Source organism: Melospiza melodia, chromosome 2 (genome assembly GCF_035770615.1).
Source record: "Melospiza melodia melodia isolate bMelMel2 chromosome 2, bMelMel2.pri, whole genome shotgun sequence".
NCBI lineage: Eukaryota > Metazoa > Chordata > Aves > Passeriformes > Passerellidae > Melospiza > Melospiza melodia.
Genome location: NC_086195.1, coordinates 89,422,757 through 89,856,489, shown reverse-complemented (window position 1 = coordinate 89,856,489; position 433,733 = coordinate 89,422,757). Strand labels below are relative to the sequence as shown.

General features: G+C 41.6%; 7 protein-coding genes across 20 annotated transcripts; 5 read left to right on the top strand and 2 right to left on the bottom strand.

The window, feature by feature from the left end:
* The first annotated feature begins 42,615 nt into the window (after positions 1-42,615).
* CYSLTR2 (cysteinyl leukotriene receptor 2) lies at positions 42,616-53,406 on the top strand. The gene is made up of 2 exons (XM_063150489.1): positions 42,616-42,991; positions 50,249-53,406. Exons 1-2 carry the CDS (start codon positions 42,966-42,968, stop codon positions 51,204-51,206), a joined length of 984 nt encoding a protein of 327 aa, XP_063006559.1. The 5' UTR covers positions 42,616-42,965; the 3' UTR covers positions 51,207-53,406.
* Positions 53,407-139,094: 85,688 nt separating this feature from the next.
* FNDC3A (fibronectin type III domain containing 3A) lies at positions 139,095-250,593 on the top strand. Of its 5 annotated transcripts, none has more exons than XM_063149293.1 (26): positions 139,095-139,137; positions 156,147-156,275; positions 176,056-176,131; positions 201,162-201,238; positions 205,956-206,193; positions 208,739-209,011; positions 211,090-211,148; positions 216,771-216,928; positions 218,100-218,159; positions 222,112-222,250; positions 222,700-222,753; positions 223,368-223,492; positions 226,711-226,885; positions 227,490-227,576; positions 232,657-232,795; positions 234,415-234,483; positions 235,780-235,898; positions 237,938-238,043; positions 238,135-238,310; positions 239,373-239,486; positions 240,707-240,856; positions 240,941-241,224; positions 243,132-243,341; positions 244,707-244,873; positions 245,441-245,568; positions 248,069-250,593. In XM_063149293.1, the coding sequence occupies exons 2-26, from the start codon at positions 156,174-156,176 to the stop codon at positions 248,381-248,383; spliced, it is 3,600 nt and encodes a 1,199-aa protein (XP_063005363.1). In that variant the 5' UTR covers positions 139,095-139,137; positions 156,147-156,173; the 3' UTR covers positions 248,384-250,593. The 5 variants fall into 5 exon arrangements, with proteins under 5 accessions (XP_063005363.1, XP_063005362.1, XP_063005364.1 ...); XM_063149292.1 differs by lacking the exon at positions 139,095-139,137 and adding an exon at positions 139,216-139,291; XM_063149294.1 differs by lacking the exon at positions 139,095-139,137 and adding an exon at positions 139,582-139,600.
* Positions 250,594-250,786: 193 nt separating this feature from the next.
* Positions 250,787-256,667, top strand: MLNR (motilin receptor). The gene is made up of 2 exons (XM_063150487.1): positions 250,787-251,555; positions 253,382-256,667. Exons 1-2 carry the CDS (start codon positions 250,787-250,789, stop codon positions 253,687-253,689), a joined length of 1,077 nt encoding a protein of 358 aa, XP_063006557.1. The 3' UTR covers positions 253,690-256,667.
* Positions 256,668-265,191: 8,524 nt separating this feature from the next.
* On the top strand, positions 265,192-280,550 carry CDADC1 (cytidine and dCMP deaminase domain containing 1). 2 transcript variants are annotated; one of them, XM_063149290.1, is made up of 9 exons: positions 265,192-265,351; positions 268,774-268,868; positions 270,373-270,550; positions 271,397-271,975; positions 273,902-273,951; positions 274,967-275,136; positions 276,171-276,360; positions 276,979-277,039; positions 278,215-280,550. In XM_063149290.1, exons 1-9 carry the CDS (start codon positions 265,195-265,197, stop codon positions 278,286-278,288), a joined length of 1,554 nt encoding a protein of 517 aa, XP_063005360.1. In that variant the 5' UTR covers positions 265,192-265,194; the 3' UTR covers positions 278,289-280,550. The 2 variants fall into 2 exon arrangements, with proteins under 2 accessions (XP_063005360.1, XP_063005361.1); XM_063149291.1 differs by lacking the exon at positions 276,979-277,039.
* A 7,906-nt stretch (positions 280,551-288,456) lies between these two features.
* CAB39L (calcium binding protein 39 like) lies at positions 288,457-348,183 on the bottom strand. 6 transcript variants are annotated; one of them, XM_063149286.1, is made up of 10 exons: positions 348,071-348,183; positions 331,639-331,845; positions 322,604-322,752; positions 312,241-312,405; positions 307,987-308,105; positions 303,270-303,438; positions 299,702-299,761; positions 298,100-298,165; positions 297,427-297,570; positions 288,457-290,317 (listed from the first exon to the last, which is right to left on the bottom strand). In XM_063149286.1, exons 3-10 carry the CDS (start codon positions 322,703-322,705, stop codon positions 290,138-290,140), a joined length of 1,005 nt encoding a protein of 334 aa, XP_063005356.1. In that variant the 5' UTR covers positions 322,706-322,752; positions 331,639-331,845; positions 348,071-348,183; the 3' UTR covers positions 288,457-290,137. The 6 variants fall into 6 exon arrangements, with proteins under 6 accessions (XP_063005356.1, XP_063005354.1, XP_063005353.1 ...); XM_063149284.1 differs by lacking the exon at positions 348,071-348,183 and adding an exon at positions 332,068-332,224; XM_063149283.1 differs by lacking the exon at positions 348,071-348,183 and having other exon boundaries at positions 331,639-331,996.
* Positions 348,184-349,954: 1,771 nt separating this feature from the next.
* Positions 349,955-401,414, top strand: SETDB2 (SET domain bifurcated histone lysine methyltransferase 2). Its single transcript, XM_063150332.1, has 25 exons — positions 349,955-350,069; positions 351,021-351,080; positions 353,354-353,476; positions 354,900-354,965; positions 355,530-355,632; positions 356,645-357,214; positions 358,696-358,815; positions 359,805-359,974; positions 360,715-360,937; positions 361,827-361,911; positions 362,877-362,970; positions 363,637-363,965; positions 364,645-364,733; positions 366,782-366,896; positions 374,415-374,668; positions 374,721-374,777; positions 383,899-384,034; positions 385,681-385,788; positions 386,533-386,666; positions 389,535-389,581; positions 392,949-393,007; positions 393,402-393,468; positions 395,248-395,370; positions 396,603-396,674; positions 400,487-401,414. The coding sequence occupies exons 1-25, from the start codon at positions 350,054-350,056 to the stop codon at positions 400,624-400,626; spliced, it is 3,360 nt and encodes a 1,119-aa protein (XP_063006402.1). The 5' UTR covers positions 349,955-350,053; the 3' UTR covers positions 400,627-401,414.
* A 762-nt stretch (positions 401,415-402,176) lies between these two features.
* RCBTB1 (RCC1 and BTB domain containing protein 1) lies at positions 402,177-427,551 on the bottom strand. 4 transcript variants are annotated; one of them, XM_063149279.1, is made up of 13 exons: positions 427,156-427,340; positions 425,138-425,269; positions 421,252-421,422; positions 420,283-420,433; positions 419,675-419,841; positions 416,924-417,082; positions 415,756-415,863; positions 414,689-414,831; positions 411,738-411,928; positions 407,415-407,541; positions 406,803-406,954; positions 406,048-406,178; positions 402,177-403,124 (listed from the first exon to the last, which is right to left on the bottom strand). In XM_063149279.1, exons 3-13 carry the CDS (start codon positions 421,393-421,395, stop codon positions 402,984-402,986), a joined length of 1,614 nt encoding a protein of 537 aa, XP_063005349.1. In that variant the 5' UTR covers positions 421,396-421,422; positions 425,138-425,269; positions 427,156-427,340; the 3' UTR covers positions 402,177-402,983. The 4 variants fall into 4 exon arrangements, with proteins under 4 accessions (XP_063005349.1, XP_063005351.1, XP_063005350.1 ...); XM_063149281.1 differs by lacking the exons at positions 425,138-425,269; positions 427,156-427,340 and adding an exon at positions 427,496-427,551; XM_063149280.1 differs by lacking the exon at positions 425,138-425,269 and having other exon boundaries at positions 427,156-427,349.
* Positions 427,552-433,733: the final 6,182 nt, after the last annotated feature.

The following is a 433,733-nucleotide window of genomic DNA, read 5'->3' as shown; positions in this document are numbered from 1 at the left end:
ACCACCGTGACAGCCAGACCGGACACTGAGTGCCACATCCAGGCTCTCCTTAAACACCTCCAGGGACGGGGCTTCCAGCAGGTCCCTGGGCCGCCCGCTCCAGGCTGGTGCCTGGGCAAAAATACGCGTGTCAGCCACACACATGGTCAGAGGGGAATGTCAAATATTGCCGTGCTGTTCCAACCTGCGATCGTTTAATTTTTTTTCCCGAAGGAAGTGAGGAGATATTATGTATTCTGTATCTCCTATGGCTTACGTTAAAAATTAAGCACTCCCAAAGAAGATACGCTTGATAAGTTTTCCTGAAAGTGGCAACCTGGCTGTTATGCCTGGTTGTGTCTCTTACCTTGAGTGTGACCATTGCCTGCTGTTTGGCTGTGAGAAATTCTCAGAGACCCTTGCTGCCATACCCAAAGATATTGTTACATTATTGCTGTGGAAACCTTACTCAGAAGGAGAAAGTTTGCTCTGGAGCTAAGGAACTCCCATCAAAAATTAAATTCCTTTATGCCCTAGGGAAGGTGTCAGGGTTTTTTTATGGGAATGACAGCTTCATAAGGATGTTTTGACATTTTAAAGATTGATGTACTCAGATGCAAGCCTTTGGCTGTCCAAAAATGAGGTTTGTAAATGTACCTAAAGTTGCAAAAACCCCATCCTTAGTGCTACCAAAGGAGGAGAGGTTCCATACATGTATGTTCTCCATACTTGCTCTGTGGCATGGCAGTCTCCGTCCATGGGCTACATGTGCCTTTCATCCCATTCTTCACCTATATCACACATGGAGTGCCTGCAGTGCTGTGCCGACCACCAGTGCTCTTCCCTGATGTGCTGCCTAGTGCACAGAATCAAAGAATCACAGAATGGTTTAGGCTGCAAGCTGAAGCTATTAATATTTAGATTGGCAGTAAAGCAAAGAGTAATTGTCCCCTAAAACATTTGTGTGTATCAGTTCTATAGTGCATATTTTAGAACAATATTGGGTATTTTTCTAGGAGTTATGCTCAATGTGACTCACGGAAGGTCACACTTAGAAGCAGTGGAGCAAGTGGTGTATTTGATCCTCTGAAACAAAATGCAGTTTGATGCAGTGGTGTCCCTAAATCTACAAGCAATAGATGTAGATCTACAAGCAGACAAACTGCATTCTGAAACATTTAGCTAAAGGATTGAGTTTGGTGAATAACAGCTGAATGACAAGGGATATAAAAGTGAAAAAGGCTAATTTTATTCATGAATGTGCCCAGACAGGAATCAACAGTAATTGAAAGGTAATTTGCATCCAGTAATTAGTATTTTAGGTTATTAGGATGCTGCATTTAACGCTACTATACATTTGGATAGGGATGTTGAGAGTGAGATAGGCTGCATGGAGATGATCAATGGCTTGAAAATTAGACATAGCTAAAGGGATTATTTGTTTAGCTTATTGAAAAGAGTTTAAAGGTAATTGCAGTTTTTAGCTTCCTTACAATGAGAAAATATTAGGTACTGAGTGGCATTTTAATTTAATGGAAAAGAAAAAACTATAATAAAAAGCAGTGGAGATATACTAAAGCCTCAGGAGTTCAAACGAGAAATGGTGCAAAAATTTCTGACAGGGAAAGTAGAAAGTGGCCTCCATTATTTATGCCTTCAAGTAAAAACCTGATCCAGTTATTTCTGCCTTTCCTTTCATGCCATTTTTTGAACTCCTGTCTCATTTTCTTCCTTTCATTTGAACTATCCCTGGGTTGTTTTTCTTCTTTCCTAAATATAATGCCAAATTTAGAACTCAGCAGCAATGAAAGGAAGGGAATTGGAATGGAAAGGAATGCTTATTGCAGAGGAGTTAGTCTGGATGACCTTTAAAGGTCCCTTCCAACCCAAAACTATTCTATGATTGTATGATTCTAATATGTGCCTGTCTCATCTTACAAGCAACTTGTAGATCCTTCCAATATTTCAATTAATGACTAGGATGACGCTCATTCCATTTCTGTTTGACACGAAGCCAGGAAGGACTGATGGTGCACTGCAAGGCAGTCCAATTTTAGCTTGTACAGTAGCATCACATCAAAACAGGTAAACCTCATACTGGCATGTCCAAAAACAGTATCTTAAGGCAGAAATGAAACATTGCCAGGTTGTGAGAAAATGCTACTGCAAAGAGCAAGGATAATTTTTGATCACTGCATGAACAGGGAAAATATTGAAGCAAGGGAGATCCAGCTTTGGCAATAGAGGAAACTGCTCTCACAGTGATAATAAGGAAGTTGGGAATTGATTGCCCAGTGAAGTTGTAGTTTCTGTGTTTGAAATTGTAGATCCAAATTAAAGTAACTTTTGTTGATCCTAATTCAGGTAATGAAAACGGATCAGATAACTTGCTTAAGTTCTTTCATCTTTCAGGATTTTATCATTAGTTCCATTGTACAAGAAATTTGCTCCATTGTAGTTTCCATGTACGGGGAAAAAAATGCAATAAGAGGTACAGAATCTGCTGTTAAAATAGGAACAAATAACAGTTTTTAATCAAAGCAAAATGTCTTTTGTGTAAGTGTTGATTAATAAAAACATTTCACAATAACCTAATTTTTCCAAATACTAGAGGAGTTTTATTGGCTGAATTTCCTTGTAAAAGCTGTTAAAGTTCATTGTTGTTTTTTGGGAGGATGGACTATTTTAAGAATGGAATAACAGACTACAAGTTAGATGTCATATGGCTGATAGAACAAGTCTAGGAAGAATTGTCTATCATGCAGTTCTATTTTAAGTAATGTCTTATAGGTTGATCCTGACAAGTATTTGCTTATATTCCAATGCCAGCTCTGTTGTGATTTTGCGATACTACCCATAGTGTTTGCAACAAATCAGAATTTGCCGAGTTTTGAAAAGTCATGATTATGGAAATATAATTCTTCATGATTTTTGAGTAAGCCTTTCCACAGATAATCTTTCACTCCCCTTCCCCCTGAGTATCATCTTTTGCTGCCTTCAATAGTACTGTTTTTCAGCCTAATTAATCCCTTTTGATCTTTTCAGATATTTTAATAGAAATATTGTTTCACTGTCAGTCTCAAGGAGCAAAGACTCAAATTTCCACTACCTCCATGCTTAGATATTACCTATGAAAAGTTTGCTTTAAATTATTTTTAAATCTGTGGAGCATGAACTTTAGTGATGCCCATGTAAGTTAGGAAAACAGTTTTCTTTTGGAGTTACATCATACTGTGTACAAAGAAGAAAACAGGAAAGAAGCTAGATCTGTGACTATTACCATTTTCTATAAGTACTGTCATTTAATTCCTTGCAAAGATTCTATTTCTAGCACCACAGATATTCTTTTTCCCACAAAAAAGGTTACAGACAGGAAATGTTTTGGATAGTGTAAAAACATTTCCTGATAAACATTTTATCACAGCTTGATAACCATTTCCTGTTGGTAGGATTTGTTTTGAATATTGGCATTTTGTTTGCTTTCTTGCTATAATTAACACCCATATGGGATCTGGCTAAGTGTGCTCATCCTGTTAAACAAAGATTTTGACAAGTCACAGATTTAATTATAATGTCATGCAAGAGTTTATATTGTCCATTTCCCTTCATTTCAACTTTGTCTGAAGCGCTAAATGAAGGAGCAATACACGAGCAGCATTCTGGGAATGGGGAATTCCCAGAAGGGTGGAGTTTCCTCAATATTCCAAATAGAGCAATGTCTGCTGTGAGCCCAGTGCTTTCAGTGAGCTTCCAAAATAACTTTAGATGAGAAGGTGGGACTTCACATAGGATCTTGTTGTTCAATACAGACTTGGACTTGAATTGATCTGAAGAATACCAGAAGAAATTTGTCACTTTTACGTGACAAAAATGTCACTTTTACGTGACAAAACTGTCACTTTTAATTTTAACTTTTAAGCAGTTTTGAAGCATTGTCCTTGCTAAGGAGACTTCATTCAAGAATTGTGAAATTAATCAAATTTTTTAGCTATCAAAATATCTTTTCAGACAGCAGACCTGCTTTTGCCATTTTTGTACCTACCTGCTTACTTTGTAAGTGGTGAGAGCATCGCTACCATACAGCTCAGTCTGGTTCTCAGTCACATGAAGATCACAGGCATATTTTAGCTATGCCTCTGCTAAACTGTAGATGGCCAGGACACTGCCTCTCTCCATGCCTGGAGGCATAGCCCAGCTCATGTCCATATTATTTAGGGCTGTATTCCCCTTAAGATCAGATTGGCCAATCAACACTACATCTCAAATGGCCCTAGAGCTCCCCTGTGCTGTTTGTCATCCTGTGGCCTTCAAGCATAACTTTGCTTATGTCTGCAGGGTTTTTTATCCAGTTCATTGTATTTGAAAGTGGCTATTCATTGCCTTTTTTTTTAAAGATTCATTTCCACAGTTTTCTTTCCCCCAGTTTAAAAAACAAAATAAAAAAATAAGTCACTTAAATGAAAGCATGTAGTATTTGAGGGTGCAACACCCACTGAGATAGCTTTGAGGGAGTCTGTAGAGAGCAGATTTGGAGCAGGGTTTTCCACAGAGTCCACTGGAAACGGTGTTTAAGTGCACTACTCTTGAACTGTTCTAGTTGGCACAGGCCGAGTCTGCTGGGGAATCAGCTGAGCAGCAGCCTGGGTGATCAGAGGCCAAGTGGTCAGGCATGGGGACTTCATGGAGTCTAAATAACACATTGCCTTAAGCTTTATGTCTGTTGGAAAGCCCTGAGGAAACAAGAATATGGAGGTCAAGCCTTTGGGAAAAGCCTATATGCATAGGGTAGAATTTGAAAAAAAAAATTAAAATTATTGGTGTGTTGTGGATAACTATGTTTTGCATGCACATCCTGAATGTATTCTTGGGAAAATATCCAAGGAAACAGAATTTGGTGGTGTCTTTTGGGGGTTTGTTTGTTTGCTTTTAATTAGACTGGAAGAGAGTAAATAAAGTATTCTTACAAAGAGTTGGTCCCAGTCATGCAACCCAGTGCTGACTGCACAATCTATTAAGGCATCTAAAAGAAGGTGACATTAATGTAATCATACATGTCCCTCACTAAGGATGAGTGTAAAAATATGAAGTGTTTGTGGAACAGGAAAATGAACTCACAACCTTGATTTATGTCATTCCAAAAGAAAAGAAAATTGGTTGCACTGAATCCAGTAATGGTGAGGCTAAAGTAGATTGATTTTCTATTATTGGACTCTAGCAATAAGTAATAAGTAAGGCAAAGTGAATGCTATTTATGGATAGTACATTGTGTCCATTATCATCATCTGCTTTCTGTGGAGCAGACATCTTAGCAGACATTGCCTTTGACCCTCAGGAATAAAGCAATTTCCTGTACTAAAAATGTAAAATTTATGGCAGCATGTGTTTGATGAGGTGTAACATTTTTCACCAAAGTGCCTTTAGTTGTGTAACTGTGTTATTGAAAGACAAGGTAATTGCTAATTTCAAGCAAATGCTTTAGCATTGTTCTCAGATATCTTTCTGGAAAGGAATATACACAGTAACCTTATAAGAGGTAATGACTTATATCTCAGGTTTTGTGGGATTTCTGTTATTTGGTGCAAAAAATTTAAACACAGTCTGGATTTTTTTCCATTGGAAATAATTTGCAAGTCACTCTCTGGGCTGTTGAAAAGCTAAATAAAATCAAGCAATTGCTTTTTGGATGTGTATTACTAAGAATGTTAAAGATGATAGAAGCATCCCATTTTATCAGAAGCCGAGAGCAATATTACATTATTTATGGTTGCTATAAAATGTGAACTTATAAAATTAATTGTCACAAGAAGGCTTTTTTTCATTTTTTTTTTCAATGTGCAGCATTAATCCTAAGAGTTCAAAAAAAAAAAAGTAGTTTTCCTCCTGCAATTCAATTTTCAGAACTTTTAATTTTAAGATTCGGGAAGTGCTAAAACTTTGCATGAACAAGTCAAGGGAGAGCACTCAACTGAAATTGCTCACCACAAGGGTCTCCTGCTGAGAAACCTCTGAGCTATGAGTGCTCAAAACCTAGGATAATATTTAGAGGAAGTTTTGTATTTACTTACCCTGTTCTTTTCTAACTCACTGCCAGAGAACAGATTTTGTTAGAAGGCTTGACCCATTATGGCACTTTTCCCATTATGTGTCCTTATGCAGAGGATGTTGAAGTATGTGTCTAGCTTTTGACACTGCATAACACTGATATGCACTTTTTATTTCCTGTGAGGAAATGCTCAATGCTTTCTGGGATTGGAGTATTTTTTGGTGTTTTGTTTTTAATGGAAGCATTGTTGCTGTTTGCTGATGTAAGGATTCTTCTCTGTTAAGGTCAGAGGGAGTGAAGATTTTGGACAAGTCAGAAATTCCCTGTAAGAGCAGCTGGGCAGCCAGGCATTCCCCAACCCACACTGAATCTAACATTGAAGGTATCTGATATATTACTATATTAAAGCATGCAGAAATTAATAACTTTGAAAAGATAGCATACTATATGTTCTGTATAAATGTATTTTATTGCCATTAGCAGCATTGTAGTATTCTACCATATGCTCATTATGAAGTCTACTCCATATATAGATCTTGATACACTTAAAATGCTACACTAATCTGTGATATAGCAGTTCTACAGATGATTTACAGAGCACCACACATAAGGGAAATAGATGGTCATGTTTATTAAACAGCTACATCAAAAAATAAACTGAGAATTTGAAATTAATATTAATCAAGCAAGCAACAAATCTGGGTCTACTTGAGGAAGTGATCATGTTTCATTTTTGATGTGTAACCATTAGTTCTTGAAATACATGGGGAAAGGAAAATAAACAAGTTGCTCAGGGGAAAAAGCTGGAGCTATAAACTGGACATGGACAATTTGAGTTTTCAACTTCATTTGAAATATTCCTGAAACCCTTAATCTTTCCCAGTGACAGGAGTCTTTGGGTCACCACAAGGTTTCAATGTTCTTTTTTGTAGCCTAGGAAATCGCTCACACTGCGCTTCACAGCTTTTTCATATGTTTCTCTAAGTGCAAGTCATGGTGTGTGACAATTCATCAGTCATCCTGTCAGTTTCTCTTTCCATGGAAAAATGAAGGTGGTTCTAAAAAACTTGATGGAAATTCTGCCATTCAGGGGAGCTTTTGCTTTTGCAAGAGAAACTGGAAGAATAAAGAAGCCTTGCCAAAATGATAATTTTGTCCAAATTCTAATGTCAAAACCTTTAATCTAAGTAAAATGAATTTATTGGAGTCATAGATACAAATCATGCTTTACAGTTTAGCAATGGAACAGAATAGTTGATCTCAAATTCTTGATTTGCATGGAAAGTGAATTACATATCTTTTTTGTTCCACTTAACTTTTTGTCTTTAAGGGGTATGGTTTTTCTCTTTTATTACTCCAGCTCATGAACACCACATGTTCAACAGTTTTCCTTTGCTTCTCTTTCCTCAACTCCCCTACCTTTCCTTTGAAAGGTCTTCTTGAAAATCTCACAAATGTGATGAAATTGCTTCAATTGAATCTGCCTCTGGCCTGGTCATTAAATGGCCAAAGCAGGGCTCTGACCCTTAAAACAATAGATGCAGGAGTCCAGGAAGTGCTTTTGATATGTAAATCGCATTCTTCAGTAGAGTGCTTGGCCCAGACCTGTAATTAAGCACCAAAACAGAATTATCGTTTCAGATGTCACTCCTCTTTGCTACTTCCTCTGGGTCTGGCCATCATGCATAAGCACTGGTCTATGCTATAAACAAGACTTGGGGTCAAGTTTGGGACACACAAATCTCCTAGGCCAATGTTCAAGGAATACAAGTGATGGTCAATTCCACTTCTTTCAGTCATGGAGGTCACATGGTTTTGCATTTACCCCAGTTTCACTTGTGGTCAGTGGTGTTCTCTCTTGCATTGTTTTGAGATAAAGAAGGGTCCCGACTGGTCCTGGCTATCTAAGGAATGTGTCTGAATTGGCATTCTGAAGAAGAAGTCTAATCACCCTGAGTTAAGTAACTCACCTCCCATCAGTGGATTAGTATTTCTTCTGTCTGAAACATTAAGATCCTACAATGTTAAACATTCTTGCTGTGAACTATTTCCTCTCTCTTCCTTTTCAAATCCAATACAGAGACTAAAGTAGAAAATGCATTGATCAAAATCACAGAGGGTTTCAGGTGCAGCCTGAAATGTATGAAGGCCTCCTGGGGGAAAGTTCAATGCCTTAAGTACAGCCTGTTCAGTCTTTCCTTTTTTTTCTAACTTCAGAGAACAGTTATCAACTTTGTGCACTGCTTTGTTATGTAGATGTTGGTTCTAAATATTTATTTGTAAAAAAACTAGGAGTTGGATAATGGATGGAACCCCCTTAGCACTGAAACCCTTAAGAACTCCTGCATGTATCACTTTCAGAAGTTCACCTTATAGGTATGCATTCCACTGACTCCATTGTCAAAGGGCAGACTTGTCACTGCTCCACACCCACACCTTTCTTATCTGCAAATCAGGCCTAGCATCACTAAAGGTATTCTATTCATGTGAAGGAGGACTTTAATGACAGAACACACTTTTAGCCCACAGCTCATGAAATAATGTAATGGGGGCAGATTAAACAAATAAACTAAATAAATAAATTTTAAAAATATCTGTATAAAAGCTAATATGTAACTGGAAGGTAGGACTCCAGCTGCCAGGTAACTGGGTACACCATAATGGTTTATGTTAGCCCTGAAGTTACTTAACCCCATCAGACAGGAACAGCAGTCTCCAGGCACATCAGGATACAGCTGGATCACATCTTGATTTGCTGTTTTCCAGCAAGTCCCATGGTCTGGGTGGATGAGTTGAAGCAAGATCAAGTGGAAAAGAAGTGTAAAGTTCTCATTTGGAGGAAAGAGGATAAGCAGCAGAGCTGTGTCCCAGTTTAGCTGCTTGCTCGAGCCAGTGCCACCAGGCTTTTCTGGGCACCATCCTTGTAGCAGACGGAAAGGATTTGAGGAGAAAGGCTCCCTTGGACAATGACCACCAGCTAGGAGAGGCTGGCACTTTGTTTATTCAGCTAGAGAAACTCTCTAATGAGACCAGTTTCCTCCCTGAGGAGCCTTCTCTTTCCCCAGGCAAAGAGAAGAATGAATATTTGAATTCCAATAACTTCTGAAAATGCACAAAGGCCTAATTTCTCAAGGACTTGACTGTGTTTCTCAACCTGAGTCCAAATGCCATTTCCAGATCTGTATGCCTGTATATCCAGTGGCTTTCTCTCAACTGACATCTGGGCCAATGCAGATTCCAGACCTGATTGTCACAGACATATTTTATGAAAAATCCTTTTGCTGGGATTTTTTCTCTTGAGAGGCTGAGAGGCCTCAGAAATGAAATGTAAACAATAATTTTCTGCTGCTGTGGAATGCAACAGGTGGATCTGTGATTGGTCTCATGTGGTTGTTTTTAATTAATGGCCAATCACAGTCCAACTGTCTTGGACTCTCTGGTCAGTCGAGATTTTATTTTCATTCCTTTCTATTCCTTGCTAGCCTTCTGATGAAATCCTTTCTTCTATTCTTTAGTGTAGTTTTAATATATAATTTTCTTTTAATATAATATATATCATAAAACAATAAATCACCCTTCTGAAACACAGAATCAAGATTCTCATCTCTTCCCTTGTCCTGGGACCCCTGTGAACACCACCACACCTGACCTGTGTGATTGCACCAGTAAGAAGGAGGTCTGACTGTGAGCACTGCAGGGCAGTACAGGCTGGAGACCTCTTTCCTCATGTCAGGGAGCCAGATTTCATTAATCTTTCATGTCCATTGCTATTTCCCTTTTGGGATAACATGGACCAAGAAAGCCCAAAGAATCCCTGAAATGGCCATATGGAACTTTGCCCAGCACACCAGTCTCTCCTTGTCCCTATGAGTGCTGGTCAGGATGAAAAAACAAATGAGAACCCAGGCCTTTCAACAGGGCCAGTATCCAGCTGTGCTCACTTCCCCAGGACACTCATGAGTCTGAGGCTGGGCAATGGCTTTTTGGCAGGTTTCATAACAATGTGCAATCAGGAACTGACATTCCATCCATGTCCCAGCTTCAGTGCCTAAGTCCTCTGAGGTTCTCCAAGTGAAGTGCTTGTCACTCCTTCCCCTGCATCATTAATGGAAGCACTACAGTTTGATGTTTCTGCCAGGATTCTTTAACCAGCCAAGAGAATAAAGATTACATCAGCATTGCAGGATTTGCTAAGTAAACAAAAAATATTAAGATGCCATCTATTTTGCTAGACAGATTTAAGGGAGTGCATCAGTAACTAGAGAACAGACTTGCTCTTAGCACATTTTCAAAATTTTTTTGTTTGTTTGTTTTGGAACTGCTTATCCATAAAAATTCAACTGCCCCACACACCTTTCTAAAAAAACCCCCCATCTGAATTAGGAAAAAGAAATGTGCTGTTATGGACAAACACAGTAACGTTGCAAGCTGTGATTGGTATTGTTGTTGAAAGAGAAGTTTGCCCTGGAATATCACATATTAAGTATTATTACAACCACATAAAAACTTCAAGTAAAAAGCATCTCTAAATATCTAATCAGATCCCTGAGATGCCGGGTGCCATTTGTTTCCAGATAATAAGTTTTGATCTCCTCAGAGTTGTGGCCCATAACATTTCAGGGGACATAGGTAGAATATTATTTAAGAATAAATTTGTATTAAGAGGCTTAGGCACAATGCATTTCTGGTACTTAATGCTCAAGGTTTGGGGGTGCACACCAAAGCACAGCCTCTCAGTCTTAATCCAAATCCAAAGATTTCTTTATGTTTCTGCTGCAAACCCAAAGCTTAAAGCATTTCTTAAACCTCTCCCTGACCATCTACACTTCTCTCATCCCAATTTAAGGCTGCTTATACTTCCCATCTCCCTGGCTGACAGCAGGGCCAGTGTTCCTCCAGGAAAGAACACGGAGTGGTTTGTCACTCATGTCAGCCATGTGATCCAAAATGGTTTGGAGAGGTCAGGCACAGCTGAGCTGGTCTATAGGGATGAAAAACACTTGGAGAACCCCCTGACAAAGTGGTATGTTTTTCTCTGGACATACAGTTTAGACTGTCTCAGAAGACTTTCACAGTTTTTTTTGTGACTAAGCAGCAAATCTGGTCCCAAAGTAGTTCAAGTTTGCTTTTGCAGACCAATGCTGAATAATGAGGTAGAATGCAACTCCCCTCATTATTTTGGTGGTTCTCACACTGGACTCCAGAGCGTCTTGCTACTTCTCTCCCTGCATCCATCATGTTTAACACAGCTTTGAATCACCCCAGTGCTTATCAGTTTGCAATACAAATGCAATTGCATGAGTGCTACTGGAGTTAGGTGGCTGCAAGCAGCACATCTGAAACGTGAGGGTACTTAGGTCAAATACTGAAGATTGTTTTAATGATTTGCTTCAGACCATGAGCAGGATTGTATAACCTGACTGCCAACACTTTCAAGATAATTTAGTGACCAAGTACTTTAGGGCTTCCATTCTGCGGTTCTAGGATCACCTAATTCGGGCATGACTGTGACATGAAGGGTGGCCATTCTGCAGCTGCTGGTGGTGCTCTCCAGTGTCCCATCCTACACACTGTACATGGACACCACAGAGCAGCCAGACAAGAGGAACAGTGCTGAACGTGGCTCAGTCTTACTTAATGACATTCCTTATCATCCTCACCTGTATGTTATTTCTTCCAGATGGAGACGGTCAAGCTGCTTCAGCCATGAAAAAACAACAATATCAATCAGGAGAATATCAAAAGACAGAAGTTATCATGAGCAAATTGCACTGAATAAACAAAGTAAAAACATCAGCTTTACTTATAATGTGTAACCTGATGTCTGTATTTGTCTTGTCTCTACCACAGCCTACTTTTCAGGTCTTCTAAGTACTTCCACAAAGGCAGTTTCCAAAAAACCCTTTAGGCCACTGGAACCATGTGGAGTTTTCTCTAAAAGCAGGGAAGGGAAGGGAAGGGAAGGGAAGGGAAGGGAAGGGAAGGGAAGGGAAGGGAAGGGAAGGGAAGGGAAGGGAAGGGAAGGGAAGGGAAGGGAAGGGAAGGGAAGGGAAGGGAAGGGAAGGGAAGGGAAGGGAAGGGAAGAAAAGATGAAACCCAGTGGTCTCTTTTACCTTATAATGACAGCAAATCAACCATAAAATATAGTCCATATATCTCAGTCCCTGGTAGTCCTTCCTGGTAACCACCATTTAGCATCTGTTTGAAAGTCTCCCATGTTCCTTCCCTTACAGAAATTGTTCAGGGGAAGGCAAATTTGCCCTCTGGTTCAATGCTTTGGTGTTGCCAGGACACAGGTCCATGCAAACAACCTTTAAGCTCTTTAGGGCTAAGCAGCAATTATCCAGCTTTGCCAGCTGACTGGCTGACTTGCTGCCAGGGGACTGAAGCAAGGCTGGAGACTTCTAAGCATATTGCCTGACCAGTGACAGAACATGCAGGCTACAGATTAGCTTGGTTCAGTGGACAGAAAAAGAAGCAAAATGAGGCTAAATGGGGTTTGGTCAAAATAGATATTTTTTCACTGTGTGCAAGCTTCATATAGAGAACCCTGGGATGGAGATATTCAAAATTTTAAGAGAAGTTTCTCCCAGCTCCAGTTTATCAGAAGTATTCCTTTAGTGCAATTTTGTCCCCCACAGGGGCTTCATGTATAGGGAATTGTTCTTCAGAATCTCTTTCTTTGTCCTTTATTTCCCCTTAGTGGAATTTCTTTCTAGGGGAGACCCATGGTTACAATCCTATCTAAAAAGTTCTCTTCTGTCCTCTACCCAATCTTCTAAAAGCAAACTTTAACTTCTTCTACCTGTTTCTTTGTATCCAAATGGCTAATCAAACCTGAAATTTAACTGGGAAAAATCAGTTACAGGGAAGCAAAAAACCGAACAAATACTGGCTTGCCTTTGTGAGTACTAAATTAGGGATGCAGCTTAACTTCAGGATCACAGCCTAAATTAAGGAAGCTTTAAATTATATTTGAAGCTTCGGTATGTTCGTTGCTCTGCTTGAGCAGCAGGAATCTTGATGGGATAGAGTTCTATGAAGCAAGGTAATTAGGAATTAAAATACAAACCAAAAAGTGCTATTCAAGTGGTACCTTAATCTTCCCAGCACATGCAGGCTTTGCCATCTATTCTACGGGAAAATGTTTCAGAGACAGGCAAAAAATACATAAGCAAATAAATAGGGATAGAAAATAATCTATGTGAAGAATGCCAGGCTAAAAGTGAGTCTTTTTATTATGTGGAATATCAAGAGGAATCTGGCTCAATTCTCCAAAAATAAGAGGCCTCACAGAAGTGTAAATAACTTCCCTTGTTAATGAATCCAAAGTATTCCTTCCTTCATGCTGTGAAATGCCATGATCTCTTAAGCAGGGACAGGAGTTGATGGTGACATGAGCTGAGAGCAGTGTTTGTGTTCCTCAGTGAGGCCAGATCCAGCCCCCACACAAGCAGGCATCACAGGTAGGAGCATCTTTCCTGCCTTTAGATATCCACAGGGCAGGCTATACAATCACCCATGGATCCCTTCTAATCAGTGAAGAACAATCCCAATTTTGAGGGGTGATTTACTTTATTTTAGGTGTCTCCTGTAGGACAAGGTGAATTAAATCCTGGTAGTGGCCCTTTCTCTCTGCTAAAATAGTTGGAATTTGGGATGGTGACTGGCAAGAAGTCCTTGTTTGATGGGGTAAATCCATCACTGGCTACTAGGCTTCATGGGAACATGGCTGTTTACAAGGTAACAGCATGACAACCTGCTGAAATGCACTGAGATTTTGGAAAATCTTCTGATATTTAGAACTTGAAGTTGTCTCTTTGGCAGTGTGTGCAACCCTGTAGTGAACTACAAATGATAGCTAATGCTTTCGGTTGATTTTCAGCAGGACAAATCAGTTTAAGTCACACTTTCTTTACTCTGATGCAAAAAAATAAAAAATATCTGTTCTCTCATTCCATCAGGAAAAGCTGAACATAATCTTTGAACCCACAGGCTTAATTTTAAATTGATAACTTCTCTGGGTATTTAAATTGCAATGAAGATATTAAACAACATAATTTCTAAAAAATCTTGATACCTCTTTAGAACAGTGACATAAAAAATATTGGATATTGGATATTATTAGCTTCACTACATACTGGGTTACTTAAAACTGCTTTCTGAAAATTCCTAAACCTGAAGGTTTAATTATTGATATCTATTCTTGTCCCTGACTAGCTCTCTCTTTTTTGGTCATGCTAATAATAGTCCTAGTACTATTTCTCTCTCTTCCTATTTTATGGTTGTTCCTCACTGTCTAAATTTTCCTGGAGTTTTAAACCAGCTTTACTAAAAAAATAAAAGTCCATATGACCACTTCATTTGCTGACCTCTCCCCATCCCATGCCCTCGACAAATGACTTTTACATTTCCTGTCCTGTTTCAACCAAATGAAACAGAAGAAATTTTCAGAATAATTACATTCCTAGCAGATCTGTGAAGACTGACGGCTCAGGAGAGGAAAGAGCTGGACAAAGGGCTCTGCTGGTGGGCAAACAAGCAGACCTAGGTCATGGCACTGCTTTGGCCCCAGTGTGCAATTATTTTTGTGGTACTTAGAGATTCCAAGGAGACTTGGGGGGAAGTTGGGCTACTGTGGTAGCACTTAAGTGCACATAAAAGGAGGGGACTTAAATCAAGAAATCTGATTTACCTATTACTTGTGTCTTGCATGAATCAGGTTCTTTGAAGGGGCCTTTTTTTTGCCCTCTGGTTTGTTTTTCTTCACTTTATCCTGTTTAAATGAACTGATAAGAGCTTTCTAAACTTGTGCAAATACGCAAATAGACTGGAAACTGAGTCCATTTGACCTTGGTTCACTGCCTCAGAATAAGCTTTTCAGCATGTTTTCAAGAAAAGTAAGTAAAATTCCAGGAGAAGCGATGTGTGATCTCAAAGTTTTAACGTGAACTCCTTGAACTCAGAATCAGGGCTGCTATTTCTGTGCCTGAGAATGACATACACTGTGGATACACTGCAATTAGTGTTATATTTACTCACTACTTGTGGAAGCCTCAAATGGGATCGTGGCCTCTGAACTTGATGTATTACAAGTGCATGTGTGCAAGAAGCAGAATGAGATACAAACAGAAGCAAAAAACATTCAATGAAGCTTTTTCTGTAGGTTAGACATGGCCAAGAACTTTTCACCAAGGCAACTGTCAGTGCAAAATGCCAGTTATCTGAAATGAAAACTCGTTTTTGTACAAATGCATTTGTTTCAGTTTCATCATCTGCATGTGATAGGAAGAACTCCTGGGCTTGGTCTGCCCTGTGCAGAAACCTGTTGCTGTCTGAAGGAAAAAAACCTCTCTGGAAGTTCACACACTGGGTATGAAGCTCAGTCCTGGAACTCTTATCACAACTCCCTCCCTGGATGTCCTGCTTATGGAAGGATCCATGTGGGCCTGGTCATGGGAGCTTCTCCTTGACAAAGCTTGGGCTGAGCTACCCACAGCCCTAAAAGGGGCAGACAGCACATCCGCTGTGGGCTATAACTCCAGCTGGGATCTCATTGTAAGAGGGAATTACCACTTTGTAAGGAGGAGGTCATGGTGCATCTGGCACTCACGTGATTTGGTGATTTTGTACTAACTGGGTAAAACTCTTAACCCTGTAAAGGTTTTAACACTCTACCACAGAACAGATTTTAACCCACCTTGGCTGTGAAAATGAGGTATTTTGAAATTCCTGCTTTGTGACATCTTGAGGCAACTGAAAGAGAAAAATAATATTAATAATTAATATGATTTTTACTCCTTATCGCATATAGGCCCTGAAACCTATGTCTTAAAAGTTCATGATCTGGTATGGGGATTGGGTACTTTGCTGAGTAGCATAGAATCAAAGAATCATAGAATTGTTTAGGTTGGAAAAGACCTCTGAGAACATTGAGTCCAGGCATTAACACAGCACTGCCAAGTCCATCACTAAACCCTGTCCCTATGTGCCACACCTACAGACCTTTTAAACACCTCCAGGGATGGTGGCTGGGGTTGGTGGGATCAACACAACCTTCCAGTAAAGTGCTGCTGGATTTTGAAGCCTAAATACCCTTTTCCTATTGTTCTTTTCTAGGAGGATTTACAGTACTTTAAAAACTTTCCTTTTTCCCCCCAAAAATGGAAATAAGCTATTTTTTTTTCCTGGCAGTTTCGTAGATTATAATTACTTCAGCCATCGCAGAATTATGTTTTGAACCACACATTAAAAGGCAGATCATTGTGTTTGGACTGATGGACACCCAGACTTGCAGTGAACCAAGGCAGACAGTGTGATTAATGAGTTTCTGACCTCAAAATTTACATCTGGATTGGAAAAGAAAGTTTGAGGCAAAATTTGGAGAGAGAGTTAGTGGGGGTTAGCCTGTTTAAACAGAGGGAAGATTATGGAGAAAGCTTCCTAATTGAACTCCTCTTTGTGCTGGCAGTTTTATTTCAAGGAGTGGCAGAATTATATCCCACTCCTGCAATGTACAGCTGACATTGGCTGATTACTGCAAATTAAGACAATTTGCAGACTAATTTTAGATGTGTTGGAAGTGAAGCAAAGAATCAGGAAGTTGTTGCTTTCAATTTTGTTGTGAGCCTGTTCTCTCTTAGGGAAAATCACATGATATGCATGCATTTATTCATAACAAAGTACATCAGACACATGGTATTTCATCATCTCTGGTCTCACAGGCCACATGCCAGTGAAAAATAATTACAAACATTGGCTTTGGTGGCATTTATGCCCAAGGTGCTAGTCACCTTGTTTCTGAGCAAACAGGCAGGGAGGGATGGAAAAGCACAATTCATGGGATCTAAGCAACTGTGGGACATAGGAGAAAAGAGGGAGCCATCATGTCCTTGCAGTCAGGAGCAGTTCTGCTGACAGCAACCCATTCCTGTTCCTTGGGCTCTGCACCCACACTCTACCTGTGCTCTCAGCAGGTTGTATAAGCACAGTCAAGCTCTTATTTTCATGCAGGTGTAAGCTTTTGATATCCTGACTTTTTAAGTTCAAGCTTTTGTGTAGTATCCTTCTGAGCAACCTGGACTGTATTGTGTCAATGCCTGTGTCTGAGCTGGTTGTGAGTCATTAGAGAGGGGCAGTGGTGCTGGGGCCTGATTCCTTTTTAAATGTCTGAACTGAAATAAATGCACTGCCTCAGACATGCCTGCTTACTTCTTTTTACTGTAAAGAAAGCATGGGATACAGGTAAACCTACACAGATTGTAACTTGTGTACAATTTGGCACTAACAGGAATTCTACTTCACCTTACAACCGAATTTTAATTTTTCACATTACTATAATAGTGTCTTCCAGCTTGCTTGGAATTTACCGTAAGACAGTGTGTAGATTGGAATTGCCACTCAGAATTAAAAGGCACATTGAACATTTCCTGTGACCCTAGCCAATGCTGCATGAATTGAATCAGATCATGGGTGTAATAAGAGATTCAGTCTGAAATAACTGAAAACAAGAGAGCAGTGCCAACACTTAGAGCTACTGCAGAGGGAGAAATTACTGAGTTGAAGCAAAATGGTTTCAAAGTTTGACTCCTGGCCACAAATCAGCCAGTAATTAGATCATGGAGAAAAATTCTGACAGACCATAGACAGGTGTAGATTCAGAAAATAAGTAATGGAAGAGGTCACCCTTAGTTTTACTGAGGTCTAAATTGGTTCTAGATTTTATTCTGGATTGCCTGTAATTTGGTAATTCCCATTGTGTTCCTGGAAGAGCACGAGAAGGAGCAGGGCAGGTAGATTGCATAACACCGTGCAGCTGTGTTTGCTTTGTGACACACAGCACTGTTTGCTGTACCAGCCTGTGTGTGCTGCCATGTGTCCATAGCTATAACTTGTCACTCTGTTTGCTTATATCTGATGGGAGAGGTTGGAAATGGAAGTAAAGTCTCCTTTCCTAAAATATCTTTTATTCCTGTGAAACTTCACCAAAGTAGCTTGCTGTAACATGGTTGTTTTCCTATCATGATGGTAGTAACCAAAGGTTTAATTCAAATATTCTTACTCAAGTGTGTAAATCATTGCAGCAGCTAACTCCCTTAGTAGGGAGAAATACAGGAAGAATGATGCTGTCTGCAATTCTACCCAAAGACAGTGATACTTACATAATTATACTCCATAAATAAAGTTTCCATATACAATTGGGTATGTTCCAGATATGCAGTGATGTGGCTTTTCCACCCAGAGCTGCAGGAAAAGGGGAAGATGAGAAGTGGCAGCTCACCAGCAGTTCTGGCCAAAGGCATTTTGCTGGTGGTGCTGCTGCAGGCTGAAATTTTCTGTGGCTCCTGGGAAAGCTCCCTTTAAAGCTGCTCAACACTGCTTCTTAGAAATGAACTCTGTATCCTCTCTGGAAACATCTGTACTTGAATTAGGGCACTTGTTTGTAACCTTTTTCTCAGCCTCACAAAGGGACTATCTCAGCTGCCTTTAACACAGGTACAGAAGAGGGGGCTGTCAAAGCCACATTTCCTCCTCTCACAAAAAAACTGAGGAAAACCAGAATCCAGTCATCACTGAGATATTGTTATTTTCTCTAAAAAAATCCTCTTCATTCAGGCATGTTTTTATTGCCTAATACTACTCCTAAATATACTGTGTATTATAATATACCTCAGCACATTGTGTTTAAAGTAAGAGATTGCGTGATCTAAAACCCAGCTCACATATTCACAGAGCAATCCTGAAGTTTAAATAAATCCTGTATCCAACTGAAAACTGAAAACTAAAAGGTAACAAGAAGAAAAAAGGCCAAGTATTATGACTGGTCTTTGGTTGCCATTTTGGCCAATAAGTTGAGACTGGTGTGTTTAGATCTGGCAACAGAGACAGCCTGAATACATGAGAGCTACCTGCACATCTGGCACACCAAGCTGTGCTAAAAAAACATGAGTGCTTTGGATCCAATTTCTAAAATGTTAGGAAATGCCAGGGAAAAAAATGTACAGCCAGCCTTAATTTCCCCCCTTTGTACAGACATGTTATAATATGGGCTTTAGCTCTTACTTTTCCTCCAAAGAATTTCTGCCTTGATCTGCACAAAGAGGAAGAGTGCTGATTGTTCAAGAGCTTCTCCTCAGTTTGCTTTATCCTGCTTTAGCCTTCAGCCTTTGCCCTAGTTTACTGGCAATGAAATTAGAGGACAGTTGTCCAAAGCTCCCTCTGCAGTCAGTGGGGACACATTAGGGCTTCCTCATAGTTTTTCAGTTCAGCACAGGTTTTGAGTTACTTTCTGGAAGCATTTCTTTCTCACCTTTCTGCAGCAGGGAGCTTAAGATGAATAAGTGCTTGTATCATGCACTTTAAATCAGCATTTGTTTAGGTGAAAAAAAGCTGTTCCTTAAGCCTTGTTAACAGAAAATGTTCTGTTCCTTTTCTCCAAACAATGGCTAATTTCCCTATGTGATTTTCCATGATACATACTGGTTCAGTACCTCAGTGCTTTACAAATTATAACATTTTTTCAAGGTCCTGTAAAATGAGGGGATGGCACAACTGCCATTTATCTGTTGAGAGCTGATATTCTGAATAACAATAAAAAACCCTGATAATTTTGGCTTCCATGTAGTATGCATTATATATAAATTAAGAGGGAGTTCTTGTTGCCTTTGGCTGTAGCTCTGTGTCGATACATGAAGTCCAGATCACCTCACAGGATTCAGGGCAAGCCCAGAAAAATGCACTTTGTGAGCCACTGTGAATGGCCTTAAGTAGACAATCTGCTCAGCATCATTCAGGATCCTGGAAAGAGAGCTTCCTTCTCCACAGCATCTTTCTGTCAGCTGAACTGCATGGCTTTCTCCTCCTTCCCTTACCTCATTCATCAGTTGTTTTACAATTTCTGTTAGTTTAGTTCTTCCTGCTTCCAGGTCTGCCTTCCTCTTGGCCCCCTTCACTTCTCCAGCTACCTCAGTCTGGGTTTTTATTCCCCTGAGCCACATCAGGAAACTTCCTCAGCTACCTCAGTACAGTGGAAGGGTCTCCCAGGAATAGCTCTTTACAAGAAACTTCTTTAAAAAATTTTCTTGGCATTAAGTAACCACCTTGGCTCTGGTTTGAAACTACATCTGAAATACAGAATATCCAGCAGTCCATAGGTCAGCTCCAACACTGAGTTGAGACTCTGGTTCAGATAAATTATCTCCCACTCACAGTAGTTTTTCTTGTCACATTTTGGCTTTGCTTGTAGGTTTCTTATCCAAAGTAAAGCCTGACCTCAGTAAAATATTGGCCCTATGGACTTTGTGCCATGTCATGACTGCTATTACTTTAGGCCAACCCACAGGAGAAAAGAGCTTGCCAGCCTTCAAAGTTCAGAGGCAGAATCAAACATGACTGACAACTTTCCTACATTTCAAGTTTTCCATATTAACATCTTGATCCAAGTCTGAATGTTTTGAAAATTCAGAGACCGGAAAGTCTAGAGTCCACTTTTGGATTTTAATTTAACCTCAGTTTTCTTGGAATTAAACACACAGAATTACATCTGATTACATTGAGTTTGGACATAGTGCCAACAGAACACTTATTTTAGCTAGGAATGATTTGGATAACTCATTCCAAGAGTGTAACACTGAAGTTGGAAGCTTAGTTAAATAGAAATCAGGAGGTAATGTTTATAATTGTTACAATATATTAAAATAAAATCACAAAGAATAACTTTATATTAGCTTAATCACAAAGAATAACTTTATATTAGCTTATTATGCTTTTCATGCTCACAAACTGCTTTTCAGGCCTGAAGAGAAAGAGCAGATGTAAGGGCAATGAGCTTGAGGGGCATTTCCAAAAGCATTCCTCAGCCTTTGCCCAGATCTTGCAATTTTCTGGCTATTTTGTGGCCATTCCCCACAGGTCAAGCATCAGTTAATTTATGTCTATGTCATTGTGGCTATATTAGGATCTTGAATGCTCTCAGTGACCTTACACATGTCTCACGAGAGCTGCTGTTTCAAAGACAGATGGTTGATACTTCCCTTAGAGCACCTCAAGCAGGTCCCAGCCCCCTCGGCCTCTCGAGCAGCCCTGCAGCAGTGACCAGCTGACCTGGTCAGCAATGTACACCTCAAAACCACAGCCCTGTCCAGCCACTTGTGTGGCAGCCACAGAGGCACATGCATCACACCCACATGCTTTCTTTCAGCTGCTCCTCGGCTACTGGTGAAACTGTCCCTGGTGCTTGCAGTGCTGACTCTGTGAACCTCTGTGAGCCAGTAATATGACCCTTGTTAAGGGCTTCTGCCCTGGGTTTTGCTGGGGGAATGAATGCATGAGGCACATAAATCACACAAAAATCTTCTGGTAAATGGGCATTTATAGCTCTCCTTGTTTGGTATCATCTTGTCTAAATGCTCTGTATTGGAACCACAGATTATAATACTTTTATGTTTTCTTTCTCCTTTTTTTTAGCTAATTTATGGATTGAGTACACTCTCTGAGCAACATGGGTGTACAGGCAGGTTTTGAACTCAGAAATTATGGCCTGTCTAGTCTCGTGGAAACATGCTAGGGACTTTGTACCACAGTTATGAAATTTGTTGACTCAAGCACGCAAAAGAAACAGAATCAAACCGAAAGTCATTTGAACCTAGGCGGATGTCAGATGGAATTTAAACCTGAAAGAGGGCATCTGCTAAGGCCCTTGATTTGTCCTTTATAAGTGAAAGGGCAGAACAGTTTCTTCATGGCAAGTGGGACTAAGAAGAGCAGTCAGTTCTTGTCTTTAGTACAACAACACATGAAAAAGAAGACAGGATTGCAAAATTAGAGGTGTGTGTAAAAACACAGCACAGGTAGATGCTTTCAAGATATGGCAGTTGCAGATGGGAATTCCCAGTTAATGGGATAACTTGGATAGCTGATCCTCTGGCTCCTGGTAGTCAGTTTGAGCTGTGCTATGGCTCATTGGGTCTGGTCTTTCTCCTGTATGGATCTACTAGCAGAGAGGACAAGCTGTAACTGCTGTATCTCCTTGTTGCAGAAATGTTGCCCAATATCTCCCTCATAAAAGGAGGGGAGAGACTCCACATATCCATTCTATACCTGAGTGGTGACTCTTGTGTCACAAGGTTCAATAATGTCCAAAATATTTGTGAATACCAGAGTTCAATAAGGACAGGACGAAGAGTTAATTTTCAACACACCAGCAAAACCAATTCTGTTTCCCACCTTTGCTCTCCCATCTGGAAACAGTTCCTCATCTGTTCTAAATTGTTGTGTCAAAGAAAGAAAAAAGCCATCATTCCTTCTCTCACTGCTCCCTCAGCTTCCCCAGCAGCAAGGGACAGTCACACAGACCACCGCAATTCACAGTGCTTCTCTCAGCCTTGCTGTGGCCCTCTCAGTGACAGGAAAAGTGGGGGCAGGAGCTGACCAAAAATTCCCTAAAAATTCATGCTTCATGGGGCAGAAACATCCAGGGTCTAAGTCATATGAAAAATATGCATAAAAACAGGAGTATTGCACTTTAAAGTATTTTCTAGAGTCACTGAGAGTTAGAAAAGCGGAGAACACTTTTCACTGAAATGTGTCCTTGTCATTCATAAAAATACTGTGGGTGGGAAATGCCTTTTATACTCCGTAAACCAGGCTGAGCTTCTTTTTATGCTTTTTATGCTTTTTATGTTTTATTCCTCTTCTAGATGGCGCCAGTGTCTCATTACTGAGATGGCTCCTTGTTCCCCGTGCATCTTATTTTTATGTTTTTAATGACTGCTTATGTAAAGGACTGAAATAGGGGTTTGCCAAGACCCATGTTTGCATCCTGTTCTGCTAACTTTTGCCAGTGGCTGTTATTTTTCACACAGTCTTGACTTTATGGCATGGAACATTTTCTGCAGGTGTTCATGATTTTGGTATTTCTTTTACACCTGTTTTATGCCTTATTAAATGAAACATGCCAGTTAACAAATATGAAAGAAGATTAAAGATATTAGTCCAATTTTTCCATGCTCCTGGGCCCTCAGGAGAGCAGCCCCATAGGAACAGACATTCTCTAAGAGCAGAATGGACCCTGTGTGTGCTGAGACATCACAGTTCATGTGTAAGGAAGAAATCAGGGAGTTTGTGGTATCCTTGCACATGTAACTGATGCAGTTCAGTTTGTATTCTCTATTTCACTGTAGTTTTAAATGCTTTACCACCTAATTGGTGGTAAAGCATTTAAATTGGTTCTTCCTACAGGATGCATGTCTCTGATTACAAAGAAATATGATTTTCCACACTTATTTGTTTCAAAGATGATGCCTTTTACTTTCAGATGAATCATACAAAGACCCAAGAAAAGGAGCTGTTAGGAATAAGGAGCTATTCCTTAAATTAAGGGTTTTTTTTTTTTCACAAGGGTGTTGTTGCTTTCTGAAGTCTGGACCAACTTTTTTTTGTCTACCTACCCTGCCTAACAGATTTTTTTCTATATTGCTCTGATAGTCAAAATCCATACCTGTCACTCACAAGGTTTTCTACAGCATGTATCATCCAAGACCCCAAATGCCCTCAGTGGAACGGGGATTTTCTGGCTTTTTTAGTAGTAATGTTGAAAAAAGAAGGAGGATTTTGTGGCATACCTGAAGGTTAAAACCAGTTTTTATCGTTTTGATTTCCTTCAGGATATTGTTCCCCATTGGAAATCTTGAACTGAAAACATCTGTCTGTGACTCACAGCTTTGATGCTGAGATTTGTTTCAGCAGCCAGCAGCTGCCTGGGTGGCACAGGGAAGAGGGAGCCCTGCTGTAGCAGGTGTCTGTGCCTGGACCTGGTGCTTTTCTGCCCAGCTCCCAGGATGGGTGCCTCTCTGCACCTTCACCACCTCAGTCCCACTGCCTTGGTAGTGCTGAGGGGCTGCTGTTTGCAGCCCTGCATCCTGCGTTTCACTCCCAGCTCTACAGCCTCTCACCACAGCTGTTGTGGTAGCAGGTTTCAGAGCTTCTGAAGTGGTGCCTTTACCTTGTTGGGCTCATCCTCGTGTGGTTTTTCATGTTTTTTTCATGGTTTTGTACCTGCAAACCCAGGCATGGTTATAATGTATTTTCACAGAGGACAATAACCACTGGGATGAGTCTGCCACCTTATTTCCCCTTTTTCCTTATATCTCATTTTGTAGTTTGAATCAGAGAAATCTAAAACATGGTTTTTAGTAAAGTAGATAGCAGTAGTTTACACACTTAATGAATATTGTCCAGTAATTTACATGCTGCCACCTAAGAGGCTACCAAAGGACGATTCTCATCTGGGTCCCCATCACTGCTCTTCCTGCTCTGACTGTTGACTCAGACACTTCTCCCTTTCTCCCTTCTCTTTCCTGTGGTATTTTTTTGTTTCTTCCAAAAACAAACTTTCAGCATTGGAATGGATGTCAGCCATCAGCTGCAGAACCTGCAAACAGAACTGCATGTGCACCTCTTAGAACATTCTCTGTGCATCATAAGCACAAAGATGACAGTCCTCTGCCATCCTGCAGTGACACTGTGCTGTTCCTAAAAATAGCCCTCATGCTTCAACCATAAGAAAGAACAAAACTCCCTGGCCTCACTTTTGATATACATGGGAGAGAAAATGCAAGTGTATATAAAAGCAAGTTCTGAGTTCAGACTGAAAAAGGCTTAATTGAGGAATTTGAATTCCAAAGCCACTTCAGTAAAAAAAAGCACTGTTTTTAATCCAGATGATTGCAAAGTGTCATATGAACCACTCTACACGTAAGAACTTGCTTTCTTCCTTTAACAGGAACTGGCAGGGACTTTTGCTAACTCTGTAGATATAAATGGAGATCAAAGAATGCTCACACCCACAGATCACACATAATTCAGCAGATTACTGGAAAAGTTAAAAACCCCTTAATCAAATAGCAAATGGCAAAATTGTATGACAAATAGGCATCCATTAAGAGACTGCAAGAACCAGCATGCCTGAAATTCTGCTCTCCCTATTCACACCAATTCTCCCTATTCAGACAAATTCACTTAGCAAGCAGATTGACACCTCTTTGAGAAGTAATTCCAAGTCAGGTTTTAGGTATTTTTAGTTCTTCTATAACACAATTGTTCCTTTTTCCAAACACGCAAGTGAGAAGTCTGACCTTTTCAAAGATGAACTGAAGCTCCGCTGTGAACAGCCCTGGCTAATAGAGGCTTTGCCATCCCATGTCTTGAATCACATCAAATCTGTTAGAAGAGGCTAATAAAGTCAGGTACAAGAAGGGGCAAGAGGCTTGTGGCTAACAAATGATCCAATTTTGTGTGAGGTGTTTAAGCCTGTGGGCACTGTGGCTGCATGTTCTGGCATTCTGCCTGCATTTACACTGGTACCACCCTGTCAGCAGCACCGCAGACCAAATCCTGCATCACTCCAGCACTGCTGTCCAAGTGCTGTCACACTCCAGAATAACCGAGCTCCTTTCTTCTGCTGTCAAGGACAGACTTGCCCAGTAGGACACAGCTGGCACATCTGGCCTTGCTCAGACCTTGCACCACCCCTCAATGGCATCTCCTGCCTCAGCGCTGTCCCATGGCCAAGGGACTCAAATTTACCTCACTACAGGTATGTGCCTGAAGAGATTTCATGCTTGAGTAGCTGTGTTTGCAGCCACAGCCTATCCTGGCTTGAACGTGTGTCATCACCCTCCCAACATTTTGACAGACGCAGCACGGATTGACAGGCCTTCAGGGCACAGAGCATTGCAGCACGTGGCCTGATTTAAAAAACAGATGGAGATAGAAAACCCAAACAACAGAGCTGACGCCCTGATTTTGCCTTGATGACTTCCCCTGAAATGTGGGTTGAGGGTACATGTGTCTGACTTCTCCCACAGGTCCACTTGGACACACAGGGAATTGCGCATCTTTCTCTGGGGAGCCTCACTGTGCTGCAGCCTAGGGGTGCAGTGAGAGCTGTGGCCATCAGGGGTTCTCTTGCTGCTGCCTGTCTCCTGCCTGAGAGCCCTGGGCAGGCTCCCCTGGGCCCTCAGTGTGTCAGGCTGCAGCCCCAGGCTTGTGTGGCTTCTGCAGGGCTTCCTCAGGACACTGCCCCTGAGAGCCCTGCAGTGTCTGGGGTGAGGAAGGAAAACAACCCTGTTAAGCCTGGCAGGGGAAGTGGAAATGAAATATATACTGCTTGACTGTGTGTGCCTTGCATCCTGACTTGTTGCATTAAAGCTCCCAAATCCCACACCACTCCTTCATCACACCCAAGTGTAAATCCCTGAGGACAGTTGTCCCCCCTCTCCCATGGCCTAGGCACGTGGTCTGCCATGTCCATGGGTGCTCTCGATGTGTGCTGCATTTGTCTGAGGCTTGTAAGCTTCTTCTGTGGAAGAAGGCCTTCAGGACCTTCCCCCATGCCAGAAGAAGGCCTCAGTGTGCTGGTGGTTTGTCTGTGTGTCTGTGTCATCTCATGGCCACCTGATCTTGTTTTCCCTTGTTCTGTGACAGGAGGAAGCCACCTTGGTGAAAACAATGTTTTCATATGCTGAGGCACAATAGGAGCTGATAGGAATGAAGTAAATCCTTCCTAGCACTTCCACAATAAGTTAGGGCTCAGAATTTTGCACAGAAACTATCTACAATGTTGTTAGTAGATGCTGGCCAAGAGGCACATTTGGCTTCTAGATATAGCATGGACTGATCAGAATAAATTTACTTTCAAACATTAACATTATAAAGTTCTTCAGAAAGTGCATGGTGGTAACAATCCATTCCCAAAACTAAGTGACAAGTGACAAGGTGAGGAAGGTTTGTATCCTTCAAGGCAACATCTTTTCTGAGATATAAACATGACATATAATAGCTTCTAAGAAATAACACACTTATTAACCTGGTCAGAAAAATGAGAGTTCCAAGATTGTCTGAGTAATCTAAAATCATTTTAGTCTTCTTGTTAAATTTTGTCAGAATTAACTACAGGTATAAATTACTTTTTCATTTCTGGTTCCTGTAGAGGGTGTTGAAGTACTTCTTAATGCAGTGTCTGCCTGTACTTGTTTTGGTGGTTCATAAACCTGCAGATACATTAAATATATCTCCTGAGATCACAACTTTGCTTTCAGTTCTTTGCTCTGGCTTGTTTTTCAGATTTTTTTCCTCAATCTATATGGAAATATTATTGAACAGGACATCTAATGCAAGGAGCACTGTGTTGAGAGGCGACCATCCACATTTTGGCCCTTTGAAATGTAACTCCCACTGTCTAGCTTCTTTGGAGCACTCCGGCTCTGCTGGGGTATTCAGTTCAGGGCCTGCATATCCCCTGGGATCCTTGAAGACACTGTCCCTTCTGACAGTCAGGGATTTGTTACCTCTCAGATCATTCTTGACATATCATCTCTCAGCCACAATAAACTCAGCAAAGCCCATCACTCTTCATTAGCACCTGGCAAGGAAAGAGATCAAGCACAAAATGAACTTGGTGCACTTTATGACATTGTCCTCAAGCCTTGGCTTGGGAGCTGACGTGCTGGGCACAGTACAACCATTACATGCAATAGAACAGTAGCAGAGGGACTATTTTAGGTGCCATATAATTTACCCATAGCTAGTAATGGAACACACACAAAGAAAATACTGCATTTGAGAATTAATGTCACCGTACATTAACTAACACTTCCGTATTTTGCAATCTTCATCTTCCTGGACACTTCAGGTAGGCAGTGCAGTTACCAATACACCAGAGTGTGGGAAGGAAGTGCTCTAAATGAAATGTCTTACAGATATTTTCCTAAATAGATACAATTTAGCTGTTCCTTGGTATTTTCTAGACTTATTTTCTCTGTCTTTATGAAGATGGTTGCTTAGAATGAGTTCCTTCCACAGGCAGGCTGGAAAGGCAAGATCTACAAAGTGCCTTGAACATTACTTTCTTCTGGCATACAATGATAATGAGACAACAGCCCAAACTTATTTCAAAATTAATAACCTTTCCTTTTATTCACTGTCATGATTTTCTCACTGATGAAGCCATAATTTTAATGTGTATCAGAAATGAATGCATATTGATTCACTTCAAAGAATCTTTCTTGCTGCACAGGTAAGTAATTTTGCTGTAAAAAAGACTCTTTCCTATTTGTCCATGCATGCACTAGACATTTGTGGTTTTAGACCACTGACTGCTTAGATCAAAGTTCTCAAGCCATTTTCTGAAAGCTTTTTGTTACTTTTGCTAATAAGTTGCCAAGAACAACCAGTCTTAAAACAGAAATATATCCAAGTGAATTTCAGTAAAGAAAGATTTGGTTTAGCATAGGTAGTCCAGCTCGTCAGTCAGATGCGCTCTAGAATAACTCAGGATGCTCCTTCAGCTTATTTTGGGAGTTTTACAATAGTTTATATAAGAAAGCCATCTGCACCAAGTGAACTTTGTGCACATACCCTGCTTAGTGAAATATCACTGCATCAACTGTCAGAGGTGCAGTCACAAAGATGAGACATCAAAGCTTCAGTTCAAGACTTGCTTTGGAGTCAAGGTCACATTAAGAAAATACCTGCTCTTTGGACAGAAGAGACACAGATGGGTGGGTTGTAAGACTTGTCATTTTCCTTTTTGCACATTTTGCTCATACTTCTGCAAGGCTTTGCACACCCCAGCTCCATGGATTACCTTGGCTCAGGCAAATAATTCTTTAACCAGACTTCAAGCAGCACCCTATGCCAATAGACAAGTGTTTGTGCATCAACATAAACAAAGTAAAAACAGGCACCCTTTAAATTAACTGGAATATTGTCTATCCTGACTCTAATACTGTTTTCTCTGCTGCAGTGCAATCAAAAATTTCATAGCCCCAGTGTTCTCTGCAGGTTTGTTGCACTGAGGGAAGGGGGAATAAGGGCTCACTGGCTAATTCATTCATCATCATGGATCTGAGGTACAATTTAGTAATGTCTCCCAAAAAAGCAACTCCTCTGGCAAAGTCTCTCTTCTTCTTGACATCTCCACGTAGGTTTTTCTCTCTTTTGCCTTTAATGGGAAATGTTTCAAGTCCTGTAGCTGCTGAATCAGTATGTATGCCTGCCAAGTGACAGTGGTTTTGTAAAATCTCCTTGTAATCTACTCCACGGACAAGATATTATATTAAAAGTAGGAATGCTCAGTTCATTACAATTAGTGTTGGTGCCTTTGCATGGTAGGCAATTGTTAGTATATTTTTCAATATCTTTTCCCTGCTTTGGGAGCCACTCTAAATTGTTTCTGCAGCCAAGGATCCTCTCCCTCAAATCAGATCTGTCTGTTTTCTTATAAACTCATATTTTATTTACTCAGAAATCTCCTGTTTCCCAACAAGATCATACCTCAACTCTTGTCCTGAATCTCTGAATTAGCAGGGAAGATGACTCTGCTCTGATACATTATAGTCATTCCTATTTTTCATCTCACTTCCCAGACCTATTGCAATTCCCATGACTCTGGCTAAACTAATAAATGTGCTGAACATCCTCTAACACTGAGCTGAATGGCCTACACACACATTACAAAACTGACTGCTTCAGACTTTATGACCCTGTGTTTTCCGAATGACCCATCGCAGTGACCGCGGTAACTTCCAAAACATACAAGGAAATTGGAAGACCCCAGGCTGGCATTCCCAGTACCAGATTTGTTTAACCCTTTAGTAGACTGTCTGGGAACACTTCTGACATCTGAGAACATCTCTGGGCATGTATCATTTCATTCTTCTCATTTTAGCCTGCATGTCTTAAAGTAGCTGTTCCACAGACTCATGGTCTTCCTAGGAATATCCATTTATGAGATTTCCCAGTGAGGGGTTTTCCAGAAATAACATCTAGGGTTAGCATTTTTTTCTACCGCAAATGCTACTAGTGTTCACTGTTCATCTCAAATCTTAGATATGCAGAATTGTTGGTAATTGCTGCCAGAACCTCCTCACCTGTGTTTGAGGAGATCCCAGGGACAGCTTTCAGTGGACAGTGTACCCTGGTGACCCTGGTGACTGTCTTCCTCTGCCTCAGAAGCTGAGGATATTTCTTTTCTCACTCTGTTCTCCTGGTGTACCCAGCCCCATCTATCTGTTGCAGACTTTCTTTGATATCCTTCCTACAACTGGATGAAGTCTGTTAACAAAACTATTATTTCCTTTGTTTCTTGATTTAGAAAGTCGCCCTCAGCAAATTGCATACCTTGGGTCTTGTCCTCCTGGGGGGCTGAATTTTAGCCATGCAGCAATTGGATGCTCAAGCCCAAGACAACCTTCAAAGGACCTGACTTGTGCCCCTAATGAATGTCTGGGCACCAAAGGCCTCATTCTCTCCCAGCACTATTTTGAATGATAGCATTCAAGGTTCCATCAAACCCAGCTTTCCCAACCCCGTTCCTGGGAGAGAAACAGGCATTTGCAATATCAATATTCTTTCACAGCTGTGTTAGCAACAATCCACCTCATTCTATTGCCATCCATATTTTATTAGTACTTTTCCAAGTATAAGCAGGCATCATGGATACGAACAAACCGAATTCCCACAAGACAATTCCTTGTCTCTGTCAGTTCAGGTCTTAGTGTTGATCTGTGTGCTTTGCTCTTCAGCCTGTCTTTATCTATTGATTTGTGATGCCACTGGGAGAGATGGAGACATCTCTGCCCATCTTCCGAGCCCTTCCAGTCACAGTCTGACAAGTACTAAACATGTCTGAGTCTGTCATCTTGTGCTGTTAAAATGGAAAAAAAACCCAAACCCACCATTTTCCCTTGATTCCTTTCAGCTCTTCCTGTGCTTCAAGAACCCCCCTTACAGACTTTCAGTTAAATCTTCAGTCTTAAAACCTTCCCATTTTTTGCCAAGAAGTTTTAATGTCACTTAGGAAGGCATTTCATTTCCAGTATGATCCAAGTGTGGCCTACTAGCTGGCCTACTGGCTTCAATAAAAAGAGATTCTCCTGTATCAGACATATTCTTTTCACGCTAAAATTAATCCCCTGATCTTTAATTTGAGGAATTAAGTCCTCTATTAAGTCCTTAAATAACTGTTTCAGGAGTAACTTAATACTGACATATTTCTACCTTACAGTGGAAACCACAAGTAGATGATTTTTTTCCCAGGGGTGTCCTGATATTGCTGTATTTCCCTTACTAATCAGAATGAAGTAGCTGCCATCACTCCCTTCCCTCCCCCATGCCTTATATATCAGAATTAAACTGCTTGCACAAGGTTAACCCTCTGGAGGCAGAGATGCCCATGGAAGGGAGGAAAAGCTGTAGCAGTGGCTAGTTTGATCATCACCCACATAAATAACTGAGCTCATAGCAGTGCCTTGCTTGCCAAGTGAACTTCAAAGTGGATCTGAACCAGCTTCTAGGAAATACTGGAGAGGTGTTGGTACTTGTGACCTGTGCTCAGCAGGAAGCTGAGTATCAGGATCTCTCTGGCTGTGCTGTCCAAAAGGGTCCTGGCATTTGTGCAAGGCCAAGAAGAGGCAGAGATGTAATTCCAGCTGGGGGGAGAGAGTAGGGGCCAATGGCTGCACAGGGACTGCCTGGGTATTGGTCAATGGGCAATAAATAAATGCATTCTGTATTATTTCATTACTTTCTCATTTTTTGCAATCTCTCTTTTCATTACAATTGCTATTAGTGGTAGCACTATATTTAACTGTATTTAAATTATTGTACTGATCTTAGCCAACAACATCATGGTTAAATCACAACACCATATTACATTATTTTTGGGTATATTATTGTTATTAAATAATATTACTTAATAATATCATAGATATTGCAATAATATCACAGTTGTAGGCACCTCTGGATACTGTCTAGTCCAGTCACTCTGCCTCAGCTGGAGTAGATTACCTGGGACTCCATGAAGGAACAATATTAGCATTTAGCCACTTACTGTGGAAGAGCCCTTTGGTCGTCATGACACTGATGTGCATGAATTCACAGCATCTTCAGGATCAAAAGAAGTAACAATGCTCAAAGAAGCAACAAACACCTTAGAGTTTTAAATTTTGCAAAGGGGAGTATATAAAGGAGAGTGTGTTTATTAAGTGTTTACAGGGGCATTGAATCTCTGCACACAACTTTAGTACCAGGTAAGACTTCTACAGCAGAGGAAGAAAACAAATACTTTCTGTTAATCAAAAAAGATGTTGAGAAAGCACAGAGGGAGGGCAGCATACATGGACACCATTGAAAGGAATGCTGCTACAGACAAGAAGACTTCCTTTGAGCAGCTGAAGTTGTGCCCAGCAAGGTGAGTGGGAAGATCTGTTTGCTGTAATTAAGGTCAAAAGTGTAGCAAGGCAGGCCAAAAAACTTCCTCCTAAATCCCCCTTCCAAATTCAAATAATCCAGGGAGTTATTTACTTAAATCAATTAATAAATCCTAAAATCATGTCAGGAAGCCTGACAGGGGTTTGTTTCAGTAGCTCAATGACTGGAGTGTGAAACATGCGGGCAAGAAAAAGCCACGGACAGAAAAAAAAAGTATTCATAATTTTTGGATCTATCCACTGAAGAAGAGTCTGGATACCCCTTCTTGCAGAGAACATATCAATGGATATCTCAATTTTAACTAAAAGTGTCTTGGAACAAGCAGAGAGTATTAACCTTAATGAGTCCCCATTACTTGATGGTTTTTATCCAAAGTGCACCCAAGAAGCTCCAGGCAGAAAGTGCTGCATTTCTCACTGTAATGTATAACACTGCACTTACAACTGTCTTACTACCAAATGAATGGAAGAGAGTTAATGTGAAAAAATTAGGCCACTAATTTGGAAACCTGGCATGTGTACTGGGCAAATGACTAGTAATGCTCTTAAAGAACCATAGAGAATTAGTGGATACATGCATAAAACAGATAGTGTGAGGAAGAACTTTTTTCTAGTGAGGAAGAAATTTTACAGTGGTAAATTGTATCACTAAAAGCATATTGGGTTCCTCTGAATGAAAAGTTATGAGAATGAAGGAGATCTAGGATTCAACATATCTGATGATGTCTAAACAATATTGAGGAATCTGAATATAAACCATTCAAACAATTGAGCAGCTGGTGCCTGGAAGGGAAGGTCCTTGTATTAATAATGAGGAGAAAGTGTAGAGGAAAATAATTTTTTTAAGGGGAAAAAGGGGTTGCTACCTGTGTGTTCTGGAAGCTTTTACTGGAACTTAGCTGTCCCACATAATAAAACAGTCTAGAAAGGAAAGTAAAAAGTGAGGAGATAAAATTTGAAGATGATATGCAGAATACTTTGCCATTCTGCAAAACAGCGAAGATGAGGATTGACTTTGAAGAGCTGCAAAAGCCCCATGTGAGTATGAATAAGAGAGTAATTAAATGACACATGAAATTTAGCAGAGATGGATGCAAAATGATGTGCATCAGAAGCCTCTGTGTTTGGCAGTTTTACTTCCATCCCTAAGATGGGGCGCTCTGAGCTCACAGCTGCCTCTCAAACACAAAAGTTCATTGTATGAAGAATTAGGAGTTCAGGAGAAGACAAAAAACCCCAGGTACTGCACCACTGGGTAAATCCACAGCTTTTTACATTCTGTGTAACACTGAGGGCCCCTGCTCAGTGGTTATTAACTCCAATAAGTTTTACAGTTTAAAATGAGCAAATTGAGCAACCTGGCTTCCACACATGGATTGAATGTGGAGGCTGGGACCCTCCAGCCTGCCAGAAATGATCTGGAGTTTTGTCAAAGGTCTACAGCCTGGAAGGGGTGATTACAAATTGACTGTACTCACACCAAATTTGGAAATAAAAAAAAATCTTTCACCAATGCAAATGCCAGAAAGATGCATACTTTCTGTCACGTGCACGGTGATTTTCTGTTCTGGCTCAAGGGGCCAAAAATAATTCAGAATGAGCAAACAAAATTGTCCATGCTAAAAATTATTGCAAGGTGGCAGAATGCTAAGGGAAGTAGTATACAAGTTTGCCTTGTTCCTGTACTTCTTTGTCACACACAGAGAAGACTGCGTGCTGCTCTAGGTACATCCTCATTCTGAACCAGACAATGTTTTCTTCATATGTAGGAAGGAACAATTTTTTCCTCTCCTTTTTCAGTGGAAGAAGCAAGGAGTCTCAAAGAAAGGTGACAGTCAGCAGGTACAATAAAGATGAAAGAATGTGATTTTCACACAGGTAGTTCTAATGTATCTGTGTCTAATGTACCTGATCTAATTCTGCAGCATTTTTTCCATGATGTTCACTCATTCCAAGGAATTCTTCTGCGCAAGATGTTGTGTTGCCAAAGGCTGACATTCATTCAAGGAAAACCCATCAAGGGTTATTAAATCTCCAGAATTTTCTCCTGCAGCAAATCTTTAAGCAAGAATTGTAGACAGCTGAAAGACTATTCTAGGAAAACATCACTACATACTTGTTTTTTATTGAACTGCTCCACAGGCATCCTTGATTTGTCCCCTGTTACAATCAGGGTGCCAGGCAAAGTGAGCATCTTGACTGATTTTGTGTGGCATTTCTTGACATTTGACTTGCTCTTGCAGTGATGTGAAGAATGTGTACATCCATAGGTTTGATCTTCCAGAATCTGATCTTCAGGATAAAGTTTGGTTTTTTTAACAGTCAGCTGGCAGCAGTACGTTGGATATATTATCTCGTTTGTTTTAATCATTGACACCAGAAAGAGCTTTTTCCCAGGCACACACAAATGGTGGAGATTCAAGGCTAATTCCTATTGTATAGCTTATAATTCTGAATGGTTTAAAGAAGGTTACAATTGTGCACTATCAAAGGCAGTCTCTCTTTCTAGCTACAGTCTCTCCTGTTGCTGGTGAACACAAGCATGGCCTGATGGTCACCCAGGAGTGAGTTCATACATATACACCAGCTCCTCATCACTAGTTTGATATTTTTCTTTGTTCCATTGAATAGTTGCATTAAAGGGAAGCAAAATATTTATGTTTCTATGGCTATGGACTGCAGTCATTATATATTGTATCTCAAGAAAGAGCCAAACGTAATTTGGAAGGTATCTTTATTGATGAGAATCTTAGCTATGGCTAAGATTTCTTGTGCTGAAGCAAAGGAAGTTTTCATTTTAGACTATTTAAAGTTGTGTTAGGTTTACTACAGTTTGCCATTTCAAATAGCAAAGAGCCTCTATCACCCATTTGCAAACTCTTGACATAGCAAAATTGTGCTTTCGTCTTTTGGACAATTCCAGCACTTTAGTGTTACAATTCCTGTTCTAATATGTGTCAGCAATACAAGTGATGGATCTATGCACTAGAGAGATGAAAAATGAATAGAAAACATTCCTAAAGTGGGAGCATGCAGTTTCCTCAGCCAATTTGCTTACACCAGCAGATGTTTTCAGTATTGCCTGTCAAAGGGAAGCAGAATTTTCCAGTGTTATATCTGGTGGATATTGTACATAATGCTGCTCTGCAGAGATGCAAGCAGAGGATATTAGACCTAGGAATTTTGCTTGACAAAAGGCAATGTTGCTGATATGTAGAAGGTACTCTATTACCTACAGAGGCTATAGTGACCATGCTTAATTATGAAAAAAGAAAGTAAGACATGAGACTGTAGGCAAATTTGAAGGTTTGGTTTATATGCAAAACTTGTCTTTGATTAGTGGCAAAATGAAAGGTTTAAATTATTACTGGCAAAATGAAAGCTTTAAATTATAATGTAATGATGTTAATACAATCTAAATGCTGATACAAATTTGCTAAAAGTAATTTAGCTGGCTCATAGGAATTATACTTACTATCCCACTGAATGCACTTAGGCGATGCTTAGGAAATTAAAATGTAGAATGAAGCAAATAAAGTGCAAAAGACATAATAAAGGTCTTGTTCTGTGGAAGTTTCCACAGTGATGTTTTTAGTCTGCATCATGTAGTTTTATCAAGTCATTATCAGATACAAAAGGTAAGTTGCTGCCTTGATTTTAAAGCATGTTAACTTCATCTTGTTTCTTCTTTACATAAGCCTTTGACTTTCTGTAATAACTTTAGCATCACAAAATAATTCCAGTAAAGTTTGACCATCTCAACCAGATGTGATGGGCCTCAGTCCCATTCTTGTCCTGTGGATGGGTACTTGTGATTGTAGCAAGAAAGAAAAATTACATTGGTCAACACTGAGAAATGCAAAACATCAGTTTGTCGGTCCGACACATAATTTTCACTGATAAGAGCTTTCCTTTTCCCAGCACTGATGTTCTGATCCTAGGAAAATTAGTTGAGCTCAGGAGAGATTCCTGTGGCAGCAGTGGTTGTCTGATGCACATGAGGGTCTCACTGGGACACAGCACAAAATCTGTGTGACAAAAGCCGTGAGATTTCATCTGAACTGGAAATCTACTGACAGCCTGCTGTGTGTTTTGCCTCTTGTCTCTCAGCCAGGCAAGATGTTGTTAAAACCAGTCTAGCATGTGGAAAGCAAGAGCAGTGATAAATGTGCTAGGCAAACAGCCTTCACCTGGGAATCCAGTAATCAGAGTACAGCATGGCACCCTGGAAAGGGGATGGTTACTGAAGATATCACCAGCAGGGCAGACTACACAGACCTTTCCCATGGAACCATTTCATCTGCCCTGGGGGTATGGCTTTTATGGTGTTGCAACACAGATTCAAACCCTGAGGGAGCTGTGGGCAGAAGTTTTGGCCAATGTCCACGCTTCAGAGTGGCTTCTGCTCTGCAGCCATGAAAGTGTGCGAGCTCAGCTTACAAGATGCCTGAGTAGAGAGGAGAAGACTGTGTATAAACTGTACAAACAGTTAGTCCCCTTGTGGCTCCTCCTTGTCCTAGAATTAGCTAGACCAAAGCTTCATGTACCTGGTCCTGTGAAGAGCCAAGAAGAGCTAATTGTGGCACAGGCAGCAAGTCCTGCTGCAGCTAACTAGGGCTAGAAAGAGTACATTTTCATTGTGTCATTCTCTGTAATGAGAAATAGAATATGAGCTAATGCAGGAGATCCTGGGCAAGAGAAAGCTTTATTACATATAAAAACCTCTACTTTCCACCCAGTCTATTATGTGAAAAATGAGTCATATTTTTGAATGTGGCTGATAAGAAAAGTTGTGACTGAGGGACTGTGAGTACAAAAGGAAGCAGATGGACGGGTGTTGGAACATGCTGAACAAACAGCTGACTTCATTTTGTTTATTCTCTTCAAAATGATCAGTCCCTGGGTATCGAGAAAGTTGTGTAAAACTAAAACCATTGAGCTAATTCTTCTCTGGTGGCATGCTCTGTATTTCCAGAGAATTACAGTGCTGTCTTGTAGCAACAGCAACAAAGTGGAAGAAACATGCTGCCAAACAAAATGGAATAAAAGTTGTGCATTTCTCTTTAGTTTCTTCCTCCAGCAAAAGCATAAGCAGTGTCCACTTGTAGCCAGCACAAATTAAGTTTCTTTTTCACAGACTCTTATTGTTACTTTGATCATTAAATCACCAAAACCTGAAGTTTGCTAAACTTACCACGGTAAGCTTCAATAAACTAAGCTTGAGGGAGTCAAAGATTGGGTATCTGGGATCTTAAATTCATGGCCCTTCCAGGATAGGATGAAGTAACCAGAAGATACAGAGGAGATTACAGCCTGGAGAGCTGTCTGAAAAAAAGATTATAAGAGGGATAAAAAAACCCATGTGGACTCATCACCATGAGGAGTGAGAGATCATGTCACAAAAACATGTAACCTGTGACAAAGATGAGATTAAATGAATTCTCATTTTTATCTGGGGGACACTAGTTGCAAACTAATTATGAAAAAAATATAATTCTAGCAATTTTCATGGCTAGAAATTTCATTTATAAATGGACTTCTTTTAAAAATGTATTTATGGCCCATCACAGACACATGGATTTTGTCCTGAAATTCTGAGAGAAAAAAAAAAGGGACAAAGGTCATGTTATGATCTCTTTCAAAATCTCATCTATAGATAACTTACTATGGCATTATAAAATACAGTTTAAAAAATATCAAACAGCACACAATAAACCATTTCCAAAGTCAGTAGAATAGAAAATGTGTCTACTGAGATCTAATCTCATCTGAATTTTATCTGAAGGAACATCATTAAAATCCAGACTGAGGATAAAAATTTAAACTTGTTTTGTGTTGGCAGAAGCCAATGCCCAGAGGAAGAATTTCCCACATGCCCCAGAGAGAGGGACCTCTGCCAGATGGGACCCATCAGCCTCAGACTGGGGGACTTATGTCCCACATTGTGCAGAGAGGGACATTGTGGTCTCTCATGAAGTTTTTGGTGACTGTCATTAATGAGTACATTGATATGAAAGTGGACTTGGTGATAGTGGGCTATGTGGAAGGACTTGCAGGTTGTATCTTACAGTGGTGTTTGGCCATTGGATGGAAGAAGCAGAGCATCTACATCTGGTCATTCTGATTTTAGAATGTTGTGGTTGGATTTTATCCAGGTCTTGGGCCAGGGATATTGTGAGAAAAAGAGAAAAAGAGAAAAGTAGAAAAAAGGCAGCTTGTTTTGCTTTGAGTTTCTATCCCTGTGAGAAAAGAGAGTTCAGCAGAATTCTCAGCATTCACAGAACTTTTAATATGTGGTAAACATAGACCAAAACAAAGCACTGTGTGCATGCATGCAGACACGTACCATCATATACAAATAGCAAGTCTTTGGGAGACACGGGTAGCTAGATTTATTGCCAAAGCCTTCAAATTCCACACTTTCATTATCCTTCCAGTTTGCAATCCTGCATTGTCTCACATGCAAACCAGAAATAAAAACACAAGCAGAAAGTAACTTCAGCACCATGATGATTGAAGGTAAAGAAATGGCTGCAAAGGTTTTGAGAGGTATATTACATGGAGAAGACAGAATACACCTGACATGCTGACAAGCTTGCACGTGTTAGATCTAAAATGCTTTTAGGTAGCTGGAGAAAAAAGAAAACAATAGTTGGTTTTCTTACAGTCACAGTTTCTGAGTCTGTCTTAGGTTTGAAGTCCAAAAGACACTATTCTTTCCAGTGACTTCGATAGGTTTTAGATGAAGGCCTCAGAAGGTGTTTGGTGTTTTGTCCTGCTCCAGTTCAGTCTTTTCAGAATCAAGAATTTTATCGATTATTCTCTGGGAAGAGCATTAATGCTACCAGCTGCCATCAGTTCCACAGCTTTTGGAGACAATCAATTTTTCCCAAGGTCCTTCCTTTGAAGGATCTGGCAAAAACATTACCAGTTTTAGTGCTTCATAGTTCAAAAAGAACAGTTTATTTTACTTAAAGAGAACATTAGATGTCTTTTTCCATTCCAGCTATATATTAATGCTCCTCCACTCTCAACAGTATTTTAATGAGGAACTGCAAACAAATAAGAAAGAACCACAGGCAATTAAAAAAGATGTCATTACTAATGTTGCAAGAGAAACAGCTTGAAAACCGTCTGTGCTTTTCCTTTCTGGAAAATTCCTTTTAAAATTGCCCCTGCTTCTTCCCCTTTCTTCATGCAGCTGTCACTTTTGTCTTCCCATCCATCCAGCCTTATGGCTGACAGCAGATGAGCTACAAACATTGGATGCTGGTTTTTTCTGGATCGCACAGAAAATGAATGTAGGCTTGTAATTTTGGTCTCTGGAAATAGATATGTGTTAGTAGGCTAAGCTGCAGTGTTGAAGTCATGCAGTGTTCAATGGAGGTAATCCCTTCTGGTTTTCTGACAGATCCATTTTTACCAAGAATCTTTTGGCATGAAAAAAAATGAAACTCTGCCACTAGAATTTTGTGCTTCCAGACAGCAAAACATTGACTGAGCAACTGGAAAAATATACAGGCTCCTTCACCTGGGTTGCCTGGGAGACCTGGTATGTCACCCAGCTCTCCTGGTGCTGGGGATTGCCGTGTCTCCCATGCACAGTCCTTGTGTCTGTGGGAGGCTGAGGCACTGGAGCTGCTGCACAGGGCTGTCCATGCTCTGTGAGCTGGTGAGCTTTCAGGGCTCTGCTGGGCTCTGTGCATCCAGCGAGACCCACATGTGTTCCAGGTGCTCTCAGCACCTCAGGTGAGGTGTGAATCTGGGGACCACTGCCCAATGAGACTGCAGTGCTGGAGGGATGCACCAGAAAATGGGGCAGGGATGACCATTCTGAGACAGCCCCTCACCTGACTTCAGGGCGGCTGGAGGGGGAAGCCTGGCCCATGGGGCACATGATGGCCTGATGTGTATTTGGGATGTCCAAGGTGTCCTGTACAGGGAATGTGGTAGAACAGGCTCCTTGTCTGGCACCCCCAGCAGATCATGCTCAGCCCACAAGGACACTTGAATTAGGCTATAGGAAACTTTGAAAAAGTGAAGGAGAATCCAAATTTTTGCTTCTACTTAGCCTGGAGTACTTATTTCAGGGCCAAAATCTGGCTTCTTCACACATTTGTTGCCCTCCCCTGTGGGCAGTACCTCTGTGCAGAGCTTGAGGGCATGTGTTTTTATGACCAAGGGGAAGGAATAGGATGAGTAACCCCTATTACTGTCTTGAAACTGGGCTGTTGTGGAGCCAGAAATGCAAAAGGAAACAGAGGCAGAGGCAGGATGGAGACTGTAGCCCAGAGGGGTGGTTTGCACTCTGCTGTGTCCTCAAACATCTATGCATTTTAGGGACTCAACATTCAGAAATAGTCTAGGCTCCTAACTGTTAAATATGTGATATGCACGCAGTATCTTGTGATGAAAGTCTTTGATTCTTCATGATATTCTGAGATGTCTTCTCCAGAATTACTGAAGTTTTTATTAGTAAGAAATGTAATAAACTCCCCTCGGAAGCTGAGTCATACAGTGAATGTTTCTAAAAAATTCCAAGCAGTCACTCCGGATCTAGCTCATCAGGTGCAGGGTGAGTTGGCAGCCAACCTCATTTATTCAAAGCCAGGCTTAAAGCAAAACATAGAATTACTTTATAAAAGGGAGGAAGCAGTACTCTCCAGAAAGCAGGGCATTTAAGAAGGTGAATGTGGGAAATTACCCAGGCAATGAAGATAGTCATATCACATGGTGAAAAAGATGTTCTTGAAATATCTCAGGAAAATAAAATGTGATCAATGTCTTAACTTTTCTGCCTGTTTCAGTCTCTGATTCTGTATCTGAGAACAGCCTGCTTATCAGTCCCAAAGTGATTATTGCCACATGCCTTGTGATGGGGATGTCATCAGACTGCTGCTGCAATGCCTAAATTAGTCTCTGTCAGTTGCAGAAAAGATGCAGTCTGAGTTACTGGGGCATTGCCCAAGTGAAGACTGAGGCCAGAGCTGCCTTTTGGCAGTGGTCTCACTGGCTGATGTGGCCTCAGTCCCTGATGCATGTCTTGTCTCTCCCTAAGGGACTCTGTCCACAAAGATGCTCACAGGATCGTTTCCATCCCTCTTTAGCCCATGTGACCTAGGTGAGAAGACACATCCTGTTTCAGGTGTCTACAGAACCTGCCTCAGTGACTGGGTGGGGTTAGGGAGCACCCAGGAGCTGCTCTGCAGGCAAACCTTGGCAGACAGGGAAACAGCTGGGACAGCCACCAAAGCAGCCAGCACAACCACAGGGGCAAGAGGACACTTATCCATGGGCATAGGTGCCATAAGAGTTGGCAAACAGTTGTTTCAAGAGGGTCCCAATTCATTGTTGTTCTGCACCTTGAAAATTCACTTGATGTGGATCTCTTTTTTGGGGAGCTTTATAAGTTGACTTTGCTCTGTCAACTCAAATGCAGGCAAGAGTCAAAACCCACTTTTTGTGCCCACCTTGGAGACCAAAAGAGTTAGACTAGCTCTTAGCTAAGCTGGTTTTCTCTGTTATTTTTCATCTCCATACTAAAAAAGAGGACCCACAGAGCTGTTTGTGGGTCCAGGGATTTGTGAGCTCTGGTGACAGGTGACACAAGTCTTTGCAGCCAGTGCACATTGCCACCATGACCCTGCATGAGGAGCACACCCAAAGGGCTATTTTGGCTATTCTCAAGTTGACATGTACAAGTGGTAAATAGAGGAGAGATTACAATCTTTATCCAAAGCACTTTGGGGTATAGATAACTGCAAGTGTGGGTGCCAAGAAGGTTGGGTTGTTTTGGAGACTCTTCATCTGCTGTGCTAAGCAGCCGTGTGTGGACTCCTGACCTGCTGCCAATATGAAATACAGCACAGCAACCAGAAAGCACTTGGATGTGTCTGGTCCACCTGCACATGCTGACAGCACATACAGGGACAGAAATAATCAAGCTTTTCCATCTACAGTGTGTATAGAAACCTCTTTTACAACAGCAGTGGGCTCAGAGCACCCATCTGTGCACTCAGCACTGCTCCACCAAGAAGTGGTGAAGCTTAAGATAGGGTAAGGCATTCACTGCAGCCATTTGCTCATGGCCTAACTGAGCTCTATCTGTTCCTATAAAAATTCAAGGAAAATTAGTCCCTCAGCTTGTCAACTCAGCCTTGAATTATGAGTTGAATGAGATTATGCACCAAATCCCAGGAGGCTGTTAGCAATTTTGTTATTTATGTGTTTTCTGGGAAGTAAACAAACCCAAATATCCTCTCCCTAATTCCAAGAACATCTTTCACAATTCTTGGGAAGATTATTTGGGCATCCCACTAATATTTTGGGCAGCTGTGACTAATGAAAGCACATATATAGAAGTGTGAGCCCAAACACAGAAATTCAAAATGCTTCTCAAACTGCCATGTAGCTGTAAAAACTTTTTCATTGGGTGAAAATAATGAAAGACTGCCCTGTGATTACTAGCACCACTCCTTGAGCTGAGAACATTTCTCTTTTAAGAAGATGTAAGAAATATGAACCAGGATTTACTTCCCTTTACCCTGTTCATGGTTTTTCTTTGGCTTCTGCATTAGTAGCACTCGGGTTTTGCTTCAAGTTTTTGTGGGTTTCCTTTCCATTAAAAATCCTGAAGTCTGTGAGCAACAGCAAGCAGAAGAAGGAGATACTGAATGCACCAGAAGGCCCGTGAGCTGAGGTAAGACAAGATTTGTTTACTTTCTCAGCTGCAGAGAAAATGGTTGCAATGATTAAAATACAACGTACTTTTACTTCTCAGTATTTGCAGTTAGGGTATTACTTGCCAGAGACAGTGATAGTTGACCAAACTTCTCTATGACAAAGCTGGTGTTGAGAAATTTTTTTGGCAGAAAAAAGGGTAGATTTATGTAACTAGGATTGTTTGCCAGATGGAAGATAACAATGAAGTTGTGGATCTGATTAAGAGAGCCTTGTTTTTTAACTAGATGAAAAATATGTATTTGGCTTATGGCAAACTTTAAAAATAAAAGGTGTTAAATGTCAGGCTCTTGGGCTTTTCTCCATTATTGTGCATTTAGAAAGGTGAATAATATGCCATGTTTTGATGAATTTAGTGTTGATTCTAAATATTGCAATTTTTTTTTCATTTCTTCTTGGTAATGCTGCTCCTGAACACAAAGGGAATATTAGCAAGAAAGCCAGTGGGAACTTTAAAAAAACATGAGAACTTCTGTTTTTCTTGGAAGTGCAGTGGCAAATGCAAATGATCTCCTGTATAGCAGCAATATTAGAATTGCCTTCCTATTTGGGAAATAAAAAACAGACTCAGGTGTCTGGGGTTCTCTTTAGACAAAAGGTTACTGTGATAAGTGCAAAGATCATACAAGAAGTTCTAACTACTTCTCACTTTACATAGCTAAGTAGTATATTTTGATGGAACAGCATGATTTCCCTATTTTACTTTGCATTTGGAGAACATCTTATTAAAATGAAGTTGTTTTGTCATTCCTCATTATAGTGAGTGCAGTGAGTTATAGTGAGTGCAGTGCTTTAGAGCAGCAGATCTCAGATCAACAGTTTGGAAATGGAGAGTTTATTTACAACTTTAGAGACAGTGGAGGTTTCATATTTAGCCCTTCAGCAGCAGCACCCCTCCACCACACACCTTCAGAAGGAGTGTGTCCTTCTGTCCAGACATGGCACAGAAATGCACCCCATTTTCTGCTGGGATGCCATATGCCTTGATTGACTGCCCTGTGTAAGAACAGGGGTAGCTCAGGGCTGCTGACTACTTTGCTTGGCTTTCTCTGCACATTCTTGAGCTCCATAATCTCTGTTTTTAGTGTGGAGACAAGAACTCTCCTCTGTGGGAATGTATCAAGATTTTCTACTACATTTGATACCCTACTTGTTGGCGCCCCTCATTTTGCTGACAATTTTGGTTCTTCTGCTGTTGTAGCCAATGAAGAACTGACTTCAGCAAATGGTCAATGATGCCAGTGCCAAGTGCCCTTTCCCAAATGCAACAGCCAGTTTAAAATCCATGTGATGTAATTTAGATTATTTTTCCCCAGCATGCATCACCTTACATTAAAATATACTAATTCTCATCTGCCACCCTTCCAGCATGGCATCTGCCAACATGGAGAGCTGTCATCTCCAGTCTGTTGATAGAGACACTGGATAAATCTAGTCTGAGTGCCAAACCCTGGAGGACTCCATTGCTTATTTATTGAGCCCCCACTTTGCTTCCTACACTTCAGCCAGCTTTCAGCCCACAAAAGAACATGCCTTCCAGCTCTCTGGCAACTTAGGTACTTAAGAAACCTTTGTTGCAGAGCTGTGTTGAAGGCTTTGACAAATGCAACTCTATAAATGAACACATATCATAGAATCATAGAATGGTTTGGGTGGGAAGGGATCTTAGAGGTCATCTCATTCAAAGCCCCCTGCCATGGGCAGACACACCTTCCACTAGACCAGGTTTCCCCATCCAACCTTGCCTTGAACACTGCCAGGGATTCCATTCCACCTTGTCCTATCACATCATGGCCTTGTGAAAAGTCCCTCTCAAGCCTTCTTGTAGGGCCCCTTTAGGTAGTGGAATGTGCTTTAAGGTCTCTCTGGGGTCTTCTCCTCTCCAGGATGAACAGCCCCATCTCTCTCAGCCTGTCTTCACAGAAGATGTGTTTCAGCCCTCTGGCCATCTTCATGGTCCTGCTCTGGGCCATCTCCAGCAGGTCCATGATGTTCTTATGTCAGGGTTTCAGAGATGAATGCAATGCTCAGGTGGAGTCTACAAGAGTGAAGCAGAGGGGAAAATCTCCTCCCTTATCTATATATGTACATCTCTCTCTTTATATATATACACATGTATACAATGACCACTGGGTCCCCTTCATCCATTGTCATCACAGCCCTTCAGTGGGTAAGCCAAACAAGATCTCCCTTTTCAGACAACATGACGACTTTTTCTTAGCAGACTGGCATTTCAATGAGCTCAGTGCCTTCATTCTTCATTACAGATGCCCCCAAAATGTCCCAGAGGAGGAGATCAGTCCTAGTGGTGAGTAGCTCCCAGGACTGATGACGAGCTCCCAGCCTTGAGCAGCCTTATCAAGCCTTTCTGGTAAATGAGAGCTGCACTGATGACACATCAGTGCCCTGGCACAGGGCCTGATTGCAATGGTGGGTTATGTGCCTTGGCCAGCAGTCTCACGTTGAGGTCCTTTGGGATGCTGATATGAGTGCCATCTGGTCTCAATTACTCTTTGGAATCTCACTTATCTAGTTGGTTTAATACTTCCTGCGCACATCTGTTGAGTGGAGCTGGCTCCTCTGTCCTTTTTACTGTACCAGCCCTGAAAATATCCCAGCATCTTTGGTTGGGAAGAGTGAATTCCCTGAGTTTTCCTGCTATGACCTTGTTCCTAAGAGATCTTTTGCCACCAAACTCCCCTGCCAGTTCCCAAGTGGTTTTTAATCTTTCAGTAGGTTTACAAAACTTACTGTCAACCCAGAACATCCTTTATCAGAAGCTCTTCACTATTTTTTTTTCTTTAATGCTCCTGGTTTCCTCTCCACATTTGATCTGTCATGATACAGACCTTCCTGTTCTCCACATTTCGACAAGCTTTCTGCTTTCCAAATGGAGATCTTTTCCTTATAGTAGTCTTGGTAACTATTTTACTGATAGACATTGGGCTCAATATTTCTTAAAGCGCCTATTTCTTTTGGAATGTAGGCTTGTTGAATTTTCTGTTTGTTTTCAAAAACAATTGAATTGTCTGTTTTCAAAAACAGCCCCCAAATTTACATAGGCTTCTTCCTTCTGGGACTGCTTCCCTGTCCCACGATGCTGCTGAACCCAGCTCCACTGTGATTAACAGTACAGAGTTACCTCTACCAAAACCAGTGCAGCACTAAAGATCAGGTGGCGTCTTGTAGAGGTAGAATGCCAGGGTAGAATGGCATGATTTTTTTACAGGACTAATTATTCTAGGAACCAGGAAGTTGTTGCTTATGGACATAACATCTCATCCTGGTGCAGCATTTTGTTATTATAAAGACATCCCAAACCTCCTCCCATTCCTACCTGCTTTCATCTTCCTACCCTCACTTAATGTGCTCTGGCAACTGTCACAACCTGGTAAGGAGCTCAGTAGTGCATTCCTAATAGTATATTTTTATTATTAGAGTCTGCCTACAGGAGCCCTGTTGTGCTTCTCTTTAGCCACAATATTTTTACAGTGTTGTGAGTTATGTAGTCCCTCCTGCACAGTGCCACTCCTCCACTCGAGCATCCTACAGTATCATTTCCATAAAGCTGGTAGCATGGCAACACAGGCTCCTATTGATCATGCTTTCTCCTGCAGGTCTCTGAGGTTTCCTTTGCACCAGGGTTTTGGTCTCATGCCAAGTCTGATGGGTGCTCTGTCTCTTTTTCAGGGTTGAGATCAGTGCAGAATTACATGTAAGATTTTGATCAGACATTCAAGATAGCATGCGCCAGTCTATTGGATTTGCGGGCAGTTGGATTCTGAACTTAAAATATGAAAGGTTTGGGGCATTTTTATTAGTTTAGTATCTCCTTCAATTAAACAAATCTCCTCTTACTTTTGCTCTATCAGCCCCCTACCTGTCTTGCACACCCATCCATTTGTTAAGGATGTAAAATTCACCTTAGGCAAGGAATGTCTTTCTGCTATCATCTTACCTAAAATTGCACTCAAGCCAGGCTAAGATAGAAGGCAAAATATATATTCATAATAAATATGTATAATTTATAATATAGATGTAATTTGTATTGAAAGATAAATATTTCTTAATAAAATCCATGCTAATTAAGATGTAAATATTTTTTAAAGATTTCACAGAAGAAAAGATAAAAAACCCACCCAAACTCTACATCTAATCTATTCATGCAGCAATTATTTCAGAAGAGGCTCCCTTTTTCTTTCTCAGCTGATTTTCTCTTTCTCATGCCAGGGAGATTGTCACAGCCTCAGGACATGTGTCAGCTGCTTCCATTGATAGCTTCCATCAGTGAAACTTGTATATAGAAAAAACCTCCTGTTAGAGAATTTCCATCAGATGAGCCTTGCAGTACCACTGAAGAGAGCATCCCATTTCAGTTTGTCCTTTTCTCTCCTTAATTTTTTTTTTTTGGAGGGCTGTTAGATCTTACTGCAAATCTTCCTTCTTCTAGGAGACACAGAAAATTCCTATAGGTCTAGTCTCTCACTCTTAACTCATCCTATTCATTCCTGACCCAGGAAACCATCTTTTGCTGAAAGTGAAGTTTATGGCCTGTCCTTAGATAACTCATTAGTTCTGTATATCTAGGAGCCATCTCCTAACCTTAGCTGGCTAATAACAGTTCTTGGATTCAAGGAAGGCTAAAATTCTCCCCTTATCCTCTGTGGCTGGTTGAGGTAGTCCCCCATGAAATATATCTTTCACTTCACCTTTCTTTCCGCATTGATCTGTGTGTCAAGACACAGCTAACAGAAGCATCTACACATAAACATTGTATGGGCCATTGTTGGCCCTGTGCTGAGTGCAGGCACCATGGGGCTTCAGGAGGTTTCAGCTGACTGGTCTCCAGCTTCTTTCTTTTGGACATCCATAACAGCTTGAAACTTGTGTTGGAGTAACTTGGAGAGGAGTCTGAGAACTGATTTTCTTGCTAGGGTCAAGGACACTGAATTTTCTCAGTGCACTATTCTGTCCTCAGTCTTGGTCTAGCTGGAAAGAGAATTGAGGAGCATTTGTGCAGTTAGAGGACAAAACAGCTTAAATGGGAGTTGTTGGCTAGGTACCCTCATGTGAGAAGCCTGAGCAAAGTGCCTCAGCCCCTGTGCTTGCAGTGCTTTCCCCAGGGTGCAGAGACCCAAGGGCTTTTCATCAGCTGAATCTTCATTGCCCCAGTCCCATCCTTCATCAGATAGCACTGGACACAAGCCTTCACTCGTAGTGCTGAGCAGAGCTTGGAATTTGCCTGCAGTCCAAGTTCTTCAATCTCATTTGACTCCTCTGCCTCACAGCTGGCATGAAAAAACAAGAGTGCTTCAACAGGCAGCAGATCCCTTCACTAATATTTTCTTGTGTTTTGGGGTTTCTAAAGGCAAGGATGCTTGGACCATAGGAAAACAGAGTCAGAAGGGCTCTTCTCTTTGCCATACCTCAGACTGTAATGCTTCCCTGAAAAATGGGGGGATCATATTCATTCTGGAGAAAAGCTGGTCTTTGATCCCATCCCAATGTGTGTATCAGACTGTATTTCCATAAGGAAAACCAAAACAATTAAAAGCCCCTTGATTACTGAAGATTTGTCTTTAAGAAGAATATCTTTTCCATCTCCTTCATGAAGAAAGAGAATCTCAAACAAGGAGGAGATGAACTTTAAGAGCATGTGTTTAGTCAGTCCAGGGCTTTCCTGAGACCCAATATCCGTGAAGTGCTCCTTGGGAGCCAGCCTGGGGTTGTGCTTCCCACACTTGCTATCCCGGTGGGGCTGGATGAAAAGATGTCCACTGGGGCACATCTGGTTTCTGTATTTAAGGGACTCGGACAGACTCTGAGACACAGCCCTGGAGATACTATGGCCGGCTCTGAGCACAGCTCAGGCTCCCACAGCTCCAGTTTGCAAATTAGCTCCCATTTACAGCACACTGGGTAGCTGGGTGTTCAAAGTACCCAAATGCAAAGCCAAATTTACCCCCAGGGAGGGTCCACCTGTACAAATAAATGAGTTTCAAACTGGGAAGCCAGTGATGTTCAGAATAAGAGACAAGATGCTGTTGTGTACCATGGGCACATTATCACTCACACTGGAGCAATTTAAAAGCTTCTTTTCCATGCATCTGGAAATGCCATGTAGTTGTGGTTTTCAGGTCAAAAATTCCCATGCCCCATATTTAGAATATATTGGCAGATACAAAGAGGGAATAGTTCCCACTGTCAAACAAGAAACAATACTGACACCTTCCTTTGAAAATACTACTAGCTGCAGGACAGCTGAGATAAGAAATCAAGAGCTCAGAAAATAGACACTAATGAGAAAAAAATTTATTATTTAGAGTGTTTTAGTGGTGAGTGGTTTTGATTTGATTGAATTATGGCCTCACAGGAGGAGAAATGCCCCTCTCTGAGCTCAGCCCATTTTCTCAGAGGCCATTTTCATTAGGGCTGCAAATGGGGGCTGCCTGGAAGCTGCAGTGTGTGTGGATGACCGGTGCAGAACAGCTGAGCACAAGAGGTTAAGAGAGTGGTACATGGAGCAAAAGCCCCACAAAAAGAGACATAGAAAACCATCAGGAGCTAACAAGAAAGTAGAAATACAATGCAAGGAGGAGGGAGTTAAAAATTGAACCGTGCATAATTAGCACAGTGTTTGCAGAGTGTTTAAGGTCAAAATGTCCTTAATTTTTACATGTATCAAAATATATCCAGTATTCCTCAGGAAATACTGCCAAAACACACCAGAAAAATTTCCCTGCTTCCAAAAGGCAGATTCAGTTCTTCTGGCTTTCCATTCTAATTTGAAATGCAGGCCTAGCAGTGGGCAGTGATTTCTTTTCTGATCAGGTTTTGATGTTTCCATGGTAGGTGAGTGGGGACTCAAAACTTCCCTGCCACAAAATGGCTGACAGCAAGTTGGCTTGTTTTGCGCAGCAAAGATCAGAGACTTGTCATTAAAACACACACAAGCACCTCTAAAAGACAGCACTTTAACAGGCTGAGAACACAACCAGCTGCTGTAGCGCTGAAACTCATTAGAGTTTACTTGGGGCTCTGTGTCTTGAGATGTGTATTTACTGGGACGTCACAAGTAATTACTCGTTAACAAACCCTTATTCCCACTGTCATCCACACCTTGCAATTTCTGCCCTCTGTGAAACAGTCCCAAATAGCCAAACTCCCTGCCCAGCCTGTAACCCAGCACTCACACCACTTCTTTTCCCTTTGGCAGAAAAATGGAGACGCTGGCTCAGACCATGAATATTTCCAATATTTCCAAGGCGACACTAGATGACAGCTTCACTAACTGCTCCTCCAACTATACGGTTGACGGCTTCAAACAAGTCATTTATCCCATCACATATCTCTTTATCTTCTTCCCGGGTGCTGTTGGAAACAGCCTCTCCATTTATGTTTTCTTCCAGACATCGCAAAGGACCTCAGTAAACATTTACATGCAGAACCTGGCTATTTCAGACCTCATGTTTGTCAGCACTTTGCCCTTTCGAGCCTCATATTACCTCTTGGGATCCCGTTGGATATTTGGTGACATCCTCTGCAGGATCATGACTTACACCTTGTACATGAATATGTACTGCAGCATTTATTTCCTGGCCATCCTCAGCGTGGTTCGTTTCATAGCCATTGTCCACCCGTTCAAACATGGAAAAGTGACCAACACCAAGTGTGCCAGAATTACCTGTGTGGCTGTATGGATCTTTGTGCTGGCAGCTGCCAGCCCTCTGTTAAACAAGGGAATCGCTGGCTACCGCAACCCAGTCAAATGCTTGGACCTGCACCCCTCCAGTACACACAAGCTCCTCATGATGAACAGCTTTGTCCTTGTCGTGGGCTTCATCCTGCCCTTCTGCACAATCGTGTTCTGCTACGTCTTTGCCATCAGAGCGCTGCTCAAATTCCGGGCTCTGCAGAGCGGGAGGGCAATCTGTCACAGGAAGGCGCTGCTGACCATCGTCATCACCCTCATCCTCTCCCTCATCTGCTTCCTGCCCTACCACATCCTGAGAACTGTCCACCTGATGTACAGCAGCTGCAGCCAGGCCAGACTGCACAAGGCGCTGGTGGTCACTCTCTGCCTCGCTGCCATGAACAGCTGCCTCGATCCCTTCCTCTATTACTTTGCGGCTGAAAATTTCAAAGCAAAACTCAGAAGTTTGTGCTGCAGGTAGCTGGTGCAGAATTGCAAACCAATATATATATATATATATATACAGTCCTGATGGGATCTCTAGACTGGGCTCTTACTATTCAATGGCAGAAGCTGCGTGCTGTGCTGCTGGCCAGCCTGCAGCTGTGTTGCTCACTCTCAGGCATCTCTGGAGCAGAAATCTCTGGGACAGAGCTCTTTGTGAGTGTCAAAAACTGGGTCTGGATGATCTGAAGACAAGTGGCTGGGTATGATCCCTGGTTGTCCTCTGTTTAGCAACGTAGAGACACCTCTGTTGTTCACCCTCCCCAGGACAAGGCATTGAAAGGAATCCACCTTGCTACTGGAGTCCCATTATTTCATTTCACAATACTGAGTGACTTGAAAGGGATACTGCTCACCTGACCACTTCAGTGTCTGTGCCTGAACCTCTCAGTGCTCCATTTCCCTGCATGTGCAGGGGTTCAGACACTGTGCTTCCCTACATATTCACAGTACCCTGACAGTTGCTGCAAACACTGTCAAAGGGGTTGTACATTAAAGAAATATAAAGCATCACTTATGCTTTCTACTGAGGCTGACTTAAAAACCAGGAAGAGAGGCAAACAGGACCTGAGCACTGGCTCAGGCAGCTCAGAAGTCACTAACCTGTCTAAATTTTCCACTCTGGGCCAGCCACCAAGGTATTCTGCTTATGGGTTTTCAAGGGAGAGAATGATTTCAAGAAAGTGGCATCGTCCTGGACTGTTGTGAGTAATCTGACTGCTGGCAATGAGGGCAGGATGAAGGTGCCGAGAGCACTGGGCAGCATCCTGCAGCTCTTCATGTGGAGTCAGTTCCTTCAAGGTCATTGCAACACTTGTTTTTATGCCTACTGTTGCCAGTGCTTCTCACAAAGCTGAGGCTAAGCAGTTCCATTCCCATGCAAGGATCCAAAGACAAACTTTAAAAATTATTTTGGTCCAAAAAGGTTGCTAGGGAGTGGTTTCCACTGCACAGGTAAGTCAGTCTGACACTAAACAGCTGCCAAAGGCATTCCCAATTGCTCTTCTTCAGTCTCCTCTGAGGAGGAAACTGGTCCCTTTTTTCATAGGATTAACTTCCTATTGGTTTGAATTTCCTACATCAAACATGGAAGAATCCAACAGGGAAGCACTAACCCAGGTACAGGAAGGAAAATTTCATCAAATGTCTGTCTGTATTTGTAAGTCTCTGAATTTTTCTAAAATATGTTTTCTAAAAATTAGACCTAAGTGAAAACAGGGTCCAAACTCAGTTAGACCATATTTAGATTTTGGGTTTAATTACCTCATCTTTTACTAAAAACAGAGAAGAAGTTCAGTCATATTTTCCAAGAAAGCAGCTGGACTTATATGAAAACTAACAAAAATGCTGAAAGCCTTCTCTTACTGGGAAATTCAACAAAGGAGGGTTTCTCTCTGTGAAGATACTTCTCAATGCTCTGAACTTTTTATGTAAAAAGAACGCCATAAACTGAATGTTATTGCTCCCAAACAAAAATAACAGCAGCAAGCTATTTTTAGCTCTGTCTGAAATATTCAGAAAACAAATCATTGCTGGTCAGGTGGAAAAGTACTTGGCAATTCACTGGAAAAGGCACATTTTTTCTTGGCTATCTAAGGGTTATGTTCAATCTGTTTCAGTCACTCGATGCTGCCTTTGATGTAAGCACAGAGTTTTATCAGAAGCCTTCACTAAAGTTCATGCTCCAAATCCTTATTTCAATAACGCAGCAGCATACCCGAGAGCTGACCTGATGATGCCACGTGAACTCCTTGATCCCATACTGTTGATGAAAAAGGGAATATTAGCAGTGGTTTGCAATGGGAATTTGATTGAGATGGTAACCATGCAGATATAGCAAGCTCATAATTGGAAGGAAAGGGCAAACTCTTTTTCTGTAGTTTTCACCCATCAGGAGGAAACCTGAACAGCAACAAGTGACAAGCTTGAAGCCTCTCATGAAACCCCACTGACTTCAAATACTGCAAGAGAATGCAAAAAAATAGCCACAGTCTAATCTCACCCACATGCTTCTGTCTGTATCTGTCCAGTGCACCTGAATATCAGATAATTTTGCATTTAGAGGCTATATGTATCTCACTTATAAGGTCACTTTTTTGTATTGATCACACTTACTACTTTGTTGGCAATTGAATTAACTGTCAGAATTGTGTTTTAATAAACTAGATTTACCTGTGGCTGAAGAAATGTTTTTTATTGATCGCAGAGCTAACAAGGGATCTCCTCTGATTGCAGGGGAGAAGGAACAAGAAACAGACACTGAATTTCTGTAAGTGGGCCATCATTTCACAAGACTGAAATGTCCTTGGATGTGTGAGAACATCCTGCTGCCTTCTCCACATTGCCAACAAAATAGTGGGGAACATGAGTCAAAATCTGAGATGCAGATAAAGTAATAGAATTTTTAGGTTATGATTTAAGAAATTTTAGACCATCCTTGTTAGGGATTTTCTCATGACGTTTCAACAACACTTGTATAACATGCCACATTCCCATTTACTGACTTTTCTCCATTTACTGCTCTTGCATGTGTCTACTCACAGAGCTGAAGATTCGGTCTCTTCACTGTAGAAGTATCATAGTAAAAAATGTAGTTTAAAAGCATTTTCTATTCTAAAAAATAAAGCTCCTGACAGTTAAATTGCTTGCAATGCCTCTAGGTCCCTCAAGGGACCACATTCCCCTTAAAAAGTACTTTGATATGTTTCCTTAAATTCCTAGGAAGCAAAATCTAAGAATGGCTATGTGCATAGAAAGTTAAAGCAACAATAAACTTGTGAGCTTGAAGGGGACATAAGAATAGGAAATGAAGCCTTTAAGTGACTGGGACCCTGAAGCAGCAGCAAATTATCTACTTTCACATGCACATTTTTCTGTCATTCAGGGAACCCCTGGTACTTCTAGACAAAGTTAATTTTTCAGTTCAAAGCTACGCTAGAGTCATAGAGAGGCAGCAGAAGGAAATGCCACTCTTCACATCAGCTTTTAAGCCCCAGTTTGAGACCACGTGTGGCTGTGATTGCCTGACAGGGCCACAGCAAGCAGGGGAGCATCTCATGATTGTTTGTCTCCCCTACAACTCTGCTCTCATGTGACCCCACCAAGAGAGCTCTGTCCAGCTCTGGGGCCTCCGACCTGTTCAGGTGAGTCCAGAGAAGGGCCATGAAGATGGTCAGAGGGCTGGAGCACCTCTCCCATGAGGACAGGCTGAGAGAGTTGGGGGTTTTTCAGTCTGGAGAAAAAGAGGCTCCAGGGAGATCTTATATCACCTTCCAGTACCTTAAGGTGGCTACAGAAGAGCTGGAAAGGGACTTTTGACAATGTAGTGATAGCACAAGGGGAAAAGGCTTGAAACTTAAAGAAGGCATGTTTAGATTAGAAATTAAGAAGAAATTCTGTACTGTGAGGGTGTTGAGGCACTGCAACAGGTTGCTTAAAGAAGCTCTGTATGCTCCACCCTTGCAAGTGTTCAAGGCCAGGCTGGATGGGGCTTTGAGCACACTGGTCTAATGAAATGTATCCCTGACCACAGCAGGGAGATTGAAACTAGATGATCTCTAACGTCCCAAACCATTCTATCATTCTGTGATTTTATTATTTTTATTTCAATCAATGCATTATCCCATTAATTTTCATGATACAACCTCTGCCTTCCTCAACAGTGTGTTGGGAGAAAGGGGTGCAGATTCCTCTGATCAGCACCTCCTTTCTGAGGTGCCTATTCCTTTATGCAACAGCAGCACACTGCTGACAGCAGAGCAGGCAGGAGACTTTTCCTCCATCTTAGAGGTGTTGACACTTCTCTTGGTCACTTGGGATGGCCAAGGTAGAAACCACCTGCTGCTGATAGGAGTGGAAAGAAGATCTATCCAAAACAACCAAGTGTAATCACAGTCAAGAGGAGTCAGATGCTGTTTCAACAGTGATACCATCTCCAGTCTAGTGTTTTGAATTCTTGCATTGTATCTAAGGCAGTTTAAAATATGGTCTACTTGAAAATCAGTGTAAATGATGTGCAAGAGCAGATTTTCTGAGAGAGTCCAGCCTTGTTTGATGTGCTTCAACTTCCTGGCCAGCACTGAGCATGACCTGCCAGGCACTGTGAGTGTCCCAACATGCTGTGCAGTCCTGTCCCTCTCACATGTTGGGCTGTGTATATACAGGAACCTTCCTGGACATCTGCAAAGACAAGCAGTATATTTAATTGCATTCAGCTGATGTTATGTAGCTAATCTGTTCATCCACCAGTCAACAGCTTAAGGAGGCCAAAGAAGTTAAGTAACTTTGTCCCAATTTCCTTTTCTGCCTTTCAGAAAAACTGGCCAGAATTCCAGTTGCTTCTCCCTTTGATGTTAGAGCTGAAAGGATGAAGCAAACACAGGGACCTGGTCACACAAGTCACATTCCTGTTCACAGGAGCAAAATGTGAGCCTTCTGAAGCGGAGAAATAAAGCTCTGGACCTTAGTCCACCTCTCATATTGCATCAATCAAAGCTTGAATGCTCAGAGTGGTGGCTGGTAGATTTGCTTGTCATGTTTACTGTCTGCATTTCCAGAGCTGAGATGCTGAGCATGTTAGCTGCTGGATGATAGTATGTCTTCTGAGCAGCCATGGGAGATGCAACTGGGGATGATACACTCGGCATGGAGCTGTGTTTCATTACAAAAAATTTGGCAAATGAACCCCTGAAGAGAGGATCTTTGTTCTCTGCAGACTTTTCTTACATTATAACCAGCTTTCAGTTCTGGAGGCAAGGAGCCTGTCTCTGGCAGGGCAGCTCTAGGAACGTTCTGATATCTAGCCCCAAAAGCCCTCCATAACAGATATATACCTTCTTGGGTTTGGTTTCTTCTTGCAAACAGTCTCTCACCAGAGTTTCAGGATGTTTAAGGATGTTTTGCTCATTGGTAAGATACTCCTTACATGCTGTAAATTAGCTTTTTGTTGGCAACTGTGAGGACAAATAATCCAGAAAGAATGAGAAAAATAATCCAGTTCAAGAACCAGCCATCCTACATCTTCTGATCTTTATTACTGCATCTGGAGCAATCTCTTCTGGTGGCTCCTCACAATTAAAAAAGAAAGCATAAATGCAGATAATGAATGAGAATATGCTCTTAACAGGATCCTCCAGAAGTGGAGGTGCCATTTGGCATACCTGGCTCAGAGCTGCTACCCCAGCCTTTCCCAGGCACACAGTCACTGGGGCAGCCTGTGGAGCTGGGCAGAAGGATGCCCCATGGCCAGTCAGGTTTGTGACAGGTGTATCTGGACTCTTCCCATTGCCTGGGAAGAGTCCAGATACACCTGACTCCACACCAGCACAAGCCCAGCCCTTCCCACACCTGTGTGTCGTGGTTGCCATGGAAAGGAAAAGCAGAGACCAGATGGGAAGGACAGGCTCCATCAGGTCACCAGCATGTGTGACACAGCCAAGTGATGTGTCTGGCCATGCCACCTCCGCTGACTTGTTAGTGCTAGCTACAATTCCAGATTGGCTGCTTCCCAGTTCCCTTCCCTTCAAATTCCTAATGGCATCTAGTGACACCTGAGCTAGCTGGGCTATGGTGGTGGAGTTTGCCCTGGGAAATGTAAGTGGATGGGCACATGGCCCAGTTGGGAATGACGTAGGAGAACATGCTGCCCCTCTCTCAGGGGAATGGGATGTTCAAGCCAGTGCCCAAAGACAAAGGAGCTGATGCCCACCTGCAGAACCATCTCTCATTGTGACATTCACTGTCAGGACCATCACAGAGTAAGTAGTAGGCCATGCTCTCACAGGGAGAATCTTCATGCTTGCAAGGTGCAAGATGAGCTCAGGGACTGTGATCGTGGTCTGTGGTGTCTCTTGCTTTTTTCTGATCATCTGATCTAGAGTTTGCATGGTCTGTCTTTCTGGAGGGATCCTGGACACCTGATTCAAAATCAGCAAAGCCCAGAAGCACAGTAGGACATGAAACAGGCAGCCTGGCAATGGGGAGAATATGTTCTTGGGTTGTGCTGTGGGAGAGAAAAAATATGGAAGTCCTGGATGTGCTTCAGACACCAATTCTAGTGATGCACTTTATACTGGCAAGGGTCAAAACATTCTAATTACTGAAAAGTGTTATTGCTGTCTCCCCATGTATTTTCTGGGGATTATCCAAAGCCATGAAAAAAAATCAGGCCATCAAATCAAAGCCACCATCCACCATAGACATATTCCTTGTCTTTCATCCAAGGCACTGCAAATGCCCCTGGGTGGAGATACCCCTGACACATCCTCAATGGAGCTGACACCATGGTCACCAGCATGCTGAGGCAAAGACAGAGTGCATCTGAACAAGCCTTTCCCAACACCACTACCCAAATAAGGCCTTTTCCCCTGAACAAGCCATCAGTAAGAGCTTTTAAAAGCCACAGGATCTCTTACTGAAAATCCTTAGGTAGCTGTGCTCTTTTAAGACATCTTCTAGAGCAAAACTGTACACAGAGCTACCCATTCAAGCAAGCCAGCAAGATCAATTCAGAGAAACCCACTGATAAAAGGAAGCTGCCAAACCAAAACAAGCCCTCTCCAGTGCCTCTTCTGGTCCAGTACTCCTTGCTGTTTCCACCCCTACAGTCTGTACCTCATCTAAGGACAGGGCCCATGTGAGTAGGTAGCTTTGGAGACAGTTCAACACATTGACAGAGGATTTGTACCTGATCAGAAGAGAAGGGAGAGCAACAAAAATCATTCCTGAGCTGCGTGATCACCAAGAATATCCTGACACCTGTCCATCTTCCCTGTCCCCCTCTCCACTCAAACAGATACATGACAACTTTCTTACCTTGAAAGTCCAATGAGCAGAGAACCAGAGGGAAAATACTGAGCTGAGCATGGCTACGACTGACTCAGCTGCATTTTCCACAGGGAACCAGGGTCACTTAGCAAAGAGAAACCAACAGTCAGGGCATGAATGCCAGAGACTTTCTCAGAAAGCTGCAAAAATCAAGGGACTTACGAAACCTCTATGAGGAGTACTATTTATAGTATTTCTATACTATGTATTTCCAGGAACTGGGAGGAGCTGTTGACCACCTTGAAGGTGAAGAAGCCCTGCAGAAATATCTTGAGAAATTAGAGGGCTGGGCAATCACCAGCCATATGAAGTTTAACAAAAACAAGTGCAGGATTCTGCACCTAGAGAGGGGCGCACCTTGATGCACGGACAGACTGGGGAATGAGAGTCTGGAAAGCAGCACCTTGGAAAAGCACCTGGGGCTTCTGATCAGTGGCAATTTGAACACAAGTCAGGAATGCCCTGGCAGCCAGGAGGGCCAACACTGTCCTGGGATGCATCAGGCACAGCATTGCCAGCCAGGAAAGGGAGGGGATTGTCCTGCTCTGCTCTGAGCTGGGGAAGCCTCACCTCAAGTGCTGGGGGCAGTTTTGGGTGTCACAATGTAAGAAAGACATGGAACTCTTACAGAGTGCTCAAAGGAGGGCTACAAATGTGGTGACAGGCCTTGGAAGGAAGCTATGTGAGAAGCAGCTGAGGTCTCCTGGTCTGTCCAGCCTGGAGAAGACTGAGGAGAGCTCATCACAGTCACAGCTTCCTTGTGAGGGCAAGAGGAGGGGCAGGCACTGATTGATCTCTTTGCTTCTGTGACCAGTGACAGGAACTAAGGGGATGACAAGAAGCTGAGTCAGGAGAGGTTTAGGCTGGATGTCAGGAGAAGGTTCTTCACTCAAAGGGTGGTTGGGCACTGGAACAGCTCCCCTGGGAAGTGGTCAGAGCACTAAGCTTGACGGCGTTCAAGAAACATTTAGACAATTCTCTCATGCACATGGTGTGACTCTTGGGATGTCCTGTGCAGGGCCAGGAGTTGAGCTTTGATGATCCTCATGGGTCCCTTTCCACTCAAGGTAATCTGTGGCTCTGTGTTCTGTGAATAGAAAGTCATGGCCAAACCTCCATTTCAGAAGTTCATCTATTTTGAATGGCTGTACCAGGAAGGAGCCTCAGAAGTCAGAAAGAACTGTGCCTCTGTTGCTTAGACTCTGTCTCCCAGCCAAGAACTTTCTTTGTGTTTCACACGCAGTACATTTCAAGATATTCAATTTCTGGCTTATAACAGACATTATCATTGCCATCACACAGTACTATAATATCCCTGCCTTCAGAGTGCTGTCCTGATTCCTTATTTCTTCTAGTAGTCAAGTAACAAAGGGAAGAGCAGCAAAAATTTGGGATTGCTGTTAAATTATGTTAGTGCCCTGGAGAGGCCAGAGGATGGATCCAGGCTCTTCTTGGTGGTGCCAAGCAACAGGACAAGAGGCAGAAATCAATGCACAGAAAGTTCCATGTGAACATGAGGAAGAACTTCTTTACTGTGTGAGTGACCATGCCCTGGAACAGACTGCCTGTACAAGGCTTCTCATTGGAAATAGTAAAAAATGTCTGGATATAATCCTGACTAACATGCTCCAGGTGAGCCTGCTTTAACAGGGATGGTGGATAGGATGGTCTCCAGAGGTGCTTTCCATCCTATCCATTCTGTGATTCTGTGGTTTATTAGTCTTGGATTTTATACTTCACATCCGGTAATCAAAGACAGCAGCAGAAAAATAAAATACTTTAACCATAATAAGTAAGAGAGTTAAGCATATACATATACATATATACATACATATATATATATATATATATATATATATATACATACACTCATATATACAAATGCAGGAACATACACACTCCCATATTTATTTATTTATACATTTTTATGTGTTTATATATTTATGTACATGACCACAGATCCTAATTTGCAATGTCCATGAATACATATTTAGCAATCAGTCTCAAACCTCTCAAAAATAATGTCTTGTATAACCCTATTCCATTAATATCTCATGGGATATTTATAAAATAAAAATGGATTTATAAAAAGAACATATTCAGGACTAATTCTGCTCCATCATGAAATTGTAATGTAGATCTGAAGTATAAGAAAGTGAAGCTTGTTCCCTAAGTGATGTATCAAAATTCATACCTGCTCTGATGAGCATTCTTCAATAGGGGACAATTCAAGCCTAAATACCTCTTGTACTACATCTTGCTAAATTTTGCTTGACATCCCTATTATGAGAAAATTTCTGCTTCCAGTTTCATTGTGACTCTCCCTTTGGCCTGAGGTGACAGGTAAAACCTTTGTCACGCTGTCTTTTTTAAGAAGTTGACAAGCTGTCTAGTTTTCACACTTGGGAAAACCATGTGGAAAAGATTTCAAAAATCTCTACTGACAGCTGTGAAATTAAGAACAGGTTTTTGGCCTGATGCTGGTATAGTAAAATAATGTTTCTTACTCTGTGGTGCGCAGGCTGGTGGGTTCCACAGATTCTTCTCAGACCACAGTGTGTAAGAAAAAACATCAAATCTGTTGTTAGTCAGATCAAATGTGCTATTGGAAGGTTCAGAGGAAAGCAGAAAGCTGCCACAAAGCATCATTCCCAAATGTGGACATGTCCCTTCCCCAAAAGTTAATATCCATGTTCTGTGCAAGCACTACCAGCAAGAATAAACAAGAGTGTAAGAGCAGCAAGGCTGACATTGCATTTTGAGAAATTCTGCACAAGTTCCTTGGGACATCACTGCACACTGGCTGGGGTCCTGAGCATTTCCATTTGGATGAGGAAAAGAAAGAGATCTAGCAAAATTCAAACTCTTCAGCATCCCACTAAAGAAAGTAAAAGGTTCCTATTAAAAACTTAGGATTAAACCCACTCTCCACCATCAAAGTCAATGTTCCCGATTACAACTAATTTATTATTGTGGAGAGCATCAGGAGAATTCCAATCTTTAAGGCAGAATGAAGTGATGAAAATGTAATACCCAAAAATAAAGATGAAATAAAATTATATTGAAGACACATGAGAAATTGAAATTGATTTGAAATCCAATATAATCTTCCAATAGAAGACAGTATTACATCTTCTCCTCATACACAAATGCATAAGAAGCAATCAAATTTTATCATTTCAGAAAAGATGTACCATAAGTGAAGGTGGTAACAAAAGACTCAGATTGTTCTGCTGCTCTGGGGACTTTTGCTCAGGCACTGTGGGATTGACCAGCTGCCTCTAGCAACTGTGGAAAAATATAAAATAAGATACAAATTGCACTGATGCTAGATTTTCAAACTCTAAGAAGAGTATTTAGTAAGTAAGTGTCCAAACCCAAGAAACATAGAAAAAGATGTTTATCATTATCTTAACTTCTATGGGATGAGATATGTAAAAAATTAAGTCTGAGGACGAAGAGAAGTGAGGATGAAGAGCATAACTCTGAAGAAATTCGAATTCATGAGCATGAAGTTGTGTCTTGGTGTGGTCAGATGCCTTCCTGAATGGAATTAAGCAAGATTAATTAGAATTAGTCAGGTTATTTAGACCTCAATATTTCTGTACCCTACTGTGGTGCACAGTAAACCTATATGGAATGGGTGTCAAGACAAAGTCAAACTTTGGACTGTGACGGTGCCCTGAAGAGCAAGGATTTCCTTTTCACAAACCATATTAAGATAGAAATCATAACAGTGAAAGGTTCAGAGAAATGTGAAGAGGAGACATAGGATGTGGACTTCAGGCATCCCAAGTACCTCTGTCCATGGTGAGCTATAAAACTCCAGTGCAGGAGATTCACCTTGGATAATCTTGGCTGGAGATGCATGTCCCAAGCTGAAGGGCTGTGAAGGAAGCCCCAGTATGTTTTAAGAAAACACTCTAGCACATTAAACATAGTGTCATTTCTTAACACAGAATTCACTCCAAGATAAGACACCAGCACTGTGGTGTAGGAAACCAGCTCCTTGACGTTTCCCCAATGCACCCCATTGCAAGAACTGCTTCAGCTTGGCTCTCTCCCTCCAGATGGATTTTACTCTGTCCTTGCAAAGGTTGACTCCTTTTCCCCTGATCTCTGCCCAGGCTGGTTGCCTGCAGCACAGCAGTGCTCGCTCCACCAGCCAAGCATCCCAGCTGGGGACAGACCCTGCTGGGTCAGGGCTGCTGCCAGCCAGGGCGCCCGCCCTGCTTCCTGAGTCATCCTGACAGGGTCATTCCCATTGCCTTTGATGGCAGCTCAGGGTGGTTAGCTCCCTCCTTTTTCTACCTTACAAACAACTGCTCTTGGGCAACACATCCCATCTTAAACCTTCCAGTTCTCACTCGTGAATACTGCAGGCACACAGCACTGGAAGAGGTCTTCTGGGAAATGGTGCTTTTTGCTAGCAACATCACCATGTGTCTGGCTACACAAACGAATCAGAGTTGCCTGAAAAGGGTTACACTACTTAAGAAAAGATTTCTTTGACATTGCTTTTCCAGATGACAGTGCTTTGATGGCAAGAAATAACTTTCCAGTTCCCACTCTCCTGTTTGAGTCTCTCCTATGCTTTGCAAAGCTGTTTTTCCCCATCTAGAGGTTGTCTGCCAGGTATACAATTGAGGGGACACATTTTTGGTTTAGTTTTTGCTAGGTTAAACGTGTCACATACTCTTGGCACAGTTTCTTCATTGACTTTGATCATGCTGATTATCCTCCCCTTGAGGCGGAGTGCATCTTCCTGGACGTGTATGTTTAGAACTGCACATGGTGTTTCAGCTCAAGTGAAAGAAAAATCAGCAATGGCCCATTTTCTTGCCTTCTCAAGAAATTACTCAACTGGTAAATCTCCAAACCACAAGGGATTTCCTCATGGTTACATCAGGTTCTTGGGGCTCGTATTTACTCTGTGGCTACCTACCATACCTCTATACACCCCACCTTTCTATTCTTCATCAGGGAAAAATAATTTGTCTGCTTTTTGTCATTTTTCTTTATGGCAATTACTACACTGCTGGATAAAGATGAGGCCAAAAAGCCTTGACCAGTCACACCTAAATTCTCATGTAGAAGTGCGTTGGATAGAACCAGCTGACATCCTCCAAAATGGAGTTGGGAGTGAAATAACAGGGTGCAGAGAAGCAGATAATCAGCCTCTGGGCTTGGCCTGGTTCTCTTTTATCTAGTGGTGTAGAGACACTCAAAGAGTGTGCAGTTTCATGTTTTGCACTGCTAAAGTTGCTCCTGATTTCCATTTCCCACAAGTTTTTTTAAGAGGATGGAAGAGTTCTTTGCTTTAAATACTCTATTGTATGCCAAAGCTTGGTGCTAGGATTGTCCATAATAAGGTAAAAAAGGGTGAGTTTCGTGTCTGATTCTGGAGGCTCCACAGTCCAAAGGTCCTTCAAGCTTTAATCCCCTTCCCCCTGCTCTGCTTGCAGTGACTTTTCCTAAGTGAAGGATAAACATCTGTGTGTTTTTATTGGACTCATTTACCTCCAACTCTTTTGCTCCTTCTTAAGTAGCAGTACTGACTGCTGGTCATGAAATGCTCCCCTACTTGAGGGAGATACTGAAATATTTTTCTTCCCATGTTCCCCCATCAGAACATGTGAATGTCATCACACCAAGGAGCCTGAAATGGATACAGTCAGTGATAAGTCTATAAAATAGTTTGGCAGGGAGCAGGTTGCTGGCAAGACCACAATGATCAACATGGTCAAGTGAGGGCTTTCCTATCTGCTATACCAACATGCACACAAAAAAAAGCAATGTGAAGAGAGGGAAGCAGGGGACAACAGAAGCAAGGAAAAAATAGTGGTGAGGAGACAGGGAAAGGAGAAAGGGAAATGGGAAAGAAAACAGAAATAGAAACTTAGAGGGATAACTCATCATAGCATGAGTCAGCTTAAGGCACCAGACCTGGACTTTCTCATGGGTTCAGGGACAGTTCTCTTTGGCTTTCCTTATTTCTGTCAGATGGCAGTGTCTGAATGAATGGCTTGTCCCAGGAGAGGAAGTGTGAGGAATCAGCCAGACAGACTCATGTTCCTTGCTGCTACTGTTGGGAGAGGGCCAGGACCTGGCCTCAGTGAAGAGGATCAGGGAAAGATGATGTTGATAAAATTAATACCTTGGGGAGTAAGATCTTTGTACTGGAATGGATGCAGTACAAGAAATTCCTTGGTTCTAGGAGTATGGATATAATTGTGTTTTGGTGCCAGCTTCTGGCACCATGCAAACTTGTCTCTTCTGCAGCCGCAGAAAAATGGAGTGGGGCACAGACCCAAGGAAAGGAAGAGGGAAGCAAAGGGAAGGAAAGCAGACATTGGTGTGGACATGAGGACTAGGAGAAAAAGGAGAAAAGTGGGCAATATGGAAATGTATGAGCAAAAGTAAATGGACAGAAGAGAGACGGGAAAGGAGATAGAAAGAAAATCTTACTGCTGAAGTCCAAAGAAGGAAAGCCATTCAGTGACAGAGAGGAAGATACATGCTGCAATTAGAGTACTGTGGAAAAGCTTAATATACATCAGTCACTCTATGGCTGTGACATAAACCCAATACAACTCAACACTTACAGGATGCATGTTAGAGAGGTAGAGAGGGCAAGAGGGTCTGGGACACCAGTCGAAGAGAGTTTGCTCACATGGGAGCAAAGAGGAAGAGAGTTCCAGCATGTGGCACAAGCTATGTTGCACCACTCAGTCTCAGAGTGAAATAAGAGACCCTGGACTGTTCTCTTTAGTGGTATAGAGGTACAGACAGTGACATCAGGGGAAGGTTAGGTTGAGGTACTGAATAGAGTGGAAATGTCTAAAATAAGGAGAGATGAAACTGCCCTGGTGCACTGGCAGCCCACTTTGTGTTGTTCCCTGTGCTCTCTGCACCAAGTAAACTCTGTTACTTCTCCATCATGTGAGTTTGAGCCACTCAGTTAAATGTGCAGCCTTTTCCTTCTCCCATAAACAAAATGCAACAAGTGCTACAAAAACCTGTATGATTTAAAACAGCAGCTCTGACTCTAATATCCCCATTCTTAAAATGCAACTGAGGACATTTTAAAAAAGGTTTTTGTGAGTGTTTGAAGAATTTCAGCTGAAAGTAGAGCCCTGGGAATATGAATAATTTCACCTTGTTGCACCAATGTATAAATTCTCTGTAGTGCCACAGAGGTCAATGGTGCTTCAGATTCCTACGGGTGAAACTGACTACAAAATGTGAGCAGTCTTGCAGTGAATAAAAATAAATAAAAATAAATAAAAATGAAGCAAATCCTGCCCCAACATGTAGACTTTTAGATCAACTTCATACTAATCATTACTGCATGCAGTCTGGCATTCCTAAACATGATTTTTCAATGCAAGCTTTTCAAATGCAGCCATCACATAAGCAACAGACAGAGCAAGCTCCTACAAGTAAATCCCTAGGTGCAGATGACACCATCAAGCTCTTTAAGTGGTAAATTTTCACCTATCTGAGGCAAACAAAAGAAACCTATTTTCTTGCTAAAAATAACCTGTACCAGCTGTGTTGCATACAAATTGCATACACTCAAACTACACATTAAAATGCAGAGAGAGCTCTCTGGATCTGAGGACAAATATAGTCCTGTGTCAGTGCTGACTGATTTAAGGTGGTTAAAGTGATACTCTTAAACAATTAAAAATATCTGCCAGTCCTGTCAGGATGCTGTGCTGTGTTTTCTGTCTCCTGCTATGCTAGAGCAATTCCACAGTGATGGGCTGGTGGTGATGCACTGGGACATACGAGAGTGTAGGGCTGATCTCTTACATTTCCAGCCTCCAGTACTCCAGATAAAGGACAAAAAGAGAGGTGGTTGCCAGCAATCAGAGTCCTTGGACAGCACAAAGCTGGGAAAGGTGCATACAGAAAGTTAAAAAGAACTGAAATTCACAGCCAAGACTCAAAGCTCACAACACATTTTGAGAATGTAGATGTTTCAGGTTGACTGTTGAGGATGAGCATTGTGTTCTCCTGGGACAGGAGAATCAACATGTGTTGGCTTGGATTTATAAGCTCCCTGTTTCATAAAATTATCCCATATAAATTCTCAGTGAAGAGGGGCAGTATCCAAGCATACCTTGTAAAAATGGTTGTGTGCAGGAGTAGGAAGGTGAGATGGTGTGATATCATCCAGCAAAAATATCTAGAGCTGACCATGGCAGTCTAATCCATGGCCGTTATAGATTTTGGACCCAAAATGGCTGGGTGAAGGTGCTGCAGGTATCCTGAAAATCCCAGATTTCCTCGTTACCTGTTTGCATTTCTAAAGAGATTAACTGTCTGAAGACTGTGAGATCAGAGATCTTGCAGGGCAAGAACTCTTCCCAGCAACCTGGGAGATGTGAGATTTTTATGTTCAGGCCTCATTTCTGAGGATCTCTGTCCAGTTATGTATGGCTTTAGCCTTGCCTTACATGGAAATGGAACAAAATCAGTCCTTCAGTGAAATGGCTGCCAGAGGCATGAATAATGTGAGCCCCTACTCACATGACAACCCCCTAGCCTGACATGGTTTTCTTTTGCTTCATATACCTACATACGTACATGAAGGAATTTATTCTTTGTGGCCTATTCCTAGACTTCCAGGGTTTGCAGCAGAGGCAAGGTCCAGAGGACTCTGTCCACAAAGAGCAGGACAAATCTCTAGAGCTCCCCACTGGGAGCAGAAACAAGAACCTGATGACTTGGAAATCCCCATGATGTTGGGATGTTTTCATGGCTGAGTTCTCTCACCTGCCTTTTTGAGGTTATTCAGTTTTATCTCAAGCTTCTGGAACAACAGCAGCAGAACTGGACTGAATGTGCGGGTCAGGTACAAGGAAAAGGAGCTGCACAGGCAGGTGAGACCCTTTTGTAAAGGTTGCTGCAATTAATAATAACCAGTTGTAAGGTTTATGGCTTTATTACCTGTGACCTTGCCTCTAGGGAAAACTAGGGTTAGCTGCATCAGCCATCACCAGGTGCAGCTAATGTGAGAGCTGCTGATTGTTCTGAAGGGTGAAAACATATTTTTCACTATAATAGTGATGGATTTTTTAATAGCCTATTAGCTGGGAAAGCACCCAGGTGAATAAAGACTCCTCTTCAGAAAATGAAGTGATCAGGGAGGAGAAATGCATTGTTACAGTCACTTCTGGGGTCATTTTGTTCTGGTGCTTTCAGCCATATGCAAAGAAACTCTTCAAGGAAAATACAGAGATTAAATGTATAAGGCAATGAATTATTGACTATCACAGACAAATCCCACTACCCACAGACTACAGCCTGGAGGGAGGAGGAGCAGAAGGAGCATGTTAAGAAATGGAGTTGAAGGAAATATCCTCAGCTGATCATAGGTCATTCCTGCTACCTGCTCACAGCTGAAGACTGTGAAGATACTCATGGGTGCTCCTCAGCTGCAACCTCTTGTAAAAGATGAGCCCATCTAATGGAGGATGTAGGAATGAATGAGGCATCTGAGCACCTGCTACAGCTGGTAACTACATCCCAGAAACTTCCAGAGCTGCTGGAAGCAGAGGACCCAGGAGATGAATGGATGGTGTTTCCTAGCAGCCCCTTTGGGGATAGAATTTTTTCTGCCCAGACAGTGCCACCATTACCTCTGTTTCTCCCCAGGAGCTCAGCCCGGTAAGTGCTTGCTCTCATCTGTATTTTTACCCCACTTCACTATAAAAACAAAGTTAAGTGACCAGGTCATCAGTCTGTCATTTCCTTGCACTAACTTCTGAATGTGCAAGCCAGTTATGACCCCATTTGACAATGGAGAGGTGAAGGTTTTAAGAAATAGGTCTTTATATCAAAGGCATGTATATTTTATAATGATGCAGGGGAGATGAGAGACACCCAGATTACCTGCCCAAAAGAGCAAAAGGCTGCCATGACTTGTCCTCCCAGCTAGAGCATCAACATTCCCTTCCAGTAAGGTACGCAACAGGGTGCAGGATTTGTGCACTGAGAACAGGAATCTATAGTGCCATGGTAGAAAATTAGAGATTCAGTGTTTTGTCTTATTATAAAACATTTTCCCACAGTACTAGGAAAAGTGATTTTCTGGTGAAGAATTAATGGGTGGAAAATCAGGATGCTTTTCTGTTTGTTTGGAGTGTCACTGGATTTGTTAGGTGGAGGGAGCCTGGAAGGGTTTCTCCATGGGGATTGTGCAGTAATGTCTCAAATCCTTCCCTTGCTCACACACATACACATTCATACATGCTCAGAACTAAAGTCTCATGAGTGGCAGTTCAAAACGTTTTTCTCATCTGTGGTGTCTGGTTGGAGTCAGACACATCTCCAAATATCTCACCCATTCAGCATGCCTCTGCTTGTTCCAGCTTACACACACCTGCCCACATACCAAGGACCAGAACTCAAGAACTCAAGAGAACAATTTGTCTGTGATCTAAACAAAGGGATGCATCAATATAGCTGGCTAAGTTACCCACCTGTTATTAACAGGATACTTGATAATTTACTTGATTATTAGCTTGAAAACTTGCTATACGCTGAGGAATTTGCAGCTCCAGATCATACCCCACCTGACAGATGAAGTGGCAGCAGAATTGAAAAGCTGCTGCAAACCTTGCTTTTATATTGAGTCAATTTGTGGTGTTAACCTGGTTCTGGTTTAAAAGGTTTAGGATATTCTTCCTGTCTGGTGTAACAGGGCAGGGACCCACTGTAATCACTGTGTCCTCTCTGCCAGCTCTGAGAAGGTGTCATGGGACCACAGGGCATCTATCAGGTGGAGAAATGCTCCTGGCTGGAGCTGGCAGCATAGACACCCAGGTGGAGGAACCCAAGCTGGACCTGGATCCCACCCCAAATATCTAAATCACAAAGAAATTTGCAACCACAATTCTCCCCCCTGGGTTTCCAGCACAGCTTGATCAATATCAGCAAAGCCTCAAATCAACCCACAAAACTCTCACTCAAGCACTTTTATTTTTCTCCTTCCCAAATTGAAATCCACCAAATCAAGTTGGTAAATTGAGCTATTACCTCCTAAGACAAAGACTGAACAGAAGGTTTTGGCATTTGCCCATCCAGGATCCTTCCCTCATCATTAGACAAGATGTAATAGCAATATAGTAACATTTTATATTTCAGTGCTGTAAGAGATCACTGGTATTACATCTGCACAGGTAATTGCTTCAATACTGATGAGTACAACCCACGCTGCTCTGCCTGCACAAGGCACCTACTGCTCCTGCCCATACTGTGTTCCCGGTAATCAAATAAACAAATCTAAATTAACTTTTGCACTGCTAGTCCTGTGTTCCTCCCCTGCTAACTCTTCCATATCTGTTATTAATAAGCATGATATTGGGTGCACATTAATATCAGGTTTTATGCTCCTAAAAGCTAAGTTTTATGCTCCTAAATTTTGGTTCCAGTACTTCGTGCTACTTACCTTGCTCCAAAGTTACTTCCCAAAAGCTGGGGTTAGTTCAGTGTTTCAGCAGAGTCAAAACCCAATGGGAGATCTTTAGGTGCACCTGGTTTAGGGAACATGTCTTTCCTCCAGTGACTTTCTGAACAGCAAAGTTATGACTCTGACAATCTCACATAGCAAATCCATTCCTGTGTCATTTGGGATGTTCATAAGGACTTAGGAGCTGCCAGAAACATGCACAGGGACAGGCCACAGTGCTTATGCAGAGCTCTCTAACAATATCTTTAGTACGGAATATGACAGAAATGTACATGGGGAAGAAATACTACCATCTGGCCTGTATAAGGACAGACAGTCTTGGTTCTAGCTGTCTCTATGACCATGCCTAAAAGTCCTTCAAGGTCAGTAAGGATAGACCAGATTATTTATTTAGAAATATTTGGGAATTTTAAGCAGTGGGAAGATTAAAGTGAGTGTCCTTTCCCTCTGATAAGCAAAAACCCCCTGAAAATACCTAAAGATGTTGAACTGTAGCTTGTTTTTAGAAGAGACAGGTGGGTGAAAGACTATATTGTGCTACCTGAGTGTGGACCTGTGTTACTCACCAGGAGGTGAAAGTGGGAGTTTGACAGCATCTGTACAGCCATTGCAACTGGGAGGGATAGGATGACAGCCCACAGATGGCTCTTGTTTGTCAAAGGCTGAGCTGCTTTATAAAAACCAACCCATAGAGCCTGAAGGCAGGAGAAATAGTCCTCTGTCTTTTCTGACTGCACAGCACAAAGAATGTGGTTTTCCTTTTTCATGTGGGACTTACCACAGTTGTCTTTTCTGCCACCTTCCAGCTGGAGAATGCTGAACAGATTTGTGTGGCCATTTGAAGGGCACGTGAAAATTTTTGTTAGCACAGGATGGATCTCCAAGGCTGATTAGTAATGTTTAGCAGTTGGTACCTCCATTATTTCCTGCCTGAAAATGGAACTAAATCCTGCTGCAGTTTGGGGTGCAGTCTAACCAGCTCTTTTTAATTCCAGTCCTTTCTTCCTGGTGTCCTCTGTTTCTGACAGCTTCCCTCCATACTAGAGAGACAACTCAAGTGAAGGTATTGCCAGATCATCCAAACATCCAGAAACGAAAAAATAATTTTCCTTATATATATTTAAAATATTTCCCCCCTCCTGATTCCTCTCGTTTCTCTGTTTGCTCGGCTTGTATATTCTCTAATGGCAACTGTAACTTCTCCCAGAGTTTCAGACACTGTTTCTATGGCTGGGCTTCTAACCAAGCTCAACTTCTCTTTTTCAGCTTTGCCTTTAAGTCCTTCTACATTCATGCATGACTATTCACCATTGAAATGTAAGCTCTTTACAATGAAACCCAGACATCTTCCCTTTGGCCTTTTCTGCATTGTCTGTCACTGTGGACAACTCTGTTTTCTTGTCTCTGTCCTCTGATCTGGCCTCTCTTCTCTTCTTCAGCCACACTAGATCTTGTGTCATTAAATCTTGTCATTCCTTTTTTTTATAATCAAGATCAGTCTTTTTTCTCTGCTATCTCCAGTCTTAACACCTCATTCATCTTCTGTCCTTTTGACAATAAATTCCTGTAATACATAGATAACTGGAAAGCTGCTAGAATGTTCAAGTATGGGAATAAATCCTGCTAGTCTACATTTTTTTTGTTCAATATGAATGATTTGTTGTTTTATCATAGCCTGACTTATTTTTCATGGACAGAGAACACTTTAGACGTAGCCCTGTTCTGTGAACTGCTAATTGTATGTCCAGTACCACTTTTCAACATCATTGAACAAAATTTCATGTGGTATTTTGAATTTCCTTTACTGCCCCATTGTAGGGTCATTTGGTCTGTTTTCTGCTCTACAGTAATTACTTCATTCCACTCACTGTAAGGGAACAAAATAATTCAGTTTATAATCTCTGACACTTCCTGTCAAAACACTTTCTCCAATGGGCGGCTTCCAGCTCGTGTTCTTCTCTGAGCCACTGACTGAATATCCTACACTGGATGTCCTGGAGAGAAAGATCTTTTCTCTTTATTTACAAAATGATTCAGTACCAGCCATAGATGGGAAAGGTGACAATTCCTCTACGACACCTCTTTATTTGAGCTCTTTTGTTTGCACAATCTGTCTTTGGTTTGTGCATTGCCAGTTCAAACCTTTACTTAGCTGGAACTGTATTGCTCATACTCGGTGCATTTGCAGTGTGTCCATCAGGAAACTGCAAATTGTGCCAATCACTACAAACACCTCTGCTTTTCAGCCACATTAGTTCCAGGCCAGGCCTTTAGAATCCTGTTATTGCCCTTCAACCCTTAGGAACTGAAAGATCCACAAATCTTGTACATTTACATGTGTATGATTTTGTATTCTAGAGAAAAATGGTAGGGATCCTTCTCCTGAGGAGGTCTAAATCTTCCTCACTGCCAAGAAAATTTCATTTTGTAAGTCCAGGATGGATTTTACTTCTTTGAACTGCTTGGCCACCTGGGAAATTGCAGTGACAGCAAGGATGGAAGGATAGAAGGTGTGTGCAGTTACACATAGGTGTGCATATCTTATATATATATATGTATATACATATATATATACACACACATCCACACACACACATCAGCCTCTGCCAGAGGAATCTCCAGAGCATCTGAGCAGCACAGGACTCAGGACAGAAGCCAAATGTGTCTGATTACTCCCAGCAGAGGTCAGTGGTATCTTAGCTGCCAAAATTGCTCCCCGTGTCCAGTCCAGCCTGCACTCACAACCCTGCACCAGAAAAAGTCACTGTGCAGAGGGATGCCTCAGGCAAAGGTTTGCACCCAATATTGGGAAATTTCATATGGATTTCTTGGTCTGGGGCCAGAAGAACTTCCCATACACAAAACTGCTTAGTTTTCTCCTGAGACATGTACTGGACTTTTCATTTTAGAAAATAACACCTGTGGCTCACAGCAGCTTCTCTTTCACACTGGTTCTTTTTTTGCCCTTCAAATAATGTTGAAAATATTACTTTGTCCATTGTGGTCAATTTAATATAAAGATCTTCAGAATACTTTTTTTTGTTATTGAAAATACATTATCTATTAAGAACCTGTTTCATCTCATGTTTTCTTTTCTCTTTTTCTGGAAATAAGATGTACGTAAAATACACTCCCTCTTTCATTGTTTCCCCCATTTTTGTGCCTCCTCCAAGACTCATGCTGCCAATATAAACTCTATCTCAGACAGAAGAGGCTAGAGACCTCATTTAATAAATGGCATTGCAGAAGATAATTTTATATTGTATATTCCAGTCTCTCTTTTTCCTTCTTTCTGCAAAGCATTGCAAGTTTTATTTCACATCAGCTTTCAGTACAGTCCAACCATTGGGTCTGTGACAGAAAGTACAAGTGAATGGTAACAAACTTTTAATTAGAGCTCAGTTTGCCTCTGTTAATGTACTTGAAACACTTGATATATGGCCAACACTCTTATAAATCACAGTTATTCATCATTTAAACAGCAATAAAAGAGATGCAGAGCATTTAATAGATATTAATGACCCTTAGGGACCTGCTTGACCTAAGGCCAAGGCCCAATAACCTCCATTGATCATAAATTCCCAAACAAGTGCTTTGGCCAGAGTTCATCATTGCTATTGGGATCTGAAAGGCAGGGAATGAAATATGCCTGTTTTCTCCCCACTGTCGTGTATTGTGATGTGCATGCCCTAAATTGACCTGGAAATGCTGGGAGCTAACAGGGAATTGACTTTCCTTGTGCTAGCTCACCACATTCCACTTTTACATCTGAACTACACAATTTCCCTAATTTAGAGATTAGGTTCCAGTACCAATAAGATTGCTTAGTCCACAAGTTTCAACACACCTTTCTAGTGGTAACAAATTACATGGTATTGAAATGTACTACAGTCTTAATGTTAGAACCAAAGATGTCAAAGTCTGATCACCTACAGATTTTTCTGCTTTCCCTCTGACATAGATTTGTCAGTGGCTTTTATAGATGAACTGTCCTCTGGAAAATAATGAGGATGCCCAGGGCAGAGCAGGCCAGGGCAGGGCACAATCCCTGGGGACCAGCAGAAGCAATGCTCACAGCTGAAGCAATATCTAAATTATTGATGGCATCAAAGTCCCAAGGGAATCTAGACACTTCCTTAGGATGGACATATCAATCAATGACTTTGGTGTGTGAAGAATAAAACATGAGGAAATCAAGGAAAACCTCCTGAGTGACTGTTTGGGAAGAGAGCAGCAGAAGCTCAGGATTGTATGCTGGCATGTCCCACGCTGACATTGATGTCCCTGTGAGGTCAGGTCTGCCTAAAAAAGGTGTAAGATCATCTCCATGGAAGCACATCCTTGCAAATGCTTCTGTGTTGGACCTGGCCAAGGCCCTTCCCTGCAGAAGCTTCAGTGGAGCTGATCAAGGGGGAAACTCCCATCAGGAACCTCCCTCACCTGCTTTCCTGTTGGATTCCAAGAGAGAAGCAGGGACCACCCAAAGGGAAAAGAGTACTGCATGACAGAGCAGGAGAAATGCTGTTTTCCAGGGAGGATGGCTGGGCAAAATCCATCAACCCCGAGGAGGAGCTAAAGCAACAAAGACCTGCTGAAGGACAGTGAGCTGGTAAAGCCATTAATTTTTGGTCATGCTTTTGTGGGAGGTGAGGCTAGGAAACTATGAGGCACACAGGAATACAGGGAAAAAGGTGAAGGATGTGAAAAAATTGACAATTTCCTACAAAAATCATTTATTTAGCGCTGCTTAGGTGTTCTTGGTGTGTCCTATATTGTATAGAAACTTGCAACAAGATCTACTGCCTATTGTGCCAAAACCATGTGAAGGAGCAAAAATATTTAAATGTTTCTCCTCAGATATATTCCTTTGTCAGACTTAATTTTGTGTAACCTCTTCCACATCTATTTCTGACTCCTAAAGGATCACTGAAGTTGCACCTGGAAGATTTATCCACCTAAACATTACTGCGCAGAGCTCTTCCCTCCACCGTTGGAGAGTACCATGTTTATCATAATGACACAACAGAATCATTAGATCATGATCCTTAAGATCATCCAGTGCAGCCATCAGCACTAGCACTGTAACCCCTAAACCACATCACCCAGGGCCAGACCCAGACTCTTCCTAAACACCTCCAGGGATGGTGGTGACTCATGGTCACCTCCCTGGGCAACCTTTTCCGAGGCTGACCACTGTCACAGTGAAAGATTTTTTCCAGTATCTGACTGCATCTCCCCTGTCTCAGCTTCAGGCCATTTCCTCTGGTCTTATCATTGCAGGCACAGCAAAAAAAATCAGCCTCACTCCACCTTCCTTTCAGAGAGCTGGTGAGAGCAATTGGGTCCCCCCTGAGCCTCCCCTTCTCGAGGTTAAACAAATTTCATTCTTAAAACATTTGCATTTCTTACCTACGTGCCTGCTGTCAGAAAGCAGAACTCTCTTCCTATTACTTAGTACACCTGCCTGAAAAAACACACCAGAGGAAAGGTTTCAGCAGAATTTCTCTCCAAGTTACCTTTCCTGATAATTTCCTAATATTTCAAAAGGTAAACAGCAGCACTAAAGCAGAGTTTTAAAAGCTGCTCAGCCAACAACTAGTTGTTTTCTTCAACTAGTTCTCCTGTCATAAATATACTGGCAGCAGGGCATAAATCAGAGAGGGATAGGTTGTCAAAAAAATCTAAAATTAAGATTAGCCATTACCTACAGTTTATTACAGCTGCAACTGTATGGTTTTGGGTTGTTTTTCTCCGAATATTTTTATGGGTTTTTCTGCTTGTGTGGATGGATGAGTAGTTGGATGGATGGATAAACAGATGGCTGGAGAGGGAATTTCGTTCAAGCAAATGAAAATTCAGCATGTGAACAAGTATATTCATGCCAGAATTGCTTTCTTCCCTGTCACGGAGAGAGCCATATGACTAAATATAGGTATATATATATGGTTATTGGCAGAAATGTGAGATAAAAATGAAAGGAATGTCTTTCACCCCATAGAATTTCTGCTGTGTCAGGAGAGAAGACAGCTACTTAGAATCTGGGACCAACATATCAGGCAAACAGAGCCAGGGCAGCAAAAAAACCCCAATGAAAGCATTGTGAAATGCTTTGATTCTTCCTAGTCTTATATTTCAGCTCTCTGTATCTGAAGTGGTAGAGTAAATGCAAGCACCAACTCATATCTCTGAGCATCCACCTCCACTCAGTTATTTGAAATGCTCACAGACACAGAATAACTAATGACTGAAAACATATTCTCAGTGAAATAAAAAAAGGGGGAAACCCCTGCATTTTTCTACCAGCTTCCCTCCATAACCTGAACACAGCAACCAGCCCCCCAAAGCAAAGATTTTGTGACCAGAACCCCCTGACAAAGCAGCAAAGCCAAAACCTGAGGGCTCCAGGACAAACTCAGGTTGCAAATGCAATCACAGCTGTGATGTGTTTTAAAGAACAAAATAACTGGCAAGGGCAGAACATCCCCAGCAAATGAGCCAAGTGGGGAGGAGCAGAGGGGCAGCACCTCCTGGGCAGCTCTGTACTCCTGTACCGGGAACACGAGTGCAAAGGGATGCCCTTACACTGGGCAGCGCCAGGATAGCTGCCTGCCTTGGCTGGTACCTGTATCCTAAGGGAGGGATCCTCTGATGCCCAAAGTGATACTGAGATTCAATTTCCTTAACTTTAATAGATTTTCCTCAGGCTCAGGCAGATGCCATCAGAGTGTATGTACTTTTAGGTGGAAAATCTGTTCATTTTTGTTTTCAATCTGTTTCTTTTGGTCACAGGATTTGCACACTGTTGATACAAGGGCAAGCTGAGATCTGAGTAGTGCTCAAATTATTCTTTTTTGTTCAACATCCCATGAAGATCAGCTAGGAAATGCATTCAGGTTATGGGATGCTGTGAAAAACATGCTGCAAGCGAGTGCCATGATGCAAATATTGCCAACAGCGCTGTGGGTTTTGAAGGGGTTTCTGTTGAATTTTGGAGATGATGTCCAACTCTGCAGCTGCAGGTAGTGGGGGTGAGGGGGTTCAAGGTACATTAGAGGATGCCTACTAGTAAAAGAGTTACAATAATAGCAAAAATTAACCCTGGGACATAGCATTCTACATGCTGATTTTTTCTAGAAGACGCTCACGTGTGCTCACTGGTGCGCTGCATTTGTTTTAGAAGCACAGATTTCTGATCTCCCAGGCTCACATACTTCACTTTGTGCTACAAAAAAAAAAAAAGATCTCATCATATTTTACTGGGGAAGGCACATGCAGAGGCCATGTCTTTACCTCATGATGTCATTCAGTAAGTTTAGGACAAAAGCCAGCCTCATATCAGGGACATAGGCCTTTGTCTGCTGGGATAGAGCAGACAAAGTGTGTAAGAGCCTTTATCACTTTACAGAGCCTTTATTCAGAGCCTTTATCACTTTACAGGGACCTGCCCTGTTAAGCCTAGGGGACCAAGCTGTCATGTTTGGTGTAATTTCCTTTAGCACCTTAGTTCCAACTTTCCTTTGGTTGGAAAAGCCAGAGGGAGACTCACAAAGCAAGCTGATGCCCAGAGGGCTGTGGTTTGTAATGTGTTTTGGTGCCATGGTACTGGGATATTTTTTCCATGGTGCAAGTACTCTGCTTCAGGGACACATTTTGAGTCCACAAGCTTCTTGCATGTCTCTTAGTGCTTTCCAAATACAGGAATACAACACCCAGCAGGTCTTTTTACCTCGGTTTTAAAACATGGTGCTTAATGCTTAAAGATGAGCATTTAAGATACCCCAATGGACCGGACCTGCCCCAGCTGCTGCCCCATGGCCTGTGCCACTGTTGCCATTCCAAACAGACATCTCAGGTGTGCTGAAACATTGAGAGCAGAATCAGGTGCCTGTGCAGGTGAGCTAAGAGGGGTGTTCAGGGAAGGGTTGAGGCACCAAGCACTGATGCCCTGAGAAGCAGTGCTCCCCAGCCTGCTGCTCCCAAAGGAACCAGGGCTGTGCTGGGACACCAGCAGAGACAACATCTTCTCCCAGACCAGACCAGGGCAGCAAATCTGTCTCCTCAGGCAGGCTCATTTCATCTGCCTACTTTGGGCTGAAAAACTCAGTTTTGCATAGACTGCTGTGAAGCCTGGAGCCAGTTCTGAAAGACAAGCCCAGATGTACCATGTGAAGGCACATGAGCTCACAGCAATCACCAGCTTTTGCCTTCCATCTGTTCTGATTAAACATGTTTGTGACAAACTGGCTGTGCATTCCTCCAGGAGAATATTCTATTAAAACAAAGATCTTAAATTGAAATCAAAACAAAACTGACAAGGCAAACCTGTTTGAGAACTGGGAGTTCTAAACTGTGTCGTTTTGAGGATGAAGTTCTTTTCAACTTCCCCCTTCTTCCCTCTATTATTTTTATGCAAGGAGGAAATTATCTTGGGAATCAAAATTGTCCAGCTCTGTTTCAAATGGACATAGGGTTCTCTCTTAGTCTTTCAAGGTGTGCACTGTGAGGGGAGGTTGGGCAGATCCTGGCTGCCCCCTTGATGGGTGCAGCAGAGCCCTGGCCCCCAGCTGGCCCAGCAGCCCCTCTGCCCATGCGAGCAGAGACCTCTCTGCCTCCTGCACAGCCCACCCCAATGGCTCCTGGGCTACTCTCTGGCCAGCATCTCAAGGAGGATGCCAGAATGGGCTATGGACTGGGTGGTTAGCCATCCCCTACACCATCTTTTGCCGCTAATTCTGGTTTTGGCAAGAGCTCAGGCTTGAGGGGGTCTGAAGAGAAGCAGAATTGAGGATGAGCCTTGTGTGCCTTAGATAGGGCCATTGAATCTCTGCTGTCTGTTAGATACCAGGTAGGAAATGGACAGGTTCACCAGCTGGGATACAGAAGCTCTGGTGTGCATGGAGGTTTCCACCAGCCCCTGCCTGCCCAGGTGCTGTTAAATGGCACCAGGCTTTGCGATGGGATCCAGACCTTCATCTCCTCCTTCTGCCTCCAGCCCATCAGCCCATCCACTGGTAATTAAAAGCTGCCAGAAAATTACTGGTCAAAGTTCCTGCAGCACAGGAGAGGCTGCTCATGTGTATTTCCTTCGTGGTTTCCAGCAGCCTCTTGTTATGAATGTCAAACCCCTGCATTTCCCTTGAAAAGACCTAACAAAGCCTTCACATGGGCTGTTAGTTATTCTGCTGCTTTTTTCATCCCTTTCTCCTGACCTTTTGAATGGATTAAGAAACTCTCAGATATTTGTACCTGGGGGAAATCTCAGCAGCTCACCTTATATGCAAATTCTGAAAGTTTATAATCCAAACTGTGTTGATTAGGTACAGTAAATAAGTATTGATTCCAACTAGATGGTTTATGTAACTAAGCAGCACAGCAGGAATGAAGCATTACAACTATTACAGCTGCATGTGCAAATTACAGAGCTCTCATTTATTGGAATAGTTGGAATGAACTGCTCCTGCTGTGCTGATTAGTTAAATAAGCCATCAAATCAGGGAACATAACCATGTGCCATAACACCATGCTCAATCTGGAATTATGTATTGCTCTACAGCATTTGTGATTCATACCAACCAGTCATCCCTCTACCAACTCAAGGCAGAGAGCCATTTGTCCTATCCTGAACACGCAATGGGATATTTATCCTCCACAGATATTTAAATGCAGAGTTAGCCCCTGGTGACTAGCTAGGGCTCTGAAGTGTTTATGAGCATGAACTACACAGATATTAAATGTTAGCAGAGAGCAGGTGGGAAAGATTTTGTGAATAGGAGCCACATCTGAATTCCAGGCAGGTCTGGCCATGACCCTCCAAATCCAGGTGCTGTCTAATGGTGCCCTGGCAAAGCAACTCACATCTCTCAGGTGTGGCTGATCCCCCAGCTGGTCCTGCAGGAGAGAATTGCGCTACCAGCCCCATGGTGAATTTTGTGGAGAGTTTACTTTTAGCATTTTTACTGGTTTTTGTTGTAACACCCACACAGCATGTTGAGAAAAAAAGACAGCAATGCGTCTCGCACACAGGGGGTGGGAAGATTTGTGATTGTTCCTACTTTTGTGGTCTTAGATTGTTGTTAGCTGCAGTAGGCTTGCTATCCAGCTGGAAAGCTGTACAATGGGTTTTGCCATGCTGTTTTTGCACTCTTTCCTCTGCATCAACTTCCTTTTCCATCCAGAGACCACCAGAATTCCTGCTTAGATGGACTTCTGGTCTGGCCCACCAAGGCTGTCCTCATTTTCTTACCTCTTGGACTGTCACATCTTCAAAGTCTGCCTTTTGCAAAATGTTCAAATAGAATGAGGTGGAGAAGAGATACAGGGAACTGTAAAGCTCTGTGTAGCTGGGTGACATTGGACTGAGGACTGTGGGTTGAAAGCACAGAAATTAAAGTGAATTGATATTTTAGGCAATGCTGAGCAGAAAAACCAACCCAGTGGGCTTGTGGCAGCCCTAAGGGATGCTCTGGGAAATGCTGACACAACACACAGCCTTTTACTGGTGTTTCAAAGTGGGGAGCTCCTTCTCTGAGCACACCCTCTCTGTCTATTCTTCACTGGACTGTGTGCTTCTCCCATCAGCAAGGGTGGAGGGCAAGGCTGGGGTGCTGCCAGCCAGTGCTGCTCCTGCCAGAGGCTCAGAGCTACAGAAAGCCACTCCAGCAAAGTCAAGCCTAGTAACTCATTTCATCACATGGATGTGTGCTTCTCCCAGACACTTTACTGGGTGGCACACTACATTAAGCTTGGCAGCATGCTTTAGTAAGCCTTTGGGGGGATGCCTGACAGCCCTTGCACAACCCATGTGCATGAGACATGGTGTCTCAGAGGCAGGGAGCAACACACACCGAGCCACAACAACAAAAACATGAGGCACCCATTAACAGACTGGATCTGATTTTGCAAAATCTGCCCAGATCTTTGGCTTAAGCCTTACAGAGATGTGATGAAAGCTGAATATCAAGTAGAGTGGAGTTACATAATGTTTTGCAGTGGCTGGTAAGATTGATGACCTGGAAAATAGGATTTGGCACTGCTGGCAGCAGCTGATGAGTGTGCTGCTGTTGCATGCAGGTAACGGTGGCTCTCTCAGCCAGGCTGCCTCTGCCTCAGACCCTGGCTCAGGTTTGTTCCTTCCCTACACTGAGGGGAAACAAACATACTCAGGTTTGTTCCTTCCCTACACTGAGAGCCCTCCTGACTTCAGACTGACCTCCACCCTCAGGAGATGTTCTCCTGTTTTCTGTAAGCCTCCTCTCAGATGCCTCTCAGTGGCCTGGTGAAGGGGATGGACTGCACCCCACCCACGTTTGTGCAAAGCTGGGGAGGGATGAGCTTCAGTGGCCCTACCTAGCCTGGGTACTGCTCTGGCTCTGTCAGTCAGTAATGCTGCACCCACTGTGCAAAATGAGAGTTTATGTTTTGCAGGGCAAATGAATCCTATCCTAATTGGAAGCCCAGGGGAATAGGCAAAGCTTTACTTCTGATATCCTCTGGGAACTTCTGGAGTTTGCCTCCCAAAACAATCCAAGCACATTGCCAAAACAAATCAACTCAGGCTTAACCATGGGTCTGCAACAGAAAATGAAGCTACAGAAAATGTAAACTTCTGATTTATGTTGCCACAAGCAGGAAGAGGATCACACTTTTGGTCTATCAGGCAGGCTTTGTGCACTACGAGAAGACCTCCAGACATCCTTTCCAGCCTCAACTATTCTGTGATTCCATGATTGAAGGTGAAGGTTCTGAAGCACAAGTCATGTGGGGAGCAGCTCAGGGAATTTGGATTGTTTAGTCTGGAGACAAGGAGACTGAGGGGAAACTTTATGGGTCTCCAGAACTATGTGAAAGGAAGTTCTAGCAAGGAAAGGATCAGTCTCTTCTCCCAAGTAATAAACAATGGGACAAGAGGAAATGGTTTCGGGTTGCACCAAAGGTTTCAAATGGGTATTAGGAACATTTTCCTCATGGAAAGAGTAATCAAGTATTGGAACAGGCTGCTGAGGTACTGGTTGAGTCACCATCTATGGATGAAACCACTTCCCACAGGCACCCTCGTTCCTTCCCCTGGTTGGAAGGAACGCCCCCTTTTTCACTACCTTTTCACTTTCCACTGGCTTTTTCACTTCTGTTTCTCTCCATGGGACCTTGCTCTGGCCCTGCTTGCTGTATGGGATTTCAGCACCTACACACTGACTTGTGGTCAAGCTGCCATCTCTTGTAAGACTGTAAAAGTGTGGTACAAGAGCCTATATTTACAAACAAACAAAAAAAAAATAAAAGAAAAAAGAAGAAAAGAAAAGGAAAAAAGAGCAGAGTTTACAGCCTTCCAGAAGCCTATGAATTCTTCAAGGGGAAGGTGATGATCATTTTAGTTTTACTAGTGTTGCATGCCCTTGCTGGCTCTATTTAGGAAGTGGTAGGGGGTTGCCTTGTCTCTGTGACAATTCATGCTACCTGAGCACTTCCCACAGAGCAGACACGGTTTTGCAATTTCATTTTCCTTTTCATTTTTCCTCCCTGGCCCACTGGGAAATCACTGCAGCAAGCACAGAGCTGTGTACACACACACACACACATGGCAGGGGCCAGTGCCAGCCCTGAACAGGGGATGGGGACAGAGAGCACCCCCAAATCAGGTCCCTGCAGCATCATGCAAGGAGTCTGCATGCAAGTGCATTCCCACCAAGGCTTTGCCTTCCCACTGCAAGAAGAAGATGCAATGGCAAATTAAATTCCAGAGATGGTGGATTTAGCCAAATGCAGGCCTCAGTTCAGATGGTTGATAGAAGATCGTGCAGGAGCTCTCCTCTGCTGGCATTAGCCAAGGCACATGCAGCCCTCTTGAGTTCTGTCCTATGCTTTTTGGTCACTTTTTTGGGACACCTTCCCAACAGAGAAGGAGGAACGAAGGAGGAACAATATGTTTTGTATTTTTAAGTCAGCCACTGTCCTTGGGAAGAGAAGCTTATCCTGGATCATGACACCACTTCCAAGATTGATGGCCTACAGAAGCAATGTGCTGGTTCTGCATGGCCCATGGCTGGTGCCAGCTCTGGCACCCTCTCAGCACCACAGCTGGAAGACAAGAGGTGACCAGGACAATATGATCAAGGAAGGGGAGCAGGGAGCAATGCTCTGAGGGGTAAAGCTGACATCTGTGGAGATCTATGGTGCAGTCACAGCTGTGGCATCCTCTGAACTCTGGTCTGGCTCTGGGAAGCTGCTGAGTAGCAAAGCAGTGCAAGCAGGTCTTCTGCGCCTCTCCCAGCCTGGTCCCACTGAAGGTATTTCTCCACAATATTTTTGGATACCATCACCTCCAAGCACTCTGGCAGGGAAAACAATGCCATGTTTTTTAGCCTGATGCCCCAACACACATCTCAGCACCCATGTGATGCTGTGTGATACCAGACTTACTGTGCAAGCCCAGACTCGAGCGGGTTTCTGCTTTTGAAGCTATTCAAAGCAATGACTTCAAATGCCCTTGTGCAGCTACAGAAGGGCAGTAATGTGGGCTAAAGAGGTGATGTTGAGTCCAGAAGAGCAGGTCAATATCTCCTGCTCTTTTACAAGATTCCTGGTATCTTGGACTAAAATTGGCAGGCTTACCTTCTCCCACATTTTTTTTTTCCTTTAGCATGCACTGGTTCCCTGCCTCTGGCTACCCCAGCAGCCCTCCCAACACCTACCACCTCAGATCTACATGTGCTGACTTTTATTGATTCTTCCACCACATTTTCTTGGTCCCCAGAAATAACAATTGTGGCCTGTCTGTGAGCAAATGAGCACTGTGAGGACTTATTAAGAAAAACATTGAAAACAGAGGTTCAAAAAAAAAAAAAAAAAGGCTCAGAATGTGACTCCTGGCATTTGGAAGGAGGCAGATTTGTGCAGAGAAACATGGAAACTCACAGTGGGAGCTGGCAGAGGCAGCCAAGTTGTATGCGTCACTGGGCTGAGTGGGGTCCCAAGGCAAGCAGCAGACCTGAGGTGACATTCCAGGGAGGAATGTCAGCACAAAGCACAGGCGGCAGGTACCTGGCCTGGAAATCCTGCTGCGTCAGGCAGTGAAGAGGCTGAATGTACTAAGGACAGGCATGGAGGAAAAGGAAGGACATACATACCACGCTCACTGGGGGCTGACCAGGTCCCCTTCGCCAGTGCTGGCTCCTCCTTCCCCGGCTCAGTGCGTGCTGAGGTCAAAGGCAGGGGTCTGATGCAGAGATTTGGGCACCAGTCAAGGGAAAGAAGTGCTGCATGGGCCCAAGACCTTGCAGAAGGGTGGGAGGCAGCATGTGTGGAGACACCAGGAAGAGGGAAGGAAAATGCAGAAGAGAAGCCTGTGTTAGAGCCACAGTTGGCCTGTGGAAGCCAGCTTCCTGTAGTCAAACCAGGGAAAGACAGGGTCTGAAACAGCAGAACCAGGCCAGACTCAGCTGCGTGGCTGGATCCATGGGCCAAAGCCAATTGTGTGAGGTTCAACAAGGAAAAGTAACAGGTCCTGCATTTGGGTCACAACAGCCCCTGCAGCCCTGCAGGCTGGGTGGGGGCAGAGAGGCTGAAAATTGCTCAGCACAAAAGGACCTGGTGGTGCTGGTCAGCAGCAGCTGAACATGAGCCAGCTGTGCCCAGGGGGCCAAGAAGGCCAGTGGCATCCTGGCCTGGATCAGCAACAGTGCGGCCAGCAGGACAGGGCAGGGATTGTCCCCTGTACTCAGCACTGGTGCAGCCACCCCTCAGATCCTGTCCAGTTTTAGGCTGCTCACTGCAAACAAAGCATTGAGGTGCTGGAGTCCAATGTCATCTCTATAAATGCCTTTAGGCACAACATTTATGTTCAAAGACCTAAATCTTTGCTGCTATGATTTCTTTCCTTCATAATTAAATGTAATTATAGGTGGATGTCTTGTTAATTGCTCATGTCACATGAGTGCTTTTTCTCATGGACTTCTTGGCATCTTCTGAAAGTGAGTCACCCCCTCCTTGTTCCTGTTGGCATTGGAGGAAGGGGGAGGTTTTGCCTCGGCTTCTGTTACAACAAAGGCAGCCAGATTTTGCTGACTTCTGGTATTCTTGGTGTATTCTCAAGGCAAGTAATTTTTAGGGCTGTGCTGCCTTTGAGTGAGAAAGTATTATGAAAACTTTTATTCTCCCCTTTTGGTAGGAGCTTATTGCAACACACAGCACCCTGACTTTCAAATAACAAGGTAATTGCATCATCACCTAATCAGTTGCCTTAGTAACAGATTTACTAAATTTCCCTGTTGCATTTGCATGTTCATAAGTCTGAAAATCAGATGTGGGAAAAGGCAAGGAAACAAAAGGAAATCCAAGGCTTCCTTGTAGGATGTGGTCCTCAATTGGAAGGCACCCATGAGGCAGTTTGCTGATGGCCTGTGCTTTGTTTACTCACCTTTTTGGTGGCTGTGGCCCCTCGGTGACACGGCAGCAGCTGGTGTTGGCTAAACTGTGGAGGGAGGGGACAAATCTGGAAAATTACTGGCATCTTCCCTGCAAGGTTTGGAGGCACAGAAAGAATTAGATTATGAGCAAAACTTTGTATTTGTAACTTCCAAAGGGAGAGCTAAGGCAGAGCTGGGAACCCAGCAGATAAGGAATCATGGAATCATTTAGGTTAGAAAAGACCTTTGATATCACAGAGTCCAACAATTCATTTACAATTTTAAGAAAGCTTGGGATAAAAGACCTGGGTTTTGGAGTGCTGCTTAATCATCAATGCTTGATTCAGCAAAGGTTACCACAGCAAATGACATTTCCTTGCTATTTGCAGGAAGTGTTCCAGATTGGCTCCTGTTCAACACAGATTCAGATGGCCCCTCTGACTTTCACACTTGGAGGAGGCTCTGGAGATGCTGCTGCTTGCAATTTCAAGGGCATTTCTCCAGGCAGACCCTCTGCAGCTCAGTAACCAGCAGCCTTTCAAATCTGACACTGAGCCTCCACAAGCATTTTCAGCTTTTCTTGATCTAGCCCCAGATGAGGAACCATGCAGCCTGGGGCTGGAAAGGCTGCTCTCCTCTTTTCTGGCAAACTTCACAGTAGAAATACAAGTTGGGACTGACCTGGAAATAGTAGTGGAGTAGAAGGTGAAGGTGTTGGATGAGCTCAGAACCAGTGTCCAGATCAGTTGTAATGGTCTGAGAGCAGCAATCCTTGGGGAGGGATGGGAACTTGTTCTGTGGGCATGAGCCCTGCTTATCCTGATGGAGTCTGCCTTGCCTGGAGATAGGATAATAAGATTCTCCCTGCCCTGGACACTCACAATTCCAGGCGCCTGAGTCTGTGAAGCCCCTGAACTTCACTTCCTGATTAACCTTGGTGGACACAATGTGTGGAGGCATGGTGGGAAATGGTTTCTTTTAGTACTCCTCACAATTTGTTATGTATCTGTCTCCAAGGAGGGAGCTAAGGGCACCAGTGAGGTGCCCAACTCCCTGCCTTACCCAGCACTGCCAGCACACAACTTTGAGACCTCCCCAATCAAGAATAGGCAGCTGACAACAGCCACAGAGGTATTTTTCATCAGGCAAACACACCCAGGTGATAAGGCTGAGAACAAGCTCCAGTCACACATTCTAAAGTACAGCTGCACCTACCCTGTAACTAGCCAGGGCTGCTCCTGTGTGGGAAGAGAGCAAAGGCTACAGTGAGGTTGGGAAACACAGCAGACACATGGCCATTGTGACATGGCTGTGATATCTGAAGCCCTGTTTTCAATTCCCATGTTTAGTCTCAAACCGAGTAATATTGAGAACTAGAGCATGCCTTCCTAAAAGGTGAATGTTGGATACAATGAATTAAGAAAGCACAGTATACAGAGAAATCTGTAATTATGTCATCAGAGAATATCATGTACACTGTGCAATGCTATGATTCATGATGTTACAAGTAAATAACAGGAGATTAAAAATGTTCTTGGGTTCTCGTCTGTAATGTAGCCCAGTTTAAGGTTATACTTATCAAAATTATCAGTGGAAAAACACAATTTCAGAGCTGAGTCACAGAGTCACACCGAGTCAGAGCCGAAGGTCTTGCTGGGAGAGCTGGGCTTTGTTATCACAAGCAAGGTCCTGAGGTGCCCCCCAGGGACTCCCACATACTGAAAATACTGGGGAAAACATTACCAGATCTTTTAGGAATGGCTATGACAGGCAGGTTTGTCCCTATTTTACAGACAGTTACTTGAAAAGCAGTTCCTCAAGGATAAAGGACAAGGTACTCCCTGAGCCAGGAGAGCAGCCGGGCATATCCCTGCCCCTGCTCAGCCTGGAAAGGCACACTGCCTTTGGTGGGTACCAGCTCCCTTCACTCGGACAAGCAGCCCCTCTCTCATGCCAGCAGTTCTCTTTTCACACCCAGCCAGACAGGAGAGAGTTTTCTCTCCTGTGTTGTTAAGAAAGGCTTCAGAAAATACTCAATGTCAAGTGGCAAGAATCATCATCCCTGGGAGCTGCTTTGGTAACTCAGACATGTACGTGAGAGAGTCACCCTACAGAAGGGCAGGAGGCTGGGAAACAGGGTGCTGAACCTATGCACCAATTTCATCTCCCTGAGCTGGAAATTGTAAGAAATCATTTCTGTAATCCAGGCACAAACTTGCCACAGGAAAAAAGACAGTGCAAATACAAGAAAACTTGATGGTATGGGACAGGATTTCCCTGCATATTAAGCTGAAGAAGAAGGATGCTATACATGGAACACTTGACATCTGAAATAAGGCCAGAAATGGACTTGACTGTAAACAAAGGAAATACTAGAACAGGATGTTTAAAGAACTTAATGTTCATATTAATTTTTACAGCTAATTTGAGAGGTATTAACCCCCAGCTTGACAGCTAGGCAAAATACTGAGCAGGAGAGGCAGAGAGCTGAATGCAAGTGGGCTGATGACCTGTAAGAAGTCTCAGAAGGTGCAGCATTGACAGTGAGGTGAGCATCAATGAGTTCTTTGCAGCAACACCTATGGGAGAGCCAGAGGTCCCTGCCTGAATTGCAGCTCCATCCCAGTGGTCACTGCAGGGTGGCAGGGAGCCCTGCTGGTGCTCTGCTTTCCCCTGTGGCAGGGGAAGCATGCTGAAGGGGAGCCCTGTTTCCTCTCCATGGTTGCCAACATTCAGATGTAGACACATGATTACAAGTCTTTTTGCTGCCGGAGATGCTCACTACTCACCTTTCAGGCCTCTCAGGATTAAGTACCTTCAATAAATCCAAGACTTTGCACAGATTCAAGGTATGTAGTTGTACTGTTGGTCCAGGAAAATTATTTCCCTTAGTGGTAAAGCTTTCTGTGCACTGCTGGGTTCCTGCATGCTTGATCTGAGGTCTACCAGAGTTAATTGAGAAATGCAGAGGCATTTCAGCCAGGCCCCATCGTTACTATTGGCAAGACAAGAGATGGACATTAAACCAGTGAGGGGACAGTCATGGGTGATGTGTTCATCCAAATGGGCCATAGCATTTGTGGATATGCTAAATCCATGAAGAAAATTGCCGGCACAACTGGGCATGTTTAAACTACCAGCTGAATCTCTGTCCTTCCAGCCAGCAAGCCAGCAGCAAGGTCTGGGACAGGCAAGTATGCACTGAGCTAAAGTTCCTTGGCAGCTCCTAGATCTGCAGGGGGAATCGTGCCATTGCTGCTGACTTCAGGAACCCATGGGATCTGGGAATGCTGCTCCAGCCAGTTCAACATGCTGCTAAAGGTACACAGCTGTAGCCAATAAATTGTGTGGTATGCTCCAAGGAAAACCTTCCTGCCTTTCCCTTGCTCCTAAAATGACCAGCATGTGGAATCATGCAGGTATCAGAAATCAGAGCTCAAGAAGAGACCCTAGGGATTGTCCAAGAGAAAGACAAGGATGTATTCCCAAAGGCAGCACCTGGATAGGATTGGATAGCCAAGCAAAGGTGTCACAGGTGCAAAAGTCCTTATGGGCTTTTTTTCATTTTTTTCATTTTTTTCAAAAGCTGTATTTGACTCCTCTTGACCTGAAGACAGCAAAAAGAAGAAAACAGTAATAGATTTCCTCTCACTGTGGTGAAACCTGTAGCAGAGCTTTACTGATGGAAACTGGGCACGTTAATGGTGCTACAGAGAGGTCAACAGTTCTGGCTTTCATTTCACCTCCAAGTTTTGATTCCAGACACAGTTCAGTGTTGCTACAGCTCTTTCTGCTAAGAGAGGACTCAGGGCCAACCAATGATGTCAAGTGAACACCGAAGGACATTGCTATTGAGCTGCTGCTGGCCTAAGGGTTTGTCTCAGTTCTATAACATCTCGCCACAACCCAGTGGTGACTCTGAGGAAAACCTGCTCACCAGAAACCTACCAAATAATGCACTGGAAACCTAAAAGCATTTATCCTTCACACTATTAATTAATAAGGGGGTAAACACTTTTTGTAGGCAAGGTAATTAATAGTTGTTACATTAAACCATAAGACAAAACAAGAGCTGGACGACCAAAGTCATTTATCAAAGCTGGTTATAGTTTCATATACAATGAAAGAGATTACCATAGAACAAATGCCAGTTTGGAAGAAGAACCAGAATGGGATGGTTCCCCCTTGCTTGTCCTTGGGGAATGGCAGTGGTAAATTAGCTGTTTGGAGGTGCCCCAAGCCTTTACCACCACCCAGATGTGGTTGGGAAGAGACACCCCAAACAGCACTGCTGTGATGCAGGGCATAAATGCTACTTAGTGCTACGAATAGTGCATAGATGCTGGTGTGCAGGAAAAATACCTTCCAAGGTATTTTTAAAACCATTCCCAGTGAAGTAAAAGTGACCCTCGGAACAGGCAGAGAGGGCTCAGTATCCATTGTGTCAGCCATGTCCTTTGGAGCCATGTCCTCCTCAGCCTCTCATGCGAGGGAGGCGACATCGGCTACCCACGGATGCCTCCTGTGGTCGCCGTGTGTCCCCAGCAGTGCCAGGGAGGAAACAGCTGGAGGTGGAACTGCTGGAGGTGTCCCCAGGAGCGGGGAATCCTCAGCCGCACTGCCTGCAAGGACGGTACCTTCCACACCTGCCCCTCTGCACAGGGATCCCTGAAGGAGGAGGGAGCAGCAGCATCCCCAGGCAGCCCTGCCTGCCCGTGCCTCAGCACAGCGGGCTCTCTGCCCCTGCAAGCAGCTCCTTCCCGAGGGCCAGCACAGCCCACATTTGGGAACAGAGCCCCAGCGAGGTCAGCCTGCGGTGAAACTGCTTTTCTGCAGCACACCGCACAGATGCGAACTGACACGGGCGCCGCAAAGCATCCTTCCACTTTCCCCTGACTTTTCACTATTTTTCTTCATTTTTATCACCTAAAATAAAACTCTTATGGCAGGAGGGGGAAGTATCACTCCTATGCCTCATAAACCAGGCCTCCAATGCCATTTGGAGCCATTCTGTTCCGTGATTAAAGCTGGGCAGGATATTTTATTCATAACAACCACATTAGGCTTTTTTTCTGATGTTTGTGCTGCTTCCTCCTCAGACCCCCCCCTTTTGAGGGCACTGACGTGTATAATGATTTCCTCTCTGCAGGAGCAGAGTTCATAGTATAGGAATAAACATGCACTTTAGCCAAGGGTGAATTCATGACTTTAATTCATATTTTAAAACAAGGCAAGTCTTTTGCATATAGATAAGGAGATCATGTGGCTGCAGTTGAAACTTCGGCATCAAAACACTAAGTGTGACATTTACAGAGCAGTATCCTAATGGAAGTGGCAAAAAAATGGAGCAGGGCACAAGCTGTATCCCTCTGTCCAGGTCCTGCCTTTGCCATTAGTGACCTTGCCAGGACATAACCCTGCACTGCTTTCCTTGTTAAACATGTGGACTTAATTTTGGTAAGTTTAAAAAGGCATGGAAAGGAGATGAGCTCCCTTTGGCTGAGGAGGTGAGGATCTGCAGAGGCTGTTGAGTCACTCTGAAGCAAAAAAGCATGAAAATGAAACGACAAGATCTTTCATTGTCTGCCAGTCACACAGGTATCCTGGGAGCACCTGAGTGGGTGCTCCTTCATACTTGCAAAAAGCCGAGGCAAACTTGAGAAGGAAGGAAATGCCCTGCAGAAAAAGAAATGTAGCTTTGAAAGAGCGACGAGCAAGAGGGTCTGGTAAAGAGAGGAAATGCAAACAATCTTGAAAGCTTTCAGAGGCATGAGGCTGTCACACAGAACAGTCTCGTTCCTGCATAGACACACATTTAACGTTAGAGGCAGAGCAGCCCCATCAGACAAATCTGAGCACACATTTATGTTTCTGCCACATTACCACATCTGTTTGTGGGCTTAAATGCCACCTTGGCAATGTGAAAGGTGGACTAGTCAGCATCTCTGGAAATCCAGAATTGGGACTGATCACTCAATGCTCCTGCCTGGATGGCAAAGCTCCCCAAAGAGCTTTGCTCACGTTCCTCTCCCACTTGAGTAGGTGCGCAGTGGAAACAAGGCTTGCACAGCTTCAGGAGTCACATCAAATATATGTCTGAAGCAGATCAAACAAAGCAGCAAACAACAAGCAAACACTCAAAATCAGCTGCATCCCAAGAGCTGAATCCTGTACCCGTTAGTTACCCAGGGTTACGACTGCAGAGATTGCTCAGTGAGCTGCAGACACAGGGAATCTTGTTTATCTGGGGAAATGTGTCCTTCATCCCCTTGCCTTTGCATGTCAACAGCCCAGCTGTCCTGTGGCCTTCAGGACATCCTCCCACAGGCAAGAGACAGCCTGATGTGTTTCAGGCTTCAAGTGTTCTGTGCCCCAGTGGCCTGATAAATGAGCAGATGCCCAGCACCCACCCAGATGCTGTGACAGGGCACCAACAGCTGGATTCACTCTGCCCTTATCTCCAGCAGGAGCTGTGTCCTTCCCTGAGGAGCAGCCAATTTTCATGGCACCTGTAGAATAATTCACCCTACCATTGTCCGTCCTACCATCAGACTGGAACAAAACAGGGTCACAGGGGTTTGGGGAGGATGGGAAGGTGGGAGCAATAGACAGCCAGATGGGCAGCCTCATCAGCCTTGTTTATTTAGCAAACCAAGCTAAAAATAATAACAGCAAAGGACAAATATTTGAGAAGCTGAGAATAAGGCACAAATGTCAATGATGCATGTGAATCACAGGGCCTAAAAGGATGCCTGGGCTATCTCAGGCAACTGCATTGTGTTACTCCTTTCACACGCCATCCTAAAGGATGGTTTGCTCTTTCATTCCACCTACTCAATGGAAAGCTTGAGTTACCCTTTATTCATCTGGTCACTGAACACATCCTCCTAACTTCCAGCTGAATTTGTTTTACTTTCTTGGATAACTTCATTGAAACTTAGACTGCACCCAGTGAATTTGAAGCTAAAAGGAAAACTATGAATTCAGGAAAAATAATGCCAGCTATAGAAGATGCGAGACAAGTGTTTGGAAAAGACAAACTGCAAGAAGTCTGTTGGTTTGCATATATCTGAATTATGTTTCTCCATGTTTGTGTAACACCTCTCACACAATGTGTTCAGGAAGCTGGACTACCATCCACATTTCTAAAGCCCAGTCTCACAAACATTGGTTTGAGGTTTTCACCCTTTCATTTTCCCTGGTACTGATGCTATTTCTAGAGTTCACAAACCCTCTGCTCTACAGTGAGATACTGTTCTGAATAGTGCTGGGGCTGGAAAAAGGAAAAAGATCATTTTACTGTTCAAAACCCTTTGATTATTGCAACACATCTTAAATGAAAAGTGAGGCTGAGGGTGAAATAGCATTGAAAAGACAACCAGAAAATATTTTTATATGCTAGGAAGTACTGCCTTGTGCAATGACTTTTCTTATCAGCCTCCACTTGATTTCTTGAGTGGCAGTTTTTCATACAACAGCCACCACTTCACCTGAAATCCACAACAACAGCAGGGCTGGTGTGTTAGTGCTGTGTAGGAGTCCTGACATTGCTACCTGGAGGAGACAGCCCCAGGATGGGACTGCGGGCTGTCAGAAAATAGCTGCTACTGCATGTCAGATGCATGCTGTGTAGTCAATGCACAAGCTTCAGCAACCCGTATTTATGTGGGTGTGGATCAAGTAAGGCACCTTTGGTCCACCTACACAGCTGGACCTTGCTTTGCCTCTTGCGCTTTCCAGCAGTTTGTTTTGTAGCAGCCTGTGGAGGAAAGGGTCAGGTTGAAGGAGCTTCTCCAGCAAGTGATGCAAAAAGTCAAATTTAGTCTGTGCTGTGAAAAGCTCACCGGGCACACGTCAGGCACTGCAGATGGGTGAAATACTATGAAAAGGAAAATGGCAGAGACAGCATATGAGCAGGAGCTGAGGGACTAATTTTTTCTAATTGCAGTACTTGGATAAGGAGAAATAGAAAAGTTCAGAGTAGACTTCACATCCTAAGGCTGAGGGACTTGGGGTGAATTATTTACAAAGAATGAACAGAGGATTCCTGACTCAGAGTTTAGGTATGACAAGTAGGTGCTGTGTTAGTCAAGGACCTTTTCAGGGTGGAGCAGTCACCCGAGGATCCTGTAGAGGATGTGTCATGAAGGAGAAGGCCTGAAGAGTCCTCTTGAGCCCATGACCACACCAGCCACAGTCTGGACCTGCTTCGGTGGATACAGTGGATATATGGCAGTGGATACAAATCCAGATTTGCCCACAGCCTGAGGTCTTGATACAAATTCTCTTCTAGTTAATAAAATGCCTAGGCTAAAGCAGCAGTCCCTCCCCAAACCAGGATGACTGTCTCTGATCAGGAAGTGCACTCCATGTGCTTCCCAGAAACCAGCAGTTCCCATTGGAAACAAAAGACCCAGTCCTTTGTGTCGATGTCCCAGCAGCATAAGCACAGGGAGCAGTGGCAGCATTGGCAGCAGGCTGTGGGGTGGAAGGAGCAGTTGAGCACAGGTCCCGGGAGAAAACCATGACCTTTCACAGGCTGGCTTTTGTTTGCATGACAGGATAGAGAGAAGGGAAGGGCTGCAGTGCCGTGCCAGGTAATTATCACCTAGGTGTGAAGGGCTCTCAGAGAGGTGAACAAGGGCACATCACTGTCTGGGTTTGCCCATGTTTTGACGCCCACTGGCATCATTGCCCCTGCAGCTGTAAATGGCAGGCTGACCAGGCCATATGCAGGGAAAAAGCTGCCCAAACCAGGGCATGTTGTGTGTGCTGGCAGCACAAAAAATGCCAGGCAGGACTGAACACACTCCCTGGGCTCCTTGCTTGCTGACAGGGCATGAGCTGATCACTCACAGCTCTCCTGGGAGACAGGCAGTGCTTTTCCAGTGGAATAGGTCCAAATGCATTTAGAGGGTCACCTTAGGAGGAGAGGAACTGCAGCCTACAATTGCACTTATGCCTGACAAGAAGGGAGTGGATGGACAAATCCTGCTCAGAAAAGATGCAAGGAGAGGTCCTCTGTAAGCACCAGCAGTGTCCACTGCCACCATCCACACCTGCAGCACCATCCCACAGGAGTCCCACAGCTCTGACACATCAGCAGGTGGGCTGGCACAAAGCTGCACATCCATCAGTTTGTCACAGACCCTTACGTCTGAGGAACCCAGAAACCCTACATCTGGGGTCTTCCTCTATCTAAGGCATTGTCCACTTGGAGGATGAGGATGTGACTGACCTACACTCTACAGGCAAGAGGAGAAGACAGTCTCCATATTAATGAGATTCTCTTCTTCCGTGAACGAAAAATGAAAATACACACTGAAGGTTTTTCTTAGATCAAAAGGTTGTGATTCCAAGAAATAATTGGCTACTGCGAATTCCTACATTGTTGAGGTTTTTTGGGGGTTTTTTTTGTTGGTTTTGTTTGTTTGTTTGTTTTTGTTTCTGTTTTTGGGGATTTTAATTTCTTTTTTAAATAAGAAATACAGCCAATCACATAAATGTAAATTGGGTTTAAAGAGAAAGTTTTTTCTTTATTATTCCTGTATATTTTTGTTGTGAGGACATCTTCCGCTTCAGCAGAAGCTATCACAGGATGTGAAGCTGGAGATACAGCAGCTCAGTTCTTTGTCAGTTCTACAGGTCTAGTTAACCTCGAGTGAGAACACTATCACTGAAATAGAATAACAAGTTACTGGGCAACATGATCTCCTGTTTCTCAAGTGATCAACAAATTATTCATCTTTCCAGACTGAACCTAATCTGATATAGACCTTTTCATTTAAAGCAAATGAAAGATCTCAGACCACCTAACATAAATGATTTTTTTTTGTCGGTATTATCCCCCCCTTAATTAAATTAAAGTGAGTTTAGTATTTTAAACATTCCCACACACTGTTGAATGAATGCAGATTTTTTTCTGTGATTATTCATGCATTGCAAGAGCAGGCTGAAAACAACAGTGTTAATTCCCCTGTGGTTCCTCCAGAATGTATAGGGTGCATACAGAGTTACAGTAGCTCCTGGAGACCTGCCACAGAGGCCTTTATTGTGCCAAGTCATGCACAGAATAATAGGAAATGGCAGAGTGCACTCCAGCATTTCCACTCTAAAGCAGAAGCTTAATGTGATGAAGAGGCTGGGAGCAACGAGAGGATGCCCTCCTTTCCCCACTGCACAGCACTGCACAACACGTGCACAATGACATTTGACAAAGCAAAGCCTGGACCATTGCACAGCTCCTTTCCTGGCTATGTCCATCCCTACTTGCCATGGGATAAGGCAGGGCAGAGGCAGAAGGAAAATGGAGGTTCTGGATAAAGAGGTGAGCTGTGCCATGGCTGGGATGTTTGGGGCATGTGAGCTGGTCACTCTTGGGGCACAGCTACCTGTAGGGTAAGGCATGAGCAGGGTGTCCCCAATGCCATTGAGAGGGTCTGCAGAAGCAGTGAGGCTGCAAGGACAGCGCCGGTCCTGGCAGCACTGGTCCTGGTCTCTGCTACTGCTCAGCACTGCCAGAGACTGCGTGGTGACACAGCCCTGGCTACACCAACATTGGGCACCTGAGCAGGATGGGGCACTGAATGCCCTCAGATGCAGATAACCTCTTCCCCAGTGCCATGTAAAGAGATATGAGCTCCCTTTAGAAGCAGTGGGAGACAAGGGCCAGTACAGGAGTGTGGCTGGGCTGTCCCAAAGCACCTGCAAGGCTGTTCCTCTCCAGAGTGCCCTGAGGAGCCTCGACTTCCTGTAATCCTTCCTTCAGTGTGTTCTACCACCAGCAGGACACCCCACACTGCAGCAGTTTGTGAAGAACTGCAGCCCATGGGAAGTTCTTATGATGGAAAAGTTCTTGGAGAACTGTCTCCTGTGGAGGGACCCCCACAGGATGGGGGTCACTTAACTTCACAAGAATGTGAAGTGTCCTCCTGTGAGAAGGAACAACAGAGATAATGTGTTATGATTGATCACAGTCCTCATTCTCCATCCTCCTTCAGCTCTGGGGTGAAGGGAGAAGAGAAAATTGGCAGTGAAGCTGAAGCCAGGGAGAAGGAAGGGGTGAGGGGAAGTAGTTTTAAGATTTTGTTTTGTTTCTCATTACCCTACTCTATTTATGACCTGATTGGCAATAAATTAAATTAATTTCCCCAAGCTGAATTTGTTTTGCCCATGATGATAATTATTGAATGATCTCTCCTTGTCCTTATCTTGACCATGAGCCTTTCATCATATTTTCTCTCCCCTGCCCAGCTGAGGAGGGAAGTGATGGTGCAACTTTGGTGAACACCTGTCATTTGGCCAGTGTAAATCCACTGGAATTAGGGACCTTCTGAGCAGGAAATTTTATCTGCAATATCATTCTTAATAAACACAGTCAGAGGTAATTTGTTCAGTCTGCCATGAATATTTCTGTGGTTTCCACCTTCACAATTTGTACAGCAACCAGTTCCATCATTTTATAGGTACTCTGTGAAAAAAGTACTTTGTTTTGTGATTGGTAATTGCCATTTGTTTTGTACTTTTGGACAAAATTTGATGGCTGGAGTCCCTCTAGTTCTTACAATGTGAGAAATAGTAGGTGACCTTTACTTCTTTCACCCTCCTCTATGGCATCCCAAGTTCAATGGGCCCCAATGGGACATAGAGACCTCTACAGAACCTCAGCTGCCTTTAACCCAAGGTGGAGACTCCTGACCCACTTTGCTTCTTTTAGTCAGGAAAGAACTTTATATTCATATCCTTCTCTCGAATTTTTCTAGCTCTGAGATGAGGGAAAAGCATTGCATGCTGCATTCACAGTTGGACTACTCATTACTTAGTAACATAAATGTTTTTTACCTATTCATGATTCATTTCCTAACAATAACCTCTCAAAATCTTTAAGCCATTTTGCTGCAGCCCTATCTTATCTCTTAGCTAACAGTTTCAAACTGCATTGTCTGATATTGTATCTCAGTCCACAGGAAATGCGACCTGAGTTTTCAGTGCTTCCCACAATTCCCACTGAAGTTGTTCTACTCAAATTTCCCTTGAAGTGCAATCAGGTAAAGATATAAGCATTCCTCTATGGAATTAACCTACATATTTCTAGTGAGCAAAAAACCATCTGTCTCTAGCTGGAACATGCACACTGCAGAACATGCCTGACTAAGCCCTGGTGTTGCCTGTGCCTCCCCTGTGACAGTCCTGAGCACTGGAGATCACCACACGGAGGATGAAGCACTATTTTACCCTACAGAAACCTGTTGGCGTCAAGAAATGTTAGCCAGACTTTAAAAGGAGTCCAACCCATTTGAAATTAGTAATTAAATTCCAAAAATAAATGTAATGTGTATGTAATGTATGTATGTATGTATGTATCTATCTATCTATCTATCTATCTATCTATCAGGAAAAGGAATGGTACCTTCCCTCATGAGTTGGAATTAGGTTTAGTTGGAGTATTAGCCCTGGTGATTGCAATTTGACTTAACCTGGTACACTACAGACCCAGACTGAGCTTGCGGTGTCCACATCCATGCCCATATTTCCCTGTGCCTTCTACTAGGCAATCAGAAGAGAAAAATCCATGCTGTTCTGTGTTTCAGCATCTCAAAACCTCTGGTTCTTCCCCATTCAGCTGCAGGAAAATGCTGTTGAGTAGTGTTGAGTAGAGGAGGGGGGTCATGGGGAGGCACTGGGAAAATGCATGCCAAGTAGAGCACAGCGTAGCACCAATTTTGACCTCTCCACATATTTCTTATCTGGGCCACCCACAGTGCAAGCACCTCAGCCACAGTAGAAAGCTGCCATTATGGTTAAGGGTTAGGGTATGGATTTGGAGAACCACCATGCCTACAAGCTCCACAGCCCAGGGCTGAAAAAGGCATGTCAAGGAGGGAGAGCATGTCACTGTACCAACATTGCTCCATCAACAGCTTACAGATCTTGATGACTCATGGGACCAGGGACATCACTCAATCCCAAGCCTCTATTAGGGTTCAGGTAACAGTTCAGAGAGCTGCAAAAGTGGTTGCTCCAGGGACACCAGGGCTGGAGAAGGCATGCTAAGGAGAGCCCAACATCAGTCTGTCCACCTGTTTCTTATGTGGGCAACCCATGGTACACGCGACCTCAGTCTCAACCACAAGTGAAGGCTGTCAGTGGTCTCTGGTGAAATATTTCAGTCTCTCAGCATTGGAAATCTTGGACCTTCCCAGTCTGATGTCAATGTCATAGCCCTGAGAAGGGCTATCAGGGACTTCAGAGAAAGAAGCACAAAATTTAATCAGACCATTGTGGAAATACTCTAACAGAAATTGTTTTTTGCTCCTGTTCATTCAGAGTACAAACATGCCTTGTACTTAGTATCCTCAGCCTTTCCAGAACTCACAGAGGCTTTACTTATTTTTTAATGTTTGCTAATCAAACTGGGTATTTCTATTGTTCAGAAAAACATCCTGTTTTCTTTTGATCCATACTAAACTCCTGGCCAGCGTGTTATATTAAAGTTCCTAGAATAATTCAGCACAAATTTGGAAATCTGGAATTGAAATTTTTTTACGAGGGACCTACCTCACACAAACATTCACAAAAAAACCTATGCAAAATGATACCTGGTTCTTACACAGCATTTCTCCATAGACCTCAAAACTATTTGCAAAACAGGTCTACTGTTGGGAGTTTAGCTGAAGTACAAGGCCATGGCTAATTCCAAGTCCTGCACCTGCAAGATAGCGTGTCCTTGGGCCTAGCTGGGTACGATAACAAGTAGACAGAGAGACGTGGGAAATAGGGAATGTAGGCCCAAAGGAATGAGGAAGAGTTGATGGTATAGTTTAACCAATAGATCGCTTGGCTTACAGAATATTCATAAGCTTATTACTTGCTGTATAAGTGTCTGATGCTCTCTTCAACAAACGGAACTTGCTGATGACTCATATTGAGTGTCCGAGTTTTCCCTCACCAACAAATGGCTCATCCCCGACAAACAGACCATTCTGCAACAGTCTACATCATTTCACTTTTCTTTAAGACTTAAATGACTCATTTTTATCTAATAAATCAGGAAATTAATTGTGTCAAACTTGTGGTCTCACTCCAGGGATCTACCAAATAGTCTACACAGTCTCTCAGAAAGTAGATGAAATCGTGGACAATGTGGCCATATGCAGATCTCCTGACACGTGTGCATCTCCTGGGCATCTTTGTGTTGTACAGCCACACGATGTGCCTGCCCTGGCCTGCTGAGTGCCTGTCACTGCTAAGTGTTCCTGTGTAGTGTGGGTCCTTAGGGCAAAGACCAAGCAAACACTGGGCTGTGGTAGCAAAGGCATGGCCCACAGGTCAAGGGAAGAGGCCTCTGCCCTTTACTCAGCACTTGTGGGACCACAGCTAGACCAAATGCTGTGTTGGAGTTTGGGCTCTTCCATACTGAAAGGCTTGGGCATAGCACAGCAATGCCGATGGAGAGCCACCAAGCTGGCCAGGTGACTAATCCATGGCAGATGAGAGGAGGCTGAGAGACCTGGGCTTGTTTATTTTGTAAAAGACGCAAATTTTTCCTATGTTTTCATGATTGTGGGTTCTGAAGACCCTAGAAATTGTGCTGGTTTAACAGTGGGTAATAAATCCCTGGATAGGCTCTGTTTACCAGTTACCAAATATTTGAGAAGACTTCGGGGTGAAAAACACAGCATGTAAGTTAAGATAGCTTTCAAGATCTTTGAAGTCAACTCTAATGTGAATTTTGCAATTTTTCCAGCTCTTCCCTGCTAAAGATAATAAGTGGCGTGCTAAACTGAGGAGCATTCAAAATACTTACTAATCTAGGCAAGGTGTCTGATGCCATATTTAGCACATCATTTAAAAGGAAGCTTGAGCCCAATCTGTCTTTTATATAACCCATGATACTAAATCCCAAAAGGTGGAATAAGGATACTAGAATCAGCTGATACTAAGTGAAAATGTGAGTAATACTTGAATGTTTCAGAAATTTTTTTTCTCCATAGTTAGCAATGTATGAGTCACTCAGGCTCCCTAGCTACTGCACTGCATGAATGACTCAAAACTCCATCGAGAACGGAGGCACAAGCAGTTCTCTCTTTGTGCCAGATTTTCTCCTTTCAAATCACCCTTGCTGTATCTCACCCACTTCAAAAAAATAAAGCAGAATCTCTTTCCCTATAACTTCCTTCCACTGTCCCCATGCAAGTCCAGATAAAGCATTGTGTACAAGGATGGTCAGTGCTTGTGTTTGAAAAAGCACAGGCTATGATGTGCTAAAGTGAACTCAGTTGACCTTTTTTAAGAAGTGAAAATGTACATAAACTGGTTGTTTTGCTGAGCTCCTCTGAAGTTCTTGGAAGAGCTAGAACATAGCACTTTTAATCATGTTAGACCTAAATGTCCTCTATGGAATTTTCCTGTATAACAGAGCTCAGTCTGGAGTCTTGGAAATTGTAGTCAATCGTTTCTTTGAGAGAAAGTTTTAAATTCAGTTCACTGTGGAATTTGAAACATCTCAGTTCCCAGAGACCTGTACAGTTTTACAAACTAGTAATCCTCCTTTAGTTTAAATGGGATAAATTGCTGCTGAGAGGACCCATTTTAATTTGTACTAGGTATCTCCATCAGAACAACACACACAACTCCACTTTTAGTGATGGCTGGATACATGCCTGAAACCAAGTTCCCTCTGCAGAGCCTGAGAAGATTTCAGGGTCACAGGCAAATCTGTTCTTGGTGTCATATTCCCATTTTCTCATCATTTGATGCATCACATGAGTCATTTGCCAGGAACTGAAAGGTGGAGAGGGAAAAATCATGCTGGACTGTACATTAGCTGTCACTTGAAAAAAAAAAGCTGCATAATCTGGCTATTGCCTAGCCCCACTACTTCACCCCTAGACTGATCACCAGCTTCTTATTCTCTCATAACATCTATGTTGCAATGACCATGGGGTATTTTGGACAGTGATTATTTCCTCTTCTCAAAATCTGTCCTCCATAAGATCAGTCTGACCTTTTGGTCATATAGTGGGAAGAAGTGTACACAGCCATTTGTCAGAGCAGATCTCAGTAAAACAAGCCACTGGTTTCAGTTCTGCAGTCTGTTTCCTATTTATAAAAAAGTTACCAAGTTCAGAAAGAATGACTGTGAATTGTTTTCCTAAGCCATGTTTCCCATTACACATTAGTAATTCAGCTTTTTCAGAAGCTGTTTGATTTTAATTCTCTTCGATTCTTCAGCCTTCTGGATGCAACATCTTTATACAGACAAAAGCAACAGCTGTCCAAGAGTCACGAGCTCCTAATGCTGTTAACACAAAGTCTTTTTGCTAGGATTTCTGTTTCAGAGTTAACCATTTCACTGGTGGTTGCCTTAACCATCTGAATCCAACAAAATGATCCAAGAGTGGGGTATTCTGCTAAGGCAAAAGACTTCACTGCCAGATAAACTTAGTTTGGATGAGGCCCTTGAGGTCATCCAGAGTTTATTCTGTTGTCACCATGAAATATGGAATTCTTTTGGATCAGTCATGTGTTCTTTTACCTTGGGGCTTCTGAAACAGTTTTTGATCACAGGTCTCAAATTATCGTCACAGATCGCCGGATTTGTCCTCTCCTTTGGCTAACACAGACTCCTGCTGGTGTTTAGACACCTAATACAGGAGTCTCTAGTCATCTGAGAATGCAGATATCCAGAAGAACATGGATATATGAGGAACAGGAGATGGAGTTGGGCTTGTTCAGCCTCAGGAAGAGAGAGGTTGGAGTAATCTCATTGTTGAGCACAAGTACATTATGGTGTGATAGGGAGAAGGCAAACTCTTCTCAAAGGTGTAGAGGAATTGGATGATAGGCAACAGACACAAAACTGAAAAACCAGGAATTTCAATCAGATTTTAGGAAACATCTTTTCACTATGAGGACAGCAAAATATTGATACAGGTATTGGCATCTCCATTTTGGAGATATTCAAAACTCATCCAGACACAGCCCTGAGCAACTTGCTGTAACTGGATGTGCTTTGAGTGAGGGATTAGACAAGAGGACCTCCAGAGGCTCTATCCTGTCCAGATTTTCCCATAGCTCATTACTTCTGTAAGTTTGCAGGACATCTCTGAAAGGGAACAAGAGTGAAAGCCACCTTGTTAAGTTGCCTTTCACACATAGCTTCAGAAATTTTACACTAGAATTTTCACACCACTAATAGCAAATTTTTCCTCTCCTTTGTCTAGTTCACTGAAGTTTAATTTTGTTTCAGGTGGAGACCTAATTTTTTTTTATAAAAGTGCTTTAGCGACAATGCTACCTGAAATATTTTGGATGCAAACTAAAATCACTCATTTCTCTACTTCTTTTTAGCTCTACTTAGAGGATCTCATTTTTCTCCTTGCTCATCGTTTTACCAGTTGAATTATTCCTGTATATAATCTCTTCTATTCATTAACTTCTGCTTGTCTGTTGGCTGCCAAGATATTTGGCATTGAAAACTGACAGAATATCTGTATATGTGGTAGCGTTATAACATGATTAATCAGTGTTTGGAAAGCACTTTGCAATCAGTCAAGGAAAAACTGCAAGGCTGTGAGGGTTAACAGTGAGATCTTTTCCCTCACTTTTTGCTTGATTTGTTTTATAAACAGTGACGCAAGCAAATACATCAGGGCCCAAATTGGAAAGCCACTTCTTACTATGTTGGATTAAAGGAATAGAAGATCAGTGCAATGATTTTCCTTGCTTTCTGCAAGATATGACAGCTCTGCCTTTTTCTATACATTTGCAGTCAGCTTAGTTCTAATCAGCCTGTGTTTTGTCAGTTAAGTACTTATGTGAAACCCTTGCCCAGCAATCTTACCTAATGATGCCTTTCTCACTACTGCTACTTTCAAAGCAAAAACTCACACAACCTTGTTTGGCATGTTATCTCCTATCAGCTCTTATTCAATCGAGAAAAATGTCTTCAAAAACAACGGGAAACCTAAGAAAATGTGATAACAAACAGCAGTGTGTTAGGGTTTAGGAAAGTGTGATTACAAGCACCATGGAGACCATTGTCAGGTCAGATCTGTCTTCTTAATTAACTGAAATAGAAAGAAAATTTAATGTTAATGAGATTAACAAATGAAATTATCAAATTGTAGGTGTTAATATTGCTAAGTATAATTGTGCTAGGCATCATTTCAGATGATAACAACCTAGAAAATAATTTTCTTTCCATTTTTTTAGTATTTGTTTCTCACTTATTTTTTTTCTTTCTCTCCATCTCACAGAGATTGGAAAACATTCTGTGAGAGCCTCCTGAGGACTGGACTGGAATTGGCCTTCTTGTACTTTAGCTCAGAGATCAAACTCTTTTACAGAGAAGAAAAAGACTGCTTTTGGTCTTCTCTTTTTCCTAATGTACCAACTTAAAGGTGTCATCCCTTGGGAAAAATTCTAGGCTGCAGGATGAAGTTTTTCTGTTTCCTTTTGATGTTTTCAGAATCATCTCTTGGAAAAAATATTTTAGAGACAGGATTATTGGGATGTTTCCCCCCCATTTTAAAGCTTCTTAGGGTCTTCCTTTGGAAAGATGGAAAATAAACACCTTAGAGAGAGAGCACAGATACACATTTATGTGCAAAGTAGTGGCAGTTTTATTTTATAATTTATTTACTTGGAATCTGTGTCAGAGATTTGGAGATATCTAAAGTCGCTGCTGGCAAATGTCATGACTAAGCCAATCACTGACTAACAGGTAAGTAATGTGAAAAACAAGTAATGGGGAGGCAAAGCTTGCCACAGAGACCAATCTGGATTGATCAGCACACCTGCACCATTAAAACATAGTTTGTAATACACCATAGTGAAATTAAAGGATAAGTGTGTGTCATTCAGGAGGAAGACAGATATGCCTTTCTTCACATTAAGAAGATCTCCACTCACTATACATTTACTAGGAATATTCACACTTGTATGAAAAAAATAAAACATGTCATTGGTACCACTGTTAAAAACTGCAGTCTTGCAACATTTATTATGAGGCAGCATGTAAACATTGGAAACTGCAGAGAAGGAAAGGACCTCTTTGATGTCTGGCAGCCTTGGCCACTTCCTTAAGCCGTGTTTTGGTGGGACTTTGTAGTCAAGAGTAACAATTCTATTTCAGTCTCATCCACCCTTCCTACCTCTTTATCCTAGATGGAAATGATTGGAAATTCATAATGTCTTAGAGAATTTTGACAGTGTCCACATAGATGTTAGTGACTGCTCCTTCTACACGCGCAGTCCTGTTCCAAATACTCTCCAGCAAAAATTGACTCTCCCTGTGTTTTTTATAGTGCATGTCACAAGAGCTTACACAAAGAAAAAGTAAATAGCTGCTACTATAAGTCATACAATTCCCCTGAACCAGAGGTCTTTTCTTCTAACTGGTTTTATACAACAGAGCTATGAAGCAGGTTATTCTCAATATTAGAGAGCTAAATGCCTTCCTCCATCATGCCACACTCCTGCTTCTCAGTATAAGAGGGACACATGACAAATACAAATATGGTGTGGAGAACCCTACTGAAGTCACTAAGGTTATATGGGGCACATGAGGTCTCTGTGTTTCAATATAATTCAGAGTGCTTGCAAACACTGCAGCAACAGCAATGCCAACCCAATGCCAAAAGATTACAGAAGGGTTCTCACAGCTCAAGGTTCATAAAGGCTGCCTCCTTCAAATAGATTCTGTGGTTGGCAAAAGGCAGTATCAAGCTTTTTCCAACTAAATTTCAGTATAAACAATACAAAACACATTTTCACATCAACTTTTACTGTACAAGTGGGTTTGAAGTAGACATCCCATGCCAGGAAAAAGACCAAGGTACATTCACTTGCTGCCTCCCTGGGGCCTAGGTTAAGGATGTCACTAAGAAAATTCCCAGACAGGCATAGACCTCAGACTATTAGCTGTTACTACTCCTTCACCTGGGTGGCAGAGAAGTCCAAGGGTGATGATAAGAGTCTCCAGGGTGTTAGAACAGTTGGCAAGAGAATCAGGCACACAGGTTATTTTTTCCTCTTTGCTTCCAGTTGTGGGCACCAACATTGAAAGAAACAGACAGGCCCAGTCTGCTAATACATGGCTCTGTGGCTGATGTCCCCACCACAATTTTGGGCTGGCCTACACAGCACCAGGCCCACAGGTGTCAGATGGGATCCATCTCTCTGACAGGGGAAGAGCATCTTTGTTCACAGGCTCGAGGTACTCCTTGGCAAAGCTCTAAACTAGACTTGAAGGGAGAGGGGGATAATGTCAGGCTTGCCTGCAAAGCTGTGGGGATATCCACGACAAGTTCATAGGGACAGAGTGCTAGTGAGGCCCCTAGGCCAGCTCCTAGACTGGAGCACACTTGAAATCTTATGGAGATCTTATGAGCCAGGGCCCCCTTTGGTAATGGGAGCCAGCAGGGAAACACCAATGCAATACCTCAAAAGAATTAAGAGTTATTCCTCTAAGAAGGTAGCACATTCAGCAGCCCAGCTGAAGTGCCTCTTCACCAGTGCACACTGCACAAACAGCAAACAGGAGGACTGAGAGCCACTGTGCTGCTAGAAAATTAGCTCACAGCTGCCATTACCAAACCTTGGTGTGACAAATCCACTGTCTGGAGTGGGGCTGCACTCATCACACACTGGTGGACTTGGCAGTCCTGGGGAATATGGGTCAGGCAAAGAGTAAAGTCAGGTCTCTCCTGAAATTTAGGAAAAAATTCCAGCTGTTCAAGGAGTAGACCAATAGGCCCACCTGGGAAACTGCCCTCAGAAACAAAAGAGCAGAACAGAGATGACACATCTTTGAGAACTCCACAGAGCACAGGAATCATTGATCCTCAGGTGCAAGAAATCAGGAAAGGAAGGCAAGAGATTGGCATGGCTGTGTCTAGACCCACTGATAAAACTTAAGGGCAAGAAGGAGATCCACATCCACTGGAAGCAGGGGCAGGTACCCTGGGAAGGGTATAAGGGCGCTGCCCAGTATGTAGGGATGGCATCAGGAGTATAATACATTGATATGAGAGCAGAATAGCGAGTGTATGGGGGCTTCAGGAGCAGTGCATACAAGTTATGCCAATTAATGTGACTGCAGTGAGCCAGTACACCCTCCTGCCCCCAGGGGCAAGGAGGAGGCACAACACACAAGGTCACCAGGTGACACGAGTTCCTCATCCCAGGAGAAAAGCTGTTTGATGTTATCTCCAGTCCAGATCCTTCACAGATGATAGTCTTTCTCCTCTGTGGCTGCAGGAGGCTCAGCCTGGGAACTCACTGAGTTCAAGGTGAACTCAGAAGGACAATGTGCCCAGCTCCACACCTCAATCCATTGGGTTGGTACACAAGGACTTGTTCTTGGGCACAAGCAAGGATTTGGGTGAGCCAGGTAGGCACTCCCAGTAAATCTTACAAGTTCAAGGTGACAGCATCCCAGGAAATGACAGAGGAGGAGGATATGTCCCAGAGTTCTAGCTACCCAAACAGCAAGTAATTTTTCATGAGTAGATGACTTTAAGACAACAAACAAAATCTACGACTCCAGGTATTTTTCTAGGTGAGCCTTTAGTTTTAAAATTTTAATGTTTAATCTGTCTCCTCACAGACTCAGCCTTTCTACTTTAACTAGATTCATTACGAATTTGCTAGCAGTACATTTTGTCTTGATTTGAATCCTTTGTCTTCATCTTCTCACTTACTGTTGCCCTGGAACTCCATCACTGGCACAGCTCTCCTACAGGGATACAAAGGCACCAGCTCTAGTCATGGCTCTATGGAAAAGGAAAATGACTGTCAGCTGCTTTCTTGGAGGCATTTTTGTTTTATGCAGGGTGGGAAAAATTTCTGAGAGAAGCATTCATTTCTTTAGTAATGAAGTCAGCCCGCAAGTTAAGTGCTTCTGCCAGTAACTGTCTTCTTATTTCAGAAAATAAGATTTTTAACTTTGAGGATGAAATTCTGTGAACAAAGCACTTTTTGGAAGCCTTGTCTAGACACAGTCTTCTCAAAGTATAGGGTTTTTTGTTGTGCTTTTTTTTTGCAAATACATGCTACGAAATTTTTCTCAGTTCCCTAATTGTCCTCTGCCATTAAAATCAACAAGAATTATGCTTGTATACCTGAGGAAACATGTGTCTGGTACTTCTTAGAAATGAGAGATGGATTAATTAAAATTGGATTTCACATTAAAAACAGAGGAATCAGCTGACTGTGTGCTGTAGAAAGGAAAAGAGCTGACTTAGAATGCCTTAGGAATCTGGGTTATCACAGGAATTCTGCCAAGGCATTTATCTGTAGTGGTAGATACTGCTATTTTGACTTGCACACTTCTAAAGAAATATAGACTGCTTTATTCCCTTGTCCCAGATAGATTAGTCAAGTACTTAAACACTTTATCTTTTAATTAATTGTATCAGCTAAGTGTGTATTTAAAAACTGAATTTCTGTGCAAAAATCCTCAAAATATTAATCACTTCTTGTACACCCCTCTTCTCCACAGCCTGCCAAGCACTGAGTCATAATTCCATTCTATTTTATTCTTTCCATTGCTGCACAACAATTACACAGTCTATGAGAAAATGATATTTATTGTTTAATCATCAGGGAGACCAGCCTTTCACAAGAGAAGGAGACAGCAGCCTGTGCAGATAGAGGATGACTTGAGGGAGGGTTGCAGAACATGATCTGGTAAAAAGTCATCTAAACTCAGTAAATGGAAGATTTGGAAGCTGTGGTGGGAGGTCATCTCTTCTGGCAGACTGTTTTGACAGAAAAATTGCAAAAGAAGCATACAACTGCTGTTCTCACATTGACTGTGCCAACCTGCAAACTTTTTATTTTCCAAAACTGTGCGAACCTAGAAGAAACAGAAACTGCATGTGACTGCTGTTGAGGGTTTGGATTGTACCCCAAAATGCAAAATAAGCCTTTCCTAACCACATGTTGTTTTATTTGCCCATTTCAAATGGAGCAACACCAGTGGCTAAACATGGGAATAAGTCCAGTCAAATGACATCTCAACCTCATCCATGCCAGAAGGGGTTTTTAGAAGCTGTGCTTCCCCAGAAGCCTAATCCTGAACCTATCCCTAGTTAGCACTGCAGGGCAATCCCTCCCTCCAGACCAGTCAAACAGAAGCAACAAAAAGGACATAGGAAAATTTGGCCACACAATGCTCATTTAAAAAATGCTAAATATATAAAATCTGGCTTCAAAGGTTCCAAGGTTGGACAAATATATAAAATCTGTTTTCAAAAACTCCAAGGTTGGACAAATGAATGGATATAAAAAAATCTGTTTTCAAAAACTCCAAGGCTGGACACAGTGATCTTCTACTTCACTATGAGTCAGATTGCCTTGACAAAATCAGTGTTTCAGGATGTGTTTTGCAGATATAAACATTAATTCATCGTGAAACTGTTCCTGACTGGACAAATCAGATGCCCTTAGATAACAGCTCAAAGCAACCTGCCCAGGTCAGGGCTGGACAGGCAAGTAGCATGTCTTGAAGGATTGTGCCCAGGCTGTAATTGCTCATTAGAAAGCACGGTGGAAGGACCATTCACCACAAACAAATAAATTCTAGCTGTAAGTTTCAGTGAGTCTTATTCCAGATGTTACTGCTCTCTTCAAGGCAGACCTTGTGGATGGGGCTGAGCTCTGCAGACGTGCCTGGACCTGAGGGCACTGGCTCACCTTTGCTCCCTGCAAGCCAGCCTGGTGCTCACGGGCTGATGGAGAGTGGGCTGTCAGTGTGTGCTGGACAGACACCCTGCCAGGGAAGCCTGCTGCACATCAGCAGCTTCTTCAACTACTGGGAAAGTGCAGATCTACCATGTTAAAGCTCACACTGCTGCAGCTGGTTTCTGGCAGCGTTGAGTTAGGACCAGGGTAAGTCAAACCAAAAACAAGAGGCCTCAGGTGAGAGACTGAAGCTCTGGCAGCCAGGGGCTTGCAGTTACAACTTTAAGCCAAACTTCTGACTCATGATGAATGTGTGAACATGAGCAATGCAGTTGGCTCCTTGCTGCCTAAATCAGCTAGGCTGGATGATTGAGTCATGGCAGGACCTCCCAGAATCCAGATGCAAGGTCTGAAGTGACCTTTCTAGAATAAATAAGAACGAGTTTGTCTGTTGCCTTCAAACTCGGCATATAAGGGTTAGTCTGTGCTAGAGAGCTACAGTGAAGGGGATGAGGGAGAGGATGACATAAGTTCCCCCTTCCTTAGCACAGTGGAGAGCTTCTTGTAGAAATGAATGGGGCCTTTTCTCCCTAACACTGTGGGAATGCTACTTTCCAAGGAGTTTGAACTCAGCTTGCCTAAATATACACTTCTCCATAACACAGCGCACTAGTGCATGTAGGACATTGGTAGGAGAAAAAACCCATAGAATCATGCAAGAATGGAGGTTGGAGTGGCCTCTAGAAATCACTCAAGGTGACCTCTACTCTCTTTACACCCCAAGGACTATTTCCAAAGTTAAGTCAGCTGGCTTACAGCCTTGTTGAGTGAAGTTTTTAATGCCTTTAAAGACTAAGAATTTGTGGGGGTTTTGAGAAACCTGTTTTAGTGTTTGACCATCCTCACTGAAGTAGTTTTCCTTATGTCTAGTCAGGATTTCCTTTGCTGCAGCTTGGTTTTCATCTTTCTCTGTGTACCCAGAGAGCTGTCTGGACACATCTTACAGGTAAGTCCCTTTCAGGTTAAAAAACAGTCTGTAGCTTTTGTCTTCTCAAGCCTAATTTCAACCTTCTGGGTATTTTAGTGGTCTTTAGCTCGACTTGCTCCACCTTTTCAGCATCTTTCTTGCACCAGTGTCCCTAACTGGACTCTGTAATCAGTATGCAATCTCCGTGGTGACAAATAGAGGGGACTAGTCTCTTCCCTTGGTCTGTTGGCTATGCTCTTCTCTTTCTGTCTATTCCAGCATGTATCAGCCTCTGCAAGGGCACACAGGTGATGTATTCAGCTTGGGGTCCACTTCTGGCGAGCTGCTGTCTAGCCACGCAGCCCTCATCATGAACAGTCACACAAGGTTTTCTGTCCCAGGTGCAAAGCCTCAGGAGTGAATCCATGCTAATTAACTCACCTATTGCCTTGGCTGGAGCGGTTCATAGTCAGGGCAAGCTGCATATGGAGGGTATGGGGGCTCATGGAGGCAAGCTGCATATGGAGGCAGGCTGCTGAGCAACTGGAAGGCAGGGCTCTGTCTGGCAAGCAAGCAAGCAGAGACATATCTGAACCATGATCACAAGAGAGGGAGAAAGAGGTCAGCTGGGTCAAAGATTTCGTTTTTTACTGGTCTGGCCAGCTCCTCCCTCTAGATGGGCTCCCTTACTGAATGGGCCAAGGGCTAAAGCTGGTCCTCAAAAATAGGAGGAAACGTCCAAGTATATGCTCTCCTGGAAGCTGAAATCCCTGTTTTACCCATCCTCAAATGAAGCAGGAAATGTGTTAGAAGCAGAAGAACTCTCTGGTTGCTGCTCTTACCTAATACAGAGTTTTGTCTATGAATCCTGTTAGATTACAGCTGTAGAGCTGGTGCAGAGGCAGGCAGGGTTTTGACACCTAGTCTGTGGCCATCCTAAGTGGATACAGATCTCAGGATAAAGGCTCTGCCAAGGGCTATGCAGGGAACAAGGGAGCATTCAAAGTCAAGAGTCTACAACTCCTCAGCCTGGTGACCTTTAAGACAGAAAAGGGGACTTGTAATTGGCTCTTTTGAACCAACATGGGAATTTCTGATGAAAAATCCAGTGAGAACATCCTGCCAGCACCTAGTCAGAGATGACTTGAGGAGAGGACTCAGTGCTGCCCATGGAGCATGAGACAATGTGAAGACTCTGCCTTCCCAAGCTGGGCCCCATGAAAGAGTCTCCTCCATGTCTTTTCCCTGGAGTGTCTCATGTAAGTCAGTGTTATGCTCCTGCCACATCCTGTCAGTGTCACAGCAGTGACACCCAAGTTAGATTACAAGTGCCTGGGGCAAATTCACATGAGTCCTTTTCCTAATGTGAAGTCAATTAAAATCAAGTAACCAAAGAAACACATCTGGTCATAGATATTCAGGACAATAAAGAAACCCCATTATGCTACTTGTGCAATATAATTACTAAACAGCAATTTTTGAGATCACATCGGGAAGTAGCCGGAGCCGCAAAACCGAGATACTTCTTTTAAGGTGGATTTCAAGCCTTTTGAGTCTGTAGATAAATAGACTCCATTTTCTCTTCAGATTATTAAAAAGCTAGATCTTAAACACAGCATTGAGCTGTACAGTTAGTTCTGCACTTTGAACACCTAATCTGCAGTATCTCTACCAGAAACCATTACAAAGAAGTCACCTGTGGTTCTGATTTGGAGGAACAACAAAATTAGGAGAGTGTGGAAGCTTTTAAGCTGGGATCCATTATTTCAGTAACACAGAGCAACACATCAACATCTTAGTGACCTGAAGAAGCTAGCTCAGCCTGATTCCTGTGAATTTAACTTAATTTGCTCACTTTGAGTTTTTTTCTCTTTTATAATGTCTATGAATCATTGCACCATCCAGAATGGATACGGACAGAATGCTTCCCTGGCTCCGAGATAACAGAGCCCCTTGCTTAGTCAGGAGAATGATTTAAGAAAATCAATGGCTTTGCTTTGGTTACAAAATAAATTTAGATAATAACAAAGCAAGAGCTGAACAGTTGGAATGCCAGCAGGGGGATGTTTCATTTGACTTCCCTTATATACCAAAAGTTTGCCTGGCAGCAATTAGATAAACATGTTTCTCAGCAACATCAAATCTTAGGCAAAACCCTATAGCCATTATTCACTAAATTATATCACTAAAATATTATGAACAATTGTATTTAGGACTTGCCTTGCCCAATAAGGGAGCCCCATGCACCCTTGCATTGTTCACTCTAATACAGAGATTAAGCTAGGACCAGCCTAGATCTTCAGGCCACATGATCTTGATAGAATGATAACCTTAACCAACAAAATGCTTGCAATCATCTACAGAGTTGAATGGGGGTGTTGATGATTTTTTAGGCTGAAGCACAATTCAGTCCTGCTCATGGATGTTGACCTTGAGCAGCACATGCAGTAATTCTGCATTTCCCAGCTCAGGACTCCTATTCTTTGTTTTCCTGTCCTTCTTCTCCTCCTGCCTGTGATTTCAACTCCCAATATACCACAAGAAAGTATCTGCAGCACACCTTTCCTTCCTACCCTCTGTAGTAGGACCTGCAAGCCTTTATTTTTGTCTACACTGCTACCAGCAGTGAAGCCTGGTGGATTGCCTCTGACTCCTACCCTCTCTTTGGCATTAAAGGGTGCTAAGAAGATGTTCTACCCCCTCAGTGCATATTGATCACATACATTGCTCATGAGAGATTTTCTCATTTGCTATGAATTTAAACTGTGAAATACTCTAAAAAACCACCCATGACAAAGTAGAGTAAATCATGGAGCATTCAATAACTATCTCAACTGTCCCATAGGTTAAAATCTATTACTTGCAAGTTCATTAATTTCTAAACAAAGACAAACTTCAAACATACACAGCAAAATAAATCTTCCCTGTACTCCTAACTGGCATGCAGTTGGTACAGAAGCTGAGAGAGGTTTGTATTTCTCACAGCTTCATATTTCTGGTGGAAAAGTGCAAACAGCTGGCATGAGCAGCTTCCTCAGGCTTCCAGAGGGCTTCAAGAAGGAGAACACAGGCTCATTCCTGTAGAATCCCTGGCCTCGTGCTTCCCAGCAAAAGTCCTTCCAAAGTGTTCTTTTTTCTCTCATTGTTTCACCTGGATGCAACACACACGGCAGGCACTGGATTCCCACCCTCTCCTGGACTATCTCAGTGATCTGGCATGAATGCTGCCACCACAAGTTCCCTTGGCTTGCCCTGGCTGGCCCCTGTAGCCCATGACTGGAAGTCTTACTCCAGAAGATACATCCACCCCTGCTGTAATTCACTTAATTGAGGCTAACCATGGCATAAACTTTCACCATGAGGTCGCTGGAACTGAGTCACCTACACTCTTTTAAAATAAGTCACTGAGCAACCGTGACTTGGTAGAATGTTCAGTCACAACAGATGTGGGCAGAGTTAGGATTAGTCATGGAGGATGAAAAGGCTTCATCAGCCACTCACCCTTAGAAATGACATTTCCATATAAAAAAAATTCGATTTAAAGAGCAACCAATTTCTTATATGTGAAGGAAAGCCTCCTCCTAACTAAACTTTAGTTCATTGTGAGCATCAGTGAAGCATTCAGTGAAAACTAGCCTGCTTCATGCCCAGGGCAGCAAGCACCTGTCTTTGAAAAGCTTTCTGTTAGCCTGTAGTCATCATCTGCTTCCAGTGGGTCTGCAGGGGAGAGATGAAAGGGAAGGAAATGTTAGGTTCCCTGACAGCAACCCAGAAAGAGCTGCCATCTGAGGAAAGTGACAGCTGAATTAGCAGAGATTGGTCCCAGGGAGTGCTTATATCTCCATGGTTTTACACACACATTTCCTCTAGAGGAAGCCCAGGAAAATCCCTCAGTCTTCCCAAGGAGAGCAGACTTTTTGGAGGAAAGATAAGACTGAAGGGAAACAGATTGTTTCCTGAACACACAAACACGCTTAAAACTTCATGTTCAGGTTGATGTATGACTGAAAGTTAACACCTGCATTACTGTGCTCAAAAATGGAGGAAATAAAATCTAAAAAACCAAGAAGTTCCAACTGAAATCCTGGCCGAAATACTTTTCAGCTGTCTACGCAATACTGGAATTATCACTCCTTGCATGCCTTGGGCACAAATGCCACCCAACAGGGGCTGCAGAGCTGGGGCTGCCCAGTGTCACAAGGCTCTAATCTCCAGCAGGTGTGGCCACCCCAGCCACGTGTCCCTGCCATTTCAAGACCCCATTACTCCTTGACAAATGCAGAAGGGGCTGTTGTTTTCATCTCTGAGCACTTCTACATCACAGAGACACCTGCAGCACGGTGATTCCATCTCATGCCCCCAGGGAAAGCAAACAACGGTATCCACACAGCCCATATTTGTATGGACCATAGAGGAATTTCATCTGGTAAGCACCTTTGCTCCAGAAGTGTCAAAAACTTACCTTTAAATGGGATGCAACTGTCTCTCCTGCCATTGAAAAATGAAAGTATAAAGGGCAGCATGAACTTTGCTGGTGACCACTGCAAGCTGGATCCTGTGAAGAATTCACTGGAGTCAGGTGGACATCTAAAAAGCAAAATCATGGCTGGGATCTCACTCTTTGTGACCCAAATATTCAGCTAAAATACTTCAAATGAAAAAAGTCAGTTGGCTTGGAGTCATCAGTCCACTGTGGATTGAAGAGAATCTCCAGTGGGAGAAAGTTTATTAAACAGATGCTACAGGATACAGCAATATGGGGCAGAAAGGAAAACAATATGATGAAATTACTTCTGTCTCAGATACCCAGTACAGTTTTTATTAAAGTCAACAGGAATTGCACACATGGCTCCAGGAGCAGGCACAGTCCTTCAACAGAGCATTAAAGCACAAGCTATGGGAAAACTTGTAAGGTTTGAGCTCTATGATGGGTAAATCATAGCAACCCTTGATGCTTTTTACAAACAGTAAGATTTGCAAATCTTATGTGTGCAAAACCCTAAGTCTGACATTTCAGAAGAACTGAAATTTTGCACCAGTTCCTCTGTGGAGAGGAGCAGGAGAAAACCCACAGGCAGTGCCAGGCAGAGGAAGAAGTTTGGCACTTCCTCCCCTAACAGAGAAGCAGAAGCATCTGTGTAAATGCAAGCAAGCAACAAATAAAGATTGCTGAGATTTTTTGTGCATCAGACAGGGAAGAATTATATAACATGTAGTGATACTAGATTGCCTTATGCACTCTCTTGGTTTTTTCCCCAGTCAGACCAGGTGAAGTATTTAGGGAACTTTTGAATTTAATCACCCATGGACTGTGCTGAGTAACTGGTCTGTGTGAGGTAGCAATTAAGTGTTGTGACAAACTCCGCAGCATTGGCAAGATTTAGCTGCACAAAGAGATCCTCTCACTCACCACTGACACACAGCCCTCTTGCATTGCAGCTGCTGAAGAGTGCAAACAACATTCCTCCAAAACTACAGAGAAGACATGTAAACCTACCAGTAGACCCACCAGCATCTCCAGCAGAGCTACCAGCACCTCCCCACACCACAAGGCAGCAGGAGAGCTGTGACACCACAGAGTGCTCACGGCCCACCCCCATGGCAAGTAATGCCACCCACACTAGCTCCCACTGGATCCCATCTCGTGGTGGCTGAAGGTGACAACATCATGCATGTAGCCATGTGCACAGGTGATGGCAGCCCAGCTGGTGTGTGGTGAGTGGGGGAGCCATCAAGGGAGCTTAGGTGCAGGGTCCTGGTTAGATACCTGTGTGAAGAACCACCTTTTTGCTCTGTAGGGACACACTGGCACAGTGAAAGGTCAGAGGAAGAGACTGGGAGTCAGGTGCCTTCCTCTCCCCCCTGCAACAGAAACAGCAGCAGCCTAAGCCTTCCATACTGTACAAAGTTACTTCATTCCATGCTCTCTTCCAAGGACTTCCACCTATTTATGCAGTGAAAAGGAAACAGAAGCTCTCAGTGTGGCTTAATGACGTCATTGCACAGCTAATTTGCTACAAATCATTTGCAGCCATGAATTTTGCCATCTAAGTTCATGACAGGTTTGTAATTCACACTGTTTAAGGGCAGCATCGACTCATGCCAGTCAGCTGAGTGTGTGCCAAATGGAGGACTCTAGCCATGTGACAAATCAAAAGCACCATTAACAAGGGAAACTTCTATTGCTATGGAATTTCTCGCCTCTGGCATAAAGAACTTCTTCCTTTGGAGGGTAGTGCACTATTGGAATAAGGATCCAGACACACAGTGGCATCTCCAGCCCAGAAGATTTTCAAGACTTGACTGTGCAAAACTACTTCTCATGTGACCCAGCATCAATGATATTCCTGCTTTTAGTGGGAGGTCAGACTAAAGCCCTTTGCAACCAACATTTCTATGATCCTGGGAGGTCTTCCTGCAATCTCAGTATATTTCCAATGCAAATAATTTTCCACATTAAAAATGAAAAGGAATGAAGATTTGTATGGGACTAAAATATACTAGATCTTCAAATGATCTTGAAATTAAAATGATGGGCATTTGAGGGAGGTGTGTTAATGGACCCATGCAGCTGTTCACAATAATGCAGGCTGTTTAGGGGCAGACCCTGAGATGAGCATGACTGTTCCCACACGCAGTGATGCCAGCTCTCTTACCAAAGAACGGAATGTTGGAGAGGGACAGTTGACCTTTAAGATGCCAGCACAGTTGTGTTAAATTCCCCTTCACAGTGAGAAGGCTGTCAAATGTCAGCATTCATTGTAGAACTGGTCAAAGCACAGGGTAAAGCTGTTACTGCATTTTTCACACTAGAGCTTTGAAACAAGTAATTTTTATTTTTGTCTCTCATTCAGGCCAACAGCTCTAGCATGAAACTTTCCTCTGCAAAGCAAATTGAGTTGCAGAGACTTTTATACATTTTCCCTGACTTCACGCGCTTTAAGATTTCCATAAACCAGAGAATATCTGTATGAAGACTCTGTCCTTGATGGAGATAACTGTCAACACCAAGTCACATGTTATTTCACCTGAGGACAGGCTCATCTTAATCCAGTTTCATATACCACAAATTGATTTCTCTGCAGGAGAGGAAGAGTTGTTAAGTGTTATGTACTCTTTCATGTTAGAGCTGCCCCTTTTACCTTCCCATTGAAAAGTATCCTCAGTTAATCCAGGTTATGAATCAAGCCTCATATTAGTCTCACCACGCTGCTCCGCACCAGTATGACTAATGCTTGCCCTTTAAACATCCTGTGACACTTGTAATAAACTTGTTTGGAACTGACCAAATTCAGCTGGGGAAAGGCAAGACTGAATAGGACCCAGATTACAAAGCTCTGGATTTGTTCTGTTCCCTTCTCATTCAATTCTAGGGTTACACAGGTCTGGCAGAGTGGGGGTTCCTGCAGTGAAGTCAGCAGGGCAGCAGCAGGGAGCCAGAGGCTGCCTGCCCTGGAGCCCTGCAAGGCAGGGCACTGGGACCAGGGCTGCTGGGCTTGTGAGTCCCTCTGTTCTGCACAGACACACACAGACAGCTCCTACCAGGCTGAAATGTTATGGCACTCCATGTGGTGCATGGCTTTCAGGAAACACAACATGACCTCTGCTTCCCGAGGGACACAGAGCAGGACCTGATGTGGATAAATCCTACAGAGATTCTCCAGCCTCTGCCTTTTTATTTCATTTGCATGTAAACTGAGTGTTTTTTCAAAAAAAAACTCTTGCATTATTTTCTTTTCTAAAAAGCAAGGCCTGTCTTTGCAGTGCCTCTGGAATGACCTCAAAGTATGACATGTGGATGCCTGATGCAGAAGCAGAAGGAGCTTGTAAAGCACCAAACTACACTTTTTGAGTTTTAGTTTCAGTGGTTCCCAGTCAGATGCCTGTGATATTGATTTAATTGTCAGTGTTGTTAACAATTTCACAGCTGAGAGAGGGGATAAGAATGGGAACATTGAATTGCTTTGCTAGTCCTCAAAATGTGTGAGCGTGTGCACGCATATGTGCATGTGCATATATACAAATGTGTGCGCAGGGACAGAAAAAAAAGGAAAGCTAAATAAATCCTATAGGCCACCACCATACATATGGTGAGTTCAGGGGCTGATTGGTTTGATTTTCCGTAAGGAATTTCCTGCAAAGGGGCTTAACACTATAAAAGCTGGCTTTTAGGCTTCTTTGCCATTCACAAAATCTGGCATGAAGTAGAGAGACTCAGCAGAGGTCATGACAACTTTAGAGTGGGCGGTAAAATTAGACAAAATCAATCTTTCCATCCCTCAGAGCAGACACAGCACCAGGTGTGGGTGGGGACTAAGGGGCACCACAAGACAACACAAACAGCCCCCAAAAATCCCCTTACAAGGAACAATGATATCATATGTTGTTGCCAACACTGACATAATGTTCATGCCATTTGCAAAATCGTTATGTTTCAAGCAAACCCTCCTGAAGTCTAAAGAAAAGAATAGGCACTGAGAAAAGAGATAAACATTTATTTTAAATTTTCTTCTGCATGGAACTGGCTCAGTTCTAAAGTAAGCATTATGGAAATAGCCAGGGCCCATTGAAAAATTTTTAAAAGGACCTCCAATTATTTTGCCATGTACTGAAAATATCTTGATCTTAAAATACCTTGAGAAAGACCCTGAGAATGAAAAAGTAATGCCTTTGCTCTCTCCATGTGTCAGTGGTGCTTCTCATACCTCACTTTGTGAACTTAAAATTCAAAGAAAAATCTGTAAGAAAAGAAGAATGACGACAAAGACCTCAATACCCTGAAAATAATTTCTCTATTTCTCAAGGAATATCACTGTGAAAATGGCCACACAGCTCAGGAGAGGGTAACAATTGTGTTCTGTGTTTTGGTGCTAGCAGATAGCACAGCGAAGAAATGTAAGTTCATTGATTTCTGCTACAATGATAGTGTGAGATATCTTATCTTTCATATGCATTAGTGAAGGTGGTTAAAAAACAGTGTATCTTCACAGCATCCTTTCTGTAAGGCAAGTTATTATTCAGTTCCACAAGGCCAAGAGCAAATTATACTAACATGACCAGATTACAAAGAGCCTTAAATCTTTCCTGCGATGTAGCAACTTGTCCTTATGTATATGTGTCAGCCACACATCTACTGATCTGCCTGTGGTAAATGTGAACCTTTTGTTGGGTTAAAGATGCTCCTTTGGGTACACTGGACTATGCAAAAACAATTGCATGCCACCCCATACCTATCCTACCCTGTATCTAACTTGCAGTATCTCTATCTGGAGCATTTTATAACTGTGAGCATTTTTTAGTGTTCAGAACATTATTAACTGGACCACAGAAACCATAGAAAGTGTCTATTTCTATAACTTTTTTAAAGACAGCTCATAAACCATAGAATTATGGTTTGGGTTGGAAAGGACTTAATAAAGATCACCTGGTTCCAGATCCCCTGTCATGTGCAGGGACGCCTTTCACTAGATCAGGCAGGTATGTAATTGTAATTATGTATATTAGCTGTAATCATGTGTATGAATTATTATTAAATGTAATAAAGGTTAGTATTAATGTACATATGTTTGTAGGGAGAAACTGAAGATGCTTTTCCTCATTGCATGGTGGGTATGTGTGTGCCTGGGGAAGGGGACACACCCAGTCAGAGAGGGCAGTGTCTGCCCTTACACAACATTATCAGTGCTTTATTCTAACAGATCCACTGGTCTTCCAAAATGCTCTGGATACAGCCTCTTACCTGGGAGTGCAAGAGCCTCATAAGGATTAATGGCTTTTTCTTTGGCCAGCAAGAGCCCTGGATCCTATTTTATAAGTGATGAGCTGTAGTACAGAGAAATTTCCCTAACAGTCAGAAGTCATGGGAGAAATCACAGGGAAGTGGACCAGAACACGGCTAAATGAACCCAGTGTCCAGATCATGAGGCACAGCCCTGAAGAGCTCACCCAGCTGTAACAAAACAAGTGAGGATGACAAGTATTTATGCAATGGGTATTTGGAATGCAAATGGTATGCGTTGAGTAATGCAGAGCAAAAGTTCCCTGTGATAACAGCAGGGTTTGCTCAAGTGTATAGGGATACTAATGTCCTAAAGTAGCACCTACAATGATTTTATTTCATGTGCATTCCCTCATCCCCTCAGGTGCCCACCAGGCACCTCTGACTGTCACTGGAGAGCTAGTAGGTAAAATAAAAGCTCAGTCTCTCCTTGACACTCCATTCAAGGAAATTGTTTGGATTTGGTCGTTGGGTTTGCTTGTTTTCAAAGGGATGACGTGACTGTTATTGGAAAGATGAGTCAGTGAAATGAGTTTTGCCATTCTGGAGGCTAGAGTTATTGGCTGCTTTTTAAAAAAATGTAACCCCAAAGGGCCTCAGGGCAGCCTCTGAATGAAGTTCTGGCTCCACACTCTTAACATTATCCCTGAAAAAGACAAATTTCACAAGTCATTTTTTTTGTCTATATCTGTGTTTAATAGAGTTTTCTCTTGCCTCAAGTAAGAGGGGTTTGTTCGATCAAAAGTGGGTGAACCATAAGTATATGACACTAAACTGTATTATCTCATAGTAGATAAGCAGAAACATGGTTGAGCACAAGGTAATGCTAAATTTGGCTGGTGCTTTTTGCTATTTTCAATCTCTGTAATATCAGACACGTGATATGGCAAAACTTTCTTTCCCTACAAAAACCCCTCTGGAATCAGAGAAGGAAGAAGTTAAATATCAAATTAAAGAAATTACTTCTGATGTGGGCACAGTTTTTAAACTACATGCTTTTAGTCTTATGGAAGATTATTTTTCTTGAATCAGAGTTACAACACTGAATGCAATTATACTAAAATGGAAATGCCTATATTTTGAAAATTTAATAACAGAGCAGCTACAGATATTTTCTAACATTTGCTCTCTCTTTATAACCTTCAGGGTTTTTTTGGCATATGAGCCCCAAAGCCTTTTCCTCTGATGCAAAACCTCACGTGGAATACCGTATGTGATTTCAGGCTCCTCAGTCCAAGACAGACTCTGGAATACTGGAATGCGTCCTGCAGGGCACCACCAAGGTGCCTGGGTAGTTGAATTTTGGAGGGGTGCATCCTCCTTTTGGAGGGGAGGATCCTTTTCATTTGAATTATTTTATTATTCTATTCTTTCCCCTTCTTTTTCCTTCTCTGTGTTCAGTACCATCCTGGTAGCCCTAATTTACTTCATCCTATTTTGGCAAATAAGGATCTATAGCCCAGGAAGTGATTTGACCTCACCAGCTTCTAGGTGTGGTTTGAGACAGTGTTTTTGTACCTCAAAAACTGAAACCTGACCCTGTGCCTGCCTGTTACCAGGCAGAGAGGGCTGGTAGAAATCCCTATGGAAGTTTGCAAAGGTCAGTGAGGCTCACTTGCTGGGGTTGACAATTCAGAATCACCCTTTGCTCTCCCCATTGCAGAGCTTCAGGCAGCATCACTGTCTTTTAGATACAGCCAGACTGGCTCCCTCAAACCCCCTTGGTATTGTCTTTTCAGTATACTAAAGACACTTTTTATCAAAATAAGTCTGAATCAAGCTTCCTAGAGCACAGAGATCCTCTCCTTTGACTTTGTTCTCCTTTACTCATTCACTTTACTTATTAATTCTGCCTTATACAACTTTATTCTTCACTCTTCCTTTTTTCTTTCTAACATTTTACCAAATTTACTTATTGTTTGTTCTCCGAGAACATTTCTTTAAACCTACTTTTCTTACAAAATCTCCTTTCTTCTAACTATTTCTGGCTTAACCTCCTTCTCCACTGCTGCAATTACCTCTCTTGGTCTTGTCTTCTTCCTTTCTGAAAACAAAAAAACAGTTCTTAAGTCCCTTTTCCTAACTTCTCCATCCTCTCATATTTTCTCACCTGTGTTTTCTGTCTTCTTTTGTGCTGTAAACCTTTTTTTATATCAGCTGGCTTCTCACCACTCTATGCTCTCACCACTCTATACTCAAAGTTGTTTCTCTGCTATTGTTTCCCAGTTCATTTTCCATGGCACTCACTCTGTTGCTAAATAAATGGCCTTTTCCCCTGCTGGTATTTGCCATATGACATTATTCTTTTGCCACCAAAATACTCTCAGATTATGAGTGAAGTTGCTAAAACCCCTGAAGTTTTTTCCCCTTCAGGGAAATACACTCTAACTTTATTTCTCCTCTTCTTTGTTTCTTTATTTCTCCTCTTCTACCTAGACTGGTCTTGTCAGAGTCTCTGCATCTGTCTCCTTCATTTAGAAGCTGCTCTTCCATGTTGTAAGGGGCTACCTCTGAAAAATAATTAATCCTAAATAATGCCTTCCCAAAGACTCCTGAGCAAACCACACAGTAAACCCCTCCCAAAAATACAGTAACAGTATCTTCAGGAGCATTTTGCCCAGACAGAAGACACAAACATCCATCTCTCTGTTTTCCTGGCACTTCCACACCTGTTGTTTTGAGGGAGGGACTCATGTCACCCTCTCTGTGCAAATCGCATCTCAAATGTTTTTTATACTTAACTGACTTTTTGAAGGCAGTTAAATATACTTCCAGGAAAGCATCTCAGAAAATGAAATTAAAGAAAAATAATTATTTAAAAACTATGTTTTGCTTTCCATTCAGGGTTAATTTTTGGATTCTGTGAAACTACACACAGGTGACAAGAAACACAGATTATTGAGAGAGTGCAATAATTTTGTGCAAGCCTCTCACACCCACATGCTCTCCCTTTTCTGTCTGGCTGAGTCATACAAGTCAACTTCAGGGAAAAGAATCACTTTAAGAAAGTATCTCCCCTCAGCAACTAATCTCCCCTGGATATGGGGAAGGTTCTTCTTTGATCTCACCTTGCTAGGACAGCCAGAAAAGGACTTAGAAGTACAAATGCAAAATTAGGGAAGGAAAGCCTTGGTCAGTAGCTGATCCCTTTTCCTCAATGGTTTTTGTTTTAAGCTGGCAGTGAGGGTTCAGTGGTGCAGTAGGATTAGAAGGTGAGTTGAGTTAAAGTTCAGGGGAGTTTGCAGACCATCTGCGGTGTACTGTTTCACAACATCTGTCTTATCCTTTCGGGCAAGCTCTGTGAGAAGTGTGAATACTTAAGCTGCTGGATCGCTCCATTAAAATTTAGTTTGCTCACTTCAGGAATAAGACATCACTCCAAACCTGATGAGCCACTTTCTGTTAGCTCCTACCCAGCAGTTTTCCATAAAAATCTGGTGGTAATATATCTGCATAATGGGGCATAGGCACAAAGGACTCTGGAGGCTCACCAAACCAGCCCTGAAAACACCAGATCTGGAGCCAGGAACAGGCACATATCCAGACCTAAGGCAAGGATTCCTAATACCATGCATGACCCAGACACACCCTCAGATGTACACCTTGGCAAGCTCTCTTCCTCTGAGTGGAGAATTCTGGTAAATCCATTTGTGTGATCTCTGATCTCAAGGAAAATATAATGGTATGTCCAGTAATAGATAATAATCAGTTACTCAGACCACCATTCAGACCACCATTTAATTCTATTGTGAGAGATCCAGGGGAAACTCTCTGTAAAAGCAGGCTTAAATAATCACTAAAGTCTCTTCAAAAGCTCTTTTTAACAACCAAAACTAACTTTGTGAGGTAGAAAAGACAGGTTTTCTTTTTCTTTCGCAGAAAAACATGGTTTTCAATTAAGAGAGTATCACTGTCATACAGATTTGGACATGAAAACGACAAATTGCTTTCCACATTCATTTCTCAGTAACATCTCCCATTCACCTCTGTGTTTCCCTGCAATAATGGAGATAATTGAATTCCTTCTGTGCAAGGGGGGTAAACTGGAACTGTGGATCTGAGTAACTTTTCTCTACACATCCCAAAGTGCTCACAGAGAGCACCAATCAGGAAGGCTTGGACAGGATGAATGTGTATCTTGCTGCCTTGCATAGCAATGGGCAAAATACCAAATCCAAGGGATTCAGTACTGCACAATTTGTTGGCACCAAGACATCATCTCCAGTTTCCTGCTCTGAACTTGGTGGGTCCTCATCAACACCACCATCAGCAAGTATTCACTGGCCAGCACATCTCAGAAGACAGTTCATAAGGACAAACCCAATACTATGTCACCATTCATGTCTTACCAATGGTCAGTACAAGACCCAGGAGCCTAGAGCAGAAAACCACCCTTCCTACCTCCCTTTAAGTCAGTGGGAAGGGGAAGGTCACTCCCAAGTACAGCTCAGAGTGGGCACTAATACTCAGGTGTGCTCTCATCCACTGCTTGTGTAGGAAGATGAAGCTCTTTCCCAGACATCCCCACTCAGGTTCTGTACCTTTCTTGGCCCTGCTCCCAGTCTGTTTTCTGAAGTCCCTGCAACACCAATAACCTGACAACCTGTCTGCTCTAAACCACTAAAGCACTTAAAGATTATTTTAAAGGGAAAATAGTATTTTACAGTTCAGATCCAAACTGTTGTCAGTACTGATACTTCCATTAATGTCTTTAGCAGCTCTTGCAGACCAACAAAGCATGAGTCTGAAAAATCCCCAAAGCTTTCTCTGGACAGTAAGAATCACTGGAGAGCCTTGACCATGTCCTATGCTCTCAAATGGTGCAGAAGAGCTTAGCTTGGACTCATGCATTCCTCATAACTTATGTCCCATTTATACCCACAATTGATTGCTTTAATTAAATATTCAAATAGAAAAGGGAACAGACAAATTAGAAAAAACAGAGGTTATATTAAAATAATATATGACTTAGCTAGTGGAAAACTATTTGATTAACCAGTTGTTAAATCTTAACACCATTTCCCTGTTAACTGCTATATTTTAGCCAAACAACTCTATCAAGTAGATTTATCTACTTTATCTACAGACAGTGTCTGGACTGTAAAGCCAATATTGGAGACTATGAGCAGAAGCATTGCTTGAAAAAGCACAGAAGAAGCATCAAAATTTTGCCCTTTTTCTTTTTTTCCCCTGCTGGGAGAAATTTTTCCTCATAAAAGCTGTGAAGAAGGGGAAAAAGTCATGGACACATTTAAAAATTTTTGGGCACCAAATCCACTATTTCACCTATGATCCTATCAGACAAAAACACAAAATCAAGGGAAAAAAAAGGCAAAACAAAACAAAACCAAACAAACAAACAAGAAAAAAAAAGTATAATTACATTTGCCCTAAAGCAACTGGAGAGTAGCTATTTTGTCTGCAAGATCGAAAATAGTTCATTTAGGAGACAGGTTTCTACAAAGGCCGAGCATTATTTTCCTGATGTTTTCCTTAAGGGACAATTGGAGACAACAAAGATTTACATGTGAAGTAAGAACAATAAAATATTGTGGAATACAGGTTGGAATTCAAAGGAAAACAAGCAAAAAAATCAGAATAATTTTACAAACCTCAGGTAATAGAAATCAAAGGAACTCAATGAAAGCTAACATGAGGAAGCACATTTAAAGACTCTGCGTGGATCTTCCAGCAAACATGATGAAGGAAACAAAATTTCAGTTGCAACTTAATTTGTTGACCACAAGAGGAGATAACATTTTCGTGTTAATTACAGGGTCATCAAAAACAACTTTGAATTTCATTAATCTCTAGAAGAAGATACTCTTGCCAAAGTTTCATTAAATAGCAAACACCCTGCAAATCAGTATCCTTATTCTTCATACACTGTGTCTGCTTGCATCTTTTGTAAGAATAACTAAACCCAAGGTAAGAGTTTTTACATATAAAAATCTCAAAAGTCCAAGAAATCACACAATAGCACTGATGTAAGAAAAAAAGAGGCAGCTGGGATGAAAAACACTGAGCTTCTAAGCAGTGTAATGCAGCATATTTTACAAATATTCTGAGTGCAGAATGAGCTCTACAATTGAGAACACTCATGGTGCAAATCTTGGGGTGAAGGAGGAACCCCTGAACCCAGGAAATGCAGCCCCATAAAGTGAATAATACCTATTCCCACCAAGTAGGATGTCTGGGCATTGCACCCCAGTCACTTCTGCAAGCTGCACCACAGTTGCAGGTAGGCACTGCAGCTCTGAGCAGCTTTGTGCTACACCTGGAACCAGGCAGGGATTGTCTTCAGGAGCAGGGAACACGAGAAACTCACAGGCAGAGAGAGCAGCCCAACCACATCCTTAACATGTGTGCCTTCAGTGCAGATGAAATGCAGCCAAGGAGTCCCCATTCCTCTCCATGACTGTCAGGAACCCTAGAGTGCCTGGCAGGAGCAAACATTCCCAGCACTGCCACAGGAACCCCTATCAATGTCCATGGAGACATGACCCTCACAGGCATCAACTGCTCCTATTCATCATTCAAAGGGAATGCACACTGTCAGATGAAGGAGATAAGTTAGCTTTTATAGAGGTTTTTGGGCAGAGACTCTACAAGAAACAGAACTTTTTCAGGAAGAGTGGGAGGATAAGTATACATTTAAAATAGTAACAAATGAGGAAATGAGTCTCTTATGTCATGCTAACTGTGAACTCAGCCATTGAAGAATTCTAAAAATGTCACTTCTTTTCCCAACAATGAAAATAGTCTCTAAACCACTTTGAAATGGCAAATCCAGATATAACAAACCTTAAGAAGTATGGTGTTGGCTTATACTCTCAATTGAACTGATCAGAACTTACCTAGACCTTTTGCACTATAGGAATTAATCCAAGAACTTCAAAAATGAAGCAGAGCTTTTATGTGTCTTCTTTCAGAATTCTAGCACAAAACATAATGATTATACCTTATATTTTTAAAAGGAAAAATATTTTTAAAAAGCATAAGAAAATATAGAAATACTAAGTACAGCTGTATTACGTCATCTCAGAATATTGTCTGAGGGTGACAGAATGCACTCATAAATAATATGTTTCAGAACCTTCCATGGCAAATTACTTGAATAAATTGGCTTCTAAGTGAAGGAGATATTACAGCTGAAAAATGATAGAGGGGAGATGGAAATCATCACCATATAAACAGAAATTAAGCCAAAAGCCAGATTAAATAACTTAGCACATTAATTCTTCTCTATATATATGTATGTATATATAAAAGGAATACCTAATAAATGAAATTTACTAATCTGACGTAGTCCTAAGTAGATATCAGAGGTAAAGAATGAAAATTCCTGCTCCGAGGAGCTGCAAATTAGAATCACCTCTACTCAAAGGTTATTGCTGGAGCATTGAACCCTCCCAACAGGGAATGAAAATTGCTGTTACAGTAGCAACCTTGCTCAACATTTTTTGGAGAAGCTCTAGTTCTCACTGAAGAGACATTGCTTTCAAATGTGTACAACCCCAGTGCATACAAACCAGGTAAGCACACTTCTCTGACTGTGGTAAAAGACAATTTTATTTAGCATAAAGAGTGATGAAGTAGTACCAATGCACCTATGCACACAGAATCATGACATAGCCAGATCCTGGGAAAAAAAATTCACTTAGATTGTAACATGGGCGTGAGAAAATAATAAGAATGCAAAGAAATCCCCGTGGTTCTGCCAGGAGAAGACTGAAATGTTCCATCAAGGCTCCAGAGACCAGGGCTGGGCTCCACAGCACACTGCCAGGAAAGGATCACAGGGCTCTGCTGCACCCAGGCCAGAAGACAGGTCAGACACCGTGAAGGTCTCACACTCCAGTGCTCAAGACCAGAAGGTGTGTGCAATGTCCTCTGCAACCACTATAAGGCCTCTTGGCACAGCCATGTAAACAAGAACCAGATCCTTTGATTTCAAAATTGGTGTTTTTCAAACACAAGAAAGATCCTCTGTGGGAAGGACTATGTCTGTGATAGCTGTGCTATAGTAAACACAAGCTATTTTGAGCTATTGACTCCATAAACCTATAGGAATATATCTGTATTTTTGAAGAAATGCTACTTCTTCAGGTAGCATAATGGTTTGGCAAAGTTCATTTTAGTTTTCTGTGTGCAAAGTAAGTTCTCTTTTGAGAGATCAATTTAAGTAAAAGAGTAAATTATAATAAATACTCCTATGATTTAGCTGCAGGATGATAGCTACAACCCTGTAATTAATCAACCTAATAAAGTAAGAGATATACAGTTTAACCACTCAGAGATACAGCTTTATTGGTGCATGAAAGCTTTTTTCTACACACCCCAACTTTCATGAATCAGGTCTTGGCATACAGCCCAAAATATGTGTGCCATTGCCACATATTGTGATGGAGAGATCACAGAGAGATCACAGAGATCCTCTGATGTGGAGGATCAAGGAAAAGAGGATGCTTACCTTGTGAACAAGGTAATTCTACTTTACAAGTATTTCAGGGAGGGTGCCAAACACAGCATTCATAAAGCAGATCTTAAAGCAGATCAGAAATCAGTGTCTCTGAAACACCACACTTGCTTCATATTTTACCACTTAAAAAACTGGCTGAAACAATTTTCAGTTGATTGAGGTTATTTTGTGGAAAATGACAGCAGATTTTCTCATACTCCAAGGATTAATTGCATTTTTCTGCTTTCTGCACTGATGACTGCTCTATGACCCATTACCTTGCTGTTGTGCATTTTGACAATGTCCCATCCACTTTCTATCTCCTCAAGTGGGACAGACAATAAGATGTATCAGTGATGTCTTTAACAGGTAGCTTGCTCTCTCATGGTAAGTACCAGAGCAAAAAATGTAGGAATATTTAATTGCTCTCACATGTACAAATACCATGGTACTAAACTAGGGACCAATGCTTCAATCTAACTTTTGTTTCTTGGGGTGAATGGAATTTAGCCTACAGTATTTTAGGGAAATAAACTATCAGAAAACTGTCTCTACACACATAATCCTAATTAAACAAGTCAGTGGGCATGTATTCAGATCAGCAGGGAAACTATTTCCTGTTATTTCTTATGCTTGTGTATGAAAAAATTAAAATATGAGTTTCAGGGCACCAAGGTCTAAGACATTTGAGAAGGGTATTTAAATTTAGAAGAGAGCAGACTTGCAGTTGCCAAATGGGGGTTCATCTAGAGAAACACTGTCACAAATAATGACATTTGGATTGAGATAGAAAGCTAAAAAGTTGTGTAATGGACAATTCTTATTACTGTGCTTCCAGAGGAAATGTCTTCCTGACCCTAAATAGGAAGTGTCTAACTTTCATCCTGGAACATTAAGTTTTATAACTTTTTGAATGTAGTTTTCTGTTTAAGGCAGCAGCAGAAATTCTTATTCAACTCCTGCTAAAACACATGCTTGAGTAATGAGTCCTGAAAATCTGTGTGCTTTTTGGAGAGATACATTTCATCAGTTTGAGGGATATTGCCATTTTAACCTCACCAGGAACTTCCTTGAGCTCATTCTTTCGCAGAACCTAAGGAAATTTTTGCTTATACCTACTGTATCATCCCTTGTTTGTTCCTGCACAGCATCTAATAGCCTGACCTTTCTGTCTCTGCCTCACACAGCAGTCTATTTTTGTTCCTTCCTCTGAACCTTTTCCTCCTGTATTCTTATTTCAGAGAGGATCTGACTTCAACACAGTGACTCCAGAAATACCACTTTCCAACAAGGTTTTCTAAAGTGCTATTGGACATAGTCTTGCTTTCCACTAATGTGAGATTCCTTGGCAAGCTGTCTACAGGCAACAAATATTTCCTGGAAAATTCAAAAAGTGGTCCAAGAGATGTGTGCAAGACTGTAAGACAGGTACTCTGCCTAACAGCCCACAAACTGAGTCTTGCAGATATTTGGGGGTTACTCCCATGGTATGCACAAATCTATTCCAAGAATAGATTTGTCATACTAATGACAAATTAGTATGTCATCTTGTACTGCCAGATTCTGCAAAAATGTTGTATCTTAGCATGGTCCACATTAGCCTTTAGTGTTTCCCAAATAGTCCTACATCTTTTTGACATAATTTTGCATCAAATGCCCCGACAGCATGAAATGTTAAAACACCTAATCCTAGAATAGCCATAAATTCTTCAGCTACTGCACATCAAAATTCTTTATTGAGAATATGGAAATTCTTTCGCCACTGAAAGCAAATTACTTTGGTAAGACTCACAGTTCTGAGCACAGGACCTAAAATCTCAAACATCCTATGAATTGCAGGAGGTTGTGAGGCTACAGGAGTCTTACTGCTTCTCATAAAAATCCTTGAAGAAATAAGATGCCATCACTGAAAATATAAATATGCCCTAAAGGATTGGAACAAGACTTTATAGATAGGCAAAATAATCTTATCCTATGTGCACAGACAGATCTGTCTAGACTGATTTCCTTATTTTGCAGCCAAACTGTTCTCTGTGTAGCAGTCAGTCATACCTTTGAGTGGGCTCTCTGTCCAGGCACACAAAAATATCCAGAGGAGGAGCTCTGTAAAAGTCCATGTTCTGTTAGACAAAAACTGTTGGAACTGTGTCACCAGATAAAGAGAATTCTCTTTCAAGCACCTTGTGTTGTAATGGTTAATGAGCATGCCATTGTGTCAGCAGGAGAAATAAATTAAAGACAATAATCTTAAATTGAAGTTAAACTGGTGAAAGGGCCAGAGGAGCTGAGTCCCTACAGATATACAGGGAAGGTAACAACAACAAAAAATCTATGCATTGCATCACTCTATATCTTCCATCACTAATTGCCAGTGGAAAGGAAGACTGTAGGAGACATTTATGTCTACCACCGGACAATTTGAGCAGAGTTGTTCTCTACTCATTTTTCATCTAAAGTCAGAGGGAAGTCAAAAACATGGAAAATAAAAAAAAATTGTGGGCTGCACCACACTGAAAATAAAATAGAAGACTAGTGTCGAAATCAAAGGTATGAAAAATTATACCAAATTGAAAGGATCTGTGACTGATCTAAGAGTATCCTGCATGGTAAAAGAAGAAGGCTTCAAACCAAGGCTTCAATGACAGACTGCACTGTGACTAGAATCTAAAATTGGGAAAAATCATATAATTTGCATGCCTTTTACTAGGAAACCCAAAATTAACATTTCCCCAGACATCTCAAATTTTGCATGAAACAAATTGCTCACTCCAGAATAAATGGTACTGTGTAAGGACCATGTTTGAATGTTCTCAGCAACATGAAAACCCAAAACACTACATGAAAAAAGGTCTGAAGCAAATATTTTTCTTTTGAACTGTGACATTCATGCTTCATTCGCTTCAGTTACTGGTATGAAGAACAGACTTACACCTAAATTGGAAAACTGACGAAAGACAGAGAGCAGGAGAATTAATTAAGAGACGTTATAATAATGATGACGCTCCTATATTTTTGAAATTCCTTTGTCTATATTTTAATAAATGGTCAGAATACTGAAGTACTTACAAAAGAAAGAAAATATTTGTGAAGAAAATATGTACAAGATGGGTGTTGTTTCTCAGGAACTTGATGCCTCTTTCTCAGACAAAAGTTTCAAATTGCACTTTTGCTCACAGAGAAATTCACTATATCCTGGGTTTCATCTTTCAGAGAGAGAATCTGATCTGCAAACATGGACCAGTACTTTTTGCAAAATGGAGGGTGAGACAGTGGTGGAATTTCCCAGCATAACACAGAGCTTAAGAGTTGTCTACTGGGGCAAGAGGGTTTATGCTATGTAGATTGTATCTCTGGACCCTTCTCACTTGCCAGGGCCTTTGGGGTGATGCTCATCTACCCTGGAATAAATGAGGAGTGATTCCTACAAGACCAAAGACAACGAAGAAGGAACATAGTTAGCTCTTTTTTACACCATCAGCGAAATTTCAAGTGGTGCGACCCCTGTTTCCAAAGACAGATACAAGAATTCTAGGGCTGTCATCATTTGGAAAGCAAGCATACAAGAAACCTACTTGAGTTACCATCACTGAACATATCCACTGCTTGGATTCAAAGAACACTGAAGTAAAAAAATATCAAATAGAAGCTCAGACTGTTTGTTTATATTCTTTTTTTGTTTATTATTCTTAATATTTTATTGGGAACCGCTTGTCAATTGCCTATTTGTGAAAACATCCAAAAAAAAAAAAAAAAGAAGCTGCACACTTCTACAGTGGAGACTCAGTGGAGTTTTTAGTTTGCACAGAAGTGTCTGCAGTAGCCTTCCAAATCAGACACAGACAAGTTTTAACTACCTACTGTCTCAGCTTGAAGTGCATGGAAAGATTACAGGCTGCTTGGGAGAAAATTAAAGCAGAGTAAAATAGTTTACAGAGATAAAACAAAATCAGCTGGACCCAAAGAGATGCTTCAAGGTAAACAGAAGGATTTCATTTCATTAAGCAAATTTTCCTGGCAAGAATCTAAGATTACAGCAGGTACTTATGTTTTCTGCTCATGTCTCAGATACACTAACGTTCATCACCAACTACACCAACATACAGAGCTGGGCAAAACCTTGGCTGGGGCCTCTCATTTCAAGGGTTATTTTTCATTACAGTTTAACACAGCGTAATTTGATTTCTTGATAGCCTATTTTTTGTTACAATCATTTTGCACATAAAAAAATATAAAAGCAGATGTAGATGAAAAGGCACAGTAGATCAGACCAAAGAGCAGCTCTTGTTGTAAAAGCCTGGCTGCAGCCCTGCCTCCAGCAATGGCCAACAGCAATGCAATGGGCAGCTGCACAGCAGTACTTACCATTATTTACCCATGCTTTAGAAATTAGTGTCTCAAAGACTCCTAAGCCAGGGTTGGTGTCCCTTTTTAATAGCCCTTCATGGCAAGGTTATTTCCCTTTTTTATCCTGCCATGCTGCAAAATTTTCTGTAGCCAATGCATTTGCATTACCCAAGTGAGCATCTAAATATTTCCATTTGCTGGGAAACTGTGTGCACAGCACCATTCTTCCCAAATGAACAGAGACCACATGAAAGCAAGACATGTTTTTTTCTGGGGGCTAAAACAAATTCACTTGCAACACATGATGGCTAAAAAGGAGGAAACTACAATTCCAAAAACAATACGGACAGTTTCTACTGCTTGTAGCACTGAGATGCCTTGGCTATTTCCTGTCACAGGAACCAATTGCCAGTTGCTTGACATTGCAAAAATCTCTGAGACACCTCATCAACCATGACTTGAGTTTTTCACTGCACAGAACTTCAGAAGACAAGACTGTTCTTTGTACTCATCCTGGTTTGAAGATTTTTCAATGGCTTCATTATTCTGAAGCTGGTGAAGTCTATACTTGATTTCCACTGCCATGGAGTTTTTAGGTGTGAACAGCATTTGTCTAAACACACAGATTATGCTTTCACATCATCTGGATCCTTCATTTGGAAGAAAAATACTTGAAATAAATATGAGAGGAACCTCCAAGCCACCATGAAGCAGTTAAATTCTTCTGGAAAACCACAAATAATGTTGGAGACATGCTAAATATTCAGACTTCTTGGGGAAAAACCAACCAAACATAAAAACCGAACCAGGAAAAATCTGAATGAAGAGACTAATTAGTATTCCCTGAGCACATCGAACTCAGGCTGTTATCTTGCCAGACAAGGACTTGTGCTGCAAGATCTTTTATTGAACAAGCTTGAAATACACTCTTATGTGAAGAGGTTGATGAAAACTTTCTTCAACTTCTTTGTTTTCAAGCACAACATGAGTCTGGTATTTCCAAGGGCTGGAATAAAAAGAGTCACAGCACAACCCCCAAATACAGCATTTCAGGATGAGATAATGGAAATCTTGTGCTTTTTAGAACTCCTCAACATAGGGGCATAGCTGCTCAAATAGGACAGGTAACTTCCTCCCAACTCAACTAGGTCAAAATGTCCTAAGCATAATCAGTCCCTCCTAAACTCTGCCTGATACAGCTCTTCACCAAAAGAAAGAAATTCGCATTTGACTCTCAGTGGTCCATCAGGTGAAAGCTATTATTTATCCCAAGAGCAAATCTCCTGGAAAAATCTAAACTTGCATAAGAAATTTCTGATAATTCAATAAGGAAAAAGATCCTAAATAAATGTAGTTTAGTAACATATCCACTTGAATTCTGCACCTGAGTTTTCTAAGTCTTTGTTTCCATACAATGGAGCTTTTAATGTCTAACTTTTCACCACAGTTTGAAAAGGAAAGCTACAAAATTATCTCCAACCAACAGCAAGCAGAAGCACAAACTCAAAGTATGCTTCTGGTAAACACTTTGATTACAACCCGGGCTGGCTGATTATTCAACTTTATTTATCACAAGGCAACTGTAAAGTAGGAGATCACTAAAGAATCACTCTGAAGAGCAGTTCAGAAATACCTCCATACCTCCATAAAGCCCAAACAAACATCAGTGTTTTCTAAAAGTGATGAGGACAATAAATATTGCTTTGTTGGTGTCCACAACCACTGCTTTAAATATCACTTCAAGGCAAAAAATAATAAGAAAACATAGCTTTAATTCATGATGGGAAAATCACAGTTCAACTAAGTGGCTGATTTCAACAAATAAAGATTTGCAAGGTACAAAATAATCAGTTGCAAGAATGCCAAGGTCTACATTGCTGTGAGGCATTTTTCACTGTTTGAATTTTAGTTTTTTAACTCAAGTTTGAAAAATAATATTACAACAAGTAGGTTAACACCATGTATTTTTTTCCATTTTAATAAAGTAAGATAAATTAATTTGAGTTCTAAACCATGTATTTCATCTTTGTGTGTATGTACTTTGCTTTTCCTGTTGGCAAATGTAAATACCAGAAAAACAAGTGCCACACAATTAGATTCCTCTGTCATATGTGCTCCAGTGAATGTTTTTGAAGTCTAAATCATTGTACTAAGGTTGAAAAATTTTGACTCGTTAATTTTTCTTAAAGAATTTGGTTTGGTTTAGCACTTAAACACCTTAAGTGCACAATTTCCATACCTGTTCTTGTTATTCAAGAGTAATCCCATTGAAATCAAGGGATTTTCTTCCAGAAAATGAAATTAATCAGTAGAAAGGAAACGGCACATTCCAGCTAATCTCTGAAGTTAAGAAACTGCAATTTCCCTCAAATTCCTGGTGCTGTGTTGGAGTTACTTCTGTAATGTGGAGTTGAATGGTTGAATTTTGTAGCCTCTGATGGAATTAGCATTTTTCATCCATTTAATCCTCCCTTTCATTTTGGTATCATCATTCTAAAGTTTCAGCTGGTTCAATCTTGTCATAAAATCATTTAGTTCATTATCCATGTCCTGAAAAGCAGGTAAAGAAGACAATGAGTTGTGGATTTGTGTCCATCAGTGTTTTGAGAAAAGCATGGTAAAATATATCATACAAGACTTACTCCAGAACAAGTGTCAAAAAACAGCTATAGACATGATCAACATTCTATTATATGTCATTCCTCGATGTGTTTTGAGTTCTACTAATTCACCAAATTGTGTAAAAAGCACAGGTGATCAATTAAATCTGAGATTCCGTTTTCCCCACAAACACTTATTTTACCATTGAGGTGAATCATGCTTAGCATTAAACTGCTGTCAAGCAAACCTTTATTTTGACAAAACATTCTGATATTAAAATTGGATTTTTTTACAGTTCAAAACCTTTCATCCAAATCAGAAACCAGTAAAGAGTTTATACTGACTGGCAGCCTCTCTGAAAGCAATCTGGACAAACAAAAGAATGCTGTGCAGCTCAGGTGAAGACACAGTGTGCCCAGTAACACAGAGGAATCAGTAACTCAATTTGTGATAATGAAATTTTCTGCAATTTTTTTGCCAACACATCAAAATTAAACCTCATTCACCTTGCTGTTATCTACAACAAGTTTACTTTGAGGCAGTTTATAGTCATACATTAGTTACTTGTTTTAGAAAATAAGCACCAGTTGTATTTCTTTAACTGTGCATTGCACTGATGCTCCTTGTCTGGTGGAAGGCAGCAGTGCTCTGAACTCATGTTTTCCTAGCCCACAGTCCATCCAAACTGCTCTCCTCTGGCCTGTGAGACCAGGATAAATGTTCCCACTAGTGCCTCCAGGTGAAGTTTAGATGACAAACCTGAATGTAAAGACACTGTGAAGTCTGACTGCAAGTCTGCTGATCTACATTTGGCTACCACTGCCCTTACAGGCTCTGCTGCTGTGACAGCAGCAGAGCTGCCACTACTAAGAGGTCACCATTCTCCCCCCTGGCAGAGGTGCTACAGGTGATAAATAATATATATATATTATATATATATATATATATATATATAATATATATATAAATTCAGCCCAAGAGTGAAAATGGGCTGCTCACTATGGAGGCACATGCTGTCTGTGAGAAACTTGCTGAACTCTCCAACTTAAGCCACATCATCTTAACTTTAGAACTGGTGGTTTTCCCCATTTAATTATTGAATAGAATAGTTTGGTTTTGAAGGGATCTTTAAACATCTAGTCCACTCCCCTGCAATGAGCAGGGACATCTTCAACTAGATCAGGCTTATTAGAGCTCCATGTAACCTAGACTTAAATGTTTCCAGGGATGAGGCTCCTTGCAAGGATGGAGAGAATTGGAGGGTTGGATCAAGTGATGTAGGTCTTAAAACTATCATGGGTTGCTCAGTTCTGGTCCCAGCACCAGATTGCTGCCTGTTTTGCTGGATAAGTACAACTCAGTGTAAACCTGAAATAATGGCTATTGTAGCACCAATTCTTCTCAGTTTTCTGGAGACAGTAACTTGGTTTGACTGAAAAAGTGAGAGCCAGAGAAGGAGGGCATTACGATACACACAACTGTATGTTAAGAGGGTACTCTGCAATACATTTTTGTATTTCCTCACCTCTCCTCTGCTGGATTTAGCTACAATATCAATTTCATAAATGCCCATCATTAGCACTTGGATGTGTATCTGGTACATTACTATAAAGAAATTCTGTCTTGAATGTGTCCTTCTGGGAAGTTCTGGAGTGGATGAAAGCAAGAGCATTTGGTCAATCATCTAAAGTACCTGAGAGCCATATAGGCAACTTAGGTTTGTAAATAATTCCAATCTTGTTTCGTTTTGGTTTAGAAAAGTCCATTTATTCACAAACCCCTATACAGAGACAAAGAGGTCCTTATACTGGTTCCCAATGCCTTCCATCCACTTTTTATATTATTCAGAATGATTTCTAGGTGACTTTAACCAGGTTTCCAGCAGAAAATGGAATTTCATAGACACTTATTTATACACCTGTGAGCTAAAAAGGAAGGAAAAGGTGAAGGACTTTTGTGTAATGCAAACTTACACACCATCAGGACCAGGATTTGGATGGGGAGAAGAACCCTAAACACTCTCATCCATCCCCTGTCCCAGCTCTGTGCCTGCACCCAAAACACAGCACAGATTTCCTGATTTTACCTGCAAGGGAAGTGCAGGGGAAGCAGCCCTGGGAAGCCAGGAGGAGGAATGAAGGAAGGAATGGCTGGGAAGGAAGAGGAATGAAGGGATGAATGGCTGGGAAGCCAGGAGGAGGAATGAAGGGATGAATGGATGGGAAGGAAGAGGAATGAAGGGATGAATGGCTGGGAAGCCAGGAGGAGGAATGAAGGAAGTAATGGCTGGGAAGGAAGAGGAATGAAGGGATGAATGGCTGGGAAGCCAGGAGGAGGAATGAAGGGATGAATGGCTGGGAAGCCAGGAGGAGGAATGAAGGGATGAATGGCTGGGAAGCCAGGAGGAGGAATGAAGGATGCTCCCTCCCAGGGCTCTCAGCAGTGGGGCACGTACAATCGGTGCTGCACCATGAATTCAAACTGGACACTGACACGAAGCCAGGATCTGTGGCTGCCTACAGTGGTGCCCATGGCCACGGTGCCCCTGCTGTTCTTGTCCCCACTGCCACCAGTGAGTGGTGCCTGACAAAAGGAACTGTAGAAACCCTTTGCTGTATTCTGCCACAACTGCTGGCAAGTTCTGGAAAGCCGTACTGAAACTGGAATAAGGCAGGAAAATCGGGGATTTTCCAACAGCTGTAACTGGCAAAAATCTCCAGTTTGTGCCCCTGAATGGTAGGACCCACTAATGCTGTGCAGTGGCATTTGTTCAGCCCTGACTCATAGACAGAAGAATGGTGCTGAATGAATCACCAGCAGCATTTTCCGCAGTATCTAACGAGGTAGCTCATCCAAATATTGATCCGTCCCAAGTCTCTCTAGTTTTTGAGATCTGAGATACCACAGTCTAGTATGCTATTCACCATTAAAATTCTGCATTTGGGAAAGGGAGGAACCAGGCAATGACCAAACATTGGTTGGTGCATCCTTTGTTGATAGGAGCTACCTTCTGCCTGCTGTGAAGCTATCAAAATGATATGCACACTGCTGAAATGCAAGAGAAATAGGAACTTAGCAAGTTAATAACAGAGAGCTTTAAGGCAAATTAACAAAACCACTTTACAAAATATCTTGTTCAGTTTGGCCCACTGCTGCAGAAGGTCATTAAGCCAAACACTGTAGTAAAATAATTTTGATCCGTAACAGCAGAAAGGACAAACATTAAGCAAAGGATAATCACAAATTAGCATTCAGGACACCAGCTGATCATTGCAGGTGTTGAGGGAAGATAGTTCCTCCCTGCACAAGTGCCTGGAAAAGCACATTTCTTCCCCTTTCCTCTCTGATGTTGGACACAACATGCTTGGGCAGCAGGCAGGGGATACCTCAGGTGTCCACAGTCCTGTCCTGCTCAGCGTCTGCCCTTTGACTTTCACTGTGATAATGCCTGTATAGGAAACAGGCAATCCTTCCTACCCTTCGCTCCACCCAGCAAGAGCCCAGCTTGGGCAAGTCCCATGGCTTGAGTTGCACGTTACAGGAATTACTACCACAGAAACCACATAAAACAATGGAGAAGAAGCATTACAAGAAGCAGTGCACGTGCACCAGTGAGGTGGCTTTGGTGGCCAGTATCTCCACAAAACACACTTCTGCCATCCCAAGTGACTGCCATAACTGATGGAACCCAAAGTCATGGACCACATGAACTCAAAGGACATTTTATGGACAATTTGTAAGGGTGGTCCATCGACTAACAGAATGACAGCTGTGCATTGTATCAAACTGTGGGAAGTAGGACGGTGGCTAGTGAAGTTGTATTGAATAGTGTGAGGTCTGGCCATGGTGTAAATAGCACGGTATAAGGGGTGGAATATGCGCTGGGTGTGGCTGGGATGGGGCTGTGCTTTGGGTTTATGCTGAACACAGTGCTGATAATGTAGAGACGTTTCTAAGCAGGGTTTACACAAGCAAGCCCTGAGCCCAGACGCCGGTACAGGCCGAGGTCAAGGCTCCGGAACGACCGACACCGACCCCACAGGCCGCTCGCGCCCCACTCGTGCCCCCGCCGGCCACGCCCTCCAACAGACCACACCCCCTGCATACACAAACCACGCCCACATACCGTGGCCCCGCCCACCCGCACGGGAGGACTCCGCGCAGGCGCACTGCGCGCCAGAGCCAACTGCCCCCTCGCGGCCCCCCCAGCTCTCCCCAAAGATGGCGGCCGCGCGGCGGCGGGCGAGGCGGCGGGCAGCGCTGAGGCGGCGGGGCGGGGGCGGCGGCGGGAGCGGGGGGCAGTGACAGCCGCGGGGAGGGCAGGAAGAGGCGGCGGAGCGGCGGCGGCCGGAGGGCAGGTACCTCGAGTGGGCGGGCAAAGGGGTGGGGGAAGCGCCGCCCCTGCCCGAGCTGCGCCATCGGGAACTCCCCCTGGCGCTCCCCGCCTCGGCGCCGCTGCCCGCTGGCGGCGGAGCGCGGACCGTTAGCCGGGAGAGCCGCGGGGCCATGGCGGTGAGTAGGCGCTGATGGCGAACCGCCGCCTTCCCCTCCGCGGGGCGGCCGGAGGGGTGCGAGGGGACGGGGGCGGCGCCGCTGCCTGCCCCGGTGCCTGAGGAGCGGCGCTCCCCGCCGGGCAGGACCGGGAGCCGGCGCCTCCGACGGAGCCCCGCGAAAGAAACTTTGTGTCTCCCTCCCTGCCTCCCCTCCGCGGCTCGGAGGTGCCTCTGCCGGCCGGGGCGCGGGGATCCGCCCGCTGTCAGCGCCGGGCTGCGGCGCGGCGGCCGCGGGAGGAGGCGGAGGGTGAGCCGGAGAAAGAAGCAGGTGCGGAGCGCGACCAAAACAGCTGAGCCGGCTGTGACAGGCGGGGAGGAGAAGGCAGCGGTGGTGCTCGACACCTCTCTCTCGTTGTTGTCGTTGTTGTTGTTGCCCTCCGCCTAAGCCGTAAAGGTTCCCTCATAACGCCCAGCTAAAGGGATTGAGCGTCTCTGTGTAGATAAAAGTCTTCCCGAAACCACGGTAATAATCATCTTGCCGACTCCTAGCAGAGGCATTATTCTTTCTGCCAGATTTGCTCCCGATTCCCCCCTCCCTGAATGTCGCCCAAGCTAAACAGAAACTTTTCGTTGCTTCCAGGCAACTTAGAAAGTGAAACCAGCTAAAAGCAAAAATGAAACTTTTCAGCTGTTTTTTATTGTGCGAAGTAAAGAAATTAAGCAGTAGAAACAAGAGAAAATGTGTTTGGTAGGAGAAAATGTTATAAACGGCACCTCAAGACGTGTTAGTCATTTGTTTAACCCTGTCAAAGGCATTTTATTAGCCACCTTGCATGTCAAGTGTTATTCTAGAACATTTCGTGTTACGAAGTAATTTCTGTGAAATGTTCTTTGTTTTCAGAATTTCAGTCTGCATTTGATCAAATACATACCTGATTAGAAACGCCTTAAATTTTCAAGGAGACTTAAAATGTCTAAATTTTTTGTTGCTGAGTACTTGGCAGCTTCTGTCTTAGAAGCTGTAGGAGCCAGTCCTGCTAAGCTTTCTTCTTTTAAGAAGCTATTTTGTTGTTATGGCAATGGGAAACTTTCTGTTTTATACAGCATAGAAATTTAACTGATGTGAATCTGCATCCGTAGATCTGTTTATTTTCTGTGTTGTGAAATAGTATGAGTCACAGCAAATCAGTGGTCCTTAAAATTCAGAGAGGTTGATCAGTTACATTTTTTTTCTGCTTTTTTTTTTAAGGAAATGATCTCAAATAATTATGAAATTTAGTCACATGATGAATGGGGAAGTAGCAAGCTGTCAGGTAGGGAGAAAACTGTACACACATGTGAAAGTCAGAAGTAGCTGAGTATCTCTAGCACTCAATGTTGGCAAATTGGATAGAGTTCTTGACAGCCAGTGTTTCTACTAAGCACGAGGGAGCAAGGAAGGTGCTGGTCAAGTTTGAAAACATGGCATCTAATCTAGATTCACTCTGTGTGCACAAGTTATCTTGTCACACATGTATTGAATCTGGGAGTTGTTTGTGCAAACAAATGATTCATTCAAAATCATTCACCAGAATGATTTTTCTGGTGACTTTGGGGGAGGAAGTTGAGGTGCTATATGAGTTCCACAGGGGCACTGGATTTTTAGCAGGTGAAGCCCTGGTTAAGAGAGACAGAGATCCTTGTCCTCAGGAAGGCCAGGACTCGGTGATCTGTTGCTTGGCTCACTTGGTCTGGGGGTGAGCAATCAGCTTGGAGCAGAGTCACAGGCTGACCACTGTAGATGATAATATTACAGCAGGATTAGGTGAGTGTCTCAGGTTTTTCTCAGGGCAAATGGAGCTCTTCTGAGGCTTTTTGCTGTATGACAAGCTCTGGGTGTATGAGTTTCATGAGGGTCAGGTCATTACATGCAGCACCAATTGCCTAATTTTAGTCTGTTAATGGCACTTCTACCTTTTTCAAGTTGAAGTTTCTCCTAGTTTGTGAACTTAAAACTCAAAAGCTTTAGATTTTTATAGGCAGTGATGTAATGGAGCTGCAGAAACTTGGATTATGATTTGGACTAGTAACTCATTTGCTTTGGGCTCTGAATCCTGTGCATCTTATGATGCTTTTCTTTGTTAACCTTTGCCTTGTGGCCATTTAATTTTACTTGAATTTGGACCTCCATCGGCTAACTCAGTGTTATGCTGATGATCATTTTGGCTGAAGATCTCAAAGAGATCCTTAGAATGGTTATTGCAGCTTTAAGTGCTTAATTCAACATGTTTCTGCAGTGTTCTGTCTTAGGACTTGAGAAAAACTCTTAAAGCCTGACTTCACAAGAGGTTCAAATTTTCATCCTTGTCAGTACTTTCTCCTAGATGGCTTTAACATCTGAATGCTTTTAGATGATGCTACAATTTCCCTTGCTGGCAGGTCACTTCTGCAGTGGTGTATGCTGTTGTACTTTTGTTGGTCTCTAGAAATGCAGAATGCTGGGAAGGTGTTGTGTGCTGCTGTTCTGATTGTCTTTTCGTGGCTCTGTCAGTGGCAAATCTTGGAACCCAGCCCCGTCCCCCTTCTTGGGTTGAACTGGCAAGCATGCAGCCTTGCTCATTCCCAGACAGGCAGACACCAGAGAACACAGTTTTTGAGGATGCAGGCCTACTTCCTAGACAGTTTTCTGCACCATAGATGCTCCCTGTCAATGCCTTCTGCAACCTCAGTAATTCTTTTCTTCTTCTTCTTCTTCTTCTTCTTCTTCTAGCAACTTTGTATCTTTTTTTCACCTCCACTGTCTAATTGCTGTGGGATTTCTAGTTCAATCTCTGCTAAAGTGTCTACAGATAATGTCATGTTCCATCAATGCATTTCTGTTATCTAGGATATGCATTGGATTCTCTCTGTTATAGTTGTCAATAACACTTGTATATTTTATCATTGATTTCTTTAAGACTGTTGGCTTGGGGAAATGCCCAGGCAATTTGTAGTAAAATTCAACTTCACTACAATTTAGAGTGCATGAGTTGAATTGAGAGCTGAGGTTTCTCCTGTAGGACCAGATCTCACTAAAAATGGATTTGACTTGGACTGTCAAGTTTTTAGTTTAACTAAAAGATACTGTCTGTATCTCAGGAAAGCAATAATAGTTTGGAATGAGTACACTGCTTTTTCTGTTCAGCAAACATGAACAATGTTTATTTTGCTCATGGGGCCAGTGTTTCCCGAGCTACAGAAATGACTAGTTTTTTGCTTGTTCTCTGCTATATACAGTAAACTTTGAGCTTTCTTAATGCTGGTGTTCACTTATGTCAATAGAAAAACACTATCAGCCTTTTTCTTAATCTTTTCTATTCATGAAGTTTAATGGTTGTGTTTATGTCCAGTAGTATTTTGGACTGTCATCCTCAGGTGTGTATTTTGTAGGACTGATGAGGTAGCAGGATGTCTAGGAAATGTCTGTAACACTTGATACTAATACATGTTTCTTGTAGGTTGTCATCTTTAATTTTTCCAATTAATTTGCTTTTCGTTTCAGATGGAACAAAAATTTTCGAAGTCATTTTGTTTGCCCCCCAGGAATCTGGTCCTATTCCAGCTGCTGACACACTCTTGAGCCTGTAACCACTGAAAATCTGCAGACTTTTTGCTAACCTGTCCTAGATGACTTTAATGAAATGTAAATTAAAATAGCATTTGCTATGCTCTTTTGTCAATAGTGAAATAGAATTTTTAGCTGTTCCTTTCATGGTGGACTCTTCATGTCCACCATGTCACTTGTTAGTTTATGCACTTTTTCTTGGTTATATTGATAATCTGTCTTGGTTACAACACATGCTGCAGAAACTGTTGGTCTTCACTTTGGTGACACAGTTGTGTAGAGCACTGTGTTATTACTCTTCTTGAATGTATTGTTTTAGCTTTTGTTTTCAGAATTGCAGTAGCTCAAGAATGAAATATCCTTTTATTTTCTAAATACTTTATTAAAACTTCAGCACCATGCTCATTTGTGATGTCTTCACAACACATTTCAAACTGAGTTATACTGGACCTGCTTAGCCCTCTTTGTTCCTGGCTCCAAGTAAACTTTCACTGTTTAGGTCTAGGCAAGCACATTTGTTGGCTTCAGTCTCATCAGACCTACCAATATTGAACCAGTGTTCTTAACAGAATTTATATTTTTGTCTCCCTTTAAGTTTTTACTTTTTCAGGATATGTGGACCTTCTGCTCATGCTGTTCTGCAGCCAAAACATCATTTAGGCTAACCTTGGTATCCTCTCTTTTGGTTTAGTACCTAGGGCATCAAACACCACCCCAACACCAGTCCACAGAAGTTAATCAGGAGCACTGAATATGCCTATGGTGTACCTGCTCCCAGTTTTGCTGCCAGAGTTGTTCCAAAGCATTTAGGACACGTGAGCAGATACACTGCAAAATTCTGCATTTATAGACAGTAGAAAACATTGTACCTTACTGTATATTGAATGACTTGGGGCATAGCACGTTGTCAAAAATTAAATCATCTACAAGTTTGCAATCCCAGTTTGACCAGTAGAAATAATTTTTATTAGCCATTAATAGGCTTTAAGAAGAGCACAGCACTTTGTAAGATGTAATAAATGTCTTCAATAAGGTCCAGAAGGATTCATGCTGTGACAGGTATGGATAGGTAGCTGGAAGTGAAAAGGAATATGCAGGGCAGGAATGTTAACTTTACCTTCTGCATAACAGTTCTTTTTGAATCTGCTCTGAGTTTTTATACCTTGGTTGAATTTAAGTCTGTGAAGCTCAGTTCTTATTTGCTTTTGATTTTGAATAACTTGAAGTGAAAATGAACTTAGCAAGCCTTGAGCTTAACTGTTACCAGCAGTAAAAAGTAAAAAAACTCTGCAGTTCACAAGTTTAAATGGTCCCTTGTAAATGGGGTTGAGTTTCCCCAGTGTACAGACCCAGTGTCTGTGGCATACAGGATCCTACAAGCATGGGCATGGGCTGCTGTCCAGCTGTTGTCTCATTTCCCCTCACTAATGTAGCATACTCCATTCCAGGTATGACTCCTTTGATTATAAAAGAAATCCTTCTTCTCTAAGTTCCAGTTTTTAAACGGCAAGGTTTTGGTTTTTTGTAGTTTGTTGTCCTTTTAACTGGAAGAACTTTATCTACTAGATAACTTCACAGAAGGAAGTGGAGACAACAGAATAGCAAGTTGAGTAATTTTGCTCTGTGGCAGAAGAACACATTTTAGGTAAGGACAGCAAATCAAGTAGTAATGGTCTGCAAAAAGTGTGCAGGTATCTGGAAACTAATCTGTAAGCAGAAACTGAATGGATAAGAAGGTTCAGCACAAACTTTGGTGACTTTCAGTGTCCTGGCAATGAGAGAGAGCTGTGACTGCAACTGTAACTGTGCAGTAATATTTCAAAATACATATTGATGGACTGTTAGGGGAATTTCTGCAGTAAGAATAAATGTCATGAAACACAAGAGTTACCATGCTTCTGCAAATCCTGTCGAGTCTATCAGAAATGTAAACTGGGAGGACAACACTGTAAGACAAGTATTCACCCATTTAGTCTGTTATGAAAGTGGATTGAAGATATTGAAATGAAGTACTAAGAAGTTAGGACTAAAAGAAACTGTGGAAGTGAGCAGTGACTGTTGGCAATGATTAATCACAGATGCAGCTGAAATGTATTTTGTTTGAATTTGTTCAGGCTTGCTGATAAGTTGCCTGCCCCCATTTAAGAATATTAGTTTATCTGTACATTCTGCTCAATGGTGGCATTTCAATGGTGAGGACAAGTTACCATAAATAATGTAATAGAACTTAAAAGTGCCCCTGTGCATTTAAGTATGTACATCATGGCAATACAGCTCAAAATAAATCCGTTTCTGACTTTGTGACTGTATTGTTGATAACAAATTGACAGCTATTCAATGTTGCAACTTCATATGTAAAAGAGGAAGCTAAGAGCAGCTTTGTCCTCCTGACTTGATTGGGCAATCAAACTAGTTGGTCTCATGGTGTTTTGATTAATTAAAACTTTTCTAGGAGGATGATGTGGAACTTGGGAGAAGGGGTTGCTAATATTACCTGAGAAACCTGCTATTGTTTTGCTGGTCTTCCCCTGCAGTAGTTACAGATACTCCTCTGTTGGAGAACCCTTGAATGAGTAGCACATTCAGACTTCAAGAGTTGCATTCAGTTGAGGCCCTGATTGACTGTTGTGCCTTTTTTTTTTTTTCCTATGGGGTACAAGCATTTCCTCTCTGTTTACTCTTACATTTCACGTTCACTTGTGTATTTGCACATTTTTGTATAAAGTCAATCAGGAAGCTTCTGTGTTAAAACTGATCAGTCTTTATATGATTAATTTTAAACTGCATCTGTCCTACAGTCTAACTCACTTTGTTGACCAGTTGCTTGCAGTGGCGCAAGTGGGATCTGCTAGAATGATTTAGCAGAACTGACGTAGAGGAGTTTAAATTCTTGATAAGAGAACGCCCTTCAAATGTGATTGTTAGGCTCAAAAGAGCTTTTTTGGTGAATTTTTGCTCTTGGGAAGTAGTTTTTGTATGTCTGTCTTGATTTATCATGTTCTGTTATTGTCCTGTTCCTTATGGAAGCAGAGATCTACAGCATTTCCAAAATAATCAGTGGAGAGAAGTTTTAAAGTCTCTTAGACTTGTAGCCTCATTGATCCTACGTCACCTTACATTTGGATAGCACAGTTTTCATTTTTCAGAATGAGCAGGAAAAAGCTGTTTCATAAGAGCTCTTTAAAAGCTGTTCATTCTGCTTGAGTCATGCACTCTTTGTAGCTCCAACACCAGCAGCTGTCTCTGCAATAAATTTATCTCACTGACCAGTTGCAGGTCTTATTATTTTATTAATAAAAATGTATCCGTGTTTTTAGTTTGCCTTAAAGGTATCATATGAAAAATTATTTTGGAAATTTCTCGTTGCTACTCACAGCCTCTGAGAAAAGGGAGTCAATGACAAATGAGGAAGTAGCTTGATTCTTGGCATTGAATTTTCTTGTTTGCTCAAAAACTAAGCATGTTATTAAACAGAAATGGAGGCAAAAGTAACAGTTAAGTGGGAAAGGCCAAGTTGGTTTTGAAGCCATGTGATTTTCAGAAAACAAACTGAAGGAAATCCAGTCCTGGCAGAAGCTTAGAAGAATCTAATTTTGCTGGTATAAAAGTAAAACTAGGAGGGTTTAAGGAAATTCTTGAGTTACAAGAGTGTAAAACAAAACATAGTTTAGATCAGTGTAGCATAAATAAATTGGAATTGCATTGCCGATTTTTTACAAGTGGTGCAAAAAATATAGTATGCAGTTCATTCTCCTCATTTCTTTTTGGAGATGATTCCCAAGAGTATCCAAATTGAAGATGTTCTCCAAGACGAAGGAGGTCACAGTATTTTACCCTGTGTGTGTCAGTGCATTGGATTTATGTGCCTGCTAAAGACTAGGTATGGGTTTGCACCTGGCTGCTGACAATTTGCTCTTTGATTTTAAAATGTGCACTATCAAAGTAGTTCCAAATAAAATTAACAGATAATTCCAATTTGTATTAGTTTTGCACTTACCCCTTTACTAGAAGCTTAGACTTCTTCGAAGGTATAGGAGGAATGGGCAAATAAGTGGGAAGTACTGAATTCTTCATATGCAACAGTTTCAAGTTACATGTACTTCATCCAAATAAGGATTGTGGACGTTTTTTAAATAACATAATAATAACAACAACATTTAAAACCAGAATGTGCTGTTTTGAAGTAGTTTTGGTTGCCCTGGTCTTGCTGTGTACAGTCAAGTGTTCAGCGCTTGTGCTGGGCAAGCTGAGCTAGTCAGTGTCCATGAACATATTGTGCCTTTATGGATGACTGGTTTATAACTGTCTAGTTTTCCTCTATGTAGTCTTCACCTTCAAAAGTTTAGTTTCCTACATCAGCTACTATTAAAAACTTAGCCTCTTTGGCTCAGATTCAAAAACTGCTGGCTTATGAATACAAATGCATTAAACTTGAACAGCTGGGGTATTTCCAATTATCTACTATGCATTCTTACACAGGTTATAGTACCCATGGCATGAGTGCATGAACTGCATTTGAAGCCGCCCCTGAATCATTGCAGTTTATAGTCTGGGGTATGGAGGTAACCTGACATTCATTTACTCTAGCACACATAAGTGTTCATTACTATAGCAAACGCCTGCAATGCTAAGGTTTGCTGTTGCGGGGCTTGGCCATTCTCGCTCCAAGTAGATCAGGGGCAACTACTGGGCATGAGTCAGAGCTGGGAACCGTTTGGCTGTTAGTGTGCACTTGCATTTGCTCACAGTCAGTGTTTCCTTCACAAGACTACTGCATTAATTTTACACCTTTCAGTGTTCATCTTCTGGTGGTAACATATGAACGTATGTATGAATAGAGTTGTGGATCGTGTTTCTCAGTCTTTGAAAATTATGATGAGTGAGCATCTGTGACAACACTTGAAGTATTTCCATATTGATGGTAGATGTTGTATATTCTTTTTTTTTTTTTATAGGAACTTCCAGTGCTTATTAAAACCTTTGGCATGTCTTCACTCCTAAGTGGCTGTCAGACTTTGACATTGTTGATTCACTTCATGCAACAATACTATTTTTATAATTTTCCTCTATTGCCTAGCTGCGATTTTAGTATTATGACCAGCACCGAAGGGAATAGCCATTTTACTTTCATTGTACTTAAAAGGAGGTTGACAAATTAGTGAAAGAAAAATGTTCCCCACAACACCCTTCTAACAAAAAAAATCCCTCCTCTGCTGCCTTGGAAAGTATTTTATCAAGTGTCCCAGGAAAACATTTTTGAAACAGGAAAAATACTTTATCAGGAACAAAGTGTATATTTTAAATAAATTGCATATTAATTGAACCATTTAGTTCAGAACTTTAAAAGTTGGTGTACTGTAATTGCCACATCTGAAACTCTTTGATTGGAAAATGTGGTAAATGTACAGGGAGGGAGAGAAATTAAAATCCTTCTGCTCAGTTCTGATTCTTAAAAACAAACACAAAACTCTTCAGCATGCTTCATAACTTTAATAGCTCAGCTACAACCTTATGGATCTCTGGGTAATTATATTCTAATATGTTTCTACACCAGCTGCATCACTCTATCTGAGCTTTTTCCAGTAGTGCATTAAGTGATATTACTAACATCTGTTGTATATTCTTTGTTCTTTCCTTTTCACCCTAGGGCTGCATTGGAATATTCTAGAATTTTCCTGATTTTAGCATATTTGTACGTCTTGGGTGCTTCTATTTGTCCACTCTTGTCTCATAAGTTCTGAACTGGATGGCCAGTTTGATAGATTGGAAGGAATTGGCTTTTTTGCTTCAGCCTCTTGAAAGATGTTTGTTTTTCAAATGCATCTGCTGTCTCCATGTTGGAGAAGGCAGAATTAAAGCACTGAATGCATTAGGATTGGGTGATGGTTTTATGGTTTTTTAGGTTCTGTAAATACATTCCTTGGTCTTTGGCAAAACCTAAGTATTGCCTCCTATTCAGAGAAGCATTTATTTCTTACTGGAAGTTATCTGGGCTGGAGGATGGGCCCTGCCTGTGGTTCCTGGGGGAGTGTAGCTGCATGAAGACCCAGGTGACAAAGGAATGCACACCTGCTCTGCTGTGCTGAACCCACTGGGAAAGCACACCTTACAGCAACCTGGAATTGGCAGCTGTAATATGATACTGCTTGAAGCATGTATGAAACTGCAGTTCTGACAAAGAAATTGTGGAAAAGCCCTGAGTTTGTTACTTCTTCTGTGACAGCAACATGCAGTTTGGAAACATTTAGTATTGATTTCATTAAGCCAGTTTCTTACACTGCACTCTTTTGTGTTAGGTGCTTTTGTCTTGTCCCTGCTTAAACTTCTGTCCTTGTGTTGTGTAGAATTCACAGCTCTTCTGAACAGCTCTCTGGAATAATAAAAGTTTGTGTCTGTTGTTCACTAGATTTGACAGAATTCAAATTGAAAGAGTATTAAGTTGCTGTAAGCATTGTGATGATACATAGGTAGGTAGAGAAGCAGTACTCTGTAAATCATAAAAACTGAGGAAAAAAGCAGCAATACAAGTTTCTCCTTCAGTAGGCACCAGTGATACCACTGTGGAGAGTGGCCTTGTAAGTCCTCTAGTTGTGAATAAATTAATTAATTATATTTTGTATCAAACTCAATAACCAGAAGCAGTGAATCTCTAGGAAAGGAATGGTCCATATGTTTTTCTTGTACATAGCACTGTCACTAGATAGAACTACATTTATCATGGTAATGCCTATATCCCAGCTGAACTGGAAAGCTTGTTTGTGTAGGATGTCCATGTGAAAGTGTAACTTTTTAATTTGAAACTTTCCTGTAATGCAGCCTTCCTCTTTTAGGAGAAAGGCCAGATTATAAAGCAGTTCTGTTATGGACCATTATGTGTATGTCTTCCAAAATTTGAGCCTTAGGTGTCCAAGTTTGAGTTTTGATTAGCATCGTCATAGTTGCTTTGAAATTTGAATTGAGAATCTGATAGCTTTTAAGAGCTTGGAGTCAAGCTGTGGTCCTCTCTCTGGGTTCTGACCTACTCTGAACCATTCAACTTTGGCATTAAGTGTTGAATTTGTTTGACTAATATTCTAGAATTCATAGGAGAATTCTACTTGTCAGGGTCTTTGGAGACTGCCTTTTCCAGCCCTTTGTTAGGACCTTACATGGTCAGGTTTTGATTTTCTACAGCACTGGTCTCCAAATTTTTTGGTCATGCACCCTGTAAGTAATGAATATATTAAGCATGCACCTCCGATATATGTAATCTTTTAAATTATATGCATATGCTACTTTATTGATACATTTACACTATAAAGCATATGCAAAAAAAGAGGATAAGATAGAGATGAAAACCAGTGTTTAAAAGGTTTTTTTTTTTAATTTACAAAAAATATTTTCTTCTTATGTGCCAAGAGTTTGTCTTGTGCTGGAGTGTGTTTACCCCTCTTTAGGAGACTACTGATCTGCAGGATTAAGAATTTTGCAGCTTCTCAGAGCAAGGTATGCCAGTGCTACACCACTCTCATTGTCACTATACCTTTTTATAAATCTTTATGGACAGACAGCATTTCCAATGGTGCAGTGCGTGCCCATCACAGAATCATAGAATATGCTAAGTTGGAAGGGACCTGTCATGATCCTAGAGTCCAACTCCTGGCACTGCCCAGGACTCCTCAGGAGTCATACCTTGTGTCTGAGAGCATTGTCCAAACACTTGTGCTTTTGCAGCGCACCTCCAGGAAGAGTTTGATTTGAGGCTCTTAACCACCATCCTTCAGGCAGTGGTGTCCAGCTCGCAGGTGACCCCTAGCTACTCTAGTGCTCTTAGCTTCTCCCAGTCTTTCATGGGCACAAGCCCAGGAACAGTCTTTGTGGCACCTCTCTTATACTGGGAGGAGGTGGAGGTGGCTGAGAAGAGAAAACCGAACGTGGCATTCCAGGTTCCAGCTTGTTAGCACTGAGTAGCAGGGAATAATCACCTCCTTCAGCCCATTGGCTGTACTTGTCTGCTAATACAGCCTCATATGCCTTCATTGCTACAGGACACGTGCTGCTGACTCATGTTGTTTTACCTTGGTGATCCAGCTGATACAATGCTGATGTGTTTTTCAGAGACTATCCTTGAGGTCAGCTGCTAGTCTCTTGGAGAAATGCTGATCCTTTGCATGTGCAGAGGAAATGCACTGAATGCACTGCCCAATGATCTCAGCCTTACAATACTCCTTAACCCTCAGTGAACAACTGACAGTGTAAAAAGTAGTGTTGTATTGTGCTTTACCACTTGAGTGTAGTGCCACAGAAACACTAAAGGACCAAATCTGAAGGCATTTAAGGATTGAGTTAAATTGTCATTACAGTTCAGGAAGGCAAACTTGCTTACTGAACTGTGGAGTGGAACACATTTTGTGAGCTTTAACATCATTTAGCCTTTTGCCTTGTTAGTGTAATTCATTCCTTAAAGGTTCCTCAGGCATAAGTCCTGGAGTCTAAACAAATCACATCCAGTAAGTTTATATACCCTTACTTTGTTTCAGCTTTGATAGGCTTCAGAAAACTCTTTCAAGGTATTTTCAAACAGCAGTTCAGGTGGGGGTCGTGGGCAGTAGCCCACTTAAAATATAAGTCTAGTACAAAGCATTAACCTGCACAATTTGGTTGTAATCTCAAGAGATGCTGTACTTTCCTTGAATTGTAGAACAGACTCAGGGCAGATTCAGTGTAGAGTGAGTTTGCAGTCCTGAATGGCTTTGAATGTCTGCTACTAGTTCAGTATATGCAGTAGCAAGACAAGAAATGAAATAGTTGTTCATGCAGCAGTTGTTGCTGTGCATAAAGCAGTGTAGATGTGTAAATAATCATGCATTTAATGCTCCACCAGTAGCAAATTACTTCTCAGCTGCTTCTGTGCTTAGCAACTGAGAATTATCTCTCTGTTCATCTATGTGTCCTCTTCCTTGTCTGGTCCCTGTTAATGTCCACAAGAATGGTGTAGTGAGTAGGCCTTAAATAAATCCTTTGGTTCATCCCACATGTTATTTTACCCCTTCTGAAGGCTGCTGCATCAAAGTTTTAAATAGTGCAGGAAATCTGATGATAGGCTAGTGAATTGTTTGTAGTGGTTCTGCAGGCTGAACCTTACCTGTTGTCTGAATGCAAGTTGTTTTTCTTGAGCTCTCATTAAGTCCTGAGTATATCTAGAAACTGGATGGAGTTGGAGGGCAGTTACATCATCTGGGGCAGTTTTATGAGGATTAAGGCTGAAATTACAGTATGCATATACTTTGCTTTCAGTATTTTCAGTATGGAACAATATGTTGAAGAAGCTGTTGCTCACACTTGGAACAGTTAGCAGCAATTTCAAGTCAGAAAATTGGAGACAAAGCTTGTAAAGTTATTCCAGTAGAGATGGTAGGTATTTGTAGCCAGAGGCAGGAAAAACATCCTCCCCTCCATGTTGCTAAGGGAGGTAGACCTGTTGATATAATTGATAAAGCCTTTTGGCAAGCTTGTGTTCGACTGTCCACTTTTATTATTCTGTCCTTGTCGGAATCAACCCTTCACAGGATTGTGTTCATTCTTTTTAGTTTTAGAAAGAGCAGTTTTACCTTTATACATTAATACTTTTTGCTATGCCTAACTTTTTAAGCTATTCATGCCATTTTAGTTGACTGAAATGACTCAGTCTCTTATCACTGTCATTGCTTGTCATTTCCAGACTTCCTTTCGACTTCCTTTTTTAAATTTTTTTCTGGGAGGCAAGTTAAAAACATGTTCTGTAATGAGAAGCTGAGAACTGGTACCTTCCCTTGCTATTGGAAACTCGCATGGCTCAACAACTCTGTATTTACTGTTAATGTTTAAGGACTGTCCATTCGGTTTTAATCCATCTGTTCTGTTTTTCTATTGAAGAGAAATGCTCTCTAATGCCAATTAAGATTTTAAGGTTGTTTTTCCAGTCCACTTATTAGTACCTTTTTCAGCAATATCCATCAGCAGAAGGTTTGTATGAAGTTAATTGGACAAGATTTTTTCAATCAATCTTAATTGTATTTTATTTCTTTACAAATAACATCCAGTGTTGGCCTCAAAGTATCGTTTGCTAACAGGACTAGATTGTCCCTTTTACAACACAGTATTTAATGCAAACTTCAAACTTCTACTTTTTTTCCAGACCTCTGAGACTTTCTTAGGACCCGAGTATTTTGCAAGTCTTTTTCAAAGGTCTAGGTAAATGTCTTCAAGAGGTCTTGAATGCAAGCTGCTGGGATCTGCTGGTCTAAAGGCTCTGTCTGCACACACCTGAGGTCCTTGCATTGAATGTGATATGATTTATTTCCAAGATGTGTTAATTGAGCACTTCTGTTTGTCTTGACACCAACCTTTTGTCCATTTTAGCAGATTTCTCCTTCTGCCACACATTCTGTCTTTTCAAATGGGTGTCTTTCTTTGTCCTCACAGCAAAACAAGAAGGCACCTGCAGTGGGTGAACATGCCACTTCTTACTGTGTGACTGTATTATGTGCACTAGCTTGTATGGATTGCTGCCTCCCGACTGCTGATGGGGGAAAGGCTTTGATGAACATGTGGTATAGACCCACATTGGTGTGAAGTTTAAGCCTTTAGTCTTTGAGACTAGTTCAGTGACATTGCAGAGAAATCTAATATTGTATTGTCAAGGAAACATTTTTTTTCCTAGATTGATTACACAGACTGACAGGTAGCACTTCTATTATTGTTGTAGAGGGTGTCAGGAATAACATTCTACATAGTACCTCCTGTCAGGGTTTATCAGTGAGCAGTGTGTTCTGTCTCCAGAATAAATCAAATGCTTGAATTCAGACATGGAATTTAGCTGTGTCCCAGTTAAGGCACTAAAGACTGGGTGCTGAAGGTGGAGTACTGACCTAAGCACTTGGGTAGCTGTGGGAACCTAATTTCATACAAATAAAAACATTTAACAGCTGTGCAGGGAATGGAAAGCTGTGTGGTGGAAGAGAACCCAGGGGTGCTGGTCAACAGCAACTGAGCCAGAGTGTGCCCAGGTGGCCAAGAAGGCCAGTGGCATCCTGGCCTGGATCAGCAATGTGGACAGCAGGACAGGGCAGGGATTGTGCCCCTGTTGGCAGTGCTGAGGGCACACCTCAGCCCTGTGTCCAGTTCTTGGTCCCTCACTACAAGGACTCTGAGGTGCTGGAGCAGAGAAGGGCAAGGAGCTGGGGAAGGGTCTGCTGAGAGAGTTGGGGGTGTTTAGTCTGGAGAAAAGGAGGCTCAGGGGAGACATTATCACCCTCTACAGCTGCCTGAAAGGAGGGTGGAGCCAGGTTGGGGTCAGTCCCTTCTCCCAGGTAACAGGCGATAGCACAAGAGGAAATGTCCTCAGGTTGCACCAGGAGAAGTTAAGGCTGGATAGTAGGAAAAAATTCTGTTCGAGAGGCCTGTAGTGCTTTGTTAATGTGCAAGTCCTCTTGTACTGAGAGCACTGTATTACAGCTTTCAGCCCACAGCAGAGCTACAACATCTACCCTCGAGCGGCAAGCAAGTGAAAGTAGCCCATTGGGTGGGATGAAGTTTTAGGCATGCTTTTGAGTAGTAAGCTGGTTAACCAAATATCTCTAGAGCTTGATACTGAAGTTAGGTCATTAAGCTGGCTTTATTCCATTATCACTCCTTCCATTTTTCCATTACCATCAGGTATTTTTTCATTTGAAGTTAATGCTGTAACTATTAAATGTCTCTGTTTATGAGTAGACAGTATATCTGAACTGGAAGTTTGTAGGGAGTTTCAGTAGCCAGATGATACCAAGACAAAACTTAGAAAAGCCTGGAATACTGCTGGCTGTCAGGCTGCATAACTCTAAAATTGTATTTACTTTTTTTTACCAGGCTACTGTAAGTACTGGCTGAGAGAAGCGACTCTGCTTTAGAAATACTGTACAAGCTTTTTCTCAGCCTAATCCTTATGTCTATATTTGATGTAAAGCACTGTTTCCAGATGCAAAATGGGATTGACTTGTGGGAATTCTGAATGTGCCATTCACCCCTAGTGAATTCTTTCCATCTGTCTTTCTGTTTTATTAAGAAATATCAGTTTCTCAATTCTTGTTGATCTAATTCTTTTTTTATTTCAAGGGCTAAGTGCACTAGGTCTAGCTGGGATTGAGTTAAGACCACTATAGTAAACTAATGTAATTTAGTGATATTTTTTTAAACAAAATTAAATGCAATTTCAAAAGCAGCTTCTTAGACTTGCAGTACTTATTTCCAACATGGAAAAATGGTAATCTTCAGCTTTTTTGGTCTTAATTCTTCCATCCAGTCTTGATATAGCACTAAGATGTAAAATATCAAAAACATGTTCCTTGTGACTTGTTAATATAATTGAAAGGAATGCTCGGCTGAATCCTGCTTTCTGTAACCTTGTTATGTGATATTCCTCAGTTAAAATGTATCACTGCTTTCATGGCCCTCTTGCCTCTGTGGCTTTTTTTCTTGTTATCAGGTTTCTTGTAACTTTTCAATGTGTGCAAGTGAGGGTTTTTTGTAGTATGGTTATGAGGATTACAATTGTGTGTGTGGGCATTATCTCTTCCCTTCCTCCCCAAGTTTTAGCTGCTGATTAAAGGGCCACTGGTTATCAAAGTGACACGGCTTTATTTCTGGATCTAATAAATTTTAAAATGATGATATGTCAGATCGTGCAGAATTAATAATATTTTATTATTATTTATTTATTTGTGCCTCACTAGGACATTTCCTAGTAATAAATTGTCCCTAAAGTATTTATCCATTATAATAGTAGGAAAAGTGGGTTGATTATTAAAAAAGAAAAGAAGTAAGTGTCCCTGTTAATATGTCTTGGATTTTTACCAGTCACATAAACAAGAACACTATACATGTAGGTTCTAAAGCAAATGCGTTTTTTCTTTTTTTTTTTTTTTTTTTCTCCTTTCTTTTTAACTCGGTAGGCATTTTGTCAGCAGTGCCAGTTTGCTGAAGCCTTGGTTTGATACAAAGTTTAAAGATTGTTTTGTTAGCTCCAGGGTAGTGATCTATCTTCTTCTGAGGTTCGGCCGCTAGAGGGGGTGTAAACCACCCTCTCCATGTAACTGAGACTTGTACCAGCTGACAAAAACTCGTCTTGAGGCTTGTGTGGTTGCTGCTTGTTGTGGAAACATACTTTGTTAAGGTATCTAATTTCATAATCTTCTGTTGTTGTTATTGCTATTTCAAAAGTGAGACAAGGTTTAAGGATAATTATTCAGAAATATTGATATAGTTTAACCATCTGAGTAACTTTCCTTTGCAGGTGATCTTGTGAATTAGTGTACCATCAATGATGGCAGAACATCCACCGTTACTGGATACCACTTCAATTATAAGTAGTGAAATCCCTCTTCTGACTTCCCCTATTGTTAGTGGAGATGGAGCACAACAGGTAAGGAAACTTCAGTATATATTTTTTCCTTCCAACACATCAGTGACATGTTGACATTGTAAAAGATAGTAATCCTTCATCTGGAGTACATTTGTGCAGCTTTAGGCATACATGTGTGTTACAGATTGAGGTGAAGGCAGAACTGGTGCAGAGATAAGATTTGTAAGAAGTATGAAGCAGAAAAGCTGTGTTGTGGAAGGACTTCTTCATGGAAGAATGGGACCAAACAGCTGCCAAGTTGTCAAGCCATGATTGTGTTTTAGTTTGGAAGTTATATATTTATATTACTGCATGATCTTATTAAGGCAAATAAACCTTTTCCTATGGCAGAACATAGTAGCTGAGGCACAACATATGCTGATAACTGGTCTCCAGACTGATACTTGCCTGCAATGGGTAGCTTGAATGGTGGGACTTGTTTTTGTATGTTGGTGTCTGCCTGGACACCTGTTGAATTTGTATTTTGTGATGGCCATGCAACTATCTAGTGCATCAACTGCTTCAACCAGATTTGTGTCACTTGCTTATGATGTACTTTGTCCCATCATCCAGATCTTTAAAGAAGATTGTAGTCCTTGTCTGCCCCAGTGTCAGCCACTGCAGTGGATGGCTGCCTGCTCAACTTTGCACTGCTGATTACAGCATTTCAAGACTGGCATTTGGTCCAGTTTTCAGTCTACCTTGGTGCCTATGCTCTGTCCGTGCTTCATCAGTTTCTATGTTATTGAAAAGTGTCGAAAGCCTTGCTAAAGTCATGGTGAGCATTAGCTATGCTCTCCCCTCATCCATCAACCTAGTAATTTCACTCTGGAAGGCCATCCAGGGTTGTCTGGCATTATTTACCCTTGGTGAATCCATAGTGACTACGCCAAATCACCTTTTTGTCTTTAATGCATTTGGAAATGGCTTCTAGAAAGCTTTGTCCACTCATCTTCCCAGAGTTAAAGGTGATATTGACCAGTTTCTAGCTCCCTGGGTCCTCCTCCTTGCCCTTTTTGGAAGATTGCACTGGTGTTTGCTTTTTTCTAATCCTTGGGAACTTCCCCTGTTCACCATGACCTTTCAAACATAGTTGATACTGAGTTACTTGTTCTGCCCTCCATAAAGATAAGACTCTCAGGCTGTTCTGTCAAGCTTATGATGTAATCATGCAAGATTTTGAGTCATATGTGAGTTTAAAGTTCTTTTGGATAACTGTTTTCTTTAAAATGTTGTCTCTTTCTCCTGCCAAGGAAGATTAAAACTGGAAAAAAGCAAAGTATTTCTTCAAATAAATCAATCTGTGGGAGTTTGTGTTAGTCTTCTAATGGAAAAAACAACATGTATGCTGTTGTTGTCCTTTTTCATTTAAAACAAAAGGCAGCTCATTATGACTACTGTCTAAAGTGGGACTGGTAGTAATCGCGTGTATTTTTAAAAAGAGAATTTTCACTGGGCATTGGTCATCAGTAAAGAAAGTAATTTTCTTTCCTAATCCCATTTCATGATAACTGGCAGTTATACACCACAATGTGTGTTTGTTCAGTGGCAGGAAACTTCTGTGGAAACCCTTTTTGCATCTGGTGATTTAAAAGCCATCAGTAGGTAGAAAATACTTTATATATCTGAAATATGGGAAATCCAGAATGGCAGGGGCTGTGTTGTGTGTCAAGGTTGCCCAGTTAAGACTTAAGCCACAGAAAGGTCAGGCAGCTGCTTATTTATTAAAAAGAGTCTTAAAATCATGTATGTTTGTTTTATATGGTACTTATGAAAGGGGTAGATACTGCATTTGAAAGCAAGATGTATTCACGTACAAAACACTGTAGTGTTGAGTCTTTTTTTTTTAATGTTAAACTTGGATATTAGTTCATTGTATTCCTTTGTTTTCCCTTGAACTTTGAAACTATAAGAAGGAAGAGGACTTTTGCCTTTATGATGGAGTTACTAATTTTTCTGTAAGTCCTTTTACTTAGCTACAGTACACACAATTTATAGTGGTTACTTCCTTGGTGTATGAAAAGTACTTCTCCAGTTTATTTTGTAACAGCATTGGTGTTGGATTGCATAAAATATAACTTAACCTGTAGAGCTGACAAAATTTGTATTCCTGCAATCAAAATTCAAAGCTGCATTGTCCATGTAAAGAAATGGATATTGTCTTCTGTGTTCATAGTGTATAAGTTGGTCTGTAGCTGAACTAATTAGTTTTAGTCAGTCCTGACTGAAAAGGTATTGAAAACCAGTAGAAAATTGGTTATTTAAGTATTTTGCTTCTGAAAACCAGTAGGAGATTCCTTATTTAACTACTTTGCTTCTATGATGGTATTTTCTATGTTAGACAAACTAACTGTATACTAAACTTGAAAGTTTTTATTCAGCTGTAAAACATCTGAGGATTTTTTTTAAATCAATTTACCCCTTTTTACATTTTACCAGAATTCACTCTTGTAATTATGGTGACTTAGGTTGTTTTTACTGCATAACTGAGTTACCAGACGGATACAGACCATTCCGTACTTTTCTGGAACAGTTCATATCTTCAAGATAATCTATTTCAAATACTTGAAGTTCTGCTAGCAGTGTAAATGTGAAATAGCAGTACAAATATTTGAACATGTTAAGATGAAAGGTCATATGCTTCAGACAGCGGAAGTGTCTGATCAGGTTAAAGCTGTAACTTTCCACCATGTTTTAAAACAAAACAATCCACAAAGTTAGAGGAATGTGTGAGTGTTCAGTCAGAAAACATGGGAACCTTAAACTGTGTGGATGTTTGTATGTCACTCAGTGCTGTTGTGGGAGATGGCCTGGTTCCCTGTCCCACAGAACAAGGGACTACTGTTAGTTTCATAGGATAAAACCAGTGAAAAGAAAAGGCAGAGACCAAGCCTGCTGGCTCCTCCTCCTTTGTTAAGCACAGTACTGCTGGATTTTACACCTTCCTATCACTGTGTTCAGCATGAGGGGATAATGTACCTCTTATGTCTTGATGCTGAGTAAGGTTGTAGATGGAGAATGGAGAATGGAATAGGATCTATGATAGAAACCAAGTGGAAACTGGGAAGACATGGTATGAGGACGGAAATGCTTGAGGGTTTTTCACGTAAGAGTAGCTAGTACAGTGATGCTTTAGTGATTTTTGCTGAGGCTGGACAGGAAGGATGTGCTTGATTATGTGAGTCCTGATTTGGTGAAAGGAGAGGAAAATAAGAGGCAAGAGTTCAAACTACTTTAACACACTTATGTTAAATTGTTTTGGAAAGTTGCTACAGCACCCAGTGCTATTCCAAAACAAATCAGTAAATTGCTGACACAAGTGTGCAGCAGCCAAGGAGTTCTGGACCCTCACAGTACCTTCCCACTAAAGCTAGCAGTTGCAAAGTGAGACATTCCTGTATGACCTATGTGTCCTTTATTACCAGAAAATATAGATAGCACTCTCAAAGAGCTTATTAACCATTTGCTTTTCTCTGGGGAATGGGACATAGTGTTTGACCTTTAGCTGACTTTATTTTTTGGCAAGGTATAGGGGTAAAGTAACACTTTTAGCTTGGGAGGTTGGATGCTTATTCTCCAAATTTTACTGAGAAATTTAGATGTTTTGGTTAGTTTTCCAAAAATCCCACTCTGTATGTCTATATGTGTTGTGTGTGTGTATATTGTGTGTGGGTTAAAGTAAGTATTTAACATCAAATCTACAAGTTAGTGTTCCTAAAACCAATTTCTTCTTTAAATATTTAAACTTCTGATATTGAAGTTGTTATTATTCATCTGTTGTCATAGGAGGATGCCTTCAGTCAGCAGAGTAATAGATGGCTATAAAACAAATTAAGTAATCCTCTTTTTTTGGCTTTCAAATTGTTTACATATGTGGCATTACAGCAAAATATAATGGTGAAGATGGTGTTGGGAAATATAAATCTAGACTAGATTGCTAAATGAGTTTCCTAGGTTTTTGTTCTGGCACTTCTGCTTCTGAAAACCATATGGTACATTATCAAGTTCCAGCTTGCTTTGGTTTCGTCTTGCTGCTGAAAATCAAGCCTAGAACTGCAATATGTTTCATGATCTTTTTCCTCAACAAGAAAAAAAAATCCGTGTTAAAAGTTGTTTAACAACATATAATTTTATAACTGTTCTCACTTTCCATCACTTTCCATATTGTGCTCTTTTCCTTTCTTTTATCTGTGCTTTGATTTCACAGAACACAGTATGGGCATGGCTGCTTCTGTCCTTTTGCCTTTTGTTGTTTTTTTTTTTTTTTCTTTTGTACTTCTCCTTTGGCTCTCTTGAATTAGCAGATATGTGTAATTTCTCATTTTGGAGGTTCATTGCAGTTTGTTTTAGTTGACAATTATTCTTCCATTGTTCAGTGACTTCATAGCACTGAAGCGCAGCAGAAGTGTGTTCAGTGGAACCATTGGAACTTTCAGGCATGCAATGCTTCAGTGCCAGCTTATGGAACCTCATTACCAAGCTGTATTTTTCCTCAGGATTGATTAGTACTTTTGTCTAGCAACCATCGCTGCAAAATACATTATCAAATGTATATGAGACATTCCTTATACAGAAAAATCTTTTCCATGGAAGTTTTTAACTGCTTGTTGGCTATGATTTTTAAAAAGAAATCACAAAGAAAAGCTAAAAATATGTGAGTTTTGATGACTCAGGATTAGTAGAGACTTTCTCAATCTGACTTAATCATGTTTTTTAGTAAGGAAGGGTGAAGTTTTTCTTAGTTAAGTGTAAATTTTTTTTGTGCCTTAGAGATCAGATTTTTTTGCAATTTATTTAAACTGTATCCTTGATTGCAGGTGCATTGAAAACTTGCTTTAAATTTCCTAGAAGAAGGCAGAATCCTCAGCAGAAAGTGAGGATTCAAAATTCTTTGATGTGTAGTAATGTATGAATACTATGCTGCTTTTGTTGAGAAGAAAGCAGCACCAGATTTATTGCACAATTTATACTACCATTCAGATATGTTTATTTTAATATTTTCTGTTTGAAAATAAATGTAGAAACAAGAGTGAAGGCTGTGTAGTTCATAGCCTTTTCTGTTTCTATTTGGTATGAACATTTGTGGAATGAAGCGCCCTCATAAAGCTTTTCAGTAATTGTCCTTTCTCTCTAAAATGTCTGTTTTCATGTGCATGATATGAATCCTAGATTAATTTTGGTCTCTGATACAGTGGATTCCTCCCAAGATACTTGAGGCATTCAGCCCCTGTTGAATTAAACTGTTCAGAAACTGACATTTGGGAGAATTGGATGACACATGAAAATTGAATTTGAAGTCAGTTAGTCACCGTAGGTTGCTAATACAGTCAATGGGGAGAAATAAGCATGTCCAGAAGATGATGCCATTCATGGTGTACAAAGGTGACTAAAGATCTGTACTTTTTTTGTTCTCTCTCTCTTTTTATGAGGTGAGAAGGTGCAAATTGCCTGGAGCTGTAAGCATTGAAGTAGCTTCATTTTTCTGTACAGTCTGCTGCAAATGGGTCTGGTTGCTGGGTCTGTGTGCTCATCCATCAATAAGGTTTGGAAGGATATAGTTATGCCTGAATAGTGTCCAGGACCCAGGCATGTCTCCATCTCTCCCTTCCCCTGTGACATGGGACTCTTAATGCTGAGTAAGCCATGACCTGAATGGCAAACTCCAAGACCTGCAAAGTCATCCCAAGAGCTTGCCTATGTTCCTTCAAATCCATTCTTAAAATACGTGAGAATTACACTCTTGGCAAATAAGTTATCTGAGGTACACCCTCTGCTAGCTGAAACTTGTTTTTTCCCTAGGAAGCATTTCTTAACTGAGACAGTGGTCAAATACTGGAACAGGCTTTCTAGAGTTGTAGCCAAAGTCCCAAACCTGTCAGTATTTTAAGGGGCATTTGGACAATGCCCTTAACATCAGCTTGGTCAGCCCTCAATCAGTCAGGCAATTGGATTAGATTATCATCACAGGTCCCTTCCCACTTAAGAAGTCTGTCATATTCTATTTCCTAGAGATTGAGACTTTGCCATAAGTGGCTAAAATCTATGAGCCCTCTGTATGTTACAGAATTATTCACTTTATAGAGCAGGCAGAATGACATTCTCTAGAAACAGACTCAGACTGTAGTTTACATTCTGTAGCAAAAAATGGCAGTTGACTTTGTTTTTTCTCCCTCTTTTTGAAGTATAAGGTTAAAATACATGGGAAAGGATTGGGGTTGTAGAGATTTCTTCCACCAAGTCCTTGGTCCATTACTGACTAAGTCATTCCAATCTGATCTAATTGAGATATAACTTTTAATTTCTCTTCCAGCTCAAGTTTGTATTGTCACACTGTTTTGATATACAGTGGTGCCCCATATTTACACAAAACTGGGTATATAGGCTACTTTTTCATGGTAAAAAAGGTTTCTTTAGAAGTGATATTGGATTTTTTTAACATTGGAATCTTTTTTAAGTAAATGCTGGTTTTAATAACTAGAAAACACTGTTCTTCCTTTGGTGCTTCCTTCTATACTGTATTTAGGGTAAAAAAAATAAACACATCCATCAGTCCTAAATGTTATGGATTTTTAACTTGCTATATCAGCAAACAGGATTCTGAGTTGTCAGAAGCAATGCTGAGAAATATAAAATTCTCTTCCAGTCCATAATACATTTGGGCTGTTGCAAATAGGCAGATTGATCAGGGAGGATGCCTTGAGAGGGCACTAGCCCCTGTGAAGTATTAGCTGAAACCTTAGTTAGCCATTGCTACCCATTTACTGTGCAGTGTGAGCTCTGTTTCTCATCCACTTCTGGTTAGCATCATGAAGCTGAATTCCTAGGGGCTCCAACCAGCAAATCATGAAATGAGAATGATCTGATTGAAGTATTACAGTTTTTATTTTTAGAGGTTGATGTGTCTAACCATGGACCGTGACCAGATGCCTCAGAAAGTTCCAGAGTTCAGTGACTGCCCTAACACTGCTTCCTTCTAATTCCCTGTAAACATGGATTAGCTTAAAACTTTGAAGCCTAAATGTTTGTCTATTGCATTATCCAGATTCCTTGAAACACTGCTGTTATCCTTATGTTTATACTTTTGCTGATTTAAAGATATAATAGTGGTATTATTTTAAGCAGCAAATTTTCTGTGTACTATCTGCTAACCACAGACTGTGGAAATGCTAATGAGACAGATTGGGTTTGCTGTAAATGAGGCAAATAAAACTTTGCTTAGGCAAGCTGTGAGAATGTGAAAGAGAAGAGACAAAGAAGAAGCAAGTAGATCAGAATTGTAATTATTTCTTAATACTAAAGAATGAGACAGACACTGTGGAATGTTCACTGATTGGCACTGTAATATGTGGACACTAGCAAGTCTTGAACATTTATCATTGATATTCAGTGCAGAACTTAACATTTATCTTTTACTGGTTCTTCTCAAAAAACTTTGTATTTTTACAAAAAAAGGCTAGAAATCATCTTCATCTCCCCTTCTCAGTGGTCACCTTTTTTCACTGATCATCTTCTATGTGAAAAGAAGGAGGAGAAGAACAAGTACAGTAAGAATTTTAAAAACTTTTCATTAATAAATTTGTTTTATAGGAAAAAAAAATCCCCAATTCTTGGATCTTTCCAACCTGCCTTTCTGCAAAGAGCAATGAAAGTTTATTGACATCTGACAATATCTTGTAGCAATGGTTAAAGATTTAATGTTTACTGATTTTATTATCTGTCAGCTGCCTTTTAGATGCAGAATTACTAGATCTGTCCTCAGAAAATACAGGCCTTAGAACCATGTCACTGGAAAGATGGCTTCTTTCACTCCCTTTTTTCCCAAATATACAGCTACTGTCTGTGTAAGCTGAAATTGTTTGGATTGTATTAGCTTTTTTTCAAAATCCCAAGCACGTAAATTGCTATTGCAACATATTATGTAACAATTCTGTATGGCTTTCCTCCCTTATCCTGAAATCTGAGATTTGTTGATGTCCTTTACTGCCCATATCTTTACTCTGCTTCATGAACAAAGTTTAGAACTCGATATCTAGAGCAGTTAGATCCTTATAGTCAGTAATAGCAGATGCTAGGGTAGAGAATTGTCTAGTCATAGGAAACCTGTAAAATGGAATTTGCTCAAAAAAATACAGTGGAAAATAGATTTACAACTTTGGTGTTTAAGAGTGTTGCTTCACGTTACTTGGACAAAGATCAAAGTCTATAGGGCACTTCTATAAACAATGATGGGAAGCCTATTTTTGTCTGTCATTGATGCTAAAACCAGAAGATCATTTAAATTAAAAAGAAATTCTAATATTTCCTAACAGATAACATGGAGATGTTGTGTGCTAGTCTTCTATGAATTGGTGTGGTACAAAGCTTAATCTAAATTTTTCAAAATTCTGTATTGGTTAGTAGCCACTGTACATGTGGAGAGAGGAAGCTTTTATTAAGTTTAAAAGAAGATGGGAGGCAGAAAGATCTTTTGAAAGATGACTTCAAGAAAGAAGTACTTGGAAGTAACACTTCATGAAATTCATAAGCCTTTGGCAATTTAAAGCAATTTAAGGTACTGTTTTAATTTAGCTTTTATTACTTCTGATGTCAGAAGTTCCTATTTAATAATCGTATACTCTCTGTAAGGCCTGTTACATCTTTTGCATTTTTTCATTTAATATGTTTTTTAAGTGATAGTGGGCTTGATTATGGAAAAGAGTAGTTCATAGCCTCATTAGCCTTGTTATGATATAAGCAGCAGATTTTGAACATACAGTCAATGGAAAAACAACTTGCGCTGTATTTTTAACTGACATCACCTTAGCTCGACCACAGATGTGATTCCATCTGGCAATTTCTGTGCTACTAATGAATAAAACCACTCAAGTCTTGCAGTATTTTTTTACCTAGTAGCATGTAGGAACTTATAAATACTGTTGGACAAGCCCTACAAATGAGAATTGTGGCATAGGTGAGGTGACAAAGGCACAAATACAGTAAGTTGGTGTGGGAGCCACAGCAGTGTTAATACCTTGAGTCTGCATCTAGTTTTCCTTGCTCACTGGACCACACTCTGTGGAGCCAACCTAGATGTAAAGATTTTCATTGTAACAAAAGATGGGTGGAAAAACATCTGCTTTGAAAACTAAAAGTATGTGGTTTTAATAATAAAATGGTACTGGATATGAATGACTGGTACTTTTTGCCTGGAAAGCTTTTACTTGGTAAATAATTTCATGCTGATCAAATGTTAGGAATAGGACTTGAAGTTAAAAGAAAGGAAAGTTACTTTATTTTAAATAGACTATGGCTTTGAGTCTTTTTACATAAAGATGTCTGTGTCTTTGTACACTTACTTATTACAGTTGAAGACATTAGATGTTAGTAATGTTAGAATTTTTTATACCTTAGATGACATTTAATCTGTAATCTCATGTTGTTGCATTCTGAATACCATGACGATTTCAAAGCAGTTTTCGGTATCTTGTCTGCCTATGGGTTAGGACTTAAACCAATGGTTCACAAGTGGTATTTGAAGTAATTTCTCACAAGAAGAGAGAGATGTGTGTTTTTCTCTGTGTAACTGTCATTCTTCAGGTGAGGGTGTGCCAGTGGTCCCCTGCTGTTGTTGGGATTAAAAACCACAGATGTGAGGTTTCCAGAAAACAATACTGGATGTTTTCAGTTTAGCTCTGAAGTGGAGACTAATAGAGGGAAACCATATTTGTCAGCTATCTGAAATGTCTTTAATATTAATATTTAATAAAAGGTATTTCTGTCTATAGTATTATTTAGGGCAGACCTATATAAATTATATAGCAAACTTCAGAAACTTACTTCATTCTTTTCATGTCTCTTAGTAAATGCATGGTATAAAGTAGCACAGTGTTTGGAGGAGTGCATTAGAATCCAGTTGATTATTTCTTTGCTATTTCTTTTTATTCTTTTACAGAGTATTTTTTTCCTCTCTTCTTTCTGGCTTACTTGAGAAATGAAGTCATAAACTGTACCACAGATTATAAAGTCAGAAGTTGGTTCATCCTGAGTTAGTATAGCCTATCTGGGAATCAGGAGGCTAAATTAAAAATGCAGTTATAAAACAGCATATATTTGGAAGCTTTGTTCTCTTAAACCCGAACCTTCTGTTGACTGACGTTAGATGATCCAGAAGCAGATGCTGCAGCAGCTATTTGTTGATTTAGTTGCTATGGTGACATGATACATTCATGTACAGCAGGAAGCTCACTGTACGTTGGCTAATTTGATAGGAAGGAAGGCTTGAGGTAGGTATTGCTGACTATATTGTTAATTGATCCTACCTTTCACATCCTGCCTCCACACGCTTGGCGGATGCACAGCTCTAGAGGAAGGTGAAGGGAGATCCTGCTGCGTGGCGTTCAGGTTTAGGTGCCCTGTTGACAGGAGGGGGGGCAGTGTTCCACACATCCCCGAAGATTACCTCAGTCCTGAGTGAATGGAACAGATTGGAGCAGCTGGAGTGGTGCATGTTGAATCTTCCTTCATCCTTTGTCACTGTGGTAGCACCAGTTGAATGAGAGAAATAAAAGGATGCGAGCAACAGTAAGTCAAAGTGCTAAGGCTTTTGAAATGGGTTATGAGATAAAGCATGTCACTAATTAACATCTTGATTGCAACTATTAGTGGAGAAAAATGTAATTGTTCTGAATACGTGCCCTAATGACAGAGCATAAATGTGGCTCTGCCTGGAAGTTGTGTCTTTTCTAGAAATACACCCTTTTATAATCTTGTTGCAGGCAGATTGTTAAAGATACAGTGTACATCTTAGAAAGAGCTTGGCTGTACCACCCTCTTAACAGGTTCAGTGTTTTAAAATTTTTTGAAGTCAGAATGACGAAGAGTATAGCTACGATGTTTTCCTAAATTTGAAAAATATTCAAGAATTAATCTACCTTTGTCCTTTTGGGTAAAAATCTTCTCATGAGTACTGCTGAGGTAATTTCAGTTGCAGTATTTTTAGACAAACCACTGCTTGCTGTCTTTTTTTTTTCCTGTTGATTTGTTTTAGCAGTGCATTTAGAAATACAATTTTGGTGAAGTCTTTCCATTATTTGTGATTGCTGACAATCTTTTGCTACTGACTCAGTGTCTATAACCATATAATGCTAAATATAGATGTTTTAAGATTAATAATAAACAAAACAAAACAAAAAAAAAGGACCAAACCCAAGCCTGAAACACTCTTTTGTTTCCTAGTAAAACATCTCACAAAATAGTATTGTTTCTGCTAGTATAGAAATGGTTTGTGTTTCTATTATCTTTAAATTATGGTTTTTAATGTCCAAGCAAACATTTTGGAACACTTACCTCCTTGCTTTTTAGGAAGTTTGTTTGTAGAAAAAAACCCCAAAACTCCCCATAACCCCAAAAAACACACACATTCTCCCAAGCCACTCCAGAATGAGGGAAAAACAGAACTCTGCATTTTAGTAATATTGTTTTGCTCCAACTTGTAATCTTCCTTGGTGTACAGGAGCAGTCTCTTGCTATGTAGTTACATTTAAGTGTGCTTTAACCACAGTTTGTAATGTAACATACTCTTACTTCTTCATGTTATATATATAGTATTAATAATGACTAAAATTATTGTACCATGTTCTAGCTTCCCTTCCCCTTCCACTTTTTCCTTCACATCTTACTTCCCACATTTTTTGGTATTTTAACGTGTATGCCAGGCTAGGAATCGGCTTTGTTTCTAAAGGATTGCTTTGTTTGTTTGTTTGTTATGATATATTTAGTTTGTTATGATATATTAGCATTCTAGGTATATATGTTCAGAGGCTTTTTGCTTGGTTGGAAAATTTGTCCCAGTTTTCACTCATTCTGGAAAAATATGTAAATTCACAAAGCATACCTAACTTATTTTAGAGGAAGATACAAAGTAACTCTTTCAGTTCCTTCCCCCTTCAGAGTGAGGTGGTGGGTGGCTGGGGAGAGGGAGGCATTCAAAATGCACTTTTACACTGAAATTCAGTCTGGTTCCTTTAGTTTTCTTGCCTTTGTGGCTGTAGACAGTGCTAACCTATGGAGAGAACAGTTCTCATGTGGGCTTATCCCACAACTTCACACATGACACAAATGTTTAATGTATCTTGGTTTCTTTAGTCTCAGTCAGGATTTTAAAAAGTAACCTTTTTTTTTTCCCCTTCAGGAAGCTGATAGTCCTTGGTACCGGAGGATGGGTTTGAGAGCCAAGATATTCTGGAGACAGAACAAGCTTGATTATTTATTTTCCTTTATTGCAGATACAAAAACCTTTCTCCCATATCCCAGTAACTCTAAATTATAGTTTCAGTTTTTCAGCTAACACTTAGCTGTTTTGCAATAAACCTATAATTATTAGGAAAGCTAATTTTTTTAATGATGTTTTACATTCAGTAGCTAATAGCTTCTTTTACTGATAGAGAATCTTTTAATGCTTTAAAAGCATTTATTTTGACAAGACAGATTGTTACGTGCTAGGAACGATTTGAAAATTTGGCTGTAAATACCAAATTTGCAAACAAAGTTTTATTGTATCTGACTTGATTCTCTTGATATTTGTGCTGGCTTAGAAGAATCAGAAACTGTTTCAGTCAGTCCTGTCCTGTCAGAAATACAGGCATTATTTGAACATAGGCTCTAAAATGTGTAATATTTAAAATCATAATTATTTGGTAAGGGTAAGTTAAACTCTCTTCCATAAACCATACTCAAATCTGATCTGCAGAAAATTCTCCAAATCAGGAAGATCCTCATAACTGTATAGAGCAGTGTGAAGGAGAAGGTTAATACATGTCTTAATTCTGGATTTGTTTTGTTTTGTGTCTCTGTAAAAGAGTACCTAGTATACTTCTAAACACAATCAATTTTTTGGGGATGTTGAGTTATTTTGTTGTGGATTTTTCTGGGTTTTGGTGGTTTTGGGTTTTTTTTTTACTTTGAACTAAATTCAAATTTTTAGAACCTAAACAATAAACTTAGAGTATTATTAATATTTTGAATATGTAGATTTTTTATCAAATAAAATTTCTTTTGCCTTATAGGTCCACTGCATGTATGTAATTGGTAGAAATGACAAAATAATTTTGAGGCACTAGTTTTTGATTGGCTGTATGGCATGTGTTTATTTGGGGAGGAAACTTTGCTCTTTAGCCTTTTAAATTTATTTGAGACCCGCTTTTGCACATATAAGGGTGAGCAAAAGAGAAATGTGTCAAACTTGCTGTGAGATCTTTTGAAATTAGCTTTTAGAGCTCTTTGATTTATTTTATTATTTACTTATCAGATTTTTTTTTCTTCCACTGGGACAGAAATAGTTTGGACTTCTAATTGTATTTACTGTTTCTTCTATGGAAAGATGTTGCCTTAAAACAGTGAAGATGTTAATGCTTAGAGATTAGTCCTAATCTGTTTTTGTTTTTCTGCTCTGCAAGTCTTTCACCTCATCTAGGATGCTTTTCAGAATTAATCCAATTTTGATATTAGTATTTCACAATAATGTCCATAGGTTTGTTTCCATCTTTCTTACTAACCACCTGACAGAGACCAGTTACTAATTGTGCAGGGCTATTTATACTTAGTCACTTTTTTTTCCACTGAAAGTAGCAGGGAAGCTTTTTCCTACATGTTGCAATGTAAATACATATTAGTGACGGTGCCACAAGTCTAATGCTGCCTTTCTTTTCTGTCAGGCTGAAATTATTTTGAAACCTGTCAGTCTCCTGGTACATCACTACTACTGTTAGGAGGGAGGATGGACATTCAAGTAGAGAAGCCTGTAGAAGTGTGTATCTTACAGAATGAAGGGTGGTTTTAATTGTTATTTCAGTGCAGGTAATGGGCTTTTGGGCCTTAATTATTGTGCAAACAAACATATCCAAAACAAGATTAGCTAACTCTGTAGTTTAAATTCCATTCTGCCCTCACTGTGCTCCAGTGAAGAAATAAGTTAACCGTGTATTCATTCAGCACGAGCAAAATCTTAGGGTGCTTATGAAAGTATTCTGTATACCTAGTGACAAAGATTAGTAAGATAGAAATCAGCTGTGTTTTGTATTGTTGCTTTTTTGCTTTTGAAAGACACTGCCATGACCATATTGGCAGAGTGAAATACCTCGAAGGATCTTATTTTGGCTTCTGCAGCCTCTGCTTCTTGCTGATAAAAATTACTTCTAGACCTTTATGGAGGTAAGTGTTAACATTTGGCCTTAAGTTCTTCCTTTCTTTGGAGCAGCCTGCTGAGTCAAGGTGGCTGCAGCTCTGCCTCGCACAGCTTTCTCTTCCACCTTTTGTTACTTGCATTCTTTCAGGGCTTTCTTTATGACTCCAGCCATTTTTATCAAATTCATTTCTTTTGTGTTAGAAACAAGCTGAGGACTTGAAAAAAGACATTAAACTCCTTTCCTGCTTCAGTCTGCAGAAACATCCTGTATTTTCTCTTGCAGACAGTGAAGAGTTTTACTCAATAAAAATAAGTAACATTGATCATTCTTCTCTTTGAACATTTGTACTTCCATTGATTCTTTAGATGCAAGATCTAAATACTTTATATCCTGCTCACACTGATGTAGTAATAAATCCTATATGAGATATTAAGATATAATAATTTAAAAATAATTATATCTGTTAATGGTAGTACGTGCAAGTCAGTGTTACATATCTCTGTAGGATGTGATTATACTACTTGAGTTGCAACAAAATTATATTCAATTTGGAATTCTTTAGGGAGAGAATTATTGTATTCTAAAAATCTATTTGCCACATCTGCCAAGCTCAAATTGTGATTTAAGGTGAAGAATAGATTTTCAAAACCACTCTAGAGTGTGTCCCTTATGTAGTCCTTCAAAAAGGCATAATATTGTAGTGCTTCTTCAGGATACTGACTGTAATTGTTTACATATTAGTACTTTAAATGTGCTCTGAATGTTCATCTAGACTGAGACTGTTGTGAAGCAAGTCAATTTTAGTAAATCTTTTCTTGTAAACTGCCTGGTAAGAGTGATCTCAGGAACAGTTTTCAGATCTTTATGGACCTGTGTTATGCTCAGGACTACTATAGCATGTTCATTATTGCAGGTGACTGTTCCAGCATCTGGGAATGTTCCCAAATACTGCTTACTTTGCTAATGTGAATGTGGCTTTAGGTATTACTGATGTGGTCAAGACAATGTAGCAGTTCTCCCAGGAGAGATCAGGGATATTAAAGCTCCTTGGTTTGCAGACTAGGTACAAGGAGATGGGAAATGCCAAGACTTTAAAAATATTGAAGGAGCTGGATGAAATTTATTCAGAACTGATTTTCAGCAAATCCCATAGCAGAGAAGCTAGGGAATATGTAATTAGTAGGAGATGGTTTTAAAATGTCTAGAAAGTTCCTGAAATTTTCTTACTGCCTTAGGAGGTTGTGGAGGCAATTCAAATTGTAAGATAAGTCAAAGAGTTTAGGCAAACATAAGGACAGTAGGAGAGATGGACTGCAGAAAGTGGCCTGGCTCACACACTCTTCTTGAACAGCTTCTCAGTTGGTATATTAGAGTCAAAGTGCTTGGCTAGATGGGCTGCTGACCCAGACTATCAGGTCATTTCCTATGTTCTTGCTTGGCTTCAGCTTCTGCTTGAGTTCAAACAGCAGTTTCAGGAAATACACACTGAGCTTTCTAATACATGGCACTATTAGTTTTGTTAGAAGGCTTTTTTTTTAGGAGGTCTGTGCCAATCTGGGCAATTAAATTAAACTACTACAAAGCTTACTATGTTGTTCATTTGGCTTGGATTTATTTTCTAAAGTAGTCTATATAGAAAAATATTAAGTACCATTGAAAAGTGTGAAATTTCACTTCTAAAACTAACAGTTTTGACAACTGATGTTTCAGGTATTTCAAACTTCAGCCATTCAGTGGCCACTTTTTTATTTATGCAAGAACTGCTTTTAATGTAAGTGTGTATCTGCACTCTTGTATTGTCAAGTTGTATGCTAATCCCTGGAAAGAGATTTTGTATTGTTTTTCATCAGGAACTGTATTGAGATCATGTGGATCATCATTAAACAACTGTTTAAAGGAAACAATTTATAGGCACAGTGGAAATGACATAGAACTAGTTGACCTAATACTCATATTTCTTAATGGCAATGACTTAACATGATTTGAGACAAAAATACATTGTCAAAATTCTGATCGCATTCAGAAATTGCACTTGTAAATTTTATTAGGTTCCATTATAGTTGGTTGTGCTTTAAAAGTGCCTGTATGATTCTAGAATTTGTATCAAGGGTTCAGTATCCTAAGTTCACATTATTTTGTTAAGATTGTGAAGTTCTCAATTAGTGTTTTGTTGATTTAGTAAGAGAAATAGCCCTTGAAAAGTGCCCATGCTAAAGGTGCCTCCCACTGAGACTGACTCATCACAAATGAGGTTTTTTATCTGAGTATCATAGTTACCTTAGAGGAGCAGGCAAAGGGTAGAATGCATGTCAGCCTTTGGGTAGCAGAACTTTGGGCGCTGTGAGTAAAGCAACAGAATTTGTCACAAAAAGATTGAGGGACAGGAAGAAAGGCTGGACCATCAGATTTTTACGAAGCTTTTCTCTTAGTTCAAGCTAATTTGAATGTTTTGCCCAGAAGAGGAAGGAGGTCAAGATCCAGAATATTCAGTTTTCAGAAGTACTGATGCCAGGGTGCATGAAATAACATGTTGGCAGATGGGGTGTGCAAGCCTGCACAAGGGCACCTCAAACAAGATGAAAGAGCTATAAATAAGCAACTCATAGATTTATTTTTCTCTATCTTTTTTTTTTTTTTTTTTTTACCTAGAACATGATGCTATGTAAAATCCATGTTACATTTGCTTTAGATAAATTTTCTTGCATCCTTGATTATGTGCTGCAGACTTCAATTAGATAAGGGGGAATTCCTGTGAGTGACTGTCAGTCTTTTGTACTATCTCTTCTGACCAGAAAGTTACCAATCTCTCTCCATGCATAACTTTAATTTTTCTTACTTCAAATCATGTCTGCTGAGGTGCAGAGTGTCAGAAATTCCCTTCTCAAAGCTGTGATCACTCCATGGGGTTCAACTGTGATAAGGTTGGTCCAAAAACCCCTTTTGGTCATACACTGCCCCAAAACACAAAGACTGTTCGTGCCTGCAGTTCTTGAAACTTCAACCTTGATTCAGAATCTCTTTTGGCACACCTGACAGGATACAAATCCTGCCTTGTAATAGTTGTAAAATAAAAATGCGAATGCACTACATAAAAGCAAGGCTGAAAGTGGGAGTCGGTGAAATACAATCAGGCATCAAGTAAGCTAATTGTCCATTGACAAAAGACATTCTGTTTCCTGTTTCTGGGAACTGAGATCCAATTAAACTGCATGAAGTTGGTGAGTCTCCCACCCTTTGGGCTGGCAGTTGGATGTCATCAGAGATGTGAAAATCTGATGGCATCCTGAGTGTCAGAATGGTGCTGGATGCCATCAGTTGACCTGTTGCTGCTGCCTGTCTCACTCTTGGACCATGGCTGCCATGCTGAGCCTTTAGCTTCTCAGAGCAGCTGTGAAGTGAGCAACAAAGATTTTTTTTCTCCTCTCACACAGGAGAAGCTGATTTAACACAGGACCAGGAGGCACAGGGCCCACTTGCTGCAGCTGGGCCAGTGTCTGTGTTCCCATGCTCAAATCCTCTCTGCCAGCTGGACCTCAGGTTTGGATGGCCTGCAGCAAGAGGTCTGGGGGAGGAAAGCCAGCAAGTTCCTACAGCAGCATTATTACCCAGATTACCAACCTCCGGCACTCACACAGGGTAAATAGGGACAACTGGGAATACAGTCAACCCACATTCCCTGTTACTTTAAAAGCAGGAACCAAGGGCCAGGCATCACCATAAAGCATTTCTGCTTCTCACAGTTCATGTGATGGCAACCAGGAATATTGAGCTGGGTATGGTACAGATTGACATGTCAGCTGTAGCCAGAATGGCTCCTCCCAGGAGTTTGGGCACCTAAATCAGCCAAAAGAGATGGGCAAATGTAGCTATCCAGCCCACACATAACAGATGGAGAGACACTCTCATGTACCATGAAGCTTTTAGGTACTTTTATTCCAGTCTAAACGTCAAGCTAAAATTTTCAATTGTAGCAGAGGGAAGAGTATATCAATGAAATATGTCTTGAAAAAGTTGTGCCTGCTTGGGGAGTCCAAAAAAGAAAATGTAAGAACTCATCTATTCGTATTTCTCTTCTTCATCACATTCTGAAGGTGATGATAGCCAGTTGTTAAAATGCTACCTTCAAAATAAACTCTGGCAATACAGTATTTTCTGAAGACCTTTAGGTTTCTTTGAAATTCATTACTAAAATCATCTTGTTTAGATTATATTATGAATGCTAACTGAATTTTACATTGAGCCACACTTCAGAAGATCTGGAAGATGTAATAGCTTGATAAAAATGTAAATATTGATACAGTTCATTATTTTTTCTCAAACAGCCAAAGCTTCTAGAAAAAACATGTGAAACAAGATAGTATTTTTAAATTGCTTGCTCAAAGCTGAGCTAATCAGTGTTGACTAACACAGCCCAAGCTTGAAAATGTGAATGTCTGTCATATCTCATCAATATGTTACTGTTAGAACTTGCCATCTTTTCTTTAATTTGTGAAATTGCTCCACCAGAAAGGGAGGAATTAATATGATTTCTGCTATTTTCTTATCCTTTCCTTTTTCTCTGGTATTCCTAAAATGAGTAACACTCAAGTTTCTGGTTCTGGGGAGTTTTGGTTGGTTGGTTGGTTGTGGTTTTGTAAACATGAAAGATTTTATTTTCTTTTAGCAATTTAACAAAGTAAATTTTTGGCCATAATACTCAGGAGTTGTGTTTCTAAAGATTTCTTTCCTACTGATTTGTAGAGGGAGGAGGACATAGGCTCTATTTAGATGTGTGCAAGCAAGACTGAAGAACATTCTGTCCAGAAAGGAAATTATAAAGCGCACCTGCTTTTCTACTTTTTAAAGTTTTTTTTTTCTCCTTTGTTCATAATTTTAGCTAGGTTTTTCATGTTAACAAACTTCTTTTCCTCACAGAAGGGCAGGTTTCAAATAAAAGTACAGAAATCTAAAATGGTGACAGGCTTCTGCTTTGGTACAAACTTTCTTTGTTTATTTTGGCTGCTGTGTGCTTTGGTATCATTTCTGCATTGCTTGGGTTTACAAAATTGGGATAACCAGCTTTCCACAAATAAAATTATACATACTGTTTCATGTTGGGCATCTGGTACACTTACTTTGCCATGACTTCTGATTTTTTTATCATTAATGAATGTACAAATATGCTTGGGTCATATGAAGAGGGACATGACACACTATTTTCCTTGTGTTGAAAACTGTTTGTCAAGTGGTTGGTGTCAAGCTCTGGGAATTCTAGGTTTCCTTCTGAAAGTTTATGTAATGGTTTGATTAATGTTGAAGTTAATACAATTTGTTGAAATAATTTAAGCTGTACAAATAGCTTTTTAATTATACCAAGCAGTTGGGAAAATAAAATTTGTACAGGTACTGTTTTACTTAGTTGTTATTCTCTCCTTCATTCTTTGAAAAATGTTTGTTTAAAAATATCTATGCTTGTTCTTGCTCTTATCTATTTCTCTGTGGGATGAAGACAGCAAGAAGTGTGAAGTGAAAAATAATGTATTTACTAACCAGAAAAAAATATTGCTTTTTATTCCAGTAAAACTTTTTTTTTTTTGCACATACAAAACTTCTGTAACATATTCCTGTGTAATGGTTGTAAACACTCTTTTATTTTTAAGGTTATTCTTGTGCAAGTTAATCCAGGGGAAGCATTTACAATAAGAAGAGAAGATGGACAGTTTCAGTGCATTACAGGTAAAGTTGATAAATTTATTTTCATATTTTCTGAGTCTGAGTCAGGGTTAATAAAAGGCAATTTGTGGTGAAAGTAAAAGAAGGACAGAATTTATTTTAAATACAAGAGCTGTTTAAAGACCTAAAAGATTATGTGCTAAGGATCATTGGGATTTAGCTTTTACTACCATAAACCAAGTACTTTTTCTTATGTTATATTAGATGAAATTAAATTTCATGGGGAAGAAAAGGGAGGAAAATTTTCAGATTGCAAAGCAAGCTCAGAAAGGCTGTTGTAGCAACTTTTGACTAAGCTCCTTTATATCCCAGACTTCAAATTAAAAGCTTAAACTGTTAATATGGCTTGAGTTTAGGTTTTTTTATTCTTTGCTATCATGTGGATGTTGTTTCCCTGTCAGTTATCCCGCCCAGTTTCTCATTATCTCTAGGAGCCAAATTGCATTATTTCTGAGTTCTAGCAAGTGCAGCTTCAAAATACAAATGTTTCATTTAACCATAGCATCCCCTTATGCAGTGGTCAGTTTGGATGTTGTTTTCTATTCTGAATGACCAGAACTACCAGTTAAGTGTATCCAGAAGGTACTGTGAGAAATGAGCAATCAGCTATTGCTGCTGCACAGAACGCCATTTTACTGTCATGTAAGAGAGTATCCACAGATTCAGCTATGGGCTCACATTTTTCCTTGTCATCATCTGGGCCAGTGAATCCTACCTTTTTTTTTTTTTCCCCTGGATGATGGCCCAGCTCCAACAGATACTGTTCTGGGAATTTGAGGCAAACATTTTCCAGCTCCTTTCCCTCTTCTCTCCTGTCTGAAAAGAGCTGAAAGGTCTGCTTTCCAGTGTCATAGGCAGGTACTTTGGCTACAAAACAACTGATTCAAAGAAGGCCTTAGATGGTAATTAAGTTTATACTGGCAGTTCTTAAAGTTTACATGTCTGTTAGCACCATATTTCAAGATTTTGTGCTGGTTGCATGGTATTCTTGCATCCTTTGATCCACCAGTGGATCAGTGTTGCAGCTCTCCATTCTATACAGCCTACTTGAAAACTGGTATGTAATAATTACTTGACAGTACTGACAGAAATAAAATTATTTTTGTATTGCAATTCAAGTCAAAGAACAGATAAGATATTTTGCTTCTATTGCATAAAATACTGGGAGAAGTAGCATGTATTACATGTTTGGTTTTAATTTTTGATTTACCAAATGGTTTTATTGGTGGAGAATGAATTGATACTTTCCTGGCATGATTATCTTCAAAGCAGGAATTGTTTAATGAACTACAAAAATACTAACATCATATCCTTACAGATATGGTTCTAACCTTCCATGGTGCAGCTTTTATCCCTGCCTGGTGCCTCTTGCTTTTGGAGCAGGCAGCTTGCTATTGTGATTTGATTCAGCTGTGGATTTCTTCATCTTTTATATGTGAAAGTGAGCATGGGCAAGTTACTAGATGATTGTTTCTGGGACTCACTAAGTGTAAGCTGAGGTACAGTCTTTACAACTTCCCTGAAAAATGGCACTGCAATCTGGAAAACTACATCCCAAATCAGTACCCCAGCTTCTGCAAACCTCCTGTTACGTTGATATTCTTCGTCTTTCCCCCTTCCTGAAGATGAAATTGTGGATTATAGTTGGTAGTAAAATAGGGGGCATAAAGTTATTTTTCATATCTGTAAATTCAGTAATATTCATACAGAACCTGAGTTGTACTTGATCTTTTGAATACTGCTTTTCTGGTCAATTCTTGCCACTTGTGAGACATATCTGTGGTTTTGAGTGCTGTGCCAGTGGATCTTTCTACCTTTCGGGTTGTTTGGTCCATCTTCCTTAAAGAAGAAATTCCCTTAGTAATTGATGCTGTTTCTTTTTCATTATATGTATTGCAGCTCATGAGGAGTGTCTGCTGTTTGGTTTTCTGTGCAGAGATTTGTATAAAACAAACTATTTTAGATGGTGTAAACTATAAAGAGTAATTTTGTATTGGTCCTTTTTTGTTCTGCCACAACTTCTCAGACATAGTTTGCCCTTGACTTGTCTACAAAATGGATTATCAGTCTGCAAAATGGGTTAAAGCTGCAGGAGTCTAGTGCATTGTTTTGAAAGTAAGAAAGAAAGCAAGCTCACATCAGTTCCTTGATTTTTTCTTCACTGTATGCACTCAGTTGTTAAGTGAAATCATAGTTATAGATGTGGAAATATATAATGAGAATATTTTGGATAAATGTACAAAAATGTTTTTATTTAGAAAGCAAGCATGGAGATGGCTCGGACTTAAAAATCTCCTAAATCCTCTGACTTAGAAGTCTCTGCGAAGAACACATATGCAGTTTTTTCAGTCATGTATGATATAAAAAATTGAAATTATGTAAATATAGTACTAAAATGAAAGAGTGGAAGTTGAGAAGTAGCAAGCTGCTTATGGATACCAGATAACAGTGCAGGTAGTCAGATACATTTGTTTGATTCGGTAAGTCATGCTTCCTTGCATAATTCTAAATCTCTCTTGGGCTTTATTACTGGTCAATTCACCTTGATATTATGCTATCTGCTGAAGTCAATGTGGATTGTTAATATATCTAACCATAATGTTAATTGTGGTTTTTTGCATCAAATATTTGCCTTTTGGAGACATTCAGATGAATTGTCAATCTTCATGCTGCTCTTGTCATCTATTCTATTTTTAAAGAGAACTGTCCTTGCTTTGGTAAAACTGTACATAGGGTAAAATTTCTCAACATAAAAATGATGAGAGTTAGCGTCTCTTCAGGAGAAAAGAAAGGAATAAAGTGGCTGTTTAGAGCTGTCCTTGCGTAAATGAAGTAATGAAAACTTAAAGCACTAATTAATGGAGAAGCGCGCAATGTGTTTTCTGTGAACTACGCTTCAGAAGAAAATGCTGCATTTGCATGTGGGTCTGTGTACTGACTTACCACATGTCTGCTCTCACAGGTTGTCTGTAAAGCTTTGACTGGTTTGGAACCACATTAAGTGAGAAGCAGCTTCTTACTGTAGTCCTCTTCCATGGCAGTGGAATATTGAGTGAATAATATTGAGTGAAAAGACTCTTAAGAATAATTCCTGGTTTGAAATCGCCTAAGTATGGCAGGAGAGCAGTGATGGTTAAGGGACCCTTGATCTTTAGTGAATTCCATTCCTTTATTCTGGTGAACTTTTAATGAATTAAAATAACATGTATTTTATTCTTTATTTCTGTAGAATAAGAAGCATGGTTACTTTGTATTTCTGTAGTTAGGAGTCTTGGATCATAGTTGGGTTTCTGTTGTCTGTATTTTGACTTAAATACAGCTTTGATTGAGCACTTCTGGGTGCCAATGACCATATTTTTCAGATATTATAAAATATTTTCTTTGCCTGCCTAGTGATTTGTCTGATAGTGACAAGTCGTGCTCCCCCTTGATGCAGCTTCAATTTAAACCATTTGTCAGTCTCTAACTTTACAAAAATACCATGCATTCCTTACTAGCTAGATAGGAACATCTGTCTGAGTAACCATGTGTTAGACCAAAATGTTTATTTTCAAAAGAGGTCTTTTAAGTATATGAAAATTTTCTCATATCCTAGAAATCTTTTAAATATGCAAAAATTTTCTCATATACTAGAAATTTCTCATATACTGGACTTCTGTGGAAACTTTCCTTAAGCCAAAATTTTCTTCTGTTAATATGAAGTAATCAGTTATATTACAGTGATTCAGAAAACCAGGTTTGAAATGTATGAATGGACTCTCTTTGTAGAAGTGAATTACTGCAGATCACTCATTCATGAATTCTTCCTATTGCAGAATAAATGAATGAAGATGACTCATCTCGAGGACATTTTGTAACAGTCCCAAGTTACTGCTAAAGGCTATTAAATGTTACTTGACACAATAAGAGAGACCATGTTCTATATGTCTCTGCAAAGGAAAATTGCCATTTTCATAATAGAATAAGAAGACTTATGTAAATTAGAATGAGTCATAAATACTTCATGCTTTGAAATTAAATGAAGTATTGGTGTTAAGGTTAGGCTCTGGAATGAAAGTTAAGCAAGCTTAACCTGATTTTTTCTCTTTGAAATAAGAAATAAGATTCTTCTGAAAAGTGTTTTCAAGGAATTAAAGAGGAAAAGAAGATGCATCAGTTCTGAGACTACAGTAGTGAAACACAAACTTCAGTTCGTTCTAAGATCAGCTTGAGCTTTGCAAACCAAACCTGTCCATTGCCCAGAAAATTTTGAGAATAAAACTCATACAGAATCACAGAATGCTTTGGGTTGGAAGAGACCTTCAGTGGTCATCTATTTCCAACTCCTCTGCCATGGGGAGGGACACCTTCCACTAGGTGTCTTCCACTAGACCAAGTTGCTGAGAGCCCCATCCTGTCTGGCCTGGAACACTTCCAGGGATGGGGCATCCACAATTCTCTGAGCAACCCCTGACCGTGCCTCACCACCCTCATGAAAATTTCTTTCTTACATCCAATCTAAGCCTCCTCTCTTTCAGTTTAAAGTGCTGCCTCTTGACCTGTAACAATACACCCTGATAAAACGTCTTTCTCCATCTACTTTATAAACCCCTTTATATAATCAAAGGCTGCAGTAAGGTATCCCCAGCATTTTCTCTTCTTTAGGCTGAACAAGCCCAACTCTCAGCCTGTCTTCACTGGAGAAATGCTCCAACCTTCTGACCATTTTTTTGGCTCTTCTCTGGACCCCCTTCAAGTCCATGTCTGTCTTGTGCTGAGGAGCCCAGGACTCGAGGTAGGAGGAGAATCCCCTCCCTCATCCTGCTGGACACACTGCCTTTGATGCAGTCCAAGATACAGTTGGCTGTCTGGGCTGTGAGTACACATTGCCAGCTTGTGTCTAGTTTTTCATCCACCAGTATCCCCAAGTTTTCTGCAGGGCAGCTTTTAATCTATTTTCTACTCTTTTCTGCTGTCAGGCTTGGTGTGGTTTTGATTGTTTACAGATACTGTTACAGCAGCCATACTGAGTATCTTAAAAATCTGAAAGTAACTGCTATTTAAGTACATTTGAAGCAAAGCCCCCTACATTTATCTTGTTCAAATATCATCTTGTGCTTTGGTGTTGAGTTTTATTTTAATATTGGAAGTGGTTAAAGACCTGTCATAAATTCTGTATGAGTTGCCACAGACCCCTGAGAATGGGACTTTGTTAGTTGCTAATGGTCATTGGGAGATGCTTCCCTCACAAGACCACCATAGCTTATTATCAAATCCTAAACACTGTGGTAAGCGGAGGAAGTGTGTGCTGTCATTCTGTGGTGATTTTATAATGCAAAAATACCTGGCACTACATTAGTGGTCACATTTATAGACTTAAAGGGTGACATCACCTCTAGAAATGCCATATCTTGTTTGTGAAATTACTCAGTATCCATGTTAGCACTGGGCAAAGTTTAGGAATAAAAGAACGTTTATTTAAATACAGAGCTCTAGTAATGGAACAAACTAGCAAAAGCAGTAGAACACTATTAACAAGAGTTCTCTCCTAGAGCACATCTAGTCTTCTAGGTAGCTTAATAGCCTGAGTAATGGACCCCTTACAAGTAAACTCAGGTGTGTATTACAGAGATCTAGAGCGTTGGTTTTCCTGCTTCCATTAAGAAGAGCTTATTGAAGCCAGCCAGAGAAGCTGCTCTGGGTGCTCTTTTTCTTTCTGTAGCCTGAGCAGAAACTGATTTTTCATCCTTGTTTCCATTTATGTGTTTCTCATTTCTAAATACTGAAATGCTGCATGAAAACATGTGTAAGTTTATTTGCTTTCCTTTTCATCTTTAATGATGATTTGCAGCTTTTCTCCACAGTAGCCTTCTGAAAATAGATGTAAGGTTTTATGTATCATTTAATTAAAAAAAAAAAAAAAAATCTAAAAAACCCCTCAAAACAACCTCACCCTAAATGGTAAATTATTTCAGTTGTCATCTCCATTCCTTCTATGTAGAAGACTAAACATATTATGTAAGCCTGAAACTGGATATGGATACTTAGATTAACTTCCTTTTCTACATATTAATTTTAGGATCTCCACTGGAAGTATTTAGAGGGCCTTTATGAAAGGCATTGAGGGAAGCTAAGACAAATCAACTGACAATATGGGGTCAGAGCAAGCTACAGTGATTTGCAGCTAATTAATTATTGGTTAAGGATGTCTGTGCAGAGGGTCGGAGCTGAGTCTATAGGAGTACTAACTCTAAAGCACCTCTTTTTGGGAATGACCTTCAATATACACAATTTTTTTTTAAATTAAAGTTTTTCTATTTCTAGATATCTGCACTCAAACTAAAAATAATATTAGTATTGGCCAACTATGTGGGAGTATGACTGCAGAGGATACATAATTCCATTTTGTATTGAAACAAGATGATGAGGGAAAGTGGTCACAAAGCGTGGTTGGAGCAGCTTGATTTGGAGCTGTCTCATTCCAAAATAATTTTAAGTAGGAGCTGTCTTTTTATAGCTTAGATTGATAAACAGGGTGCATGAATGCCCTTGCAAATATTGTGGAAGAATTAACCATTCTACCTTTTACTGGTAGCCTAAAAATTGGATTGAAATGTGGCAAATACCCTTCTATGGCAATGTTCTTCACTTGGGGCTCACTAAATGTAGTGGTGTTTGCAGGGGCCCCAGGACAAGGGAAGAGATGAGAATTTTGACTTCATGTTTTAGAAGGCTGATTTATTATTTTATTACTTATATTATATTATATTATATTATATTATATTATATTATATTATATTATATTATATTATATTATATTATATTATATTATATTATATTATATTATATTATATTATACTATATTATATTATATTATACTATATTATACTATATTATACTATATTATATTATACTATATTATATTATACTATATTATATTATACTATATTATATTATACTATATTATATTATACTATATTATATTATACTATATTATATTATACTATATTATATTATATGAAAATTATATATTAAAACTACACTAAAGAATAGAAGAAAGGATTTCATCAGAAGGCTAGCAAGGAAAGGGAATGGAATGATAATAAAATCTTGTGACTGCTCACAGCCTTGACACAGGTGGCTGTCATTGGTCATCAAGTAAAAACAATTTCACACGCTGGGTAAACAGTTCTCCAAATCACATTCTAAAGCAGCAAAACATGGAGAAGCTGAAGCTTCTCAGGAGAAAAGATCCTAATGAAAGGATTTTTCATAAAATATGTTTGTGACACCCTTCTGGTGAGGTAAAGAAATGATGTCTTTAAGCCCTCACTGCAGCACATGTGGAATGCTCATGTGTTGGCTTTGACACGTAGCACAAGTTCAGTTCATAAGTCAAGTACTATTGGCAGGTAAAACTTGCCGGTAAGCCCTGCTGCTGTAGCTCTTCTGGTACAAGTGCTGAATTAAAGCTGGGGTCAGACACATCTCCTTGGTTCTGTAGGCCCTCTTGCAGCAGGGCAGAGGCAGTCTTCTAGAGTCACGACCATCTTTCAAATTTGTTGTGCTAACTCAATGAAAATTTCAAAGTAGTGCAAAACAAGGTCATTCTCTGGACAAGAATAAAACACAGCAATCCAGAATTCTCTCCCTTAGATTGGCCTCTCTCTGCTCTGAGAGTGACCATGAGAATTAACCTCGTAACAGAGCTCCCTCAGCCTTCTCTGGGAACTGCCTGACCTTGTCCTCCATTAATTCTGATGACTGACCAGGTCTTTGTGGTCCCAGTCTCATTGAGCCATTAAAGAAGCAGGCAGGGATGACACAAGAAGCTGTTATTGGAAAAACTTACTTTATCATGCTGCTTTTCTGCCAGAGCAGCTCACATTGCTGTTATGCCTACTTTGTTAGTGTTATAAATACTAGACTTCTAAAACATTCTATTCCCAGAACAAATTGAATTTGGTAAAAGTTTGATTGAAAAGAAAACTAGAGTTGTTTTATCCTCTTCTGCAGTAGCAAATTAAAGAAAAAAAGGGAATGCATTAATTCATATCTCTCAGATGTTGACTGTAGTGCGTCTTAGGAAAAACATAGTTTTCTGCCATTCATTTCTGTTTAAAATGTGTTAAAGAGAGTCAATATCTTTATATGGACAAAACATGCCTAATATTTATTGCCTTGGTTATTTCTCTTTCTTCTAATAGATATTTTTAAACTTTTGTTCTATCTTATTTCATTCATGATATGTAAGTTCATAAAATTCTACATTCATTGTAAAGTGTTCAGTCAGGTTCTCCTTTTCCTGTTTGATTTTTCCGGTATATTCAGATCAGTTAATCTTCCCTTGTATCTTCTTTAATCTTCTCCTTTATTCCTTTTTTTGACTCCACTGCAAACTCAGCCTGACTGTAGGAAGGTTCTGGAGACATTTTGTTTGAAATCTCAGTGCTTCAGCTGCATAGTGAAGTCTTCTAATTTTAGGTGTCTAAATGTGTGTTTCTATATGTGGCCTTGGATCTGAGCTCCCATTGAAACTAGTGAAGATTTAGTCACTAGGTATAGTGCACTCAGTGCTTTTCAGCTGACATCAGTTTGCACTCAATAGCTCTCCAGGCTCCACTGTCTGTACCAAGTAGGTCTGCACTTGCTATAATGGGAGTTTGAAGTCCTAACTTGCACAGAGACATATAATTTTAGATACCTAAATGAGATGTCTCCATTTTGTAACTAAAGCTTGGCTATTATAAGCTGAAATAAATAAGGCTACATCCTGAAAGTGCCTCATTTAGGTGTGTTGATTCACAGTTGTACCCTCAGTGAATGTCTTTGTCCTCAAGCACCTGAACTCTTTGAACTCATCCATTTCCATGAGCATCTCACATCACATTTTACAAGGATGGTACTGGTTCTTGGAGGTGCGTGTTGGGAATGAATTTACAGCCCTACGTTGCAGCTGGAGAATGCCCCTAAAACTTGGTTTCTATTACTGTAGTCAGATATGTCTAGCCCCAAGGCTGTGAAGTATTAACTCAAGCTGCTGAGATACAGGTGCTGTTATTGCCTCAGTGTGGAATCTGTTGGATGAGCCTTGTATGAAGCATGCTAGGCTTGACAGGTTTGTGTCTGGCAATATTAGAATATTCCCAGGGCACTGCAATCAGTTAATTTGATTTCTTCTCTGACTGTGCTGTTGATGGGAAAGAAATAGCCCTATATTACTTGCTTTATGAGGGGGAAACTGGTAGGATCTGTTCTTGTAAGAGTAAGTAGATGTAGTTAGTAGTTTTCTCTGAGTAGAAAGTTTGTCTAATGTAAGCAGTTTGAATTAAATTAAAAAAACTAGAGCTATGGGCATTTTATTTGATATTTTCACTTAATGTACAAACATTTAGCATAACTTAAACTGATAGCTTAAACTTTATCTTAATTGGATGCAATCTGATTAACTAAAATAATAAAGATTCATGAAAATCGCTAATATTAAAGAGTGGAAGAAGTTCCTTAATTTCATTATCTGATTATTAAAAACAAATAGTGCTTTTATTTTGTAGAAACTCAAACTGTGTTTATAAATGGACTTTGTGCTGGGTTTTATGAAAATGGAAAGGCTAGAACTTTGTGCATAAAGGACTTTTGCTGGATCCTCTTTTGTAACTATACAGTACGAATACAGGCTGGTGTGTCATCTGTTGGAATATGCTGTGCATTGTTAGATGAGACCTCAGGAGAGTTCCTTGTAGCTCCACCCTGTGCAATTCAAGTTGTATTGCTGAATTCTTGAAGTATAGTTGTAGCTGTTAAACTATTCAGACTTCTATCACAGAATTACTGTTGGTAAGAAATAGCTTTGAATTGACTTTGGTTTACTCTTGCCCTCTTGTAGCCATGGCTGCCTTATTTTGTGCCACTGCCACTGTCAGGCCCTTGGTAGTTGTGAAGGGTTGCAGACACACTGGGAAGGAAAAGAGTCTTCATAGTTGTGGAGCAGCTCTCATGGCCATTGTTTTTCCAGAATTCCTCAAAACAAAGCCAGTTCCTCATACATACTCAGACTCACACCCATGACAACAAGCTTACAAGCTGGCATTGCTCTGCCTTGGTGCCTTCTCTGATGCCAAAAGTTGTTGGGTACCCAGGAAGTTAGTCTCCCTTTCTTTCATTTTCACCTGTGCAAAGCTAATGTGTTTTTTGTTCTTGCAAGAATGTAATATCTAACTAAATGCTGCAACTTTGAATCCAGGGATTTTTAACTCTGTTCTTGGTTTTGCTTTTTTGATTTGTTTTGTAGTAAGAGATGAATCAGCAGCACATGGCTTGATAGATGTGGCTGTGCATGTGTTATTAATAGTAAATTAATAGCTGTCTTTTTTTGACTGTCTGTGAAATGGCTGAGGTTTTGTCAGCTTGCATGACTTACATGATCATGTCACTCTTCTTCAACTTGATTTAAAATCATGGTAATGTAAGTTCCCCTTCTTCCTTTTGCAGACATGCAGCAATCTGTTTTACATCTAAAGCAGTTTATTATCCAAATGAGGGAAAGGAAGAAGAGACAGAAGATAACCAAGGTCATTACATATAGGCTAGCTGTGCACAAATATAAACAGCTCCTGTGTAATGTGAGTTAAAGACTGGTTACAAGTAAGTTCAGCCACTTAAAGCCATTAAGAAACAGTGTAATCATAAGAGGTTTCAAAGTTGGAACGGCCAAATTCACTGGAAGTGAATACAGCTATCCACACTGCTGTTCTTGTTTCTTTATGCCAGAGAGAAGCTCTTTTTCACACTACAGAGGGCTTTCTAGTTGTCCTAGAAAAATCAGTTGTCTAGGGCAGGTGCTCTAGGACATCATTCAAAGAGCTTGAGATTTTTTCAAGTGACTGTATAGCATCCAGTAATTGGTAGATGGGTCTCAGGTTATTGGTACTGGAGCTTCTAGAGAAGCTTATGACACCTTCCTTCCCTTTTGATTAATCAGCTGTTCAATGACGATATGGTTTATCTCCTTTGCTTGTTCTCCATTTGTTTTTCCAGTAGACCATTCCTCAATAATGGTCTTACCCTTTTGCTTTGATGCTCTATATAGGGGCCATTTTCGTAAATACTATGTATAATGTGTTTCCCTTGGATGATCTTTACAGTTCAGAGGTTGGATGGATGTGCCTTTCAAGGCAGCTGAAGAAAAAGCTACAGTAAGAACCATAAATGCAAAACCAGTAGTAATTATTATTGCTCATTAATTCTTAAAAGGAGTTAAAATACAGAGAGTGGTCAGCCTTTCTTTTCTTCTCTGTTTTGCCAACAAGTTGTCTCTTGAAAGATAGCATTTAAGTGAAATGCTATTGTATTGCATCCTCAGCTGCTTTAGACTTGAAGAGTTTGTACTCTGAAAGGCATCACTCTGTGGACAGAGTTAACTCTTTTGGTTTATGCAGCCAAGAGACGTCTCAGTAAAGCTCTTAAGCAGCAGGCAGATTTGGAAAATTATATGACACATACTTAAGTATGCATTTATCTTTTCGTTATGCTTTCCATGTACTTTGTATTTTGTTTCTTGTTTTGTGATCCGGCAAAGATTTTGAATCAGATTAGATAGACAGAAAAAAAAAAAAGGACTTTGACTCTGACCTAGATTTAAAATTTAGTTAAATCTGAAATCTTATCTGACTTTTTACTCTTATTTTTCAAGTGATAGCACATACAAATAAAGCTTACAGACAGATCCTTGGGGTGCCTAAATAAAGCCCAAGGTGAGTTTGGGAATTTGAGAAGCTAAACTTTGTTTTTTCTGAAGGAGACTTTTTTTTTCTGAATTGGGGTCAAAAGCAGAGTGACTATCTCCCATTAGTTTCACACTGCTGGTGGTGCAGTTTTGGGGAGCATCTGGTGGTTATGCAATGCATTAATGAGTGAAAATATTTAGTAAGTTACAAGGGCAGTCTAAACAACTGGAACCAGTTAAAGTTCTTCCAACATGAATGAGTTTTAAAAATCACCTGCTAAGAGAGCTGAAAAATAAGAGTGAATATCAACAAATATTGATCAGAGGTGTAGAGGACTGGCTAGTGTGAGACCAACTTCCATTCATTTCCCTGATTTGTACTACAAAGGGATACAAGAGCACTGTCAAGCATGAGGGTTTTGAGATTAATTATTGATGGTTTGATCACTTTTTCACTTGTGGCCTATGTGTGTTAGTGCATTTCTACACAGGTTGTAAATCTGACATGATAAGTATGCAGCATTTTCAATAAAATATTTATAAAAGATACTGTTTTATGCTTACTACACCCTTTTAATGCTTCTGAAAATGAAAATTGCTTGAACAGGAGGAAAATGTACCTTGGAAATACCCTATCTTTTCTTTTAATTGCAGCTATATACACTTCAAAGTTTCCTTGCATCACTTTCCAGCAAAGATATGACACATAGTAGATTGTTATTATGCCCACACAGCTTTCTTTGTTCATCCTCTGTCAGGTCTTTCAGATGCCATACAGAGCACTGATTTCTCTACAATAGCTTTCCAATTGTGCATTATGTTCATAGAATTTCAGTGTGTTGTCATGTTTTTTTTCATTACTGAGCCTTGTCCTCTCAACTGAAAAACAGATCCATTATTTTTGATGGGAAAGAATCTAGTCTCATGTTGGTGACAGTAGTTAAACAGAAGGGTATTGGGTTTGGAGTTCTTTTCAGAAGCACATAAATGTACATTGCTGGATCATCTTCTTGTATGGTGCTACTGTGCTGCTGGGTCTGGGCAAGTAGTACAGTAAACATTTCTGTTAAATCTCTCTGTTCCATTTCTGTTCCATCTCTCTGCAGCTTCAGAGATATGGAAAAAAGGTCTGAGGTGCCTGGGAACATTCCACATAGAAAAAGAGGCTTAATGTTGGGTAAGGTTACATCTATTTAGGATGTCGTTTTGGAGGGAAGCAGACAGGAGTAGAAAATGCAGGTGTAATGAATTGCAGGTATGTAATGGAGGCTTGAGGCCAGATACCTGCATGTTGCCTGTTCCCTTGAAAGCATAGCACAGAATGTTTTTGATCACTATTTCCAAAGAACTTCAGCAGACTCAGTATAACCTCTTTTTTTTTGTTAACAGTTCTAAATTGTGCATGAAATAGGAAAGGATTGAATGCTAAATCATGATGCACAGCCAGCCTAGGATGTAAATATATTCCTCCTTAATCACTCAGTCATCAATGCACTCGGGTGTCTTTCAGCTAACAAGACATTCTAGAAATACTTGGTATTTCAGCAAAGCTGATCATCCAGACAGCTCTATGGCACAGGAGATCTGTATTCCAGAAGTGGTAAAAGATTAACAAGAACATGCAGTAGTTGTTCAAAGGAATGTTGTTTGAATGGTACCCTGAACTGGGTGAAATGCAGTTATATACTATGCAAGGTTGTGCATAAGATTAATAAATTATGGATGGGGATCTCACTAGAAACTTGATAAGGAGGAAAAAGAAGCAGGCAAGCTATCTATTTGAGTCACAAGATAAATATTATCTCCAGTATAATGTATCTGTAAAGCTTAGTGTGATCATAAAATGCATCAGGACAGTTGTTGTTAGTATAGCTAGGGATGTTTACAGGATTCTGCTGAGATTTCAACTGTAATTTGATAACTCATGTTTACAAAAGATGAAATGAAGCTGACTCCAGGTGTTGTGAATACAAAGTGTTAGGATATTCAGGAGAAAATATAAAAAGAAAGCAGAAGAGTTTGGTCTGCTTGGCTAAAAAATGACTTTGCTAGAAAACAACAGGGATTTAAAAAAAATAATTAATGCCAGAGCTAGTCTAGAGTCCAGTTGGCTATCAAGTGGCTGTGAAATACTTTTATATAATTACAAGAAACTTGGCTACATAGGAGAGTGGTGCTCCAGAAGAGCAGTCCAGTAGGGAGACATACGGATAAAAGAACTGCTTTGCTATTGGTTTCCATGCTTCTACATAGAATCCATTCATGGTGGATCTTGATGTATGATAATGGGAGAGAGGAATGAAATTGCAATTGCAGGTGAATAGACTTGATTCATGAAGTGTTTTTCAGGCCTTGAGCCCTCATGGTTCAACAACAGAAAATTTTCATCTCCTGCATCCAGACAATAGTGAAGCAATAAAAAGATTTCTGCACAAAGGGCACATTTACTTTGCAGCTATTTAGCAATTTTCTTGTCTCAGCTCCTTCATGGAGGGATATATTGATCCATACATAATGTATAGTAAGGAACTCCACTGTATGCATGTGTTGTTTTTCCTTTCTTCTGGTTTGGAATGACAACTGTTATATGTCTGAGCCAAGTTAGTTGTTTCATCCCTGGCCTCTTGTTTGGCACAGGTAAGTAGATTCCTTACACAGTTCTTTCTGGCTCCAGGTTCATTTTGGATGCCAAAGCAGTGGGTCTGTTACTTTCCAAAATGTATTTGGTTACAAAGCAAATTGAATTTGAAGAGAACACTGCAATGATATAGGCTTGTCTTTGTTTCTGCTTTGTTTCCAGCTTACTGCTTTCCCAGATACTTTCTTTCTGGTAATGCATGTTTATTAACATTGCTGAAAGCTTTTTATCAAGAGAAGCCTTTGCTATAGATGCTCTTAGTATTTGAGCTCACATGCTTCCCATATGTGTAACTCGCTTGAGATTTGTAGAAGATAATACCTCGTTTATGTGTAAAGAGTTCATTTACAGAATCAAGGAGTCTGTCACATGAAATACCAAAAATTTTAAACTTCAAATTCCAAAACAAGTTTAAAACATACAGATTTTAAAGTCTTTGTTAGTTAGATTGCAGACTCTGAAAACTATTTTCATATCGCTTTGAGCAGTAAATTGTGAGGTTTGCAGTGCAAATTGGCTGATAGTGTTAAGGGATTTGTCAATAGTAGAAGCATTTCACTGCAGAAGGGGCTGCAGATGTTTGCAGCAAGCATGGCACATTTCTGTGTTGCCAAGTCTGACTGACAATATCTTATCAGTCAGACTTAGCTTTTTTAAATGTGTATCCTGGTTTGGGGTTAATTAATTTGGGATCAAATTTCTGCAAAGCTTTATGGACATGAAAATTCTTTTATGTGGACCTTAAGTCATTAGCAGAACCACAAATCTTAATCTAAGTGTTTAAGTACTTATCATATCAATTGCAATGATAACGGTGTTCAAGAACAGTAGTTTTTCAGTCAAACTTTTATTTCCACTGTCTTCAGAGCATCCCCTAATGTATCTGCATTTATAGGCTTGTTACTAGTGAAAAGACAGAGAAAAATATGTCTGTGGGAAGAATTGTGATTGCAAGGGATGATGTTTAAGATGCTTGGAGTCCACCTTAGTTGTAACTTAGATTTAGCTGCAGAAGTCTCAGATGAAGCCCAGGTCACCCACTAAATAATGACTGAATCCAAGGAAGCATGCTGAATCCATTGCTTCTCCTGTTTTGACCATGGAATTCCCTACATGCCTCTAATGCTTCAAAACATGAGGCCACAGGGGACAGTAAGGAGACAGACATCAAAGGCAGAGACAGTATAGAAACAGTATATAAATGATGCCTTTCTGTCTCTCCAAAAAGAAAGGCTGCTTGTCTACTTGGGTTGTATTAAGTTTGTTCTGAAATGAAAACAGTATCATCAGCAGGAAATTGTTTAAAGCCCTTGCCCACAACCAAAACCAAATCTGAGCTCTGCAAATACCACAGAATCTAAACCTGTAGCTCCCTGATTCCCGCAGTGTCCCTTAGCCATGAGGCTCTGGGAAATTCTGAGTTGGCCTTTTCTTTTGTTGGCTTTTGGAGGTGGGCATCTTCACTTCAGAAAAAAAGATTCTAGATAGAGCAAAAATATATGGGAAAGCAAGCTGCCTTTTTCTGTTGATGTAATGGGGATTCCTCTATGATTTAAGTGAAGTCCTGGGTTCTTCCTCTTTTAAAGGCTGACTCTGAATTTTCCACTTAGAAGCTCTTGGATTAAATGAGTTAAGTGTGTTCCATTCCAGTTTCTAGTGGTCCATCTCCAGCAGAAGTGACCCAGGTTATTTCTTCATTTGGTGTTCATAGCACTCTCCTAAAAAGGAGCAAGCTGTGATGAATGTGCAGAAGCAGAGACTTGTCCTCTGGAGGCAGTCAGTGAATCAGGCTGCTGAAGCCAAGTGTTTGCTTTAGATGCTGCAAAGTGTAAGGTGTATGACATCAGATGTTTTCAGTTTGGTCTTAAATCTCTCTTTTGCCATATGATTGTGTATCATTTACCTGGGTCTTGTTCCCATGCCACAGTTTGTGGCATGATAGAATGATTTCTCATCACAAATGTCATCTTTTGAATTGTCAGCTTCATGGATTGTTTTCTCCACTCTTGATATGAAATAAAACTGTGTAATGAAGTGTTACTTCAAAATCTATTTCATGCTTAAGAAACCTACATCTGCACATTTGTTTGTGGAACTGCAGAGTTGCCAGAAACTTTGTTGGTGAACTCAAGTGAACACCTCACATGGAGACATAAAAATAATTGTATACAGTGAGTGTGAAGAGAGGTAGGGCTGTAGGACCAAACTCTTTCCACTGCTTAGTATTGTTACAAATAATCTTTTCATCTGATCAGAAGAGCAGACTCACCTAATTAAAGAACCACATCTGAGAGTAAAATTTCAGTGAGACAGCTGTTGGGTGGGAGGTTTTTTAGAAATCAGCAGTTGACATTAACTTTTTACCTTTTACTGAGAAGAAGATTTAAGCCTGGTTTTGTACCCTTGAACTCTAGAGGTGGAGCCAATGCCTTTCTAGATTTACCTATTTTTCCTTCTTCTGCTAAATCATATAGAAGCCAGGATTATGGGATTTCTGGAAAGCTGAAATACCCCACATCTTACTAACTTAGTTTTATATCTTCTAGTTGGAATGATTACTCCCAAACTGGTCTCTTTAAAGAAAGTTGTGTTTTGTATTTATTTTACATATCAGGAGGATTTCAGCTGTTAATAATAATAATAATAATAATAATAATAATAATAATAATAATAATAATAATAATAATAATAATAACTTTTGTTCTGCTGTGGTTTTATTTTAAATGAGCAATATGAATCTGCATTGTATTCATTTGTATAATTAGATTGAAACCTAGACAACCCAAAGGTTTTCAAATGAAAGTACTTGTTATTAGTAGATTCCAGAGGCTCAGAGTAGGATGCTTTAGAGATGTCTGCCTTGGTTAGAAATAAAAATTTGACTTGGGCACTGAATTTCTTCTTGACAGCCTTTTCTGATAGGACTTTTTGCTGTGTTTTCTCATGCTGTATATGACGTATTAATCCCAGTTTGTACAAACTGATGATTTTTTTGTTTGTTTTATATCCATGGACTCTTCTCTCTTGTCCATCATTTTAAAAGACCTCACCTTAGAATCGGTAAAATTGTTCCAGCATTTCTATGAATGCTGTTGATTTTCTTAATCAATATATAAGATTTGTATAAGTAATATTCAGTAAATCATATTCAAGTAATTTTATGTATATTTGTATATATATATACATATATATATATATATATATAGTTTGTGTGTGTGTGTGTGCATAATAATTTGGGAAGGAGCAATGTTAAGAAATTTGCACATAGGAAAGGAGACTTCTTTGGGTGCCAGCTGAGACAGAATGTGCCAGATAATTCTGCATTCTAGTTTCAAGCCAATGTAGCCAGGTAAGTAAATAAAATACCTCATTAGTGTAAAAAGTTGAATACCAGGATGATGAAAAGGCTTTTACAAGTAATTATACTATGTAATACTATTCTTAGCACAATCAGGCAGGCAGGGGTAGGAAGTTGAAGTTAATGCTTGTTCTTTCCAAGATCTGTCTCCTCTGGATCAACACAGTCTTTTGTAGAAGACACTGTCTACACACCAAGAACTGCCAACTTGTTCTTTTCACTCTTAACCACTAGCAGCTGTCAGTAGCAGTGCTTAACTTATTAACTCCCTGGTCTGCAGTGACCATGAGAAGAATGGTTTTCTTAATATGAGAAAAAAAACCCAAACCCACCTGATTAGAAAAATACCAATTCTAGTGGTAACAACTGTTAGATTATTAAATTGTAGATTATTCTGAATGTTATGCATCAAGTGCAACATGATTAAGCAGCATGTACAAATACTAAATTTAAGCCTGAAAAAGTTGCACATCTGTACTGCTCAGCATTAGTGCTAGGAAATTAGGCTCTCCTTGAAGAAAAAGCTAAGCTATATGCAGTGCAGATAGATTAGAATGAGTGCAGATTATTTTTCTGCTAAGAATAATAACATTTTTTATCAAAATATCACATTTGACTCCCTCTGAAATGCAGCAATTTATGGTTCACCCAATATTTAAATTGGAACTCTGTGAGGGAGTGAACAATTTTTTGACCTAACTCTTCCATATAGTTAGTAAATCATTGCCCTAAGCTGGCAAAATAAAGAGAGTAATTTAACAGCCTGGGCTGCACAGTACAAAGTGTGTGTTGTATTTCCACATTAACATCTTTGAATCAATGTTACTTTTTTTTAGTGAAGTAGAATTCTTCACTGTGGCACACAGTTGCTTCAGAAAGTAGGTATAAAAAGTCTTATTATTGTAGTATCTCAAACAACTACAGTCATTCTTCTGCACATTCCCAAGTGTAACATTGTCTTATGAAGTTTGTGCTATTCAAAGCCATGGACTTGCAGTCTTTTTTTAATTACACAATTGCATCATGGTCATTGTTTAGAAACAGGTGAAATAAAAGTACTTTTAACATTTCAACATAGAAACCATTGTCACCTTTTTCCTTTGAAAGTATATCAGGCCATTATAAAAGAAAACTGATAGCTGCATTAGTGATAAAGTGCTATAGGAACCTGTCATCTCTGCACTTCGCCTGAGAAAGGATTTTCTTGTGAATATGTATGTGTGGTTTCATGGGAAAGATCAGGATCTCATTAGGATGTAATCTTTAGAAATACTCGAGGTAGGCTTCATAGCTTTCTGCTCTTTTATCCATTATTCCAAAGTCTCTGTAAAAGAAACTGATGCTCCCCCTGCCCCCCACTTTTGAAAGGAACTATGATAATGTTTTACCTTCCGCTTTTCCTTTTGTTTGCCAGCCTGCTGTCTACTGATAGGTTTCCTTTTTTTTTTTCCTAGTCAGTTAATACATTTCAATTGATGTTGAGGCTTTGTCAGCTGCTGTTCCCCAGCCTTGATGGCAAAAGTAGACAGATGGATGGGGGAAGGGAAGGGATTGTTTTGTCAGGATGAATTTAGAGCATAAGGGATACATTAAATTGAGCGCACTGCCAGCTGAAGTCTTCTGATCACCTGTGTCCTTGCAGTGATCCCAGTTCCTTCTTGTGCTTCTTCTCCAGCTTAGGCCAAACAGTAAGTTCTGCACTTGCTTTCTTGTTTTCTTATTACTTGCTTTTATTGTGTTGCACCTAGTATGTGTATAGATGTTGAGGTTAAGTTAAAGTATTAATTTGGAAGTATTTTCCAGGCACGGCTTACAAGACAAATGTAGACCAATTGGTGGTGGTTGTAACTGCTGGGTTTTTTAATTAGTTGTAGCTGTTGGGAACCCAAAATAAAACTTTGAAGTCTTAGTCCTTATGTAAAAGAGCGGTGCAACTGTTTGTGGCATCTGGGACTATTGATTTACTGCAGCCCATCAGTGTTAGAGGGGTGTGCTGCTACGTCAGCTGGCGCTCTATTGTTTCTGCTGCTGTGGCCTTTGTGTTTGATCCTGTCAGTGCTTGCGTCAGTGATGCATATCATCGCCTGTGTGATGTCAAAGTGTGGGTGTTCGGTTATAGAGCCATAGTTAACCTAATGTGCTGCAGTAAATCCTGAATGCTATTTCCTCCTGGGGATAGCAGTGATTCATCACCGTTCACATTAGACTAATGCTAAGTATAGCAGTGTTCATGAGCCGCAGTATCCACATAGATTACTATCAAAGTCATTGCAGCTCTCCAAACGCTGGGCCGCAAAGTGTTTGTTTGCAACCAGATCTGTTTGTGCACCCCCTTTCTTAAGTGTAAACTGATTAGCAGGTCAGCTCAAGGAAAATCCTCTGGAAGGACTGGGCCTAAGTAATTCTTTAGCACTTAATTATGCTCATTAATGTAAAAGCTTTCAGCTGAATGACTGGGCTCACGGCAGGCAGTGGCAGTCGGCAGATTACAGTACAGAGCGGAGCGGGGACCCCGCGGGCTCGCAGAGGACGCGGCTCTCGGCGGGGCGCTGGCCCTTGAAGCGGCGACGCGGGCGGGGCGGGGCGCAGGGCGCGGAGAGGCCGCGGGGCGGAGCGGAACGGAGCGGGCCCGGCCGCGCACCTGAGGGAGCCGCCCCGCCCCGCCCCGCCCCGCCCCGCCCCGCCCGCAGCCGCGGCGCGCCGGGAGCAGCCGCCGGCCCGGCCCGAAATGAGCGGTAAGGACTCCCGCCTGCCCGGTTCGGCCGCCGTGGTGAAACACGACACCTGCGGGCCGGCGGCCTCCGCGCTTGTGCGGCAGTGGCGCATGGGGGACAGCTGCAATGGTCAGGAAAAAAATATCAATATCTGTGGGCAGGAGTGGGAGCGCTGCCAGGCCCCTGTGTCGGTGCGGCGCTCTCGGAGGGGTGTGCCTGCGGTGCCGGGGGCCGCGGGGGCCCCGAGCCGTGAGGGGAGCAGGACGGGCAGCCCTGGGAGGCCGCAGGAGCCGGTGCTGAAGCGCAGGGCCGGGCGCGGAGTGCCCCGGAAGAGCATTCCCTGCCCGGCGCTGGGAATCCGGTGTGTGCACCTTTGCCTGGGCTTTCGTGAGCCGCTTAAAATGGAGCGATGCTTCATGGTTAAAATAAAAAGAAATGGTGTATGTGCTAGGCGAGCGGTGGCGGTATCCTCAGGTTTTCAGGTGTTGCTATGTTTAGATCAGCTTGTCACGATCCTAGCGATGATGCAGTGCTGGTAATTTTGCTGCATGTTTATGGTGGCTGTAATGAGCATAATGAGGTTTTTATAGTCTGCTCAAATGGACACGTTGGAGAAGTTCATCAGCTATTGCTAGGGGAAGGAGGTATTCCTCGGTGGGATTTTAGGACAATAATAAATCGAGACTGTGGTGAAGCATCTGTGTCTTTGGGTTCAGTTCCATTAAATCAACCCTTAGTGAGTTTGATGAGACATTTTTCAGTAATAAACCAGTTATGTGCTTGTTTCCACTCCCACGTTGTTTCTTTTCCACTTACTATGTAAGAGAACTTGTACGCTTGAAAATGTATCAAAGATTTGAGACCTCCCCTTACCAACAACAAAGTCATCAACATTCATTATACAGTGATTTGGATTAAATCAGTTCTCTTTATGTGCAATGGAAATATAGATGTTTCCTTAACATGAACTCCTGATGCTGTTGTTTGCTGGTACTTTATAATAACTCTCACCTCATGGTAAAACACACTGGTTTTGTCATGCAGCACTCCAGCCAATACCTAAAAACATGAAAATTCCTCTTATAGTGTATTACACCACAAGAGAGCTGAGATCTTCACATTAGTGAAGAAAAAATACACGTTTTTATAGCATATTATAATTTTATCTTCAGATAAGCTTTTGCAGGTTGTAACATGCTTCCTATCAAGAAATCAGTAATCTTGCTGTAAAACACAATGTTCATTCAAAACACCTGTGAAGTCTGCCGACTTTTTGTCCCATGCTTATCATTTTCTTGGATGTCCGCCTAGAAATTTCATTTCACAGCCACTTGGAAATCTAATCAGAAGTAAATTAGAGTTCTTGAATATTCAAATATGTTTTTGCTAATTTTGGTACTTTAAAGTGCAAAAGATGGGATGCAAATTTTGAAGCGACTGATTTGACTCTATTCGAACACTGCAATACTTTTTCAGGTTCATGCACTCAGTTTATGCCTTTACTTTTGTGACTGCTAGATTATGGTATACTGAAAATGGCTTTGTGAATCAACCTTTGTACTGTATGGGAGATAACTGCTCTGTGTTTGTTAGAGAGATTAAAGTGCTAAATAAGTAAACCTTGAAAAGGTTGTTAAACAATATCCTCTAGATGTTTAAAGCAAAACAAAACAAAAAAGCCAAATACCGATAATCACCGGTTCTCAAAAAAACCGCTTGCCTGTGTGAGTTTCGTCATCCCCCAAGGACATGCTGTTCTGTAAGAAGTTCAAGTAAATGTGGTCTTAATTTTCCATTTACTTGGAAATTACATAGTTTTAAATTGTGAATTTAATGGAAGTGTCAGTGTTTTGTACTCATTATAGAAAAACTAAGCAATGCAAGATACAAGTTGTATAAAATCCACCTTCTTATGTAGGAATTTAAACCATTATTTATTTCAATGGCAACTTAAAATAAGTGTGCTTCCATTATTTTTGACCTCTTTGAATTTATTGTAGTAAGGTAATGCACTATTTTAAGTTCTCTTGCTGATTTTTACTTCGCTTTCATTTTTTTTAGCACTTCATATTCAGGAGAAACTTTTGCTGAAACATTTTTGAGTTTCAGATGAGCAAAAACACTGGAAGAATGTTCAGTTCTCAATTTATAGCTCACTGTAGTCTTTATATTCTTTGCTGTTGCCGAGTTCAGTGAATAATTCATTGAAGACCTTGTTTCTGAAGTCTCTTCACCCCCTCCCCCTGTTGTGGGTTGGTATTTTAATGAATAAAGCTGTGATTCTTTTTAGATAGCATATTTGCAAACTTCTGTGTCTTGTTCTAAAGAAGTTCCTATAATATATGCAATCAAGTTGGATTACATGCTTCTTTTCTAAGGAGCACTTTTCATTGCTTTTCCCTGCTCTTTGCTTTCAGACAGAGGTATCTTTATTTTTCTGTCAAGTCCATATGTATCAGTGAGGTGTTCTAATCTTATTTACTGTAACTTGCATTTAATCAGTACTTTCCATTTGCAGATCCTAACAGAGTTTTAAAAAACATTAAGGAGGAGCTATGAATGCCCTTTCAAAAGTATTACTGAAACTGCGTAAATTGGATTGGTACTTTTGCTAGCTTCAGTTTACTGAATTGGAAATTTGCAGAGTGCAGCCTACAGTCTGAATTCCAACATTTTTATCTTGTCACAAAACTTGTTCAAATTATACTGTGTTTCAGTATTTCTTTCATTATTAAAATTCAGTGTTTGTTCCCCTGTGTGTTTAAAGCACAGTAATGTAAGGATGTCCCTCTTGAGCCTGTACCAATGTGCTCACTCTGGTAGAGGCCAGTATCAAATACTAAAGAGGACAGCACAGGGATAGGGCAGGCACACAGAAGAAACTTCATTGTTCATTAAACAAAAGTATGTTTATATTTATATTTTTACAGCTCTTAATGGATTACTTCTCCCAAACTGAACCTAATCTTTAGTTTCTACACTGTTCTTAAAGCAAGGAGTTACACAATTTAGCTGTGCATTTTATGAAAAGTTCCCTTTTATGTTTTAAAATTTACCCGGTGAATTAGTTTACTATCTCTGCTTCTTGCAAATGAGAAACTATAAATTATCTATCTTTCCATTTTTAGGGTTTTTTAAAAATAGGTCTTTTACTGTTTCTTTGCTGCCAGCCCTTAAACCATCTTCTGGTGGAAGAATCCTGAATTCCTGGTCTCTTGAATCTTTCCTGATAAACTGGCAGAAAGCCACTGTAAACATTTTTTTGTCCTTTTCTAGTCCTGTGTGTTCTTTTTGAAAGGTGGAGTCAAAAACATTGCTCAAGGATTGGAGGTACAACATGAATTTATACCACAGCATAATGATGTTTTCTGCTTGTTCCCTGTTCTGTTAGTAATGATTTTTTAATGTTCTCTTTCTTTCTGCGAATACCACTAAACAACCCTTGGCTGGGATTTCTTTAGAAATCCATGTAGCAGCTGCATGGTGTGTTTGTTTACATCTGATTTATGGCTTATCGCTGTAAAGAAACACTTCTGGTGTTATCCAGATGCATCACTTTGCACTTAATAACATTATTCCTTCTGGGTTTTTGTCATCTGATCAGTGAGTGCTGTGAGGTCCTTGCTGCTCTCTGAGAACATAGCAACAATTTATCGCCTTGCTGTTCATTTTCTTTTCTGGAAGCTTTGTCTGATATGCAGAACAGGTTCTTTGGGTGCCTGTGGGACTCTTTTCTTGGTCACTCAAAGAACTTTGAAAGATGATCATGTACTTCTCTTAGTTTCCTGTTCTCCAATCAGTTGTTAATGGAAGGACATTCTCCCTTTTTAACCAAAGGCAGCATTACTTCTTTGACAGTCTTTGAGAGACATTGTCAAAAGCTTTTTGAAAATCCCAAGTATTTGACAGCATCCCTGTGCTCTTTGAAGGTATCTGATTTTCTAGACACTACTTTATCTACAAATGCCACCTTACCACATTCCCATTGTGTCATATTTATCTAAGAGTGTGTAAACTTCTTCTTTTATGGTTTGCATGGTACAAGGATCACCATGGTGTCCTGACTTCTCCCATTAGTTGGAGCAGACTTACTAGTTGGTAAATACACTAACTTTTCCCTGGGACCTTAAGTTCATGTCTCACCACTTATTGTGGTACTGACACCACTTTAGTTGGTAAGACCATAGTAAAAAAGAGCCATTTTGTAAGTAATTTTCTTTGTAACTCTTAACTAAATATTATCTGGTTTCAGCAGCTTGTTTCAAATATTTTTGTTGGTTTCTGTTTTATAGTCTCTTCTATTGTCTTTTGTCTTGGAGTATTTCTTTTGTCATCTGTTGAGTTTTTAGTTTTTACATGAACTCCTCTGTGAGCTTATTGATAGAGATGGAAGAAATATCTGCTGGGGATTTTTTTTTAGCTTGTTACTGGTTTTGTTCAACTGTTTTTTAGATTTCAACGAGGGCCCTTTGCTATAATTTTATCTGTACAGTTCGTTGCCTTTGTTTATCCATGTTATCTTGTATATTTTTCACTGAGACTTAGCTGAAAGAACATACTGAGTTGCATTCTCAAATTATTAAATGGTGCTGTACTGAATATTTCTGTAACCCACTTAGGTCCTGCTCAGGTTCCAATGATGTCCCCAAATGGTTCAGTGCCTACTATTTATGTGCCTCCTGGATATGCCCCACAGGTATGTCACTTCACTTTCTTCTTAATTTATTTATTTTCATGCAAATTTTGGAACTGGAACCATAATTGCTAATTCAATAAAATAATTTGTTAGATTTCAGTCAGTATGATCAAGCAAGGAGATAAGAGATGTCTCTCAGTATTTCTGAGATGGGAGACTTCTCATGCTGTGTCTGTGCCTGTTCAGTTATATATTAACTATGTACATGACAGTAGCAAGCACGGTTCCTTGCTGAGTTCACAATCCTAATGTACTAGATGCCTTCTGAATAGAAAATGCAATCATGACCCAGATATCTGCTTGTGCAGGACCTGTACTGATTCTTGTGTTAGTGGATATTTTCTCTTGGCAGCAATATATATATATATAATGTATAATTTATACATGTACATAGTTCATGTCTGGGAAGTTCCCTGTAGATAAGGAGAAAAATAGGTCAGTTGAAAAAGTACAGCAAACAACATGGAAAAAATGTCAGCTGTCCATTGGGACTAGGTTATCATATAATAGTGTTTCCACCACTTATCTTAAAGTGGGACTCTCATTTTTCACTGCTGTTTGATTCCTAATTTAGATGGCTGGAAATTAAATGTGAGCTAGATAACCTGGACATCCTTTAAAGTAGATTAGAAGGATGATTTCTCCTGGCTATTTCTGACATGTGAGTTGTGATGAGATGTGTGGCCTTTTAGATGGTGCCTTTTTCTTTCCCTTGCCTGTAGAACAAGTCTAGGGCTTAGTAGGTCAGATCTGGAAGTTAGAGCAGTTGAATGCCACTCCCCATGATGGAAGTCTCTCTCAAGAGTTTGTGTTGCTGTGAACAGTCTACCTCTGACTTGGTGTGCATCCAGTGGTGTACACTGGGAAGGGACTACAATGCATAAAGTACAGCAAAAAAGCCCATGGTGTCAGCAGATGTTGGACAAATTATTTAAACAACATTTTAAAAATTGTCCTCTAGTGAAAGAAAAGGCTGTTAGGGCAGGCAGACTACTACTCTGATTTTATTTTTCATCTCTTGGAAGTTGACTGATAAGTTGATTCTGTGTTTCCTTTGTAGTTGAGTTCCCTTACAAGAAGAAAAATTATATTTATATATTTATATTATTTATATTGTTATATTTATATTTCTAATGTTAATATTTATTTATAAATAATCACTAAAAGTCCATATATCTTCAAGTCGTAGTAAAAAGTCCTGATTCCTATTAGAATTTATTTTTAAAGAACTGAAAGAAGTTTAGAGCTAAGCAAAAATTGGAATTTTACTGTATTTCTTATTGTTTTCATACAATGAAGTACATATTTTAAAAGTTGTGAGACATGTGCCAATCTGAAAATTATTTTTTTTATAAATTTATGCTTCCTTTGAGGACAGTTTGAGTCAAAGATGCTGAAGGGCTGGGCCTTGCTGAGGCCCATTCATAAGGGGTTTTCACTTTCACTGGAGTTTGTTAGTCCAAGCAGGTGTTGTTTTAGCACAGCACTGACCTTTGAGCTGAAGGAGCCTCTCATCTGTGCAGCTCAGAGTGCAGGTGGAATGAGCTCATCTGCTATTTTCATGGGTAGAAGTGCCATAGTCCAGGACAACCTGTAGTTTATAAGCCTTCTGAAGTGCTTATTACTGACAAAACATACCAGACTTTGAGGTTTATGATGGGAGTTTCTCTTACAAGCCAGAAGATTTGATAGCAGTCTTGCAAAACAGGCAAGTCTAACATTATAGAGCTAAGAGTTTTCCCAGACTTAGTGCAGTCCTAGCAAACTTCTATGGTTTGTTCAGGTATAGTATATTTTTAAAGGTCAGCAGCTGCAGCTATATTTTGTGTTGAATAGGAAACCAGCTAAATGTCCTAAGCTGTCAGCCGGGAAGAACTTCAACATAACCATCTTTTGTCTCTCCATTTTCATTTAGTTTTATTATGCCTCTGCTTGCTTCAGTTCCTGTTTGGCAGTGACACAGTGTACTGTCCTCTGTTAGAAGTTGAGGATAACCACTAAATAAAAGATTTACTTTTCTTATATCACATAACTAAAAAGCAATTCATCAGCTGATTTCCTTTCCCCTTCCTCTTCTTTTGGAACTGTAGTTGTAAAACTGAAAGAAAGCCCATCTTTATTCATCCTCTCTTAAGCCATCTATATTCACTGTCTGCAGTGAGTTTTCCTGTGATGTTTGGTTCGTTCACGCAACCAAACAGGCCTGTGCCAGAACCACATTTTGCTCGCAGAGAGCTTGTTTGCTTTTTAAACTTAAAATTACAGATTTACCATGATGCTCTGGCTTTTTTTTTTGGAGCATTTTTATCTATGTAGTTGTCTGCTAGAGGCCTACCATTGAGCAGATGTTAGATCTGGAAGCACAGTTACAGGCTTGTTAAACATAAGGTCCCTGCTGTTATGGATTGGGTGACTATTTCTAAGTTACTTAGGCTATTAGCAGGCCCGAGGAAACAAGTTGTAAACTAAGCAGCTCATTTGCTTTTTAATGGGAGCTGCTTCCTACATAATCTGAGTCTACTCATAAAATCATAATAAGTTGCAGTATTTTGGGGGTTTTGTAACCAAAAGGGACTTAAATAATTAAAACTACATTTCAGTGTTTAGAGAATTTCATAGGACAGGAGAAGTTCTAGTTGTATTTACTGCTATTATATTCTGCCTTTAGACTACCACACAGCTATGGTTACACAGATTTGAATTGTATTGTCTTTAATTACTCTTTCCCAAGAAGGAACAATTTCTGTGTACTGAAAATAAGCCATTTCTTATAGTCATATTATATGCATGTTTTTTAAAGCTGTGTTCACTTAGGTAACATTATTTTCCAACTGTCTATTAAGTAAAGTGGGGTCAGCTCTATTGTGTACACACTTCTGTGTCTTCTGGATGTCGTTGCATATGCATATCCTACAGTACCAGAAGCGTGCAACTCTATCCGCAGCACTGTTTCTCTCAGCACAGTGGTGAAGTTTTGAAACAATTTCCTGTACCAATCTCACTTACCTTGCATTGGTTCAGCTAGCAGGATAATTTGGGGCTGTACAAATTAGATTGCTGGCAGAGAAAACAAAATCAGAAGCTCTGTTCCAGATGTACCGGATGCACATCAACCCCTAATGGGGACATGGTAAAACCAATGATCCTCCAAGCAGCTTTCTGTCATGGACTTGATGGAAGCATTCACTCTAGGGTACAGGGCTAAATCTAGCTAAGCATGATTCCATTAACCTTAAACAGTGGAGCTGAAAGCAGCTTGGCACTAAGTGTTTTGATCTATTGATCTGTTCCTGTTGCACCAGGATGTTTATTGGTGTGTGTACATGTCCCCATCTCATTTCAAATGTCAGTGATAACTTATGGCATAGAGTTGCCTTTTCCCTGCTATTGAATGTAGTCATGATGCTCCATTCTTCTCCCCTTTTTCTGGATAAATGTTCCATCTAAAACCTTCCATTGCAGTTTCTGCTATGACTTTATTCTACAGCATTTTACGAGGAAATGAAGAACAGCTTATTTGTTGGCATCCCATACACTAAAGTTACTGACACCACGATACACTCAAATCAAAATATGCCAAGATCATCTCTAGGTGTCACCAAGAGTCATATATTTATGTGAATTTACAAACATTTAGAGAGGGCAATGATGTGAGGTGCTTCAGGGGCAGACCCTTGTTCCTGGTCTAGCTGATGACCCACCCTCATTTACTGAACATTTTCTACTTCAGTACTTGGTACAGTTTGTGCCCTTGTGCCTGCTCTCTAGCAGAGCCCCACGTGCTGCACAGCCCAGATGTGCTACAGGTACCATGCACAGCACACCTCAGCTCCCTGTGTCTTTCAGATTCTCACCATGGGATTGCACATGCTACTGCCATTGCTTGGAATTTCTGCCAGCGTTGCAAAGAGCCACACTTCACACAAAGGCTGCTGTCACATCTCCCATTTGCTAATTTTTCACAATCCTTTGCCCTACAGTCTGCCAATGGCTGCCACAAAGGCCCCTGTTTTCTGAGTAGCATGGGACTTGTTCAGGATTCAAGACCTCTTTACAGGTAGAAGGATATGGGGAGGAGAAAGACAAAAAATTTTAGAACTACTTGGTTTGTGAAGGAGTTTTGAGAGGGCTGACTACCATCCTGGTAGTTTGATGCTAACAGCTTGATGCAGATGGTGGTTACTGCAGGGCTGCTATGGCTGGTGTCTCCTGGGTTAGTGTTGGTGGGCTGAGTTGGGGACAGGGCAAAAACCAGACACTTCTTAGCTTTTCTCTCACTAATGATGCAGAGTGAGGTCTGTCAGTTCACCAGTTCATTTCTAGGAAGCAATCTAGTTGTTAAACTGTAGAACAAATCCTACAGCAGTGTAGCATACAGGCAGTGTATGAGGAATGAGGCAGAATGAGGATGGAAATGGGACCCATAGGAGAAGCTTGACTTGTGCTGTAAATATAGCAGGTTGTTTGTTAGATACTCTTACAGTCAGGTTTTTTTTTTTTTTTTCTTCCCCACCATGTTGAAAATTAATGGCATTGCTGCAGTTAATACACTTAACATAGATAGTTCTTTACTGTCCTTTTTTTCCCCCCTTGATATTTCCTGTTTTATTTTCATCAGATGTGAAGAGTTTACTATTCCTGATTTTGTTTAAGAATCTATAGAAGCATATTTATCAGACTGTCATTTCTGTTTTGTGTGGTATATCTCCCTGTACAGGTTATTGAGGATAATGGTGTTCGAAGGGTTGTGGTGGTTCCCCAGGCTCCAGAGTTTCACCCTGGTGGTCACACAGTGATACACAGGCCTCCACATCCCCCACTGCCCGGCTTCCTTCCTCTTCCAGCCATGATACCCCCTCCTCCCCGTCACATATACTCACCTGTGACTGGAGCCGGTGACATGGCAACGCAGTACATTCCACAGTACCACACTTCACAAGTCTATGGGGATGTGGGTAAGTAGCTCATCAAATAGTGCAAGTTTTGGCAAAGGCAATAATGTTCTGCTCGTTTCCAGCATCTGCTATGTTGTTGTGTGGGCTTTGTTAAGCAAGGCTTACAGCTTCAGTGGGAGTCATACGTAAAAAAATGTATGTGAATACCAGCCTTGATTTGGCTGAAGCTTATTGTTCCAGAAGTTCTTTTAATTTATTTGGTTGTCTGTTCAGTGATCCACTAAACTTAGAGATTACTTCTTGCATGTAAAAGCTACAGATTTTCCCAGCAAAGTGATGCAGAAAGTGTTTATAGTGTATTAAATGTTTCAGCATTTAAATCCATGCCTGAGCACTGTTCTGAGATTTCATGTCTTGCAAACATCGTGTTTGAAACATGAAATAGGAATTCTTAGTATTAAGGAAAAAAGTGGTCCATTTTTCATAAAACTATATGCATTTAATTGAATGTCCCTTTGAAGTCCAGTTGAAGTAATAAGGTGCCACTAACCTAAATTTAATAAAGTGGTTAAAGCCATCTTTGGTAGTGCTGTTGACATCTGCCTTTACTGTGGTTTGGAGGCAAAGTGTATTTGTGTTCTAACTAGGGGCTGGTTCGTTAGATTAATATTTACATTTCTGGTAGACTTGCTTTTCTTTAGATAAGGCAGGTGCCAACCTTGAAAGACTGTCAGAAAGCAGTTCTAGAGAAAGGTAGAAGCTATGAGGAGGGAGGTTAAACACAATTTTCAACATTCTGTGATACTACAAAAATAGCCTAAAAACGGCCTTCATCAATTTGCTGAGCTTAAATAGTTAGCATGAGCAAAGTGGTAAGATAAGAATATACCAATGTTTGATCTTCCTGGAATTCTTAGGATTTCTGTACTTTATTTCTTTTTGCACTTCAATAATGGTACATTACTAGATGCTCTTCAGGTGCTTATTTGTAGTTTTGTTTCCTGATTTCTTGTAGATGGCAGTTGTTTACTTTTAGTTTGCTAAATTAAGAAATTGGGGTATGATAATTAAACACATAAAATCACAGAATCACAGAATTTTAAGTAAAACCTTTCAGAAATAAATTGCTCATGGAGGAGGCTACAGCTAGAAAGCAAATAAAATGATGCTTCTTAATGGAATAATATTTTTTTAGATTTTTGCTGCCAGGTTATATCACTTTAAATATGAATTCAGTGATAATTTGCTAAACTGCTAATGTAAAATAATGATAAAGTGAGATTCTTTGCTTTATTTTCAGTGTCTATGAAAAATGCCTTTGGCTTTAGGAAAGTTAAGTATTAATACTGTAATTTTTTATGTATTTGCTACAGATTTCATATTTAATTCTGGATCTCTTACTTTGGCTGTAGCTTTCAAAAGTCAAAACCCACACTTAGGCTCCTATTTCAGGAATCTAAGTTTAAGGCCAAACAAACAAACAAAAAAAACCCCACAGAAAACAACCAGATGTTCATAGAGCACAGTAGTTCCCTGACACAAGGACTGAACTCTCAAAAGGTAGTAAAAAATCACATTTCTAAATAGACACTAGCTTATCTAGAAGTCCTCTGTCAAACTTTCTGTGAATTAAGCTGACTTAAAAAAAAAAAAAAAAAAAAAAACAGAAATGGAGAAATTCTCTAATTTTTTTTTCTTTTTATCCTTGAAAGGAAGTTCTTATTTGACATTATTTTTGGTACTTCTTATCTCTTAAGGAATAACAAATAATATATTCCTCAGACTGACTTAGGCAACTTACCTAAAAATGAGGAAATTCTATGGTGATTTTGAAGGATGTATTTTTTTAAAGCTTTCAGCATTTATCATAGGCAGGGTTACACTGAGGAAAGACTTGGAATATAAAGTCTTGAGTCTGTAAAGTGTTTTGAAATATAAAGATGAAATTAATACAAATGTTAAAACTGGACAGAGGAGTTCACCAGTTTGCAGTTTAATGCTGTCAGTAGTCTGGTACTGACTTTTTTCCAGAGGCAATTCTGACTTACAGATGAGACTTTGGTGCTACTGCAGCAGTGCCTGGGGTTACTATTACAAGGCCTGGCCAAGCTGTCCTCAGTGTTGTAGTGTCTTTGCACTGCCCCACAGAACACAGGTTCTATGTTTCTACGCTTTTATGGTTGTTTTCCCTGTTGATTCCTGCTGAAGCATCATTAAAGTATTCGAGCTCTAGCTGCATTCCAAAACTTAATGGATTTTTTTATTCAACATTAGATCAAACCTCCTCCAGTGTTGTAAAGGAGCACATTTTTTCTGTATAGACTTCATCCTGTACCTCACAGCTCAAGGAAGATCATAGAAACATTTCAAGAATTAAATTTTAAGTGGAGAAAATAAGGGAAGGGAAAGATTACACTCTCTTCCCTAACATATTGTTAAAGTCCATTTAATGTGTATCAGTTTACCTGCTGGACACTTCAGTTTTCAAATAGGAGTAGAGATATCATTTTACTCATTGGTGCACATTTATCTTACATAGCATTTTTAGGTAGATTTTAAAATTAGATTTGGTTCTTAATGGTTTGTTTTTCCTTCCTTCATTTAGATACTCTGCCTGCTCATGGAAGATCCAACTTTAGAGATGAAAGGTCTAGTAAAACGTATGAAAGATTACAAAAAAAGTTAAAAGATCGACATGGAACTCAGAAGGATAAGTTAAACAGTCCTCCATCATCTCCTCAGAAATGTCCTTCTCCTACAAGTGAACCTAATGGACTTACAAAAGGACAGGATGCAGCTGGAATAAGCACAGGTTCTACCAAATGCAAGTCTTTGGGTAAAGGAAAAAGCAATTCTCAGACAGATACAGAAGTAGAAGGTAGGTGTTATCAAAAACACTGCATATACACGCATAATAATAAATGATGCAAGTCCAGTGTCTGGACTGGACAAATAATCAGATATTATTATTATAGTGGCTGAACATAACATTTGTAAATAAAACACCACACTTTGACAGTCTTGAAGTTGAGTAGCAGCCTCTAACTGCCCTGACTTAGGTAGAGTGTAGATAAGGGTGATCAACCTGCTCATCACATGGGAATGTGAGCCTAAGAAAAGAAAAAGTACTGGTACAGAAGTCTCCATGTAAATTTGAGGAAATATTATGAGTCGCACTTCATGACACTGTTTAAAGAAAAATCTCAAAAAGCTTTGTTTGGAGTGCTTGCATTTTAAGGAATCACTGAATATTGATGGCCTGCTTAATACTGTAGAAAACATGGAAAGAATCAAGTGTCTGAAACAGGAAATATACAAACTTGATAAAATATCCAACTTGATAAAGAATATTTTGTAGAAGAGATACTGCTGTTACATAAAATTGATCTATCCCTACCCACTCACTGTTGAAAGACCCTTGTAGAAAAAGGCTGTTCATGTTTTCTAAGACACCACCATAGGGAGTGTGCTTATTATTAATATCTTTATTTCACTGGAAGGCTTGTGATCTCGTAGATGGACTGACTTCACTCAGTCATACAGTCATTGTCAAATCTAGTGATGTGTCACTATGCAGCTTTGGGGTCTCTGCCATAGTCCTTCAGATTGTGAACATAACGTCAAAGACTTGTCATCAGCCAGGAGCAGTGTTTCAGAATAAGGAACTGTAATTGGTGATGTTAAGGGAAATAAACCATGATTATTCTCAATTCTCTAAAGTTTGCTTTGAGGTAATAATTTTGTGTCAGTGTATGTTAGATTGCTGTAAACAAAATGAATTGTGAAGAAAGTACATCTCATCAGAACCAGGAAATCTCAGCCTGTGAGAGCTGTTTAAAAACATGTGTAGATGATATCCTGGGCAAGCGTAGTACCAAAGGTCACATTTGAGATACAACCAAAAATCAGAAGCTGGGAACTGTTGCTCCAAACCTGAATATTTGTCACTATAGTTCCAGAATAGCAGTTTACTTTCTCTTCAGCTTCAGTTTACTTTCTGTTTGTTGGTGTTTATCTGTGAGCTAACTTTAACAAGGCACGAGTGATGAAATGTACTGTTGTTTACACATTACAAAAATTATGGTTGTGTTTTCTTAGAAGTATTTTATATGAATAATGGGAACGTCCACTCCTCAAAATTATTTTAGGAGACATTGGGGAAAATTATGTACTGAGACTTGGGCTTGTGCAACAGAAGGCAGTGACTTAGAGTTGTCATACAAGTCAGAAAAGCATTTTATTTGTGTCAACAGCATAAATCATCTTAGAAACAGAGAGTTCAAAACAGATTTGATCTATGTTTTTTGAAGAATGTCAGGCTTTGTTTTTCTTTTGTGTTTAGTTTAAGGCCAGTTAAATGAATTTAAAATGCCTGGCTGCACCTTCAAAACTGAGTGGCCTGTTGACTTACACTGTTGGGGTAATAAAATTTAAATATTATGTGAGAAAAGCAAATAAAATGCTTTCTGTAAACTATAAATCCTTTATAAAGCTCAGCTATACCTTCAGCTGGCAGAAAACACCTTAGATTGTTTCCCTTGCAGTTGAGAAAGGCCAGCAGTGTTGCCAGTAGGCTTCCAGCTGATGAGTAATAACATATTTAAACTACTGTAACCTGACTGCATCTACATCCAAAGAGAAATCTGTGGGAAATATCCATGATCTTAAATTCTCCAGAGCAGCAGTTGGTTTAAAGTTATACATTAATAAATGATAACCAGGCTGTCTGTATTCCATAAAGCACAGAAGGGCTTCAGAAATAGTTTTATATTAACAACTTCTTTAGAAGCTTTTTTGGTTTCATGTTGTCCTAGATGAATGCAAGCTAGCAAGATGTTCTACTTTATAAATGCTTTCTCCTGTATGCAGTTGTTGAATTTGAAGAGCTATTTCACTGTAAAGTTACTGCACAATATTCATGGGTACTTCTCTTTTGCTTTGATTTTGTTTTTTAAGAAAAGGATGAAGAAACAAAAGCACTGGAAGCACTTCTTTCTAATATAGCCAAGCCAGTGGTAAGTAACAAAAGCTTTCCATAAAATCAGAATATATCTGTTGCTATTTTACACAGTTGCACCTCCATTTCTTTCTCTTAAGTTTAAGGGGTCTTTAATTTTCCATACTAAAGCAAATTCACTTAACTTCCAGTCACTAAACAACCAAAGCAATTTTTAGTGTATTAACATTTATGAAACTAAAATTATCTTGATACTTACACTGCAGAATTCTTCCTGGCTAGTCTGTGAATCTCAGTTTTAACAGAATTTTTTTTAAGCATAGAGATTGTAACATTGCCAGTAGCATAATGATGCTGCTTAATGGAATATGATGCTTAACATAATATTATACTGCAGAATCTGTTCTCAATTTCCTGCAACTTTGTTTAGTCTTAACTGTTCAGGAAGCAATTTTACACACCACATATCTCTAGGCATGAGAGATACCTGGCAAGGTTTTGCAAGCATCACCAAAAATGAGGTTTTGTAAAACCTTATTTGCAAAGTAGAGAAAAAATATTACTTATTTCTCTTTTAAGAGTTTTTGGCAGCTTCAGGGAAGAGAGAAATAAAATTCACCACAGAAGGTGACTGTCAGCAGTGGACTTCTGACCTACCTACTTGAAAATTTACCAACATATTTTCAGTTTATAAAACTGATGCATATTTTTGTGTAGATACTCCTTAAAACATTGTTGCCAAGTTCAGTAGTTTCTTGAATTTTAGAGCAGGCCAGTGGTTTTTTCTTTCGTTGTCTGGACCTTCCCTGGTCCCAGCCTCGCTATGAAGATTTGCACATCTTTTCCAAAAATCTTCACCACAGTCATGAGTCCACCATCTTGCCTGAGTGAAAACAGTCTGTGTTCCACATTGTAGTGTATTCAGTCCATCCAACTGAAACTCCAGGAAGAGCTTGCCATGGGTTTGTCCAGTCAGTCAGCTACTTCCTCCAGTCATCTGCTACCTACCTTCTTCCCTTCACTTTCCAGGCAACTTCGCCCCAGTTTAGTGCCCTAGTCTTGATTCTTCTTTCATATGTTTCTTTACAGCCTGATGAGGAGAGGCCAAGAGAGCTGGGGCTGTTTAGCCTGGAGAAGTGAAGGCTCAGAGGGGATCTTATCAATGTATATAGATATCTGCAAGGCAAGTGCACAGAGGATGGAGCCAGGCTCTTTTCAGTGTGCCCAGCGTCAGAACCAGAGGCAGTGGGCCTAAACTGAAACACAGGAGGTTCCCTCTGAACATCAGGAAACACTTTCATACTGTGAGGATGTCAGCTCTGGCACAACTTGGCCAGAGAGTTTGTGGAGACTCTGAAAAGCTGTCTGGACATAGCTCTGGGCAGCAGGCTTTACGTGGCCCTGCTTAAACAAGGGAGTTGGAGCAGATGACCTCCAGGGCTCCCTTCCAACTTCAACCATTCTGTGATTCTGTGGTTGCCCAAGCACTGAGCAGGGATTGTATAGAGAAACACCTGGTGTCCTGAACACCTGGTGTCCTGCTGTGTCCAAGTATCAGGATGGGTTGACATGTCTTTAGTGCTCCTGTGTCATTGGTGGCTAAGCAGCAGGGAGGTGGGAGCTGTCTGAAATTGGGATGTTAGCAAGGACTGCATTGCCAAGGAGAGCTCTGAACTCTCTCTGAATGAGACTGTGAGAACAGATCAACAGGTGTGTTCTTGTGCTGTGTTGCTGATGACATAGGAAGAAGCAGAGCAGTGCCAGTACTTACCATGTTTTCTTTCACTTCCTTCTGCCCTCAGCCACCCGTGCCTTTTAGACAAGCGCCCTGGTTCCTCTCCCCACCGTGTTCTTGCTTGAACATCTTGCACATAGCTGTGTGCCAGAGTGATCTCTGCAGGCCTCAGAAGGCATCACAGGCAGAGGTACTCTGCTACAGATTCAGAGTGCACACAAGGCCAGGCTTTAAGCACTTGGGGAGGCTTATGCTTTAGGAAGGCAAGGCACTGTCAGGGCTGTGAGAGGATGGAAGTCTAGCTGATCTTGCAGCTTGGGGGAGTGTGGTCTGATGTGATAGGAGTCTGTGTTACCTACTTGGGCCTTGCAGGATTTCAAGCCACCCTCCTGCAGTTTCATCAAGGAAATGTTTTCCTCACTTTCCCTCAAATGAACCAGGACATTGGTTTTTTCACACCTTCTCCTTGTAGTTCTCATTAGAAATATTCCTGCAGGTTTTTTATTAATGTTGTGGTTGGAGCACTTACTATGAGGATTGTGGTTGCTGATGGATCATCAGTACTCTGTTCCCAGGGTGAACCGTGCTGGCACGGGCAGTATTGGCTGTGGTGGTGGCCATACAATCAGATGATCATACAGGGTGCTGTCCAGTACAGTGTCCATTGCACCATGTCCTACTCCAGACAGCCAGGAGCAGTGCTGAAGGCTGTGACCTGTCCTGAACTGTCCCATGTCTCAATGCCCAGGTCCAGGGATGCACATCTAAATCAGGTGGTGTTCTCTGTCATGATCTTTCATTCACAAATACCTTTCAGTTCTATGCAGTATGGGATGCATCAATTTTGCTACCTCCAAACTCCTGTTGGATTCTGACTTCCTTTAGCTTTCCCCTGTATGGATCCCTCATCCTTTCATACATTGCAGTGTTAAGTCAAGTTGATTACATGATACTGACACCAGATGAGCCTTCTACTTAGGAGTCTTGAATTATTTATACCCAGATGTAAATTGGAGTGGTTCTGCAGATTGCACCGTGGTGTTTGAGCAAAGTCTTCACCAGCTGTCATGTCTCTTAACCAAATAAAAAAGCAGAAAAGAAGACTGAAAAGGCAAAAGCCAAATGAAGAATGATGCAGAAGTGTAATAAGAGGCAATAAAAGCTGTGAATTTGAGGGTTGGTTGTATAGCATGTAAATCCCTTTGGAGAACATTGTATTTTCTGGTTCTGTGTACGTTTGTGGACTTATGGCATGTGATGCACCTCACTCACAGTTAAGTATCTTGGGTTACTGTGAATGCAGTCCAGATGGCACATGCTAAAAGTGTTTTTTTTTGTTTGACCCAAATGGCATGTGTATCATATTTAATGAGGAGATTCACTTTGGCAAACTGGATTGCTGATGAAGACGTGCTCACCTCTTGTTTCCACAGTGCTAGAGCCTGACCCAAGTATTATACTCTGCTTTGCAGAAGCACATAGTGTTCAGAGTTGCAACCAGAATCCATTGCAGCTGTTTGCTTAAGCATGCAAAGTAATCAGTAATGCCAAGTTTTTTGAAAAAGCCACTCCCAAGTGTCTTAGAGCACATAATAGTAGTGGATTCTTCTGATCTTAAATCTTGGCTCTTCAAAAATACTTATTTTTTCCTTATGTCTCAGAGAGGTAGAAAATATCCTATGTATGAAGGAAATCTAATCTGTCAGGTGGCAGTTTGGCATTAGCAAAGTGTTAGATGGGCTGTTCTGGGCAAAGCACTAAAGAAAGTCAATCAGTAGGAGATAAGGAGAACGGTGAGAATTAGCAGATTTTATAGATGAGGGGAAACTCAAATGCTAACAGTCTCCAAATGCATGAGAAACAGCTGCAAAAGGAAGGGAAGATGTAATTTCCACCTTACATGGTGGTAATCCTAGCCACCATGTTCAATTCCATGGTGGCTAGGATTAGTAGGCTTAGCTGGTAGTAAGAGAGACACTGCCTGGACACTAAGGGAGAAAATTCAGCTGTTAAAGTAGCTAAACCTAGGAACAGATCATCTTAAAATAAATCTAATAGTCCTGAAGTACAGTAGGTCCTTGGAGAACCTGAGGGAGAATTTCTTTCCCTCAGGATCTCCTGCCACTTGCTGCGACTCAGGAGGGTGGGGTAAAGATTGTCCAGGAGGGAGCTTTTTCAGATGCTTCCCACAACTCCAGAGACTTCCAGAAATGCTAGAATTTTACTGCAGCACTTATAGATAGTGTTAATCTAGTTGGTGATTGCATCAAGATAGTAGTGGAATTTTTCTTATCAGATTTTAAAGAGAAACTTCAGTGTTTAGTCATACCAACATTTGATCCCTTTTAGGATATCATGTACAGTTCTGCTAGTGCATAACGGTTTAGTGACGTTATTTCCAAGACATTGAGGCTCACATAGTGTGATTTTTCTTCCTTTCTGTTTGCTGTCAATAAGTCATGTCCTCTCTGCTTCGTTCTTGAAACTGACCTATTCAGTTTAGTTTTAGTAGATTGTAGCAATTTGAGAGCACCAGTTGTGAAGATAGCTTTTTGATTCTGATACTCTGGTAATAGATTTTCAAAAGCAATTATTCCCAAAATAGACATACACTATGATCATATTGTAAAACTAGTAATTTCATGTAATGAAATGTGTTTTGAGTTCTCTTATAAGTTATTGGAAACAGCAGGAGGGTGCAACATATAAACCACAATAGCAGATGTGCAATACTTATGAACAGCCACAAATTTCTAGGCATTCTTCCATAGCAGATCCTAAACCTTCATGTACCTGTGCACTCACCTTCAAGCATACAAGCATCCTCAGCCCCTTGCAGCACACATGGGTTTCAGACAGTGCTCACTCTTTTGGGAGTATGGGTGCCCCTAGTCATGTATCTCCTTTGGAAGACGTGGCTGCTTCAACAGCTTTGTGTGTGACTGCATTGTTCCCTAGAATCTGTTGTTCTCTACAGTCTGCCAATCCACAAGCCATTGAGAAGGCTCTCCACCAGGTCACATGCACTCACCTGAGCTGCAAATCCACGCCTGCTGTGCCTTAAAATGCTGTTGCACCAGCTGGGGTGCACAGTATCCATCAGACCTGGATGGAGACAGCAGTGCTTGGCAGGGCAATTTCTTACACTGTTAGGCCAGATTTTGATCATGGCTCTGTTCCTCTCCAGCATCTCTTACCCACCTCTCCCATTACCAGTTTTCATGCTACCTCTGCACTTCTAAAGCTGATGACTTCTCTGTTTCAGGAGCACCTTGTGATTCTCTGTTTCCATTTAGCCCACCTGAGGGTCATTGCCCTTTAGCATGATTGGTCTGCTGGGACCACTTGTTGGATAGTTGGAGGTCACACACACTGGTTATACTGCTATTTCTGTCACACCAGCTGTTCTTATCCAGGCCTTTTTGCAATGGGTGGAGTGCTCAGGCAAACATGACCACAGAAATTCTTCAGGATATTGTCTCTATGTGTATGTACAGGGACCTTGTGAGCATCCCTTCATCTTCCTGTATTTCATAGGAAACAAGAAAGTGTTAAAAAAGTCATGGTACTGGTCACTTCCAAGAGAAAGGTGCCAGAAGCATGGTTTAATGGAGTGCCCGCTGTCCTGGGATGTGCTTTGCCATCCCCGTGCCTGCCCACTCTCTGGTCCTTGTTTCAGCAGCCCACTGGGTGGCGTTATGTACCGACAGGTGTCTCTGCCCTTAGCCCCCTGCCTGGCTTTGCATTTTTCTCATTGCATTCCTTGCATTTCCAACCTGATTTCATCTGTAAAAACTAGTTAGTAGCTATTTTGTCAGTATAAATACTCTGATTTGCTAACAGTATGTGATTTTGCTTTCTCTTCTTTGATCATTTGTTGCAAAGTAACATTTAGATACAATAGAATTTAAATGGCAGAGATCTCAAAACTTTGTGTTTCTACAGGTATCAGATATTCAGGCAAGAACAGCACTGCTGATGTGGTCCCCTCCATCCAGTGATACTGGGGAAGACACAGACAAGAATGACACACCAGAGGTTTATACTTATGAAGTGATGATTTCAAGTACTGGAAAAGATGGAAAGTACAAAACTGTGTACATGTAGGTGTTGGCTATTTTTATTTAGTCACTGCTGCATTGAAATATGTGGCTTAAAACCTCATTAAAAATCTGCCTCTTGTCCAGAAAGTTAAATACTCAGGAGTTTTGTGAAACTTCTGTTTTGAAATTAGCTACTTTTTTCAGTAGAATTTGTTTCATTCATACTGAAGTCTCTGCCATCAACTGGAATGTAAAGATTTTGTTCTTACATGTTGGAGGCATATTTTAGGGCCTAGTTTGCTGTATTTCAACCAGCTGCACTAGACACCCCTGAGTTCTCACATAGTGAGGCATACAAGTAGTAAGAAAAATAAATTGTATTTGTTACTTTTTATGTCAGCACATGCTCCTCCTCCCAGTAAGGTTATCCCTCCCTTCACTAAAATTGATCTTGATAGGAGACAGTCTTATGATATTAAAAAAAAAGGCAAATTCACACAGAACACAGCTTATAGTAACAGCAAAGCAAACAAAACTCTTCAATTGTTTCATTCCTAACACAATGGTTTTCAGTCAGTTTTTTGCAATTTGGAGAAATATGACAGTAAAATATAGAATTAAGGGTATAGAGTTCTCTAACAGTTATTAACCTGTGTATCTAGCTAGTTTTATCTTAGTCACCCTCCATGGATTTCATGCAATTGAAAGTTGACTATTCCTATCCAAGAAACTAGCAGTAGAGAAATTATCTTTGCTAAGTTAAGCTGATGTCAACAAAAGCAGACTAACAGATCTTATTTTGGTGCCTTTTTTGTTTCCTAGGCTCTAACAAGTAGGTGTGTGCAGTCAGGTGCAGTTTTAGATCATGGTTTTTGCCAGGCTGGACTGAGCTGCTGTGTGCTCCAGTACTTCAATGGTTTTTTTTTAGTAATAACATACAAGCATGCACATGCAGCTTGTCTTACTAAGGAAAGAAGAAAATGATTGCTACTCTTTAGAAAGCAGCAAACAAAAAAGTGCCTCGAAACCACCGGGGCAAAAGAACAGGAATAACACAAGAAACCTCTAAAATTCAGAGATAAATGCATTTACACATTGCTGTATTTAGCAAAAGACAAACTCGTAGCAAATACATTTCATAGAAGGTATGTTGAGTTAGATGATACATGTCTTTTTATAAATGTGTGGAATTCTGAAACAGTCTTTAAAACAAACTTGTATCTCTTTCCAGTGGAGAAGAAAATAAAGTTACTGTAAATGATCTCAGGCCAGCAACTGATTACCATGCAAAGTGAGTATCTCACTTTCTCTTCATTAAATTCAGAAATGTTTTAGAAGTTTCATTGTGTATTTGCCTAAGTCTTCAGAGATGGTCTTAAAAACTTCTCACCATCTTTTGAGTCACAATCAACATTTTTGACTTCGCTGACCACTCAGTCCATTTTGGACAACATAAGACAAGACTGGTGCACATTCATCCTACGTTCATGGTCTTTTCTTTATGCTAGCACAGTCACCTTTTTCTGTCCTTGGAGCCAGGCACAGATGCTGCTTTTCAATTATCCACAAGCAGCAGAGGAAAGTACCTTGCCCTGGAAGATGCTCCCTGCTTGGCCACCTGAAAGTCATATCTTGCTCTTTTGCTTGGCTCCTGGAGATCAGAGACCCTGACCCCATATGCATGACAAAATGTGCCCCCAGCTCAGTGTAATTCTACCCTTCTAGCAGAATTGACTACTTCAGTAGGTCAGAAGAAATAGCAGAGGATTGGGAAGATGTGGTTAGGTGTCATTCTTCCCTCTTTTTTTTAAGCATTAGAGGGTCATCTGGAGCTGAACTTGGCAAGGGATGCAAAGACTCAAGCCTTCTATAGCTTTGTCAGCCAGAAACAAAGGTCAGAGAAAGTGTATCCTCCCAAACGAGCACAACTGGAAAACTGGTAACTAGGAATGAGGAAGAGGCTGAGGTACTTCACCTTTTTGCCTTTGTCTTCACTGGCAACTTTTCTCACACCTCTCCAGTGGATGGGCAGCAGGACAGGGACTGAGGGAGGCAAGTCCCTCCACAGCGAGAGAAGATCAGGTTTGAGACCATCTGAGGAACCTGCATAAGTCTGCATCAGATGAGATTCATCCCAGAGTCCTGAGGGACTTAGCTAATGTAGTTGCCAAGCCACTCTCCATCATGGCAACCAGGTGAAGTCCTGTGTGCCTTGAAAAAGGAAAACTCGGCACCAATTTTTTTAAAGGTTAGGAAGGAAGACTGTGGGAACTACCAACCTGTCAGCCTCACTTCTGTGTGTGGGAAGATCATGGAACAGATCCTTCTAAAAGCCATGCTGAGGCACATGAAGGACAAGGAGGTGATTCGGGGCAGCCGGCACAGCTTCACCAAGGGCAAGTCCTGCCTGAAGAACCAAGTGGCCTATGAACAAGTGACTTGTATTCAATGGACAAGGAGTCTGCAGATGTTAGCTCTCTGGACTTCTCTAAGACCTTTGAGATAGTGCCACACAGTATCCTTCACAGTGGATGAGGAATTGTTTGGTCAGTCACATTCACAGAATAGTGGTCAATGGTCCAATGTTCAGATGGAGATTAGTGACAAGTGGTATCCCACAGGGGCCTGTCTTGGACTGGTACTCTTGAATATCTTCATCAGTGACATGGACAGTGGGATTGAGTGAGCTTCCAGCAGAAAACACCAAGCAGTTGCAGTGTCAGCCACCAAGTGGTGCAGTTGACACACCTGGAGGATGGGATGCCATCCAGAGAGACCTGGACAAGCTTGAGCAGTGAGGCCACGGGAACCTCATGAGGTTCAACAAGGCCAAGTGCAAGGTGCTGCCCTTGGGTCTGGGCAGCCCTGGTATCAACACAGGCTGCAGGATGAAGGAATTGAGAGCAGCCCTGCCAAGAAGGATGTGGTGGTACTGGTGGATAGAGAGCTGGGCATGACCTGAAAATGTGCACTTGCAGCCCAAAAAGCCAGTTGTGTCCTGGGCAGCATCAAAAAGAGCATGGCCAGCAGGGTGAGGGAGGTGGTTCTGCCCTTCTGCTCTCCACCCAGAGTCCCATGTTTAGCTCTGGGATCCCCGTCATGAGAAGGATGGTCACCTGCTAGAGTAGCTCTGGAGGAGGGCCACAAAAGTTGTTCAGCCTGGAGAAATCTCAGTACTTAAAGGGGGCCTGTAAGAAAGATGGAGACAGACTTTTTAGTAGGGCCTGTTGTGATAACACAAGAGATAATAGTTTAGAACTAAAAGAGGGTAGATTTAGACTAGATAGATGGAAGAAATTTTTTGCACTGAGGGTGGTAAAAGACTGGAACAGCTCGCCCAGAGATGGTGTATGCCCCATCCCTGAAAACTGTTCAGGGAGAGATTGGGCAGGGCTCTAAGCAGCCTGATCTCGTTAAAGATGTTTGTGCTTATTGCAGGGGAGTTTGGACAAGTTGACCTTTAAAGGTCTCTTCCAGCCCAAACTACTCTGTGATTCTTGGTTGAAAAAAAAAAATAGTGTGAATACAGCAGTTTACAAAGAAATAACATTGTGAAGGCAGAAATGAAGGCCTCCTTAAAAGAAGTGCCTTTTCAGGAGATAACGGCAAGTGCAGAGTACCTTCTTAGGCATGACTGAATGTCCTGCCTCTCTTGACTGTGTGGAGAACCCCAGGATCCCTGTGTACTGATCAAGGTAAGCAATTTAGAGGCAGCTAGCAGGAAGCACAGGGAACAGAAGGGTCCCAGTTAACAATGTTCTGCCTCCTTCCACATCGAATTTAGGGTAGGATTTGCCTTGCACAATAGCCTTTTTGACATTTGCTCAAGTGGGAGAGCTAGATTCCCACTTGAAGGTGTGAAGGGGTCTACATCTCCCAAAACTGTTTTCCAGTGTGTTGTCTTGCTTGTCAGACTTAAAGCAGAAGAGGGTTGTTCTGTTTTTATCACACCCCTCATTTAATTTGAGCCCCTATATTGCCTAGAGCACAAGGTCGGGAGAAGGATGAATGGTAAGTTGGCTCTAAGCTCTTTCCTATGAAAGTGTTTACCTGTGATTTTGTTCCTGTTTTTAGTGGTTTTGGGTATATTTTATCCAACAAAGTTGAAGTCGAAAATTCGTGGAGCATTAGAGTCAGTGCCTAGAATTATTTTTTTTTTAAGTGCTCTTCTATCAGGCTGCATTCATATTTTTTCTTGCTTAATTCTGGTTGTTTGTAGACAGAACATGAGAATCAGTGGCTTGGCCATCCAAACTCTTCCTAAACAGAATTCTGCCAGTATGAACACTGCAGAAAATCAACAAAGACTGGAACGACTCAACCACCAAGATAACTGACATATTGCAGTTATGTCTTGCAATTGTATCAATTGTATACAAGCACAAACAACTTTGTGTTCAGCTTTAGTCACTGTTTGAATGTCTTTTCTCTGTTTGTGAAATCTATAAAGTCAAATTTACTGTGATTTGCTGTTCATGCATCAAAAATTTATCAGGATTTTTGTATCTTCTTAAGCTGGCAACTCAGATCTTACATTGGTAATCAGAGGAATGGGTTTCTTGGAGAGTTTTGGTTTGGGTTTTTTTCCAAAGGAACAGATGAATAAGAAGAAAGTAATGTGCCATTGACCCAAAGAAGAGGCAAGACAGCTGCACAGCTTGGGGGACAGGGGCAGACCAGACGATCGTCATGTATTTCCTTTCGGAGACAAGCCTGTTGAAAAACAAGCCATTTCTCTGTGAGACAGAAGCAAAATTCACTCTTGAAGTATGTGGAGAGCTAATTCATAGCCTTACTAAAGGAAAGGACAAGGTGAACACACTCAGCAGGACACTTATTTGAGTGCAGAGGATACTCTGAAAATACATCAACAGTGTCGTTGTGCTCATCTGACGAAAGCACTTGCAGAAGAATTATTCATAATATAAGTTTGTCTCTACAACAGATAATGAGCCTGCAAAATGCTGCCATTATTTTCCAACCAAAGTACAGCTAATAACAGACATATTTCAAATATAATTGTGAGACTAAAGCCAACCAATGGTAATGATGTACATCCGAAGTAAAGGACTCTTTTCTTTCTTATTGCTTTTATTGACCAAGATGTTTCCCCCAGTTATTTATTTATAATGGTGATATTTTAATAATGAAGCAGCAAGGCAGCAACTTAATTTCAAATGCTTGGTTTTCTTTGGAAACTATACAGATTTTGAAGCAAAATGTCAATGACCCTCTTTCTTTAGAGTCCAAGTAGAATGCAACTGTGTAAAGGGGAGCCCTTCAGAAACAGAGAGTTTTACCACAGCAAGTTGTGAACCTGATGCTCCAAATCTGCCCAGGATAACTAATCGGACCAAAAATTCTCTTACTCTTCAGTGGAAGGTAAGGATTGCTTTACAGCCTTTAAAAGAAATACTTTAAGCTCATCAGAATTGTTGTGGATTTATCAATAAAATACCCGTTTATTGAAACTGAAAATTTTTGTCAAACTTATTGAGTCACAATTCCCTGATTGGAGATAGATTTACTGGGTTAAGTGTGGGCTTGAGTAAAAAGAGAAGAATTCACAGAAAAGCAGGAGTCTTTCAAGTTAAAATTACTGAGTGCAGTACCCAATGCATTTTAAGGACTAAATTAGGAAAAAAACCATAAACATGGAACAGGCATTTGTTGTATGGCGACTAAACTAGGAATGTCTTAGCAAGCGAAACAATTGTATAAGGGGAGCATTACTTGTCTTTCACTGTTCTTCTTATGGTTTGATCCATACATGCATTATAAGAGGTCTTGTATCGAGTTAGAATTCTAATTTCCCTGTTTTCCTGTTACAGGCATCTTGTGATAATGGTTCCAAAATCCACAATTACCTTTTAGAATGGGATGAAGTAAGCAAGTTATTCTATTGTATTTTTAGTCTTCTATTTTTTTAAGCAGCTGTATGTGACTGTGCACATTAAGTTATGGGAAAATTAAGATTTCTGATTAGAGGCATGTGACAATAATGTAATTCCTGAAGCAATTATTAAAATACAGTTACTGCTCAGTGATTTTTTTCGGGGAATATAAAATAAAAGTATCTTAATTGCATGATTCTGCCATTCTTAATAGTGGCTTTTTGACTCATAGTCCAATACCATATTCAAGAGCTGACATGGAAGGGTCATTCTCTTGTAGCAGTCTTTCTTTTTTAATAAGTGGGTGGGTCAACTATGGCCCTGCAATGATCTTGCAGTCTCTACCTGGACAGCTATCCTGAGATGGTAGAGGTGCGGTATCTTCATAGCTTTTATTCTTTCAGCCCCAAGGAGCTGGGAAATGGAAAGGAAGGAAAAAAACTGCTAATTTAATACAAAGTTTCATATGCTGCTGCCTCACCATATGGAGATTCTTGAGTTATATTTAATTTCAGAAAAGGATTTTATTTCATGTTTGTATATACTTTAATTGATGGATGCATATGTATTAAGGTCAATAATATGATTAACTTATTACTTTTTAGGGAAAAGGAAATGGAGAGTTTTGCCAGTGTTATTACGGTCAACAGAAGCAGTACAGGATCACTAAACTATCACCAGCAATGGGGTACACCTTTAGGCTAGCAGCCAAAAATGACATGGGAATGAGGTAAATGCTATTACATACCTAAATATGGAAAGCATATGCATCCATGTGTGTGCTACTTTAGGAAAAACATGTGGTGGCATTTAAAGAAAAAGGTCTTTTGTCCAAATGGTCTGAAAAGGAATATAAAATATATAGTATTTCAGTTGGAAGAGACCTAGAGTGATCATCTAGTCCAACTGCTTAGTTAAATCACAGTATGTGATTGGATTATTCTTTTTGCAGATAGCCTTTGTGCTATTGGATATTGTCCCCTCATCTGTCTGTTAGTCTCCTGTTACCCTGGGAAATGGAATATGACATTACCATATCAAAGAATTCTTTGGAAGTTCTAGCCCTTATTATCAATGCTTGGGATATGTGGTTCATGCTTTTAATTACTACTTTTCAGATGTTATAGAGCACCAAACTTTGTTTTGAATTTTTGAATTAATGACATGCAACTTCAGTGGAGAATATAAGTAAGAACTTGGGAAAAAAATGTTTTGTGAAGTTATGCTTGCATTTCTGGGTGCATTAGTTCTTGAGTGGGCTTCTTGGTCATCAGGCAAAGTAGATGCATCTGGCTAACAATCACACTGCCAGAGCTCATCTCCTCTACAGCAGACTCCTGGTGTGTCCATGCTACCTAGTAGCACTTGGACCTTGAGCTCCTGTGGGGGCATAAAAATGGAGCTTCTCTCACCATCAAAATTGCTTTTTGTGTTTCTTTTATAAATTCAAATATTATGAACACTGTGCTGCAGCTCACTAAAGTGGTCTTATAGCATGAATTAGAGGATGTGTGCTGTGTGTCCTTTATCTGGCAGAAGGAGGTGCTTGAATTGGCCAGTGCCTGATTGGCCAGTGTTAAAGGACAGTGTAAAGAGTAGGGGGGCAGACTCAGGATCATAATTCATGCAGGGCAGAAGGAATTTGCTGCAGACTATTTTGTATGTGAAAAACACAGCTGGCTCAGAGGATCTGAAGCATGTGTAGGGAGGCTTTGGAGAGTACTCAGGGAATGCATTGCATAAGGTGCCTGTTCCTATGTCTTGTCTTAAGTACCTGCTTTGTGCTGCTGTCAGAGGACACTGCAGTGGACTAGAATGACTTTTGGTGTGCTCCAGTAGTCTTTATTACGTTACTGCCTTCTGGATGATGTTCCTGGAATTAATTATTCTCTTGTTGCTACTGGACTTTGTCTTGTTGAGATTCAGTTGGAACTGTTAAAAATAAAGACAGGGAGGGAGCTGGCATTTAAGCAGGGTTCAATGCTTGGGTTCTCTTCCTGTTCCCCTTTTACATCTGAGTGTAGCTGTACCCTGTAGGAATAGCTGCACATATTACAGATTCCTCCAGCGTAAGCTTTGAAGACACTGATTGGTTAAGTACCCTTCTTAAACTAATCACACTGAATAGATTTTTAAATCAGTATTTCATAGCCTTGTGAAGATGTGCTTTATTGTCTTTGTGGTATTATTTAATTAAGAAGTCTCTTGAAATAATATTTATTAGTGTAGAGTGCCTGTTTATCCCTTATGAAGAGTGTTGAGAACATTAGGCATCTGGAGACAGAATTTTGTCTAAATAATTTTACCAAGAAGAACAGATATTTTATCTCTAAGTTAATAATGTTTAAATTTAATTCTAACCTACATGAAATGATGGTTAAAGAAAACTGGAAAAATAAAATTTTTTTTCAGAGATAGTACTGTACTTCTGAGGGAATTGTTTAATAGTTACTCAAATATGGCTATGGCTGGAACTCTTAGTTCATTTTGGTGTATTTTGGAGTGGTTCAAGCAAGTTTAGAGATGAAATATTTTTAAGATGTGGGGTTTTTTACCTTATATCTACTTGTAAGGTGACTCCTTCAATAGTTTGTTTTGAAAAGAGCTACACATACTACTTGTATCTAACCTCTTCATGCTTTCTTCAGGCTCCCTATAAAATTTTAATTTTTTTAGTAAATATATTGTAGTATCACCTGATTTCCATTCCAGAAATTTTCTTGCTTGTGACTTCTTACAAGAAAATAAACTACTGTTCCCACTAATTTGGAAGTTTTCTCTTGTTTTTTACTTTTTCCCTTCTTGCTGCACATCTCTTTGGCAGTCCTCACAGACAATATGTTTGTTTTCTGTGCTGTCAACACTCTTGATAATATGCTGTCTGTAAGATTTTTTTCCTTTAAATGCCAAAAAATACCTCAGTGCAGACCAAAATGATAACATGTGCATCACTATAATATAGGTTGAGTAAGAGAGAAATTGAAATTGAGTTATCTTTTTATTGAGATTTTTCAGGCAAGTGGGGTTCAAAACATGAGATAGTTTACTGGTATCTTTGTTTAAGCTATACTGAGGGTTTTATTTTCAGGGCTTCCTGATAGTCACTTAGGTAATCTTTAAATTTTAGATTAAAATAACATCTTTTAAATTAGTTTCATATGGTTAAAAAAAACTAGACTGGCTTTAGGCTTGTGATTCTTCAGATCTGACGTGAAGCAGCAAAGCCAGCTGAGAGCAGGCGGGCCTTTTTAGTCTAGCTGGATGCATGTCAGGCTATCTGGGCAAGCATGCTACCTGTTCACTGACTTTTGCATCCCCCTGTTTCACAGTAGCTCTTTATATGTAATTTGTTTGTATTTTCACCACAAGGTGATTCTAATCTCAATCAGATAAGGGTAGCAGTTGTGTCAGGAGATTTACAGGTATACACTCTACTTCTTTTTCTGCAATAAGACTTTCATTTTTATCATCTCTAAAAGTAGCTCACCACTGAATGAGACTGTTCTATTATTTTATGGATCTCTAGAGAAACCATAGTAAGCTCAGAACACATCAGCAAAGTTTGTTTTGAAGTCTTGCCTAAATGTTTTTATGCCTTCATGTTTTCACTTTGAAAAGGAAGGACACTGTGGTGTTAGTATATTATTGCATATAGAGCTTTAGTGTTTTAGAATACTGAGTTAATATGAAAAAGCAAAACGTTTTGGTTAGCAAAACATTTTAATTATATCATACAAAGGAATCTTTCAATTTTCAACATGTTAACATTGTTCAGATATTTTGTTACTGACAGACTCATGGGCAAGTTAAGTTGTTTACATGTAAGAGCTTGCAATTTCCATTGTGCATATCTCCAAGAAACTGTCATAGCTGTGTTTAGTAAGAATTTTGGTTTTTAGCTAATAATTATTGTGTCTAGTTAGTTTACATACTGTCTGTTTTAAACAGTGATTTTAGTGAAGAAGTCCTGTATCATACCTCAGGCACTGCCCCAACCACACCAGCAAGTCCTTTGCTGATTAATGCTGGAGTTACTTGGTTATCCCTTCAATGGACAAAACCCTCAGGAACACCATCAGATGAAGGAATCTCATATATATTAGAGATGGAGGATGAGAACTCAGTAAGTTTAGAATACTTATTCTCACTATATTTGATACAATATTGTATTAGTGTAGCAATGATTATTTTTGCTAGAATATTCTACAAGGAATTGTATTTTCTGAAATTAAGCTAATGACTTGTCATTGCTGTGGCCAGGCCACCTAGCTTTCTTCTTTTAATTGTGTTTAGTGTTATTAAGCCCCGTTTCAGCAAAGACTTTTAAATTGGTTATAACTTTGTGAATCTGTGTGTGCGAGTTAAGCCTTGTAAGAGCTGGAGCAAAGCAATTGCATCATGAAGTGTGGTCCCTCTAGATTCATTTCAGACTAACAACATTTGCTTTAAAATCAGTACTGTTCTACCCTTTGAAAGTGTTAGCTAAAATTTCCAGTGGCACTGTATATGTCCTTCTTAGTGATGTTTAGTCCTCTCCTGATTGGAAAATGGTTAATGAATTTGCACTGCTTTAAAAAAAAATGTGTTTGCACAATGAAGGAGCTCTTATTATTTTGTCAGAGAAGCATAATAATTACAGTTTTAAACAGTAATTTATTTGTATGAAGTGTGTTAGATCCTCTGGTGTGTAAAGATAATGTTTCAAATAATCCTCTTTAATTCTGCAGGGATATGGTTTCAAGCCAAAATATGATGGTGATGATCTTACCTACACGGTGAAGAATTTGAGGCGTAGTACAAAATATAAATTTAGGGTAAGATTTTTTTCATATGTTTGGGCACCAGACAAGTTTGAGATTGACTCAGAAGTGGGGAGGGCCTTTTTTAAGGAAAACAGAATTTGATGCCAGTTTCTCACAATTTCAATCTCTTAAAACTGTTGGCTGAACACCTGATTATTTTTTCTGCTGAAGCAATACGAACCTCTGCAAGGGTATAACACAGTTGCAGGTGTCTTGAAATTCCAAGTTAAAAGTACATGTTCTTAACAGCCAGGGGTTTTTATTTGGCTGATTTGTTTCATGTCCATGGGTGATATTACTTATTGTAGCTATGGGTTCTTTGATAGTAAACACAATGGAGGTGTTTGGGTAGGGAGCAACCTTGATTAAAAAAAAATTGTTAGGAAGTCATCCATATTACTGTGATGCAGAGCCTGTTCTAATAAGCTTGAGGGCTGAACTTTTAGTTTGGGAGGAATTCTGGCCAAACTATGAGCTTTTGGGTGTGGTTAAAAGGTAGAAAGAAGCATACTGGCCCTAGGAAGGGGATCAAATAGCCACCAAGGACTACAAGAACTTTGCCAGGACAGCCAGAGTTGAAGTAAAGAAAGCTTAGGGTCAACTAGAACTGAAATTGGCCGAAGATAACAAGAACGACATAAAATGCTTCTTCAGATATGTGAGAAGTAGAAGCTCAAGGAATACATACAGAGGCCATTCCTAAACAAGGCAAAGAGGCAAGTTACTAATAATGCCAATAAAGCAGAAGTTCTCAGTACCTTCTTTGCCTCTGCCTTACCAGCATAACTGGACCCCAGATCACAGGATAAGGTAGCTGTGACAAAGCTGGAGTTTGCTGTCTTGGAAGGGCACAGTCTGTATCTGGATCTGAAGAAAAGTGGCTGACATTGCTGCAAGACTCCTATCTATAACATTTGAAAAGTTGTGCAGGTCAAGGGATATCCCTCGTGTCTGAAAGAGGGCAAATGTAATACTACAAGAGGGGCCCAAAAGAGGACCCAGGGAGCTACAGACCCATTAATCTTGCTTCAGTCCCTGGAAAATAAATGGAAAAGTCTTCCTAGGAAATACTACAAACCAGACAAAGCAGGCAGTTGGGAATAGCCTACACCAAATGTAAATGATGGCTGACTAGACTGATCATGTTCTACATCAAGGTAACACTTCCAGTTGGTCCAAGGACATCAGTGGATGTTCTTTACCTGAACTTCAGCAAGCATTCAGCAGTTTCCTACAGCCTTCTCCCTGGCCAAATTGGCAAGACACAAACTGGATAGGTGGTATGTGAGGTGAATAGAAAACTGGCCAACAGGCCACACTCAGAGGGTGGTGATCAATGGTTTCTAGTCAGTCTGGCAGCCTGTCTGAATTAGGAGCTCCTAGGGATAGGAGGCCCCATGCTGTTCATTTTCACAACTGATCTTGAGGAGGGGATTGAAAGCACCCTCACCAAGTTTTCTGGTGACACCACACAGAGTGGTCAGATGAACACATCAGAAGGCAAAGCTATCTTACAGAAACCCCTGGACAGGCTAGAAGAGTGAGGTAGCAAAAACAGTATGAAGTTCAACAAAGACAAGTGCCAAGTTCTGCACCCGGGCTGGAATAACGAAGGAGCCTGCTATAGGCTTGGAGCAACCTTGCTGAAAGGGACCTTCAGGCAAACTGGATCCTGGTCTGACTCAATAGTGGCATTGCTAGCAGAGATAGGAGATCCTCCCTGTATTCAGCTTGTGTCAGATCACATCTGGAGAACTGTGTCCAGTTCTGATCCGCACAATTCGCAAAAGACAGGCAGAGTGGGAGTTGGTCCAAAGGAGAGTCACAAAAATTATAAAAGGGCTGGAGAACCTGCCCTTTATTGAAAGTCTAAAGGAATTACGTATTTTCTCATTGGAGAAGGCTGAGAGGGGCCTCATCACAGTTTGCCAGTACCTAAAGCCTGACCTACAGAGAGGAGGGAGGTTCTCCCTTCACAGGAAGACCCCTTGAGATGGCAAGGGGCAGGAGTTGCAAGGTGCACTGGAAGGGATTTCATCTTGGTAGAGGAAAGAAATTTTCTACAGTGAGTTGTAATCACTAGAACAACCTCCCTAGAAATGTAGTGGAATCCCCACCGCTGGATGATTTCAAAATGTGACTGGAGAGTGTGTTAGATAATCTCATCTAGGCTCACTTCCCCCTGAAGGGTTTAACCAGATGATCTTTCAGGTCCCTCCCCGCCTGGGCTATTCTATGTTCTCAGTTACTCTTGAGTAGTTGCTTGGGTTTTGGAACAAAGCTAAAGACATGTCTGACAGTATGAATTGCAGAATCATTTAGGTTGAAGAAGACCTGTAAGATCAAGTCCAACTCTTACACCCAGCACTAAGCCACGTCCCTAAGCAACATATCTGCACATCTTTAAAATACTTCCAGGGGTGATGACTCAACCACTTCCCTGGGCCGCCTTGCCAATGATTGACTGCTCTTCCTGTGAAGGAATTTTTCCTAATATTCAATTTACACTTCTTCTGGTGGAATTTGAGGCAGAGTCAGAATAACCTCATCTGTCTGCAAGTGAAAAATATTGATAGCTGTTGTCACACATACACCTAAAATAGTAAGGAAGAATACTAAGTAAAATACTTAAGGAAAAATTGGGAACTGTTGAAGAACAGCTTCTCTTTGCAATATGAGTGGCAATAGTTTAAGCGTTGGTTGATTTGTTTTGAGTTAACACTAAAGCATGTAAGTACTCCTTTTCAGATGATATTTTGCACTTCTGAATATGATTTTGTTGGGATTTTTGCATAACTTAGTATTTAAATAATTTCAAATATACAGTATGTTTCTAGCACTATTATGGCTACACATGAACTAAAGAGTAGCTACTTCTCTTGAAACTAGCTTTTGCAGGACATGAACGTAGTCTTCCTTTGAAAGTAATACTACACATGATTTATACTCATAACTAGTAAATGTATAGTTACTTAAACATCCTAAGTTTCTCATTACAATAAGCTCCAGTGTTTATACCCTATTTTTATTAGCAAAACAATAAACAGAAGTCTGTTCACGCATTCATGGAACATAAAGGAGAAGCAAATGTTATGTTGATGAGGTCTTTAATTTTTATTATACAGAGGAAAGACTTAATTAGTAGTAATATTCCTTAAGGCTTTTGAAAGAAGCTTTATAACCATTGGAAACCTTATTATAATACGTAAATGCTAACTGCCTGTTTAAATTGATTTGTAAGGGCACAAAGACAACCAGATGATTATTAATCCTGTAAACTGTATTGGGAGACTTAATGTCTGAGAGACATGTTAGCTTGCATTTCCTCTTCTCAGTCTCCTAACATCACTGCTATCATTTAGATTCTGCTCATTTTTAAAACAGATATAAAAGCTGAAAAAAACTCTTTCTTTTCCCTTTTTTTATTTTTTCCTAGGTGGTTTAGCTTTTTACTAAACTAAACTAGAAAGTAAAGAGTAACAAGAATTTGTTTTCCTAGAATCACAAAAAAGTCTGGGTTGGAAGGGACTCTTAGTGATCATCTAGGTCAAATTTGTATAGAAAGCCAGGCCGTATCTTAGGCAGTTCAACCCTGTCCCAGCCCTGTTGAGCTGAGATTTCACTAATCCAGCAAGGATGATTCAACCAGTTCTTTGGGCTGTCTGTTCTAATGGTAATTAATTTCTTATATCCAGCTAGAATTTCCTCTAACACACTTTGTGTCTGCTGGCTCTTGTCCTGTCATTACAGATCCTTTGGAAGGCAATGTCTTCATCTTTTCTGTAAATGTCTCTTAGATGTTGGAAGGCTGTGATTAGATCCTTCCCAATAAAACTTCATTTTACTCAGGCAGAATAAAACAAAGCTTTTTTCCAATGTCAGGTTCTCTAATCCTCTGATCATCATGCTGACCCTCTTCTGAACTCTTTCCAATTTCCCAGTGTCTCTTGAACTGGGAGGAACAAAACTGGACACAGTATTCCAAGCATGATTTTAAAAGTGCTGAGTAAAATGACATAATTAAATCCTTTGATCTGCTGGGTGAATTCTTACTGATGCAGCCCATGAAACAATTTGGTTTTGCTACTGCCAGTATGCTTTGCTGATTAATTTGGCTTGCTCCTACTCAAATGCCAATGTCCTTCTTAGCAGAGCTGAAAAAAGAACTGGGTAGAGTCAGACCCCAGACTGCACTGGTGCTGGGATCATTCCATCCCAGGTGCAAGACTCTATCATTGTCCAAAGCTCATCCAGTTCTTGTTCGTGCAATATTTCAGCCTATCAAAGTCTGTATGATGGCTCTTCCCTCCAGCATATGTTTGTCTTCTCCTAGTTTGGTGCTATATGCAAATCTGGAAGCATCACTCACTCCTGTTATCCAGATCACTTCTAAGGATAATGAATAGAATCTGACATTGGATTGGCTGCTGAGGAAATCCACTCATGAGCCGCTGCTAATTTTTCTTCAAACCATTAGCCAGTGCTCTTTGAGCCTAGCATTCTGCCAGGTTTTCTACAGCCATCTTGTGGTCCATCTGTTCTATCTTAAGCTTGTCTACATAGATGTTGTGGAGATCAAACTAAAATTAGGCTAGGTGATGTCCCCAGCTCTCCCCTATTTGTTAAGCAAGTTGTTTCATCATGGAAGCACTCAGGTTGTTAAACACAATTTACCCTTGACAAATAAAATTCCTTGTCCTTCACATGACTTTCATGACAACCTTTGCCATAATGATCCTTGGGACTGAAGAGTTTATAAAATCCCTTTGCTGTTGTTAATGCAACTTACCCATATAAATACTTCTTCTATCTCAGTATTTTTGTAAAAGAAGGTGCTGTACTAGCATGGGAGGAATTTTTTTAAGGATTTGTTTTTTTCTGGCAATTTGCATGCATTAATATTTTCAGTATAGTGATTGTTTAACTGTGGGGCTAAGGAAAATGTAAAATGAATGTGTATAATAACTAGCTTTTGTGTAAATTTGTTATGTGTCTGTCTATATATACAATATAAATTAATTTGTCCTTACCATAAACAGTGAATAGCATACCACTATCCAATGTGTTTATAGTATTTCATATATATTTGCAGGTCATTGCTTATAACTCAGAAGGGAAAAGCAGTCCAAGTGAGACAGTGGAGTACATTACTTGTCCAGATAAACCTGGAGTACCTTCAAAACCCACAGTGAAAGGAAAAATTCATGCACAGAGTTTTAAAATAATCTGGGGTAAGAATGTTCTAACTGGAGTATTTCTTCTGTATTTTTAATATATATTATATATAAAAAATATTTTTTATACAGAAGGTCAGGTTTTACTTTAGTAACACTTCAGTCAACTGAGCTAATATGATCCATTTATATTGAGAAATACTGTCTCAAAATACTTAGTGTGGCAGTACAGCTAATTATATGGGAAAAATAATATACTAACTGTGATAGGGACTGTTATTGCAGAGGACTGCAACTCTTCAAAAAGTGCAGTTAATTGATGTTCTAAGAAGTTCTGTTTCCCTGGCACAAAAAGTAGTTGCATGTCATTCTGGATTCTTATTGAAAGAGAAGATTGAAGTTCAACCTGTATCTTCAAGCTATATGGTTTTGAGAGATAAATTTTTATTTGCTAAGGATGTTGAGAAACTTTTCCTTAAGCTCAGGAATTTTTAGCCTTATGCTGTAAAATAGGAGAAGGTTAAACAGTACTGTGCCATGCAGTGCTTTAGCAGAAAATCAAACAGTAAAATACTACATTTATTGTCACTTCTCCCCTGTTTCCATTTAATAATGGTTTTAATTCTTTAGCATCAGTAATAAGAAACTTACTTGAAGAGTACAAATAGTACTCAGCAGGTCCAGCCTTGTATCTTCCCAGAGTGCTTTGCTACCTCAGGACTTGATACTTGATCTTTTATGTACAATGCATAATGTATTAAGTTATTGAAAATACCTGATTTGTGTATCAAAAACGATCTAAAATATCAATTTATATAAAACTGTTAATTGTCTTTATTTGGAACAGTGATGCTCTTTCTATCTGGTAATTATAGTGACAATTTTATTTTCCATTTGGAATAATTTCCTTCCAACCAAAAAAGTACTATCTGCCATCTAAGTCTCATTTTATTCAGCTGGCATTTTATGATACATAACCCTTGCCTAAGAGCCAACATAATTTCATCCAGCACAAGCATAATGTGATGTTTAGGCAGGAGTACCCTTCTGTGTTGAAGTATAATGCTGTCTTTATATATGTTCAAAATGTTGTTTCACATTACTTTAATTTTGCTGTTTTCTAAGTCATCTTTGAGAAAAACAGTGTTAGGATAATATGTCAAAGAAAGGTCTGTAGATTTGTATCTTGTACATGAATACTGTACCGGGGGGATAGTGCACTCAATTTCTAGTGATATATTAGAAGTTAAGAGATAAGTCTTAAGTGTAGAGCTCTTGACTATTTTATTCTGTCCCAAAATAGTTAGGTTTTTGAAATTCTGTCCTTAAATTTCAAAATATTTTTATATACAAATCCGTATGATAATGGTCCAAATTACATTAGAGTCTGTGACCCTGAATCCATGCTCAGGCACTTAAGACTGAAATGTTTGTTGTGGCATCTCCCAGGGGTGATTCCCTTGTGCCTTCTCCTGTGTAGAGTGTTCAGAAGGGCTGAGAGCTTTCACACAACAGGACTTGGAATGATTTGCTGCTGCCCTGGATTAGTATGCTCTCTGTCTAAATAAGCACCCATCTCCAGCTGTCTGTTGATTTTGCCATTGGGAAATCCTCCCCAAAAGCTATAAAGCCATTTAACTTACCTCACTTAGTTGGAATATTGCTGTTTTTTATAGATCCACCAAAAGACAATGGGGGAGCAGCAATACATACATATGTTGTGGAAATGTCTGAAGGCTCAAGTGGTAAGTATTAGGATCATACAATGGCATTCACTTGTGTGGGGATTTTTTCCTGTCTCTGTATGCATGTGGGAAGAAATAAAACGTGTATTATGACTGGGAAAGTTATTGCCAGGGACTGACATCAAAAAGAAAATAGAAGCACATTGATGCTTGTACATAAGAAGTTCTTTTTCTCTGATTTAGAAAAGAGAGATGCCACAAAATTCTGTGACGCAAGAGATGCTTTTTGTTTAACTTACTAATTAGGTCTGTCCAGCCTTGGAAATGAAATTACGCACTTGAGACATTTTAGGGCAAGAAGACAGGGACATGTAGCTTTGTTGTCTGCACGGCTGATGAAAGAAAAGCTTGTACTCCATTTATCACTATTAAAAGAGAACAATGATGCATCTGGGGTAACTTTCTGCTATTTGCTTTTCTGTTCTTTCATACAGAAAGGAAACTGACAGAATTTCTAAATTGGACATAAACCTATCTTGCTAAATTATTTAAAAATCTAATTAAGTAGCCTTGTTGAGTTCAGAAACATAGTTACATCAAAAATGAAAGTTTAAACTTCTCAGTGCTGTGTCAGATTAAGACAGGACTGCCCCCAGATATGATGGGAACCCTCTCAGGCTGTTCGTCTGTTGCTTTCCTCTCTCTGTCACATGTCCACATTAAGCCACTTTGGAATGATGCACCCAAGCTTTTCATGCAAATTTAGTGAGCTTTGCATTATGTTTCATTCCCAGCCTTCTAAATTCTGTGGTGTATCGAGTTGTTGGAGATTTAATTAAAAGTCCCCAGGTTCCCTGCTTAATATCTTAAAAAGAAAGACAGAATGCTCAAGAGTTTCTGATTTAAGAGTAGCAAATAATGGAATCAGAATTTCATATTATTCTGGGCCATTCAGGAACACAGGAACAAACTTCACCAATTGCAAACTGTAGTTACAGCCTGCAAAATGATAATGTAATTTGAAGCTTGTTTTCCATGAAAAATGTTACTTTTGTATCTTTCCTGTTTATTTGGTAATGATGTTGAATGTGCTTGCTGACCAAGTAAGTTCTTTTCTAGTTAAGGTAAATCCCAAATAAGGAAGCTATTTCACTGCAGCAGATCTACATGTAAGAAACTTTCTGAAATTATAGAATCTTCCAGGAAATTCAAACCAGTCTCAATTTCTGTTTGTTTTTTTTTCATAAACATCAGGCACACACTTATCTTAGTGAAATTTGGATACCTGCTGTGGCTGGTACTGAAGTGTGGCAAATTCCACTTTGGCTCACTGCACACTTATTCCTAACCTTTCAGGAAACAAGTGGGATACAATATACAGCGGAGCCGCGAGGGAACATGTGTGTGACCGACTAAATCCGGGCTCTTCCTACCGGTTACGTGTATATTGCGTTGGGGAAGGAGGACAAAGCACGGTAATATCAGCTAATATTTTTATTAAATAAAATTCTCTCTGTAAGAAAATCTGGTCCAGTAGATATTTAAGCAAATGTTGTGCAGAAGTGCCGAACAAAATAACCATAATTAGAAAATCAGAGAAGTTTCAGTATTGCTGCACAGTGGTTTGAGTTTCTGCTCATTTGTTAAAGAAAAATATTTGAGTATTCTTTCCTGATATATTTTTTTGACATGATAGTCTTATTTACAGAAACAGATACTTTTCCTATGTGATACATTAATACAATGTTATTTATTAAGGCCTATCCCAGTATAGCAGTTTAAGAAGGGTACTTGAAAAGGCTCCCCATGGAATTGGTCACAGCACCAAGCATAACAGAGTTCACGAAGCATGTGGACGATGGTTTCTCACATAGTGTGATTCTTGGGGCTCTCTTGGATCTGGACTTTAATGATCCTTGTAGATCCCTTCCAGCTCAGAAAATTCTGTGATTCTATGAATTTAATATATTTCCTACTTGTCTGAGTAGCCAAATTACCCCAGCAGGCAGGGGAAGAAGTCTTCACTCAAGCTTTACAGGGTTATGCTTCCCTTGCTCTCTCAAGCACAGTTAAAATGTTTAGATTGCCCTGCTTTTCAGTATTCCCACACAATTTGCTGTGCCATACTATTCTCCTTTACACACACACATTACACACACACACATGTGCACTGTCAGTTCTGTGGTGTAGTTCAACTGCCAGTGCCAAAATGTCTTGCTGTATTTGCTCTGCCTTCTCGGCAACATGTGTAACAAAGCCAGCCCTGGCTCTCTGCAGACTTCCAGCAGGGCTTTCCTGTCAAGCTGCTCTCACGAAAATCTTAAAGCCTTCCATTCTTGGTGTGTGTGATTTCTACCCAGCCCTGCCTTGTGACATGAAATGTATGTGCTCTTCCTCCACATAGAAGTCTCCTGCAAGGATAACCTTGACTACAGCCACCTTGCCTTAGGAATAAATCTGCCTTAGGACTCCTTCAATGCTGGCTTGGCTTGCAGTGCTTTCCCAGTCATCAGTCCACAAGTCTTTGGAGACTTTTGTTCTGCCTTTTGTTCTGTACTTCCCTACAGCCCAACCCCATGATTTTAGAATTAACCTTAAGTACCAGAGAGAAGATAATTTCCAGAAAGTTCTTATGCTTTCTGAAGGTGTCAGAAATCAACAGAAAATCTATGAAGATGTAATTAACTCTTCTGCAGCTTCTCATTAACATATGCAAAACTTTTAAGTAGCAGCAGTTGTTCAGTGCAACAATATATTCAAAGGAGCTGAAAAGCAGCAGATCATCCAGTCCACTCTTTCTTGAACACACATAGAAACCAGTTGTGAAATGAGATTCTGAGATTCGTTTCTTCTGTAAACCTGAAGGCTTTCCAACTTCCTATTTGTTCTGTATCAAGCTGAAGCTAATAACCCCTCATTGTCTCTGCTCATTTCTGTCTGCAGCCAGAACAGTCAGTGCCATCTGCTGCATGTGTTATGTTCTTAGGTAATTTTTGCCCAAACTTCAAATCAGAGGTGGAAACTTGTTGCTCATTAGGTATTGCTAAGCAATGAAAAAGTTGAAATATCTTTTTTTTAATTTCTTCTGGTTGACACTTCTGCCCACTTTGCTTTCTGAGAGGTTTTTCCATGGAAAGTACATAACCCTTAGAGTAAGGGTTTAGAACTTATTAAACTGCAGTCTAATGCAAAATAGATTAAATTTACATTGAATAAGTCATATTTCAAGCATCTGTACTAGGTTGTACTGATGATTAGTCATTGTTTTTAATTCTGCTCCTTGCATGTGTACCCAAATACAAAAGCAAATTTTGCATATTGTGTGATTATTTTAGCATGATTTTTATTATGACAAATACATACTAGATCACTTCAATATCTTCACGTATTTGAAGATGTCATTGAAAAGGGGGATGATCTTGTTTCTGACTGAGGTGTTTGCCTTTACTTATGGCATAGCTGATAGTTCTTGGTTTGGCCTGGATAACTTCATTAATCTATCTTTCTTTTTTAGGTAACTGATTCCTTACTGGTGCAGACACCAGCAGTGGTTCCTGGTCCATGCCAGCCTCCAAGGCTACAGGGCAGACCAAGAGCAAGAGAAATTCAGCTGCGTTGGGGTAATTTTATTGCAAGTGTTAGAAATTGTAAGGGATCCAAATGTGTTACATGTTAAAATTAAATGAGCTTTTCTTTCTTTCTTATTTCTAGGACCGCCTCAGGTAGATGGTGGTTCACCTATTACCTGTTATGGTCTGGAAATGTTTCAGGCAGAAAATGATGAACACAGAGAGGTTTACCAGGGTTCTGATGTTGAATGCACAGTGGGCAGCCTTCTTCCAGGGAGGATGTACAGCTTCAGACTGAGAGCAGCTAACAAGGCTGGGGTAAGGAGGCAGTCTGAAATGAAATTCATTACTGAGACTGCAATCACTATTGAGGATTTTTTATTTCAAATGAAGCATTTAACAGTAATTTTAAAATTAGGATTTCCAAATGTGGAATCATTTGGGTCACGTAGCTTATTGTTGTGTGGGAACAGACAGTTAAATATCAGTTTATAATGAAAGGGATTTTTAGATGAAGGGAAGAGAAAATAGCTAATTATGTCTTTTATCTGAAAAATAATATTAGGAAATCATTAGGAAATGCTAAGTACTTTATTAAAGCACTGTTACAACTTCACGATTCTCAGGTGAAGTAAGGTAGCAAATTATTTTTGTATGCAGCTTTTTAAATTGACCTTTATTTTTACAGCTGTTGATGTTCAGAACATAATAATTAGTGTTTCCTGACTCTCCATTTTTATATTTAGTTTAACTTCTGAGTACATGTTCCATCAGATACAAGACTATTTTCCCTTTTTGGAGTATTAAATGTGTTTAAATCAATTGTTGCTGTAGAACAAGCTTTTTAGTTATGTACCCAATGTCCTGATTTGTTCAATAATGTACACTTCATTGAAAACTGTCAGGGTGCATTAACACTTCGTGGAGAGGTCTGCAGCTTAAGCCTTTAAAGCACTATCCTAACTTTTATCTTCCCTCCACCCTGCAAAGAATGGCTCATTGTTCAGCAGTTTTGGAATCCTTTATTTCTTTTACATAGGTATAAATAGGCAGTACCAATTGGTTTATGTTCCAGTGCAGCCATCATGTAACTTCAGAATAAGGCTTTGCATAGTACTTCCCTGGTTTTCCCAAGAGACCTTTGAAGTGTCAAATTTATTCACATTGCATTTGCTGGAGTGAAGAAAAATTTATAGCTGTTCTGGGCAATAGTCACATACTGAAATAAATCCTGAATCCACAGTCCACAGAAATTTATTTTATAAAGAAATAATACAATGTTTCAGGTTGCAGTTACATGTCCCTACTGTGGTAAACTGTTTTTTTTGAAGTAGTAATTTCATTTTTACAATGTAGATGTATCAACTCCCTTTTTAACAGTTTGGACCTTACTCAGAAAAATGTGAAATAACTACAGCACCTGGACCCCCAGATCAGTGCAAGCCCCCTCAAGTGGCGTGCAGATCTGCTGCCTGTGCTCAGGTGTCATGGGAGGTAAGAGTGCCATGCTAACACCTGTCTTAACATAATGGTCTTCTGCATTTTTGAGTTCAGCTTGAAAAGTCTAATACTGTGTTTTAATCACTTTATTTGTAAGCAAACTTACCTGATTATCCAGTAGGTAAAACTTTAGTCATTCATCATGCCATTATAAGGCAGCAGTAAGTTGGGCAGGCTGCAGGTACTGGATATTACTGTGTTCTTTTGTTTAAAAGTTTTGCCACAGCTGCTGCTCTGCATTTCTGAGGGATGCAGTCTCTCTTAAAATTTTTCTTTAACATAGTTATAGTTCCTCAGAGACAATGTATCCACATAATACAATAGTTAATTGTGCGCTTCTTGGTTTTATAATCTGATTTAATTTTATATAATTACATCAGTTATAATGTAGCAAAAGCCTCACAGACTTCCTATAAACCCATAGTATTTAGATATCTGATTTTAAAAAATGCAATAGATAAAAATTAAGCTTGTAAAAAGAAAGATTCTATCTGGGAATACTCTTTAAACACAGCTTTTTAGTGGCTTAGAGATGGGGGTGAAGTATCTGAGTTACAGAATTGTACATAAAAAAAATTAAACTGCTTTACCTGGAAAGGAGTGTTCATGCTTCCTACTGGAGGAATGTCAGAGGAGCCCTCCTTACATATCTACAAGGCAAAGCCTTTTTTAAAAAACACCACAAAACATTCAGGTAGAGTTAATTTGAGTGATGTTAGATGTCTGTTTTACAGAGTCACGCAGTAATTGTCAATGTCCATCTCCTTTTGGGGATCCCAAGACAGGACATGGTACTGGAGATGCAACCTCACAAGTACTGAGTAGGGGGGAATCATTATTCCTTTTACTCTTCTGGCTGCTCATTTGCTAATACAACCAATATGTAGTTAACCTTCATCAGACATACAGTGCTGATTCTTATTCAACTTTCTCTCCAGGATACACAGGGGTTTTTTTTGTTATAGGTTGCTCCTCAGCCTGTACTTTTTTGTAGCAGTCCAGGACTTTGTGTTTGCAATTGTCGTAGTTGAACTTCCTGAAGTTTGTATCAGATTCTGCCTGTTATTTGTATTGTACTAAATTAACAATCAGCAAAGAAATGACAGTGTAAGACTTCTCTAGAACAAAAACAAAATATAGATGTGGTGAGTTTTGTTGATTTTTTCTCTTATGTCAGTATATTTAGCTTCTAATGATTGCTGTCCATTTTAAAGGTGCCAGTGAGTAATGGAGCTGATGTCACGGAGTATCGACTGGAGTGGGGCGGTGTGGAAGGATGCATGCAAATCTCCTATTGTGGGCCTGGGCTCAGCTGTGAAGTGAAAGGGCTTTTGCCTGCCACTATATACTATTGCAGGGTTCAGGTAAAGATGTAAAACTGTTGTTAATGAAATCTGGAAACAGGAATTGACTCTGCCATATAAACATGGTCTGCTTTGGATTTGCAGGCAGTGAATGTTGCAGGTGCAGGCCCTTTCAGTGAAGTAGTGGCATGTATGACTCCAGCCTCTGTACCTGCAGTTGTGACCTGTCTTCGTGGACTAAGTGAAGATGAAGTTGAAAGTCCACACTATTCTCCTTCCACATGCCTTGCTATAAGCTGGGAAGAACCTTGTGACCATGGATCTGAAATCCTTGGCTACAGCATAGACTTTGGAGATAAGCAGCCAATAACTGTTGGGAAGGATCTGACCTATTTTCTAGATGGCTTACAGCCAGATACTACCTACAGGTATGTGATGCACAGCTACTTGACAGCCTGTTGTTTCTTCCACAAGAGCACATGCTTTGTTTCCTTGTTTTTTTTTATTGTCTTCATTATTACTCTCAGAGACACATTAGTGCACAACCATGGAGCAAAAAGAAGTTTTGTAATGATGATCATCATAAATAGACGTGCAATTTTTATTTTCTTCCAAAAAATAATTTATGTTAGTTTATTGCAGTATTGTTGTATCTGTCCGGTAATGTGTCAATTTAACTGAATTCACATCACATATTCACATTCATAACTGATTTTGGACTGGTTGCTTCTTTGTTTGAAAAGGTAAAATCCATCCAAGGAAGGACTATGCCCAGTCTAATGACAGCTCATGGCAACTTGCAGTGCCTTATCTCAGAAAAAGTGGAAGTCAGCATGAACAGTATCAGTTTGAAAAATCAGCCAGCTATGCATCTCTTTTGAAGAATCATCAAGGGATGATTGCTGAAATCATTCCTTATGTTCAGTCCAAGGGTTACTGAAAAATATAAATGCAAAAATCAGTAGTTTTTCCTGAAGGCACTACATCTCTGTTACAAATACATGTCCTCAGTGTAGAAGGAGAATGACAGTCCCACTGAAGTCAGACTTCTAACACACTCTGATTTCAGTATAATTAGGATATCATGTAGCTGTGCAGTTTTCTGAATCCTTAATTACTGTTTTATGGTTTTATGTGACAATACAGTGTTTCTTTGTGCCTTATAATTATTTAACAATAATGCTGGCAATCTGAAGAGCTGTTGCTCTATGTGTCCGTAGACTGAAAAAAAGAGTCATTCCCATTGCAGAGATAGGTCGATACTTCTGCCCATATAAGTTTTTTTTTTTAATAGAATACATTGTCAACTCCTTGTGCAAATGAAAAATTGCATGCATTAACCTTAGTTCTGGGCTGTAATAAATTAGCATAATGTTAAAAATTACTGCAGTGAAGGAGAAATATTTATTCTTTAGCCTGCATACACATTTGTGTTTCCACATTTTGCAGTTGTATGGTTGACTGTTTCAAAATTTAATTAGTGTGATTACTTTTTTCCAGTTACCTAGATACTATTTTGGACAAGCAAATGTTAAGTCTGCAAAATTAAATTAGACACACTTTGCTCCCTGTGGCTACCTGTGAAGTATGTAAAGAGCCTCTGTTTTCTGCTTTTTCCATTTCAGAAATAAATTTCTTAGCTAAGTCTTTTAATTCTTACTTACAAATGTAATGTACATTGTCTTCCTTGGAGTATCAAAGAAGAAAAAACCAAAACCCTACCTTATCCCTGAATAACAAGTTCTACAGCTTCCTCAGCTTTGTGTCCTTCGGTGACTTCTGGCTTCCCCCTCTCACTTTGCAGGAAGACCCAAGGGGGCTTGTGTTTGCAAGTGCCCAGAGATGTGTTACTGGTGGATACAGCAAGAGAGGTGGCTGGGTACCATTGCTTTATTTTCACACTAATAGGATCTGTTCAAAAAAGTCCATAAAAATGTCTGATAGTCATCCTTGAACTCACCTGATAAAGCAGTCACAGATATGGTATCCCCTCTTTGGGGTGGGCTTTTTGACCTTCCCTCATCACTGCAGTGTGACTGTCAAAATTTTGGTTTGAGGCCTGCCCAGTCAGAAAGATGGACCACTCTTGAAGTAATTCACAGAGCTTTTACATCTTTTCACTTATGTGAATTTACTTTGAGTATTCTTATTTCTAATCAAGCCAGCTCCTTAAAATGTACAGAAAGTGATGCACCTGCATATTCTTGACAGTCTATCAAAGCATAATATTGATAAAAGTCTTTATTGTAGATAGTACCATTCTTCTCTATTTAATGACAGTTATTTTTAGAATCTAATTTCAAGTTAATTTATTCTCTCTTTTTCCAAATGCTAGGGTACGAATTCAAGCCCTAAATAGTCTTGGAGCGGGTCCTTTCAGCCACACCATAAAACTGAAAACAAAGCCTCTCCCCCCAGATCCACCTCGCCTGGAATGTGCTGCATACAGTTCTCAGACTCTCAAGCTGAAGTGGGGAGAGGGAACTGCAAAAGCATTAACTGACTCCATCCAGTACCACCTTCAAATGGAGGATAAAAATGGAAGGTTGGTTTTGGCATTGCTTTAATCTGCCCAGTGTTGCTGTGGTCTGATGCTTGGGAGATGGCAGCAAAGGGCAAAATTCCTTTATGCTTTGGTGAATTTACAGCAGATGTAGGAGGTCATCTCTTCTGCCAAGGCAAGAAGGGCTCTAGGGTCTGTGCTGAGAAGTGCAAGACAAAAAACTTCATTGCTTTTTACTTACAGTTCAACATGAAGAGTTTAATGCTGCATTTTGTACCAGCAGGCTTTTCTCCCTCACTTTTGGTTAATTATTTTGTCAAAGTAACGAGTCCAATCAGTGTTGTAAATTTTATATGCTTAATATCAGAAGGGATAAATGTTTTACTCCCTGTTGCCTTATATGCAGTTATTTTAGTGGAAATTAATACCATTTATTTTGAGGGATTCCTTGTCTCATGTTAAATAGAATGTCAGCTGAGCTGGTACAGAAAGAGCCCTTGCCCAAATGGTAAAATAAGCAGTACTGCTACAAAGTGTTTCATGTATGATGAGCAGCTTTAGCTTGAAAAAAAAAAAAGATAAAAGAGATCCACTATGTGAAATTGCTGTGCTGTAAGGAGGAAAATAAATTAGACTGTTTAAGTGGAAGGAAATTCATTTTCCTTCCTAAAGACTAGATCATGTGCAGGTACCATCTGTTTTAATCTAAAAGACAAGAAAAAGCCAAAAGTAGATGACAACCCCTGCAGGAAGAGAGAAACTTGTGCTCTGTCCTGGGGACACCAAGACTGAAAATCAAACAAGAGTTGCCATGATCAGTTTGTGCAAGAATTGTCACATGAAGGACAGTGGCCAGTGTACAAAACTCCCAGAAACAGATTTGGTGTGCTCTACAAGTGTGACTCTGCCCTCCTGTGCATGAGACCATCTCCAACAATGATGTACAAAAACAACTGGATCCATGGCACATTTTTTAGGTGTAAGGGAGAGTTGAAAAGGGGCAAAAAGCTACAATCTAGTTACCTAATTTTGAAAAGCTAAAGATGTTGGAGGAATAGATGGCCAAGCAGACAAAAAATGCAGTTCATTAAGAGACACAACTGCTGTCTTTTCTTATTGTTTCAAATGCAAAACAGTTTCTTAAAATGCTTAAAAACATTTTTGGTAAGAGAGAATTTGTAGTGTTCTTTTTGCAAGAGATTTTTATTTCAAAGACATGAGAAATAAAAACTTGCCCCTGGAAAATGAGCTTACTGTTTTATAGCAGCCAGAACACTGTTTAACTGTGAAATAAGTGTTTCTGGGCTTTTCATTAAATTCTGGGAAGTTATAGGAACACATTTCAAGACAATACTGCTTCGGAAGTCCTTGTCTGTGTTCAAAATCTGCTGCTTGTTCCATTTTCAGGTTTGTATCCTTATACAGAGGACCATGTCATACATACAAAGTTCAAAGACTCAGTGAGTCAACATCATACAAATTTTGTATTCAGGCATGTAATGAAGCTGGTGAAGGTCCCCTTTCTCAAGAATATATTTTCACTACTCCCAAATCTGTTCCAGCTGCCTTGAAAGGTAAGAGTGCTTCTTTTTTCATTTGAGGGGAGGGAGGATAGCAGGTTGATTTTGTTATTATGGTTTTTTTTGGGATATTGAGAATATTAAGCCCTTTTCAAGTGCAGGTAGGGATAGTGGGAGAAGGCTCCTTTCATGTAGTTGCCTAAAATATTCACTCCAAAAATGGAAAACTTGGGGTTTATGCATTCTTTGACCTAAGGAGTTTGTACTTAGTTCTCCTGCTAATCAGGAGAGTGGCAAGTTAAGGTGAAAATGCTTTCTAGCATGTTTAGAATAATTTTAAGCATTGTTGGGGTTTTTCTGGTATATGATGCAGACTTAGAGTTAGTACATTTTATTTGCTTTCTCTTGGGTGTTACCTAAACTAGGAAGAGAGGCCTATATGAATTATTAATTGCTGCTCCAGAAAACACTGGAGGAAGAATAAATTTGAATCTGAATCTTTTGTTTCTCTGAGATAAGATAGGAGGTAGAATATATAATTTTAAAGATATTAGAATATGACAACATGTGATGGGGAAAGCAGAGCTAGCTGTCATTCTTATGCTTCCTTCCTTCCTTCAGCACCAAAGATAGAGAGAATAAATGATCACACTTGTGAAATCACATGGGAGGTTCTGCAGCCCATGAAGGGTGATCCAGTTATCTACTGTCTTCAGGTCATGGTGGGAAAAGACTCAGAATTCAAACAGGTATGATGTGTTTAAGTTATTTTAGTTTTCTTGGATTATTCTTTGTGATAACTAGTTTAGTAAAACTGGTTGAGATCAGATTTAGTAAAGCTTATTGTGTTCCAGCATGGTTTTAGTCACAGTGTAAACTTTTTTATTACTAAATAATATAAGGTAATATCTCCTAAACACCTCTCCCTCATTTCAGAAGGAGATTCTGCACTAAATTATAGCCTCTCTGGGTTACCCTGATGTTCACTAAATACAGCTTGACACATCAGGTGGTGAGGAAGCCATCCACTGATGGAACAACTGACAAAAAGAAATCTTTTACCTAACGGTACAGAATTGACACTGGGGAGAAAAGGGGCAAAGGGTTCTCTTTACACTAAGAGTAAAGGAGCAGTTTGAAATGCCAAGGTACAAATTATCCTGCATTCATTGTTAATTTTGCTTCCCAGTTTGGGTTTTTTTTGCTTCACAGTTTAAACTGCCTGATATTTGATATGAAATTAGGCTTGAAAACTGTTTCATATTATTAAGCTCAGGAACGTTCCTTCCAGGACAGAAACAGTTAATTCTAGTATGTTACCATTTTATTATAGTTCAATATTAAATAAGTTTCACCTGGGTTTTGGTAGATTATAGGCCTTAATATTTTCATAGCTTTTAGTGCAACACTGTGTTTATTATGGCCATTTGTTAAATTTTTCAGTAAAAGATGAACCATAAACCCAGATGTCTTGCCATGTGGATAGTCTTTTTGTAACTTCCACATTGTAAATGCAACATTAGGTACCTGAGGTGTGGTCAGTGTTGCTTTTAGACACCAAGTCAAATCACACTTTGATTATCAGTGTGTGTTGCCAAATGGCCTGGGCAAGATAATAAAGTTGGCTCTTTGAATATGGCAGTAACAAAGTAGGCTGAGGTGTGTTTTTGCCTCTGCAGAGCAGTCTATCATAGTAAATTAGAATAAAATGAAAAGACTAATTTGCAGAAACTAAAATTGGAGCAATCAAGAAGTAAACATTATGAAAACAGCCTTTAAGAGACTTAGACATGATGGTGGCAATTTTATTTGACACAGGCAAAAAATAAACTGCCTGGAAGTCTGCTCTGAGCTGTTCCCTGCTATTTCACTGCCAAAACTTCACTGTCCTGTCCTCCTTCTTCCTGATCTGTCATCCAAATTGCTCATGTCACTGCTCCCTCCATGCTACAGACAAAATAAGTTAATAATGTGCTCTTTGAGCTGTATACATCAGTCAAAGATCTTAAAGGGGTTAGGAAGCAACCGTATAAATAGCCCAGGAAACACACTGGAGGGGAAGGCAACTTCTGGCAAGGCACTGGGGACAAGCAGCTGAGGATGGTAACCCCTGCTAGCTGGCATAGCTGGAGCTGGAGTAGGGTGTGTGTCAGTGGCCTGTTTGCTCACTCCCAAATGCATGAGCCACATTAGCAGAATTTTGAGGAAGCTGCACTTCCAATGGCCTGCCCTGCCTCAGAGAGAAAAGTCTCTAGGTTGTAGATTTCAGTAAAGCTCAGCTTGTCAGAGAACTCTGTGCCTCAGGCACAGCAAGAGCTCTTCAAACAGCAGAATCAGAAGGGATTTCCTGTTTCTTTACATTTCTAGTGTCCATTTTCAGGATACTGTCTAACAGTATGGTAACTGTAGGGAAAGCTCCTGATGATGTGATATTTCTGTATCGTGCTTCCAGTTAAATACAGCAAATCCAGATATTTGGAGGTGGGAGGGTGAAGAGGTTTAAAGAGAGAAATCAAATTGCATTGTGCTACTCACCTAATACCTCCCTAACTATTGAAGTACCTATAACTGCACCCCTGTGAGGTTTTGTTGGCTTTCACAGAACCTTTACATAGCTGCAAATTTAATTAATTTGAGAAACTGGAGTTTAGATTTCACTGAAATAGGGACTCCATGCAGAAGCATTGTGAACTCATGTTAACCTGCCAACTGAGACACTTCTGAAAAGCACCCTCACAAGTTATCTCTGTCTTGGAAATATGATGAAATAAAAATCATAAAGAGGACTCTGTGGCTTTCCCGATCCAGTGTTTATTGGGATAAATCATAATATTTTAAATACAGATAACTACAACAAAGTACATTGGATTGGATTAGACTTAATGAATTGGCTTGACATGGAGTTAACTGCCTAAAATCCCATGATACAATATTGTATATTGCATCACATTGTGAGTGTTCACAAAAACACCTGAAGGCTGGGGCTTGTGACAGAGTTTATTTGATGTGTACTCATCATTCCACACAAGCAAGCACAGTTCTTGTGTTTCACCAAAATAACTGGAGACTTTATCTGGTATTTAAATTGTGTGTTTGAGCTTTTTGTCCATTTTTCTTTGCATGGGTGAAAACACTGGTGAGTTGTCATCCTTTTTAGTTACCTTCACCATAAACAAAACCATACTAAGATACATGTGTGTATACAGTACTTTTTTACTTGAAGTATCCCTTTTCCCCCCTTATTTCCAGATTTACAAGGGCCCGGACTGGTCGTTCCGATACACAGGCCTGCAGCTGAACTGTGAATACCGATTCCGCGCGTGTGCCATTCGCCAGTGCCAAGAGGCCACGGCTCACCAGGACCTGGTGGGCCCCTACAGCGCCCCAGTGCTATTCATCTCTCAGAGGACTGAGCCTCCAGCGAGCACCAACAAGGACACTGTGCAAACCACAAGGACACAATGGTCACAGAGCGACCAAGTGTGTGCTGCTGTCATCCTTGCACTTTTTGCTATCTTTTCCATCCTGATTGCTGTTATCATTCAGTACTTCGTCATAAAGTGAAGAAAAGAGATCTATTTTATAATGCTGCCCATTACATTTTACTTTCTCATAATCTAAAAGTAATTCTGTTCTCTTGCTTTTACAAAACCAGGCATTTTGCACCGGCATTGGGACTGATGCAAACTTTCTCAGCCACTTTAATATGCTTACTCGTAGGTATAGGCTGACACATGTTATTAAAATGCAAGCCACAGAAATATAATCTTTTCTTTATATGCCTTCATGCAGTACAAACTCGATATGGGGCAGGCACACAGTGTTTAAGGAAAAGGGTTTGACCAGTAAACACAAGTGTAAAGGTGATTTCCTGGCCCACACTTCTAAGGGTTGCTAACATAACAGGGAAGAATGTGTAGATCGCATTTAAAACTTACACTAACAAACTTGTGCTGTACACAATATTAATCTGATGCTGTGAAAGCAATTTAGCGCTGTATTTCTACCTCCTCATTTGTCTTAATTATTTGGGAAGCAGGATTTATGCTGAAAAACAGAAGGGGCTTTTCTCAGGCAGCAAATAATAAACTGGATGGAAGAGTATGCATGAAGGAAGCTTCTTATCTGATAAATGTGGAGTTCTTCACTGCAAGTAGATGTTTTCGAAAGACTACAAGGAGATGGCACAAGTGGTTTATCTTACCCCCAGGATTTGGTGTTTACTTTAAAAAAATGCCTCTTTTACTTCTTCAGATTATAGAAGGGAGAGTGTGAGAGACCTTCTTAGATTTGTTATTTAAATTGGAAAACACATTTCCAAAGTTGACCTTTGATTGGATGCAGTTTATACAGATGTCTGTGCCCTCTGATTTTGGCTAGTCAACAGAATTTTGAGATAAAATTCATTATTGAATTTTTGCTGTTTCCCCAACATTCACTTGCCATATCCACCAGAAATAAGCACTGCCTTGTTTTGTTTGTTTTGTTTCTATCTTTCTTTCTCTTTTTTCCCTTCCTTTTTTTCTTTTCTTCTCTCTTTCTTTGGGGCACCAAATCAGAAGACGAAGTGTAGTAATTTGCACCAGAAAACTTAAAGCTGCTTTTTTCTTGAGATCCTAATGTTTAATGTAATGTCTCTTTGGATACTGTACCAAATTGTTGATTGCATGTAGTTAATGTTGCATTAGAGCACTTTGCAATTGCATAACTCATCAATGTTTTGTGAGCTTGCATTTGTGAGTTCTTGAATGACCAGACTGAATTTTAACAAGTATCCCATTGAACATCTTGCTAGATGTCAATGATTGCCAGTGACACAAAGCTTGTAGTGAAACTATCTTTAAAAAATCCTTGTCTCATCACACTTATGTTATTTGTTATACACTTTGTAATTAGCTACTTTTAATTTATTTGAGTTACAAGATAGTGGATCATTAATGACTTCTAGTTGTGTTCAGTTTAGCATTTTTAATAGTATTAAACACTTCTGTCAGTCTTAATAATAATAAAAAAAGGAACCTCTGTCTTGTGCTTTGAAGATCTCTGAAGAATTTCTCTTATATTAGAACGGGCATGTATTGTAATTGTTTATACGTCCAATGATCTGTGCTGTAGAATAATGTTGCTGAGTTTTGTTTTTTTTAGAGAAAAAAAAGAAGAAATGGCAAAGAACTTGGCCTCCGCGTGGCAAGAACGATCTGTCTTTAAAATGTACTGTATATTTACATTTTATTTCTAATTTGTCATTTGTACGTATAGGCTGATACCTTCCCGCAGGATACCGCGATAACTGATGTTTTCTAGAACCTTCTTAAAAGTGCCATGTTTGGCAGTGCAAATGAGGTTGCGTGTCACAGCCCAGAGATTTCTTATGGTTGAATGTCTAAAACGGTAAGATTTGTTACTGCAGGCAACCTGCAGTGACTTACGTTTTTCATAGTAAAATTCAAATGAGCTCCTATTTTTGATAGTCATTTAATAGTGTATTTGCCATTTGAGCCTCAGTGCATATTACTGCATTGAAGACAGTTTTTAATGTAATCTTAATTTTACCTCATATACTGTACATTCCAAAAATAAATAAATAAATAAAAGAAAAAGAGAAACTCTAAAGTTTTTAAAACGCTATAGATACACTACCAAACATATCACTTTACGGTTGTACAACGTCGGGCTCCATGAAGACGAACTTGTATAGTCTGATAGAAAATACATAAAACGATGTAGCAAAGTACCTTTAAGAGTCTGTGGACAATAAAAGTACCTTCTTTTTCGCTGCTGGTGGTCAGTCCTGTGCGCGCACCGCCGCCGCCCCTCTCCCCTCCCTCCCCCCCTCCCTGGCTGGCTGAGTGCCGGTTCCGCGGGGCGGGCCGGGGGCGCGGTACCTGCGCGGGCGGGGCAGCCGCGGGCGGGGCGGGCCCGAGGAAGGAGCGGCGCTGCCCCGGGCACGGCGCGGCCCCCGGCGCGATGCGGCGCGGCGGCGGGAACGGCAGCGAGGGCGAGCCCGAGTGGCCGTGGCCGTGGCCGCCCTGCGACGAGCGGCTGTGCCTGGCGCTGCCCATGTGGGTGCTCGTTCCCATCACGGCCGTCTGCCTGGGGCTCTTCGTGGTCGGCGTGGCGGGCAATGTCCTCACGGTGCTGGTCATCCGCAGCTACCGCGACATGAAGACCACAACGAACCTCTACCTGGGCAGCATGGCTGTCTCGGACCTGCTCATCCTCATGGGGCTGCCCTTCGACCTCTACCGCCTGTGGCGCTCCCGACCCTGGATCTTCGGGCAGCTGCTGTGCCGCCTCTCGCACTACCTGAGCGAGGGCTGCACCTACTGCACCATCCTCCACATCACCGCCCTCACCGTGGAGCGCTACCTCGCCATCTGCTTCCCCCTCAAGGCCAAGGTGGTCGTCACCAAGCGCCGGGTGAAAGCCACCATCGGCGTCCTTTGGGCCTTCGCCTTGCTCACCGCCAGCCCCTTCTTCTTCCTGGTCGGCGTGGAGCAGCCCGACAACCACACTGACTTCAGCCGCGAGTGCAAGCCCACCCCGCAGGCGCTGCAGTCCGGCCTGCTGGCCACCATGTTCTGGGTCACCACCTGCTACTTCGTGCTGCCCGTCACCTGCCTCAGCGTCCTCTACGGCTGCATTGGCCGCGAGCTGTGGCGGAGCAACACCCGCCTGCGGGGCCCCAGCTCGCTGCTCCGGGAGAAGGGGCACCGCCAGACCGTCAGGATCTTGGGTGAGTCCCGCTACCATCCCCCCGGGCTGTGGCTGGGGCAAGGACCGGGGCTGGGGGGCCATGGCAGGGCTGGAGCACCCGCAGCTCCCGTTCAGGATAGGGAATAGCACAGGGGGACATCCCAGCCACGCTCCCGGGAATGCCACGGCAGGGATTTCACTCCCTCCCGACTGAGGCTTCACCCCCGTGGCGTTGCACATCCATCAGCAGGACTGCCTTCCATAGAAATACCCGTTTCCTGAGTTTTACCAGGCAGAATCAAGTACAGGCTACCGTCCTGCAATTTCAGAAAAACTGTGGTAACATCATCAGTCTCTTCCGGTTGGCAGCAACACCGCTGCATAGAAAATTTCTGCTTCTGAAAACTAAGTTCTTAGTGGTCATTTGTAGCTCTCCAAGGAGTAAATCCACTGATTGTGCAAGGAAACTGAAAAACAGAAACTTAGCCCCTTCGAGCTGTTTGGAGACAAATCCCATAATACCAAAGCACTTCCTACAGGTGTAGGATGCTAAATTTTAGTTCATTTTCCTAGTCATACATTCAGTAACCCAGCGTCAGACTCTGGAAAGTTAGAGTTCTTAATCTGCTTTGGGGCTTTAATGTTTGCAAGTAGTGACCAATCTGAAGGGAAAGAAAAAAGAAATCCAGCTATAGACTAAGGAACATTAAGCAAAATGCCTCAATTATTATTATTGCATACCTTTAGTGTAGTTTTTACATGTCACATGGGAGACTTCTTTTACTGAGAGTGTAATCAGCTGGATGGAAATAGCATAGCACAAAGGGAAGAAACTAATAAGCCTGAGAGAATTTCACCAATTTATTTGAGAAAGGTACTTACACTGAAGTAGGCACAAGGTTTTCCAGCAGAAACACCCATATCCATGATCTCAGAACCCACTGAATGAGACCAGTGCCCCCTTATCTCAAAGATCCTGCACCACTACGTGTGTGGTGTTTTTCAGAACAAAACTTTCTTTAGCTGCATCCCTTTTATTTAAGCTGCGAGAAACGAGGAGGATGCTCTGCAAATGATTGTTTTAGTTACATGCATTTATAAACAAAAATAATTAAAGTATGGATACAATAACACACTTATGTAATTGTTCCTCATCTGCTCCTGCTGTGCTACCATCGCAAGAGGGTTTGTATTTGTTCTCATTGTCCTAAAATGCAGCACAGGACCAGGCGAACAGCTGAAGTGACTCAGGCTAGAGATCCATCCAGGCAAATAGCTGTCTCCAGCAGTAATGGTCTGGGGATGCATGACAAAGCTTTAGTGGAAAAAAATCAATAGCTCAACTACACTTGGAAGTCTTTATGTTAGATACCATCCCGTCAAAATAGAGCAAATGCTGTGGGAGCTTGGGTGACTGAGGTGCAGCCCGGGTCTTTTTCTGTGATGCAGGCAAGTTAAACAACAGCTCTGCAGCAATTGGAGCTGCTGTGGAGCTTCCACAAAAACTTCTCTTTCTGACTTTTGTTTTCCTTTCTCATATGTGGCATTACAGACATAACCAGGGCCGATTTCTATAGTGCCTGATGTTATTATACAGATGTTACTCCACTGTTGTTCACATTTTTCTCAGCAAACCTCATCTCACAGTTTAGCTTAAAATTTTACCTTTTACTTCAAAGACTAACAGTCAGACTTGATGCTATTCCCATTTTCATGGTTTTTCCAACAATTTATTGCCATTATTTCTATATATCATTTGTATCAGTTAGAAGAACCTGCAGAATCAGCCACGTAAAGTTTAGTTTACTGGATGGTTGAAAAGTTAACTCACTCCTTAACTGCCGCATGTGTTATTTTGTCTTATAGCTGTGGTGGTTCTGGCCTTTGTAATTTGCTGGTTGCCTTTCCACATTGGCAGGATCATATTTATAAACACCCGGGACATGAGGACGATGCTGTTCTCCCAGTACTTTAATATATTCGCCCTGCAGCTTTTCTACCTGAGCGCATCCATCAACCCTGTCCTCTACAACCTCGTTTCCAAGAAGTACAGGGCGGCAGCCTGCCAGCTGCTGCTGCCCCAGCGAGCTGCACAAAGGGCTCTCACGACAGCAAAGGACCCTGGGGGCTACACAGAGACCAGCACAAGGCCTGAGTTCACCACCAGCTTCTGAGACTGCAGCCTGCGCTTCTTCAGGCATTCTTGCCTAAGGAAGGGAACTTCCTTCTCACGGGAGTCACAAAAGGATGGACATTTGTTAGGGCATGTGGTGTTTCATAACTGCCTTATTGTGGGATACCTGTAGTTTTGGTAACAGAGCCAGCAGGCACCACGAAGTACGGAGAATGAAGTGCAACTCGTGAAAGGTGATAAGTCAATAGGAAAAGCTGGAGTAACTTCCCAGTAAAACCACAGGTTTGCTTTATTACATAGTGTTCATTGCATATGTTCTGTGCCATTTCAAATCATAACACCAAGGTCTGCAAAGGAGCACTTCTTGGGAGCTGTAGTGGGTAAAATTCCCAGACAGCCTTCACCATTTTAAAACGGTTTTCTCATAAACAAAATTTTACAAAACACAGTCACTCACAAGGAGATGGACGCCAAAAAATTCACCCACCAACCTTAACAGCCCTGGAAGAAGAGGCGTATGCTTTTAGCACCTGGTCTTGTAATCATGAAGGGGACTTCCCTGGGCAGTTTCACTAATTTCCCTTAGGAAAGCATATGCTGCACACAGCAGTCTCTGTGCTTAACCCTATTTGATACCACAGGATCAAATAAGGTCTTTTACTTATATATTAACAACTTGTTGTAAAACCTGAGATATCCCTGATCACTTCCCTTAGAATAGATGAGTGGTGTTGGGCAATTGGTAGCAGTGTGTCTCCACATTGTGTATTGCATTTGCAAATAATACACCAAATTAACCCACCTTGCCACAAACAAGACCCATCACTGAATGTGCTGGACTATGCCCAGGACTTCATGCTGCATAACACTACACTGCAAGTCAAAAACCAACTCACTAATTCTGCTCCAAAAGATTTTAATTGGAAATTTCAACTGTACAACTTAGGAAGGAGGCTAGTTGTGAGGAAGAGCTAGAAGAAGCTGCAAAGGTGTTTTCTGTGGAGAATCATTGCCTCTGTACATTTTACTTGTTATATTATTGGCTCTAGTGGTGTAAATCTGGACCAAAATCAGTGATGTGGCACTGCACTTACAAGGGCATCACTGACGCTTGCCATCACTGTCCATGCTTGCCCTCAGTTCTCTGTTAACTTCTCCCTTCAGGCAGTTGTAGAGAGTGATACAATCCCCTCTGAGCCTCCTTTTGTATAGGCTAAACACTCCATCTCCCTCAGCTGCTCCTGAGTTGTGTTCCAGAGCCTTTACCAGCTCCACTGCCCTTCTCTGGACATGCTCCAGCAACTCAATGTCCTTCTTGTAGTGAGGGGCCCAGAACTGCACGCAGGATTTGAGGTGTGGCTTCACCAGTGCTGAGTATGAGGGGACAATCCCTGCCCTGGTCCTGCTGGACACACTATGGCTGATCCAGGCCAGGATGTCACTGGCCTTCTTGGCCCCCTGGGCACACTCTGGTTCACGTTCAGCTGCTGCTGACCAGCACCCCCAGGTCATTTTCTGCTGGGCCACTTTGCAGCCACTCTTCCCTAAGCCTGTGTCGCTGCCCGGGGCTGTTGTGGCCAAAATACAGGACCCAGCATTGGCCTTATTGAGCCTCAGCCCATCAAGCCAGCCTGTCCACATAAATTCAACAGAATTCAACAGCTAGCTCAGAGATCTCAGGGCAGCAAAGTTGAACCCAAGTCTTCTCCAAGTTTTAAAAATATGACCAGTTATCCATTAAAGAGTCTGTAACTCTGAGTCACTGAATAAAAAGTAAAAAAAAAAAATCTAAAGACAGAAAAAAATTCTATCTCACTGCATATACATAAGGTTTTCTTTTTCTATCAGCTTCATACCGGTGGAGAGCAGTTGTCTGCAAGGCTTGGGTTAGGTTGCTTTTGCTGGGAGGTGACATTAAGATGTTCAGTTATCATAAAGAAACAGCTGGTTTTTGGAGGGGATTTGGACAAGTTATTATGAACAGTAATCTCCGTACGTGTATGTAGACCAAAGCAGGGAAAAAAGCTTTATCACATAGTTATGTGGCCATGGAACTGCTTCTGCATGCCTGCAGTCTCCTGATAATGGCTTTTCCTTTATCAATTGCTGCTAAATTGCCCTGGGGGTGAAACACTTGCTCATCAGAAATTTCCCCAAAAGCAATTGCATAGGTACCCGAAGCACAAGACTGGTGGAGGAAGGAGGGAAATGCCCTGGTGGGCTGCTGCCCTGAGCCTGCTGTTCTATGGTGCCTTCCCTGCCACAGACAGCCCTGGCAGTGCTGTGCTGTGCTGTGCTGTGCTGTGCTCTGTGTGTGTGCTGGGTGTCCAAGGCAGGTCCCTCTCAGGCAGGACTCCAGCTCGCTGCTCCCAGGCTGCTCATGGAGTGCCTGCATTTCTGCAGGGAGCCCCAGGCTTGGGCTGCTCCTGCCCAGCAGCAGATGCTGCAGCAGCAGGCTTCTGCTCTGCTGGCAGACTGCATTGGAGTGGTCAGGTTTTTTGGGAAAGTCTTTGTATCCCTGTTAAAAGGTATCCCCCTTGCATGCCTGGTAGAATAACACAGGCAGCAAAATGCCACCTGTGAGCTTGCAGTGCCTTCTTGTTAATGCTCCCTCCCCACCAGAACAAAGGTTTAGGAAATAGATGAAGTTTGGGGTGTTTAGCATAAACCAGGCCTGGCACTGCTGTCTCTGGCATTCAGTACTGGATTGTGTAAGGAGGGATGCTGTAAAGAAAATAGCACTGAGTATTTCAGAAGTAATTTCCATACCATGAAGCCTATAATATACAAGAGAAAGCAGACCAGAAGGAGAGAGAAAATGAGGCAGGGATGTAAAAGAAAAGCATAGAGACCAGATGACAAAAAGGGAAACATGGTGAGTTAGTCTCTTTCTTAAAGCCTGCATGTAGTTACATTGAAAATCACAGGATAGAAAATCAGAAATTTGACAGAGCTCTGAGAAGGAAGGAAGGAAGGAAGGAAGGAAGGAAGGAAGGAAGGAAGGAAGGAAGGAAGGAAGGAAGGAAGGAAGGAAGGAAGGAAGGAAGGAAGGAAGGAAGGAAGGAAGGAAGGAAGGAAGGAAGGAAGGAAGGAAGGAAGGAAGGAAGGAAGGAAGGAAGGAAGGAAGGAAGGAAGGAAGGAAGGAAGGAAGGAAGGAAGGAAGGAAGGAAGGAAGGAAGGAAGGAAGGAAGGGATGTTTTAGACAGGTTTGCTGCACTCAGGTGAACAAAGACCTCTCAAGTTTAAAGCTGCTCTTTTACTTGCTGGAGTGATGCTGTCTCCATGTGCAGCTGGCCTGGCAAACAGAGAGGTGCAGGGACATGTTTCCTTCCCACACTCATTCCCCTTAAAATTCCATTTGTCACTGTGCTCCATCACTCCCACAGGAAACACAAAGCCTAAGGCTGTCTCAGCAAACAAAGGGATTATACAAAGTAAGAGGGAAAGCAAATAGGTATAAAATGGCCCAAACTGCTCTGAATTAGTTAAACCAACAAACATGGTCTTGGCCTTGGATCAGTCGAGTCTCATGGGAACAAACCCCAGCATCCCTGAGGTGCCACTTTCTATTTGGTTTAGGAGCAGACTTAACATTGCCAGAATAGGCCAATTCTATGATAAAATTAGTATCCAGAAGTGTATTTCACTGCTTTAGGGAACTATGTACAAACTGGTTTACTGTTGCTATATGCTCCTGGTTGCCTGTGATGCTGCACTTGAGCTTTGGTGGGGATGTCCTGGAACTCAGAAGAAAATTGGGGGAAAACACTGCAAGTGGGGAAAAGGTTTGCATTCAAGGAGTTGGGGAGCAGACATAAAATTTAACCACCTGTTCACTTGGTACCAGTAGATGTTAAAAGATTTTCCATCAGGCAAAGCACAGCATTTTCCACAGGCTCAAGTCCAGTTGTTGCATTGGTGGTTCTCATGACAAGGCAGATGAGGGCTTGCAGCATTTGGGTGAATACCAGGGGACCAAAGATCTCTGGTGCCTGCCCAGACGTCACTGATGGAACCTCAAACTGAGCCTCAAAACACTGGGAAGCAAAAGCAGTGCTGTCTTCTGCTCAGTGTCCCTACTGTGGGAACCCTACTGTGGTGACCCAAAATGTTAAGGCTGATGTCATCCAGTGCTTCTGTGGGCCACACACATCTTCAAGCATGCCACCAAAGCCTAAGTTTTCCAGAGTGTTTAAGAAAGCCAGTTTTGGATCAGAAAATGGCTGTCCAGGTTGGGAAGTACCTAACAGAGATGAGGCTGGAATCTCCTCCTGCAGCAGCTCCAAGCAGCAACACTGCTTTGTTTTTCCTGGGGCTGCACACGTCCAAGAGTCCACGTCCTCAGCTCCCCACAGCCAGGATCAGAGCTGCCCTACGTGTTATCTCAATTTCCTTCCCAGAGGCTGGGGACTTCCAGCTCCCCTGGAACAGCAGAACTCAAGGGTATATACCCAGGATAGGGGTGGCATATGTCCTCAGAGAGGACAGTGGGGCTGACAACTCTGTCCTGCCTCTCACTTGCCTCATCTTCCCCTCAGATCACCCCATTTGCATGCTGCTCCTTTTCAAAAATGAGTCCCTGCTCCTTCTATCTCCACTTTTGGACTTCAATCTTCCTTCCCCTGCTGTGGAGGACAGATAATGCTGTCTGCTTTCCCTCCTTTTCCCTTTCCTTCCCCCAGCCAGAATTCACCAGATGGATTCATTTATTTCTCTTTCAGAAGCTGTCTGTGATGAACATCTCTGCCAAGGCTGCCAGGGATTGGTAGGGAGCCAGATGCTTCGACCACAGCCTTTCCCTGTCAGCCATGAGCCTGTATGAGCTCACATTGAAGTTGTTTAAAGTTTTAACAGCACCTCTGTGTGAGCTAATCTTAAAAACAGATTAACCCTTAAAAAGGGCTGGGTCAATTTTTTCCCAAGATATGAAGGCCATGTAAAGCCCTTGCAGAGGTTCCATCGCTCCCCATGGCCCCTCATGGACACTGTCCTAGGGCCCACAGGCAGGGCAGGAGAGGAAATTCAGTGTTTTCCCTCAACCCCAGCATGTCCCCTGCAGGCAACCATGGATGTATCCACGAGGTCAACCTTCAGTGTGGGCTGAAGTCAGGTGTCCTAAACCTGAGACTCCATCAAATACCACTGTCCTTAGCAAAGAGCCAAAATTCAGCTCAGTGAACCAGCCTGGGATGGTTTTAGATGCATCACTAAACCAGTGGCAATCACTAAAACCAGTATGAAGTGACAGAAATGCAAGCCACATGGGAGGGTGTATTTACCTGGAATGGAAGAACCAGCACCAGTGTGTTGTTGCAACATGAGGCACGCACATCCCTGCGGAGGTTGGTGCAGTTGCTGTATCAGAGGTGACAGCTACTCTGGCCAGAGTAAGAGAGAAAAGGCAGAGAAAGAATAAAAGTAACATTTTTCCCCCTCCAGAACTTATTTTACATCATCCCCCGTGACAAGGAGCAGCATTTCACCACAGCAAAAGCAAGTCAGCTCTGTGACTCAGAGTGCTCTCAGAAACTCAGCTGTGGTGTCATCTCACAGAGCCTGTGACAGTTCACAGGACTGTTGCTGTATCAGGGGTACCCAAGCACACCAGGCCTCTGCAAGTGGGTTCAATCCCTGTTTGGGCCATTCCCTTAAGGGTTAGACTCAATGATCCTTGTGGGGGCCTTTCATCTCAGAGTACTCTGTGTAATTCTGCGTAATGTTTCTGCACTCTGAAGCTTTGCAGAGGTTGCAAAGCAATGTCAGGAAACCTCGAAAGGAACAAAAATGACCTGGTGTCTGCTATAAATCAAGGATACCACCACTGCCCAGCTTGCAGCTAAACTGATTATAAAGGGAAGCATATGCCCAGCAAATGTGTGGCTCCTGTGCAACAAATTTTCCCCATCTTAACAAGGAAATCAGTTCCCTAATTTGAGTCCAGGTCTGCTTTTCGTCTGTGCTGCGCAAATACACCCCAAAGACAAGTTGTGTTTTGAACAAGTGTGGAAGCACAAGCTGTCCACAGCCACAGAAGAAGAGGAATGTGCAGAGAGGCTGAGTTTCCCCTCTCCTGCAGCAGCTGAGCATAGCATAGGGAACATTCTCTTATTCAAGGGTTTCAATTCTGCCAAGTCAGGCAGCATTCCCAGCCCTGGACTTCATTTGAGGTTTGTAGGCATTACCTCTTCACAGACTTCAACAAACCTTAGCAGAGCCTGCTGGACTGACCTGGACAAGTGTATCTGTGCCAGGAAATCATCTCATCCACCTGCCCACGGCATTCTGCTCCTCCAGAGCAAGCCTGTGAGATAAGGCAGCTGAGACAAGGGAAGCTGCTCCCACAGAGTGGTAGGCCAGTTTTTTGGCCTCTGGGAAGTTAGCACAAAGATGCAGAAGGGACAGACTCAGAACAAAGAAATGTTTGCTCCTTCCCATGCTGCCTGTTGGGAAGGGAGATCTCTCTGGGGGAGAGCCTGGGGACTAGAAAGAAGCATTGAAGGATGGACATGGCTCAAAATAGCTCTGACTGAGACAAGCCTGAGAAAGGCAAAGAAAAACACAGAAAAGCATGGACCACTCCAGCAAGGAGTTGGTCCCATGGAGCAGAACTCCCCTACCACACATATGGGATCCACCCAGATCCATTTCTTCCCCATAAACACTTCCCTCCTTATGTATTTTCCCTTCAGTTACTGATTTGATCTTCAGTCCATTTTACAGCTGTTTTTGAGAAACTACAGCTCACCAGAAGCTTGTACTAGCCAGATTCCTCACTTTCATTTGGTTTCCTTCTTCTCAGACACCTCTTGCTTTGTGAAGTGCAGTGTGTGTGAGGAGTAATATGCCTCTGTGTGGAAATGTCAAATGTATTACATTTTAGTCTGGGCTGTAGGAATAATGCATTTATTTCTAAATAAAAAAACAAAATTGATTTATTGCCTTCTTGTCAACCAAACAGGGGACGAGGCTGTCAAAGGAAACACATGCCAGTAAGAAAAAATTGACAGGTAATTTCTGTTACATAAAGAGAGAAATATCCAAGTTAGCCCATTTGACAGCACATATCACTGCATTACAACTGATGGTCATCAAAAAAGACAACCTTGGAAGAAACTCCCTCTGTGAGCTGGCAGACTGGAAGAGCAGAAAGGGTGCTGGTTTTGTACTGGAGAGTCTTTGGGATATTTACACAACAGAACCTTTAAAACTGAGTTTTATTGCACAAACAACAGGGAGCAAAATCCCACACCTGTGTTTCAGGGAAGCTGGACCATGAATGAGTTGGGTCACAGACCCACAGGGCAGGGTGGTGTGGAGTGACCAGGACCTCACACTCATGTTGGAGCCAGTGGAGCAAACTCAAAGGGGATGCTGAGCTACAAAGGATCCTGATAGTGCTTGGTGCCATTTGAGAGCAATCCTGGTGCAGCCAAAGGATGTTCACTCACCACCCCAAAAAACACCTCTGCTGTGCCTCAGTGGCTGTTGTTTACCAGAAGGCATCAGCAGGAAAGCGTTTGACTCTAAGTATCTGTAGCTAACTGCAGAAGCAATCGCTTCCAGGCTGGCTGCACAAACCTGGCCCTGCTTGGAGGAAAGAAGAAAGAGGCATCACTGGCTGCTTTCAGTGACCCAGTGAGGAAAAAGCTGCTCATAAAAAAAGTCTCAGTGGTGCAATGCACCACCAACATGGCAGGGCACTGCAGTCCCCCTCACAAAGCAGGGACTGGGGCCTACAACATCTACAGCAGGAGACAGGCAGAGAATTTGCAAAAACATTTTTTTTGCCTCCATGACATAGAGTTGACAGATGCTGCCTTCACTGTTGTCAAATTGACTTTTACATGACTCCTAATCTTGCTGTTTTACAAAGCAGTGGAAGAGGCAGTGAGGGATAAAGACAGAGGCTCTTGGAGGGGCTCCTGCTCAGGGCAGGTTTCCCTGCTCAGCAGCACAGCCATCACAAATCACGCTCCTGCCACCACACACTCCAACACTTCCCTTCCCACTGCGCGTACTTCAGCACGCTGCTTTGTAAAGCAAGCACATCTCTTCCAAGGTCATTTATGCAAGGGGTGTTAAGAGATAAAAAGAGCACCTTGTTGTGTTTTCATGGTACTAACAAATACCAGGTATTTCCTACATGAACTGATGGGCCTAGCTGTTACAGATGCTTAACAGCTCACAGATAAAACTTTCTAAGAGGACAGGGTTTGTTTTTTAATCCAGAAGGCAAAACAAAAGTCAAAGTAGAACTCCCAGAGATTAATAAAGATCCAAATCCCCAAGAATAAGCACTATAAATTCTTCTTACTAGTCTTTAAACAGATTAACAGCTTCACTGTTTATCATTATACTCCAGCTAGAATTTTGAGGTAGGTGTGAAGTTATCTACCTTAAGAGAGTTGATGGTAGTGCAGGAAACCTGGATCCAGGATCTGAAACCTGAATCCAGGATCTAAAACCTGCAGAGCACAGATGCAGAAAAATACTGCAAAGCAAGTAACTGCAATGCAGGAATAAGTTTTCTGAGCAAATCAACCCCAAAAGAGATGGTGATGGGGAATGAGATTTTCAGTCCACTGATACCATGAAGATGAGGGTGCAAAAACGTACTAACAGCGATACAAGAAGCACCATAAAAGCCAAGCAAAACATCTCAGTAAATTTAAACAGTGAGCACTGTTGCTATACCAAATGGCTATTAAATTATTGCAAAGGATAAATCCTGAAAGTCATCAGCCAAGATGATCACACAGCTTCCTAGCTGTGTATCAGAAGGTACCTGCACAAATGGGAACACACCAGGGGTATGAGAACACAATAACTTCCAAAGGGCATTGTGGCAGAGAGAGCTTTTGCTTTCTCACATCTATCAGATCAAAACACAACATATCAGCAATGACAGCCTTCTGGGACACTTCAAATGGGACATCCAAGCAAAAGGGTCTGCTGAGTAAAGAAAAAAAGGGTGAGGGGAAAGGGGTGTTAAGCAACCAATCACTTGAATGAACTGGGTTTGTAAGACAGAGATGCAGGAACAAACTGCAGCTGTTGAGAGAAGCAGTAGGTTTTTTCAGCAGGTCTCTTTGAAGGAGAAAAGGCCCATCCAGAAATTCTTGCCAATCTGTAAATTATAAAAATTGAAGCTCAGAGGGCAGCACGCTGGTTAACTAGAAATGTTGAATTGCCCTGAATTGTATATAAAAGAACAGTAAGACTAAGACCCACTTTTCCTCATTACTACCATCATCTTCTCCACTGTAATCTTGCCAAAAGAAGCCCACTTAGTCCCTGGGCAGGAATGATTTCTGCAGTAGAGTTGGTGCCATTTTCCTTTCAACAAATATTGGGGAATGGCCGTGATTTCTCCTGGTTCTGGAGCGAATGAGTACGGTCTTCATGCTCCACAGAGATGCTGTTGTCTGCTGCCCTCTAGCTTTTAACTGCAGCTTTCGATGCAAGGCAAACAGAAGCAGCAAATCCTTTAGTCCCAATCCAGTCAGTGGGAGCTTTCCAATTCAAGATCATAATTAGATTAAAAGCCATTGTAAGATGGGATCTTCCTTCCTTCCTTCCTTCCTTCCTTCCTTCCTTCCTTCCTTCCTTCCTTCCTTCCTTCCTTCCTTCCTTCCTTCCTTCCTTCCTTCCTTCCTTCCTTCCTTCCTTCCTTCCTTCCTTCCTTCCTTCCTTCCTTCCTTCCTTCCTTCCGCCACTTCCTTCCGCCACTTCCTTCCGCCACTTCCTTCCGCCACTTCCTTCCGCCACTTCCTTCCGCCACTTCCTTCCGCCACTTCCTTCCGCCACTTCCTTCCGCCACTTCCTTCCTTCCTTCCGCCACTTCCTTCCGCCACTTCCTTCCGCCACTTCCTTCCGCCACTTCCTTCCGCCACTTCCTTCCTTCCGCCACTTCCTTCCTTCCTTCCTTCCTTCCGCCACTTCCTTCCTTCCTTCCGCCACTTCCTTCCTTCCTTCCTTCTCTTTCCATCTTTCTTTCCATCTTTCTTTCCATCTTTCTCCTTTATTCCCTTTCTTCTATGTCTTTTCTTTCTTTGATTTCCACTGACTGCAGGCTTACTGACCCTCAAACAGCCCACCTCCATGCCCAGCTCTAAACAGAAACCCTAGAGCACACAAGTCAAATACTGTGTCTGAATCAGCAAGCTACTTGTGAAAAAAGAAGTTTCTATAACACAGGGAGGGGGGGAAAAACTTCTTCAAGGTGTAACAGAGCAGAGAAACTTCTGGCAAATCTTCGTTTGGTTTTGGGATACCAGGAGAAAAATGTACTGAAAGGTGTTACCCTTTTGCTTGATACAGTCTATTTTAACACAGAATTCAGCAAAGGTCTGGTCAGGAATTCCTGACCTAAATCCTCAGGAATTCTTTTATTAATTTTCAGTCCTTCTATTCCTTAATCTTTTTTGTCTAGATGGTCTAAGATTTCTGAAACTCTTCAAGATGGGATTTTTTTGTCACTGACTCTGAATAATTATTGGGGGTTTTATACATGACAGCAGTTTATGGATATACCTCCAAAATGTATCCACAGAGAAGCTTTTACATGCCCTGATATATAGAAAAAAATGGTGGGGACATTAAACACCACCTCAGAGGCTCTGACCAAAAAGCGCAGAGGTCACAAGCAGATGCCTTGGTTTATACAGATGCCCAGCAGAGCTTTTTAATGAAGGCTGGTCCCTCTAGACACCTCTGATGAAAGCTGAATAACCTGTCAGAGCACAGCCCCCAGGTCCCTCACAGCACAGAAAGTACAGCACAGTAGCAGAGGCTTTTCTCTTTGCTCCACCTGCACCATTTTGCAGCTGAGCCCCCGTTGCAGTAAATAACTTTCTAGGATCCCATTCAAGCAAGAGCGGGACTTGATCCTGGTGGAATATTCCAACTCAGAATATTCTGAGAGTCTTCTTCTGTGGTTCTGTTGGAGAGTGCCCAAAAGAGAGCTACGAATACAGGCCTTGAGGGGAAGCCGTGTGAGGAGCGGCTCAGGGCACCTGGGCTGTCCAGCCTGGAGGAGACTGAGGGGAGCCCTCATGGCGGGCACAGCTTCCTCGGGAGGGCAAGAGGGGGAGCAGGCACTGATCCCTTCTCTGGGGTGACCGGTGACAGAACCCCAGGGAATGGCCTGAAGCTGTGTCAGGGGAGGTTTAGGTTGGATATCAGGAAAAGGTTCTTCACCCACACGGTGCTTGGGCACTGGAACCCGAGAGAGCTCGAGAAGCGTTTGGACAGTGCTCTCGGGCGCATGGTGTCACTCTTGGGGGTGGTGCTGTGCCGAGCCAGAAGCTGACTGGTTGATCCTTGCGGGCCGCTTCCAGCGCGGCGCACTCCGCGTGCCCTTCTCCCTGTGCCCCTGTGTCCCCGTGTCCCCGTTAACTTCCCGCTACGGAGCGCGGATCCCTCTGGGAGCCACCGCCCCGCCCCTCCGAGCCCCGCCCTCCCCGCCGTTCGCGCTTCCCATTGGTTGGGGTGCCCGCCCGTCAGCGGCCGTTGCCGTGCGACCGACCCCGCCCCGGGGGCGGCCATGGGGGCGGTACCGCCCTTGGGGAGGTGCGGGCCGGCGGCAGGGGGGGCTCCGGTACCGGCACCCGCACCCATACCCATACCCATGCACGGCGCGGAGGAGACGGCGGCCGGGCCGCGGGTGAAAGCGGCGAGCACGCAGACCGACAGCATGGCCGGTGAGCCGGGCTGCGGGGGTGGGAAGGAGGGCGGGCCGGGCCCTGGCCCGCCGTGACGGAACCGTGGCCCCGCGGCGCTGACGGCGGGCCGGGCCGGGCCGGGCCGGGCCGGGTCGGGTGGGTGGGTGTATGTGAGGGAGGTGTGCGCTGAGCGGCCCCTCGCGGGTCTCGCCTCACCCACCGGGTCCTGCCAGGGACCGCCTGGTCTGTCCTCTGTTCAGGGGACACTTTCAGCCTCATACCGGGGCTGTTCGGAGAGCCCGCGCCTTCCCTCTCTACCGGTGATGCTTCACAGAGTGCTCCTGACCGCCACAGACAGTGCAGTAATGTGTATATATACATAAATATACATATATCTACATATGTGTATATATATGCATATATGTACGTGTGTGTATATATAAAGTATCTGTGTACTTATATGTACCTATACGTTCATAAGTAAATATGCGTATAAGTATAGATAGCATATCTCTAGTACATAAGAATATAGATACTTTATATATATATATTTATATGCACTTGATACTATATATTTATAGTGTGTGTGTGTACATTTATGCTACATATACAGTGTGTGTATGTATACATAAAGGATATATATACTTATTTGTGTAGTATCTTTAGCATATATCTATAAATTTAAAAAAAAAAATATATATATTCTCCATCCTCCCCCAGTCCTTCTTGACAACACCCTTCTCCACGAGGGCCTTTTGATAACATAGGTTTGTATTTTGCTCCCCCCTTCCATCCCATTACAGCAATTTCTTGCCCTATACCAGGTATATTTAATGTGCATACAATGCAATGTGCAGGAAAATGCTCACCTGCGGGGTTTTCTAACTAACTGCACGGCAGGCCTATGGTATGGGTTTGGTAGAGAGCAACTTTCTCACAGGGCTGGGGGTGCCCAGGAGAAACAGATGCTGGTAGATTGCACAGACCCCACTGCTGTGTCCCAAGGGAGTGGTGTGTGCATACAGATGTGATGTATATGTGGTTCTCAGCACCATGGCAGGGCAGCCAGCTCTCCTGGGTGGACATATGACTTTTGTTTCATCCCAGTTTCGTGGAAAGCCTGCTTCCAAGCAAGCAAAATTTATTAAATCTGAAAATGGGTTTTAGTTTCCTTTTCCCAGGCAGCAGAATGATGTCAGTGGAAGCTTCCTCCTTGGTGTCAAGCACTTGTTAGAAGCTTTCAGGCTTTGGGCTAGGAACTCCTGCACTGTTGGCAGGACACAATCCTGGATCCGAGCCATGTCCGGGTAGGCTGTGCTCTGCTCCTGTTGGCTTCCAGGTGCAGCAGGGTTTATGGCACCAGCCTCCACACACACACACATACACACACACACACTTTCCCTGGAGCATGCCTCGCCTCACTGAAGCAAGATCCATAACTAGGAGGAATAAAATCATACCTTTGTGTGAGGTGGGCCTGATGCACCTGGAGAGATCACTCCTCTTATGTGGCTTTGCTCTGTGTAGCAGAGAGCCTGATTCCTTTATTTCCCCAGTCTTCTGCAGTTGCTTTTAATTCTGTAAGGCATCTTCTGCCTTTTTTCCAGTCCATTTTAACCAGCCTTCTCTTCATCCTGTTGAACCTAAGGGAATGTTTAACTGCCTGAGGTAAGATGCAAACACTCAAATATGATAACTGTAACTAAAGATCTTTCCTTCTTCAGAATATTTTCCTGCTTCTCAATATAAATTCATGTCAGGATGTTCTTCAGTTTGTTTCCCATGCATTTGAGAGGTCACATTTGGGTTAGGTGCAAGAAAACAAAGAGTAATTAAAACTATTTCGTGGTGCATGCAGTTTTAAGTCTACTCTGTGTGCCACAATGTGGGCCATTGTAGAAAACACAAAGGTGTGTGTGTTTGCATTGGTATAAATTGCACTGTTGGTTTTACCTTGCCACTTGGGAACTGTACATGTGTGTGCCATGACAGGAGTAAACAGGGGCTGTAATGAGAATGAACTCAAGTGCCCATTTAACAAAACAGATTCTGCTTCTTTAGGTGTGGCCTGTAGACTTTCTTTTTACTGTTTGCTTTTAGTACAGGTGACAGCAGGTCTTGGTGTGTGCCTCTTGCCATTTCTAGCACACGTATCTGACTGTGCTAACAGGTGCCCCTTGCAGTGCTGGTGCCAAGTGGGGTAGCAGAGCTGGGCAGCCTCAGGAACAGTGGACAATGTGGCATCAGATAGTGCTGCTGACAGGCCCATATTTGCTTTCCAAACCACTCTTATGTGTGAAAAAAGCTGCTAAAATACCATCTGAAAATGGTGTTTCAGTCATGGATTGCATATGTTTATCTGTTGTTCTAATTGTTTGGGTTCACAGACATGTCATTAAACTAACCTCTCCCTCAGCTAGGCAATCTTAGTATCTGATTATATCTCTTCCAAGCTGCTAGACCTACTTAACGAATGTTTTTCTCTGTTCTGTTCCATTCTTGCCACTGCCATTACCTCCTTTGCAAACACTGTAACATTTGTGGGAAAAGATAGAAATACTACTATTGTCAGACAGCACATGTGAGACCTGCAGAGGAATATGTGTTCATTACAGCTCTCTGTAAGCACCCCTGAAATGGGGACTGGAGATATTTCCAAGACTTTATAAACTTCTTGCCAAGTGTGAGGCAAGATAGCTTTACATCTGGAATGGTGCAAGCTTTACTGAGCAGCACAGTCAGTGCTTCCTCCTTTTTCCTTTGTGGGGCACTCAGTAGTGCTGAGTTGTGCCGGCCCTCACAGGACAACTTCCAGATTTGGACTAGAAGCACAGCACAAGGTGGTGCTCTGAGAAGGGATTTTTGGATTTGGATATTTTGTCAGAAGTGACAGCCTGAGCAAAAGGTTTAAATTTTTGTAAAAAAGCTAGCCAAAATCTAAGCAGACTGTGAGAATCCAGAAGCAGGATCTCCAGAACTGATGTAACTGGAAGGTTTCACAATAGCTCATCCTCTCTTGCTGCAGGCATCAGTGTAAGATCATGATGTGTGTGCCTGAATATTTTTGCCCTCTTCTGTGGTGAGCCTGAAGCTGAATTAGAACCTGTCTCAGATTTCTCTAAGCGTCTGTGAATCAGTTGAGCACATTAAGTTTTGTGGGGTCTGATGGTCTGATCTGTGATTTCTGCTCTACCCCTCTGAGTCCAACAAACTCACTGAAGCTCAGTGAAAATTTCACCAGTTCTTCTTGTTGTGCAAATCTGATCTCTGCATCTAGATGTGAGCATCATGAGTTGGCAATAACTGCCCTGAAAGGGATGGTGTGGATGTAGCTGCTGCAAGAGCAGAACCAGCTTCTGTAGCAGCTGTGGTATAAAAGACTTGAAAAATAATGTTCAGCAATATGGAGTTTCTTTATAAATATTCTCTAATTAATATTTCTCTTTTTTTCTTCAAAACAGGTCAAATGCCAAGACTTTCTAAGGTCAATCTTTTTACTTTATTAAGTCTCTGGATGGAGCTCTTTCCCTCACATGAGCAGCAGAAAAAATCCCAGGTAAAATGTCTGTGCTTATTGTTAATTGGTCTTTCTGAAGGGCTCCTTCAGTGAATTTAACCCAACTGCTCTTTAGATGACACATAGTCCAGATGAAAAAAAAAAACAAACAACCAAATGTAGTAAACTTTTTTCAAATATTTCTTAGAAGTAGAAAAAAATCCAGTAGTAGGAGAAAAATAGCAAGATGGCTAAATAGCATGCTCTTTCTGAAAAACTGTGAAAGGCAAGATACTTACCCCAAGAGGTGAGGCAAGTACTAAAAATCAGCCAGTGTTTTAAAGAGCATGACAAAGGAGGTGTGGTATGTACCCTGTGTGGAAAGTCGGTATGGTTGTTGGTGCAGAGAGACTCTTGTAGAGTTACAATGTTCATGCTTGTAGATGAACAGTTCCTTTATACCGTGGAGGTGTACACGAGTACTTGAAATGTTTGCTGGTCAAGAACTGCTGGTAACTACTTTAGTGGCAAGGAAAAGAAGCTGCCCTTGAGAGTGGGTCTTCTAAACTGTAACCAGTTACTCTTCAAAGTCAAGAGGCATTTTCAGACTGACCTGGAACAGGATGTCCTGTTGTGATCAGAGTTGTTACTGGGCTTTTAAATGATAACTGCATTGTGCAGAGCATACCCATGTGCTAAGATCCATAGCACATGTATCAGCCAGGGCAAGAAGAGATAGGAGAATAACCTGAGTGACAATTAGGCCTAATTTTCGGAGCTGGGTATGTCCCAGGCTAGATCTGAAGGAGGAATAGATGAGCAGCAGCTACAGCCGTCAAAAGCAGTTTGAAATTTAGTAATTCAGTTAGAAATGTCACTTGGCTTGTACGTAGGGCTTTAGTGAAGTCTCATTTCTGTAACCACAAAGCAGTTGAATAATTTACAGATCTAAGACAGCAGTGTTCAGTAGCAGCTGGATTGCTTAAAGAGATCTGTGTCACCAGCTTCATCAAACTAGTTTTTATCCAGTTTTTTCACAATACATGGGAATCCAGATGTAGTAGCTCTTGTCTGTGGTGTGCAGACTTCTTCCATGGAAGATTCTTTAGAACCAGGATTCATTACATAAATGAAGAGGTGAAATAAAGCTAGGGAAGCTATTGGCTCCCAGGATAGTCAGGCTTAAGACAGAAATTAAATTCATGAGCATTTCCAGATGCTGGCTGATTCAGAGAAGTTTCCAGCTATAATTGACAGAATTTTCTATGCTGCTTCTGGATTTTGTTAAGGGCAAAGAAATGACCAGAAAAAAATCAGGAATTTGTGAGAAGTCCTTCTTTGGAGTTTGACAGAGACATGGCACCCTGATATTAACCAGCACATGTGAAAAGAAAACAACAAGAAATGCTTAGGAAAGTGCAGATTGTTTAATGATTGGCTTGTACTGAAGAGCTCTGTGCTCTACTGCTGGTTGGTTACTATTATCCAAGGAAGAGATGTAACATCTTTATGGAATCAGTGTTGAAAAAGAGTAAAATAATAATAATAATGCCTTTTTCTGTAGGTGAAGAAGAGTGGTCTGGTTGTGGTGAAAAATATGAAGATTATTGGTCTTCATTGCTCCAGTCCAGACTTGCATGCTGGCCAGATTGCACTCATTAAACACGGATCAAGACTTAAAAATTGTGATCTTTATTTTTCCAGAAAACCATGTTCAACTTGTTTAAAAATGATTGTAAATGGTAAGCAATGACTGTAGTAGAGTGGGAGTAAATGTTACACTTGTCATTATAAACTGAAAGCCTGTTTTCTCTTTGGACTGTCCCACTTGTGAATGCCAATCCCTGATTTGTGTAGTGTGCATTGATGTTTTCCATAAGGAAAAAATGAATGTACATTTCTTGGAGCTGATGGACAAGAAACTGGGGTTTGCTGCCAAGACCCTGTTTCCCTGTAATTTGCAACCATTATTACTGATGGTGCTTGTCTCTCGGCTGGGATGCACTGCTGAGGTTCTGACTGTCCTTTTGCACTCTGCCAGAGCAGCCCTAAGCCTCATGACAAGGCCTAGATGGATGTATTTTCCCTTGCTTTCCCTTTGCTTGTCACTGACCCCAGGGAAGAGTGGGTTTTTATGCAGAAATCACAGGGAGTACTTAAGGGTTTCCTTTCCCATGAGATACGAAGACAAACCAGATCATTCACTTCCAGAAATGGGATCTGCCGGTACAGCCCTTCTGCAAATATTGATTTTTAATCTCAGCGGCAATGTGCTGCTGAGTGCTAAGTGTCAGTGCTAACTGTTTTTGTGTGTTGCTAATTTATCTGTTGTATGTAAGATGCAAAATTAGGCAGTCACAAAGATCTGGGAACTTGGGTAACTCAAATTTTTATCTGTAGTCTGATTATCAAGTTGGATAACCCTTGATACTTGTATCTACCACCATTTTTGTTGTCTAGACACCCCTTAGGGAGGACTTGGGGCCTTAAAGAAGCAAAACCAGGGTTAGACAATAGTGTGTTGAATATGAGCTTTATGTTCCACTGTGCTTGCACGGTTCCTTCTGCTGCATTATCTTCTCTTCCAGCTGGGGTCAACAGGATTTCTTACTGGCCTGCAGATCCTGAAATCAGCTTGCAGAGCGAGGTATCCAATCCAATGAGCACTGAGGATGCAAAGCTGGATGCCAAAGCAGTGGAAAGACTGAAGTCAAACAGCCGTGCTCGTGTGTGTGTGTTGCTTCAGCCTTTGGTGTGCTACATGGTGCAGTTTATTGAAGAAACTTCCACCAAGTTTGATTTTATTCAGAAAATAGCAAAATCACAGCCTGACTGTAACACTGACTTTTATACTGCATGTAGGCAAGAGAGAATAAAAGAGTATGAAAGTTTATTTCTAATTTCAAATGAGGAAATGCACAAGCAAATATTGATGACAATGGGACTGGAGAACCTCTGTGAAAACCCATACTTCAGCAACCTTAGACAGAATATGAAAGATCTTGTCTTGGTCTTGGCATCAGTGGCTGCCAGCGTGCCTGTCTTTGGATGCTTTGGGTTTTACAGGAGCGGATCCCAGCGAACAAATGAGGCAGAGGATCAGTGTTTGCCCCAGGACGTGGCCAGGCACTGCATGATACAGGCCAGGCTGCTTGCCTATCGGACAGGTGAGTCCTTACTGGGCTGAAGGAATGATCAGTAGGGGGCTCAGCAGTAGAGCAAGTTCCTCGTTTCAGTCTTATTCTTCCAAATACTTCCTTGAGCAAGCTGCTCAATGCCATTCCTACCCGTGTGGAATGAGTGCAACAATAATAGTAAAGACTCCTCAGGGGCACACAGTATTGTGTGTGAAAGCTTTCCATGAGGAAATCAGTGCAGGTGTTTCACATACAGTGCTGGCAAACCCTGCCCTGCCAATGTGTCCAACTGAAAATAGAACAGAATGACATTTAAATTCTTCAAGCTGCTCTGAGGCTCTTTTTACTGAAGTCTCACAAGATGCTTCTGTTATCAAATAAATGTCAATATTTCAAGCAGATTATGTACACTTCAGAAAAAAGCACTGAAATAATATCCTTCAGAAGGACATTAAGTACCATTATATTAAGTCTCCTAGTCCTAATGTTGTTAGTGGAAGTGCTTATATGTCTGGTGGGGATTTTCTTTGCACAGATGCTGGAGTTTTATGTCCAGGTTTCTGATGTAGAAAGATAGTTATTGATTCTCCCTTGATAGAGATGACTTCTGTTAGCTTCTTTATTCTCTCTGGCTACCAATGCAGGAAAGTGATAAGTTTTTCCAGAGAATAGAAAACTTGGTGGTACTCCATAGAGATGTTTTTGTACTCTAGATATGATAGTTGCTTTTTTTTAAACCATTGTAAGCAAACAAATAGTCCATGTACAAAGCTTAAACCAAAACTAATCCCCCAACACACCCATCCAAACCCAACCTGTTAAGTCAGGTACCCTCAGCAAATTTTGTCTCCAAAAATTGCAGAAATGATGTTTTTTAGATGTAATTCAGAAGTTTCATGGAACCAGTTATGAGTTCTTTGAACAGTTTCCATTATACAGAACAAGATGGAATGACCAAGCTTGAGTACTCTTGGGGCAGCAGAATTCAGGTTTAGCTGTAGTATTTAGCCTGGACTCAGGTCTGGGGTTTGAGCCAACTTTTATTGTACTGCAATGAAATTAAAATAAATAGCAGCTCACACACATATTTAGGTGCTTTACACTATTATATAGGTGCATATAAAGGGAGCAAGAACATAGGATGTTTTCTGTGCTGGTTTAATCAGTCATTATCATCATCTCTTCATCAGTGTCTAATAAATATGCAGAATATAGATGAAGACAGCTTTGATAAAGTACCTCTTTGGCAGGAAAGACCCTCTTTGAGTTACTGCATATGGCAGTGATACTAAGGATGATGGAAATGATTAATGGAAACAGTGTGTTCTGCAATATTAATCAATGGAAGCCTGAAATGTTTTTCTCCTTGATATGCTCAAGATTCTCATCAGTAGCTACTGGGGAAGATTTTCAAGCGCCATAAAAACCATCCAAGTCACATAAGGAAAGCTCTGTACCAGTTTTCCTATGGTGGTGATAGACTACACCACCAAAATCCAATTGTTAAAATTTTGTCTCTGAATTTGGTATAAAATAGGCCTAATTTTTATATGACTTCAGATCAAAGAAGCGTAAACTTAAAGAATAGCAGAAATTAAGTCATTAAATTAATGACTTAATAAGAAGGTTTCTATCAGTTAGCTCTCTCACATTTGTGAACCTGCCCATACATATTCTTGGCATGCATTTTCTTATCCATGTGTTGGTTGCTTCATTTCATTTGTGAACAGATGTACACAGCAAAATCTTAGAATGACTGCCTTGCAGTAAGAACACACCCAGCTTTTACAGTAGAATCATGTGATTTACAAACTTTTAATCTTTCTGCATTTCTTTCCTCCTGTTCACAAAGCAACAGTAAATGTTATTCCTTACTCTAGGATGTCATATGTTAATGTATAGGTAACTCAGAAATGCTTTATTTGTTATTTACTCCTAAAATATTATGTATTTTAGAGGATCATAAAACGGGAGTTGGAGCTATTATTTGGGCAGAGGAAAAATCGGTAAGTATTGGAAAAGTTACTTTTTCTTGAACTTACCAATTCATACACTGGATTTGCCCTTGTTATTTTCCTTTAAGTTTATACACTTCTGTTTTTCATGCACACACATGCAGGTTTAGTAACTAAGCTGATTGATTCATTGTAATGCTTTAAGATGAAGGAGAAGTAGAAATTATTTCAGTAACTACAACAGTTACTAAAATAAATGGGAATCCAGATGTAATAGCTCTGGATTTTTAGTGCACCCGCTTCCCCAGTCATTGTCAGTTATTCCAGGTATCCTGGCTACAAGGTGTTGCCACAGCTGCTGATCAGGCAGCATGTGTCCTGCAGAGCCCCTGCACAGGTGCAATTATAGCCTGATGGTCTCCTGAGGATATTTGTTGCAGTGAAATGCTGTATGGGCTTAAGCACATTCCTTTTTAGATCAAAGCTGTATTTTTCTGTGAATATTGTTACAGTGCTTTTTCCCATCCAAACAGAAAGTTTTTGTTCTTTGTATCTCTGTTTATGCATGCTACCAATCCCAGGAGGCCTCATTCTTCATGCAGCTGCAACATACTCTTAATTTGTTTTTAACACTTCCATCGTCAGCTGCTTACAGCTATTTTGTTTCTTTTTCTTACTTCAATCGCCAGTTGCCTCTTATCAGCCCCCTGGTCACTGAGTCTGTTAAAAGACTGGCAAAACACCATCTCTGGCACATCAGGGATGAACTCCAGCTGTATTTAATCATGTGCATTGTTAAGGAAGGACTAAATCCTTCAGACTTCTTGTCCCTGCTGTCATTATTACTTGCCAAAAGGAAAGCCTCAAAAGCCTGGTGCAGGTAACAGAGGTGTTACACTTCACCTGTGCAGTTCCTACAGGGCTCAGTGGAAAAGCTTCAGACAGGCATGGAGCAGTTGGCAAGAGCTGAGCTGTCTGAGCATGCAAAAGTATGCATTCCACTGTACTTTGACTTAGAACTCAGTTAAAATACCATCCAAATTTGATGCTTTGTTTCCTGTTGCAGAGAGGCTGTGATGGAACAGGAGCAATGTATTTTGTAGGCTGTGGTTACAATGCCTTTCCTGTTGGATCTGAATATGCTGATTTTCCACACATGGATGATAAGCAAAAAGATCGGGAAATCAGAAAGTTCAGATACATTATCCATGCGGAGCAGAACGCCCTGACATTCAGGTAATGGGTTTGTTCTCACCACGGAGAAGAATGAGATGGTTTGGGAACAATTCCACAATAAATGCATGTTGTGGTTTAAGCCCAGTGGGGAAGATGCACACCAGGCAGCCTCTTGCTCACTCCCCTGCCCCAGTGGAATGGGAAGAAGAATCAAAAGTAAAACTTGTAGGTTGAGACAAGAACAGTTTAATTGAAGCAAAATTTATTAATAATAGTAGATGATAATAAAAATGAAACCCAAGGTAAAAACAAGTAATGCACAATACAATTGCTCGCCAGCCACTGATCAATGCCCTACCCTATCAGCAAACTCTGATCAATGTCCCTTCTAGGTAACTCCCCCAGTTGATATACTGGGAGTGACTCTATCATGGAATATCCTTTGGTCCAGTTTGGGTCACCGTTCCTGCCTCTTGTGCAGCTCCTCACTGCCAGAATATGAATCAAAGCACTTGATTCAGAGTAAGCATTACTTAGCAACAACTAAAACATCAGTCTGTTTTCAACATTATTCTCATACTAAATCCAAAGGACAGCATTGCACCAGCTGCTGAGAAGAAATTAATTGTATTCCAGCCCAAACTAGGACAATGTATGATGTCACTGCGATGAATTGTGGATTGCAATCACAGTCTTTTTTATGCCTATGTGTAGAATTTGGATGTATATTGGCACAGTCAGCTCCTAGGGTTTCTTGAGATTTCTTATATGAACTTGGGTTTTAAAGGATATTGGCTCCTTCAGTTATTCTTCAGATACAAACCACTGGCTCTGGTTCTTGCTAGACCAAAATGAGGAAGTGTGGCAGTTGGTGAAGCTTCCAACAATAATAGGTGTGGAGACACGGGATGGGTGTTGTTCACAGATAGTGATACCAAGCCAGATTCCATTGTGTACTTGTGCACTTGATTAGAAATAAGTTGCTTCTGAGAGTAAATAACACTTCTTTGCTTGCTTTTTGAGGCATCAAATTTGTAACAATTGAAAACTACCAAGATACAAACTCTGAAATTCTGTTTTCTGATTGCTTGTAGGTGTCGAGAAATAAAGCCAGATGAGAGAAGCATGATATTTGTAACAAAATGTCCATGTGATGAATGTGTCCCTTTAATTAAAGGAGCTGGTATCAAGCAGATCTATGCAGGAGATGATGATGCTGGAAAAAAGAAAGCAGATATATCGTATATGAAGTTTGATGAACTTGAGGGTGTAAGCAAATTTACAGTAAGTGTCTAAATACACTGTATTCTAAAAACTGGGGCAGCATTGGTGGGAGATTAGAGTGAGCAGTCATCTGCAGCCAGCACAGAGGAGTGCTGTGCTGTTTAGTCAGGTGAGTGGAATTGAGAGGTTGCTCTGTCACAGTTCTGGGGAGCACTGCTGTGCCATGTGCCAGAGGATGGGGCAAGACCCTCTCTTTATCTACATGGAGGATTTCCCTCTAACTCACTGTTGTTGGAGGTGGTCTCTCCACATGGTGAAGTTCTGTCTGAGCCTCCCCTGTCACAGCATGACAGCTGATTTCAGAGGTTGCTGTGTGATTTTGTTGATCCTTCCAGCAGCTCCCAGAAGAGCTGTGGTGGGTTTCAAATGTGGCCAAGTGCACCTGCAGGCAGGGCAGTCTCCATGACAGACTGCAGCACTGTAGGTGTGAGCAGCTTTAACATCTGCATGCTGTAACAGTCATTTTACTCAAAGCAAGAGTGTTCAAGAGGGAGTCCTTGATTCCCCACCTCACAGGTCATGCCTTTCAGTGAAGGCCTGTAGTGTACTTTTCCTGTCTCACTTAGCTCCTTATTCTGTCTTCTGGAATAAGTAAACATTTTCTTCTTGTTTTATCAGTGGCAGTTAAGTCCATTGCACACTAATGCACTTGAATTCCATGACCCTACAGCCAGGGAAAGTAAGTATTTTTTTCATTAATTCATTTTATGACTGCAATCAATAAGTGAGATCACATTTTAAACTAACCTGATTCCCTCTGAGATTGTTTTGTCTTAGTCTTGATTTCAGTGAGTTAAATTTTGCTATGAAACATTTTCTGAGGTTTTTGAATAGATGAGCTGTTATAGTAATAACTAACTGTAGTAGGTGAACTAACTTGTAACAAAATGCTTGTCATTGACACACATTGCAAAATCTAGCAATGCTACTGTGAAGGTCAGCAACATGCTGCTTGGCACGTAGATAATTTTAGACTGCTTTATCATGTTTTAACTTTTGTTCTAGAAAGACATTTTAGATTGTGTTCTATAAAGAGTATCATTATTTTTCAAGATAAATTGGACTGGACTCCTTAGAGTCACAAAATCCTTGTTGACACACACCCCTGTAGCAAGGGACCTGTCATCTTTTCAAAACAGAGTTTAGATGAGTCTTACTTTGAAGCCTTTTTGTGCTACAAAACAGACCCATCATAGGCATCTGCTGTCAGCTACCAATCATTAAAATGTTACTCATCCAGAGGGGAAAACAACATGGAAAATGGCAGCTAAATAACTTTTGTGCTTCAGGCTTGAGCATGCAGTGTAAAGATGCATTGAGTACTGTGTCAGGAGCGTAAGACAGACTGAAGGTAGTTTTTGTGGCACACAAATAGCCACATACTCTGAGCAAATTCCTATCATGTACTGAGATATATTAGTGGAGAAGGTGTTTTGTTAGCTACTTCCTTGTGGGCTGGGGGAATGAGGGAGGGAAGGGCTCAGAGTAGTGTTTATGGCATTAGTGATCACTGCAAAACGTTAGGGCTTGTTTGTCCCTCTCTCTCTTAATGACCCAGCTGGAGAAAGATTAATCCCGGGGTACTTTGTTTGACAGCTTTTAACAAGGCTCATTTCTCTTACAATTTTCTTTAATGTGGTGTGCCTGCATTTTCAATACTGCACTGGTTTAAGTTCCTCTCTTTCCTTGGTGTATTCCTGTTAGATAATGATTATTGCATGTTCCTCTGTAAGGAGAAGAAGACAATCTCCACCCCATTCCCCACCCCCAGTGTTACTCCAGTGTCCCTGTCCATGCTGAGCATTGGCTATGTTTGCTGTTGTATTAATGGTCCATGCATGTTTTTTTCTTTAGATGGGGTCCAGAAAACAAAATCGCTGGATGACCAGCAGCACCAAAGCAAGAAACTGTGTCTTGGTCATTACTGAATAATTAAGCACTTCCTGCAGTCTTGCTTCGTACTTTTTATAATACAGCCTGTTTGCACTTTCAAATAAGGAAGAGTTTTATTTATTGTTTGGAAAGTGAATTTTAGAATAAGTTTATTTATGATGTCTTAAATGTTTTACAGCATTACCTGAAGGTCTTTTTAATTTAGAAGCTCCTGGCGAAAAAATGCTGCTTGTATTTTCTGTGAAAGTAACTGGGTGGCTATCATTTTTAACACATTAAAAAAGAAAACTGAAAGTTCATTGGTGGTAGATCAGAGTAACAATAAAATGGTGTCTTATTTGCTTGTGGTATGGATTGAGGGAATGGATTTATAAGTTCTGGGCTAGAAAATGGCAGAAATAAGCCGTACTTCTTCAAATACAGTCATCAAGGGAATCTTCTAGGAAATGGTAGGTAAATAATCACCAGCAACTCTCTCTCTTCTTGAAAGTGGCTTTTGCTTCTGAGTCTGCTTCTCAGTATAATGGACACAAAACCATTGGGATAGCAGTCATTACTAGCTAAATGGTTTGGAGACCAATCTTGTCTCTCATACACACTTCTACCATACAGCAGAGCTGTTTAGTTTTCTGGTACTTGCCTTGCTGCTCCATGTGCTTCCTCACATGTAGTCCATCTGAATTAATGAAGACTAAAATTAGCTTTTCTTTTTCTCAGTTTCTGGAGGCAGGCATAAAAGCATTTTACTGTATGTATCTCACTGGCACCTACATACCTGTGAAGATTGCTAGTGTTGAGGTTTTGTTAATCTTCAGTGACAGGCTCCTAGGACTACAGGAGCTAATAAACCATCAGTGTCCTGTTGTGTCTTAGATAGGATGATTTGTACCAGTGAAATAGCCCAAATCTTTTCAGGTGCTTTTCTCTTGGATGACTGCACTACAAGGGTGACATTGAAACAGCCCCTGGAACTGCAGTCTAGTGTGGCTAGTTTTGAAGGGTCAAGTAATGCATAACCAGAACAAAGAGTTGTACCCAGAATCTTTTGATTCCCATCTGTTTCCTGCTTTGAATCTGACCTCGAACTGTTTGTTTTAGCAGATGTCCCAAGACTTTCTGTTCACTCCTCTGCTGAGCTCTCCAGTGCAAATGCTTTAAATCTTTTTCTGTTCTTGCTGGTAGGATACGTAAACAGCCCTTTCCCAGTTCTTTCATGCGTCTTGTCTTTGCTGCTCTTCCTAAAGTCCTGGAAGGGGAATCATGTCCTAAGATGCATCTGTAGGTTCTTTTTGTTTCTTTTAGGTTTTGGAGAAGCTTGGAACTGCATAGCAGGGCTGTGACTGGATAGCGTACACTGTCCAAATTAGAATAAAAAGTGTGCTGCAGTCCACCCACTGAAACCTTCTTGTTTCCATAATCCATTGGCAATGGTCATCTACTTGAAGTAGAAGCAAGGAAAAAAACAGGGCCAGATTTAAGGCCCCTTCAAGTTTTATACTGATCAGTTTGCTGGTATCAAAATCAGTAAAATCTGTATCTTGATAGGAACAGCTGAAATTGAAAAGTCCCTTAAACTTCATAGGTGGCCTGGGTACACAGAGAAGTAAATGAAGTCAAATATCACACACATGAAATAACTACAGTGAATGCTGCTGCTAGTCTCTGCTTCAAGAGGAGTTAAGATTCTACCTTTACTTTTATTTACTTTTTTTAAAAAGAAGATTTTTTTACAAAACTTTCTGTGGAACTTGTAATCCCTTGTAAGGCTGAAGGCTTGGAAGCCTGGCTTTATTTCTGTCTTACTACATTCTACAGAATCTTCCAGAGGCTGAGAAATTTCTCTAGGCTCTGATCGTCAGTATAACCCTACCTTAATTTTTACTGGAATTACGAAGTAGGGACTTTATCTTGACCAACAGGAGCAATGCAAATAGGGTTCCTCTCTCAGCCTATGGACTCTGTAGGTGCTGCTCAGCTTGTCTGCTTACCAGGGAGAGCTACAGAATACTGGACATCTCCTTCAGTGCTTATTTTGCAAATCAACTCCAGGATGTTTGTTTCTTACATAAAAACTGCAAGGTATTTACTCAAGAAATGTAAAAGTTATATATTTTATACATTGTATGAAATTTGCATATGCATTTTGAGACTCATTCATTTCAGAACAATCATTTTAATTGCAGGTATTAACTATCAGTAATAATTTGGCCTTCTGACTGAGAATTACAGAAATTCTCTGTTAACTGTCTGCCTTACAGCAAAACATGCTTCCTGCTAATAAATTACTCTGACAGTAAGTACTGAAGTGTATTTTTAAGTGCTTTGGGTTATTAGGAACATTACAGAGTGCTTTGGAATGTTCACACTCCTTACAGGCCTTCCTCTGCTCTGCCTGAAGAATTTGTCTCAAATGAGACTGTGCCTCCTGTGAGCTCTGGGAAAGTGCTGGGATCCCATTCCTTGGCCCATGAGGATTAATTTCCTCTTCCTTGGGAGAATGGGAACTGCATTCGGGAGCACTGCAAGCTGCCACCTCCATGGCCTGTTTCTTGGTTGGAGAGGATCAAAGTGGACGAAGCTTTGACCATCCAACAGTAAAACTGGTTCCTGTCTCACCTCCTGCCTTGCTGCCCTGCATTGCATGTGTGGGCATCCCCAGGGGCCCCGGTTCCCAGTCCCCACAGAGCAGAGCAGGATCGCTGCGGTGACGGGGCCGAGGACAGTGCCCGTCCCCAGTGCAGCTGTAGGGCAGCAAGGCTGAACCATCAAGTGGGTGATGCTGGGGCTCTGGCCCACCAGGGGTTTCACATCCACCTGGTTCCAGCCCAGGCATTTGTACTGAAGGCCCAAGAGCCAGTGGAGTGTATTACAGCTATTCCTACAGTTTTCCTGTTCAGCTGAAAGGAATCCACTCAGTGCCCTCCAAGACTGGCTCATGTTGCAGAGCCACATACCGTATGTGGGGACAGATGGGAGATGCCTTTCAGAAGTGCTCTTGAACTGAAATGTCACTGTAGATCACAGTGAGCAGTCAGTGGGACACAGCCAGGCTGGCAAAGGGACAGGCTTCCCAGAGCCATATTTAATGTGGGGACTACTCTGAAAAGCTTGGTAGTCCTCTAAATAGGTTTTTTGTTTCAGCCATTGTGCCTGCAAACCAGACTCCAAATATCTGGCTTTAATTTCTTGGATCCAGTAAGTTACATTGCTTGGAGAATAGGAATGCAAAGAAGGCTGATGGTATGTGCTGATTTCAAATAGATCTGGGTTACAGTTGTGTTGGGTTAGTGTGGCAGGATTTTGGTCGTGGGTGGCTTCTGGGGTTGGTTCTGTGAGATGCTTCCAGAAGTTTTGCCCATATCTGACATCCAATGCCAGCCATCTCCAGGATGGATGAATCTCTGGCCAAGGCCAAGCCTAGTAGCCACCATGGTGGTGCCATGGGATAATAGATTTAAGAAGTGAAGAAAAGCTGCACCATTGCAGCCAGAGAGAGGAGTGGGAATATGTGAGAGGAGCAACTCTGCAGACACCGAGGTCAGTGGAGAAGGAGAGGCAGGAGGTGCTCCAGGCACAGGAGCAGAGATTCCCCTGCAGCCCCCTGGTGCAGAGCATGGGGAGGCAGCTGAGCCCCTGCAGCCCAGGGAGGTCCATAAGGAAGCCTGTATTCCCCTGCATCCCAGGGAAGTCCATAGGGCAGCCTGCATCCCCCTGCAGCCCAGGGAGGTCTGTAAGGGAGACTGTATGCCTCTGAAACCCAGGAAGGTCCATAGGGCAGCCTGGATCACCCTGCATCCCGGAGGGGTCCATAGGGCAGCCTGGATCCCCCTGCATCCCAGAGGGGTCCATAGGGCAGCCTGGATCCCCCTGCAGCCCAGGGAGGTCCATAGGGCAGCCTGGATCCCTCTGCAGCCCAGGGAGGTCCATAGGGCAGCCTGGATCCCCCTGCAGCCCAGGGAGGTCTGTAAGGGAGACTGTATGCCTCTGAAACCCAGGGAGGTCCATAGGGCAGTCTGCATCCCCCTGCAGCCCAGGGAGGTCCATAGGGCAGCCTGGATCCCCCTGCATCCCAGAGGGGTCCATAGGGCAGCCTGGATCCCCCTGCAGCCCAGGGAGGTCTGTAAGGGAGACTGTATGCCTCTGAAACCCAGGGAGGTCCATAGGGCAGTCTGCATCCCCCTGCATCCCAGAGGGGTCCATAGGGCAGCCTGGATCCCCCTGCAGCCCAGAGGGGTCCATAGGGCAGCCTGGATCCCCCTGCAGCCCCTGGTGCAGGAGGTCCATAGTCAGCCTGGATCCCCCTGCAGCCCAGGGAGAACTCCACGCTGGAGCAGGTGCCTGCCAAAGGAGGCTGTGACCCCATGGGAAGCCCGTCCTGAGGGGGCTCCTGGCAGCATCTGTGGGCAGTCAGTGGAGAGAGGAGCCCCTCTGGAGCAGGTTTGCTGGCAGGACTTGTGACCCACATTGGAGCAGTTCATGAAGAACTGCAGCCCGAGGGAAGGATGCATATTGGGGAAGTTCATGGAGGACTTTCGCCCGTGGGAGGGACCCCAGGGTGGAACAGGGGAAGAGTGTGAGGGGTCCCCTCCCTGAGGGCGAAGGAGCGGCGGAGACAAAAGTGTGGTGACTGACCACAGTTCCCATTCCTCTTCCCCCTGTGCTGCTGGAGGGGAGGAGGTAGAAAATTCGGGAATGTAGTTGAGCCCGGGAAGAAGAGAGGAGTAAAGGGGAATTGTTCTAAGATACCTTTATTTCTCATTACCCTGCTCAGATTTGATTGGCAATAAATTAAATAATTTCCTCAGCGCGGCCGCCCCCGGCAGCCGGCGAAGGAAGGCCGGGAGAGGGCGCTGGTGGCGGGGAAATGCCCGGGGAGGCCGCGGAGATCGGGACCCAGGGAGTGCCGGGCTCCACAGGGATGCTGGCACTCGCGGCGGGCCTCTGCCGCTCAAGAGCCGCTCCAGCTCTCGTCTGCTCACAAAATTTGTATTGCATTATTTACATATATTATATTAGTGCAGCAAATGTCTTAGGGCTGGGTGTGTAAAGATAGGGAGGCCACACTCTTTCCAGTGGATCCCAGTGACAGGAGCAATGGGTACTCACGAAGCACAGGGAGTTCCATCTGAATATGAGGAAAAAAATTCTCTATTGCACGGGTGACAGAGCACTGGAACAGACTGCCCAGATAGGCTGTGGAGTCTGCTTCCCTGGAGACACTCAAAACCCACCTTGGTGCAATCCTCTGCAGCCTGTTTCTGCTCTAGCAGAGGGGCTGGACAGGGTGGTCTCCAGAGGTCCCCTCCAACCCCAACCACTCCGTGATTCTGTGACTGTGACCAGTACCCAGAGAGTCCTGTTGCTGCAGACAGAAGACGACAAAGGTGTGCTGATGGTCATGATAAACATTAGAACACTCGAGGCAGCTCTAAGTTCATAAATGGGAAGAAGAAAAATTGTGGCTGGCACATCTGCTATGTAGATAAAGGGCCTTCTTGCTTGACGTGCAGCAGCACAGGCTCCACCATGCTTGGGCTGGGAACAGACATGCAGAGGAAAATGCTGAGCATGGTTTTTTCCCTGGGGTATATTGCAGTGTGACGTTTATCTTCTGCACCCCAAGTATCAGCTGTTTGTACAGGAAATTTTCCACTTTGATTTCCCAGGAAGCCAGGCTCTGCCTCAGGACTGGGTGGTTTCCTGTAACTACAGGATCATTGTTGGAGGGATGGGGTCTGTTCCAGCTTCACCGTGTTCCTCAGTGGCACAAGACAGGTATACTTAAAAACTAAACCTGACTTTTTCCTCCTTCACCCTCATTGCTCAACTGTCTGTACTTTGGCTCCAGTGAGGTCACCTCACTGCTTTGCCAGTAAATTTTCCACCAGAGCAGTTAAATTTCTAACTTGGAGGAAAAACAAGGGGTTGGAGAAATGTGGGGAAACCATGAAGCACTTGGACAATAACTTCAACAAAAGCCAGGCCTCTGGGATGTGTCACACAAATGCCAGCACAGACACATTTCCTCCTCCCCAATGTTATTTCAGAACTACCTGAAAGACATATGTAAGATAGTGTGAATGCCAGTGCATTCACTTTCACTTAGTCTTTCATTCCTGTTTTGAGGCAAGACAGATTTAGCTAGAGAAAACAAAAGCCAGCAGGAATCAGAGGAGCTTAACTGCATGGCTAGAAGTTGTGTGTATTAGCAGGAGAACTGGGTCTTTTGTTGGAATGAACATATATGTCTCTCCTCCCTCTGCAATGCCTGCTGTCCCCTGGGACGTCCTTCTTTCTTGCCTGTTAGTCCTCAGTGTCACTTTCCTTTGAGCCTTTGACAGGAAGGCTGTCAGCCCACAGCAAGAACCTGCTCTGTGCTATGAGCTAATTGTGGCTCTGCCCTTGACGTTCCTTGGGGCACAAGGCGAGTTCATCTGTGGATATAAATGTTCCCCCACACCCAGTTTTAAAATGGGGAGGAGATGCCTTTCTCCACTTCCCCCATGGGATTTTGAGAGCCCTGCTCCTTGCAGGCTCCCGCTTGTCCCAGGCACACAGAGCCTGTTGGGCATCTGACCATCTGCCCGAGCAAAGGCCGGGTTTGTTTGCTCCCCGCTGGCTGCCGGGGCAGGGCTGTGCCGGGTGTGCCGAACAGCCAGCCCTGGCTGCGTGTTTGCACAAACAGATGCAGCGGGCTCTGCTTTGACAAGGGTATTTTTAAATCCAAACGCTTGTCAAGCCAGCTGTTCTACAAGGGAGTTGAAGGGCACTGCCAAAGCTGAGCGCCAGTAGAGACAACGTACCCAGCAATTTGGAAATAAAGGACCTCTATTCGTAAGAGTTGAGTAAGGCACTTCATGGCCCCAAAGACAAGGTGCTGTCTTCTCCGTGCTCTCAGAAGGAATAACTCTATTCACTGGCATAGTGGTAGCTCTTTCAAGGAGAGCTGCTTTGGGGATTTGGGTGGGTTTTCTTTCTTTAACTGTGAGGAGCTGGGCTATGATGCCATGGCTGGGCTGGTGTCTGTCATGCAACCAAAAAACTGCTCCAATCTGTCACCTTGGTAGTCAGGTGCTGGTTGTGTCCAACTACTTGTCAAACTCAACATGCTGGAGGTGTTGTCTGCTGGCACAGTGTGGCAGTTAAAATACATGGGTTACGTTTTTTGGCTATGGGACAATGACATTTGGAAATTCCATTCCCAAATCTGTGCTTGGGGGAGAGAGTGGCTCTGAAGAAAAGCACATATCCCATGGCCCTGTGGGCATCAATACCAACGTGCAGACCTGAGCATACACCAAGGGAGGGAGGAGGTTGAGACACGTGGGACACCTGGGCATGCCTGCTGTGCCGTGCCACAGCAGGGCTCTGCAGGGCAGCACGGGGCTTTCCTGGGCCAGTGCTCAGCAGCAAAGCCCTCCCAGCAGCTGCCAGTGCCCGTAGGGCAAAGGAAACAGCCACAGGGCTCTTGTAGCAGTGGTGAGGGTGCAAGGCATGCCGGTGTGTCACAGGATGTGCTGGCACCCCACCCGTCCCTGTCCCCAGTGCCCCGGCATTACTGAGCTGGGTGGGGGGAGCTGCTGGCCATGGCTGGGCCGTGGCTGGTGCTACACCCCTGGCACAGGCTGTCCTGTGCTGCCACTCAATGTGACACAGCCTGAGGTGGGAAAGGTAATTTTTACCCCCTCTCAAGCAATGCCATAGGAAGGGGGTGGGTTGTTTGATTGTTTTTCCTCCTCTCACATTCCTGGAAAGAGAGGCCAGCTCAAGGCAGGCGCTGTGGAGCAGGACCATGAGTCAGGAGGGTTGGGCTCACCGCCTGCCTCTCCCTGGGGTTCCTGGGGAGCTGGGCCAAGTCACAGCCCTGTGAGACACTTGGCTTAGAGCTCAACCACATGGCCAAAACTGCTAACCTTGTTTGGGGTTTCTCCTTAGCCTGATCCCACGTTGCCTGTCCAGCACCAACTGTGCTCAGAGCTGGCTTGGGCTGCTGGTACCTTGTGGCCTTACACATCAGACCCTGAGGGACTGGAGACTTTGCTGAAGGCAAGGCTTCCCTTCAGCATAGGCCGGGATGGCAATTCCTTCTCCTCCCCAGGCCACAGCAGCTCTTGCTCACAGGATTGCCTCTCACCATGGGGCAGAAGCTCCCACTGGATGCTCTGGGACACCTTACACTCAGTCCATGAAAACCTGCATCTTTGTGCAAGAACACTTAGTCAAGGAGTGGGAGAGTTACATACAATCCCTTTTATGTCATAGGGACCAAAACCTGTATCCTCTCTGCCTCAACTTTCACTGCCAGGCATAAGATGTTCTGCAGAAAGGCGCTTTCTGCCAAAATGTTGAAGTGCTACTGCTTCAGAAAGAGAAATGAAGCCTTTGTTGGCCCAGAGAAAAAGCTTCTCTACTGACCAAACACCACTGCATCCCTTGGAGAGAGGCCTGGGCTCTCTCAGCCGTGCTCCAATTTCACAAGCAAGAGCAAAGCACATGCTAGAGAACAAATGGGATCTGGATCTCCTCTCCCTCTTGTGAGTGCTGTTATCATTAGATAACAGCAGAGGCCCAAGTCATTCTTTCCTTCTCATCTGATCTTGTCTCTGGAGAATGCAGATTAAGAGGCTCAAGCGGTCTTAACGCCCACATTTGTGGAAGGCCAGAATCCTTGGCCTCTCTCGAGTTCACACCTGCTGCTGTACACACCAGGACACTCTGGGGAGCCTGTAATCAGATTTTCCTGATTTCAGCACAAGCTGCCCAAATCCCATGACAGAAGCTTATGGTTTAAAGATTCCTGGCACTCTGCTGTATCAAATAAGGTTTGACATTGCAGCATCCTACATCGTATGTCGGCAGAGATTTCTTCATGTGATCCAAACCCCCTGAATGCTGTGTGCAGAATGGAATGGAGAGGCTTCCTCCATCTTCTTTATCTTTTCAGTTTACAGTCTTCTCTGCTGCCTTCACTCTGATGAACCACGTCCTGAAATCACACAGCTCCCTCAGATAGTAATTTCAGATAAACTCTGAGTTCCTGGTGGGAGCACTCCCTTAGGCAGGAGAACCACCTTGACTGAATTCACCAAAGGAAATTGGGAGTTCTGTCATTATTTCAAAGTCACATTAGAAAAGACTTCATTTTCATTTACTTATTGCTGTGTCCCCACCTGCTGTGAAATATTACTATGGTGCTTAATTTCATCTTCACCAATTTTTATGCTTTTTATTCTTTCAAAGATCTAAGCAAGTTGAGCTTGGGGAAGACTCTACTTTGAGATGGGTTGTGTGATCTACTGCAGGACCAGCTTCTGGTAAGACAAGCTGCAAGGGCCCTGGCATGTGTCGTTTTACCTCTAAGACCTCTTCTTCCCCTCCCCTTTGCAGACACACACACAGATCCCCTTTTTCACAAGCCCTCCTTACCACCTGCTTTCTCATGTGGTACAAAGACTCTTTGCCCTGGAAAAGGCTTCCTTTGCAGGGCCAGGGCACATCACTGTTTCCTGTTGGCCTGACACCTCTCTGCCCATGCAGACCCCAGGGTGGAGCCTCACTCCTTGTGTTACCATCAGGTTTGGGTCTCTTCAAGTGCTCCTCTGTGTGCAGACCATGCAGACAAAGCACTGCCAGTGTGACCCCTCACAGACTCTCTGGGCACCTCTGTGTGGGTCACGCTCCCTGCGTCAAGGGCAGGCATTCCCCAGCAACACACCATGAGACACTTTTTCCTAGCACGGGCTGGAAGCCCAATGTTCTCATGTGACTCCAGAGGCTGAGGCAATGGACACGTGTCTCTGTGTTAATCCAGCCCTGGAGACCAGCCCCACCCCAGGAGCTCAGAACACAGCCAAGCACCCTTTGGATTCAGGCTCCAGATCTCAGAGGATCAGACTTAAATGACTGGCTCCAAGCACTGTGATTCCAGAGAAGCTCCCTTATGGACCTGCAAGTGACCACTGCCAGCAAGCACCACCTGCAGGCAGGGGCTGAGGCTCCTGGCCAGGCCAAGCTGGGCTGGGGTTACCAGACCCCTGCCAGCCAGGGCTGCAGACCTGATGCTTCAGAGAGCATTGGCTTCGAAGGCAGTGCTCATCCCTCTCCATCTGCTGAAACAAGCTGACAAAGGAGAGAAGGAATTTAGCACTATATGGAATCTGGCTGTCCTGAAAGGCAAGAGAGAAAAAAACCCAGAGACAGAAATAGAGTGATCAGTATTCATGCCTTTAATAGCTTGTAAATTTTTTTTTTTAATTCCAGGCAACTAAGATGTACGTTTGTTGTGTGTATCTGACATCTGAAAAAAACCAAGACCACAATCAGTTCTGTTTCTTCCCTTTTCTAAAGCACATAAATTAAAGTATCAGTCACCTCAATATACAACAGTTTAATGAAAGAAAAGGGCTTGTTCTGTTTTTACAATTCAGTGTCACCTGTTACCTGAAGCATTAGATAGAGTTTTAGCTAGAGAACTTTCTTACAGCAAATAGGAAAACTCAGAACTTAGGCTGTCCAGAAAAATTCAAGAAATTTCCACTCCCTGCTTTCAAACTCCACTTCCTACTAAAGCATCAGAATAACATTTTCCTGTTAGAAAACAAAAGACCCCAAAAACTCTTCAAAAACACCAGGGAAACAGTCTGTACCATAGAGCTTATTAAACTCAAAACATTTATGGTGCAACAACCTCCTCTTCCACAACTTTAACACTGAACCTGAATTTAGGTCAGGATGAACAAGGGCAGAAAATGTCAAACTACAGGTGGCCTTTGGTGCCTGTTGCTGCTCAGTGGCCTCCCAGGCTCAGTATCCAGTAAACGCTCTCAGCTGTGGCAGCACCTGCAGGCTCAGGGACCTCAGCCCACGCAGTAAATCTGGCTGAGGCCTTTTCATGATTGCCTTACTGAACTTAGCTCAACCCCGCCTCACACAGCCAGGGCTGGAATTTATATGGAAAGACTCTAGGGACCCTCCTCTCACTCTGATGCTGAGGCTCAGCCCTTGTCACAATTCAGCCAAGCAGCTCTGGCTGCCACCCAGTATTCTTGACCGTGGATGGTTTCTGTAGGTTAGGATCACTTTATCAGCAATACAGCATGGCCTTTGGTGGAGGGGTGTTGCCCTTGCCTTTTCCCATTACGGGGCACGTGAGCACTGTGTCCATGGGGCTGCTCCTCATGAGACTGCAGGGAGCTGGTAGGAAAAGCCTGTGCTCTAGCACAAGATAGATCACACACAGGGAAATGGGAGTTAGGCAGAAACAGCTCAGATGGCTGATATATCCATCCATTCCCTAGCACTGAATAGAAAACCTCTGATCTAGGGGTGGGGGGAAAGGATGAAAGAACACAAAATGAAGCAAAAACGTGACCTTTACTGCTTTTTCATCTTCCATAGTTTTGACTAAAGAACCTGACCTATAAGTGCAGCTAACTCCAGAGACCAATGTACTCTTTCACAGTCTTGTGTGTGTGCAGAGCTAGAACCAAGTCACAACTACAGGTGTGAAGGAACAATGTCACAGTCCTCAGGAGACCTGCTCTGTGCACTTGCCAGTGCTTGAGTTTGCTGATAGAGTTAAGCAAAGAGGTTCATTCTTCTTGAGCACAAAAACTTCTGTCAAACCAGCTTCTATTACAGAGAGATTCTAAACTGACATAAATAATTATAATCTCGATTAAAAATAATATATTATTCTAGATTTTTTGGTTTTTTAGTTCTCATGTAAAACCCCTATACTCTTGACATCTAGGAACAAAGACAAAATAAAAACCAGGCACTTGCTGTGCCTTCTCAAGCACTCAAGCACTATTGTGGTGTTTAAGGGACACAGAGGAACTTGTCAACTGGATTAATGCCTACAGTGGAAAACAAGAGGTGTTCTTCATGCCGTTGGCTTTTTCAAGTCTCGGATTTGCTTAATCAGGTAGTTCTTCTCATCAGTGAATTGTTCGTCGTCCGTCCTTTCTTTCTGGAAATTGCTCAGAAACTCAATTAGCTTGGGTTGGTTTTTCAACAGGATCTCCACAATAGGCTGTGTTTTGTTTGGACTGGCCACAAAAACCTAACATGCAAACAAAATCAGGCACAGAGAGACAGCAAGGGGGTGGGGACAGAGAGAGAGAGAGAGAGAGAGAGAGATAGAGGAACATCAGTCACAACATCCCCACAAGTTACAGGCAGATCCTCTACTGCTACACACCTTGTTCCAGGGCAGTCAGACAGGAGTTCAAACATGTTGGTTCCACAGCAAACTGAAGCAAAACTATGCCTGTGTGTGGTATCGTTTCCCTTTCACTTTGCTCTTTGGTGATAAAAGCTTTTGACTGTAAATCCAGCTGTTGAGAGGGAGCTATCAATCCTCAGCCTCTTCCCACCCACAAGACAAATACACAGAAATTAATTATCAGGAGAACGGAAAAGCTTTGTGTCAGTATTGATATCATTTCCGTATTAAACCAGGCCTAAAATTAGACTTGCCAGCTTTGTTTTGGTTTGGAAAATTATGTCAGAGGCCTCACTTCCCTCTGCCTAATCCATTCATGGGAGCATGGAAACTTACAGCAGCAGGAGCAGGAGGATTGGGGTGTGCCCAGCACCTTTGCAGTCCTTGCTGACCAGAGGAGGGTGGCATTGCAGGATGGTGAGGTGAGACACAGATACTCACCTGGCACAGCCAGCCCAGCACTGTGGCTTACTGGCCTTCTTCAATGCTCTGATTTTTCCTACTATAATCACTAAAGCTGCAGCTCTGAACATGACCCCTCATGCCACAGTGCTGTTCCTTTAACATTTTCTCTGGGTTAAGTGCAAAGCTAAGGCTGGTTGCAAAGGCCAACAGTGAAAGGCTCTTTCAGGGACCCCGGGATGGCACAGAGATGGGGCTCTCTTTCCTGGATGTGGGTCAGGAGGGGCAGGTGGGGCGTGGGGCTCACAGTGGGAGCACACGTGCAGCGCCCCGGCCGCCCCTGGAGCAGCTCCCACATCTGGCTGGCTCCGAGGTTTCCATGGCTGGGCAACAAACACCGCCCGAGAGCTTGTGCAACGACAGAAATAACTCCAGTTAGTCTCTGCCCCATGAGAAGAAATTAAGGATGGACAGAGCTGGAAATCATCCAGTTTCCCTCCAAGCCTGTCCAAAGCAGAATGAAAACAAACATCTGCTGACAGCACAGAATGGCATGTTGTCCTGCCGAGCACAGGCAGCACCACCGCTGGCTCCCGGTCTGGGGCTCTTCTGCAGGTCCTTTTGTCTCCCCTGAGATTGTGCCCACAGGAAAACCTGTGCCACATCCAGCTGGTCGGGGAGGAGCTGTGACACCTGATGAGAATCACACACACTCTGTCCTGGGGGGCTGTGCTAAGACAACACCTGGTAGAGGCTGGGGCAAGGCTTAGGCTGCACCCACCGCTAGGCCTCATACTCCAAAATCAGAGGATGTTATACAAGTGGTGGGGAAAGTGCCACATCAGGGGAACATGTGGAAGGAGTGGGGTTCAACACACACCAACAGTATCCCACTGAGAACTTCTGCCCAAACAGGAAACTAGAAGTACTTTTTCATTTCACAAAGGTGAGACAAAGCATCTGCTCTTAAACCCTGGCATCCTGATGCTAGAGTAATCTTAATCTGTGTCTATGTTTTTGTCTCCCCTGGATCCCTCCTCCTCAGGCTTCTCCTAGAAGTCCCTGCTTCAAAGTACTTTGCCCTTTGCTGTGCAGGAAGAGCTGGAACCTCTGCCATGCTGGGTGAACACTTCCCAAGTGCATTACAAAGTTTTCCTTGATCTGGTGTCCAGGCCACGGTCCCAGTGACAATACACTATCTACAGTTATTCACAAAGGCCTCCACCTTGCCCTTGTCTAATTTCCCTGAGCTATCATCTTAAACGATTCCCACTTGCTACCTAAAACTTCTCAAGTCCAGCACTAACAGCCTCCAAGGATCCTTTTTGAGCAGCCCCTTTCCTGCACAATGCCCAAAGTACTCACAGGGCAGCCTCCTACCAGGGGCACACCTGCCTGGGATGTTGCTGTGAACTGGGATGGCCAGTTCACAGCAACAGCTGCAGCATCAGAAAGCAGCATCTCCTCCTTTGCAAATAACTTTGATACACTGCTATTGATGCATTGGTTCCCCTCAGACTGGGAGAAAAAGGGTTTGGGGATGTAAATATGAACGTGCTTTACAGCTTTCCACTCTTGCTTTATCTACACGAATCTTGAGATCTCCTGAGCATGGACATGTGGCTCTGGATGAGGCTGCAGCACTTCATGCTCTCAGCTGGAGCAGGCCCAGGATGCAGCTCCCTGTGTGCTGACCTACAGCAGGTGATCATGCTGACGGAAGCTGGATACTTCCAGGAGCTGGACTATGATAAGCCCCCAGTCATCTGGATGAGCTGCCATGGGGAAAAGCAGGATGTAAGCCTACAGGCAGGGATTTACAGATCTTCATAAGAAATTTGTATTTTGGAATTCAGTTCACCCTTGGTGATGAGGAGAAGAAGCCGTGAGATACACTGGCAAGACCCACATGCTCAGAAATCATGTGATGACAATGCAAATGGAAGCCATCAAAGAAGGCCTGGCCTTGAAGTGCTGAACATCTTCCTTCAATGAATATTAGGCCTCACTAATATTTATCTGAAGGGTGACTCTCAAAATGAAGAAATCTAAATAATTCTTGTTGTAAAAGCTCTCTGCTCTGCAAACAGGACTGGAAGGTAGGTGGTAAACCTAGTAAGTAGTATTTCATATTGCACCCACCACTGGTATTACCATAGCAAATAATAAAGAACTTAGTTTCATAGAAGCCATCACATCCTGTTTATCTTCCTGCTCAACTATTTATAGATTACAATCTTCCCCTTGCAAAACTGGCAAAGTGAACATTCAAACAAAGATCATCTCAGCTGCCAGTCTTGCTCAGTGTCAACAGGGACTAGTAAAGAGAGAATGCTCAAGGACCAGAAAATTCCTGAAATGTTATTCAATACTTTGGCTAAGCAAACAAAATCAATTCTGTCAGTATCAACTGACCAGTTTCACAGAGCCCAGGAGCAGGACCACCACGAGACTTTATGTTAGAAAGGGTCCCCCTCATTCAGAACTCTGTATTGGCATAGAGAAGGAGATCAATCCCTAAAACCAGAAACATTATTAATGCTATCTGCAACATTTCAACTAAAATGAAGTTGGATCAAACCACAGAGAACTTGGTTTCACCTGTGGTTTTATTATGAAAAGATACATGCTCTAGAGCACTAAATTCAGATGGATGAGAGAGACAGAGACCCAAAATAAAGACAGTACCCATATAAAAATTCCAACTCTAAATATAGCTGCCTCCAAACAGAGAAAGCTCCATTTCATAAGTATTTGCAAAAGACCTGGAATGAAAATCAACTCTAAAGCTTATAAAGTTATTGAAAGTGGAATAGTTGTTACCTTCTCCATTAAAAGTCTTAATGTATTTCTTCAAACAAACATCAAAATTACTTGACCAGAGAATTTGACCTTATTTCCTTACAATTAATAACCAGGCATTACAACCTTCTGGGGCAAGAGCAGAGCAAGAGCAATTACAGGATGCCCTGGACTGAGCATTTTAGGACTTGCTCTGGGGTCACGCACGATGTCACTGTCAGGACACTGCACACACAGAACACACAAGGTTCATGCTGCTTACAGAACAATGCTTCACGTAATAATGCTTGTCCTTTAGATTATCCAGCTGAGAAACAGAGAGGACAAATCCCCATAAACACGGCCTCAGCTTTGTACCAAGAGCAGACTGTCAGTATGGTCAAATTATGTGAGGCTGTTTGCAAAGCAAGCTGCAGGAGGTAGCTCGTAATGTGCACGAAAGAGAATGGAAAAACGAAACTGAGGTCACAAAACACAATGTACCCATTCTATTTTTAGATTTAAACAGTAAAATATATCTTGCTAAATGTCCCCTTAAGAGCAAGAAAGTCATATAATCCCAGCTCACTGCTACAGGGTGTTTTCCTCAAAATCAGCAAATTGTTTATGTGAAATATAAGAGAGCTGTTCCTATCCTTTGTTTTTGAATATGTGAGGTCAGAGGAATCCCTGCACCACATTCACATAGGTCTGAAAGATACAGCCCGCCCTACAGACAGACAAATTTGAAGGAGGCTCCACTAATGGAATACATCCCAAACCCACCAGAGGAGCTGGAGAGCCCTTCCCAGTATTTGATCCCCAAAGTGTGTGCACTTGAGACCAACATCTCTCCACTGAAATCACTACAGAGAAGAGCCAGTGACTCTCAAAGCCCACAGCTCTGAGTGATCCCCTCAGATTATTTATGAAGGAGGAGGGAAGGGGTGAGGTCTGTTAGCTTTTCCTCATGATTGAACACTGTGTAATCCTTATGCACACGTTGCCTGGGACATCCAGTTTTACAAAGCAGCTGCAGACCTTTAGGATGCTGCTGCAAGGCAGAAGGTCCATTTTTTTTCAGGCAAAAGAAGAGAAGGGGCTGGAATTAGGAGGAATATCAACCATCTCCTAAGTGGAGAATGGAAAAAGGCACTCCAAGTGGGCACTCTGTCTTCATTTTCCCACTCACAGTAAGTCGAGTGAATTAAATATTCTCAGAGCTTGGGGGTATTGGCATTTTCAACCACAAAATGTTCCTCCAAAATAAGTTTGCACTAGAAGTGGTCATCACTTTCATCTCTATCTCACAGTTTCAAATCTCCAATAATTAGAAATTGCCTCAGGCAGCAAGAGTCATAAGCCTTTTTTTGGGTCAGCTGGAGCACGGGAACGTTGGAATCTGGATGCTTACGAAACAAACACTTTTTCATTTCAACTGTGTCTAACTGGTAAAACATCTAAATCAGGTAATTTAAACCTAAATCTTTTGGCAGCTCAGACAGAGCAGCAAGTATCCACTTCTCAGCAGACCTTTCATTCCAAATCACTGTGGTTAGTCTACTGTAATTTCAGCCAGGACTGCATAGGTATTTTGCAAGCATAATTTTAAAATGCAGGCACAGTTCAAAATTTATGAGATTAGAAGCTGAGGACAAGATTCCTCTCCCAGGTACATTAACATGGAATTCTACAGCTGACAAAAGAACTGGGCTGAGGGAAACAAAACCAGAAACAGGAGTCAGGAACACTGCAGAACTGGGCACAAAACAAAAAAAAATCTTAAAGACAAAGCCAATCTTTAAATACGTAAGGATTTCAGTAGAATTTAGAATTCCAATTCTTTAATCCTCAAGAATTTAGAACTCAATTTAAGAAGTGAAATCAGGGAAAAGATCTTCTCTGACCCTCTCTACAAAGCTAATTCACAATGCAATTTCCTGTAACAAACCCTATAAAGACCCTTCCCCCTGGGGAGGAGCTGGATGCTGCTGCATCCAGGCAACCCAGATCCTCAGTGAGAGGGATCCTATAAGTGGAGCTGCTGCACCTCTACAGTTACTCTATAGTGTGCTGCTGGAGGTTGTGAATGAGCAATTTCCAGCTGATCAGGTTCTGCTCTGAGTCTGCAGCTCCTCACCATGAGCCCTGTGCGTGTGAGGCAGTGTGAAGAATGCCATGGGAATGCCCTGGCCCCCTCAAGTGCTGCTGACTGGCACCACTGGAAAAGACCCACAGAGGTGTGTGAGGACAGAGTTTGGCCTGAAGAGACACAACACCACTGTTACTCATGGCTTGTTCTGCTGGCAGTCCAAGGTCCAAACATTATTTCCACATGGCAGCAACTGTGATCAAGGAAGGATGAGCCTGCAATATCCCCACTCTAATTGGTAATGGGATGCAACACACTGGAAGGGAGGAATGGGAAGGCAGAATAGGAGGAACAGCAATGTGTGACATGGTTGCACACTGGGATCCTTTTACATTATTCCAAGTCCTTTTAAATGTCTCCTAAAATAAGTGAAATCAGCCTTCCCAAGGCCTAGTCCATGCCTATCATTAATTCAAAAATTCAGGAACAGCAACTCATGTCCTTCATAAATAAAAATCTTGCATTTATTCACCGAGTGGCTAAGAAACCCAAATCCTCTGATACCTTCTCTCCACTGGCATCTCAAAGGCTGCAAGTGTCTGGAGCCAGACTGCTTGCTTATCTTGGAGCCACACACCTCCTGATAAGGAGGAGGAGTACAAGTTACTCACAGTGGTTCAGCTAACTGGAGGAAGTCAGCAAGGGAACAGCTTACCAAGCCACTTATTTCATGAAAGGAATTTTCTTTTAATCCTCCTTGAAGATTTTTTTTCTTTTACAAAACTAAAAGCTTTTTGAAGAAGCTGCACATTCTCTAAGTCTCCACACTGAAGATCTGAAAGCTTTTTTCCCAAATCAGAAGTTGCAAAAGTACAATATTTAACAGGTCACTCTGAATTTTTGGAGGGTGTAGTAACCTCTTCTCACAATCATTTGGTGTTATCTGGTATCTTTCTTAGCCAGCTTAGGGAAGGGATATCCTTAGAGGCCCAAAATTCCTCTTCTGATAATCATTAACAACTCTATTTATAGTTTGAAATTAACGTGTTCATTCCAAATTAGAGTTAGTTTTGCATAACAATCTGACTCACCCTCTGTTTCAGAACAGAGAACTCTTTTGATAGGAAAATTGTAAACTTCTAACTTATCAAAATTGATCACCATGAAAAAAGGGACACTGGTTGGGCCTGGTAATTTTTTAACTCTGCAATAATGTCACTGCAAAATGATGGAAGGATAAAACTCATTTCAAGCTCAGATTTACTAAACCTTTCTAATACCTTTAAAAGCATATTGTGCTTGCAGTGATGCCCAGCACCAGCACGACCTACTCTTAATATAAGGTAGAGTTTTATGGCTTTTTTTAATCTTTACTCAGAATCACATGGTAAAATGATCCAGGAGTGGGGAGAAGATCCCCTGGATACTACCTAGAGGTTGTGTACTACTGTAGCAATGGCTACTTGACTGACTACCCCCAGCTTAAACCAAAATGATGCTGCTTTAGGTCTCACCTGAAGGCCCTTTTCAATTATGACACTCTCAAATACTGCAAGTGACTGTAAACCTCAACCTTTGCCTTAATTTCCCAGACTTCTTCTTGCCTACCTTGAAAGATCTTTTTATGAGGAGAAGAGAAAGTCTGCCACCTCTACAACTCATACTGGCTCACCTTGAACACATGGAATGCTTCAAACTGAATGTTGGGGCTTTTATCTCGCAGCAAGTTCATCATCAGCTTCAGGTTTTCGGGTTTGCTGATGTATTTCGTCATGATGGCGAAGTTGTGTCTGTCCAGGATCAGTTCACCCAGAAGCTGTAAACAAAATTAGAAAAATAATGCTCATCTTCTAAATACTACAGAGGGAGATCCTGTGTTTGGGCTGGGTGTAACAGGGGCTGGTGTGAGTATCTCAGACAAAAGCAAGTGTAGACAAAGACCTCCATTTAATTGCCATGTTCCATTCACAGCCCCCTCTGCCTCCAGGTGCAGGCCATGCCACACTTGTGTCCCAGACAGAGACTGCCACTTCTGCCACTTTACTGCCAAGCTCATTGTAACCATGTTTTGAACCAAAGCTCATTGTAACCATGTTCTGAACCAAAGCACAGATCCAAGCTCAGAGGAGAAGGGACAGCACTCGTTCCATAGAAATGGCCCAGTGCTTCCCCAGAGGCCCAGGAAAGAAAAGACACAGTGAGCTCCTGTGCTTTTCAGGAAGAGCATCGCAAGCCCTTAGTCCTTCTGTTGATAGAAGAATGGCTGCTCCATTGCCATACATGCACCTCGATATTCTGCATAACACAGAGTACAAATTTAGGAGGAAAGTGCTGAGAGACTTTACCTTCAAAGATTGTCTCTTTGTTACATAATTCTCAGAATGAAGGAGTTTTTCATAGTCCTCAAAGATCTAGAGTAACAAGAAAACACAAATGCATCAGATGAATGTCCATCCTTCCTTCTCTTGGTCCTTCTCACTGCTGCAGCAGTGCCACCCTCTAACACTTCACTGCAATGCCAGGCCGAGCTCTTGAGGCCTTTCCTCTTGGCTGCTTATCGCACAGGGAATTAACTAATGCCCAGGAACACTCCTCTTCCAAGTGCTGCAGAGGGGGAATACCACATATGGACTGGATGGAACTGGGCCTGGTGCGAGCCAGCTGGGACACAAGTAAGCCAGTGCCTGCACAGCCCTCTCTTACAGAAGGGTGACTGCTGACAGGACATGTGGGCCCAGCACATGACGTCCACTCACTCGTATCATGGTCACGCCTGGCTCTGTGACTCAATGCAACACCCCAAAATGGCGATGGGGACTCCCAAATGCTCCTTTTGGGAGGTGCCACCTCATCTGCTTTCAGCACTATCACTCGTTAAAGCTCTTTACTCAGCAAGGGTCACTAGGAGCAAAGTGTGTGCTGGATTTTGCAGGGATGGATCAAGGGGGTATTGTGGTCAGGAAGACTGAGAGACAAGGCTGCAATATGGTCAGACTACCTACCAAACAAGCAGGAAAAATCAACATGGTTGTCCGATAGTCACAAAAAAAATCCCAAACAAAAACAAAAAAAACTTCCTTAGGCAATTAATACTCAAAAATGTAAAATGTCAAATAAATGTAGAATGGGGACTGTTCCAGTGCAGTGCTCCAGTATTAAGAGAAAAGATTAACAGAGACACATATTTTGCTCCAGCTAAGCTGCATTAGTGACTCAGCAATAATAAGCCTGCTCTTTATTTAACCTTCATGGTAACCAGAATGAAAGAAATTTGTCTTTTCATTTGGCAGTGAAATAAAGAATACCTCAGGTAACAAAAAAACGTGACCCACAGTCTAATTCCATGATCTGTATCAATCCAATTTTAGTTGAATCCAATGGAATTTTTCTGACCCACATTTGGTCCAAAAGGGAGCCAAAAAATCAAAGTGAAAAATAGCAGCAAACCAAGGGGCTAATTGCCTTAGGAAGATAATAGGAATATTCAGACCTCAGTCCCTCACTTAGACACAGGGAATTTCCAGTAATGCTAAAACTTGTTTCAGTAACTCTTCTCAAAGAAGAGTGAATAACACCTGTATGGCCCTGTCAGTGCTGGGATATCACAAAACTGGTTAAAACCGTGCACAAGTTTTCTCCCATGATCTGTTTGCAAGTTTCAGTTCCATTCACACTTGAGGAGATCTGATGCACACGGCGAGGAATAAAACTTGCTCTTAACCTGTGAGTTCTCCTGAGACCTTGGCTGTGTCCCCAGCTGTGTGCAGAGGGGGCATCTGCATTTCACATGCCAGGCATGGATTCTGCTCCAGCACAAAGCAGTTTTTGCTTTTACAGTTCTATGTGAGGAGTTTATGCAGAACATGAAATCCTCTGTGCTTTTTTTTTTTTTTTTGCAGACAAACGTAAACAGATTTTCTGAAAAGCCTTTCAGCATTGATACTTACTACATCATAATTTTGTTCCAGAAATTCTGCCACCAACAATTTGTGTCTCGTTAGCAGGTCCTGGGGAAGAACAGAGAAAGGTTAGCTGAGAGAGCAAGTGCCTGTGATTGTCTCTTGATTCTCAAATGTATTTCAGCAGTTTTGACCAGAAAGCATTTACAACATGATTTCTATAGGACTTTAGTACTATAGAACTCAATTAATGTAATGCTAACAGAATCAAGACAGACCTATTCTAATACCTTTTCTTTTTATTGCTGTTTCCTTCCCACCTTCTCTTGCTGTTGATAGATCATAGTGCACAGTAGTCACATTAAACAAGGATGGGCAAAAGGAAGAAAGAAAATTAGCCCTTTATGGAGGATGAGCTATGGTCTCCAAGCCAAAACTGGTCTCCAAGCTACCCCAGAGCTGGGGATGATGCTAAGCCCTATGATGCTATTGCTCATCTCCAAGAATACAAGAAAAATTGGAATTCAACTGTATATCCACCTAGCTATTTAATAATGAAAGCCAGGCACCAACTTCAGCTAAGCCATCCAGGCTCCCTCCACCTCCACTGCCTTGCCTGGAAGGAGTCTCAGGTAGGTGAGATGAGTCTCTTCTGTAGAGCTTTTTCTGCCCGGGGTTGGCTTTCTGACACAAAGCAGCAGCAGCAGACCTTCCAGACAGCAGGACAGACTGCTTCCTACTCCAGAAGGCTAATTAATTCAAATTTAAATTAAAAGAACCTCTCCCACAGAATAGTGATGCTGGTGCTCAGTGGCAGAGATGCAAATGTTCAGTTCCAGAAGAAAGTGTGTCTTTTTCACTGGATGAATAGCTGTGAAATGAGTGGCCAGTGTGGGGTATTTAAGTGTGATTTTTATCCTACTGCTTCTTTTAAAATACAACATTGATCTCAATAAAGGCCTGACGAAGTCCATTCAAATTGGTATTTTTCAGTGAATCAAGCTGGTATTTTTCTGCTCTTTTTTATAATCTTTTTCTTGGTTTCTCTACCCAGGCAGAGACTGAAGCTGATCAGGAGCTCAAGCTCAAGCAGATGCACAGACACATCCTCACAAATAAAAGAAATCCTTTACATACTAATCCTTTAATTTATTTTTACCATCAATTATAAGAGGAAAGCAGAGCACTACAAAATCCAGTGCCTGTTTTAAATAATCCCTTCAATTAGCAGGACTGCAGTGACAGCACTTTTAAAGGCTGAAGTGAAACACATGATTCAGGAGCTTTTATGCAGGGCACTTGGAGGCAAGTACAAGTCCTTCAATAGGGGGCACAAATGAAACATAATCCAAAATGAGTTTTTCACAGGAAATGAGGAAGCATGGAGCAGCAGCATTCAGCCAGCACATTCCAACTGCTGCTTGCTCCCTCCACAGACAGCTTGTACCTTGAAATACAAGCCCTTTTCTCTGCATTTTTAACAACTCTGCTTCCTCTCTGCAGTGCACCTGGATAACTTTAATTAAGAAGTACATCTTCAGATCATAATTCCAGTGCTTCCCTGCTATAAATATCCTCAGACTTTAATGCACATTTAATTGAGCCCTCCTCTGGTGCATAGACTAACCAAGACTTTCAGCTCTGAACCAGACACCGCGGTGGCAACTGCAAACCCAACATGGGGACACCAGAAATGAAAATGTGAGTTCAGTAATGCAGCAAGCAAACAATCATAGCACTTCTTTTCCCAGCATTAGAAATGAGGTAGCTCCATATTTCAGTTGCTTCCACATAATCTCTTGCTGTTCCAGCTATTCCGAGTAACAGACAAACAGGCGATGAAATGAGCAGCTGGTTTCTTTCCAGAACTGACCATGTATCAGGTGATAAGAGATAATTAAAAAAAAACCTAAAAATGCTGTTTATACATGTACCCCAAGCATTTTAAAAGGTGAACTGTGTCCTTTGTCTGAGGATGAACTGCCCTCATACTCCTCTCTTTCCAGTGCACACGAGGATGTAGAATCCTATTTTTAAATCCTGCTAAAAATACACTCAGTTCACAGGGGACAGGAGTACATGCTACAGCTGTAGATCTGTGAACAACACCAATCTCTCTTCTTTTTGGGAGGACTGTAGCAGTCTACAGTCCCTGCCACAGCTTAACTGACCCTTATCCCCATCCTGCCTCCTGGCTGGGGTGAACACTGCTCATCACCACCAACAAACTTTGCTGTCCTGCTTCAGCAGGACCTGGGGAGAAGATGCAATTCCCTTCTGTCAAGCTGGGAACTGAGTCCAGGAGCACATTTTCTGACCAGAGACAAATATTCTTTTGAGCATAGGGTAAAATGTTTCATGCCAGAAACAGAAGAATTAAATACCTCAGTTATGTTGCATTTTTATACCTTGTCTGTGTTTCTGTGCTACTTTGAATTTCATAACCTTTACCTAATGGACACCACAACAGTGAAACTTAAAATAATGGAAAGATGCTGCAATTGATTAAGGGGTGATTTGAATTGCTAATCCTGCTCAAGTCATTACTGAAGAATGCAATGTTATCTCCATTATGCAAATCTTTGTCCCATTCAGTAGGTTAGTAAACACCAGTAAAAAGCCAGGCTTCAGTGTATGTAGAATCACTGAGCTGAGCTCTAACATTCCTTACAATTACTCCTGAGGTCTATCTAATCATGTTTCTAATTAGCTTTGAAAGGAAAGAATAAACAATGTGTTTCTATGACAGCAGGGAGCTCAGTGATAGAAGAAAAAAAAAGGAGTTGGATCTATATTTAGAAGAGTCTTTGACTAAAAAGATTTTCCCTCAGCTTTCCTCAACTGTTTTTCAGAAATAAATTAATCTTCCCTGTGTGTGGAGTTCACAGGCATCGAATTTATTTTGGTTTTTTTTTTGCTCAGAGACTGTACTAGCACTTGGTGGGAAGGATGATGGTCACATACAAGCTCCAAGAAATTTGGCATCTTCACCCAACTAATTTTTAATGCAACACAAACTCTACACAGGGCACTCTGCTCTACACTCTACAGAGCCTATGCAGTGCTTCCACTTACTTGGCTTTTAGCACTACAGTCCTTACCCTGAACCATGGGTCACAAAAATAAGACTATGAATACACTGCAAAATAATCAGCAGGCTTGGCATTCATCTCTACTTGACTGCTGAGCTCAGAAGGGACAGCAAAAATTACAATTATTTCAAATGTTAGTTTTAAATGTTGCCTTCTATTCACTCGTGTGGTCATGATGGGCAGTGAGTTTGTGGTGGGGGAAGGTAGGGAGAGAAGAAGGTTATGCATTTTACAACAGCTGTAGGTAATACATGATTCATTTGAGTTTTAAATGGTAGCATAAAAGACTGAGTTATCAAGGGGAAGAGTGTTTATTAAATACAGATTTACATTTCTCTAAAGATTCTTTGCAGAGTTGATCACTGTTGTGAATCCTGCTACAATCAGACCAAGGGTTAATTAATTATATCCTTTACTGAACAATAAACAAGCCACGCAGTTCAAAGGCACACAGTGCTCAGTGATGACTTCTGATGGAGTGCTGCTTTTGACACAAACTATGATGCATGTACTGAATAATTTACCTTGAATGTAGCAAAGGCATCAGAAGCAATATCAAATGTTGACATTTCCACATATTTAAAAAAGTCTCTGAACTGTTCTGAGAACAGTATGATTTTGGCCAAGGGCTCATGGCGGATGCACTCTCTCAGCATGATTCCACAACGTAAGGCAATATTTGGGGATTCGTATCTGGAGAATGAAGAGAAACAGAAAACATCAAAACATAGTAGAGAGAAGATTAACAGGCACCTTTCTAGCAACAGGGAACTTTGTGGCACAGGAACACCTATTGGGAGGGACACAGCCCACCGAGGGCAGCTCCCAGCCACAGTGCTGTGCCCAGCTGCAGGACCTCATCCCAAAGCTTAGGAGCAGACACAGACAAGGCTGCCAGAATTCTTCATTGCAAACCTCTCTCTTCCCAAGCCAAACCACATTTTGGTGTAAATTTGCACTACTCCCCCTCTCTGTGGAAAGACCGTGGGGAGTGTGCAACATTTCAACAGAAATCCTTCACCCTTTTGACCTTGTGAGAAAGCACAGCCTGTACAATATAATAACCTCCCTTTTCAGATTCAGTTCTGAGCTCCTCAGTTTATTCAAGAAAACTGTAACACCTCATGACCATCCATCAACTCCCACTCCTCCTCTAGAGGACATCATTCTGCAGTATTAATGAGGAAAGTTGGAAGAGTCTCTCCAGGCAGTCTACACAGGATTAAGCTTTCTGTAGCTCTGAAATTTATTTTTTTTCTTCAGTTTAGGAGGAGTTGGGCTCAATGCCTCTTCTGCAGAGGCTCTGGCTGTGATAGGACACAAGCAGCCATTCCCCAAGCCACAATCCTGCTATGGCACATGAGGCCCTGCAATAGCCAGGAGCCAGCACACGTCTCGCCCTTGGAAAGGAAGGAAGGGAGGGAGGGGGGAGGAAATTCAGATCATCTTCAATTTCTATAAAGTCTTGATTTCTTTAAAGCTGAAATTAATCTGAAACAAAACTGTTAGAAACACATTAAAAAACAAAAAGGATGAAATCCAACAGTCAAGAAAGATTTAAAATTATTTTTTTCCATCAGTCTCCCAGAAATCATGTGAAAGGGGTGAAGTCCAAGGGGACAGAAAGCACTCTCTGTTTCAATAAACTGGTTATATTATATCAGAGCTGTGTATTATCACCCAGAGCTTATCAGCATCATTTTTCCTTTGCACAATTAATTCCTATCACTAGGCCAAAAGAAATACATTTTTTTAAAAAAAGGAAGAAAAACACAAAATGCCATCTGTGCTGTAAGTGAGTGGGCCCTCAAATTTACCCCTAGCATGCAGTTTAAAAGAACAGTTGTGTTCTGCAAGCATACCAGAGCTGCATACTTCAACCTGCTGTCAACAATAGTTGGCTTAATGAAAATGGATTGCTATTCCAAACAGGCAAATGAAGCTTCCCACCCTCAAGGAAAGGCAGGCACTCAAGCCCCTATTTGTTTTGGTTTGGGGAAGCATTTGCAAACTTGAATTTCTAACTCTTCAGACAGCAAAAATTCACTGATGTTTCCCGTTGAGGCATCAACTCCATTAACAGGAATACTAATTTTTAAGGAAAATGAGGCAGAGTTGCTCCTAGGAGTGCAGCCAGGAAAATATTTAATAGTTGGCTAATGAATATTTTGGTTGGAATAAAAGCAAATTACATTGTTTCCAGCACAATAACTTTTACAAACATTAAGTATCAACAGAATCATTCTTAGTCAAATGCTCCATTATCTGGAAGTGGGTTATGGACCTTTGGCTGTTCACACAAGCGAGGGAAGTTGGGTTTGGTGCCTGGAATAAGCCTGGAAGAAGTTTACAGGCTGCCCAGTCATAGCTACCATGTCCTTTGCACCCACACTTACATGCAAAGCCACCAGGCAGGAATGATAGAAATGTGATTCAAATCACTTCTAATGAGCAATTAGTGTTCTATGCTGATGTATTTCCACAGCAGAAAAAAAAATGAGTTCTTCTCTGTTTGGATGAACTTACAACCTAAAGAAACCCCCACACAGTGAATACTGGAGAGAACTAGAAAATGAAACAATGGACTTGAAGTATTTCAAAACACTTATTGTGAAGTTTGAAAGGGGCAAGACTGAGAGCAGAAAAGCATTTCTGTGCAAGGGGAATCATTCTTCCATGGTTAGTGCAGAAGATAGTACAAGGTGAGGAGCACAGGCAGGAGATTTGGAAGGCATCAAGCCTGGGAGACACAAGGTCTTAAACAGAGGCATTCTGATCTGACTTTACATTACTTGTATAGCCTGAGTTTATCCTTGGATAGACTCAAGGGGAATTCTCCAACCTCAGCCAATACACCACTAAAGCTTTGACTGGGCTGTGATATGAAGAGGTCATCACAACACAGGCTGGGGCAGTGTCTAGGTAGAGATAGCATGTGGCATGAGATACAGATAGGTATTCATAAAGAAGCTTCTGAATTTGTCACTTGAGAGAAACAATGCAAGCGCCATAAACTAAGTCCTCAACAGTCACTGTCCTAGAGGGAAAGTATTTTAACTTACAAAGGACAAAGTTATTTCTGGGCTAATGCAATAGGCTGACACCAGAGCAAAAAATTGGCCCAATTACAACTGGTTCTCTATGCACACCAAATACTGCACTCATCTGAAATCCTACACACAAAGCCTGCACACAGAAAAAAGGAGGCTATTAAAGCAAGTGCAAAGCAATCCTTAAAGCAAGTGCAGCAGCAAAGTCAAATAACCTACAGAAAAGAAAGAAAGAAAGAAAGAAAGAAAGAAAGAAAGAAAGAAAGAAAGAAAGAAAGAAAGAAAGAAAGAAAGAAAGAAAGAAAGAAAGAAAGAAAGAAAGAAAGAAAGAAAGAAAGAAAGAAAGAAAGAAAGAAAGAAAGAAAGAAAGAAAGAAAGAAAGAAAGAAAGAAAGAAAGAAGAAAAAAAGTTTACTATATGCTGTGTGTTTTCTGAAGCTGAGAAGCTGGAAGGAAGCAGGCAACAAGTGAAATGAAGCCTAAAAGGTAGGAACTGTTATCTCAAGTTGGCAGTTCCACTGGAGTATGAGACAGGAAACACTGGGTGGGAGCTCTGATTGAAGATCCTTCCCACCCAACAGAGCTCACATTAAGCCACAAAAAAGGAACCTCTTGCTTTTGGGGACTGACACAGGGCAGAGGAAATTTTGCATCCAATGGAAGTACAACAGTCACAATAATCTTGGCCATTTCTTTTATAGTCATGGTAGAGGTGGTTTTTTTTCTCTCCAGGCAATGTCATGATGTCATGTAACAAACACAAAACGGCACAACTCAGCCAAACCCACTTTCCTTTAGCAGAGTTTGATTTCCTATATTTCCTATAGCATTATATAAATATATATCTATATAGTATAAATAATATAATTCATTCAGCATTAAATAAATAAGAAAACATGTCCTCAAGTCACATTTTCACGTGGTGGTGCCTAACATGAGGTGCTTGTTTCCCAGTCCTGCAGCTGACTGCACGCACACCCCCACGCTGTGGGCATGCAGCAATCTGTGTGTTCAGGGCCCTGCCCTGGCTGCAGGCACAGATTTTGGGTCCCAGCAGCAGGACACAGGCAGGGAAGGCATCATCACGTCTGACATCATTACACTGTTCTGCAGCAGCTGCTCGGGCTGGGCAGGACTGACTCTGGGCTTCTACTGTGGATTCAACTGCACTTTTTAACAGAAATTGCAGAAATGGCAATTCTGAGCCAGTGCAGTGCTGCAGAGGGCCAGTCAAGACATCATGAACAAGGACCTCAAGGACCACAGACACTGCTGCATGAGCAAGATTCTCAAAAAAAAGCATCTAAGTGATGCTATTTAAATTCATCCACCAGCTCAGGTCACTTGCTGTAAAATGTCTGTCAGAAGCATATATGCATAAAAACTTTACTATTTATCTTCTTAATATTCTTGGTTGCTACAGATGCCAAAGAAAATCTGGGACATAATCCAAAAATATTTTTATCTTTAAATAAAGCCCAGACATATGGTAGTGATACATGCTCAATGTGCAAGATCAAAATGAGTGAAAAACTGAAAAAGCAAAGACAGAGAAAAGAGAAGAAAATCATTGTATATACATAGGAGATTAAAAACAGTTTGCAAAAATGATAGAGAGAATTATCATCATTGTCCTGAGATTTAAAAGACCAAAAAAAAATGTAATGCTGAAAGTTGTGGGGTTAATTACAGAAAGAATTTAAAGTTGAAGTTCACTTGTGGCCACAAGTGTTGGAGAAGTCTGTCCCGCAGGCACAACTACTCTTTTAATGCATTTTTGCTTCTCTCTGTTCTACCACTCAGTTATTTACAGACACCACTGCTGGTCACTCCTGCAATGCAAAAAGGTCTAAATGAACCTGAGCAGTCACCAGCAATGCTACACAACAGTCCACAGTGAGAAATGGAGTACACATCACATGGGGTGCAGTCAAAAACAACCAGCACATAATTATTTCAACATTAAGTTTTTGGTGAAGAAATAGCAGCCAAATGAAATAATCTGATCATTAAAAAGTATAGAGTTCCATAGAAAGAAAGTCAACAGGAAAAAAAGAGTAAGAAAGCTGGAACAAAATCTGAAACCCCTTTCTTTTTTTTTTTTAACTAAAAGTGAGAGAGTAGATGAACTGCAATGCCAGCATGTTCCAGGCAATGCTCTTTTTTAATGAAACTCAAATTAAAGCACCTACCCTTTAAGAAGCATGAATAGGATATGTGGATGGGCACTGATGTATTCCACAGTAGGGCTGCGTGTGCCAATTTGTCTTCTCAAGATGTTGTTGAATATCTGGGAAACATCCTTTTTGCCCTGTTACAGAAGCAAAATATATCTTTGCTTAGAAAAACACGAACAAACAACCATTTACTATATCAATTTAAAGTGCAAATGAAACTGAAATCAGAACAGGTCAGCCTTTTTTTTTCCCTCCTGACTCTCTGCCTCATATTTGCTGTTTCTCCAATGCCACAGGAAGGCTTTCTCCTTCGGGCAGCTCTGATGGCTCCCGACTTCCCCACTCCCATTTGCACCTTTTTTTCCCTAAATGAAGATGTACATTCCTCCTACACTGCCACCCTGGCTATTTCAAATAGGAACACTAAAGCACATTAAAAGCAAGCCCCTACCCCGAGCCAAGCCTGCTGCTGCTGTGTGTGCTGTTAGTCCCATAGCCTCCAAATGTGAGTAACAGAGCTGGTACCAAAGCACTGCCACACTGCCTACACTTAAAAAGCTAAAGCTTTTTATCAGTCCAGTGCAAACAACTCCAAGTGTGATTACATTTCTGAAAATCAGGGTTAAATTTAACCTGTGCCCATTATTTACCATGGAAAATTGAATAACTACAACCAATAAAATGGCTGCCTCACATGTGTGTCTCTGCTTTAATCAAAACTAAAGTCCTTATCTTTTTCCTGATGTTGTGCTGTACGCATCCATCTACACAGTCACAGCTTGTCTCCAAATGCTTCCCTGTGCACACAGCTTTCCAGAAGGTCTTTCCAAATCATGTTCTGTTCAGTCAGAGGGCTCACCAATCCATCTTGCATTTGAAATCCACATCCTCCCCCACCACCTTCTCCCCTGGCACAGCAGCCAGATTGATGTGAAGTTAAGGGAGGTGGGGGATGCTGCACTCAGGACCAGTAACCAAGGCACTGAGTCAACAGCAGGTCACTATGCACAGGGCAAGCTAAAGCAAAAGGTCACCTATAATCTGTACATGCTGATTGATCTCTCGTGGGAGGACAAACATTCCTTGGCAGAGAAATTATTGAATGTTTGAAGCCAAGGAGCAGATAGTTTCACATGGAGGAAAATTCCCTGGTTTCACCTCTACAAATAAATCAGTGCCGAGGAACACAAAATATTCTGCCTTCCTACTTGTTCCAGCCCAGCTGGCTTGGAGACTTGGAGACTCTGGGAATTAAACAGGAGAATCAAATCAGTGCAGGCCAGTCCATCTGCCTTTATCTGCAACACTTTCTTTGACCCTGAGACATAATTTCAAATAGGCTAATTCTGTATAAAGTCATCCCATTCTCCCCTATCTTTACAACACCCATATCATATGCCTGGAATCCTGTGATCCCTATGGGCTTCAGCAGTTATTCCAAGATGAAAACAATTCAGACAGAGAAGAGCTGTTGAAAGGGTGAGGTAAAGATGGCCAGAAATTAAGTGATCCTCTCTGCTTTGCCAAATTTTATATTGGTTACTCAATATTGTGTGCATTGCAGCACAATATCCATGAGCAGAGAGGAGATACAGATATATAGATATATACAGATATATAGATATATATAGATATATAGATATATAGACATATAGAGATATATAGGTATATAGATATATAGATATATAGATATATAGATATATAGATATATAGATATATAGATATATAGATATATAGATATATAGATATATAGATATATAGATATATAGATATATAGATATATAGATATATAGATATGAGTATCCAATTATAGCTAATTTTCTAGAGATCAGTGACAGGGAAAGCCAGAGTTGATCTCCATGGGTTCTCCAGGAGGGAATGGAGGCAAATAGAAGGGAACCATGACAGATTTTCCTCACCACCTGACAAACATTAAAATTGTAGGAGTACTTTTGAAACACTCCTTACTTGGATCTGCAATTGAATTTTGCCTTATAATGAAATACATGTGGCCACTGAAGCACAAGATAAGGCAGCATGAAGAGAAAGTGGCTAGACAAGAACAAAAGAAACCTGCCAAGAATGCATTATTTAAATAAAAAATTGTATAGTACCTATATCGTAATTTAGCCCCTGTTTCAAGGCAAAGTAGGGAAAAGATTATAAAATCACCAGTCCTGGGCTTGTAGTTATTTACTGCCTATTTTAGGGGCTTTACAGTTTGTGAACCTTTAGGCTTACACACAGTAACATGTACATTTTTAGTTGACTTCTGTTGTTTGCACATTTGCCTCAGTTCTTTAAAGTTCAAAAATAAATTTCATATTTTACATTTCAGAAAAGCCCAGATCTTGATTCTGGGCTCCTGCCCAAACCTGACTTTAATGCCTCAAAACAATATCATCACTGAAATTATATCTTGTTTGTTGAGTGGCAGAAGCAATAAACCTGTGTCTTCTATGGATGTGTGATGGATGTGTGATGGATGTGTGATGGAAGTCTCCCCTACACTGTCTTTGAAAACACCTCTTCAAAGGGAAGTTCAGCTGTGAAAAACTGGGATCAAAGTGGGCAGCAGGGTTGGTGAGGAGGACACAGGGAGTCAGGAAAAAACAGAGTAACATTATTGCCTTCAGAAATCAGATTTTCAGTAGTTTATGATTTGCTTTTTACCATTTCATACGGATCAAAAAATTAACTTGCATTTAATGTTACAGTGAGATGCAATTAATGTTACAGTGAGATGAAATTGCTTGTTCAATGAAGCAAGTTAAATACCAGCTGTAGCCACCAATATAACAAAATGGAAACAGAAAAGTTGATAAACTGGAAAAGTCAGTGGGAAGACATGAAGACAAAGCAGCTCATGCTCTTACTGTCCTCTTGTTCAGTGATGTTTGGTTTCTAGTGTTTTGTCCAAAGAACATGTATAACAGCGTGGCTAAATGATTGGAAAGCTTTTGCAATGAATAAAAATATATTTTGCAATAAGAATTATGAGAATTGTTTGTAATAACAGCAATTCAACAACAAGTTAAGTATTTCATCCAGTGCTTGCATTTTAGGACTGTGTGTTTAATATGTTGATACAAAATTTTTCTCTGGCAAAAGCAGTACAGACTCTCATGTAACTAAAAAAATGCAGAAGTCTCCCTTCTGTGATTTCAGTATCTTCTCCTTCCCTCTTCTCCATTTCTATTAAAGGGTTTTTTAAGGGCTTGGTTGTTGGGTTTTTGAGTATTTTTGTAATTAGATATTTAACAGTAACCAGAGGAGGCACAGAGAAGTCAAAGCATTAAAAAAAAACCTCCTGAACTTAAGACCTGAGCCAGAGTGAGAGAATTCCACTAAAACTTTTCAAAAACCGATACATTTCATTTTCAAAAATTATTACAAAATAAATAAATCAGTCCTTGATCCTGGATTTACTGGCGGTAGGGGGTGGAGTGGAAAAAATGAAATCACCCATTTTCCTCCCTTTCATTCATTTACAAAATGGAAAGAAAATAACTTCTACACATGACTCCCACAAAAAGTGTCTCTGAGAGCACCAGATCTCTTTGAGAAGCTGATTTTTCCCTCCAGCAGCTACCTGTGCATTGGGTGCTGCTCTGTTCCAGGCTCAGTGGTGGAGGTTTGGCTCCTGGGCTCGGGGGATTTCCCGCTAGTGGTCGGACACTTGTGAGGCATCCCCAGGGGCCACAGAAATCATGGAACCCATACCAGCAGTTATATTCCTTTATTCTTTTAATTGAAACAGCTAAGCGGGGGACAGCCAAATTACCTTGTGACCTGCTGTCTGTTTTTAACATGTTTTTCAATTCCTTTCCTCTCAGCTAAACCATTTTAATTCTTTCAGTCTTTGTCATATGAAATTCTCCATGCTTCCAATTATTTTTATTCCATGTCCCTGAACCCTCTCTAATTTGGACACTCTTCAGAGACAGCAGGTAGCTCTATTAGCACTATCCCAAAGATCATCCTTGCAGTTTACAAGGTTGGTCTTAGACAGTATTCCCAGCACCATGTTGTATCTTGTTTGGATACACATGGAAATATTTCTTTATATATTTTTGGTTTAATTTTTAAAAATCACATTTACTGCCAGTGTCCTCAGGACACCAACCAATCTAGAGCAGCAACTTTCTTCAGCCTGTGGAAAACAGTTTTGAATGCAATGAAATTATTTAAACTTCAGAAAAATATGGCTCTAGTCACTGACAGCACCAAGACCAAGGAGTTGATAAAAGTTTATGAATGTTGACCTACCTCAAAATCTATCAGCTGCAGGTTGGCAATGAGTGTCACTAGAAGGCCACTGTTGTAGAGCTCTTGTGCCAGCTGGGCCACGATTTCTGTGGGTGGCTCTTTGTCTGTGGTCCCACACAGAATTTCTTTCATTGCTTGCAGAGATTTTGACACTTCCTCTGATGCCTTTTTGCCAGCAGATAATTGGTTTTGTTTTAAAAAAATGAAACAGGAAAAAAGAAAAAGGTGTTCTTTTAAAAGGCATGCATTTCAAAACAAATGTTTTTAAATGTACTTACAATGATCATTATCTATTGCAAAATGATATCATAATTCTAGGTAATCACGGAGGCTGGAGCATCCATCCTATACCCTGCAGGCTTTACACAAGATAAATTCAATTTATACATGACATATCACCATTTACAGACCATGAGCACAAAATAGGGCCAAGAGATCAATTACCAACCAGCACCAGTGAGATCCTTGAGCAGGTTTGGAGGCAGGCACAGCCCTGCAGAGGCAGCAGCAATTTCACTGTCGCTCCCCCTGTCCTCCCCAGTGGGCTCCATGGCACTCGTGGGGCAAGAGGCTCCAGATGAAGGTGCCAAGCCTTCAGGTGGCTGCTCCCACCAGAGGGGGGCTGCTGGGCTGCCTGCCCACCCAGTGCTTCCTGGTGGGCTGTCCCAGCTCCTCTGCTGGGAACCCAAACAAACACTCACAGCCCTGTGGCACTGCCTAACCCAGCAGGCAGCTGAACCCTGCACAGCCACTTGCTCACTCCCCTCAGCAGGATGGGGAAAGGAACTGGGGAGAGGAAATAAACTTTTAGGTTGAGATAAAGATAGCTTGATAGGATAGAAAAGGAAGGAAGAAATAGTAGCAGTAAAACAACAATAACAACAACAAACACCCAGTGATGCACAGTGCAATGTCCAGCCAGCTCAGAGCAGCAGCCCTGGCCAGCCTCCCCCCAGCACTGTGTGCTGAGCACAATGCCATGAGACAGGGAACATCCCTTTGGCCCACTGGGGTCAGCTGTCCCAGCTGTGCCCCCTCCCAGCTCCCTGAGCCCCAAACCACTCTCTGGTGGGGTGGGCTGCAGAGCAGAAAGGGCCCTGACTCAGTGTGAGCACTGCTCTGCAACAACTAAAACATCAGAGTGTTGCCAACTTCATTCTTATCCTAAATTCCAAACACAGCACTCTACCAGCTACCAGGAAAAAAAAAATTCACTTTATCTCAGCCAAGGTTGACAGCTTCACATTGCCTCATCTCATTTCTCCTCATCAGGTGTGGTTTGACCCAGCATCTTCCACATGGGATTTGTTCACTGAGCACACAGGCACTTCAGCCTCAGGTTGAGAAATTTAAATGAAACAATTTGCTTTAGTAAAGCTCCACAGCTGCCGCCAAGTGAAGTAAAATAGATCTTTCACATCTTTTGCTCCCACCTAGAGTATACTAATCCTGTGCAATGTTTCAGGTACCTAATGTAGAGAATGAATCAGAATTGCCAAATCTTGACCAGCAGGATTGCAAGAGGGAAAGGAAAGAGCCATGCCTGTAAACAGGTAACAGCTCAGCATTCATGCAGTCAGCAGGTGAAAATCAGATGTGAGTGATAATACAGATTCCCAGGGAAAAGGGCCACTGGCTACAGCATGGCAGCTCTGGCTCACACTCTCCTCACAGCTATGCTCCACTTTGAACCAATAAAGACTCTGTGGAGGAAAGGAGTAATTTTTTTTTCATGTGGATGTGTGTGCTGTAAATCCCACCTGCTCCAGCCACGGGGCTATGGAGGCAATGGCTCCTTCTGTGTCGGGTTATATTTAATACACACATCACCTGCAGCAAGGCTGACTGGATTCTTTGGCAGGGAGTGGGAAGGAAGTAAGGATCAGGTCTGAAAGCAAAGCTGAGAATGACAGCAAACTGCCAGGCAGGATGCTGAAGACAGCATTTCACATATTTGAAAAATCTTGACTTGAAGTTAGCCTTTTGTTAGCATAGCAGGTGGGGAAAAAATCAAGACAAACACAGAAAACCCAAGAGTGACTTGTAAAAGCTGACTGGAAATCAATGGATGTTCAAAGCCACATCAATAACTTCAATATATCTCTCACATATATTGAAAGGAAAAACATCATGCTTTCAAATACCACCCCATCAATCTGCACAACATAACCCCACAGTGCTCTGAAGAGGCATCTCCCACCTGCTGCTGATCTCCCAACATTTTCAATCACAGATTTTATTCAAATTAGTGAATAAAAATGATACAAAAAACCTGGAAGTCTTAAAAAAAAACTAAAACCAAAACCAACCACACCAAAAAGCAACTTTTACATTGCAGCTACCTGGAAGATTTAAGCATTGATTTTGCACAGCATAAAGAACTGCTCTCCCCCAACCTCTTTGTACCTTCTTGCAGTTTTCTCCTGGTTGAGATAGGTCAGCATGGGCAGTGTGTAAACGAGCATGACTGTGTGATAACTTCTAACAGCAGAAATCTTGATGTTCCTTGCCATCACTCAGCAAAAGAGCCTATTTTTACCTCAAATGTTAGTCGTGTGTCACTTGAGATATCCCACAGAGTACAGATGGGATTAACAACAGGGGCTCTATCTTAGAAACTAAAGCTCTAAATCTTTATAAGAGCTAGGGAAATATTTTCATTTCAAAGGCAAAGCCCATACATTTTTGGCTTTCCACCCTTTCTGCTGGGCTGGGTGTGAATATCCCTGGCATTCTGTAGTTTAAAAAAACCATTAATAACTTTCCTTTCAAGTATAAGCAGTCCTTTCTGATATGTACAAAAAAGCTCTGCAGGACTTAGCTTTAGGTTTAATTCTCAAAAAGGAGGCAAAAAAGAGCAATGTGAGAAAATGAAACATAAAACACTGGTGCTGGTGGACAGAAGTGGCCACCACAGCTGCATTTCTCTGATCATCTGCCATCCCATCCACTGTCTCCTCAGCTTTCCCACATGCAATTTACATTTCATGTGCCATTTCCTCCCCCTTCACAGCATCTCCATGGTCTGTGTTTTGATGTGCAACTCTCCACCAAAAGTTATTCACGGTCAAATCTAAGGACTGCTCCTCAGTGGATATCCCTCACAATATATCTGAAGGAAAACCATAATCCCAAACACAGATTCTTAAATTAACAGCCTTCATTTTGACATTTCCACTTAATCTCACAGCAATTTTAGAATAATACTTTAAGTACATAAGCACTGTTTCTGGGATGGAAACTTTCTTAATACACAGAGAAAAAAGACATTCCAAGATCCAAAGACCCAACATCTGTCCAAAACAAACAACAAAGCACATTTATTCACTCAAATACATGGAAAATACAAGATGACAGAAACATATCTGCATGAGAAGTCAGACCAGTCCTGAGCCTCTTTAGGAAAAATTGCAAAAACCAACAAAAAGCTTCAGCAAGACATCCTCACCCCAGCTGTGTCACAAACAGAATTTCAGTGACAAAAAATAAAAAGGATTCACTAGAAAACCCTAGTTCTGACTTCTATGCTATTTTTTCTTTTCAGTGGCAAGAGCAACAATAGCAAAGTGCTGCAACCATCACTCCAGCAGAAGTTAGAGCGCAAAAGAAACAATTTCATGAAATATCAAAGCATTTCAGCCATTTGCCTCACTCTTGCAATTAGGCACAATCTTATTTCCAGCAGATTTTCCTTTACTCCCTTAGGTACAAGTCCTTTCCATCATGACTGAATTTATGCCATTATATCTAGAGAGGCTCTTGTGAACAGAGAGGAAAAAAGAAGGCAAGGAGAAAACTACACACATAATCCTAAACAGAACAGCTTATACTTAGACAAACTAATGTCAAAAGTGGAATATGCTGAACTTTGGACAATCAGAATTTGCAGGTAGGGACAAAAAAGTGAGAATGAAATGCAAGCTGATTCCCAGCACACACAGACAAGTATTGCTGTGCCTGCCCAGGTGTCAGGATGTCAACCTCCTAAGCCAAGTTTCTGGTCTTTCCAACAAGAACTGACTCTGCATCCACAGAATGTAGTTTATAATGGCCATCAACCCACAAGAGGTTTTTGGGTCCATTTTGAAAGACAGGATTTTGTGTAAATGTTGAAATCTAACAATCCTTGGGTTACTCTGCCAACCCTACTGGACTAGAGGATCCACAACAGCCTTGAAGGTGGAAAACAGACAGTATAGATAAACCTGCATAACTTCTCTATGTTAAATTATAAACATGTTCAACATCCCCTCCTCATAAAGCTGACTTTTTGTCAGTTTTTATGTGTCTTTCTAAACCTACCAACAGCTTCAACCAGAGCTGGAAATTTTATAAGTTGAAGATTTTTGTCTTGGTTTATTTTCCTCACACATCAAAGTTTTGTCACTGTTGACATAACGGGAACATAACAGAAAGAAAGCAGCTTACAGAAAAATGACTCCCTGAAATTCGATATGAAAAGATCTTCCCTGAAAGACTGATTGATCTTCAAGTGTGGGATAGGCTGTGGAGGGGAGAAACACAAGAATATGGCAAATAGGCATATACAGGTTCTGCCTGTGTACCTAGCACATTTCCAGGTCCAAAATCTCTCTATAAACTGTTTCTCTCTTGCACAGCAGCAGACAGTAACGCACAGAGATGCCTGCCAGGGCCATGTTAAATACTCCAATGTGTGATTCAGAGATCTGCCAGTACTCCATGCTATATATTGCAACTAAAAGCATAAAGCTCCTTGATTTGGTCTTATCTGGTTTAAAAATATTCTCACTGTGTGATTCAAACTAATTTTTCTCCTAAAAAGCAGTGCCAATGCAGCTCTCTCTACATGGAGGATTCCCAAGAAAAGCCATTAGCAGAATCTGAATCAAGCAACCACGTAACCTCAGGATCACCCCAACTGACTTATTCTTGATGCAATTTCATGCTGAATGGATCTGCAGGGACAAGCTGTGGGTATTTTGGATCAGGAGGCCTGATGTCTGTTATTTAGCAAAACATTACAGACCTGTACTCAAGGAAGCTGGCAAAGACAATTTGGGCAAGCAAGCACAGCAGGGAAACGCCTTTTAAAAGGATGTATGATCAAATGGACAAGACAGGTTTGCCCCACCTGGACATAAATTCCTTTCCCACTGTTAAGGCTGCACTTTAGACAGAACTAAAGGTTCTGAAGGTCCTTAAAAATAAAAGCAACCAGAAGAGACAGGTTTAAACTCTTGGCACCAGAACCTGATAGTATCTGGAGTTTCTCCCACCTCTAGAGCAATAACAGGCCTTAGCAGAACAGGGAAGCTGAAACATGAAACGCTGCACAAAACCCCAGGACACACAGAGCTAGGGGGAAGGGGTGCCAAACCCTTCTTATCTCATTCCCTTGGTTTCAGTGTGCAGCATGAAATGGAAAGCAATTTTGCAACTGGCAGCTGCAGAATCGCATCCATGGGTATTCACGTTCCCGGCAGTCACGCAACTGTTCTTCCATGCAAATGCACACAGAGCCCTCGGCATGCACCTCATCTCACACACCAGTCCCCAGAGCTCTACCAACACAGCAGCCAGCAAGGTGAGCAGCAGCCAGGAATGGCTTCCTTGTTGCTATGTAAAAAAGCAGGATTTATTGATAGAAGTATTTGTTCCAGATATCTTGAAGTCTTTTAATTGTAGCCTTAATAAAATGCTGCTCTCCTGACCCTTGTGAACAGCACCAAATTTGTTACAGCACGTGGAGATGAAAGAGAGGACAGGTTGCAGTGACCTACCTGAAGGAGGAGTCTCGTTAGAGAGATTTAAGTGAGAGGGGCAGAAGTGTGACACTTCAGGTTATTTTTACATCTCGCTTCACTGTGCTTCTGAGCACTGACTAAAGGCACTTCAGCCTGCAGTTCTGCCTGACAGGAAAGCACTCAGCACAGTGCTCTGAACCTGCTCTAATGCATTTGGGGTTCATTTTCCACAATAAACCCTTTTCTTGGATCAGCTATACCAGAAACTGCAAATCTTTCAGCCCATCTAGACCACATGCAAAGATTACACCAAGTTTCGACCAACCTCAGATCCGTTTGTTGCACTAAATTAAAAGCCTGTGACACTTGGAAGGCTTTTGCTGCAGGGCAGGTTCAGAAAATGTTACCCAACCTGTAGGCACCACAGATGGCACTGAGTCAGGCTGCCACACCCCAAGGTGTTTGGTTAGCAGCGGCAGGGCCATGTGCTCAAGGATGTCCTTCAGTGACAAACTGGATGCCACCCGCACTGCTTGGTGCTGACTGGGCCCAGCAGCTGAACACAGGGCTTTGAGAAGTCAGGATGTCACACCCCTTCTTTTGTGAGCTTGGTCAGGCACCCTTTCTATCAATGTTCCTTTACAATAGCCATCAACAAAGACACGGCGACACACCAGCAATAAGTGAAGCAGTGTGACCAGAGCGTCACATGCTGTCCATTCTTCCCCAGGTTCAGCAGGTGTGGCCTCTGGGTATTATGGCTTCTCCTCATCCCTACTTACATGCATCCTCCAAATGCTATAGGAGTTTGTACCAGAAAGAAGAGAGCCTCAGCTATGAAGGCTTTCTTTCTTATGTATTTAATTAGTTTCCTGCTTTTCTAGGTAGTTCCAGTCCAGTTCCATTAAATTCAAGGACTGATCGATTCTACATAACTGAGATTAAATTGTAATGACATTTATACAATACTGCAATAAAGCTTAATTAATTGTTCTTCACCACATCAAAGCCCAAACAGGATGTCAGCAATTGTATATGCTTGAAGAACACCTTATTTCCTTTCAGATGTTGTAAGAGAGGAGGATTATTGACAAAGAACATTTTAGTCCACTTTTCCAGCTCTGTCTTACCCTACTTAATCTCCCAATTATTGCATTAAACTTGCCACTGCTGCAATCCCTCATTTAAAATAGATACTATTTTTTAAAATCTGTAAAAACAAGGTATTAGAAAGAGCACTTCAGAAGAAAAGGAGAGCCAGATGTGCTGGCGCTTCTCAACCTGTGGTCTATCAACCATCAAAATGTATCTGAGAAAATGGCAAAGCTTTAAGCACACATATATCCATGCAAGCAAACAAACAAGAAAGCCTACATAAAAAAATAAGAACCAAACATCAAAACTTAACCTATTTTTTGAGCTGGGAGTGTTAAAAAAGCATCAGAAAGCACTATGGCAACACAACACATTAATAGTTTCAAAAAAATTAGACACATGGAGAAAGTGGGTCAAATTCAATCCTTATCTAGGGAGACAGATGCTAGTGAAGTCAATAGAGTTTAGCTAAAGCTTGAATGGGTACTATTCCATGAATAAAAAAAAGCATCATGAAGGAAGAGTGCAAACCTATCTATATTATGTGTGCATGTGGAAATGCCTCAGAAAATATGTATAATTTCCTTTACACTTACAACTAGCTTCTCTGCATTCTGTCTATCAAGTTATATCCTCTACCCTCTTCCCATTGCCTGAGAAGTCTTAACTGCTGTGCTGCAAAGTTCCCTCTAGCTGTGCACTCCATACCTTGGCAGGAATGATCCTTTCTGCAGTATTTAAAAGCATCCCCTCTAAGACACAGATGGTTCCTGATGAAAGTTGCACAAAGTTGTATTAGAAGCATCAAGCCCCTTTCTGTCTGACCTTGTGCCCTCCTGGCTGCCCATGGCATCTTCACCTCATACTCACAATTTCTCAGCTGGAAAGGAAAGGCGGTTTTCTGCCAGCCCTGCAGTTAATTCAGGCTTTGTCCCACTTCTCTGCCAATTCTGCCTGTATTAGCAGCTTTTAGCTGTCTCAACCCACATACCACATTGGCTGTACTACAATAACAGCTTAATTGTCACAGGATAAATCTTCTTGTTTAAGCATCTGAAGCAAGTCCTAGTTGGAAACTACTTTGCACGCAAAATCAGGGATGCTCTGGAGTTGTACCCTGGAAGTACAACTTTGGTTTTATGGTGAGGCATAACAATACTCTTTTAGTTCTTACAGCAGACTAGGAGCTAGAAAGCTGAAAAATTGGACGGCCCTGAGTCACAAACTTCCCAGGTCACAGGGCTACGGGGTCCAAACCCAGCTCTGAGACATCCAGGGTCTCTGGCTCTTGCAGTAGCTAAACCTCTAGGCCCTTTCATGAAAGTTTGACAAATTTCTTCTCCCTCCAGAAATCAAATTTGAGGTAGAGTTAAAAACCTTGCTAGGTTTCCAAGAGCACAGAGTACAGCACTGTGCTTTGTTTCTCTTTGCTTTTGTTTTCAGTTGCGTTTCTCCAATTATTCTCATGAAAAGACATTACTCATTAGCATTACTGAGTATATTTTGAAAACCTGCGGGCCACTGAAAGTCTTCCCATTGTCTTTTCTTCTCCAACTCAAACTGCAAACAGAAATGGCATTACTAAGCTCACAAACCTGAATGGATAGCAGCAGGTGTGATAGGGCTGGGTGGTTTTGCAAGAGCTGTATTTTTCCTGCCAGTTTTTAAAGTTTATCACCATCTCAGTAGTAAAGACAGTTCTTATGATTTACTTCCATAAACTCAGGAGAATAAATTTAGCTATTTTCTTTAACAGGTATTTATTTCAGGACAGCTCAGTGGAACACTTCAGATGAAAGGCAGAACTGCCAAGGAGTCTCTAACCTCTCCTTCTGCAAGGAAAAGGACGCTATGTGCTTCCTTGACATTACAGTACAAAGCCCTGAGTCAACAGGCCACATAAGCTTAAACCAACCCAAAAAAAGGCTTTCCTCACCTTCTGTCTTGCTGCTGAAGGGACTGCCTTGTCCCTCTCTCTCCTCTCCCCCAATCACCCCCATTCACCCCAGGAACAGCCTCTACCCCATAGCAATGAAGTACACAAAAACTAAGTAAAAATCAGCCTCTTCCTGTAAAATAGGCACCACTGAGCTCATGAGCTGTTTCCATTCTAACACACCAGGGAAGCATTCTGTATCTTTTGCTCTGGGAGGAAAACACACACCAGCTGTTCTGACTTTCACAAAAAATTTACATTAAGCACTCAGTTTTCTAAGAAGTCTGAATTTCTCCTTGTCACTGACACCCAAATATACAAACCAGCTCAAAGCCAAAAATTCTCAAAACCACAACTCTGAGGAGTCACTCTGCAGAGCAGATCAAAAAGAAACCCAAGTATGGAGCATCTGCTTTGAAGGTCTTCTTTAATCAGGCTCCAAAGGATGAATTCAGCAGGGCAGAACAGATTCTGCAGATTTATTTAGTTACTTTTTTTATGTTTTAGTTCAGAGTCAAATTCTCTCCATTCTCAGGTTACTGAAGGTATTTCAGAATGAAACATCAAATACTAGAGACCTCCCAGAAATCCATGTGACTTACCTTAGGTAATTAACATGCTCTGAGCTACTTGCTTTGAACCAAAAAGTTTCAAGAGGATTTCACTAAGGGTGCAAAGGGCTCCATGCCTACTTTTTGGGTTGGGTTCGTTTTCATACAACTTCCTGCACAAGGTGGGGGAAGCACAACATGCACACATGCAAAAATCAGCTCCATGGAAAATGTATCAGTGTCCCTTATCAGCTATTTTTGCTTCCACTGAAAATCACTTTTAACTTAGTCTGTTGTTAACTAAAACCATATATTTCCACTACAGCAATAGTGTAGAGGGCCAGAGTCTCAGATGCAAAAAATAAAAATAAAAAAAAAAATTAAAAATTTATACAAGCTCAAATTGCTAACTGGGAGGATTTTGTGTGTTGCATGGTACCTATTAAGTGGTTACTGGAAAAGCAGCAAAAGTAACTCGAGTCTGTGTCATGGAATTAGAAGAGAGCAGTAATATTAGCAAAACCCCAGCACTATAAATAGAAAATGAGTAGCACACCTCTTTTAGGAAGCACTGGCACCCAGAACATTAGAAAGGATGAACAGAGAGAGATCTCTTTTATACACATCTGGACACATACAGCTTTCCTGGTTTCTGGAAACTGTGTGCATCAGAAGTAGAGTTTTTCTCTGTGGGTACCTCCACATTAATTGGCAACCTCATTTGTTATCCTGCTAACACCATTAACAGTACAATAGCTTTCACACAGCCTTCCAAGCTGTTTTGCTAGATTCATCTCTGTATAAAGTAGTGGGAGATCACCCTTTGTTTTGGCTGAGGCTCCTGGATCTCAGCATTTTCTGTCTGAGCCCCAGATTTTATGTATTTTATTTATGCAAAAGCTCCCTGATTTCAGCAGAACCATTCAAACACACAGCTACATCCACAGCAAGCACTCACAGAACCAGGGCAGTGACCAAACACAATGTCATTCCCATTACTCTGCTGTTCTCCCAGCACAAAAACCTTTTTGGTCTTCTACAACGTTACCTCATACCTTGTCTGTCTTTTTTTCTTGTTTCTCCAATATGGCCATGTTTTCTTTCAGAACTTTCACAATCTCAGCAGGATTTTTGTGCGATTTACTAAACAAAGGCATGGTCTTCCTCCACCTGGCTTTCTTCCTTCAGGATAGAAGAGGACTGCCTTAAATCAAACAACAAGCAAAAACAGCTTTTAAGGCTTATACAAAAACACAAAAAAACACACATAGACACTATGAACAAGAAAAGGTTGCACCTCAGGCACTACACTTTGCTTCAGCCTCCCAGTGGAGCAGTGAAAGTTCTCATGTGTAGTTCTTGCAAGTTCATTGAGGATTCACACAAGCCAGCATTAGAACATGAAAAGCAACTACTCAGCACCTGCACAGGAGCTGGATGCTTCCTGCAGGGAGCTCTGACCTACAGGTCAGCACTCCAGCAAGTCCATGCCCATGCCCAATGTGTTTTGGACACTGCACATCCAGCAGGCTACACTGGATTTCACATATGGGTTTCTGTCAGACTTCACCAGCTCCATCACAGGGCAGAAAACCAACTGTGGGTGACAGCACACCAAAAGCACCCTTTGTTTAAAGCATTGCAAAATGGAGTCCCAGCTTCTCTGCCATCTCTCCTTCTTCTTCCATTGCTTTGCTTTGTCAGCCTAGGGGATCTTGAGAGGAAATTATTTAAGCTATCCCCTAAGTTTGACAGACTTAAAGAATCTGTGGGTCAGATCTCACTTGTGTAGAACATTGCCTGAGTTAAATAAAGAAGAGAGGATCAGCCCCAAATATAAACACAAACATATTCATTACATTCAAATGACAGACTGAGCATTTTAATGAAAATGGATTGTTTGTTTAATTTGAAATGTTCTTCTTCTGTATGGTTAGAAAGGCAAATACTACATCACTGTATTTATACATGAAAGAAACCAAATAGCTCAGTTTCTGCTTAGGCTGTGAATTCTTATGGGTTTTGCTGAGGGTCCAATACAAAGATCTATTGAAGTCAATGACTGACTACAGATGGGAATATGTTCTGGTTAGAAGCTCAGCACTGTTCTGGACTGCATTCCAGTTTGTACAATAAAAAAGAGGTAAAAGGGGAAAAAAAAAAAAAGAACAAAAAGAAAAAAATTATCTCAAACTTTCATCTCCTTCCACAACACAATAAAATCACAATTCCTCCACACACACATTTGTAAAATTAGTTGTGAAAACATAAATACACACACAAACTACTTCAATCCCATTATTCACCAAGATTTGCTGTTGAAAAAAAGCTTTATATGAGAGGTTTCAAACAAGAGAACTACAGAAACACAATACGCACAGTTTTTAAAAAAACCCAGTGGTCCCAAAGAACAAACTTCTCTCATGCTTCATTGTTACTATGGGCATAGTACAGAATCCATCAGGAAATATGATCCCATTTGAGCCATACATCCATGTGTTACTAATCCCCAAATAACCTATGGAATTAATACTCAGATTGGGTATTCTATTGCAATTATAAATAGTAACCATATAGAACAGCCAAGTACGAAATGAATTCAAACTTTAAAAGCAAAATCTATACAGACTTTGTCCTAATATCTTATTAAAATAATTTCTAAACACTTCTGCAGAGTATCTTTACAAGAAGAGTTTCCATGACACACAGGAAATATTTTTGAATGTCTTATTTAAACCAAAAGCTCGTTTACAGTGTCCAAAATAGGTGAGTTTGTATATAGCTTCTCATTTGTTGCTAGGTCAGTTTTACAGGGATATTTTCACATTCAGTGCCTGAAACCTCTCGACTTTTGAGTTCCCATTTTCAAGCTCCTCACGGTCCTGCTCAAACTCATTTTTATTTCTCCAGCTTTGGCTACATGACCTTCACTGCTCAGCAGAGCTCCCAGCTGCAGAGTCCTGCTCCCATGCAGCTCAGAGGTGCAGGTTTTGGCAGCACCAGTCACCAGAGCAGAGTCTCAGCCTGACAAGGTGCAAGGCTGAAGCCTGGGTGCACTAACAAGTCACCCTTTGGGGCACACACAAGCACTGACACAGACTGTGATGACAGAATTACACAATAAAGTTGTTTAGGTGCTGCTAGCAAGCGCCAAGCACTCTGTAATCCCAAATGTGGTGCAAATAGAAGATTAATAATTCACAATACACTTTGAGAAGGACCTTATTCTGCATGTTTTTATTATCCTGAAAGCATGGCATGAGCATGTGATGATGCAAGAGACACAGAGTCTGAAATCAGGAGCTTAACAGGCAAGTTGCATTTCAGAAAAGAATTCTTTTCATCCAGGGTGGGGTAGGTATATTCAGATTGCTAAAGTCATCCCTTCATCTTTTCCTCTCAGAAGTCTTCACACAAAGGAAAGAAAAGGGGGAGATAACTTGATTTTTTAAATTAAGAGCTTATGAGCTAAAGGTTCTGAGATTTTTAAAAACTGAAGTTCACATTTCTAACAGAAATGCTAACAATAAACTATTTTTTCCTCTCAAAAGTAACTTACATGGCTGTCTAGAGTAATGTGTCTGCATTTCAAATAATCACTAATTTTACCATAGAACCCGCACTTTTCCACTGCACAGTTCCAGTATCACCAGCAAGTCACCAGAGCACTGCTCAGTGATAAAACACCATTTTTTCCCGCTACATTCCCTACCAGCAGCTTAATCACAACAGCAAAAACATCAATAATAGGGCAGAAAGGGACTCAAGAAACTGTTTAATTCATTGTTCTGTTGAACAGAGTCAAGTCTCTGCATTACTTCATTAGATTACCAAGTTTTAGATACAAAGCAAAGAAGGAAGAGCCACAGATGTGCATGAAAAAACATTTTTGGATTCATCCCTTTTCAGGATACAGTTTTTAACCAGGCAAAAGATGATCATCACTTCAGAAAATGCATCCTGGCAGCTGCAGAACCTTTTGGTTGCCCATGCAGGAATCTTCTAGGGGGACACAGCTGTCTTCTAGCTGCTCACAACTACAGGCAGAAGCACATGGGGGTAAAGTCACTCTGCTGACATTTGGGAGTTGTATTCCTTAGTCTTATGGCTGGCCATCCAATAAGGCAAGTGGCAAAAGGAGGACTCCTCTCCTCCAGCTTTGCTCACCATGACTGGAGTTTCCAGAATCAAAGAAAGCACAAGCTCTTATTAAAGAATCTTTTATCACAGCTGGGCATTCCTGTCCTGTCCTCCTCTTTGTACCAGCCCTCTGCTCTCTAAGCTTTTTCTTGGAAGGTTTTCTGTTCAGTGGAGGCACTAGTTTGGTTTAGAGGCCCTATTAGTTACATCGCTTATTTTCAGTATGATTTTTGGAACTTGTTTTTTTCCAGGCACCTAGTCCTCTGTCAAGGTTGCTTGAAATTTCACAGTAAGTTCAAAAGTTACCATGAGAAAAGAATTGGGATGAGAAGTGGACAGTGTGACCACATAAGCCCCATTCTCTCAAGAAATCAGTCTAAAAATAACTTAAAAACTAAGATGAATGACAACTGAAAAAAATGCAGCACAGGCTCACCAAAGGTAGCTCATACAATAATGCCTTATAAACATATTTTTAACAGAGAAAACAGAGTAGAATCCATGTATCTAATGTGGAAATGCACCAATTTGAGTACAGTACCAAAAAATTAGTTGAAGAAGAAAATTATTGTGTCATTTGACTGAGAAGGCAAGAGCAATCTGTGGATGGGATCATATTTAGAGAGGCACAGGAATTAAGAACCTATCAAAAAATTGTGGTTACTGAAATTAGAAAGATATTATCAACACATTACAGGACTGGAATATCATTACCTGGGAAACTGGATGGAGTCAAGAACAAAGGTAATACAAATGGGATAAAAGTTAAGAGTAGAAGGTATCAGATAATGCTGAATGGTAGATGAGACACAGTTTGTAGATGTTCCAGATCCTCAGAAACATTCAAGATCAGATTGGACAGGACTCTGAGCAACCTGATCTAGTTGAAGACATCCATGATAGAGGGAATTGGACTAGATGACCTTTAAAGGTTCCTTCCAACCGAAATCATTTCAAGAATATCTGCTTCAAGCTGAGGACTTGCCATGAGAAATGATGAAAGCAAGCAGCTGGTGACATATACAAACACACAAGTACTTTACAGATGTGAGAAAGACAGATGCAAATTTGTGATGAATCACAAAAATAATGGTCAGTTGAAATCCAAGGGTATCTATGCCTTTATACACAGTGTTGATAGACCTTCAACCAGAACACTGTACACCCAGAGTCAAGTAGAATCAACAGAGGTTAGAGTGGGTGGAGAAAATCACACTGGATGGGCAGAAAAATGGGAAGACCAGCGTGTCTTGGAGGCTAAAGGTGCTCACCTTCGTAAGTTTAGAATAAAAATACAGAAAAGCTGAAAAAGTTATTTCAGCTTAAATAACAATAACACTTTATTTATGCAGAAGCAAATGGCTAAAAACTGCTGATGTACAAACTTCAGCTGGAAATGTAAAGGTTTCCACCCATTGGAGCTTTGAGGTTTTGAAATGACCTAATCTACCAGGCACACTACAGAGCATCTGTTCATAAATTTTTGACAGGGCTGTCTGGCAGCAAGGGACAGGACTGAATGAACCCCTTTCTTTCCCACTTTCTAGGAAAACTTTTCCATCTAATGGTTATTCAACATATGTTTTCATAACATCAAAAATGGATTGTGGACACTCCTGAATTCATAATGGAGAACCAGCCAACTTGTGAAACATTTAGTTTTGATGATGTTATTTCAATGGTGCTCTTGAGAGGAGCTTATGAGACCAAGGAAAGAAACAGCTGTATCCTACCAGACCAACTCTCCTGGTCTCAGAGATTGCCTCTCCCAGCCATGAGGAAAATGCCTTGGCAGTGCTGTAGGAGGAAATGAAGTTTCCTAAGCCTGCTGTTTCCATCAGTGTGAACATGACATTTCAGACACCAGAGTTGGAGCCAGCCCAGCACATTTTAGAAACTCTACTTTTACAAAAGTACTTCATGGAATACCATTCCATCTATGTTTGGGAGAAAAAAATGGCACTGATTTTATGTTAGATAAGCCATAGAAACACCAAAAGGAAACAATAATTAACCACTTTCTAAATGTCAGCCTGTTTCTATTCAAGTCAGGAAAAAAAAAACCACACAGACCAAAGCAATGAATTGAATCTAGAGCTGGATGTGGTTTACAAGACATGACTTTTAGGGTATTCAGTAGCTTGTCAAAGTTAACATCCCTTCACATTGAGGCCATACAGTCTCTCACAGGTCTCCAACTCCACACACATTCAACAAAGATGGAAAACACAATTTCAAAAAACCTATCTACCTACTTTTATTCTGTCTCCTCTGCAAAGGGAGAAGCTGAAACACAGAGAGATGACAAGACTTACCCAAGGCCACAAACAAAAAAATCAGTGGCTGTGTCAGGAATGCAACCTAGATCATGTGACAACAAAGCCGACACTTTATCAGGCTTCAAAATCTCTCTTCTGCCAGTTTATCTGCTCATAAAGAGAATGTACTAAAAAAAATTTCAGCACAGCTATAAAGTACAGAAAGAGATCTAGGTCTGATTGTAGGCACTCTCCACAATTTCTCTGCTTTTAAGTCAAATACTTCCTCAAAATATCATAGTGCAACTGAACTTGGAAGCACAATGAAAGAAAAATGCACACAGCAACACCACTCTGCTCAGCAGCCCATCCCACTATGAAGTGACTCAGTGAAGCAGCTCAGTAGCAAAGGCTTCTTCCTGCCCACAACAGCAAGAATGGAAGAGAGCACGTGAGCCCATCCATGCACTCTTTGCAGACACTCCTCTGGACAAAATATTTGGTCTCCAAAAATAAATGAGAAAAAAAATTTTCCTTCCCATGGAGTATCAGACATTGTCTTGCCTTGGCTCCCAACCTTCATCAAGTTATTGATCAGAATCAAAACACTTCAATAACTCATATCGTGTGAGAGTTTGCGGAACAGAAAAAAAGACCTTCATTTCCCAGTCACTGCAGTGTGCCCATGACCCACATAGAACACTTTCTTCATCATTTTGTCTAATTCAGTCTCCACATAATGGAAGAGGTCCTCATTTCTCCCTCCTGCCACATTTGGGAAAGCTGTTGCAATAACAGAGCAATGTCCTCAGACCAGGAGATGGAAGCCCCCATGTGTGGTGAGCACCCAGAGAAGCCCAGTGCAGTCTCCTCACACAACCCATGTTTTACTTGATATGCAGAAGGAATCTAGGCTATGGAACAAGCAACTACTCTGCAAATTCTCCTTATGAGTTGCAGATTTTGGAAGGTACACTGCAAATGAGACAAAAGATTACCAGAAGATGGGACAGTTTTGTGGTTAGGGTGAATGAATGCCATCCATCTCTGCTTGGCAACTTGATTTTTCCAAAAACTCCAGAATTTACTCATCATAAGCTTTGATGTTGCCTACTTGTTGCATTACCTGAAATAAAGAGGGATATTAGCTGAAACTTCACCTGAACACACAAAACATCACAGTAATGCCTACCATCACCACACATGTCATTTTTTTAGCAGATGGTAAGCATCCTGAAGATCAGACAGGGAAAAGAAGTAGGCCGCTCTGCCCTTAATCTGGTCACCTCTACAGAATGAGAATAATAATATCACACCATTGTTCAATTCTGTTATGAAACTGAAGGCACTTACGGTGATGCTCCCCTCAAGTGCTATGATGTAGCTCTAAGGAAGCACTTAAAAAAATTATTAACTCTTTTTATCTGAGTGCTTGAATGCCACTTAAGTAAAAAACAATTTTAAAAACCCCTATATATACAGTCTTTCAGCAAACACAGTGGATAAAATGAAACACCAAAAAGCAGTCTGGTCACTGAGGCACTCTATTTTGATAGATGCTTTGTTCTGTGATGGTGACACCCTGCCCCACATGTATTCACATCCCTACAGCCTCTGTGGGAGCCATTCAGCTGTTGCAGGGCCACATGGAGAGCCAGATCAGTGAAGTGACCCAGGTTAACAAGAAATAGCCTGCTGGGGAAAAAAACAAGGTTACAGGTTTCCAGTCCAGTTCTGCCCAGACAGAGTCTAGGGCTGTACCAGCACAAGAGGGAAAGAAGGGAATGGGAAGAGGGTAAGGCTGCTGGAGCATATGCTACAGCTCAGATGTTCACCAACCATACCCAGAATGGGGCAGTGATGATCATAAAGGGGGTATAAATGTGTGGCAATGCAAACAAAATACTAATCATAGAATAGTTTGTGTTGGAAGGAACCATAAAGATCATCTGGCTCCAAGCGCCCTGCCATGGGCAGGGACACCTTCCACTAGACCAGGCTGCACAGAGCCCCATCAAGTCTGGCCTTGAACATTTCCAGGGATGGGGCATTCACAACTTCTCTGAGAAACCTGTGCCAGTCTCATTACCCTCACCATAAAAGATTCCTTTTTAATACCTAATCTAAATCTACCATGAGTAGGGTACAGAGAACAGAATTGAAGTTAAGGACATTTTGCTACCTTGTGTCCTTCTATTGGAAGTCCTGTGTTTTCACATCCACTATTATTATTATTATTATTATTATTATTATTATTATTATTATTATTATTATTATTATTATTATTCATTTATTACAAAACAGCATTTGCACACTGCAATGCCAGGTAACATTCAGATTCTCACCCATGCAGAACTGGCATCCTGTGGCACCATACTCACACCACCATCATTTATGTGTATCACAGGATCACATAGGCTCTCCCAGTCATGCTAATGAACTAGCTAGAAGTGGTAGGTTATTACTTCACATTCAATAAAACTAGAAATATACAAGAGGTTTTAGAAATATACAGAGGTTTTACAGCCACCAAATTTGCAGGATTGATGAGTCAAGAATATTTGGAATCCCAATTTGCATTTGCTACCACAGAGACCTTTAAAACCTAAAGGATTAAGAATTCAGTTCCATGCCTAACTGTAGTCCATAGCAAAACTCCCACAAAGTCAGTCATGCAGAAAGAGCTCTCTTAACAAACGCCTCTGAAGTACACACAATTCTAACAGAAGAGCCCTTAACAGCTTTTCATTTACTTAAGTAAAAGGAAAACCAAGTTAAATATCCATTTCTAGTAGGAATAGTATCTGTAGAAATAATGGAAGCTGGTAACATAATTTAAATAACACAGGCAGCAGCCAAGAGGGAATACGACTTCCTCTAAATTCATTAGTGAGGAAGATGGATACTATTTTTGTATTTGGTCCAATATTACTAAACTTACCTCTCTACACAGCATTCACTTGATCAAGTTCGTAGCAAGTCCGCTGTGTTACTTTCAATAGCTTCAATAGTAATGGATTAAAATAATTTTCTATAGCAGTAATTTCACTTCACTCATAATATTAGTTCAAGAAAGAGCCTTTGCTTTTAAGAAAGACCCCAACTTCCCTTAAGCTCCATTAAAGTTCTGCCTGATAAAGACTTCAAGCATGGCCCGTGGCACAGAATCAGCATTTCCAGCGGACAGGACCTGTGGGCTGCAAACGAGGAGGAGCTGGGACATTCACACGGGCTGTTCCTCGTGGCAGCTCTCACGGGCGCTCATCTTCCCTCCATCTCCCTCCTTGCCCTGCCTTATGCAAGTGGCCACGCTCTCATTCCTCTGCATCTCAGGAGCCAGCCCGCAGCTGCAGGCAGCCCGCGGAGAGGAGCGAGAGAAGTGATATATTGCAGATATTTTATTTTTGGAAACCACACTGTAAATAAAGCCATTTCCAGAGATATTCCATGGACACGGAGTGCTTGGTCGCAGAGCCAGCGCCTTATGTAACAGGAGGAGCATTGTTTAGGGTTGCCTGCGTTAAAGAGCCACTCCTGGTAACACAGTTTACAAAGCTATAAAAAGCTACCAGCCTAACTATCGAGAGCGAGCAGGCAAGCGGTTTGTTACCAAAAGGCTGGGAAAAAGGAAAGTTTCGTTAAATCCCTCAACTTTCCGCGGCTCGGAGGCCATCAGCCCGGCTGGCACTTACCGGGGTGGGAAGCTGGGGGCTCCTAGCGCAGCCCCATGGCCAGGTGCTGAGGACAGCTCTGCCGCCTCCCGTCCGCGCCGCCGGCAGCGCCCTCAGCGAGCTCCCATTAATCCCGCTCGGCTCCCGCGCCGGTCGCCCGCAAGCGGCAGAGCCCGGGGATCCCTCGGTTCGGCCTCCCGCTCCTCTCCCGCCGGGCGCCGTCAGCCTCTGGAAAAGCGTGAGCAGAAAGGATCTCTTGGACATGCACAGGCGCTCACAAGCAGCTGTAAATTTCCACTCCCCGCTGCCTGCGGCTGCACTCCCGGCTCCTCGCTGTTCCTGCTCCGACGAGCTCTGTGCCTGGGTGTGCGTTTTCCCCCACTGCCCTCCCCGCTTCCCACTCCCTCGCTCGTCTTGCTCACAGGCTCACACACACACGCACACACACACCCCAAACTCCACGTCAGAGGAACGCGTGGAAAAGCAAGGGATGAAGCGATCACTCCGCCGAGAGATTTCCCCAGGGTTAAGGGAGGACATGCGACAATTTCGCATCACTTCTGTAAGTTTCCATTCCTGCCCAAAGTCTGCCGGTGCAGGGGGAGGCATCGCTGACGGCTCCTCGCACCATCACGTGGCGTAGGCTGCTGGAATTAAATTATTCACCTTGCCGTCCTGCTAGGAATGCAAATAAGGGAGCCCAACAGCGGGTTGTTGTTGTTACAAGATAATAAAAAAAATCAACATGCTCACGCACCACATCTTTCGGCAAAGTCTTGTCCAGAAAAGCTGCAGATAAGCTGCTTCCTGCCTGACTATATATTATTACACAAAGATCCAAATACTTTTCCACAACAATACTTGAGGGGATAAAAACACCCACCCATCTGCAGTATACTCTGAGCAAAATTTAAATCCTGATGAAGAAAAACATTAACCTAAGTATTTTTTCAAAGGCTAATGTGATGGGGAAAAAAATCATAAAGTATTCTGAAACAAGCACTACCAGCTATTATCAAGTGTACGAATACAGCAAAATGTAATTAAAGGAATTTTTAGTGCTTCATTTTTCTCTCTCGGCAACAATTGTTTGGCAAGCACCAGACATTCCCAAAGGGAATGGCAAGTGCTGTCCCCTCTGCCCCCAGCTGCTAAGAGCAGGGGAAGAAGGATGCTTTACTACAGGCACTTCAAGGTGGGATTTAAAATGTATCTTCATCTGGATCTTGGCCGAGTCCCAGCTGGGATGTGTGCCCAGCATGTCTTTCTGCCAAGCTCTCCAGCTTGGGGGGAAAACTTTACCTCCCATCACTTCTTCCTCAGGGCATAGCCTAGCCAAAGTCCTACATTATTAAAAATCATTTGCTATGCTACATTTGCTTGGGGAGCTGATCTCAGAGTTAGCAGCACTATAGTTGCATCAGATCTTGATTTAAGGCTCACCTGCAGTAGCTATTCACAGCTCTACATTACAGGCAGCCAAAAGTGCATGAGAAACCTCAATTCTGAGGAATACAGATGAAACAGACACCTTTTAAAGGGCTATAAACCTTTGCTTGCAATGCCAGCTCCGAATGAAGCACACAGGAGTATCCCAAATCCTCACTTTGAAGAGCCACTCACCTGTCCCTCCTGGGCTCAGGGAGGCAGGAGCCACCCCTGCTCCCTTAACCTCCTGCATTTGCTGCTGCCTGTGCACAGGAGGCACCAAGCCAACCTTAGATCAGCACATTTGTACTCTCAACTTATCAGTAAAGCACGTCACCACCTCTGCTCACACTTTACCTAACAGATCATCAAGATACTGCATTCCTGTGTTTTTGGACTGCCCTGAACAGCACTGGGAACAGGCATTAATTAGTGCTGCTCCCACTGCACCAGAAAGCACTGCAACAAGTGACACCAAGTGGCAATTTCTGCTCCAAACCCCTTGTGAAATATTCTTCCAGCACCAACTTAAAGGCTTCACATTAGCCACCACTGAGCAGGTTTCCTCTCCAGGCCAGCCCCACAGAGAGCTCAGCAAGGGACACTGCGGATGCCAAGCTCTGAACAGGATGAGCCACCCACGAAGCTCAGGAGGCACATGAACAACCTGAGGAGATGTGTCGTGGCATGAAGGACCTGGAGAGAAAAGCTGGCACTGGGCACCTTTACAGCACCAGCTGGGTGGGGAAGGGAAGGGGAGCTGGGCCTTGTGGGACCTCACACCCACTCTGACATTGGACCTTTATTTTTCATCAGATACCTCAGCCTTTGGATAAACAGTGAAAAATGATAAACTCTCTACCCTTGGGCTGCTGCTGACAGCACTGACTTTTCCTAAGGCAACACAACAATCCAAGTGCATCACTGCTTCCCCTGTGTGTTTTTAAGAGAAAAACTTTTTTCCTCTACCTGTCCCAAGAAAAATTTTATCTTTTCTATTGTAAATCCACCATCCCTTCAACAGGTAGAACCCCAACTTTTTGCTGTACTGTGGAGTTCAACAGTGGTAGGTATTACCCTGAAATCAAACCATCACAAAAAAAGATTGAAACATCACAACAAATGTGTTTTAGCTGCACGTAAGGAGCCCCAGTGGGGATAATTTGTGTATCACTGCACTCCATAAAATATTCACAGACCATTCTGAGTATCCCAGCTTTCTGGAAGTATAAGAAATTCATCTACAAAGTAACTATCCTTTGTTTCAGACTAAATATGCCTGTTTTCCTGATTCAGAACATTAAATTGAATTTGCACTCAATTACAGTTCAACTTTTCCCATCTTCTACCTGAAAATCTTTTAGGGCTTTAATAGGAGCCCTCTTGAGAGCTGGAGAGCAAGAAACCCACCCACCTCCATCCCTGCATTGCAGCAGAAGAAACTGCACAAAACAAGGTAGCTAAAGGGGCAGGGGAAAAAAAGATTCTCTGCTATTCCAAAACTCTGTTTCATCTTAAGTAGAGTTAATTCTCAGATGACAGGAAAAGGCCTTGAACCATTCAATAGGAATTAAGCTATAATTACTTGGTGCTCTTATCTGTTTGTTGGGATTTTTTGTTGCCAAGAGGTTATTAAATATTTCCAAAATATGTTTTCTTCAATTCTTAATTTGTAGCCATCTAAAATCTAGAATGATGTAATTATAAAGAGACAAAAAATCTTTACAGTCCTGAAGTACATGGGGAAAAAAAATCTCTGCACTGCTAAAATACTCCAGCTTCCACATATTTAAATTTCATTATATTTGTTTCCTTTAAAGAGGGCACAGTCTTCAGGCTAAGGCATGGCTAAAGTACTTTTGAGAAATGTTTGTCCTTGCTTTCATAACTTAAAATCATTCCATCTAATAAAGACCAAAGGAAGAAAACCCCAGTTGATTTTTCCTGCCCTAACCATTTCTTTTCTAATGTGGAAAAGAGAAATTAGGGAACTTCAACAGTGAGTGAAATTGCAATAAATTGCAGCAGCAGATGATAAACACACGGCATATATATATAAATTCTGCTTATTTAATCATCCATTTCCAGTCTGCCTACCTCCTCTGAGATTACTTCCAGCATTCCAAAGCCCTAAGCAGCCTCTAATAACAATAACAACAACAACATCCTTCCTTCCCCCCAAGTTGCTCAGTGCCCCAGGCCATCAAAATTCAGCTCTCCACAGCAACAGGTTTAGTTGTGTAATGCAGAATATCAAGAGGAGAAGCTTTAGCATACTAAAAAGATTCCCCCACCCTCCAAAACCTGGAAACTAAAGAATATCCCCCACAGGATTTCGTGCTATTCTTACAAAGCCCAAGATATCAACATTTTGATAGTTGGGCAGTTTATTGGGGTGGAGGGGAACTAAAAACAAGTAACTTATATAATCTACATCGTAAAGCTGTTACACTTTAACTCAAAGCATTTAGCATTACGGCACAGCAATATAAAAAGTGCCCAACAACACTTCTAAAACCTCATAAAATAAGATGCTTTACAGTAACTTCATACTTCTGTGTTTTTCTGTGAGTCCACAGATACTCAGTTTCTTCAGATCCCTGCAAGAGCACTGTGGCCACTTCAGATTAATGCAAATAAATTCTTCTTCATGCAGTAGATCCCAAATACAGACATCCAACACACACTTTCTCTCTGTGTAATCTTGGAGGGACACAAGCTTGGAACTGAGCCTGTATACCAGTCCCCACAAAACAGCTACCAGCACCAAAAGGCAGATTAACATTTGGCTGCTCATCCAAATACAAAATAAGGCCAAAAAAAAGGGGGTACAGTCTACGGAGGGGCAGGTGGTTTTCCCTACAGCCATGTAAAAAGCAGCAAGGCTTCTGGCTTCTCCTGGGACTAGAAAATTTATATTCCTTCAGTGAAGTGCGGGAAACAGAGAGCAGCAAGATGCAGTGGCTGACCTGTAGCTGCATTTTAGCTGGCGTGAGTGGAAGCATTTAAATGGATGGTTTATATAAGCTACTCCTAAAAATGCAGACATGTCTTCCACGATTATGTTCCCCTCCTCTTCCTCCTAGCTCCCTCTAGCGCTTTTAAGGACATACGGCCTTTTCCCTCCTGATTTATTTAATGCAAATACAGTTGCTAAGATGTTGTTTGGTTTAGTTGGGGTTTTGGGGGGTTTTTAAGATCTGCAATAGTTCTTGTAAACTGCTCATGAGATTTTACTGAATGCGTTATTCATATGTACAATCGCTCCAGAAACCAAACACTGACACTGGCCTTTCTACCAGAAACTTTTGTATATTAATACTTTATGTACAGGCCAGTATATTTAAAAGTTTACTCATTTTAAAGGGCATCCAGCTCCATCATTAGAGAAAATCAATTAGAATTAATCCCTTTCCTTGAGCATTCCCTCTCCCAAGTGAATTGTGTCTAAACAGAAGGTTACTACAGCCCAACAGCTGAAAAGTATAACATATTAAAATTTTATGTCTGCCCTAAAGTCACTTATAAAATGTTAATTGTGCACCTTATCTACTGTGTCCCAACATAAACCACAAATAAGAACCATACCTGCACTCCCACTTTTATGAGCAGAGGAACACAGCCTCCTGACCACACCAGGCTTTTTACCTGCAGACTCATGCAAACAGAAACTAGGCCCCCAAAATCAGTGACTGCCTGAAGAGCCAAGCAAGTATTTTTAAATAATTAAAGTTTTCACCTCTCCAAACTGCTTCTATCCCAGTTCTGTACAGTCAATCACCTTAGTGGCCATGTTTGTGTGTTTGTTTCTTTAAGGTCCAATTGCAGAATTAAAAATGGGAAGAGGAAAGACCATTTCAAGAGGTGCAACAAAAAGAGCTTTGCTGAAGACCTAAAACCACTCATCACTTGTGTGCCAATCTTGTAGTTTCTATAGCAGCACACAAAAAAACCATTTTTCTTCATGGAATTGAATTTTAAGTGTTTAAAAGCATTTATCTGTGATCTCCCATTTCTGAAACAGTCAAACAATATTAATAGTGTTTGGTCTTCTTGAAATGATTGAATTTAGTTACTGATCTTCACATAACTTCACCAAGCACTTTTCTTAATGTTAGGCAGAACAGGTTAAGACATCTCCTTCCACCAGGCTCACTAACCAAAAATACTATAGATGTTCCCTACAACTTCCTTGCTGGTCAAAGACAACAGAGCTTTAAACTTCCTAAGAGTGCTTGAAGCCAAAAGCTGAAAGTTATTGCATATTGACCTCAGCAATGGTGATACGCTGTGAAAATGTTGGGCAGATCAACTTTGATGCCTATAATTACTTGAAACACAGTGTGTGACTGTTTCTGACAAGCTGGAAGGCAGTTTGGGATTTAAGACTTTTCCTCTGCTGACCACTACTATAGAAGGCTAAAGCATTTTTCATCAGATGCTTTCCAGATGACTTGCAGACAAACAAAATTAAGTTAAATTTAAAACACAAGTTAAATGCTCTTGTGAGGCACTCACTGTAACACCCAATTTAGTATGAGGCAAGTGAGGTGGCACCAAGGGAACACCCAAAGGTGTGCAGTCCAAAATGTTAAAGAAGAAGTTTATACTGTTAAAGAATACTGTTAAAGGAGATAGGAATTGTCATTCTGGATAAAACAAAGCTCCACTAAATCCCATCTCTAAGAGGGGCTGACACCAAGAGCAAAGTAGAAAAAGAAACTTATACCATAGGAAGGACTACTCTACTCTTCCTCTGCATCTGGCAATCAGCACCTTTGAGGTTTCCTGAAGCATCATCCCAAATCACCATGATGGATAGTTACACACCTTTCACTTTTAAGATCCCAAAGGAGCACTATTCCCCATCTAGGGGGACTCTTAAATCACTTCTGCATACTCAGATACAACAGATTGCTCAAGAATGCTTCTGACTGTCAAGACTGAGCTGCCAAGACAGCTCAGAGACTGCTATTTCCTGTGGGTGAGGGACCAAACAGGACAAGCTCCAGCATCAATTTATTGCCTTCCAGTTAGTTCCTTCTTCAGGGCAGCAAAGGCAGGATTTACCTGCAGAACCATTGTATTTTTCAAGTGGCAACCCCAAGACAAGAGAACAAGTATTTCCAGAAAGTGCCATACCGAGGCACGGTGTTATATCCATGAAGAAGATGAGTTCAGGTCTAAGAAGTGTCAGCTCCTATTTATGTCACACTCTGTGATCTTGGAAAAGCCACCTAATCTCCCCACTGGAAGATTTATGCATTCAAAACCATAAGGTGCTTTGACACTGCAGTGATGGAACCCAAACAAACACAGCAGGCAGTACCCAGCTTACTTGTGTCCTTTTCCTGCAGACTGTGTGATGCAGGAACGTCCTGCATCACACAGTCTGCAGTTTGTGTGATGCAGGTCTCCAGAAACCATGCCTACAGACACAACAAACTTCTGAGTCTCTTCTCATACAGGTTAAGAATCCTACTAAAGCAGAACACTCGAAACAAAACCAGAATAATACTAGTTTAAAGGTCTAAACCGGTGCTTTTAGACGAAGAATTACAGTTTTTTCCCAATGTCAAATAATTGAACCCAAGCATTACTATAATTCTTGAAAAACAGCTGTTATACTTAAGCAAGTGTTGCCCTAAATTGACTTGCCTAAAGTCACACAAGAAAATCTCTGGTGCCAACACTGCTCCCCTGGAGAAAGAGAACCCACATCTCTCACATTTTGCTCTTTACCAGTTTTGTCCTGCAACGACATTAGTTTAAGACATCGGAAAAGGATAGGGAGCCTTGAGAACTCATCAAGCTCAAGCTGCACAAGGAGAGATTGTCTTCACAATTACCCCAAAGTCATTCCTCCTGACAATTAAGTTTATTCATCACTTGACAGATTGCAAACATGTTTGCCTTCATGTGATAGATACATGGCCAGTTGATGAAACACAGGGTGCTTGCACTTCTCTGTCCCACAGTAATATTTTACCATCACTTCAATGTTATCTTCCTGTTAGGTGGTGAACAGTTCCTGTCGTCACGAAGCCCCTATCTCAGATTTTAGTAACATATTTTTCTGGTCCTGGGAAGGTGCCTCCAGTGCCTTCCTAAAGACCCCTGTAGTCCATTCTGGCCAAAAGTTGACTATATTGAGCAAATTAACCTGTAGGGTATTCTTTGGAGTCCTCAGTGGGGAAAACCTGTCCATGCACATTCCCACACTACTAAAAAGCCATCTGCTGTTCCCCCCATCCATGTTGCCCAACAACTGACATTACAAATTAATTATTATGTCAGACACATACAATTACAAAGTGTCCAATTAAGGGCTGAGTTCCTCTTGTTTCAATTAATAAACCAGGGTCATGCCTTGAAGTCCTTAAATGGCAGCAGGCATGCTGCAGACTGGCATTTTTTAGCCAAGTCTGTCCTGTCCAACAAAGACCAACAGGAGCAGTGTGTTCATCTTCTGGACAATTTCTGTTTTGGAGGAAGAGCAGCTCTGGCACCTGGGTGTGCTTTGATTCAACTCCATTTCTGTGTAGCCTCAACAGTGGAGATCCCTGACAGGCTCTGGATACCTGGAAGAAAAGCACTCACCGCATGACATAAATGGCAAGCTCCAGATAGGTTGTAACAGGTCAAATATGCTCACAGAAATCTTGGCAAACATCACTCCTTGAGACATCTCCTAATGAAATCTGACAGCTTCAACCTCACACAGATCTATACTCACAGACTTTGTCACACCCTCTGAAAATAGTTTAAGAAATCAGTTTTCTCAGGCTTTCTCACATACCTGTTCCCTTCCCACAGAAGCAATTGATAATTTTCTTCCCTGCGTGTGTTTTGGTAGTGTGCATTTGCAAAATAGCTTTATCTGCCATCAAAATCTACACGTCTGAAGGGTAAAAGACTGCTACTGTCCACTTATAAAAGTCATGTTTAGCACTGAAAATAAGTAAGGTATACGCCTCTCAAATAAAAAAAGAGTCTCAAGCTGTAGCAGCCCAGACATGAGAAGTTACCTATTATCTTTGCAAAAAAATAATATTTTTAGCTAGATGCTATCTGAGCCTGATCACCTGCAGAACATGTTTTCTAATATATTTGCATGCAGTACCTTGAATTTATGAGAGCTGTAGGATCAATAGCAGAATTCAGGGATCAAAGTCTCAAAACTGTTTCTCTCAGAACTGCAGCACTCATAAGGACACAAAATTATGTCTGGCATTATTGCAAACTTTGGAGTTTCCACCCAAGTACCACTGAAAAGAAATGGCTTGTTGTCTGGGAGCAGGCAGAGCCCCGTGAGAAGGTCACCCAGCAAGACTCGTATCAGTTCAACTTTCCATGACCACAGCAAGAGCAAGGCAGTCTCCCCCAGCTGTCATCATGGGATGAAATTACTTTCACAAGCATAAGAACTTCCTTTGAAATATTCCAGCACACAAAGGCCTGTATCCAGAGAGCTGCATGGCAGCCAGGTAACCAAAGATGTGAACGTAAGCTATTTAATACCTTGGCATTTAACCCAACAACAACATTACCTATTTTTATGTTTTTCAATTTAAAAAACCCCCTAAAAACAGATGACATAGAAGTTCAAAAGTAATAAATAGTATGACACTGTGACACACTACACAGACTGGCTTTTCTTTCAAAACTAAAGACAGTTCTATATGGTTCCTACACTTAGGAAATAAGACCTTATTTGGATTTAAAATAAGTTTGAAATAGATTTTTTTTGTTCTTCTCAAAACAATAAATGAATGTTGTTACTATCAGCAAAGGCATTTAAAAATTTCAAATATTTACTCTGATTCCCCAAAGCTTAACAGCTTCTTGAACAAGAGCAGCTTTTTAAAAGATTTTGTATCTTTACACTAATTTCAAGTGCTGGAGAATCTGTGAAGTCCATTAATAACATAGTGCAACAGTTAATTGGTTACCACTTTCAATGTTTCGGGGTTTTTTCCTTTTCTGAAAATTCATATTCTGTTTTACTTTCTGATCTCTGAAGCTGTGATTCCTATGTTTGCAAACGTGTTTTTTGAAGGTTCCTAATTTTATTCATGTATAGATATGTGATTAAATCATTTCAACAAACTCAGAATTTACTTCTTCATCACCACCTACATGAAGTGTACATATACTGTTTTCTGACACCTACAACCAGTACTGACTTCAATTAAAAAATGTCTTGAAATCAAACCTGATTGTATTACAGAAGTGAGATAATTAATACAGCAAAAGAAATCTCCCACTGTGCATTCAGTGTTTTCAACTCCCATCAGCTCTTGGCTACCACTCGTCTACAGGGAGTGCCTTGTCCACTCTTTGTGGCCCATGAGTCTTGACACCTTGAGGTATTTTCAGACACTGTTCCTCATCTTTTAAGGCACATCCGGCCTCTTCCCATGGTTATTAACTTCACAAAGCTTTGAGTTCATCTTTTGAAAGAGTCAGCCAAGATGCCTTTTGATTCAATCAAATACATGAGGCTATGCCATCATTTGTCATCTTTCTGCTCTGCATGGCCTAGATAAAACTGTCAGAAAGGATTGTGCATTTCCTTTCAACTGTGTGCTCATTTGGGGATTTTTTTTTTTGCAAACAAACATCCAGTGACTGAACATCAACAAATTATTTATCAATTAAAATATTCTTAATGACAGTAAAATTTTCAATATTCAGTTTCTTAACCAGAATACATCAAACCTATAATCTGAAATACTAGATATTTTATAATATGTTTCCTATTAATCATGTTGAATATTTTGCTTTATGACAATCCTTAAAATTTCAGAGTTTTACATTAGACATAAAAGAAAAAAATTCAGTCTCTATAAATTTTCAAAAGTGTTCTTTCAGTCTTTATTTACCGCTGAAATATGATGGATTTGTTCACAGTTACGTGATTACTTTTAATATTCATCTTCATTCTCACTACAGAAACATGGAACAGTTCTGTATTTTCAGCATCACTGTTGACAACTTTAGCACAGCCAGCAGACAAATGTCACTGTTCTTTTTGCTCTTGGTACTTTAAAACTTCTTATTAGCCTTAAATCCTAAAGAAAATCCAGTGAGTTCTCTGTAACCATCTTTATAAAACTTACTTGTACTAATTCCTATGTATTGGCTGCTGCCTTGGAACCATTTCTAAATCAAGATATGACTCTCCCTTTGCTGAAATCCTCTTTCTATATCTGTATCTATTCCAGACAGCCATGTGTTCCCACATCCCCAGCTGCTCCCCAGCTTTGGGAGACAATCTTTGGGCAGGGCTAGAAGTGTACCAGTGATGTAGCAGCGCATCACATCACATCACATCACACAGAGGAGATTTGCTGAGTCCCTCAAGGTTTTGCAGCAGTCTTCTCCCATGGCCTGATGACCTGTGCTGAACTTTAGGAACCCTGGTGAGGGGACACTTTACAGCATGGAGGGAGTTCAGCAAGAAAGGAAAAACAATGGATAACATCTCTATGGATTTTTAACTAGCACTTAACTGCTGCCCAAGCCACCAAAATCACATAAGAATATCTCAGCAAATCCTCTGCTAGCATTTTCCCTTCCCTGACAAAAGGGTGGAACACTGAAGAATTGCAGGGGAGTGTATCTCCTCACATTAATGCTGCTTTTTTGAAGGGAAAAACTTTTCCAACCAATACACAGCCTAAAGACCAGCAAGCCAGCTTGACCTCAGAGTACATTCAAACCTGTCCTCATTCAAACTGCCTTCAACCTAGAGCACTTTATCTTTTACTTCCATATTTTGCCCAAGGCTGTGTGTGATGCTTGCAAACAGAGCAGTACAGATGTTGCAAGGAGATACAGACCTAAACATGGATTGTAATGTAAAAGACAAGACCTGTTAATGGTCTGCAGATAAGTAGGACAAAAGGTCAACACAATTTCTAAGTAATAAGCTTTTATTTAGAAGGTTCGGCCTTTTTTGGTTCACTTACTTACATTAATTTGTAAAAAAAGAATTAACCCTCCCCCCACAGATTTTTCCCAGGGACTACATGGTATATACAATATTTGCCCTAACAGAGGACTACATCCAGCATGCAGTCCTGCGCCCACTCTATAAGGTTCAATTTGGTGCTTCTCTTGTAGCCAAAAGTAACAGGGAGTGAAGGACCACCATGAACTGGTAGTCCAAAATAAGTTTTGCTTATTTGCAGAAGTGAAAGAGAGCTGTCTGACTGCCAGTGAACTGCAGAAAGTGAGAGAGAGTACACAATTAAAAGGTAAACTTGAAGAGGGAAAGGTGATATAGCCGTGCCTCCCTGCTGACATATGAAAATAGGCAAAACAAAGAGCTGAATGCTCAGGACACTACAGCTGCTGGATGTGAACCCTTTCCACATAACATTAATCTCTCTGTATTCAGCAGTCTCCAGTCTCTACAAAGCCACACACAACTTCCTTCCCACACTCAAAAGCAAACAAACTGTACTTTTGCTGCAATAAATTTGCATGTGTAAATTTGTACAACTGCCTTTGTGCCACATTGACACATGATCTTTAAGTAAGACCACCCAAAGATCCAATGGCTGTCCCCACATTTCAAAATCCAGTTATGTAGCAATACTTTCTTCCATCTTAATTATTGCCTCTTGCAGCAGGAAAAGCAAGGTACAAACGTTACTGTGATATCAGAAAGGGTGTTTTTAACTAATGCTGTAAAATAATTTCAAAATGTTGTTTCACAGTTTATCAAGTTGCTCTAAGGACACATTGCTGTCAAAATGAGAATTCTAGCCCTTTCTGCCATCACCTCCCATGCATGAGTTCTAGGAATGACATGACTGCAGAGGGAGGCAGATCAGCCTGCTGGGCATCATGAAAATTTAACAGCCAGGAAAAAAAACAAACCCTCTTACCTCCCCTAAAATGCAGCTTTTGGAGAAGTGAGAAGAGGTGTGGGGGACTTACTAATGTAAATTGTGTGAAATTTTTGGAACTACCTCTATCAATATGGATAATATTAAAAGAACAAAAGGAAAAAAAAACCATCTAATCACAAATGTTTTAGTAGGTGTGTGAAAATTTAAAATATTTCTACAATATCTGTTAGGAAAAACAATTTTTAAAAAATGTCCCATTCTTTTCTGCTAATTTCTACACCCAGGTTGCAACCATACATCTTGATCTGTTAATGAAAGGGTTGTAACACCTTGCTATGAATTTCTTAACAAAATTATTTCATTCTTAAAAACAATTCTTCACTTTAAGTAAAGGCAAAATATGTTACCAAAAAGCTTCTCAAGTAACTGGTTCATCACAAACAGGACAGAAACCAATTCCACACACTTTACTATGATAAACAGCAGTGTTTGGTGGGCTTATTTTTTTTAAATGCTCATTAAATTTATGTGTCAAGAAGCATACAATCTTATTAAAGCTTTTTTAAAATTTTATGCCAGCCTGAATGTAATCTGAATTGTGATTACTTTGTAACAAATAGCATATGTATCCAGTTCTGTGAGAGGAAGGCCAAATTCATACACTGGAGTCACTTGAGGAACATGTCTTCAGTAAAAGGGGCTCTTTTTTTTTTTCTTAAGAAGAAAGAGTTACAAATATTTGGGCCCACAGTTCACTTAGTGAAAGATTGTCAAATATATTTTTAACACAGCTTCCAGTCATTCAAGAATTTTGCAGGGGAAAAAGTTAACAAAGTTAAAGTCAAGCACTCACGAGAGAAACCCATTTGCCTCCACTGTCTGTGAAAAGGCAGGAGGGGATTCTGATCCAGCAGAACTCAGAACAGCAGAACACAGAACACAGGCTCTGCTGTGTGATAAGACTATCCCAAATAACCTAGATATGGTAAGTATTCTGCCCATACCACCACTTTGCTCATACTGTAGAAGTAGTTGGCTCAAACATTTTAAATTCAGATAAATGACACCAACAATAAAATTAGAAAGCAATCCATTGATTTCCAGATGCTCATTTTGCACCTAGACCACCTCCAGTTCCTTGAGAAAAGCACAAATACCAAGTGGCTGCACGCCAAATGAGATGGGAAGGTATTCAGATAAATATAGCTGAGCCAAATAAGTTTTTGTGGGTTCTTTGGGGTTTTTTTGTTTTGTTTGGGTTTTTTATTTGGTTGGGGTTTTTTGAGTTTGTTTAATTTGGTGGCTTTTTGGTGGTTTTTTTTTGGTTCATTTTTTGTTGTTGTTTGGCTTGGGTTGGGTTCTTGTTTTGTTTCTGTTTGGTTGGTTTTTGTTTTTTTGGTTTTTGTTTTTTTGGTTTTTTTTTTGTTTGGTTGGGTTTTTTGTCTTTTTCTTGAACCCCAACCAGTCCCATGAGTAATCACACAGAGGGACAGGGCAGTCCAAGAAGTCCAGGAACATCTGGACTGTTTCTTTCTTTGACAGTGCCAATTTTAAACGTTCAGGGGACTGTGGCTTCCCTGACCCTTCAAAACACTTATAAACAAACCCAAATGAAATAAATATTCATAGGACAATACTCCATTCCATTCTTGCTGCTCCTGTTCCTCACACCTTACTGCTGGTTTCACAACTCTACAAAGTTAAGCAAACCTAGCACTGACGCAACACATTGAACAGGATTCAGGAAAAAAAAAAATTAGAATTTTCTTCAACTAAATTAATTTCCTCACAGGAAACTATGACTAAGGACAGTTTAGTCCAGAATATTCTTAAGAAGAGCTCTATTGCTGAGCCTTCACACCACAACACATATCCACCCTGTTTTCTAAGGTTTTAGTGAAATTCCCTTTAGTACATTTGAAACCTTACATGTTTCAGTTTTATTTGAAAGTGGTTGTTTCAGCACACACAATAATGACTTCAGGTTGTTGCCCTATGCCTCCTTTTGATGGCTTTTATTAGTTCAAGTCCAATTCTACAGCAGGCACTGCCTCTCTTGCCTTTCCACGGTAGCTAGCAAGACCAGCACCAGCCCATCAACCTTCTATCAGCTGGCACCACAAGGGCAGCTGCCTCCACACTTGGATTTAAAAGTCAAAATGAAGTAGGGGTCCCCACAGATCATCTCTTCAGAGTGGGAACACCACAAATTCATTAATTCTTGCAGATTGCTTAATGTCTCCTACGTGTTCATGTAATGAAAGTAGTTTGTGTGCCTACTTTACCCTGCAGGCAAACCCACAAAGAGCCATCAAAAGGGTCAGAATACTTTACAACCACAAGCCTCACTTCAGAAAGTACCAGTGAAAATTTATTTCAAATAAATATATTGCTGTGTTCACATGGAAAAATGAAGATAAAAAGGGTTTTAGGCATCCATTTATTTTGGATTCCTTGCATCACATACATCTACTGCCTGGTTTCCAGAAATCTCAGGCCCTTTCAAGTGCGCTTGTAATCACAGGCTTTCAGATCTTGTTAACTCACTCCCATCACCCAAATTAGAGGACAGTTTTAGGTCTTGATCAGTGTGGTGGGGCTGTGGCACAGCAAAGGCAACACATGCTGCTCAGCTTGGTGTGACATAGCCTAACATCCACAGCAGTCCTTGCTCTCTGTGCTCACACAACTGCCTGGAATCTCTGCTGGCAATGAACACCAAGAGTGGAAGACAGAAATATGGCTGAAACTGAAAACACCTCTGCTACATAAACAGATGAAATTCATTGCACTACCACTTTCCAAATGCAGACCTTGGAGAAAATGCCAGCCAGTGGATGGTTAAGTTTCAGCATATTGGGCCAGATTCCAAATCCTCAAGCCAGTTAGTAATTAACAGACATCTAGGTCCTCCACATGAAAGAAGTCTATTGTTAAAACGGTGACACAAATTTTTCCTTTCCTTTTCCTAGCCAGTCTCTGCCTGTGTTTTAAGATTCCCTTAGGACTATAACAGCCTATGATTTTAGAACCTCCACTTCTCAAACAGACAATTTGTCAGACTTTTAGTTGCCAAGAATGCAAACATGCTTACGCCAGAGGTAGAACAAAATTCATTTACAGGCGTCTCAGAGACCCGTAATCTCCCCTTTCTTTCATTTAATACCTGGGGGAAAAAAAGTATCTGAAAAACCTTCTACCATATCTACAATACCAAAAGAATTACAAAACACAGTAACAAAACATACTGAGGACCTGTAAATACTCTGAGTCCAATTAGTGAGCTACATACCTACAGGGAATATTAGCCTGTGTCTTCACAGATAATGATGTGTTGCAGCAAAATTTCTAATATAAACCAAAGACTGCCTCACTAAAACCATTTTGTTGATGATCAACTTGTAAAGCAGGAATGATCTATGATTTGCAGTGAATTGCCTGTTCTCTGTTCTGTTACCTTACTGAAGATAGACTTGTGAATAACAAGAGGCTACATATAAACCACAGAAACTAATCAATGTAATAAAAAAGGAGATTATATCAGAGTTGCATTTTGAAAGGATGAAGTGCAGACATTCATCTGTAAGGGAGCAAGTTAAATCACCAAGGATAACAGGGAGAATGTGACAGAGCAGGAGCTGGCAGAAGTATTCAATGAATATGATGACACTTGAAGAAGAGTCAATAAAACAAAGAGCCAAGCCTATCAGAAAAGGACAGAAAGCTCTATCAGAATAAAAAAAAATTAAAAATTAAAAAAAAAAAAAAAAAAAAAACAACAAAAACCACATTTTCTGAATGCCCATGGCTTTCCAAAGTCTATGGCTTTGACTGCTTTGCTATTTGCCAGAGCTTGACTTGCGTGTCTCTACCTCACCCAAGTCTATCTGGTCATACAAGGAAAAACCCAAATCCCACTGCATTCACAGTGAAAAAACCATCCCTGGGGAAGACAACTAGATTAATTCCTTTGAGACCAGGTTCACCTCCTCCCACTCCAAGGAACTACTTGCACTCTGCCTGTCTATGCAATTGCTCATTTTAAATCTCAACATATGACCAGACCTATGTAACGACAGCTCAATTCAGCAACTCAGCCAACAGCACCATTCTCCAGGACAGTCATTCCTTTTGCTGTCACCCCGTGGGAGTGCTGCCCTCACCTCTGGGTACAGGGAGTCAGTCCAGGTGCAGACTGCAGAGCCCCAGGAAGCTGCCACTGCTGCTGGAGGAGAGCTGCAGGCAGGTTGCTGGGATGTCAGATCAGCATCGCTGGTGAGCTTCTGCCACCTAACAAGTTTGGGAAGAACTGAGCTTACTGGTTCACCGGCAGAATTTGCTGCTATGTTGCAGAAAGCCTATGTTAGAGTTCCAGGCTAAAAGCAAAAGGAAGGAAACTCAGGCATGTTTACAAAGTGCCTCATTAATTTTGTCCTAATCTTTAATTTAAAGAAAGATGTAGTTACCATTCTTTTTGCTTCAAATAGCAAGCAAAATCTATTAGTACTTGCTAATATATTCATAAAATTCAAAATTTGTCCAAGGCAGGTAGTCATGTTCTTTCAGATTCTTCCAGCATAGGGCTCCATCTTCTCTGCATTTGGCTTATTCCATATATACAATTGTAAAGCCATAAGTGTTCCCTAGCATTCAGAATTCACAAGCACATTTATTAATAATTCACCAAAGCGAGATTAATCTGCAAGCATCACCTCATAATGCAGAATATTCCAGGAGCAAGAAAAGCTTGTGCTTAATTTTAAAATGAACAATTAGAAGGGAGAAGTCTCTTTTATAAAACATAATAAACGACTATTTTATTGAGAGATTTGCCAGCACATCAGGAGTGCTGAGCCACCCTCTTCCCAGCAATGCTGCTGTGAGCTGTCTCATTCGTGTCTGGGGAGCTGGGCAGCTCTCACGGGCTGAGCTTCAGCCACAGATGGAGGCACGTCTGTGTAAACATTTAAAAGGTTTTATACGAGTACAAAGCAGATGCTGGACATCAAAATCTTCTGGGGGATCTTGGGTCAGATGAGAGCGGCATGTCACGTAAACACAGCATTCCCGTCCCCACAATAATCACATTTCTACCCCCCGCCACGAGATGGGAAATATTTTCGCAATTACTGAAGCATGTTTATCTCTACAGTTTTAAAGTGGTGGCAAAAAAGAAGCGACAAAAAGCACCCTCCCTGCCTTTTGAGAACAGATTATATTTTTGCCCCAGTGAAAAACATCTCTACATAACCACAACACCAACACTCGCAAAGGCAACGCAGCTGCAAATTTTAAAGGGAGATATAAAACTTTATTTTCGCATTTCGAACAGAAACGGGCAGCCACAATTTAGCGCTCCATACGGCAGCAGCGCAGCCAGCAAGGAAAAAGAGCAGAGGCCACAGCGATGTTACGCAACTCCACGTACCGAAAGCTTTAATTTACGAAACATTAATGAGCAGAGGGCAGCCGGACACCAGCCCGAAGCCCCGCTCTCCTCCCGGCCCCAAGATGGCGCCGGCGCCCCCACAGCCCCGCAGGCAGCCCGCCCCCCGGCCCGCCCCTCCAACATGGCGGACGCACCTCCAGTCCCTCGGCCGTGCCCCCGCCCCGCCTGCACCGCCTCTCCGCCGCCGCGCGGCCCCGCCCCCTCCCCGCCCTCCCTGCTTCTCCATTGGTCGCTGCCGCCGCCCCTCCTGCCACCGCAACCAATGGGAAGAGAGGGAAGGGCTTCTCGCGCGCGAGGCCCCGCCTCATGTGGGGCCGCCCACATCCAGGCTCTCGCACTCCCCGGCGGGGTTGCTCCCCCTGGCGGTCGGCAGCGCGGGTGCAGCGTTGGACGAGGAGGAGAAGGAGGAGGAGAAGGGAAGTAGCAGCAGCAGCAGCAGCAGAAGAAGAAGAAGAAGAAGCAGAAGCCGGCGTGGGCCTGGCCGAGGCCCCGAGGGGTGCGGGAGTGACCTGGGGCCCGAGCCCTGGCCGCAGGCACGCCCCATGCCGGCCTCCCAGCCCGAGCGGCACCCCGGCCCCTGCCCACCGGCCCTCGGCGCGGGCCCTGCGGCCGTGGCGGAGCGCAGCGAGACCCCGACCTGAGCCCGGCTCGGCGCCGCCACAGCGCCGGGGGAGCTCTCCGAGCAGAGCCCCGGAGGATGGAAGAGAAAAGCAGTAAGCCTTTTAAAAGTTATATATAGAAATATATATGTATGCGTGTTTTGGGCAGCCATTAGTCTTGTAAGAAACATTTTTAGGAGTCAACTGTCTTGACCTATTTTCCCGTTCAACTCAATGAAGTAACCAGAATGAATGGCAAGGTTTGGGGTTGATTTCTTTTTTCAGTTACAGCATAGAAAAGATGAAGGAACGAACGTCAATAAGGCATGTTTTACCCTGTCTGTGTCATTATGGGCTGCCCGCGGAGGTGGTGGAGCCGCTGTCCCTGCAGGTGTTTAAGGGAAGGCTGGATGTGGCGCTCAGTGCCATGGTCCAGTTGGCATCCTGCAGCTCGGTCATGGGTTGGGCTGGATGATCTCAGAGGTCTTTTCCAACCTAATTGATTCCTTGATTCATGGAGATAAAAGTTTGGAATCTTCAATGTGGTTGAAGAGTGCTGTCTTACTTAGTATCCTTGCAGTGAAGGGTGTCTTGCATTTGGCAAGAAACAGATTCAGTCATTTATTCGCCTAAAAACAACTTTCCTTTTTTTCCCTAAATAAATTGATTTAGCTATAGTACTGCTGTACTGAGCACATCAATTTAGGGAAAAAAACCCTATGAGTTAATGGGCAGGGGAGTTGTGTAGGCTCATTTGAATGTGCTGGAAAGTTTGGGTCATCTTGTGACAACTTCGTGCTTGAAGGACAGTAAGAAATCACCTAAGTAAAAAAATTTCCTCACACTGCTTGTTTCAGTGTTCCTCAGCTAGAGCTTGACAAGGCATGGGATGACTGTTTGAAAGGGGAGTGACTATTTCAACACAACATATTCTCACACAGTGCTCCTCCACTGATGCCCACTGCAGTATTTACTAGTATAAATTTTGAAAAGCTGAGTAGGTACAATTATTTTTAATTTCTCACCTGATCTCTTACTCACTTGTCCATTCTGCACCTCTTGCAGTGCTGTGTGACCTCTTTGAAGAGGAGAACCTTACCAGTCCCAGGGAGGAGAGCACTGAAGGTAATATAATTCAGATTTATGGAGGGAAAGAGGAAAGTAATGTATATTTGGCACTGCTTCTGATGTGAAAATTACTACTGGAAGACAATATTTGCCTTTTATGGTGTAAGAGGTTTGTAAGCAGCACTACAGGAAACATGCACCCAGGTTGTTTATCTGGTGGCTGGAGTAAGTAGCCCTGATGTTGGCTGCTTGTTGCTTGCTCTAGTATCATTCCCCTGCACAATGCTGGGAAAAAAGAGATATGTGGTCACAAGGATTCTATAAAGGGTAAAGAAAATCCCTGGAGCCAGATGCCAGTGCACATCCTGATCCATCAGCTGGAGAGATGGTTCTCAATGCTGGCAAGGTAGATGTATCTGGTGTCTGCTCATTCCCTGTCTTCTGGCTGTGGTTGGTGATAGCAGCATTAGCACTGGAGAGATTAGTGGTTTGGACATCTGTCTTTTTTGAAATGAAAGTTATTCTATGAACAAAAATGCAATCTTTGCTTCTCTGTGCAAAATAAAGCTTTTGCTGCTGGAGTTTTGGAGCACTCCAGCATGAGAACTGGGGAAGCATTTCCAAAGTGAGTGTTTTATTTCCCTATAGCCTACACATTATTATAGCTGAGGACCCAGAAACAAGAAACTGTTCTGTCACCCATCCTCTGAATGAATCCATCCACAGTGCTATCCAGATTTAGTCAATGTATGGAAATAGCTGAAAACATGTAATGAATAAGGACAGCAGTTGTAATCTGCAGTGGAGAAACTTATTACTAGAAGTTCAAAATGCATATTTTTAATTGAATGTGGTTTTAAATTTTTATTTTAAACACAAATATTTAATATACTTTTTGTTATATTAAATTTGTGATACTGTTATGAACAGCAAAAGAGTGGGAATGGCACAGGGCAGGTGGTGTCCCTTGGACAGTAGTGTAGGTTTCCAAAAATTGTTGTGACTTTTTCTGTAGTTGGACTTTAGGCTTTCCACATGTTTAAAAAATTTCTGTTAATATAAGAGATCATTAAATTTTGTTGAAAGTTAGGGCCAAATCAAGCTATTTCACAAGAGAAAAATACTTTTATTATTGCCTGTTGATATTAAGTATTATGCCTTTAGCTGCTGGTGACATGAGCAGCAGGGATTGTTGTGACAAAAGTTTGTTACTTCTTTCACTGCTGTCATGGTGCTTTTGAGGGTAACCACACTGCCATAGCATCACTGGGCTTCAGGTACCCTGGGTGACAGAAGTCATTCTCTACTAAGTCAAAAAACGAAGGAATATTATTTATGAGCCTGAAAGGAATGCAGTATTTCTTGACTGCTGGGAAGGTGTTATCCCAGCACCAACAGAGATTTGCTTTCTGAAAGTGGAATGTAAAACCTAGTGTGGTGACAGTGGTGACTCCACCTCTAGAAATTGAGTAGGAAAACAGATTAGTTTATGCTTTTGTGCTTGGTCATTGAAGAAGAGCAAAATTAACTGAGAAAGAGCTGGTTCTTTCTTCTGCCATCATCTTTTGACACACTGAAACATTTCATTTTCAAGTCCTTGACAAAGATGCACAGCTAAAATTTTTACAAGACCCTTCATGATTGGGCTTAGCACCTCAAAGGTGCATACCTTTGAAAGGGAAGAGGTTCTAAACCAGTAGCTTAAAAACATTTCTTTAAACAAAATGTTTATAAATATTTCTCATAGAGGAAGGAGGCATGATATATGGGGTGTGTTAGTTATTTCAACTGATACGCCTTGTTGAACAACATTCATCAAACTGCTTTTATCAGAAAATATTTTGAAAGTTTTTTCCCTGACAAAACATACCAAAACTAACAATGGGACAGGATAGTTAGCCTATGCAGCTAAGAGAGGTTACAGCTATAAAAAGAAATCCCAGTGTCTTTTGTCAAGTAAAATATTCAGTTCATTCAGTTGAAAATATTCTCCTGTGTCACTTTTGTGAATTTCAGAGATTCATTTTTAGTGGGACTCATTTGCTGGCCTTTGAAGAAAGGCTTCCACTGCTCCTTTTGTGATCTGCTTTAAAAGTTGCTTGAAGGAGCATTGTGCACCATTGGAAGCCGCTCCAGTTCATCACTTGACTTGTTTCACTTTCTTTATTAGGTTTAGGAATAGACTTCTGGAGGTTGAATGAATCCTGCTGTACTGATTGTTTTTTCAGAAGTGACTCCAAATCAAATGACTGGGAGCCTTTGAATAATCCACTAGGAGTTTGCATGTTTTTAGATTTCTCAGGAACTGTAAATGGTAATTTGCATTTCAGGTGATGTGAAGACATTTTGGACACTATTGGGAGGTAGAAGAGTGGATGTCATATTTGAGCAGCTGCAAAATGTGCTGTCCTTGCTGAAGGAAAAGATCAAGAATGGAACTGCAACAAACCAAGGTTTGAAATCCTTGTGGTGGTTAAACTGGACTGCAGAGTAGCTGTGGCCTGCATTGTGTAGTCCATGTGATATCTGCCATAATCCATATATCCCTGAATTTTAATAACTTAGCTGTTGGTGGTTTTAAGAACTTTAAAAATGTCTTTTCTTTTTTAAAAAATAAAAGTAATTTCAGGTACAATTGGCTATTTTCCTGTTTTGCCTGTATACTTTTTGAACAATGAATAGCTCTTAAGCACGTGGAACTGAAATATTCATTTTTGAGAAGTAATGAAATAGCTGCAGTGCTTTGTGTTTCGTTTATCATCAGAAGTTTTAGCCTTTCAGGCTGTTGTCAGTGAATTGAGTGGTTTTGGGGTAGGATAATAATCACCTCAGTATTATTTTTTGTCAGAGACTCCATTATAACATGAAACAATAGTAGAAAAATGTGACACTAATGCATTTCAGATTGTTCCTGATTTTCAAGGAAATAAGCTTCCTCTGTTTACATCAAAATACACTAAAATCATAAATCTGATAAGATTGGAGCAGTACACAGATTTCTTTTAACTGGTTTATTTAATTGAGTAAAATTGCTTCTTTTTGTTAAGTCACCTATCTAAATGTAATCTATGGCTCTTAATGGGGTTTTTTTGTGCAAGAAAATGTACAGTGGTGTGAGATGCTTTAAAACTAATATAGGCACACACTCTGCATTATATATCTAGCACTTCCTCTAAACTGGAAGTGCAATTTTTTGTGTTCTTGAGCTCCCACATCTTGACTGTTACAGCAAAATATCAAAGCAGTGCAGAGATAAAAGTTTAACTTGAATCTCCAGATGATGCAATGAATCTGTGATGAAGTTCAGTTTGAGTTTTTCAGTGCTTTGTTCTGTAAAGGTTTCAAGCTAGAATATTAAGGTGGATTTTGCTGAGAGTTGTCGGCCAGCTTGTAATATTTATTGCATGGGGTAACAGGTTGAGACAGAAAGGGTGTCTTGCATTCTTCTATCTGAAGGCCATTTCCACCAATTTAGAAGTAGTATTAATTTAGTCTGCCAAGTTCCAGCACTTCCTAGCCTGAAGATGATCAGTCTGATTACCAAGGTAGAAGCTTACACTAAATTGTCTTCGTATATGTTGCTGCCACCAGTTTATGTGTTTGGAGACATTCCAGCAGCTTTCCAAAAGCTCATGGATATTGAGTGCCAATTCACAACAATTCACAGTGCTGTGAGCTGTAACAATTTTGTAATTCCTAGATGTGTCTGCTCAGGTCTGTGGTGCAGCACATTTCTAGTAGTATCAGTCTTGAGATGCTCTAGGTGAGCAAGTGAGGAGAAACAAGTGTCTGTGGAGGATTTAACACTTGTTTTGCCTGTTGTCTTTACTTGAATCCAACTTAGTATCTGTTTTGCTTTGGTTTTTTTTTGCGTAGAGTGCTGGCAGGCTTGGGCACTGGTGAATGAAGCTAATCTAGGTGATCTCTTAACCTTGCCAAATGGTATGTGCATTTCCATTGTGTTTGTCTGGTGTGTGGATTTAATTTGTCTTGTTTTACTCACTAGAAGCTCAAGTCCCTTTTTGAAATCAATAAAATAGATCTGAGAAGGCCATTAGCATTACAATTAAGAAAGCCTAATTATTAATTTCCTCACTGAACTGTGAACTCTCACCTGGGTTTGTATTTTTGTGGTTTGTGTGTATAATACTTGTACCACAGGAAGAGAATTTGAACTAGTAAGCCCTTATGAACCCCAGCTGTCTGTGAGCAGTTGTCCTGTGCATGGCTCCACTGGCTATAATAGCGTGGCATCCTTTTATCTCTGACAACGAAGGGAGATCTGTAAATGTGTTTCATGTGCATGTTCTTTCTGGTCACTTTGAAGACCACATGGAAGGTTTTTCAGTGGGACACTTGCTAACAAGCTTTTTGTTAGCTGTAGTTCATAGCAATGCCTTGTTTGTAATGTGTTTTGTTAATTATCTCTTTAGTAACTAAAGTAAATTCAATGATAAATTGAAATCTGGCTTGATGAAGATTTTGCTCACATTCAATTTTTTTCAGTAAGTGACGAATTGAATGGAGATGATGCACAGGAAACCAAACCCAAACTGCAGCCTCTTCTTCCAGATGACAATGCTGCAGACATTGTAGAAGCTTCTGACAGGTCAGTGCCTTCTTTCAGTTCCTTATTTGACATATTCTCTACTCCAGTTGAGAGAGCTCTAAAATTTGTGTTTCTAAAGTCAATGTTTTAAGCCAAATTTGAATCCTTTGAGTTTTCAAAGTGAAAATGTTTTTAACTTGACCTGTGTGGAAAACCTGAGGTTTTGGATAGACTTGTTTAATTTCCCACATGAGAACATTGCAGAATAGGGCATGGTTGTGAATAAAGGTTCATGAGTGTTATCAGGGTTAGGACTTGAGCATCACTTCTCAGGCTTTCCTTAGTGTGCAGATTGTCAGGTGTGTAACTTAGTCTCTCTGTGTTTAGTATTTAGCCTCAGGTACTGATTTGAAAGATGGGGGCAAATTCATTGTGTGGTATTTTCTGGGGTCCCCGTGGCAGGAAGGAAATTATGAATCTGACTCCATGTTCTTAGAAGAATAATTTATTACTTTATGTTACTATATTATATTAAAGAATACTAAACTAAAACTATACTAAAGAATAGAGGAAGAATACTTACAGAAGGCTTAGCAAGACACTAATGAAAAACCTGTGACTCTCCAGAGTCCCGACATGGCTGGACCGTGATTGGTCATTAAGTAAAAACAATTCACATGTTGGATAAACAATCTCCAAACCACATTCCAAAGCAGCAAGACACTGGAGAAGCAATCAGATAATTATTGTTTTCATTTTTCTCTGAGGCTTCTCAGCTTCCCAGGAGAAGAAATCGTGGTGAAGGGATTTTTCCAGAAAATATGACAGTGACAACATTGTTCCTTTTTTTAAAATTTCCTTGCTGTGTTTTAGCGTGTAAGTTCTGGGAAGAAGCTTTTTTTTTAATGCAACTGGATATGTCTTTATATGTTGTTAGGACAATTATACCATGAGAAACCTTGGGCCTTCTAGCAATGGGGCTAAAAATATTGAACTGCTAAAAAACTGAACACAACACTGGTTATCTAAGATGTTGCTCTTCCTTCTTTTTTTTTAACTCTTTTACTTCAAGTAGTGAAAAAGAGGACATGGAAAAAACCTGCTCAGGGAGTAAAGAAGCACCAAGCAAAATTCAAGGTTTACCTTTAAAAGTTCAGTATCAGAACCACAAGTGCTCTAGTGCATGTCTTGCCAACAGAGCAGTGGGTTCCTACAAGGGTGAAAATCCTCTGAAGATCCCCATCCTGTTTGACTTCCAAAGACGCCATGCAAAAGCAGACTGCCTTTCGAAGCCGCTGGATGTGAATTACAAAGCTCCTTGTGGGCGCAGTCTGAGAAGCTTTCAAGATGTGCGGAACTACTTGTTTGAAACAGAGTGCAATTTCTTGTTTGTTGATCACTTCTCCTTCAACACCTATGTGCTGTTGGGCAGGAACACCATGAATCCCGAGCCCCTGGTGTTTGAGTTTGACATTAGCGACGGAGCCGAGTCTGTGCCCATCTCCTTCTGTAACAGCCTCGACCACGCAAGGCTGCCTTATTTCAAGTATCGGAAGTCCTCGTGGCCGCGTGGATATTATCTCAACAATCTCTCCAGCCTGTTTGTTGATTCCTGTGACTGCACAGATGGCTGCATTGATAGGTGGGTAGAAACATCTCATCTTGGGCCAGTGACACACGATGCCTCAATAGCAGAGTAGTGGGGTGTGAAGGCACAGCACCGAACAGAACCAGCACTGCTGGAATGTCTTGTGCCATGCTTTGTGTTGAGTGACACCATTGTGTCTTTCTCTTCTCCAGAGCTTAGGTGCTCCCACTGGTCCACCCTCTGTTGTAGGGAAGGAAGCGATCAACAGGTGGATTATTGTGTTCCTTTTCCTTTCTTCCAAACTGGCAGTGCTTCTTCTCCAGGTGGAACTGACAAGAAGATATCTTGGCTTTGGAAAAAGAGTAGGGATGGGAGTCTTGTGCCAGCAGAGGCAGGGCAGGCAGGGAAGGATCCTGCCTGACAATTTCTGCTGCAGTTCCTACTGTTAAATGACATCCTGTAGATGGGGTGAGACAGCCTTGAGGGATCAGATCATTCAGATCTTAGTGGTTTACTGAGGGCAGATGAAGAAACATCCCTGTTTCCAACATCTACATGTCATTCTTCCCCTTGTCTAAACAGAAACTACAAAACTCAGTGGTTACAGAATACATTTGTGGTCTGAGCAGTTCCAATACTCTTGCTCATTGTCATCTTTTTCTAAATCCCAGTAACTGAGCTACAGACACTGTGGAAAGCTGCCACAGTTACCATATGCAAGTTTGGTGGTATTTTTGTCTACTTTCTTGAAGGATGTTTGTGTGGTCTCTCTCTGCAGGCATTATTTGGTGTTGCATCCATTCTGTATTATTGACAGCTAGGGCAGTTGCGCATGCTGCTGTGCAACATAGTTGCTCATGACCCAACAAAAGCTGGAAATCACAGCCTGGTGTAACGTCTGCCAGATTTTGTAATTTAGTTTCAGCTGAGTGGTGAGAAACAGCAAGCACACAGTGTGCCACTTTTTTTGCATAAAGTCTCACAAGAATTGAGTTGCTTTTGATGTGCAGTTTTGGAGTTTAGGATTTGCACAATCACTGTGACTCTTTGAAGTTGTCATGACATACAATGGTGAAGACAAGCACTGTTGCTTGAATTTTCCACAGTGTAAAATTCTTCACTTCTTGGGGGCTAAGGAGGGAGGAAGATAACCAAGTAGTGGCAAACAGGCTGGGATGCTGTGCCAGAAGAGATGATTTTTATTCATTTGATCCATTTGACAGTGTCCCGCCTATAATAAGTTTCTGTTGTACTTCAGCTGTTTAAATGTGCCATTTAAGGAGCATGGCAGAAGAATGGAGTTGGGGTGAAGAGAACATGGTTATTTTAAAGCACAGGTAACCAGCCAAGAGACTAAGGGAAAAGGTGCCTGAAACAGCCTTGTGGAGTAAATGGAGCAGGGAGGGGGAATACAGGTGTTTATACAGAAATGTATGTGTGTGTGTGTATAGTCAATTGCATTTCAAATTACCTAGATTTATGATTGATTTATTCTGCTTCAAATCCATTCTGAGATGTTTTACTCTTATTTTTAGGTCCAAATGTGCATGCCTACAGCTAACAGCAAGAGGCTGTAGTAAAATTTCTCTGTCTCCAAGTAGTAAAAGATCCCATGGGTACCGTTACAAGAGACTGGAGGGACCTGTTCCTAGTGGGTAAGAAAGACCACAGGAGTAAAATAAGAGCACAGAAATAAAACAGCAGTGAATAGTTCAGTCTAAGTGCCACAGGATTAAAATATCTGGAGGTTTTGGATTACTGAAACCTTCCATTTTTGTCACAATTTTAGTGACAGATCAGGATGCTAAAAAATAATTAATGTGACTTGAATAAGAGGGAAAAAAAACTTTTGTATTGCAGATCCTACAGTTTTCACAGCTTAGGTCAAGGTCCAGGAGAAGTGTGAAGAGTGACCAGAATCCTAAAGATGTAGCAGCCAGCTGCTTTTGCCAGACTTTGTTATGGGTGGCTCTTCCAAGAATGTCCAGAAGCCATCCAATGATTCAAATGTTTGCCCTTTCTCTTATTCAGCTCCTGTGGATTAATAGGTGGCCTGGAGAAGAAGCTAGTTACTTCAGGTCTCTAGGAGAGGTATTATGCAAGGTAGCTTTCTGCAATAGCCAAAGGCTTAAATCTACAGGCTTGAGGAGCCCCTTTCAGTCCTCTATGTGATGTTAGTTTTTGGCTGACATGCAGAATTAAAGTTGTCAGAGAACCCAGAAACAGATGCAAAAATCCCCACAATTATGAGTCCTTTTGGAAATGGACAGCTACAGTGAAGTCCAGGCATGTGTGTTCTTGCTAAAATCAGTTCCAGTATAGAATTAGGTGCTTCTTAGGGATTTCAGTTTCTGTGTGATTTACTCCTATAAAACAAAAATATGGCATTTGTTTTTCTTACGCCAAAATGTATGTAATCTTAAGTATACTTATGCCAAAATCTGGCAGACAGGCTCTTAAAATTAATGAACCAGCAGTCAATAAAATCACAAGCTTCAGAGCATTGCTGCACAACCAGTTTTAGCCAGAGTCTGTATATTTCAGTCCACTGCCTTGTTGATGCTTAGAAAGGGAATTAATAACAGGAACTTTGTTATGCTAATGCATCCATTTATGTTGTGCTTTGTTTTTCTTCCCTTGCCAGGATTTATGAGTGTAGTGTGCTGTGCAGGTGTGACAAGCTGATGTGTCAGAACAGAGTTGTGCAGCATGGCATTCAAGTCAGGCTGCAAGTGTTCAACACGGAGAAGAAGGGCTGGGGTGTCCGCTGCCTGGATGACATCGACAAGGGGACATTTGTTTGTACTTACTCAGGTAGCAGGAGGGGACCTGTGAAGACATGTAGCATAATTCTTCCTCTCCCACGGTGTGTGCCCTGGATTTTTTTTGAGATCAGGGAAATACAGGGTTGGAAGAGAAGTGTGTCAATGTAATCTTAACTTGCAATATGATCAATATGAATAAGAACTTGGAAAAGCTCTGCTATGAGATGGTGACAGACAAACAAATGGAGCAAAAGCTGTCTCAGATTGCTGGGTTTTTCCCTCATAAATCTGTGCATCCTACACCACGGTTAATTTTCCTTCAGTAAAATTCTTAAAATTGTAGAATTGTTTGGGTTGGAAGGGACCTTAAAAGACATCTAGTTGCATTCCTGCCATGGGCAGGGACACTTTTCACTAGACCAGGTGGCTCAGGACCCCACCCAGAGTGACCTTGAGCACTTCCAGAGATGGGGCTCTCACAGCTTCTCTGGGCAACTTGTGCCAGTGCCTCCCACCTTCACAGTGAAGAAGTTCTTACTAATGTTTAATCTAGATGTGCTCTCCAGTAGTTTAAAGCCATTGTCCTTTGTCTTATTACTACATGCCCTTCTCTAATTCAGTTTGTACTCCAGCCTCTATTGACATTATAGAATTACAGACAGCATTCATATTTTGCTTTCCCAAGTAATGCTCTTCTATTTGTTAATGTAAGTTTGACTTGTGCTAGTGAGTGTGACTCAGCAAACAAGCATTTTAAAAAAAGCAAGAAAACTTTTCTTTTTCTTTCAGGCAGATTAATGAGCAGAGCTGAAGTTTTGGGAGATAGTGAGCAAGAGCTGAAGGAGAAAAGTGCAGTGAATGATAGAGGCCATGACTTTTCTTCCAAAAAAAGAAAACTTGACCTTGGTCGTTCAGACTCAGTGATTGAACTAGTGCAGACTGACAAAAATGACATCCTTGAGAATCAGGATTCTTTGTCTCAGACTGTGGATAATGAAAATAAATCAACTCTGTAAGTTTATGAAAATAAGCTTAAGCATAACAAAACTAATATTCTGCTAATCTAGGAATTCTGTTGTATCACTTAGAGTATGTCGTCATACGAGGGTGGTGTTTTTTTCTTTCTGAACTTCTTTTTAAATTCCCAATTATTTGTTCTGGTGGGACAGAGTTTTCTCTCTGTATTAATTTTACTTATGTGTACCACTTGGCATTTTCTAGAAATTCAGTTCATCTCTTGGGTATACTTGATCTGTTCAGGGCATTAATGGGAATACTAATTTGAAAGAATTAATAAAGTATACTTGAAATAAATTGTTTAAAGATACTTGATGACACTGAAGGGTTTGATAATAAATACATCAGCCACCAGCTATTCTGCCCTTTGCTCCCAGTCTCTAAACCTTTTGTTATTTGTAACATAACCTTTCCTGCCAGAAACCTTAACCTCTCCTGTTAGGAGTCTGACAGCACCTCACTTTTGCAGTGAATATGTTTTCCTAGTTGAAAGCTGTACTGTCAAAATTGTTGAAAGTAGTAACAGGAAAAGACAAAACTCTGTAGGTGTTCTATTTTGAGATAATCTGATATAATAATAGTAAAGCAGCAGACAATTTGGTTCTCAGCATGACAGCTGGAAAAAAATTTAAAAGCAGCTGCTGATCTCTCAAAAAAGTTTGAGCAACTGCTTTCTTACAAATGCAATAAAGAACCTAACCTAGGTTCTCAATTCTTAGAAGGAAAATACTCGCAAAACATGGGGTGAGGCCAGACCACAGGCTCTGCTGTAGTTCCTTCTAGAGAAGAGACTGGAACTAGAGATTGTTAGAGAAATGTGTCTTGTGAGAGTTACTTATGGGTCTGTTTGTCTTTTATAATTTCCTTCTGACCTTTCTGTGCAGGGTTCATCAGAAGAACTCAAGTAATGCAGCAGTGAGAAGGCCTGGAACTAGAACACTTATTTTTCACAATCACCAGCCAGAAATGGTAATAAGTGGCTTTAACAGATTCATTTTTCACTGTGTTGAATATGTATGTTAACTTTGACATTTTCATCTTGTATGTTTGTATAGTTCTAATGACCTTTCTTCATGAGATTGGGTCACACTGTGAGCTCGGCTGTCATGCTGGAAGCTGCATCCCGTCCTCTCTCCATTACCAATCCTTCAGCATGTTCCCCCAGACCAGCACTATCTACTGTCATGGTCTTCCCTTCTCCCCCCTTTGCTTACATTCCTCAAGAGCCTGAAGTAATCATTCTCCCCCTGCACCCCTTGTGTACAGGGTTAGGGGGTCAGAGTGATAATATTTGTGTGATGTCTCCCCAAAGAAAGGCTCAGCAGGGAGAGAAGGGAATTCCAGGATGTCTATGCAGTTTTCTCATACAGTAACAGAGTTGGGAGAACTGACCTGAATGTGACTCCTGACCTTTTATGAGTGTGAAGTGTTGCCTGCAAACATGTGCAGAGGAGGAAAACTGGTGTAAGCTTATGCTGTAGGTTTTACTGGATTTATTGCCCTTAAGAAATGCACGTGAAATTTTCATGCAAACATTTTGCACTGCTGTCTTTTTTAGGGGTCCCATAACTAATTGCCTTTTTTTGATGGGAGAGGAGAAATTCTGCCACATCTTGTCATTTCATTGAAACTGTGTAAAAAGCATGTTTGGCATTTGGCTAAGCAACTTAAAATTCTGGTGAAATAATTGGGACTTTAGCACTTACTTACATGTCTTAATTACTGGGAGACTCTTTCCTGGTTATTATGAAGGAGAAGTTGAAATTAAGATAAATGTTGCATTGCAGCCAATGTATTAACTTCCCAAATTCAGCCACAGCTATGCATTACAATAGCTTTGAAACTTCAGCCTTGAAATTCTAAAAGCCACTTGCTATGCACTTTTGGCCCAGAGTTGCATGCAGCACCTCACAGCCTTTTCATTTGATACACAGGTGCACAGTACCAGCTCAGATGAAGATGATAGTTCTCAGATTCATCAACCAAGCAAAACAAAACTAACCAGTGGAACAAAGAAAGGAAAGGAAAGTAGGTTTGCAGAGCTCTATGTACTGCATGCTTTGTACAGTTGTGTCCCATCTGGGGATAGACTTTAATGTAGACAGTGTGGGCAGGCCACTTCTTAGAGTAGAGCAATGCTGTCCATAGATGTTGAGACAAGTTGGACTGTCCAGACAGCAGCTTCTCAAATACTGTGCAATTGTGGGAAAGTCAGCCTTGCAGATCTTGCTGTGTCACACCCAGTACCTGTTCCAGCCAACAAAAATTGAACAGGATATAACACTGGGGTGGGGGGACATCAAGCTGGAGAGGCAGTGTGAAACTGATGCTATTTGCACATCCATTTTGCTTGTCTTAATTACAGTTTGTGATTCTCTTGGGAATTAAGGTGGAGAATGATAAAAAATGCTATGTGGGAAAAGTCAGTCTGAAATGGGATTTGAGAAGAGTGAGACACTAGGTCACTCAGAGGCACCTTGAGCACCTTTAGGCATCACAGCAGGAAACAGTCATTTGTTGGGAGGATTGATGAGAGACATGAAAAAATTGTGTTCTAGACTTGTAGATAGCAAGTAAGCTGCCTAGATTCTGGAGGATGTGGGAAAAGTGGGTGGGTGAGAGTTTGGGGCCAAACAAGGGAAAGGCTTTGGCATTAAACTGCTGTTGAGAAATAACATACATGTCCATTGACAGAATGCACCCGGCAGCAGAAGGAAGAGCATCTGATGGACATTGGACAGACTGACTCTGCTGGTGTAGAGACTGCGGGATGTGAAAGGAAGAGTCTGTCACTGCAGGGTGTTGAGTGTGGCAAGCCCAGTGTGCTGGCTGACACCTGTGTTGTGAGACCATCCAGCAATGCACCCCTAAAAGCTGACTGCAGAGAAAATAGCAGGCAGCCAAAACAAGATGCGCTTTGTGAGGAGTCTGAGGATGATGGGATGTTTCCCAAGAACAGTAATGAAGAAAATATTTATGTACTGGATGCCACAAAAGAAGGAAATGTGGGTCGTTTTCTAAATGTAAGTACTAAATTGCATGGGTTCTTTTCGTTGCCTCTGCAAATACATCATTTACTTATTTAGACTAAAAGTTTTTGCACATAAACAGTATGGGTGGTGGCAAGAGAGGCACATGTGGTGCTCCCTGCCATCACAGGTGACAGGACAATAGGTTGGGTCACACTGGCTGTTCAATTGCCAAGTACCTTCAGCTAAGACAAATACTTCATAGACTGATCTTGCAGGTATGATGCAAATAATTTATTTCTTCATTGGCATGAACATGCCTTCCTTACACAAATAATTTATTTCTCTTCACTGGCATGAATATGTCTTACAGCAAAACTCTTGCATATGTTTAAACTGTTCTTCTTTGCAGAGGTAATATGGTGTTAATATTAGTAGTGCCTTGCAGAAGCCTTCCTTCTGTTCTCATGAGCATACACATGTTCTTACCTGTACCTGAGTGACCTTTCACATCCTGTACTTGGCCAACACACAATCATGCAATCCATTGCTTGCTCCCTAGCACCGCTGCCCTGGCAATGGCATTGAGTGATAAACTTTCCATGTGGGCTCAAGAAGGGAAGGAAGAAACTTTACTGGTGAAAGATATCTGATACAAAGTGATATCTGACGTCATTTTTCAGCCAACGATGTAGTGTTGGGCTGTTACTAATTCAGATTTTCTGTTTTACAGCACAGCTGCTGCCCAAATCTCTTTGCACAAAGTGTGTTTGTAGAAACTCACAACAGAAGTTTTCCATGGGTTGCATTCTTCACAAACAGGTGAATTTCTGAAAGTTTAATGTTGTTCATTTAAGGCACTAGGAGGAAAAAAAACAAAACACTGCTCACTTATTGGAGTATAATTATACTGAGGGGTGGGGCAGATGCTTAGATCATAAAAGCATTAAACTGTCTTAGAAGTGACTTCTTATTGTGCACTGAAGGCAGAAGAAATAGTCATTGGTTATCATTAATGAGTTTTGCTTCAGTTTTGCACTGAAATGTAAAGTAGAGAAGGTTAATTTTGATGTGTCCACTTCAGTGATAATCTTCTTCAGTGCAAGAATAGGTTTTACTCAGCATGGTCATTCAGAAGGCAAAGATCCACTCATCCTACTGTTGTGTCTCAAGGAATGGCCACCAGATCTGCCTCACATAGGGCAGGATTGAACCCCACAGGATATTAAGGTTGAGACACTTCGTGGGCCAAAAAGGCTTCAGTCCTTTTCCTCAGAGCTGTCTGGACAAGCAGCACTTTGTGTAGCCCAGCATGTCCTGGGGATATGACAATAGGATACACAGAGGTGAAAATGTGTTCTGAAAGTAAGAGATGCAGATATTTCCTTGGTGTCTAACCAAAAGAGAGGTACAGAGAGCTGGTGCCAGCAAGACACAGTATGGCAGCAGCAGAGGAAAGATGAATTGTATAAATGAAGTTGGCTGACATGCATGTCAGCAGTAGAACTAGGTGAGAACAGAACAGAGAGGGGAGAATTTGTGCCAACAAACCAAATCCACGGAACATTGATCTTCTGTGGAGCCTTGCAGCTCTGCTCCATATGACAGATGCTGTGGATTGCACTGGGAGGAACTGTGAGGACAATGTTTTGAAATACATCCAAAACAGGATTTTGTTTTAGCTAGAGTCTTTCTTGCTCAGGCACTTGGTAAAGAAGTGTAGTGAGGACTGAGGCCACTGGAGAGAGATAATAGTGACAGCAAAGACACTTAGGGAAGAAGATTGTTGAAGGAGAGTTCCCCTCGCTGGCTCTTCCATTTTCTGGACATCACCCTTTTACAACTTTTCTAAATTAAGGACTTCATCTGGATCATTGAGCTTAATTGTGTGCCTTCCATGGACTTGCCCAGTCACCTGGGCAAGTTTTATTTGTTTTACATGCCTGGCCTTTTTATTTGTTTTACATGTCTGGCCTCTAGACCATCTCAAGTCAGCAAGTCCCAGGCTGCAGTTATCCCAGTGCTGTATGAAAAGTCCTTATTGTTTGTTCTCAGTCAGCTGCCTAGGAATTCACTGGATGTCCCCTATACCATATCCAGTGAGAAACATCAGAGAATTACTCTCTTCATCACAATATTCATATTTTCTTACATTTTCCATCAGTTGTTCCTCAGCATCATAATCTCAGGTATTTAGTTTGGCATTCATTTTGGTCAATGAATTTCCTGCCCTAGACATTTCTTCTATTTTACTACCAGAGCAGCTAATTCATGAGGAGCACGTGTTTAATTCTGAGTTTGAGCCTGGTGCACATAGTGCAATTGCATTAAAAGGCAGCCTGCCAGACCAAAGATGACAGTCTTCAGCAATATAGCTAAAGATCTCTTCAAATTTCAGTGATGCACTGTACATAGGAAAAATAACAAAACTGAAAACTATGTTATTCATTTAGATGTATTATTTATCTGAATTTCCTTTTTTTTTGTTTGTTTTGTTTTGTTTTAAGGGGTTTTGGGTTTTTCTTTTGGGGGTTTTTGTTTTGTTGTTGTTTTGGTTTTGGTTTTTTGTTTGGTTGGCTTTGGCTTTGTAGTGGCTTTTTTTGTTTGATTTTTGTCTCCCAGAATTTCCCTCTAGGTTAGAGCACATTCTTTAGAAATAGACTCCAACCCTATTTGTAATTTCCATAGCCAAAGGAGCATGAGTGTGCCAGCGACTCCTTGTCTGCCTTGTTTCCTTCCCATCCCAAGCTGCCTGTGTGATGCTCCCTGCCCCCTACAATTTTGGGGTTTGCATGTGTGTTGTTGGTGACAAATTGTTAGCACAGTACTGTTTCACTTAGTTCAAGCAAATTAACTGTTTTATTCCTTAGACATGTGAAAGCGGGAACTGAACTCACCTGGGATTATGGTTATGAAGCTGGAAGCATGCCAGAGACAGAAATTTCCTGTCACTGTGGAGTTCAGAAGTGCAGGAAAAAAACCTTATAGGCAAAAGCTTTCCTACTGTCAACACATCTCATACCTGGGAATTTGTATGCTGGAAGGGATGACTACTCAGCAAACAGCCCTCAAGTCTGTGGTGCTAATTGCATTCAACTAAAATGCCTTTCACCTGATGATTTTTTAAATTTACATTCAAATGTCACTTTTGTAGTTTACAGAAATAGAACTGTTTGTCCTAAGAGCAGGCATTGAGCCTTTCCTGGGTAATTGGTTTTCCTCCTCCCTGCTCCCTCCACAAGCAAAGTTCACAGTGCACTGGAAGAATTCCTGCTCCATGCCATCTGCAGCAGAGACATGACTGATGAGAGCAACAGTTCCTTGGTGTTTTCTGTGCCTCTCCACAGTGCTGAGTTAGCAAAACTCAGGTTTCTGAGATTCATTATGAATGCAAGACTGCCTGTCTGGGCACTAGGAATTGTTCAAATACACCTAAGTCTGTTGCCTCCGGTGGGACAGATTGTCCTGAACAGAGACAGAATTAAACAGAACAGTTCTGCAGAGCTGTGTTTGTGCTACAAAATGAGCTGGACAAGTCCTGCTGCAGCAGGAGAGAAATGACTGGGTTTTGTTGGATTGTTCCCCTCTCCATGTTTGTGACACACAGAGAAATCCTTGAGAAATCCAGTGTACCTCATCTCAGTGCCATATTGTGTATGGGACAGGTGGGCCACAGAATTGCTTACCACATGGTTTGTTGGTAAGACAGAAACAAGCTGCATTGGGAGTGCAGATGCAGGAGGTGGCTCTGAAATGGAGCAAGGGATGGCTGTGCAGGTGTGGGGCTTTTGAACGTGTTGGAGCCTTGGGCAAGCAAGGAGGTGGCACAGGTGAGCAGTTTAGATGCTTGAAGAACCACTGCCAAAGGTTTCAAAAAAAGTGGTTTTATTAAAAATGTTGTAAAAGTAAGACTTAAGGAGTTTGATGGCAAAGTTTACTCTGTTACTGCAGAGGATATGAGAATGATTTAAAGTTACCAATACAAAATCCAGGGGCACTATAGTACAAGACTGTGTGTCACTTACCAGAAGCCTGCAGCTGATCAGGTATGTCTCAGCCTCGAGGAGTAACACGGAGAGCATCCTAGCTCACAGGGAAATCACTGCCATACAGCCAGCTGATTAGCATGAGAGCTAAAAAAAAGGTTAACTCAGACTGTCGTTTATGGAATAAAGTGGTTGGCTTGAAGTAAAATTACCTTTGTTGGAGAAGGTAAACCTTGTACCTGCACCTTTCTTTGTTCCTTGATAAATGAGTCTTGGAAAAACCACCACTATTCATGTGTTAATTGCATGGTTGGTATCCCAGATTCCAGTCCATATGCCTCAGTGCTCACCGTGTCACTCTACTCCTGTGGGGGTTTTCAGGGAAATGGTTGGAGCAAATGAAGGTCGTGGCCTGGTTATGTCCAAGCCTATACTGCAAAATGAAAGATAAGCAGGAGCCAGTTCTCAGCCCTGAGGCCAAGAGGCAGTGGATGTCTAATGCACTCATGGCTTAGGGTTCTGTTTTAATTGGGTTGTATCTGTGCTGTGTAACTGTGGACAAACATGGTATCTGTGGCCCTAAGTGGGTTTTTTTGTTTGTTTGTTTTGTATGCTTCAAGCTTAAAAAATCATGGGGTTGTATTGCAACACATGATGCTCTTGGATTTTTCAAGTTTGATCATGTATAAGGAGTTTCAGCCTGTTAAAAGTGGACCTTTCACAGAGATAACAGACCTGTGAACCATTCTGCTTACTGTGAAACCTCAGATATTCTCTCTCTCAGCTCTGTTTGAGAGTTTGACACATCCAGCAAGCAAACCTCTCCTCAGCTTTGGTCCCTGTCATTGTACTCTGGGTTTGTGTGGGCTTTCACCACCCATCTTCAGGGATAAATGCAGACAAGCAGAGCTACCCCACTGATGGTGCAGTACCTCTTCAGAGGGTCAGAGCCACCCACTGCTACCCTGATCAGCCCCTCTGTCACTGCAGCCCCTGTGTGAGCTGTAGGCAGCACTCAGCCCAGTTGCTTTTTGCTTCATTGAAGATCTGAAGGTCTGTACTCAGAGGGAATATGCCTTGGGGGATCATCTTTTCAGCATTAACCAGGGACATGCCAATGTGTATGACAAAACCCACAGGTAACCCAGGAGTGGTATTAGCCTTCTAAACAAATGAAAATGCAGAAAACATCTGTGTCTATGTAAAACATGTTTTTTAAATGATTCAGGAATATTTTTAAAGCTTCAGGAATGGGGGTGGAAGAAGGTACATTTTACTGCTGTTGATGATATATTCCAGATCAGTGGTAGGAATTAATGATACTGGGCAGGTGAGGAAGAGCCCCTGTTTCTTAATGCAGGAAAACAGACCTGATGATTTAAAAGAGGCAGCACTTACTTGCTCCATGTGGTCTGCACCTATGGGAGAGCCTGCTGTGAGTGTAGATGTCACAGAAGGCCTGTGTATGAGACAGGGCTTTTTGGCTAGCTGGGTTTATCAGGTCTGTCTCCTGCCTGGTGCTTCTTCATTGTCCTCCTCCAGATCAGAGATCATAACTATCCATGAGCAAAATCACCTTACAAGGTGTGATTTCTGCCTGCTTCTATAGTATTGCTAGAACATGTTCTGTTGAGGGTGTCCTGCAAGTATTTCTGCAGGTAGTGACCACAGGAATGCTCACCTGAGCTCTCTCTGCTCTGCTGACTGTTCCTCTGCTTGTCACAGCTCACAGATGAGGATATTTCTGAGCACAGCCCCTCATGTCACCCATGCTTTAGCAGAGCAATGTGTAGAAGCACTGAGCACAAGCACTGATGGAAAAACAGATGAAGATATTCCAAGTGAAGTACCTGTGGAATGACACATTTGGGACTTCTCATCAGCCTGTCGGGGGCATCATAAATGAAGAGTGCCTGATGGGAATAAGTTGCATTGAGGTGTGAATCACAGCTCTTACAGTGAGCAAGATGGTCCCTATGGAGGGACAGTAGGGATATGAGGATGTATAAGGGCTCCATGGTAATAAGTATTAGTACCCAAGATAAGCATAGAAGTGCAAAGACAGCTGAAGCTTACAGCGTAAGTATAAAAGAAACTGGACTGGAGCTTATTAACATTTTTTTTTTTTTGCCAAAAAAGCACTGAGCATTAATTTCCAGCTCTTTCACAGAACTATATGGCTTGATAGCACAACAGTTTGAAGGAAGAGCTCACAAGGGTTTTGGACATTTTTTGGAATTCTCCACGGAGAATTTTTCCTGTGCTGAAGAACAGACTTCTGTTAGGAAGATTTTACTAGTTTAAGATTTATGCACCTGTGGGTGCTTGAATCACGTTAACTCATTTGAGTATAATCTAAGTAATAGATCTGGGAATTGGAATTGTGTAGCAGTATTTGGCTAATAGATATAATCTAATTGCAAGCCTGGACGCAGGAGTTGATCTTAGCTCTAATATGCTGTGTGTGGGCAGGTGCAAAGCAGTTTGGGAAACCAACTGGTATGATGCCAGCAGTGCTGAAAAGCCAAAGCTGGTCTAGCTGGTAAAGGGAACAGATCTTAAAAGCTCCATGTTGTGTTTGGTGCAGCCTCATGATGCTCGGGTTTCTGTGGTTGAGATTACCCCCAAGGTATTAGAAAGTCTTTCTTTTCCCAGCACTGCAGCCAAAGAAGTTGAGATTTGTCCATTCTCCTTTTCAAGGTCGTTTATTTTTTCTCATCTATTGCATCTTTCTCTGACCTGCGGAGATGTGTCCAGCAGGTCGGGTTGTGGCACAGCAACTGCCCTTGAGGTGCTGTTAACTTTTTATACTAAAAACTACGTGTACATTATACTAAGAACTATGTATACTTTATTTACAATAATTTTCCAGTACCTATCACCTATGTTAGACAGTCTGTCTCTATTCTAAACCAATCAAAAAGTGTCACCATCACAGCAGAAGATGGAGGACAAGAAGAAGAAGAAGGACAGGACATGCCCAGATTCCTCCATCTTGCCTCTTGAACCCCCATTCTAAATCCCCAAAATTCTACTTTTTCACCCTGTGACAAATTAACATTCTACTCAAACTCTTGTGGCTAGTAAATCTTCACACTAAGTTGATAATTTTTTCCATGGGCTAAAATGGAAGGCACAGGTGTTTTTGACTCTGTGCCAAGGCCTCTGAGCCCTTTTCCAGGGTCTTGAATCAGCCAGGGCAGCCAGAGGAATGTCCTGGGTTCTGACACCTGATGAGCCAGAATATGCCTGTTAATGTGCCTGATGAGCTCGCTGGAGAAGGTTCAACAAGACCGAGTGCCAGGTCCTGCACTTGGGTCACAGCAACCCCGGGCAGCCCTACAGGCTGGGAGAAGAGTGTCTGGAAGGATGCCCAGCAGAAAAGGATCTGGGGGTGTTGGGAGACAGCAGCTAAACATGAGTGTGCCCAGGTGGCCAAGAAGGCCAGTGGCATCCCGGGCTGTGTGAGAAACAAGGCCCACTGGGGACAGATCAACAAAGCCAAAGTAACAACGCTGTGTGTGTGGCAACAGCCAAAAGCATACCCAGTTCTTTAGCAAGCATCCTTTATCCTGTTGCAGTTTTATTTCTCTGCCAAATGACTTTGTGCATTTCTCAGGGCCTGTTTACAACTCCACCTCAGGTTGTCACAGCACTGCATAAACCCACAGCTACAGTCTTCAAGGGTCTGTCAGGGAGGCAGTCCAGGGTGGCCTTCTGATGCCACTCTAGACTTAAGAGAACTTATGGAGAATACCGTAAAGGTAACCATGTGTCACAGTGAGGGAAGACTCCAGACACTTAATATGAGAATGAGCAAGCTTCGTTTATTCGTGAGAACATCAGACATTTCTGCACAACAAGTAATAAGCTCATACATATTCTGTAAGCTAAGCAATCCATTGGTTATACTATAGATATCGGCTCCTCTCTTACTTCTTCATTCTTTACATCTTACATCTACTTTTTCTCATGTCTTTTTCTCAGCTCTTGTTACTGTAATACAGCTGTGCTCAAGGCTACAGTGTCCTTGCAGTGCAGGGACCCAGATTAGCTGGGTCAGGCACCCTCCCAATTCTTGGTCAGCTATCAAAAATTCCTCCATAACCATGTAGTTGTTGGCTTTCACTAATTATGTATTGGCTTTTACAGATTACTCAAGTGGATGCTGTGTTGTGCATTACAGTGTTAACTTTTGCAGAAGTAGCTGTAGTTGTGAAATAATAACTAATACTTTTATTTTTGTAACTAACTGACAACAATGAGAATAACTCAGATGTATTTGTGAAATAGCTGATGTTGATTTAAAGTACTTGTGGAAATAGCTAAAACTGTCTGCATGGCCAGATAACATTAAAGGAATGGATGGGATGAGGATCCCTGCTATTGACTCTTCAACTATCAATAACTCTCACCTGCTGAAAGCACAGAACAGGGGCTGTTGTGAGGAAGTGACACACAACCTTCAAAACCACATCCACAATTACTGCATGTACTCTAAATAGGTGGGTCAGGGGTCGAACCAAGCTAAAGAATTCCCAGAACATGAGTTCAAAGAAATGTTTGAACATGCATAATCTTTATGAATATATATTTGGCCAGTGCAATAGAGAAAGCACATAAGAAGAGTTACTATGGTTAGCTGATGTGCCTCTGGCCATAGCTGAGCACCCAGTGCTGTTATTGATTTCCCTTTTACCCCTTATTAAGCTTTATAAAATTTTGAAAAGTGGGGTTAATTTCTCACACCTGTATCAGCAAGTGTGGCCAGCAGGACCAGGGCAGTGATTGTACCCCTGTACTTGACCCTGGTGAGGCCACACTTCAAATCCTGTGTTCAGTTTTGAGCCCCTAAAATCAGTGTTATGAATGAGGTCCTATATGTCTAATTTAATAAACCACAAAATTAGAATTTAGCAGCAATTCCATATAAAATGAATATAATCAGGTAAGCATGTACAAAGTAAATTTGGCAGTGATTATTTAAGTCTAATTAAGGTTCTGCTAAGGCACAAGCAAAACAGACAATGGTACAGACCCAACCGGGGTTTCTCACCCTGCCTCCCCTACCAAAAAAAACAAAGGAATCCCAACACAACTTATATACTGTATGCTAATACATCATCAGTATTTTCTTGTAAATCTCCTCCTATTTTTGAATCTACATCGCTGTACTGCACAGCGCATGCTCCACTTGTTTCTAAGAGGTCTTGGCTCTTTGGTGGTCGCTTCTGATGAAGGCTTCTCATCATCATCACTGTCCTTTGAACAACCCCACAGGCTGCAAATGCACCCCAAGTCTTGTGTTATAGAAGCCAGCATTACATTCTAAAAATAAGCTTTACTATTTCATAGATACCTGGAATCATCCCAATTTTTTCCATTTCAAGGCTGATCCCTTAATTATCCCGAGGCTGGGATCCATTTTGGGATAATGCTTATCTCAATACTCTGTATCCTATCTTTTCATGAACATCTGAAAACATTTGTTTAGTGACACTAATTGCATATCCTTTTCCTCTATTTTTAACAAATATTTTCTAAAATATTGATATAGTTACAATTTTTAGCATGAATCATATTCATTTATCACATCAGCAAGGACGTGGAGGGGCTGGAGCGTGTCCAGACAAGGGCAGCAGAGCTGGGGAAAGCTCAGGAGCACACATCCTGTGTGGAGCTGCTGAGGAAGCTGAGGGAGTTTAGCCTGGAAAAAAGGAGGCTCCTGGGTGAACCTTCCTGTGAAAAACATCAATCACTTGTTTTTAAAATTGTAAAAGTTTAATAGTAATAAAATGGTTATAAAAATAGTAATGAAATTAGAGTAATAAAAATTTGGACAATTAGGATTAGGACAATACAAGATAATAAGAACAAAAAGTTATGGATGTCTGGGTACCTTTTTCTGGGCAAAATAAGCCCCAAAAAAGAGCACACGTTAACAGAGGATTAACCCTTAAAAACAATAGCCCGTTGCATGTTCATACATCTCATACACGATGCATAAATTCCATTCAAACACAGGATTCTGTCTGGTCAGTGTCAGCTTCTTCCTCTTAATCCTGAGGCGTCCTCAGGGCTGATTGAGGCAGGAAGAAGTTAGTTTCTTCTGATAAGAGGGCAAAAAATTCTTTTTCTCTGAAAGATTTAGATGTCCTGTGGCTGCTATCTCCGTACGAGTACCTCATTCCTCTCTTTAACAAAATATCCCACATACATAGTTTCTATTTTAACTACAAAAGCTACATTTTAACTACAAAACTAAAATTACCATACTATTGAAATGTTAATACAGCGCTACTTACCACTACAACATAATACATACAGTAAATATCTGCGTAGAGCCAGGTAATGTGCACTTTTCACGCTACCTCACTATAGAACTGCCTGAAACGAAGGCGTAGCGAGCGTGGGGTCGGCATCTTCCCCCCGGTAACAAGTGGCGGAAAGCTGCACCCGGGGAGGCTCAGGTTGGACAGTAGTGCTGTGATTCTGTGAAAAGTGAGCACGGGGCTAGGGAGGGATGCAGGATATCGCCCTTCCCACGGTGAAAGCCCTCGGGAATGGCGGCCCGAAGGCGGTGCCGGGCACGGGTATCGAACCCGGGTACTCGGCCGTGACCCCCACCGCGCCCGCGGGGCCACGCCTCCCTTATCACGTGACCGGCGCCTCACCGGCGCGCCTTCCCTCCTGCCACGCGAGCGTCGCAGCCAATCAGCGCCGCGCAGGTGTGCGGGGCGGAACATCGGCGGGCCCCACCGCGCATGCTCCGTACCGGGCCGGGCGCGCTCACTTCCGCGCGGGAGAGTTGAGGGCGGGGTAGGGGGCGGCGGTGGCGGCGACGGTGGCGGCGACGGTGGCGGCGACGGCTCGCCGCGGGGTAAGTGCCACTGCTGGCGGGGGGAGCGCGGAGCTTCCTCACCGGCGGTCCCGCAGCGCCGCTCTCCCCGCAGTGCCAGCGAGTGGAGACTGCCGGGGTTCGGGCTGGGCGGTGGCGCCGTGAGGGCGGCTCCGGGAGCGCCGTGAGGGCGGCACCGGGAGCGCCGTGAGGGCGGCACCGGGAGCGCCGTGAGGGCGGCACCGGGGGGGGCCGGGAGGTACCGGGAAGAAGCTCTTTGCTGGTGAGAGTGGTGAGACCTCGGCACGGGTTCCCCAGAAAAGCTGTGGGTATCTGGTCGCTGGCGGTGTTCAGGGCCGGGCTGGATGGGGCTCTGAGCAGCCCAGTCCAGCGAACGGTGCCGTGCCCATGGCAGGGGGCTGGAGCAAGATGCTCTCAGTGAGAGGTGATCAGAAAGCAGTTTTATTTGTTCCTTCTTCTTCCTTGCGAAACCTGCATGTATAGGTTCTGTACTGACGTAGGGAGAATGGGGAGGTGAGTGTCGGTCGTGTTTAGCTGTGAAATCTCCAGCCGTGCTTCTTTCCCCACAAAGCACAAATGAGGGACAGTGAGTGTGGAGTAATGAGTGTGTGATTCCTTTCTTTCTTCCTGCTTCCGTAGATCCAATCCTGCACTGCACTGGAAGGAAGAGGAGAGCAGAGCAGGAGCTGGGGCAGTGGGTTTCAATAGTGCACTGGAATTCAGGGGACTTGGGTTCTTTTCCTTACTCCCCTATGGATGTACTAAGAGATTCTGTGCCTTAGCCTCCTCCTCTGTAAAAGATGGGTATTTACATACAAGAATGCTTTCAGAACTGGGTCTGGAGAGCAAATACTTAGACAAACTGGTAATATTTCAGCAGGATTGCTGAATTTGTAAGTGGTACTGTTGCCCGATAGATAAAGGACACAAAACTCGGATAAGTTCTGCGCGGTGCTTTATTAAGGGCCCGGGAGCTTGTGGACTAGCATCTCAAGTCAGAGCTCCAACTTCATGTACAGGTGCTTCTCTCTTATACATGCGATTCATAACAAGGTCTCCAAGAAACAGTTCCCCTTGCCTAGCCACAGACCCCTTGTGATACATTCCTTAGTTCACAAACAAAATCATAAATCTTCTGCTTATCTTATTCTAAGACCATTGTATGCTGCCTCCAGACAGGTTAGCATTCTTACTTTCTTACACTAGTTTAAATATTTATTAAGTTCCTAAGACTACTTGCTAGATTACACACGAAACCCAACACATACTATCAACGGCTACAGAACTGTTTTTAACAAACCAATTTGCACACAACTCATAACTAAACTGTAATTAAACATTTCGCTAAATTTCATTTCTTTTTCCAACAGTACAAGCCCTGGACTCTTGCCAGCACTGTTCTTCTCCCTTTTACTTTCTGTTTCCTTTCCCGTTTCCTTTCCTTGAGTCGCTGTTGTGTAAAAGTAAAGAAGCGAAACCAGCAGCCCTTATTCTAGGCAATGGCACAGGAGGAGTGTCCAGGTGTGACTGTTCTCTCAGCTGCTGCTCTGCTTTCTGGTTTGCAGCATCATTTGTCCTGTCATGAGCAGAGGGCAGCAGGAGTCCCCCAGATCTTGCCGCTGAATTGGGCCCCCTGTGTTCTCTGTGGTGATGACAGTGGAAGTAAAGGGTTGCAGAAGGATTTAGGGACAGCAAGGGATTGACTGTAAAACAGCAGCTGAAAATCCAGCATTGATAAGTGAAAGATGATGGATGTGGCAGAGAAACAACCATCATGATGATGCCCTCCCTGCTTAATCAGATGCCACTTAAGGAGGAGATCTGGGGAACTGTGATACTGGTCTGGGGTTGACAGGGTGGTGTTGGGTCATTGTTTGCACTTGATGATCTCAGAGGTCTTTCCCTACCTAACTTAACCCAACCAACAGACAGGTATGTGACTCTCACTGAAAGGTGTCCCTTCTGGGGTGGCTCGGAGGACAAACCCATGGATCTGTCCCTATGATTTGTGTCTTGAATTCTCTCTTTCCACTTAGGTACAAATCAGGGTACTTTTGTACCTTCCATTGTTTGTGGTCATGTTGCACAGAATACCCTGGAGGTGCAGGTGGTGCAGGACATTTCCTGGTAAGCAAGGGAAAGCACAAGGCCACATGGCTCCCACATGCCTCACATTCCTGTCCAGGCCCGTGGCAGCACAAACCACCAGCCCTCCACCCAGGTTTGTCTGCTCTGATCACCCTGGGCCTCCCCTTGCTTGTTGAGCTTCGTGGATTTTTCAGTGCTTTGTGCTTCCAACAGTGGTTCTCTGGAAGTGTCAGCTCTGTGCTCAGAAGCAGGCTAAAATGTGATTGAAATAGTGAGAATTGTTAAGGAAAATACAGAGTGATGTTGTGGCTCTGTAGTGTAAATGGTAGCCCATCCTTTTGGAGGTGGTGTGCTCCTCTTTGAGTGTAGCCAGCAGAGTATAGAAGTGACAGAGGTGGAAAAAACTGCAGACCAGCTTCTGTAGAGAGAAGAGCTAAATAGTTTCAGATTCCTTGGCTTTTAAATGAGACAGCAGGAGAAATAGTAACAGCAATGCTGTCATGAGTGCTACTGAGAGAGTGGAGCAAGGAGCATGGATTTCTTGCCTTTTCAGACAGATGCAGGTGTTTCAACCGGAATCCCTAAGTGGCAGGCTTAAGCCCTGCAAAAGCAAGGCATTGTTGAGATGAAATGTAACTGAGCTGTGAAACTGGAAACCTGCCCTCAGCCTCTCCCTTCTTGCGTAGGAGCAGCCAGCCAGCTCCACTGCCCCGTTTAGCTCCAGGACCTCTTCCTGGTAGTGCTGTAGCAGAAAGCTCAGGAAGAGCTTTCCTGTGGGGGTTGGTTTGGTTTGTATGGCCAGGTTTGGGTAGCAGGAGAGCTACAGGGGTGCCTTCTGTGAGAAGCTGCTGGAAACTTCCCCCGTGTGCAGCAGAGCCAATGCCAGCCAGCTCCAGGACTGACCCTCTGCTCCCAAGGCTGAGCCCAGCAGGAATGTGGTAACATATTTAAGAAGGAAAGAAAAAAAGTTACTGGGCTGATAAAATTGTGGGCAGAGAGGAGTGGAGTGGGAATATGTGAAAGGAGCAACTCTGCAGACACCGAGGTCCGTGGAGAAGGAGGGGCAGGAGGTGCTCCAGGTGCCAGAGCTGGGATTCCCCTGCAGCCCCTGGTGCAGAGCATGGTGATGCAGGATGTGCCCTGCAGCCCAGGGAGGTCCATGGGGATGTGTTGAAAGCGAAGGGAGACGACCCATCCTTGTTGATCAGCATCGACTCCAATTTATTGATCTCACACACCTTTACAGTGGTGTTAGTTAAGCTCATGCATATTGCAAAATCCGAGCTCATCATAGGTCACAGATTACACATTAACCCCTCTTGTTTTCAATACCTGAGGTTTGTTATTGAATCCAAGATTTATTTTCTCACCCTGTTATGAAAGTTCTCAAGGCCTCCATGTTTGTCAACTTTTGCTTTCCCAAACCAGCCAAGGACAAGATATTTACTTGTTATTAAAAACAACCTGAGAACTTCTGCTGTTTACGTGAACGTGCCTGAGAACTTTTGTTGTTTACAGAAACAGGCTGTGAGAATTTGCTCCTCACAGCTGCCTTTTACTTTTCCATCAGCTGTATATGATTATGGCATGTCTGAACAAAACTCTATAAGCCATTTCTGAGCAAAATTCTCCAACAAATTCCCCGTTTTTTCTTTTATGCAAAAGGAGGTTAGTCTGCTAGGGTTTTTCTATTATTCTACTGACCATATCTTGAACACAATCAAAAACACAAGGTAAAACAAGTAAAAGCATTTAAAAGCACACTTAGTATCTCTGTAAGGTTCCCCAGCCACGGTCTGAGCAATGGCTTTTACCCCAAAGGGTTAAAACCACCCCCAACTGAGCCGCAATGTCCCGCCCTGTCAGGCATTGCACGGTAGGTGGTAATTGGACTAAGAAAAGAAGGCTGCTACCTGTTTTCATTCATGCCAACCTGGAGAGGAGGCAAGCCTGAAAAATGATCCTTTCTGTCCTTGAGATTTTCACATCCACCCTTTTCTTGGGTTTCTCAGAAAAGTTCAAAATCAGTTTTACAGTCTGTAATCCTTTAGTCATTTGGCTCAAATGGCATCAGCTGGGCGATTCTCAGTCCTTTGTTGATTTGAAGTGGTGGGAAAGTAGTATGCACTTAAGGCACCTAAAATATTTAACTTAGCAGACTTATTTTCAAATCAACAGAACTTAACTTAGCAGAACTTAACTGACTTTAAATTCTACATAACTTAAACCTAATATAATTTAATCTTAACAGAAAACTTAACAAAACTTAACCTCAACAGTATTTAATATTTAATGGCACTTAATAGATAATTTAAACTACTTAACAACAAATAAAACTTACTATAAAAATAGAATATAGCATTTACTATAACTTACTTACAGGCCTGATTCTAAAATACTAAGCTAAAACAACTTTTTTCACGTGTTTGCTATAGCATTTTTATACCAAAAAGCACACTCATAACATCTCACTCATACAATCAATCCAACATCTTCAACATTTTTAAATTTTTCAAAATACAATTTTGGAGTCAGATGTTCTACTGACTGAGCTATCCGGGCTTCTGATGTTAAAGTCTATGTTAATGCAGGTGATTCTGACAGCATAACGGATGCTGAGCCAAAATCAGCTATGCGAGGAACGTCTGGGTTGTAATGGTCCTTGGCGTCTCTTGTTTATTATCACTGTTAGGTCTAAAACCAAAGCTTTTGAGCTTTTGCCGTGCTCCGGTCCCGCGGCGCGTGTGTCGGAGCGGGCGAAAGCCGTGCTGGGCTCTTTGTTTCGCACAACTCGCCGGCAGGCTGACTCACTGCGTGCACCGCACCCGTGGCTCCTCCCGCACGGCAGCTCCGCTCTCCCCGCCGCTGCCTCCGCTCCCGCCGCTACAGCGCAGCATTTCAGGCAGTCGCTCGCCGCGGCTGCTCCCATGGCGGAGCGCCCGTGCCGAGTTCGGAGTAGCCCAGCGCCGCAGGTGTCCAGAGCCGCGGCCGCCGCCTTGCACTCAGAGACATGCTGAAGCAGTGCACCGTACATCACCTGCCATGGCCTGCTTAGCTTCTTGGCAGTTTTATCACTCTCTAAAGTAGCCTCCCATAATAAATCACCGAATTTACGCCACTCTGTTAACTCGTAAACCGTATGGGGGTTAAGGAAAACCCCTCTAGCATAGCCGTAAGTCCAAAGTCCTGTAAAATCCTTTTGCAAATCCATGCCCTTAACCTGCCATTTTTGTAAATATGCTGCTTGCCTTTTCATACCTAATTCCTCAGCGCTGAGTGCAGCTTCTTCAAGGTCCGTGCAGCACGTCTCAGTCAGGCTCGCCTTTACGATCACCCAAGGCACAACGCGACTCAGCTTCTTTTTTATCCCTTTATCGCGTTTCTGCCGTCCCGCTGCTTAGGACCTGACCCGTTTCTTCGCTCCTTCGTGGTGCATTGCCGTATCACGTCGGGGTCACCACTATGTTGAAAGCGAAGGGAGACGACCCATCTTTGTTGATCAGCATCGACTCCAATTTATTGATCTCACTCACACACCTTTATAGTGGTGTTAATTAAGCTCATGCATATTGCAAAATCCGAGCTCATCATAGGTCACAGATTACACATTAACCCCTTTTGTTTTCAATACCTGTGGTTTGTTATTGAATCCAAGATTTATTTTCTCACCCTGTTATGAAAGTTCTCAAGGCCTCCATGTTTGTCAACTTTTGCTTTCCCAAACCAGCCAAGGACAAGATATTTACTTGTTATTAAAAACAACCTGAGAACTTCTGCTGTTTACGTGAACGTGCCTGAGAACTTTTGTTGTTTACAGAAACAGGCTGTGAGAATTTGCTCCTCACAGCTGCCTTTTACTTTTCCATCAGCTGTATATGATTATGGCATGTCTGAACAAAACTCTGTAAGCCATTTCTGAGCAAAATTCTCCAACAGGGATGCAGGATGTGCCCTGCAGCCCAGGGAGGTCCATGGGGATTCAGAGATCCATGCACAGCCTGGGAACAGGTGGGTGCCTGAGAGAGGCTGTGAGCCCATGGGAGGCCCATGATGCAGCAGGGCCCTGGTAGAACTTGTGACCTGTGGGGGAACCAGCCCTGGAGGAGCTGTGCCTGAAGGACTGCCCCCCATGGGAGAGTGACCTGTGTTGGAGCAGTTCATGGAGAGCTGTTGTTCGTGGGATGGACTCACGGAGGTGTTTGTGGAGGGCTGTCTCCATTGAGAGGGACCCCACACTGCAGCAGGGGAAGGACTCTCCTTGAGTGTGGCAGGAACAATGAGTGATGGACTGACCCTAGCCCCCACTCTCCATCTCCCTGCGCCTCCTGGGGGAAAGAGGTAAAGTTTGGAAAGAAAGGAGGGGTCAGGGCAAGGTGGTTTTAAAATCTATTTTACTTCTTATTATCCTGCTCTGATTTTGTTAGTAATAAATTCAGTTAACTATCCCCAAGCTGAGTCTGCTTTGCCTGTGATGGCATTTGGTGAGGGATCTCTCCCTGTCCTTAGCCCATGAACCCTTTGTTCTATTTTCTCTCCCCATCCAGTTGTGGAGGGGAGTGGTAGAGTGGCTTGGGGGAGTGCCTGGCATCCAGCCAGGGCCAGCCCACCACAGAGGGACAGGATACAGGGCTAATCAGGGCTGTAGGTGCAGGCTGCCTGCTTCTGCACAGAGGAATGGCCAAGAGCTGGGTTTCCACTGCTTAAGGATTCCTAGAAAGGTGCTGGAGTAAGCCCAAGGCTGACCATGATCAAGTGTCTTCTGTCCCCCATCAGTACCAGGATTTCTCTGGAGCCTGTAAGAACACCAGGGACTGTAGAGTCCACGTTTAGCCCCTTCCTTAAAAAATTCCTAGAGCTGGATCCCCTGACTGGGCCTGAGCAGGCACTGTGTCTGCACTGATTCCAGGTATTGGTTTGCTGCAGAGAGCTTTTCTTCTATTCTAGGCCATTCAGACTCTAGCTCATTCTTCTTTTGAATTTCTTTCTGTTCTAGTTCTAATATGTCCTTGTGTTTCTGTTTCTTTCTATTGTATTTATTGACTGCTCAGGTTCTGAAACTGATATGGTCAGTGTACAGATGGGTATTGGAAATCAGTTTCTACCCTGCCTTGCTTACAAGACATAGAAGGACAGAGAGAAAAAAACTCCAACTGTGTGCAAAGGCAAAGTGACTTGTGATTACAAGTAAATTGTCAGGAGTGTAAGCCAAAGGGGAAAAACCATAAAAAATTCTCTTCTACTTTGGTGGTGCTTCCACTTGGGGCTACCCAGTCTGTTTTATGCAAGGGGAGTGGGAGCTAACAAAAACAATTTGTCTGTTGAAACTTGGAAAAAGGTTGCAGGATTTGTTGGGCTATGCCATTTCCTGCCTGTTTTGTGCTTGGGCCTTACTACCTCTCACTAGAATAATTTAACTTCAGATCTTCCTGTTTCTTGAAAGTAAACACAGATTTTTCTTCCCCCTTGTCGTACAGGAGTTTGTGCTGTCAGAGGTGGCGTCTCCAGCAGAGGATAGTTTGGAGTATCACACCTTGTAGGAGTGGGAAGTTGTTGAAGATTTCTCTGGGGGACTTGCACAAAAAACACAAAGTAAAATTTCTGCTACAAATGTTGTGGGGTGATGCTCTAACCTGCTGGTGGGGGATGTGTGTAAAGGCTTGTCCAGAAACAGACTGCTTTGGGGAAGTTTGTAGGTGGCCTCAGAATGTTGCAGCTGCTGGAGAAAGACCATGTGAAGAACAATTAAGACTTAAGTGGATATGGCCAAGAAAAGATAACAAGTGTCCCTAGGAAAATTCCTGGGGCTCAGGGAAAATTCTGTCACTCCTGTCAGCATTTCACCTTGTTGAGAGATGATGCCGAATTTTGCCCCAAAAGGCGATAATAAGCTGCCCAGAGACTGGATTTAAGGCCTATAGGCAGGAGGGATTTATTGGCAACGCGTTGGAGAAATCACTAAATGGATTTCTGAGTTATGTACAGCAAAAGCAGGTTTTTATACAATTTTAAACAAGGATTACATCATTTATTACATGCATATTCATAGGCAGGCAGGAGTATAGGCAGAGTCTTCCGGGAATTCTTGGTCTTCCTTAGTTAAATTTTAAGCTTTTCCTAATTTGGACATCTTCCTGTTAATCCTTGGCATGTTTTTTTCCATGGCTTGGCTGAAGTTACTGTTGTACTTGGCTTGATTCTAACGGCTTGGCAGGTCACTTTAACTTATTGGCTTCCACTTCTGCGTCTTCAAATATTCTAATTCCAAAGTTTCTTCTGTGAGTGTATTTTAGATTATTTATTAACTTATCTAGATATCTGATCAAAGTTCTTCCTAATAGTGTATTTTAGGTTATTTCTTAACTTCTGCGATTCCCTTGATATACTTTTAAGTGTCTTTTAATTCTTTTATTTCTCAGAAACTATTGTTCATTATAATGAATGGCTTCAGAGAGAATGTTTGAATCTCTCACTTAAGATTTTTTTTGTGCCCCAATTTACTTGTAGACCTCTCCACACTACTTTGCTACATCCTTCTTACAGCAATAAATTAGTATTTCTTCCTTGTTTTCTGTGAGCTCCTGGAAGGCACTGGTGAAGCTTGGGGCAGCTGTTTCTCTGTCCTTTGTTGACTTGCAGACCCACACGTGGCAGCAATAGGTTAAGAAAACACTATGAGTGATTGCCCTCCTCCAAATAAAAGGAGTTTCACACCTGAGAGCATGACTTGCCATGCTGCTCTTGGATCTGTTTTTGGAGCAGATATTTCAAGCAAGCTTGAAAATTCTGGTATTACCCCTTATGGCTTGCTAGTGACTTTCCAAGAGGAGATAAACCTTTCTTTCTCCAGCTCTAATTGCTGGAGCTCCTGGGATCTGGTTTCCATCCCACTGCTGTGCCAGGTGCAGGCTTTTCCTGTTCCACTGGTACTTGCTACTGGAGGAGCAAAGCACCCAGGGTCAGGGGATGTAGGTGGAGGCAGGTGTTGGCGGGCTCTGCTTTCCTCTGTCCTGCTTGGCCTATGGAAGTTGTTCAATTGCTTTGTGTTTTGTCCCAGATTTCCTGCTCTAGGTGCTTTGTGGATAATGGCGAAGATGGTGAGAACGACATGTGCGTTTTGTTCAGAAGGGGAGGCTGGCTCTGTGATGTACATCGCCACAGAGAGAAATATTGCAGCTCATCAGGATTGTCTGGTGAGTGCCTTTAGCTGGGCACTGCTGAAGGGATGAGGGGGAAGTTTCCACTGCTTATCTGTTTTTGGTTTTGCAATGATGTCTGGATTGAAAGGCTGGTTACTCAAACCAGCAAGTTTATATTATGAAAAGCTTAAAAAGCAGCAGGGCTTGGCCAGGATTTTGGAGTGGGAGAGGATGTGTCTGCACAGCTGGAGCTGTTGATCTGTGGTGTTTTCATATGTCTGCTGAGCAGTGGTCCCAGACACACATGAAAACACCACAAGGACCACATATGGTCTAGCAACAGGAATAGGTCTTCTTGAGGCACTGTTGAGACTCATCCTCTTGGATGAGGATTCTCAGACCACACAAAGCTGTATACTTAAAACTTTGCAGAAAAATATCCATATCACTTAAAGATTAAAAAACTTTCCAATGTGTCAATAATTTAAAGTAAGGAATAAAAATATCAGAAGCTGATGATATAAAAATATTTGTGAAGCTCTTAAATGTGTTGCAATCCTCCTACTCTTCATGCCTTCCCTTTATTCTGGAATGTTGGTGGAGCTGGTTCTTGGAGTGCAGAATCAATTACAGCTGCTGTATTCTCCCTGCAGCAGAGGGAGTATATAGCTGAGGGCAGTTTAGTGCCAGAGATTGCTGCTAGAGCAACTTTCTGACTGTCACTGTCCCAGCCTTCTTATTCTCACAATTGTTATGTTACATCTTTACTTTTCTGATATCTTTTTTGGTTGGTTATTTTTTATCAGAATGTCTCACAACAGCGTTGTTTTGCGGCACTTGAATGTTTTGTTTGAAACAGGTTTTATTATGGCTTTAATGTTTCTCCAGTGTTAAAACTTCTCTTTCTCTCCCTGTCTCTGTTTTTTCTTTTTTCTGCTTGCTTTCTCCTCCCAGCAACTTTACTCATTTCTCTGCCTTAGGCTTGTCTGTGCTGTTTGGAGGATTTTTTTGCAGTCAGCTATCACCCTCTGAGCAGACAGACTGTGCCTGCTAGTTGATGAAAGGGTAGCTCTCTTTTGTTTGGAATTAGCTACATGTAATGCTTAGGAAATATTTGCCAAGAACTTCCCCTTCCTCACTCACTGTCATGGCTCAGCAGTTCTATAGGAATTAAAGTGGCCTGAGTGTACATGTATGCATTTTTAGTGAGTTTCTCGCAGGATATGTGCAATGTTTCTGTTTTTTTCCTGCAGTCAGCTGTTGTCAGCTTTGGGCTGTATGGAAATCTTATTACAGAGAAATGTTGCATCCAGCTGTAGGTCTGAACAGCTGAGCAAATAATAAGATGTCCAAGGTGTGGAGGTCTCTTGCCTGAAGATCTTCTCATCCTTACTCTGGGCACCCTGGAATTTCACATTTTCTTTGATCCTGTTTTTAATAAGTTAACTTTCTCACCTTACTATCTTTTCTTAGTCTGCCTTCAGGTTATGTGAAATCTCCTATGTGGAAGGAGGAACTTTTTTTGACTGCAGAAATGTTTAAGCTTAGCTCCTTGTTCAGTGTAGGTGAAACCTCTTGTTAACACACAGAAAAATCAGCCTCCTTAGGTAGGGCAAGAAGAAAAGATGTATTCCTTGTTTCTCTTCAGCATTGGTGACTGGGTCATTCTTATTTCTTATAACTGTCTCTTTTGTCTTTAGTTATTTTCCTCAGGATTTGTGGAATCTGAAGATCATAACCCAGAAAATCTGGAAATAAGGTTTGATGTGTCATCAGTGTTGAAGGAGCTGAGGAGAGGAAAGCGGCTGGTAAGGAGATGTTTCTGAGCCTGCAGTTAGTCCTGTCTCATAGTGTTGAGGGTTGTCTGGCCTGTTCTGTGCTTTTAAAAAAACCCATTCAAGTAGCTGGTCCTTCTGATCTAATAATATTAGGGAAATTACAGGTTTAGCATTGGAGTCATTGATTTACCATTTGGTTTGGTGGAATTTAGTTCATTCTGTATTAAAATGCAGGTGGGTTTTTTCCTGGCCTTTTGTGTCCTTAGCTGAAATTTCCTGAGACTTTGGTATAGAACTAAGCCAGTGCCTGAAACAAAAGAATGCAATCCACAGTTGTAAAGGGGAACACATTGTGAGTTTAGCAGAAAAATGGTTGATTAAAGGAGGGTTTTTTAAATTGCCTTTGTCTTCAGCTGCCCTCCTCCTCAATGTCCTGGGTGGGACTCTTCATTACGAAGTTAGCTAGGAAACATAAATACAAACATTAACACAAATTAATTTTGAAATAACTTGGAAAAGTTGCTAGTGCCCTCACATGGCTCTTTGCCTCATTTTACAAACTGATCGGTATGAATTAGAGGTAAGATAGCAAAAAGGTGGCTGCAGTAATGACCGAGGTAGGCGTTTGCCGGAGTGAATTTGCCTGATGAATTACTCAGAGGTGACTTGCAATGGAATACTGGATTTTCCCCCAGAGAACATCATTTGCCCTCTCTGGCAGGATTTGGAGTAGCTGCCTGTGGCATTTACGAGGTGAACCCCCTCCTGTTGCAGGCGTGCAGCTTCTGCCGCAAGAAGGGGGCCACGGTGGGCTGCGAGGAGCGCACGTGCCGCAGGAGCTACCACTTCTTCTGCGCCCTCTGCGACGATGCCACCGTAGAGACCGACGAGGTCAACGGCGTCTACAGGTACTCAGCCAGTGTCCTGCCCCTGCCAGCCTCGGGGGTCAGCAAGGGCCACTTCATTGGCTGGGGCTTAAAGGGGTTTTAGGCAAGGAAGTAAGTTCTTTCTCCTAAAGTGATCCTCTGTTTGCACACTGTGGGAGAAGTGTTCTCGTTTCACAGGAAAACTTTACTGCAATGGGAGGGAATCTGTTTGGTGCTTGAGCCTGTAACATCACTGAAAGATAACAAGGAAAAAACTGAGAAAGTCAGTCTTTTGTGACTCTCTAGCCAGTCTTCAAGAACCAAAACTTTTATTAATGTCACTCAAATTCTAAATTTTTTGTTGGTTCAGAAGCTCTAGTAAACGTGGTCTGAGCACAGAGCAGGTTATAGCACTTCTAGGTCTGCTCACATTAGTCAAATTTGGGTGGTTTTCCCTCCCCATGCTAGCAAAGAACTTTGATTCCCACCAAAGGCCTTGTATGTCAAGTATGTTGCTAGCAATAACGTGATTGAATGCATTCTAAGTAAATTTTCTGTCCTGATCATGATAGTCCTGCCTTTGGGCTGCCTGCATTGCCATTGACAGATGAAACAAATTGTTTGGAGGATGCAGATGAAGGGGTTGAAAAATTGGGGCTTCAGGGACTTTTTGAAATGCTGAAGTTATAGTGAAGTCTGAGGTGCATAAAAGCCCTGATGCTCATTTCTGTGCATGGCCAGAGAGGTCACAGGTCATGTTAGATTCATTTGGGGATCATCTAATCACTACTTGTTTCAGAAAGGGGTGGACTAGTGCAGTCCTTGGTAGCAGTGGAAGATGGGTCCTTTTGTGGCAAGAGACTTGCACTCCTGACTGGTTCACAGTGCTTTCTGTCTAAAATGAATGCATCTGTGCAAGGCTGTAAGCCCAACTGTGCAGGGAGGATGGGAGCTGTAAAGTCTTTGTGAATCTGCAAAGCTTATGAAAGAGTGTAACCGGGAAGATGGAAACTTTCTATGATCACAGTTTCATCTTATAGCTTTAGAAAGGATAACTCAGGCTCACGAAGACTGAACTCAAGATGTTGAAAAACAAGTGGGACTGACAGCAGTTCTAGATACAAACTGGTAAAGAAGTGCTTGCATATACAGTTTGGTTTGGTGGCATTTTGGAGCTGGTGACCTCGGAGGTTTGGAAGAGGGACCCTTAAAAATGCCTTGTTTTAAGTCACTGTGGGACACTGATAGCCTAGGAAACTAGGCTATAGCAACCTTTATTGAGGAGCTGGGAAAGGACTGGATTAGAGAAGGATGCTAGGACAGCTTTCAAGGATTTGAACTTAAAGACTTTTGCACTGTAGCAGTGGTGTAAATAAAGCACAAAAGCTGTAGCTGAAATTATTGGAGAGTACACTTGAAAAACAGTGGATGTGGATTGACAGCCCCTGCACATTTTCATGGTGAAATATAACATACCAAAAAGAGAGAATTCCTTCGAGAGAGGCAGAGCTGGTGGCTTTAAATTCTGAGTTGCCATCGTTGTGATGATGGGTAGTGATCATCAAAACAAATGGAGCAGAATAAAAAGAAAAAGCAATGGTGCTGTGGAAAGTGGCCAGGAAGAGCAGAGGTGGAGAAATCAGTACAATTTGCACTGGTGTCTTGCAGAAATGATAGTAGGGGAGTGCTCCCAAATAAAGTGGCCTGAGTAGTAAAATACATTGTTTGTACTTTGTAAGATGTTCTTGTGCTTAGGATGGGTTGTTTTTAACTGTGAAAGACTAGAACTAAAGGGAGGGGAAGAATAAAAAACATTATCCAAAGGGCAGTATTAGAAATTCTGGGATGTAAATAAGGTGTGTTCAGTATATAGCTTTCTGATTGCATTGTTAGGCATACCTAAATCTGATTTGTTGTGCTTCAAGATGCATTACATGCAAAAGAAGTTCCTCGTCAAGCCAACAGTCTGCATTTCTAAGGGCAGTGCTTCTGTTTTTGTTAAAAGAATGACAGTAATTAGAAAATGTCCTAGTAAATGCAGTTCCCTTTAAAAATTGCCATGCTCCTGACAAGGCATTTTTGCTTAAGAAGTGACTTGGGATCCTTCTGTAAGAAAGGCATATTATAAAAGTTGGTTCATGTTCTTTGCACATTATTGTATCCAAAATATGAGGAATATTTTCAGATAAATTTGTTTCATTTTGCCTCTTCCAAGGAATTCACAATGCTCTCCTAGAACCACTGAAAATATTCCCATTTCACATATTGCTGAAGTGTTTAAGTAACAAATGGACTGAGCAGCTTTAAGCTACTGGATCTCACACAGGGTTGCCCCACATATTCAGGGTTTGGGGGCCATTCCATGAGCATAGGGCAGAGGGAGGGAGGGGCACAGAGATCTCCAGGCAGGTGAGTGCATGGTGGTGCCACGTGGCACTGCCAGCCCTGCAGGGCTGAGGGGTGGAAGGTGACACTGGGCAGATGTGTCTGAGGAGGCTCCTGGCCCGTGTGGGGCAGAGCTGCTGTGATGGAGCAGTGTCAGGGCTGTGGTGTTTCACCTTGGGAGCGTTAATCTCATTTCAGTGTCTCTGACACAGTGATTGCCACACACATGAAATGTGTCTGACTCACAGGGGGGGCTGGTGGAGCTCATCATTCAGAACTTCAGTGCTGAGAATCCACTGTGGCTCTAGGAGTACGGACACAAGGTTGTGCATGCACGGGACTTTAAAGCAGGTGGTTTTGGAGGTGGGTAATGCTGAACAAAAATCCTGGGTTTTTTGAACTGTCTTTCAGTTTATGTTCAGTGGAAAGAGGAGAAAATATATGTTAAAATAGGTCAACATAACTCTGTTTGCATGTTTATTAATACTACTTCTCTTTTTTTTTTTAATTGAACTTAAATTTTAGAGTGTTCTGCCCAAAACATGACCCAGGGAATCGGACCAATCGCTATGGTGAGTTTCTTTAATGACTTCTTTGATTTCATTCGTTTTAAAAATTTGCATCCTACAATCAGTAATTCATAAGAACAAGATAAATATTACTACCTTCATATCGAGTGGTGGATTTCTAATCTTGCAAGAGTGGTTTGGTTAAGATCCACATGTATGCACAAAAATCAAGGGTTTTTTGAAGTGGAAAAAGTTAAAACTTAATCCTCCCAGAATCTTCTTGAAAAATGGCTTAAACCACAATGGACCCAATCCTTAATGGAATAATTCTTACTCTTCTTTGGGCAAGTAGGCCCAAGCAGCTTGTAAAATCCATGTGAGACAGGAGAGCCACACACAAGTTTGCACTAGATTAGCAAGGAAAAGGCTGTTTCAGGAGAAGTCACCTTGGGATTTTATCTGTGGTTATGCAGACATTCCCATTTACATCTTCTGTATTCACTGCAGTAGTTTTTAAAATGAAGGATCCCAAAGAGCTTTTTAAGTGTAACAAAAGGGTTGTACAGTCTTGTTTAAAGATTGCTTCCTGTGCTGCAGAAATGCAGCTTCATTTGGCAGTCCTGGCCCTTCCTGATTCAGAGGTATTTGGAAATGCCAGCCAAAGCTGGACCTTGTTAGCCTAATGCAGAGAACTCTGCTCTCAGTGAAGTGGCTCCTGGACTGGCCTTCACTTTGAATTTGACCTCAGTTGAACTGAGCCTTGCTCCACCCTGATGACACTGAAGAGATGGGTTAGGTGATTATAATTTAAGCTTTTATTCATGAGGGCTGGGGCTTTGTGGAAAGACTCCACAACTTGTAAAAGCTGTAAGGTAGGTGTGTATTTACTGGGCACATGCGGGATCTCTCTGCAGGGTCTGAGGAGCCTCTCTTATCTCCAACAGGCCTTGCATTCCTTCCACTTTGTTTGGGGTAATGAGCTCTTCTTATCAGGATCCCTGCATTCCTTTTTCCATCTTCACAGGCCTTTGCCAGCACAGCAAGTTACAAGCTAAGCAACATACATCATCTAAAACAGCTATCCTAACTCCAAAATTAATTTCTACCCTAAATTAATTTCTAATGCCCCTGGCTCACTTCTTAACCAGACATACAGTCTGTTTAGTATCTGATATTGCTGTGGTTCACTAACCAAATGCATCTTCTTAGTTTACTTAGTAGCTTTGCTTTTTACTTATCCATAGTTCTGAATCCTGACCTTTCTTCCCTTTTCAAAATTATTTTGATTTCTGTGGTCTAATGGTTGTCAGTGTCTGCTGGGGCTGCCCAGGGTCCCAGGTGATCTCCTGCACAGGTACTGGACAGGCCCAGGATTGTTTTGTTTCCAGTACCAGATAATATTCAGGCATTAGGTCCAGCCCTCTAGACCTCTCCTTGTTCATCAGGAGTACTTGAGTCTTACAGAATGATTTGGGTTGGAAGGAACTTGGAAGATTATCTAGTTCCAGCCTGCTTGCTTTGGGCAGGCACACATTCCACTAGACCAGGTTCTCAAAGCCCCATCCAGCCTGGCCTTGAACATTTCCAGAGACAGGGCATCCATAACTTCTCTGGACAAACTGTTCTAGAGAGTCGCCACCCTCACAGTATGGCATTTCTTTATATCTAACCTAAGCCTGCTGTCTTTCAGTCTGAAGCCATCTCCCTTTGTTCTGTCCTACATGCTCTGGTACAAAGTCATTTTCTGGCTTTCTTGTAGTCCCCTTTAGATACTGGATGGGTTTTGTGTCTTCAAATGTTACATATGCAATGTTCCCTGAGAAGAGAGTTTTCTCCTAGAGGAATTCTTCCAGAGGCACTTAATTTAGAGACCTTCTGTTTCTGAGGGGTAAATTAATTCTGCTGGCAGTGTCTACCCTGCCTCCTGACAGAGCTTCTCTCACCTCCTGAGGATAGCTGTACCCTGGGAAGTCGGGAGCAAGTGGGAGAGTTGAGTAGAAGACACTTGGTTCCCCAAGCCCAGTGTCTCCTCCTTTATAGTTTGGAGAATAGGGGGTGGAGGAAGATCCCCTTATTCTTGTTCATACAATATTCTTGTGCTGGAATGTCAGAGCTGTGCTCTGTGATTGGAAAGGGATAAGGTGCCTTATGGGCCAAGAACTCTCCTTGCAGCTCTGTGCAGCAAGGATGTGAGAGCAGCTTGGCCTTGGGAACAGGCTCCAACCTCTGTTTAACTGGAGGAGTTGGATGTGGACAGAGTAAAGGCTGACAAATGCAGGACAGCAGCCAGCACTGTGCAGGGCAGGAGGAGTTGGGCTGCTCTTCAGAATGTGTTCCTCTTGTATAAGGCATCCTGACAGCAGATATCAGGGAGAGCTCAGAAAATCCCATAAGTGTCAAAAATACCACACTGGACAGCAAGGAACACTTGTACCTACAGCAGTATCTCCCAAATTTGGCCTCACAGGTTTGGTTTGGATGAAGTGAGAGACCAATTTCCTTTCAGCCCATGAGAAATGCAAATGTACAGCACCAGTGCCCAAAGCCCAAACTTGTTTTCACAGCCTCTGTATACAGCAATGGCTCCTCATTCCTCTTGCTAGGATGATTTCTAACAGGGAGGCCCGTACTAAGTACTACCCAGAGGTTCTGGAATTAAACAGGGAAGGGAAAGTATAACCCCACTGTACACTAAACATTCAGGTTTTGGTGGGTGGTTGCACTCTTTTCTGCCTTTCTCTGCTCCTGCCATGTCTTCTTGCCAGAGCTATCCCTCTCTGCTTGTGATACTGTAGCTGTTTCCAAAAGCTGCCAGTTGTGAGGTTGGCAAGAGTCTGGTGCATGCTGATGGAAAGGATGCAGTGAAAGCAGAGAATTTTTCAGAGATCTTGTACCACACAACTGCAAACGCTGTGTAGCATAAATAATAGTAAACTGACAAGTCAGATGGCTTCTGGAGGTTTTCTGGGAGGGTCCTCAGGTTGGTGAAAACACTAATGCCATTTGTATGTCTCTGATACACCTAAGTAATTCTTTATGTAGTCTTAGTTTTGAGGGTGTATTAACATACGTAAGAATTGTTTGGAAAACCAAACCGTTTTTTACCACCTAGAAGTGATGTTGCTGCCAGGAGGAATAAGTTCACTCTGCCACAATTAAAAATTTCTGAGTTGAAAAGGTTAAGTGATATCCTAATGCTATAATAATTTGCACTTTTCCTAATGGTTGGTTGATGCTTGCAATTTTCCTTAATGGAAACAGTATGAATTCTGCTGAAATGTCAGTTTTTTGGGGAACCTGAAGCATATTTCTGCCTTGCCACTCAAAGGGCCTTACTTCCTTAGCTCTTTGGGAAGAGAAGGAATTTAAATTATGTGGGATGGTCAGTCTGAGGTTGTCACTTGTTACTTTGTTGTTTATTGATTCCTAGATGCAGCTAATAAGAAAAGAAGACGTACGTTGACATCTCCCACCATCACAGAAGAAATGGTAATTCTGAATTTCAGTGCTACTAAAACAGGGGACCCACAGCTGCTACAGCAAAAGACTTGCATATCAAAGTATTCTGACAGTGTTCAGAAAGAGCCTTGGGAGTTCCCAGTAGGCATTTGTTAACTTCTCTGCTATTTGCAAATGCAGTGGTTAAGGAAGGTGGTGTCCCAGGTGTTTGGCTTTTCTTAAATTTTTGCTTTGAAGCAGTTTTTGCTTCCATTTTCAGAATAGAATATCTGCAGAGGAATATTGTTAGCCATTCAGAGAGGCTGACTGTGTTCACAGACATGTGGACTGCTTTTTATCTTTCTGCTAAGACACAAGTGTGATAATGACAACAGCAGTAAATGTCAGCATGATGTAAAAATGCAATGTTTTGATTTTCTTACAGAGTACAGAAGAGACAGCAGAAGAAAACAGTTTACGAATACTAAAAAGAAAAAACAACAGGCATAAAGGTGAGACTCATTGGATACCAGAAGGGTTAATTCAGTTTTTACTGTGCCTGTGAAACTTTCAGCAGAGAAACAAGGCATGCAAGCGCTGCTCCTCCAGCAAGGACAGTGGGAAGACAAGAAGATATGTGACTCAAGAATGCAGTGATAGATGGAACAAAGGACTTATTCTCTGGGAGCCTGGGGTGGGATTTATGATAATGGATAAATTGTAAGTGTATGTAGGGAGTGTATATGAGCAACACACTTAATGTGGAGCCAGGGTGTCCATGAAAGGTTAGGTGAATTCCCTGCAGAGCCTTGGGCCTGAAGAAAGGATGCTCTCTTTAACTGCAGTGTTGAGGAACCTTATTCTGATATTTTGGACATTTGATAACAACTTCATGGAGCAACTAGGAGGTACTGTGATCTATTATGTTCAAGTGCAGAGCTTGGAGATGGCTGGTAGCAAATTCTATGATGCAAATGTATTTTTATGATTCTCCTGAGACAAGTGGTGCTCTGTGCTCTGGTGTGGCAGCAGAAGTCTGATTTGCAGAATGCTTTAATAACTGTGCAGCAAACAAATGCCTGTGGTGAGACTTGCTGTGTGATGTGAACTGGTGATTCAGATGGGAATGCCCCACTCTGGCTGGCTGCTGTGTTCAGCTCTGTCTCCTGCAGACAGGGGTGCCTCTGCCTGACGTTGCTCCTCCATATCAGAACTGTTAAATCTGAAATGGGAACTCTGGAAGGCATTAACAGAGGAGGTGCTCTGAGTAGGGGGCAGCACATCTTGCCTTTGGAAGCCTGGGTGTACACAGGGTGCTTACCACAATATAGGCTGTCACTGCATATATATGGTGTTACAACAGTGAGATGGATCACAGGAGCTGTCCTGCAGTTTTCATGTTACCCTGAAGCTCCTGCTGCAGTTGGGATTCTGCTGGCACTTGGAAGTTTGGAATGTGCTAGTGGTGATTATTCACCTCACTGTGGATATGCTTCATGTATGGGCATGGGCATGGTATTGCAAGTGGCTGCCTAGTGGTCTTTTCTGAATTTCATTACCACTGTAAAGAACAGGAAACCTATAAAGAATCCTGGAATACTCCTAGAGCATCTCGTGTAAGTGAGAAAGCATTTCTTTCCCCACAAATGTTTCCAGTAGAATGTAACATTGTTTTTAACAGAGACTGGCAGACTTTAGTGAGCCATCCAGCGCCTCTGCTTTTGAACAGCCCATTGCATTGATCTTACTAAAACTTGCTGCTGCTCAGAGATAAAGAAAAAATGGTTATTTCTCTATCAATCCAAATCTGACAAAGTCAGTATATAAAATGGGCTGTAATAAAAAACTTTAGTTGCCTGGATCACTTGGAATAAAAGTAGCCTCAATTTTTACCAAATCTGATTCATTTATTGCACTGTTTTCTGTCTTTAGCCTGCTCAGTCCATGGTGTGGTCATAAGGATTGGTGAAGCTGCAAGCAAGACAAATCACTAGGGGGTATCGTGAGCTTTAGGAATGGAACATTTAGAGCTGTGGAGCTGTTTGCTTGTGATGAATGAAGCCAAATCTGGAGCTTAGGAAATTTTACACCCAGCACAGTGCTTACATTTGCCTGGCTACTTTTTTGTTCCCACTGAAAAGGGCTGTGTGGGTGGCTGGAGGAGCCAGAGATCTGCAAAACTATTTGTTACTGGTGGAAGGGTTTTGGCTTAAATTTCAGTTTCGGAAGAGAGGGAGCAAAGCCCACTTTACAGATCACTTCTATATGAGAATGCTCTTGTGTTTTAACAGTTCGGATAGACTTTGTTAGGAAGTGCAAACAAGCTGGGCTTCTGGATGATATATTTGAAGAAATGCTGGACACACTTCATCTGGCTCAGGAAAAGCTGATGGATGACAACACTTCAGAAACAGGTATGTTTCAGGGGGACCCATGGCAGGGACTCTGCTGTCAGAGTAGAGGTGCAGATCTGAACCCTGGGCACTTGGCCCTGGGCCACCTTCCTGAGAATAGCATGGTGCTAAATAACTCAGTCCTTATTTCTGCAGCTGTGCAGGAGGTTGAAAATTACCTCCCCTTTTGAATGACCATTTACAATGAAAGTTCCAAGGAACTTCTTTCTCAGAATTACATAAGAGCTGCCAACTCAGCATGTCCAGTGAGACCTTCTGACTTGAATTTTTGAAGCCACCTTTTACATGCTGGCATAAGCATAGGAAGGTTCAGTCCAGCCTCTCCTCCCAGGAACTGGGGAACAGAGAGGTCCTGAAGAGAGCCAGGTTTTATTTAGGTCATAAGTATATGTTGCTCTTGCAGCTTCACAGAGGTACCAGCTGTCTGTTAATATCAGCACTCTCTTCTGAGTGAAAATCCCTAAGTATGTACATTTTAAGGCTTTGGATGATTTGTTACAAGTGTACCGTCAGCTATTAGTGTCTGTTTCAGGTTTTTATGGGTTTATCACCTTGCATGAGGTACTTTGTTTTTAAAGAATTCCAATCTAATGTTGCTTTGTCCACATCACAGTTAAAGAAAGTTTTGAACTTTCCTCCCCAACTGCCCTCCCGGTTTTGCAAAGTTAGGAGTAATACCTTTGCATAAAGAAGGCCATTTTATGCAAAGTAACTGAAGCACATACATGGAAAGTGAAATGTCCCTCCTGGAAAGTCTTCCTTCATGAGCAGCTGGTGTGTCAGTTGAACTCTGTGAGTGTTTTGTATTTTGCTTCAGCAGAAGCCTCAGGTATGAAATTGAGGTGTAATTATTGGATATTTCTTAACAGCAAATGAGGACAGCTCAGCCCCACAGCTGATGTGTCTGGAGGAGTTGGTACAGTCAGCTCTGCCATCACACAGTCCTGGCACACTGAAGTCAAATATGGCTTAAGTATATTGCTCTTCTTTAAATGCACTGTTCATGTGGTGCAGACACAAAAAAGGAATAATCTTCTGTGTGAAACTTAAAAGAAAGAATTGACAACTTGATCCTTTTTTCTCAATCAGGATTATATGAGAAGGAAGACATCTTAAAACCTTGAGCAGTCAGTATAATGAAAAATAAGTAATTACTGTTTTGTGGTGCCTCTAACGTAGGGCTCTGTAAACCTTTCCTCAGTAGTATTACATCAAATTATCTCTTTCCCCAGAGTATGAAGAGACAGTGATGGCACTGTTTGACTGTGGACTGTTTGAAAACATACTGACAAATATTTATTCAGGTAGGTGCAGAAAAGCTGTCAGAGGAGCAGCTGATCTGGGATTTGACATTGAAGTTATTCTAACGAGAATTTTGATAAAACAATAATTTAAAATGAAAATTCCAAGGAACTTTTTTTCTCAGTGTTATATAAACAGTTGAATAAAAGCCATGGCTAGCTGAATCTTTAGAAATACATTATATCACATGGGGCTGGCTGACCTGAAGGAGGGAGCCACTCACAGTTCCACAGCTTTAGAAGGCAGAAGGATCTCCACCCCAGGGGAACTCGGCTGTCCTGCAGTTTATTTCCTTCTCCAGAGCCTCCCTTCAGCAGTTTGCCAGTGTTACAGCTCTGCTGCTGGCTGACAAGTGCTGGTCAGAGTAGTGCTTTCCACTGAAACACAGCAGCCAAAGGCCAGCAGAACTCACCTGGACTGGGGGGCAATTGTGCTTTGAAAAACAAGATGAGAATGCTCAGAGTGAAATGCAAACAAAGGCAGGAACAGTTACTTGGGAGCACTGGTGTGGAAGAAAACTGTTGGGCTTGGATTCTCAGCTGTTTGAAGCAACAAGGCTTCAGCAACAAGGCTGAAGCTGGTTTTCAGACGGGCAGGTCTCATGCTTCCCATTTCCCTCTCCAACAGCTGTTCTAACTTTTGCTATAATTTATTCTGGTGAAAAGGGTTTTAATTAGCTACTGTTGAGGTTTGGTTATGTGAAGATGATGTTTGCTGTTTCCCCTTCACTTGACTGAAAAAGCCACTACTCCCTTCAGTCTCCATTCTTGCACTTAAATTCTTTTTTCAGCAGTTGGAGTGTCCAGTGTTGCAGTTGTCTGACACAGGTTCCACCACTGCCTCATCTGAGGACATTAAAACATCTCTGCTCAAAATTCCTCATGTGACACAACCTTGGATCCCACTTGTTTCTTTCACTGCTGCATCAATTATTTCATCCTCTTCTCAGCTTACAGGAAAATCTCTTGATATTGGCACCTCCCTGCACACAACCATGTGATTCTCATGGGTACTAATTGTCCCTTCTCCAAATCCCCACAATTCAAGCAGCTCAATTCTTTCTGTACCACACAATCTTCTTTTCTGAGACCTTTTTATTTCAAGGTCAATAATAATGAGGTTGGTTCCACAACTGATCCAAGAGGAGCTCTTAAAATGAAGCAGTGAGAAAGAAATTAAAACCGTGCTAATTACAAGTGAAACTTTAGAGGGGAAAGCAAATCACCAGCTGCTATTTTTTCTTCTTTTTTTGTTTATTGTTACTGTTGTCATAATCTCTTATAAGCTCTAGCTAGCTTTGTGGTGACATACTAAGTCAAGGACTACATAAAGCAGGACTGGTATAAATTCTGTGTTTCAAGCTGATGATTTTGGGTCATCTGCCATGCTTTAAATTCAATCTTTTTGTCACTTCTTAAGTCATCATGCAAATCCTGTTCTAAAGCCTTACATGCCAGCACAGCAAGGCTACTCTGAACTGTAACTGGTGAAATGGCTTTTTAAAATCCCTTTTTATGTACAGGGATCCACACTCCTTTTGCAATGTGCAGCTTTACTGCAAACTCAACTGCATGTAAAACCTTTCACACAGGATATGCTGTTGCCTCAGCAGCAGTTTCAGATTTCTAGGTTGGAGGGTCTTTTCCTCTCCTCCAAGGGAAAGTGACTTCTTTTAGTTTTGTTTTCAGTTCTGTTGTGCATCCTGCTTGGGCAGGATGCCTTCATCAGATTCCCTCTCCTCTGTGCTGGTCAGCAGTCTGGTCAGAAGCTTTTGAGCTCCTTGACAGCATTTGTTTTCAGGGGTTTGGAGCAGCAAATTCTGCAATTCAGATAAAGGTTGTGGACACAAAGGCCATGATACTTAATTTTAAAACTGTTGTGCATTTCCTTCACTGAGAGCCCCGTAGCACTTGGGGCAGTCATTCCAGGTCCACGTCCCTCAGGCCATTCCTGATTTTACAGAAATACATTTTCTTTCCCTTCAGCTCATTTCCTCTATGAAGTGGAAGGTTCTCAATCTGTTACCTGTCTTCCTTTCCTGTGGAAGCATTTCTGTAGGCCAGTCATTCCCATCACTGACATCTTCTCTGGGCTACTTCTATTTCTGCCGCATCCTATTGACAGGAGGGAAACTGAGCTGTGGGTGTTCCATCTGTAACTCCCAAATGCTGAATCAACAGGATCGCAGTGTTCTGAGTTGATAGGGACCTGCAAGGATCACGGAGTCCAACTTTTAAGTGGCTTGTATGGGGATAATGGGGGTTGAACCCACAACCATTGGCACTAGCACCATGCTCTTAACCAGCTGAGCTGCTTTGTTCATTTCTGATAATTAATTCATATCCAGATACTCTCTTAAGAGGGCTTTTCCCCCCTGGTTCCGCTTGTACATGTCAAACTTCTTCAGGTGTGTGTCACCTGAGTGCAGAGGGAAGGGGCATCTCCTTCTCTCCAGTCAGAGCCAGCCTGGGGCACCAGGTCCCTCTTCAGTGAATATTACCAGAATTTCCCATGGGCAGCAGGCACCAACAGTGTCTGGCTGCCCATCTTCAACAGCCACACCCAACTTTGGGTAATGGACTTAAAAACGTGTCCCTGTCCATCACCTTCCACATCCACCCACAGGCAGCAGGTGCTGTGTTTTCTCACTCAGAGGAAGAAGTAGCAGGGAGGCAGAAGGCCAAAGTGCTTTCCTTTCTTTTTTTTTTTTTTTTTTTTTCCAAAATCACTTAAGGCTTTTTTATTTTGAATGGCATAGGGTAAACAGCTGGAGATGTTTCTGCACTCTCCTCACTGGAACTTTGGAGACATTCTTCAACATCTTCTCCCCCAAAAGAAGAAAAACACATTTAGTTTGTATGAAATGTCTTCTTCTTACTAGTATCTGAACTCTCAACATCCTCACACACTGAGAAAGTCGTTTGTTGTTCACAGACCAGCCTTGCTGCTCAGAGGTCACCGACACCTCTGTGTGTCCTGCTAACTGAACAAAGCAGGTGCTTCATTAAAAACTTGGAATTAACCCTGTAAGGTTGTGGTAATGCTTCTGAATACTGGCCAGGTTCCTTACTGAGCTCTCACTGACTTCAATAATCTTTAACATTAGGGAAATGGAAGCAGCAGAGGGAAGCAGAAATGCAGTCAAGCAGGGCTTTGCAAATAAGGTAAACAACTTTGATAATCCTGTCAGGATACTGTCAATAATGATTTTGCCAGAAGCAGGAGAAAAAATGCTATTGAATTGTGGTTTTGAATGCAGTTGTCCAAACCATCTGGTTTAAGGTTTAATTTTGTTGTTGGCTAAAATCCATTAGGCTTGTAATTTGCTTTAGGAGTGTAATTCAGAGATGGTATCTTTAAAGATTTAAAATACATCATTGTTGGGGGAGTTCTCACACAAACAGGCTCTGAAAACAGAACCTTTAAACTCATATGCCAGTTAACACAGGGGATTAGTAGCTAAACTAATAATTTTTACATATGCTGAGATGTTTGAAATTTAATCTCAAAACTAGCTGTGTTATAGATGGATGGCAGAGGACATGGCCCCTGCTCTGAGCTTTCTCTGACACACCAGCCAGGCTCTCAGCAGACACAGAGTTCAGCTCTTTGTGAGGACACCAGCTGTGCAGGGTGGTGGGTTACAGGTACTGCTGCAGAAAGGCAAAGGCTTTATTGCAGGTTAAACCAAGCAGTGGTAGCTCTGCAGAGTTAATGAATATGTAATCTATTTTATATCTGTAATACTTATGTATAATAATAAAATCTTTTTATTCCTTCATAATTAAAGTTTTTTATCCCTTTTTCATAATAGGAACAGAAGAAAAAATCCAGAAACTTCTGGAAAACAGAAAAAGACTGGATCACAAGATTGAGCTGCTGCAGGACTTAAAAGAAGTCATCCTTTCTACTCCAGAGAACATGGCCAGTACATCCAGTACAGCATCTGAATAACCCCTCTCTGTGATGGTGCAATTGTTAGGAATTTTAATGATAAAAACCATAGACCAGTCTGGTCAGTGCCCAATTCCCCAGCCCCAAGATGAGGGCTGAATGGGTGCAAGAATGTGGTGTTATACTCATTTTTATACCTCACTGTTGCAATAATTTAAAGTCCTTCAAGTTTTCAAATTTTCCTGTTCAAATTTTTCCCTGCTTCCACTAGAAATTTCCACTTACATTGCACAATGGAACATAAATGAGTGTTACTAACTAAATTTAGCTTTTGCAAAAACTTAACCCTCCGGGGAAGACTTTTTTTCTCAAAGCCAGGGAAGTGTTGAGCTGCCACAGAACACTTGCTAAATTCACTTAAACTGTGGGAGCCCTCTCCTGGCTGGGCAGTAGTGCCTCGCTGTGTGTGTCTATTCAGTGATGTTTGAAGGATCATAGTGCTACTTTGGCTTTCCCAAAAAAGATAAATGAGCAGGACTTGCACTCAAAGAAGCCTTCTGGATTACAAACAGGAGTTTAATTTAAAAAGCCAAATTATTCTTTATTGACTGGTCAAGGTGCACTGTTTCTGCTATACTGGCAGTGGTAAAGCAGTGTTTGCAGGCAGACCAGAAAGGGTTGGGCATTGCACTCAGAACAAGTACAATGTCAAATGGAGCAAAACAGTGACTGAATCTCCCCTTCTCCATTAAGAAAGGGTTCAACTTTTGTTTTGTCTTTAAAATATTGTTTGAATACAGAAAAGCCACAATAGGCTAAGTTAATAAAATAAAACATTTTTTAAAGGAGCTATGTGTGGAGTTGTGCTCCCCATCCCTAAGCTGCTGCACAGGACACAGCCAAGAAGGGGGAATGCTGTCAGGCCATGCTCTTGCTGAGGGACAAGCAGAGCACTGGCAAACACCACTTGGTGTGACACATGTGACATCCTGTCACAACAGCTGTACTCCCTCCATGACCACTTGCAATTCCTCACTTGAGCTTGCTCTGTAGGAAGGTGGGGATTGATAAGCACAGCATTCAAAATGAGCTCTTGAACAATAAGGTGTGCTTGATTCAACAAATTAACAGTAATTTTAATTGCTTACAGAGTTCAAGTCTGTTGCCCTTCTAGGCCTAGAAACATCACCAGAACTTGAGGGCCACTCAGCCTGAAAAAAAACCCACCTAAACCAAAAATGCATTAACAAGCTCTGTTATTAAACTTAGTAAGGATTATAAGGATGGTCCATACATACCTTCTGAAGGGTTACAGCCACTTAAGGATGACTTAGTGTAAAAAGTCAGATCCACAGGGTGAACCACTGAGGTCTGAAATTAGTGCCTACAAAGAAATCTGTGACCTTCTGAAATCAAGAGCACAGGTATTTTGTCAGGCACAGTAAAATCAGCAAGATTCATTGTAGAGGGTAAGTTGGGTTTTGGCTTTATTTGTTGTTTATTTGGCTTTTCCTTTGTTGTTTTGATGAAGTCTTTTAAATGAAGCAACTTAAGATGCTGTATGTAACACAAAAAGCTTGCAATGTTCTTCAAAATCTAAAATTTGCTAGTGAAGAGGTACAAAAAAGTAATTTTATTACATGTAGTTTAAATTTAGACAATAATTAAAAGCAAAATCCCACCCAGCTTTCCCTTCCCCCTCTGAGGGAACCAACATAATCTGAAGTCACTGAAGAGTGGAATTATTTCCATTAAGCATTATAAATACTGCTTGAACAGATTCCACAAAGTACACATTACAACTTATATTATACCCAAATATAGAGATTTACTTCAAATTAGTTTTCCTAGTAACTCCTTTCTTCGAAGTCACTTGCAGAGGCTTTGAAGATACATCATTTTTGCACACTTGAAGCACTGGATACACTTGGTTAATTACAGCAAGTGGCCAATTCATTCACAATCATGCAAATGCAGCAAGAGATAACCGTGCCATTTGCTCCTCTATAATCCCAGAGAGTTAATGATTGAAGTGACATCATTCAGAGGCTCAGGCCAGACTATTTTCCAACCCCAGACAGTAAATTGGAGATACCAGCAGGCGGGGCTAGAACCGAGATTTCCTAGGCGGGAAAGGCAAGTGCGGAACAGCGGCCGGAATCCTTTGCACACTGCAGCATTCCCTCTCTGCCTGAATCCTGAGCTGGATCCACCATCCAGGTTTGTTAAATGCAAGTGAGTATTTTGCTTGACGTTTTTACAACAGTTCGCTCTTGAGCGCTGAGAACATTTGTTTTCACTGTGGCCTTTCAGGTTCTGTGGTGGAAGAGACCACGAAACACTTGCCTGGACCCACACAGTTACGTTGTGGCTGGAAAAAGAACCCCACAAACACCGCGACTTACGGCCTCATTCTTTCAGTTCTTAAAGGCTCCACATTTACTGGCTTTTGCAATAAATTCCTTTAGCAGGGGACCATCCATTTGCCAAAATGCTGTAGTTTGTGTCACTTCTGTCAAATGATTGACACAAAACTTAAAGCAGAATTCCTCTAAGTCCTAAAGAGGTGGGAAAAAAACAAAAAGAAAAAATGTTATCTTTGCTTTCAATCACAGAAAATATCACTGAGGCACAAATGCCTATTTATGTTTTATTTTTGCAGTAAATTGGACAAAGACACCCAGTGGCTTTGTGTTTCCCCCCCAACAGGCACTACGTAAATGCAACAGAAAATAATGATTCTACCCACATATGTCACTATGTAAATGCAGCTACAAGAGGAAGTAACCAAAATTTGTTTCTCACTAAATAGCAGCAGTCACAAAAACCAGCTGTTCTGAGCAATATATATTTTAAATTCTCACACTTTGTTTCATCTGCATTCTCTGACAACTTTGAAACTCCAATGTAAATAGGAGATCTCGGGGAAATGATGTATAACCAAGACTGTGGATAAAGAAAATGCAGCTCTTTTCTTTCACAATATGAACAAATCTATTATTTTCAAGGTTGCTCGACTTCCTTCCTGCTTCTTGAAGGGCTTAGCTAGATCCTTCAAGTTCCAGGCTCAGTGTATCCTGACTGGACAGTTTGTACAGCAAAGATTAGGCAGGAGGTCCTTCTGTGCATTAGAAACAACCTCTGCTACAAGTACTCCACAGGGCTCCTGAATGTGATTCAAATGCAATAGTGGAGCACAGTGCAGCACAGCAATCCTTGCAGAAAGCAGGCTCTGGATATTTGAGTTTACTTGGAAGTGACTCCCATGTAATAATCAGAAAAGCCTCACAACCATCATTGCACCCTGGTGATGTCAGACTGAGAGGATGCCTTAAAGAGCACCAAAAAAAGGCACAGTCCTTGTCAGTGCAAGGTTCCCCACAGAACACTTCCCACTCAGACTATTTCCAGCTCCTCCTTTGAGGAGGAAATCTACTCTGTGGGGCAGATCTAAGCTGCTCTAAGGAGGATGCTGCAGCCCTGACAAAAAAGGGCAACTGCCCACACTGTTCTAGGTTCTTTATCAGATGTTTGTAGGACTCTGTATGTGAGAACACACTCTTCCTTGGCTGCTCAGCAGGCTGGGCACTGCAGGAAGGCAAAACAAACTCTCTAAGCCCCATGATGTAGGAAAGACTGAATAATATTCATGTTTTCTCTTAAGGTCAATACTGAAACTAGAGCAACTGTGTGTGCCAGTGCCAGTTCTTGACATAACAGTAATATAAAAATATATCCTGGCCTAAAACCAGGCATTCTGAAGCTGCAGATCTTGACTTGTGTGGCATCTGTGCAACAAAAAAAGACAAGCTTATTAGAACTGAACACTGACAGTTGTGGTATTTTTAAATAACAAAATTAACTAGCATTTTAAAGAAAATTACATCATACACATTACAATATTTTGCACTGCTTTATTAAAAACTTCATATTCCAAGTCAATGCAACAGAAGCATACAATAAACAGAATTATTGTAGTATTAGTAACTCTGGAAAAATCTAAAGTTCTGTATAAAAAAAAAAGGCTGAGTTTCATTTGCAGATGGATGAGTTCCCAGCAAACTACTTAATATAGACTTAGGTGAATAAAGGCACAAGGTACAGCTAAGGATTATTTTAAAAGCTACAACAAGAAGCTAGCCCTGACCTAATTTTAGCCCCTTCAGTCAGTCACCAAAAGAAACTGCAAGAGTTTCATGTCATGGAGGTATTTTAAATTAGTGAAGCAGCTTCTTTGAAGTGTTGTCTTCCGGCACACCCCCCCGAAAGAACTACATCAGCCAAGCAATTGCAAGCCCCCTGCCAGCACTGCAGCATGTAAACCCAACTTCTGTTAAAGCCCAACCCCTCAGAGCATCACCCATTCTCTCCTAGAAGCAGCAATGAAGCCTATGGTTCTAACTTTACTTAGCTAGGGAGCTACAGCTGTGGCAGAGTTACTGGATTCCTTACAGCCCTTACAAGCAGAATCAATCACACACCTAAGACCCATCCTGCAAACCATCTCTGGAGGCTAAAATATGGGAGTCTTCCTATTTTTTAAGAACTTCTATCAAAGACATCAGTATTCACAGTAGATCAGAAGCCAGGACAGACACTAACACAGCCTTTGGTTAAGGTCTGTCAAGCAAGCATCACACCTCAAGGCTCTGAAATAAGTTAGGGCAAGCTGCATGCCAGCTGCTGGAAATTAAGTACAAGAAAAAGCAATAAGTTGATTTACTGAGTACCAAAAAACTGCTTTGTAAGCATAAGCAGCAAGTTCAAAACCAACCAATCGTAAAGTTGCCAACGCAATGCACAGACACTACTGAACACAAGCAGCCAAAGCAAGCCCAGGAATACTTCCTGATTAGTTCCTAGAGCAGCATGTTAGGGATCAAGGCATGAAATCAGATATTCCACAGTGAGGAGGCTTCACTCCCCTCTTCACACACTGTTGCTCTGCCTTCAACGTTTATAAGGCCCCTGAAGCAGTTCCTATCCTGACACTCATCAGCATACTCAGAAAACTGGAAGTGTATTTGTCCCTAACAAAACAAAAAAGCTAAAAAAACTCACCCCACCAACCAAAACAAAAACCCAAATGCACTCAATCCCCAACCTACCACCATGTCATCACACACAACACACAGCCTTACAAATAAGTAACTTAAGACTTGGAAGCCTGCTTTTCATTATGTTACTTTTTGTTTAAACCCTCCCCTTGTTTCAGAGTTAGTGTTTCCATCCTCAGAAATATCTGCGTACTAGTTCACCTTCCCAGTACTGGTTTATAGGGAAAAATGAAAATAAAAAATGAGATACAAAAACTGTATTTGCCATGAGAGGTAAGTCCAACATTCTCAAATTCTGAAAATGGCAAATAGAATTAAATGAAAGTAAGAGAGAGCTTATATGAAAATGTAACCAGCTGCTTTTCTCCAGAGTTTAAGTCAGGAAGCAGCCACCCATTCAAGAGAATGAACTTTAGAAGTTTACCTCTGCATCATATCTGACAGCAGCAGAGAGCAATGAAAATGCATTTTCCACAGTAATTCCTCTCTTGATAATATGCTGACACAGTTTTTTCAGTCTGTTTTCACAGTAAGAAGTAGCCAAGTCCAAGAGCCCTGCAATTAAAACATCATGGTATCAGTCAGTTGTAAAATTATCTCTGCTCTTGTAACATCTGTTTCTGCTCCTGCAAAGCTCTATCTCTATAATGTGCTTTTTCCAAGTAGGTTACTATTCAGAAAATGCAGATTAAAGGCAAAGAAGGGCTTTTTATTACCTCATTCTGCACTCCTGTTAATCTCTCTAAACATGAAGGCTGTCCTACTAACTTGCATATCTAGTGGCAGGCACCATAGCATGAGTAAAAAACTACTATTATCAACAAATGGACTTGAATTCAGCTTGCTGTAATTGCTCTGCTATTCAAGTTTCCTCCCCATTAGATCTACTGAGATTCTCTGATCATATGCCAAACAGCAACTGACTCAAATTAGTAAAACATGCAAGTATTTTCACCCAGAGAAACAGTTCCTCTCCCAACCTTGACCAAACTGCTCATAGTTTACTTCTAAATACACATTTTTGCTGTAGTTAAGTTTGCTACAACAGCCTTGTAAAGACAGCTGAATTAATCTCCAGTACAACACATTCTAGGCTAGACTAGAAGCCTGTATTTAGTCACTTATTCTGCAAGCCCTCCCCAGTTTTTCTGGCTTTGCCTTCCGGCCCATGAGCAGTACCTATTGCATCTTCAGGCGGGAGGTCAACGCTGTCCGTGTACAAGTACTCGAGGAAGGCACGATACACAGGGTAGGAAAACTGGTCAATTTCTATCACCTCCTTCATATCCTCGTTCCAGTATGACTGGAACATGGTTCTGAAGTGTTCACACCTAGGAGACAGAGGCATCATCTGGAACACTATTACACACACACACACACAAATGTTACATTACAGTCCCCCCTGAAACACATATTTGGGGCACTCTACAATACTCACAAATATTTCACCATGCCCCATCAGGGCCAGCAGTCCACATTTTGATTCCTAACACTGCAGCCTTCATTATGCATTTAAATAAAACTCTTCTTTTGCCCATGCTACAGAAACATCTGTGTATACACTGCAACCAGACCAACTTAACAGAATTTATTATCCCAGGAAAAGCAGGCTCAGTGAAAAATTAATGTGGACCTCCTTTTACCATCACTTCATTTAAAGCTATTATGGATACATGGATACCATCTACTACAGGTTTTGGGGTCCCTCCTTCCCTCTTACTGTTTTTTGCCCCTTTGATGATATCCTAAGTTTGTTCTGTACAAATTAGAGCTGTGAAACACAACCACTACCTGATTTTCAGAACAGCTTTGTGGACATGGATGTACTTTCCATCCACACGGAACTTCAGGTCTGAGGTTTCTGGGCTGTCAAACTCTTTCTTCAGAGACTCTGCTACTGTTAAAAAGTCTTCATGCTCTACAGAGACAATTTCAAAACAAACAAAATGAGATGTTAAGAGCATCTTAAATGGAACATTCTCATCACTAACTAAAGCTAGCAACATAAGCAAGAGTTATCAAGGAAAACAGATCTGTGTCAGGGATCCACTGGCTTAAGCAGAAAAATGGGAAGGATTAATTAATCCAATAGCATTTCCTGTTGGGAAGGGCTGCTCCACAACAGCTCCAAGCAGCAATGGTCAGCAGTTCCCATTCCATCCCATTGCACAGAGGCAGCATGAGGGGGACGGGGCAGGTATAAGTCCAATGGTGTCAGGAACCCACGCCTTAAAAAAGGAACTTACTAGGCCGCGGCAAAATATCTAAATATGGATAATATTGTAACCAGACTAGTGAAGAGATTTTTGCTGTTATTTCTAGCACATCAGTCTCAAAATACAAAATAGAGACATGACAGTTCACTGATCTACACTAAAAAATGTCTCCTCTAACAGGGCTCATACAACAATACATAAAATCATCTCAGACTAGAATTCAGCCAATCAGACACAGAAAACACATATTGACAAGCATTCTATCCAATCTTATAAAACATACGTAATCGTAGCTAAAACAAAGACTAGTTCATAAGAGACAAAGAACAGAGTTCTATTCATGCTAACCTTCTAAAGATATACATTAAATAACCTTGTTGCCATCTTAAAGCCAATTCTACAGAGACTTATTGTTATTTTGTCACGTCTACTGCTTGTGAAACTTTTCTGCTTGCATGAGAAACTTTTCTGCTGTATTTGCAATGCTAACAAAACTTCAGTCTGAAACTTACATACTTCTTTTAACCATTTCCTAAAAACCCTCTAACCTTATAAATTCCAACAGCAGCACAGCAGTAGGGAAGCACCTGGAGAACTCTGTCTCCATGTGGGCACTACCCACAAGAGTCCCAGCCTCCAGGCAGCTCAGTGCTGGTGCTGGCTCAGCTCAGCCCCCTGACCTGCAGAGTGCTGCTAATGGGAGTCTGCAACACCCCTGAAATCCCTGGGGAAGGGGCCTGCAGCACTCCAGCCACACTGACACGGTGTAGGCTGGGCCTAAAAAGAAAACAGGTCAGCACATGGTCACCTTTCTGTGCTGGCAGATTGGATACAGCCTGCAGGCTGATGAGGTCCTTGCCAGGGCTCATTAACATGAGCTATCACTGACACCAATTACTCAGTTTATGAGTCAGTTATAACAACACAAAACCCAGCAGCAGTGCTGCTGAAGGTACAACCAAGGACACAGAACCTCAGCTACTCTGGAAGTGGATTAAAGCAGAAATACCACAGCTTTCTCTACTGAGGCCTGTGGCACCGGTCTCATGGAGGTCCTACTCTGTGTGTCTCTAGAAGTCATACAGAAGTTGCAGCACAAGCTGTCTGAGGCTTTTGGTAAAGCAAGGCCTCTGAAATTTCAGAAAACCTAATTTAACCCACTATTTTGATGCATCTTAGATGTGCGTTTCAAAGCAAGTGGCTTCTAAGAAGTGAAGCATGGAAAAGGAAAACAAATGGATTCCTACTAAATGGAATGCAATCCACAGGACTGTATAGAGCTCATCCATATACAATCTGCACACCACTCTTCACTGTTAGGGACACTAAATTATTTTGCATTTAAGAAGAAATACTGCTGGAACAAACTACTCAGAACTGGCAGGCCATGCCTGTGCCACACAAGAGCTTGCACTCCTCTCACTTACATGAATCACCCACAGAAACTGCATCTCCTCTGGCCCAACTAAGCCGTGCTCCAATCCCTCTCCATTTGCTCATGCGATCTTTTTTTGCTAGGTCATGAGCTTAGCTTAAGCTATGCAGCTCAACTTTCACTCCAAATACTTTCAGTCCTGCAAATTTGTATTTCACCACAGTCAATCCTGAGTGGCTGATTCATTTTTTTGGCAGGGACACTAACTGTAAGTAGAACAATAACCTTTACACAGAGTTAGCTCTCCCTAAGAAAACAAAACAACACCAAAAAGCCCAAACAAGCAAACAAAAAAAAACACCCATAAGAAAAAAGAAGTGTTTACTCCTATGTGATTAAAACAGGTGGGAAAGGAAAACACATATGGAAAATGGAGATTTAAAAATGCTGACAGAACTAATTATTTTGATTTAAATATTCAGTAAGATTGCCAGACTAAGTGGGGAAGAATCCCCAAAGGCTAAGAGGAATTAAAGTGCAGGTAACAGAGGTCAAACACCTGGCTATACTCAGTCTGGGAATACCTCATAAAAACAAGGGACTTGAAAGCAGGGAGAGATGTCATTTAAACAGCTCTCACTATTAGCAAAAGGCAACAGACTGGACAACCAGGAGACCCCCACAAGTGTGGAGGCAAGGGAGAGCAAGACCAGCACATATTGCAGAGGATTAGAGAACAGAGAAAGTGACAAATGGGATAAAAGCAGACTTAGATTTACTCAGGAGCAGACAGCTCGGAGTTAATCTTCTCTCTCTTTAGCATCTCTACTCACTTCTCCCCTACAGGTGAGATGCTGTTACCTGGACCTCTACAAATAACATGCTAAATGAGACATTACCACAGAGAACCTGGGTTAGGACAAGCCAAAGGCAACAGTAAAGTCTGAGAGACTTAACAGGAGAGAGGTTACTTGGGATGTGATCCATGGCTCCCCAAAAACAATTCCATACAGGGACTAACAAAATTAGGGTCTGTTGTCAATAGATTAGATGTCCTAAGAGATCTTGAGAACTGAGGCAGCAGATGTAAGATGAAACATTCTTATTTTTTTGAACATGAAAACACCTTCATGTTTTCCAGGAAGTCCAAGCTAAGCCCTTTATATCCTATTTGGGGTCAAATAAGAATTAGCAGTATGTGGATCAAAGAAAATAAAGAAAAAAGGTTTGAGCTTATTTGTTGGACACAAAGACAGCACCCCACAGAGTAATCCAAGGCAGTATAAGAAGAGAGTTCCAACAGAAAAAGCAATTATATGAGAGTCTTGTTTCACTGGGACTATTATTTACAAGTCTGCCCATCTTTAAGGATAGTCAAACTAAATATACTTGAGACAAATCATCTCATGAAATGAAAACTTGTAATTCTGTTACTTTCAAAACAAGAAAACACAGGGGAGAGATTTGCTCCTAGAAGGGCAAATACTAATGAGGGGAAAGCTACAGGCGACACTTAAAATCCAAAGTTGTTAGATACCAAGAAAAAAAAAGCCTCAGGAGTAATCTTCCAAGCAGGAATAGTTTTAAGAGGAAAAAATCCCTGAAGTTTTGTTAAATCACTCAGGATTCCTTTCTGGACCTGGAGTTCAAAAACACAAACGTAAGAAATACACTGTGAAAAATGCATGTATTTTGTGATTGGCTTTTTGCAAACATTAAAATGAATATTATATGTGTTGTGTTAGAAAGTTATGCTGTATTAATTCTCTTAAGTAGTGTGCTAAATATAGTTTTAGATTATAAAAAATGTTAAAATAGAAACTATGCTATGTAAGATACTTTTTTTAAAGAAAGGCCTTGCAGCGAGATAGCTGCCACAGGACACCAAATCTTTCAGAAAAGGGAATTTATTGCTCTCTTATCAGAAGAAATGAACTTCTTCCCACCTTGCTCAGCCCTGAAGATGCCGTTAGGATTCAGAGGAAGAAGCTGACACTGACCAGACAGAATCCTGTGTTTGAATGGAATTTCTGCATCGTGTATGAGATGTATGAATGTGCAACAGGCTATTGCTTTTAAGGGTTAATCCTCTGTTAATGTGTGTCCTTTTTCAGGCTTATTTTGCCCAGACAAAGGTACCCAGACGTCCATAACTCTTTGTTTCTGTTGTCTCATATTGTCCTAATTCAATTTGTCCAAATTATTATTATTCTCATTATATTACTATTTTTATAACCATTTTATTACTATTAAACTTTTAAATTTTTAAAAACAAGTGATCGGCGTTTTTCACACACAATATTCATTGTGCAATGGTAAAACAGGGCTTGCTTCGGATGTAGGCTGGCAAACAACCTTGTTACCCTTACCCTGGATCCCCAGCTGCTGAAACAGCAGAAGGAAGCCGAAGGAAGACACAACTCGCCGCCGAGTTGCCAAGCTTCCCTGCTCGAAACAGGAGGCTGCCAGGGAAGCAGCGTGCTGCACCAGTCACGAAGGGACACAGGGACAGCGGGAGCTCACCTACGGAGAGCAGGCGCCACATGACGGCGGGCGTGGCGAAGCAGGCGAACACGTCGTCGGTGCAGGCGAAGTGGGTGAGGTGCGGGAAGGTGACGGACTGGCCCCGGCACTGCCCCCACATGTACACCTGGCCGCTCTGCGTCTTGGCCGCCGACGTGTGCGCCGAGTGGCAGGCGGCGATCTCCACCACCCTGCGGGCACAAGGAACACGGTGAGGCGCTCGCAGCACTTCCCAAAGGCCTCACCAAAAGAGCAGGCAATCAAACTATGCAGCAACGTCCCCGTACTTGGGTTTTTGTCCTGCAGAAATGTGATACTGCTTGAACGGGTATTAAAAAAATCCCACGATTCAATTTGCAGATTGTAGATTTTATTGTAATCAGATGTTGCTTTAGCTATGTCCTTCTTATCAACTGACTTTCCTCCTATTTTTTCATAACTATGGAAAAGGGAATAAAGAAAAAACAAGTTCTGTTTTTCCCCCTTAAAACAAACACACATCAGAACTTATTCTCAAGAAGAAATTTCTTCTACCTCCTTTTAACTTGATTTTTGTAGGTTGACAGAGCTCTGACCTACTGCCTGTACTTCAGACTTCTTATCTTGCTGTTCAGCTTACTTTCCTCAGCACTGAAATTCAGTGCTTCATTTGAGGGGAGTGAATTCTTTAAGAGCTATGGTTGTTTTTAAATAAAGTCTACATAATCTTTTCACCCATCTCAAACAGCTTTTTAAAATACTAAAGCTGCTGATGCTCACTTATCTATCCTGTTCTCCCGTTGCTCAGGCAATCCCTAGATTCTTATCTGAAACACTGCAAGAACTGAGAAGGAACACAGTTCCAATTAAAACACCACAAAGACATTGCCAGAGTTTCTGTGCATGAGATAAGTAAAACAGGGAGGGTTCCCAAGTTCAAAATAAAAGCTATGCTTTCCTGTTTTTTCTCTGTGGTAAAAAACACATCAGAGGATTTCATGCTTTTGTGCCAGAAGCCCACCAACCAGGACAAACAAATATCCTTCCAAGCAATCTAAGAATACACACACAAAAATGTGTATTGCTTTACAGAACAATGCCCATGAAGAGTTCAATTTTTAGGCAAAAAAAAAGTTTTAGCACAACGTTCATATTTAAGGTGCAAAAATTATTTCAAGACAAAACTCAAAGAATCTACACCACTTTCAGCATATCAATAATTTCTGGCAGAAAGAAAACTGATTGGTGGTTTTACACTACTGTCAACTTATGAACCCCTATGCAACATCTCTGCAAGACACACCACAGAGTATTTATTTTAGAGACAACTCACTTTTTATCACAGCTATCAAGCTGAACTACTTCCCTCTCCAAACCTTTTCTCAGCAGAACAGATTCTTCTTTTTACAGCCTATACAGCACTTCAGCAGTACAGCAGTACTAAAGCACACCTGTGGTACACATACTTACAGCACATGTACAGGGTAACGTGTTAACCATGCATTTAACACCAAAATTCAGGAGGATGACCTTCACAGCTGTTCCTCTGAGCTAACACAAAATTAAGTCTAAACATTCCTTACATCTGTAAGTGCAATATTTTTCAAGACAGCGCCAAATGAAACCTCCTAAGTAACTGCTGCCAGCATTAAATATAAATGACAAAAGAATTACATAAACTAAAAGATCAGGAGCAGCAGTAATGTGCTTCATGGGAAATGACAGCTCACCCACTTTTAGCACTGTTTCCAAGGGAGCCAAGTCAAGCAAGATGAGTAAGTTCAAGTGACTTATCTCTCCCTTAGATCCCAAGCAGAAGTTCTAAAGTATTTCCCCCTCCTTCATCCACTGAACAAATGCCAGCTTTATTATAACCCCATGCTTGGGTTCACATACAGTTCTAAATGCAATAGCTCCCCTTAGTTTACTCATTAAATAAATCACTAACAAAACAAAGTTGATCTACCTGCAAATGTACACATTTCTCTTTCACTGCTTTTTAAAGAATATTTCATTTCCCTTCACTAGTGTCAGTTCCTTCACAGACAAACCAGCCCCACAGCAGTGGTTTTTATTGTGATAGTTCCTTTCTTCTTTCTCTGACCTCCATTTTTAAGCTCTTAAACATTCTCAATACTGTGAAGCTTTAAATTTAAAGTGTGAGAAACAATAAAAAATAGGAATGACTTCGCAAATGGGAGAGAAAAACAAAGCAGAAGTGTTTCCTAGTTAAGAGGAGACTGCAAATTAAGAGATCTATAGACCAAGACAAGGTACATTAATGTGCCCAGAGAACACACAAGGGCCCAGAGATTGGGACTGAGGCCCACATTTGTAGGTGAGCAGCAAAAGAGCTAGCCCCAAATATGAGGATGATGGGAGGGTAATGAAAGAGGACTGACAAGGGTTAATTTCATTCTTTTATGAGTCCAGGAAACTAAAAAAACTACAAACTACTAAACTAGTACAAGTAATAAATATGGGTGCTAACTGTCCTTAGCTCAGGCAACCTTGCAAATTGAGTTCTATTTTCATGGTGGACTATTGGAAACCTTTCAAAATTGTTTTTCTTCATATGTCACTTTGTGCAAAGGTGGTGTTTCCTTTCTCCCCACTTTCTTTTACTTTTTTTTTTTTTTAATGTAGGCCTCAGTTCATGGCTTGGTTTATTGAAAATTTCATAGCTCCAGTTTTAAGCAATGGAACAATATACAGAATAGCATAACACTTATTCCTTCATTATCTTTCTGTATCAGGTAAATGCAAAGTACATTTTGTTCAATAACCATTACAGACAGCAAAAAGCACTCAGTGATCATTGTAAACAATAAGTTACCATCCTTTCCCATATTTTGAACATCAGCAACAGAAAAACAACCCACCAAGCCCTACACATGCATGCTTCCACTGCTGGAGACCGCATAACACATGCTCAGACTTTATCAACCCAGAAAGAGCTTGAGCAAGATTACCTTTCTTTTTCCATCATGATCTGCACAGGGCTGAGCTGGTTACTTTTATTGCCAGTCCCCAGCTGCCCGTAAGTGTTAGCTCCCCAGGCATAGAGCAAGCCCTCATCTGTTAGTGCTAGAGTGTGCGCATAGCCACAGGCAATCTGTAAGTAAATGTAACAGCGTTACTGCTGAACCAAACACGACGAGACACAAGATATCACACACAGTACCTTGGAAGGATCTCGGGCACTCTGCACCCAGCACCACAACTGGGTACTTCTCAGTACTGGCAGCTAACACAAGGTATGTTGGCTGTGGGTACTGCCAAAGTCCCAGCTTCATTAATTGCATTGGCTGCTCCCAAGTAACTTACTGCACACTAGACAAGTCTCCCTAGGTGCTACCTGCTTTATTTGCACGTGAGAAACACAGAACTTCTTCATCACATCTTGCAATGCTCTGAAAGTATTTCAGAGCTGGATTATTCTGAATACAGTATGAATACTCTGTAATGAGGAGAGCTGCAGTTCAACAGCTAACAACCCTTCAACCCAACTTGCCACATTCAATTCTACAGAACCCTCCCAAAAACCCAGGAAATCCCAAATTTTAGTTTAATTTCTAGCTAGAAAAAAAAAAAAAAAAAAAAACAAACCCTAACCCAAATCCAAACAAACCAAACTAAATCCAATCACCAAACAATCAAACCCACCCCCATGTCTCATCTTTCCTCTCCCCTTGCTTCTACAGGACTAATTAGAATACTTAGAACAAATTTGAACCTCTGATTCGCCTGGTCTTTGACTAGAACATTTCATTTACCTTTGTAACAAGTATGCAATTTGTATCAACTGCAAAATTCAGTTGTAGTTACAGTAGCTAACTTTAAACCTTTCCAAGCATTTACCGAAGCAAGTATTTCACGGCTTACTTGCACGTCGTATAAGCAAAATATAATTAAGTGTAGCTAAAAAACTTTCAGCATTGGAAGTAGTGAAATCTAGCAGCAGGTGTAATACTCCAAGGAGAGGTTTCCAGCAGAAGCCAGCAGCAGGAATGCACTTTCCCTTCCATGCTGGGCATACCTGGAGCACACAGACACTGTGCAGCGCTGCCACCCTGCACGGGGTCAGCTGGTTCCCGTTGTTCCCCAGCCCGAGCTGCCCATTGCCATTGTAGCCCCAGCCATAAACCTGAGTGCACAAGGAAAACAAAATTAAGCCACTCTTCACCAGGAGTACACAGCACTTAAGACTTAGTATCAAGCACAAGCCAAGAAAAGTATTTATTAAAAAATCGTGTGCTATTTGAAGAGCAATACAGAGAAGACTGAAAGATACTAAGTAAACGGCAGTGACTTACTGCACTCAACTTCACCCTGCATTTACCTTTTAAAGAAGCTAAAAAACACCTCTTTGAAGTACTAGCAATTTGGCAATAAACTTACACTACACCAAAATCTCTTCCATAGCATCAACACTTTGACTTTTACGCCATCCTTTCCCTTACTACTTTTCCTTTTTTAAGTTATTCTGATGAACTGATCAGTTTAAATGGAAGTCCCCAGTTTATCTCTAATTCTTCCTTTAGTTTTGTTACAGTGGACACACCATGACATACACAAGGACAATGAAAACCCATCTCAGCCTCAGGGACTTTGCAGTCCTTCCATCCACAAGGAGATACTACCCTCTGGTTGGTGAAATGAAGTAAAATAGAGGTCACAGTTCATACCTAAGAGCAAGACAGCACCATAAATTTATGTCAAATGGAACAGTTGCACACTGGGAGGGCAATGTTTAAAAGAATGCTTTGGGTTTGTTGCTGGTAATTAAGCAATGTGTTTAAAAAACAGGATCAGCCAATGTATCCTTGCACAAAAATTAACTGTTTGATTGAGCATGCTTTAAAAGAAATAAACTGAGACTAATTTAATGAATTTGAAGAATTTAACACCATTTATGTTAAGTAATCTCTTGCAACATGAAGACAGACATAGTTAATACAACTGTTCAAATCCTTGCAGCTGCAGACTCAGTAGGAATTGTGTTCCCACACAGTCTTTGCCATAAGAAGGGATATTGAAAGACTGCATCTCCAGTCACTAGCAGTGTTTTCCTGCAGCTGGCTCACAGAAGTTGCCAGGATACCTCTGTCAATACCTGAGCACTCCCTGTCAGCATTTCTCCATACGCAGACACCAGCTTGGTGGGCTCAGGTGACAGAATGAGGGAAGGCAGCAGCAGCACTTACCTCACCATTGTTTACTACAGCCATGGAGGAGGTCTGGCCACAGGCAATGCCAACCACAATTTTGCCCTGCAAGCAGTTGGAAACTCTGCGAGGAGTTGGCTGGTTGGCTGTAGATCCAGATCCAACTTGACCACAGTTATTGTAGCCCCAAGCGTACAGCTGTCCATAAAAACAAACAAACAAAGCCACACAGTTTAAAGCCTAATAATAGTAATGATAGCAACAGATAATCTTCCCACAGGCAGCACTAGATTGGGTAAGCTATCCTATTTAACAAGCTAAAATGCTTAAAGTTCGTTTTCATGAATGAAAATTATAAACAGCTTTAGGACTCATTTAGCAAATAGGAATATAGCACTTTTCCAGCTTATTGCAAAAGAATAATACCATCTGACTAAAACAGAAAACAAAAGGAACATCTTTCCATATTAAATACAAGTCAGACTGTAAGACAAAGAGCATAGTGATTGTCTTTATAATTTCATTATGTTGAAAAAGGAATGCAAGCCAGATCATCGTTTGTTTCCCAGACACACTTTAACTCCCTAGTTTAGAGCTATGTAGTTTTCTTCAAAGAACCCTAAGCCAGGTTTACTGCTGGACACTCATCATACCTCTTCTGCATCTTTCAAGAGCTGTGAAAGAGCAGGGTTTTGTCAGTTCGTGTTTCACAGCAGCATTAACAAAAAAAAATCCACAATTTCTGTCAGTTTAAAGTTTCTTGGGGCAAACTAGTACTAATACAAGCAAAAATATGAGTTCCTGTTATCTGAAAGTGAGGAAGACGGGGAAGTAGTTTGGTATAAAAAAAAAATATAACACTGTGGTTTTGGTGTCTCCAATTTTATTACATGTATACATGCCCACAACTTGGAGTAAAAATGTTTCTGAGGGTTCATTCTCTGGTGCCTCATCCAGTTCAAAAGTCTGGCCTCTTGGAAACACCTTCCACAGACATGCTTGGCAGTACAAGCACACTAACAGGTACCCTTGTGAGGAGCCTACACATCCTTTGGTGCCAGAAGCTGTCTGTTTACTGCAACACCAAACCAGGAGTCATTGAAAGTCATTAAAAACTAACACCTCCATCAGCACCAAAAAAAAACTCCAACCAAAGACAAGAACAAAAGACCCCCCACCAACACAACTTATTTACAATTAATAACATGCACAAAAGAAAGAATCAGTCCTTTGCTTTTTGTTACTTCTAACTGCTGCATCTTTGATTCCTACTGAATATTTGAAGATACCTTATGAAATACTTTAATTTTAATAACAGCAAATATTTAGATAGAGAATCTCAGAAGGTAGATCAAAATGCCAAAGGACATGCCAGAGAAGCATGAATGTTTGCATTCCTTTAACTCTATCATTAAAATACTTCTTTTTTAAATTTGCACTGCATTAAAATTGCACTGAACCATACCAACCAATTATGCCAAGTATTTCCACAAATACTTCCAACTTCAATGTCCCCCTGAGGCTTCAGGTTTATTAGGACACGAGGGGGCTGGCAGCCAAATCTTTCTATAAAGCTGCTTAACACATTTTGCTGCTTTCAGTGCACTCAGCTCTGGTAAAAGCTCAGAGCACAAACCAAGTTGCTGCAAGGCACACCAGGGATGGATTTAAAGTACATTAACGAGCCACACTGGCAAGCCAGCTGCAAACACCAGCCTCATGGTCAACACAAAAATTTCCCTGCTTCCACTGACATTTCAAGCGTGTCACATTTATGACAAGAAACAGCCTGGCCTGCACAGGCAGCTGCCACAGAGCAGCTGGCACCTCCAGTGTAAGCAATGTGTGAATGCCCTCTCCTCCCTGCATGCTCACCAAGTCTTACCTTTAACCCAGTCAAACATGACAGCACAAAATCCTTCCTAAGTGTAGGCTCTTCTTTCAGATAAAACACTGAGCACTTAACCCAATCTCTCTTTCCTACCCTTAAAATACTTGGTATTCCTGTTGCACTATTATTCCATACTGGGCCACAACACAGACATGCTCAGATTACCTGGATGAGAAGAGCTGTAGTTTCCCTTTTCACCGTCAAAAGGGTTTAAAATTAGAGCTTTTCTTTTGTTAGTGCACAGCTGAAACCAGATTTTCCACTGTGCATGCATTGGTCAAATCTGCATAACTGGAAACTAATTGGATGTGTTTCCCACAACACATAGCCTGAAGCCTGAAACAAACAGCATGAAGCAAACCTGGATATAAACCAAGTGCCCTTTCATTAGCTACACAAAGTATTCAGAGGTGTGCAGAGCAACATTCTTCTGCAGTACTAGTGTGGAAATGCAAGACATTTCTACAAGAAAGACTAAATTCTAACCCAGTAAATACAAATTCAACACACCCCCTAACTAAGAGAACTGCAAGCAAATAAATAACATTTTGCACCTCACAAACCATAATTTCACCTCTAAGTGGCACATCTTTCTAGTCTCACCCCTGTGAGAGACACAAAAGTTTACTAAGTTGTATTTCCCTTGTTCTGGGAACAAGGTTCTGGGGTTCCTTTTTTTCTTTTTTTTCTGGTGGGTGGGGAGGTTAGTAATTTGGTTTTGGGGTGGTTTTTTTTTGTTTTCAAGTCTGCTCTGAAGAAAAGCACACCCTATTTTGAGATAGCAAGAGAAAAGGTTATATTTGTAATTACACTGTAGAAACAGAAGTTCAAATTGCAAGGTCACATCCACTATTCACTTCAAGAAGGAGATTAAGAAATTTGAACAGGTTTCAACTTACATCTCCATCCAATGAGAGTGCCATGGAATGATGAGAGCCACAAGCTACTTCCACCACTTTCTTTATTAAGAGATTTGTGCAAACTTGAACAGGAGTAATGCCCTGATTGGTTGTGCCATTTCCAAGTTGGCTGTAACCATTATGTCCCCAAGCATAAACTTCACCGTCTGCAAAAATATTTGTGATGAAAACCACTAAAAACTCCAGGGAGGTTAAGACAGAATTTTAAGAAATTATCAAATACCAACAGGAAATTGAAATTAACGAACTATTAGAAGAATCATCTGTATGCTAGAAAATTATATACTTTGTTTTAAATTTATCTATCACAGCATATCCTCTAGATTGTGGAAATATATGAAAGTGCACAGGTAAGACAAAGTACATCATAAGTGACAGTGTAAAATGCTACAACCTCAACATAGTAGAAATGGAAACTTTAGCAATTACAAAATCCATTTACTTCCACTTAAGACCAACAAGAACCTCTTAGTGTACATTGGCCAGTTAACAAGTTAATGCAATTACACTATAATCCATTCCTGTTAAATGCAAGTTTAGCTTAAAATCTGTAACTTATGTTTCTATACTAAATGTTAATTTTCTACCTTCAGTACAAAGAACAACATGGGGTCCACTTCCATAACTGAGACTGGAGATCTTCTTTCCACATAAGGCTTCCAATTTCTTCGGTACTATGGTGCTCTGATTATCTCCAGTTCCCAAACAATTACTGCAATTCAGTCCAAAAACAAATACCTGAAAAACAAAAGAATATTCACTTCAAATGTTTTATACTCAGGTATGCACAGATGTGTAATGCTCAGGTCTTCATTAACTAGGGACAGTGTTTCACCTTGGATCTCCAGGGGCCAGAGACATCCCACAGGGAAAGTAACAACCTCAAGAGGCTGCACAAGGGCACTCCAGATGTTAACTGAATTATTCAGATTCATACAGTCCTGGAATTTAGGCTTTTTATTTTCAGGAACTGCACCCTAAGAAGTCTGAAATTGTGAAAAGTGGAAGCCACCACCTTCTTTTAAAAGCAGTTTGTAAACAGCAAATAAAGCATAAGCATGTAAAGAGCTATACTGCAGGAGGCTCATCCTACAGGCACTATTGATAGGACTTTGGAGAAAAAAATCCTTTTCTACACAGTCTTACCAGAAACCTTCCCATTAATACATCCCAGAACACCTATCTCATTTTCTTTCAGCAGCACTATGCTATGCTAACTCATTATGAGTTTCTGAATCATTAAAATCTAGAGATAACATTTCAAGGTATTTTTTACTTGGCAAGCCATAACCTCGTTTTCTATCTTCATACCTGTCTGCACTTAACTCCAAGCTACCACACCTTCTTTTAAATTCTGCCTGTCTTCCAAAGAGCATATAATCTATTGTGGCTTTGCCATGTGAAAGTTTTCTAAACTGTCCATTTATATTGTGCGCACACAAAACTTCAAAGAAAAAAAATCAACTGTTATATCACCACATTTTAGATTTCACACGATGCTTTTGAGAAGCTATTAATCTACAACACTCTGACACCAGGTACGTGTGGCAGCTCACCTCGTCGTTGTGCGTGATGTAAATGGCTTCGTTGGCCGACGTGCCGAACACGCACGCTTTGCGAATGGAAGCGATTTCTTGGGGGGAAAGCAGGGTGAATATTGGCCACTTGCCTACGTCCACCATGATGCTGCTGTGTGTCATGGCGCCTCTACGAGCAAGAGGACATTGCTGGAATAAAAAAAAAACACAAACAAAAAGCTTATTAAAAAGAGTATTCTGTGCTTTCATTAACAGACAATAAGGGAAATTCCTTTACAGGTAGCTCTGAAAGTAAATATCCTATTCCATATTTCATACAGAATTGTATTTCCATGCGTTTAGGTGAGCAAAAAACTAGTCACTGGAAAAACAAATTGTTTTCTTAACAGGGTATTTAACTAAACATCTGCTCTTTAACAAGCAAACTTATTAAAAATTTGTGATCTAGCAAATATCCACTGGTGGCAGAGTGGAATTACAAGGGAATTTTCAAAGGGGATTTCAGCAGCAATTCCAACTTATAAAATTTTCACTTGTGAATTTTTTTGGTAATCTTACAAGTTACAAATGCCATGTAAGCAAGCAGTTGATATATATGTGAAGCATACAAATAAAAACAAGGCTGGAGCTGTTATGAACATGACCCAAATCTGCCATCTCTCGTGTAATCAAAAGCTGTTATGGTCAAAAAATATTTGTGAGAGCAGGAAAGCATGAGCTTGTGCAATTAGGCAGTGAAACACATCAGAGAACAGCAATTAAGTAAAATTGCCATAATCTGTTACTTAGAAACCAGGTGGATCACATTAATAGCTGGAAACATGACAGGGTATAGAGATGTTTGCCAATGAAAACAAACATATAGAACCCATTCTTCCCCAGTGCTCCTTCCTCCCAGTTTCCCCAGGATGAGTGCAGCAGCTCAGGAGCAAAGCTGACAGCACAAACACCCAGAGCTCATCGAGGCACTCAACCCTGCACATCACATTGCTCACACCCTGAAGGGACTCTGCTGCTTACAATCCATGATCCATGCCCAGGGCCATCAGCAAGTTCTGTGAAATGTGGAGAGCATTAGGTGAAGAGCTCCACAGAATGTCAGTGACAAGACAAATCACCATAAAACAGTAAAAAACCAAGAAGGCAGGGAATCGTTCCATGGGTAAGAATTGCAGTCTCTACCCAGATGCCATCCTCTCATCAACACTTAGTTCTTTTTCATTTTTTGCTTCACTGCAACCCAATCCCCCTCTTCTTTGCTGTGCTGCTTTCAAGTCAGGCTGCCTCTTGATGGTGCCTGGGTACCAGGTATGGGTAACAGTGAGAACACAGACAGCCTCTCCACTCTTCTGATGCTTGGTTCTCAAACTGTGCTGACAACCAACACTGGGCTTCAGAAAGCCATTTCACAACAGCAGTCAACTGTTATGCAGTGCAGCTGTTTCTTGGAAGAAGGGAATTTTAAAAAGGTAGCAATAACAACAATTAAAAAATTAATTTTGAGAAACACAGATGTCACTGTGGAATTAGGTCCATTAAAAAAATACCCTAACACAAAACCCAAGCAGGGTTGCTTCCTTATTAGATTTCATAACTTTTATCCAATAAACCCCGCTCTGCTCTACAGGCACCTCTCTTACTAAGAGCCCAACTTAACTCTCCATTTCACATTTGAAGCAGGTCTTGAAAACACCTGAAAGCTCCAGATGGCAAATGCATAATAGATTTATTTGTAGAATAGTTTTTTTTGGTTTTTTTAGAAGTCTACTTGATGGCAAGGCATAGCACATTCTACACAGCTAAGCAGGTTTGGATGCATTTAAGCCTTCTTAATTTCTAGTCCAGTTACAAGCCCAGGCTAGTTAGCTGCCAAGATTTGTCACCTCGCCTTGGCAAGTCTCTTAATGTATGACACTATCAATCAATTAAAACAAGGCAGCAATTACTTGTTCTTTTGAGCAGAGCAAGGAAGTGTCCCTTCTGACTTCACCTATTTAACTTGCCTCATTCAATACACAACTGCCAAAGCACAAACGTGTCAACCTGGATTTTTAGAAAACTATTTTCTTCACTGAAGCAATTTTCAACATAACCTGTGAAGACAGGAAGACAAGGTGTTATTTTGCCAGAGAATATCCTAGCCAAGTGACAAGTTTGACAGCACCCAGAGAACCTATTCTACCCTACAAGTAGTAAGTGCAATATGTGTTGCCTTTTCTCTCCCTTCCTGACCTGTGCACTAGGTCTCCAACCCATTTGGCTTCTTTCTCTTTGGCTCTGTAGGACTCAGTTAATCACTGCTCTCTGACAAAACCTTTCCAAGCACTTCCAAAACTAATGCAAGTTATGCTGCACTTCCCACACCTCACAGCTCAACCTGACATCTTATCAAACCAATACTGAGAGATAAAAGCTTTCAAGCACATGAGACTTCCCAAATTGGAGATACAAGCAATTAACTCCATCCACAGGTGAAGATCCTTACAATTGTTAGCAGGTGTTAACACTGCTTTTCCCAAAACCACGCTGTATATTTTCAGCCATTTCAGCTGTTACTACAATTCTACAGTTATTTCAGAGGTTTTCCTCAAAAGGACAATTCATCTGCCACTGGCAAGTTTGTTTCTTTAATAAATCTCAATCCGGAACTCTATCCAGGATTTAGGAACCAATGAAGGTTCACAAAAATCCTTAAACCAAACAAACAACAAAAAACATTCTCTTGCCTTTTATGCAATATGTGCTGTTTCTCCTCAAGGACACACTTTTCCCTGCTCTTGAAATATTAATTATTGTCCTTAGAGTCTGCTGTTTGCTGGAGTACCTATCATCACTGGCTTTCACCATTTCTATGGCAGCAACAGCAGCTGTTTTCCTATATCCTTTTGTCTGAGAGAGAGAAATTACACACACACCTGAAAGTTCTGGGCTTTATACACTGACTACTGTTTCTTAACTGTAATTGCACATAGAAAGCTCATTTAACTACTTATTCTCCATTTTCCACAGAAAACAAATACTCCACCTAGGCAGAAGCACCACCTTTTTCTCTCTAAAAACAGATTCCTTAACAACCCCAGCCAATTTCCTAGTTGTCCAATAAAATAATAAAAGTTCTGGCAGTCACAGGAAGGAAAAAAACAAAACTACGAGTGAGGAAAAAAAGTATTTGAGAAATCTACTTTTAAATGTAGGACTGTAAATGAAGGTATCAGTAAAGTTACTCAGTATTATGAAAACTGAAACCAAACTGATTCTAGGATCCTGTAGGACATACTGCACACTTCCCAAAGCAGCAGATGCTCTGTGATACCGTGACTGACCCCTCACACCAAGCTTCATCCCTGCGCAGCATTTGCCTGAATCTGGTGGGGACAGCAGGAAGTTTCTTCTGGGCAAATCCTTGCCATGGAAGGCTGACGGTCCAGGAGACTCCAGACATGGCTCCACAAGCAGGAGCACAAAGAAACCCAGCGTCCTTCCCTCACCCTTCCTGCAGACTGTCAGTCCCACACCTAAGGTTATTTACTTTTCTGCTACATCACACACCGCGCAAGGGCTGCCCCTCAGCTGAGGAGTTTGTAAGTATGTAAATGTCGCAGATGGAGCCCCAAGCAGCCGAGGTACTTTAATCTGCATGCTAATAGCGCTCTCAATATATTAGCTTCAGGCTATTGCTCTGATTCCGTGTGCAACAAGGCAGCAGCAGCAGCCCCGAGGAGTATCCGTCATATATCAACACCCAGATCTTAAGTTTACTGCAATTAAAATCCTTATGAGTATAAAACCCCTGAGCTTAAACTGGCCGCCCAAACTGCTTTTAGAAACACTGCGTGCCACCTCTCAGCTGTTAATTTCTGCTGCATGATGCAGAGATAGACAATTATACAACACAAAGCTTTACTTTGCTGCAAAATGAACCAGCAGAGGGAGTTTATATCAACAACACCTCTTCTCACGGCTCTGACATCTCCAAAATGATCCAGCAACATCAGTGTCCAAACAGAAACAGATCGCTCCTTGAATTTCACTCAGGCTAAAAATAAGCAAAAAAGGGCGACTTGTAAAAGAAAGGAAACTGAACTGGCCACATATTGTGATGAAAAAGAAATTGACCTTAGGGTAGGCACCAACATTAAGGCAAAAACATCTACATCTGCTCACAATTTCAAAAAGCCACACACTTTTGGACCTCAAAAATTCTGTGTTAATTTGCAGCCTACACATTCATCTCCTCAGTAATTTGCTTACTAAATAAAAAGCCTGCAAGCCGATTCACAGTGGCATATGAAAGACAAACATGAATCCTGCCTTAAAAAAAAAAAAAAGGCAGCGTTTACAAAATGCTTTGTTAAAATGATTTTAGATACTGTTCTACAGAGTTTATAGTTCAGCTAAATAAATCCACGCTGGATACAACAATAGCCTAACACAACATCCTACCGGGAAAACAGTACCAATTGTCCTCGGGACAAAAAAAGCTACAGTTAACTCCTCGAAGATTATCCCCTTATTTGCAAAGGCTGCTGGAACACAATCGCACATTTCTTTTTTTCACTCCCTCCTTAGGCTCCAATGTTGCAGCTTATTCCAGAAAAGCAGACCTACTCCTGCACAGAAACACTGCAGGCTCAGGCCTTCATTTCTCCTAATTGTCTTTGGGAATTATGAACAGCAGTGAGAACACAAAAGCTGGGATATCTGGCTTTAGAACAATGCAGAGTGACTGGCACACTAAATCCCTTTTTAATTTGAAGTACACCTTAACCAAGGAAGAATCAAATCCTTCACGCCATGCCGATCTTCCTCCAGTGTACATTTGCTTTTTTTTATTTCATATCTTGGCACTGAGAAGGAACAGAGAAACCATACATTATCATTATATTAACAATACTATTGATGTTAAGTAGATGTATGAATCAAGGGATGCTACTGAGGCATTCTCCCTGCCAATGAAGAGACCTGCACACCCTGAAAAAGTGTGCCTTAACTTACTTTCTTCCTTGGACCTTATAGCAAGCAAAATTTCTATGGCAAAACTCCTGTGTTCCAAACCTCTGCACAATTATTTATTCAGATGCCCTTAACGAGCCACACGGGGAGGAAAGAACTACTGATCCAAGGGCTGACAACCAGACCTCCTGTTTGTTTCGAGTAACCAGCTGAGAGAGATAAGCAAGCAAAAAGCACCGTCATACAGTGAATGCTGCTGAACATGACTGGTTTAGCCACAGGAAACCACCCTTATGAGGATGACAGCCATCCACCCACCACAACAAACCTCCAATTACAAAACTGTAATTACAACCACACTTTGCCTTAGTTTCTTTTATTTTTTTCCCTACGCTAAACCATTGGTGCAACTTATCAAATCCATTCACTGAGGACGTCTTCTAAAGCAACGCCTGTCTTCCAATCTGACATATGGAGAGATAAGCATTCAAGGGGAAACATTCATATTAAGGCACTAAAGAATGAATGCACCTTTCCAAACAGCTTCTAAAGTTTCCCCTAAAATACTCTGTGCTCCAAGTACATTTCCATTTATGATGCCTTGTACTCTTTTCTCTTGATCCCACCCCTTGTCGGAACGATTTAAGCCCATTTTACCTTCCGTCAGTAGAGGACAACACAAACGGGTCACTTGAACTTTCTAAATCAGAAGCCTGCAAGTTCCTTATGAAACAGGTAAATATTCCTTTAGCGTTAATTTACAAGAGTTTCCTAAGCTGAAACTCTGCAAGTTCCTTTAAAAACAAAACAAAACAAAGCAAAGCAAATCCTCCCTCAGTTTAGAAGAAGCGCGTTAAAAACCCGAAGAAACGCTGTAACTATTCATAGAAAGCCGAGCGAGGAAAAACAAAAAGCGTTGAGTTTTTCCTGCCCCTGGGTTGTTTGTTTTTTTCCCGACCAGCCGGGTACCTCAGTCAGGCTCCAGGAAGCCGGCGACAAAAGGGAAGGATAAACCGCAACACCACGAACCAGGAAAATAAAAGAGAAAAAAATCAGTAAGACCACACAGTGTTAAGGACGTGCAGGAGGAGCCTTCCAGAGAGCTGTGGGGGAAACTGGCTGGCGGCGAGGCAGACGCGGGTGAGGGTCCCCACCCCAGCCCAGCTGCGGCGACGAGGACCCTCTCTCTCCCTCCTTCCCTCCCCTCGCTCTCCCGCTCCGCACGGGCACCGCCACCCTCGCAGCCCGGGTGCCTGCCCGCTGCCCGCGGGCGCTAGCGGGACGGCGCGGGACGGGCGCTGCTCCTCACCCGGTGCCCGCGGCGGCTCCCGGCGGGCTCCCCGCGCCCGCTCCGCCCGGCGCGGCCCCCGCGCGCCCCGCCCGCCGCCGCTCGCGCTGCCCCTCACGGCCGTCGGGGCCGCGCGCGCCGCCGGCACCAGCGCACGTGACCCGGGCGGGAGGAGAGCGGGGGGGGGGCCGAGTTGCGCTGCGTCACGTGACTCGCCGGAGGGACGCGGGAGCGCGGAATGGGGGGGAGGGGGGGGGGGGGGGGGGGGAGGCCCCCCTCCTTCTTGACCGTTCGCGCGCGCTCCGTCACGTGGGTGGCTCCTCGCTCCCCATTGGGCGCCGTGGGTGCGCGGGGCGCGTGACGCGGCCGCTGCTCCGCTATTCCCCCCCATTCCCCCCCCAGCCCGGCCCGGCCCGGCCCCGTGTGGGGCGGAGCGGAGCGCGGATGGCGGGGACAGGGCGGCTGGGAATGACCTCGGCATCATCCCGAGTCCAACCTCCGGCCCAGCGCCGCCGTGTCAACCAGGCCACGGCACTGAGTGCCACGCGCAGCCTTTCCTTACGCACCTCCAGGGACGGTGACTCCACCAGCTCCCAGGGCAGCCCATTCCAATGCCCTGTCACTTTCTGTGAAGAAATTCCCTGGCACAGCTTGAGGCTTTGTCCTGCCACTAAATCACCTGGGAGAAGAGGCCGACCCCCACCTGGCTCCACCCTCCTGTCCGGGAGCCGCAGGGATCGATTGTGTCCCCCCCGATTCGCCTTTTCTCCAGGCTGAGCGATCCCCTCAAGCCCGAGCTCCCTCAGACGCTATTCGTAATGCCTTGCTCCAAAGCCTTCTCCGGAGCCCCTGCAGCCCCTCAGAGTGCTGCCCTTCCTGAGCTGATGGCCCTGTCTGCCCCGCATCCTCTACCCGCGGCTCGGCCCGGCTCCCTGCCCCGCCTGGGGCTGCATCGCTGCTGGCTCTGCTGCAGCCTGCGGCCAGTAGGGCCTCAGCCCAGGTGGGTCCCAGAGACAGGGCTAAGGCTCTGCTGACACCGTCACTCAGCGACTTCTCTTCATTCAAAGTTATTTAGGCAGCCTATAAACCCCTGCTAGACCTTAGCATTGGCACAGTCTCGGCCCTTCGCTGTTCCAACACCTGCGCATCAAGTAGGCAGGATCCAGGAAAGGAAAGATTGGAAACCAGCATTCCCAAGAGAAGTCTTTTGTTGGCACAAAGTTATTACCAGGAAGTGGCTTCCTTCTTTTTCAATTTTTTTTTTTTTTTAGGTTTTTTGTTTGTTTGTTTGTTTGTTTGTTTGTTTGTTTTTTTAGGTTTTTTTTTTCCTGACAGTGGGTCAGAAGGCAGGTGGGGGTTGCAGGGAGTGGAGAGCTAATGAATCTGAAACATAAAGCATTAAAGTCAAGCCCACTGGAGGTATCAATCTCTTTTTGAGGGGGGGGTCAATTTAAGAAAAAGCTAAATTCAAAGAAGAAATTGTAAGAAAAGGAAAAGGGAGGGAAGGAGAGGAAAGGAGAAAGGAAAAGAAAAGGGGAAAGGAAATGAAAGAGAAAAGAAAAAAAGAGAGAAGAAAAGAAAAAAAATAAAAGAAAAATCAATTTTAGTAACCCAGGCATCACGTGTGGATGGGTTGCTCTGAGAGGAAATCAATGATGCTGGAGAAATTCTGCTCTGGAATACGAGGCAAGGAAAGCACAGTGGTAGGTCCAGGGTAGAAAGAGAATTTTCCTGCCAAGTTGCTGCTTGCTGTGTTGCCAGCATCAGGAAAATACTGCTGAATACGTTGTGGGAACTCTGGAGCAACAGAAAGAAAAGGCATAAATAAGATACATGGAAAAGTGTCATCAGTGCCTCCATGGGAGGCTCAAAAGAGCCAGAAAGGGAACATACACAGCATTTGTTTTCATCTTGTGTTTGTGGCTTTGCAAAGGAGTTGTCTGTCAAGAACAGCTGCCTTTCCTGACATTGCTGGGAAATGGTGCAAAGGTGGAGCTGTATAAACAAAGCTGTGATTTTAGTTCTGCAGGACAGCCCTGCTTAGTTACCATTTGCAGAAACCCAGTTGTTTTAACAAGCACCAGAACACAAGCTCCAAGTCAGGGGGGTTTTTTATTCACATGGGTTTATTTTTCTTCTTGTTAGTTGTCACTAGTCAGTTTTCACACCAATCTTATCATTCAATAAGTCCTTAAACAGCAGCTACAGGCAGTTTATATTGTGTCTGAGCTTTACAAGCAGCTGAAACAGCTACAGAAGTGCTCTGTGTGGAGCAGAAATAATTTTATTATCTTGAAAATAACTAGTTCCTGTTCTTTTTCTCTCAGTGTGGCTTTTTGCAAAAGCCAGCAATAACAAAAATCAACCTTCCTCTAACATTTCTTTTTCTATGAGGAAAAGGGTTATGAAACCTGATATCCATCTTGGACAAGTTATGACCGACTGGAAGCGTTATGAAAGCATTAAATAGGCCAACCAGGCAAAGCAATGCTACCCAGGGACAAGTTTTGTAGAACAAAAGGAATTGTTTCCCAAGACACCACGCAGGTAATGTGACCAGGTGCTGATCCCTCTCTCTGACACCAACAGCCTCAGCTTGCATCTCTTGGTAGCAGTAGCAGGTGACTGTGAAGGGCTTTCCTCAAGTGACCAAAGTGGGGACACTAGTAATTCTAAATGAAGAATAGCTTGGCATGGAATTACACCCCAAAAGCTGATTCTGTAATTCCATTCCTAATGATGTGTTGTCAAACCTGGAGATCACAAAGGTGTGCACAGTCATAGATAAACCCGAATTTACAGGAATTTATGATCTTGTTAATTGTGGATTTAGATGCTTGTTCTGTATCTGAAGTTCTGTATCTGAAGCTTCACAAACAGTGAAGAGTTTTGATGGCAACTGTCAGTGACCTGTTAAAAGATATTAAAGGAAGAAAATTCTTCAAAGTGTTTCTTGTTTTTCTCCTCATTAAGCATCATTTTTTGTCATCAGTAGGTTTTCACTTAGGTTTTCACTCAGACTGTGGAGTCCTAGGATATAATGCCAGCTAAATCTGATGTGCAAACAATCTGGAGCTAAATGTGACCTGCATGGAGCTGACATCTCACTCCAGTTCTGTTCTGCAGTGCTCACCATCAGCTTCCTGAGGCACACAAAACAAACCTACAGCTGCTGTTCAGCAAAACCCGTTTCAAAGTGATCCACCTCCTAAAAAGGGAGGGCCTGCCCATAAATCAAAGCAGGAACTCTGACATCTGCTGTTTGGCAGCCGCTGATTCCACTGGAGGGAGGCTCTCCATTGAGAAATGTGTGGGAAAACATTGACACTCTGTGGCCAGACAGATAAAATGCAACCTGTGAAATTTCACGGGTTTTTGTCACTTTTTTCCATTCTACCAAATAGAAATGTAAAGAACAGTTTATAGCTTTTTTTCTTGTTGATATTTTCCAGTATCTTTTCAGTAAGTTTTGTTTATTGGTATAAAATGTCCTAAACAGGCAAGCTAAGACGAATATTAAAAACAAACAATTAAACAAGACTTTGCATCCAAACCCCCTGAATCTAGGAGCACTGAGAGTGACACTGCTGTGGCTCTGGAGCCTGTCAAGTTGCACAAAGTACATTTTCAGGTCCATGCCTGCACTGTCATTTTAATCCCATTTTCTTCCTCTGGAACTGGAACAAGGGAAGACCACTTTAAAGGGAACTGGACTTCTATATTGCAAGGAAGGATTTCCTCCAGACTAATCTGGAGAGATGAATTTCATCAGCATACCTTCAAAGTATAAATTTTTACTTCCCACAGATGTAACAGGTAAGATATTACCTATATTATATTTAGTGCAGGTAGGGAGTAAGGTTAAGCATCATTAGATAGTCTCTTTAGGGCTTCCTCTCAAGAGAAACCAAAGGAATACTAAAAAAATAGCCCCCAAAAAGCCAGTCCTTGCTTTTACATTCAACAGATGGAGAAGCAAATACTAGGATACAGGAGCCTTTTTTGGCAAATGTAACACTGATGTTTTTCTAAGCATACACAGTTTTTGCTCTTTTTTTCCCCCCTCTTCAACTAGAAACACTAATAATAACAAAGAATTAAGCTTAAGGCCTCTCACAACAGTCAGAGCTGTATTTTAATTAATTTCTAAGGTGAAAATGGCTTGTGTGCAGTATGTGGCACATAGTATAGGCAAGGGTGCCAAAGCAGCTTAGTTTTGGATTGTCCTAAGGAGGCAAAGCTAAGATGTTAGGGGTCAAGGAGGAAGAGATCTGTGAATTTAAGACATACAAAGAAGGACCTGGAATGAGAGTTTCAGTGACATAAAAGAATTAAGGGCACTGCCAATTTATGTGGGAAAAACTAAAACAGTTCGGGTAGCACTTGAATAAGTATGTCTAGAGAGATGACTTGCATCGTGATAAAATTCTAAACAGCTTTGGTGATTATAATTTCAGAGACTAGAGCAATAATATTTATGGAAAATATTCTACAGTCATATACAAAGGACACAGTAATTCAAACAGAAATCATGGCAAGGCAAATAATTTTCTTTTCCGTGTCATCCTGCTGTTGCAGCACCTGCCAGCTAAGGGATGTTACATGAGGGGAAAAAGTCTTTGCTCTGTGTCATATTTCTCCATATTCACCTTGCGGCCAGGGCGCAATGCAGGGGGTTAAGGCAGGGTCTGATGGTCAGGACCTGTCCCTCTGTCCCCAGCCAGGGAGCAGGCAGGCTTGGGGCACACGCAGGGGCACCACCAGCCCTGGCCATCAGGCAGCCCTGTTGTGCAGGGTCTCACACCCGTGGGCATGTTTGTGTCCCAGTGGCTGCCAGCCCAGGGGTGAGTCCCAGCAGGCCAGACAGGTGGGGATGACAAGGGACAAGGACCTCTGGGAACTGTGACATGGCATCAGCGAGGGTGTAGCGGGTGAGGTTTTGTGCTTTCCAGCTAGAGTCATTTCCTGCTGGAAGGAGTTAACTTTGGAAAGCACAAAGCTGATAGCCTATCTGCTACCAGTTATGCTACCAAAACCACTTTTCCTTCACCAAATGTTTGTCCCAGGAAATGAGGGGGAAACAAGGACCACAGGGTGAGCTGGACAACAATGTCCTATTTCCAACCCCAGCAGGAGTGCCCTGGAGATACCAACACCTCTCAGAGTCCTTGATGGGCACCCGATGGAGAAGTGCTTAACATCTGCTGTGTCTTTTGTTGTGTGAGTCTTGTCATTCTGAACTTCAGGGTGTTGATTCAACTTCAAGCTGATCACGTCTTGTCAAAAGACATCACTGCAGGCAGGCTTTTCTAGGGCATGTCGTAGCCTGTGGCTCTCTTGTGTAACTTTCAGACTATGCTAAGCCATGTTTCAAGCCTCTGGGAATTTGTCTCAGGAGGAAGCAGCTTGCCTTCAGCTGCCAGCTCTCACAGCTACCCACTGACCCTGATGGAACAGGCAGCTTCCTGGGCATGTGCCAAGTGAACTGGCATGAGTCTGTTAGCAGGAGGAAGTTTCCTGCAGGCACACCAGAAATTGGGGGCAGAGCAAGAGGATTGGAGCAGGATGCAGGGAAGAAAAAGGACAAAATTCTCTAAGTCTGAACTATCACATTTGGCTTTGCTCTGGTTTTAGCCTGGGGCCCTGGCTAGGTCAAATCCAGTGATCCCAGCAGCTCCACAAGGAACTGTCACAAGCCAAACACAGAGAAGTCCCCTTCCAGGTGACTGCCAGCAGTGGGCAGGGGGCTCTGCAGGGCAAGACATCCACCTGTGTCCAGGGCTTCCTTCAGCTCCCAGAGGGCTTTCTCACCAGCTGCTGCTCCGAACATGCCCTCCTTGCTGTCCTGCCATGTATGATCTAGTGAGGAGATCCTGCAGGAAACACAGGCAGGGTTTTGGTGGCCTTTCTCAGGGACACAAGCACAATTGGATGGGGAAGCACACTCTGCCTTTGCTGGACTGAGATGTGCTTGTTGTTCCAAGCAGATGCCATCTGGATGCACACTCACAACAAGGACCAGAAGTACAGCTGCTGTTCCTGGCTCTGTGAAGGGTTGTCTCCCTGGAGCTGCCTTCCAAAGACATGGCACAGGTTGGAAAAAATGTGAGTTAATATACAAAATCCCGGTAATTTGAATATTTAGGGCATCAGAAGGAGGGGGGATTCTTTTCTATATTGCTCATACTGATTATTACTTTTTTTTGGGATGAATATCTAGGAAGCAGAGAAATGCACACCTAAAAAACAGCAAACAAAT

Bases quoted from the DNA above. Each gene is read 5' to 3' on its own strand.
- CYSLTR2 (XM_063150489.1), top strand. From the start codon at position 42,966: ATGCACCAGAAGGCCCGTGAGCTGAG. The intron at 42,992-50,248 runs GTAAGACAAGAT...TCCCTTTGGCAG, and splicing joins CAGAAGGCCCGTGAGCTGAG to AAAAATGGAGACGCTGGCTC.
- SETDB2 (XM_063150332.1), top strand. The intron at 366,897-374,414 runs TAGGCAAAAGCT...GCACGGGGCTAG, and splicing joins AGTGCAGGAAAAAAACCTTA to GGAGGGATGCAGGATATCGC. The intron at 393,008-393,401 runs GTAATTCTGAAT...ATTTTCTTACAG, and splicing joins CCACCATCACAGAAGAAATG to AGTACAGAAGAGACAGCAGA.
- RCBTB1 (XM_063149281.1), bottom strand. From the start codon at position 421,395: ATGACACACAGCAGCATCATGGTGGACGTAGGCAAGTGGCCAATATTC. The intron at 419,842-420,282 runs GTAGAAAATTAA...ATATTTTTGCAG, and splicing joins TGTTGTTCTTTGTACTGAAG to ACGGTGAAGTTTATGCTTGG. The intron at 406,955-407,414 runs GTAGTGGTTGTG...TCTGTCTCCTAG, and splicing joins AAAGCTGTTCTGAAAATCAG to GTGTGAACACTTCAGAACCA.
- MLNR (XM_063150487.1), top strand. From the start codon at position 250,787: ATGCGGCGCGGCGGCGGGAACGGCAGCGAGGGCGAGCCCGAGTGGCCG. The intron at 251,556-253,381 runs GTGAGTCCCGCT...TTTGTCTTATAG, and splicing joins CCAGACCGTCAGGATCTTGG to CTGTGGTGGTTCTGGCCTTT.
- FNDC3A (XM_063149293.1), top strand. From the start codon at position 156,174: ATGATGGCAGAACATCCACCGTTACTGGATACCACTTCAATTATAAGT. The intron at 234,484-235,779 runs GTAAGTATTAGG...CTAACCTTTCAG, and splicing joins AATGTCTGAAGGCTCAAGTG to GAAACAAGTGGGATACAATA. The intron at 241,225-243,131 runs GTATGTGATGCA...TCCAAATGCTAG, and splicing joins CAGCCAGATACTACCTACAG to GGTACGAATTCAAGCCCTAA.
- CAB39L (XM_063149286.1), bottom strand. From the start codon at position 322,705: ATGCCTTTGTTTAGTAAATCGCACAAAAATCCTGCTGAGATTGTGAAA. The intron at 312,406-322,603 runs GTATGAGGTAAC...GCTGGCAAAAAG, and splicing joins AAGAAAAAAAGACAGACAAG to GCATCAGAGGAAGTGTCAAA. The intron at 290,318-297,426 runs GTGAGCCAGTAT...TTTGCATGTTAG, and splicing joins AAGCATTCCATGTGTTCAAG to GTTTTTGTGGCCAGTCCAAA.
- CDADC1 (XM_063149290.1), top strand. From the start codon at position 265,195: ATGGGGGCGGTACCGCCCTTGGGGAGGTGCGGGCCGGCGGCAGGGGGG. The intron at 265,352-268,773 runs GTGAGCCGGGCT...TCTTCAAAACAG, and splicing joins GCAGACCGACAGCATGGCCG to GTCAAATGCCAAGACTTTCT. The intron at 273,952-274,966 runs GTAAGTATTGGA...TTCCTGTTGCAG, and splicing joins TTTGGGCAGAGGAAAAATCG to AGAGGCTGTGATGGAACAGG.